Source organism: Lithobates pipiens, unplaced genomic scaffold, assembly GCF_037356315.1.
Source record: "Lithobates pipiens isolate NorthernLeopardFrog02 unplaced genomic scaffold, aLitPip1_a1.2 Scaffold_13, whole genome shotgun sequence".
Classification (NCBI taxonomy): Eukaryota; Metazoa; Chordata; class Amphibia; order Anura; family Ranidae; genus Lithobates; species Lithobates pipiens.
In genome coordinates this window covers 169,122,788-169,699,503 of record NW_027507718.1, presented here as the reverse complement: position 1 = coordinate 169,699,503, position 576,716 = coordinate 169,122,788, and the positions used below count along the sequence as shown (strand labels likewise).

At 43.2% G+C, this 576,716-nt stretch overlaps 2 protein-coding genes across 16 annotated transcripts; one reads left to right on the top strand and one right to left on the bottom strand.

The window, feature by feature from the left end:
• Positions 1–55,664: 55,664 nt before the first annotated feature.
• On the top strand, positions 55,665–76,131 carry LOC143974443 (RNA-binding protein MEX3B-like). The gene is made up of 2 exons (XM_077475849.1): positions 55,665–56,507; positions 71,425–76,131. Exons 1-2 carry the CDS (start codon positions 55,718–55,720, stop codon positions 72,684–72,686), a joined length of 2,052 nt encoding a protein of 683 aa, XP_077331975.1. The 5' UTR covers positions 55,665–55,717; the 3' UTR covers positions 72,687–76,131.
• Positions 76,132–242,668: 166,537 nt separating this feature from the next.
• On the bottom strand, positions 242,669–551,644 carry UNC13A (unc-13 homolog A). Of its 15 annotated transcripts, XM_077475833.1 has the most exons (44): positions 551,426–551,644; positions 489,519–489,548; positions 472,264–472,363; positions 472,063–472,180; positions 463,834–463,957; positions 450,298–450,371; positions 440,865–440,919; positions 439,231–439,266; positions 436,087–436,297; positions 435,776–435,901; positions 426,645–427,112; positions 424,523–424,601; positions 412,902–412,954; positions 412,245–412,323; positions 401,764–401,835; positions 401,450–401,669; positions 397,770–397,997; positions 392,074–392,215; positions 391,559–391,728; positions 390,621–390,736; positions 390,338–390,501; positions 374,974–375,124; positions 366,643–366,711; positions 364,573–364,662; positions 360,606–360,740; positions 353,240–353,373; positions 352,664–352,749; positions 348,523–348,649; positions 347,871–347,967; positions 343,301–343,444; positions 342,995–343,084; positions 341,937–342,014; positions 339,105–339,193; positions 329,861–330,013; positions 328,176–328,299; positions 279,343–279,381; positions 278,870–278,899; positions 277,565–277,621; positions 268,692–268,772; positions 260,323–260,470; positions 256,757–256,813; positions 255,376–255,468; positions 251,280–251,439; positions 242,669–243,940 (listed from the first exon to the last, which is right to left on the bottom strand). In XM_077475833.1, the coding sequence occupies exons 1-44, from the start codon at positions 551,445–551,447 to the stop codon at positions 243,655–243,657; spliced, it is 5,205 nt and encodes a 1,734-aa protein (XP_077331959.1). In that variant the 5' UTR covers positions 551,448–551,644; the 3' UTR covers positions 242,669–243,654. The 15 variants fall into 15 exon arrangements, with proteins under 15 accessions (XP_077331959.1, XP_077331962.1, XP_077331961.1 ...); XM_077475836.1 differs by lacking the exon at positions 256,757–256,813; XM_077475835.1 differs by lacking the exon at positions 279,343–279,381.
• Positions 551,645–576,716: the final 25,072 nt, after the last annotated feature.

The window sequence follows — 576,716 nt, the reverse complement described above, 5'->3', positions numbered from 1 at the left end:
CTAACTGCCCTAACAGTTATTACAGTCACAAATGACACCAATGCAAAAAAAAAAAAAAAAAAGCAATTGGTGTCACTGTGACTGGGGGGGCAGGGGTAATTGGGGGGTGATCGGGGGGTAAAGGGGGGGTGTGAGTGTGCCTGGCATGTTCTACTGTGTAGTGTAGTGCTTGTGCAACTCACCGATGCTCTCTCCTCGGTGCCGGAACGAAAAATACCGACACGGAGGAGAGAATACATCACTTCCTCTCCTGTGTTTACATTACAGGAGAGGAAGTGATGTCACGGGACATTTTCATTCGTCGGGAGCGATCGCGAGGGGGTGGCCATGAATGAATGGCCGTCCCCTCGTCCGGGATCGCTCCCGAACTAATACCGACCGCCGCAGGCACCGGGCAGGGGCCCGATCGGGCCCCCGACCCGCGGGCAGGCAAGGACGTACATGTAAGCCCTTATGCCTGCCCGTGCCATTCTGTCGACGTACATCGTCGTGCGGCGGTCGGCAAGTGGTTAAAGATGTGTCTTTTTATCCAAATGACAGTGACTTATGGGCATATATGTACAATGAATGTTTACAAGCCAATTTGCAGATAGAGAAAAATAAATTTACTGTTATGAAAGAGCGTAAAAAGATATCAAACATTTTGAACCTAGTGAGAATATTTAATAAGATGATTATTAATATTTTACCTGCCAAAAATATGTGTATACTAAAGCAGACAGAAACTAACAATGTACAGAACACAGGAATACATGAAAATGTGTCCCAAGTTTCTCTTAGTTGTCCAAACTGTGAGATTTTTGTTAATTACATAGAGAATCTTGAAGAACAATTAGAATCTAAAAAAATGATTTTTCCAGAGTTACAAAATGACAGTAGACAGGTTGCTGTAATAACTATAGATGACAAAAAGACTGTATCCAAGTCTAAGCTACCTTCTTATATTCCGGAAAATTCGGATATGGAGAATGTTGATGCTACTAATGAAGTAGAAATGAAACATAAAAACTTATTATGTAGAACTGCAAAACTAAAGTTGCAAATACATGACCAACTTATGAAAGTTTTAAAAGATTTTCCTATTTATGACATTGAGGCAACTGTATTTTCCAATTGGGATTTATTTGAAATGTTTGCGGATCGTTTTAATCTGTCAAATGATCAGCGCAATTACATATTTCAGTTGTGGGTTCCTGTTAATTTTGCTAAACGAATTACTTCAACTGTTATTGATGACGAAGGTCAGGAAAAACAAAATGACGCGACAGATAGACTACGACAATTATTGCTATGTGCAACTGGTGAGCAAATACCAACCATAGAAATGTTAGATCTATTACAGACTACTGTAGAAGAAGATCCATTTGGGTTTAAAATAAAATTTTGCAAGGTTTATGAAATGATTTTTGGAGTAGATAATGACAATGACCCAGGTTTAAAAATAGCTTTCATAAAAAAATTTAAATACCTTGACCCAACTTCAATAGCCATAGCACAGGAACGTCAAAATTTAAATGATGTAGTAAGTTTCATTGATAAAATTAGGAGGCAATTGAATCAAAGCAATCTCACACACGAGGTGGCTATAATTCAATGTGACAAAAATAGTCAGGCTGCAGACATGTCAGAAACTACAGGTCTTAGCAGGAATGACAAGGACAGGTGCAGTCAAGTGAGGCAAGGAGAGCCTATCACGTGTCTTTACTGTCATAGATCTGACCATATGAGAAAACATTGCTGTAAATTTAAGAGAGATTCACAAATAGAAACTAAAGATATGGAGAATGAAAAATCAGCTTTTGTACAACCTGTTTTTCCATGTCAAGATAACATTTTGACTGAATTGTCTTATGCCACAGAAGTCAAACAGATCAGTAATTTGACTGTTAACAGCAGTTCAGACAATACTGCCACTGAAAGAGAAGGTTTATTGCCATTGCCAAAAATAGAATCACATCGGGATTCAATTTCTCTGCCATTACAATATGTAGCACCAATTATATTGGATGAGAATGGTAGACCATATATACAATGTTTGCTGAATGGTAAAAATATAAATTGTCTCATTGACAGTGGATCTGAAATTAGCCTTACCAGAGAAAACATACCTGTGAAACCTAATTCTCCTATGTGCAATATAGTGGGTTTTAATAATACAGGTAATTCCACTGCTAGACAGGTATCTAATGTAACATTTGAGGTACCTGGATTAGTGAAAACTAAAATTAACATTTGGGTTTGTCACAAAGCAGAGAATATACTTGGCATTGATGTAATCAATGAACAAAAGTGGGTGATTGATTTGACAAATAAAAGTATTTGGAAAGATCCATCTAGGCCCAAATCAGTGCTTATTGATCCCTCTGTATATAGTAATGTTGGTTCCCTTACCAATATGTCTACAGAACAAAAGTGACCTGATGTTGATGGTAATTGTGCTTTAAAGGAAATGGTACAAAGTTTTCCAAGTTTGTGGTCAAAGTTTAAAAATGATATTGGAACTTTGAAAAATACAGAATTGAATATTGAGGGAAAAGATCCAGAACCTCTTAGTCAGTATGAGTTACCACTAGAATCAATTGGTTTACTTTCTGCCATTATTCAAGAGTTTGTACGACTTGGAATTGTAAAGAAAGCTAAATCAGTGGTAAATAACTGTATTTGGCCTATCAAAAATACTGATAATTCATATTCTTTATCAGTTGACTTGCGGACATTGAATAAACACATCACAAATAACCCAGTTCTTCCTGATGAATCTAATATCAAGTTAAATTTGAATGCTGAGGACAAAGTGTTCTCTGTACTAGAAATCGCTAATAGCCATTTTTCCATTCCTTTAACGAATAGTTGTCAGTACAAGCTAGCATTCACATTCAGAAAAGAGACTTATACGTTCACTCGATTACTACCTGGTCTAGGTATTGGTGATGGTATAGTTCATGAAACTATAGCAAAAATACTTTCAAAATTTTCTAGGCCAGACTGCATTTGTCAGCATGTGGATACGATTTTGCTGAGTACTCAGAATATCGATGAACATATTGCTCTTTTGTCTGAGCTGTTTATGATGTTACAAGCTGAAGGTTTAAAATTAAACACAACGAAAGTTCAGCTGATGAAAAGTCAAGTGAAATTCCTTCACATGCAAATTAGTCAAGGAAAGAGACAATTGTTGCAAGAAACAGTTAGAGATATCACTGCCATTCCAACTCCAACAACTCATAAGGCATTGCATAAATTTTTGCATAAAATGAATCTTTACAAAGAGTTTGTACACTGTTTCGCAGAAAAAGTTAATCCACTATATAATCTTTTGCGAAATAAAGGTAATATAGTTGACCAATGGGGTCCAAAAGAGGAAAATGCCTTTGAAATGTTGAAAAAAGATTTGCGGAATGCTCCTGCATTAAATACAGTAGAGGTTTGTTCAGAAGCATCTTTTGTTTTGAAAACTCATATATCTGAGAATGCCAACCTCAGTAACATTGTCTGAATTACTAAAAGGTAAGGAGAAAATAATTGCCTATTTCTCCAGAGTTTTATCATTTTTGGAAAATACTTTTGAGCCAGGTGTAAAGCAACTGCTAAGTGTTTACTATGCAATTAAAGCTACAGAGAGCATAGTAAAATCAAACAAAATCATTGTACAGACACCTGACTGCTCACTAAAAGATATTTTTGAGGAAGATAGTTTTAAAGAATGTCGTAAAAGATATCCTCTATGGTTCAGAGCTTTATCAGGCAAACACATTCATATAGATGTAGAAGGAAGACATCTTCAGAAATGTACACCAGCACATGTTTATACAGCTGTATCTGAGAAGTCTTCATCTCAGGTTTCCAGCATAAGAACAGAGAAGGACATAGAATCAGTACTTGTTACTGAAGAACATTCTAACACTAGAATAAAAGCTTCAACACAGAATACACTTACGCATATTTTTAATCTTTTCGAAATGAGAACAAAGGCATAATCCATTGTTGTCTCTTGGTGATATAAAACCTTTGCGAAAATATGGATTTATATCATGATTAAAAAGAGAAATGTTGCATTCTGTCATACCTAAACTTCACAGACATATGTTTTTATAGTTGAGGTCATTTTAGACAGGATAAGGACAGTACATGGTCATACAGAAGTTCTCTTTGAAGGAAATACAAGATAGTATTATTTTACATATAGTTTAAGGAATTCACAAAGTTATTTCCTACAATGTTTTAACATTTGTTGAAAAAAAATAAAAGAAAAAGTTACAAGAATTGAATGTAAATATTTTATGCCTAATTAATGATACTGCATCTCTTTTACAGATATGGCATCTAAAATCAAATAAATATGGAGGATAACAAGCTCCTATGAAGAGCAAAGAGAATATCAGGAAATTCAAAGTTAAAGAAGAGATCCTCTCGGAAAGAATATTTGGACAAAAGATTTATACTTCATATTTATGATGTTTTATCTTATTCAACAAGGTTTTTCTAACCTAACAGAACTTGAAGAAGAAATTTTAAAGACATTTCATGAAGAAAAAAATTAATCAGAAGAAACTTTATCTATCTACTATAGATAAACAATTTAGGACTGAAACATTTATCCACATATATATTTTTTTGATAATCCAATTATTCTGATATTAATGTTCATATTAAGTTAGGATTATCATTATTATTTTTATTTATTTTTCCTTATTCATATATTGAATATTTTTAGGTAACAAAGGTACAAACATTCTAGTTAGTAGAACATCTTTTGTTCATAATTTAGGAAACATATCACTATTAATCGAACTATGGAAAGTTATGACAAGTTTTAGAGTGTAAAGTATATTTCCAAAAGAGCTAAAATATTATTTGAGCACAAATATGGAAATATATTATTCCATCATTTATTTTATTATTAATAACAATAATAATAATTATTATTATTAATAATAATAATTATTGATATGAGTCATGATTATGTTATACTTAAAAAAAAAAAAAAAGAAACTATACAATTATTTTAAGATTAAGATTAGATAGATCTAAGAGGAGTTAAAAGAAAAGAGAATATCATTTAGAATGAGAGTTATTTCTAGCTGCTTCAGTTCTGAGGAATATTGTGTCCGATCATTTGATACAAGGATGAGTGAATGGGACATAAATGAGGTTATGAATGTATTTAATCAATTTGATATGATTAATCATAATTCAGGGGGGATTGTTAGAATATTATTCCAAATTCATAATTCGGCACTTATAGGTGTTATAATATATTTATGGCAAGCTTGCAAAACATATTTGGTTTTATGATTAATCATAATAAATAGTATGTGTGAATGATCTTGATCAAGTGTTCAGTGAAACATATCCTCATCGAAAGCTGAGTTAGTAATAAGTTTCTGATGTAATCAATTTGAGTATGACATATATGGTATCTTGGTACAGAATGTCATGAGAAGACAAAAAATAGACATGTGTCTACGTAGCTAAAGAAATGATACATTGTGGATTATATCTTGTTAAAATAAGTTTAGAGTAGTCTCAGTCATGTTAATACATATTAGTATATAGTTACTTAATGTAAAGTTGTTAACATGTGTTCATATTATGTAAATGTATGGTTATGACATTATATGAACAGCACATTATGACACGTATGGAGTGTTGCATGTGAGCTTGTCAATCAAGCTCCATATGACTCTCTGAGTATCTACTTACATTGCAGAAGTTAGCAGATATGAATGTGTGCCATACAAGGTTCTAAATTTGTGAGGTTATGACGTTCACATGTAGCATAAAAGCCGAGATGTTTCGAGATTGAAAGAGGGCACTCATTGACGGACACATACACGTACCCTCATACTCTCACAGACACACACACACCCTGACATATTCACACAGAGACTGATGGCTTGGGACAGCTGAGTTCTGCCAGAAGTCTAAGAACGTCATTTCCTGCTTCTTCTTGAAGGACACTCAAGACAGCAAGACAGCAGCCATTGAAGCACACGCTTTCATAAGCTCATTACAGCTATTTCATTATTCTATTTTCATATATTTTACCTACACTGAACTGAACTATTATACTTTTTACATTGTATTTATGATACCAACTGTGTGACAAATAAACTCACACTTTCTTTCAAGTAAGTTTGACTATCAATGCTATTGATTCGGAAACGCCTCTGAGATACAGAATATTAGACAATAATAATATTCTTCAGTACCAGTGGCCAAAATCGCTGAAAACCTTATTACGGATAGAGTTCTGGTCGGCTTACCATTTGATGGATGGGGACCAGGATGACTACCGCGAGTTTAGCTGAGTATAGGAAAATATAGGACCTTGTTAAGATCCAGGGTGGGATGTTCCTGGAAGCGCACCCGGAAAAGGGTTGGGCCTACGTGGCTGACAGCCAGCACAGAGGTGTCCCAACCATGATGGGTGCTGGTGTTCCTCCCTCCGGATTGAAAATAAGGGGGGGGGGGGAAGATATGTGGCAGAGCGAGGCTCTGTCCCTATGAAATTGGAGGTAAGAGACACAGAGTTTACACTCTGCATATCTGTTGACTGCAAGACTACTACAGAGTTTTAACCCTTTAATGACTAAGCCTATTTTTGGAATTTGGTGTTTACAAGTTAAAATCCATATTTTTTGCTAGAAAATTACTTGGAACCCCCAAACATTATATATATTTTTTTAGCAGAGACTCTAGAGAATAAAACGGCGATTGTTGCAATATTTTATGTCACACGGTATTTGCGCAGTGGTGTTTTAAACGCAACTTTTTGGGAAAAGGGACACTTTCATGAATAAAAAAAAAAACAGTAAAATTAGCCCAATTTTTTTGCGTAATGTGAAAGATAATGTTACGCCGAGTAAATAGATACCAAACATGTCACACTTTATAATTGCGCGCACTTGTAGATTGACGACAAAGTATGATACCTAAAAATCTCAATAGGCGACGCTTTAAAAATTTTGTACGGTTACCAGGTTAGCGTTACAGAGGAGGTCTAGTGCTAGAATTATTGCTCTCGCTCTGACGATCGCGGCGATACCTCACATGTGTGATTTGAACACCGTTTACATACGCGGGCGCGACTTCCGTATGCGTTTTCTTTGCTTCGCGAGCTCGCGGGGACGGCGGGCGCTTTAAAAAAATTTTTTTTATTTTTTTATTTATTTTATTTATTTTAAAATAACTAGTTTTAAAAAAAAAAAAAAATGATCACTTTTATTGCTGTCACAAGGAATGTAAACATCCCTTGTGACAGTAATAGGTGGTGACAGGTCCTCTTTATGGAGGGATCCTTTACACTTCAATGTATTCAGATCGCCGAAAACGGCGATTCTGAATACCGGATATTTTTTTTAAACCGGCGCCATTGGCAGCCGAGTAAACGGGAAGTGACGTCATGACGTCGCTTCCGTGTTTACGATGAGGAGACTGGAACGAAGCCGATTACGGCTTCGTTCCAGTCCCTCCGCAGCAGCCGGAGGCATCGGACACGGAATCAGTGCTCCCGATCGAACGGGAGCACCGGTAGCAGCGGGGAGAGGCGGCGGGAGGGGGGGACGTCACCTCCCGCTCCTCCGGCATAACAGCCGAGCGGCTTTTAGCCGCATCGGTTGTTATACCTGGATATACCTGAATAGCCAATCGCCTGCTGAAAAGAACGGTACCGGGATGATGCCTGCAGGTGCGGGCATCATCCCGGTATAACCCCCGGAAGCCGAGTACGCATATCTGCGTACGCTCGGCGGGAAAGGGTTAATGGAGATAACTGCTCTGTAAGTTTTCTCCAGGTTTTGCTATTTCTGGATGGGATTCTGTAGTTTGAAGATCCCTGAGAGCCATGGGTGGGTTCTCCAACCCTGTGTCCGGGTCTTAAAGATAACAAGCAGGGTGTGTGCCCAGCTGAACACAGCCCATATAATGAGGGGCTGGTGAGAGCAGAAGGGGGGAAGGAAGGTGGAGTTAGAGCAGTGGGTCCTAGTGAGTATCTCTGTGTGAAGACAGAAGCTGTGTGCATTGAGGGGCTTAAAGCCTGTGTGTGTGCCATGTTGAACTTGCAGTGACCAGTATGAGAGAATGAGAGCAAAAACACCAAATTTAACACACTTGTTCCCCATTCACACCTAAAACCCTGTAACACTAACGAGTCGCATGACACTGGCAAGGGAAAATGGCTAATTGGGCCCAATTTTGTACTCACTTGCCAGCGGTTTAGACATTAAAGCGGTAGTAAACCCGCATTTTTTTTTTTTTTTTTTTTAAAACCTGCAAAGCAAAAGGCATAATGAGCTAGTATGCACCGCATACTAGCTCATTATGAAATACTTACCTTAGAACGAGGCCCCGACATCTCGCCCGATCCACGCCGAGGAAGCCGACATGCTCCCTCGGCGTCTCTTCCGGGTATCGCGGCTCCGGCGCTGTGAGTGGCCGGAGCCGCGATATCGTCACTCCCGGGCATGCGCGCGGGAGATTTAAATCCGGCCGGACGAGCGCTGCCGGATTTTCGCGGAGAGAACCCCCTTGTGCGCATGCGCCGCTGCAGTCAGCGGCGCATACCGAGGGGAATATCTCCTAAACCGTACAGGTTTAGGAGATATTTTTTTTACCTACAGGTAAGCCTTATTATAGGCTTTCCTGTAGGTAAAAGTTAAAAAAGTGGGTTTACTTCCACTTTAATGGCTGTGTGAGTTATTTTGAGGGGAAATTTACACTGTTAAACAAACTGTACATGCACTACTTTACATTGTAGCAAAGTGTAATTTCTTCAGTGTTGTCACATGAAGATATGATACAATATTTACAAAAATGTGAGGGGTGTAATCACTTTTGTGAGATACTGTGTATATACACACACAATAGACATGGGGGGACGTGGTTACTGTCTTGGGTCTGATCAAGGAGGAAGCCAAATCTTCCTCCTTCTCCTGGGATTCTCTCTTTACTCCCCGATTTGCCAGCTCTGAGCTGGTGAATCGGGGCGTGTGAATTCTGTCACAGATCGCCAGTGAAGTGCTGAGATCGCAGCTTCATAAACTGGTAGTTTCTGTGTCGTTCAATCACAGCTTGTGTGTGTGTGTGTGTGTGTGTGTGTGTGTGTGTGTGTGTGTGTGTGTGTGTGTGTGTGTGTGTGCGGAGATCATCGACGGAGAACATGTTCTCTCCTGATCATTTTTATTTCATAAACCGTTAATGGACTGAAATCAGCGGCGATCCATGATGTTCACCGTTTCATAAACGGAAACCTATATGAGTATTACTTGGGCTCCCGCTGGTGAACTTCTTTTACACGTCTGATCCTATTGGAGCCCACCACAGTCAACACACCGGAGTATGACACCAGTATACTGCATAACAGTTCAAAGCTTGTTACTACTTACAATCTGATAAGTGTTTAGATTGATGGAGGTGTATCACTGTGGAAGGTCAGCCTTTAGCACCCTGGTCGCCAACCCATCGATCGCGATCTACCTGTCTGTCAGGAAAATTTCCATCGGCTGGTAATAACTGTCATTTGGCGTGTGGTACTGAGGTTCACCAGCAGGTGTCTCCTGGCAGTTAGGAATTGTCAGAGCTTTTCCCTGCTGATGTTGTCATCTTTGGGCCGCAGTACTGGCATCCACCAGCAGATGGAACTTGGCAGTGTGGAGCAGACAGCAACTTCTGTAATCGGGTGTCACTTGAAGCCAATTACAGGCCTATAAATATCCAGCAAGCACTCACATGTTTGCCTTGGTTTCGTCCTTGCGCCCTGACCTGCTAGCTTGTGATCTGATTCTGAACCTGTTCTTGTGCCCTGAACCTTTGACCCGTGTATCTGATCCTGATCCCTATTGTCACAGATCAGCTGCGGAGCTGATCTGTGTCTCACCTTTACTGCAGTGGGTCGGCTGGCATCTGTTGTCCACTGTCTGGTGTTCAGCTCTGTGCACTCTCCAGCTATGGGTGTCGACGCCCTTCACCTGTTGCCTAATATGATTCCTTCCTGCTACTTCCTGTCCTGACCCTCATGTGTTTCTCTATTTAAATCCCTTTTAAACCTGCTACTGGTTGCTTGAGCAACGTTTTGTTCCTAGCTCCCCTGAGTAACCTGTTTACCTGTCTTCTAGTGATCTGATCTTCTGTGTACCGACCTGGCTTGTTGCGTTGTCTGCAGCCCGCCCTGACCTTTGCTCACTACCTGGCTTTCCTTGCTTCATCCATCCATCCATCCATCCTTGTCTACAGTGTCTTCGGGTACTTCCCTAGCGAGCAGGGTGAACCCAGGGGTCGTGACCTGGGGTCAGCACGCAGCTAAGTCCAAACCTTCGCGAGAGGGTCACTGGTGGAACACCGGCTGACTCTTAGATTCCATGCCCTGGGGGATCCCGCGTCACCTGCTCGCCTGAGGGTTCGCTGTAAGTAGTACCGTGACAGTTTGCTCAAGCCATGAGTGTCTCTGAGAATCGGCCATTGACCGAGGATCCCATGCAACATCTAGTTCAGAGACTTAACTCCCAGCAAGCTAATCAAGAGCAAATAATGCTGGTTCTCCAGGATCTGGCCTCTCGTCTGGATCGTCTGCAACTCGCTGCAACTTCAGCTCCTCCCGTTCCTGCTCCCACTTCAGTTGCTCCGGTCTTACCTGCTGCACCTGGCAATCCCTGCCTGCATCTGCCGTCACCACCTCGGTTCCCCTGGTGATCCCAAGGCTTGTCCACTTCGAACTTTCCAGCCACCATTTTCCTACTGATCGCACCAAAGTCGCATACATCATCTCTCTCCTCTCCGATGATGCTTTAGCTTGGGCCTCTCCATTCTGGGAATCACACGCTCCTATCACCTCTGACCTCCAGCTCTTTTTGGATGCATTTCGGAAAACTTTTGATGAGCCTGGCAGAGTGTCTTCGTCTGCTGGGGCCCTCGTTCGTCTTCGTCAGCAAGAAATGACAGTCGGCCAATACGCAGTTCGATTCCGTACGCTGGCTGCTGAACTCAAATGGAATAATGAGGCTCTTACTGCTACCTTCTGGCAAAGCCTATCTGACCGTGTCAAGGATGAACTCGCTGGACGCGCCATTCCCACCACATTGGATGACCTAATCGCATTGAGCATTCAAATTGACATTCGCTTCCAGGAGCGGGCTCTGGAGAAATCCAGATCCAGTCATCCCCCTGCTGGCCGTCCAGCACAGGTAGTCCAAAGATCGGTGCAATCCTCTCCATTTTCGACATCTCACATGTTGGAAGAACCTATGCAGCTTGGGCGAACCCGCCTCACTCCCGAGGAGCGTGGCCGACGCATGGGACTGGGTTTGTGCTTTTATTGTGGCGATAAAAGACATCTTTTGAACTCCTGTCCACTCCGTCCGGGAAACTCCAGGGTCTAGCTCACTCAGAGGAAGGTGAACTAGACCCATCCGTTAATTTTACTCGCTTCCCTCGTTTCACCCTTCCGGTAGCTATCCGCTGGGCTCAGAATGCTTATCAACTCTCTGCATACGTGGATTCTGGTGCTGCTGGGAATTTCATTGAACGATCTGTAGCTTCCGAGTTGGGCATCGCCTTTGTTGCCTTGGCTATGCCTCTCTCCGTGACCACAGTAGACGGCTCCTTCTTGCCTATGAGTCCAATCTGTTTTAAAACCTCTCCTTTAGAGTTACACATTGGGGCTTTGCATGGAGAGGAGATCTCTTTCCTTATATTGCCTAAATCTTCCAGTCCCATCATCCTGGGCCTCCCATGGTTACAGAAACACTCCCCACATCTGGACTGGAATTCTGGACAAGTATTGGCTTGGAGCCCTCCATGCCAACATCGGTGTATTTCCAGGGTGCTACCTCCTTCTTCCATTCCTCTTGCTGAGACCTCCACAACTCCCATGTTGCCTGTCCAATATCAATCCTTCCAAGATGTTTTCTGCAAAAAGGCAGCCAATCGCCTTCCTCCTCATAGAGACTGTGACTGCTCCATTGAGCTTTTACCTGGGACCGCTCCTCCCCGTGGCCGAGTCTATCCTCTATCTATCCCCAAGACACAAGCCATGTCTGAATGCATTCGGGAAAACCTGCAAAAGGGTTTCATCAGGAAATCTAACTCACCTGGCGGAGCTGGGTTCTTCTTTTGTAGCGAAAAAAGATGGTTCACTCCGTCCATGCATCGACTACAGGGGTCTTAACGCCATCACCGTGAAGAACCGATACCCTCTTCCTTTAATTTCCGAACTCTTAGACAGACTGCGAGGTTCTCATATCTTTACTAAATTGGATCTTAGAGGGGCCTACAATTTAATAAGAATCCGGGAAGGAGACTAATGGATGACCGCCTTTAACACCAGGGATGGGCATTATGAGTATCTTGTGATACCCTTCGGCTTATGCAATGCCCCGGCGGTCTTCCAAAATTTTGTTAACGAGATCTTTCGCGACCTTCTGTATGTCTGTGTTATTGTATATCTGGATGATATTCTAATTTTCTCGCCAGACTTGCCTACCCATCGTCTTCACGTAAAAACTGTGCTACAGCGTCTACGGGACAATTGTCTATATGCAAAATTGGAGAAGTGTCTATTTGAACAAACACAAGTTCCATTCCTGGGCTATATAATCTCGTCACAAGGTCTCTTCATGGACCCAGCCAAACTTCGGGCCATCTCCGAGTGGCCTCAGCACTCTGGTCTTAAAGCCACCCAACGCTTTTTGGGCTTCACCAATTACTACCGCCAATTCATTCGCAACTACTCCACCTTGGGGGCTCCTATTACATCTCTCACCCGCAAAGGTGCAAATGCTGGGCTCTGGTCCCCTGAAGCCATTGAAGCTTTCCGCAAACTCAAGGCAGCCTTCCTCTCTGCCCCTATTCTTCTACGCCCAGGCATTACTAAACACTTTTCTTTGGAGGTAGATGCCTCTTCTGTAGGAGTCGGGGCCGTCCTACTCCAAACTCAGCAGGGCAAGTCTCAACCTTGCGGATTCTTTTCCAAGAAGTTTTCTGATGCTTAGAAAAACTATACCATTGGGGACCGTGAGCTACTCGCCATTAAACTAGCTCTTCAAGAATGGCGACATCTTCTAGAGGGTTCTCCCCATTGTATTACCATCTATACTGATCATAAAAATCTGCAGTATTTACAATCCGCGAAACACTTGAACCCACGTCAAGCTCGCTGGGCCCTCTTTTTCGCACGCTTCAATTTTAACATTACTTTCCGTCCAGGTGCCAAGAACCTTCGAGCCGATGCCTTGTCCAGGTCGTTTGATGTCAATGATTCTGAGAATCACCTAGATCAGTGATGGCGAACCTTGGCACCCCAGATGTTTTGGAACTACATTTCCCATGATGCTCATGCACTCAGCAGTGTAGTTGAGCATCATGGTAAATGTAGTGCCAAAACATCTGGGGTGCCAAGGTTCGCCATCACTGACCTAGATCCTGGTCCCATCATTCCTCCGCATCGTATTCTAGCCACCACTCAGCTCCAGTCTACGCAGCCTCCTCCTGGTAAAACTTTTGTAGCCCCTGCACTTTATCCCAAACTCCTTGCTTGGGCACATGACTCCAAGTTCTCTGGACATCCTGGCATTCCTCGTACTTGTGACCTTCTTCAGCATCATTATTGGTGGCCCTCTCTTCGTAAGGATGTCAAGGAATACATTCAAGCTTGTTCGGTTTGTGTACTTTCCAAATCTTCCACGTCTGCCCCTGCTGGGTTGCTTTTGCCCTTACCAGTGCCCGATGTACCTTGGTATTGCCATGGACTTTATCTCAGATCTGCCTCCCTCAACAGGTTCTGCAGTCATCTGGGTAGTGGTGGATCGGTTCTCCAAAATGTGTCACTTGATTCCTCTCCCAGGCCTACCTTCTGCTCCCAGTCTTGCCACAACTTTCATAAAGGAGATTTTTCGTCTTCATGGGATGCCTTCTCATATTGTCTCTGACAGAGGAGTTCAATTTACTGCTCGTTTTTGGAGAGCCTTGGCCAGCTCTTTTGGGATTAAATTGGATTTTTCATCTGCCTTTCATCCCCAGTCCAATGGGCAAACGGAACGTGTCAATCAAAATGTAGAACGTTTTCTCCGTGCCTTCATTTCTGCTCACCAAGATGACTGGGTGGACCTTTTGCCCTGGGCAGAGTTTGCCTTAAACCATCACGCCAATGCCAGTTCTGGGAAATCTCCTTTCTTCACAGTTTATGGGCAGCATCCATCTGTTCCCTTTCCTGTTCCCATTTCTCCTGTGGTACCAGCGGCAGCCGAGACCCAAAGGTCCTTCAACTCTATCTGGAAAGAAGTCTCTGGGAATCTTCATATAGCTGCTTCCAGGCATAAAATGGCGGCAGATCGTCATCGCCGTCCAGCTCCTAAGTTCCTGCCTGGCGATAGTTTGGCTCTCTACCAAGCACATCTGACTCCGGGTACCCTCGATGAAATTTGCCCCTCGCTTTATTGGTCCATTTCCTATTCTCCACCAGATCAATCCAGTGGCTTTCAAGCTCCGTCTACCCTCTCATCTCAGGACACCCAACACCTTCCATGTCTCCCTGCTCAGGCCACTGGTCCTCAATCGTTTCTCTCGCCCTTCTTCTCACCCTGCTCCTGTGGCTGATACCTCAGATCTGTATGAGATTAAAGTAATATTGGACTCCAAGTACTCCCGGGGGAAGTTATTCTATCTCATTGATTGGAAGGGCTATGGTCCAGAGGGAGGTCTTGGGTCCCTGCCACTGATGTCTGTGCCCCACGTCTGGTGACCAGTTTCCATCAGAAATTTCCCTCCCAGACAGCCCCCAGACGTGTAGGGAGGCCTCGCAAGGGGGGGGGGGGGTACTGTCACAGATCAGCTGCGGAGCTGATCTGTGTCTCACCTTTACTGCAGTGGGTCGGCTGGCATCTGTTGTCCACTGTCTGGTGTCCAGCTCTGTGCACTCTCCAGCTATGGGTGTCAATGCCCTTCATCTGTTGCCTAATATATGATTCCTTCCTGCTACTTCCTGTCCTGCCCCTCATGTGTTTCTCTATTTAAATCCCTTTTAAACCTGCTACTGGTTGCTTGAACAACGTTTTGTTCCTAGCTCCCCTGAGTAACCTGTTTACCTGTCTTCTCGTGATCTGATCTTCTGTGTACCGACCTGGCTTGTTGCGTTGTCTGCAGCCCGCCCTGACCTTGGCTCACTACCTGGCTTTCCTTGCTTCATCCATCCATCCTTGTCTACAGTGTCTTCGGGTACTTCCCTAGCGAGCAGGGTGAACCCGGGGGTCGTGACCTGGGGTCAGCACGCAGCTAAGTCCAAACCTTCGTGAGAGGGTCACTGGCGGAACACCGGCTGACTCTTAGATTCCACGCCCTGGGGGATCCTGTGTCACCTGCTCGCCTGAGGGTTCGCTGTAAGTAGTACCGTGACACCTATCCTGTCACACCTGTTACCTTGCATCCCTGCCCTGCTGTCTGATCCATCCATCCTCTCCCTGTCCTGTGTTCCTTACCCCATCTGCTGATCTCCCTGTGTATGACCTTGGCCTGGCTTACGTTTATGTTTCTGGAACATCCGCTGTCCACCTGCTGTGTATGAGCCTGGCCTGGCTATTGTTTGATCCTGGTTTTTCCATTTATTGTACTTATCTGTCTGTTATTTGTGGGTCTCTGTCAGTTGGTTACATAGTTAGTTGAATAAAGACACCAGTTCAACCTGAGTGAGTGTCTGCACTGCACTGTGTAATTTTGGAGGTGGTTGTACTTATAATATTCACTTACTTTAATCATTTATATTTTCACTTACATGTGTTTAGTGTTCCTCTGTAGATAACCACAGTTCTGGTCACACCTGGTACATGTCACCATCAATCGTGGCCAGGTGATGGGTAGATTGCATCACATTGCTGACCCGGGGCTAAACTGCTCCTCCACAGTGGCGTACTGGGCAGACCAGGGTGAGAAGTCCAGGGTTTAGATGGAGAGAGGCGGGCGGAGCAGTAGAAGAGACTTGCTCAGGCACTGAGCTACTGAAGCAGCAGGTGTGGAGTCACCTGGGCTACTGTCGGATCAGGAAGGAGAGAACCCGGCAGATGAGGAGAGGTGGACAGTCGCAGCAGTGGAGGTGACTTGCTCTGACTCTGACACTGAGCTATGGCCCTCACTGAAACAGCACAGCAGGTGTGGGCTCACTGGGGCTGCTGAAGTTTCTTTAGCACTGTGTAACACAAAGAAAAAACTGGTGACCACAGCAGCCCCACTGTGCCCACACCAGCTGTGCTGCTTAAGTGAGAGAGGTAGCTCATTGCCAGAGCAATTCTCCAACAAGCCATCCAGTGATGATGTTATACTTGGAACCTCGAGTACCAACCCCTGAGAGGTTCTCCGGTGATTGGAGTAAGTTCAGATTGTTTCGCAACGCATGTCAGCTCTACTTTACTCTTCAGCCACAAACTTTTTCACTGGAGATCATCAAAGACAGCATTACATGCATTTTGGCAAGGCCACATAGCACTGCCGAGGACTGTCACTGATTTCAGATGCTGGAGTGCAGACAACAGCTGAAATGATACAGCCCCGCGTCACCAGTTTCGTTTGGGTCTTTCCGAGGGCTTGATAGATGAACTTGCTCGGGTTGGCGTACCAAGCTCTCTGGAAGCTTTAAACATGCTGTCTATCCAGATTGACCGCCACTATGTGAACGCAGATCTGAACGACTCCCCCCAACCCCCCCCCCCCACAACAGTTCCGCCTGGTATGGAAGATTTCTGTTCCTTCTAATCCAGCTTCCGTGAATACTGCTCCTTCTGCTTCAGAGGCACCCATGCAATTGGGCCTGATCCGTCCCTCACTGACTCTAGAGGAATGTTAATGCCGACACCTGAACAACCTCTATCTGTGTACTGTGGAGAAGCTGGTCAGTTTGCACGCACTTGCCCAGCTAAGCTTCGTAAGTGTCTTTCCCTTTCTTCATTTAACCAGTCGCCCTTGTCTGCCAGCTCGGCTAACAATGCTCTGCCTGTTTTCTTTCAGCTGCTGGGAAGAACTGTGTCAGTGACTGCAATTATTGATTCAGGAGCTTGTAGCTGTTTCATTGACCTGTTCTTCGCATCTCGGCAACATATCCCACTACAAACCAAAAGACAAGGGCTGTATTCCTGGATGATGGGTCTCGCATTTAAGTCAGCACTTGTAACCAAAGAGACCACACCAATCCTGACCATCACCTCCACTAATCATCGGGAGCTGTCACGCTTAGATGCAATTTCTTTACCATTATTTCCCATCGTCTTGGGCCTACCATGGCTCCAGGCTCATAACCCACAGATTGACTGGAATTCTGTAAATATAAATTTCCTGTCACCCTATGCCAGAAGCACTGTATTCTGGCTCCACCCCCATCTTCCGTTGCCCTGCTGTGTACGGACTCGGACACCAAAATATGCCAAGTGGTTCCTAAACAGTACCATGAGTACCTGGACGTGTTCAGCAAACGGGGAGCGGATACCCTTCCTCCACACAGATCTTATAATTGTCCCATCAAGCTTCTCCCTGGAGCTGAGATTCCCTTTTGGACGTATCTTTCCGAACAGGATTTAGGGACCTTTTAAAGGACTAAATTGACGAAAATCTACAGAAAGGATTAATTCATCCTTCTACCTTTCCGGCCGGTGCAGGCATATTTTTTGTGGAGAAGAGGGATCATTGTTTGAGACCATGCGTGGGCTATCGTGATTTACACATGATAACAGTAAAGAACCACCCGCTTTCCCCTTCCTTTGATTTCTGAACTGTTTCAAAGACTAAACTCAGCAAATGCCTTTTACCAAGCTAGACTTAAGAGGAACCTACAATTTGGTCTGTATTGAGGAAGGGGATGAATGGAAGACAGCGTTCCGTACCCGATTTGTGCACTTTGAGTACCTAGTCATGCCCTTCGGCCTATGCAACGCACCAGCCACCTTCCAACAACTCATCAATGACCTTTTCAGTGACTTCCAAGATATCTTCGTTGTCTACCTGAACGACATACTAATCTATTCTGTATCACTGGAGGTGCACCGAGGGTATGTTAAAAACGTACTATGTCGGCATGGACTTTATGCCAAAGCCGAAAAATGCGACTTTGAGCAATGGAGCATCCAGTTTTTGGGATAAATTATTTCCACTGATGGAATCAGGGTGGGCCCACAGAAGGTCTCAGCAATCCTGGATTGACCAGCTCCCTCAGACAAGAATGGGATCCAACGATTTGTTGGCTTCGTCAATTTCTACCGCAAATTCATCAGAAACTTCTCCGCTATCAACCCTGTCATGCAACTCTCCAAGCAAGGTACCCGTTTCTGCTGGTCTGCTGAAGCCCAAACCGCTATTGAAACATTAAAGAAACGGTTTACTGTTGCCCCTGTTCTGAGTCACCAGACTCTGACCTTATATTGTTGAAGTTAGTGTATCGGAAAGCGCAGTCAGGGCTGTCCTGTCACAACATTAGGGCCTCAAAGATGTGATCCATCTGGTGGCATTCTTTTCACGGAAACTTACACCAGCAGAGAGGAACTATGATGTGGGCGATCGAAAACTTCTGGCAATTAAAGCCGTTTTGGAAGAATGGAGGTATTTGCTGGAAGGAGCTACCCACCTGATACTAATATACACCGACCCATAAGAACCTCTGCAAAACGCCTCAAACCACGCCAAGCTCGCTGGGTCCTCCTTTTTCTCATGATTTACCATATCTTCTACAGACCAGGGTCAAAGAACACCAAGCCTGACACCTTGTCACGCATGTTTGAGGACCCTAAGAACATATCAGTACCGGATACCATCTTGTCAGCCAGGAACTTTCTACTATGACAGACTGATCTTCTGTCTGTCACACAAGCTTTGGCAGGAACTTAGTCCAGGCAAAGATAGAACTGTTATGGAGAGGTGAGCAGATTTTCGTACCAGAAAATGTCCAGGCAATTGCCCTAGTGATTTGTCAATATCGCCCTCTGGCAGGTCACTTTGGAATCCACAAGTCTATTGAGCTGGTACAATGCACATTCTGGTGGCCTGAGCTGGAGAAAGATTGCAAAGCTTATGTAAATTTAAGTACCACTTGCATCCAAAGTAAAAGCACCCCTAAGGCCTGGGGGCTGCTCAGACCATTGCCTATACCTGACATACCTTGGAAGATGATTTCTATGGACTTTATAGTCACGCTTCCACAATCTGAAGGTTTCTCTGCTATTTTTGTGGTAGTGGATCACCTATCAAAAATGGCTCATTTCCCACCCTTGAAAAATACGCCATCTGCTGTGGAGACCGCTCGGGTCTTTATTAAAAGAAATTGTTTGTTAGGCTCCATGGAGTCCCTGCAAACATAGTATCAAAACGAGGTGTCCAGTTTTACGTCAAGATTTTGGAAAGTATTGTGCAGAACTTTGAAGTTCGAGCTCTCCTTGGCCTACCATCCGCAAACCAATGGGCAGACAGAGCAGACCAACCAAACCTTGGAGCAATACATCCAATGTTTCACTTCCTTTATCCAGGATGACTGGATGTCGCTATTGCCACTAGCAGAGTTCGCTTACAATAATGCCTGTCATTCCGCCACCAAGCAGGCTCCATTCTTTGCTAATGATGGATTTCACCCTACCATTCTACCTGATCTTGTATCGGATTCTTCTGTTCCAGTTATCAAGAGTACTCTGGATTTTTTTCTCTCACAATAACATGTTACAGGAAACCATCACAAAGGCTCAAGAGGACAACAAGAGGATGTTTGACAGGAAGAGGAGGGGGGAGTTGGTCTTGCAGCCAAGGGACCAAGTATGGCTTTCTACAATAAATTTGAAGATGGCGTGTGCCTTGAAGCTGGCACCAAAGCTCATAGGGCCATTTCCAGGTAAGAAAAAAAGATTATTGATGTCTCTTATGAGTTAACCTCATCAGAGTCCTTTTAGAATCTACCCAGTGTTTCACGTATCCTTACTAAAGCCTGTAGTGCCAGATCTGTTTCCCGACTGTAGATCGGGCCCTCCACCACCTGTACTTATCAATGGGGATGAGGAATTTGAGATTGAGGCTATCTTAGACTGCAAGAGAAGAAGGGGTCAGATACAGTATTTGATCAAGTGAAAAAGGTATGGTGCAGAAGGAAATTCCTGGGGACCTGCACATAAAGTACATGCCACAGACTTAATTTGTGCCTTTTTTCTCAGAAACCCACAAAGAGGGAACCAGTTGGGCATCGGGAAGTTGCTGGTAAGGAGAGGGCAGTGTCAGGGAAGGCAGGTCCTTGGTGCAAGCAGAGGTTCAAGGCATACGTGCATGCACATGAGCCTATCAATGCGTATGCTCACCACTAATGCTGGCGACAGGCGGGCTATTTAAACAGGGCTTCTCCATAGACTCATTGCGGTTTGGTCTGCAGCTTCTGTGACTTCCTGATTCCATGTGACCTCTGATTCAGGTTACCGCTAACCTGTGCTTGTCTGCTTCATACCCTGATCCCGGATTGTCTATTGGATTCCACTTCTGCCTCCTGATTGATCTTCTGGTACCGATCCGGCATATGACCTGACTATCCTGTAGTTTACCGCCTGTATCTGACCTGCCCGACTGTTACCAACCTGGCTTGCCTGACCCTGCATCTTGCTCATCCAGCCTGCTACCAGCTCTCAGCCCGGCAATTCCTCATCTGGCTTCCTGCTTTCAGTTGTCTACTTCAGCCTACTAAGCTCCGTGCCAGCTCTGCTACTATCAGCCTACCTGCTGTGTCATCCACCTTCCCACTGTGGCCTCACTGATTACAGGCACTCATACATCACCATGCTCCTGTGACTGCTGTCTCACTGTCGGTAGTCCCCGAGCCGGATCTGTACGAGCAGTCTATCTCTGCATGTCAGGCTCACTAACCAAGTACGTGACAGTAGTATTACAATAGGCTTGGGAAGCAACTGGTTAATCCTTATGGTACAATCCTTAGTAAATAGGAAGAAGTATACCATATTTGCTTGTTAAACTTTTTTCTTGATGCCAACATGGCAGCATACATGTGATATAGCTCAGCCCCCCAGGACCTGTTTATCTACTTACCACAAACCGCTGTAGCTGTACGTCTGTGCTTTCACGTAGAATACCAGCAGATAACTGCCATAACCCTGGTATTTTCTGCAATGATGGGTGGTCCTCTTTAGGATAAAAGTGGTCTCAGATTTGCCGTGAGAACTTTTATCGGTGGCCGGAAAGGTGCTCCTTCTGCCGCACTCTGGTCGTCTCCGCCGCTTACTGGAGCCGCCGGTAGTGGCGGAGAGGATCTGATACTGTCCCCTCAGTAGCATGGAGCCAAGTGAGGGAAAGATGGCCCCCACTCGGCTCCATAACATTGGATGACAGAAGTTATGTCACTTCCGTCCAATGGTCTTAAAAGGGATAATTTTTGTTTTTTCTATTGCATGTAAATGTGAAATCTGAGGTCTTTTTGATCCCAGATCTCACATTAAAGAGGTCCTGTCACGCTTTTACAAGGGATGTTTACATTCCTAGTAATATGAATAAAAGTGACCCAAAGTGGTGTGGTGTTTATTTTTACAAAAAAAAAGTCATCTTATATAAGAAAAAATTAAATAAAAAATAAAAAAAATGTAAAGCGCCACATCCCATCAAACTCGTTCGTAGAAGCGAACGCATACGTAAGTCGCGCCCGCATATGAAAAGTGTTCAAACCACACATGTGAGGTATTGTTGGAGCAAGAGCAAAAGTTTTAGCACTAGACCACCTCTGTAACTCAAAACTGGTAACCTGTAGAAATTTTTAAACGTCAATGGACATTTATTAAGTGCCAAAGTTTGTTGCCATTCTACGAGTGGGCGTAATTTTGAAGCATGACATAGAATATTCACAATATAGAAAAAAATTGGGCTAACTTTACTGTTATCTTATTTTTTTCATTCAAAAAAGTATCTTTTCCTAAAAAAAATTGCGCTTGTAAGACCGCTGCGCAAATATGGTGTGACAAAGTATTGCAACAACCGCCATGTTGTTCTCTGGGGTGGCTGAAAAAAATATATATAATGGTTGGGGGTTCTAAGTAATTTTCTAGCAAAAAAAATATTTTAACTTAAACAAGTCTCAAAAAGAGGCTTGGTGATTAAGTGGTTAAAGGAGTTTTAAACATAGTTACATAGTTAGTCAGGTTGAAAAAAGACACAAGTCCATCCAGTTCAACCACAAAAAGTGATCCAGAGGAAGGCAAAAAACCCCACCAGCGCATGATCCAATTTGCTAAAGCAGGGGAAAAAAAATCCTTCCCAATTTCCCCCCACCCAAGAGGCAATCAGATTTTCTCCAGATCAACTTTACCTATAAATGTAAGTGTTATATTCTGTACATTTTAGGAAATAATACAGGCCTTTCTTAAAGCAATCTACTGAGCTGGCCAGAACCACCTCTGCAGGGAGTATATGCCACATTTTCACAGCTCTAAGGCCGCGTACACACGCGGGGACTGTTCGCCCAACTTTGTCCGTCAAACAGTTTCGGCAAACAGTCCGCTCAAAATTAGCATGGACGGACATGGCCACACACGACGGACGAACAGTTTGCTGAAACCGTGCGCGATGACGCGTACGACGGGACGAAAAATACGACGTCCTATACACTGCATTATAACTTTCGGCGTGTAAATCCTTTCTGAGCATGCGCGGAACTTAGTTTGACGAACAAGCCTACACACGAGCGGACTGTTCGCTGAAACAAGGTTTCAGCGGACAGTTTTTCGGAAATTCCGAAAAACCTTGTTCGTCAAACTGTCCGCTGAAACTGTCCGCTGAAAGCCCACACACGAGCGGACTGTCCGCCCAAACACTGTTCAGCGGACAAAGTTGGGCGAACAGTCCGCCCGTGTGTACGCGGCCTTACTGTGAAGAAACCTTTACGTATTTGGAGATGAATCTATTTTTCTCTAGACGTAAAGCATCCTCTTTGTTGACTATTTGTACATGATCATATCCCCCTAAATCTCCTCTTATCAAGAGTGAATACATTCAGTTCCTCTAATCTTTCCTCCATGCCTCTTATCAGTTTGGTTGCCCTTCTCTGCACTTTCTCCAGTTCCCTGATATCCTTTTTGAGAACTGGTGCCCAAAACTGAACTGCATATTCCGGTTGAGGTCTTGCTAATGATTTGAACAGGGGCAAAATTCTCTCTCTTAATACAAGAAAGGACTTTGCTCGCTGTGGAAACCGCAGCTTGGCATTGCATGCTATTATTGAGCTTATGATCTACCAAAACCCCCGGATCCTTCTCCACTATGGATCCCCCCAGTTGTACTCCCCCTAGTATGTATGATGCATGCATATTCTTATCTCCCAAGTGCATAACTTTGCATTTATCAACATTAAACCTCATCTGCCACATAGATGCCTAATTAGACAGAGCATTGACGTCGGCTTGTAAATTGGAGACATCCTGTAAGGACGTTATGCATAGCTTGGTGTCATCTGCAAAGACAGAAATGTTACTTTTGATTCCAGACCCAATATAATTTATAAAGATATTAAAAAGTAAGGGTCCAGCACTGAACCTTGGGGTACACCACTGATAACCTTAGATCATTCAGAGTAAGAATCATTAACCACTACTCTCTGAATTCTGTCTTTTAGCCAGTTTTCTATCCATTTACAAACTGATATTTCCAAACCTGTAGACTTTACCTTGCATATGAGCCATGTGTGTGGAACTGTATCGAATGCTTTTGCGGAATCCAAGTATACCACGTCCACCGCCACTCCTCTGTCCAAGATTTTACTTACCACCTCATAAAAAGAAATCGGGTTTGTCCGACAACTTCTGTCTTTCATGAATTCATGCTGTCTGTTGCTAAAAATATTTTTTTTCCTGCAATAACTCATCTATGTGGTATTTTATTAATCACTCCAGTATCTTCCCAACTATAGAAGTTAAACTATCAGTTGCTTGGTAAAGAATTCCCTTTTTAAATATAGGCACCACATTGGCCCTGCGCCAATCCAGTGGTACTATTCCTGTCATTGAGTCCCTAAAAATTAGATACAATGGCTTTGAAATTACAGAGCTCAATTCTTTTAGGATCTGTGGGTGGATGCCATCAGGTTCAGGCGCTCTATCCACCTTTATTCTGTCTAAATATTTCTGGTCCATATCACTTTTGAGCCCTTGTGGATTTGGGGCTGTGTCACTACCACCCCCATTAGGGACATGAGCTCTCCCATGCTCCTTTGTATACACAGAGCTGAAGAAAGTATTTAATAAATTAGCCTTCTCTTTGTCCCCCGTCACCCACTCTCTAGATTATTTTGTAAAGGGCCTACGTGCTCAGACTTGACCTTTTTTACTATTAATATATTTGAAGATTTTTTTGGGGGTTTGTCCTACTATCTTTTGCAATCTGTCTTTTGTTTTGAATTTTTGCATCCTTGCTTTCCTTAGGAAGAAGGTTTTTTAAATCAATGCATTCTATGCATTAAGTTAAAAAAACCTTCTATATGCAGCAGTCTCCCCAGCACCCCCAAATTACGTAGCGATGTCAACGAATGACTAAGCCGTCTGGAACACTCCTGATTGGCAGAGACGCAACAGCGGTGCCATTGGCTCCCACACCTGTCAATCAAAGTTAGTCAGCCAATCAGAGGGGTGGGGTCGGGTCTCAATCTCTGGATGCACAGAGCTGCCACTTGGCTCCAGTGCCCCCATAGGAAGCTGCTAACTGGGGGCACACGATAGGGGCCAGGAGCAGTAAAGTGGGACCTGGGAAGAGGAGGATCCAGGTTGCTTTGTGCAAAACCAACTGCATAGAGGAGGTACAGTGCCTTGAAAAATTATTTATACCCCTTGAGATGTATTTTATTGGAAATTTATGCGATGGACCAAAACAAAGTGACACATAATTGTGAAGTGGAAGGAAAATGATAAATGTTTTTCAAAATTATTTACAAATGAATATGTGAAAAGTGTGGTGTGCCTTTGTATTCAGCCCCCTGAGTCAATACTTTGTAGAACCATCTTTCCTCTGATAGGTATGTCAGGGGACCCTCACCCAGATAGCAAGGATAACTTGCCACAAATTTGTGGCGGTGTTCAATTGCAAGTCTGTTGCTGCACATTTTCATTGGCAAGTTGTACACTTGCAGAGCACCTGAAGCACAAGTTCTAGTTGACATCTTGCTAGAGACTTGCCATGCAAATTTGTTACAATATTGCAGTGGTGAGTCTATACTACAGCAAGAAAATTCAGCCACAGTGACACCTGTGTTGGGAAGACATAACTGAACCAGAACATGCAGCAGACTTGTAGAATGTTTGTAAAGACGGTTGATCTGGAGTCATGCACTGCTGACTTGCTGCCATTGTTCAACAAATTTTGTGAAGCATGGCAAGTCTAGCAATAGCTCAGCAAGTTATTTTCAAACTTGCAGCACACTTTCTTGCTATCTGGGCACTCGATCCTCTCCAATAAGTTAATTAACAGGTGCAGTTTCTTGTCAGACATTATACTCTTCAATGTGCAGAAAATCCGAGCAGTTGGGATAATACTGTGCATTGCCACCTCACATTCGAGCTTGACTGGTTATTCTGCATGAGGTCAATACTGCAGCAGTGTCATTCGTTCAGAAAACAAGGGAAAACTGATAGCAGGTTCCAATAGAAATGGAACTATCATGTCCTTGACCAAATGTACTCTTCAGGGTCTACAGGCAATGTCCCTTCTGGGTGCCCAGGAAGCTGAAAGGGCCTGTTGCACCAGGTGTTTTTGGTTCCCAATGAATGGGTCTTTAATTGGAAGATCTTGCCCATATCACTCAAGTATGGGGGCTCCCTCAGCTGAACCCGTTTACATCACCATCAAATTACAAAGTTCCTCTCTTGCTACCCTCACCTGTTGGGGGTGGAAGTGGACACACTCCATCACCCACGAAATAATCGCCTAGCAGATGCCTCTCCTCTACTGCCTTTGGTCATGAAGGTCCAGGGGAGACTGTTGTTTGAGGGTCTCACAGGCCTTGGGTTTACCCTAGCTATGGAACTTTGTTTGGACCCAGCACTTCAGCTACCAGTGTTTCTACACCTGTCCCAGGATGGACTGGAAATTGAGAGGGAAAGATTGGAGGACTTGAGCCATCCTCTGTAAGTGCTTAAATCCTGGCAAGGTTCCAGAAAGGACATCAACAACCACTATTTATTCTGAAGTCTGGAACAGGTTCAGTCATCTCAGCTGACCAAAATTTTGACCCTCACAACCTGGAGATTGCCCTGCCCGGTTGCTATCATTACTTTACATGGATCTGGGGCACTCAGGCTAGTTCTGTAAGGGTTAAAATTTCAGCTTTCAAATGGCAAAGTCACCAGGAGAACTCTTCAGGAGGTCGGTTCTGAGACTTTGCCCAGAGGAGGAACAATGTTCCCCAGCGGGTTTTTATTCTGGTCCTAGATTTCCTTGCCAGGACTCTGTTTTTATCATCAAAAAACAGTAATCAGTGGGACATCACTCGAGAGGCAGTGTCACTCAATAACTTTAAGGGGCAGAGTACAGATTCCTACATCTTATTCCTTAAGGACCAGTTGGTGTCTATGTCCCTCGAGCACCTTTGTTCCCAAAGTGGCTTCTGTTTTCATCTTGCAAAGTACATGCTTTCCAGCAGAGACAGTACCTAACCTACAAAGGCTGGCTGTACCAAGTGTCTAAAATGCCTACCTTCAAGCTGCTTCCTAGTTATAATCCACCAGGAGGTTGTTTTGTTTCCATCAGGCAAGTTCGGAGGAGGAAACTACAGCAAAGCATTTTCATTTTGGAATGTCAAGGTCATTCAGAAAACTTAGTGTGGTCAGACAAGAACCTCCACAAATGGTAGAGGCATATTCAGCTAGGTCCATTTATATGTCTTTTAGGTCAGGGCAGCACAAGCAAAATGTCTATGAATACATTTGCAAAGCAGCAGGCTCGTTGGCGCAGTGTACTTGCCTCAGGCGCTACAGGGAAGATCTAGGGGCTCGTACATCAATGGACTTTAACGGAATGATGGCCCAGGCTTTCATGTCCATTTTAATATAGTTTGATTATACATTTTAGCCCTCCCTGTTTAGCTTCTTATCACATGTACAGTATGCTACTAGTGATGGCCGAACGGTTCGCCCGGCGGTCGTTTCGCGGCGAACTTCGGCTGTTCGCGGTCCGCCCGTTCGGCGGACTATTGGCGCCGTTCGCCCGGCGGACTTCCGTGTTTACTGTGTAAAAGAACTTTGACCTATGATAACACATCCATCATGGGGTACAGGACAGCCAATTGAGACATTACAGCACATGGACACTTGGACATTCCCCCTAACTTATAAATACACCCGATCCGGCGGCCATTTTACATTCTTTCTTCTGTCACTATAGGGAGAGGTTGCTGTGTGGAGCAGGGAGAGATTGCAGTGACCCAAATCGCTAGCTATTTGGTACACAAAAGTTCTTTTCAGGACTGGTATAGGTGTTAGGTGTATATAGGTTTGCTGTGCTACTGAGGCCGCGTACACACGCGCGGACTGTTTGCCCAACCTTGTTCGTCAAACAGTTTCGGCAAACAGTCCGCTCAAAATTTGCATGAGCGGACTTGCCCACACACGAGCGGACTGTTTGACGAACAAGGTTGGGCAAACAGTTCGCTCAACTTTTGAAATGAACGGACTCGCCCACGTAAGGAGGAGGCAAATCCGCCCATTTCGAGCGCGTGTACAGGTAGGCGGGGCCCGCAAAGGAGACGTCGCGGGCTCCGCCGCCTGGAATGGGCTTAAAGGGGAACCCCAACGCCGAAAAAAATCGGCGTGGGGGTTCCCCCAAAGTCCACACCAGACCCTTGTCCGAGCACGCTACCCGGCCGGCCAGGAAAGGGGGGCGAGCGAGCGCGCCCCCCCTCCTGAGCCGTACCAGGCCGCGTGCCCTCAACATGGGGGGTGCCTTGGGGAAGGGGGGGCCGCGCGGCCCCCCCACCCCAAAGCACCTTGTCCCCATGTTGATGAGGACAAGGGCCTCTTCCCGACAACCCTGGCCGTTGGTTGTCGGGGTCTGCGGGCGGGGGGCTTATCGGAATCCGGGAGCCCCCTTTAAGAAGGGGGCCCCCGGATACCGGCCCCCCACCCTATGTGAATGAGTATGGGGTACAATGTACCCCTACCCATTCACCTGTGAAATAAAGTACAAAAAAAAACACAACACAGGGAAAAAATATTTTATTGCACAGCTCCGGGGGGTCTTCCGTCTTCGGGGGTCTTCTCGCCGGACTCCTCCGCTATCTGTGTGTAGCTCTTTTACTAGCGGAGGAGTCCGGCTTTCTTCCTCCCCGCCGCCGGCCTCTTCTCCCGACTTCGGGGGTCTTGTCCCCCTCTTCGGTTCTTCTGCCAGGCCACCGCGCCTTCTTGTAGCTCTTTTACAGGCGGTGGCCCGGTCTTCTGTCGCCGCCGCCGCCGCCGCCTTCCGTTCTTGTTCTTCTTCTTCTTCTTCTTCTTCTTCTCCTCCTGGAGATGTTGACTCGACGATCTCTCCGGCCGGAATGCCAGAGCCGCGCTGTGCGGTCACTTATATAGTGACAATGGGGCGGTGTCACATGGTATATGTCACATGGGTTGGTCACATGGGTTGATGTCACATGGGGACTATGACATCGTAAGGGGGCGGGGTCACCATGTGACCAACCCATGTGACATATACCATGTGACACCGCCCCATTGTCACTATATAAGTGGCAGCGGAGCGTGTCCCTGGCATTCCGGCCGGAGAGCTCGTCGAGTCAACATCTCCAGGAGAAGAAGAAGAAGAACAAGAAGAAGAACAAGAACGGAAGGCGGCGGCGGCGACGACAGCGGCGACAGAAGACCGGGCCACCGCCTGTAAAAGAGCTACAAGAAGGCGCGGTGGCCCGGCAGAAGAACCGAAGAGGGGGGACAAGACCCCCGAAGTCGGGAGAAGAGGCCGGCGGCGGGGAGGAAGAAAGCCGGACTCCTCCGCTAGTAAAAGAGCTACACACAGATAGCGGAGGAGTCCGGCGAGAAGACCCCCGAAGACGGAAGACCCCCCGGAGCTGTGCAATAAAATATTTTTTCCCTGTGTTGTGTTTTTTTTTGTACTTTATTTCACAGGTGAATGGGTAGGGGTACATTGTACCCCATACTCATTCACATAGGGTGGGGGGCCGGTATCCGGGGGCCCCCTTCTTAAAGGGGGCTCCCGGATTCCGATAAGCCCCCCGCCCGCAGACCCCGACAACCAACGGCCAGGGTTGTCGGGAAGAGGCCCTTGTCCTCATCAACATGGGGACAAGGTGCTTTGGGGTGGGGGGGCCGCGCGGCCCCCCCTTCCCCAAGGCACCCCCCCATGTTGAGGGCACGCGGCCTGGTACGGCTCAGGAGGGGGGGCGCGCTCGCTCGCCCCCCTTTTCTGGCCGGCCGGGTAGCGTGCTCGGACAAGGGTCTGGTGTGGACTTTGGGGGAACCCCCACGCCGATTTTTTTCGGCGTTGGGGTTCCCCTTTAAGCCCATTCCAGGCGGCGGAGCCCGCGACGTCTCCTTCGCGGGCCCCGCCTACCTGTACACGCGCTCGAAATGGGCGGACTTTCCGAGCGGGAACAGTCCGCTCATTTCGAAAGTACAGCGGACAAGCCCACACACGGGCGGACTGTTCGCTCAAACACAGTTTCAGCGGACAGTTTTTCGGAATTTCCGAAAGACTTTGTCCGTCCAACTGTCCGCTGAAACTGTCCGCTGAAAGCCCACACACGAGCGGACTGTCCGCCCAAACACTGTTCAGCGGACAAGGTTGGGCGAACAGTCCGCCCGTGTGTACGCGGCCTGATTGTTGCCGCAGCCTGAGTGTCTTTTGTCAGTTTAGAGAAAAGGACAGGACGGTGTGTGCTGCAGGGAGAGTCAGTTTAATCATTAGCTGTTACCATCAGGTCCAGAAAAGTGCTATTCCAGTAACCAGTTATTGTTCCAGCAGCCTCTGTTTTGTCAGTTTATATAGGGATAGGCAGGAAGCAGTGTGTGAGGCAGTGAGGGTCAGTTTAATCAGTAGCTGTTACTATCCGGTCCACAAAAGTGCTATTCCAGTAACCAGTTATTGTTCCAGCAGCCTCTGTTTTGTCAGTTTATATAGGGAAAGGCAGGAAGCAGTGTGTGAGGCAGTGAGGGTCAGTTTAATCAGTAGCTGTTACTATATTAGGTCCACAAAGGTTCTTTTCAGGACTGGTATCAGTGGTATGGTAATAGGCTTGTACACGTATAATATTCTTTCTTCCAAATATAGAAAGAATATTATACTTGACTGCTGCCCTTCTGCTGCAGTCTGCTAATCATTCACAACCTACTTGTTCCACAAAGGTCCTTTATAAGGACTGGTAATAACCTGGTGTATGGTGCTATAGTACATAGGGTTGAGTGAGGTACAGTCTGCTATTCTATAAGGACTGGTATAGGTCCACAATACATAGGGTTGAGGTGCACTACTGCTGACTGACCGCTGCCCTATACTGCAGCAGTCCTTCATCAGTATAGGGACTGACATACAGTCTGCTAATCAGTCACACACAACCTACTTGTTCCACAAAGGTCCTTATAAGGACTGGTAAGGTATAGGGTACTACAGTACATAGGGTTGAGTGAGGTACTGTCTGTCATTCTATAAGGACTGGTATAGGTCCACAATACATAGGGTTGAGATGCACTACTGCTGACTGACCGCTGCCCTATACTGCAGCAGTCCTTCATCTGTATAGGGACTGAGAGTTTTGTCACAGGGTCATTTAAAAAATGACAGGCAGAGGAAGAGACAGGCCCTTCCGCAGGGGTGGTAGGGGTAGGGCAGGAGCAACAGGCTTGAGCCAAAGTGGGAAGTTGCAGAAGGTGCGTTCAATTACTTTAAAGGACGCAACAGACCTGATTGAGTGGCTCGCTCAGCCTTACTCTTCTGCACCCTCCTCATCCTCTCGATCTGTACCCTCTTCTTCACTCTCTGCTATGTGCACCCCCAAAGACACTACCACCAACAACACCACCACCACCACATACCTTCCGCTTGAGTCACAGGAATTATTTTCCGATCCATATCAAGAGGACATTTCTGATGCGCAGCCACTCTTGGCATTGGATCAGGAAGAGGAGGTAGCAACAACCGCTACTCAGCAGTCTGACGACAGTACCCAGATCAGCCCAAGGAGGAGGTTGGTCCCCGGTGTTGCTGCCTACTCCGAGATCTCTACTTATAGCGGTGGGGAAGGTGACGTTGATGATGACGTGTCTAGTGATGTCACGTGGGTGCCCACAAGAGAGGAAGAGGAGGGGAGTTCAGAGGGAGATATGGACCAGAAGATAGGGAGGAGAAGCAGGAATAACTTACATTGCACAGGAGGGACAAAGCAGACTGCAAATGTATCAGGAGTGAGTCATCGACCATGTACAGTCACATCTGCACATGACACCGGCACATGGCTCCGCAGTGTGGGCTTTTTTTTAACGTGTCCGCTGCTGACAATAGCGTTGCCATCTGAAATCTTTGCAGTCAACGCATTAGTCGCGGTAAGCCCAACACTCACCTAGGGACGACCGCCTTAAGAAGGCACATGAGCAGCCATCACCGAGCCGAGTGGGAGCAATGGAACACACAAAGCCACACTGCAGGCTCTCACTGTCCAGCCTCGTCTTCTACTTCTCCTTCTCCTTCTCCTCTCTCCTCACAATTGTCCTCCACTCCACCTTCCATCACGCCAAGCTCACGTTTTTCTGCAAAAAGGCAGGCTTCCGTGGGCCTAATGTTCGAGCGTAAAAAAATGATGACGCCGGATAACCCTCTTGCCCAACGGTTGACGGCTGGCTTGTCAGAACTGATAGCCCGCCAACTACTGCCATATAAACTGGTGGACTCGGAGGCCTTTCGCAAATTTGTGGCCATTGGAACACCACAATGGAAGGTCCCAGGAAGGAAGTATTTCTCAGAGAAGGGCATCCCAGAGCTATATGGCCATGTTCAGCGGCAAGTGAATGTATCTCTGGCACACAATGTCAGTGCCAAGATACATCTGACCACAGACACGTGGTCTAGCAAACACAAGCAGGGAAGGTATATCACTTTTACTGCCCACTGGGTGAACCTTCTGACGGCCGTCAAGCATGTAACCCGTGGCACCCGTGTAGATTTGGTTTTACCGCCACTGATTTCATGCAGGCCTGACTCTTCTTCTCCTACTCCATCCTCCTCCCTCTCCTCCTTGGCTGACTCCTCCTTTTCCGCTGCTAGGGTCTCTTCCGCTGCGCCGCCCAAGCTCCCCAGAACCTATTCGACATGCCAGGTGAGACGTTGCCATGCCGTGCTGTGTCTGTTGTGCCTGGAAGCCAAGAGCCACAATGGCCCGGCACTCCTTTCAGCTTTGCGTTCACAGGCAGATCAGTGGCTAACACCGCTCAATTTGACAGTTGGTAAAGTGGCGTGTAACAACAGTGCCAATCTGCTTAGCGCATTGAAACAGGGCAAAATCACGCACGTGCCATGCATGGCACACGTCTTAAACTTGGTCGTGCAGCGATTCCTTGTCAAATACCCTGGGGTCCAGGACATCTTGCGGCAGGCAAGAAAAATCTCGGCCCATTTCAGAAGATCTTACACGGCCATGGCTCGCCTTGCTGACATTCAGCGGCGACACAATCTGCTGGTCAGACGTCTTATTTGCGATTGCCCGACGCGATGGAACTCAACCTTCTATATGCTTGATAGGCTGCTCCAGCAGAAACGTGCAGTTAACGTCTACCTGTATGAACTCTGCAGCAGAACCGGTTCTGGGGAGCTGGGGTTTTTTTCACCACGCCAGTGGCCGCTCATGCACGACGCATGCAGACTTCTACGCCCATTTGAGGAGATCACCAAACTGGTCAGTCGCAGCCATGGCGCCATCAGTGACATGGTACCTTATGCCTTCTTTATGGAGCGTGCATTGCGTCGTGTCATTGATCAAGCTGTGGAGGAGCAGGAGCGGGAAGATGAGGAAGTCGCAATGCTGGATGAATTCCCAGGGGGGGCTACTCTGTCTGAGACAATTTAACAACAGGAGTCTGAAGAGGAGTCGGAGGAGGATGGTGCTGGGGCGGATGAGGAGGAGTAAGAAGAGCATGCTTTAAACCTTTCTGGGATCCCTGTTGTGCATGGATGGGGAGAGGAGAATGAAGAGGACAACATTATCCTGGATGATGAGCAGGAGCCAGGCCACCACACCGCTTCCACTTTAGTGCAAATGGGGGCCTACATGCTCCAGTGTTTTAATAGGGACCCCCGTATAAAAAGCATAAGGGTCAAGGACTAGTACTGGGTAGCAACGTACTTAGACCCCTGGTACAAACACAAAATGGCGGAAATGTTACCGCCGTCACAGAGGGCTGGCAGAATGGAGCACTTCCAGGCCTTGCTTCGAGATATGCTGCATTCTGCTTTTGCGTGCGCTGGCAGAGGAGCAATTCCCACTCCCAGAGAAGGAGTTGCGGGTACCAATCCAACAGCGCCTGCAAGAAGAGGTTTGAAGATGTGTTGGTGACTTTGGATATGAGGTCATTCTTTCAGCTGACCCATCGACAGGTGTCATCCGGATCCAGCATCAGGGAATGCCTAGACCGTCAGGTGTCCGACTACATCGGGTTAAAGCGGAGGTCCACCCTAAAGTGGACCTTCCGCTCATTGGAACCCTCCCCCCCTCCGGCGTCACAATTGGCGCCTCTGGGCGGGTAAGTGTCATTATTTTAAAAGTCAGCAGCTGCAGTATTTGTAGCTGCTGGCTTAAAAAAAAAAAAAAAAAAACGGCGGACTCCCGCTTTAACGGCCAATGTGGAAGCTCTGAGGAGTGATGAACCCCTGGACTACTGGGTGGGCAGGCTTGACCTCTGGCCAGAGCTTGCCCAATTTGCAATCGAACTGTTGGCTTGCCCCTCATCCAGTGTCCTGTCCGAAAGGACGTTCAGCGCAGCAGGGGGGATCGTGACCGATAAGCGTACTCGCCTAGCTCACGACAGTGTTAACTACCTCACATTTCTAAAAATGAATGAGGCATGGATCTCGGAGGAATTCAACACATGTGACCAGTAGACCATGTATACAGTGGTGTGAAAAAGTGTTTGCCCCCTTCCTCATTTCCTGTTCCTTTGCATGTTTGTCACACTTAAGTGTTTCGGAACATCAAACCAATTTAAACAATAGTCAAGGACAACACAAGTAAACACAAAATGCAATTTGTAAATGAAGGTGTTTATTATTAAAGGTGAAAAAAAATCCAAACCATCATGGCCCTGTGTGAAAAAGTGATTGCCCCCTAAACCTAATAACTGGTTGGGCCACCCTTAGCAGCAACAACTGCAACCAAGCGTTTGCGATAACGTGCAATGAGGCTTTTACAGCGTCCTGGAGGAATTTTGGCCCACTCATCTTTGCAGAATTGTCCTAATTCAGTTACATTAGAGGGTTTTCGAGCATGAACGGCCTTTTTAAGGTCATACCACAACATCTCAATAGGATTCAGGTCAGGACTTTGGCTAGGCCACTCCAAAGTCTTGATTTTGTTTTTCTTCAGCCATTCGGTGGTGGACTTGCTGGTGTGTTTAGGATCATTGTCCTGCTGCAGAACCCAAGTTCGTTTCAGCTTGAGTACACGAACAGATGGTCGGACATTCTCCTTCAGGATCTCTTGGTAGACAGCAGAATTCATAGTTCCTTTTATCACGGCAAGTCTTCCAGGTCCTGAGGCAGCAAAACAGCCCCAGACCATCACACTACCACCACCATATTTTACTGTTGGTATAATGTTCTTTTTATGAAATGCAGTGTTCCTTCTACGCCAGATATACTTGGACACACACCTTCCAAAGAGTTCCACTTTTGTCTCATCGGTCCACAGAATGTTGTCCCAAAAGTCTTGGGAATCATCAAGATGTGTTGTGGAGAAATTGAGACGAGCTTTGATGTTCTTTTTGCTCAGCAGTGGTTTTCTCCTTGGAACTCTGCCATGCAGGCCATTTTTGCCCAGTCTTTTCCTGATGGTGGAGGCATGAACGCTGACCTTAACTGAGGCAAGTGAGGCCTGCAGTTCCTTGGACGTTGTTGTGGGGTCTTTTGTGACCTCTTGGATGAGTCGTCGCTGCGCTCTTGGGGTAATTTTGGGCGGCCGGCCACTCCTGGGAAGGTTCACCACTGTTCCATGTCTTCGCCATTTGTGGATAATGGCTCTCACTGTGGTTCGCTGGATTCCCAAAGCTTTGGAAATGGCTTTATAACCCTTTCCAGACTGATAGATCTCAATTACTTTCTTTCTCAATTGTTCCTGAATTTCTTTGGGTCTCGGCATGATGTGTAGCTTTAAAGGATCTTCTGGTGGACCTTACTGTGTCAAGCAGCTCCTATTTAAGTGATGCCTTGATTGTGATCAGGTGTGGCAATAATCAGGCCTGGGTGTGGCTATAGAAATTGAACTCAGGTGTGGACAACCACAGTTATAGTATGTTTTAACAAGGGGGGCAATCACTTTTTCACACAGGGCCATGATGGTTTGGATTTTTTTTCACCTTTAATAATAAACACCTTCATTTACAAATTGCATTTTGTGTTTACTTGTGTTGTCCTTGACTATTGTTTAAATTGGTTTGATGTTCCGAAACACTTAAGTGTGACAAACATGCAAAGGAACAGGAAATGAGGAAGGGGGCAAACACTTTTTCACACCACTGTATGTCTATAAACAATTTTTTTAATCGAGCACAGAGACCTTCTTTCTTCATTTGGCTCACTTCCTTGTCCAAAAAAACACACCGTACTATATGCCCGTACCCTCCTCTTTGAAGAGGTTGAGCGGTGTCATATTTCTACTGGGGCTGCTTATTATGAGGGGCTCCCACCATCCCTGTGCTATGCTGACATCCTCCTGGGGCTGCTTATTATGAGGGGCTCCCACCATCCCTGTGCTATGCTCATTATGAAGGGCTCCCACCATCCCTGTGCTATGCTCATTATGAGGGGCTCCCACCATCCCTGTGCTATGCTCATTATGAGGGGCTCCCACCATCCCTGTGCTATGCTGACTTCCTCCTGGGGCTGCTTACGGTGCAGGTGTCAGTGCTGTATATCACGGTGCTGATGTCAGTGCTCTCTATCACGGTGCTGCTGTCAGTGCTGTATATCACGGTGCTGGTGTTAGTGCTTTATGTCACGCTGCTGATGTCAGTGCTCTCTATCACGGTGCTGCTGTCAGTGCTGTATATCACGGTGCTGGTGTTAGTGCTTTATGTCATGCTGCTGATGTCAGTGCTCTCTATCACGGTGCTGTTGTCAGTGCTGTATATCACGGTGCTGGTGTTAGTGCTTTATGTCATGCTGCTGATGTCAGTGCTCTCTATCACGGTGCTGTTGTCAGATGACTCTATCACGGTGCAGGTGTCATTGCTGTATGACACGCTGCTGGTGATCATCTCCTGCACCCTCTTCTTTTCCTACCCTGGTCCCTGACCTTCCCTCTCCTCCATTGCCTTCGTGCGCTCCACAGTCCTGAATTGTCACAACAATTTCCCATATAAAAAAAGAATGCTTGTAGTTGTCGATCCCAGATTCACCTCATACATGTGTTATGTCATTGGCCATGTGGTGGGACTATGTTTGCACAGCTATTAATTATTTTGTGGCTGCAAATTTGACCTGTAGGTTTGCGAAGTTCGCCTCCCATTGAAGTCAATGGGGCCCGCCACAAACGTTCCGGTTTGCGAACTATCGGCCGCGTTCGCGAAACGTCCCGTCGGAAGTTCGTCCATCACTATATGCTACCATGTTGGTTCCAGGAAAATTAAAAATTTGTATCAAATACTGTAGTTTTCCTTTGCTGCCAATCCATGGCAGCATACAAACCACCTCCCCTTTTTTTATTTGATCTTGTTGTTTGTGGAGAATGGGGGAGGTTGCCCTAGCTTTCCTTTATAGATTTAAACCGGTCCTGTGGGTGGATATAGGGGCAAATCTATATCAGATGTATGCTGCCATGAATTGGTGCCAGGAAAGGAAAATACAGCATTTGGTAACATTTTTCTAGTGGCGGAATTATCAGGGTCGCACCAGTCGCATTTGCGACTGGGCCCTTGAGCTCCGCCACTGTAAGGGGGCCCGCCGCCGCCCGGGAGATAGTCATTTACGCGGAGTCCCGGTAAGCTCCGCCCATCCTTTCCGACTGCTCCGCCCATCCTCCCCGCCCATCCTCTGCTCCCGCACTCATCTGGGACAGTCCCCGCCCGCTTCGCCCATCCTCTCCGCCCATTCCCTCTGCCCGCACAGTCTCCGCCCAAATTCTCTGTCCCCGCTTGCTCCGCCCATCGTCTCCGTCCACACCTTCAATCACAGGCCCCGCCCAGCCTCCCTGCTCACCCAAGCAAGACCGAGCAAGCAGGGGGAACCAAGTGATCTACAAGTGAGTGGCACCCATCTCTTGATCCCCCCCCTCCACACCACTGCTGCCACTGATACCCCCCACACCACCACAACTGCCACTGTTACCCCCACACCACCACAACTGCCACTGTTACCCCCACACCACCACAACTGCCACTGATACCCCCCACACCACCACAACTGCCACTGATACCCCCCCACACCACCACAACTGCCACTGATACCCCCCACACCAGCAATACTGTCACTAATACCCCCACACCACCACAACTGCCACTGATACCCCTGCACACCACCACAACTGCCACTGATACCCCCACACACCACCACAACTGCCGCTGATACCCCGCATACTGCCACTGATACCCCCCACACCAGCACTACTGTCACTAATACCCCCACACCACCATAACTGCCACTGATACCCCGCACACTGCCACTGATACCCCCCACACCAGCACTACTGTCACTAATACCCCCACACCACCACAACTGCCACTGATACCCCCGCACACCACCACAACTGCCACTGATGCCCCCGCACACCACCACAACTGCCACTGATACCCCCGCACACCACCACAACTGCCACTGATACCACCCACACACCATCACAACTGCCACTGATACCACCCACACACCACCATTACTGCCACTGATACCACCCACACACCACCATTACTGCCACTGATACCCCCACACACCACCATTACTGCCACTGATACCCCCACACCACTACTACTGCCACTGATACCCACCACACAACCACTACTGCCTCTGATACCCCCACACCACCACTACTGCCACTGATTCCCCCTCCCCCACACCACCACCATTTATACCCCCCACACCACCACAACCACTGCTACCACTGATCCACTCCACCATGACCATCCAGCAACGACCCTCCTTGCCACTGATACCATTCCCCTCCCCACCACTCATCCCATCCCACCCCCCAACCATCACCCTCACCACGGATCCCATCTTCCCACCACCACTGCCACTCATCCCATCCCATCCCCCTCCAACCATCACCCTTGCCACTGATCACATTCCCACCACCACATCTGCCACTCATCCCATTCAACCCCCCCATCACTGATCCCACCCCCCAACCACAACCCTTGCCACTGATCCCATCACCCTCACCGCTGCCACTCATCCCATTCCCCACCACCGCTACTACTGATCCCATCCCCACCCAACCAACACTGCTGCCACTGATCCCATCCTCCCCACCGCTGCCACTCTTCCCATCCTCCCCACCGCTGCCATTCTTCCCATCCTCCCCACCGCTGCCACTCATCCCATCTCTCCCTCACCACTGCCACTCATCCCATCCCCCACCACCGATGCCACTGATCCTATCCCTCCTCAAACACCACTGCTGCCACTAATCCCATCCCCCACCACCACCACTGGCACTCATCCCAGGGGCGTAACTACAGGGTTCACAATTGTGATAGCGCACATGTTGCCCCTGAACACCTAGATGGGGGAGGGGGGCATTTAGAGGAACACATTCCCTCAATTTTTCTCCTGTAGCCACTAAAAGTCTGCTTCTCCTCCTCTCCCTCTGATAGGAATTAAGTAACTGCAGGAGGAAAATGGAGAGGATTTGTTCCCCCTCCTATCCAGGTCCTGCTGCCCCCGGGATCAGTCAGAAGAGCCCTGGCTGGAGGTCAGGGGGGCCCTCCATGGTTTCTTGCATCGGGGACCTGAAGGTTCTAGTTACGCCACTGCATTTTTCCTTATTTATTTTCTTCAATTACTAGTTTGTGGCCTAGGTCAAAATGATGATGGGAGGGAGGGGTCAGACGGAAGGAAGTAAATGCATGAATCATCTGCCCTTTACTCAAGATGGTCATGCTGAGTGGTTGCTGAGTGCTGAGGGATGTTGAGAGTGAGAAACAGACAGTGGCTATATGCCTACATGCAGTGGGACCATGGAGAATGAAAGTAACCATTCTCTAACAGGAAGTCAGAACACAGCAGAAAAATAGGAGGATATGGAGGAGGCAGTGAGCAATAGAAGGTACTTTTGGGTTAAGAAACAAATACTTGAATACAGTGGCGGTTGGTGAATTTATTTATTTGGGGGGGTCACGAACAGTACCCATCACCCCCCAGGTCAGTCGGGTCACGAGTGGCACCCCCCAGGGTCAGTCAATCAGTAGTCGGGGCCCTGCACTTACCCCACCTCGCGAGCAGCACTCCAGTCGTTGGGCGGCATCTCTCTGGGCTGTTCTCTCAGGCTTCTTCCCCTGCATCTCCCCCCCTCCTCCTGGGGGCCAATCTGATCTCCTTTCAGCCAATCGGCTGATTGGCCGGAAGGAGAATTAGTGTTACAATAGCGAATATTAATTCACTATTGTCACAACTGGGTTGGCTTTGGGTGCAGTGCTCTGCACCCTGAGCCCACACCTTTTTGAAGCCTATTAGAGCCCCTGACTCTAATCACATGCTTTAACCACTTGCCGACCAGCGCACGACGATGTACGTCGACAGAATGGCACGGGCAGGCAAATGGGCGTACATGTACGTCCCTTTAAATTTGCCGCCCTGCCATCGGGAGCGCGCGCCGCCGGAGGCGCGCTCCCACGCTGGTCGGGACCCCCGTGAGTCCGGTCGCGGGACCCGCGGACTCGATCGCCGCGGGCATCCCCGCGATCGTCTCACGGAGCGGCCAAATGAAGAAATGCCGTTGTAAATAGCATTTCTTCATTCTGCCTAGCAACTAGTGACGCTGATCTCTGCTCCATGTGATTGGAGCAGAGATCAGTGTTCACTAAATGAAAGCCCAACCCCCCCACAGTTAGTAACACACCCCTAGGAACACTTAACCCCTACACTGCCACCCACTGGTTAACCCCTTCACTGCCAGTGTCATTTACACAGGAATCACTGCATTTGTATAGCAGTGATTACTGTATAAATGACAATGGTCCCAAAAATGTGTCAAAAATGTCTGATGGGTCCCCCACAATGTCGCAGTCACAATAAAAATCGCTGATCGCCGCCATTGCTAGTAAAAAAATAATAATAAAAAATTATTAATAAAAATGCTATAAAACTATCCCTATTTTGTAAACGCTATAACTTTTGCGCAAACCAATCAATAATCGCTTATTGCGATTTTTTTTAACAAAAATATGTAGAAGAATAAGTATCGACCTAAACTGAGGGAAAAAAATGTTTTTATATATATTTTTGGGGGATATTTATTATAACAAAAAGTAAAAAATAATGCGTTTTTTTCAAAATTGTCTCTCTATTTTTGTTTATAACGCAAAAAATAAAAACCGCAGGGGTGATCAAATACCACCAAAAGAAAGCTCTATTTGTGGGAAAAAAAGGACGTCAATTTTGTTTGGGAGCCACGTCGCACGACCGCGCAATTGTCAGTTAAAGCAACGCAGTGCCGAATCGCAAAAAGTGGTCTGGTCTTTGACCAGCAAATTGGTCCGGTCTGAAAGTGGTTAACCACTTACCCACTGGGCACTTAAACCCCCTTCCTAACCAGACCAATTTTCAACTTTTGGGGCTCTCACATTTTGAATGACAATTACTCAGTCATGCAACATTGTACCTATATGAAATTTATGTCCTTTTTTCACACAAATAGAGCTTTCTTTTGGTGGCATTTAATCACTGCTGTTTTTTTTGTTTGTTTGCGCTATAAAAGAAAAAAGACCGAAAATTCTGTAAAAATGAATTTTTCTTTGTTTCTGTTATAAAATTTAGCAAATTAGTAATTTTTCTTTATATATTTAGTCCTTATGAAAGTTAGAGTCCACAAGCTGATTACCAACAATACAGACCTGATCACGGATGAGGAAATGCGGGGCAATTTAGGGAACAGAAATCGCAGGTCAAGTGGCTTCCGTATAAATCACAAAAAATGGGAAACATAAGGGGAATACAAAGTCACTGAATTTAAAAAGAGCCAACTTCCCTAAACTACGAACCTTGCTAGAAGGCATAAATTGGGATAAAATCTTAGGAACAAAGAACACGGAGGAGAGATGGGTTTGCTTTAAGAGCATATTAAATAAGGGAATTAGCATTCCCTTGGGTAATAAATTTAAAAGAGCAAACAAAAGTCATGGATGGCTTAACAATGTAAAAATGCATATAAAAGCAAAGGAGAAGGCCTTCAAAAAAAAAAAAAAAATACAAGGTTGAGGGATCATCATCAGCATTCAGACTTTATAAAGAATGCAACAAGAAATGTAAGGGTGCAATGAGGATGGCTAAGATAGAACATGAAAGACACATAGCAGAGGAGAGCAAAAAAACTCCTAAGAAATTCTTTAAGTATGTAAACAGTAAAAAAGGGAGGACAGTCCATACTGCATATGGAGATTGCGAAGGTATTGTTTTTTTTCCTCTCCTCAGTCTTCAGGAGGGACTGGGGGGGTGCGCTTCAGTAACCAAAACTGCAGTGTTTATCCCCAAGACACATCACAGGAAGCACCTCCCATGGTTAACAGAGGACAGAATTAAAATTAGACTTGGGAAACTTAACATTAATTTCCGGGACCAGATGGCTTGTGCCCTAGGGTACTTAACTCAGTCAAGTAATTGCCAGACCATTGTTCCTATTTTTTTTATTGACAGTCTACTGCCTGGAATGGTATCAGCTTATTGGAGAAAAGCCAATGTAGCACCAATATTTAAATATAAGCCCAAAATACATCCTTGGGAATTACAGACCAGTTAGCCTAACATCAATAGTATGTAAAATGTTGGAGAGGATAAGGGAATATATACAAGATTTTAGTAATGAGAACAGTATCAATAGCAGTAATCAAATAAAAAAATAAAGTGCAGCGCTTGTTCGATAAATAATGATTAAATAATCGCACAAGTGAAACGTGCAAAAAATTGTGACAATCCAAAACCAAAATAAAGATGCATTCAAACGAAATCAATATTAACAAATAAATGTGCTATAAAAAAATTATTAAAATGTATTCATATGTGAGTGTCACGGTCCCTACCGTGTATTTTGGACAGCCAGGAGTAGTCACGCCTCAAGTGGCTCTGGGTGGTATTGAACTCATGACTGCCAGTAGTTGTTCCCTTACCTCTGAGCCACACCTCAGTTCTATTCTGCCTGCTTTCCAGCCATGTCTAGTTTTGCATAAGTACTGTGGGCAATTCTGTTTGTACCTGTCACTCTTGGATCAGCTGTGGCAGGTTACCTAATCAGCTAGGGTATAAAACACTGCCTCACTCTGAGGGCTTTGTCAGTTAATTGTCTCTTGTTCCTGTGTTCCTGTGTTCCTGTGTTCCTGTGTTTCTGTGTTTCTGTGTTTCTGTGTTCCAAGACTGACCCCGGCTACCGACCCTGGCTTGTATATCATTTATTCTGTCTTCTGGAATCCCTGACTACGGCTTTACCTGGACAATCCTTTGGCAAATTCCTGTCAAGCCCCCGTGCACAGATTCACAGCCCAGGTAGCTTATCTGTTTGTTACTGTGGGCTGTGTTTATTTGCAAGGGTGAGCCTACATCTCTGCAACATGGACTCCAATCTAGGTAAGCCCTTACAGTGAGTCTATAAATAAATGTCCATAGAAATATCCAAAAAATTCAACAGTGTGCCTTGATTGAATAAAAATAATATACTTGACCACGTGGGACCCGTCACCTTTAAATCACCACTAATAAGATGGGGGTTTACCAGATCATCAGCGACCCCCTGTTTAAGGGAGGTCAGTCAGCGTGTATAATGTCACAAATTCCGGCTCCAAGCGACCAGATGTGAAAAAACGGGTGTCTCCTATCTGCAGACTCCGCAGCTTAGCTGATCAGTCAAACTTCCCAAATATTTGCCAGCGTGAAGTGCTCTGAATCGTGTAATATGTTTTAACACCTGAAGTAACTGATCAATTCCCTCTATTCTTATTATTATCAGTTATGTATTCCTTTGTTTAGTCCCTATAGTTTAGCTATCAATCAATATGCCAAGCACATGTTATTGTTACTATCACAATGCTATCACCCTTGGCTATGAAATCAATACACGTTTAAGGTCAATTAAATCTCATTTATTTCCCAAGGAAATAAGGAAAATGTGCATCAAGTATCAATAAAAGTTACAATAATATACATAGCATACAATCACAGTGCAATCCAAGCCATACTTATCCGACCTTCGCAGCCACACCTCATGACTGGGTCTCCTGATGGAATACAGAGGGGCAGAGCTCAGGTCACAACCCTTTTTGTCAAACATACTTCAGCCATACCACACCCCATAGCCCATCCTACTCTTCCTCATAGACCAATCAGCGTCTCTGGGGCGTCTCCTCCCCCAGGCTACCAGTCCTGCCATACTTGGCCTCTGGGGGCAGTGTTTGCCCATAATTGCAACTGCTCCGACTGGATTGCTATCTCGTGGCCTGATCTCGGACGCCCCACCAACTGTCCCTCTGTTCTTGCAGACAAGCCGGCGCCATATCCTCTTTGAAGTTCCGTACATTCCAGGTGGGCTGAATAGAAACTCATTCTGCTATTCAAGTTGTGTCACATTCCTTGTTTTTAAACGTGTGAAACTGCCTGGCAACCATATGGCTGGGTTCGGCTGTACAAACAGCTGTGTAAATGTATAATAATAAATTCCTGTCTGATTCCAACATATGCCGCTTTGCGCCTAAACACGGCGCATACCACCCTTCTTCAGACACGGCTCCTTTTGAACAGTCCATAACTGTCTTAACGTGTGTGGTTCCCCAACATGTGCTTCCGAACCAGTACCTGTGGCACAGTCCTTAGCTTGTGTAACGCGTGGTTGTTTCCAACGAGCGCTCCAGAGACATCTCTTATGGAACAGTACACAAGTGTCTTACCACGTTGTGTTTTCAACGTGTGCAGAAACAGGTCCTATGGAGCAGTCCATAATTGTTTTACCACGTGATGTTTCCCAACACGTGCCGCTTTGCCACTGAGTGACACATCTCCACCATTCTTCAGCGACAGCTTCCATGTCACCATTCTGCATCTTGGGTATCTTCAGGATGGCAGTACAGGCAAGGGGTGCCCATTCATTCACCATTCACCAGCACCCATTCAGAGCGACATATCACCCAGCTTTCAGACCCAGAGTCTTGAGGAGGGCCTTTCTTGCCCATATTACTAGCCTACAATACCCATAGGTCATACTCTACCACAAACATAAATCAACTTATTACCATAATATATCCTTATATATGTATTACGCACCCCGCTCCCAACCTCCTATAAATACGGGTCGGGATTAGGCAGGCTTGCTCGCAGCGGCGTTGCAGGGCTCTGACTTGGCAGCAACGTCTCCAATTTGTACACAGAGCGCTCACCGTCAAATCATCCCTCAACTTGCATAGACAACTGGGAGACCCTTCTAGATAAATATCGCTTTACTACACATATAAGTTTACAACAATTACCAAACCCACACAATTCCACCCCTGTACCTGGATTTCAGAGATCACGCCCATTGTGTACCATGCACCTCTACCTACGGTTAGGTTCAAGGAACCCTCGAGTCCCATGACTAACACTACACCGGTATTCTTTAGGACAAAGAAACAAAAACTCGCCTATGTCCTAAATAATACCTGGGTGCCTTCTTCCCAGCAATGACCTCTCCATCCAGAATACAGAGAGAAATAACTTCCCAACATTATTCGTTCATCCCCATGTATTGACCTGGCCTACCAAGGACATCATGGTCATGCTTCCGACAAAGGGAAATATCAACCTGCCTCCAGCGTTCATCTTCTCTGATCACATGTGTGATATAGCCTCAAATGCAACAAGATAGAGTCCCCAGTCAGTAAGCCCATTGATGCCACCAAATATACAGACCAAGTCTGCACTTCTGTATATGAGAACATACAGCATAACTCCTTTCACAATCCAACTTAGTACCACCCATACAGGCATTCGACCACTATTTTGGATTAGTGTAAGCAACGTGTTTTGGCAAAATCTTACTGAGCGGTGACGCTAACTCATCAGGCCACTGCCCCTCATACAGAGACGGTATAATCAGCTTGATGTTGGCTGATATTTCCACCTGCCACAGAGTGCGCGCCAGAGCCAATGACAGGTTTCTGTCTTCCCTACCAACCTCTCAACATGGTTGACAAAATCCGGAGCCACTCTAACCTGAGTGCTTCTGTGATTTCATTGAATGTTATCAAGGATACCACCAATCTCCCGGGGTAACAAAGTCACGCTCCTTCTCTGAAGCTATGGCTGTGAGTTTGTTCCTCAGGAGGCTGATGTCCCCTCCATTAACAACACCCATCCCAGCTATTGTTCCCCCCCAATATAGTGCTGAATACATCCCTCCTCTTTCGGGTTACTCCTCAGAAATAAGCATCCTGCATGGACCTCATTCTCATCTCTGGGAGTAAGTCACTGGTACAATAACCGCACCTGATTCAGTGTATACTCAGCACATATAGGGTGATAGGTTTTGTCAACCACCATGAGATGTTGCAGCACCATGTGGTGACGTCCTACGGTACCCTGGTAGCCAGCGTTTGTTCCCTTTATTTTAACGGAGCATGCTCCTGTGTGTATTCACTGGCATTATCTGTGCAGGGTTTCAACCTCTCAGGTGAGACACCAACCGGGCGTATCTTCCTCGTCTCTAGTTCTGGTGTCCCGCATGTCCTGTAACCGAAAGCTTCTCTCTAGGACCGCTAGGATTGAGACACCACCCCTACGAGGAAGTTTTCCCCCATTGATGTGTCACCTGGCACCCTTTAGTCTGATCCACAGCTACCTTATTATGCATAAGCGCCAGTATGCCTCCTGGGTACCTGCACCATATTAACTCCCTTACACCAATACATGTAATACATTAAAACCTTTCTTCTTTCAATTCCTCCTTCCAACAAAAAACCACATATTTTACATTTTCATGTTTTGACGGATTGGATGTGTCATAACTCTTCCCCAACCTCCAACCCATTGCACATGTATAAATAACATGTTTGCATTCATCAGGAGAGACTTCAGCAAAATATTTCACAAGTTCTCTTGCTAGGCACAGTCTTTCAGATTCAGCATTAGCACCAAATTGTCCATACCAAAAAAACAAGTATATTCTGAATCTTTCAAGTTTTTCCTTTTTTCCTCTCCTGATGTTTATCAGAACAAATTTGTGGTATGGTGTGGCACAGACAAACTGCCAACCAGATGATCATCTGTCATCCATCTTCCAGAAGCCTCTCCAATTCTCGCTCCACTTGGATTCTGGAAGTGAAAACAAGAGCAGTATCAAATTCTTATCCACAATATCTGATCGCTTACCATGTTTACTTATAGTTCCCTCCTTGGAGCCCAGGACCTCAGTATTCCTGGCTTCTGCAACTCTGACCAAACTATCCAAACAACCATGACCTCTTTAGGCTACACCCACTGTAAAATGGATCCCCATGGTATGATCAAAAAACGTTTAAAACTGAACGTCAGTGTTGCTTCTCAAAAACTTCAAATTTTACAACTAAAAAAAAACAATGCATCTATCTGTATCTTTACGATGTATGCACTACCCCTTTTCAGGTGACTGGTTCTAACTGAAGGCATTGTCAATTCCCCCCCTTTCAGGTGGATTAGACCTACTACTTTTCCACCTGAATAAAAATATAACTAACATAGAGGACTAAACCAATATCAACAAAAAAAATTTTTAGAAGAAAAAAAAAAAAAAAAAAAATGAAAATAAAAATAAATTTAAAAAAAAAAAAAAAAATCTGGCCATGATCACACAAACAACATGACAAGACAACCATCATAAAACAATGACAAACACTCAACTTTTAGTTAACACCATCCATGGACTTTTCTCCTGCAAAGAGTGCTTATTCCAATCTGAAATACAATTAGTTAATGGGGAAAACAAAAACAAAACAAAGCATATGTATCATCACAACATTTTAGCTTCATTTGTAACTCTTTTTAGTACTATTTATTTTTCATTGTTTGCAAACAATTACTAACTAATGAGCTCATGGTACCATGTGATAATCGATTATGCATTTACAATAACCTAACCCATGTTCTGCTATATTTTCCCATTGTTCTCACTTTGAGAGACCTGCAAACAAATGCAAATGTCTGTATACGAACCAGTTTAACTCCTTCCTGGTCTCTGGAAAAAGGAACACACAAGTGATTACACCCACTTCTTATGTTAATCAGCAGTATTGGATACTCAGGAAAAGTTTACAAAGACTGACAATAATAGAAGAGTAAAGAAACATAAGATTAAAAAAAAACCTCATAACAGAAACATCTTTTAACCACACAAAAGAAAAACCACAATACCAATTCAGGGGTTTATCCCTAAAAGTACAAAACAAAAAAAAAAATGTATATCTATATCCAGGTCCTCTATCATATTCTGAACTTGAAACTTACATCAAACCTTTTTCATAGCCGGGAAACATTGACCAGAATATTCTTACCATGCTTGCAGCTCACTAAGTTCTGCTAACATTGTTTCCCCCAGTGCTATATTTGAGTAACCATGCGTCTATCTCCATTTTTACTCTACACAACTGTCCTACATATTGCTTTTTAGTTTCTAGACCCCGCATTTGCGTTTTACACAGGAAATGGGTTTGATTACTATTGGTTCCGTGCTGTGGATGGCTACCCCACCTGGCTGAATAACACACATGATGCCTTGGGGTCGTTTTCGGGTATAATTTCCTTTTGATATCATTATTCGCCGCCCGACAATATTTTGAAGTGTGACCCCCCCTTTTACACAAAAAACATTTTAGTTCTGGTTTCCCTGCATAGGCCATTTTTTTAGCATATGGCGCTGGAAATCCACATTGCTGGATAATATTACTGCGATTGGAATGCACAGACTTTACACTTTCGTTGTCTGAGGAGTCATCCGAAGTGTCAACTCCTGAGTCAATTTCAAGTGCAGTTATCCCACCTTTATTTGCTTCTTCCACATCGATTCCCATCACATTACTATCATTTGCAGTGATAATAGCATACGGGTTTTCTTCATATTTCACTTCTGGCTTTTCTATACACTGAGCATGTGTGGAGGGTACCTCCACTATTGCACACTTGGAGGATAATTCCATTATGGCTGCTTGTGCCTTAAGCCTTGTGATAACCTGCAAATTCTCAGCCTCCCTTTGATTCAAAGAGGCAATGCAATTTTCTCTCAATTTACACGTTTGTTCTAATTCATCAAATCTCTGTTGCAATACACATTTCTCAGCCACTAATTGTTTAATCCGACTACAAGCATCCGCATCAGCCTTTTCAATCCTGATTGATATATCCCTTACCTGTTCCATCACTTTTTCTCTATCAGCAAACCATTCTAATTCTTTTTGTTCCGCAATTTCTTTCATTCTCATTAGCATGCATAAGGCATTGGCCATTCTGTTTCCTGCCTTTTTTTGATGTATTAAATATGCGACTGTTATGTGTATCACATTGTTTTAAAAGTTCATTAAACTGATATGTTAATTTACCTTTGTGAGTAATTTGAAATCTAATCCCACCATGCTTGCTAACGAAACCTTCAATGGCTTCCATTGATATGCTAATTAGCCTATCCACACCAACTGGTTGAGCAATCTTGCTTAGACAAAAGAAAACCGATAACAAATGGACAACAAAAAAAAAAAAAATACGAACCGTTTAAATTTCCAGTGACTTGTGGTTCTACAGCATACAAGACACAAGGCACACTCTTAATCAATGCCTTGGTCTTCTATTGGACCAGAGCTATTTCACTCTCACGTGTGTAGAAATAAAAAACCTATACTTCTCCCACTTTTTCCTCAAAGATGTATGGTAATTCCTGCCACTCTCTAACCAACACTGTGCATTAGCAATACACTAAACAATCAGATACCAAGCACACAACGACATAGAGGAAGCTGTTTAGAAGCTAGCTTTGACCTGTAGTCCCACTCCAAAAAAAAAAAAAAACAACAACAACAAATACAAATCCGTTTACCCACGAATTTCTGTAGGAGAACACACTCTTATTCAATGCTCTTCTACCCGATAGCAGGTCATAGGGAATTTCTATTGGGACAGACCGCTTTTTCACAATCACGTGGATATTTCCACTTTTCCCTCAAAATTGTATGATTTATCCTGTCAATCTGCGGTTATATCACATAACCAGGGATGATCAGTCCCTTATCTCGCCAGTGCGCCAATTTGCCCTCTGGTTACAGTTTCTGCAGCAAACACAACAATAATGTACATATATATATATATATATCAGTCACAATTCTCACCAGGTTTTACGCGTCCGTTCTACCAGTGGAATATCTCCCAGAATCCTCCTGCTCATCCAAGCGTGGTTTCAGAATTCGCGAGCCAGCGCTAATCTTGTCCACACTAAAGATGACTTCCAGTTCTGGGTGGCTTTGAGCATCTGTGCTTACAGGGACTCAAACAAAAATACCTTAGATTTTTGTGGATTCTGTGTAAAAATACGTTTTACACGCCTTCTGGGGTGCCAAATGAAGTAATTGATCAATTTAGTCTAGTGCTATTATTATCAGTTATGTATTCCTTTGTTTAGTCCCTATAGTTTAGCTATCAATCAATATGCCAAGCACATGTTATTGTTACTATCACAATGCTATCACCCTTGGCTATGAAATCAATACACGTTTAAGGTCAATTAAATCTCATTTATTTCCCAAGGAAATAAGGAAAATGTGCATCAAGTATCAATAAAAGTTACAATAATATACATAGCATACAATCACAGTGCAATCCAAGCCATACTTATCCGACCTTCGCAGCCACACCTCATGACTGGGTCTCCTGATGGAATACAGAGGGGCAGAGCTCAGGTCACAACCCTTTTTGTCAAACATACTTCAGCCATACCACACCCCATAGCCCATCCTACTCTTCCTCATAGACCAATCAGCGTCTCTGGGGCGTCTCCTCCCCCAGGCTACCAGTCCTGCCATACTTGGCCTCTGGGGGCAGTGTTTGCCCATAATTGCAACTGCTCCGACTGGATTGCTATCTCGTGGCCTGATCTCGGACGCCCCACCAACTGTCCCTCTGTTCTTGCAGACAAGCCGGCGCCATATCCTCTTTGAAGTTCCGTACATTCCAGGTGGGCTGAATAGAAACTCATTCTGCTATTCAAGTTGTGTCACATTCCTTGTTTTTAAACGTGTGAAACTGCCTGGCAACCATATGGCTGGGTTCGGCTGTACAAACAGCTGTGTAAATGTATAATAATAAATTCCTGTCTGATTCCAACAACACCAAAATTTTTTTTTTTTCTTTATTGCATAAAGTCAGATGCTGTAAAAAAGTACTCCACTGAGTCTCCAATGTACAGATAGCGTTTAAAATACAAACAGCATTGAAAACGAAAAATAAAATTGTTAGCAGATAAAAAAAACTGTATGTGGTTTTAAATTGCGATCGCACATGTGCAGGACGTATGGACGTGGTTACCCGAGGGTCATTTCGTCACAGGTCTGACATCATCAGGGGTCAAATAGCAATAATCAGCATGGTTTTATGTAGAATCGTTCTTGCCAAACCAATCTACTAACCTTCTATGAGGAGGTGAGTTGCCAGCTAGATAAGGAAGGCCTGTAGAAGTGTTGTATCTGGATTTTGCAAAAGCATTTGACAGTATTCCCCATAACGTTTACTGTACAAAATTTAGGTCCGTTGGCATGGACCATAGGGTGAGTACATGGATTGAAAACTGGCTACAAGGGTGAGTTCAGAGGGTGGTGATAAATGGGGAGTACTTGGAATCGTCAGGGGTGGGTAGTAGAAGTCCCCCAGGGTTCTGTGCTGGGACCAATCCTATTTAATTTGTTCATAAACGACCTGTAGGATGGAGTAAACGGTTCAATCTCTGTATTTGCGAATGATACTAAGCTAAGCAAGGCAATAACTTCTACACAGGATGTGGAAACCTTGCAAAAATATTTGAACAAATTAATGGGGTGGGCAACTACCTGGCAAATGAGGTTCAATGTAGAAAAATTTAAAATATGCATAAATGCATTTTGGTGGCAAAAATAGGAATACAAGCTATACGCTGGGGGGGGGGGGGGGACCTCTGGGGGGATCTAAGATAGAAAAGAACCTGGGGGCCCTAGTAGATGATAGGCTCAGCAATGGCATGCAATACCAAGCTGCTGCTAACAAAGCAAACAGAATATTGGCATGCATTAAAAAGGGGATCAACTCCAGAGATAAAACAATAATTCTACCGCTCTACAAGACTCTGGTCCAGCCACACCTGGTGTATGCTGTCCAGTTCTGGGCACCAGTCCTCAGGACGAATGTACTGGAAATGGAGCGAGTACAAAAAAAGGCTGATAAAGGGTTTGGAGGATATCAGTTATGAGGAAAGGTTGCAAGCACTGAACTTATTCTCTCTGGAAAAGAGACGCTTGAGAGGGGATATTTTTTCAATATACAAATACCATACTGGTGACCGCACAATAGCGATAAAACTTTTTTGCAAAAGTGAGTTTAACAAGAGTCGTGGCCACTCATTAAGAATAAAAGAAAAAAGGTTTGACCTTAAACTACGTAGAGGGTTCTTTACTGTAAGAGTGGCAAGGATGTGGAATTCCCTTCCACAGGCGGTGGTCTCAGCGAGGGACATTGATAGTTTCAAGAAGCTATTAGATAAGCACCTGAACGACCGCAACATACAGGGATATACAATGTAATACTGACATATAATCACACAAATAGGTTGAACTTGTGTCTTTTTTCAACCTCACCTACTATGTAACTATGTAAGCTATGGTGCCAATCTCCGAAAACTGATCACACCTGATGCACTGACGTCATCTCTTTTCTTGAGACCCTAACAAGCCACAAAAGTTGTAATTATTTGCAAAATCAAGATTTTTTTTTCCCACAAAATTGTTATATTAGCAGGTTCTTTCTCACACACAGCATATGCATAGCACAAATTACACCCCAAAACACATTCTACTACTGCTCCTGAGTATGGCGATTCCACATGTGTGAGACTTTTACACAGTATGGCCACATACAGAGGCCCAACATGATGGGAGCGCCATCAGGTGTTCTTGGAGCATAAATTACATTTATAATTTCTTGACTACCTCTTGCCTTTTTGAAGGCCCTGGAGAACCAGAACAATGGAAATGCCCCAAAAATGACCCAATTTTGGAAAGAAAACACCCCAATGTATAATCTATCAGGCATAATGAGTCTTTTGAACATGTTTTTTTTTTCTTTCTACAAGTTTTTGGAAAATTTGTAGAGAAAATAAACATATTTTTATTTACATTTTTTACACAATGTTTCTAACGCATTACATGTACATACCAAAAATGGCACCTCAAAATAGATTCTCCTACTCCTCCTGAGTACGGCGATACCACATGTGTGAGACTTTTCCACAGCGTGGCCACACAGAGGCCCAACATGCAGGGAGTACCGCCAGGTGTTCTAGCGACACAAGTTTCAAATCTAATTTGACTACCTATTACACTTTTGTGAGGCACTGCAGTGGCATGGATGAGCATGAATGGGGATAGATAATGCATGGATGAGATAACTGGGTATGGCTGTGTACCACTAAGTACGACTGGGTATGCCTAATTATGGATGGGGGTGGATGGGATGGCTGAGGATGGATGGATGAGTATTGCTATGGATGGATGAGTATGCTGTGTATGGATGGGTGAGCATGGATGGCTGAGTATGGATGGCTGGAATGGGCACATATCAGCACTGTGCGCACTACACATCCAGCCCACAGTGCTGCTGCCACTGATCTCTCACCTCGCACTGTACCGATCGGTACAGAGAGAGGAGAGAGAAACCAGACGTGACGCTGGTTTGTTTACATGTGATCGCTCTGTCATTTGAGGGATTGATCACATGGTAAACGGCCGCTATCAGCAGTCAATTAGCATGAGGCGGGTGCATGCCCCAGGGCGGGATTCCGGGAGGACATCAATGCACACCCTCCCAGAGTTATTGAGCTGTGCTGTAGCCTTCATTCAGCTATAGCGCGGTCATCAAGCGGTTAAAAAAAAAAACTGATTGGAATCCCTCTGTCTAGCATCCTGCATGTAGATTAGGGGGCCTGGACGCATGTATAGGGAGGGCGGCTCTAAGGGGCGGGCCACAACTGCTTGAATAGAATTTTTATTTTATTTTTTTTAAACCAGAGTTTACTGTCACTTTAGAGTATAACTAAAGGCAAAACTTTATTTTTTTATTTTTTTAGTTTTAGACAGAGTGGAGATGGATTACAATACCTGTCAGTTTTTTTTTTTTTTTCAATTAACAGTTTTTATTAGCAAACCCGCAAGGTTAACAGTACATAGACATGCAAAAAGAAAGAATGTACCTGTCAGTTTTTATTGCGGTCTGTGCCCGTTACGGAGATTCACCCTCTCTATTTGTCCTTCTTTTCCCATTATCACTGAAAGTAAAAGAAAATGTTGGGTTGTTAGCAGAATAGGAACAGAGGGGAAATCTTCCAATGGAGACACTACTTCTGGTGACACCCCAGGGGCGATGTCCTCTCACTTCCTGTTTTGACTATGGGACAAGATGTGAAGGAAAATCTTCCTAATGGGACATTGATTAAAAAAAAGAAAAAAATGACAGGTGTTGTAATCCTACATTATACCTTTAGTAATCCTTTAACTCACCACAGATGAGTGAACCCAGAATAGTATGGTACAAAATTTGCTAAGTGACAGCAATAACGTAAGATTACTTTATTTATTTTTTTATGTTTAAAGCGGTTATATACTCTTTTTTTTTCACTTTTACTAACAGGTAAGCCTATAATGAGGCTTACCTGTAGGTAAAAAAATTTCCCCTAAACCTGTATGGTTTAGGGGATATTCCCCTGGCAAGGAGCCAGCGGGGCATGCGCACAGGGGACTCTCGGCTGGAAGCCCAGCAGACGCCGGACCCTGCCGGAAAGAAATCTCCCGTGCGCATGTGCAGGAGTGACAACATCACGGCTCCGGCCACTCACAGCGATGGAGCTGTGATACCCGGAAGACACGCCAAGGGAACATGTCAGCTCCCTCGGCGTGTATCAGGTGAGATGTCGGGGCCTCGTTCTAAGGTAAGTATTTCATAATGAGCTAGTATGCTGTGCATACTAGCTCATTATGCCTTTTCCCTTGCAGGTATGAAAAAAATTAAATAAAATTTCAGCGGGTTTACTACGGCTTTAAGTGGCAGTTCACACTGGTGCGCTGTGTGATATTGCAGTACAAATTAAATGCGATGTCTGTTCAATGAGATTTCAGCCATAAACATTGTAGAGCTGAATATGCATCGCAATTGGACCAAAGTCGAGCAGGACCCTTTTCTTTTGATCCGCAGCAGAATCGGATTGCATGGGTGTTCACACACCCTGCGATATGCAAACCAATCTGGGGATGTCATTGTTGTATTGACACTCCCAGCAGTTCGCATATGGCAGTGTGACCCACTTGTGCGATGTGGGAACCCGCACTTGATTTGCAGGGTTCTCGTATAGCACTAGCGTCCACCGAGCCTAAGGGCCAGTTCACACCACATGCAGTCCAGTGCGTTTTATTTGAAAGAAAAATATTACAGCTGCATTTTTTTCCTGCACTGGAACACTGTAAAACGCATCAAAAACACACCGGACTCCAGTACAGTGAAAAAAATAAAAAAACGGGGAAAACTATATCTGGAACGCACAAAAAAAGCATCCGGAATGGATCTGGAGTGCGTTTTTGTGGTGTGAACCAGCCCTAAAAGCATTGATTTAGCATGGGGGACAACAGCTATAGTATAGTTATGTACTTTTACTGAACGGTCCGTTTAAGAAGCTCCTCACTTGCCCTGTTGGCAGAACCCATCTAGCCCTTGTTCTCTCCACTAATGTTGGCTGAGGTGACGTCACTTGCCGGCCGGCTTTGCTGGGCGCGGCTTTCCTCTCATCCTCGCCTGGCTCCCTCGTCTCACATGATCGAAGAAAGGCGCGGCCTGGCGCAGAGTGGGCGGGGTCGATCTCCCACCCCCAACTAATTCCCTGTTAGAAAGTCAATTTGACTGACAGGGCCTTGCCAGCCCCCTTCATCCAATAGCCTCGCGGAGAAAAAAGCTTTCCCGCCCACCCAGCTAGCGGTCGTTTGGGAGTGGGAGGAGTTTGCGCGCGCGTTTGTTGTGGGCGTCACCTTACGGCATGAGCGCACACGGCATGCAGCAAACAAAAGGGGTGCCGGGCGGGAGCGCGCACGACTCGGGAACGAGCAGAGGTGGCAGTGGAAGCATGCAGGAGCTCCGGGGGGAGGAGGAGCCGGGAGGAGAGGGCCCCCGGGGGCCACATGAGGGAGACATCAAAGGAGAGTCGGGCCCCCGGGGGCCACACAGAGAGCACTTGAATCACGAGACGCTGACGTCAGCTGGACTTGATGTGTCCCAATTTCAACCTGACTCCGGCGATGTCCAGGAGTCTCCGCGGAGCCTGGGCCCTGTGGCTCTCCAGCATCCAGAGCAGTGTCCGATGGGCCCCCGGGATCCCCTGACGTGTGTCAGGCCGGTAGAGGTGGGTCCAGTAGACGCCGAGCACAGGGATGCTGTAGAGGAGGAGGACAACGAGCATCAACAAGCAGAGCCTGGGCATCTGACCACCACATACACCTTCAAACCGAGGTTCCCAACGGATCCTCTTCTCAGACCTCTGCTCAGCGTCCAGGCCAGCCTATACCCAGCACAGGCTCAGCCCTATGACCACAGTGCGCGGGAAGCCGCCTTTCTACCTCCAGGGATGACCCCCTCCTGTGTCCACCTCTTCCCCCCAGAGCCTGCAGATGATGAGTTCCCTCTCATGCTGGACCCCATCTCTTCCCTGGGACTCCATGACGACCAGGATGGAGAGGAGGCTGCCATGGAGCTGCCTGGCTCAGGCTCTCCTAGCCCAGAACCTGGTGGGGACCTCTTCGGAGGGATGGCAGCCGATCACTTGCTGGTCCATGAAGTCCGCAGAAGAGGCGTCAACATGACCGAGGGGGTCCCGGTACCCAGCTCCGAACATGTGGCTGAGATTGTGGGCAGGCAGGGTCAGTATGTGTACTTTACGCTTTGTTATCTTTGTCCTCTTGTCTATGTCAACTAGTATGGTGGACTTCTAACCATGCCCATTGATTGGTAGATATGGCAAATGGGGTCCTCTCTGATAGCATGTTCACAACTGTACTCCATGTATGGATTTAAAGCATCGTTGCAGCGGTCCACCTTGGACCGATGCAAGTATGTCATACTTGTGGGAGTTGGAAGTCTCTGTAGTAGTTGCCATTACTACAGTGACCACTGCTCTCCTCCAGGTCCCATGCTTAGTGGCTGCATAGTGGAACATGGGATCCCTTAAAGTGGTCATAGAGGATGAAGGGTTTTCACTTTAAAGCGGAGTGCCACTCAGAAATGGAACTTAAACGAATCCATCCACCCCCTGCCATTTGGCACCTCTTTGGGGGGGGGGGGGGTGGCTCCGTCTCCCAGAAGTTCACCCCCTCCTTCCTTCCACTGGACCAATTAGTGCTTTGTGCATGCAAGGTCCCCTTACCAGGAATGTCTGTGGCTGCGCCCAACAGCCGATCCAAAGATCGGCTGGGTTGCCAACATCGTGGGCTTCCTGGACAGATAAGTGTCCCTATATTAAAAGTCAGCAGCTGCAGTATTTATAGCTGCTGACTTAATTTGTGGGGGGGCGGCTGAATCTCCCCTTTTAAAGGATAAATTCACCTTTGGGAACATGTTACAAGTTTCGCCCTAAAAATGGGTGGCTAGTGTAACATGTTAGTGCTCCGCCGCCTATAGTGACAGCAAGCTGGGGGGGGGTTTCCTCCCACTCGTGGTCGCTATATAAAATAAAAACATGGACTTCACCCACCCGGTCATGCCATTCATTCAGAGTACTGTGGATGTGGAAACTACAAGTACCGACAGCCTTTTCGGCTGTCTGCTTGGAGTTGTATTTCTCATGGCTCTGTTGAGTGCTCTGGTAGTTAATCATCTCTCCCTGTCAGTGTGTACCTGCCTGTACAAGCAGACAGATACTGTCAAGTCTGCAGGAGTCCTGCATGGCACCAGCAACAAATGCACATATTTTTTTTTTTTTTTTTTACATGCATTAAAGATGTGGGTTCCTCCTCTTCCTTACACTTTATTTTTTTTGTTCAATTTTTTTGGTGAACTTATATAACGCATTCTCTGCATCAAGGTAAAAAAAAAAAAGTAGTGTCCTACTTACATGAAGCTGATCTTGAACCAGTGATGTGCATAAACACTCTCCTGGGTCTCTCTCTCCTCATTGGCTCAGACACAGTAGCAGGATTCATTGGCTCATGCTGATGTCCATTACAGCCAGTGAGGAAGGAGCATGCTCGAGCCCCCTTCTGTGTGTCAATGGTCCAAGAGCAGGTCTTGCAGCGGACATGCACAGTTGTCCCCATAGTAAGCCGCTTGCTATGGAGGCACTTGGGGATCTAAGGAGGATGGGGCAAAACCGTTGCACATAGCAGGTAAGTATGACATGGTTATTTTTATTTAAAAATGCAGCATTTACAATCACTTTAAAGAAAACTAAAGTTCTGCTGTTATTCACTGGGAGTAGGCAGTTTTTTTTTTTAATTGCAGAAGACATGGCTTGTCTCTTCTGCAAGAAAATGTACCTACTTGCCTGCTCTCCACCCCCCCACCCCAATCCATGTGTGCTGAAATGATGTCTTCCTGCGCATGCGTTGCAGTGACGTCATCCTACGCGGGCCTATAAGGATGGGCATAAATGGGCACGCAGAACAATATGGATGCATCGGCAGGGTATGAGGTAGCTGGAGGAACCTATTTGCTGTCTTCCATTCTGCTTTAGGTTGGCCATGGATTGAAATGAAGCCAGGTGAGCAGGGACCAACCACATTTCAAACCAACTCTGGCCATTCCAGTTCAAGAGGCATTGACCTGGTGCTCTCTACTCTCAGACATGACTGTTGGAAAATTTGTGTGAGATCAGCAAATGCAGCCAATCGGCTTCAGAACTGATCAGTGTATTCTAGCAGCCCCACTGTCAGAATTATTTTTTTTATCAGCTGGCTGATTGTCATTTTTCTTTTGAACAATCTGTGGATCGTCTGTCATGGCACAGGTGACATTTACTGAATGCACTGAGTGGTTTTTTTTTTTTTTTTTTTTTTAGAATGAATAGATGGATCTCGTGACCCTTGTCTCTCCATGTCATTCAGTTCAAGAGCACCCTGTATTAACTGAGAGGAATATAAGGTGTTCTGTGTTTGGCACCTGTGTCAAGCAAGAACTCCCCCCCCCCCCCCCCCCCCGGTTAATATAGGGCATAATAGCCGCATGGCATGAGACCTGAAAGAGCAGTGATTTTTATTTGGCTTTCATAGGTATGGTATATGCGTACACACATTGGTCCACGCTGAACCCTTGTACCTATGCTGTAAAAGCTTACCTGGAAGTACATTTTCCTGCCTGTTTGCAGTCGTCTGCGTAATTCATACTGAGCTGCGTATGCATAGCTCAGTTTACATTATGACACACTGCCAGCATGCTGGGATGATTGCACTCCCATGAATGCACAGTAGTGACAACCTGCAGCAACCAATCCAAATACTGGTTGAGGACCTCGCAGGCATCAGACTGTTGGAACTGAGATGTGTTTGTCTTAAGTTCTGCTTTAAAACTCAATTCTGGGCAATATCTATTTTGTTCCCTTCCACCCGTGTGTTAAAGCAGAACTAAACTCATCGATTTAAGTTTCCCAAAACATTGGCATGCAATGAATGATAAATGTCAGTTTCCAGCGTTCCTGTGTTATCCCTCAACTGTCAAGCCATCCAATGGCAGGAGTCATAGCTGATCACATGTGCAGCACCATGACAATTGCAGCTCAAACAGTGGCCAGTAGAGCTGCACAACTAATCATTAGAAAAATTGGCAATGTTGATTCAGCCCACCTAACGATCTTAACCACTTCAGCACTTTTTACAATTTGGCACTGGGTCGCTTTAACTGACAATTGTGCAGTTGTGCGACGCTGCACCCAAACAAAATATGGGTCTTTTTTTTTTTTTTTTTTTTTCTGCACAAAAGTTATAGTGCCTACTACATAGGGGATAGGTTTATGGCATTTTTATTATACATTTTTTTTATTAGTAATGGCAGTAATCTGCAATTTTTATCGGGATTGCGGCTGACAGATCAGTCCCTTTTTTGACACTATTTTGGAACCATTGATATTTATACAGCAACCAGAGCTAAAAATATCCACTGATTACTTATAAATGTCATTGGCAGGGAAGGGGTTAAACACTAGGGGTCATTCAAGGGGGTTAAGTGTGTTCCCTTAGCATGTTCTAACTGTAGGGGGATGGTCTGCCACTGACATGACAGATCAATGTTCCCAATGACAAGGCACAGTATATGTGTCATGTTACTAGGCAGAACTTGCGGCACACGCGCCCGATATCCTACTTTTGCGGACTAACGTACAGGTGCGTCAGTTTGCGAAGACGTGCCATCCAAACCACTGAAACAAGACGGGTGAGGAGGTGCTGAAATCCCGGCACTGGAACAGCTTTGATGCACATTTATGATCTTACCGGGGGGGGGGGGGGGGGGATGTCCAACGGTATACAACAGCTTTATTTCAGAATTTCTATAATTGATGTAGAGCAGTTCTGCTTACATCTGTCAAAAGCCAGAAAAGTTTATCAACAACATTGCTTAGATTAAGCCTTTTTTTCTGACGCTTGTTGCTTATAAGTTAAAATCAGTATTTTTTGCTAGAAACGCAGGTAGTACATACAGGATGGAAACAAACGGGAACAAAATCAGCAAACGGAAAGAAGGGGTGATGGGGATGGATGAAAATGGGTATACTTTTTAATTTCATTTAACAAGGGGTAAACTGTGCATGAACAGAAGTCTTGTGTATTTTTAATTTTTTTTTTATGAAACTGAACAGCTATAACCACAATTAAAATAACCTGTACAACCCTCTGCAAATCGGTGGAAGAGAAGATTTAAAGAAAGTAATAGGAGTAATATGCTAAAGTGAAAAAAGCTGAATGCCAGCCTAATTCATGCATTTTTTTTGGTTACCCCCCCCCCCCCCCCCTTTTATCCAATATGTGACTGAGACTGCATGGAATCATTGGCTATCACTTGACAATGAACTGGCATTGTCAGATTCAGCCAGTTTTTGCATGCCATATTCATTTTGATAAGCTGCAATTATTTGTGGTACAGAATTGACTTGAGGTTGACAGGAGGAACCGCTGAGTGCTGCAGGAGATGCTCAAGACACCTTGGAATTTTGTTTACCAGCATACTTTGGTGGGCCCTTGAATATACAATGTTCAGTGCAGTGGGAAAGATTAAGAATTTACGGTCTTCATATGCAGGATGTTTGTTTTGCTAGGTAAAATTATTGTAACAATAAATTGTGGGAGCTATCGGTGCTCTCACATTTTCAATGACAATTACTCAGTCATGCAACAATGTACCTATAAAATTGTTGTACTTTTTTCACACAAATAGAGCTTTCCTTTGGTGGTATTTAATCACCGCTGGGTTTTTTATTTTTTGCGCTATAAAAGAAAAAAGACTGAAAAGTCTGTAATAAAAAAATAAATGCATTTTTCTTTCTTTTTTCTTCATAAATTTTGGCCAAAATTTATACTGCTACATATCTTTGGTAAAAATAAGTACAAATTGTTGTATATTATTTGGTCTTTGTGAAAGTTAGAGTCCACAAGCTATGGTGCCAATATTTGAAAATTGATCACACCTGAAGTACTGACGGTCATGACCCTAACATGCCAGAAAAGTACAAATACCCCCCAATGAGCCCTTTTTGGAAAGAAGACTTTCCAAGGTATTTAGAAAGATGCATGGTGAGGTTTTTGAAGTTGTCATTTTTTTTCCCATAATTCTTTGCAAAATCAAGATTATTATTTATTTTTATTTTTTCACAAAACTATCATAGTAGCAGGTTATTTCCCACACGCAGCATATGCATACCACAAATTATACCCCAAAACGCATTCTATTACTCCCGAGTATGGCGATACCACATGTGTGAGACTTTTATACAGAGGCTCAACATGTAGGGAGCACCTTCAGGTGTTCTGGAGCACCCAGGCCAATTCTGACATTTCTCTCCTACATGTAAAAAATCATTTATTTGCTAGAAATTACATAGAACCCCAAAACTATATATATATATATATATATATATATATATATATATATATATATATATATATATTTTTTTTTTTTTAGCAAAGACCCTAGAGAATACAGTGCGGTCACTTGCTACTTTTTATCTCGCACGGTATTTGCGCAGCAATTTTTTGAACGCTTTTTTTTGTGCTTAAAAAAAAAACCAGTAAATTTACCCCAATGTTTTTGCATAATGTGAAAGATGAAGTTACGCCGAGTAAATAGATGCCTAACATGTCACCCTTCAAAATTGTGCACACTCGTGGAATGGCGCCAAACTTCGCTACTTAAAAATATCCATAGGTGATGCTTTAATTTTTTTACTGGTTACATGTTTTGACTTAGAGGAGGTCTAGGGCCAAAATTATTGCGCTCGCTCTAATGTTGGCAGCGATACTTCACATGTGTGTTTTAAGCACAGTTTTCATATGGGGACAGGGGCGATTCAAATTTTTTATTTTTATTGTTCATTTTACTTTATTTTAGTTTGACACTTTTTTTTTTATTTATTTTTTTGTAATTTTTTGATCACTTTTATTCCTGTTACAAACATCTCTTGTAATAGGAATATGGCATGACAGGTCCTCTTTACAGTGAGATATGAGGTCAATAATACCCCACATCTCACCTTTAGGCTGGGAAGCCTGAAATAAAAAAAAAAGCACAGGAGGGCAGCGGGAGGGAGGGCGTCCCCTCTCGCCTCCCGTAAGAACGATCAAACAGCGGAACAGCCGCTATGATCATTCTTTATGGTGTAGGGCAGGGATATGCAATTAGCAGACCTCCAGCTGTTATAAAAAAAACTAGTCCCATCATGCCTCTATCTCTGGGTGTCATGACTGTGGCTGTAAGAGTCTTGCTATGCTTTATGGGACTTGTAGTTCTGCAACAGCTGGAGGTCCGTTAATTGCATATGCCTGGTGTAGGGAATCGCTGGCTGAAAAAGCGGATATCTTAATGATGCCTGTAGCTGCAGGCATCATTCAGATATCCCCGCACAAAGTCAAGGACGTCATATGGAAGTGGTTAAAATGCATTTTTTTTTTTTTATATATATATAAAAAAAAAGTTGTCCATTTATACAATATTTCTAACACATAGCATGTACATGCCAAAAATTACACCCCAAAATAGATTCTTTTACTCCTCCTGAGTATGGTGATACCACATGTGTGAGACTTCCACAGCCTGGCCACATACAGAGGCCGAGCATGGCCGTGTATTGCAGAGTATGGCTGGGTTTGGCAGGGATGGATGGATCGATAGATGTGACTGTATTTGTCACAGAGCAACGCTGTGCGCGCTACAGATCCAGCCCAAAGTGCTGCTGCCACCGATCTCTCCCCTCCACTGTAACGATCGGTACAGAGACGGGAGGGAGGAACTGGCGTCATGACATGACGGCGGTTTGTTTACAAGTGATGGAGAGATCACATGGTAAACAGCCACGATCATGGTCACGGACATTCTCGGGGGTGCGCAAGAGTGGAATTCTGGGAGAACGTCACTGTACGCCCTCGAGTTATCCAAAAGCCCTGAAGCCGTCATTTGGCTATGGGCGGGTTGGTAACTGGTTAAAGCTGCATGGTTCTGGATAAAATGATGATCACAATTTTTTTGCTTAGAATAAAGATCACAATTCTTGCGTAACATCTTTCACATTATACAAAAAAAAATCTGGCTAAGTTTATGGTTTCGTTTTTTTTAAAATTCATTGAAGTGTATTTTTTTCCCCAAAAAATTTGTGTTTAAAAGACCGCTGCGCAAATAGTGTGACAAAATATTGCAACAATTCTCTAGGGTCTCTGCTAAAAAAATATATATACAGTATCTCACAAAAGTGAGTACACCCCTCACATGTTTGTAAATATTTTATTATATCTTTTCATGTGACAACTGAAGAAATTACACATTGCTACAATGTAATGTCTAAACCGCTGGCAACAAAAGTGAGTACGCCCCTAAGTGAAAATGTCCAAATTAGCCATTTTCCCTCCGGTGTCATGTGACTCGTAAGTGTTATAAGGTCTCAGGTGTGACTGGGGAGCAGGTGTGTTAGATTTGGTGTTATCGCTCTCAATCTCTCATACTGGTCACTGGAAGTTCAAAATTATTGCTCTGAATAAAGATGGCCTAGGTTATAAGAAGAACCTGAAACAGCTGCAGAATGGTGGCCAAGACCATGCAGTGGATTAACAGGACAGGTTCCACTCAGAACAGGCCTTGCCATGGTTGACCAAAGAAGTCGAGTGAACGTGCTCAGCGTCATAGCCAGAGGTTGTCTTTGGGAATAGACATATGAGTGCTGCCAGCTTTGCTGCAGAGGTTGAAAGTGGGGGGTGTCAGCCTGTCAGTGATCAGACCATAGGCCGTGCACTGCATGGAATTAGTCGGCATGACTCTTGTCCCAGAAGGAAGCCTCTACTAAAGGTGATGCACAAGAAAGCCCACAAACAGTTTGCTGAAGTCAAGCAGACTAAGGACATAGTTTACTGAAACCATGTCCTGTGGTCTGTTGAGACCAAGATAACCTTATTTGGTTCAAATGCTGTCAATTGTATTTGGCGGCAACCAGGTGAGGAGTACAAAGACAAGTGTGTCTTGCTTACAGTCAAGCATGGTGGTGAGTGTCATGGTCTGGGGCTGCACGAGTGCTGCCAGGACTGGGGAGATACAGGTCATTAAGGGAACCATGAATGCCAACATATACTGTGAGATACTGAAGCAGAGAATGATCCTCCTCCCGTCGGAGACTGGGCCACAGGGCAGTATTCCAACATAATGACCCCAAACACACCTCCAGGACAACTACTGCCTTGCTAAAGAAGTTGAGGGTAAAGGCGATGGACTGGCCAAGGATGTCTACAGACGTAAACCTTCTGGAGCATTTGTGGGGCATCCACAAACGGAAGGCGGAGGAGCGCAAACTCTTTAACATCCACCAGCTCCGTTATGTCATCAAGGAGAAGTGGAAAAGGACTCCAGTGGCAACCTGTGAAGCTCTGGTGAACTCTATGCCCAAGAGGGTTAAGGCAATGCTGGAAAAGGATAGTAGCCACACAGAATATTGACACTTTGGGACCAATTAAGACATTTTCACTTTAGGGGTGCCAGCAGTTTAAACCTTAATGGGGCTGTGTGTTGAGTTATTTTGAGGAGACAGCAAGTTTACACTGTTATAGAAGCTGTACACTCACTATTTTACATTGTAGCAAAGTGTAATTTCTTCAGTGTTGTCACATGAAAAGCTAGAATAAAATATTTACAAAAAATGTGAGGGTGTACTCACTTTTGTGAGATAGTTACATAGTTGGTAAGGTTGAATAAAGACACCAGTCCATCCTGAGTGTCTACAACTGTCCCTATCCCTGTACATTACACGCTCACATTGGTTCCTACCCTCAAGGAGCCCACAATCCAAGCTCCCCATTCATATACTAGGGCCAATTTTGGACAGAAGCCGATTAACCTACCAGCATGTCTTTGGAATGTGGAAGGAAACCCACGCGGGCACAGGGAGAATATGCAAACTCAAGGTAGGTAGTGTTGTGGTTGGGATTCGAACCAGTAACCCTTTACTGCTAGGCGAGAGTGGTAACCACTACACCATTGTGCCACCCAATGATGCTGTATAATGTTTGGGGTTTCTAAGTCATAATGTTTGTAGCAAAAAAATACTGATTTTTAACATGTAAGCAACAAGTGTCAGAAAAAGGCTTAGACTTTAAGTGGTTAAACTGCCCTCAATTACAGACACAATTTTATCCCTTTTGTTCTAAAAGTTAAGGAACCAAATGATACATTATATCTCTATTGCTCAGCTGACCAATGTTGATAAACATTTGGCAGCTTTTTTTAAATTTTTTATTTATTTTTACAGCTTTGAGCGGAGAACGCTCTGCACTGTTTACATAGCATTGTTGAAATGCTTGATTAAAATTGTGAGAGAGGGGGAGGGGTTGAATCGAGATCGTGATTTTCTTATTTTGTGATTAATCGGGCAGCTCTAAACTAAAATTTAGGTTAAAGTGACAGCATCCCTAGAAAGGGCATTCTCCAACCCTTATCAAATTACTTTTGTCTGCATACCTGTTCTGCAGCTAGCAACACTGCCAGATGCTTTAGGGCAGTGATGGCGAACCTTGGCACCCCAGATGTTTTGGAACTACATTTCCCATGATGCTCCACTACACTGCAGAGTGTTAGGGCATCATGGGAAATGTAGTTCCAAAACATCTGGGGTGCCAAGGTTCGCCATCACCGCTTTAGGGTATGGAGAAGCATGTGACCTGCTTAGTTGTGAGGGTGTTCAGGCTGAGCAACCAGTCGCTAGGCCAAACGAATTTCATCACATCACCCAGAGTATTGATATTGCCACTCCCCCAAGTTGGTCTCAGAGGCAGCTGCAGAGGAGCTGTAAAACTATGCAGGCAAGGTGAGTATATGGGGTAGGGGGTGACCTTTCTAGAGGCAGTCACCTTTCCCTGCATTGGCATGGTGACTGGTTTATTTAGGGTCCATTTTAAAATTGCATGTCCAGCCAAGACTGCCATCTTGTGCCCAACTCCAGGCACAAGAAAAAAAAAATACTCTTGCAGTTTGTCTAGGGTTAGGGGAATAGGGTTACCATATTCCTTGCTCTGGCAAGCAGTCCCTAACAGGAGCCTCTCTAAGGTGCTTTCAGCCTTAGTCACGCTTATCTGCTCGCATACAGTGCTGGACTAATAGTTGTGCATTATCGTGATGATAGCGAGGGATCACCTACAGTACATCCAAGAGCAAAGGAGAGAGAGGGGGTTGATTGCCAGAGCAAGGGGTTCTCCTGCTTGTAAGAAGCTGGCTGCTCAGTCCCCCAAGCACTGCATCCTTTGTACTCAGTAATAGGTTGTGTGTGTGTGTGTGTTTTTTTTTTTTGTGATGAGCTGATTACAAGCCTAGAACCTGGAGAGCAAAATAAAGTGCCTTTGCAACTTATCTAACAAGATGGTTGCGCTACTGTTTATCATATCAATATTTTCACTAAAATAAAATCTTAAACTAATTTTAGTGCACACAAACATATTAAATTACCTAATTTTTGGTAACCTATAAGCCCTTGTACACACGGTCGGACATTCCGACTGAAAAAGGACCGTGTTGTCGGATAGTCCGACCATGTGTGGGCTCCATCGGACTGTTTCCGTCGGAATATCCAGGCTATAAAACTTTCCGACAACATGATCCGATCAGACTTTGTCCGATTGTGTGTACAGAATTCTGATTGGACAAAGTGCCACGCATGCTCAGATCAAATTCCTAGACCAAAGCTATTGGCTACTAGCCTGAACGTAATCCCGTCGTAATGAAATAATGTCATCACGTTACGTATGATCGGAGTTTCCGACAACTTTGTCCGACCGTGTGTATGCAACACCAGTTTCGGACAAAATCTGATGGATTTTGTTGTCGGAATGTCCGACTGTGTGTACAAGGGCTAAGAGGAGTTTGCATCAAGTGTATATGTATAGATGCTAAATATGTCAAGCCTGGTTATTGTTAATGCCTGAAAAAACATGGTACTGAAAATTGTCCTTTAGCAAGGCTTTTAAAGCCTTTGCAGCTTGTAAATTTAGATTGGCCACGGATGAGGTAAAATCAATGCTGTCAAAGCTCATTTACACTAGCAGGTGGGGGTGGCATAACTATGTAGGTGAGCCAGTTTTTTTTTTTTTTTTTGTTTCTGCCCCAATCACTCCTCCTTTAGCTGCAACGACAGCAGCAGGGGGTGTGCACATGCTGTGATGCTTTGCTTCATGGCTGTAGCAAGAATTCTACCCCCTGTTGCATTTGGCGGGCACTACCACCCACTGAATGTGACTCATTCAGCTGAATGGGTACACCCCACAACTGCAATGTACCACAGGCGTACTGATATGCATGCTTGTAATCCATTCACACTGCCTACAGCTGACAAGTCCGTACAGGGGTACGGGCAACAGGCATGCAGGCAGTATGTGCCGGAGCACATAGATCCGTGGTTCTCAACCGGGGGGTCGGGACCTCCTCAGGGGTTGTATGATGATTTGTCAGGGGGTCACCAAATCCTGGGCTGTTCCTAGAGCCTGCACCGCTCTCTGCCTTTTTGCAGCTGCCCAGCAGGGTTCTTCCTGGAGCCCGCGGCCGCCCACTCAGCTTCTTCGCAGCCGACCAGTCAGTTCACAACATGAGTGGGGGGGGGGGGGGGGCAGAGACTAGAGGTCACCTGATTGGTGAGGAATGTGAAGTGGGAGGGGCTGGAGGAGATCCCATCTCCTGCCTTCGGCATAGGTGTCATTGCTACAAGACACCAAGAAGTTGGAGACAGTGAATAACACTACTCATATTATAGTTTCCATTAAAAATCCCCACTACAGTTCTCAGATCAGCAGATGACCTTGATCAAGAGCACCTAAGTTGGCTGATCAGAACTCCCCATTCCCCCCGCCAGCAATGCCCCTCATCCCATTCCCCCAGCCAGCACTGCCCCTCATCCCATTCCCCCCGCCAGCACTGCCCCTCATCCCATTCCCCCCGCCAGCACTGCCACTCATCCCATTCCCCCCGCCAGCACTGCCACTCATCCCATTCCCCCCCGCCAGCACTGCCACTCATCCCATTCCCCCCGCCAGCACTGCCACTCATCCCATTCCCCCCGCCAGCACTGCCACTCATCCCATTCCCCCCGCCAGCACTGCCACTCATCCCATTCCCCCCGCCAGCACTGCCACTCATCCCATTCCCCCCGCCAGCACTGCCACTCATCCCATTCCCCCCGCCAGCACTGCCACTCATCCCATTCCCCCCGCCAGCACTGCCACTCATCCCATTCCCCCCGCCAGCACTGCCACTCATCCCATTCCCCCACCAGCACTGCCACTCATCCCATTCCCACCACCAGCACTGCCACTCATCCCAACTCCCCGCCAGCACTGCCATTCATCCCATCCCACCCCACCCCCCCCCCCAACCAAGGAGAAAGAGAAGGAGTAAAAATGTAGAATACATGGAAGGGAGAGGAAAAGAGGGGGAGGGGGAACAAAGAAAAAGGGAGAGAAAGAATAAGAGAACAAGCAAGACGGCAAGAGAGGGATGGGGGAAAAAAAGAAATTAGTATACAGCTAAAAGGAAAAGAAAGGAGAACAAAGAGAGTGGTACATCCTAAAATGTACCATAAGGGGTTTTAATACTGTATGAGTGGAAGAGACTGGGCAAGCGCTAAATGTCTGTGGCTTAGGGGCGCAAATTACTTGTCTTGCCTGGGGTGCTGACAACCTATGCTATGAAAATAAATTTACTGATCTCCTATCAACAACTTAGGAAATTTTATCAAGTGGTCACGGCACTAGAAATGCTGAGAGCCACTGACATAGGTGTGTGTGAGTGTTTTTTTTTTTTGTGTTCCTTGGCTTTCCTGATACTGTTTGTTCACTAAGGTTCTGTAACAAACAGCTGTATTTATACTGAGATTAAATTGCACATTGGTGGACTCCATTTAATAATTAGGTTACTAACTTCTGAAAGCAACTGGTTCCACTAGATTTTAGTTAGGGGTGTCAGAGTAAAAGGGGCTGAATACAAATGCCACACTTTTCAGATTTATTTGTAAAAAAGTTGAAAACCATTTATCATTTTCCTTCCTCTTCACAATTATTTGCCACTTCGTGGTGGTCAATCCCAATAAAATACATTTACGTTTTTGGCTGTAACGTGACAAAATGGGTGTAAATAAGTTTTCAAGGCATTGTATGAAAAGTTGACCACTAGACCTCTGAAAGATTTATCCCCTTAATGACCAGGCCATTTTTTTATGATATGGCATTTCATTACTTACTGACAATTGTGGTCACGCAACGCTGTTCCCAAACAAAAATCTGTTCTTTTTTTGTTTATTTTTTGCACTTTAACCACTTGCCGACCTTGTCACACATATATACTGTGGCACAGTGGCCCTCCTGGGTGAAATCCAGTACGGGTACGTCCTACCAGTTTTCGATGGCCAGAGTGTGCGCCCCCTCGCTGCACAGCAGGGGACCCAATGTGCATGGCCGGCGGCCACAAACGCTGCCAGCTACGCGCGATCTCCAGCATGGGGATTTGTGCATGTAAACAAATCCCTGTGCTGTTGGAGAGGAGCCATATTGTTTCTTCCTACGAAGTAGGAAAAACGATACGACTAAACTCCTAGTCACTCACATCCCCACACAGTTAGAAAATGCTGAGGGAACACACATTTCCTACCAAAAATATGTTGAAGACATTTTATTTTTAAAGAGAACTTTTGGGGATATTTTATTATAGCAAAAAATATTGTTTTTTTTTTTTCAAAATTGTTGCTTGTTTTTTGTTTATAGTGCAAAAAAATAAAAACCACAGAGGTGATCAAATAGCACCAAAAGAAAGCTCTATTTCTGGGGGGGGGGGGAGGAAGAAAATTTTGTTCGGGTACAGCGTCGAATGACCGCAATTGTCAGTTAAAGTGACGCAGTGCCAAATTGTAATGTGCTCTGGTCAGGAAGGTGGTAAAATCTTCTGAAGCGATTAAACAAAGACTGAACATTTAAACAATATATTTTTTACTTTCTGCTATTAAACCTATCTAATTAAAAAAAAAATCTAATTTCATTGTAAATTTAGGCCAATATTTATTCTGCTACATATTTTTTATGAAAAAAAACCCAATAAGCCCATATTGATTAGTTTGCACAAAAGTTATAGCATAATTTTTGCAAGTAATGGCAGCGATCAGTGACTTAGAAGGACTGCGATATTGCGGCAGACATTCTAACACTTGACACTTTTTGGGGACTAGTGACATGAATACAGTGATTAGGGCTAAAAATGATGCCCTGTTGCTGTACTGACACTGGCTGGGAAGGGGATATCGGGATAAGCCTATAGGTACAAGTCAGAGATAGGAGTTTACTCCCACTTTATGGTGATTGTGGGGGATAAGGGTTTGAGATGAAGTGCAGTAGCTACTTATTGACCACGAGGGAAGAAGAAAAAAGTTGGAAGTCAGAATGACAGCTGAATAAAGCTGATGGGTAAAGCACTAAAGGAAATAAATCGTCAGCAAGTTGCTGATCAGGGACACAAAGGTGGTAGAGTGAAAGCTGCTCATGGCGGGTTGGAGAGGAGTGCCAGCTGACCATGGAACATTGGGAGAAGTAAACCGAGAAGACAGTGGGTTGGCTCATTGCATATTAGGAGTGAGAATACAAAAAGTAAGTTGGAGAAGGAGAGAGAAGTCGGAAGAACTGATTGTTGGAAGAGAGCAAGGAGAGGCAGCTGATCATGTTAAACTGAGGATGCGGAGAAGGAACATGTGGTGGACTGGAATACAAAGAAGGGAAAGCAGAAGGTACACTGAACCATGAGTAAATCTAAATGAGAGGAGAAAAAAAATAGTTTGACAGCAAGTTCTGTCTGTTATCTCTAATATGGGTATGGTTATCAAATATATAACCCTGCTTCGAACCAGTACAAGAATTGATCATGTTTTGTTCTCATTGTGTCAAATATTTAGCAGAACTAATCGGTCATTATGTTATATTTATCATAGTGTTACTATAGTTGTAGTTAACTTCACCTAGAGAATTGCATCTATATGAACAGCTCCTCACTTTGATATTTCTTTTCACATTTGATAAAGCTGTGACCATATTGTCTTCTTTTGTGTCTCTAACTGGGTATCTGACATAATCTCAATTTTTACAGGATGCAAAATTAAAGCCCTGAGAGCCAAAACAAATACTTATATCAAGACCCCTGTACGAGGAGAGGAACCCATCTTTATTGTAACTGGGCGTAAAGAAGATGTTGAAATGGCAAAAAGAGAGATCCTGGCAGCAGCAGAACATTTTTCAATCATAAGGGCCACCAGAAATAAGATGAATGGAATTGCAGGAGCTGCACAAGGGCCTCCAAATTTGCCAGGTCAAACTACTATTCAGGTCCGTGTACCGTATCGTGTTGTTGGCCTTGTTGTAGGACCCAAAGGTGCTACAATCAAGAGGATTCAGCAGAACACTCATACTTACATTGTGACACCCAGTCGAGACAAGGAACCCATTTTTGAGGTTACAGGAATGCCAGAGAATGTAGACCGTGCACGAGAAGAAATTGAAGCCCACATTACTATGCGGACAGGCTCCATAGTAGATAATCACCCAGACAGTGATTTTCACTCTAATGGAACTGACGTTTGCATGGATATGCTTGTTGGAGGTAACATATGGTCCAAGCAGCAAATTACTTGCCATAGCTCTGGTGGATCACGCACTGAAAGTCTTGGCTCGTCTGTTGAGAGCCCCTACTATGGGTCATCTTGCAGAGAACAAAGTCCAGCAAGCCCATGCAGGTCTGTTGTAGGTAGAAGCTTTGCACTAGGTGGAAAAACCCTTGGTAGTCAACATACTGTGGGCATAGAGGATTGTGAATTTGGTTTGGAATATCTTGCACTAGATTCAAATACATCTACAGCTGTTTGGTCATCCTTTGAAACATCCAACGGACATCTTCAAACTTTAAGTGGTTGCCATACTCAAAGGAGAAATAGTGTGTTTAGTGGAAGTTCTACACCGCTGCTCTCCCCTTCTTTACCTGACCATGGCATTGGACTGGAACATCCTCTTGCTCGCCGGATACATAGTGATCCAGTTGGTAGTATTTCCTGGCTGCCAAGCAAAGAATCCTTGTCATCCTTCTCAAACAGTGCTGGCTATTCATCATCATCTTCTCTTCCTGGCAGTTCTTCAGTGGCATCTGGCTCTCCCACTGAATCAAACAGCTCAGATGGCCAGCGCAAGAGTGTACGAGACTGCGTTGTTTGCTTTGAGAGTGAAGTAATAGCAGCCTTGGTTCCCTGTGGGCACAATCTCTTCTGCATGGAATGTGCCATCCGAATCTGTGAGCGGCAGTTACCAGAGTGTCCCGCCTGCCATGCCCCTGCCACCCAAGCTATCCGCATATTTTCCTAATTGCATGCTTATTCAGTGACAACAGCCCATTTGGCATGCATTAAAATCTGCAACACTTTATGGGTTCCATATTTTTATCATTTGATTTTAACTCAATAGGTGGATGCTAGACATTACCTTAAAAATGATTTAAGAGTATTGTCATGGTGGTAACTGGTTTCCCACCCCAGAAAAATAAAGCTAATTTTACAGAACATTCAGTCACTACTTAAACATCATTCTTATTAGCCAATATGTGGGAATCCTTGTTGATGGCCTTCATTTTTTTTAATCCCAGTGTTCAGTATATACAGAATAAACGGATGTGGTAGAGCTGCACTTTTTTTTATATCTAGTAAATTATAACTTGGAGAAAAAATAGACAAATGAGAAAAAAAAAAAAAACTTCTCACTGTTCAAATGTTGAACTATTCCTATTGCAGTTCCTAAATGTTCATTAGATGCAGGTTCAGTGTAATTCAGATTCTTAAAACAGCTGATCAGCAGAGGAGACCCAAACACATAACCACCTAAGACATTGTGTTGCATCTTTTTAATCAGTATTACAAATATCATCTTGTAGATAATATAGCACTATTGTGTTTTTAAGTTTTGGATAGGATAGTTTTTAGTTTTTTTTTTTCTGCCTGTGAAGGGAATCCCCTATTGGACAGTCCCTGGAACATGTGCCCACTTTAGACTGAGGGGAAAGCCAAAATTCTTGGGTTGGACCCCACAACACAGGGTGAATCTTCTGTTGAGGTGAAAATGGATACCAGTGAGAATGGGGACACGGCAATAAAACTTGACAGGTCTAACTCTTCCCTACTCTGTCCAAATAAACAAAAAACTTTGGGGTCTTTTGAGATAGAGAATGTGACTTTCACAAACCTTTGCTAGTGAAGAATCAATCATTCCCATTTGAAATGCATGCATCTAGATGGTTCTACACCAGAGAATGTTAAAGTCCCATACCCGGTATTAAAAATAGACCCCTTTTTAAAGTGGTTCTAAAAGCATACAGTGTGTTTGCCTTAATGCATTCCCTGCATTAAGGTAAAAAAAAACTGTGATTTGGGGCCCCCCAAAATGCCTACCTGAGCCTGATCTTGAACTAGCGCTGTGCACAAAAGCAGCAACAGCTCTCTCCACTCTCACAAGTCCGAGAGGCAGCTGCAGGAGCCATTGGCCTGCACTAGTGCCCGCTTTGAAAGCAGCTTCCTATGGGGGCACTTTCCAAAGAGTAGGAGCCAGAAGCAGCTGTGGGGTTGGGGGCCAGAAGAGGAGGTTTGTGGCTGCTCTGTGCAAAACCTTTGCACAGAGCAGATAAGTATGAAATTTTTATGGTAAAAAAATAGAATTACTTTAAGGTATTAGGGACATTAAAAGGAGTTTGCCATATTAGAAACTTGAACTTTCAATGGCGACCCTTTTTTAATGTGTTTGTGTGTGCTCAAGGGCTGTCATCCTCACTTATTTATTTTTTTTCCTGCAAGTATGATCCATATTAGTTGTCAATCCTAATATGCACACGCTTGTTCCACCTTAACTTTCGATGTAGAAAATTTAAGGATGTTATCCCTGTAGTAAGCACCTTTTTAAAAGATGGGTCAGCAATGGAAGATTTCTTTATGTCTAGCTTGATGATATTGTGAATAATTTATATTTACACAGTATTTTTCCCTAATCCAGAGATGTTTTAATACTTTGGCAAAAACTGGCAAGAATATTCACAACCTGTGATGCTCCAAATGACCAGACTACCAGAGTTGGCCTTTTAAGTAGATGTTATAGTTTTCTGTGATATTTTACATGATTATAACCTATTATTGAGTTGCACCGTGTTGCTCTAATGTTTTGAAACAAGCAACCATATGTATGACAGTTCTTGTTGGCAAAAACTGCCAGTGAGATTATCCCTTCCATGTTTACAGTGCAGCCTTTAATACTGAAAGGAAGAATCTGGTTTCTAAGGGGAACAGTATTTTTTTTTTTTTTGTTAAAACGGTTACACAAATTCTCAGGTTCCTGGAGCCAAATGTTTGTCCTCTTGATTACATGACAAAACATATAGCATTTTTTTGTTAGGACGCTAGTTCCAATAAAGACAAAAAATATACAGTACTGTTGCCATTTAAAAACCTATTACGTAACCTGTGCTTTAATTATTACACATTACTTGGTGTACTTATTTTTATGATGTAAAGTTCACTGTTTTGTTATGGAGGATTCTTGCTTTTGTAGGCAAGCTGGAATCTGCACAACACAGATATTTTCTATCCTGTGGTATATCAAGTGTGTGGGCATTGGCTGTTAAGTGTCATATGGGAATTCAGGTATAAACTGCCTAAACAGCTACCAGATTCTCACTCTTGCATTACAGTATATAGTGATTACAAATAAAAGACCTTCCAACTTGTAGTTCTGCAGCTAAAAATATAAATGCTCTTAACATTTACACACTCCTAAATCTTTATATTGACAGGATTGTCCAACTACAAAAGCAACTACCTTAGAATAACACTGGGGTACTGTATGATAGATTAGGAAACTTAGATGCCATTAATAGAAAATACTTGCTGGTACTAACTGTGTTGATGTCAACAAATTATATGGAATGTTAATATCATTTTCTTTCTTTGTTTGTTTTTTTTTTTTTTTAGTACAGTGCACGTTTTTAAAACTGCCATTCTGCTACCAAAGTGTGTTCAACCTTTAAAGTGGCTGGGGATGCCATTGAAATATTCATGGGCAGTGGATATATGTTCCTTGAGTGAGGAGTTGTTCCAAGAGTCCAACACAAAGTTAATCCACCACCAGTCTGTCTCTAGCCATTTTTGAATGACTGCATTGGTTCCTTGCAGGCCACTGGATTAAAAAATAAAATAAAATCATTAATGCCAAATGCAAAAAATAAATAAATATGAAAAGCATGTACCATATGGAGAATTAAAATTCCAGACTCCACTGGCTGATTAAATGGTGCCCATGACACTTCATGTGTCTTCAATCAAAACACTTATAGAAAAACCTCACTGCTTAAAAATGATAAAGTAGTAAAGCAAAAACTCAAATGACAGCAGTAGATTTTGCACCATTAAAACAAATTTCTATTGGCAGCTATCCTCTTGACCTGAAATAACCCCGATAATACATATTGTTCACTTTTACTTTCTCTGTAACACAATTTATTGTATGCTAGTGACTAAACTATTTTTTTCTTGTTCCCTTTCATTTTATTGGATGTCTGTTGAACTTGTCACCAGTTTTGTATGGTAATAAGGAATCAAATCCTATTGCTTGAAGCATATTTGTCACTTATTCAGCGTAAAGTAACGAGTTCTGTTTACAGTCTACCTGCTCTGATTCTAACATGTACCCTCCTCTTGCAGTCCGATTTACCCCCTGCAGCCCCCCCCCCCAAAAAAAATACCCTTTAAGATTACACAGGGTGAAGGACCCCCCCTTCTCCATGTGCAGATGCTTTGGTCTAACGAGGAAAAGGTCCATGGAGAGTATGAAAGAATGTTGCATTCTGCCACATAATTAAAAGTACACACAATTTCTAAGAGCCCTATATACTAAAATGTGGCTGCTAAACATGGTTACTGTAAGAGGCAGAGAAGGTAGGCTATAATGAAAACCGGGTTTTTTTGTTTTCTTTTTGCACTGAAAAATGGCAAGTTTTTAATTTTAAGGACCATGAAGCTTAATGTAGAATTCGGGACTAATCTTAAAACCGTATCCTCCCCCTTCCTAACACCTATACTGACTAATCTGTGTCTGTGGAAGACTGCATATACTTACCTATTTTTTAGGCTGCTCCAGTCCTCTGTCACCCAGCGCCAACTGCAGGGGAGAGGGAGCACTGACAACAGATGGGCCATAGTAAGCTCATGGGTGATGTCACCGCACAGGCATTACCAGCTGTTCAGCACACTCAGTTCCCCTGCAGCCAGCAGGGAGGGGCGTTCATGTGACCAGACTGAAAAGTAAATATATGCATCTTCTGTGTGGTAGTTGGTATAATTGTTAGTACAGGGGAGGGGACAGTTTTAAGATTAGCACAGAATTAGATTTTAAAATTGCTTTATAAAACGGTTTACTATGACAATGTATGGAAAATACCTATTTCTGAGCAGAAGTAGATGCATTTTATCTAGCAGTACCATTTCCTGTTAAATAACTACAATTTTAGTTTGCATATTTATCCATAAAATTATTTTTAAATTGGGATTATCATTTTAAAAAAAAGTTAATGTTATTTTTGCTGCACTAGTAATGCATGGAAAGGGTTTTTGCTATTTATTTTTTGTTCAGTGCCCCCTTGGCAGTTTTTACTGCTAGTGGGGTCTGCAGGTTCCTCAGGTGGCCCAAAAGATAACGCCTGCCATTGGTGAACTTATAATTATGATGACTGTGTTCATTCCTTTTTTTTTTTTTTGTATTTGGAGCTATTTTTTTATTCCACCTTTTCTGTTATAGAAATCTGTATGTTTTTGTTTTCTTTGAGGGTGGGGGGGAGAGGGGTTATATTGATCCTAAAAAAATATTTTATTTTGAGGTATTAAGCAATGTTTTAACATTGAATTTATTTACATCTACAGAGCCCAAATGGGTAAAACTGTTTAAAGAGTTTTTATTTTTTGTAACGTATAACTTTCTTTAATAAAACATTTTTTAAAATAAAGCTTCACCTCATCTCTATGAATAACGTGCTTTCAGATGTTAGACCTAAAAAAAAAAAAAAAAAAAAATCAAATGCCTTTTTTACCATCATGATCAATTGAATTTTCAGTTTTGCAGATATGCTTTGGCCTTTTTTTCTTTTGAAATGATTTTGACAATTTTTTTTTTTAAATCAGATTTTATTGAAGTAACAGTAAACAATCCAACAATTCGGGCTTCACGCCAATTGGCATAATGTTCAATACATCATCACAATCCATTAGTACAAGGGAAAATTGCAATATATCTCTACAGATCTCTGCTTCCGCCCCTGCACTCCCATCCCCTTTAAATTCCAACTCTGTTAGATATAAGTAGTAGTGTACGCAGAGAACAAAAGCAACATTCATACATTAGAAGTAGGGGTTACCCTCCGTATCATGTAAACAGTCTGTCTAACACCAACTCCACTGGGCTAAGGCCATGAGTATCCAGCCATGGGGACCATAGGGTGTTGCATTTTTCAGGGCGACCCCGGTGCTGGAAGATCTATTTCTCCAACCGCAGAATGTCCCTCATTTGAGTTATCCATTCTTTCAGAGTGGGAGGCTCCGTTCCCTTCCAGTGTCTGAGGATATGTTTACGTGCTTGAAACAGTGCTCTGGCTGTCTTAGGAATGTGCTCAATTGAGAGATTGTCTAATATTCCCAAGATGCATGGCTTGGTGTCCATCGGCACCGTGACCTGAAATGCTTTATTGATGGTAGCAACAACCGCCGCCCAATAAAGATGCAGCTTGGGGCAGCGTCACAGTAGGTGGATAAGGTCGCCATGGTCTCCGGAGCACCTAGTGCATGCTGGGTTTTCTCTGTGACCCATCCTGTGTAGTCTTGAGTAAAAATGTACCCACAATACAAGATACAGTTGGGATAGGCATTGCACCACATTTAGAGAGCACATCTGAACCCCCTGCAGGGTTTCCTTCCTCTGATCTTCCTCAAATGCGTCCACATCACTTTCCCATAGGGGCATAACCTTGGCAGAGAAGCCCGGCAGGTGTATGGATGAAAGCATGGCATAGCGCTGAGATATGAATCCCTTAAGATGAGAGACCTCTGTCATGTAATGGAAAATGGGGGCAGGAGATTATATCCACAAAGTTCCCTCTGACAGGGCCCAAACCGCATGGTGTAATTGCATATATGGGAAATGCATAGACTGGGCAAGGTTGAATTTGGCCCGCAGAGTTCAATTTGCCACTTGAAAAGATGTGAACCATAAATGTAATGCCACACTGCTTCCATCTTGGTCCACACGGCAATGATCAAAGTTCCTCATAATGGCCCATATAGGTCTAAAACCCATAAATCCATTGATGTTTTGCAGCTGTCTGGCCTCATTCCATATCTTCTGTATTAACACATAGGGGGAAGTTTATTACACTTAGCGTAGGACAGTGCCTCTAGCCCCATAGCCACAGAGTTTACTCGTGTGATGTGGGGTTAGCAGAGTTGTGGTCGGGCCCGCCCTCCCTGCCAGATTTACCAACTTCATGAGCAAAGCCCGAGCAATGTGCTGCAGTTGAGCTTCTAGGTACTATAACCCGGGGTTGGGCATAGCCAATCCCCCACTCTCTTTTTAGGTTTTTGCAGTTGCTCAAGCTTGACCCGTGGAGGCTTATTTAGCCAGATGAAAGATCTGAACAGTGAGTTTATGCTTCGGAAAGTTTTAAGTGGGACTACCATGGGTGTATTATGCAGGATGTAGAGTAGCTGTGACATAAAAAACATTTTTGAGGTTCACTCTTCCCACTAATGACATCTTTAGTTTAGACCAAATTTTGGTTTTAGCCCTTATTTTGCCTAGTAATGGTGATAAATTAAGTGAGAAATAGTCCTGAGGTTGTGGGGTAACCATCACGCCTTGATATTTAAAGGAGATGGCCACTGGGATGTTTTGGAGTGTGCTGCTTTGATTAATCACCAGCCCTCAATATGCTCCAAATTTTGTGATGACCGCCATGGCCTCCCTTAGAGATTCGCCCATGTCCCCCAGAAGTAACATGGTGTCATTGGCATAGAGCGTGAGTTTCTCATGAATCTTGCTGTATTTGAAGCTGTCGATGGAGGGGTTGGTCCGAATCATGGCAGCTAGTGGCTCGATGGCGAACAGGAAAGGGGACAATGGGCAGACCTGTCTTGTTCCTCTATATAAGGGGAAGGGCATGGAAACATGCCCAGCCTGCCTGATGGCTGCCTGCGGGGAGTTCTATAATTGCACCCAGAATAGGAAGACTAACTTCTGCAAGGTGGCCCATAAGTATTGCCATTCCACGCTGTCAAAAGCTTTATGGGCATACAATGACAGCAAGCCCTATCTCCCATATTATCTGCCCGGGACTGTATGTTAATGAATAATCTACAAGTTAATCACAGTGGACCTCTCGGCTATGAAGCCTGATTGGTCTGGATGGATAATTGACAAAATGATCTTGTTTAGTCTCATGGCCAGGTGAGGATTTTAATATCGGCCTGTAAAAGGGACATGGGTCTATACGAGCTTGGATCCAACGGATCCTTGCTTGATTTGAGTAGTAAGACAATGTTAGCTTTAGTCATGGAATCAGGAAGAGTCTTACTTTCCCTGGCCGCATTTAACACCCTAAGAAGCTGGGGCAATATAACCTCTCCATATTGTTTAACCACTTTCAGACCGGACCATTTTGCTAGTAAATGACCAGAGGTCTTTTTACAATTTGGCACTGCGCTGCTTTAACTGGTAATTGCGCGGTCATGCAATGTTGTACCCAAACAAAATTTGCGTCCTTTTCTTCCCACAAATTAGAGCTTTCTTTTGATGGTATTTGATTGCCTCTGCGATTTTTATTTTTTGCGATATAAACGTAAAAAGACCGCACATTTTGAAAAAAAATGATATTTTCTACTTTTTGTTATTAGAAAAATCCAATAAACTCAATTTTAGTCATACATTTAGGCCAAAAGGTATTCAGCCACATGTCTTTGGTAAAAAAAAAGTCAATAATTGTATATTTATTGGTTTGCGCAAAAGTTGTCACATCTACAAACTAAGGTAAGTTTTCTGGAATTTACGCAGCTTTTAGTTTACGACTGCCTATCTCATTTCTTGAGGTGCTAAAATGGCAGGGCAGTACAAAACCCCCCCCCAAATGACCCCATTTTGGAAAGTAGACCCCCTAAGGAAATTGATAAGTGGCATGTTGAGCCCATTGAATATTTTATTTTTTTGCCTCAAGCGATTGAATAATGACAAAAAAAAATTTTTTTTTTTTTTTTTACACAAAGTTGTCACTAAATGATATATTGCTCACACATGCTATGGGCATATGTGAAATGACACCCCAAAATAAATTCTGCTGCTTCTCCTGAGTACGGGGATACCACATATGTGGGACTTTTTGGGAGCCTAGCCGCGTACGGGGCCCCGAAAACCAAGCACCGCCTTCAGGCTTTCTAAGGGCGTAAATTTTTGATTTCACTTCTCACTACCTATTACAGTTTTGAAGGCCATAAAATGCCAAGATGGCACAAAACCCCCACAAATGACCCCATTTTAGAAAGTAGACACCCCAAGCTATTTGCTGAGAGGCATGTTGAGTCCATGGAATATTTTATATTTTGCCACAAGTTGCGGGAAAATTACAAATTTTAATATTTTTTTTTTTTTTTTTTTCACAAAGTTGTCACTAAATGATATATTGCTCACACATGCTATGGGCATATGTGAAATGACACCCCAAAATAAATTCTACTGCTTCTCCTGAGTACGGGGATACCACATGTGTGGGATTTTTTGGGAGCCTAGCCGCGTACGGGGCCCCGAAAACCAAGAACCGCCTTCAGGTTTTCTAAGGGCGTAAATATTTGACTTCACTCATCACTACCTATTACAGTTTTGAAGGCCATAAAATGCCAAGATGGCACAAAACCCCCACAAATGACCCCATTTTAGAAAGTAGACACCCCAAGCTATTTGCTGAGAGGCATGTTGAGTCCATGGAATATTTTATATTTTGCCACAAGTTGCGGGAAAATTACTTTTTTTTTTTTTTTTTCACAAAGTTGTCACTAAATGATATATTGCTCACGCATGCCATGGGCATATGTGAAATGACACCCCAAAATAAATTCTGCTGCTTCTTCTGAGTATGGGGATACCACATATGTGGGACTTTTTGGGAGCCTAGCCGCGTACGGGGCCCCCGAAAACCAAGCACCGCCTTCAGGCTTTCTAAGGGCGTTACAGTTTTGAAGGCCATAAAATGCCAAGATGGCACAAACCCCCCCCAAATGACCCCATTTTGGAAAGTAGACACCCCTAAATTTAGGGGTACACTAGTGAGACTAGGTAATAAATGGCGGGTGCCCTGAAACTATAAAAAAATAACTAACCAACCAGCGTCACCTGTAACAGTTATATGGTGATCACTGGTGAAAGGGTTAACTAGGGGGCAATCAGGGGGCTTTATGCGGTAGTATATGGGGGTCCCTGGCGCTATAAAAAGCTGCGGCGAACCTAAATACCTACCTGCCTAACTAGCGTCACCTGTGACACTAATACAGCGATCAGAAAAATGATCGCTTATTAGACTGGGTTCACACTGGAGCGATGCGGGAACGCCACGAATCCGCGGCGGGTTCCCGCATCGCATGCCTCCCGGCGGCAGTTCACACTGCCCTATGCGAACTGCTGGGAGTGTCAGTGAAATGTTAATGACACCCCCAGATCAGTTCGCATATCGCAGTGTGATCTGCAAACTCGGATCGCATGGTGTGAACACCCATGCGATCCGATTCTGCTGCGGGCCAAAAAAAGGGTCCTGTGGGAATTTGAGGCGGGTGCGGCGGGTGCGATGCGAATTCAGCCATACTATCTGTATGGCTGAACTCGAATCGCACAGAGATCGGATGTGATTTGCACTGCAGTGCGGTGCGAATCACATTCGTTCTCATAAACCGCTGCAATGTTAACCCAGCCTTAGTGACACTGGCGACGGGGGGTGATCACGGGGTTAAACCTTTATTGGGGGGGTTAGGGGGGTACATTAGAACTAAAGAGGGCTAACCCTAACTGCCCTAACAGTTATTACAGTCACAAATGACACCAATGCAAAAAAAAAAAAAATGACATTGGTGTCACTGTGACTGGGGGGCAGGGGTAATTGGGGGGGTGATCGGGGGGGTGTGAGTGTGCCTGGCATGTTCTACTGTGAAGTGTCGTGTTGGTGCAACTCACCGATCCTCTCTCCTCGGTGTCGGAACGAAAAATACCGACGCGGAGGAGAGATTACATCACTTCCTCTCCTGTGTTTACATTACAGGAGAGGAAGTGATGTCACGAAGGATTTCTATTCGTCGGGAGCGATCGCGAGGGGGTGGCCATGAATGAATGGCCGCCCCCTCATCCCGGATCGCTCGCGAACGAATACCGACCGCCGCAGGCACCGGGCGGGGGCCCGATCGGGCCCCCGACCCGCGGGAAGGCAGGGACGTACAGGTACGCCCATATGCCTGCCCGTGCCATTCTGTCGACGTACATCGTCGTGCGGCGGTCAGGAAGTGGTTAACCACTTTACGGCCAGCGCACGCCGATGTATGTCCTATTTTTGAAGAGGGATATCTCGGTAACGGCAGCAGCTGCTGCCACAACCAAGATATCCATCTCTTCAGGCGCCGGTCGTGTGTGTGATAACGGTGGTCTCTGCGGCGGGTTCGGAGCCGTCGGTAGCGGCGGAGGCGATCGGGTCCTATCGATGGCTGGGTATAGAGACGAGTGAGGCCCCCACTCGTCTCTATACCATAGGAGGGCGGAAGCGACATCAAAACGTAACTTTCGCCCATACCTCCTAAAGGTTTATTTTTTTTTAATGTCATTTTTCAAATGACTTTTTTATTTGCATTGAAGTCCAAATATGAGATCTGAGGACTTTTTGACCCCAGATTTCTTATTTAAGAGGACCTGTCATGCTTTTTTCTATTACAAGGGATGTTTACATTCCTTGTAATAGGAATAAAAGTGATCCTTTTTTTTTTTTTTTTTTTTAAACTGTAAAAATGAATAAAATCAATGAAAAAAAAAAGGTTTTTAAAAGCACACCCTTACAACAAGCTCGTGCGTCCACATGTGAGGTATCGCCGTGATCGGTAGAGCGAGAGCAATAATTCTAGCCCTAGACCTCCTCTGTAACGCAAAAAATGCAACCTGTAGAATTTTTTTAAATGTCGCTTATGGAGTTTTGGAGGGTAAAAGTTCCATTCCACGAGCGGGCGCAATTTTGAAGCGTGACATGTTGGGTATCAATTTACTCGGCGTAACATTATCTTTCACAATATAAAAAAAATTGGGCTAATTTTACTGTTGTCTTATTTTTTAATTAAAAAAGTGATTTTTTTCCAAAAAAAGTGCACTTGTAAGACCGCTGCGCAAATACGGTGGGAAAAAAAGTATTGCAATGACCGCCATTTTGTAACAATATAAAATGTTTGGTGGTTCTAAGTAATTTTCTAGCAAAAAAAACTGTTTTAAACATGTAAACATCGAGTCTGAAAAAGAGGCCTGGTCCTTAAGTGGTTAAATACCTCCGCTGGGAGCCCTTCTGCCCTGGGGGCCTTCGAGTTTGAGAGAGTTGAACGCATTCAGTAATTCTTCCTCTGTTATGAGGGAGTCTAATAACTGCCTCTGAGAGACTGACAGACATGGCAGCTCAATCCCTTGGAGGAAATCCTGCAATTCTAACAATGTGCATCCCTGCCTAGACTGATACAAATCCGAGTAGAACCCCACCAGCTCCTGCATAATAGTATTAGGGTCATTCACCACCTTCCCCTTACCATTGCGTAGGGCCCCAATAGAAGGGGAAGTCTGGTTCGACTGTACAACCTTGGCCAGCAGCCTGCCCATCTGCTCCCCCTCCTCATAGAAGGCCTGTCTATTGAAAAAGTGTTTCTTATCCACTGATGATGTTGCCAGGCGGTCCACCGCAGCCATCCAGGCTTCTCTAGTATCATCAAAAGAGTTGGCAATGAACTCCTCCTCCAGTCGACGGACCAGCTATGCAACCTTCTGTATCCTAGAATTTTGTTTGATTGCATTTACCTCCGTGACGAATAAGCCTCTCAGGTATGCCTTGAAGGTATCCCATGCAACTACGGGGGTCAGGGTATTCCCTATTGTCTTGCCAGTATGTAGAGATCTTGTCAGTGATCCTGTCATGTGAGGTAAAGAGGTTTAGCCAAATAGCATTAAGCTTTCAGGAAGCCCTTGGAAGGGTTGATACAGGTCCTACATTGAGGCTTACCACCAGAGGGGAGTGATCAGAAATTCCTCTCACCAAATATTGTGTCTTTGAGCAAGAATGTGGCAGCCTAGGTATAGAGGAGAGGCATAGGTGGGACTTAGAGACACAGGAAGTGGGTAACAGAACCACCATGGATCCATCCATCCTACTTCCTCTATACATTTTTGAAGTTTAGTGCAGGGGCGTTTAGACCCCGCTATATGTAGGGGGGAGTTTTGTCCAATTCGGGATCTAAATTTCCATTGAGATCTCCGACTAGTATTAGGGGAATGTCAGGGTTACCCAACTGGTACGTCAAAAGTAGTCTAAAGCCCGATACACACTATCAGATTTCCTGCTGATTTTTTCCTTCAGATTTACCAAAACCATATAATATAAGGTCAAACCTTAGGAGTTTCAATTTGTATGCAATCAGCCACGCCCTTGCACTACATGGTTTTGGTAAATCTGAAGGAAAAAATCATCAGAAAATCTTATAGTGTGTATGGGGCTTTAGCACTACAGAGCTAAAGGGAGGCGGTATATACACCACTGCCAGAATACATTTAACCTGAAATAGTCTACATAACAGAAACACAAACCTCCCCTCGGGGTCTATAATTTTGTCAAACAACTGAAAAGCTTAGGACCGGTGTATCAGTATACTCGCCCCCCTGGAGTAGGAGGTATGGGTAGAGTGATACGCCAAGCCCCCCCAGGAGAATTGCAGACATGACAGAGTCTCCTGTAGGGCACATAGTGCAGGCAGGTGTTTTCGAAGAGCAGTGGAAACCATTGTGCATTTAAGGGGGTCTCGGAGACCCCTAATATTGCAAGATACTGCTGGAGAGGTACCAGAACAGTGCTTATAGAGCAGGTGTCTCAGAATGTCCCCCTGCCCAGCCGAGTCAGAGAGCAAAGAGGACCTACGAAGGCCTCGGAGGAGGGGCCACATCTGTGGGACAAAATGTCTCCATATGGCAAGGGGGCTGTAGTGCGATGACTAAAAGATTGCTGGAACCATAATTGTAAAGAACCTGAGCACAAAGAGAGAAAAACGTAGAAATAACTGTGGCTCTGGCATCACCTCGATGGAATAGAGCAATCCCCTTGAATAAGATGTCCTTTAGGGGGATGCTAGCAAGTGATGCATCATTTCTGTATGAAGCAACAGGCTTCACTAAAAATGTGGTCAGTAGAAATTCCCAGTCTGACCAATGGTAAGAACAACTGTCTAGGAGCTATCAAACATGCTCCCAATTTGTAATCCACAGATAAACCTATCTTGTGTTGTGTGCTCGCTCACGGGAAAACAGGGTATCAAGGCCTGCCAGCCGCATCCACAAAATTCTTAATGGACAGGTATTGTGGTCTACCATGTTATGTCCTTTGTGCAGCCGTGTACATTTAAGTGTGTCAGTACTCTTCTGCTGTGTTTCTTCTGGCTTGGCGAACCACTTTCTCATTGGTGTCTAACCAGTCAGAGACCTCTGTAGCTGAATCAAAGAAGTGGACTTGTCCCCTGGCCAGGATTCGGAGCCTGGCGGGGAAACAACATGGCATAGGTGGCCGTCTTTTCTTGACTCCATAAATTTTAGCCCTGTGGCACTGTATTTCTGCCGACAAGTCAGGGTAGAAGGAGATTTGGGTACCATTAAATTGGATGTTACGGCATTTCCTGGCCAACCGGAGTATGATCTCCTTGTCCTTGAAGTTGAGAAATCTGGTGAGTAGAATGCAGGGCGGGTAGCCTGGCGGAAGAGGCTGTGGAGGGACCCTGTGCGCACGCTCCACAGAATACATCGGCGTAAATGCTTTCTTCCCAAATGTGTCCAGCAGCCATTGTTCCAAGAATTCTGTGGGGTCCCTCCCCTCCACCTTCTCCGGGAGCCCCACTATCTGGATATTGTTCCGCCTAAGGCGGTTTTCGATATCATCAGTTTTAAGTTCAGCGGCTTTAGTGATGCTGATTGTATGTCTCGTGTCAATAGCAGTAGCTTGTCCTCTGTCACTTATGTGGCCCTCTGCTGCTGTGGTGCACTCCCTCACTTTTTGCATGTAGTTGAGGATCAATCCCACCTCCTCCAAGCCACCAAAATGTTCCTTTAACATGTCCACTGAGGCTGTACATTTTTGCACTGCTTTAAGTATTGCAGCCAGTGTGGGCTGATCATCATCATTCCCCCCCCCTCTCCATGTCAGTAGCCTGCTACTCACTTAATCCAGAGGGGCCCTGTATCCACTGCTCTCCCTCCTGAGTGTCATGGAACATAGCAGGGGTGGTGTCTAAGCTCTCCTCCAGGGGCTGCTCAGTCAGTGTAATAGATGTCACTTGGGGAATATTTCCCCGCAGCTTTAGGGGTTTTGGGTGGCTTACTGGCTCCTTTGTGTGTCTCCACACATAGGCGCGGGGAGGAGGCCGCCGCCGCACCGCAGCACCATGCTGGTCTGATTGCATGCCGTCCTTCTCCTGCTTGCAGGTTACCATACTGCTGGATTGATTGCCCGAGGTTGCCAGTGATGTCCGTTGTGGCTGCGGCAGATGAGCGGGGAGGATTCGGGAGTTTTTACCAGTTGGGAGCAGGGTAAATGATGGATCTCACACGGGAGCTCTGTGAAACACTCCAGTTCACATGCTGCTCTTGTCTACACCACCCTTGATGACTGTATTTTTAAGGAAAATTTTATAGGGGCTTGAGATCCACAGAATAAGTCTCTGAAGATGGGAAACTTGAGCATTTGTAATAGAAAATATATTAAAAAAAACCCATTATGTCTCTTGGGAGGTCTACTGTGGTGACCTTGTCACCCACTAATCATAAATTACATTTCTAACCACTGATCTCAGTATTGGAGATCAGGGGTTGGCAACCACCTAGTATATGTATACCAGGGGCTACTTATTAGGTCAGAGGGGAACCTTCAAGGGTTGCTTCTGGTATAATGGATCATCTATCTAAATCCCAGGCTGCAATATCCGTACCAGTGCAAGGATCATAATATGAAGGGTGAACAATGTCAACTATAGTACAAACATGGGCAAATTTTGTCAGTACTTTTACAGCTCATTAAAACAATACTTTTGTTCTTCCTCATGATGATGACATTAAAAGCAATCTACGTATACCTTCAATGTGTCATAGAGTGAATCAATGACAAAAATTCTAAAATTAGCCTGAACACATTTTTTGGTACACCTAGAGAAGATAACTGGATCATATAGATATTTCAGAGTAACTTATTATGTAATTTCCATCACAGATGTCTTTAAAGCAAACAGCCAGTCAACCTATTTAAATGGAGAAAAGTAGCCATTCTGCCTTGAGTATCATGTCAATCACGCTCAACATGTCCTGGAAAAAGGAACGTTTTTTTTTTTGAGGAGATCAGAAAGAAAATTCTAGCCCTGCATATCAAAGTAAAGGGTGTAAGACACTCCAGGCAGTGTGATGTTTCTGTAACTACAGTTGCAAATATTTCTACAATTTTGAATGCAAGGTGAGCAGGAAGCCCCCCCATCTCCTGTGTCTGAACTCAAGAAGGTGCTGATTACTGCACCGATTACCTCTTTGTGAGAGATGCTTATAATTCAGGACTCTCCTGGGGCAGCTGCCGACATGCCTGTCCCTTTTGGTATGCCAGCCAGGTCCATTTAAGGTTTTTCCTTACCCTGCATACTTTGGATCCCAATCTTTATAAATAAACTTATCAGTGTCCTTGCGTGGCCCCCAAGTTCCTTGTGCTACGTTAGACTTTTGAGGGAGTCCTTCTGCGGGCCTCGCCTCCTGTGGTGGAGCCCTCTATTTCAAGGTTAAATAAAGTAGCTGTGATACTGGTGGAGTCTCCCTTGTTTAAGGATCCTGCAGACCACTGGGAAGAATCGGTTGCCAGCTTTATTTATTATTGCGCCCATAAACCTCCCTCACTCCAGACAAGGGGATCCACAAGCTGGTTGTGTCCGGCTACCAGAATTTATTTCCTATCCATGAACTTGTGCATTTGTATTCAGCCCTCTTTACTCTGTTACCCCTAACTAAAATCTAGTGGAACCAATTGCCTTCAGAAATCACCTAATTAGTCCACCTGGTGTGCAATTCTAATCTCTTTATAAATACAGCTGTTCTGTGAAGCTCTCAGATTTGTTAGAGAACTTTGTAAACAAACCGCATCATGAAGGCCAAGGAACACACCAGACAGATCAGGGATAAAGTTGTGGAGAAGTTTAAAGCAAGTTTAGGTTATAAAACAAAAAAAATATCCCAAGCTTTGAACATCTGTCAAAAAACATGAATGAGTCCAATTCATGGTTTCATGGTTTGGTATTATTAAACACTTGTTTAATAATAGTAAAAGGTAAACAGAGCAAACGTAGTTAAACATAGTCAGAGTTAGGTAACCGGAATGGATAGACAAGCCAGGACGTCATGGAGCCAGGGATCAGCGTACTTCAGGACAAGCCAGGAAATCAGGAAACCAGAGAATCAGCATGGAACAGCAAGCAGGATCAGGAACCAGAAGTGATGTCAGCCAAGCAAGGCTTTCACAGGTACACAGGAGAAAGTCTGATATGTTGGCCAGGCGAAGGCAGAGGGGATCTGGAATGAACAGCTTAAGTAACCAGCAGGACTGACGAGCAGGATATCATCACCAGGTGGATCACTGTGGAAAGATTAGAGCTGGCAATTAACTGACAGCTGAGCGGCCTTCTCTGAGAAGGAAGGACTGAGCCCAGCCCTGACAGTACCCCCTCCTCAATGACCCCTCCCCCTCAGGGGACCACCAGGTTTAAGGGGAAAACGTCTATGGAGAGCACAGAGGATGACAGGGGCATGTACGTCTGAGGATGAAAACCAAGAGCGTTCCTCCGGACCATACCCTTTCCAATGAACCAGATACTGTATGTGCCCTTGAAACCTACAGGAGTCAACAATGGACTGTACTTCGTACTCCTTGTGGTTCTCAACCTGCACTGGGTGAGGACGTGGCACCGACGTGGTGAAGCAGTTGCAGACTAAAGGTTTTAATAAGGAGGTATGAAATACATTTGAGATACGCATATTCAAACGAAGGTCTAAAGTGCAAGCCACTGGGTTAATCCTGCGAAGAATACAGAAAGGCCCAATAAACTGAAGTTCCAACTTCAGTGGGGGAACACGGAGTTGGAGGTTGTGAGACGACAGCTAGACCCTGTGTCCAACCTGGTAGGAAGGTGCAGGCAGGCGTCTGTGGTCAGCGTGAAGTCTGTACCTATCATTGGCATGTCGCAAGGACTCCTGGACTTATACCCAAGTGGAACGAAGACCATGGAGATGCTCCTCTAATGCAGGAATGCTCTGAGGAGCAAATGAGTCAGGCAACATGGATGGTTGGAAACCATAGTTCACAAAAAATGGGGACAATCGGGAAGCAGAATTCATGGCAATATTGTGTGCCCAAGGTAAGAGCTCTGACCAGTTGTTATGATGGTCAGAAATATAACAACGTAGAAACTGCTCCAAGGACTGGTTGGCTGGTTCTACGACTCCATTAGACTGCGGGTGTTACGCAGAGGAGAAAGCAAGCTGAATTCCCAATTGTGCACAAAAGACTCGCTAGAATTGCAACACAAACTGGCTATCCCTGTCTGAGATAATAACCTTGGGTAGCCCATGCAAGCGAATGATCTCCCACGCAAAAATGGAAGCCAGTTAGATGTGGGCAACTTCTTAGTTTTTTTCCAAGTATACATTTTTTTATTATTATTATTAAGGAGCACATTACAGGCAAGGCACAGATACAGTAATGACATAGAACATCCATGGTTAATCAGATTATTCCGTACTCCAATGTGTTCCTGTTTCCTCTTATTGCAGTCCACGGAATACTGCTCAGTGGTAAGGTGGTTGCTGCAGTGCAGCCAACAGCATCGTGGGGTGGTCTGTCAGATAAGGAACAGCTATCATATTGCAGTCTGGACCGTCTATTCCCTGTCTCATGTGCTCCTAGTGCAGGAATAATAGATAAAGAGGAAAAGAGAAAGGGTATTGAAGCTTCAAGACGTGAAGATAGGTGTGGGAAGTATGAGAAATCAGGTGTACTGATAGGTGGGAAAAGGAAGGGGTGGAGGGGGGGGGGGTGTAGTAATGGAGTGGGGGGTCCGGCAACAAAATGACTACATTCACTAGTGACGCGCCTGCTTCAGGTGGTGGTTTTGTTTCTCACTGTCCAAGAAATGTCACTCCTTCATTAGATAATAGGAACATGCTCCATAGCCTCCATGTCTCAGAGTGTCTCTCTTGTTTTGTTTATTTTGGCTCGTGAGGATTAAGTCCTCTAATTTCTTAATGTCTCCCACCTTGTCAATCCAAGTCCTAATAAAGGGTGGCCTCTCGCCCTTCCAGAACAGGGGAATACAAGATTTAGCCACATTCAGTAAGCGTCTTGTAATTGATTTTCGCTATTGTTTTACCGGAATCTCATTAATATGGAGAAGAAAGAAAGCCGGGTCTTCTGGTATTTTGAGATCTGTGAATTTCTGAGTGATGTGTCTTATAGTTGTCCAAAAATGTTTCAATCAGGCGCACGACCATAAAATATGAAGGAGTGTCCCACATTCTACCCGGCATCTCCAGCATCTATCTGTGTGTAGAATTTGTGTAAGGTGAGGTGTTAGTTAGTGAGGTGTTAGTGCCGCTTTGGCTTTGTAATGTAGTAGGTCTATCGTCCGTCTTCTAAGCGGTAGTAGTTTGTTTTCTAGAGAGGGGGTGGGGTTTTTTTTGTGTTGGAATTCTACCTCCTGTATTTTGTGAAGAAGTACGAGAAGTGTTTTTTCTCTTTTCTCTTTTGATACGTGCATTGTGCTTTATCAAGGTTCCCCTTATAACTGTCTTGTGGGCTTTCCAAAGGATACCCAGGTTGCAGTCTGACTAGTCATTAGTCAGAAGTAACGTGTCAACTCATTGGACACATCTGCCAAAATTTCTGCATTTTGTAACAGGCTTTCATTAAGTTTCTAGAATAGTGTTCTGGTGGCCACTACCATCCAGAGCGTGTAGTGTATCGTGATGGGGGCATGGTTGGATCACATAATGTTCCCTATAGCAGATTCACTTACCACTTCATAGTTTCGTAGTTTCATAGTTAGTAAGGTTGAATAAAGACACCAGTCCATCCAGTTCAACCTGAGTGAGTATCTACCCCTATCCCTGTACATTGCACACTCACATTGGTCCCTACCCTCAAGGAGCCCACAATCCAAGGTCCTCATTCATATACTAGGGCCAGTTTTGAACAGAAGCCAATTAACCTACCTGCATGTCTTTGGAGTGTGGGAGGAAACCGGAGTAACCGGAGGAAACCCACGCAGGCACAGGGAGAACATGCAAACTCCAGGCAGGTAGTTTCGTGGTTGGGATTCGAACCACTACACCACTGTGCCGCCCCACTTCTAATTGATTGTGGGGGATGAGGAAAAAATCTGTTCTGGAGTATATTTTGTGTGGCGTGGAGTAAATGGTATAATCCCTTTCTCCGGAGTGGTGTAGTCTCCAGACATCTACTAATTGGGCCCCATGTAGTTCTCGAGTTACTCATTTGTGGATGCCAGGGCAGATGGAGGACACTCCTGATGTATCGGTCGAGGGTAACAGGGGCATATTAAAATCTCCCCCCCAGTATCATTTGGTCTTTCGCGAAGTCCCTAAGCTGGTTAAGTATGTGGTGGATGAACACATCCTGATTATCATTGGGGCTATAGACATTGGCAAATGTCACTTTTGTCTCGCCTATGGATCCCTTCAGCAACACATAGCGTCCATCTTCATTAGTTAAGGTAGCACAACATTTCCACGGTAGCCTGCTAGAGAGAAGGATGGACAACCCTCTAGACTTGGCAATGGCATTAGTACCATAAGACGTGGGGTAGAAGCAGTTTCTGAGACATGGAGGCCTGTCAGCTCTGAAATGAGTTTCTTGTATAAATGCCACATCCATGTGTGTTCGTTTGAGATCATTTAGAAGCATTTGTCTTGTTTTGGGTATGTTCAAACCCTTTGCATTTAGTGAGAAGAGTTTGATAAAGTCCATTGTTGCCGGAGTTAAGGGTAGCGTGGTGTATAATCAGGTAGATTAGATGACTGGGGCTGCGAGAGGGAGGGGAAGGGGAGGAGGGAAGGGAGATGGAGGGGGTGAGTAGAGGTGGGAGGTTGCGGGGGGAGGGTATGAAGGGGGGATGGGTGAGGGAAAGGAGGGAGTGGGAGGCGGAAGAAGGGGGGAGGAGGGGGTGGAGGGACTGGGGAGGAGAGGGAAGGGGATGGAGGGAGCGGGGAGGATGGGACAGGGGAGGAGACAAAGGGAATTGAGGGGGGAGAAGAGAGGCGGTGGGAAGGGGAGGGAAGGAGATCTAAGTGGAGAGAAGAAGAGGAGTAGACGAGCAGAGAGGAGAGGAGAGGAGATTAGTGCAAAGAGGGGAGATAGAGTACTGCCTCTGTACTTAACTAAATTAATGACAATATGTCCTAAAGCACTCCTCGGCTATTTGTCGGGTGTAGTGCTTCAACCTATGTGGGGGAGGGGATGGACTGAGCCAAGGGGAGCATCCTCAGTTCTGTTTAGCTCCCCTGGCAGAAAAAACATCATACAACATGTATAAAATAGAAAAAAGGTTTAGCAAGCTAACATAATACTTCTTTAAGTATGTAAACAGTAAAAAAGGGAGGTCATACCATATTGGCCCCATACAGAATGAGGAAGGACATATGGTTACAAAGGATGGAGAGATGGTGAAGGTATTGAATTTATTATTTTCCTCAGTCTTCATGAGGGACTTGGGGGGTTTCAGTAACCAAAACTCATGACACCTCACAGAAAGCACTTCCATGGTTAACAGAAGACAGAATTAAAATTAGACTTGGGAAACAGCATTAAATCACTGTGGCCAGATGGCTTGCAACCAAGGGTACTTAGGGAAATTGGTCAAGTAATTGCCAGACCATTGTTCCTAATTTTTACTGACAGTCTACTGACTGGAATGGTACCAGCTGATTGTAGAAAAACCAGTGTAGCACAATATTTAAAAAGGGCCTAAAATACATCCCTGGGAATTACAGACCAGTTAGCCTAACATCAATAGTATGTAACCTCTAGGAGGGGATAATTAGGGACTATATACAAGATTTAAGTAATGAGAATGGTATCATTAGCAGTAATCAGCATGGAATCATGAAGAATCATTCTTGCCAAACCAATCTATTAACCTATGAGGAGGTGAGTTGCCATCTAGATAAAGGAAGGCCCGTAGACGTAGTGTATCTGGATTTTGCAAAAGCATTTGACACAGTTCCCCATAAACATTTACTGCACAAAATAAGGTCCGTTGGCATGGACCATAGGGGTGAGTACATGGATTGAAAACTGGGTACAAGGGCGAATTCAGAGGGTGGTCATAAATGGGGAGTACCCAGAATGGTCAGGGGTGGGTATTTGAGTCCCCCAGGGTTCTGTGTTGGGACCAATCCTGTTTAATTTGTTCATAAACGACCTGGAGGATGGGGTAAACAGTTCAATCTCTGTATTTGCGGACGATACTAAGCTAGGCAGGGCAATAACTTCTCCGCAGGATGTGGAAACCTTGCAAAAAGATCTGAACAAATTAACGGGGTGAGCAACAACATGGAAAATAGGGTTCAATGTAGAAAAATAAAAAATAATGCATTTGGGTGGCAAGAATATGAATGCAATCTATACACTGGGGGGAGAACCTCTGGGGGAATCTAGGATGGAAAAGGACCTGGGGGTCCTAGTGGATGATAGGCTCAGAAATGGCATGCAACAAAGCAAACAGAATATTAGCCTGCATTAAAAAGGGGATTCATTCCAGAGATAAAACAATAATTCTCCCGCTCTACAAGACTCTGGTCCGGCTGCACTTATGCTGTCCAGTTCTGGGCACCAGTCCTCAGGAAGGATGTACTGGAAATGGAATGAGTACAAAGAAGGGCAACAAAGCTAATAAAGGGTCTGGAGGATATTAGTTATGAGGAAAGATTGCGAGCACTGAACTTATTCTCTCTGGAGAAGAGACGCTTGAGAGGGGATATGATTTCAATATACAGATACCATACCAGGGACCCCACAATAGGGATAAAACTTTTTTGTTTCAAGACTCATGGCCACTCATTAAAATTAGAAGAAAAGAGGTTTAACCTTAAACGGCTTAGAGGGTTCTTTACTGTAAGAGCGGCAAGGATGTGGAATTCCCTTCCACAGGCGGTGGTCTCTGATAGTTTCAATAAACGATTAGATAATCACCTGAACAACCGCAACATACAGGTATATACAATGCAATACTGACATATCATCACACACATAGGTTGGACTTGTGTCTTTTTTCAACCTCACCTACTTTGTAACTATGTTACCTGACTCGTTTGTTCCGCAGAGTATTCCTGCGTTAGAGGAGCATCTCCTTGGTCTTCATTTCACTTGGGCACAAGTCCAGGAGGCTTTGTGATGTGCTAATGATAGGTACAGACTCCATGCTGATCGCAGATGCCTGCCTGCGCCTTCCTGTCCCCAGGTTGTGGACAGGGTCTGCCTGTCATCTTGCAACCTCTGACTTCATGTTCCCTCTCTGAAGTTCGCACCTCAGTTTATTGGGCCTTTCCGTATTCTTCGCAGGATTAACCCAGTGGCTTACACATTAGACCTTCCATCTAATATGCGTATCTCTAATGTATTTCATGTCTCTTTATTGAAACCTTTGGTCTTCAGCCGCTTTACCACCTCGGTGCCTCCTCCTCACCCTGTACAGGTTGAGAACCATGAGGAGTACGAAGTACAGTCCATTGTTGACTCCCGTAGGTTCTGTGGGCACATACAGTACCTGGTGCATTGGAAAGGGTACGGTCCGGAGGAACGCTCTTGGGTCTCTTCCTTGGGCGTACATGCCTCTGTCCTCCGTGATTTCCATAGAAGTTTTCCACTCAAGCCTGGTGGTCCTCTGAGTGGGAAGGGTCATGGGGGGGTACTGTCAGGGCTGGGCTCAGCCTTTCCTTCTCAAAGGTGGCCACTTAGCTGTCGGCTAATTACCAGCTTCTTTTCTCTCCACAGTAACTCACCTGTTGATGATATCCTGCTCATCAGTCTTGCCTACTTAAGCCATCCAGCCCAGATGATCTCTGCCTTCACCTTCGTCACATCTCTAGAGACGCTCTCCGGTGTTCCTGTTAAAGACTTGCTTGGCTGACATTCCTTCTGGCTCCAGATCCTGCTTGCTGTTCTACTATGCTCATCTCTGGCTCCCTGACGTTTTGGCTTGTCTGACTATCCGTTCCATGTCCTGAACTCTGACTATTTTGACTATATTTACTCTGTTTACCTTTTTATTATTATTATTATTATTATTATTATTATTATTATTATTATTAATAAACAAATGTGATTTAACTGTACTTCTGTCTCAGTCTGATTTATGGTTTCTGACATGTATAAGGATTATCAAAAGGGAAGCTTTTACGCTTTTAACAGGGTAATGGCGTTCTACTTTTTAAATAGACAACACATTGCCCTGCCTTCTCCCACCTTAAGAGGGCGAAAGAAAAAAAAGGAGGGGAGGCAAAATAGAAATAGTTCATAGAAATAAATATAAAAATGTTCATAGACGGAAATGGCCCTTTCCTTAGCCCTTCTAATGCATTTGTGTGAGTAACCCATTTCTCTAAATATACCATATATCTCTGTTGCCTCGGTACGAAAATCTTTATCCGCTGAGTAGTTCCTTTTAATTCCTAGGAACTGACCCACTTGAATTCCCTGAATAAGGGAATGGAGGTAGTCGCCTCCAGGAGTGTATTAGCCATAGTTTTCTTATGGAAGGTCTTGGTCACTATCTGTTCTTCCTGCACACCAGTAGTTAAGTCAAGAAAAGGTAATGTGTCATGGTGATGGCTATAGGTAAATATAAGGTTCCTATTATTGATATTGAGTTCTTCCATGAACTGGGATAATTGTTGGACTGTACCTGCCCGTACCATGAACACATCATCAATGTACCTCAACCACAGTTTCCTGTGGCTGAGGTACAGTGAGAACTTATAAACAATTTCCTCCTCCCAAAGGTCCAGGTGGAGGCAAGCATACAATGGCACCCAAGGAGCGCACATCGAGGTGCCTCTCGGCTGTTGGTAAAATGTACCCAGAACCTGAAACCAGTTGTGTCTCAACATGAATTCCAGAATTTCCAGTATAAACTCATTCTGTGCGCCCAGGAGAGAGAATATTTTTTCCAGAAAGTACTTCACTCCTAGAAGTCCCCACTCATGGGGTATTGATGTGTACAGCAATTCCACGTCAATCCCCATGAGGATAGCTCCACTGGGAAAGGAGATGCCCTCAAGTCGGCAGGGGACATCTCTAGTGTCCTTGATGAAGGAGGGCAAGTCCCTTACTAATTCCTTTATCAGAGCATCTGTATATTTTCCCAGCCTTTCTAGAGGGCCCTTGATAGCTGATACTATGGCCCGGCCTGCCAGGAGGGTTGATCATCAATTTGTGGAGCTTTGGAATAATGTACAAAGTAGGTGTATTGAATTCATGGACCTCAAGGTAATTTAATTCCTTCTTCGTAATCAAACTAGCTTCATGTGCAAAGGACAGTTTTTGGTTTAATGTTTCTACAATCATTGGAAGAATGGAGAAACCCCCTAGCACTGGGACTTTATAGGTACTACCATGTCAATAATATAAAAAAAATATAAAAACATTTTTTATCATATAAAGAAAAAAAAGATTTTATATACATAATTACAATGACAAAGAAAACAAAATCGCATAAATAGTCAAGGATGCATAGTAAATATACGGACAATAACAGATTGGTATATTGGAATAACCCAAACCCAACGACGTTTCAGAGATGAATTGTATTCTCCTTCATCAGGGGTTTTTTCAGGTAATACCATGTCTGAAAATTTGTGAATATAGAGCAATCAGCCAATACATCACAGCTTGGACTGTTGCAATACCATGAGATAATATAAAACATATACTGGCATCCTAATCACTGAGTGAGTACATTTTGAGCATCCAAAACAATTTTTAAAATAAATGCAAAAGAGACATCATAACGCAGGGCCCAACACAGATCCCGTCCGACCATGTATTCATAGAAAATATGTAAATACTGGACAAAAGGAAAAGAATTGGGGGGGGGATGATTAAAAGGTCCCCCACTATATCACCTATCCTACCGGCCACACTAGAGTCCAGATTTCCAGACCAATAGGGGGCAGGTCATGTATACTGGGGCCCAAAAGAAAATGGAGAGTCTGAAAGGGAAAGCAGACATAGCAAAAAACATATGTAATTATAAGATCAAAAGATAGCCAAAAAATATTATATATATGTGTAAAGAAAGATATGATGTATGATATATTCTCTTTTCAAATGTTTTTATTGAGATTTTTAGCAGAGTTAGTTACAACAAGGGTTACAAAACAAAAAAAATAATATATAGTAATAAAAGTAACATAACAGTATAATGTAGTGACAGGGTTTTCTCAGCACAATATAGCATAGAAACAAATAGTCCACAATAAAGAATAAAGTAGTATTCCCAAGTATCTAATATTCATAGTCATAAAGGCACTCGAACAAGAGTAAGTCTCTTAGAACTTGTATAATAAAGTCCGTAATATAATTATTATAAGATCTATAAATAGCGATATGGATAATGGCCACTTCTGGACCCCAAGACACCCCTCACAGGGATCTATCTGTGTCTTGGATTACCTAGGCCAACATCCTAAAGGAAATTCAAACACAGTAGTTATCTTTTATGAAGGAAAATAAAGATCCATTCTTACTCCGCAGCTCAATTCAGATAAACAGACATGTGATATATTTGTCACTTTGTTATGAAATTATTTTTAAAGCCATCCAAAAAATATTAAAACGCACAGGAGTTCTTTCTTCTATATGTTTAAAGAATCAGCATTATCTAAATTGTGGAAGTATAATTTTTGTACCATGTACTCCAAGGTTCCCATAGTTGTTGTTCCTTAATATATAGGGATTTGTTATTAGGAAATAACAATTCGTAGGAGTGGTGGAGTTGGGTTAATTCTATAACTTCTGTCATAGTAGGAAGAGAGTCAGTTTTCCATTTTCTAGTTATGGATAGTCTCGCAGCTAAAAGTATATGTGTTACTACTTTACGATATTGTTTGGGAATCGTATGTAAATTCATATTCAGAATGGCTAGTTCTGGTGAAAGTTGAAGGACAATACCTGTTACTGAAGTGAGTAAATGGGAGATTGCCTGCCAGTAGTTATGTAAGCTTGGGCAGTCCCACATAATATGAAATAGGGTCCCCAATTGGGTACAATTTCTCCAGCAATTAGGTGACGAGTTCCCCTTGAATTTTGCTAGGATATGTGGAGTCAGGTATTGTCTTTGAACAATTTTTTGTGCCAATTCCCATAGTGTAACACATGCAGTGGCCCTATATATGCTTTGTAGGGAAGCCATCCATTGTTTAATTGAAAAGTCTTGCCCCAAATCTTGTTCCCATTTAAGGAAGGAAGGTAGTTTGCTGGGTATGTTTTTTTCCCCTAGAATTGGGTATATTGTAGCTACTCCTTTCTGTGAGGTGGCATGGTTATTGAGGAAAGACCATATTTTAACCGGGATTGAAGCTCTGAGTTGTGGATTGTGTAGTAGACACTTTTCTATTTAAATATATGTAGATCGCTCAGAATTCGGAAGCTGTAATTCATTACTTAACTGAGAAAAAGACTTTAATGAGCCCTGTTGGAAGAAGGAACCAAGTTTAATATCCCGACCCAAATTCCAGTTGTGTATTTGTACGCCAGGAATTAATGTTGGTATGATTGTTAGAGGAGGGTTTAACACCGTGATTGGAGTTTTATCCCATTTGTGTGTGATGATTCTCTGCCAAGAGTGTAGCGTCGCTTTCACCGTTGGTGGGTATTGAGCTGTAATTGTGGACTTAATTTTCCTACTAAGTAACCAGAATTGCATATTAGGCTGTCGTGTGATGTCTTTCTCAATTTCTCCCCATAAAGTTTTAGGAGTAGGCAAGAACCATTCTTGCAATTGGGTCAAAAGAGTTGCGTCATAATAATCCTGTAGATCAGGTACGGTCGCACCACCTATATTTCTATGTTTAATTAGTATATGGTATGCGCAACGGGATTTTTTGCCATTCCATAGATATTTTCCCAAACTGCTTTGTAAGGATTTAAAGTAGTATTTAGGGATACATATTGGAAGGGATCTGAGTTGATATAATAATTTTGGTAAGGTCATCATTTTGAAAGCTGCCAGGCGACCAGCCCATGTAAATTCGAATTTACTAAGTGTTGTCAGATCTGTTTCAAAATGTTTCTTAAATGGTAAAAAGTTTGTTTTAAATAACTGTTTTGTTTTGTTAGTGAGAGTGATTCCTAAGTAAGAAATCCCCTCGTCTTTCCAGTGGTAGGGGTATTTATTAGACAATAACTGCCTGGTTGTGTTATCTAATCCTAGGTCTAAAATATGGGACTTGGTTTCATTGATTTTATAATATGATGCTGCTCCAAATGTCGTTAGTATATTTTGGAGATTCGGGAGAGATGAAATAGGATCAGACACTATAAGCACTATGTCATCTGCGAACAGACTTATTTTATTATCTATTTGCCCAATTTTTATACCAGATATTTTTGTGTCAGATCGTATACGTTCTGCTAGAGGTTCGATGGCTAAATTAAATATTAAAGGAGATAAGGGGCAACCTTGTCGTGTTACATTCGAAATGCCAAAGGGCCTAGACATCATATCATTTGTGTATACTCTCGCTGAGGGGCCCTTATACAGTGCAAAAATTGCCGATAAAATATTTCCATGAAAGCCGAATTTTAAAAGCACTGACTGTAAATAGCCCCAATGGACCCTATCAAACACCTTCTCTGCATCCAAAGAAAGGAGCAGAGAAGGCGTTTGATGTCTCTCAGTGAAGTGTATAATATCAATCAGACGTCTTGTTGCATCTGAAGATTGTCGACCTTTAGTAAAGCCAGATTGATCTTTGTGAATGAGGTCTGGTATGTAGTTCATCAGTCGATTCGCTATTGCTTTGGCGTATATTTTGATGTCAATGTTCAATAATGAAATCGGTCTGAAATTTTGGGGAGCGTTGGGATCTTTGCCTGGTTTCGGCAGTGTTATGATTAAGGCCTGAAGCATCTCAGCCGGAAATTCTGATTTGGATGCCGCTTCGTTAAAAAGTGAGCATAAGTGGGAAGCCAGTATATCTCGAAGTAATTTATAGTATTCTCCTATCATTCCGTCTGGGCCCGGAGATTTATTGTTGGGCAGGGAGTCTATAGTTCTAGCAATTTCTTCCACTGAAAATGGGACGTTAAGATCAGAGATTTGATCAGTAGTTAATGATGGGAGACTAATAGTATCTAAGAAATCACTTATTATCTTTGGGGTAGGTGTGGGCGTTTGAGAATCATCTTTAAGATTGTAAAGGGAGCTATAATAACAGCTAAATGCATTCACTATGTCTTGGGAGTCTTGCAATTTTTCTCTAGTAATAGGGTGGTATAGATATGGAATCTTTGATTTGGAATATCTGCCTTTGATCCGAAGTGCCATGTTTTTTCCTGCTTTGTTGCTAGTATGGTAATATTTAGCTTTAAGTTTTCTAGTATGCTTTTCAAATGTATCCAATAAAGTCATTCTGAGTTCCTGTCGTAATATTTGTAGTTTAGTTTTCAGTTGTTGTGATGGGTGACATTGGTCTTGGGAATCTAATGTTTTAATGTCAGCAGTAAGTTTCTCAATGAGTTTCGTTTTATTTTTCCTGAATTGAGCATTCAGTTGCATTAGGATTCCCCTACTAAATGCTTTATGAGCACCCCATAGGGTGGCGGAGTCTGACACCGATCCCACATTATATTTAAAGAATTCAGTTATCTGGTTTTGTATAGCTGTAGCATAGGTAGGCATTTTGATAAGATATGCATTTGTTCTCCATAGAAAATGGGTCGTTTGAGAGTGTTTAGGTAGAATAGTCATACTAATTGGGGCATGATCAGTCCAAGTGATGGGTGCAATGTCAGACTCCCTCACCCGCTGCAATAACCACTTATCCGTAAAAATATAATCAATACGAGTATAGGTATTATGTACCAGGGAATGATATGTGTATTCACGATCTCCAGGATGATGGCATCTCCATACATCATAGAGATCGCTTTTATTCAAAAAAAATTTAAGTGCACAGTTGGTTCTGGTTTTGGGATTAGAAGTGTCTAGTTCTTGTTCATGTATTGTGTTGAAGTCTCCACAAATTATTAAGGCCCCTTTTCGGCATTTACCTATTTTTCTCATCAGGCCATTCAGAAAATGGGATTGCCTTTTATTAGGCGCATACACATTTACCAATGTAGTAAGTGTATTATCAATGGTACATATTAATATGAGGTATCGTCCATTGGTATCTACAATAGATTCATGTAATTGAAAATTAACTGAATGATGTATGGCAATAAGTACTCCTCTTTTTTTCTGTTGGCCTGATGCTGTAAATATGTGAGGAACGTTCTTATGGGTGCAAGTGGGAATAGCGCCTGTTTTGAAATGGGTTTCTTGTATACACAATATTTGACATCGCTGGGTGTTAGCCATTTGCCACATCGATGCTCTTTTTGCTGGATGGTTAAGACCATTAGTATTTAAAGATATTAACTTTATACTCATAAAAGGATATTAATAAGATGGAAAAAGTAAGTACATACTAGCCTGATAATAGCTTTAAATTCTACTTCCATGTGAACAATCTGTAGTCTGAAATGACTATGAATGTCCAAAAATTTAGTGACTGAAAAGTTTTGATTCAAATTTTGTAGGTTCACAACATACCTGTCCCTTTGAATGCTATGAGTTGTGTATAGGATACTGTGAAGAAAAAAATAAAAGTAAAAGCACAAACAAAAATATAACCAAACATTAAACTTAACTTGCAGTGGTAAACATTTCAATGTATACTGCAACATTAGAATGGGGAATTAGTTCAAAGGTCAGCTGTTCCAAAGATTTAGTATCGCACGTCACGGCGGGCAAGCTGATAGATCGGTTTCCTATAGATAAGATTGTATCTTGACCGGATCTAGTCAATGAAAGCTGACTCCAAAGACATGCAGGTAGGTTAATTGGCTTCTGTCCAAAAAAAAAAAAAAAAATTGGCCCTAGTATATGAATGGGGACCTTGGATTGTGGGCTCCTTGAGGGTAGGGAGCAATGTGAGTGTGCAATGTACAGGGATGGGGACAATTGTAGACACTCACTCAGGTTGAACTGGATGGACTGGTGTCTTTATTCAACCTTACTAACTATGTAACTATGTAAAGCTAATGCCATTGTGGCGTAAGTTTCTCCGGATTCTTCTTAGCTCCGATAGGTGGAGTTGGTTCGGGGATAATACCCCATGCGTGAAGTAACTTAATGCCTTGTTCCACAGAAATGATTGTATGGTAGGTGTCGTTCTTCTGTATCAGTAGTTTAGATGGTTGTTTCCAACGGTATTCAATTTTATGATTACGCAGAGCTTTTGTAATCGTGGAAAGTTGTCTTCTCATATCTAGAGTATGTTTAGACAAGTCAGCATAAATCTGGATTGTATTATATGGTTGTGGAAGTTGTCCTAGATGTCGCACTTTATATAGGATTTGTTCTTTAACATGGTAGAAGTGTACTCTAAGTAGTACATCACGTAGTATCTGTGGAGGGAGAAATGACGGTTTCGGAATCCGATGGATACGATCAATTGTGAGCTCTAAGCCTGGTATAGCTGGCAGCAAGTTGGAGAATAAGTCAGTGGCATATTTTTTAAGATCAGACTGCTGTATATTTTCAGGGATACCCCTGATTTTGAGATTGTTCTTCCTTGAGCGGTCTTCTAAATATGCGATTTTAAATTTAAGCCACTCTTTTTCAGCTTTATTTTCTTCATGAGCATCTATTAAGTCATTAATAGTATTGGTCATGTCTCCCATAGAGTTCTCAATAGTGTGTACTCTTTCACCTAAGGAGTTCACTGCTTTGGAGAGTTGATTTGTGAGTTGTAAAATATCCATATGAAGCGAAGTATGTAAAGTTAATAGCATTTCTTTTAATTGGGTGTCCAGAATAGGCTGGTTATTAGTGGGGAATGCGGCTATAGGCGAAGCTATAGGAGTTATGACTGTATTATCTTGACTAATATGAGGTATTTTATGGCTTACCTCCTGGCCTGTGAAATCCAGTTTGATACGAGTTTTAGCCGGGCTACGACATGTAGGGCTGAGGCAATCTTCCTCATGAGGAGATTCCAGATGTGTTTTGTGAGGTGATTCTTCTAGAGCAGCATTAGGCATGTCAGTGTAGTGCGCTCTCCCTGAGGAGGCCGTTGCTGGTACAGCAGCTGTGAGAGGATCTGCGCTATCTTTTTTTCTCCCTCCCGCTGACTGAGAGGAGAATGTCGTTAGTTTTTTCATTTTCCGTTTGTCTTTCCGCTTTTTCGACATCACCTTTGGATTCAGGAACTCTTCCGTCGTCTGTTCGTATCTTTTTTACCGATATTCGCTGTGAATTGTCGCTAATATGCCCGTTCGTGTCACGGAGCTCTCTCACAGAGCTTCCATTCAGCTCGTGCGCTGGCCACGCCCCTCGAAAGTCCATGATATATTCTGAAATTTCCACCTCACCTTAATCAAATAATGATATTGCTTACAGGCTACAAACAGAACGGAGGCCCTGGGATCCCCAAAGTCTAGACCCACTAGCAGGTAAATAAAAAACAAACCCCAAACAGGAATTACAATAAGTCAAAGAGTAAAGTCAGATGAATCTATATATAGCATAACATGTCCAGGTTGGATGTCAAATCCATCCAACCCAAGAGACATAAATGTTAGCTAAACACACATTGTATGTTACCTGCACAGTCTAGATCTCAAACATGGGTCCCAGGAACACCTAGAGTGAGCATCTGTCTCCTAGCCCTGCCTAGCCTGCAATGAATCAGTGCTTAAATAGTGAGCCTAACACAGCTGATCGGTCAACAACACCGATCAGCTGTGTGCCAGTCTGCCCCTAGCCAAACCTCCAAAGGCGGGCCCCCTGAGATGTCGCCGCTCCCCACCTCCACGCTGCGCAGGCACTGCGGACGAATCACGCATGCGCGCGCAACGACCGACGGATTGCCAGTACATTGGAGCGTCGCAAGCGCGCTGATGTCATAGCAGAAGCACAGCAGAGGGGCACGACGCTGAGACATACCACCGACGCCGAGAGTCATGGCATATGTAGCCATGGAAACCAGTACGGAGGGATTGCCATTTCTGATGTGCTTCCTGTTTTTCTTTCCATATTGCCGCTGTTATCTGCAGGTGAAATAGTACACTGCGATTAACTGCAGCTATGTGCAGATAGCTGCAATAAATCAGTCCTGGAAAAGTAAAAAGTAAAATTTATTTTTTCTAACCGCACCAAACCCCATGTAATGAAACCATTGCTAAATGCAGTGTGTGAATGGGGCCATAGGAAAGCATTGTCTGAGTTTAGCTGCGGTAGATAACTTGATCTATCCACAGCTAAAAGCTGAATTCTATCGGCCCATGTGAAAGGGGCCTGATTGTTCTTCTTCTACAATTAGTCACATAACCTCAATTCCCTGGTCCAGGCAGTTTTTTTTTCCAGATATCCAGAAATCTGGATGTATGGAGATGTCCTGCTGGTACCACTCTCTCTTAAACCTCTCGGTATAACCTTATGTTCAGTATGAAATTTTAGAGAAGAAATATGTGACTTTTAAAGAGGTTTTTAAGTAAATCATGTCACAAGTCCTGTGAGGTTTGCTCATTGGAAAACACAGATTGAATCTCCAGGTCAAACTTTTCATCAAGTAAATAGGCCATAAGTATGGAAACAAATTAAAGAAGAACCTAAAACCTCTAAACAAGAGAATAAAATTCAAAAAAGTTTGAATGGAATCCATTTACTCAGTAAGGACCTTATTAGCACCAGGGGCTTTTATGGCCATGGACTTGCAGGATGCCTACCTGCACATTCCAATAAACAGAGACCACCACAAGTTCCTAAGATTAGCAATACAGGTTCCAAAGGCTACTCTACACTTCCAGTACACCTACTTGACCTTTGGAATTTTGTCAGCACCCAGAATATTAACCAAAATACTGGCAGAGGCACTAAGGGGTTAAGACTAGAAGGCATAGGAGGCATAGCATATGTGGACAACCTCCTCTTTTTCACCAGCACAAAAGAGAACTTGGCAGCCAACCTCCAGTCAAGTCTCAAGTATTTAAAGGAATTAGGGTGGATAATAAACAAACAAAAGTCCAACCTAATTCCCAGTCAAAGAGTAAACTACCTAGGGTATGTGCTAGATGCAAGAGAAACAAAGATCCATCTACCACAGGACAAGTTAGCAAGACTAACGGAAGAGATTGAGGCCTTATGTCTCCCCAATGCAGTTACCATCAGGAAGAGCATGAGGGTGCTGGGCCTCATGACCTCCTCCGTACCGGCCATCGCGTGGGAGCAACTGCACCCAAGACTGCTAGAGAACTTCATTTTGGCTTAGTGGGATGGGAACCCACGCTCCATGGAGTCCTGGGGTACAATCCCACAGGAGATCAAATTGTCGCTGCAATGGTGGCTCAATCCACATATATACAGCCAGGGACGCTTATGTATACAAACTAACTTGATCTGCATTACTACAGATGCCAGCATCACAGGCTGGGGAGCACACTTAGCAGAACACCTGGCCCAAGGCTCTTGGAACCAGGACTGGTCTCTTGCCTCATCGAACAGGAGAGAGATGGAGGCAGTACGTCTAGCGCTGAAATCTTTCAAAATACAGATCAAGGACAGGCGTATCCGAATACAAACGGACAATGCCACAACCGTAGCATACATAGACAGGGGGAACCAGGTCCCCTCAACTCATGTCTACAGCAGAGACACTCCTGAAGTGGGCGAAAGCAAACTTAAAGTCAATATCCGCCGTACACCTGAGAAGGTCAGAGAACATCTTAGTGGATTACCTAAGCAGAAACCAGGTACAGCACACAGAATGGACCCTAGAACAAGCAACCTTCGATTGGATAGCTTCAATCTGGGGGACATCCTCGATAGACCTATTTGCGTCGAAACACAACAAAGTCCCAAGATTCCTCTACCTCTCTCCAGGGGATGGGTGCTTGGCAGTAAACACCCTGGCACAAGACTGGCAATTCCCTCTAGGATATGCATTTCCCCCAACGATTCTAATCCCCAGGTTCATCCAAAAAATCAAGAAGAAGGTGTTCACAGTTATCCTGGTGGCCCCCTACTAGCCATTTAATGAATATGAGCAGTCAACCGCACCTCCTATTACCATGAAAACCAAAGCTACTAACATAGGGTCCGGAACCCGAAAATCAAAATCATAAAGCTGGCTCCTGAAATGTTATAAGACAAAGGCCTGTCAGACAAAGTGGTGAATACCATCTTAGCCAGTAGAAAGGAAGTCACACAGGCAATATACAAAAAGGTTTGAAAAAAGTTCATAGCTGGGTGCTCGGAAAAAGGAGGGGGGAAGAATCATTCCAACCATCTTGGACTTTCTACAAGTGGGCACAGATAAGAATATATAACATAGCACCTTAAAGGTACAGGTGGCAGCCCTATCCTTCTCCTATGATGTAAGGCTAGCAGAAGACCCACTCATAAAGAGATTTCAAAACCCACAAGGACTAAGAAATTCCCCTCATGGGAATGGGACCAATCAACAGTACTGAAGGGGTTCCTCTCCACTTCTTTTGAACCTACAGACAAATGAAAATGGTGGTATTGCTATCCCTGGTGTCAGCAAGAAGAGTCAGAGAGGTTCAGGCACTGTCAATTCTGGAACCATACTGTATGATTCTGTTAGACAAGATAGTCCTCTTGCCTGATCTGGCCTTTCTACTGAAAGGGTAGAGGCACTATCTGTCCGACCAAGCTTAGACTTTCGGTAGGAAAGTGCTCCAGGCGGTGGCCCCTCCCCTAGCAAGTATTCCTTGCTACGTCCTCTCAGATGCTGCCCTGGAAGGTGACTTGAGAAGACAGAGTTGGGTACCTGGTAACTCCTTTTTTGGAAGTCTTCCAGGGCAGCAATCGAAAAAGAAAAAGAGAAAATTATCGGAATTCAGTGGAAAAACATGATAATCACCTGTTCCGTTGGTAAATTTATATTACTGAGGCATGCAGGTATGTGCAATCTTTTTTTATAATGGTGGACATTGTGTTTCCAGTAGGAGGAGCCTATCTCTCAGATGCTGCCCTGGAAGATAGACCTTTCTTTTGGTGGTCTTTGATCACCACTGGGTTTTTTATTTTTTATTACATAAATGAAAAGGGACCAAAACTTTTTTAACATTTTAATTTTTTTTTTACTTTGTTATAAAACATAGCCAATAAAATCAGCTTTCTTCATAAATTTAGGCCAACATGTATTGTGCTACATGTCTGGTAAAAATTCCAATAAGTGTATATTAATATTTGAAAGTTATAGCGTCTACAAACTATAGTATATCTATGTGAAAACTGATCAATTATCATGTACTGATGACCTATTATTTCTTGATCCCCCAAAATGCCAGGACAGTACAAATACTCCTCAAAGTTGTAATTTTTTGTCAAACTTTTTTAGAAAATTAAGAAACTAAATCATTTTTTTTTTTTTTTTTTACGTACTGTCACCAGTGCAGTACAGCAACATCATATGACTGGTGTGGCAGTGATCAGGAATACGCATTGGTGACCGTATGTAAAATATCTAAATACATTTTTGATTTTTCAACAATTTTTCAACATAAATTTTATATATATATATATATATATATATATATATATATATATATATATATATATATATATATATATATATATATATATATATATATATATATATATATATATATATATATATATATATATAAAACACAGGGGTGCCCAACCTTTTGAAGAGCGAGTGCGACTTCGTAACCAGTTGCAGGCCACAATGAGCAGAGTGGGTAGATGACAGCTCTGTGTCCACTCCGCCTATGCAAAGCGGACACAGACACAGCCCACTCTTCTGTATGGACCCTCTGATGTGATCAAATGGAAGGGAACGGATCCACTTCTGTTTTTTTAGCAGATCCGATTGGAGGTAGGCGGGTATGAACGGACACAAGTCTGTTTACATCTGGCGCTCCAGAGAGGTGAATGGATGGTCCGATTGGGTCAGACACTGATGGTCTGTGGTCTACCCACACCTGTGGCTTTCCTGTGGGTTAGCTGTACTTTGCTATAGAATTCTATTATATCCTGCAGGTGTGGTGCACTTTCTGAAAGTGCACCAAACCCACAGGTAAAACCAGAAGTCTATGGCTCAGTGCAGGTAAGCCACAGGTGCTCTGCACTACACCTGCAGATTAGTTTGAAAGCAGCACAGTAACCACTACAGAACAGATATGCCCCTATATACACTGTGATTTTAGTAATAAACTTGCTGTCTCAGGCAGAGTGAATTTGGTATCACTCCGCCTATGACAGGAGTCGGTGCTATACAGGAAGCATTGGCTTATGCAGCTTTGTTCCACAGCTGCTTGCTTTCTCTACCTCTGGCTTCATTCACAACACTGATGCTCTGGCATGGTGAATAGGCAACCTGCAATCTGGGCTTGCCAACCCACCATCCCAGAGCAGGAGGTCGCGGCCACATGTGGTCCTCGGGCCATTGCTTGGGCACCCCTTCTTTACCAGATCACAACATTAAGCAAAAGTATATAGAACAAGAGAGAGCGCACGCCTACCCTAGTGTATTATTGTTTATTAAAAAGTTCAATGTGTAAGATACGAAGATTGCACTCACTGACATTCGGTATTTAACAGCATGTACAGCTCCACAACAACCTCCTCTCCTGCTCCGTGCTGAATGGTTGGCTCAATGGGACTTGCAGCATAAGATGGACTTCAGCATGCACAAGCCACCTATTAGCTCTCCGTGATGTGACTGACACCTCTCGTATGTTTCATTCACAATGCCGCGGACAACATGTTTCGGAGGCGTGTTGTAGTGTGACTGACACGAGAGGTGTCAGTCACATCACTGCGCTCTCCCTCCCTTAATCTCAAGTGACGTCATACAAGCGCCGGTGGGTCAGTGCGAGTGTGTAGAGTGGAGAGTGGTGTGAGCTAATAGGCGGCTTATGCATGCTGAAGTTCATCTTATGCTGCAAGTCCCAGTGAGCCAACCATTTGGCACGGAGCGGGAGAGGAGGTTGTTGGAGCTGTACATGCTGTTAAATACCGGATGTCAGTGAGTGCAATCTTCGTATGTTACACATTGAACTTTTTAATAAACAATAATACACTAGGGTAGGCGTGCGCTCTCTCTTGTTCTATATTCTTTCAGATTCTTATCTGCCACCCAGTGGATGTGTGGGAGAGCTGAAACACCCTGAGTTGATTGTATACATCTGATACTGATTACTGATGGAATGTGAACAGTGGCGATAGCGGTAAACTTGGTTTGTTGTATATACAACAGTAAGCAAGCTGTTCATGACAGGTTGTTAACATTATTATCATGTAATCGCTATGACCAATTGTAGTGATCACATTGGTTATCGGACACTGGTCACAGGAGGAGCACGCTGCCTGCCCCTAACCCAGAAAAGGCTCAATCATATGTATATATATATATATATATATATATATATATATGTGACTGAGCCTGCCCGTGCCGCCCCAGCGCAGTAAATGTACTGTAACTGGGCAGCAAGTGGTTAAAACACTCTTCCCATTTTTTCTCAGTCTTCAATTCTATAATTTGATCCCATTTTCTAACTTGTAGTATGGAGTGCAGCTTAGAGAAGTTGGCTTTTTCAAAACTTTGTGTTCTTGCACTACCATCATGCCTCGGTTTACTATGAATTATGTTAAATGTAATTACACTGTGATCACTGATTCCTAAGTTGTCCCGTAATTCCACATCTGCGTTAAGATCTGTGTTATTTATAATTAATTGGTAGATCTAGCAGAGCATTGGTTCTAGTCAAAGCATCCACCAATTGACTTATGAACATTTAAGAAAAGGCGAGCCCTAAAAGGGTGAGCAGTTCATTTTGCCCAGGCCTTATCTGGATAATTGCCTTGCTGCCATTTCTAACTGTGATAGGCGTCAGACTCCTCCTTAGGGGGGCTGTAGCATAAGCCCACTAAACAATTCCCATCTGTTTCTTCCCTTTGAAGGTTCAGCCCCAAGGATTCTACCTCCTCCCTTGCCCTATTAGCTATGATGTCCCTCACGTTCACTTTAAAATAATTCTTCATATTCAGGTATACCCCTTCCAGGGCCGTCTATAAGGCAGGGCAAAAGGGGCAGCTGCCCAGGGCCCTGTCATTGTTGTGGGGCCCAAAGCAGCTGCCTCATACTTGCCAACTATCCCAGTTTACATTCCCTTGAAGTTTTAGTCCTGTGCTGCTACTAATGATGCCCAGCTCTGCCCTATTGTTGTGTACAGATGACTCACCTGCAGACCTGTGTTTACATGTAAATACTGGCATTAATATGTAGATAGCAGTCACATGCATATGTAAATAGCTGAGGCCAACGGCATTGATATGTAAATAAAGGCAGCATTCATAGGTATATCATGCCCCCCTGCAGTGAGGAGAAGATGTGCTGTAATCTATCGCAACCAGTGAGCAGTATTACTGTACAGTAATCTCTAGCAGCCAATCAACAAGAAGAAATGTGCAGTAACCTCTAGCAACTAATCAGTGAGCCTTAAGGAGTGCTGTAACCTCTAGCAACCAGTCAGTAAGCAGTAATGATATGCTGTAACCTCTGGCAACCAATTGCAATCGCTGCCTGATCTGATACAGTAAACTGATTTTAAGTCTAGCTGCTATTTATTGTATGTCTCAGAGAAGGTGGAGAGCGAAATTGCATGGGGGGGGGGGCCCTAAGAAGATTTTTGCCCAGGGTCCAATCAATATTAAAGACGGCCCTGACCCCTTCCGCCTCTTCTACCTTCCCTGTTTCTCAGATTACAAGGAGTACTCCTAGACAATGGCAAGCCAGTCATGTGAGCTGGACTACCAAGTTTAATGCAAGTTCAATGAGTTCAAGATGAAATCCAGCTGTTCGTGGTGGCATCTCTTTTTCAGGGGGATTTTATGGCATCCATAGGCTTTAAGAATGCATACCTGCATTCCTGTCTACGAGGGACCTCAGCAGTTACTTCTCTTTGCAGTGGGGGATGCAATTTATAATTTTGTGGTGCTTATCTTAGTTGTCCTTGGCCCCCCAGGTCTTCTCCAAGGTGCTGGCCCTAGTCCTGGCATTGCTGAGACAACATGGGATTGCCATAAGGGGTTATCTGGCTGACCTGCTCCTGCGAGAGAACTCCCAGGTAGCAATGACTGACGACACGGAGATCATGATGTGCTCCCTGCAGGACTTCAGATGGCTCCTGAACCTCAAGAAGTCTGCCCCGATTCCTACCTGATGGTTGTCATGATGGATGCCAGCAGAGGTGGCTCTCTAATTAGGCAAATTAGGCGGCCTCACCCTCAAAACCTCTGGCTATCCTTACATCAGTCTCAGTACATTCAGCGGAGCTTCGTGCAAGCCTCGTTTAGTGTATAGTCAGTCCTCCTCCTCTCTTCTCTGTAACACCATGCCCCACCAGGGCACTGCCAAGTCTCCACTTCTGTCATTAAAACTCCACCGGAGCAGCCGGCAGAGACACTCACAGAGACTGACAACTGCCCCGCCCCACCCACCAGCAAATCTCATCCGTCCCTTGAGCCAATATCTTGTGCAAGGGTGCAGCTAGCACCTCAGCAGGATTGCCGAGATAATACCAGTTCACTGTCTGTGTGCAGCCCACTGACTGCTGATCTGAGGATGCGCTGACTGAGCTGTGAGGGGACAGAGCCTTGCTATGTGTGAGGTACATGGGCATGGGGGCGGTACATGGGCCTGGGGGGGTGTGCATGCGACTGGGAGGGGTACACATGACTGGGGTGGGGGGTGTGCATGTGACTGGGGGATGTGCATGTGACTGGGGGGGTGCACATGTGACTGGGGGGTGTGCATGTGACTGGGGGGTGCGCATGTGACTGGGGGGGTGTGCATGTGACTGGGGTGGTGTGCATGTGACTGGCGGGGTAAATGTGAAGGGGTGTGCATGTGCGTGCGGGGGGTGTGCATGTGCCTGGGGTTTACAGTCAGGTCTGCTCAGTCCTGTGCCATTGTCCCAGTGTGCCTGCCTGTGATTGACAGCAAGGGTCCCCCTGACCTGACTCCATCCCCCCTCATCCCCAGCCACCCAGGGCTCCACTGTGGTGGTCAGGAAGTTCCAGCTCAGTCCATTGCTGACCCTCAGCCATGGTGGGCAAGGCACTCTTCATTCTGCGCTGCCAATGCTCATGTTTGGCTTCTTTGCGGCTATCTCCTACCAGGAGCTCTTCCACTATGGGGAGTCCGAGGGGACCTACTGTTGTCCAACAGGGATAATGAGACCTCCGAGGTGGTGAAATTTCGCACAGCCCCTTCTCTTCTATGAGGCATGCCAAGTTCAAAGAGCTCTATGTGAGTATAGTACTGAGAGTGACAGAGCACTGACACCAGCACTGAGATAGAGCACACTGACACCAGCACTGAGAAAGACAGAGCACTGAGAGAGTGTACAATGACACAAGCACTGAGAGCGACAGAGCACTGACACCAGCACTGAGAGAGTGTACAATGACACCAGCACTGAGAGAGTGTACAATGACACCAGCACTTACGGTAGTAATCTTAATATATGCAATTCATTTTTATTGCTTGAATTATTTTTTCCCTTATGGACGTGAGTGGGGCCTCACAAAGTCTAGAACCATCTCTGTATGCCAGCTTCTCCAGCTGGGGAGGCTTCTTGGGTTCGAGGTGGGCACTAGATCACTGGACTCTGGAGAAAATTTGGCTACCCATCAACGTCCTGGGACTGCGAGAGATCAGACTGTCTCTTAAGCTCAGGACATGTTTTCTCTGAGCGCTCTTGGTCAAGAGCCAAGCAGATGGCTCCCTATGTCCTTCTTTACAAAAATAAATCAAGAACCCCAGATATAAATGAACCACTTTAATGTGCCCTTGTGACCAGGGAGGATTAGCTTTTCCGTACCTATATAAATATTTTCTAACTACTCAGCTGGTTACAGGCCACATGGTGGCTGAATCCTGATATATATAATTCCTCAACCCAGCTGGAATCGGCAATAGTAGGTTCTATAGATGCTCTTAGGGCCCTTTTATTTAAGGGCCGTAAGGCACCATATCAGTTGACTCCTTCAATGCTCACTACTATTCGTGCTTGGGACGCCAGTCTTAGATGTGTGCACTATCCTAAGGATGCGTTCTCTCCAAGTGCTCCGCTATGGTGTAATCCTACTCTTCCTCAATTTTTTAAAGCACCAGAGCCCATCGCATGGACAAAATATAATATTAAACTACTCTCCCAAGTGATTACAGATCAGAAATCATCCACTTTCTCTGCACTTACCTCGACTTTTAATATTCCAGGCTCCCATCTATTTAGATATTTTCAGCTTCTCCATACCTTTCATGCCCAATTCCCACAGAATAGTTTAGTGATTAGACAATCTATATTAGAATCAGTGCTTAGATCTGAGTGCCTGGATAAGTCTACATCGAGACTATACTCACATCTTACATTAATTTCTATCCTGCCACTAGAGGATCTTAGAGCCAAATGGGTGCAAGATATACCAGATTTAGATGTGGAGGATTGGAGGGCTGTGTGGGGTAATCCTTTCAATTCTTTGATATCTTCGAGAGATCGTATGACCCAATATAAACTGGTACATAGAGCATATATTATGCCATACAGACATAAAAAGATAACCCCTCCTTACTCCTCAGAGTGTTGGCGTTGCAGAGCAATACAGGGGGATTTTACACATATCTTTTGGACTTGCCCATATATAGCTATTTTTTGGGTGTAAGTGGTGGATTTATTGAACTCTCTCACTTCCGCTCCTCTACCGGTTTCAATGTCTGTCTGTCTATTGGGTCTGGTAGACTATTTTTCCAACAATGTCTGAGCAAACCTTAGCTAATATACCACTATTCTATGCAAGAAAAGCTATTGCATTGGAAGAAACCTCGCCCCCCCCCCCCCCCCACACTTTCATATTGGAAGCAATTGGTAAATAATAACCTTCCACTGTATAGAGATACCTGCATGAATAGGGGTTGCCCTAGCAAGTACGTAAGTGTAAGTAAGTGTGGGCAAAGTGGCTGGACAAGTCGTACACATAGACCTTCAATGGGGGCTAGGATGTATATATATATATGCTCCTATGTGAGAAATGTCTGAGGCTATTGGTGGGAGAATTATTGTCTATTCTAATTTGTTTTGCTTCTTATTTATTTCTCTATTTTTATTTTGGATTATTAGTTCAAATATCAGATTTCGGAAAAGGTATTATTATATTTTCTTGTGTATGATGGTTTGTCGTGTCCCTGTATATTTTGTCTGTAATTGAGACATTTAATAAAAAGATTTAAAAAAAAGAGCCAAGCAGATAATGCCACAGTGCTGGCCTATGTCAGTGTGGTAGCATCACTGGAGGCATCACGCATTTTGCGGTCACCAGAACAACAGGTTCTGGCTCTCCATCATGCACATCCCAGGCATTGAGAATTGGCAGGCAGATTATCTCAGTTGCCAGACACTGGATCAGAGTGAGTAGTCCCTACACTCAGATATGTTCCATCTGATGTGCCTATGCTAGGAGACCTCTGACATGGATCTTCTGGCATCCTGCCTCAACAGGAAGGTACAGAGGTTTGTGGCCAGAGTGCGAGACTTTCTGATGCATGCAGCAGATGCGCTTTTGGCACTGTAGGACCAGTATCGTCTTATTTACTCCTCTCCTCCTCTCCAGCTGCTCCCTTGTCTGCTGTGCAGGATAAAGGCCGAAGGGATTGCAGTCCTTCTTGTAACTCCAGACTGGCTTTGTCATCTGCACTATGTTGACGTGTAGTGGCTGGTCATGGACGCTCCCTGGCAATAGCCTGTTTGGGAGGACCACCTGTCCCATTCTTCTGGTCTTAACACCCTGCTTTACTGTCTCTGGCTTGGACTGCATGGCTATTCAAGCCATGTTTTGAGGAACAGCTGGTTGTCAGGTTCAGTGATCATTTCAGTGTTGAAGACCCACAAGTCTACCTCTCAGGAGATATATTGTGGTACCCGAAAGTCTTATTTTGCTTGGTGCGAGGCTCTGGATGTCTGTCCATGTTCCTTCTCAGTGGCTCACATTTCTCCAGTGGGGTGTTGCACAAAAGCTTGCAGGTGGGCTGTTGCACACAAACCAACAGCTTGTATTAAAGGCTAGTTTGTGTCCTGGTCTGTCTCTTGGCTATGCATTCCTTGAGCCTTACTTTCATCCAAGGGGTTTGTCATGTAGCGCCTCCTATTTGTTCCCCATTGCTGTCCTGGAACCTGAATTTGGTTGTTTCAATCCTCCAGAAGCCACCCTTTGGAAATGTTTGGGATATTCCCCTGCTTACTTCTTTTTCTCAAAGGTTGCCTTCTTGGTCGCCATCACTTCCACGGGTGTCAAGCTGGTGGCCTAAATAGTGCCCCTTTTTAGAGTTATTTTTCTTATTTGTTTTGTTTTTATTTTTGCCTCTGAAGACAGCCCTATTGCAGCCAATGTGTCCATGCACATTATGGAATTTAGATTTAGAGCAGCATTCAGGGGCATAAAAGAAGAAAATTTCCCAAATCTACATTAAAGCTGGGTTCACACCTAATACCAATGCGACTCCCAGGAGGGGTCCTGTGTGGCCCTGTTTACCGCTTCAGGTCCAATTTCAGCCTGAGCCGCAGCGGAGATACGTGAACTGGCTCAATAGAGAGCCGGTCAAAATCTCCTGCTTTGATGTGAACCCAGCCTAATGCCCCGTACACACGGGCGGATTTTCCGTCTGAAAAAACGGAATTCCGCTCAAGCTTGGCTTGCACACACACGGTCACACAAAAGTTCTCTGAACTTTCGACTGTCAAGAACGCGGTGACGTACAACACTACGATGAGCCGAGAAGATGAAGTTCAATGCTTCCAAGCATGCGTAGGAATTTTACGCATTGGAATTTGTACAGACGATCTGAACTTTTTCCGACCAAAAAATAGAGAACATGCTCTCAATCTTTTGCTGGCTGGAATTCTGCCAGTAAAAGTCCGATGGAGCATACACACGGTCGGAATTTCTGACCAAAAGCTCACATCCGACTTTTGCTGGCAGAATTTCTGATCGTGTGTATGCGGCATTAGAGAGGAGTTTACTGGCATCATTTACACAAGTACACATGTAAACGTACCTGTAAGCAAATAATTAAATTCTAGTGGCTGGAATAAACAAATATTCTAGCCAACAGAGTGAGTTTATACGCATACGCTTCTATAATAAGCCCATAGTGGCACATAATTATCAGCCAAAACATGCATTTTTGATGCTGGACTTTTCTGCCAGTATCTGACCTAAACATCTAGCGTAGCACCTGATATTTCTGCCATTAACATACTTCCTCTTAACATACTGAGCAGCGTTGTCACCCTAGGATAAGGAGAGAGTTAGGACTAGAAAACACCTCCCTCCCTTCCCTTCTCCAAAAAATAAATAAATAAATAGCAACATAGCATCTACATGGGATATATACCGATTTTTTTTATTTATTTATACTAGTAATGGTGGTGATCAGCGACTTATAGTGGGACGCTGCAATGTGATACTAATTGACACTTTATGGGAACTAACTACCACTGACTTCACCAGTGACATTATTATAGTGATCAGTGCTAATAATATGCACTGTCACTGTACTGATAATTAAGGGGTTAAATATGTGTCTAACACGTGTTTATGTGTGTAATGTGTGCTGCTTTTACTGGGGATCGAGTTTTTTTACTTAGCAGGAAATGATAAAAACCAACTAGATCTCCTGTCACTGAACACAGCTCTCTGCTGTTTACAATCTCAGAGCTGATTGCCTGGTGCCAGCGGTCAATCACTGGCCAGGACCCGGTGATTGGCATGTGTTGTGACACAGTGCGGGTGGGCGCCCCTATCTAGAAATGCAGAATTGCGTACATATGTGATTATGCACAGCCAGCCCCGATCCTCTTCTTTTTGGGTTCCTCGCCGACAGCTCTGGCGCCTCCTCCCCTCCTCCCCCTCCGTTGAGTGCCCCCATTAAGCCTCTTGCTATGGAGGCAATCAAGGCTGTGTGTGAATTGTCTATTCACACACAGAGCGTGGCTCCGCCCCGTCTCTCCTCATTTGCTCACTGGCTGTGATTAATAGCAGCAGGAGCCAATGGCTCTCCCTGCTGTGTGAGCCAATGAGGAGAGAGAGACCCAGGAGAGCTGCTGTTTTCATGCATATCACTGGATTGAGATGGGGCTCCGGTACGTAGGGGGGGGGGGGGAGCTGCACCCAGAAGTGTTTTGTTTTACTCTATGCTTAGAACCACATTAACACCACTTCCTTTCTGGTTAGCAACATTTTCACCAGACAGTAAGCAATGGAAATCCAGTAGTTGCAGACTTTCCCTCATATTCTGTCTGGTGAAACTGTTGTCACCAGGACAGGATACAAATGTGCATCTTCCTAACAGAACCCTAGTTATCAGTAGAAATCCATCATGGGTTCTAATCCTTTCCTGCTCTATCAAAAACTAGACAAATGTTTTTGGCTTGACATATACTTTAACCACTTGCAGACTAGCCACCATCATTATACTGCGGCAGATCGTCTCGTTCCCGGAAATTGTCTTTGGTGTACGTTGCGATCACCCACGTTTGTTCCACAGAGAGCCAGAACGGCGATCTGTCAATGTAAACAAACAGATCCCCATTCTGACAGGGGAGTGGAGAGTGATCAGGAACAGTCATCTCTCTCCTCCAGTCAATACACTCTCCCCACCTCCCATGGAACACATTTAACCCCTTGATCACCACTAGTGTTAACTGCCAGGCAGTGTCATTTATACAGTAATCAGTGCATTTTTATAGCACTGATCGCTGTATAAATGTCAGTGGTCCCAAAAATGTGTCAAAAGTGTCCAATCTGTCCGCCGCAATGTCACAGTCCTGCTAAAAATCGCTGATCATCGCCATTCAAATAAGAATTAATTATAAAAATGCCATAAATCGTCTATTAGGCCATCTTTCTCAACCACTAGACATCTGTAGAGGTACTAGACAGGGTTGTCCCTTGTCACCGTTAATCTTTACTATAGCTATAGAAACACTAGCCATTGCCATTAGAGCAGATATAAACATTAAAGGTGTTCGCTGTGGTGTAGAAGAGCATAAATGTGCTCTCTTTGCTGATGATATGCTCATATTTCTGACCTCGCCACTAATCTCCACCCCCAATTTACTTCGTCTTCTCCGGGACTTCGGTACTATTTCAGGTCTCCAAGTTAATACTTCAAAGTCAGTTGCTCTCAATGTTTCAGTTCCCCCATTAACCATCTCCCGACTTGCGCCCTTCTTTCCCTTCTCCTGGGCCACGGATAGGATTCCATATCTGGGTGTTTCTCTTACCAAGTGTGTCAGTAATTTATACAATGCCAATTACCCACCCGCCTTCAGATCTTTAGAAGCAGATCTCACTAAATGGTCTAAAGAAGGATTGTCTTGGCTGGGCAGGCTCAATGCAGTCAAGATGAATTTATTACCTCGAATCTTGTACTTATTTAGAGCCCTCCCCATACCTATTAAAAAGTCGATCCTCAACAAATTCCAATCAAAAGTGGTTGGATTTGTCTGGGGAAAGCGGGGACACAGACTGGCGCGTGACATCCTGTTCCGCCGGACAACCCAGGGTGGCTTAGGACTTCCTAACCTCTATTTATATTATCAAGCAGCACAACTAGCACAATTCTCAGCAATATATACTAATACCAATAGTCCAGACTGGGTTTCTATTGAGAACCAGGCAGTACCTAACTACACATTAGATCATCTACTATGGAGACCAACAAAGCTAAGACCTACCATATTGTCCCCCACACTTTCTCAATCCCTAGCACTATGTGATAGACTATATAAAAACGAGCACCTGATTTCCCCGCTGAAACCTCTCGTACATTTATTCCATAATCCTGATTTCCCTCCTGGCTTGAACATCCAAGATTTTCAATGGTGGTTGAACAAGGGCCTTTTCAGAATTGGACATTTCATTACACCAAATGGACCCATTTCAATGGGACACTGCTACTCCAAACTAGAGATGCCCGATTCAGAACAATTGAGACTCTCACAGATTAAACGTTTTATACATTCTCTTGAACTTGACAAATCAAATAGTTACAAGGCTACGATTTACGAGCAATGGTGCTTAAAACAAGGTCTCCGCAAAGGAGGTATTTCCCTCATCTACTCTTCCCTGGCAGATAGGAATGATAAACCGGCATATGCTCGTTCTTGGGAGGAGGACTTGGACATCCAAGTAGATACGGAAATGTGGTTTCAAGTTTTTAGACGTTCATCTAAAGGTATTTTGAATATTTCCTTAGTCGAAGCTAATGTCAAAATTCTAACGAAATGGTATTATGTCCCTGTGAGACTTTCTAAGATGTATCCAGAGATTTCACCTCTCTGTTTCAGAGGATGTGGTCATTTAGGTACGATGTTCCATATATGGTGGACGTGTCCCCAAATACGAAACTTTTGGAATAAATTTCTACATCTAGTGAGGAAGGTCACGAAAGCCTCAATCCCACAGGACCCTTCATATATCCTTCTGAACCGCAGGTTACACAATACCCCTAAACATACTCAACAACTAATCTTTTTTATGTGCTTGGGAGCCAAGATCACTTTAGCAAAAGCTTGGAAAACTTCTAGGGTTTCCCTCGTGGCTGCCAGACACAAAATCTCCTGGATTATGGTTCAGGAACAAATAGTAGCTAAACTGCGGAATACCACTCAACAATTTGAATTGACATGGGTTCCATGGGCCCAACACGTCAAAGTACAATTATATCCAGGACACCTACAGTCTTAAGATTTACATGGATGGAGCCATGACCCTGAACCCTGTACAACCCTCCCTTCCTTACCCTCCCTCTTCTTTCCTGACTTCACTTTCTACTTTCTATTTTGCTTTTCTTTACGCAGGATTTCTCATATAAAGTTTCTGATCTGATGTTATCTTGTCCTAGTGTCTTTGCCCTCAGTTAACCTTTGTGGTTCTGACCGGAGTTTACTAGTTCTAAAAGAGGATATTTGGAATAGACTTGGAATTTCTAGAGTTTGACCGTCCGCTTCCCTCCGAGGAGCACGAGTTCTGGGTGCTGTCGGGGGATTTGGAGGGACGGAGGTGGGGGGTTCTTCGGCGGGAGCTCCCCGAGCTATCCCACTCCACAGTGTGAGCCCATTGGGGTGGAGTGGTGATCTCGGGGGTTTCCGTAGGAGTTGCTGCCATGTTTACGAATAAAACTTTCTATCCCCCCACTTAGGCCTTAATATTATTTTTTTTTTTTTTAATATCATTAATATATATTTCAGATTTGTATATTACGAAGCCTCGTAATGATAGATACCAAAAATAAGGAGAGCAGACTTGAATATAGCTATTTATTGAAGGTCTTATCTACTTATTCTTATGCTATTTGCCATATAGAAGTTTTTTTAGAAATTTCCTTCCCATATACAGCTTTTTGTTCATAATAGATTATCATTGCTCTGGATCGAACTTAGCTTCTCTTCTTATACAATGTTTGTAGCCTTTCTTTTCAAGCCTCAAGAAACCACGGATAACCTTATTACAATTTAGGTAGCTTATTGCTTTTTCTCGTTGGTTCTAGACCATTGATAAAAATTTTTACTTAGAGGTTGTAAACCTTAAAGAAGTACATCCTTACATTCCAAGTCTTTCATGCCCTACAATAATCTCAGATATAGGTGTATAAGATACCTTGTATAACTTGTTTTTATTTGATTAACCACTTCAGTTCCGGACCAATAAACACCTTAAGGACCAGAGGTCTTTTTGCAATTTCGCACTGCGCTGCTTTAACTGGTAATTGCGCGGTCATGCAATATTGCACCCAAACGAAATTTGCGTCCTTTTCTTCCCACAAATAGAGCTTTCTTTTGATGGTATTTGATTGCCTCTGCGATTTTTTTTTTTTGCGATATAAATGAAAAAAGAGCGAAAATTTTGAAAAAAAAAGATATTTTCTTCTTTTTGTTATAAGAAAAATCGAATAAACTAAATTTTAGTCATACATTGAGGGCAAAATTTATTCAGCCACATGTCTTTAGTAAAAAAAATGTCAATAAGCGTATATTTTTTGGTTTGCGCAAAAGTTATAGCGTCTACAAACTAGAGTACATTTTCTGGAATTTACACAGCTTTTAATTTATGACTGCCGATCTCATTTCTTGAGGTGCTAAAATGGCAGGGCAGTACAAATCCCCCCCAAATGACCCCATTTTGGAAAGTAGACACCCCAAGGAAATTGCTGATGGGTATGTTGAGCCCATTGAATATTTATTTTTTTTGTCCTAAGGGATTGAATAATGACAAAAAAAAAAAAAAAAATTTTTTTTACAAAAAGTTGTCACTAAATGATATATTGCTCACACATGCCATGGTTATATGTGAAATGACACCCCAAAATACATTCTGCTGCTTCTCCCGAGTACGGGGATACCACATGTGTGGGACTTTTTGGGAGTCTAGTCGCGCACGGCACCCCGAAAACCAATCACCACCTTCAGGATTTCTAAGGGTGCAAATTTTTGATTTAACTCCTCACTACCTATCACAGTTTCGAAGGCCATAAAATGCCAAAATAGCACAAAACCCCCCCAAATGACCCCATTTTGGAAAGTAGACACCCCAAGCTATTTACTGAGAGGCATGTTGAGTCCATGGAATATTTTATATTTTGCCAAAAGTTGCGGGAATATTACAAACTTTTTTTTTTTTGCACAAAGTTGTCACTAAATGATATATTGCTCACACATGCTATGGGCAGAAGTCAAATTACACCCCAAAATAAATTCTGCTGCTTCTCCCGAGTACGGGGATACCACATGTGGGGGACTTTTTGGGAGCCTAGTTAACTAGCTACCTAGCGACACTAGCGACACTGATGCAGCGTTCAGAAAAATTATCGCTTAGTGACACTGGCAAAAGGGGGTGAAAGGGTTAACTAGCGGAAATCAGGGGGTTAAAACCATTATTGGGTAGTATATCGGGGTACCTAGCGCTATAAAAACCTGGCGGTGAACCTAAAAAAATAACTAGCTACCTAGCGACTGTAGCGACACTAATGCAGCGATCAGAAAAACGATCGCTTAGTGACACTGGCAAAAGGAGGTGAAAGGGTTAACTAGCGGCAATCAGGGGGTTAAAAACATTATTGGGTAGTATATCGGGGTACCTAGCGATATAAAAACCTGGCGGTGAACCTAAAAAAATAACTAGCTACCTAGCGACACATGCAGCGATCAGAAAAATTATCGCTTAGTGACACTGGCAAAAGGGGGTGAAAGGGTTAACTAGCGGCAATCAGGGGGTTAAAAACATTATTGGGTAGTATATCGGGGTACCTAGCGCTATAAAAACCTGGCGGTGAACCTAAAAAAATAACTAGCTACCTAGCGACTGTAGCGACACTAATGCAGCGATCAGAAAAACGATCGCTTAGTGACACTGGCAAAAGGGGGTGAAAGGGTTAACTAGCGGCAATCAGGGGGTTAAAAACATTATTGGGTAGTATATCGGGGTACCTAGCGATATAAAAACCTGGCGGTGAACCTAAAAAAATAACTAGCTACCTAGCGACACTAGCGACACATGCAGCGATCAGAAAAATGATCGCTTAGTGACACTGGCAAAAGGGGGTGAAAGGGTTAACTCTAGGGGCAATCAGGGGGTTAAATCTTTATTGGGGGGTGATAGGGGGCTACCCTGGACCTAACACTAACTGTCCTGACAGTTTTTACTGTCACAACTGACACTGAATGCATTGATCAGTAAAGAAATGATCAATGCAATCAGTGACACTGTGACTGGGGGGGGAGGGGGGCGGGGGGGGGATCGGGGGGCGATCGGGGGGGGGATCGGGGGGGGTTTGTGTGCCTGTGTGTACCTACATGTCAGTGTAGTGTTCGTGCACACTTACTTTTACTCTTCTCCTCGTAGTCCGGTCAAAAAGACCGCCCCGAGGAGAATGACATCACTTCCTCCTTCCTGTGTAAACAATACACAGGGGAGGAAGCTTCTCATTGGCCAGGAGCGATCCAGAGGGGGTGGCCGAAAACGAACGGCCATCCCCTCATCACGGATCGCTGCTGGACCGAATCGGACCGCCGTAACCAGCGGGAGGGGGTCCGATGGGACCCCCCACCCGCTGGAAGGCAATCACGTAGATGTACGTGATTCTGCCTGCCTGTGCCATTGTGCTGACGTACATTGGCAATACGGCGGTCCTGAAGTGGTTAATGAATCCTGCTTTAATTCTATTTTTTTTTTCTTTTATGTTATGTATTTGCTTTATACCTAATTTTGATGATACATGATGTATTTGTCAAAGATTAAAATTCAATAAAAACGATTGAAAGAGAAAAATGCCATAAATCTATCCCCTATTTTGTAGACAATATAACATTTTGCACAAGCAATCAATATATGCTTACTGCAATTTTTCTTTTTACCAAAAATATGTAGAAGACTACATATTGGCCTAAACTCCTGAAGAAATTTTGTTTTGTTTTTTTAGAAGATTTTTAGCAAAATTTAGCTGGGCTTGGATGTTTATCTTCATAAGAAGAGGCTTCTGTCTTGCCACTCTACCCCATAGCCCAGACATATCAAGAACATTGGCGAGCTCCCTGCAGCTCCTTTAAAGGGGGTGTAAAGGTAAAAGTTTTTTTCACCTTAATGCATTCTGCTGCCCCCCCAAATGAAAAATCCACCAGCTGCCACTGAGGCTGACCTTTAGTCTTCGGTCCCATACAGGGGTTAGGCTCCTCCAAATTATGGCAAGGCAGGCCACACAGGGGGGTTCTTGAGAGCTCACACTGGCTGCCCAGCTTGTGAGCCTCTCTCTCCGTTCAAGGATTGCGCTCTGTGACTATTACTGCTTGCATACCCACTTCTCATGCTCTGGCTGTCCTAAGACTTGGGGAAAACTGATGGGGCCTAATATATTAGGGGCCACTATCTGTGGGACTCTCCTTTCCACTGATTCAAGGAGTTTTACATACCCATGAGGCCTGCCTTTTCCCAGCTGCATTTGTGAAGATTCCCACTTGTACGTTTTGTGTACAGTTTTCCTTGTACTGCACTGCCTGCTACTTCCTAGCTCACCCCATGAATTGCCCTGGTTTCCCCTCACTATTTTATTTCTAGTTATATTTAATGTTCTCAGCCTGTCATGGGGGTTGGGGACAGGTGCCCTTATGCATACAGTTTACTTAATTACCGTATATACTCGAGTATAGGCCGACCCGAATATAAGCCGAGGCCCCCAATTTACCCCCAAAAAAACTGGCAAACTTATTGACTCGTGTATAAGCCGAGGGTGAGACATGCCTGTCCATCCCTGTGTGTGTGTCCGTCCATCCCTGTGTGTCCGTCCATCCCTGTGTGTCCGTCCATCCATCCCTGTGTGTGTGTGTGTCCATCCATCCATCCATCCCTGTGTGTGTGTGTCTCCATCCATCCATCCATCCCTGTGTGTGTGTGTATCCATCCATCCCTGTGTGTGTGTGTGTCTCCATCCATCCATCCATCCCTGTGTGTGTGTGTATCCATCCATCCCTGTGTGTGTGTGTGTCTCCATCCATCCGTGTGTGTGTGTGTGTGTGTGTGTGTGTGTGTGTGTGTGTGTGTGTGTGTGTGTGTGTGTGTGTGTGTGTCCAGCCTACCTGTGTCCCGAGCCTTTGTCCCGAGCCTCCGTCCCGTGCCGTGCCTTGCCTTGCCTCCGTCCCGTCCCGTCCCGTGCCGTGCCTTGCCTTGCCTTGCCTCCGTCCCGTGCCCTCTTCGTCGGCGCCTCGGCGGCCATTGTAAAATTCAAAAGCCGCGCCTCCGCCTTCGCCTGCGATAGGCGGAACACTGAATTTCCCAGCAGCCTGTGTTCCGCCTATCACGGACATCGTATCATCCTCGTCCGTAGTACGAGGATGATACGATGTCCGTGATAGGCGGAACACAGGCTGCTGGGAAATTCAGTGTTCCGCCTATCACAGGCGAAGGCGGAGCCGGAGGCGCGGCTTTTGAATTATAGAATGGCCGCTGTCTGTCTGCTCGACACGCTGATCGAGCGGGCAGACAGCGATGACTCGAGTATAAGCCGAGGGGGGCACTTTCAGCCTCAAAAAAGAGGCTGAAAATCTCGGCTTATACTCGAGTATATACGGTACATCATGGCGCATATAAATATCAATATATACCCCAGCTCTCCCCTCAAAACTATATAAAACTTCTATTTCAGCTAATGAGGCCATAGAGCCAGAGGGCAAGTATATACTGTACTTCTTAAATGCAAGTTCTATGACTGCTTTCATTTTTATTGAACTATGTGGATTAGAACAAGAATAAAAATTTACCCAGGACTCTACTATCTTCCAAATAAAAAAATAAAAAAATTGAACTACAATCTATAGTTGACAAGTCCATAGCTCCCAACTGTCCCTGATTTGAAGGGACAGTCCCTGATTTGGAGCAATGTCCCTCTGTCCCTTATTCTTCCTGATTTGTCCCTTATTTTGGTCTGATCTATATAGATGTATATAAAATGCACTTTTTATCTATCAATAAGTGTTTTCCAGCACTAAACCTTTGATCTGATTTCTAAATTGCTGCATTTGTAAATGCCAAAAGCCAATATAAAAAGAAGAGTAGTTGTAAAAAAAGCACTTGTGAGTTTAACCAATCTTGATTTTTTTGTACGATTCTCCTTTAAGGGGTCGTGGCCAGGGGTGTGTGCTATGCCTGTATACTTTTACTGATAGGTGTCCCTCATTCCCATCTCAAAAAGTTGGGAGGTATGCAAGTCCCATGCTCCACATAGAGACTGTTTCCTTAGATCAATTCCTAAATATGGTAACAATGCAGAAGGTTCCTTGCATACTGAGCTAAACTACCTTAAACCTATATTGATGTAATGTCCTCCTAGGTAGGTTAATGTCGTGTACACATGACCGGACTTCTCAACGGACTTGGTCCGGCGGACTGGAATCCGTCGTACAATTCGATCATGTGTGGGCTCTAGCGGACTTTTTCTTCCCAAAAGTCCAGGGAACCTAGAAATAAAACTTGCTTCAAATCTTTCCGAAGGACTCGAGTCCGGTCGAAAAATCTGGTCGTCTGTGTGCTATTCCGACGGACTAAAACTGATGCTAGAGTAGCTATTGGCTACTGGCTATGCACTTCCTTATTCTACGTTATCATGTTCGAAGTGATTGTGTGTGGCCAAGTCCGTTCATTTGAAAGTTCGGCGGACCTCAGCTGCAAATTCCATCGGATTGTCCGCCAAACCAAGTACGTCAAAATCCGCCCATGTGTACGCGGCGTTAGAGTGAGTGTATATATTTTTGGTTTCTCTGCTTAAAGAGGAGACAGCTAGGCAAATGTATGTGCTGTCTGCTTAACAGAGAGCTGTGATTGATAGTCTGCTCAGTGTTCTGGTGCTGCTCATGCTGTCTTGAAAGATTCACACTGATCCAGTGGCTATAGTGTATACTGGATAGTGGGAAGAAACCTGGCAGATGAGAGCATGGATGTCTATACAGCCCTGGCCAAATAGAAGGGGGAAGTGTCCCAATGCATGCTAAATGACTGTATTTAAAGAGTGCATGGGCTCAGGGCCTTCATCTACAGATAGAGGTCCAGGTAGGGAGGGGGCCTGTCGCCCCTCCTCAGAGCAAGCTGCTATATTACCTCAGGTGGTTGACCTGAGGGATTGAAACATTGAAATTGCAACCCAAGGTTCTTGTGAGAGCTGACTGAGGGAGAATGTCTGCAGTTCCTGTCTGGTACTGCTGAAGAAGGCTGCCATGTGAATCCCTGAGACGTTTGCTGTTAGATCCCCCACTGGGTGCTAGAAGTCAGCTACTGTGTGCAAGCTAAAGGGGACACTGGCTAGTATCTAAGAAGAGGCAAAGTTTACTGAGTTCCTTCTGCTGCAAAGGAACATTTTCATTCCATACAGGCCCTGTATGCTTCTACAGGTAATCTGCTACACAGTTCTATTGAGAGAGTTGTCCTCACGTGTGATTAGTTAATTTGGAGTATCCTACTAAAATCACTTCTCCTGGCAGAAAAGGTATTACAGCATGGCTTATTAATACCAAAGTAACCGATGGCCAAGAAAGAGTGAACGCGATGTGCGAGAGTCTGGCTGCCAGGGGTTGTACCAGTGTATATGCTACAGAGGAAAATGTCTGCTACACAGTCATTAGTAATGGGACATTCTTAAGCAGTAGCAGTGAAGGAGTTCAGTACCAGAAGTTAAGGAGTTAGCTACCGTATTTATCGGGGTATAACACGCACCGGCGTATAACACGCACCCCAGGTTTAGGAGGGCATTTTAAGGAAAAAAGTTTTAGGAGGGAAGTTTAAGGAGAAAAAAACTTACATTTAAATGCCAGTCAATGCAGCCTTATCAGTGTGCATCTGCAGCCTTGTCCATCATTGCAGAATGATCAGTGTCATTTGCAGCTTGCCCAGCACTGTTTGCAGCTTTGCAGTGTCATTTGCAGCTTTGCAGTGTCATTTTCAGCTTGGCCAGCACCGTTTGCAGCCTTGCCCATGTTTAAATTTCCCGCCGCCGAGACAGACCGAGCGAGTGCCACCGAAAAAAAAAGACCGAGCCGACTTGCTCGGCTCCGCTCGTAGTCCCGCCTCCCTGCTGTTTCTCTAGCGAGCGCTGCCGAAAAAGACCGAGCCGTGTGTACTGTGTATTCGGCTAGGCTCCGCTCGCAGTCCCGCCCAGTATGGGCGGGACTGCGAGCCAAGCCGAGTACACAGTACAGTCGGCTTGGCCTTTTTTGGCAGCGCTCGCTAGAGAAACAGCAGGGAGGCGGGACTACGAGCGGAGCCGAGCAATCGGCTCGGTATTTTTCGTCGGCGCTCGGTATTTTTCGGCCGCGCTCAGTATTTTTGACTCGCAGACAGTGGGGATCGGCGTATAACACACACCCACGACTTTCCCCCAATTTTAAGGGGGAAAAAGTGCGTGTTATACGCCGATAAATACGGTAGTTGTTATGCAGGCCAGACCACAAGCACTACTGGGAGTCAAATAACTTAGTCAGGTACAGTACATCGAAATCAGGGACAGTTGGGAGCTATGGATTGCCTTATCTATTAGATAATATATATATATATATATATATATAAAATCTATCATAACTGTGCATATATCAGAAAGGGAGACAGGCATGGGAAGGTCTAGGATTAGCCCTGGTATTTTCTAGCACCTCATTTGCCCATTGTGGTTCTAAGGTGGGAAGCAGTATATATCAGGGTCCACTTTGGCCTGTAACGGCATTAGCCATGCAGGGGTATAACCAGGGTTTGAGGGGGCTTTCCTTGGGGTGGGATTGTCCCAGGTCCCACAGGAGATCTATTACTGCATAGCAATGGTTCTGCTGGGATTGGTTTAGGGTGGGACCAAGCAGGTTAGGGCTGGTTGGTAGGGCAGTGAGGACTAGAGAGTGGAGGGTAAATTATGTCGTATACTTTTTATCTTGCATTACAAAATAAAACTTTTAAAGAGGTAACTCTAATGGGTTTGTACATTTTTCTTTTTTGTTTCGGTTGGATCGTTATTCAAAGTGCCTATTTGCAACTAGTAAAAGTTATCAATGGCATTTACTCTTATTGAGCTAGCACTATACTGCCACTAGATGGGAGTAAAGTAATAAGTTCTAGCAAGCTCTAGCAGAATTAAAGTGATATTTAAAGTTAATGTGCTTTTTTTTTTTTATTAGAAGCCTATAGCAGGACATGCTCTTGCTATCTTTTTTACTTTTCTGTTCTTGGTCCACTAACTTTGCTCTGGCCACGCTGGCAAACTTCATGTATGAGGGTACTCCCTGCCGGGGCCTAAGGACTTTTGTGCGAGACTCCACTCCATGTACATTAAGGTTGCACACAGATGCTCACAGTACCCAGAAAAGTGAGAGTCATAGAACCAAAACCACACCTTTTCCTCCACAACAGTGACTGAAAGGGACTCACAAGCTTTGACTTTGATTCTGTGTTTCTGGCTCTGCCTGTTTGTGTATGTTGCTGGTAAGGGCTGCATATAGGCTTGTAGTTCTATTTGGGAGTGTGCACAAAGTGGAGATTTCAACAAGACTCCATAGGTTCCTGACAGGCAGAGGTATACCAAGGGTCTCCAGCGCCCTTGGCGAGAACCTGTATTGATGCACACTGACCACTACACTGCACTACAGACTGACCACTACACACTAACCACTACACTACACACTGACCACTACACACTAACCACTACACTATACACTGACACTACACTGACTACTACACTGCACACTGACCACTACACTGCACTGCAAACTGACCACTACACTACACACTGACCACTACACTACACTGCACACTGACCGCTACACTGCACTACACACTGACCACTACACTGCAGTGCACACTGACCACTACACTGCACTACACACTGACCACTACACTGCACACTGACCACTACACTGCACTGCACACTGACCACTACACTGCACTACACACTGACCACTACACTGCACTGCACACTGACCACTACACTGCACTGCACACTGACCACTACACTGCACTGCACACTGACCACTACACTGCACTACACACTGATCTCTACACGCTAACCACTACACACTAACCACTACACTACACACTGACCACTACTCACTAACCACTACACTACACACTGACTATTACACTGCACACTGACCACTACACTGCACTACACACTGACCACTACACTACACACTGACCACTACGCTGAACACTGACCACTACACTATACACTGACCACTACACTACACACTGACCATATATATGAAGTCATGTCTCTGCAGTCACACAAAGACACACACATGTTGTAGGGCATCTCCTCCTCCTCCTCCCTCCATACCGCACACACAGCCCTGCTCTCCTTCTCACCTTCAACCTCCAGCGGGTGTGTACAGCAGGCCGGTGTCATATCATATAAGGTCCCCCATCACATAGCGTCCGCTGTGTACTGCGCATGCGCAGTACACAGCAACACAGATTCCGAAAATAGCCGAGGATGAACGGCGCCTGCGCCGTGAGTCCAGGTTCTAGCCCCACCATCCAAGTGGACATAGAGTAGGAATAAAAGAGAGCCGAGCGCAGAGAGGCCGAGCCCGAAGCGTGGCGAGTGAAGCTCGCCCGCGAGGGGCCGTCTAATTTTCACAACCCTATGTCCGCTTGGATGGTGGGGCTACCACCTCCACTCACGGCGCAGGCGCCGCTCAAGTTCGGAAATTATACGAAGCTTCTTCTGCCCCGTACCGAGCATGCGCAGTATGGGGCGGACGCTATATGATGGCCGGACTGAATATGCCAGAACACCGGCCCACAGGAGGCCAGGCTCCCGAAGTACTAATACCACGAGACACCTTCCGCCCCGACATTTCCTTCCGGCTCTTCTTCTCTCCCCGGATCCGGGCACGCTGCACAATCCAAGGGCCAGGGGCAGAGCTGGCCCGTGCCTGGGAGAATGAGAAGAGCCAGGGCCAACCGGGTTGCAGTGTGAGGCAAGGCCCAGCCAGCACTGCCAAAGCACGAAACATGGCCACCTTAAAGCGGCGACGGGAAGGTGTGCTGGGTCTGGGGGGAGGAGTAGGGAGTACACGTGCAGATCTGTGCGGGGCTGGAAGTGAGTGAAAGGGCAGCGGAGGGTGTAGAACACTGCCAATTTGTGCCCCCCCCCTCGGCCTGCACCCCTGGCAGGCGCCAGTCTCGCCATACCCTTGGTACGCCCCTGCTGACACGCCAAGGTGCACCAGCATACCTGAAGTCAGCCAGTGCCACCAGGGCACAGTTAGCACAGCAAAAATAGAGGAGAAAAATTGTAAAAGAATAGCAAGAGCATGTAAGATGTCTTAACCTCAGCCGCCCTGGAAAATTACACCAATGGAGGGCGGGGAAATGCATAGATAGGGGAGTGTATTAACTAAAAGAAGAGGAATCAGAACAAGGGACAGTCCTTCTGACTGTTATGTCCTTTGTGCTGATTTTTTCTGTTTTTTATTTTGACTGCACCCAGGCTTTAAGACGTGTCTAAAGATGGCAATATGGTATTAAATTAACTGTTCTATAATTACTTGTTAAAGACTTTGATCCCTTTGGACATTGGCCTTGAGCCAGTCCAGATTTGGCTGCTCAATGACCAGACCATTTTTTGCAAAACAGCACTGCGCTGCTTTAACAGACAATTGCGCGGTCGTGCGGCGTTGTACCCAAACAAAATTGATGTCCTTTTTTTCCCACAAATAGAACTTTCTTTTGATGGTATTTGATCATCTCTGCGGTTTTTATTTTTTTGTGCTATAAACAAAAAAAGAGCGACAATTTTGTACTTTTTGCTATAATACATATCCCCCTTTTTTTTTAAAAAAGCAAATTTTTTCCTCAGTTTAGACCAATATGTATTCTTCTACATATTTTTGGTAATAAAAATCACAATAAGCGTATATTGATTGGTTTGCACAAAAGTTATAGCATCTACAAAGTAGGGAAAAGGTTTATTTAGTATTAACAACAGATCGCTCTACTCACCCCTGACAACACGGAGATCTGTCTGTTTACATTGACAGATCTACGTTCTATCTCTTTTTGGCGTGATCACGCGCACATCTGCTCCGGCGGTGCGCATGCGCCCACCCAGTGGTCAAAAGGCGAATTGATGTAAGGTAATGTTGTTTCGCCCAGGGGAGCCAACCTGCCACAGTGCAATTGCGGCAGCTGGTCGGGAAGAGATTAAAAATGAGGCTTGAGAAAGGGTATATCCTGAAACCGATCGCCTGGCTTTAGTTCCAGAAATGGTCAATACTGCTTGTCTCACTTCTACACTTTATTGCAGCTCATGGCAGATCTTCTTTGCTTTGGTCGTCCCCTGTGTTGAATAAAAGACTGGTACCTGGATCTCTACCTGTCCATTGGCCGCAGCAAGTAGTTTGGACCATTATTCTGAGGCCAACTTCAGTACTTTCCACCTAATGCACATGTGCAGATGTATCCATTTTTTTTGTCTTCTTACATGTTTTTCCATTTAATGTACAATTGTGTTTTTTTGATGTTCCCCTAATAGAGTGGTAGTGAAAACTTTCCATCCAATTAATACCAGATTGCAGTTACCCTGGACAAACCTGCATTTTTTTTTTTTTTTTTTACCCCTATCTTTTTTTCCTACACCAATCACACTTAGCCCCTGTACACACGGTCGGACATTCTGCCAACCAAATCCGTCGGATTTTGTCCGTCGGATTTTGTCCGGCGGATTGTGTCCGAAACTGTTGCATACACACGGTTGGACCAAGTTGTCTGATTTAGCGGTTGCCAAAAACGCGGTGATGTAAGCCGTGTACGGCGGGACTAGAAAAGGGAAGTTCATCACCACGTCCGGCACCCTTTGGGCTCCTTCTGCTGATCTTGTGTCTATCGTGTGTTAGTAGAAGTTTGGTGAGAGAGGATTCGCGCTTTTCAGATTTGTGATTCAGATCGCTACCGCTCTTCAGTTTGTGCTTGTCTTTGTGTATCTGATAATCAGTGCGTGCAGTCAGTAAGTATTTGTTTCTCATTGTGGACTATATCTTGGTATAGTACGCTTTGAAAGGCATTTTTTATTGTCTGCTTGCTTCTGCTATTCACGTCGTTCTTTCAGGCCTTGCTGTTTATCAGTGCTTTCTGGTGTCCGTTTTGACGAGCCAACCGTTTGGAAACCATGTTTCCTCTACGTACTCGTCGTAGAGTTTATGCTGTGCAGGGGCTTCGTGTTGGGGTTGTTACTTTGACACAAGCCCGGTCCATGAACAGGGAGGGGAGGCGTTTGTGGGCCAAGAATTGGTTGCGCCAGCGTGACCAGTTCTCGCACATGCCTTTGCTCCGTGAGATCCAGGAGAATAATCCTGATGATTTCAGGAATTATCTCCGGATGACGGACCCCGTTTTTCACCATCTGCTGGCTTTGCTGACCCCTTATATCAGCAGGCAGGATACCTGCATGCGGCAAGCCATCACTCCGGAGCAGAGGCTCATCGCCACGTTGCACTACATGGCGACTGAGAGAAGCCTTCAGGACCTCAAGTTCTCTACAGGCATCTCCCCCCAGGCTCTGGGGCTCATTATTCCAGAGACCTGTTCTGTCATCATTTAAGTCCTGCAGAAGGACTATATGAAGGTAAGTTTTATCCTTTAACATCACATTCTATGTATTTCATGATTGCTAATGTCTTGCATTTCTTTCCTCATTCCCTAATTACCATCATTGCAATATGCTCTTATTCATATACTCTGCCCTTTTGTCCTCAGGCATATTTGCCTCACTAACTTCCCCACCATGCTCTTCTTGGCCCATAAAACTATAATGTAGTCACTTATCAATGTCTTTTGTCAGCTCCATAGTATTGCTTTTCCCTAAACACCCCCTAAAATGTCTACAAATGTGATGTGTGTGCTTCAATTCATGCAGGGTGACATTTTTATTTTTTGGGGGGTTGTACCAAACTCATTAGTAACCCCCCTCCCCCCAACTGCTAGCTCAGCTGATAGCAATCCTCTATCTGATGACTTTACCAAACCCAATACACACTATACCTACCTTTTTGATGCTCACATTTATGGATGAATTCACCTAAGCATGTAGTGCAAGGGCCTGCCTCAATACTTTAAAAAGCTTTTTTTTGTTTTTTAACCTATTAATTATCTGGATATGTAATAGCAGAATGTCAAAAAGTGCTTCCATTTTGGTTTCTTTTTGTTATTATGACACTTCTTACCTGTCCGGTGGGCTGCCAATAGTATAACTAAGGAGGGGCTTCCCAAAGTAGCACACATTATTTAGCCATTCAGCTCTCAATCAAGTGGAGAGGGTTACCTGTCCTAAACACCCCCCCCCTCAATTTTTAGCAAGGGCCCATCATATGGGGGGGGTGGGGGGGGGTGATGACTCTCATAAGGGGACATTACACTTTAGGCTTTAAATACTCAATTCCCAGTTCTCAGTTATACTAATTTTGGCACAAAATGTTTGTGTCTAATCTGCTTGTAATGTTGATTTGTCAAACTACAAATTTTTGTTCTTGTTTCACTCCACAGTGTCCTTCAACGCCACAGGAATGGCAGACTGTGGCCTCCCACTTTGCCAGTCGTTGGGACTTTCCCAATTGTGGAGGAGCAATAGATGGGAAGCACGTCCGCATCGTCCCACCACCCAACTCGGGGTCGTACTATTATAACTACAAGGGGTTGCATAGTATCGTGATGTTGACGGTGATGTCTACGACATATGAGTTTTTGTATGTGGACGTGGGGCAAAATGGACGGATGTCGGATGGTGGAGTCTTCGCACGGACGGAGTTCTACTGGCGTCTCCAGAGTGGCAGTCCAGGCTTGCCACCCCAGAGGAGAATCAGGAAGGACTCCCGTTCGTCTTTGTCGCGGATGAGGCATTTGCCCTGGCGAACCATCTGATGCGGCCTTTCCCCATGAGAACCCTCACCCCAGACCAGAGTATTTTTAGTTTCCGCCTGTCCAGAGCCCGAAGAGTGGTGGAGAACACTTTTGGTATACTGGCCAGTCGGTTCCGCCTTTTTCTTACGCCTATTCACATGGCGGAATACAAACTGAATCACATAGTGCTGGCGTGCTGTGTTCTGCACAATTATTTGAAAAAAGTTTCTGTGAACTATGCGGTCTCAGTTGGCCAACAAGAAGCAGACTTGATGGAAAATGCAGATAACCTCACGGGCCTTCAACATGCTCATCCTGGCTTGCCCCCCCAAAGCGCCCGTGAGGTTAGAACACAATACATGGACTACTTTGTGGGTAGGGGGGCCATTGATATGCCAGACAATGTCTGAGCGGCATTTTAAAAATAAATTTTGATCTGAAACTCCTTCATTTACTGCTTGGCTTGGTTTTAGGTGTCTCCTAGGTATAATTAGGTTTTTTCAAGTTGTGCCTTTTTCACCAACAGTGCAAACCCAAGTTCAAAGCGAGATGAGGTGACAGTCTCTTCTTCAGATAATGTTATTATGTTGTGGGTCTGCTACACACACACCTTCTTTTCTGTTAACTAATGTATGTAGTGCATTACTGACCAAAATCCTGCTCATTTTCAGCACCATGGCAGGAAAATGGCATGATTGTCAAAATTTACACATCACTGTGGGTGTTTTTTTATTAAAGGCACATCCACTATGTCCTACAAGTGCACTGCAAAAGTACACCTGAAACTGCACTTGGAGTGCAAAGTGTAGTTTCCTTTAGTAAATCACACTCCTTCTCAGCACAAACTCAAATTGTACTCCAAATACATTTTTGTTGCCATGAAAAAGGAAGCCACACATTGTTGCTAATTTAACTTTTTAATCCAAGCACATTCACATGTGCGTTTTAAAAAGGTTTTTACAACCAACCAAGAAATTGTGTGTTTCAAAAACAGAGTTTAATAAACATTTGGATTACTTGGTGTTTTTGGGTAAACAGGAATGTATCTAACTGTAAAATACAGAACACAGGAACTTACAAAGTTCAACTTTGAAAAGTGAAGACAATATCAGACATGAGTATGTACAAACTGGGCTGATATTGCCTTCATCACATGGGGTGTCACCCCTGAAAAATCCAAATTTGGAAGATGCACACAGTGTGTCAACATGTGCTATCTCCCATCATGGGGGATCAATGTACATGCTTTGGGGCTGCAACCCCTTCATTTCAGCCACTTTACACAAAACACGTACATTGATCCCCCATGATGGGAGATAATGCATGTTTACACACTCTGTGCATCTTCCAAATTTAGAATTTTGAGAAATACAACATTTTGTTTGGAAAATTTCAAAAATAAGACCCTATCTAATTTTGTGTGTTTCACACTCTCCCCAAAACATCAATGATGTTCTTCAATTTTTGATTTACATTATTGATGTTTTGCAGGATATGTTCCCAATCCCGATTGCACCCCATTATCTCCCCGATCTGGGCACTTTCACTGGTAAAACGGGAATCTTCTTCCACATCACCTACAAAACAAAGCAAAAAAAAAACACCATGTAATATAAATATGGTGACATACATTGATGAGCTTACCGGAAGCTGTGTTCTCCCACACTCACCTGTTGTGGTGACAATTTGCCCAACCTCCACGATCTCTCCTTCCTCCTCCTCCTCCTGCTCCTCTGTTTGTGCTTTTGGAAGTTGTCCTTCTTTGTGAGGGATGGGGTCCCTGGTGTCCTCATACTTACCGAGTCTTCTCTCCCCTATGAGATTGGAAAAAAATAAAGAATTAGCACACAGAGGGCAGAATTAACAATATGAAACATTGTTTGGAGGTGTTGTTCAATTGTTTATTTTGGCCGAGCTTCAAGGTCATAACATTATTGGGGACACTGTGTTCAGCTGGAATACTTACCGGAAGAACGATGTTTCCTACGAACGAATGAAACCATGAACTTGAAAGTGGCCATTTTAAAATGCACAACATGAACTCAAAGCACATGGAGCAGTATGCAAGCAATAATAATAATAATAATAATAATGAATACACGACAACTACTTACTTTTGTCAAGAACACGCTTGATCCTTATGTACTGCTTGTGCTCCCTCAGTTTCAGGTCTGACCAGCGTTTTCTCAGTTGATCCATGGATCGGTGTACCCCAAAATTATGCAGAAGACTCTTCACAACTTTAGTCATGATCTTGGCCTTTCTGATATTTGAGTTTGGGTAAGGTCCATACTTCCCATCACAGTCGGTCCTGTTCAATATGTCCACCATCTCCAACATCTCTCCAAAAGACATATTTGAGGCCTTAAATCTTCTCTTCCTGGATTGGGACGTTTCAGGCTCCGGGCTTTCCTCACCCTCCTCCTCGTTAGTGGAATTATTAGTGCGCACCTGTGTTCTCTCCGCCATGTGCTCTCCCCACTGCGCCAGAAGCGAAGGGGCGGGGAATAGTCTGGAAAGAACGTCAGGGGCGGCCGGAGTTTGACGCATGCGCACTGTATATAAAACACAACACGCGTGTGTCGTCCGTACGATCTGTGAACAGAGGGAGAAGCTGAGGTGACGAACGCGCAAACCAAGGTAAAATTTTGAACTTGGTACATCACTAGGCTACACTGCTTCTAGATTGAGGCCTGCATTAGTGGTGTTTAGCCTGACATTAGGGTTTGTCTTGTGTTGTGTCTTGCAGACATTATGGATGGGTTTAATGACCATAGCTTCCTCCCTCTGTTCATCGATAAATACAGAGACATGCCCATCCTGTGGCAATCAACACACCCTCTACATAGTAACAGACAAAAGAGGCAGGCAGCACTGTTGGAACTGGTTGAGTTTGTGAAGCCGGTGGTCCCCAGGGCAGATGACAAATATATAAAAAAGAAAATTGGGAACCTCAGGAGTACATATCTGAAGGAGAGGAAGAAGGTGCTGAAGTCCGTGAAATATGGAGCTTCAGCAGATGACGTTTATGTCCCCAGCCTGTGAACTTATGACAGGATGCATTTTCTGTCAGACCAGGCTGAGGTCAGAGAATCCCTCTCTACTCTTCCTTCCACGCGTCCTATGCTCCATTCCACACCCGCTGAGTCTTTCGACGCCCAACCTGGGCCTTCCACTCAGGAAGAACTGGAGGAGCCCAGCTTGAGCCAGGTATAGTATTGTTGTACATATTTGTGTAGTCAAAATGAATGATGTTAACTTGATTTTTGCTCCCTAATTGCTGAGTTTATGAAGTGTTTCACATATCAATAGAGAGTAGTGGCCAAAACCTTTGGGACAAGAAAGAAAAATGCTGGGCTCAGAATGATAGTCTTTTCTATTGGTTAACAATTTGCAACAGTCTTGATGTGAAAATTGTGTGTGTTTGAGGAACCAAAAACTCAAACTATGTCCCTTTTTCATACACAGGAAGAACTCAGCCAGGACCAGGAGGGTGTGGAATGCAGCAGCCAGGAGGTGGCTGTGGAAAGTGGCAGCCAGGAGGAGGCGGGGGTAAGCGGCAGCCAGGCGGTGGGCAGCCAAAAGAGCCTCACTGAATGCCAGGTCCCTCCCCTCTGCCTTCCACGCAGAAGGGCGAGAAAGGGGGGGAATGTTGAGGAGTCGGCCCTGAGGCTGATTGGTGAGGCTTCTACGGCACTCCAAGCAAAACCCACCTACCAAGAGGCCTTTGCCACCATGGTTGTGTGCAAGCTTGATAAAATGGAGCAGGGGCAACAGATCTTGTGTGAGGAGGTTATTCTCCACACCCTCAACACGGGTCTGTTGGGCCAAATGACACCAGAAACACACTTGTGTCGTTTGGCCCATGCCCCTGCTCCTCCTCCTCCTCCTTCTGCCACACCTCCAGCACCACAGCCACAGCCTGGAAGGAAGCGTAGAAGGAAGACCAGAGAGTGATGACCTGGGTTCAGTCTGGTCTGACAGAAGATGCAGCCTGTTGTAGTACCACAGCCTGGGAACATAGATGTCATCTGCTGCTGTTCCGGGTTTCATGGACTTCAGGACCAGACTTCTCTCCCTCAGATATGTATTCTTCAGGCCACCAATTTTTGCTTTTAAATAGCTGATGTGTGCCCTGGGGGCCCAAGGCTTCACGAATCTCCCCAGTTTCAACATTGCTGCCTCCCTCTTTATCTGTTACTGACACCGAAATAAAGGTATTTTTTGGTTTGAAGAAATACTTGCGTATGTGTTTTCCTTCCAAAAGGCCAGTTTATTTGTGAGCAGGCAGGTACATTTCAAAAATACAAAGTGAAATAAATAACAAGGGGTAACAACACTAAACAACCTCCTGTAGATTCAAAAAGAAAAACTAAATATAAAAAATAGAATAATGTTGTTGTAAGTTTACACACACAAAAAAAAAAAAAAGGAGAAATGAGCAAACTGTCTTTAAAGGAGATTTTTAGGTAATCCCCCAAAAAAAAACATCCAAAAAAGAAAAAAACCTAATCTAAAATTGTGTAGATGTGACGCAAACTAAAATTATATTGCTGAAATGGTTAAAAAAGAGTAATGAAATCCGTTCGGGAGAAGTGTGTGTGACTATGATCATCAAAAGAAGTTCGTTCTTGCAGCATTGTAAAGAACAAGAGAATGCGCTTGATGAAAGAATTTTTAACATTGCAGCGTGACGAATGTGCCATATCGCTTACGAGCAGTAGTTTTACCTGAACGAGCACTTCCGTGTCGGAATTTGAATGTGAGCATGCGTGGCACCTTATCCGTCGGAGTAGGCTACACATGATCGGAGTATGTCCGACCGGCCCAGTTGATCGGGAAATATTTCCAACATGTTGGAAAATTGGGTCCGACGGATATTCCGACGGAATCAGTCCGATGCATACCACACACGGTCGGATTATCCGACGACACGGTCCGATAGGACACATTCCGACGGATTCTCCGACCGTGTGTACAAGGGCTTAAAGTGGTTGTAAACATTCAATCTAAAAATAAAAGTTCCAGAAGAAGGATGGTTCATCGGGTGCACCCACGGAAAGCCGATTTCCCTGGAGACACACGTTTGGGCTCCCTACTTAGTCCCGCTGTTCCATGGACACAGGCTCAGCCCCGCTGACTCAGCTCCAATGTCACAGATTCTGATTGATAGCTCCTGCTGCTATTCTGTCCAATGACGAGAGCGACAGCCGCTGCAGCCACTGCGCTCATGCACATCGCTGGATCGGATCGGACTCAGGTAAGAAAAAGGTGGGGGGGGGGGGAAGAATTAATCCAGCTCTAAGCAAGCCTCTTATTTTTTTTCAGTGAGATAAAAAGGACAGACAAAGAAATAAAAGCCTGTTTCTCCCCCTTGCTGTGAGTGACAGGTTTTACATATCTCATCTTACTACACACTGACCACTACACTACACTGCACACTGACCACTACACTGCACTGCACACTGACCACTACACTGCACTGCACACTGACCACTACACTGCACTACACACTGACCACTACACTGCACTACACACTGACCACTACACGCTAACCACTACACACTAACCACTACACTACACACTGACCACTACTCACTAACCACTACACTACACACTGACTATTACACTGCACACTGACCACTACACTGCACTACACACTGACCACTACACTACACACTGACCACTACTCTGCACACTGACCACTACACTATACACTGACCACTACACTACACACTGACCATATATATGAAGTCATGTCTCTGCAGTCACACAAAGACACACACATGTTGTAGGGCATCTCCTCCTCCTCCTCCCTCCATACCGCACACACAGCCCTGCTCTCCTTCTCACCTTCAGCCTACAGCGGGTGTGTGCAGCAGGCCGGTATCTTATCATATAAGGTCCCCCATCAGATAGCGTCCGCTGTGTACTGCGCATCCACAGTACACAGCAACACAGATTCCGAAAATAGCCAAGGATGAACGGAGCCTGCGCCGTGAGTCCAGGTTCTAGCCCCACCTTCCGAGTGGACATAGTAGAGAGTAGGAATAAAAGAGAGCCAAGCGCAGCGAGGCCGAGCCCGAAGCGTGGTGAGCGCAGTACGGGGTGGACGCTATATGATGGCCGGACTGAATATGCCAGAACACCGGCCCACAGGAGGCCAGGCTCCCGAAGTACTAATACCACCGAGACACCTTCCGCTCCGCCATTTCCTTCCGGGTCTTCTTCTCTCCCCGGATCCGGGCACGCTGCACAATCCAAGGGCCAGAGGCAGAGCTGGCCCGTGCCTGGGAGAACGAGAAGAGCCGGGGCCAACCGGGTTGCAGTGTGAGGCAATGCCCAGCCAGCACTGCGAAAGCACGAAACATGGCCACCTTAAAGCGGCGATGGGGAGGTGTGCTGGGTCTGGGGGGAGGAGGAGGGAGTACACGTGCAGATCTGTGCGGGGCTGGAAGTGAGTGAAAGGGCAGCGGAGGGTGTAGAACACTGCCAATTTGTGCCCCCCCCTCGGCCTGTGCCCCTGGCAGGTGCCAGTCTCGCCATACCCTTGGTACGCCCCTGCTGACACGCACAAGGTGCACCAGCATACCTGAAGTCAGCCAGTGCCACCAGGGCACAGTTAGCACAGCAAAAATAGAGGAGAAAAATTGTAAAAGAATAGCAAGAGCATGTAAGATGTCTTAACCTCAGCCGCCCTGGAAAATTACAGCAATGGAGGGCGGGGGGAATGCATAGATAGGGGAGTGTATTAACTAAAAGAAGAGGAATCAGAACAAGGGACAGTCCTTCTGACTGTTATGTCCCTTGTGCTGATTTTTCTGTTTTTTATTTTGACTGCACCCAGGCTTTAAGACATGTCTAAAGATGGCAATATGGTATTAAATTAACTGTTCTATAATTACTTGTTAAAGACTTTGATCCCTTTGGACATTGGCCTTGAGCCAGTCCAGATTTGGTTGCTCAATGACCAGGCCATTTTTTGCAAAACGGCACTGCGCTGCTCTAACAGACAATTGCGCGGTCGTGCGGCATTGTACCCAAACAAAATTGATGTCCTTTTTTCCCACAAATAGAACTTTCTTTTGATGGTATTTGATCATCTCTGCGGTTTTTATTTTTTGTGCTATAAACAAAAAAAGAGCGACAATTTTGTACTTTTTGCTATAATACATATCCCCCCTTTTTTTTAAAAAAAAGCAAATTTTTTCCTCAGTTTAGACCAATATGTATTCTTCTACATATTTTTGGTAATAAAAATCACAATAAGCGTATATTGATTGGTTTGTACAAAAGTTATAGCATCTACAAAGTAGGGAAAAGGTTTATGACATTTTTTTTTTTACTAGTAATAGCAGTGATCAGCGATTTTTATCAGGACTGCGACATTATGGTGGACAGATCGGACACTTTTGGCACATTTTTGGGACCATTGCCATTTATACATCGATCGGTGCTATAAAAATGCACTGATTACTGTGTAAATGTCATGGGCAGGGAAGGGGTTCATAGGAGGGGTTGTTCTAGGGAGTGATTCTAACTGTGGGGGGATGGGAGTGCCTGAGTGAGGAGAGCGATCGTTGTTCATACTTAGTATGAACAACAGATTGTTCTACTCACCCCTGACAACACGGAGATCTGTCTGTTTACATTGAGAGATCTCCGTTCTATCTCTGTTTGGCGTGATCACACGCACATCTGCTCCGGCGGTGCGCATGCGCCCACCCAGTGGTCAAAAGGCGAATTGATGTAAGGTAATGTTGTTTCGCCCAGGGGAGCCCACCTGCCACAGTGCAACTGCGGCAGCTGGTCGGGAAGGGGTTAAAAATGAGGCTTGAGAAAGGGTATATCCTGAAACCGATCGCCTGGCTTTAGTTCCAGAAATGGTCAATACTGCTTGTCTCACTTCTACATTTTATTGCAGCTCATGTCAGGTCTTCTTTGCTTTGGTCATCCCCTGTGTTGAATAAAAGACTGGTACCTGGATCTCTACCTGTCCATTGGCCGCAGCAAGTAGTTTGGACCATTATTCTGAGGCCAACTTCAGTACTTTCCACCTAATGCACATGTGTAGATGTATCCATTTTTTTTGTCTTCTTACATGTTTTTCCATTTAATGTACAATTGTGTTTTTTTGATGTTCCCCTAATAGAGTGGTAGTGAAAACTTTCCATCCAATTAATACCAGATTGCAGTTACCCTGGACAAACCTGCATTTTTTTTTTTACCCATATCTTTTTTTCCTACACCAATCACACTTAAAGTGGTTGTAAACATTCAATCTAAAAATAACAGGTCCAGAAGAAGGATGGTTCATCGGTGCACCCACGGAAAGCCGATTTCCCTGGAGACACACGTTTGGGCTCCCTACTTAGTCCCGCTGTTCCATGGACACAGGCTCAGTCCCGCTGACTCATCTCCAATGTCACAGATTCTGATTGATAGATTCTGATTGATAGCTCCTGCTGCTATTCTGTCCAATGACGAGAGCGACAGCCGCTGCAGCCACTGCGCTCATGCACATCGCTGGATCGGATCGGACTCAGGTAAGAAAAAGGTGGGGGGGGGGGGTCTGCAGCACAGAAGGTTTTTCACCTTAATGCAAAGAATGCATTAAGGTGAAAAACCTTAAAGTGGATGTGAACCCGAAAAACAAAAAATTTAATCAAGGCTTGAACATTATACAGTATAGGATTTCATGTCATCTGTGCCCAGTCTTGCCACAAAGAATTAATCCAGCTCTAAGCAAGCCTCTTATTTTTTTTCAGTGAGATAAAAAAGGACAGACAAAGAAATAAAAGTCTGTTTCTCCCCCTTGCTGTGAGTGACAGGTTTTACATATCTCATGCACCAGCCCGAGACAGGCATTCTGTGTACTAAGTTCACAATTCACATCCCCCTCCCCTCTTTCTTCTCCATCTCTCCCAGGATTGGCTGCCTTTCCTTGGATGTTTCTCATCATGGGGTGTGATCCAAAGATCAGTGTTACTGGAGGAAATGTATGGTGCAGTGAACTCACAGGACGGCCAGAAGAAGATATACAGACAAGTGATTTGATTTAGGGGGTTGTACCTAGTCAGAGCTGAGCAAAGGAGAAGCTGCGGTGATCTGATTATTGTTATGGTGCATTGTGTGTGTCTGAGGTCACCTGATCACAGTTGCAACATCCCTTTTGATCACCGGGATGTGTTATGTGGGGGTGGATGTCTCACTTTTCATAATTACACTCAGTAAGGCTAAATGAGCTCAAAGCTTACAACCTACACAGGTCACCTGACTGCTCCCACCAAGTCCCTACTCGTGTAACCTGACTGCTCCCACCAAGTTCCCACTAGTGTCACCTGACTGCTCCCACCAAGTCCCCACTAGTGTCACCTGACTGCTCCCACCAAGTCCCTACCCGTGTCACCAGACTGCTAACACCAATTCCCTACCTGTACCACTTGACTGCTTCCATCAAGTCACTACTGGTGTCACCTGACTGCTCCCACCAAGTCACTATTCGTGTCACTTGACTGCTCCCACCAAGTCCCTACTCATGTCACCTGACTGCTCCCACCAAGTCCCTACTTGTGTCACCTGACTGCTCCCCCATAAGTCCTTGCTCGTGTCACCTGACTGCTCCCACCAAGTCCCTACTCATTTCAACTGACTGCTCCGGCAAGTCCCTACTCATGTCACCTGACTGCTCCCACCAACTCCCTACTCGTGTCACCTGACTGCTCCCACCAAATGTGGGCATGGCTTAAATTGTGTAGCGGTACCCCCCTAGAGACTGCTAAGTACAATGGTCTGTCTGTCACCCTGTCAAGCCAGGCACACACTTTTTCATTCCTCAAAGACAATAAAGCAGTCCTTGCATTTTGTTTTTGTTTGTTTTATTGAGGGGAACTTGGATAGTGATGGGGATTCATGAGATGCCCAGGTGATCAAACATTGGAACTTGGGACTCTATATACATCACTCCATTTCTCCTCCTGCAAATCACTTCCTTTCTTCTGAGTATCGCTCCATATTCCTGTACATCGCTTCCTCTCTTCTGAGTATCGCTCCATACTCTTCCTGTACATCGCTTCCTTTCTTCTGAGTATCGCTCCATACTCTTCCTGTACATCGCTTCCTCTCTTCTGAGTATCGCTCCATACTCTTCCTGTTCATTGCTTCCTCTCTTCTGAGTATCGCTCCATACTCTTAATGTACATCGCTTCCTCTCTTCTGAGTATCGCTCCATATTCCTGTACATCGCTACCTCTCTTCTGAGTATCGCTCCATACTCTTCCTGTACATCGCTTCCTCTCTTCTGAGTATCGCTCCATACTCTTAATGTACATCGCTTCCTCTCTTCTGAGTATCGCTCCATATTCCTGTACATCGCTTCCTCTCTTCTGAGTATTGCTCCATACTCTTCCTGTACATTGCTTCCTCTCTTCTGAGTATCGCTCCATACTCTTCCTGTACATTGCTTCCTCTCTTCTGAGTATCGCTCCATACTCTTCCTGTACATCCAGTGATCTGCGACATAGTATTCTAACCATCTTCTGAGAGGTTTAAAGCTCTATTAGCCTAGCACGTGATTATGAGGCTTAATAGCTGGTGAGTGCTCCTACGAACGGGGGGTCACAATCACGGATGGTGTGGTGAAGGAATTAAGAAATAGTTTTGGACACTGAAGACTAGTCTCCCACTTATAGGACTACTGTTGGAGTGTTTTTAATATAATCACTTTCTGGTGATGGACTATTTCACTTTTTGTTAGGGGTTGATGAATTTTTGTAATAATTTTTTTCACAATGTTTTAATAATTTTTTCACAATGTTTCACACATAAGTGGATACATATACCATTTTCATATTCACTTAAAGGTGGCGATATATGTAATTGATGCAATTTGTGTCCACTGGATCAAGAACATTGATTTATGTAAAAGTTATGAACATCTTTTTATTATTGTAGGTAGATTGCGTATAGCAATATTCACACAGCATTAGCGCTACGGGGTATTATTTATTTGTTTATTATCAGCAACAAATTTTGATGCACCTATTTTTTTGTTCTTCCTGTACATCGATTCCTCTGTTCTCAGTATCGCTCCATACTCTTCCTGTACATCGCTTCCTCTCTTCTGAGTATCGATCCATACTCTTCCTGTACATCTCTTCCTCTCTTCTGAGTATCGATCCATACTCCTCCTGTACATTGCTTCCTCTCTTCTGAGTATCGCTCCATACTCTTCCTGTACATCGCTTCCTCTCTTCTGAGTATCGCTCCATACTCTTCCTGTACATCCAGTGATCTGCGACATAGTATTCTAACCATCTTCTGAGAGGTTTAAAGCTCTATTAGCCTAGCACGTGATTATGAGGCTTAATAGCTGGTGAGTGCTCCTACGAACGGGGGGTCACAATCACGGATGGTGTGGTGAAGGAATTAAGAAATAGTTTTGGACACTGAAGACTAGTCTCCCACTTATAGGACTACTGTTGGAGTGTTTTTAATATAATCACTTTCTGGTGATGGACTATTTCACTTTTTGTTAGGGGTTGATGAATTTTTGTAATAATTTTTTTCACAATGTTTTAATAATTTTTTCACAATGTTTCACGCATAAGTGGATACATATACCATTTTCATATTCACTTAAAGGTGGCGATATATGTAATTGATGCAATTTGTGTCCACTGGATCAAAAACATTGATTTATGTAAAAGTTATGAACATCTTTTTATTATTGTAGGTAGATTGCGTATAGCAATATTCACACAGCATTAGCGCTACGGGGTATTATTAATTTGTTTATTATCAGCAACAAATTTTGATGCACCTATTTTTTTGTTCTTCCTGTACATCGATTCCTCTGTTCTCAGTATCGCTCCATACTCTTCCTGTACTTCGCTTCCTCTCTTCTGAGTATCGATCCATACTCTTCCTGTACATCTCTTCCTCTCTTCTGAGTATCGATCCATACTCCTCCTGTACATCGCTTCCTCTCTTCTGAGTATCACTCCATACTCTTCCTGTACATCGCTTCCTCTCTTCTGAGTATCGCTCCATACTCTTCCTGTACATCGCTTCCTCTCTTATGAGTATCGCTCCATACTCTTCCTGTATATCGCTTCCTCTCTTCTGAGTATCGCTCCATACTCTTCCTGTACATCGCTTCCTCTCTTCTGAGTATCGCTCCATACTCCTCCTGTACATCGCTTTCTCTCTTCTGAGTATCGATCCATACTCTTCCTGTACATCGCTTCCTCTCTTCTGAGTATCGATCCATACTCTTCCTGTATATCGCTTCCTCTCTTCTGAGTATCGCTCCATACTCTTCCTGTACATCGCTTCCTCTCTTCTGAGTATCGCTCCATACTCTTCCTGTACATCGCTTCCTCTCTTCTGAGTATCGCTCCATACTCTTCCTGTACATCGCTTTCTCTCTTCTGAGTATCGCTCCATACTCTTCCTGTACATCGCTTCCTCTCTTCTGAGTATCGCTCCATACTCTTCCTGTACATCGCTTCCTCTCTTCTGAGTATCGCTCCATACTTTTCCTGTACATCGCTTCCTCTCTTGTGAGTATCGCTCCATACTCTTCCTGTACATCGCTTCCTCTCTTCTGAGTATCGCTCCATACTCTTCCTGTACATCGCTTCCTCTCTTCTGAGTATCGCTCCATACTTTTCCTGTACATCGCTTCCTCTCTTCTGAGTATTGCTCCATACTCTTCCTGTACATCGCTTCCTCTCTTCTGAGTATCGCTCCATACTCTTCCTGTACATCGCTTCCTCTCTTCTGAGTATCGCTCCATACTTTTCCTGTACATCGCTTCCTCTCTTCTGAGTATCGCTCCATACTCTTCCTGTACATCGCTTCCTCTCTTCTGAGTATCGCTCCATACTTTTCCTGTACATCGCTTCTTCTCTTCTGAGTATCGCTCCATACTCCCCCTGTACATCGCTACCTCTCTTCTGAGTATCGCTTCATATTCCTGTACATTGCTTCCTTTCTTCTGAGTATCGCTCCATACTCTTCCTGTAAATCGTTTACTCTCTTCTGAGTATCGCTCCATACTCTTCCTGTACATCGCTTCCTCTTTTCTGAGTATCACTCCATACTCTTCCTGTACATCGCTTCCTTTCTTCTGAGTATCGCTCCATACTCTTCCTGTACATCGCTTCCTCTCTTCTGAGTATTGCTCCATACTCCCCCTGCAAATCGCTTCTTCTCTTCTGAGTATTGCTCCATACTCCTCCTGTACATCGCTTCCTCTCTTCTGAGTATCGCTCCATACTCCTCCTGTACATCGCTTCCTCTCTTCTGAGTATCGCTCCATATTCCTGTACATCGCTTCCTTTCTTCTGAGTATTGCTCCATACTCTTCCTGTACATCGCTTCCTCTCTTCTGAGTATTGCTCCATACTCCTCCTGCACATCGCTTCTTCTCTTCTGAGTATTGCTCCATACTCCTCCTGTACATCGCTTCCTCTCTTCTGAGTATCGCTCCATACTCTTCCTGTACATTGCTTCCTCTCCTCTGAGTATCGCTCCATACTCTTCCTGTACATTGCTTCCTCTCTTCTGAGTTTCGCTCCATACTTTTCCTGTGCATCACTTCCTCTCTTCAGAGTATCACATACTCTTCCTGTACATCGCTTCCTCTCTTCTGAGTATCGCTCCATACTCTTCCTGTACATTGCTTCCTCTCTTCTGAGTATCGCTCCATACTCTTCCTGTACATCGCTTCCTCTCTTCTGAGTATCGCTCCATATTCCTGTACATCGCTTTCTCTCTTCTGAGTATCGCTCCATACTCTTCCTGTACATCGCTTCCTCTCTTCTGAGTATCGCTCCATACTCTTCCTGTACATCGCTTCCTCTCTTCTGAGTATCGCTCCATACTCTTCCTGTACATCGCTTCCTCTCTTCTGAGTATCGCTCCATACTCTTCCTGTACATCGCTTCCTCTCTTCTGAGCATCTAACTAATTGATTGATCAAAAGTAACCGGGACCCTGGGCCAGACACCGTAAATTCCCCCGGCCTCAAAAATCCATAAAAGGCCAGATAGATTGCTGCCTTAAGCACCAAGCTGGGCAATAGCCCAAAAGGGGACCCTAAAAGCATGTCAGACAAGTCACGGAAAACATTGCCCGTGATGGGTAGTCTGCTGACCATGGTAGGAGGGCTACCCTGCTGGATCCCCTTGAGAATAGCTTTAATGGGGTGTGACGAAAAAAATCGAAGGTCTATTGGGATCTTCCAGAGACATGAAATGCTGAATCCTTGCCAGATACGTCCTGATGGTGCTGTGGGCCAATCTGAGATGTGAGTGGCAAAAAGCAGTAAACGCTATTAGGTACTGGATGTTATAACAGTCAGGATTAGGAAACCTCGACCGGAACCCCAGGAAAATACCCCATGCCGCAACATAAGCTTTCTTAGTATTAGAAGATAAGGATTTGTTGATTAATCGCGTTGCTTCAACCCAAAGGGAATTTAATCCATCACTAATTGCTGGAACTGTGGAGAAGGCGTGGCGCAGGCATCCGCGTCTGGAACCTGCTGAAAAAATAGTGGGAAATGAAAGCGGGACAAAGCATCAGATGCAACATTATCTGTACCCCTAACGAACCTACAATGTAATTGAAAATTGAAATGGAGGGACAGCCATACAAGCCTACGCACAAAACCCATAATCAGCAAGGATCTTGATCTGCCACAGTTAATGATTTCAGAGGCAGCTTGGTTATCCGTGGAAAAAAACACTGTCTGCCCCACCCACAAATGCCCCCACACCTAAGCCGCTGCCACTATAGGATAGATCTCAAACATCGCTGAAGTTTCCGTGAACTGAGGAATAGCCAAGACCTCATCAGACCAAGACCCCTCCAGCCAGTGTGAACCAAAAATGGCCGCATATCCTTTGGAGGCTGCAGCATCTGTGAACACCTGAAGGGAAGAACTGGATACTGCAGGGATGAACATGGCAACCCCATTCCAATTCTGAAGGAACTCGTCCCACATAAGTAGATCTGATAGAGCGGATGGATCCAGGAAGACCTGCGAATCTGAGCTAGGGGCTGAAGGTAACAATGACAATAACCTGGAAATGAAAGCCCTCCCCTGCGGAATGATCCTCATTGCAAAATTTAACATACCCAGCAGTGACTGCAACTCCACCCTAGTACAAACCCGGGAAACCGTGAAGGCATGGATGCGATCTCTGATCCTGACTAACTTGTCAGCCAGAAGACTAGCCTGCATAGATCGAGAATCCAGGGTGATACCCAGGAATGTAAGACTAGTAACGGGACCTTCCATTTTCAATTTTGATGCACCTATTTTTTTGTTCTTCCTGTACATCGATTCCTCTGTTCTCAGTATCGCTCCATACTCTTCCTGTACATCGCTTCCTCTCTTCTGAGTATCGATCCATACTCTTCCTGTACATCTCTTCCTCTCTTCTGAGTATCGATCCATACTCCTCCTGTACATTGCTTCCTCTCTTCTGAGTATCGCTCCATACTCTTCCTGTACATCGCTTCCTCTCTTCTGAGTATCGCTCCATACTCTTCCTGTACATCCAGTGATCTGCGACATAGTATTCTAACCATCTTCTGAGAGGTTTAAAGCTCTATTAGCCTAGCACGTGATTATGAGGCTTAATAGCTGGTGAGTGCTCCTACGAACGGGGGGTCACAATCACGGATGGTGTGGTGAAGGAATTAAGAAATAGTTTTGGACACTGAAGACTAGTCTCCCACTTATAGGACTACTGTTGGAGTGTTTTTAATATAATCACTTTCTGGTGATGGACTATTTCACTTTTTGTTAGGGGTTGATGAATTTTTGTAATAATTTTTTTCACAATGTTTTAATCATTTTTTCACAATGTTTCACACATAAGTGGATACATATACCATTTTCATATTCACTTAAAGGTGGCGATATATGTAATTGATGCAATTTGTGTCCACTGGATCAAGAACATTGATTTATGTAAAAGTTATGAACATCTTTTTATTATTGTAGGTAGATTGCGTATAGCAATATTCACACAGCATTAGCGCTACGGGGTATTATTTATTTGTTTATTATCAGCAACAAATTTTGATGCACCTATTTTTTTGTTCTTCCTGTACATCGATTCCTCTGTTCTCAGTATCGCTCCATACTCTTCCTGTACATCGCTTCCTCTCTTCTGAGTATCGATCCATACTCTTCCTGTACATCTCTTCCTCTCTTCTGAGTATCGATCCATACTCCTCCTGTACATTGCTTCCTCTCTTCTGAGTATCGCTCCATACTCTTCCTGTACATCGCTTCCTCTCTTCTGAGTATCGCTCCATACTCTTCCTGTACATCCAGTGATCTGCGACATAGTATTCTAACCATCTTCTGAGAGGTTTAAAGCTCTATTAGCCTAGCACGTGATTATGAGGCTTAATAGCTGGTGAGTGCTCCTACGAACGGGGGGTCACAATCACGGATGGTGTGGTGAAGGAATTAAGAAATAGTTTTGGACACTGAAGACTAGTCTCCCACTTATAGGACTACTGTTGGAGTGTTTTTAATATAATCACTTTCTGGTGATGGACTATTTCACTTTTTGTTAGGGGTTGATGAATTTTTGTAATAATTTTTTTCACAATGTTTTAATAATTTTTTCACAATGTTTCACGCATAAGTGGATACATATACCATTTTCATATTCACTTAAAGGTGGCGATATATGTAATTGATGCAATTTGTGTCCACTGGATCAAGAACATTGATTTATGTAAAAGTTATGAACATCTTTTTATTATTGTAGGTAGATTGCGTATAGCAATATTCACACAGCATTAGCGCTACGGGGTATTATTAATTTGTTTATTATCAGCAACATACTCCATATCGCTCCATACTCTTCCTGTACATCGCTTCCTCTCTTCTGAGTATCGCTCCATACTTTTCCTGTACATCGCTTCTTCTCTTCTGAGTATCGCTCCATACTCCCCCTGTACATCGCTACCTCTCTTCTGAGTATCGCTTCATATTCCTGTACATTGCTTCCTTTCTTCTGAGTATCGCTCCATACTCTTCCTGTAAATCGTTTACTCTCTTCTGAGTATCGCTCCATACTCTTCCTGTACATCGCTTCCTCTTTTCTGAGTATCACTCCATACTTTTCCTGTACATCGCTTCCTTTCTTCTGAGTATCGCTCCATACTCTTCCTGTACATCGCTTCCTCTCTTCTGAGTATTGCTCCATACTCCCCCTGCAAATCGCTTCTTCTCTTCTGAGTATTGCTCCATACTCCTCCTGTACATCGCTTCCTCTCTTCTGAGTATCGCTCCATACTCCTCCTGTACATCGCTTCCTCTCTTCTGAGTATCGCTCCATATTCCTGTACATCGCTTCCTTTCTTCTGAGTATTGCTCCATACTCTTCCTGTACATCGCTTCCTCTCTTCTGAGTATTGCTCCATACTCCTCCTGCACATCGCTTCTTCTCTTCTGAGTATTGCTCCATACTCCTCCTGTACATCGCTTCCTCTCTTCTGAGTATCGCTCCATACTCTTCCTGTACATTGCTTCCTCTCCTCTGAGTATCGCTCCATACTCTTCCTGTACATTGCTTCCTCTCTTCTGAGTTTCGCTCCATACTTTTCCTGTGCATCACTTCCTCTCTTCAGAGTATCACATACTCTTCCTGTACATCGCTTCCTCTCTTCTGAGTATCGCTCCATACTCTTCCTGTACATTGCTTCCTCTCTTCTGAGTATCGCTCCATACTCTTCCTGTACATCGCTTCCTCTCTTCTGAGTATCGCTCCATATTCCTGTACATCGCTTTCTCTCTTCTGAGTATCGCTCCATACTCTTCCTGTACATCGCTTCCTCTCTTCTGAGTATCGCTCCATACTCTTCCTGTACATCGCTTCCTCTCTTCTGAGTATCGCTCCATACTCTTCCTGTACATCGCTTCCTCTCTTCTGAGTATCGCTCCATACTCTTCCTGTACATCGCTTCCTCTCTTCTGAGCGTCTAACTAATTGATTGATCAAAAGTAACCGGGACCCTGGGCCAGACACCGTAAATTCCCCCGGCCTCAAAAATCCATAAAAGGCCAGATAGATTGCTGCCTTAAGCACCAAGCTGGGCAATAGCCCAAAAGGGGACCCTAAAAGCATGTCAGACAAGTCACGGAAAACTTTGCCCGTGATGGGTAGTCTGCTGACCATGGTAGGAGGGCTACCCTGCTGGATCCCCTTGAGAATAGCTTTAATGGGGTGTGACGAAAAAAATCAAAGGTCTATTGGGATCTTCCAGAGACATGAAATGCTGAATCCTTGCCAGATACGTCCTGATGGTGCTGTGGGCCAATCTGAGATGTGAGTGGCAAAAAGCAGTAAACGCTATTAGGTACTGGATGTTATAACAGTCAGGATTAGGAAACCTCGACCGGAACCCCAGGAAAATACCCCATGCCGCAACATAAGCTTTCTTAGTATTAGAAGATAAGGATTTGTTGATTAATCGCGTTGCTTCAACCCAAAGGGAATTTAATCCATCACTAATTGCTGGAACTGTGGAGAAGGCGTGGCGCAGGCATCCGCGTCTGGAACCTGCTGAAAAAATAGTGGGAAATGAAAGCGGGACAAAGCATCAGATGCAACATTATCTGTACCCCTAACGAACCTACAATGTAATTGAAAATTGAAATGGAGGGACAGCCATACAAGCCTACGCACAAAACCCATAATCAGCAAGGATCTTGATCTGCCACAGTTAATGATTTCAGAGGCAGCTTGGTTATCCGTGGAAAAAAACACTGTCTGCCCCACCCACAAATGCCCCCACACCTAAGCCGCTGCCACTATAGGATAGATCTCAAACATCGCTGAAGTTTCCGTGAACTGAGGAATAGCCAAGACCTCATCAGACCAAGACCCCTCCAGCCAGTGTGAACCAAAAATGGCCGCATATCCTTTGGAGGCTGCAGCATCTGTGAACACCTGAAGGGAAGAACTGGATACTGCAGGGATGAACATGGCAACCCCATTCCAATTCTGAAGGAACTCGTCCCACATAAGTAGATCTGATAGAGCGGATGGATCCAGGAAGACCTGCGAATCTGAGCTAGGGGCTGAAGGTAACAATGACAATAACCTGGAAATGAAAGCCCTCCCCTGCGGAATGATCCTCATTGCAAAATTTAACATACCCAGCAGTGACTGCAACTCCACCCTAGTACAAACCCGGGAAACCGTGAAGGCATGGATGCGATCTCTGATCCTGACTAACTTGTCAGCCAGAAGACTAGCCTGCATAGATCGAGAATCCAGGGTGATACCCAGGAATGTAAGACTAGTAACGGGACCTTCCATTTTCAATTTTGATGCACCTATTTTTTTGTTCTTCCTGTACATCGATTCCTCTGTTCTCAGTATCGCTCCATACTCTTCCTGTACATCGCTTCCTCTCTTCTGAGTATCGATCCATACTCTTCCTGTACATCTCTTCCTCTCTTCTGAGTATCGATCCATACTCCTCCTGTACATTGCTTCCTCTCTTCTGAGTATCGCTCCATACTCTTCCTGTACATCGCTTCCTCTCTTCTGAGTATCGCTCCATACTCTTCCTGTACATCCAGTGATCTGCGACATAGTATTCTAACCATCTTCTGAGAGGTTTAAAGCTCTATTAGCCTAGCACGTGATTATGAGGCTTAATAGCTGGTGAGTGCTCCTACGAACGGGGGGTCACAATCACGGATGGTGTGGTGAAGGAATTAAGAAATAGTTTTGGACACTGAAGACTAGTCTCCCACTTATAGGACTACTGTTGGAGTGTTTTTAATATAATCACTTTCTGGTGATGGACTATTTCACTTTTTGTTAGGGGTTGATGAATTTTTGTAATAATTTTTTTCACAATGTTTTAATAATTTTTTCACAATGTTTCACGCATAAGTGGATACATATACCATTTTCATATTCACTTAAAGGTGGCGATATATGTAATTGATGCAATTTGTGTCCACTGGATCAAGAACATTGATTTATGTAAAAGTTATGAACATCTTTTTATTATTGTAGGTAGATTGCGTATAGCAATATTCACACAGCATTAGCGCTACGGGGTATTATTAATTTGTTTATTATCAGCAACATACTCCATATCGCTCCATACTCTTCCTGTACATCGCTTCCTCTCTTCTGAGTATCGCTCCATACTTTTCCTGTACATCGCTTCTTCTCTTCTGAGTATCGCTCCATACTCCCCCTGTACATCGCTACCTCTCTTCTGAGTATCGCTTCATATTCCTGTACATTGCTTCCTTTCTTCTGAGTATCGCTCCATACTCTTCCTGTAAATCGTTTACTCTCTTCTGAGTATCGCTCCATACTCTTCCTGTACATCGCTTCCTCTTTTCTGAGTATCACTCCATACTTTTCCTGTACATCGCTTCCTTTCTTCTGAGTATCGCTCCATACTCTTCCTGTACATCGCTTCCTCTCTTCTGAGTATTGCTCCATACTCCCCCTGCAAATCGCTTCTTCTCTTCTGAGTATTGCTCCATACTCCTCCTGTACATCGCTTCCTCTCTTCTGAGTATCGCTCCATACTCCTCCTGTACATCGCTTCCTCTCTTCTGAGTATCGCTCCATATTCCTGTACATCGCTTCCTTTCTTCTGAGTATTGCTCCATACTCTTCCTGTACATCGCTTCCTCTCTTCTGAGTATTGCTCCATACTCCTCCTGCACATCGCTTCTTCTCTTCTGAGTATTGCTCCATACTCCTCCTGTACATCGCTTCCTCTCTTCTGAGTATCGCTCCATACTCTTCCTGTACATTGCTTCCTCTCCTCTGAGTATCGCTCCATACTCTTCCTGTACATTGCTTCCTCTCTTCTGAGTTTCGCTCCATACTTTTCCTGTGCATCACTTCCTCTCTTCAGAGTATCACATACTCTTCCTGTACATCGCTTCCTCTCTTCTGAGTATCGCTCCATACTCTTCCTGTACATTGCTTCCTCTCTTCTGAGTATCGCTCCATACTCTTCCTGTACATCGCTTCCTCTCTTCTGAGTATCGCTCCATATTCCTGTACATCGCTTTCTCTCTTCTGAGTATCGCTCCATACTCTTCCTGTACATCGCTTCCTCTCTTCTGAGTATCGCTCCATACTCTTCCTGTACATCGCTTCCTCTCTTCTGAGTATCGCTCCATACTCTTCCTGTACATCGCTTCCTCTCTTCTGAGTATCGCTCCATACTCTTCCTGTACATCGCTTCCTCTCTTCTGAGCGTCTAACTAATTGATTGATCAAAAGTAACCGGGACCCTGGGCCAGACACCGTAAATTCCCCCGGCCTCAAAAATCCATAAAAGGCCAGATAGATTGCTGCCTTAAGCACCAAGCTGGGCAATAGCCCAAAAGGGGACCCTAAAAGCATGTCAGACAAGTCACGGAAAACTTTGCCCGTGATGGGTAGTCTGCTGACCATGGTAGGAGGGCTACCCTGCTGGATCCCCTTGAGAATAGCTTTAATGGGGTGTGACGAAAAAAATCAAAGGTCTATTGGGATCTTCCAGAGACATGAAATGCTGAATCCTTGCCAGATACGTCCTGATGGTGCTGTGGGCCAATCTGAGATGTGAGTGGCAAAAAGCAGTAAACGCTATTAGGTACTGGATGTTATAACAGTCAGGATTAGGAAACCTCGACCGGAACCCCAGGAAAATACCCCATGCCGCAACATAAGCTTTCTTAGTATTAGAAGATAAGGATTTGTTGATTAATCGCGTTGCTTCAACCCAAAGGGAATTTAATCCATCACTAATTGCTGGAACTGTGGAGAAGGCGTGGCGCAGGCATCCGCGTCTGGAACCTGCTGAAAAAATAGTGGGAAATGAAAGCGGGACAAAGCATCAGATGCAACATTATCTGTACCCCTAACGAACCTACAATGTAATTGAAAATTGAAATGGAGGGACAGCCATACAAGCCTACGCACAAAACCCATAATCAGCAAGGATCTTGATCTGCCACAGTTAATGATTTCAGAGGCAGCTTGGTTATCCGTGGAAAAAAACACTGTCTGCCCCACCCACAAATGCCCCCACACCTAAGCCGCTGCCACTATAGGATAGATCTCAAACATCGCTGAAGTTTCCGTGAACTGAGGAATAGCCAAGACCTCATCAGACCAAGACCCCTCCAGCCAGTGTGAACCAAAAATGGCCGCATATCCTTTGGAGGCTGCAGCATCTGTGAACACCTGAAGGGAAGAACTGGATACTGCAGGGATGAACATGGCAACCCCATTCCAATTCTGAAGGAACTCGTCCCACATAAGTAGATCTGATAGAGCGGATGGATCCAGGAAGACCTGCGAATCTGAGCTAGGGGCTGAAGGTAACAATGACAATAACCTGGAAATGAAAGCCCTCCCCTGCGGAATGATCCTCATTGCAAAATTTAACATACCCAGCAGTGACTGCAACTCCACCCTAGTACAAACCCGGGAAACCGTGAAGGCATGGATGCGATCTCTGATCCTGACTAACTTGTCAGCCAGAAGACTAGCCTGCATAGATCGAGAATCCAGGGTGATACCCAGGAATGTAAGACTAGTAACGGGACCTTCCATTTTCCTGACCGCAAGCGGGACATTGAGGGCTGAAAAAACTGCCCTGAGCTTCAAAACAACAGTGGGGACCTGATTACAACCTTCAATAAGGAGAAAATCATCCAAATAATGAATCACCTTGTGACAATTTTCCCTGTGAGTGAGAATCCAGCTGAAAGCCAGGGCAAACTAATCAAATAACCAAGGGCTACTTTTGGACGCAGAAGTAAGTTTGGTGGCGAAATACTATCCCGCCTTCCACCTGATACCATGCCACTGCCAAAGTGAAGGTAAAATGGGCAGAAGTTTGAAAGCATCCGCAATGTCGGCTTTGGACAACCAGGCGCCTGAGCCCACACTGATGATGGACTGAATTGCCTGATCCACTGAAGCGTATTTGAGTCAAAACTCTTCTGAGGGAATCAGAGAGTTAAGGCTAGCTATGTGTGAACAATGAGGGGCAGACAAGTCATAAATTATACGTAGTTTATTAGAAAACTTCCCTCTAACCAACCCCAGAGGGTTGACCCTCTAAACCCGGAAAGATGGTGTAATGAATGGCTCGATGATGAAACCTTTATCCAGTTCGGATTGAAGCAACAGATCCACTGCTTCAGTATCGGAGGAAGAAGACCTGAGGTTAGCGCATTCAAAACTAACTTCCGGCAAAGAGACAAAACCTGTGTGGAACCCCTCTGAGAAACCCCTTATCAAAAAATTGCTGAAAGATTGAGATGGATGGGTGGCCAAACACTCCTGCAAAAAAGGTACGTTAATACGGCTTAGTCAAGAGGCTTTGTTCTGCCTCAGTGAACAAGTCGACTTGGGGTGAGCTCTGAAACACCCGGTACAAATATGTAACAGACGGCATAGACTATAATTGCAAGTCCTGAGATTGTAATTGTTACAAATCTGGGACTTCCCCAAAAAATGGATTGGCCGACCTAACTTATCCATGGATGCCAGACGACCTGAGGATGGAAAAGAGGCACCCGACCCCCTGGACGTACTAGGCAGAGCCAGAACCTCCGCATTGGGGCACCAGTATGTCGTGTGTGTGGATGACTGGCAAGTCGCACACACCGGGGATCTAAGCCCAGCAAAATGCCTGCAGAACAATTCTGTATCAATATTGCTCCAAACCGTAACCACCTGGAACTGCGCAAAACAAGCCGCTGCCTTAGCCGAAAAAGACCGGTGATAGTCATAAAAATTGGATCCCCCGTACTTGTGGCCTAACTCGACCACCATGTACAGACACAGGTCCAACTCCTCCCTCCTGAGCGGACTTACTGAACAAATGATATCTCTGTAAAGACTAAACGCCAGGACAAACTCAGGGATGGACAACTTACGATTAAGCCTATGATCCCTGGTCTTGACCACCACTGAAACATCCCCACAAGCGTAAGACCTATTTTCTGCCACATCATGCGCAGCAATTAACAAGCACGCCAGGTTGACATCCTTGCCCTCCAAAATCTCTTTCCTTATGTTCCCGGGATAAAATGAGCTGGAGTAATGGGGGGAGCCCACCCACTGTTACCTGGGCCTAGAGGCACTGGCCTAAGAGCCGTGGGGGTTCCGGAACCTGCTACCACCACCGGGCCAGTAGAAACTCCCGAAGCAGTATTAGGCTGGCTCTCCAACACTTCCATTCTACTGTGCAACTCCTGACAGGACGTAGCTAAGGAATTAAGAGTGGTGTGGATCTGGGAGAGAGAAGAAACCACAGTCCGCAGAGTAACTTGCTCCGCACTTGCGTCTGCCGCACGAGGGAACAGTAACCTAAACAACTGGGTTTTCCGCGCCGAAGCCGGGAAAGCAATCCGTTTGCACTGAAGTTCTGCCATCAGCCCCGGGACAGTCCAAGTCCTGAGAAAAGGTGAGCTACCTCCTCGCTGAAGAAGGCGGGATAAACACGAAGTCCTCAATATCCGCAGCTTCAGACAGGAAAGGACAAAAAGAAAAAACAAACTTGACATAACCCAACAATTAGAATAATTGACACACTGCCCTTGTGACTTACCTTCAACCCCCCCTCCCCCCAAACCTACGGTGAGATAAATAAACAGAAACCCACTAAGAAATGGGACTGATAAAACCCATTTTGTGTAATTTACCAGACCGAGCTACCTGCGGCGTAACAGGCAAATTAAAAACGTAAACTCAGGCCCAGAAAACCTGAAAACGTGTCAGGCTACTGAAAAGAACAACCACGTAATTACGAAAAGGAACCCAAGATTGTAACGTACAGTGGTGTGAAAAAGTGTTTGCCCCCTTCCTCATTTCCTGTTCCTTTGCATGTTTGTCACACTTAAGTGTTTCGGAACATCAAACCAATTTAAACAATAGTCAAGGACAACACAAGTAAACACAAAATGCAATTTGTAAATGAAGGTGTTTATTATTAAAGGTGAAAAAAAATCCAAACCATCATGGCCCTGTGTGAAAAAGTGATTGCCCCCTAAACCTAATAACTGGTTGGGCCACCCTTAGCAGCAACAACTGCAACCAAGCGTTTGCGATAACGTGCAATGAGGCTTTTACAGCGTCCTGGAGGAATTTTGGCCCACTCATCTTTGCAGAATTGTCCTAATTCAGTTACATTAGAGGGTTTTCGAGCATGAACAGCCTTTTTAAGGTCATACCACAACATCTCAATAGGATTCAGGTCAGGACTTTGGCTAGGCCACTCCAAAGTCTTCATTTTGTTTTTCTTCAGCCATTCGGTGGTGGACTTGCTGGTGTGTTTAGGATCATTGTCCTGCTGCAGAACCCAAGTTCGTTTCAGCTTGAGTACACGAACAGATGGTCGGACATTCTCCTTCAGGATCTCTTGGTAGACAGCAGAATTCATAGTTCCTTTTATCACGGCAAGTCTTCCAGGTCCTGAAGCAGCAAAACAGCTCCAGACCATCACACTACCACCACCATATTTTACTGTTGGTATAATGTTCTTTTTATGAAATGCAGTGTTCCTTCTACGCCAGATATACTTGGACACACACCTTCCAAAGAGTTCCACTTTTGTCTCATCGGTCCACAGAATGTTGTCCCAAAAGTCTTGGGGATCATCAAGATGTGTTGTGGAGAAATTGAGACGAGCTTTGATGTTCTTTTTGCTCAGCAGTGGTTTTCTCCTTGGAACTCTGCCATGCAGGCCATTTTTGCCCAGTCTTTTCCTGATGGTGGAGGCATGAACGCTGACCTTAACTGAGGCAAGTGAGGCCTGCAGTTCCCTGGACGTTGTTGTGGGGTCTTTTGTGACCTCTTGGATGAGTCGTCGCTGCGCTCTTGGGGTAATTTTGGGCGGCCGGCCACTCCTGGGAAGGTTCACCACTGTTCCATGTCTTCGCCATTTGTGGATAATGGCTCTCACTGTGGTTCGCTGGATTCCCAAAGCTTTGGAAATGGCTTTATAACCCTTTCCAGACTGATAGATCTCAATTACTTTCTTTCTCAATTGTTCCTGAATTTCTTTGGGTCTCGGCATGATGTGTAGCTTTTAAGGATCTTCTGGTGGACCTTACTGTGTCAAGCAGCTCCTATTTAAGTGATGCCTTGATTGTGAACAGGTGTGGCAATAATCAGGCCTGGGTGTGGCTAGAGAAATTGAACTCAGGTGTGGACAACCACAGTTATAGTATGTTTTAACAAGGGGGGCAATCACTTTTTCACACAGGGCCATGATGGTTTGGATTTTTTTTCACCTTTAATAATAAACACCTTCATTTACAAATTGCATTTTGTGTTTACTTGTGTTGTCCTTGACTATTGTTTAAATTGGTTTGTTGTTCCGAAACACTTAAGTGTGACAAACATGCAAAGGAACAGGAAATGAGGAAGGGGGCAAACACTTTTTCACACCACTGTATGTAATACGGATGAGGAGACTTGCCACTGTACAAGCCAATTAAAAACGACCAACTTAATCCGTGTAACCTGAAATGAGACAGGTAACCGCAGTGGAGACGCCATGTACTAAACGTGAAAATGTACCTAAAATAACCAAATGAAAAGGCACCCAACACCACAGAACACCATGAACCGCTGAAAACACCACACCAGGAGAACTAAAAATATGACACGTGAACAGACTGGAAAGAAACCCAAGACAGAAAAGAAAGCTGCATGAAGGAACTGAGCAAGAACCGTGACAAAAGTGAGCTTACAAAAGTGAATAGTGGCCACCGAGGCTGCATGAGAAAACCAAAACCTGCCTAGGGAATGCAGGTCACACAACGTGAGTGAAAAGCGACAAAAGGAACACAAGTTAAACGGAAAAAAGTGAGTGATAAGGGACACGTGAGTGACAAGGGAAACGCGAGCGACAAGGGAAAAGTAGGCCACAAAGGAACGAAACCTACAAGGAAAAGTGAGCCATAAGGGAGATGTGAGCGACAAAGGAGATGTGAGCAAGACAACGTGCATTACGCGGCAACGTAACGAGGAACAATGAGAGACCAAGAGGGACGAAAGACACATGCGACATGTAAACGCAAAGAAAGCGTAAAATTGGAAATCACCCAAAGCATGGACCTGAATAGAAACGTAAAACTACCTGGAAACGTAAAACTGCCTGGAAACGTAAAACTGCATGGAAACGTAAAACTGCAAGGAAACGTAAATTGCATGGAAACGTAAACTGCATGGAAACGTAAATTGCATGGAAACGTAAACACGTGAGTAACACAACCTGCTTGAGTAAAATAAATCGCACGAGAAACGTAACGAGAGCGTGACACGAAAGCTGCATATGAACAGATGAGGAGACCTGCCACTGAACAAGCCAATTAAAAACGATCATCTCAATCTGTTGAAAACCCATAGGCATGATGGGTAACCTGCAGTGGAAACGTGGATAGCCCTACTCAGCGTAACATGACAAACTGAAGAAAAAAATAAAACAAAAAAAACCATACCTGAAACTGCCTGGGAACCACCGAACAGACTCCTGACACCTGCAGCAAGAAAAACAAATGCATACAGCAACTACTCAGGATAAAGTGAATACCTTAACAACAGGTTTGAGACCCCACCACCCTGCTAACCGAAGTGAGGGAAACAATAAAAATGAAACAACCTACCTGGGATAACCAGGAAACACAAAAGAGGAAAACCTGAAAAAACTAACGAAATCGCCACACCGAGTTCCTGACAGCAACGTCGCTACACAGAGATGTTAACTTGCTACCAACTGGGAACAGTCACGTGACAAAGTCAAGGCTCTAATTGTTTGATAAACAAAACACATGGAAAATAATGAAACACATTAAAGAAATAAATGAAAACAAAACCCCCCAAACCGCTGCAAACCCTGCACCTATATGTCCAGAGCAACAACCTGCTGCTGTAATAGAACAGCCCCAGCTTACACAGCATGCCAAAAGATATGCCCAGACTGTAAAAATAAAGGAAGAGAAGGCGAACTATCCCCCTTACCTGCACCCTTTAGCGCACGAGACCCCTGGACGAACCGCCAAGGAAACGCAGGCACAAACACAAGCAGCTGCCGAGTGTCCTCCTCAAACACGGCAATCCGATACCCGGAAGTGACATCAGCGTCGCCCGCAAATGACGCTGAGCACCTAACGACCACGAGAGAGGAGGCCAAGGAGGGGCAGGCTTTTATGTTGCCTGACTCCTCCCACAAATACAGGCTGTCTTTCAGACAGCCTTACACTCATCTTAGGTGACCTCTGAGTATGTGACTCCAATTGGGACTAGTGCTCAGAGTGACTAATCCTTACTCTGGGCACCTTGCCACTTCCAGCACACTCTAGTGAACACAGAAATGAGAATGATAAATATGGTACAACACAACTACAAGGGAGCATCCCCTACTTTAATAAAGGTGCAAGGCCTTGCAATACAAGATACAGTCTTTGATCTTCTTTCTTCTGCTAGCTATTTGTATTTATAACACTTTGTAATCCAACAGTGGAATAACAAGGGTTAACTTGAGATGAATATTGGACTTGATCCTGTGGTGTGATACACCTGTAATTGCTTTGGGATAACACAGTGCTAATAGTATTGCGATGAATAGGCTTGAGGCCTGCTTAACTCAATCTCTTTATTAAGTTCTCTTCCGTGGGATTACAGGTCCCAGCAACACTGCATTAAAGTCTAGGTGTATGAAAGTGCGTAAGAAACTTTGGGCAACAGCCCTCTCACCAAACAGGGTCTGAAGAGTGGTCTTGCTTCTAGCCGGCTCTGTCACACCGCTCCGCTCTGCAAGATGAACCGGGACCCTCTGATGGCTCCAACAGGTGTCTCTTGATCCTTCCTGATCCAACCACACTGCTGTCCCAGCACGCTGTGGTGTGAAGTCCTCCTCTGGCTTCAGATTGCTGCTCCGCACTGATCAGGTTGCAGTTCTCTGGAGACCTCCTCACAGGTCCTCACAGGCAGGCCATGCGTCCAGAAGAGAAAGAAAATGGCCGTGTGTGTCATTTTATAGCCTACCCAGCATGCAGTTCAGTACAGAGTATTCATGGGTAGGTCACTTGGCATTCTGGGTAGGTAGGTCACAATAAGATGTAAACAGAACAGTCACTTCCTGTTATATTTCTAGTGCTTGGAAAAGGAAAATAAGTGAAGTCTATTTCCTGTATTTAGCCACTAGATGGCGCCAAATACTAAGCTATAACACTGTCCATAGAATTACATTGCATTATATTAATAGGCAAAAATGCCAATGCTACACTTGTTTATCAATTAAAATGGATCTATAAAAATATAAAAAAAGGGGCATCTCATATTAACCAATCAGTTTACAACACAGACCATGCCATAGGGATTCACCCTTTACCAGACATGAGCTCTGATATATATATATATATATATATATATATATATATATATAGTAAGAAAGTTAGCCAATGGGAGGCCCATAGAGCCAAAAACATACCTTCGTGTGTACTGTTTGTGTAATCAAGCATAAAGTAAGCCAAAAATCCTTCCGTGTGGTTTATCCGGCATCAGATGTGTGCACCCGCCATCCAATGCAGTGACAAGGCACAGACAACCAGCCCCGGCTTTTTAAAGGATACAAGAGCTGCGCGTGGCACGATGATGTCACCACTCCTAGCGTCGCCATGACATCATGCCCAACACTGCCACAATAACAACCCAGCGCTTACGCTTTTCACAGCGCAGGCACTGGAGTCAAAAAGGAGGAGATCATGGCATCTACTGATTTAAAGATGGACTTGGGGATCCAAACCGGGGAATTCCTAAGGTTGTACAATAGAAGGGGTAAAATCTTCATTTTTATCAAGTTTATCTTCCCAATGAGAGACAGAGGGAGGATTTTCCAGGCCTGAAACTACTTGGTCATTATAACAAGCAGCGGGGAAATATTGAGATTGATGAAGTCAGACACTGAGTTAGTAATCTGTTGTCCTAAGTATTTGATTCGGGACACCCATTGGAGGGGGGTGGTGGGGTCAGCTTGTTCGGGGATCGGATGGGAGTGCAAGGGTTGGATTCAGACCAGTTGACCCTGAGCCCAGAGACCAATGTGAATCTGTATAAGAGTGCCAACACAGCCTGTAGAGAAGGTCTGGTGTCACTGTCCAACAGAACCAAGTCGTCCGCATAAAGTGCTGTGGTTTCAGTTAGGGTGCCTACTTTAATGCCCTGGATTTGGGGGAGGAAGCAATGCAATCGCCAAGGGCTCCATTACCAATGCAAAAAGACCAGGGCAAACGGGGCACCCCTGCCTGGTTCCCCTGGACACTGGAAAAGTCTCAGACACCCCCCGTTGACACGGAGGGCCACTACCGGGTGCTCATACAGCAGCGAGATTCATTTGAGGTAGTTAGGGCCAAACCCCATGTGTTGCAGTATATGAGTCATATAGCCCCAGTCAATAGAATCAAATGCCTTTTCCAGGTCAAAAAACACCAGTGCCCCACCCAGAGGACGACTCCGCCCCCAGTTGCTTATGGGTATATACTCTCTGTATGTTGATATCTGGCTTTTTGGGCATAAATCCTGTCTGGTCTGGTGACGCTAAGTGGTGTATAATCTTCATCAGTCTGTTGACAAGCATTTTGGTGAGTATTTTTAAGTCCATGTTCAGCAGGGCTATGGGTCTGTATGAAGAACAGCAGAGCAGGTCTTTGTCAGGTTTGGGTAATAACACTACATGTGCTTGTAAAAGGAAGTTGGTAAACCCCCTTGTTCAAAACAGTCCATGTAAAGTCATAGAAGTCTGGGCAACAAGACATCTAAGTATTGCTTGTACCACTCCGCTGGGAGCCCATCCGGTCCAGGCGATTTCCCGTTAGGAAAGGATGCAATAGCTGTCGCCAATTATTTGTCCATGAAGGGAGCCTCAAGACTAGCCACCACCTCATCGGGCAACACCAGGATCTGTAGGGGACCCAGCAGGTCAGTCAGTACCTGTTGGTCATATGGTGGGATAGCAGAATAAAGGTCCGCGTTATGCTACAAAAGCCTGCATGATGCCCTTCCTATCACTCACCATGTTACCCTCTGAGGAATAAACACAAGGTACAGCCGCATGTGTCTGTGTTTCTGCAGTCAGGTACGTCAACAGATTCCCATTTTTGTCCCCTTTCTCAAATAGTTCCTCAGCCCTGTTTCTTCAATTACATTGCGTGAGGTTTTGGAAGTGTACTAATAGGGCCCTTCTAGCCATCTGCCATTCAGTTAGGGAGGATGTGGAGGGTGTCTTAGCATGTGCCTTAGCACCTTTTGTTTCACGAGCCTGGAGTTCATCTGACTTGGAGTTTTTCTCGACCCATGCAGCTTTAATGGCCGATACATATGCCCCTCTAGTGGATGCTTTGAACGCGTCCCACACTACACACTACAGGTCCCCTCGTCGAGCCCTCATTGTGTTCCCAATATTCCTGTAAATGAGGTAAAACCAGGGCCTCAACCGAGGGCTCGCTTACCCATCCAGGGTGCAATCTCCAGGACCCGCTGCGGCCACCCGCTGCAAGAGTCAATGTCACCTTCAAGGGGGTGTGGTCAGACAGACCCCCAGCCAGGTAACCGACCTCTGAGATATGGGGCAGCAACATAGGATTCGTAAATGCCAAATCTATGCGGGAGGAGGAGGTACTGACATAGGAAAGGTAGGAGTAACCTCTCACCATGTTTCATGCCTTTTAATTTAACTGCTTTATGTTTGCAGTTTCTAGTAAAGTTCCCCAGTGCTGGGGATATGCAACATCCTTCCTCCTTTCTGATAGCCCTTAAGCCCATCTATCACCAACAGCTCAAGTCTCCACTAACAATGGCAAATTCCAATCATCTAATCCCATGAAAGAGACTTAATGGACAAAATAAGCCTTATGCCACATACACACGATCAGATTTTCCGAAGACAAAGCCGTGGATTTTTGTACGAGGGATGTTGGCTCAAACTTGTCCTGCATACACACGGTCACACAAATGTTGGCCAACAATTCCGAACGTGAGAACGCGGTGACGTACAACACATACGACTGGACTATAAAAAGGAAGTTCAATAGCCAGTGCGCCACCTTTTGGGCTCCTTCTGCTAATCTCCTGTTTATCTCATGTTAGTAGAAGTCTAGTGAGAGACGATTCGTGCTTTTCAGCCTCCTGCTTTTCAGTTTGTTTTTGCTTGTCATTTTGTGCTTGTGGGTTTGTATCTGTTCTTCAGTGTGCGCTGTAAGTTCGTTCCTGTTCCTGATTATTTCAGGAATTATCTCCGGATGGCAGACCCCGTTTTTCACCATCAGTTGGCTTTGCTTACCTATATTACCAAGCAGGACACCTGCATGCGGCAAGCCATCACTCCTAAACAAAGGCTAGTCGCCACCTTGCGGTACTTGGTGACAGGGAGAAGGCTCCAGGATATTACATTTAGGACTGGGATTTCCCCCCCAGGCTCTGGGGATCATTGTTCCAGAGACCTGTTCTACAATAATTCAGGTCCTGCAGAAGGACTATATTAAGGTAAGTTTTATCCTTTAAAAAACACATTCTATGTATTTAATGTTTGCTAATGTATTGTATTAATTTCATCATTCCCAGATTACCATGACTGTAATATGCTGTGAATGTCCTCTTTGTCCTCATGCATGCTGTAAGCTTTTAATGCTCCTTTTTTGTCCTTCATGCATATTTGCCTTCCCTAACCTCCCCAGCATGCTATCCTTGGCCCATACACACCTAGCCTAGTCACTTAACAATGTATTTTGTCAGCTCCATTGTCGTGCCTACCTTAAACACCCCTTATAATGTGTCCAAATGTTATTGTTCTTAAATTCAGGCAGAGTGCAAGAGACTTTTTTTGGTGGGCCAAAACTCATTTGGAACTCTCTCTCCCTCCCAACTGCTAAGTCAACCGAAACCAATACTCTGCTGACTTTGCCCAACCCATACACACTATACCTACCTCTTTTGTGTTCATATCTATGGATGAATTCACCAAAGTATGTAGTGCAAGGGCCTGCCTGAATACTTTCAAATGGTACTGCCTAAAGTTTTGTACTCCTATTATCTTGATAGTTGATTGCAGAATGTAAAAATGTGCTTTCATTTGGATAGTGTGTATTCATATTTTTGGATTATGACACTTCTTACCTGTCCAGTGGGCTGCCAATAGTGTAAGTAATTAGGAGCTGGCCAAAGTAACACACGTTATTTATGCATTCAACTCTCAATGAAGTGGAGAGGGTTACCTGTCCAAAACACCCCCCCTCAAATTTTTCAAATGGGCCATCAGAGGGGGTGAGGAATCTGATAAGTGGACCTTAGAGACTTTAAATACTCATTTAAATAAATGTTATACTTATGTTGGCCAAGAATGTTTGTGTCTAATCTGCTTGCAATGTTATGTGCAAAAGTACTAATTTTTGTTTTCTTATTTGACTCCACAGTTTCCTTCTAACCCACAGGAATGGCTGTGGCCTCCCAATTTGCACAGCAGTGGGACTTTCCCAACTACGGTGGGGCAATAGATGGAAAACACGTCCTCATTGTCCCATCCCCCAACTCAGGGTTGTACTACTTTAACTACAAGGGGTATAGTAGTATTGTTTTGCTAGCAGTGGTGTCGGCGACTTACAAATTTCTCTATGTAGATGTGGGGAAGAATGGCCGGATGTCAGATGGTGGAGTCATTGGCCAGATGCAATTCTACAGACAGCTCCAGAATGGCAGCTTGGGCTTCCCCCAGCAGACAACGTGGCGGGCCTCACATTGGTGTTTGTAGCAGATGAAACATTTGTGCCATCTGACCATCTGATGTGGCCATTCCCAATGAGGACCCTCACCCTGGTTTTTAACTACCGGCTGGCCAGAGCCAGGAGAGTGGTGGAAAATGCCTTTGGCATAATGGCCAGCCGGTTCCTGCTATTCTTAACTTCAACAAATATGGCAGAATATAAACAAAACCATATTGTTCTGTGTTGCTGCATTTTGCACATTTTTTTAAGAAAAAATGCAGCCAACTGTCCGTCCTGGCTTGCCCTCCCCAAAGCGCCTGTGAAGTATGGCAAAGCTATCTGGAGTACTTTGTGGGTAGGGGGGCAATTGATATGCCAGATAATATTTAAAACCATTTGAAAATAAATTTCTTTGTAAAAACTGAACTCAGATTTCATTTGATTTACTGCTTGTGTTTCTTTTATCTGTCTCCTAGGTTCTCCAATGGCCTTTTATTTTTGGACATTTTCTTCAATAGTGCAAACGTAACTTATTTGATAGATGAGGTGACAATCTCTACTTCAGCTAACTATTATGTTCTGTTGTGGGTCTGCTACACACACAATGTTTTAGTTGTCAATGTATGTAATGCATTAATGCCAAAAATAATCATCCTTTTCAACTCCATGAATTAATTGCTTGGAGTCCCTAAAATAGCCTTATTGGGGCAAATTTTAGAGCACTGTGGGGGTTATTTAATAAAGGCAAATCCACTTTGCACTACAAGTGCCCTGAAAGTGCACTTAAACTGCACTGAAAGTGCACTTGTAGTGCAAAGTGAATTTGCCTTTAGTAAATAACCACCATTGTCACTGTAACTACACCAACTTACTCCTAAAACTGGTATTGAGCATTGAAAGAAGAAGCCACACATTGTTGAGTATAAAACATTTTACTCCAAGCACATTCACATGTGTGTTGTAAAAGGGTTTTTTAACAAACCAACATCTTTGGTGTATAAGATGTATGAGTGACAGTAGATATAGCCTTTTTGTGGCTAAACAAGCATGTTTAAAACCATAACATACACATCCCTGACTCAGGAACTTACAAAGTTCAACTTTGATAAAGTGAAGGCATTTTCCAACCAGTTTATATAACAACAACCGCCGTTTTCTATAAACACAAGCGCTCACACAAATATGTGCATAAGATGGGGGCTGTGAAATTTCAACAAACTATTAATCTACTAAAGCAGCCGCTTATTTAAAAGTCATTCAAAATTGAATAACGAAACATTTGTCACATAAAACGATCTCTAAAAAACATATGGTAACAACAATGTCTGGGGAATGCCCAGGAAAAAAAACAAAGCCTACTTACCACCAGCTCGCAGACAACCAAATTAACCTGTCTAACAGTATGCGTTAAAAACAGGGGTTTAGTCCGCACGCATTTGCAAACGCATGTGTGAGCCACAGAGCCACGTCAAGGCACCCTGGTATCTGTGGTCCTAACACTAACATATAAGTGTCACTGTAGTGGAGGCACATGCATTCTAATGGTTAGATGAGAGCAGGTGGACTGAAGGGAAGCCACCCCTCTTAAAGGTACAGGAGCACACCAAACACCCAGCAAGAGCACAATGGCAGCAAATGTGTTGGTGCACTGCTGGACCAATACAAACACTACCGTGTTAACAAAAACTTGCCACCGCCCTCATCTATAGCTGGCTATCGCAGTAAGCGGCTTTGGAAGGCTAAACAACAGGTAACAACAATGTCTGGGGAATGCCCAGGAAAAAAACCCAAAGCCTACTTACCACCAGCTCGCAGACAACCAAATTAACCTGTCTAACAGTATGCGTTAAAAACAGGGGTTTAGTCCGCACGCATTTGCAAACGCATGTGTGAGCCACAGAGCCACGTCAAGGCACCCTGGTATCTGTGGTCCTAACCTTTTGTGCAAAAACTTTCACATCAAGTATAAAATAATACTGACAATAATAATGGCAATGGTAATCAATTCAGTCCATATAGTCCATATAGCTTACTAAAAATACTAAAAATATATATATCCACAAACTGTATGCTAAATGAATGAGTCTCTTTATATTGCAAGATGTAATACACCACAGACCCCCATCCAATTCACCTCCACACGTGCAAAAAGAACACACACAAGGGGATGTGTGACAAACTAAACTCCCCTTTGGTATTGCTCTTACCAGAACCTCCAGGTTAATTAGGCATATCAGAAAGTCCTGTGGTATGTTAATTCACTGCTCCATCCACCTCTTATGCAAATAATTTCTCAATATCTCTGTGAAAATATATAGAGAAGACAGACATAGTGTAATCCCATAAAAATGGATTCTTTAATTATACTTATAAAACCTTCAATTAATCCACTCACAAAAGAAACAGAACATGAAGCATTGGTTCTCTATTCACAGCTTAGTGCCAGGTATGTGAGGACAATCCTACCACTCTCTGCAGTATACGCCAAAAGACTCGCTGCAGCCGATAGCAGGTTAGTCCGTCCTCTCCCACACACTGCCATCTCTCTACTTGTCGTATGGCTCCACCCTGACACGTTTTGCCATTCCGACATCATCTGCAGGGATTTGAAATGTTGAATCCCCGATAAATATGTATTGATGGTACTTGCAGCTAACACCAGTACACTGTGGCAATACGCAGTGAAAGACATGACATAGTTAATGTCCTCAGGGCGATTGGGAGGGTATAACTCCGTAAACCCGAGGAAAGTCTTCCAACCCATCGTGTATGCTTTTAGCGTATTCCTGGACAGCGACCTATTGGCCAGGTCCACCGCCTGCACCCAAAAAGTGTTTAGTCCATGACTAACAGCGAATAAGGGGGGACAAGTTGACCCGTCCGTTCCGCCTCCGGATGCTGTAAGAAAAAACGAGGCATGTTGAGACGGGATAAAGCATCAGCCGCACCGTTGAGATCCCCACTGATGAATTCCCCCTGAAAATGAAACTTATATGTCAAACCCAGCCAGGTCAACCTACGTATAAAAGACATGATCAGGGGGACCCTGATCTGCCTTTATTGATAATTTTAGCCATGGCCAAATTATCCGTGAAGAAGATGACTGAACTACCTGACCAAGCTGGACCCCAAGTGACTGCTGCTGCCAAAATCGGATACATTTCAAACAAAGCTTAGGTGAGGGCAAACTTAGGCAGATGAAAAACTTCAGGGGGCCAACGGCTGGCCAACCATTCTCGGCCAAAGATGGCCGAAAAACTGACTGACACGGCAGCGTCTGAAAAAACTCTGGGGGAATTATCCATTGGCTGGGGAATGAACATAGAGATGCCATTTCAGTCACACAGGAACTGATCCGACATGATCGAATCCGCTTGGGCGTCTGCTGATAGCTTGACCGCTGTATCAGACTCATGATATTGAGGAAGAAGAGCCAGCAACCTTGACATAAACGCCCTACCCTGAGAGATGATTCTCATAGCGTGATTAAGCATCCCCAACAGCGACTGCAATTCCTGCTTGGAACATACTGGTGAACGGACAAACAGATGAATGGTCTGGCGTATCCTGACCAACTTCTCCAAGGGAAGGCTAGCCACCATGAGATTGGCATCAAGCGTGATCCCCAAAAAAGTGATACGTTTTGTTGTACCCTCAATTTTATGTGCAGCTAGAGGGACATTTAAGTCTGCAAACAGTCCTGTAAGCACCTGCAAATCCCTGGGTGGTTCCTCTGGGTTTTACAAAAGTAAAAAATCATTCAACCTTTGCATTTGTCCAAAATCCAGTGAAGGGCCTGGGCAAAGGTATCAAACAAGTAAGGGCTGCTTTTTGACCCAAACGTTAACCTGGAAGCGAAATAATATTGCCCGCGCCACTTGACATCATGCCATTGCCAGAGAGCCGGACTAATGGGAAGTAGTTTAAACGCATCAGAAATATCAGCCTTGGACAGCCAAACACCCCTACCTAACTGCACCATATGCTGGATTGCCAAATCCACTGATGAATATTTTAGAGAGAATTTTTCAGAGGGGATGAGTGAATTGAGACTAGGGATATGAGATGAATGAGGTGTGGACAAGTCATAAATTAAATGATATTTATTTGAAAATTTCCCACAGACCACCCCGATGGGACTGACCCTCCACATACAAAAAGGTGACGATGAAAAAGGTCCAAGCAGGAACCCTTTGGACACTTCTGTCTGCAGCAACTTGTCGACAATAGCAGGGAAATTCTCCACTGACCTCAAATTGTTGCACTCAAACGTTTCAGTAGGAAGAGTGATAAGTCCAGTATGAAAACCTGAAAAAAAACCTTCCAGCAAAAATCGTCTGAACTCTGAGGACAGGTGATTTTCCAGATATTTCCCAAGCAAAGGGATATTGATTTGGCATAGTCATGACATATTGAACGGCTTGACATGACAGGCGGATTTGGGGTGAGCTCTGAAACAATTCGCACAAACATGCAAAAACCTGCATTGGTTGTAATTGCACCCAGTGTGATTGTAATTGTTGCACAGCTGGGCTTTACCCAGATAAGGAATAGGTCTACCCATTTTGTCCAGCTGGCCTGAACTACCCGAGGAACCACCAGCCACCTGTTTGGAGGTCCCCGATTGGCTGGAGGACTCACAGTTTGGACACCAAGCTGTAGTGTGTGCTGATAACTGGCAGTTGGCACAAACCGGAGACTTTTGGTTAGCGAAATGCCTGCAAAATAGTTCCATGTCGATATTGCCCCAACATGTCACCACCAGAAACTGAGCCCAAGTAGCCGCAACCTTTGCTGCAAATGAACGATGATAATTGTAAAACGTAAAACGTAAAACCACCGTACTTGTGCGCCACATCTACCACCTTATGCAGGTATAAGTCAAACTCTTGCCTCCTACCCGGACTGACCGAACATATAACGTCTCTGAAGATGCCAAACGCTAGTACAAATTCTGGCATACTGAGTTTGCGACTGAGCCTGGGATCCTTAGTCTTGAGCACCACCGACACCTCTCCACCAGTAAAAGATTTGTTCTCCGTAACATCTTGTGTCACTATTAGTAGCGAGGCTAAGTTGACAACCTTTCCTTCTAAAATATCTTTTTTGATATTGGCAGGAATGAAATGGACAGGGGACACAGAAGGCAATATTGCCAACGGCAAAGGAGCTGCCGAAGGTAACGATAGGACATTACCTGTAGCCGGGCTTGGAAAAACCGGAGCTGCGGGTGCAGCAGGCAAGCACCCCCGTTATTGAAGCCCTGACAGAGCGGGCTTCAATAACCTCCATTCTATCCTGCAACTGCAGCATGGAGGTCGAGAGTGTATTTAAAACTGCATGTATCTGCGTCAAGGAATTATGCACCGAAGCATGTTCTGCGCTGGTAGATGACAGCGGTTGAGAAGGAGCTGGAAACAATAACCTGAAAAGTTCCGCTTTCCTAGCCGTGGCCAGGAAAGAAATACCCCTCTGACGAAGCTCCGCTCTCAGCCTAGAAACTGTCCAATTCCTCAAAGAAGGTAAGCTGCCATGCTCTGAACCCCTATGAAGGGGAAGGTGGGATGAATGCAAATTCGTCGCTCTCTGATACGTTAGACATAACGATATCTAAGAAGAAATGAACTGAGAGAAATAAGAACGAAAACAACAGTATCCCCAAGAACCCCCCCCCACCCCCCCGTTCCTTACTAAACACAATGTGTGATAAATGGTGATGGACCAACAGCGCATGAAATGAGATAAGTGACCAACCATCCCAAGGTGTATGGAACGAGTAAGCCCGAGAAACCTGCAGCGCAACGCAGGAAATTCACCAAATGAACACTCAGGGCTACGATACCCACAGAAAACAAAATTAACCCATGAAAAAGTGAAAATGACAGCAACAGCCCTCTGTGCAGTAATACTGCAATTATAATGACCACATGCAGTGCATTGCACAGTGAACCGCAAGAATATTATACAGTTCTCAGTGCCCAAATAAACGCATATCATAATACGGTACCATGTCTTCCATAGTAACCCTGCACTACTATTCTTCTGCCCTATGTGTACCATGTGTTAGCACTGACTGACGTGTAAGCCAGTATAGGTCTCACCTTGTATCTCGGCTGAGGGCGCCCCCCCCCCAGCCATACATATGGCGATAGGACCAGCAACATCTCCCCCCCAGCCATGCATATGGCGACAGGGCCAGCAACATCTCCCCCCCCAGCCATACATATGGCGATAGCTCTAACAACATCTCCCCCCGTTCGATAAGCCCCCCCCCGCCGCGCTACCTGAAGCACGCGGTGAACGGGTCTGGGCTTCAGCTGCCTGAATCAAACGGAGGCCTCACACAGCGATCCAGCCACCAGATGATTGACCGAGGGGGCATTGTCTCTTCTGGCAGGCATGGAACTGGTTGGGTGCTTTAAGATTACTCTCTCTCGGAGCCTACCCAGTGGGAGTGGCGCTCTTGCTGTGCTTTCTGGGAGAGGGTACTTAAGATGCAGATGTCACGTGGTTTGGGGTTCCGGTCCAGAAGGATGTGCTGACTTCATGGTCCTGGTCCTCCTGACCAGCCCCCAGGAAGGCTATGGCCTGGGGTGCAGATCCACCCAACTTGTTGTCTCGGGGCTGGCTAGCCCAAGGCAAGGAAACTAAAGGAGGATTCTGAGGTGTTTGGGTGCCGTCTCCAGTTTGGGAGAGACCCATTAGCTTCATAGCATTCCAGGGGAGGACTCTTCAGAAGAAGACCACATTTTTTTTTTCACATATAGTTGGTCTCTTAGCAAGAGCCTGGAAGGGCTGAAGTACCAAAGTGAATCCCATCTCCTGGATATCGCCGAGCTGGCTGAAAGATCCAGGTATCACAAGAGTGTTCTACAAGTTTAGTTTTCTTACGTGTTCTACAACAACGTCTGTAGCAGAGACTTGTTCCTGAAGATAAGCAGCTTGTTGGCTGCTAGACCTTGTGAGAGAGGGACTATCCAACTTGAGTGAACATCCAGTGAATGGCTATTCTATGGATTCAGTCAAAGTAAGCAAGTTCTTCATTATTGACTTTGACACTAATGCTGCGTACACACGATCAAACAATCCGGTGGAAAAGTCCGGCAAAATCAAGTCCGCCGGACAATCCGCCCGTGTGTAGCCTCCGGTGGACTTTTTTTACCCAAAAGGACGGCGGACTTAGAAAGTAGTTTTGCACTCCAATCTTTCCGCCGGACTCGCATTTCGGCGGACAATCCGGCCGTGTGTGCGCCAGTCCGCCGTACTTTTGAAATGAACGGACTTTTCCCGCCCGGAGAAAAGTCTGCTCATTTTGAGCGTGTCTCCAGGTAGCCGGGGCCAGCGAAGGAGGCGTCGCTGGCCCCGCCACCTGGTATGGACTGAAATGGGAATTTCTACGCCGAAAAATCCACATCAGACCCTTATCCGAGCATGCTACCGGCCGGCCAGGAAAGGGGGTGGGGACGAGCGAGCGCCCCCCCCTCCTGAGCCGTGCCAGGCCACGTGCCCTCAACATGGGGGGTGCCTTGGGGAAGAATGGCCGCGTGGCCCCCCCCACCCCAAAGCACCTTGTCCCCATGTTGATGAGGACAAGGGCTGTGAGCGGGGGGCTTATCGGATTCCGGGAGCCCCCTTTAATAAGGGGGCCCCCGGATACCGGCCCCCCACCCTATGTACCCCTGCCCATTCACCTGTGGAAAAAGGTAAAAATAAAACACAACACACAAGGGTTAAAATAGTTTATTGCACAGCTCCGGGGGTCTTCCGTCTTCGGGGGTCTTCTTGCCGGACTCCTCCACTATCTTCTGCTAGCTCTTTTGCTAGCGGAGGAGCCCGGCTTTCTTCTTTGCCGCCGCCGCCCTCTTCTTCCGACTTCGGGGGTCTTGTCTCCCTCTTCGGTTCTTCTTGCCGGGCCACTGCACCTTCCTCTAGCTCTTTTACAGGCGGTGGAAACAGTTGGCTACGTGTGTATGCGGCATAAGAGTACCTGAACTTTCTTCCTAACCCTCTGATCCTAATTTAAGAGACTGTTCATTGTTTACGTTTTTGCAAATAAAATCCTTTTATGCGGATCTACCGTCAGTCTCTCAAGTTACTGGGCCATCTACCATGGGACACTCCTAAATGTGAATTGAGGAAAAGAAGGTAATGGTAAGCCCAGTTAAACCAGCAGCTCCTTTGGGGGTTAGTGCTACACTTGAAAAATGTATATAAGCCTAGGGTGGGAAATGCAGAAGCTACTGGGTAAACAATGCCCATCTGAAACCTCACTGTGTCCATTTGCAGCCTCATTGTGCCCATTTGCAGCTTCACTGTGCCCATCTGCAGCCTCACTGTGCCCACCTGTATCATCAGTGCCCATCTGCAGCCTTATTGTGCCCATCTGCAGCCTCACTGTGCCCATTTGCAGCCTCACTGTGCCCATCTGCAGCTGTACCTTTGATAACCAAAACAGCGGGTGTCTCTCACTGTGTCCTGCAGTCTGTTCGGTGGCTATCCACTGTAACGTAATAGAAGGTACACTGATTCCATTTCCGAGGATTGTATCAATGTTCTGTCTATCATGGACAAGGAGGCTTGTTTCAGTGGACGGCTGCCGAACAGACTGCATGACACAGCTGGAGACAAGCTGTTTTACTTATAAAAGGTACAGCTGCAGATGGGCACAGTGAGGCTGCACCCTCACTCGAGACCCTCATGCGAGTATAAGCCGAGGGGAACTTTTTCAGCATAAAAAAATGTGCTGAAAAAGTCGGCTTATACTTGAGTATATACGGTAATTGTTTCCAGTGATGAGAATCATAGGGGATGAAAATGGAAAGCACCAACATCTTTTGAAAGGTAGCACATACCCCATATACACCCTTAAACACATAGAAAAAAGAGAGCTATTTCTTGAAAAGGATCATGCCTGGGCATGGTTTCCCTCATGGACAGGGTGGGGAATAGAACTGATGAAAAGATTGAATAACTACTCCAAAATCACAGATGAAATTATGGAAAAGAACTCTGTAGACAACAAAGGGCTTTTCGTAAACAACTAGATATGCACAAAGTAGCTATCAAATCCATAAGTGCTGCTCTGACTGAACTCTATGGAGTAATGGAGCGGCACATGGATTCATAATACCAGTATCGAAGTTCTGTATTAATATGATATAATTGATAAACATCGAAAGGAGGTATAGTGGATGCGACCTAACACAACCTAATTGTAACAATGACAAGCCTCCATCCCTGATATGTATATAACAAAAGGAGGAAAGAAATGGGACTTTATATGAGGCAAGTCAACAAATGCATACCTTATTCAATTCATTTATAAAATGATTTATTAATAACAAATCACATTATAGAGGGTGTCAATCTGAAATACAGGACACAGTATAATGTAATCCATTTGCATAAATATGTGACAGCTATATAAAGTAAGATAAAACATAATAAGCATTATAGTTACAAAAGGACACTCATCCATTCATAAAAGTTCAATGAACATAAATGATTTTTCATGGTGAGCCAAAATTGTCTAAGCATCAGTTCAATGTAACTCGACACACATTTCATGGCTCATGCCAATCATCAGGAGTAAAATGCTCTAAAAAAGAAATCAGTAATATCTAGAAGTATAGGATATCCTGATCTTACTGCACTGGAAAGAGAGTGACCCCCCAAGGAGCCAATCCCTATATGGTATTATTAACCACTTGCCGACCAGCGTATGACGATGTACGTCGACAGAATGGCACGGGCAGGCAAATGGGCGTACATGTACGTCCCTTTAAATTTGCTGCCCTGCTCCCGCGCTGGTCGGGACCTCCGTGAGTCCGGTCGCGGGACCCGCGGACTCGATCGCCGCGGGCATCCCCGCGATCGTCTCACGGAGTGGCCGAATGAAGAAATGCCGTTGTAAACAACATTTCTCCATTCTGCCTAGCAACTAGTGACGCTGATCTCTGCTCCATGTGATTGGAGCAGAGATCAGTGTTCACTAAATGAAAGCCCAACCCCCCCACAGTTAGTAACACACCCCTAGGAACACTTAACCCCTACACTGCCACCCACTGGTTAACCCCTTCACTGCCAGTGTCATTTACACAGGAATCACTGCATTTATATAGCAGTGATTATTGTATAAATGACAATGGTCCCAAAAATGTGTCAAAAATGTCCGATGGGTCCCCCACAATGTCGCAGCCACAATAAAAATCGCTGATCGCCGCCATTACTAGTAAAAAAAAATAATAAAAAATTATTAATAAAAATGCTATAAAACTATCCCTATTTTGTAAATGCTATAACTTTTGCGCAAACCAATCAATAATCGCTTATTGCGATTTTTTTTACCAAAAATATGTAGAAGAATACGTATCGGCCTAAACTGAGGGTAAAAAATGTTTTTTTATATATTTTTGGGGGATATTTATTATAACAAAAAGTAAAAAATAATGCGTTTTTTTCAAAATTGTCGCTCTATTTTTGTTTATAGCGCAAAAAATAAAAACTGCAGGGGTAATCAAATACCACCAAAAGAAAGCTCTATTTGTGGGAAAAAAAGGATGTCAATTTTGTTTGGGAGCCATGTCGCATGACCGCGCAATTGTCAGTTAAAGTGACGCAGTGCCGAATCGCAAAAAGTGGTCTGGTCTTTGACCAGCAAATTGGTCCAGTCTGAAAGTGGTTAATGAAGAACTCAAATTTAAAATTGTGTATAAAAATAGAGCTTGTTTAAAAAAAGTTCCATAAAGTGTGGCAGCCATGGTTGGATGTCTCTGGTTCTTTCTGGGGGATGGTCCTATCCTCGCAAATCCCCTAGGTGGGATTGTGGGGGTTGGGTTGGGACCTTAGGATTCTTGGTGTATGCTACTGGTTACTGGGGGGAGGGGTGGATTATGGGAAAGACTGCAGTTATATGACTCTATGATGATGCTGCGTATGTTGAAAATGGTGATGCTCAGTGGGACGGTGACTTGTGTGGATGTGACGTGTGTGTGATTGGTATGCCTGCTTGTCTTTTTGTGTCTATGTTTTGTTGGGGGTTTTTGTTTCTGTGTTTAATTTGTTTTGATTACTCCTGTGGTGTGCCCTTTTTGTTTATTTTATTTTTGGTGTTCTGAGTACCACCAAAGCTTTTACTAACATGATGGTGGAGGCAGCGAGCTGTATGTCAGCTCGCAGGCTGGGAGGTTACCTACACAGGTGGTTCTCGGGACACTGCATACAACATTTTAATACTTAATTCTTACGGGTTTATACTTCTGTCTGTACAACTGGAGTGCTGATATTTGATATGTATCCTGATTGACGTATAAGCTGTACTGTTGAAAACTTAAATAATCACCTTTAAAAAAAAAAAAAGTATAGGATATCCTTTAAACGGAGAACAATCTCTCAAAATAAAGGTTTTAACTTACAGTACAGCCAAATGGTGATGCCCAATCTTAAATCCAAGGGAAGAAGAGGGACAAGGATGATCATATATATTTCTTAATTTTCCCAAGAGTTGTAGGAAAAAATTACAACTTCATAAAACTCGCCATGCCTCTTACTAAATACATTGGATTGTCTATTTTCCAAAAAGGGGTCATTTGGGGAGTATTTGTATTGTCCTGGCTTGTTAGTGTCTCAAGAAATGAGATAAACCATCAGTACATCAGGTGTGATCTATTTTCAATAATTGGCATCGTAGCTTGTAGACTCTAGAACTTTCACGCAGACTAACTAATATTCACTAATTTGGGTTATTTTTACCAAAGATGTGTAGCAGTATACACTTTGGCCCAAATTTATGAAAAAAAATTACTTATTTGCAAAATTTTCTAATGCAAATCGCAAAAAAAAACCCAAGTGGTGATTAACTGCCACCAAAAAAAAGCTCTATTTGTGTGAAAACAATTACAAAAATGTTGTTTGGGGTACTGTAGTGTAGTGATGAAAATCACCATGACAGAAAACGCTGAAACGTAATGCTGATGCAGAAACGTAGTGACAGAACCAGGGGCAAAACGCAATGACAGCAACAACCAAGACTGAAACGCTGAGGCATAAATTAAATGCCAGAAATCCTGGGGCAGAAATGCTATAACAGAAAAACTGAGACAGCGATGCAACAGCAGAGTCCTGGCCAGAAATGCAGTGCCCAAAAACACGCTGAGACTGAACGCTGAGACAGAAATGCCAAGACAGAAATCCTGAGGCAGAAAGGCTATGACCGAAAAGCTAAGGCTGAATGCCGAGCCAGAACACTGAGACTGAACGCTGAGCCAGAGAAGCTGGCGCAGAACACTATGACAGAAACACTGGGGTAGAGACGCAAAGACAGAAAAGCTTGGGCATAACGCTATAACAGAAAAGCTGGGAAGCATGCTGGGTGGACCCCTGTGACAGAAAAAGCTGGGGCGGACTACTGTGACAGAAATCCTGGGGTGAAACGCTGACAGAAATCCAGGGGCAGAACCCTGTGATAAGTCCTGGGGCAGAACCGCTATGACAGAAATCCAGGGGCAGAACCGCTATGACAGAAATCCAGGGGCAGAACCGCTATGACAGAAATCCAGGGGAAGAACCGCTATGACAGAAATCCAGGGGCAGAACCGCTATGACAGAAATCCAGGGGCAGAACCGATATGACAGAAAATCAGGGGCAGAACACTATGACAGAAATCCAGGGGCAGAAAACGCTATGACAGAAATCCAGGGGCAGAAAAGCTATGACAGAAATCCAGGGCCAGAAACAATATGATGAAAATGCTGGACGGAACGCTATGATGGAAATGCTGAACAGCAACTCTATGACAGAAATGCTGGGCAGAACACTATGACAGAAATGCTGGGAAGAACTCTATGACAGAAATGCTGGACAGAACTCTATGACAGAAATGCTGGGCAGAACTCTATGACAGAAATGCTGGGCAGAACTCTATGACAGAAATGCTGGGCAGAACGCTATGACAGAAATGCTGGGCAGAACGCTATGACAGAAATGCTGGGCAGAACGCTATGACAGAAATGCTGGGCCAAACGCTGAGACAGAAATGCTGGGCCAAACGCTGAGACAGAAATGCTGGGCCAAACATTGAGACAGAAATGCTGGGCCAAACATTGAGACAGAAATGCTGGGCCTAACGCTGAGACAGAAATGCTGGGCCAAACGCTGAGACAGATATGCTGGACCAAACGCTGAGACAGAAATGCTGGGCCGAACACTGAGACAGAAATGCTGGACCGAACGCGGAGACAAAAATGCTGGACCGAACGCGGAGACAGAAATGCTGGACAGAACACTGAGACAGAAATGCTGGACCAAACACTGAGACAGAAAAGCTGGACCGAACGCTGAGACAGAAATGCTGGACCAAACGCTGTGACAAAAATGCTGGACCGAACGATGACGGCGAAAGCTGGACAGAAACACTATGGCGGAAAACTGGACAGAAACGCTATGACAGAAATGCTGGGCAGAACGCTATGACAGAAATACTGGGCAGAACGCTATGACAGAAATACTGGGCAGAACGCTATGACAGAAATGCTGAACAGAACGCTATGACAGAAAAGCTGGACAGAACGCTATGACAGAAATGCTGGACAGAAACACTATGACAGAGATGCTAGACAGAGATGCTGGACAGAACGCTAGACAGAAATGCTGCACAGAACGCTAAGACAGAAATGCTGGACAGAAACGCTAAGATGGAAAAACTGGACCGAACGATATGACAGAAATGTTGGACCGAACGATACAACGGAAAAATCCTGGACAGAACGTGATGACAGAAGAATGCAGAGACAGAAACCTGGGGCCGAACGCCATGAGACTGAAATGGTGGGTGCTCGGAAGACGTTCAGGGATCCACCCCCCTGAGAGTACCGGGAGGTGAGCAGGCAGGTGAGTGCCCCCCCATGAAAACCGGGAAGCGTGCGGGCATCCCCTCCATGGAGCATAGAAGCCCCCCATGCTCTGGCATGAAAGCACAGGGGTGAAAGGGAGAAGTGGGTGACAGCCCCCCTAAATATGTGGCATGAGCCCAGCACAAATGGTGGGTGTACAAACAACACCCCCCCACCCCCGTGTGAACACAGGTGGCACCCTGGCCAGACTGAGCCCAGGAAGCTGGAAAGAGGAGGTGGACTGATGGCGCCACCCCCCGCATGAGCGCCGGAGAAGCTGCACACTGGCCAGCTGGAGCAGAGGAGAGAGCCAGGCGGATCTATTTTCAATAATTGGCATCATAGCTTGTAAACTCTAGAACTTTCACGCAGACTAAATAATATTCACTAATTTGGGTTATTTTTACCAAAGATGTGTAGCAGTATACACTTTGGCCCAAATTTATGAACAAAAATTACTTATTTGCAAAATTTTATAATGCAAATTTTTCGCTCTTTTTTTGCTTACATCGCAAAAAAAAAAAAAACCCAAGTGGTGATTAACTGCCACCAAAAAAAACCTCTATTTGTGTGAAAACAATTATAAAAATGTTGTTTGGGTACAGTGTAACATGAGTAATTGTCATTTAAAGTGTGGGAGCACTGAAAGCTGAAAATTTGGGCAGGAAGGGGGTATCTGGCAGCATCATTAGTAAAGCACATTTCTTCTTGTGATTTTATTTTATCCTCTTCCAAACCCACAAAATATGCAGTGATTCTGCATGTTCAACCTGCTAGATGTAATTTCCTTTGATATTACAACAACAATCACCTACTTCCTGTGAAATGATAGCAAAGCTGTCAATTATCACTCTTAATACTTGACCTTTAAAAAGATTTTGTGATAATGTATGTTTGCAACTAGGGATGGCCGAACGGTTTGCCCGGCGGTCGGTTCGCAGCGAATTTCAGCTGTTCGCGGTGCACCCGATCGGCGGACTATTGCCGCTGTTCGCCCGGCGGACTTACGTGTTTACTGTGTAAAAGAACTTTGACCTATGATGACACATCCATCATGTGGTACAGGACAGCCAATTGAGACATTACAGCACATGGACACTTGGACATTCCCCCTAACTTATAAATAGGTCCGATCCGGTGGCCATTTTACATTCTTTCGTATGTCACTATAGGGAAATGTTGCTGTGTGGAGCAGGGAGAGACTGCAGTGACCCAAATCGCTAGCTATTAGGTCCACAAAAAATCTTTTAAGGACTGGTATGGTATAGGTGTAGTTCAGGATATAAGTTTGAGGCACTGCTATTCAAGTCATTGTTGCAGCAGCCTGTCTTTTGTCAGTGCAGAGAGGGACAGGACACTGTGTGCAGCAGGGAACATCAGTTTAATCATTAGCTGTTACTATTAGGTCCACAAAAGTCCTTTTCAGGACTGGTATGGTAAAGTAGTACAGGATATAGTTTTGAGTGCTATTCAAGTTATTGTTGCAGCAGCCTGTGTTTTGTCAGTTTAAATAGGGACAGACAGGAAGCTGTGTGTGGCAGTGAGGGACAGTCAGTTTAATCAGTAGCTGTTACTATTAGGCCCACAAAGGTTCTTTTCAGGACTGGTATGGTAATAGGGTTGTACACGTATAATAGTCTTTCTTCCAAATATAGAAAGAATATTATACTTGACTGCTGCCCTTCTGCTGCAGTAGTCCTTTATGAGTATAGGGACTGAGGTACAGTCTGCTAATCACAACCTACTAGTTGCACAAAGGTCCTTCTAAGGACTGGTAAGGTATAGTGTACTAGAGTATATAGGGTTGAGTGAGGTACAGTCTGCTAATCCTTAAGGACTGGTATAGGTCCACAATATATAGGGTTGAGGTGCACTACTGCTGACTGCTGCCCTATTCTGCAGCAGTCCTTTATGAGTATAGGGACTGAGGTACAGTCTGCTAATCACAACCTACTAGTTGCACAAAGGTCCTTCTAAGGACTGGTAAGGTATAGCATACTAGAGTATATAGGGTTGAGTGAGGTACAGTCTGCTAATCCTTAAGGACTGGTATAGGTCCACAATATATAGGGTTGAGGTGCACTACTGCTGACTGCTGCCCTATTCTGCAGCACTCCTTTATCAGTATAGGGACTGAGGTACAGTCTGCTAATCACAACCTACTAGTTCCACAAAGGTCCTTCTAAGGACTGGTAAGGTATAGCATACTAGAGTATATAGGGTTGAGTGAGGTACAGTCTGCTAATCCTTAAGGACTGGTATAGGTCCACAATATATAGGGTTGAGGTGCACTACTGCTGACTGCTGCCCTATTCTGCAGCACTCCTTTATCAGTATAGGGACTGAGGTACAGTCTGCTAATCACAACCTACTAGTTGCACAAAGGTCCTTCTAAGGACTGGTAAGGTATAGCATACTAGAGTATATAGGGTTGAGTGAGGTACAGTCTGCTAATCCTTAAGGACTGGTATAGGTCCACAATATATAGGGTTGAGGTGCACTACTGCTGACTGCTGCCCTATTCTGCAGCATTCCTTTATCAGTATAGGGACTGAGGTACAGTCTGCTAATCACAACCTACTAGTTCCACAAAGGTCCTTCTAAGGACTGGTAAGGTATAGCGTACTAGAGTATATAGGGTTGAGTGAGGTACAGTCTGCTAATCCTTAAGGACTGGTATAGGTCCACAATATATAGGGTTGAGGTGCACTACTGCTGACTGCTGCCCTATTCTGCAGCATTCCTGTATCAGTATAGGGACTGAGGTACAGTCTGCTAATCACAACCTACTAGTTCCACAAAGGTCCTTCTAAGGACTGGTAAGGTATAGTGTACTAGAGTATATAGGGTTGAGTGAGGTACAGTCTGCTAATCCTTAAGGACTGGTATAGGTCCACAATATATAGGGTTGAGGTGCACTACTGCTGACTGCTGCCCTATTCTGCAGCAGTCCTTTATGAGTATAGGGACTGAGGTACAGTCTGCTAATCACAACCTACTAGTTGCACAAAGGTCCTTCTAAGGACTGGTAAGGTATAGCATACTAGAGTATATAGGGTTGAGTGAGGTACAGTCTGCTAATCCTTAAGGACTGGCATAGGTCCACAATATATAGGGTTGAGGTGCACTACTGCTGACTGCTGCCCTATTCTGCAGCATTCCTTTATCATTATAGGGACTGAGGTACAGTCTGCTAATCACAACCTACTAGTTCCACAAAGGTCCTTCTAAGGACTGGTAAGGTATAGCGTACTAGAGTATATAGGGTTGAGTGAGGTACAGTCTGCTAATCCTTAAGGACTGGTATAGGTCCACAATATATAGGGTTGAGGTGCACTACTGCTGACTGCTGCCCTATTCTGCAGCATTCCTTTATCAGTATAGGGACTGAGGTACAGTCTGCTAATCACAACCTACTAGTTCCACAAAGGTCCTTCTAAGGACTGGTAAGGTATAGTGTACTAGAGTATATAGGGTTGAGTGAGGTACAGTCTGCTAATCCTTAAGGACTGGTATAGGTCCACAATATATAGGGTTGAGGTGCACTACTGCTGACTGCTGCCCTATTCTGCAGCACTCCTTTATCAGTATAGGGACTGAGGTACAGTCTGCTAATCACAACCTACTAGTTGCACAAAGGTCCTTCTAAGGACTGGTAAGGTATAGCATACTAGAGTATATAGGGTTGAGTGAGGTACAGTCTGCTAATCCTTAAGGACTGGCATAGGTCCACAATATATAGGGTTGAGGTGCACTACTGCTGACTGCTGCCCTATTCTTCAGCATTCCTTTATCATTATAGGGACTGAGGTACAGTCTGCTAATCACAACCTACTAGTTCCACAAAGGTCCTTCTAAGGACTGGTAAGGTATAGCGTACTAGAGTATATAGGGTTGAGTGAGGTACAGTCTGCTAATCCTTAAGGACTGGTATAGGTCCACAATATATAGGGTTGAGGTGCACTACTGCTGACTGCTGCCCTATTCTGCAGCATTCCTTTATCAGTATAGGGACTGAGGTACAGTCTGCTAATCACAACCTACTAGTTCCACAAAGGTCCTTCTAAGGACTGGTAAGGTATAGTGTACTAGAGTATATAGGGTTGAGTGAGGTACAGTCTGCTAATCCTTAAGGACTGGTATAGGTCCACAATATATAGGGTTGAGGTGCACTACTGCTGACTGCTGCCCTATTCTGCAGCAGTCCTTTATGAGTATAGGGACTGAGGTACAGTCTGCTAATCACAACCTACTAGTTGCACAAAGGTCCTTCTAAGGACTGGTAAGGTATAGCATACTAGAGTATATAGGGTTGAGTGAGGTACAGTCTGCTAATCCTTAAGGACTGGTATAGGTCCACAATATATAGGGTTGAGGTGCACTACTGCTGACTGCTGCCCTATTCTGCAGCATTCCTTTATCAGTATAGGGACTGAGGTACAGTCTGCTAATCACAACCTACTAGTTCCACAAAGGTCCTTCTAAGGACTGGTAAGGTATAGCGTACTAGAGTATATAGGGTTGAGTGAGGTACAGTCTGCTAATCCTTAAGGACTGGTATAGGTCCACAATATATAGGGTTGAGGTGCACTACTGCTGACTGCTGCCCTATTCTGCAGCATTCCTTTATCAGTATAGGGACTGAGGTACAGTCTGCTAATCACAACCTACTAGTTCCACAAAGGTCCTTCTAAGGACTGGTAAGGTATAGTGTACTAGAGTATATAGGTTTGAGTGAGGTACAGTCTGCTAATCCTTAAGGACTGGTATAGGTCCACAATATATAGGGTTGAGGTGCACTACTGCTGACTGCTGCCCTATTCTGCAGCATTCCTTTATCAGTATAGGGACTGAGGTACAGTCTGCTAATCACAACCTACTAGTTCCACAAAGGTCCTTCTAAGGACTGGTAAGGTATAGCGTACTAGAGTATATAGGGTTGAGTGAGGTACAGTCTGCTAATCCTTAAGGACTGGTATAGGTCCACAATATATAGGGTTGAGGTGCACTACTTCTGACTGCTGCCCTATTCTGCAGCATTCCTTTATCAGTATAGGGACTGAGGTACAGTCTGCTAATCACAACCTACTAGTTCCACAAAGGTCCTTCTAAGGACTGGTAAGGTATAGTGTACTAGAGTATATAGGGTTGAGTGAGGTACAGTCTGCTAATCCTTAAGGACTGGTATAGGTCCACAATATATAGGGTTGAGGTGCACTACTGCTGACTGCTGCCCTATTCTGCAGCAGTCCTTTATGAGTATAGGGACTGAGGTACAGTCTGCTAATCACAACCTACTAGTTGCACAAAGGTCCTTCTAAGGACTGGTAAGGTATAGCATACTAGAGTATATAGGGTTGAGTGAGGTACAGTCTGCTAATCCTTAAGGACTGGTATAGGTCCACAATATATAGGGTTGAGGTGCACTACTGCTGACTGCTGCCCTATTCTGCAGCATTCCTTTATCAGTATAGGGACTGAGGTACAGTCTGCTAATCACAACCTACTAGTTCCACAAAGGTCCTTCTAAGGACTGGTAAGGTATAGCGTACTAGAGTATATAGGGTTGAGTGAGGTACAGTCTGCTAATCCTTAAGGACTGGTATAGGTCCACAATATATAGGGTTGAGGTGCACTACTGCTGACTGCTGCCCTATTCTGCAGCAGTCCTTTATGAGTATAGGGACTGAGGTACAGTCTGCTAATCACAACCTACTAGTTGCACAAAGGTCCTTCTAAGGACTGGTAAGGTATAGCATACTAGAGTATATAGGGTTGAGTGAGGTACAGTCTGCTAATCCTTAAGGACTGGTATAGGTCCACAATATATAGGGTTGAGGTGCACTACTGCTGACTGCTGCCCTATTCTGCAGCATTCCTTTATCAGTATAGGGACTGAGGTACAGTCTGCTAATCACAACCTACTAGTTCCACAAAGGTCCTTCTAAGGACTGGTAAGGTTTAGCGTACTAGAGTATATAATGTTGAGTGAGGTACAGTCTGCTAATCCTTAAGGGCTGGTATAGGTCCACAATATATAGGGTTGAGGTGCACTACTGCTGACTGCTGCCCTATTCTGCAGCAGTCCTTTATGAGTATAGGGACTGAGGTACAGTCTGCTAATCACAACCTACTAGTTCCACAAAGGTCCTTCTAAGGACTGGTAAAGTATAGCGTACTAGAGTATATAGGGTTGAGTGAGGTACAGTCTGCTAATCCTTAACCACTTCCCACCCGGCCAATGCATATATACGGCCGGGCGGGAGCCGTCTACTTCTGATAGGATGTTCAGGAACGTCCTTCAGAAGTAGCGGGATCGCGCGCACGCGTGCCCGCGCAGCGGCGCGATCCCGATGTGCTCGTGTCACCCGCACACGGCACATCTCAGATCGGCAGGAGGGCTCTGTGATTGGCCCTCCTGATCACATGACAGCCGTGTCCAATCACGGGCGTCATGTGATGTAAACAAACAGCCGGTTGCTAGGCAATCGGCTCTCCTCTCCTCACACGGAAGTCATCGCTGAGGAGAGGAGAGCAGAACGATGCAGCCGGCTGATGATCAGTGAGTATGAGCTCTTTTTTACAGCTTTTTACTCACTGATCATCAGTCTAGTGTAAACACACAACACAGTGTAAACACAGTCCCCACATATGTCCCCAAAACACACATGTCCCCAAAACATACATGTCCCCAAATAATAAAAACACATGTCCCTAATAATAAAAACATGTCCCCCACATATGTCCCACTAAAATCACATGTCCCAATGATTATCTGCACACATATGTACGTGATCACCTGCACACATATGTACATGATCATTTGCGTACATATGTCCGTGATCACACAAACCAATTATTATACACTTAACGGAATTTTTTTTACCAAAAACATGTAGCAGAATACATTTTGGCTTAAATTTATGACAAAATTAGATTTTATTGGATTTCTTTTAAAATAGAAAAAAGAAAATATTGCTTTTTTTCAAAATTTCCGCTTTTTTTGTGCTTATATCGCAAAAAATAAAAAACGGAGTCGTGAATAAATAACACCAAAATAAAGCTCTATTTGTGCGAACAAAATGATAACAATTTCATTTGAGTACAGTGTAGCATGACCGCGCAATTGTCACTGAAAGCGCTAGAGCGTTGAAAGCTGAAAATTGGGCTGGGAAGGAAGGGAGCGAAAGTGCCCTGTATTGTAGTGGTTAAGGACTGGTATAGGTCCACAATATATAGGGTTGAGGTGCACTACTGCTGACTGCTGCCCTATTCTGCAGCAGTCCTTTATCAGTATAGGGACTGAGGTACAGTCTGCTAATCACAACCTACTAGTTCCACAAAGGTCCTTCTAAGGACTGGTAAGGTATAGTGTACTACAGTATATAGGGTTGAGTGAGGTACAGTCTGCTAATCACAACCTACTATTTCCACAAAGGTCCTTCTAAGGACTGGTAAGGTATAGTGTACTACAGTATATATGGTTGAGTGAGGTACAGTCTGCTAATCACAACCTACTAGTTCCACAAAGGTCCTTCTAAGTACTGGTATGGTATAGTGTACTACAGTATATAGGGTTGAGTGAGGTACAGTCTGCTAATCACAACCTACTAGTTCCACAAAGGTCCTTCTAAGGACTGGTATGGTATAGTGTACTACAGTATATAGGGTTGAGTGAGGTACAGTCTGCTAATCACAACCTACTAGTTCCACAAAGGTCCTTCTAAGGACTGGTAAGGTATAGTGTACTACAGTATATAGGGTTGAGTGAGGTACAGTCTGCTAATCACAACCTACTAGTTCCAGAAAGGTCCTTCTAAGGACCGGTAAGGTATAGTGTACTACAGTATATAGGGTTGAGTGAGGTACAGTCTGCTAATCACAACCTACTAGTTCCACAAAGGTCCTTCTAAGGACTGGTAAGGTATAGCATACTAGAGTATATAGGGTTGAGTGAGGTACAGTCTGCTAATCCTTAAGGACTGGTATAGGTCCACAATATATAGGGTTGAGGTGCACTACTGCTGACTGCTGCCCTATTCTGCAGCAGTCCTTTATCAGTATAGGGACTGAGGTACAGTCTGCTAATCACAACCTACTAGTTCCACAAAGGTCCTTATAAGGACTGGTAAGGTATAGTGTACTACAGTATATAGGGTTGAGTGAGGTACAGTCTGCTAATCACAACCTACTAGTTCCACAAAGGTCCTTCTAAGGACTGGTAAGGTATAGTTTACTACAGTATATAGGGTTGAGTGAGGTACAGTCTGCTAATCCTTAAGGACTGGTATAGGTCCACAATATATAGGGTTGAGGTGCACTACTGCTGACTGCTGCCCTATTCTGCAGCAGTCCTTTATGAGTATAGGGACTGAGGTTCAGTCTGCTAATCACAACCTACTAGTTCCATAAAGGTCGTTATAAGGACTGGTAAGGTTTATCGTACTAGAGTATATAATGTTGAGTGAGGTACAGTCTTCTAATCCTTAAGGGCTGGTATAGGTCCACAATATATAGGGTTGAGGTGCACTACTGCTGACTGCTGCCCTATTCTGCAGCAGTCCTTTATGAGTATAGGGACTGAGGTACAGTCTGCTAATCACAACCTACTAGTTCCACAAAGGTCGTTCTAAGGACTGGTAAAGTATAGCGTACTAGAGTATATAGGGTTGAGTGAGGTACAGTCTGCTAATCCTTAACCACTTCCCACCCGGCCAATGCATATATACGGCCGGGTGGGAGCTGTCTACTTCTGATAGGACGTTCAGGAACGTCCTTCAGAAGTAGCGGGGACGCGCGCGCACGTGCCCGCGCACGTGCCCGCGCAGCGGCGCGATCCCGATGTGCTCGTGTCACCCGCACACGGCACATCTCAGATCGGCAGGAGGCCTCTGTGATTGGCCCTCCTGATCACACGACGGCCGTGTCCAATCACGGCCGTCATGTGATGTAAACAAACAGCCGGTTGCTAGGCAATCGGCTCTCCTCTCCTCACACGGAAGTCATCGCTGAGGAGAGGAGAGCAGAACGATGCAGCCGGCTGATGATCAGTGAGTATGAGCTCTTTTTTACAGCTTTTAACTCATTGATCATCAGTCTAGTGTAAACACACAACACACAACACAGTGTAAACACAGTCTCCACATATGTCCCCAAAACACACATGTCCCCAAAACATACATGTCCCCAAATAATAAAAACACATGTCCCTAATAATAAAAACATGTCCCCCACATATGTCCCACTAAAATCACATGTCCCAATGATTATCTGCACACATATGTACGTGATCACCTGCATACATATGTACATGATCATTTGCGTACATATGTCCGTGATCACACAAACCAATTATTATACACTTAACGGAATTTTTTTTACCAAAAACATGTAGCAGAATACATTTTGGCTTAAATTTATGACAAAATTAGATTTTATTGGACTTCTTTTAAAATAGAAAAAAGAAAATATTGCTTTTTTTCAAAATTTCCGCTTTTTTTGTGCTTATATCGCAAAAAAATAAAAAACGGAGTCGTGTATAAATAACACCAAAATAAAGCTCTATTTGTGCGAACAAAATGATAACAATTTCATTTGGGTACAGTGTAGCATGACCGCGCAATTGTCACTGAAAGCGCTAGAGCGATGAAAGCTGAAAATTGGGCTGGGAAGGAAGGGGGCGAAAGTGCCCTGTATTGTAGTGGTTAAGGACTGGTATAGGTCCACAATATATAGGGTTGAGGTGCACTACTGCTGACTGCTGCCCTATTCTGCAGCAGTCCTTTATCAGTATAGGGACTGAGGTACAGTCTGCTAATCACAACCTACTAGTTCCACAAAGGTCCTTCTAAGGACTGGTAAGGTATAGTGTACTACAGTATATAGGGTTGAGTGAGGTACAGTCTGCTAATCACAACCTACTATTTCCACAAAGGTCCTTCTAAGGACTGGTAAGTTATAGTGTACTACAGTATATAGGGTTGAGTGAGGTACAGTCTGTTAATCACAACCTACTAGTTCCACAAAGGTCCTTCTAAGGACTGGTATGGTATAGTGTACTACAGTATATAGGGTTGAGTGAGGTACAGTCTGCTAATCACAACCTACTAGTTCCACAAAGGTCCTTCTAAGGACTGGTAAGGTATAGTGTACTACAGTATATAGGGTTGAGTGAGGTACAGTCTGCTAATCACAACCTACTAGTTCCACAAAGGTCCTTCTAAGGACCGGTAAGGTATAGTGTACTACAGTATATAGGGTTGAGTGAGGTACAGTCTGCTAATCACAATCTACTAGTTCCACAAAGGTCCTTCTAAGGACTGGTAAGGTATAGCGTACTAGAGTATATAGGGTTGAGTGAGGTACAGTCTGCTAATCCTTAAGGACTGGTATAGGTCCACAATATATAGGGTTGAGGTGCACTACTGCTGACTGCTGCCCTATTCTGCAGCAGTCCTTTATCAGTATAGGGACTGAGGTACAGTCTGCTAATCACAACCTACTTGTTCCACAAAGGTCCTTATAAGGACTGGTAAGGTATAGTGTACTACAGTATATAGGGTTGAGTGAGGTACAGTCTGCTAATCACAACCTACTAGTTCCACAAAGGTCCTTCTAAGGACTGGTAAGGTATAGTTTACTACAGTATATAGGGTTGAGTGAGGTACAGTCTGCTAATCCTTAAGGACTGGTATAGGTCCACAATATATAGGGTTGAGGTGCACTACTGCTGACTGCTGCCCTATTCTGCAGCAGTCCTTTATCAGTATAGGGACTGAGGTACAGTCTGCTAATCACAACCTACTAGTTCTACAAAGGTCCTTCTAAGGACTGGTAAGGTATAGCGTACTAGAGTATATAGGGTTGAGTGAGGTACAGTCTGCTAATCCTTAAGGACTGGTATAGGTCCACAATATATAGGGTTGAGGTGCACTACTGCTGACTGCTGCCCTATTCTGCAGCAGTCCTTTATCAGTATAGGGACTGAGGTACAGTCTGCTAATCACAACCTACTAGTTCCACAAAGGTCCTTATAAGGACTGGTAAGGTATAGTGTACTACAGTATATAGGGTTGAGTGAGGTACAGTCTGCTAATCACAATGTGCGTGCGATTACGTCAAAGGAAGCACCAGAATTGGTTGAGTGGCTCACTCAGCCTTACTCTTCTGCACCCTCTGCTGTGCATATTATGAGGGGCTCCCACCATCCCTGTGCTATGCTCATTATGAGGGGCTCCCACCATCCCTGTGCTATGCTGACTTCCTCCTGGGGCTGCTTACGGTGCAGGTGTCAGTGCTGTATATCACGGTGCTGGTGCTGGTGAACATCTCCTGCACCCTCTTCTTTGCCTACCCTGACCTTCCCTCGCCTCCATTGTCTCAAGAGTCCTGAATTGTCAGAATTTCACATATAAAAAAAGAATGCTTGTAGTTGTCGATCCCAGATTCACCTCATACATGTGTTATGTCACGGTGCTGGTGTCAGATCACTCTATCACGGTGCAGGTGTCAGTGCGGTATATCACGGTGCTGGTGCTGGTGATCATCTCCTGCACCCTCTTCTTTGCCTACCCTGACCTTCCCTCGCCTCCATTGTCTCAAGAGTCCTGAATTGTCAGAATTTCACATATAAAAAAAGAATGCTTGTAGTTGTCGATCCCAGATTCACCTCATACATGTGTTATGTCACGGTGCTGGTGTCAGATCACTCTATCACGGTGCAGGTGTCAGTGCTCTATATCACGGTGCTGGTGATCATCTCCTTCACCCTCTTCTTTGCCTACCCTGACCTTCCCTCGCCTCCATTGTCTCAAGAGTCCTGAATTGTCAGAATTTCACATATAAAAAAAGAATGCTTGTAGTTGTCAATCCCAGATTCACCTCATACATGTGTTATGTCATTGGCCATGTGGTGGGACTATGTGTGCACAGCTAGTAATTATTTTGTGGCTGCAAATATGACCTGTAGGTTTGTAAAGTTCACCATCCCTGTGCTGTGCTGACTTCCTCCTGGGGCTGTACCTCTGCTGTGCATATTATGAGGTGCTCCCACCATCCCTGTGCTATGCTTATTATGAGGGGCTCCCACCATCCCTGTGCTGTGCTGACTTCCTCCTCGGGCTGCTTATTATGAGGGGCTCCCACCATCCCTGTGCTGTGCTGACTTCCTCCTGGGGCTGTACCTCTGCTGTGCATAATATGAGGGGCTCCCAACATTCCTGTGCTGTGCTGACTTCCTCCTGGGGCTGCTTATTATGAGGGGCTCCCGCCATCCCTGTGCTATGCTCATTATGAGGGGCTCCCACCATCCCTGTGCTCTGCTCATTATGAGGGGCTCCCACCATCCCTGTGCTGTGCTGACTGCCTCCTGAGGCTGCTTATTATGAGGGGCTCCCACCATCCCTGTGCTGTGCTGACTTCCTCCTGGGGCTGTACCTCTGCTGTGCATTTATGAGGGGCTCCCACCATCCCTGTGCTGTGCTGACTTCCTCCTGGGGCTGCTTATTATGAGGGGCTCCCACCATCCCTGTGCTGTGCTGACTTCCTCCTGGGGCTGTACCTCTGCTGTGCATATTATGAGGGGCTCCCACCATCCCTGTGCTATGCTCATTATGAGGGGCTCCCACCATCCCTGTGCTATGCTCATTATGAGGGGCTCCCACCATCCCTGTGCTGTGCTGACTTCCTCCGGGCTGCTTATTATGAGGGGCTCCCACCATCCCTGTGCTGTGCTGAGCTGACTTCCTCCTGGGGCTGCTTATTATGAGGGGCTCCCACCATCCCTGTGCTGTGCTGACTTCCTCCTGGGGCTGTACCTCTGCTGTGCTTATTATGAGGGGCTTCCACCATCCCTGTGCTATGCTCATTATGAGGGGCTCCCACCATCCCTGTGCTGTGCTGACTTCCTCCTGGGGCTGCTTATTATGAGGAGCTCCCACCATCCCTGTGCTGACTTCCTCCTGGGGCTGCTTACTATGAGGGGCTCCCACCATCCCTGTGCTGTGCTGACTTCCTCCTGGGGCTGTACCTCTGCTGTGCATATTATGAGGGGCTCCCACCATCCCTGTGCTATGCTCATTATGAGGGGCTCCCACCATCCCTGTGCTATGCTGACGTCCTCCTGGGGCTGCTTATTATGAGGGGCTCCCACCATCCCTGTGCTATGCTGACTTACTCCTGGGGCTGTACCTCTGCTGTGCACATTATGAGGGGCTCCCACCATCCCTGTGCTATGCTTATTATGAGGGGCTCCCACTATCCCTGTGCTATGCTCATTATGAGGGGCTCCCACCATCCCTGTGCTATGCTGACTTACTCCTGGGGCTGCTTACGGTGCAGGTGTCAGTGCTGTATATCACGGTGCTGGTGTCAGATCACTCTATCACGGTGCTAGTGTCAGTGCTTTATGTCACGCTGCTGATGTCAGTGCTCTCTATCACGGTGCTGGTGTCAGATCACTCTATCACGGTGCAGGTGTCATTGCTGTATGTCACGCTGCTGATGTCAGTGCTCTCTATCATGGTGCTGGTGTCAGATCACTCTATCACGCTGCTGGTGTCAGATCACTCTATCACGCTGCTGGTGATCATCGCCTGCACCCTCTTCTTTGCCTACCCTGACCTTCCCTCTCCTCCATTGCCTTCATGCGCTCCACAGTCCTGAATTGTCAGAATTTCACATATAAAAAAAGAATGCTTGTAGTTGTCGATCCCAGATTCACCTGGTGATGGTGGTAGTTAAAGCTTGACAGTCCTAGACCTTGTCCGGCAATGCATTCACATTAAAAAAAATCAACATATAGAATTACTTCTCTATCAGAATTACACTTCTCTTGAATTCACTTCTTGCTTTCACTACCATAAATATTGTACTACTTCAGGTACATCCCTTTTGCGCTTTAACTTGCAACCTCTACTTTTTTTAGGCAGTCAGGTACCTTGCATACCTCATAAAATTATGCATTACCATAAGAGGGTTGGAGGATTCTCAATTCTTAATCTTCATAAGTACCGTGGAGCTAGTCGATTTGTACAAATGGAATGGTCAATGCCAGAAAACAGCCTCTCTTTGGGTATTTATGGAATTCTATCTGATTCATCTTTTTACCTTAGAGTGATTCTGATGGAAAGATTTATTTTTTGTTTTTATTACGAACATATTATACTTACCTGCTCTGTGCAATGGTTTTGCACAGAGCAACACAATCCTTATTTTTTTGGTACCCTCACCGTTGCCCCTAGCCCCCCCCCGCCAAGTGCATCCGATAGCAAGCCTCTTGCCATGGGTGCACTCGCTCCCAAGCTGCACCCTGTGTGTCAATTCATTCTCAGCAACGCCCCCACTCTCCCCTTATTGGCTCACTGGGCTGTGAGTCAATGAGGAGAGAGAGTCCCGGAAGAGCCGCTGCCCTTGCTGGATCGAGATGGGGCTCAGGCAAGTATAAGGGGGGGGGGGTCTGATGGGGAAGCTGCACCCAAAATCTATTTCTCAGTAAGATCTGAATTAATGCCAATATTGTATTAAAGTTTTGTAGCTATGAATAGAATACTATTACCCTGCCTGGTCTGTGTCACACCCTGGTGATATAATTTCCAAAATCATCTTGGCTATATGCCTCTTTCCATATCTACAGTGCCTTGAAAAAGTATTCGTACCCCTTGAAATTTTCCACATTTTGTCATGTTACAACCAAAAACGTAAATTAATTTTATTGGGATTTTATATGATAGACCAACACAAAGTGGTGCATAATTGTGAAGTGGAAGGAAAATGATAACTCGTTTTCAATTTTTTTTACAAATAAATATCTGAAAAGTGTGGCATGCATTTGTATTAAGCACCCTCTACTCTAAAACCCCTAACTAAAATCTGGGATGCCGGGGAGGCCACACGAGGCTAGTCTTCGGGCAGCCATGCCCCCCCGACATAATTGGACACAACGGTCGGGACTGCTTGCACCCGCTGCAGCGCTCATGAATGACATGATTGGCACACACCAGATATATAAGGTGTTCACTAATAGGAGTGTATCATTCCTATTGCAACCTTAGGAGGATCAAGACGTATACCCAGCTCGTGATTGATTGGGTGCGCTGTTTTTGTTTCTCCGGTTGGACACTGTTCCTTGGAGTAACTTCTTGACATTATTCTCCTAAGGGCCATATCAAAGGGCCTTGCCATTCCATTTTCCTTAGGCTATGTGGTTCGACAGTATACATACCAACTAAGTCTGGGCGCAATCCGGCCGTACTCCATTTACCGGTGTTTCACGCAGAGTCGGGGGGGTCTCATTGTTAGTGTGACCTCTTGTGAGACATGCCTCTGGACTAATACCTTTTCCGATTTGGGACAGCTAGCTGGTGAGCTTTCTTGGGATCCCCTCACAGGAAAGAAGGAAAACTTTTCGTTTAAAGAGATCGCCATGCAGGACTGAAATTCTTCTTTGATTTTGCGCTTTGGATATACATCCTGGGCAGACTGTCCCTCTGAAGAAGACCCCATTGGTGTGGGTTGAAACGTGTTAGGGCTATTTTCCTACATGGTGGACAACTGTTATTATCTGTCTGTATGAACATTTCAGTCTGTTTTGTATATCTATGGACACATGTGTCATAGTACTATTGTCCTGCTGGAGCTCATTTTTTTAACTACTATGTTTACATGTTTTTAATAATACATTTTGCATTATTTACAAATTTACGACTTGACCCATAATTCTGCTGCCTAAAAATCCCACTTCTGGGGGAGCATTTTCAAATTCTTACTAAAATCTAGTGGAACCAATTGCCTTCAGAAGTCACCCAATTAGTAAATAGAGTTCACCTGTGTGTAATTTAATCTCAGTATAAATACAGCTGTTCTGTGAAGCCCTTAGAGGTTTGTTAGAGAACCTTAGTGAACAAATGGCATCATGAAGGTCAAGGAACACACCAGTCAGGTCAGGGATAAAGTTGTGGAGAAGTTTAAAGCAGGGTTAGGTTTTAAAAAAGTATCCCAAGCGTTGAACATCTCATGGAACATTGTTCAATCCATTATCCGAAAATGGAAAGAGTATGGCACAACTGCAAACCTACCAAGACATGGCCATCCACCTAAACTGACAGGCTGGGCAAGGAGAGCATTAGAGAAGCAGCCAAGAGGCTCATAGTAACTCTGAAAGAGCTGCAGAGATCCACAGCACAGGTGGTAGAATCTGTCCACAGGACAACTATTAGTTGTGCACTCCACAAATCTGGCCTTTATGGAATCGTGGCAAGAAGAAAGCCATAAGAAGTTCGGTTGGCAGTTTGCAAGAAGCCATGTGGGGGACACAGCAAACATGTAGTAGAAGGTGCTCTGGTCAGTTGAGACCATAATTTAACTTTTTGGCCTAAAAGCAAAATGCTATATGTGGCGCAAAACTAACACCGCACATCACCCTGAACACCATCCCCACTGTGAAACATGGCGGTGGGAGCATAATGTTGTGGGGGTGCTTTTCTTCAGCATGAACGGCGAAGCTGGTTAGAGTTGATGGGAAGATGGCTGAAGCAAAATACAGGGCAATCTTAGATGAAAGAAAAATTGAGTAAGCTGCGCTAAATCATAAACCCACATAAAATTCAATGAAGGTAAAAAACATTAGACAAAATTTCAATAATAATGTGCAAAATTAGGCCTATTACCCCCAGTCCTAAAGAATAAGGGTTATAGGGTAATTGGTCACAGTGAACAACGGAAAAAGAAAAAAAAAATATAAAACAAAATAGTGAACCCCCAATGTGTAATTATATAGACATTTAAATTCCAACAGAGTCCAATATAGATGAGATATTTTATGTGGGTTTATGATTTAGCGCAGCTTACTCAAATTTTCATGTGTTTTTTTCTGTAATTATGTAATACAGTCAAGCCGCAGCTGATCAAAGTTCCATTGTGGACGATTAGTATAATATTTTTATCATAGCGCAGTTTTTTCCTTTTTTCCAATCTTAGACGAAAACCTGTCTGCAAAAGACTTGAGACTCAAGTGGAGGTTCACTTTTCAGCATGACAACGACCCTAAACATACAGCCAGAGCTACAATGGAATGGTTTAGAACAAAGCACATTCATGTGTTAGAATGGCCCAGGCAAAGTCCAGACCTAAATCCAATCGAGAATCTGTGGCAAGACTTGAAAATTGCTGTTCACAGACACTCTCCATCCAATCTGACAGACCTGACAGCACTATTTTGCAAAGAACAATGGGCAAAAAAAAGTCACTCTTTAGATGTGCAAACTGGTAAAGATGTCCCCAAAAAGGCTTGCAGCTGTAATTGCAGCGAAAGATAGGCTTGGAAAATACAAGACTAGACATACAAACAGGGAAGAGTAGTTGGGACAGGTGGGGTATTAGAAATGGGAAGACATAGGGTTCTGACAGCCAATAGTGTTAACTGTGTTAATGTATAAAGGGAGAAAGGCAAAATCATCTAGTTGGTGAGGCGAAGCAAGAGTTTGAGTGGTCACTGTATCTTGAGTGTGCAAGGCTTATATAGAATCTGTGAAGAGATGGCATCCATTGAAAGATTTTTTAACCCATGTGCTTGATAGATACAAAATGTAGTCCAGCCAGCCAAAGTCATAGTACTTTGTATGCATAGTATAGTGTTTGAGTTTTTCTATCCATAGTCATTTCTTACACTTACCTTACTTATTCCACTTTTTGGAGCCATTCTTTTATTGAGGGCATTGTAGAAGAGCTCAGTATCTCAGGATTTAGGTTTTCACTGTGTTTAGAAGATAGTGTAGGATGGTTTGCTTATATATAGCAAGTGCTTAGGGGTAGATGGGCAGACCGGGCGAACAAACAAGACCAGGGATCCGAAGGTATGATGGTTCCTCTTATTCTTTCAGAGAGGTTAAAAATGGCTTCTCTTTATGACATTACAATTAAGGGTATATGAAGATCATATAGGTTTCAGCAGAGTGCAAGAAGTAGATTGTTTGTATAACCAAGTGTCAAGCATTAAGTCCTACAGTTAGTGGGCTTTACTACTATCACTTACATCTAGGATGTGAAGTTTAGGTTTTTTGAACGAATAAAAAAAAAGAGACCAGCATCAGTATTTTACAGTTTAAAAAAGGCATTTGCAGTTATGGGAATTGTAATTCAATACATTTTTTGTGGAAAGAGTCCTATACCTGTAAAGTTTAATACGTCAAATGAGATGAGGTTTCCTGTAGGTTTTCATATAGTTCAGGAATCAACATCATGTCTGCGAGTTAGCTGTTGCTAAGTTCTTTATCCAACATGACCTAACTCTTTTGACACATGTTTAAAGTGCAATCAATACCTGTATTCAGATTGGAGGCTACATAGCAGCTGCAAATGTCTGGTAATGCAAACCCACCTAGGCTCTCTCCAGCAAGTAAGATATTTTTGACCGATCCAGTTGTCACACAAATTCATAGCATTCTGAAGAAGGTTCTGGAAGCACTTAGCAGTGTGTTGACGATTTCTCTGTTGACCGCAGAAACGCTCCCACATGGAGTGATTTCACCTTTAATCAGGCACCTGTGGATACTTAGCTAGGTGTGCAATCCTTCATCTCAGGAACTGCCACAGACTGGGGGGGTGAAATATTTTAAGTATTTTACTCCTGTTTGGAAACACTGCTCTTCTTTTGATTTTGATATAAAGCTATTCCTTACCCAAAATTTGCAACTCTTGGAACACTGAGGGCAATTAATAAAGTCTAGGGCACACAGAATCGGGTGCAAGTGATCAGCTTCTAGCTTTCATTCTCAAAGCTTAACGTTGATTATTTACTATGCACAGCTGCTCTAGATTCTGTTTTCTTCAGTTTTAGTAAATTCCCTCCACAATGTTTGCTGGGAGATGGTGAGGTCTTGAATTTAAAACATCAACATTTTTTGTGAATATTTTGTGAAAAAAAAATAATTTTTTTTTACAGCTGAATTAGCTAAGGAAATTTTAGCTCCTAGGTCTAAAAGAACAATTTTGGGGAAAAAAACAGTAAAAACACAATATTTTCTTATATAAGGGTAATTCTCAGAAACTGCTATGGCTAAAGAAACTTCTAGTGTCTGATCTGATGAAATTTCTATGTAGCTACAAGGCTGAAGCTTTCCACATATTACAGTCTGATTGTATATGTACATTATTCATTAGATTTACTTACAACCATTCTAAACAATGTATTCAATGAAAAGAAATGATCAACTTTTGTGCCTAAAAAGAGTAATATACTTGGTGAAAAAAATATGTTTTTTTTCTTCCTGGAAGTGAAACTCCATCCCTGCCGTGACTGTAATATATTCTATGGTATATGGCAAGTCACTAAAATAAGTGTCTAGTGATTATTTATAAATTGTAATGGTTATAAGACTTTTGACTTATAACACTATAAGTTTATAATTGCATTTACCAATTTATCTTTGAAGTGTAAAAGAGGTATATAAGTACCTAAGCAATGAGTATATTTTACATTTTACAAAACAATAGGGAGACCCGAGATGCTGGGAAAATAAATGCCCATTGAATTAAAACCTCTGCAAGATTTTTTTACAGCTTTCTGGGTCCCCCCTGTTGAGGATTAAATGAAGGAAAACCCTAAATTTTAAACTGGAACAGGAATAGAAAAGGAAACTTGCACTGCGGATAGAAGAGGACAGCAGTATACTGGTGCTATGCTGTATAAACATGTAGCTTTATAAGCCAATAATGAACTGTGTCGCGTCACTTCCAAAACGATTTTCAGGCGCTTTGGAAGCACTACCCATTAATTTGACTAGGCAGGGTGTTTCGCGAGTGATAAATACAGCGCTCCCAAACCACCGCAAAGATGCTGCTTGCAGGACTTTTCCTATCATCCTGCACCGCCCCAGTGTGAAAAGTCAAACTGAAATGAATGGGAGGTGGTTTTCAGGCACTTTACAAGTGCTATTTCTAGCACTAAAACACCTGAAAACTGCCCTGGTATGAAAGGGGTCTGAAGCTTTTTATCTACTTTTAGACTTTGTGAATGCTTAGAATTGTGATTTCAAATTGTTTTTTAACTGTAGCTGTAATGGTTGTGTGTACTGGGCACACGGATAGCTGTGTGTGTAGCAGCCATTTTGTTGTATCACAATGCCTTTTTGTCATAAAATGGCAGTGACCTTTCTAACCTCATTCTTTCAGTTTATACAATACACAAGGTGTTAACTGATGCCAGAACCTTCTTATCAGACCAGGACAAATACAAGTCCTCTCATGCCTATTAGCCGAATCCACACTCCAGTCTGCAAAGCTCTAATAGTAGCTTGATGGCAGAGTGAGAGGCTGCTTAGATCTATCTACTGATCCTGCAGGCATCCTGTGTCCTATCTCCTGCCCAACAGCACTGTGTCCTTCCCCAAAGCGGTGGGCACCTTCCAGCACCAGAATGAGGGTAAAATACAGGCCACCCTCGCCCCAATCCACAGCGGAGCAGCTGGCTCAATTCCGCCGGCAAGGTGGGGCCAGTCCTTCGGATATGCCTGAAGCCATGCTGCAGCCTTTCCTCGTCTCCACTCCAGGGGTGAGTGAATCTATCCCCACTGTCTTCTTCACCCAGATTGATCCTCCTTTATCCCTGGACTCCCCTTCATGTATGAAGGATAGCCATGTTTCTGACTCCTCTCATGCAGAACCCACACGGTCGCAAATTATGTTGGCTATACAGGATTGTAAAGCATCTCTTACTACTCAGATGGAAGCTATTCATATTTATTTTTCTTCACTGAAACTGAGGAACGTATTAGTTCTATGGAGGACACTGTGCACCCATTATCTGTCACATTGCGAACAGCCACGGATGAGCTGGTGAGTCTTAGAGCCAGGTTGGATGACCTAGAGAACCTTTCCTGCAGGAACAATCTCAGCTTTGTGGGGTTCCCTGACTGTTCTGAGGGTTTCTGCCCTGAGCGGTTTCTCTATTCCTGGCTTCTGGATGTCTTTGAAGCTGATACAATCTCATCTAATTTTGTCATTGAGCGTGCACACCACACCCCTCTGTGTCCACCGTTCTCAGGAGCACCTCCATGTTTTATGCCTTGTTAGAGAACCATGTTTTATGTCTTGCTAGAGAAGGGCCGCCCAAGTATAATGGCAACATTATCCCCATTTACCCTGACTTGTCAGCTGATGTTCAGCGCAAACGCACCTCCTTCGTAGCTGTGAAAGACCACCTACGCACCAAAGGCCTACAGTATGTTATGCTCTTTTCTGCCAAGCTGAGAATTATTCATGATGGCCCTTCTCCTGTTTTCATTGATGAGTATGGCTGGATTTTTTTTTGTATGTTATTTTTCTTGTTTACTTGCTGATTCTCTTACTTTTAATTTCACGCACTCTCACCTATTCCCACTGTACTGATAATGGGCGAAATCCTTATTATCCCCATTATGTCTACGACGCTGAAAATAATCTCTTGGAATGTTGGAGGTTTAGGCTCACCCCAGAAGTGGACCTTTATGCTACCAGAGCTCAATACTCTGCAGGTCAGCTAGCTGAATACCTGGCACAGGTTTCTTTTCCCTCTCTGTTGGACAGGGCACATAAGGAACTGGATGCACATCTCTATGTTGAGGAACTTAACCTTGCCATTTCGCAACTGCCAGCACATAAGATGCCAAGCCTAAATGGATTTCCGGCTGAATGGTATGTCCAATCTCGCCGTATTCTTTGTCCATCTCTTCTCCATACCCATAACAAAGCTATGGAAGCCGGAATCCCCCTTATGATTCCTACTGCCTAATTTCTCTTATCAATACAGGCCTAAATATCCTAGCTAAAGTGTTGGCCAACCATCTTAACACAGTCGTTGCAAAACTGGTTAGGAGCGATCAAAGCAGCTTTATTCCTGGTCGCTCTACCAGGATTAATATTCATAGATTACATCACAATTTACAATGTGCCCACCAATGGCTGTCCCCCCACTCATGCTATTGCACATTAGATACCTGTAAAGCTTTTGAGGGGTGGAGTGGTCCTACCTATTTGAAGTGCTCCAGCTCTACGGTTTTGGTCCTCGTATTATTGCATGGATACGAATCCTTTATACCTCCCAAATGGCACGTATAAGGGTTAATGCTCATGTTACTGATGCCTTCCCAAAAACTAGGGACACTAGACAGGGGTGTCGTTTGCGCCCCTCCTATTTACCTTAGCTATGGAACCCCTTGCAATAGGTGTCCGTAGTTCCCCTTTTATTAGAGGTCTCAATATTTGTACTATAGAGGAAGGCATTTTTTTTATACAAATGACGCTTTAGTATATCTAGCGGACCCTCATGATTCCCTAAAACATCTTCTGTCTGAAATGAATACCTTTTGGGGTTTCCGGGTGAACTGGGGCAAGTCCACTTTATTTCCTTTAGACCAAGCCGCTATATCCATGGTTCACTCAGACTCCAAACTACAAATTGTCTCCTCATTTAGATATTTGGGTATCATAATACAACTACCTCTATTTTCATATATATATTCATTATTATAATTTGTGTCAACTATTGTCTCAGATGCAACTTCACACCAACGATGGATGGATTTGCCTCTATGGCAAGGGCCAATGTCAATAAAATGATCTATCTCCCTAAACTGCCCTATGTCCTGGCCAATTCCCCTTGCAAGATTCCATAATGAATCTTTAAGCATATTGATACCATATGTACAGTGTTCTTAAGGAATGGCCGTCCTCCTAGAGTAGTACTGGAGATATTGCATCTCCCAACCCATTTGGCAGGCCTGGCGTTCCCTAACTTCTATTTATACTATTTGGCATCTCAACTGTTTCATATTCACGACTGGTTGCATCGAGCTTCTGCCAATGCCTACACCACAACAGAAGGGGATATTGCCTCATCCTTAGAAACCCTTGACAATATTATTTATAGGGGTTGTGTTCCAGGGATGCTGATTCTGCGTACCTCTCTCTCTCTCTGTTTTAATCTGTAGTTGCAAAAATTCAGAGGGACTCATGGTCGACGTCCCCGAATAACCAACTGTGGTTTAATTCTAACCTTCCAGAATTGTATTCCCTACCCGATCCACAGCGGTGGTCTTCTAAAGGAGTAAATTATTTATGCCACCTCTATTACCACACAAGGTTTTCTTTCTACCAGTTGCGCAAGGACTTTGACTTGCCACGCACCTACCTATTTTAGTATTATCGTCTTTCTTTTACGTGCACATTTTGGCTCTTTGGATAACCCTATTCAGGTGCCCCTCTGGAGAAATTAAGACACCCAGACCCCACAAAACTTATCTCCACCTGCTATGCTGCCCTAATAACATACTCCAACCTAGATTCCAGGCGGCTCCAATGAAGTGCGCTTCCCTGGATCTACCCTTCATGGAGGCGGAATGGTCTGAGTTTAGTGGCACGCATAAGACCATTTTCTCTGGAGACCGTGTTATCCAGCTCAAAATCTTCCATCACTCCCACTTTACTCCTGCTATATTATATAAAATTGGGTTGTCTGAGTGTTTTTGAGTTTGTGGCCACACTGCCGACTTTTTTCATTGTTTCTGGACCTGCGCCATATTTCAGGACTTTTGGGTGAATATTGGCTCCTTTATTTCCTACGCACTGGGTCTGCTATACATTGTAAATCCCAAAAATTGTCTTCTGGGCATCTTTGGTGACCTGATTATCCCCTCCCATGCCAAAACACTGCTTTGCATCCTCTATTTTTATGCAAAGAAGTCACTTCTCTTGTCATGGAAGGGTTTATCACCCCCAACCAGAACCTTATAGATGAAACGAATAAACGACTCCCTGCCTCTGTATATACTCACCTTTGAGAATCAGAAGAGCGTTAAAACATTTCATAAAATCTGGGGTAGGTGGCTGGCCAGTCCCCTTACTCTGATCTCAGGATAGTTGTGATTAGCTGTATCTTCATTTGCATTGGCCAGGCACTCCGCTATGATACATGCCATGCTCACTCGAGTTATGTTTTCTATGTACGTTGTGTGTGCAATGACCACAAGAGATGTGTGTGACAACAATTATATAAGCACTGTTCATGTCTTATGTACACAGTTTTTCTCTGTACATTATGTTGGGCCTATTGTGTTTCTTTTTTTTTTCTCTGTATGCTTGTCTCTTGAAACTCAATAAACATATCTTAAAAAAAAAAACTCTAATAAAAATGTCTGACTTGCCTCTTGAGTGACAGGATTTTTAGCAGACACTTGCAGCTCTACCCCCATCTTAAATTCTGTAGCAATACACATCCCTGATAGAGTAGTTAGCAGCTAACAGAAAAAAAATATACCTGTGCTCAAATCACAATAGACCAATGTTGGCACTGTGTCCACCGTAGCATTTGCAGTGGCAGAGCAGTGTAGGACTGGCCATAAGAAAGATTACTTTGACACAGTTGGCCAGTTCAAACATGTATTGCAATATGTATAAACTAAAAATCCCTGTTTTTCATAGCATAATTTGCTGGAAAGGGTGTATAGCAGTGTGCAGAGGGTTTATTCAGAATTTGTATGGTTAGCAGCTAAAACTCTAAAACTTCAGAATCTTTCATAACTCATGGAATAATAACAGTACAGCCAGAATATAGACATATTTAACTTTCCTCAATTAATTTGTAATGTTTAAAGGCCAAACACCTCTACGTCAGACCGTATGTGGGACCACTGGCACCCCGTATTGCTCCTAGGTAAAGTAGACATCTGAAATATGCTATATTTATATTCATTCCAAAGCAAATTCCATGCTAAACAATAATATGCATGTTAGTAGTTTGTGAACAGTAGGTATTCAGAGATATAAATGCTTAAAGAGAACTGTATCTGGGACTTAGTCATAAACATAGTGACGTGCCATGGCCACTTCTCAGCCGCTTAATTGGTCAGATGCTCTCTGACAACACATCCATGATATCAGAGAAATAGTAGACTGCTCTAAAGTTGACAGCTCTCATGTACCATCAAGAAAAAAGAAGACCTGACAAGTTATGAGAGCCAATTGATCACTTTGCTCATGGTTTGAAATCTGCTGAAACAGGATTTGTATTCTTAATTTTTGTAATGGAAATTTGTAAGTTCTGTATATTCTGTGTTCTATTTTGTATGTATTGCACACTGCCCTCACTGTGCACATGGCACTAATGTTTTCAATACATGTTTTGCATTCTTTTGAGTCATGATTAGAATTAGCCTGCCTATGTAACGCCCCTTGTTACCATAAACGTACAATTATAATATTAATATGATACCTATGTAATCATGTGTACAAAAACCTTCAAATGCGTCATAATAAAGGAGAACAGTTATTTGGAAAGATGCTGAGCATATCTGTTGTGTCTGTTCCCTACTGCGGTAGTTATTATTAATTTGGAACCACTAATCAATATGAGGATAGGAGTTGCCTATCTACAAAATATCTATTTGAGGTGGCGAGCCAGCCAGGAGGGGTTTCCAGGTGACCCTGAGTATCTGAAATGAGGAGCTTGAGACGATCCAGGAATTTCTGATAATCAGCCGGCTGAGGTAAGCCTTTTGCTTACATTTGAGTTATCAGACTTCCTTGATTGGTAATTTTTTTTTTTTCGGGACAAAGGGTACCTCTTTTACTCCCCTTAATTGAACTGTATTGATTGGTGGTTATATGTTATGTTGTCACTGTCTACTGTCCATCGGAGTGTTATAGACAGGGAAGAATAGTGCTGTTCACAGGTATATGTAGTACATCTGCTAGATAAAGTAGTTCAGAGGCAACAGGGTATAGGCACACATAGAGAAGACTGGCCAGTCATTATGGGCATTAAATTAAGTAAGGGAATGAAGGGTAAGAGACCCTCAAAAATGCCCAGCGCAAGAGGAGCGCTATATATGAACTGAAGGCACGGTTCCGCCTATACTGAGCCCCTAGATTAATGGTTAAAGTGGACAGGGATCCACAATGGGTAACTGGGTTACCACCATAGTCCACAGGGACTAAGGCTCATGCAGAGTAAACAGCTAGAGAAACAGCTATCTATGTGAGCAGAATGGATCAAGGGTGACAATTAAAACTAGACAGAAATTGACATTTTGATGTTAAGTTGTGGGATGAATTTGGGGTCAGGCACTACAACTAGTAAAGTCAAGAAACAGTAATGAGAGTTAAAACAGAATGCTTTATATGTTGTCAGAGAGGGAAGATGGGATGAGCACTATGGCTGCCCATCTGATCATAGAAGGTACAGTATGTGAAGTATAGTATTAAAATACATTGGACGCAAAGTATATCAGAACAAAATAAGGAAAGCATTAGTTAAGCAAGGAAATATTAAAAGCGTTAAAAGAAGGTGAGAGCATGTTATGCATGTGTGGTGCACAAATGGGAAAAATGTAAGCGATTTTAGAGAGATATTTGTGTAGGTGTGTGAATGCTGGAACCTTTAGTTTTAGCTCTTGTGCGTGTCATGTATGCAGATGTGACCCCCTCCTTTGTGCTCTCCTGAAAGAATGTGGCTGAGATGAGAGGATGGTGATAAGCTGGAAGGACACTATGCCAATTTCTGTTTTTTGGACAAAATATTTATAACAAAATGTGCCGGGTTAAGGAGTCTGATAATAAACAATGTGATCACAATTATTTTTGAATCTGTTTTGCAAACATGGTAAAATGAAGGTTACATTTAACCGTGTCTTACAAAAATTGAATATCCTTTGATAGCGCATTTAAAAAAGGGAAATTGAGTAAAATTAAGTAATATGTCCTATGACATTTATCTGTACATATATATTAGTGTGTGATATTGAAATAATCATATGAGTATTAATTTCTAATATGAGTTTAACAATTTTATTAATAATATAGATATTTTGAAACTGGTTTAGACGACCTTTGGTTGGAAATTAAATCCAGGTTAATGGGGAAATTGGTAAAAAGTTTAGATTGATATAACAATTTTGTAATTTTACATTTACTGAGTGGAAAGGGTGGAAAGTGGAAAGGGCACTTACACCCCCTTCCTGTCAAGATCAATTTTCAGCTTTCAGCGCTCCCGCAGTTTGAATAACAATTACTCAGTCATGCAACACTGTACCTATATGAAACTTGCATCCTTTTTTCCACACAAATAGAGCTTTCTTTAGTGGTATTTAATCACTAGTGTTTTTTTTTATTTTTTGTGCTATAAATAAAAAAAAAAAAAATTTTTGTGAAAAAATGCCTTTTTCTTTGTTTCTGTCATAAAATGTTGCTAATTAGTAAATTTTCTTCATAACTTTTGGCCTTTTTATACTGCTACATATCTTTGGTAAAAATAACCCAAATTACTGAATATTATTTGGTCTTTGTGAAAGTTATAGAGTCTACAACTGTGGTGCCAATCACTGAAAATTGATCACATCTGATCAGGCCTTCAGTACATCAGGTGTATCTCATTTTTTGAAACACTAACAAGTCAGGAAAGTACAAATACCCCCCAAATGACCCCTTTTTAGAAAGTAGACATTCCAAGGTATTAACCACTTGAGCTCCGGACCAATTGTCAGCCTAAGGACCAGAGCTTTCTTTTGATGGTATTTTATTGCCTCTGCGATTTTTATTTTTTGCGATATAAACGGAAAAAGAACGAAAAATTTTGAAAAAAAATATATTTTCTACTTTTTCTTATAAGAAAAATCTAATAAACTCAATTTTAGTCATACATTTAGGCTAAAAGTATTCAGCCATATGTCTTTAGTAAAAAAAAATGTCAATAAGCGTATATTTATTGGTTTGCGCAAAACTTAGTGTCTACAAACTAGAGTACATTTTCTGGAATTTACACAGCTTTTAATTTATGACTGCCTCCTCTAATTTCTTGAGGTGCTAAAATGGCAGGGCAGTACAAACCCCCCCCAAATGACCCCATTTTGGAAAGTAGACACCCCAAGGAAATTGCTGAGAGGCATGTTGAGCCCATTGACTTGTATTTTTTGTCCCAAGTGATTGAATAATGACAAAAAAAAAATCTTTACAAAAAGTTGTCACTAAATAATATATTGCTTACACATGCCATGGTTTTATGTGGTATTGCACCCCAGTGCAATACCCCAGTATTGCTTTTTGGGAGCCCACAAAACCAATCACCGCCTTCAGGATTTCTAAGGGTGCAAACTTTTGATTTCACTCCTCACTACCTATCACAGTTTCGAAGGCCATAAAATGCCAAAATAGCACAACCCCCCCCAAAATGACCCAATTTTGGAAAGTAGACACCCCAAGCTATTTGCTGAGAGGCATGTTGAGTCCATGGAATATTTTAATTTTTGCCACAAGTTGCGGGAATATTTCAAACTCTTTTTTTTTTGCACAAAGTTGTCACTAAATGATATATTGCTCACACATGCCATGGGCTTATGTGAAATTACACCCCAAAATACATTCTGCTGCTTCTCCTGAGTACGGGGTTACCACATGTGTGGGTCTTTTTGGGAGCCTAGCTGCATATGGGACCCTGAAATCTAAGCACCGCCTTCAAGATTTCTAAGGGCATACATTTTGGATTTCACTCCTCACTATCTTTCACTACTTATCACAGTTTTGAAGGCCATAAAATGCCAAGATGGCACAACCCCCCCCCCTCCCCCCCCAAATTACCCAATTTTGGAAAGTAGACACTCCAAGTTATTTGCTGAGAGGCATATTGAGCCCATTGAATATTTTTTTTTGTCCCAAGTGATTGAATAATGACAACATTTTTTTTTTTTTTTACAAAAAGTTGTCACTAAATGATATATTGCTCACATATGCCATGGTTATATGTGGAATTGCACCCCAAAATACATCTTGTTGCTTCTCCTGAGTACGGGGATATTACATGTGTTGGACTTTTTGGGAGCCTATCTGCGTACGGGCCCCGAAAATCAATCACCGCCTTCAGGATTTCTAGAAAGCCTGAAGGCGGTGCTTGGTTTTTGGGGTCCCGTACGCGGCTAGGCTCCCAAAAAGTCTCACACATGCGGTATCCCCATACTCAGGAGAAGCAACAGAATGTATTTTGGAGTGTAAATCCACATATGCCCATGGCATGTTTGAGCAATATATCATTTAGTGCAAAAAAAATACATTTTCTTTTCCCCACAACGTGTCAAAATATAAAATATTCCATGGACTTGATATGCCTCTCAGCAAATAGCTTGGGGTGTCTACTTTCCAAAATGGGGTCATTTGGGGGGGGGGGTTTGAACTGCCCTGGCATTTTATGCACAACATTTAGAAGATTATGTCACACATCACCCACTCTTCTAACCACTTGAAGACAAATGCCCTTTCTGACACTTTTTGTTTACATGAAAACATATTTGTTTTTAAAGAAAATTATATTGAACCCCCAAACATATATATTTTTTAAACCAAAGGCCCTAAAGATTAAAATGGTGGGTGTTGCATTTTTTTTCCACACAGTATTTGCGCAGCGATTTTTCAAACGCATTTTTTTGGGAAAAATACACTTTTTTTTATTTTAATGCACTAACACACACTATATTGCCCAAATTTTTGATGAAATAAAAAAGATGATCTAAGGCCGAGTACATGGATACCAAACACGACATGCTTTAAAATTGCGCACAAACGCGCAGTGGCGACAAACGACATACATTTTTAAAAGCCTTTATAGGTTACCACATTAGATTTCCAGAGGAGGTCTACTGCTAAAATTACTGCCCTCGATCTGACCTTTGCGGTGATACCTCACATGCATGGTGCAATTGCTGTTTACATATGACGCCAGACCGACGCTTTCGTTCGCCTTTGCACAAGAGCAGGGGGGGACAGGGGTGCTTTTTTTTATTATTTATTTTTCTTTTTTCTTTTATTTTTAAACTGTTCCTTCCTTTTTTTTAATCATTTTTATTGTTATCTCAGGGAATGTAAATATCCTTATGATAGCAATAGGTAGTGACAGATACTCTTTTTTTGAAAAAAAATGGGGTCTATTAGACCCTAGATCTTTCCTCTGCTCTCAAAGCATCTGACCACACCAACTTCGATGTGATAAAATGCTTTCCCAATGGTGCTGTTTATATCCAGGAGGGGGGACATTCCCTCCCACTGCTTGTAAAAGCAGTCTAGAGACTAATTAGCCGCTAGGATTGCTTTTACATGAAAGCCAATCACTGGCTGAAAAGAATGATACCAAGATGATACCTAAACCCACAGGCATCATTCTGGTATAACCATTCAAAGTCCAGCAACATACCAGTACGTTGCTGGTCCTTGTTGGACATATATTTTAATCTTTTTGTTCATCCACCCACTTCTAATGATGGGCATATATGCACTATTTATATAAATGCCGAAGCATGGGGGCATCCTCCCACAAAAAAGTTATGCCGCGTACACATGGTCAGACTTTTCCACGGGCAAGCCTCCGTCGGAATTTCGACCATATGTACGCGGCATTAGGAGCAAAATTGTTCCTCTGCCCCTGCTGCCCCCATGTTTTGGCATATATGCTCTTTTTTTTTAAACTGTGGTGGTGAAATCACCTCCTACAGCACTGGAGTCTTTATGTAACATGGGAGCAAACGCTGTTGCTGTCAAGATAAATAAATCCGTGTTGCAGCTGAATGGGGCACCTGAAAACAAAAAAATGGTAACAATAAAACACAGTAAACAATAAAAGTATAAAAAATTACATACCTGAAAAGCAAGCATGATAAAACATAATAAAACATTGCAGAATATAATACAGTAAAAATGAGCAACAATAGAGAGAGAATAGAGAGAGAGCAATAAAACAACAACTGATTTTGGTTTTTTATCATCTTTTTTTTGTGTTTTTTTTTTTTACACTTTTTTTGTAATGGTAATTGTAACAACTGTAATGGTTCGGGTCTCTCAAAATGCGATGGCATCTTCGGAGACCCTGTGTAAGTGTGTCCTAGTCTGTGAAATGCTGTACTCTATGCTAAAAAATTCACTAGTGCGTGGTAGCGTTCAAAGCATTCACCAATGCAAAGACCAGGATTGTCAAGACAGCATGGACAATAATAACGGGTGTCACGCCTATATCCGCACTTGGTACAGACACAACATCTTCTTTGGGGGGCTCGTTGGGTAGGGGTACTCTCGAGGACATATGGAAAATGCCTCTCATACAGCCAGCTTACTGCATTTGGTTGGGAATGGTGAGGTGCAGAACTGCCTGGATACAGGAGGTCTGTGATAATCTCTTCCTGGAATGTAAGGAAGGATAAAGTCCCACCTGAAGCTCTGTATCGCACATGAGCGTTCAGCAAAGCCAATTAAAATAAGTAAACAGACACTTTTTTGTACCAGCGTCTAGCCTTACGGGCAACTAGATACGGCGCCAACAACTGGCCATTGAGGTCCACCCCTCCCATATTTTGGTTATATTCGTGGACACAGAGGGATCTCTCCACAACACCAGTCGCCGTAGTAATTTGGACTGTCGTGTCTGCATGAAGGGAGGTAAGAACAAAAACATTCTTATTATCCCTCCACTTGATAGCGAGCAAGTTATTACACTGCAAGCAGGCTCTCTCCCCCAGCCTAAGACGAGAATCTACAAGCCGCTGGGGAAAGCCCCGGTGATTAGGTCGCACGGCGCACCATGCTCCAATCTGCTGATCAAACAAATGACTAAACAGTGGCACGCTCATGTAATAATTGTCCACGTACAAGTGGTACCCCTTTCCAACTAAGTGTGACATTAAGTTCCACACTATCTTGCCAGTATAAAAGAGAATATTCCTGCGCCTAATCAAAGAGTAATCTAATTGTTGCACCGCTGCACACACTGAAATGGGGTACTTGAACCCCAATTGGAGAAGACAAAAAGTAAAAAGGTAGTGGTGCGCGGTACTATGGTGAAGAATCTAGTTAAAACAGGTTTAATATATTCAATAGGTACTCAAAAGATTAGAAGATAAATGTAATATCGTCTCCACTACAGGTAATAAATGGAACGTAGAAAAAGAAAAGACAATATATGTATATAAAAAAAATATATATATATATATATATATATATATATATATATATATATATATATGTATATATAGTGAGGGACCCTCACTCCTATGCGTAGTAGTATTTTGAGTGGTAGACAAATGGATAAGAAAAACAATTAATGATAAATAAGACTGGTGGTCCCAATGCGATTTTTTAGGTAGCAGAGTTGCATAAAGTGGCAGTGCTGAATATAAAGAAGGTCCGTGAAAATAACTACTACTGTATTTGTTTCAGTGACTAAAGTACTATACATAAAATAGTGGACGAAAAAAAAATATATAGAGTGAATCACCATGCGATTTGTTAAAAATGACGAAAAACGCATACAAAGTGCTAGTGCTGAACAATAAATAGATCTGAAAAGAAAATCTGCTAAGTCAAAGTATATGTGTAACAGTGTACAAAAGTAATCATTAGCTAGATAAGGCAAAAGATGTAAGTAATGCTTGCCTTGTGACTAAAGAAATCGCATATGGTGTTAAAGCCAAGGGAGGGTTAAGCAAAGTGACTCTGTGCGGGTGTCTTTATACCATAGACTTAAATATCGGTGCAGTGCACTAAATTGAATCATACAATCAAAGAAAATAAATCAAATTGTTGAATCAAAACAAAAACGCATAAACGATCCAAGTGTTGGTGAGAGGGAAACAACCCTCTGGGAATAATCCAAAACAGAAGGAAAAAGGTGCACAGTGTTTGAAGCTATAAAAAATATAAAAAAACAACAATGGAACAGTAATCCTAGTTAAAATTGTCCATTCAGCTGGTGCAACAACAAGTGGCGATTAGCCCAAAATCGCATGTAACAAGACAGTCGCCTGCAATGCTGGTGCTTAAAATATATGTGCACTATAAGGTAGAGATTTAAACAGTGATAATGGTGATGGTGGATATCTCCCACGTGGTCCTGTGTAATCAGAATATGGGTGTCCCCTTACCTTACAGCTGTAAGGTAACAGCATATGGTATATGTATCCTCAGGGTTCCTGGTGGTCCTTATCCCTCGAGGTCCTATTCACATGTCCCCGGGTCCTGGCGTCTCCTGCCTACTGTGCCGTATTGGGCTCTGTAAGTGGTCCCTCAGCGGTACTTCAGCGTGGGGGGGGGGATTGGTGGTATACCTCGGCGGTTTTATGCAAGGGGTTAAACAGATAAGGAGGAAGGGAGCCCCATAGTATAGTATTTTTCAACAGTATTGAAATTTATTTATAAAAACAGCTTTGGTACTCACAAACAGACAGAGTTTTTGTATGGTGTAAACGAGCCTCGAGCTCGATTGCGTCACTTCCGGTAGCGTCCCGACTAGTGTTCGTCACGGTCACGTGACGATCCCCTGATGAAGTCACGTGACCGTGACGAACACTAGTCGGGACGCTACCGGAAGTGACGCAATCGAGCTCGAGGCTCGTTTATACACCATACAAAAACTCTGTCTGTTTGTGTGTACCAAAGCTGTTTTTATAAATAAATTTCAATACTGTTGAAAAATACTATACTATGGGGCTGCCTTCCTCCTTATCTGTTTAACCCCTTGCATAAAACCGCCGAGGTATACCACCAATCCCCCCCCCCACGCTGAAGTACCGCTGAGGGACCACTTACAGAGCCCAATACGGCACAGTAGGCAGGAGACGCCAGGACCCGGGGACATGTGAATAGGACCTCGAGGGATAAGGACCACCAGGAACCCTGAGGATACATATACCATATGCTGTTACCTTACAGCTGTAAGGTAAGGGGACACCCATATTCTGATTACACAGGACCACGTGGGAGATATCCACCATCACCATTATCACTGTTTAAATCTCTACCTTATAGTGCACATATATTTTAAGCACCAGCATTGCAGGCGACTGTCTTGTTACATGCGATTTTGGGCTAATCGCCACTTGTTGTTGCACCAGCTGAATGGACAATTTTAACTAGGATTACTGTTCCATTGTTGTTTTTTTATATTTTTTATAGCTTCAAACACTGTGCACCTTTTTCCTTCTGTTTTGGATTATTCCCAGAGGGTTGTTTCCCTCTCACCAACACTTGGATCGTTTATGCGTTTTTGTTTTGATTCAACAATTTGATTTATTTTCTTTGATTGTATGATTCAATTTAGTGCACTGCACCGATATTTAAGTCTATGGTATAAAGACACCCGCACAGAGTCACTTTGCTTAACCCTCCCTTGGCTTTAACACCATATGCGATTTCTTTAGTCACAAGGCAAGCATTACTTACATCTTTTGCCTTATCTAGCTAATGATTACTTTTGTACACTGTTACACATATACTTTGACTTAGAAGATTTTCTTTTCAGATCTATTTATTGTTCAGCACTAGCACTTTGTATGCGTTTTTCGTCATTTTTAACAAATCGCATGGTGATTCACTCTATATATTTTTTATTTCGTCCACTATTTTATGTATAGTACTTTAGTCACTGAAACAAATACAGTAGTAGTTATTTTCACGGACCTTCTTTATATTCAGCACTGCCACTTTATGCAACTCTGCTACCTAAAAAATCGCATTGGGACCACCAGTCTTATTTATCACTAATTGTTTTTCTTATCCATTTGTCTACCACTCAAAATACTACTACGCATAGGAGTGAGGGTCCCTCACTATATATACATTTTTTATATTTTTTATATACATATATTGTCTTTTCTTTTTCTACGTCCAATTTATTACCTGTAGTGGAGACGATATTACATTTATCTTCTAATCTTTTGAGTACCTATTGAATATATTAAACCTGTTTTAACTAGATTCTTCACCATAGTACCGCGCACCACTACCTTTTTACTTTTTTTTACTATCTTGCCAGTGCTCCCTAGGTAATCTGGGCAGTTCTCCGGCTCTATGTAACTATCTTTTCCCTCATAAACCGTAAAGCTCCATACATAGCCTGTTGCCCTGTCACAGAACTTATAGAGCTTGACCCCATATCTGGCACACTTGCTGGGAAGATACTGTTTGAAAGACAAGCGGCCAGAAAATGTAATCAGGGACTCATCAACGCAGACAACTTTATCGGGAGTAAACAAGGCTGCAAAACGTTGGTTGAAGTGGTTTATGAGGGGCCGAATTTTGTACACGAGGATGACAAAGTTCATTGTCGCTGAAGTGCATGAACCGCAAGATCTGCTCGTATCGTTTCCTGGACATGGAGGCAGAGAACACGGTCAATTGGGCGAGTGGACCAATACGTCTGCATCGTCGTGAATTTATGTATGCCCATGTTGAGGGAAAGGCCCAGAAACATCTTAAATTCGGAAACCGTAATTGGTTTCCAATCTCTGGCAAGGGAAGGCCACTGGGGATGAGTGGCAATGTGGTGACCAGCATATAAATTAGTTTGGTCCACAATAGATCTATAGAGATCTTCAGTGAAAAACAGCGAATAAAAATCAAGTGGTGTAAAATCAGCTGTTTCCACCTGAATACCGGGTTGGCCAGTGAATGGGGGAAGTACGGGTTCTGCAGAAGTGGTGGACACCCAATCAGGATTGGCAAATTCTGCAGGAAGGAGACTATGGGCACTACGGGCCTGCCTTTGTCTTCTTCTTGGTGGCAGCGGGACACTACTTGTGCTTGCCACCTTGCCATCTTGAACTGCACTTATGGGACTCGCCATGTCACCAAGTGTTACTGCAGTGCTGGATGTATGTCTAGGGTGTACTAGGCCACTGGTGCTTGCCAGTTCAACAGAAGGAATAGCGGCGCTAGTACTGGCTCTCTGCAATACCACATGTGGGAGACTTTTACACAGCCTGGCCACATACAGAAGCCGAAGACTGAAGTAGAACCTTCAGCCGTTCTGGGAGCATAAATTACACATCTCGTTTCATTCCTACCTATCGCATTTTTGAAGGTCCTGGAGCACCTAATTTTGGAAAGCAAACACCCCAACATATATTCTATGAGGCATGGGCTGCAAATAGGTACTCGGGTACTCTGATGGGCTGCAGATAGATACTCGGTACTCTAATGGGCTGGTGACAGGTACTCTGATGGACTGTGACAGGTACTATGATGGGTGGTGACAGGTCCTCTTTATTGGGGGGGGCAATCAGTGTGATTGGTGTGTACTGCAAGCGGTAACGAAATGTTACCACAATCACCTCCTCACACATGATCGTTGTGTGAGGAGGAGAACCCGGTAACATCTCGTTACCACGGTTTGTTTACATTTAGTGATCGGTTGTGAAAGAATCACAGCCGATCACATGGGTAAACAGCCAGCCAATGGCTGTTTACCAGCATCGGTGATGAGCAGTGTTTCCGGGAACACCCCGCCACCGATGTGCACGCGCAACGCGCTCGCATGCGCCGTGCACAGTGGGGGTGTAACCATCATTACGGCCGATCACGTGGTAAATAGCCATACCCAATGGCTGTTCACCCCCCTCGGTGGCGAGCGGTGTCTCCGTGACACGCCACCACCGAAAGAACAGGGTTTAAATGTTTAAATGGGAGAACGTCATATGACGCCCTCCCGCCACAAGAGCCACGCTGCCTGGCCGTCATTTGACAGCCGGCAGTCGGCAACCAGTTAGGATGAGGCTGTTAATTGAAATACAGCTGCCATAATGTTTAACAAAGCCAAGATGGATGGAATACATAAGAAGTTTTATTACAAAAATTTAATCTTAAAGTCCGATAATAACTTGATGTGCGGTCCATGATGTGAGAGTAATAATAAATAATATTTAAATATGACAGACCCATCACATCAAGTCCACACACCCTGTTAGGATAGATGCCACCTGCAGCCAGTTGTTTTATAGTTTTTGATGTGGCTGAGCGCTTTGTTTTTATTTATTTTTATTTTTGAAATCCAAAGCAGAATGTGTGGATTGTGAAATGTGCCCCTTTTCCTTGTAAGTGCTATGGTATAAGCAAAAGAATATTTTGGATTTATGGACATCTCTGCATGACCGCAGGGTATTGTTATCAGTTATTATAATATTGCCAGGAAAAAGTTGTCTTTTTGAAACATGAAATTGGAGTTCTTACACAAACAGCATGATAGAAAACAAGCCATTGTTATATTTATGCAAGCTGGACCCAGTATGGAAGGGTTCACCCCAATATATCAGAGCTTATACAAAGTTACAGATATTATTTTGGTAAAATATTACATTTTTAATGGTCCGACATTCTGCACAGCAAATATACAGCTAATTAAATGTTTGTCTAATGAAAGGTTTAAAATATGAGTTTGTTTATGTACAAATCTAACAATGAAAAATGCGTACATTTGAATCCAGCCACCTTATTGCCTCTATTGGAGGAGGCTGGAGACGAAGGAAACCACATGTGTTAAATTGATGACATAGGAGTCAGCTGCTGTAAGCCCAGTGCAGGACACACTCCTATTTACTTTTTTTGTAGTGTTATTCCCGGTTTTATATTGAGTATGCAGTTTATCACCCAGAAGGATACTCTGTATTTAGAGTCATTGGATCCTTTTTCCCCAGATCAAGAAGCAGAGCTCCATGTTTTAGCAAAGCCTGTGAGCTATAAAAAGAGTATATATTTATATAGATAGTCTAGATATAGAGAGCTTTTGGTTCCATTTGAAGGGCCAGAAGTTTGTTTTTACTTCGGCAGGTAAACTAAAAAAGCATGCTAAGTTAATTTGATTGGCTGTTTCCAGCCTTCCAGGTTCTTGCTGAGGTAGCCATACTAACAAGTTTTAACTTGCATATGGAAGCAGACCAGGTGACTAAGGATGCTACATTTACAGCCCCGGACACTTGCTGGGTCTGTACAACTCACAGATTCCACCCTAGTTCTGGCCCAGTATAGCTGGGTTTAATAATTCAACTTTAAGGACCCCAGAACGAGAAGAACAAGTGGTCCACAGGGGGCAACTTCTTATGAAACAAGACTTTGGAAAAGGTGATCATTTATGTCTGCCAGCCACTCTTTTCCCTCCAGCTTGACACATGGACCATGTCATCAGTCACAAGCAGTTATGGCTGCCTTAGTAAATGAGCGTGGGATAGAGCCAGGTTTCTCCAGTTGTTTTTATAACGTACCACTTCTTGTTTTACCTGTTACCAAATGTGTTACCAAAAGCTGAACATCCCTTCCAGAGATAACAAAAAGATATATCCAGATGCCCAAGTCAGGATCTTACGAGTATGCATTTTGTCTGTATACTGCAAAGGCCACAGTAAAAAGTGTTATCAGAAGTAGTTTGTAAGTACTGAGTGCAGAATCTAGAGAGTAACAGAGGAAATCATTTTTATAGGAGAGTCCTTATTAGAATTTTGAGGTTTTATTTTTTACAACCTCTACTGTCTACAATGTAGAAGACAAAGTAGCGCAAGAAACTAGAAAACTTTTTCCTGAATGTTTTCTTATATTTAATCAAGCCCCTAAGGAGATGTTGGACTCTCTCCCTATGGGATTTGGTTTGGGAGTGTGTTACTCACTTGCTTATATTTTGTCTCAGCTGTCGAAGTCCTCCATTCGGATCTCACAGAGAATGTTGCTGATTTTTTAAGGTTTTTGACAAACTTATTTATGTATTTTCTCCCCAATTCCAGATCCTAAAAGTTTGGAAGGATCTAAAACTAAAGCCAGGTGATGTGGTGTGGATTGTTAAGAGACACTTTTATATAAGGAAATGTATGGAGACTCAATACAGCATCTATTTCATGTACAGTTTTGCAAAACTTGAAGGAAAAGTCACCTGGATCCACACCAGACACTGCAAAAAAATGACTAAATTAATAAATCTCTGTGTTTGATTTGTTTCCCTCTTGCGATCACAGTCTAGGGTACTTTTTGATTCAATGACTTTAATTGTAAGGGATATATATATTTGAAAAGTAGTTTAGCCATGTTGAAGTCATATTTGTCTTTTGTACCTCTTCCATTTTATGTAGAATTGTCTGTGTTTACATATGCTGATAAGTCAGCATACCAACAATTAAAGTGGTTGTAAACCCTTACAAACCACTTTGACCTACAGGTAAACCTAGATTAAGGCTTACCTGTAGGTCCAAGAAATATCTCCTAAACCTACACGGTTTAGGAGATATTTACAAAACCACAGGCACCTGTGCCGGTGCCGGTGCCAGTGCCAGTGCTATGCATACTAGCTCATTATGCCTTTGCCTTGCAGGTTACATTTTTTTTTTAAAGTGCCACAGGCGTGTACAGCCAGTATTCTGTAAATATGTCTTATCAATCATTTGTTTTTCACAATGAAAAGTCATTTTGTAATGAAAAAAGCTGCTCAGCTATTATTTTATCCACAATGGAGTTTTTGCCTCTTTGGCCAGGTTAAAGGTGATAGCAGGTATGGTTAGTGATCAAAATATTGATCAAAAGAGGAGATTGTAATGGAAATTTGTAAGTTCTGTATATAATTGTGTTCTATTTTGTATGTATTGCACACTGCCCTCACCGCGCACATGGCACTAATGTTTTCAATACATGTTTTGCATTCTTTCGAGTCCTGATTAGAATTAGCCTGCCTATGTAACGCCCCTTGTTAACATAAATGTACAATTGTAATATTAATGTGATACCTACGTAATCATGTATATAAAAACCTTCAAATGCGTCATAATAAAGGAGAACAGTTATTTGGAAAGATGCTGATGTCTGTTCCCTACTGCAGTAGTTATTATTAATTTGGAACCACTAATGAATATCAGGATAGGAGTTGCCTATCTACAAAATATCTATTTCAATTTTCAACTCCTTTTTATTTCTCTGTTGCTTTATTGTCTCTTTGTTTCCTTGAAACACCCTTTTTCTGTAAATATTTTATTTGCACCATTTTGACCATTTTCATTATTAACCACTTGCCCACTGGACACTTAAACCCTCTTCCTAACCAGACCAATTTTCATCTATCAGTTCTCTCACATTTTGAATGACAATTACTCAGTTATGCAACACTGAAATTTTCGTCCTTTTTTTCACATAAATAGAGCTTTCTTTTGGGGGTATTTAATGACTGCTGGGTTTTTTATTTTTTGCTCTATAAATACAAAAAAAGACTGAACACTTTGTAAAAAAAAAAAAATCGGATTTTTGTACTCGCAGTAAATCCTTTTCTCTGAAATTCATTTAGACGGACACAGCTTCCTTAATTCTTGACCTTAGGGTTATCACGCCACTTCAGGAGAGGACTAGGCAGAACATGTAACACATGTAAAAACAGAAAGACTGCACAGCACCGCCTGAGTGACAGTCCCTCTGGCTATAACCCCTCACCCTGCTTCCTGCAGCTCAGTTCGTCAAAAAGCAGTACAAATATAAATAGGAGGGGTGCTGGGTCCGTCAATGAACTTCAGAGAAAAGGATTTTATGGTGAGTACAAAAATCCCATTTTCTCTTTCATTCATTGACGGACACAGCTCCTTTAATTCTTGACCTTAGGGATGTCCTCAAGCAGTGTCAAAAAACGAGGGGTGGAAACAGCAAAACATAACTTTATTCACAACAAAGGGAACATCTCAACAGAGGAGTCGCCATCTTAATTGGCCGCCATCAAAACCAGCGGCCAATTTGGGCATCAAAAGATGCGTTTACAACAAACTAGTAACTTAACCACTTCAGCCTGGACCAATTTTCAGCCTAAGGACCAGAGGTCTTTTTACAATTTCGCACTGCACTGCTTTAACTGGTAATTGCGCGGTCATGCAATGTTGTACTCAAACGAAATTTGCGTCCTTTTCTTCCCACAAATAGAGCTTTCTTTTGATGGTATTTGAGTGCCTCTGTGATTTTTATTTTTTGCGATATATAAATGGAAAAAGACCGAAAATTTTGAGAAAAAAAGATATTTTCTACTTTTTGTTATAAGAAAAATTGAATAAACTCAATTTTAGTCATACATTTAGGGCAAAATTTATTCAGCCACATGTCTTTAGTAAAAAAAAATGTCAAGAAGCGTATATTTATTGGTTTGCGCAAATGTTATAGCGTCTATAAACTGGAGTACATTTTCTGGAATTTACACAGCTTTTAATTTACGACTGCCTATCTCATTTCTTGAGGTGCTAAAATGGCAGGGCAGTACAAACCCCCCCAAATGACCCCATTTTGGAAAGTAGACACCCCAAGGAAATTGCTGAGGGGCATGTTGAGCCCATTGAATATTTTTTTTTTGTCCCAAGTGATTGAATAATGACACAAAAAAAAAAAAAATTTACAAAAAGTTGTCACTAAATGATATATTGCTCACACATGGCATAGTTATATGTAGAATTGCACCCCAAAATATATTCTGCTGCTTCTCCTGAGTACAGGGATACCACATATGTGGGACTTTTTGGGATTCTAGCCACGTACGGCACCCCGAAAACCAATCACTGCCTTCAGGATTTCTAAGGGTGCAAATTTTTGATTTCACTCCTCACTACCTATCACAGTTCGAAGGCCATAAAATGCCAAAATAACACAAACCCCCCCCCCCCAAATGACCCCATTTTGGAAAGTAGACACCCCAAGGAAATTACTGAGGGGCATGTTGAGCCCATTGAATATTTTTTTTTGTCCCAAGTGATTGAATAATGACACTAAAAAAAAAAAAAAAGTTTACAAAAAGCTGTCACTAAATGATATATTGCTCACACATGCCATAGTTATATGTGGAATTGCACCCCAAAATATATTCGGCTGCTTCTCCTGAGTACGAGGATACCACATATGTGGGACTTTTTGGGAGTCTACCTGCGTACGGCACCCCGAAAACCAATCACTGCCTTCAGGGTTTCTAAAGCCGCGCACACACGGGCGGACTGTCTGGCCTACTTAGTCCGCCGAAACACATTTCAGCGGACAGTCCGCTCATGTGTGGGCTTCAGCGGACTTTTTCAGCGTGCAGTCTGGCGGACTAAGTATTTCGGAATTTCCGCAATACAGTCCGTCGGACTCGCATTTCGGCGGACAATCCGCCCGTGTGTGTGCCAGTCCGCCGTACTTTTGAAATGAGCGGACTTTTCCCGCCCGGAGAAAAAGTCCGCTCATTTCGAGCAGGTATCCAGGTAGGCGGGGCCCGTGAAGGAGACGTCGCTGGCCCCGCCGCCTGGTATGCACTTAAAAGGGAACCCCAACGGCGGAAAAAAAATCAGCGTGGGGGTCCCCCCAAGTCCACAACAGACCCTTGTCCTAGCACGCTACCCGGCCGGCCAGGAAAGGGGGGTGAGCGAGCGCCCCCCCTCCTGAGCCGTACCAGGCCACGTGCCCTCAACATGGGGGGGTGCCCAAAGCACCTTGTCCTCATGTTGATGAGGACAAGGGCCTCTTCCCGACAACCCTGGTCGTTGGTTGTCGGAGTCTGCGGGCGGGGGGCTTATCAGAATCCGGGAGCCCCCTTTAATAAGGGGGCCCCCGGATACCGGCCCCCCACCCTATGTGAATGAGTATGGGGTACAATGTACCCCTACCCATTCACCTGTAAAATAAAAGTACCAAAAAAAACACAACACACGAGATAAAATACTTTATTGCACAGCTCCGGGGGTCTTCCGTCTTCGGGGGTCTTTAATTATTTAGTATTTGGGGGTCCCTGGCGCTATATAAAAACCTGACGGGGAACCTAAATAACTAACTGGCTAACCAGCGTCACCAGTGACACTTATACTGTGATCGCTGGGGAAAGGGTTAACTAGGGGCAATCAGGGGGTTAAAACCATTATTGGGTAGTATATGGGGGTACCTAGCGCTATAAAAACCTGGCGGTGAACCTAAAAAAATAACTAGCTATCTAGCGACACTAATGCAGCGATCAGAAAAACGATCGCTTAGTGACACTGGCAAAAGGGTGTGAAAGGGTTAACTAGGGGCAATCAGGGGGTTAAAACCATTATTGGGTAGTATAGCGGGGTACCTAGCGCTATAAAAACCTGGCGGTGAACCTAAAAAAAAATAACTGGCTACCTAGCGAAACTAGCGACACTGATGCAGCGATCAGAAAAATGATCGCTTAGTGACACTGGCAAAAGGGGGTGAAAGGGTTAACTAGGGGCAATCAGGGGGTTAAACCGTTATTGGGGGTGGTAGGGGGCTACCCTGGACCTAACACTAACTGCCCTGCTACTGTCACAACTGACACTGAGTGCAGTGATCAGAAAATAAATGATCACTGCAATCAGTGACGCTGTGACTGGGGGGGGGGGATCAGGGGGCGATCGGGGGGGGGGGGGGGGTTGTGTGCCTGTGTGTCCCTTTGTGTTAGTGTAGTGTTGGTGCACACTTACTGTGTCCTCTCCTCGTAGTCCGGTCAATAAGACCGCCCCGAGGAGAATGACATCGCTTCCTCCCTGCCTGTGTTTACTATACACAGTGGGAGGAAGCTTCTCATTCGCCAGGAGCGATCGAGAGGGGATGGCCAGAAACCAACGGCCATCCCCTCATCCCGGATCGCTCCTGCAGCGAAACGGACCGCCGCATCCAGCGGGAGGGGTCCGATCGGACCCCCCACCCGCTGGAAGGCAAGCACGTACATGTACGTGCTTGTGCATGTACATGCCATTGTGATGACGTACATTGGCATGCGGCGGTCCTTAAGTGGTTAAAGAAAGTGTAAATGCAACCTTACAAGTGTAAATGCAAAGCCTTGCGGCCAAAGCAAGCATCCGAAGATGCGCTTACGTCAACTTTGTAGAATTTAGTGAAAGTGTGAATGGACGACCAAGTCACTGCCTTACACACCTGAGACAGGATTGGTTGATGTCGGAAAGCCCAGGAGGTCCCAATTGCTCTGGTGGAATGAGCCGTGACAGGAAAAGGGGGCATCCACCCCTTTAAGGCATAGGCCTGAACGACAATCTGTCTGATCCACCAAGAAATAGTGGATGACAAGACCGCCAGACCCTTTTTTCGGACCAGCCATCAAGACAGAGAGTCTGACTTCCGGAAAGATAGAGTCTGACTAGCAGACAGATACACCTGTAAAGCCTGGACCACGTCCAGGGAATGAAAGGCAACCTCTTTTGGGTGTGTCGGCTTAGGACATAAGGAAGGTAACACAATGTCCTCATTTAGGAATCCATCCGACACCACCTTTGGAAGGAAAGAGGGCTGCGGACGTAGCACTGCCTTATCCTTGTGGATGACCAGGTAGGGAGACTTGCATGACAAGTCTGCCAACTCAGAAACCCTCCTGACAGATGTAATAGCCACTAGAAAAACTACTTTCTGAGAGAGTATTAACAAGGTAATCTCCCTAATGTTCTCAAATGGCGGTTTCTGAAGTGCCGATAGCACCAGATTCAGATCCCACGGAGATAGTGGTGTTCGCACCGGAGGGACTACGTGTCGAACCCCTTGCACAAAGGTACTCACCAATGAGTGAGTCGCCAAGGGGCATTGGAAAAAGACAGCCAAGGCTGATATCTGTCCCTTGATGGTGCGTAAGGCAAGTTTCTAATTCACTCACTACAAAAACAGCAGGATCCTGGAAACTGAATAAGTGCGCGGATGCCACCCCATCTCCTCACACGTGGAGATGTAAGACTTCCATGTACGACGGTAAATCTTCCGAGAAGAATACTTCTGTGCCCTCGGCATAGTGGAAATTACCAAGTCTGACAGACCCCCATCCTTTAGCACCTGGTTCTGCCTAGTCCTCTCTTGAAGTGGTGGGATAACCCTAAGGTCAAGAATTAAAGGAGCTGTGTCCATCAATGAACAAAAGAGAAAATGCATCTTTCTTAATTTCTGTTATAAAATTTTGCAAATGAGTAATTTTTGTTCATACATTTTGGCCAAAATTTATACCGCTATATATCTTTGGTAAAAATAACCCAAATAAGTGCATATTATTTTGTCTTTGTGAAAGATCGAGAGTCTACAAGCTATGGTGCCAATCACTGAAAATGTATCACACCTGATGTACTGATGGCCTATCACAATTTTTTGCAAAATTAAGATTTTTTTCCTTTCACAAAAATTGGCACAATAACAAGTTATTTCTCACACACAGCATATGCATACCATAAAATACATTATACTACTCCTCCTGAGTATGGCAATACCACATGTGTGAGATTTTTACACAGCCTGGCCACATACAGAGGCCCAACATGCAAGGAGCACCATCAGGCGTTTTAGGGACATAAATTACACATATCATTTCTTGACTACCTCTTACACTTTTGAAGGCCTGGAGCACTAGGACAATGGAAACGCCCACAAAAAAACACCATTTTGGAAAGTAAACACCCCAACATATATTCTATGAGGCATGATGAGTGTTTTGAGCATGCCACTTGTTTCCATAAGTTTTGGGAAATGTGTAAAGAAAATTAAAATGCATTTTTTTTTTTTTTTTTTTTTTTTTTTTTACACAAAGTTGTAAATTTTTAAGATATTTCTAACACATGTCATGTACATTGCAAAAATGACTCCCCAAAATATATTCTGCTACTCCTCCTGAGTATGGAGATACCAATTGTGTGAGACTTTTACACAGCCCAACCACAGAGGCCCAACATGCAGGGAGCACCATCAGGTGTTTTAGGGACATACATTTCAAATCTAATTTGACTATCTATTACACTGATGTGGCACTGATGAGCACTGATGTGGCATGGATGAGAACTAATGTGGCATGGATGAGAACTAATGTGGCATGGATGAGAACTAATGTAGCTTGGATGAGAACTAATGTAGCTTGGATGTGGCACAGATGAGCACTGATGTGGCACGAATGAGCACTAATGTGGCATGGATGAGCACTGAGGTGGCATGGATGTGGCACGGATGATCACTGATGTGGCACAAATGATCACTGATGTGGCATGGTTGAGCACTGATGTGGCATGGATGAGCACTGATGTGGCACGGATGACCACTGATGTGGCACGGATGATAACTGATGTGGCATGGATGTGGCACAGATGATCACTGATGTGGCATGGATGATCACTGATGTGACCTGGATGATCACTGATGTGGCATGAATGTGGCACGGATGAGCACTGATGTGGCATGGATGATCACTGATGTGGCATGGATGAGCCATGGATGAGCAATAGATGGGAATGGATGAGCCAGGGATGGAGCATGGATGAGCATTATTGAGCAAGGGATTCAGCATGGATGCGCATGAATGTGGATGGATGAGCCAGGGATGGAGCATGAATGTGGATGGATGAGCCAGAGAAATAGCATGAATGTAGATGGATGAGCCAGGGACTAAGCATGCATGTGGATGGATGAGCCAGGGATGGAGCATGAATGAGCCAGGGATGGAGCATGAATGAGGATGGATGAGCCAGGGATGGAGCATGGATGAGCATGAATGTGGATGAGCCATAGATAGATGGATGGATGAGCCAGTGATGAATTATGAATGAGCAAGGGATGGAGCTTGAATGAGGATGGATGAGCCAGGGATGGCGCATGGATGAGCATGAATATGGATGAATGAGTCAGAGATGGATGGATGTATGAGCCAGGGATGGCACATGAATGAGGATAGGTGAGCCAGGGATAGAGCATGGATGACCACGAATGAGGATGAGTCAGGGATGGAGCATAGCTGAGCATGAATGTAGATGGATGAGCCAGGGATAGATGGAGAGATGAGCCAGGGAGGGGGCATAAATTAGGATGGATAAGACAGGGATGGAGCATGGATGAGCATGAATGTGGATGGATGAGCCAGGGATGAATAGATGAGCCAGGGATGGAGCATGGATGTGGATGGATGAGCCAGAGATGGAGCATAGCTGAGCATGAATGTAGATGGATGAGCCAGGGATGGAGCATGAATGAGGATGAGTGAGCCAGGGATGGAGCACGGCTGAGCATGAATGTGGATGAGTCAGGGATGGATGGATGAGCCAGGAATGGGCACAGATCAGCGCTGCACGTACTTCAGATCCAGCCCACAGCGCTGCTATCCTCACAGACTCCCTCCTCTTCTCACGCACTATACGAATCGGCGTGAGGACAGCGGAGGAGCCGAACTATACATGCTTCGGTTTGTTTACAAGTGATCACACCATCATTGGACGTAGTGATCACTTGATAAAGGGCCGCTGTCATTGGCCCTTTACCCTCAACCGTGACTCGCCGAGTCAGGGAGACCCAACAGTTATGGGCATTCCCGGGTGCGCGATTCTGAGGGGACGTTATAGAACGCCCTCCCAGAGTTATCTGACTGCTCTGTAGCCGTTTTATGGCCATAGCCCAGACAGCAAGCGGATAAACTCTATTTTGAAAAATGTTGAATTTGTTTCTAAGGCTATTATTGCAAACTAAAAGAATCCTTGTCTTTTGAAGAACGCTACTGTAGTATAAATCTCTGAATATACCAGTGGTAGTGCATGTTACAGACGTATATTCTATGATCATAGTTGTTATTGCTAAGATTGTGATTCTCGGTTCTATTGATTCATTTAATTTTAAGCCTATTGTCAAACCATGCTTTTGGCAGTAATGTCCACCAAACCAGAAAGTATTACATTTCAGTGCATATCCAATATATTCCAGTACCTTTACATACCTTTCTTTCTCTAAAATACACTCACAGTCACTTTATTAGGTACACCTGTTCAATTCCTTGGTAACACAAATTGCTAATCAGCCAAAAACATGGCAGCAACTCAATGCATTTAGGCATCTAGACATGGTGAAGATGACTTACTGAAGTTCAAACCAAGCAGAATGGGGAAGAAAGGGGATTTAAGTGACTTTGAATGTGGCATGGTTGTTAGTGAGTATTTCAAAAACTGCTCATCTATTGGGTTTTCACACACAACCTGTCACGATCAGGGGTCAGGCTCGAAGACCAATTGCTATAGCAGTTGCAGGATTACCACTAACCAGCAGGATAGGAACACAGGCCGTCACCCTGGCAGATGACACAGGCTCACCTGAGGTGCGGAGTCTAAGTACTAACCGGTCTTCACCAGAGCTCCAGATGGTAGAGATGGATTTAGCTGCGTGTTAGTACCAGGTCGCGGTCCTCAGGGTCGCCCCACCAGGAGGTGAGCAAGCCGGGGTTCAGTAGTGGATGAGCAGGTAAGGATTAAACAGAAGCGTGGTCAGTAAGCAAGCCAAAAGGTCGGTAACGAGTTGTTGCAGATTGGGATCAGGCAGAAGCGTAGTCGTGGAACAGGCCAAGGGTCGATAACAAGCAGTAGTAAATATAAGCGGCAGCAGAGAAGACGGGAACGAGATGCAGGCTGGAGATGGCACAATATTCTGGCAAGGAGGAAGTGCAGAGACATGGCTTATATCAGGAAGTTCATGGGAGGAGCAAAGGGTTCAAGGTTCAAGGCAAACAAGATTCAAGACAAGATCAATAAAGGAATTGTCCAAGGAGCTGTCCAGCATTCCAGGTGGCTCAGCAAGCAGAGTCACTGCCAGACACACCAGAGGTCCCAGGTTCAAGTCCAGGTCCTGACAGTACTCCCCTTCTCCCAAGATGTCCACTGGACGTCTTAGGGCCCGGTTTGTGAGGGAACCTCTGGTGGAATTCTCTTGTTAATCTAGGTGCATTAACATTCTATTTCCTTTGGGCTTTATTAGTTTTAGAAGTTCCAGTTGTTGAGACTTTCATTGCTCGCAAGGCTCTTTCGAAAGTCTTCAGGTCCTGCTTACGGACTATGGTGCCATTTGAGGCATACGTACAGTCAGGAGGTAGCGGGGTCACCGGCACAGGAACTTCAAGCGGGGTCACCGGCACAGGAACTTCAAGCGGGGTCACCGGCACTGGAACTGCGACTGGGGACACCGACACTGGAACTGCGACTGGGGACACCGACACTGGAACTTCGACTGGGGACACCGACACTGGAACTTCGAGCTGGATAGCAGGCAGAGATTCAGGGACAGCAGGAAGGATCCTAGAAGTACCCACTTGGAGAACCTTTGGCCGAATTGGACAGAGAGAGATAAGATGCCCTCTCCCCCCACAGTAAAAACAAAGACCACAGTCTCTCCTCCGCTCTCTTTCACCTTGAGATAGCTTGGGCCGGATGGCCCCAATCTCCATGGGTTCCACGTCTCCCAGTGAAGGTGTGCGTGTGACATTAGGAGCGTCTAGGCTTTGTGGGGTAAGGACTTAAGCTTCATGGCTTGGAACATACTGTGATGGCATGGAGTCATATCTGTACCAGGTACTCCTGTCCCTGGATGCCCGCAGGCCACGTGAGCAAAGAGCAGACTTGGGAACTCTGGTTTTCTTAGAAACAGGAATGTAAGAGTCCAGAGCAAACATGAATGCCTCCCAGCTATCCAAGACTGGACTCCTTTCCTGTAAAAGCTGATGAGCCCATGTTTTGCATTGTCCAGTGAGCAGGTTGATGGAAGCACGAATCTTAATATAGTCAGTGGCATAGGTTCTAGGCTTAAGGGAAAACAAAAGCTCACAATCCATCTTAAAACAAAAGAAGGATGCACAATTACCATCAAACTTCTCAGGCATCAAGACAAACGGTTCTGGAAATACCGGTTCCGGGGTTGGGTGTACTGTGCCTCTAAACAAGCGGATTTCTTGCTGCAGCTCAGCAATTTGCTGCCTGAACGGAGCCACGGCATTTGCTATAGCGGCCTCCATGTTTTTGGCCAGAATATTATGTCACGAACAGGGGTCAGGCTCGAAGACCAATTGCTATAGCAGTTGCAGGATTACCACTAACCAGCAGGATAGGAACACAGGCCGTCACCCTGGCAGATGACACAGGCTCACCTGAGGTGCGGAGTCTAAGTACTAACCGGTCTTCACCAGAGCTCCAGATGGTAGAGATGGATTTAGCTGCGTGTTAGTACCAGGTCGCGGTCCTCAGGATCGCCCCACCAGGAGGTGAGCAAGCCGGGGTTCAGTAGTGGATGAGCAGGTAAGGATTAAACAGAGGCGTGGTCAGTAAGCAAGCCAAAAGGTCGGTAACGAGTTGTTGCAGATTGGGATCAGGCAGAAGCGTAGTCGTGGAACAGGCCAAGGGTCAATAACAAGCAGTAGTAAATATAAGCGGCAGCAGAGAAGACGGGAACGAGATACAGGCTGGAGATGGCACAATATTCTGGCAAGGAGGAAGTGCAGAGACATGGCTTATATCAGGAAGTTCATGGGAGGAGCAAAGGGTTCAAGGTTCAAGGCAAACAAGATTCAAGACAAGATCACTAAAGGAATTGTCCAAGGAGCTGTCCAAGGAGCTGTCCAACGAGCTGTCCAGCAATCCAGGTGGCTCAGCAAGCAGAGTCACTGCCAGACATACCAGAGGTCCCAGGTTCAAGTCCAGGTCCTGATACAACCATCTCAGAGGAGAATGGGCAGACTGGTTTGAGATGGTAGAAAGGCAACAGTAACTCAACCACTCATTGCAACCAAGGTATGCAGAATACCATCTCTGAATGCACAACACATTGAACCTTGACAGGAGGGAGTTACCAGGAGCAGCGAAGAGGGACCCGAGAAGAGGAGGATCCAGGCTGCTCTGTACAAAACCAACTGCACAGAGCAGGTAAGTAGAACATGTTTGTTATTTTTTTTTTTTTTAAACAAGACTTCACATTCACTTTAATATTACATTCAGTTGTGGTATAACTTTGTTAGACGGCCCCTTTTTTAATGTGTAGTTTTAATGCGTATATGGCCTGCTCTCAGAAACTGTATTGCAGTCATAAGAAAGCCATGTGGTGTGATTAGCCATCTCGAGTTTAACCTGCATAATTCTCAGTACTTTTTGGACCAGATTTCAAGCAACCATCTCGATCAAAGAAAATATTTACCATCAATCATATTGCATGTTGCAATGGAACTAAGTCTAATTTACCAAATGTATTAAGATGCTAGTGCTGATTATCTAAAAGATTTGATAATGTTTGCATTCTCTTGTGTGAATGTTTACTTCAACATGAATTTTCTTTTCATGTTATTTAATAACTGAAGCAAATCTTCACACTTTTTTGTGTGAACATCCTTTATTCTCAAACCAACCTCATGGTGCTAATAGTAACAACCTCATGGTGCTACCTGGATTGGCACCCAGGTTTCATTGTGATGCTAAACTTTCAGCTCTTTCAGCTCTATTGTTATCATATGGTTCTGCTAGCACTGTCTGATTTTCCCAGCATCTGTGTAGCAATTACTTGCTTTGACAATCAGAACACCTGTTTCCTATTTATTGAATCAATCTTCATAGGCCTCTTTCCAAGTGATGAAAGCTGTCAGACCATTTTTCTTGATACCTGATCCCTCGCTATAGTCTTTGGTTCCAGTTTCTTACTCGCATTCCATTGCCCATCTAGTACTATTTTAACTGCCACCAACATTGAATTACTCACGTATGACACCCGCGTCACTGCTACAGCTATCCTGTTATTTAGAGAAATTCTACATCTGGGCTTACCATCTATAACAGGCAAGGGCTCATTAACATCAATTGATCTTGCCAGATACTAAGCCTATTGATTTTCTCCCTGATATTGGAATAAACCAAAGATGTCCTGCTATAATGGGAACTGTGGATCTTTTTCCTAATTTCTAAAGCCCAGCAGAGAGTTTGGCCAAGGTCCTTTTCTTTGTAATTTGCTACTGCATGTGGCCAGTCCAGATATATAGTTTTGTTCATACTGAATGGTAAAATCGGGTCCTTCTAAGCTGATGATATCATTGAATTCATCTGAATTATTGGACTTATTTCTGCAATCTAAAAAAAAAGCAATCTCATTCAGTCATGGTTCCTGCAACTGTTGCCTTGTCATCTCTCTGTGTCTTCAGCTATACCAAAAATGACTTTGGCCTGCCAGCCTAGATGGAAATAACATTTGTTTTCTTACATAAACCATCTTCATAAAACAGATCTTCTTGATTTTTAAAAGGCTTGTTTGACCTCATTAGTGAATACCCCAAACTGTTCTGCTCTGGCCATAGGGAACGCCACCTTGCTAGCTGTCCGCTATGCCTCAGCAAAAACGTTGCCAGTTGCCCAGTTCCAGACAGAATTTCAGACTGCCTTTGAGGACATGCTGTGTACTGACTGGCCAACTTCTGTTGATCTCCTGTCCATTGCCCTGTCTGACTACGTAGACCTTCTGTTCACTGCCTTGACTGAATCTGCCAACCTCTTGTCCTTTGCCCTGTCTCATTCTGATGGGTCTTCATCTACTGCCTAGCCAGCCTTTGTAAAGATCTTGTCCACTGCCTAGCCTGATCCAGGGTTGAACTGGCCCGCCAGTTCGGAGGGTCCTGTAGCTGGCCTACATTCTAAACCTAGGGGTGTTGCAAGGCCAGGGATCTGTCCTACATCTAAAACACTTACTTACTAATTGGAGTCCATCATTGGCAAAATAATCTTCTGCCCTTCATACCTCACATGTCAGCCAGAGACAGCAGTGCTGGACTTGGAGCTTCATGCCAGGTAATGGCAATCTTTTACTGACCACCAAAATATTGGAGCAAGATTCAATGAAGCAGAGCTTCTTAAATTGGCTATCAGTAGTAGGAATATCTCTGTATATTAGCAGCCACTATTTGCTAGTAAAAAAAACATAGCGTAAAGATTCAAAATACCAGGGATTGTTTCTCGCACTTTATAAAGGTACCAGGTAATAGTGCAATTAATTTATTGTATTGAAAAATGTGTGTCTACAGAACAGCTTTTGTGTCAGTGGGAGAATAAATGGTTTGCATGAGAACGGTCCATAACAGTCCTTTGACAGTAATCAACAGAGACTGCACACAGGTAGAGTTAGCTATTTTGGTGCTAAAAAAAACTAATGAAAACTCTTCAAACTAAAACAAATTTCTTCAAACTCTCACTTCACTGCTTCTGACTATGGACTTAGAATTAGCCACCGCTGTCAAACTATGCCTATTTACTCATGTAAGCCACACCCCACTTTTGTTGCAGTCACTTGATGGTGGGCCTCCACTCCAGTTTCCTGTGGTTAGCCTAAGTACCTCAGTCGACCTCTGGTCACATCAGAACTCCAGGCAAATTGAGTCTGCTGCTCAACCAGACTCCATAAAATCTCTAATACCTTGTTTGTTCACAATTAATCTTTTTCAGATGGACTGCCTGCATCTAATGAGTCTCAACTATTGCTCATTTTGCATCTGATAAATCTAAGTCTGCTACCCTGCCTGGTTCCAGCTGCCCAGTCTTTTGCCAATGAGTCTTTAGCCATACTATATCTGGGCTGCTAATAAAGGTATCTGCATGCAATTGCATGCCTGCTATTAAAATGACTTTAGCCAACAACAATAGATGATATGGTTACACTTGAAGTTAAGCATGCAGAACAGTTATTATTGTGATTAATACTGTTCTCCCATTTTTTATATTTAAATATATGATGTAACTTCCTGTTCCCCACTGGAGCCCACTCCCAGAAAGCGAAAGGAATGGGAATAAGTCGTATTTCTTTTTTTTTTTTCCCTCTTTCTTCCTGCCAAAATAGGGGTGGAGTTAATTGTTCACAGGTGTATAAAGGTAGTTATACAAACTCCCCCTTGAGCTTGCTCCCTGATTGTGGCTTGCATGTGGATTTTCTGAACACAAGTGGATTTTTTGAACTAAGTGGAGAGTTAATAACCAGGAGTTGTGCTTTGACTGCTTCTGCTTGACTGCTTCTGCTTGCAAGTGTTGTTTTTGGGGGTGTTTTATTTTCTCCCCTCCTTTATTTGATACATTTGCTAGCAGTTTTTAAAAGACCTTTTTTTCTGACACTTTTTAAACAGCATTTTTTTTTTCCCCCCTCTTTCTTCCTGCCAAAATAGGGGAGGAGTTAATTGTTCACAGGTGTATAAAGGTAGTTATACAAACTCCCCCTTGAGCTTGCTCCCTGATTGTGGCTTGCATGTGGATTTTCTGAACACAAGTGGATTTTTTGAACTAAGTGGAGAGTTAATAACCAGGAGTTGTGCTTTGACTGCTTCTGCTTGACTGCTTCTGCTTGCAAGTGTTGTTTTTGGGGGTGTTTTATTTTCTCCCCTCCTTTATTTGATACATTTGCTAGCAGTTTTTAAAAGACCTTTTTTTCTGACACTTTTTAAACAGCATTTTTTTTTTTCCCCCTCTTTCTTCCTGCCAAAATAGGGGAGGAGTTAATTGTTCACAGGTGTATAAAGGTAGTTATACAAACTCCCCCTTGAGCTTGCTCCCTGATTGTGGCTTGCATGTGGATTTTCTGAACACAAGTGGATTTTTTGAACTAAGTGGAGAGTTAATAACCAGGAGTTGTGCTTTGACTGCTTCTGCTTGACTGCTTCTGCTTGCAAGTGTTGTTTTTGGGGGTGTTTTATTTTCTCCCCTCCTTTATTTGATACATTTGCTAGCAGTTTTTAAAAGACCTTTTTTTCTGACACTTTTTAAACAGCATTTTTTTTTTCCCCCCTCTTTCTTCCTGCCAAAATAGGGGAGGAGTTAATTGTTCACAGGTGTATAAAGGTAGTTATACAAACTCCCCCTTGAGCTTGCTCCCTGATTGTGGCTTGCATGTGGATTTTCTGAACACAAGTGGATTTTTTGAACTAAGTGGAGAGTTAATAACCAGGAGTTGAAAACAGGAGTTAAGACAGGAGTCTCTAACCTCCATCCTCCCCTCCATTTTAAAGATCCCACTGCAAGGGGCAACCAGACAGCTTTCCAGAAACATCAGGCTGACAGCAAGCCAGATTCACCGGAACCAGAGTGTTTAAAGGGGACAACCGCAGCCAGGTAAGCTCGCACCTCCACTCCCCCCCCCCCCAGTAATTGTTCCAGGGACTCCGTCCGACCGCCTACGGGGGTCAGGAAGGAATTTTTGCCCCACTGGTGCATTTGGCTGCTACTGTCAGGGGTTTTTCGCCTTCCTCTGGAACAACCATAGGTTAGCATACCCCTACCTCCGGCCTCCTTTCCATTTTTACGCTATCCTAGGACGACTATTCCAGATCACAGCCAGACTTCTTTTCTAAGCGGAGACCTCAACCTTAAGTAAAGGCAGCTGGAACAGCCAGCAACCGAATACAGCCAGCAACCGAATACAACAACTCCTTCCGCATCCATATAGGCACCCCCTGATCAACTTGCGCGCTAATAGCCTCAAGCACGGCGGCAAGTCTGATACCTAGCCCCACCTCAGGATCAATACCCTGATCAGGATCATCTTAGGCCCATAGTACCATCAACAGCATCCACAAACCATGTGCTACTTCAAATACTCAGCTGAAGTTCTGCACAGACTAAGGAACATCAACACCACATTGCCATCTTCCATACAAAAAATACTTCAAAGAGAACAACTATTAAATACCGGACGACAACCAGCTCCCAACCACAGGAAGACATCTACTCGACCACTACAATTAGATTGCGCCTTGAATAACGCCAGGTCTGCAGTCAAACATAGACTGGAAGTACACGACTTCATCATCGAGAACAATGTAGACTGCCTCTTCATCACCAAAAGCTGGTTAACCTCTGACTGCAACACCATCCTCACCGAATTGGTGCCGGAAAACTACAGGATCATAACCGAACACCGGATAGGGAAAAAAGGAGGAGGCCTAGCAGTGATCTTTAAAGGTCACCTGGATCTCACTAAACCATCATCTCAGAACCCAGTGTCTTTTATGGAAACCCTGACGCTACATTTTCAACCAACACCCCATGACACCACTCATATTCTACTGTGCTACAGACCACCGGGACCAAAGTCCAATCTTCTTTCACCCCTCACGGAATCCTTTGCAATGCACACCCTAAAATTCAAAAATTTCCTGGCACTCGGAGATTTCAACCTTTGGGCAAACGAGCCTAAAGACCCCATCGCGACTGCCTGCATCAATCAACTAGAAGAACTGGGTCTACAGCAACTGATAAAGACTCCCACGCATGGGTCAGGACACACCCTGGACCTCATTTTCAAACAGAACATCGACGTCAACATACTCGACAACATAACTCTGCCATGGACGGATCACCACGCCATCAAATTCAAAATCGCTACCAACATCACCAACGCAAAACGGAAACCTGTAACAACGCACTGGACCAGATCGCATAAAAAACTGTACTCCGAAGCCTTCAAAACCACTCTGTCCAAAAAAATATCTACAATAACCTTAAACCACTCTACGGAGGAAACACTCAACTCCCTGAACAAGGCATTACTGCAATCAGCAGACTCGGTAGCACCAAAATGCAGGGCTCTCATCAGGAAGAAAAACTCTGGATGGTTTAATAGCTCCCTCGCCGTACTAAAGCAAGAACGCAGAAGAGCGGAAAGAACATGGAGAAGAAATCCCACCGAGGAAAACCTATTTAACTACAAAGGTCTGACAGAGAATTATCGGAAAGCAATCTTCAAAGCCAAAAAGGACCACTTCTCATATACAATCTCAACGGCCGCAAACCAACCACGGGAACTGTTTAAACTGGTTAATCAATCAATGAATCCGGTGTGCCTAGAACCCCCAGAAAGCGAATCCCAGGATTACTGTGACAAACTGTCTGATTTTTTCATTGATAAAGTCAAAACCATCAGGGAAACAATTTGTCAGAAGAAAACATCCAACCTCAGCCAGCAAAAACATAAAGAGGATGTCCGCACCAACATACCGCAACCGCCGAAATTTTCACTATCCCCAATTACCGTAGACACCGCAAAAAACATCATTAATAAACTGCGTGACAGTACCTCACCTATTGACATCATCCCCACAAAACTACTGAAAGAATGCTCCGACATCGTGGCTCCAACCATAACCCACCTCATAAACCGATCATTCCACGAAGGGATTGTTCCCAGCATCCTCAAACAAGGCATTGTCAAACCTCTACTCAAGAAACCAAACCTGGACCCTCAGGATCCAAACAACCGTAGGCCGATTACAAGCCTCAACACCATTTCTAAGATCATGGAGAAAGCTGTAGTACATCAGCTACAACTTCACCTGGATACTCACAAACTCCTGGACCCGCTGCAATCAGGCTTCCGCCCGGGTCATGGAACAGAAACAGCTCTCCTCAAGATTTGGGATGACGCCCTCGAAGCAGCAGATGACGGAGAGCCGTGTCTCCTCGTACTGCTAGACCTAAGTGCAGCGTTTGATACAGTAGATCACAATACTCTACTCGTCCGCCTCACAGAAGTAGCCGGAGTCCAAGACATAGATCTCCATTGGTTTGCGTCCTTCCTAGGAAATCGGTCACAGACAGTGAAACTAGGAAACTTCCTCTCCGAAACTCGGGCAGTCACCTGCGGAGTCCCTCAAGGCTCTCCATTGTCACCCGTTCTCTTCAACATTTACATTCGCCCACTCCTTCAAATCATCAGATGCTCAGATCTCTGCTTCCACACTTACGCTGACGACACACAACTTTATTTCCGGATCAATGGAAAAAAAGATCACCAACAACAACTTGAAAACTGCCTCAAATCAATAGAGGACTGGATGACCACCAACTCCCTCCAGCTGAACCAATCAAAGACAGAGCTTCTTATCTTACACCCAAATCATAAGCCCGCAACCAAAACCTCCTGGTCTCCACCAACCGTCTTTGGGCAGACTATCTCCCCAAAGACCAAAGCGAAGAGTCTCGGGGTTATTTTAGACGCACAAATGTCAATGGATGCGCAAATAGGATCTGTAGTCAGTCGATCTCACCATCTGCTGCGCATGCTTCGCAGACTCATCCCTTTTATCCCAAAGAATGACAAAGCAGTGGTAGTTGGAACAATCATTAATTCAGGACTGGACTACGCAAACTCGCTTTACATAGGATTACCACAATATCAACTTGCGCGATTACAACTGATCCAAAACACGGCGGCAAGGCTGATAACAGGGAAAAAACCCTGGGAATCCATTTCTCCTTCACTGAGGAGCTTACATTGGCTAACCGTAAAAAATCGGATCACGTTCAAGACCCTTTGCCTCACCCACAAATGCGTGCATAGAGAAGCTCCGCAATACCTAATGGAGAAAATAAATCATTACACACCAAACCGCAGTCTTCGATCAGCCAACAAAAACCTCCTCCTCGTGCCCAAAGCCCGGTATAAATCCAAGGGTGATCGGAGATTCGCTGTCCAAGGGCCTCTGCTATGGAATGCTCTACCAATCAACATCCGCCTGGAAGAAAATCACCTGGCTTTTAGGAAAAAACTCAAGACCTTCCTCTTTTAGCAGATGATCAAAGCTCGCCACAGCGCCTAGAGGCGATTCAGTTCGCATTGTGCGCTATATAAGTATTTCATTCATTCATTCATTTCAGCACACAGTGCAGACAACACACAGGACACCCTGCACAGAACTCAGATGGCACGTATAATGTGCACAAAGCATTCATGGTGCACTCAGGAGATACTGTGTACAGAGAATGCATTTAGGATACACAGCACAAAATGTACCTAAGGACATGAGCACAAATACACATCAGAATTTTCAAACAGACTATATAACACACAACTCATATACACAGTACATATAAGACATATGAAATGTATGCATCATACAAAGTGTTTGAAGGGCCCGCATACACAGCATAAAGTGTACACAGTATATAGACTGTAGAAAGTGTTAGTTTGGCAGAAAAACTATAGGAAGCTATCAATGTTTGCAAATAAGGGTGCATTCTACCATGAGATGTTTGCTAACTTATGTAAAATGAGAACATTAAAAAAGTATTTTGCCTTTCAAACATTGGGCATAATAAAAGTATATAACATGGCAGCATTTAGCCCTTGTAAATATGGTAAAAGTAAGTGCAGGTTACACGGTTTAGTAATAATGCAGAAGGCTACAGAAAGATGGTGCCATATTGCAAATGGCATTATACCTGTGAGGCTTTGGAGTTTCACTGTAACAATGAAGCTGTAACATACAGCCATCTTCGAGTGTCATATTACCAGAGCCTATATGTTGCTGTCTAGTTAGCCACATTTAACATTTTAGCACATCCTTTATGTTTGCAAAGCCCATCAAGGACAACAACACAAGGTTCATGAAAGATGGATGTGTGGCTGGCACAGAAGGAGTGTTAAATTGTCAGTACCCTTGTTTCTGAAACCCTGCTCAAAAATTTTTTTGCACCAAAGGGCCAATTCACACTATTGCACTGTGGTTAGCATTTGAATCAGCTGCCCCACACACCAAAATAAACCAAAAGAGGTGCATGTAGCATTTTTACCAGCAAACCGCAATGCACAACAGTGTTACTGCACGTTGCTGCAACTCACTCTTGTCTGTTGGCAAGTTGTGTAGGGATGCCATAAAAAATGAATGGCACTACATCAAACCAACATGTGTAATATTCTACATGCTCGTTTTTTGGTGTGTTAGGCAGCTCAGTGAAATGAATGGGCTGTGTTACCACAATTTTCATGAATGCATGACATACCACAATAGTGTGAATGGGTCCTTAAACTTAAGTAAACCACACCTTTTCATATTAGCTTAAAGGAATTGGCACGCTTCTAGTTATTATTCATTTTATTATTATATGAAAAAAATAAATGTTACTGGAAAATAAAACTAGAAATCAGACTGCTTATCATGGGCAACCGCTCCACTCTTCTTTGCTGTTGGAGTACACTTTGGATGAAAACTTAAAACATCAAATGCACATTCCTTTCTTTATTTCTATTTAATGGCTGTTATAATAAAATATTTTTACAGAGACCAAAAATGTCCAAGTTAGTGCAAAACATTTTCACATGCACCCAGGAGGAAGGAAAAGGAGGAGGGATATTCTGTACACAATGGACAGGTCAGAGGCAATAGGATATCATCAGCATTTTCCTTCCAAACAGCATGCCACATTTCTCTAATCATATGGGAGTGTCAACCCCTTGTGCAGTATGTGGTGGGAGCTTAGGATGTTTTGCCCTTCTTGTCCTGATCAGAATCTGGGACTTGTAAGCCTGTTTTAGTGCTGGATTATTAGGGCATTTTAAGGATAGGGTAGAGGTGCTGAGCAGTTGGCAGTGTCTTTTTTGCAGTCCAAGGCTTTAAAACAGGCATGAGGTGGAAAGGGTTTACCAAGAGCTTTGGGGATAAAGGTTTAGGGTGGTTGTTTCATAGAAAACTAATACCCATGCAGCACCAATGCACAGATTAAGACACTGGTACAGGAAGATCCTATATACACAGCAGGTGAGGTGCAGGCAACTTAAACGGACAAGTCAAGGAAGGGATAGTGACTACTGTATCCCCTTTTTTTAGGGACACATGGTTTCTCAAACTGCTAATCCTCCCACTGCCAGGGTGCAGTTAACTGCCCAGCAGTTTGATACAGGACATGGGTTAAGGCCCCCTAACCACTGTGCTTATGTAGTCCAGCAGGGCAAACATTAACACAATGGCACATATAAACGCAGCCCTTGGTGGTGTGTATTTGTGTACACCTTATCCATGTCACTGTCAGAAAGGCAGATGAGCATTATGCAGAGCTTGGCAAGCACTGCTGGCAGTGACTTGGTTAAATGTGTTTCAAAATTTATTTTTTAAAATATTTAAACTATCTACAATCTGGGCCTGGGGTGAAAGGCAGTAGAAAGGGTAATCTTGTAATTTAAGGTATGGAAGATGGACCCTACCTCCCTAGCTGCCCTCTTCAGGAGAGCGAGTGTCAGATTTGAGTTTGACAAATTCTTTGGCCACCTCATCATTGTTGCGCTGTGACAAAATTCTTAAAATAGTCAGTCCTGTCTCATCCATATGAATACGTCGTCCAAGTGGCAGCCAGCAGGCACAGCTACCTCTTTGTGCTAGATCTCTCAGCTGCATAACAGCTGTGCCTACTGTTCGGTCTTCACGTGCAAAGCAGTAATCTTTCACACACACCTGAAGTTCATAGCATTCTGGTCCATTTTCATTCCCCAGTGTACTACAAAAAGTAAAATAAAGGGTTAGACATAATTATAAAACAAAAACCTAAAATACGCTAAGCATTTAATTGTGCATCACATTGTTTCTATAATAATGAGTTACATAGTTACAAGATACATAGTTTGTGAGGCTGAAAGACCATCAAGTCCAACCTGTGTGCTAACAACATATTTAAAATGTTACTGTAGGTGGATATGAAAATAAAATAGATGATGGTCACATGTATTTTAGGTACAGGTGTTGCAAAGGTAGCACAGGGACAGCTGGTAGTGGTCACACTTAATCATATGCTGTACCACTCATCCAAGGGGCTTCCTCTGCTCTAAAAAGTGTCAGGAACATACCCCAGCACTTACAGTCACATGTTCTCTTAAATAAATCAGAATGGTTTTATGAAATGTATCTAGACAAATGTTGACTGTCCACAATAAAATGGCACAGAGTTGTGAAAAATTATGAAACCCTGTTCTAATTCACATAGTTGCAATGGTGTCACTGTGTTGAGGACGTGTTACCTGTACAAGTTACACAATTCATGGTATGAATTGTCCATTCCCAGATTGTCCATTCCAAAGATGTTAAAAGGGCATTATGCAGAGTTCACCCTCATGTGCTGGGCCGTGTGTTTGTTGGTCGTTTTTTTTCCCCCATTGTACAGGTCTTTGCAGTCCTCACTAAACTGGACTGTATATTGCAGGTTACTTAGTTTGCGTTTGGCAAATATTTGGATGGTAGACCCTGTAATGCCATGTACACACGAGTGGAATGTACAGAAAAAGTATGATGGGAGCTTTTCAACGTATATTCCGATCGTGTGTTTGCCCCATCGGATGTTTTACGTCAAAAATTCTGACAGACCTAGAAATAGAACATGTTCTAAATATTTCCGACGTAACCAATTTGGGAAAACCGCTCATCTGTATGCCGTTCCGACGGACCAAAAACGACGCATGCTCTGAAGCAAGTACGAGATGGAAGCTATTGGCTACTGACTATTGACCTTCCTTTTTCTAGTCTTGTCGTACGAGTTGTACGTCACCACGTTCTTTTTTCCTTTGGAACTCTGCTGGAAAAGAGTTTATTCCGAAAGAAAAACTGGTTATGTGTACAGGCATAACTGGTTAGGAAATACAAGAAAAACTGCAAGAAAATGTTTGGATTACATAGTTACATAGTTAGTCAGGTTGAAAAAAGACACAAGTCCATCCAGTTCCATTAAAAAAAAAAAAAAATTACATAGTACCGTATATACTCGAGTATAAGCCGAGATTTTCAGCCTCTTTTTTGAGGCTGAAAGTGCCCCCCTCGGCTTATACTCGAGTCATCGCTGTCTGCCCGCTCGATCAGCGTGTCGAGCAGACAGACAGCGGCCATTCTATGATTCAAAAGCCGCGCCTCCGGCTCCGCCTTCGCCTGTGATAGGCGGAACACTGAATTTCCCAGCAGCCTGTGTTCCGCCTATCACGGGCATCTTCTCATCCTCGTACTACGGACGAGGATGATACGACGTCCGTGATAGGCGGAACACAGGCTGCTGGGAAATTCAGTGTTCCGCCTATCACAGGCGAAGGAGGAGGCGCGGCTTTTGAATTTTACAATGGCCGCCGACGAAGAGGGCACGGGACGGAGGCAAGGCAAGGCACGGGACAGGACAGGACGGGACGGGACGGGACGGGACGGGACGAAGGCAAGGCACGACACGGGACGGAGGCTCGGGACAAAGGCTCGGGACACAGGTAGGCTGGACACACACACACACACACACACACACACACACACACACACACACACACACACACGGATGGAGACACACAGGGATGGATGGATGGATGGATGGATGGAGACACACACACACAGGGATGGATGGATGGATGGATGGAGACACACACACACAGGGATGGATGGATGGATGGATGGATGGAGACACACACACACAGGGATGGATGGATGGATGGATGGAGACACACACACACAGGGATGGATGGATGGATGGACACACACACACACAGGGATGGATGGACGGACACACAGGGATGGACGGACACACAGGGATGGACGGACACACAGGGATGGACGGACACACACACAGGGATGGACAGGCATGTCTCACCCTCGGCTTATACACGAGTCAATAAGTTTGCCAGTTTTTTTGGGGGTAAATTGGGGGCCTCGGCTTATATTCGGGTCGGCCTATACTCGAGTATATACGGTACTTCATTTATGCAACTCATATAAAGACACAGTGACACCATTGCAACTAAGGTTTATTAATTAAAATAGGGTTTCATATTTTTTTACACCCCTATGAAGCTTTATTGTGGACAGTAGACTATACAGTAAATAGCAATGCTTTATTCTCAGTTGCAGACATCATGGACCCACCTACAGCAGATTTCAATTGGGTTTAACAGTAAAAAGTCATATGGCTAATGAGATTTTGCAGTGGGCTTGAAAACTAAAAAGCTAAATGACTGTCTGAATTAGACACACTCTACCATTGATACCATAGGACAAAAATCTATTAGTGTTGAACAGAGTTTTCCACCAAGACTACCTTCTGAAATTGTAGAGTAGTTGAATTTACAGAGCAAACTCAGCAAACTCAGCTAATCCAATACACCAACAATAAGGAAGGGCAGATCAACAATTTACCACATTGCTCCTACAGAACAACATTAATAAAATTATAGGAGTTCACCTAAAGGTAAAACTACTATATAACCACATATTGGGGGATGAGGACGAAAAACTCTACCAGAGAGTCTGGACTGTCTTATCCAGCACCAAAATGATGCACTGTTGCAATGAATGCATCCAATTACCAAGTCACCCCACCAGCTGTCACAAGAAAAAGGTGAAAGTCTTTCCCTAATTTATCAGAGTAGACAATGTTTACTTTCAAAATAAAGGTTCACTTTGCAAAGTTAATGTGGTAAAACAAAGTAAAAATTCAATTTGTACAGAATATCCAATCGTGATAGGAAAATGAAAACAAAAAAACAAAACAGGGTTTTTGCTTGCACATGACTGGATAATTAAAGCCAGCATAACATTATCTCTTTCACTAGCTATGCGCCAGGAAGAGTTTGCAATAAATTCAGGTATAAGGTATGGTACAGAAGGTGGAAGAGTTTCCAGTCTAGTAGGACATAAGGCATAATACACGAGGTTGACAATCTTGCAATCTTTTAGGGTATAAGAGAGATAGCAGAAGATGGAAGGGCTTACGATCTATCAGAATATAATTGATATATGCAGAAGGTGAACAAGCTTACAATCTATCATGGTACAAGAGAAGATACAGAAGGTGAAAAAGCATACAATTTTTTAGGGTACCGTATATACTCGAGTATAAGCCGAGATTTTCAGCCTCTTTTTTGAGGCTGAAAGTGCCCCCCTCGGCTTATACTCGAGTCATCGCTGTCTGCCCGCTCGATCAGCGTGTCGAGCAGACAGACAGCGGCCATTCTATGATTCAAAAGCCGCGCCTCCGGCTCCGCCTTCGCCTGTGATAGGCGGAACACTGAATTTCCCAGCAGCCTGTGTTCCGCCTATCACGGGCATCTTCTCATCCTCGTACTACGGACGAGGATGATACGACGTCCGTGATAGGCGGAACACAGGCTGCTGGGAAATTCAGTGTTCCGCCTATCACAGGCGAAGGAGGAGGCGCGGCTTTTGAATTTTACAATGGCCGCCGACGAAGAGGGCACGGGACGGAGGCAAGGCAAGGCACGGCACGGGACAGGACGGGACGGGACGGGACGGGACGGAGGCTCGGGACAAAGGCTCGGGACACAGGTAGGCTGGACACACACACACACACACACACACACACACACACACACACACACACACACACACACACGGATGGAGACACACACACACGGATGGATGGATGGATGGATGGAGACACACACACACACACAGGGATGGATGGATGGATGGAGACACACACAGGGATGGATGGATGGATGGAGACACACACACACAGGGATGGATGGATGGATGGATGGATGGAGACACACACACACAGGGATGGATGGATGGATGGATGGAGACACACACACACAGGGATGGATGGATGGATGGACACACACACACACAGGGATGGATGGACGGACACACAGGGATGGACGGACACACAGGGATGGACGGACACACAGGGATGGACGGACACACACACAGGGATGGACAGGCATGTCTCACCCTCGGCTTATACACGAGTCAATAAGTTTGCCAGTTTTTTTGGGGGTAAATTGGGGGCCTCGGCTTATATTCGGGTCGGCCTATACTCGAGTATATACGGTATATTAAAGAAGGTGGAGAAGCTTGCAATCATTTTGGATATAAGGGAGGATACAGAAGACAAAAGAGAATTTAATGTATTAGTATATAAGAGAAGCTACAGAACTGAGAGCTTACAATTACTTGAGATATAAGTGAGAATACAAAGAGTGGAACAACTTGAAATCGATTAGGGTACTGCATATAGGAATATATAGAAGGTCAAATAATTTGCAATCTATAGGTAAACAGGGTACAGAAATATGGCTGGGGGGGGGGGGGTGCAAAGCTAACAGTCTGCTTAGGGCCCCGTTTAGCTTTAAATAGGCTTAGAGTGACTTGGACATGGATGTCCACAGGAAACCTAATCACACAGACTACCGTATATCTGCTTTTTGATTCCCACCACTTCCTTGAGCACAGACTTTGTGACATCAAATAGGTGCAAAAACAAAGAAAACTGGCATCTCAGATAGTTCAGTCTGCAGCAATCTATATTTTATAGTTTACCCCACCCCAACACATGTTCTGCAGTTTCTTCCCCTATTTTAACATCAGGAGGATTTCTGCATTAAAAATAAAAGGAAAAAAAGAAATAACATCTTTGGTCTTTGCATCTTGCTCTACATGGGTCTGTGGGAGAAGTAGGATGGTGTCAGAACATCACTGTAGCAATAACCACCCAATAGCAATTGGCATTTAGCAGACACAATGCTTATCTAACCTATATTACATAATTTACAAAAATATGGACAGTAGAAAACAGTAAACTAGATATTATACGTTACATGTATTTACAGTCATAACCACACTACACAACATAACATAGTATTCTGAGATCCCCTTCCATACTAATTACTGCTCTTGTATTAAGTACGGGATAGAATAATCCTCAAATACAACAAAGAACAGACCAAGTCCATTCTAGTTACTAAGAAACAGTAATGCATTAACACAAAGAGAGTTACACAACAACATACAGTACAGCAAACTGTATTGTGGGGTGGGAACCTCCAACACCACATCGCACTCTCATATAATGCAGTTCTACCATCTTTTCTCTAGTTATTAAACAACAAATCACACCCTGAGTAAAGTAACCTGAAAAGTTAATACCTGCCCCAGATTTTCTGCCAGCATAATGATTTAATTCTGCAAAGGAAAACAGTGGGTTTCACAAACGTTCACACCCTATATTGTTCTTGGACACTCAGCATCATTCTTGACACATTTTTTGACCCCAAGGTATTGAATTAGGGTGACTGAGTTACCCATGTGGCTATAAAAGCTCTGGTAGGTGCCTCACACATTGAGCCTAGGTTCACACTGACAGCGGGAATGAAATTGTGAGAGTTCAGCTGAAAGAGTTCCTGCATGTTAGCCCCAACTTCGGGGGTGATTTCAGAGACATCTGTGTGCCATTGCTGGCAATAGCCGCCGCTTTGGCATGCGATTTGGCAAATGTCAAATTTCATGCCAAATCGCTGCAATGTGAACCAGGGATCAAACTGAGGAAACCACTTGGATGAGGGGTGAAATGTCTTCAGCATTACAGAACATGTCCAGTTATATGTGGATAACTTCAACACACCATTTCATGACCTGGATGAATGAAAACCTTCACAGACTTAGCACAGCGATAGTACTTGGAAAGGTGGCATATGTATAAGTATTTGTAGACTTTGCATTCAAACCCTGATGCAAGATGCACATGAAACCCTTCCTACTGTAAGGTAACAGATGACCCCTGGGTCTATTGGCCCAGCTATACGGTAAGTATTTTTATATGTATGACTCATAGTGCTTCAGCAGAAGAAGATATTCACAGCTGTGTAGAAAAGCTGAAGGCATTCCAGTCCAAAATAAGGTAAGGAATATAGGAGCATGGACATGGGCGTCCACAGAACTTTTTTCAAGGGGGGCATAATTTTAGGGTCACCCATGCACCTCCCCTTTTTGACAATGTCATTATCACAATATCATGGTCAGAGACTGCAGGCGTAGTACAGTTCCTAAGATTAGTATGGATAATGACCAACAGGCCCTTTTACCAGACCCAGCGAAACTACAGCAGTGATCCCTCCGGCTCTGGGTCCCCACTGGGTCCCCTCTGGTCAGTAGTGTAGCATGTCTGTACCCTGGTCTCTCTGGCTTCCGCACGGCACACTCCTCATTCTTTGTCCTGTAGTGCTCTCTCCCTCAGCTTTTTTCCAGGCTGCAGTCTGTCAATCTCTCTCTTGATCGAGCTGTAGCCTCCTCCCTGTGGAAAATGGGGCTGCCAATCTTTGGGACTACATGTCCCATGATGCTCTCCTCTCCTGGTCTCCTTTGATTCGCCCTCAGTTATGGCCAATAGAGAAGGAATAGAGTGGGCAGGAAGCCCCGATAGCGATGCGACTGTGCTAAATTTAAGATTGATCCCCAATTCCGGGGGGGGGGCACTTGACCCCCCCTTGCCCCTACCTGCGGATGCCCATGAGCATGGATATTTGTGGTGAATATCTAATTCCTAGTCCTTACACACAGTACATACAGATCAGTTCTGAGCAATATACTGACTCTGGGTGCTATAAATTAACATCACCTAGTATTATATATATATTATATGAATATTTTTAAACAAAATCACAGTCCAAACTAAGCGTAAACAATGGAAAAAAGGGAAAAAAATACAAAGACGGTGAAAGAACTTTCCAGAACCATATGCAAACCCCAAAATATGTGTAGATTTTTTTTCCCCTAAGTTAAGCTTGATTCCAATTTTGCCTGCTCACAACCTCCTAAAGGCTTGGTAGTACATGGGGCCAAGCTTGCCTTATGAAGAAAAAGTTGAGAAATGCATATAACTTTATCTGTAAATCCCAGGGTCTACTAATAATTTTGCCATGTGTTTTTTTACTTAACCATGTATGCAATTTTTATCATTTATTTGTATTGCTCAGTTTAAATGGCTCAGTCAGGTTTGCCAGCTTTAATTTAAGTAATATTAACATTTTTATTGTTGGGATTTGTGCTTGGTATGTGATATTGATGTTTGTAGGCATACTCACAATTGGAAGCTCTCGTTGTATTTGGGGGCCCAACTATTATTCTTAGATTTTGTAGTGAATTTTCTCTTTTTGTCACTCAGGTTTGGACCAATCATGTTTACCTCAATGAAAGGGCGGAAAATCCCAGAAGTTTGCCATTTCAGATCATTTGCAGCAACGACTTAAAAAAAACGAAAAACAATTGTAAAATATTGCAAAATTAATTCTATCTGTTTTGGTCAAATACAATTCAAGCAAAATTGAAGCAGCTGCCTATAGCAGCAAACCAGATTTCAAACATCTGGTTTGCTGCTATAGGCAAATAATCTGACTGACTGCTAATAGTAAATTGCCTCAGCTCTGCTCTTGTTTTTTTTCAATATCAATCCTAGTTTATCTGAAGGGCCCCAAATTAGTTTTAGTTTGGAGCTCTTGTTCTGAACTCAGGACTTGGGTGCATCTGACCAAAATCTCTTCAATATAATAAAGCTCAGGTAGAAAAAAGGAATTTGGCGAGGAAATCTAGTACACAGGGCACCTCATGCCAGAATTTGTAAAGAAGAAAATATGGTGCTGGGAAAAAGGGATTATTGCGGTGCCTAATAATAATGAGGTATATAGAAAATGAAATAATTAAATCAGTGATGGAGGCAAAGAAAACTACAAAATATTAAATACAATACATCATTTTAAAAAGAAATGAATACTTATTCTTTATTTAATGGAATAACCATAAAAATATATATCATCAAATACGTTTACAAAAGTACACGATACATTAGATAAAATAATCGTCTACTCAATTTGATATGGTCGAAATTTAATTGCTGGTCAAAGGAGTCCCAACATGTTTCGCCATTACGATGGCTTCTTCAGGGGAAACAATTTTTTGACCCAAGGAGAGACGAACGAGAACTATAAATGATAACAAATAAACATACGAATATTATACAAAGTAGATTAAATGAATGCTGCTTGGTCCTTAGTCAAGGTAAACTCAAAAGTATAGACAATTGAATCTAAGGAATGGGCACATATGAAAAAGGATATGGATTTAATAAAGAGACATTTAGCAATTGAGTACATACCCCCGGCTCACCTCCAAGCACACGACTGGTGGAACACTCTCCACGGGGGGTAAAAAATCCAGCCCTATATATCACCAATGGTGACTGCAGGGGGTAGAGGAAAAACCGATCAACACAAGACTTATAAAGAAATAAAAAAAATAAAAGCTACATATGATGGTATTGACGGGGACAATATCGTACATACCAGATAAGGGGTTAATGTAGGAATTCTACATGAGACAGGGACACCGAACTTTTGGAAAGGTTTGAGATGGAATAAATGCGCTCTCAACCAGCCTAAATGCATAAAAGAGTAAACAGCAACGTTAGATAAGGGGCCTATGATAAATAAATGTGCATAAGTTTTATTTAGCTAATCAGTAAAAAATAAAATAATTTAAAAATAAGCTCACCTGAGCCCAAAATAGGGTTCAATATTGGTTGAATAACCAGGATCAATAATTAATATCTGACAGGAAAACACAGCCTAAGCAAAGGCAAACCAGTGGGCGCAATGTTTAAAGGTAAAGCCCCTATCAGTACAAAAAAGAAAAAAAGAAAAAGAAAAAATAGTCCAAAAACTTTAAGTATCCAACAGCAGGAGAGGCTGAAGAAGTGTGGATCAAACCCAGCTTCGACCTGATAACTAACCTTCGTTCAGCACGCATAACGAATCGGCGTCTCCGCAGAGCCAGCAACCAGCCTGTGGTTCAAGGGTCTTATATACCCCCCACTCTGTCGGCGTTCAAACGTGGACGCCAACAGCGAGCGGACTAAACACAACACTGTGCATGTGCCCGCTACGTGACCCAAGCCTACAGACCCCAGAATACTCTGCAGCTGACAGCGCGTCATCACAACAACAGCGTGACTGATGCGAGTGTCAGCCATAACAATGCAGAGTAGAATAAGATGGAATACGCCGGAATATAAATATTATATTTATATATATTACAACAGCGTGACTGACGCGAGTGTCAGCCATAACAATGCAGAGTAGAATAAGATGGAATACACCGGAATATAAATATTATATTTATATATATTATAACAGCGTGACTGACGCGAGTGTCAGCCATAACAATGCAGAGTAGAATAAGATGGAATACGCCGGAATATAAATATTATATTCCTGGCGTATTCCATCCTATTCTACTCTGCATTGTTATGGCTGACACTCGCGTCAGTCACACTGTTGTTGTGACGACGCGCTGTCAGCCGCAGAGTATTCTGGGGTCTGTAGGCTTGGGTCACGTAGCGGGCGCATGCGCAGTGTTGTGTTTAGTCCGCTCGCTGTCGGTGTCCACGTTTGAATGCCGACAGAGTGGGGGGTATATAAGACCCTTGAACCACAGGCTGGTTGCTGGATCTGCGGGGATGCCGATTCGTTATGCGTGCTGAATGAAGGTTAGTTATCAGGTCGAAGCTGGGTTTGATCCACACTTCCTCAGCCTCTCCTGCTATTAGATACTTAAAGTTTTTTGACAATTTTTTTCTTTTTTTCTTTTTTGTACTGATAGGGGCTTTACCTTTAAACATTGCGCCCACTGGTTTGCCTTTGCTTAGGCTGTGTTTTCCTGTCAGATATAAATTATTGATCCTGGTTAATTAACCAATATTGAACCTTATTTTGGGCTCAGGTGAGCTTATTTATAAATTATTTTATTTTTTACTGATTAGCTAAATTAAACTTATGCACATTTATTTATCATAGGCCCCTTATCTAACGGTGCTGTTTACTCTTTTATGCATTTAGGCTGGTTGAGAGAGCATTTATTCCATCTCAAACCAAATCTAAAAGTTCGGTGTCCCTGTCTCATGTAGAATCCCTACATTAACTCCTTATCTGGTATGTACGAGGCGATATTGTCCCCGTCAATACCATCATATGTAGCTTTTATTTTTTTTATTTCTTTATAATTCTTGTGTTGATCGGTTTTTCCTCTGCCCCCTGCAGTCACCATTGGTGATATATAGGGCTGGATTTTTTACCCCCCGTTGAGAGTGTTCCACCAGTCGTGTGCTTGGAGGTGAGCCGGCGGTATGTATTAATTTGCTAAATGTCCCTTTATTAAATCCATATCCTTTTTCATATGTGCCCATTCCTTAGATTCAATTGTCTATACTTTTGAGCTTACCTTGACTAAGGACCAAGCAGCATTCATTTAATCTACTTTGTATAATATTCGTATGTTTATTTGTTATCATTTATAGTTCTCATTTGTCTCTCCTTGGGTCAAAAAATTGGTTCCCCTGAAGCAGCCATCAAAATGGCGAAACATGTTGGGACTCCTTTGACCAGCAATTAAATTTCGACCATATCAAATTGAGTAGACGATTATTTTATCTAATGTATCGTGTACTTTTGTAAATGTATTTGATGATATATATTTTTATGGTTATTCCATTAAATAAAGAATAAGTATTCATTTCTTTTTAAAATGATGTATTGTATTTAATATTTTGTAGTTTTCTTTGCCTCCATCACTGATTTAATTATTTCATTTTCTATATACCTCATTATTATTAGGCACTGCATAATCCCTTTTTCCCAGCACCATATTTTCTTCATAATAAAGCTCAGGTTCTGTTGTAACCTATATTTTTGGGATATGCCTGCGACTAAACCATGGAATTCCATTTAAATTTATTGTATAAAGTAACTGCCACTTAAACTCTCTCACCTTCACATTTTTCTCAAATTGGCAGCATTGACAGTACTTTCAGGTCCAGTTACAGGGTGGGTCACCACTGCGAACAGTAGGGAAACACATCATCTACCGGTACCATCTGAAGCGGTAGTGCTATATACATAAATAGTAAGTTTAATTTCTTGTTCTGAAAGACTGCAACTACAACTGAGCCTTCAAAATCCATTATGTGAACCTTTTTCCAAGTTGTTCTGTACCCCTCTCATCATCACTGTTGATAAGTCTTTCATAATAAAGTATGTTTAGTTCTCTCATTAGTCTGCTTTGTAAAATCTGTTGGTTTTCAGTGCCATGTGGGTTTTTGAACAAGTAGCAATCAGTATCTTATTTTTTTACCTTTGACACTAATTTTGTGCTCCCCTGTTCCGGGATGGGTGAAGAGTTCTACATGAATGGAAACCTCTCCAACTGAATCATCCACTCCAGATCCTGGCAAATGCAAACATAAGAATACTTAGCATATCATCACAGAACCATAGGCACCAGGCTTATCTGAGTATAACTGCTGACAGGGTCTAAGATGTTTAAAAGGATTAAACAGCACTCGGCAGCCTCCTTTAGAATATACAAATTATATTAGTTTAGTATACTTACACCTGCCAGCAGTCAATTCAGTTTTGGTTTTGATTACTGATGAGCTGGGTTACAATTTGACTTGTAACTCAAGTCTACCAGTTTATACTTGTGACATTCTATGGGTCCACTGCAGTCTATCCATGCTTGCTTGGTGCAACATGCAACATAGTGTTTTCTTTCTGCTTTAAACTGAAAGCATGTGTTAAAACACCCACCCCAAACTCTATCATAATGTGTTACTTTTACACACCTGCATATTCCACCATAGATTTCTTATTTTTCTGTTATTTTATTAACATTTACTTTCTCCAACTTGATCTAAACCAGGGATATGCAATAAACGGACCTCCAGCTGTTGCAAAACTACAAGTGCCCTCATGCCTCTGCCTTTGGGTGTCATGCTTGTGGCTGTCAGAGTCTTGCTATGCCTCATGGGACTTGTAGTTCTGCAACAGCTGGAGGTCCGCTAATTGCATATCCCTGGTCTAAACACTCTCATTATATATTTTATAGTTTAAGAAACAATACTGCTACAAAGTAAATTTGGGCTAAACCAAACTAATTTACTGCATGCTTTCTACAGGCAAAGAATCATCTTGCAGTATCTTGCAAGACAAGCTTCACATTCAGTTTTTAGGATAAGAGTCCCAATAGCGTGCTATATTATATCACCAGTAGCAAAGGAGTTAATACTTCAGTCCCACTTATACAGGTAAACAAATTGCAGCAATTTTGCAGATCTGACATCAGTGTGGTTAGAATAAATATTTCCTTGACATTACTAGGAGGTCACTAAAGAAAGTTCACGAGTCTATAATTGCATTAAATTAGTTAATAATTTAGTATCTTTATACAATTCAGGGATGCATGGGAATAATTAAAGGTTACTTAGCACAGCTACAGGTCAGACACACACAACAAATAAAACATAAAAAGTTTTTTTTTCTATGTAACAAACAACACTGCAAAATGAAGATATGGTATTAACTGCTGACAAGTGGGACTGGAGTTTCTACATGCTTAACCAAACCCCTCCACTACTCCTCATAAGGCAGAAAATTATCTATAGCTGAAAGTGGAAATTATTAATTTGCCTAGCAATATAGGACATGCTTCCAAAACCTTTGCGTCAATGACATACCCTTTTCTGGATAAGTCTCTTCACTAAGAGTAAACCTAATACCTTTTCCACCATGGACTGAGGGATAAAGGAAAGGAAGAAAGAAGAGATGGAAGAGATGTGAAGTAGAAGGTGCAGGTCGACATGAAAAGAGGAATATTTTACTAATTTTAGCATAAATATGTTACCAAAGGGCATGAATCAAGTGCATATTGCAAAATGTGTGACATGTTTTTTAGATGGTTTTAAACTGTACTGGGAAATATGTCTGGTCTGTAACAATAAGTGATATTTTAAAGCTGGCTTAGGTATAGAATGACTATTCTTTGGGCACGGTAGTCATATCATAATTAAGGTAATTTCTTCTTTTAATTTTTTATTTGAAGGGGTTATTTTGACTAAAATTGCTAATTGTAACTTATTTTTTATCTTTTCCTGCTGCTGTCTTTAGGAAACACATTACAACAAAACTTCAAGAATCAGTTTAAGAAGGTAACTTTAGATATATATAACAGATTTTTGGCCTGGTTCATTTTCCCTTTGTGGAACTGATTCATTTAATTTGGAATGACCACTTCTTATGGCCAGTAAAAATTCAAGAAAATTATTACTTTCTTTCTGAACAATTTGAAATATTGATACATTTCTTTGGGAAAGGCCTAAATCATTCCACTATTTAATTACCTCCAATTGTTTAATAGATATTGCATATGTTAAATTCTTACATTTGTGAGGTATTTGTTTTTGTAAAGCTATTGGAGGGTGTTAGCATTCAGCTTTCCTAATCTCAATGGTAACAAATAACCCACTGTACTTTTTAATGGGATGTAGTGAGATAGGTGGGAACACATGGCGTGCTGATTCCCTGTTCTCTTTGGTATTAATAGATTCAACGCTTTTAATTAAAAAGGGACTTGTGATTTAGAAACCACCAGATAATAATAGTAAGTTGGGATTTCTATAAAAGAAACAATGTCAGGAACTTTCTTTTGCAATTATCTGTTATTATAGTGCTGTCTGTGTCCCAGTAAGGTAGAATCACTATCTTTGGTGGATCTCACTTGACAAAGGGGTTTTTACTCTAAAACATTGATTTCCACCTCCACTTGATCCTGTGTGTTCGGATGTCAACTGAAGTTTTTTTTTTCTGGTATCTATCCATGTGTATTGATGTTTATTACTTGTACTTTTATCATGGATCTACTCTCTGTTCTAATGAAAATGTATATGATACTTGTAGCTGAAAGTTTGCATTTGTCTAGATAGAGGCACTAAGGAGAGATCATGTGCATGTACTATAATTTAATGTTATGTTTTTATATGAGGTTTCCTTTCATAAATATATTAAACTTGAGAAGTTACTTGTCTGGATTGCTGTCTATTATTTTACAGTGACCTCTGTCCCTGAAAGCGATGGCAAATCCATCATTTAAAAACTATCACCAAAGAAAGGAGTGAGAGTAAATCTTACAAAAGGGGGTACTAGTGACACTTTTTTAATGAGGATAATTCATTCATTTTGTAGAGATTTGTTTTTACTTCCTGTTGCAACTCCAGGACAGGAAGTGGATGAAAATTTCCACACTGAGATAAACTAAGTAGGGCTTTATACCTTTTCTACTGTACCCAAAACTAAGCAAAAGTTTGGGCTATTAATACATGTTTTTATGGAGCAAAGAGTTGGCAATTGTGGTAAGTTATCACAAACAAATAAAATTTGAGATAGCTAGCTAGCAAAGTAGGTATTTCAGTAAATGAGAACCTACCTGATTTGTAAGTGGCCAAGTGTAAAGCTAGGATTCACATATTTCGGTAAAAAAATTCCTTATGGTAAAAAAATGAAGGGGCCTAATTTATCAATGTTTTCACGTAAGATTCATACAACTTTCATGCATCTTTTAAAGTCGTGTGAGTCTTGGGTGAACACATTTATAATTAAACGCTCAAAACTTCATAAAGTAGTTGATCTGCATAGTAGCCTAATTTTTGCCTGTGAGGAATGATCAAACATTGTCAGATGACATATGTTCTCCAGGAAATCTACATGCAGCTTTTCTGGAGAAAATCTCTGTCTGATGGGGCTTAGCCCTGACTCAGGTGTTCAACTGATACAGTAATTTTTAGCATAGCACAGTATTTTTGTACTATAGTGTTCACTTTGTCTTGCCTAACATGATCATACACGCAACATCAACCACAAAGCAGCTTGCTATTTATCTAAATCAAGCTTTGTAGCTCAGTTCTTATTTTTAAATGTCAATGTCTTACATTTACTAGTTATTTTTTAGATGTTAAACTGATAGCCTTCATGTATTTATTTCATTTTATGAATATGAAAAAATGTAAAACCTAGTGTATAACGTTTTTGTGTATTTATTTCAAAAAGTTTAGTTAGTGCAGTGATGTTGCCATTGAAAGGTTCATTGTGGACTGTGCAGCTGAAGTATAGCTTACATATTGATTGCATAAAATAGGGATTTATAAAAATGAAAAATTGTTTTCTGTGTTTCAGGGACTCCAAAGGGACTATTACATAAAGCAAAGAACACAAGGATAAAAGACATACAAAAATATACATAGATATAAGGCAAAAAACACAGAAAAACAACATATAAAAACATGGTGTGCATGTATCCTTCTTCCAGTATTTATATATTTTTGACCATACACCACTGTCATTATGTGATCTTACCACAATGACTGTAATCTGAGTCACACAGAACACTGTAGTACCTTTTATGCTTGGCTTAACACATTTTTCATGTCTTTATAGTACATCTAAACAAAAACTAGAATGGTTTTGTTTTACTACGTGTCCTTGGCATTAAACATTATGCAAAGTGGCTTAGGAGAATGACTGCTTTTTTTCACTGTAAAGGAACCAAGTATTATTAAATTCAGTAGGGTTTCCCTTCAAAATGTTCATATATTTCAGTGAATATTCTGTGAATCTTGCCTATATTGCCTGGGGGAATATGGGCATATCATATGGTATGTATGCATAGCACAGAATTCTACAAAATAAAAGCAGAAGGCATGTTTTTCAATACAAAAACATCAAAAACGATTATCAAAGTGTCCTAAAAAAAAAAAAGATAGTGTTACCTCCATATTCCATGGCAAACCTATAAATACATTTTCCAGCATAATGCTATACCACAAACCAGAAAAATCTGATGCAACATTACAATAGCAAGAAGTCAGAAGTTCTCTGATGCGTAAAATAAATCAGTTTAAAATATAAATTGTAAGTTGAAAACAATGCAATCAGCATAACACATCTGAAAAACATATAAATGTACGTAATGTGTATTCCTGTTATGGATGATGTGTTTTGGTTTGATGGTGCCATGGATTTTTAAACAGACCGCTTTGCTAATTTGGTATTAGTGCTATGCACAAGTTATTTACTTTTGAGATAGTAACATTTCTCTGCTGTCTTCAATTAGGAAATAAAAAGTGAGGAGTAAAAAAAGGATACACAATAATTATAAAGTTGACATATATTTTCTGTTAAAAGTATTACATCGCTGAACATGTAAAAAACATTTAAAAGGATTATATAAAACATATGAAATAAGTCTCACCCTGAGCAGTCTGTGTTTGGACAAAGGTTTTAATGAGTGTGTCCGTTGCTTGTGTATATAGAGAGAGTGCATAGCGCAGAGACTGCAGGTCAGGACTTTTCTCCAAGAAAGTCTTTTTAAGACCAACACCTCCAGCGTGGAAATATTGCTGTATTGAAAGAAAAGAAGGTACAATGAGTGGCACAACAGTCACAGTGACAAAAACACTGAATGAATGTCACTGCCATTAATGTATTTTGGATTATCAATATCACTAGAACCAAAACTAAAGGCATCATACTCATAGCTGTGACTGCCCCTCAATCCTAGTTACTCAGAAAATTGGCAATTATTGACAGCAGGCGAAGAAGCCTGCATGACACCAGGGAAATACACATAGTAGAGAAACTAGTACAAATAAAGGGGACAAAAAGGACTAGGGGCGCACAGGGCAAGTACATAACAGCCAACTAAAGATTGCTGGCTACAACCCTGTAAGTGTGCAGTGGCTCACAGTGTTATGAGGTACAAATTCAGGGTATTGTAGGGTTTTCCTTGAAGTTTAGCAAACAGGTGATACTAAAATCTTTTTTTGTGCCTAAAATAACAAACATGTTATACTTACCTGCTCTGTGTAATGGTTTTCCAGCCCTGATCCTCCTCTTCTCAGGTCCCTCTTTGGCTCTCCTGGCCCCTTCCCCCTAACAAGTGCCCTCACAGCAATCAGCTTGCTATGGGGGCACCCTGAGCCGCAGCTCCGTGTGCCCATTCAGACACAGAGCCATGCTAGGCTCCGCCTCCTCTCCCCTTTCATTGGCTCACTGACTTTGATTGACAGCAGCAAGGGCCAATGGTGTTCTGCTACTGTCTCAGCCAATGAGGATGCAATCCTGGGCAGCCGAGTCTCTCCTGCAACATCGCTGGATAAAGATGGGCTCAAGTAAGTATTAGAGGGGCTGAGGGGAGCTGCTGCACACAGAAGGTTCTTTATCTAAATGTATAGAATGCATTAAGATAAAAAAAAATTCTGCCTTTACAATCACTTTAAGGGTCGCTCGCCCGCTTATTGCAGCAAACCTTCAATTGTACAAGAAGTCATTCATTACTACTGCCACTTATTAATGACAGCTTACAGCTCAGGGCTGTAGTTGCTAGGATGATGGTGGCTGCCAATGTTCTAGCAACCAGTGACACATTTCTGGTCCAATTCGGCTAAATTTAGGTTGTGAGGCTAAGAATTCTGACTGATGTCATTGACCTAATATGACCATAACTTTTTTGTAGAGAGGTAACAAGGATTACTATGTATTCCTTACTCAACCCCATGATGGGGCAGCATCTACGAGCTCCCTTATTTTTCTGGTACAGTAATTTTTATTGAAAAAACAAAATGCACAGGTGCAGATCAACAACCCCCTTATGGATAAAGGTTTGGTGTGGATGCAGGAAATCCCCTTTTTTTTCACAGAGAAAAGTAGATCAAGTAGTAATTGTAATTGTATTGTTTCACTTTAAGAATTATGAAAAGAACTGCTCTGTTGAACAGTATCTTTCATAAAAAGAAAAATGTTGCACTGGTACAGTTTGACAATCGCTTGCCTTAAAAATGGAGGGAGCTGAAGATTTGGCTCCTATTGAACCTGGAGGTTTGCTATAACATTTGCAATTCCTGAATCTTTTGAGTAGTTTATTTGGAACATCCCTAATGGGGAGCTGGACCCTGCCATAGAGAAGACGTAGCAAAGCATAAAAAAAAACAAAAAAAAGCCTTCAGCAAATCAATACAACTTTCAGGGGAATATTGAATAAACAATATTTTCAATTACATGCTTAAGGGATGCCATTAAAGTATATGTGGTGTTATGGAATAGTACAATTCTCATGAACAGCGTAAACATGGTATTCTGGCATCACATATTTTGTATTAGCAAATAATTTTTTTTTTTACTGTTACATTATTGATTGGCTAAAGCAGCTACACCCCATTCTGACTCATTACAAATTTAAAAAAAAAAGCTTTTTTTTTTTTTTTTTTTAGATATTGTTTTCTCTTACAAAAAAATAAAGCACATCTTTCACCTTTGTGCAGATTAGCCAGTACTAGCAATAGCAGTTTATTGGTTTAGTTTTGACCTTTTCAAAGCAGTATGCACTAAAACCAAAACCAGAACCACATATTCCTGAACCCATCCTTGTATCTCCAATTATTTCCAAAATATGCAAATTATATACTTCAGGTATGTGTTTGTTAGAAATTGTCTAGTGTCAGGACAGTACATGAGCACTTGAATGAGAAATGGAAAGAGCAGAGCATTGTGAGCCTCTTTTAACACATCTGCTTACAACAGCACTACTGTGGTCTGCAGCCTCTACCTGCAACATCTTTATCGACAACATATCAGCCGTGGTAAATTTACCACATGCATAATATAACATATGACTCTGCACCACAATGCTCAGTGGGAGCAGCACCTCACCTGTCCCATATAATCCAGCAGGAAGTTTCTGGCCCTTTCTCTCCCCCTCAAGGGCACATAGCAGCCATTTCTTTTAAGGAGGAGTGTTTGCATGTCAAGGCATACTTGTGCACTACAAATGTAAGCACCAAAGCACCACATATTTATCCCCCATATTGTCATAACGTCTAAGAAATTCTGGAAATCGCCTTTATTAAAAAACATGGTCAGACAGGTCTGAAGTGATATGCAGAGGTTCTACATTTTTAACAATGTTTTATATTTGCAACTTCCTTTTTTTTATTTTGATTGATCAAACATGCGCAAGGATGTAATGTAACATAGGTGCTATCTAAAAAAAAAGTCTTAGGGCTAAACACCATCTTGTCCCTATGCAAAAATTAAACAACTGTTTATTTGGGATGCTGGGCATGGAGGTGATGATGATGGCTAGGATTTTTCTTGGTCTTATCTGTACATGGTTCTCTGTTGAAACGCAGCCTTTCACTTTAACCCCAACTGCATCCCTGGGCTCTTCTGACAATGTGGAGGGTAGTGATAGCATAATAAAAAAGGTAGACCCAGACATTTCAAAGGAGTTGGAAGTGTCATTCAAGAAGCCCAGGAAATACTAATTAACATACGCAACAGAGTTGTAAAGCAGATCAAAGAAGAAATTTGTCTCACTGAAGCCATCAAATGCAAGTTTTTATCCGGAAAGAAAATAGTACAGTGGATCAATAAAAAAAATGAAACTGCACATTGTCCACTGCCTTGCAGTAACAGCAAATATGACACCCAACTGGAAGATGTGATTGTACTGACTACAAGGAATACCACCTTATAGGTGAGAGTAGAGAGAGAGGCATGTCTCTAACGGTGTAAAAAGACTGCATCTGAAGTGAAAAAAAAAACAGATTGTCACAGAAAACAGACATCAGACCCTCTGTGGTATGTGCACAAAAGGATGTGAACCCTTAAAAAAGCAGAGGCGCAGAGGCTAAGCATACACACATATCTTTACCACAGTGTAGCATCCCCTTTTCCTTTAAAAACACTTTGTAAACATCTGGGAACTGAGGAGACCAGTTACTGTAGTCTTGGGAGAGGAATATTGTCCCATTCTTGCCTGATATAGGATTCCAAGTGCTGAACAGTCCTGGGTCTTCTTTGTTGTATTTTTCCTTTCAAGATGTGTCAGATATTTTTAATTGGTAAAAGGTCTGGACTGCAGGCAGGCCAATTAGGCACCCAGAATCTTCTACTATGAAGCCATGCTGTAGTCATAGATGCAATTTGTAGTTTAGCATTGTCCTGCTGAAATATGCAAGGCCTTCCCTGAAAAATACATTGTCTGGGAGCATATGCTGCTCTAAAACCTGGATATATCTTTCAGCATTGATGGTGCCTTTCAAGATGTGCAAACTGCCAATTCCATATGCACTAATGCATCCCCACACCATCAGAGAGGAAAGCTCTTTAACCCCTTCCCAACTGGTGCATGCCGATGTACGTCGGCAGAATGGCACGGGCAGGCATATTGGCGTACAGGTACGTCCAATCTTTAATGCCGTCCTGCCATCGCTGGCGGTGTACTCGCATGCCGGTCGGGACCCCCGTGAGTCCGATCGCGGGTCCCGCGGACTCGATCGCCGCAGGCATACCCGTGATCATCTCACGGGGCGGCTGAACGGAGAGATGCCGTTATAAACAGCATCTCCCCTTTCTGCCTAGCAACAAGTGACGCTGATCTCTGCTCCATGTCATTGGAGCAGAGATCAGTGTTCAAAAAAGAAAGCCCAGCCCCCAACAGTTAGTAACACACCCCTAGGAACACTTAACCCCTACACTGCCACCCAGTGGTTAACCCCTTCACTGCCAGTGCCATTTACACAGGAATTACTGCATTTATATAGCAGTGATTGCTGTATAAATGACAATAGTCCCAAAAATGTGTAAAAAATAGCTGATGTGTCTGCCATAAAAATCGCTGATCGCTGCCATTACTAGTAAAAAAAAAATATTAATAAAAATGCCATAAAACTATCCCCTATTTTGTAAACACTATAACTTTCGCCCAAACCAATCAATAATCGCTTATTGTGATTTTTTTAACCAAAAATATGTAGAAGAATACGTATCGGCCTAAACTGAGGGAAAAAAAATGTTTTTTATATATTTTGGGGGGATATTTATTATAACAAAAAGTAAAAAATAATGAGTTTTTTTCAAAATTGTCGCTCTATTTTTGTTTATAGCGCAAAAAATAAAACCGCAGGGGTGATCAAATACCACCAAAAGAAAGCTCTATTTATGGGAAAAAAAGGACGTAAATTTTATGTGGGAGCCACGTCGCATGACCGCGCAATTGTCAGTTAAAGCGACACAGTGCCGAATCGCAAAAAGTGGTCTGGTCTTTAGCCAGCAAAATGGTCCGGTCTGTAAGTGGTTAACTAAGAGCTGATAAAAAGCCAGAATGTCCCTCTCTTTAGTCTGGAGGATGCAGTGTCCATGGCTGCTAAATAGAATGTAAAATTTCAATTTGTCTGATCACAGGCCCAGACAGCTTTGGCCCAGAGTAGACAGCATTGTTTCTGGATCATGTTCAGATATAGCTTCTTCTGTGTATGATAAAGCATTACCTTTCCTTTTTGGATAATACAGCGAACTGTGTTCACACACAATGCTTTTTGGAAGTATTCCTGAGCCCATACAATGATGTCCATCACAGAATCATGCTTGTTTTTATTGTAGTGCCGTCAGCGGGCCTGGAGATCATGGACAACTAATGCAGTGTTTTGGCCTTCTCCCTTGCGTACAGAGATTCCTCCAGATTCTCAGAATCTTTTGATGATATTATGTACTGTAGATGATGACATATTTAACAACTTAACACCCGGCCTGTACATATACGGCCAGATGGGAGCTCTCTCATTCTGAGTGGATTTCAGGAATGTCCTTCAGAAGGAGGGGGATCGCAAGCGCGTGCGGTGCAATCTTGATGCGCTCGTGTCATCCGGACACGGCGCATCTCCGATCAGCAGGAGGGCTCTGTGATTGCCCCTCCTGATCACATGACAGGTGTGTCCAATCACAGCCATCATGTGATGTAAACACAGAGCCGGTTGCTAGGCAATCGGCTCTCCTCTCCTCACACGGAAGTTGTCGGTGAGGAGAAGAGAGCAGCTTTTTACTCACTGACCACCAACCTAATGTAAACACACAGTGTAAAACACAATGTCCCAAAACACATGTCCCCAAAACACATCCCCAAATAATAAAAACACATGTCCCCCACATATGTTCCACTAAAATCACATGTTCCAATGATTATCTGCACAATATGGGCATGATCACCTGCACACATCTGTGCATGATCATTTGCATACATATGTCTGTGATCACACAAACCAATTATTATACACTTAACGGAAAAAATTTTAACAAAAAAATGTAGCAGAATACATTTTGGCTTAAATTTATGCCAAAATTAGATTTTATTGGATTTCTTTTAAAATAGAAAGAAGAAAATATTGTTATTTTTTCAAAATTTCCGCTCTTTTTTTGCTTATATCACAAAAAATTCAAAACGGAGTCACAAATGGATAAAAATTTCATTTGGGTAGAGTGTAGCATGACCGCACAATTCTTATTGAAAATGCGAGAGCGCTGAAAGCTGAAAAATGGTCTGGGGTTAAAGTCTTTGCAATTTTATTTTAAGGAACATTTTTCTGAAATTTTTCAACAATTTTTCGATGCAGTTTTGCACAGATTGCTGAACTTCTGGTCATCTTTTTTTTTTAGACACTTTGACTCTCTAAGATGCTCCTTTCATACTCCGTCATGTTACTGACCTATAGCCAATTAGCCTAATTAGTTGCAAATTGTTCTTCCAGCGCTTCCTTGTTAGTACCAGTTACTTTTCCAGCTTTTTCTTGTCCTGTCTCCATTTTTTTGAGACGTGTTGCTGCCAACTATTTCAAAATTACTTTTTTTTGTTTAAATAGTACATTTTCTCAGTTTAAACATGAAATGTTTTCCATTTTTTATTGTGAATGAAATATGAGTTTATGAGATGTGCAAATCATTGCATTCTGCTTTTATGTAGCTTTCACTCCAAACCTCTTTGGAATTGGGTTTGCAAATATCCTGGTAACCAGTATAGATACAACCCTGTCATGCCTTATCCACATCGCTAGTCCTGTCCAGGGTCCTGGCTTTGCCTGTCATGGTGGGCATACCCCAAAGGGGGTCTTCAGAATCTGGGTAGTATTGGAATGGACCACATTACAGGCTGGCCCCGCTGTTGCAGGGACTGGTTCCCAAGACCAGTCAGATCTTAATAGACATGTTGATGTCAGAAGGAAATCTGGGGAAAAATATAAATGAGTCTTCTCCAACAGGAAAAGGGGTCCATCGCTTAAGGACACTTGCAAAAAACTGGAGTCTTACAGAGTGGAAAAGGTTATATGGGTACATGGGGAAGAGTGTTCGCAGCAAAGCTTTTTCTGCTTGTGCTGTTTCTGTTCTGTTAATTCATACTGTTTTTTTTCATTAAACCTATTAGTAATGACATATAAAATTGGCTAGCAACAGGACAGTTTTAATTAGGGATATCAAGCCTAACTGGGGCATACCAAACTCTTATTTTATTTGTGCGGTGAATGTTAGTGATGTCATGTGAGATGCTTTAAATGCACAGCGTTCTTGCACTTTAATTTTGCTCCTTGACAGACTTTCAGCAACAACTGTCTAATGTGCTATAATCACCTCAAGCCTGAAGTTATAATCTAAAAAAATCCTTACAATGCAATTTAAAGAACTCAAGCACAGTTTGTTAAAATAGAAGTAAACCCAACAATTAAAACGTCATATGTTTAACATATAATATATATATAAAGGTCCTTGTTTTGCCACTTTGTACTATGGAGCAACAAAGCTCTACCCGTGTCTCCCACAATCTCCTGCCTGCTAATCACCCTTTTAAATGCCTTCCCATAGGAAAATATACGTTTATTTTGCTCCGCAAACCAATAATGGGTTGGGTTTACTGTGAACCCAAGCTTGACCCAAATAAACTCATATACATGGTCAACCCACTGTTATGCCCCTCCTCCTTTTTTTTATTCCCTCCTCCTCATCTCTATCTTTCTTCTTCTTTTCCCTTATCCGTTCTTATTCACCTCCCTGTATCTCTTTCCCCCTTACCTAAAAATCCCCCTCCCTTCCCACCCCCCTTTTCTCTTTTCCTTCCCACCCTCCTTTTCTCTTTTCCTTCCCACCCCCCTTTTCTCTTTTCCTTCCATCCATAACCAAACCCTCTCTTAATCTATCAGGAAATAGCCTGATCCCCACCCCCACTTTACTCCTCAAAGGAAACTGAGCTTATTAGCTCAATTGTGCTTTACTCCCAAGGGTATGTACAACACAGAAGCTCTCTGAGTTCCTAAACCATGTCAAATTGTAACTTTGTAGACTTTGTGCTTCCCGTGTATGCGTACTGCTTTTTGAAATGTATTTACCCTGTATGCTTCTTTATTAGAAAGTATTTATAAAAAAAAGTGGCCCTACCGCTCAAGACTTCACAAAGGTGGAGAAGAAAATCAGGCGATGTTATGTGCAAAAGGTAATTTTCCTTTAAATTGTGTTTCCTGATGCATTGACAAATGAAATAATAGAATGACTGTATGGTAAACTGAAGCAAGAATTTCCCTGAATCTTGTGCTACAGATAGCAAATTTTTTATTTTTTACAAAATCAGTCATAAAGGGGCTGTCATTTTTCTCAGCCGAGGCTGCCCTTTTGATATTAACAGTGAATGTCAGCTCAGTTGGGAATTTTCATTCCGTGGTTTTAAATAAAAAAATAAAAAAATAAAAAACACTGTGAGAAAATGTTATTATCTTGATGTGCCTGTAGTGTTGTAGTCATTACCTTAATAGTGTCGAGTGCAAGCTCCACCACGGCACACTGCTTAGGAGTCAGACTTTTTGCTTCCTCCCTCACCATGTGATCCTACATGAGGAAAAAAATTAAAATAATGTCAATAGATAGAAAGGACTGATAAGGCAAGAATGATTAATTGTTATAGACTGCAATTATATAAAAGCAAAGGAGAAGGCCTTCAAAAAATACAAGGTTGAGGGATCATCATCAGCATTCAGACTATAAAGAATGCAACAAGAAATCTAAGGGTGCAATAAGGATGGCTAAGGCCCCATACACACTATCAGTTTTTCTGCTGAGTTTTTCCTTCAGATTTACCAAAACCACATAATATGAGGTCAAACCTTAGGAGTTTCAATGTGTATGCAATCAGGCAGGCCCTTCTACTACATGGTTTTGGTAAACCTGAAGGATAAAATCAGCAGATAATCTGATAGTGTGTATGGGGCTTAAGATAGAACATGAAAGACACATAGCGGGGGAGAGCAAAAACAATCCCAAGAAATTATTTAAATATGTAAACAGTAAAAAAGGTAGGACAGACCATATTGGCCCCATTAAGAATGAGGAAGGACATCTGGTTACAAAGGATGGGGAGATGGCGAAGGTATTGAATTTATTCTTCTCCTCAGTCTTCACAAGGGAATCGGGGGGGCTTCAGTAACCAAAACTGTTGCGTGTTTATCCTCATGACACATCACAGGAAGCACCTCCATGGTTAACAGAGGACAGAATTAAAATTAGACTTGGGAAACTTAACATTAAAAAATCACCGGGACCAGATGGCTTGCAACTAAGGGTAATTAGGGAACTAAAGTCAAGTAATTGCCAGACCATTGTTCCTAATTTTTACTGACAGTCTACTGACTGGAATGGTACCAGCTGATTGGAGAAAAGCCAATGTGGCACCAATATTTAAAAAGGGCCCAAAATACATCCCTGGGAATTACAGACCAGTTAGCCTAACATCAATAGTATGTAAACTCTTGGAGGGGATGATAAGAGACTATATACAAGATTTTAGTAATGAGAACGGTAGCATTAGCAGTAATCAGCATGGATTCATGAAGAATCATTCTTGCCAAACCAATCTATTAACCTTCTATGAGGAGGAGTTGACGTTTAGATAAAGGAAGGCCCGTAGACGTGGTGTATCTGGATTTTGCTAAAGCATTTGACACAGTTCCCCATAAATGTTTACTGTACAAAATAAGGTCTGTTGGCATGGACCACAGGGTGAGTACATAGATTGAAAATTGGCTACAAGGGCGAGTTCAGAGGGTGGTGATAAATGGGGAGTACTTGGAATGGTCAGGGGTGGGTAGTGGGGTCCCCCAGGGTTCTGTGCTGGGACCAATCCTATTTAATTTGTTCATAAACGACCTGGAGGATGGGGTAAATAATTCAATCTCTGTATTTGCGGACGATACTAAGCTAAGCAGGGCAATAACTTCCCCGCAGGATGTGGAAACCTTGCAAAAGGATCTGAACAAATGAATGGGGTGGACAACTACATGGCCAATAAGGTTTGATGTAGAAACATTTAAAATAATGCATTTGTGCGCCCTCCCACCCTCAGCCCCATGCTTCTACATAGCCTGCAGGTGTGGGACTCAGTTCGCTTTTCTAGCAATCTGATGTCCCCCTTTCTACCCCTACTTCCCATCACTCATAACCCTCTTTTCCCCCCGGATCTGGAGGAGCCCCAGGCATTTTCCTGGTGGTCCTCACATGGCTACCCACGAGTCCAAAATTTCCTTTCCTCGCGCCTATTCCCCTCCTGGGAGAGTATCCGGGAAACGAAAGGGGCGCCGGCTAGCGAACATTATCACTTTATCCAATTAAAGCACTGGATTGCAGCGTTGCGCCGCAGGTCCACCTACCCCTTCCAAAAAACTTTTTTTGAACACTCATGCCAACACGCCCCAGGGTCCCCAAGCCTTATTTCGGCCATTTATGCCTCCCTGAATAGCCGTTCGCCATCAGCACCCCTCTCTTATATGACTCAATGGGAAAAGGACCTTCAGACCCCAGTGGACCCAGAGGACTGGAGCAGGGCCTGGAAAACAATCACCAAATGCTCATTCAACACAAATACCCTGGAGGCTGCATATAAAGTAATGCTCTGATGGTATTGGGTACCTGCCCGCACAGCTCGGGCTTTCCCTGGGAGTACGGACAGGTGCTTCCGCAACTGTGGACAGCGAGGGGATGTTTTGCATACATGGTGGGCTTGCCCAAGGCTGGTGGGGTTCTGGTCGAGGATTTTTGGTTTGCTGCAGACACTTTTCCACCTAACCATCCGAAGGGACCCTAAGCTAGCCCTCCTACATTGCCCGGTACCTGGTTTGCGGGGCCCTCAACAGAAGTTGGCTACTTATCTATTTATAGCGGCCAAGCGGACCATTGCCCAAGCCTGGAAGTCCCGACGGGTAGATTTTCAAGGTGTTAAAACCCGCATGACTGCAATGTTACTGCAGGAACGTATGTCCAGTATTGTTCATGATTCTCATGCTAAATTTCTAAAAATCTGGGAGCCGTGGATCTCCTATGAGTTCCCCGCGCTCCAAGCTGCATGCCTGGGCTTGGTCTGACTCCTCTTGGCGAGGCATCCACACCCGAACGTTTCCCCCCCCCCTTTTCTTCCCCTTCTTGTCTCTCTATCTTTTCTTCTTTTGTTCCCTATTTTTCTTCGCTTTTCTTTGTAATCTCTCCCATTGCTAACAAACTCTGCTGCCCCCTGTTGGAGGGGGTGGTGGAAGAAGGGCCTGCCCTCTGGACACGACGAGGGAACGAGTAGCCTGGTCTTGGAACCAGTCTCGATACCATCCCCTACGCATATTCCCTCCCTTTTTTTTTTTTCTGTTTATTATGCATATAATGTGCTGGCTGGCCCTTTGGTTATACATTCATGCTTTGTAGCCCCTGCGAGGGCGCACAAGGAGCAGATTGTAGTCTCTTGTTTATTTCTGTTTGTTAAACTTTTCAATAAAAAAATATTGAAACAGAAAATAATGCATTTGGGTGGCAAAAATATGAATGCAATCTATACACTGGGGGGAGAACTTCTGGGGGAATCTAGGATGGAAAAGGACCTAGGGGTCCTAGTAGATGATAGGTTCAGCAATGGCATGCAATGCCAAGCTGCTGCTAACAAAGCAAGCAGAATATTCACATGCATTAAAAAGGGGATCAACTCCAGAGATAAAACGATAATTCTCCTCCTCTACAAGACTCTGGTCCGGCCACACCTAGAGTATGCCGTCCAGTTCTGGGCATCAGTCCTCAGGAAAGATGTACTTGAAATGGAGCGAGTACAAAGAAGGGCAACAAAGCTAATAAAGGGTCTGGAGTATATCAGTTATGAGGAAAGGTTACGAGCATTGAATTTATTCTCTCTGCAGAAGAGACGCTTGAGAGGGGATATGATTTCAATATACAAATACTATACTGGTGACCTGACAATAGGGATAAAACTTTTTCGCAGAAGGGAGTTTACAAGACTTGTGGCCACTCCTTAAAATTAAAAGAAAAAAGGTTTAACCTTAAACTATGTAGAGGGTTCTTTACTGCAAGAATGGCAAGAATGGGGTATTCTCTTCCACAGGCGGTGGTCTTGGGGGGGGGGGGGCATTAATAGTTTCAAGAAACTATTAGATAAGCACCTGAAAGACCACAACATACAGGGATATACAATGTAATACTGACATATAATCACACACATAGGTTGGACTTGTGTGTTTTTTCAACCTAACCAACTATGTAATTGGATCATATAAATGAAACAAGAACTTTTTCATTCATCACTGCAAAATCTTAATTAATCGGGTGTTAACAATGCTACAGAAAACAGTTTAGGAATATATAGAAGCTGCCATTGCTAACCTCCCATCCTGAAACTTTCAGAGCTGCTAAAACAGTTTTTATATAGGTAAGGAGAAGCAGAAAATATCACTACTCTAAGCAAAAACCAACTGCCTTCCTTTATGGCACTAATGACAAATGCCTTAAACTTTGGAAACATATATGCAGCCCTCAAGCTATTATATAATTCTATTATACGATAGAATCCTGGACCTTCTCTCTTTCTTCCCATTCTCTGACCCATGTACAGTGCCTTGCAAAAGTATTCACACCCCTAGGACAAAATAAAAGAAAAAGTCAATGTGCATAACTATTCACCTCCCTAAAGTCAATACTTTGTAGAGCCACCTTTTGCAGCTATCACAGCTCCAAGTCGCATTGGATAAGCCTCTATGAGCTTGCCACATCTTAACACTGGGATTTTTGCACATTCCTCGCAAAACTGCTCCAGCTCCTTCAAGTTGGATGGTTTGCGCTTGTGAACAGCAATCTTTAAGTCCGACCACAGATTTTCTACTGGATTGAGGTCTGAGCTTTGACTAGGCCATTCCAACACATTTACATGTTTCCCCTTAAACCACTTAAGTGTTGCTTTAGATGTTGCGTAGATACTGGATACAACAAGAGCCCAGCAACGGATCACTCGATAAGCTTTACAGAAGAACTCTAACGTTATATTGTTTTACACTTATTGCTCAAAGGCTATACACAAATTATTTGTACTAATGTTAATATAATTTTACAATTGCTCTATTTTTGATCTTACAATAAAATCTTTATTGAGAAAAAAAAGTGTTGCTTTAGCAGTGTGTTTGGGGTCATTATCCTGGGAGGTGAACCTCCATCCTAGCTTCAAACCACACACAGAGTGGTACAGGTTTTGCTCAAGAATATCTCTGTATTTAGCACCATCCATCTTTTCCTCAACTCTAACCAGTTTCCCAATCCTGACTGCTGAAAAACATCCCCACAGCATGATGGTGTTCTTTGGGTGATGTGATGTGTTGGGTTTGCGCCAGACATACCGTATATACTCGAGTATAGGCCGACCCGAATATAAGCCGAGGCCCCCAATTTACCCCCAAAAAACTGGAAAACTTATTGACTCGTGTATAAGCCGAGGGTGAGACATGGCTGTCCATCCCTGTGTGTCCGTCCATCCCTGTGTGTGTGTCCGTCCATCCATCCCTGTGTGTGTGTCCATCCATCCATCCATCCATCCATCCATCCCTGTGTGTCCATCCATCCATCCCTGTGTGTGTATCCATCCATCCCTGTGTGTGTGTGTGTGTGTGTGTGTATTCATCCATCCATCCATCCCTGTGTGTGTGTGTGTGTGTGTATCCATCCATCCATCCATCCATCCCTGTGTGTGTGTGTGTGTGTGTGTGTGTGTGTGTGTGTGTGTGTGTCCGTGCAGCCTTGTGTGTGTGTCCAGCCTACCTGTGTCCCAAGCCTCCGTCCCGAGCCGCCGTCGTCCCGAGCCTCCTCTGTCCCGTGCCTCCTCTGTCCCGTGCCTTCCGGTGTCCCGTGCCTTCTGGTGTCCCGTGCCTCCTCCGTCCCGTGCCTCCTCCGTCCCGTGTCGTGCCGATGGATCGCCGCTCTTCTCGGCGGCCATTCTACGATTCAAAAGCTGCGCCTCCGTCCTCCGCCTGTGATAGGCGGAACACTCAATTTCCCAGCAGCCTGTGTTCCGCCTATCACGGACATCCTCTCATACTCGTCCGTAGTATGAGAATGAACGGATGTCCGTGATAGGCGGAACACTGACTGCTGGGAAATTCAGTGTTCCGCCTATCACAGGCGGAGGCGGAGAAGGAGGCGCGGCTTTTGAATTTTAATGTCCGCCGTCTGTCTGCTCGATACGCTGATCGAGCAGTCAGACAGCGGTGACTCGAGTATAAGCCGAGGGGGCACTTTCAGCCTCAAAAAAGAGGCTGAAAATCTCGGCTTATACTCGAGTATATACGGTAGCATTTTATTTGATGACTAAAAAGTTCAATTTTAGTCTCATCAGATCAGTGCACCTTCCTTCATACATTTTGGGAGTCTCCCACATGCCTTTTTGAAAACTCAAAACGTGCCATTTAGTTTTTTTGCTGAAAGTAATTGGTTTCTTCTGGCTACTCTGCCATAAAGCCCAACTCTATGGAGCATATGGCTTATTGTTGTCCTATGTACAGATACTCCATTCTCTGCTGTGGAACTCTGCAACTCCTCCAGGGTTACCTTAGGTCTCTGTGCTGCCTGATTAATGACCTCTTTGCCCGGTCCATGAGTTTTGCTGTGCGGCCATCTTTTGGCAGGTTTTGCTGTTGTGCCATGTTCTTTCCATTTGGTAATGATAGATTTGATGGTGCTTCTAGGGATCATCAAAGATTTAGATTTTTTTTTAAAACTTAACCCTGATTTTTTTTACTCCTCAACAACATAGTCCTTTACTTGTTTTTGAGAGTTCCTTGGTCTTCATAGCAGTGTTTGGTTAGCGGTGGTGCCTCTTGCTTAGGTTTTGCAGCCTCTGGGGCCTTTAAAAAAGGTGTGCATATGTAATAACAGATCATGTGACACTTAGATTGCACACAGGTGGACATCATTTCACTAATTATGTGACTTCTGAAGTTAATTGGTTGCACCAGAGCTTTTTATAGGCTTCATAACAAAGGAGGTTAATATATACGCACATGCCAATTATCAGTTTTTTATTTCTGAAAAATTGTTTTATGTATATATTTTTCTAATTTTATTTCCCTAACTTAGACTATTGTGTTCTGATCCATCACATATAATTCAGATAGAAAAAACATTGAACTAAAGGCTGTAATGTAGCAAAATAGGTTAAAAGCCGGGGGGGGGGGGGGGGGTAATACTTTTTGCAAGGCACTGTACCTTCTCTCCAACCTCACCTTTTTTCTATTTCGTCTAAGTAATATTCTTCACAAAGTACAGTAGTGTGGTAAGGTGGCAGGTTTCTGATACCACTTCAGAAAAAAATGTAGAGAGAGAAGGGCAGGAGAATCTGAATTCTGCCTATACGCAACCGAGATGGGTAAAACAAAACCATCTAGCCTTAAAGGATATGTTCACCCTTTTTGAGCAGAATTTTAATTTTCATAATAAATAGAGGCATTTTCCAGTTACATTTCTGGGCCAGCTATCCCAATGTTCTTTTCTCTCACTTACCTTATCCACAGGAGGTTTAAAATCTTGTGAGTTTATTTGAATTTTTAAAATGATTTTCAGATTCTATCACTTCCTGTAGATCGTCTCTCAGCATTCACTTCCTGTAGGCCATCTCCCAAAAGCCTTCACTTCCTTGTTGCATCACAGAAGAGGGTGTGACAGGGTGTGTTCACCACTCTGGACCAAACCTCGCACAATACCGTTTTCCACCCACTTTGTATACAATATGATTATACAATCTCCTTTAGATCTCCCATCAGCTAGGTAGTAAAAGGGCTTGTCTGATTTAATAGACATTGAATGTAATGGTCGGGTGGTTCCATAGCTCAGAAAAAATCTGAAGGAAATTGTTCAGATATTGTACAATCAGATTGCATAGTGTATGACCATCTATATACAAGTACATAGAAGGAAGTGGACAGAGACACTCAGGTCTCAGGCCTCCTTCACATCTCCACGTAGTCAAAACTCACATTCTCGCATTCATTTGTTGGGATGTTTTGGAGCGTTTTCACTCATCATGCATAGGGCAACTCATTCACATGAATGGGCTGCCCTACGCATGGAAATCAAAGCAGAGATGCTCCAAAACTTTTTTTGGAGCAGAGCATGGTGCATTTCCACAATTTTTGGTGCCTTTGCTGCACTTGGGGAGCCTTTGACATGCAATGGCAACATAAACGCGGTGCATATTTATGTGGTTTGCCATGCATTTGGAAACACGCAAACATGAATGGAGTCTCTATGTTCTTGTGTAAACACACCAATTTCACTTTCAGGCCACATTCACACCTAGAGTAGTAAGAGCACATGTTTTTTGGCTAGCTTTTCCATTGACACACATAGGGCAGCCCATTGATTTCAATGGGCTGTGCTACACGTTGCAAAGTAGCTCATGAGACATTTTGGCGTGGTGCGAGTTTCATGTTTATTACTGCGCATTTTCCTGCATTTGTCACCCGTTTTTTCATGTGGCAAAATGTGTGTTTGCTTTTGTGTTTGGTGTGCCATTAACACTTAATGACACTGACAAAGCAACTAGGTAATTTTAGGTATATACATGTAGAGGACACACCATCTTTCCAATCAAGCAGGACTTGCACTACATCAGGGGTATCCCGTGGGATGCATGTGGCCCCAGGGAGTTTAGCATGTGGCCTAAACCCATCTGGAGAGATGCTGGGGCAGCTAGGCAAATGCATAGGTGGAGAGATGCCAGGGATGCTGTACAAACATAGTTGAAATGTGAAGGGTGTGTGCTAATTAGGCCAGGGAAGGCCTTATTTTCACATTAAAATGATAAACTATTAACTATTATATATAACTATTTTTAGCGGCGTTTTACCGTCAGATTTGTAGCGCATTTCGGCCGCTAGCGGGACACTTTTACCCCCCGCTAGCGGCCGAGAAAGGGTTAAAACTGCCCGCAATATGCCGCAATAGCGGCGTTTTGCCAGCGGTATTGCAGTGCTGCCCCATTTATTTCAATGTGGAGCAGCGGTGGAGGAGCAGTAAACACACCGCTCCTTCCCAGCTCCAAAGAAGCTGCTGGCAGGACTTTTCCTGACGTCCTGCCAGCGCACCACTCCAGTGTGAAAGCCCGAAACAATGGAGCAGCAGTTTAAGGGCAGATTGCAGGCGCTATTTCTAACGCTATAGCACCTGCAAAACGCCCTCGGTGTGAAAGGAGTCTTAACGAAAGGTTGTATTTTTCTGCAGCCAAGGTACATTAATGGTATATCATTACATTGGGAGCTGGAATTTAGAAAAAAAAGTGAACTTAGCCTTTACCATCCATATATTTTATCAAAGCTTACCTTGAGTTTAGATAGTTGTCCAAGCTCTTTAGCAGCATTGATGATGAGATGGGTCCCCTAATAGAAACAAAAATAAACTGAACAATTAATTACACATAATACTGTATATACATAGCATTTTTTTTTAAGTGGCAGAGCCAGGATATTATCCTTAACACACAAAACATGAAGATCTCCCTTAAAACTTACTGCTTTAGATTATTTTAACAGAAAAGAGCATCATATTATTGCTTTTAACTGTATTATTTTCCATTTGGTGCCTCTTTTCCCCCAATCCCACTCATATTCCTAATTAGCTCTCATATTTTTTCGCTTTTCATTCCCTTATCAAGCCATTACTTGCTCGTAATATAAACTGTCCTTAAAGTATGTTTTATTTTGGGGTTTTTCCAGTAGAGTAGAAAAGGGTTAGAGGCTTTTTTGAATTTTCACTGCTGTCTGATTCACCCTCTTTGTTAGTTCTGGTGAACACTGTGACAGGTTCAAATAGTGATGAGAAGTCCAAAATGTTAAGGTTGTAAGGTAACAGCTGTTTAAGAAGAGATTTCACATCACTTTTGAAACTTTTTCTCTTGTTTCCTCCTTTGACTTTGGGAAATTTCCACACACAAAAAAATACCTGGAAGAGGGTCTAAGCCTTCCCTACCCTATTCCATAACTGAAATTACATTTTGTCTATAGAGTCTCCAAAGTCATACCTGCAACATTTTTATCTATTTGTGTGTTTTCTATATATGCTGCTGTTAGTTTTTAGTACCTTTACGGCATAGTTTCTCTATTTATATTTAGGGCAATGGAGGCTGATCCCAATAGCATCCCCCAAAAAAGAAAATGAGCACAACTACATTTTTGCCTCTTTTCATAAAATGAAAGGTTACCCTGCTGGTTTCTATTGCCAACAATATTGTGCTAATTTTTAACCAGTTCTTATGAATCAGCCCCACTATCATTCTGGAAGAAAAGAAAAGGAGCTGGATTACCAACAAATAGGTATACCATGAGGTTGATGTCACAGTTTGATACTGAACAGAGTTATGAGGAACAGGACAGGATCCTTGTTCTGTTTTGGGTAACGCCTATTTTAAAAATTTTCTTTAGATTGTACACATTTTCCTCATAGTGTCTATTACGTCATGCTAAAGGGGTTACAAATAAAATCTTGCTTTCTTACACACCAAAACTTTACTTAAAAAAATAACACATAAAGGAAAAAAATTTAGAACACATCTCACAAAGGGAGATTGTACAGACATAAATCGAAATGGGAAAAGTGCAGACAGACAGACACACACACAGTGTCCTTACATCTGCATGGTACGGCAGCTTCACCCTGCTCTGGAGAGAGAAGTGTGGAATTAACACGTGAGTGTGAATGTGAAATACAGGTGTACAATAACAGTCATTACATGTCTTAACAAATTGGACATGTATATACAAAACAGCTACACACATAGTGCACACAACCAATACTAGTTATGCTTATGCAGTGCTTAACTGCTCTATATGGCCAATTAGCCATTACCTCAGAACATACAATACAATTGACAAAAGGTATAATTACTGTACATAACACAAGTGGCGACATAAAACTTAACAGCTTCCTCCACATTCCCACTCCCTCTCACAGCAAAATATTTAACAAACTGCAACATTGCTTCTCCACAGTGATGTGCAGCACCAGGACAATAGGGATATTCAGCATTCACCACTGATACAACGCTTCATCAGCTATGCAATGCTGCAATAAACAATAGTGATGGGTCTGCATACAGGTTTACCTTCTCTAGCCCTTTGCCATGTTTTCTCAGTAGCGTCCCCTGCAGAAACATTTCACAGTCGGTCACTTTTCATTTTTTTTTTTTGTAGTCACAGGCAAGTGTTTGGTAAAAAAAAAAAAAAAAAGTGCTGATAAAAAAAAAAAAAGTCTGGGGATCACAATATAAGCAAGTGTGAGTAGGTAGATAACTTTTATTTAATGTCAGCATGTGCGTATGGTGAATAGTGTGATGGTGACACGCTAGTCCTTAAGGGCCTGTGTCGAAGGGTTTTGGGCTTGTGTCATTGCCATCAGCTTCAGAAGCTTCTGGAATCATTCAGAATTTATTTGCATATGACCTCCTTCAAACATGCATTTGACCCACTTCAAGCAATTTTTTCATTCTCATAGACTTATAGGAGAATGCCAAACCTGCCTAAAGTGGGAAAAAGCTCATGGACACAGGACTTTAAAAGCACAGTTCATCTTTACCAAAACAAGGATGTCTGTAGTGCGGCTTTGACCAAAGTTAAATAATGCCCTTTCTATAGGTGTAGGCCATTTACATATTGCAACCCTCCATCCTGCCTTATTGCTAGGATGTTGCTAAGAATTTCTCTGATTCAAACCCCTCAAATGTTTTTTCTCTCTCCTGATGCTGTAGCTCTGAGCTCTGTGTCCTAGAGCTCACTTCTGTGATGGTGGATGTGAACAGTAACAGCTGGGAGTGTCTTAGCAACATCCTAGCAACAAGGCAATGTGAGGAGATTATTATATTATTATTATACGTGATTTATATAGCGCCAACAGTTTACGCAGCGCTTTACAATGTAGAAGGGGACAGCACAATTACAGTACTGTTCAATACAGAAGGGAAAGGTGGGGTCTGCTCGTACAGCTTACATTTTAAAAGGAGGGGGTGGTGGTACAAAAGGTAATAGATGCAGGGAATGATTTTATGAGGGTGGCTCGGGGACAGTTGTTAGGTGGGTGTGAGATAGGCTTCCCTGAATAAGTGAGTTTTCAGGGATCTCCTAAAGGTGGACAGGTTAGGGGCTGATCGGACATACTGGGGCAGGGAGTTCCAGAAGATGAGAGAGGCTCTGAAGCAAGCATGGGAGAAGGTAACAAGGGAGGTAGAGAGCAGGAGGTCCTGGGAGGAGCGGAGGGGACGATTTGGGCAATTTCTGCAGATGAGGTTGGTGATTTAGCTGGGGGCGATGTGGTGGATGTCCTTTTATGTTCTGGTTAGCATTCAGAATTTTATACGGTGGGGTAGGGGAAGCCAGTGAAGGGATTGGCAGAGAGGGGCAGCAGTCACGGATTGGTTAATGAGGTGTATTAGTCTAGCAGCAGCATTCATAATAGACTGAAGGGGGGATAGCCTGTGTAAGGGTAGGCCATTAAGGAGAGAGTTGCAGTAGTCAAGGCGGGAAATAATCAAGGAGTGAATAAGTTGCTTTGTGGTGTCATTAGTCAGGAAGGGTCAAATTCTGGAGATGCTGTGGAGGTTAAGGTGGCAAGATTTAGCCAATAATTAGATGTGGGAGCTGAAGGAGAGGTCAGTGTCAAGGATTACACCCAGCACCCTGGCATGTGTGGAGGGACCAATGGTTGTGCTGTTGATCATAATGGTAAAGTCATGGGGGGTGGGGGGGACTGTGAAGGAGGAAATATAACAAGTTCAGTTTTAGAAAGATTGAGTTTGAGAAAGTGGTGTGCCATCCATACCGATATGTCATTCAGTAAGTTTGAGATCCATGAGGAGATCAAGGGGGTAAGTTTAGGCATGGAGAGATAGATCTGGGTGTCATCAGCGTAGAGGTGGTATTGAAAGACATGGGAGGCTATCAACTGGCCCAGGGAAGAGGTATAGTGCGAGGATAGGAGGAGCCCAAGGACAGAGCCTTGGGGTACCCCAACAGAAAGAGGAAGAGGAGCGGAGAAGATGGAATTGTAAGTGACACTGAAAGTGCGCTGAGATAGGTAGGAGGAGAACCAGGATAAAGCAGAATCATGGAGTCAACTGTGTCAAAGGCAGCAGAGAGGTCTAAGAGTATGAGTATGGAGTAATGGCCATTGGTTTTAGCAGTTAGTAGGTCATTGGTGAGTTTTAGTAGGGCAGATTCAGTGGAATGTTGTGGAAGGAAGCCGGACTGTAGGGGTTCGAGAAGGTTGTTGTCCGTGAGGTATCGACTCATTCGGTCATGGACAAGGTGTTCGATGAGCTTGGAGGCAAATGGGTGCAGGGAGATGGGTCTTAAGTTATTCAAACAGGTGGGGTCTAGTGAGGGTTTTTTAAGTATGGGGGTAACCAGTGCATGTTTGAGTGGGGAAGGAAAGGTGGCTCCTGCCAGAGGAGAGGGAGAGGTTGAAGATGTGGGTTAGGGAGTTTAGGATAGAGTGGGAAGGTGGTTGCAGTAATTGCAGTAATTGTGAAGGGACAGGGTCCAGGGGACAGGTGGTGAGGTGGGCCATGGAGAAGAGTTTACCAACTTCATCTGTGGTAACTGGGCAGAAAGAGGAGAGTATTGTGTTGGACCTGATGTGTTGGGTGGGGAATGAAGTTGAATGCTGGCTATTTGCTTGCAAATTGTGTCGATTTTGCTTTTGAAATGGTTGGAAATATGTTGAGCGGTGAGAAAGTTGGTGGGTGGGGGCAGCGGGGGGGGGGGGGGGGTGAAGTAAGGAATTAAGGGTAGAAAAGAGTTGATGAAGTTTGGATGAGAGGGTTTTGATGAGAGTGTTGTAGTAGGTTTGTTTAGTAGTGTGGAGGCAGGAGTTGTATTTGAGAAGGGCAAATTTGTAGAGGGTAAAGTCTTGCAGGGATTTCGATTTACGCCATGCTCGCTCAAGAGCACAGCTGCATCTCTTGAGACTTCTGGTATCTTCTGTTTGCCAGGGTTGTAGCAGATGGGCCTGGTTCTGTGTGTAGAAAGAGGACCAAGTATGTCTAGGGAGGATGACAGCGTGTTGTTGTAGGTGGAAGTGGTTAGGTCTGGGCAGGACAGGGGTGTGATTTTGTTGCAAAGGCCATCAGTAGCAAAATGAAGAAGGGAAGGGTTGAGGTTGCGATGGTTTCCATGGGTAGTGGTTTGTGGGTTGGCAGCATGGGAGGTAGGAGACAAGGAGAATGTGAAATGGATAAGGGGAGTGCAGCGATAGGAGAAGAGTATTGCCGTTGGAGTGGTGGTTTGTGTCCATCGTGTTAGATTAAAAGTGGAGGTTAGGTTGAGTAGTTGAGAAGTGGTTGCAGTATTAACATTGATTGGAATGTTAAAGTCACCTAGGATTATGGCAGGTACTTCAGAGGAGAGAAAGTAGGGTAGCCATACAGAGAAGTCACCAAGAAAGGGTCACACTGATCCAAGTGGCAGATAAATGACTGTGACCGTCAGACAAGCTGGAGAGAAAAGACGAATGCAGTGCACTTTGAAAGAGCAGGGGGAAAGAGAGGGAGGTGTGGGAAGAACCTGGAAGGTGCATTGTGGGGAGAGTAGAAGTCCGATGCCACCTCCTTTTCGTCTATTGGGTCTGGTGGAGTGAGTCCAGAGGAGGCCACTGTGGGACAGAGAAGCTGGAGAGGTATCGTCGAATTCCCGGAGCCAGGTTTTGGTAATAGCAAGCAGATTAAGGGATTTGGAGAGGAAAAGGTCATTGACAGAAGCTAGTTTTTTGAAGACTGAGCGGGCATTCCAGAGGGCACATGAAAGAGGGGGGCTGACTTATGGAATCAGGGGAATTGGGATGAGAAGGTGGGAATTACGACTAACATTGGAGGAGGTAGCCAATTTTGGGGGTTCGAATTGGGTGTGAGAGGGCCAGGGTTTCGGTGCGATGTCCCCAAACATTATGAGTAGTAGGAGGGCGAGGGTGGTAAAGCGGGAGTGGGATTTATAGGATGGCAGAGGAGTGAAAGTGGTGATAGTGTGTGGGCTTAGAATGAGTAGGAGGTGATAAGTGCAGTAATATCGAGTGGGCAGGCTGGGGGGGGGTAAAGAAATTAGAGTTTGAGTAGAGAAGGCTTTATAGCAAAGATTTGTGTGAGCATGTTGGAGGGTGGGGAGATGGGAATAGAAGGAAGGCTGAGGAAAGTTAGAGGATGAAGGGGAACGTTGTGTAAAATAGATGTGAAACACTAATGTCTGTACTTGCTTTTTTGTAACAGTGCCATAATCAAAGTGCCCATGTACAAATGCAAACACTTGTCGCCGGAGTGACCAGCCAAAACTCTCGCCAGCCGTCCCAAGAAATGAACTACATTTATACAGGGATGTGTGGGGGGGATTCACAATTTTTTCAATTAGGAGCTGATAAAGGAGATGCAATCTTTGGATGTTTTTCAGTTAGATTTTGTGAGTGGACACAAATGACCTACACATATAGCAAGGGCTTTATTGAACTTTGTTCAAAGCTGCACAGTTTTTTTTATCTACAGACACCCCTTACCTGCACAGGCAGTTTTTTGGTAAAGGTGAACTATGCCTTTAAACATAAGTAGGAACAGTTTTTGAAGAGTTTTTGCTCATTATAAACGTATAAATGATTGTGATTTTCTATATTTTGTACATACAAAAAATAAAGCTGCAAATATTAAAGTTACATTTAACACTAATAAGACGTCACTGATACATGTGACAAGACAATGCAGCATGTAACATAAGGCAAACTTTGCATGTAAAGAGGGAACAGGAAGACAGTCAAGCAACAGTAATAAATAACACATGATGATGCCAAGCAGGTAAAAGCCACTATGTAAAGGAGTGTACAAAGGATGTTGCTTGTTGTGAACTGGGTCTGGGCAAGGAGGAGCTGGATCTTAATAGGTTGTTTTATATGTGGCCAGCACAAATGTCTAAGGTAAGTGAAGGATTTGACTCTACTCACTCAAATCCTGCTTTTCCAGGTTCTGCCATGATCATCTCTCTGAATACCACAAGGTATGTTCCCTTTTCTACATAGAAAGGGGAATGATCAGCTGTTTGCTATAAACTATTTCCAACACATTTGAATTTACTTGTTTTCTAATTAATCCCTTCACAGCTTAAATTATAAATGAAGGCAGGACGTTTTCTTAGTTTTGGATAGAGTGGAGAGAGCATTGTTGTCTGGTCCTCTGTTAGGGAGACTCATCCGCTTTGTCCTGGTGACCATTATCACAAATCACAAATTCTGCATGTTCAAAAGAAAAGGAAAAGGTGGGAAATCTTTCAGAGGACACTAGTCCTGTTTACCCTGGTGACAGCCAGGCATTCCCTCACTTTGGAAGGATTTCCTCTTCTTCCTGTTTTTGGCTATGGGACAGGAAGTAAAGGGAAATCTCCCTAATACTACACATATGGAAAACAAACTTGACAAGGGATATAACCTTCCCTTATTCTATGCAAAAGGAAATACAAAGTTTTTCCTTCAGTTCTACTTTAATCACTGCAAGTGAAGCTTGTTGCTTTTTTGAATTGACCAATGCTTGGGCACTGTTAATGCTAAATACAGAAAAAAATGAAGTTATGGTAAGTACCACTTGCTGGCTAAGTCTGTAGACTTTTCTGTAGGTACTAAAAAATCTATTTGTAAATAATTATTTTGATTACATTTAAATACAGTACATGCACAGATTAGTCATCAGCCAGTGTTTCCTTTATTGTAAACTTTAGTAACCAAACAAAAGTCCTTCTTCTTAAGGGTCCATGCACACTGGCTGAGTTTTGTGTTTTGCCTATAGAAGAAGCTTAATGTTACCCTATGTATCCATGCACATTTGGATGATTACAAGCATATTTTGAGCACGGTGTTAAGCCCATGTTCACATTGGGCCAATTTGGCATATCAGTTGACATGTCAAATTGCATGCCAAATCAACAGCTATTGCTGGCAATGGCACTGACTTTACAGCGCTGCACCGATTGCCAAAAGTAGTTCCTTTTGGCTCAGGGGTGATTTGAATAGATATCAGTGCATCAACCCGCACAGATGTCTGTTAAATCACTCCAGAAGTCGGACTGCATTGTCATTTTGAATCGTTGATTTCTAAACGACATTCAGTGTGAACCTAGGCTTAGAGGCAGGAAGAAAAACCTTCTGGTTTGAGTTTTTGATTGGAGTTTTCTGGCAAAAATAATGCTAAACTCTCCTAAACTCACCTAAATTCTGTACAAAAAGTTTTTTTTTCTGCCAAGGGAACTGGCGTTTATTTTAAGCCCAATGTGCATGGAGCCCCATACATGTTGAAGTAGCAAACATATGTGATTTAAAAAAAACTCAATATAAAAACTTGTAAATCTACAATTTAACTTCCTGTGTACTACTTATTAAGGTTTCAGGGTTTAAATGTCTTGAAAAAATTCAAAATGGGGTCAATCACATATTGTACCAAAACAAAATCTTAGCAAAAAAATATTTTTTGAAGGTTAATTATCTTTTTAAAAACGTGGATTATCATTGATTTCTTTGTATACACTGCAAAGCTATGAATCTGTATGCAAAAGCAGATGTTATCTTCTGTGAAAATGGATATTAAAAATTATCCGTAGATCCAGAAATATAGGAATACAAATTCATATGTAATTATTGACTTTCTGTGAAAATCTTGTTTGACCTCTCAGCCCATTCCCACCAGAGCCCATTGCTCATGTAATATGGGAGAAGGCAGGACCGGTATGTATTTAAAGACAAAACTTTTTTGAGGGGATAGAAGCACTGTCAGGTATTTTTTACTGTTATCTGGGTTTCCGGGAGATTCACTGTCTCTAACTGTCTTAATTACCAGTGTTAAGGAGAATAAAAGTGAGGGTATTGTAAATCCAAAATTTTGATTTGACCTCAGAACAGGAATGGAGGGGGGATCTCCCAATTGTTCCTATGAAAACTGCCTAAAAGGGAATTTCCCCTACATTGGAAAGATATCTTACTTCCTGTTGTGTCTACAGAAAGAGAATGAAATACACCCCTACACTAATGTAAATGAAAAGAAAATGCAGGAAAGGTTTTGCATTTTCCAGTTGCTTATATCTTTGGATATACTGCTGAATTAGAGATGCTGTTCTTAATGAAATAAATCTTTTATTAAATATTTTTTTCTTTATAAACTCAGGGGGGTCTGAAAATCAAGACTGACCTTCAAAATAACCGTCTTTGTTAAGTGTGGTGTTTGATGTTCATAAAATTATTATAGGTTAGTACAAAGGGTAGAATCACAGTGCAAAATAAAGTAATCCAAAATTAGTTTACTGAGATTAGGCTTCAAGTACACTTGGCCTTCATTTACCACAGCCGCGGGAAAACAAGATTTTGCTGTTTTTTGCTCTTTCCCGTGGCCGGTGGTCAAAACGCTTGTGCTATTCTCCCACATTCAGGAGAGGAAGGTTGAACTTCACCTAACTGCAGCAGCTTTCTAAGCTTTGTAGCTTCACCTAACCGCAGCAGCTTCCTATGCTTTGTAGCCCAAAACTGTTATTTGGAACGACATGAAAAGTATGTAATTTATTACACGTGGAATTAATAAATTTTAAGTGCAGCAATCCCTGGACTTTTTCTTTATACAGTATCTCACAAAAGTGAGTACACCCCTCAAATTTTTGTAAATATTTTATTATATCTTTTCATGTGACAACACTGAAGAAATTACACTTTGCTACAATGTAAAGTAGTGAGTGTACAGCTTGTATAACAGTGTAAATTTTCTGTCCCCTCAAAATAACTCAACACACAGCCATTAATGTCTAAACCGCTGGCAACAAAAGTGAGTACACCACTAAGTGAAAATGTCCAAATTGGGCCCAAAGTGTCAATATGTTGTATGGCCATCATTATTTTCCAGCATTGCCTTAACTCTCTTGGGCATGGAGTTCACCAGAGCTTCACAGGTTGCCACTGGCATCCTCTTCCACTCTTCCATGACGACGTCACAGAGCTGGTGGATGTTAGAGATCTTGCGCTCCCCCACCTTCCGTTTGAGGATGCCCCACAGATGCTCAATAAAGTTTTAGGTCTGGAGACATGCTTGGCCATTCAATCACCTTTACCCTCAGCTTCTTTAGCAAGGCAGTGGTTGTCTTGGAGGTGTGTTTGGGGTCATTTTCATGTTGGAATGTTGCCCTGCAGCCCAGTCTCTGAAGAGAGGGGATCATGCTCTGCTTCAGTATGTCACAGTATATGTTGGCATTCATGGTTCCCTCCCTGAACTGTAGCTCCCCAGTGCACGCAGCATGTACCCCAAACCAAGACACTCCCACCACCATACTTGACTGTAGGCAAGACACACTTGTCTTTGTACTCCTCACCTGATTGCTGCCACACACGCTTGACACCATTTAAACCAAATACATTTATCTTGGCAGACCACAGGACATGGCTTCAGTAATCCATGTCCTTAGTCTGCTTGTCTTCAGCAAACTGTTTGCAGGCTTTCTTGTGCATCATCTTTAGAAGAGCTTCCTTCTGGGATGACAGACATGCAGACCAATTTGATGCAGTGTGCAGTGTATGGTCTGAGCACTGACAAGCCTCTACCACTTCAATCTCTGTGGCAATGCTGGCAGCACCCATACGTCTATTTCCTAAAGACAACCTCTGGATATGACGCTGAGCATGTGCACTCAACTTCTTTGGTTGACCATGGTGAGGCCTGTTTTGAGTGGAACCTGTCCTGTTAAACCGCTGTATGGTCTTGGCCACTGTGCTGCAGCTCAGGTCTTGGCAATCTTCTTATAACCTAGGCCATGTTTATGTAGAGCAACAATTCTTTTTTCAGATCCTCATAGAGTTCTTTGCCATGAGGTACAATGTTGAACTTCCAGTGACTAGTATGAGAGAGTGAGAGCGATAACAGCAAGTTTAACACACCTGCTCCCCATTCACACCTGAGACCTTGTAACACTAACAAGTCACATGACACCGGGAAGCGAAAATGGCTAATTGGGCCCAATGTGGACATTTGAACTTAGGGGTGTACTTTTGTTGACATTTGTTTAGACATTAATGGCTGTGTGTTGAGTTATTTTGAGGGGACAGCAAATTTACACTGTTATACAAGCTGTACACGCCCTACTTTACATTGTACATTGAAGTCTCATTTCTTCAGTGTTGTCACATGAAAAGATATAATAAAATATTTACATAAATTTGAGGGGTGTACTCACTTTTGTGAGATACTGTATATGGCCTTTGGGAAGGCTTGATTGCTGGCACTAAGATGTATACTGTGTGCTGTCTACCATACCTGTCAAGATATATATATATATATATATATATATATATATACACACACACACACAGGAAGTTACGAGGGCACAGGAACTTTCGCAGGATAAATAGGTACTTTTCTGTACGTGCAGAAAATATTCTTAGCATAAAAGAAAAAACAAATGCAGCCATCACATCTAAGGACTGGAAGGCTGCATTATATATTAACGGAAGTGACGTTTCATCACAGCCATCTTGGTACACCCCGCACTCGGCACACTAAGCCTACAGTCCAAAGTTGCCAAGTGGACATCTTTTTATACGAAATATTGCATTTCAAACTTATTTTTACCACAAATCTGAGCTTAAAATACAGTATTTAGAAGTATGTGACACTGTTTTGATGTTGAATATTACAAACAGCAGCACGCCTGCTGATCTCACACGTTTTCTAATCTGACAGAAGACTGCTGCTTTTAAATTTCAACATCAAAACAGTGTCACTGACTTCTAAATACTGTATTTCATGAAATTAGCTCAGTTTACTGGTAAAAATAAGTGTGAAATGCAAGACTTTGTGGGTGTAAAAATATGTCCGCTTGGCGACTTCAGACTGTAGGCTTACTGCAGCTGAGTGCGGAGTGTACCAAGATGGGTATGACAGAACGTCACTTCCATTACAGGTTTTGACGGGTCGCCTTATCTGACAGAACACAGGCACTTAACTTTCCAGCTATGTTTACCCAGTGGCATTAAAAGTTCACCACACCATTCCACAACAATTACATCACATCCCCTGTATACGTTTACTACATTAAACATATATAGTAAATGCATACAGGTTACATTTACACCTCAGTGTTTTTATTTGGTTAAGCTTCACTGGGGTGTGTAATAGACCTGGTATAAATGTGTTTTACATGCCTTACTGTTTATTATATGATAGGCATAGTTTTTAGAAATTGCATTAAAAATCAGACCAGCAGGATTTCTTTCTAGTGTGCCACACCCTCAACGTGACAAAACACAGAGGTGTTAATGCATCTTAATTGGAAACTATAATGTATTTTGCTAAGAATAAAGCTTTCTAAAAAAAAGATTTTAATACAAAGTAACAGAAACCGCACAGCCACTTTTAATGATATATGGTGTATAGACAAGGTATTATAATGACACAGCATATAAAGTGATAAGATGGTGATAAGGAGACAATAAATGAAAGATCAGCACTGTCAACAGGAGTGGCATCTGGGAACCAAGGAAAAAACAGATATTGGAGAATATTATGATAATGTCCCCCACTTAGGTCAATAGGCTGTAGAGAAAAGAGTTCTGAAAAAGGGAACAATAGGGGAACTGAGAGAAAAGAGGGGAGAAAATAAGGTGGATAGTCTAAGGACTTGATGGGAAAGCATCTTCTTTGAAAGATATTCTTAAACTGTGCTGATCCCAGGTAAAATATCCAGATACTCCACATGCTCCTTTATGTAGAGTAGTAGTCATAAAGTTGAGAAGATAATTCCTGCATCAGTTGGAGGATGGTGGTCTCGGTGAGCCATTCTGTCTTTGTTAAAGTGCATGCTTTTTTCAAGTGACTTGGAGTACTTGCCTGATAGCTATTAGAAAGAAGTGGAGCAGGCTTTTTTGGCTTCAGGAATGGAGCCAAGGAGTATGGAAATAAGAGCAACTTCTGAAGACATGGGAGTATCCATACCTGTGACTGCCTTATATGCTCAAAAACACAGGGTTGATTCAGTGGACAAGACCACTATCTATGAGGCACTGTGCCTGTTTTTGTGTCCAGAAGGCCAGCAGAGATTTGATGTTTATGGATACATATTTTGGATACCATAAGGGCATCTTTACCATTGTGAAAGAATTTTATACCTTCATTCTGGAGAAGAGGAAGCAATGCATGGGTAAGAGTAAATGCTTTAAGAAGATCTGTGTCCTGGAATTGTCAACCCAACTACTTTTTCTAGTAGCTTATGTTTCATTGGGGAGTAATAGGACCAATATAGTGAAGCAAGGTTGTATAGAGGAGCAAAATGAGATGCGTAGACCCCTCAGTTTGAAGACATGAAGCCTCGAATGATGTGAAATCCCTACCAATGTCACCATGTCTTCTTAACTGAATCAGAAAGCCTTGCAATTGAAAGTATTGTAGGGAAATGGGGCTAACTCCTTAGTGAGTGAAGTGACTGAAGGTGACTGACAAACAGCATTTTTGAATTAGAAGGAAAGAGGAAGGGGCAACCAACCAAATAATTCAATGCCATGACATCCCAATAGGATGGCCAGTTTGTCCAATATCAGGGTCAAACTGGACCCTGCATATGAGGAGAAGGAACAGTGTCAGATTGAATAGTCTCAAACCTGTAAGAATAGAGGAATGCAGTGAAGGCGTAGGATGTATCTGCAGCAGAGAGAAAGAAGTTTTCAATATAAAGCCAACATTTCTCCTTGCCTTGAAAGATCAAGTCCATGGTATGGGTTACTAATGCAGATTTATAATATAAGGCAACATGGGAAAGACCCATTCCTCCAGATTATTTTTTGTTAGAAGATCACAATGCCACGTACACACGACTTTCCACCAGAAAAGGTCAGACGGAATCATTCTGATGGATTTTACGATCGTGTGTGGGCTTCATCTGACTTTTTTCTTAAAAAATTCAGATGGACCTAGAAATAGAACATGTTTCAAATCTGTCCGATGGAATTTCTATCGGAAAAAACGTTTGTCTGTTTGCTGGTCCGACGGACCAAATACGACGTTAGGGCAACTATTGGCTACTGAACTTCTTTTTCTAGTCGCGTCGTACGTCCACACGTTCAAAAAGAACTGACTTTAGTCCGTTCCTGTGTGTTCAAGGCAGATTATGCAATTTGAAGAGTGTTATAAGCCCAAGTCAAGAGTGCTTTTTGTGAACAATTCCTAAGTCTGCTAAGGGTCCACTGCAACATCGATCGGTAGTTAAGTTCATATTAATGTGTGAGGTTCGTTGGAATTTGCATTCCTAAGTACTTGATTGCCTTACGGTCCACTGGAAAGGCAAATGATCCATAAGGCATAGAGAAATATCGAGAGTGACAGATTTAGGTGTGTTAACTTTGAAATGGCTAAACCTCCCAAAGATGTAAAATTCCTGCAAGATAGCGGGAAAAGCAAAGGTTGGATTGGAAACATTGGTGAGGAGACCTTCTGCATACAAACCCAATTTGTGATGGTGATTCCCTAGCGTTATAAACCTTAATAGTCTATTACTAAATTATTTGTCCAGGTGCTTCCTTCCCAAAGTAGTATAACATAAAACTGGGCAATCCTAACATGTACCACTATGTATCAAACCTGGTTCAGACCCTTTGATTTGGATTCTTGCAGACAGAGAGTTGTAGAAGGCCATTATCTTATCAAGTAGGGAAACGGAATACACCAATGTGGTCTCCTGCAGCAAGCCCTATTTAAAGTGATTAAATATCTACTCGGCATCCATGGAGGCACAGGGGGCATTCTTGTTTAGTGGCACAGTCAATGAAAATTATGGTCCCAACAGTAATGTGCCACACTTGCCTCTTAGGGATGAACCCCATGACGCTATCAAGGATGGAATATAAGGTGTAAGTCAACCCGCAATCATTCTGGCTTAAAACTTAAAGACACCTTTAATCAATGACATTGGGCAAGAAAAAAGACACAACCTATGTGTGTGATTATATGTCAGTATTACATTGTATACCCTTATATGTTGCATTCGTTCAGGTGCTTATCTAATAGTTTTTTGAAACTATCGATGCCCCCCGCTGAAACCATCGTCTGTAGATGGGACGTGTCTTATTAAGCTCCCTTCTGTGAAAAAGTCTTATCCCTATTGAAGGGTCACCAGTATGGTATTTGTAAATTGAAATCATATCCCCTCTCAAGCGTCTCTTCTCCAGAGAGAATAAGTTCAGTGCTCGCAACTTTTGTTCATAACCAGTATCCCCCAGACCCCTTATTAGTATTGTTGCCCTTCCTTCTTTCCTGCCTCCATTTTCAGTATATCCTTCCTGAGGACTGGTGCCCAGAACTGGACAGCATACTCCAGGTGAGGCCAGACCAAAGTTTTGTAGAGTGGGAGAATTATCGCTTTATCCCTGGAGTTAATCCCCTTTTTAATGCATGCCAATATTCTATTTGCTTTGTTAGCAGCAGCTGGGCATTGCATGGCCATTGCTGAGCCTATCATCTAATAGAACCCCCAGGTTCTGTTCCATCCTATATTCCCTCAGAGGTTCACCCCCGAGTGAGTAGATTGCATTCATATTCTTGCCACCCAAATGCATTATTTTTAATTTTTCTACATTAAACCTCATTTGCCATGTAGTTGCCCACCCCATTAATTTGTTCAGATTTTCTTGCAAGGTTTCCACATCCTGCGGATAAGTTATTGCCCTGCTTAGCTTAGTGTCGTCCGCAAATACAGAGATTTAACTGTTTACCCTATCCTCCAGGTCAATTATTAACAAATTAAATAGGATTGGTCCCAGCACAGAACCCTGGAGGACCCCACTACCCACCCCCTGACCATTCAGGGTACTCCTCATTTATCACCACCCTCTAAACTCGCCCTTGTAGCCAGGTTTCAATCCATGTACTCACCCTATGGTCCATGCCAATGGACCTTATTTTGTACAGTAAACGTTTATGGGAACTGTGTCAAAGGCTTTTGCAAAATCCATATACTCCATGTCTATGGGCCTTCCTTTATTTAGATGGCAACTCACCTCCCCATAGAATAGGTAATAGATTGGTTTGGCAAGAATGATTCTTCATGAATCCATGCTTATTAATGCTAATGATACCATTCTCATAAAATCTTGTGTATAGTCCCTTATCATCCCGTCCGAGAGTTTACATACTATTGATGTTAGGCTAACTGGTCTGCAATTCCCAGGGATGTATTTTGGACCCTTTTTAAATATTGGTGCTACTTTGGCTTTTCTCCAATCAGCTGGTACCATTCCAGTCAGTAGACTGTCAGTAAAAAATTAGGGACAATGGTCTGGCAATTACTTGACTGAGTTCCCCAAGTACCCTCGGGTGCAAACCATCTGGTCCCGGTGATGTATTAATCTTAAGTTTCCTAAGTCTATTTCTAATCCTCTGTCCTCTGTTAGCCATGAGGGTGCTTCCTGTGATGTGTCATGAGGACAAACACTGCAGTTTGGTTCCTGAAGCCCCCCGATTCCCTCGTGAAGACTGAGGAGAAGAATAAATTCAATACCTTCGCCATCTCCCCATCCTTTGTAACCAGATGTCCTTCCTTTATATACTTAAAGAATTCCTTGGATTTTTTTTGCTCTCCTCTGCTGTGTGTCTTTCGTGTTCCATCTTAGCTGCCCTAATTGTACCCTTACATTGTGTGAGGTCTTTTTAATCCTAAGGAAATAAGGTAATATTGCCCTCTTGTGCTTGTTTAGGTAAAATGTGTCTGGGGTAAGACATAATTAAAGGCACTCTCCAAAATAAGTCAAAGTTCTTTAATCAAACATTTCACTTTGCTGATATAAGGCACAGGCAGGAATCAAACAACACCTATATGTGTGCATAGGGAAAGAAAGGCAGAAGGTATATTCACACGCTAGGGAAAAATATTCAAGAAGAGGATCCAGAGTCTGTGTAAGCGACTGGTTTTCAAAGAGAAAGGCCGCCAAATTGAAATCATATCAAATCTGTTGTATATAAAAGGTCAACACGAGCGCCAAAGAGTACCAATAAAATCTGCAGGGGATGTCTGGGTCTCCCTAGAGCTCATTACTCCAGCGGAGCAATGGGGGGTTGGCTATGTGTGTGAAACTGTGTGAACCATTTATGAAAGACTGGATGTGCTTGTTTATAATCACTATCAAGAAGGTGTTTCATGAGAAGCTGACCTTCATATTAACAATAATCTACAAAACTGCCCATAATAAAAGATGTGTATTGATTTTGGATGGTGGAAACCCTTAGTTTGCAAATATCAATATCCAGCATCAGTTTAAAATAAGTGTTGACACTGAAGGTTCCACATCTGAAAATACCTATTCTAAATGGATTGGTAAAATTAACATTAATCTTAAAATTACTGTTGTTACAATAATTCAAACTTATTATTTCAGAACGATGATTCTATCGTTATATCTTTATATCAGCTATAGAGGGGAAGGTTTGTCCTAAAAAGGGTTATTGGACTAAATAAACATGAAAAAGTTGGCATGACTTAGAGCAAGTTCTGTCCACAGTTGTTCCAAACACCTGAATATAATGATTAAATAAATAGTGGGAAAAATAGCCATAATACATACTTTATGCATTCCAAAACAAATAAGTTCTATAGGGCATTTATGAACCCTTTGAACAAGACATTTCAAAAGGCTTGTAGGTTCATTAGAAATTCAAATGTTGGCATCCAGAGATAACATTAGTTGATATTACTTTGTAAATCGAAATAATATCCATGGGCATGTAAAGAATTTAGATTGGTGGACAGAACTGGCCCTTTGTTGACAATTCAGGAATTTATTGTTTGATCTGTATTTGTAGACTGCGCTTTTGTGGATTTATTCTGGCTAATAGCCAGGGAGTTATAAATATGCTTTAGTGAACACAAAATAATATTTTTAAAATCAGTTTTACATTTAAAGTGTAAAAATTCATGCTTTTTTCTTATTATGGGTGTCCTTTAAATTGAAAATTTGGGCATTAACCTATTTTTAAGCTTTCTTACCCTTTTTCTGACAGAGCAATATGAAGCTGTAAACAAGTTCACAGCTGCAATAACAGCAGCACAATTATTGTCAAGTTGTACAGGAGTAGTCATTTCTACATGCCAGCATCCAAAAGATACCACACACCAGACAGTTGGGATGCTATTACTAAAGTCATGCCAATGATAGCTTTAAATAATTTAAGTACTGGGGGGTTGCTTTAAAGGGGTCTGTAAAAAATGTGCAGTTCATTATGGACATTTAGACATTACAAATGTTTATTTAACACTGATACGTATATGTATGCAATTCTGGTTTAAAGGATGCTCTAAGCTAAAGAAGTCTATCTAAAAAAGCTACTGATCTTTAACCACTGATGTCCAATTATGATGGGAACTGAGAACTCTGACACCCTCAATGACCACATGCAAATGCCAGAATTAAATTTGACAAACCACTCGACCCTCCCCCTCATCCCAAATAGGGTAAGTGGGTTGTAGCTTAGTATCCTTCAAGCCACTTATTTCTTAATTGTGCAAAAAACCTCCATCCTCGATACAGTATATTATAATTCAATAAAAATCCTCCAACCTTCTATTCAATTAATTAAGTCATACTTCCACTATCTTCCAATATACCACTACATCTATTACTGAAGGATAACACACCCCCTTGTTTTAATTCAGCTTTTGAACAAGAATGCCTCAGTGCCCCAAATCTATGGGCTTTATATCCCTAATTTATGCATCCATTACATTTTCCAGCACACTCAGTCTAGCAATGCACCAAACCAAATGGTAGGCAGAATGGGCACTAACTTTGCTGCCAGAAGACTACAAGAAATCTGGGCCACAAACCCATGTGTAGACATTCAGTCCATGTCAGTTCCTACTAGAGTCTCAATACATTTTTATTCAAAAAACGGTATGGAGTGAATGTTGTTTTGATGCTTCTTTTATATGTATATTTATCAATAACTGTTAAACTTTATTTGGAAGCTGTTTTGGGTGTCAAAATACTACCCTTTCAAACTAGGAGATACTCCAGATCAGGGATATGCAATTAGCAGACCTCCAGCTGTTGCAGAACTACAAGTTCTATGAGGCATAGCAAAACTCTGACAGCCACAAGAGTGACACCCAGAGGCAGAGGCATGAAGGGACTTGTAGTTTTGCAGCAGCTGGAGGTCCGCTAATTGTATATCTCTGCTCTAGATCAAAGACCTAGTCTATCAAATTGACAAGGAATTATACTTCTATCACTGTAAATAGATTCAGAGTACTTTATAATTTTTAAAAAGTATGTACCACTCCCTGTAAATCCATTTATATGGCCTTTGAATAACCTAACTAGGACTTCCAGTATTATTTTGCTCTATTGCTGTAAAGCTATAGACCTTGTTCTGCTTGAAAGAGGATCATACTGACTAGAGATAGAAATATTTCTTAATACTATCTCAACTAGCTATCAAATGTCCCATAACTTAATCTTTATTCTCCTCTTTTATTCTTCTCTTTAGCCTCCAATTGTATTCTTCACCAGGGATATGAAGCTGTTAACAGGTTCCCATATTCATCAGGAGTGTCCAACAAATATAAAAGTGTCCAAAAAAACACTGGAGGCTAGAATGGGGATTCAATTAAGGGGCATTTAACAGCTAGCTGAAATATTGTAATGGAATATTTTCTATCTCTACTAGGTAAGTTTGATGCTCATTCGAGTGGGACAAGGTTTATAGCTTTACAGAAATAGAGCAAAATAATACTGAAAGTCCTAGTTAGGTTATTTATGGGACCAATAAATGGATTCATAGAGAGTAGTACTGGGGAATATCCTTTTTTTCTACCTTTACAAGTTAGCACATACTTTTTAAAAATGATAAAGTCTCACAAAAGGTTTTTCAGTGATAGAAGCATCATTCCTTGTCAATTTTATAGATTTTGACTAGGTGTAGGTTCCCCTTGGGGATATGTTTGTAATATATGGTAATTTCTCCTTGTTTAAAAGGGTAGTACAATTATTGAAAAATATATACAGGTATATATGTAGTAAAAACAACATACACTTAATAACATTTTTTTATTAAAAATGTATTGAGACTCTAGTGAACTGACATGCATGGGGGATTTGTATGTCTATAACATACATGCAAAGTTTTTGTGAAAAACCCCTAGGTATAGAGTAAAAATGTCTAACCGAAAAATCTCCTTTATATTTAAATCCACAACCACAAAAAATTTTAGAAACATATTTGTCCTAGGAATTTCCTCCAAAGTTCTTTCTAGGTGGCATTATACTTCAGCGTGCCTATCTAAATACTTACTCAGCTACATGCTTGCACTGAGTCTGGCACAAGGGAAAACATTTGGTGGACCTGTGCTTCTTAGGTAGACTATGGATAAGAGTGTAGAACACTATTTGCTCACTACTTAATACAAAGCTGCGCAAAAATCAATAAGCCCATCCTAGCAATCTTCCAGATAGAAAAAACCCACACATATCCTCATGGCCACCAAAATGACATTAGCCAACACCTGGAAGACCCCCTCGCTGAAATATGTCGGAATTAAAACCCAGATCAATGACACAAAGGTTACATATTTGCAACCTAAGCTGACCATATAAGATTATTTTTTTCATTTAACCAGCGGGTTGAATGGAAAAAAAATAACCGATTCCTTCCCACTGGGCTATGGTAATCTTACAGCGGGGATACTTTCCCACCAGCGAAAATACAATGATTAGTGTTGCCAGCTATAGCACTAATTGTTTGACTACAATCCGACGTGTACAACCAACCTGCCCATGCATGGATTGAATAATGGCTGGTCCCTGCTAACTTACTGATCGCCAAACATCATTATTATCTATATAAATGCCGGGCGACTCCTGGGCTTTCATACCCCCTTTTTTTCTCTCTTGCATCTCTTCTTTCCTCCACGCTGACCCTCAATCCTAATTATACACACTCTATAGTTCTGAGTCACCCCCTCCCAAACCGTCCATCTCAGTACCCAGAACCTATCTCTGGCTTACCACTTACAACAGAGTCCCTAACCCCACTTCTCAACTTCCTTCCCCCAAGTTTTTATGAATTATTTATGAGTGCAGATTTAGGGGGACATTGGTCCATTAATAAACCACCTAAAGCAATATTTAACCCAAAGGCAAACATTTATTATATTGCAGCTTACAAATTCTTAGATGTGATGGCTACATTCGTTTCTTCTATTTTCATCTGGTCATCCGGCCAGTAAATCTGTTGTTTTTCAACAGAAAAAGCTCTCTTGCAGTTACAAGGATGAAACAGACCATTTAAGACTGTCAAGAGTGCTTAAAATGATCAGCTTGTATTTATTCATGTAATACTTTTATGCCCCATACACACAGGCAAAACGTTGGGAGACATTTGCCGGTTAAAAAAAATTGACAACATTCTGCTCGTGTGTATAATATAGTTTCATAGTTAGTAAGACACCAGCCCATCCTGAGTGAGTGTCTACAATAGTCCCTATCCCTGTACATTGCACACTCACATCAGTCCCCTAACCTCAAGGAGCCCACAGTCCAAGGTCCCCATTCATATACTAGGGCCAATTGTGGACAGAAGCCAATTAACCTACCTGCATGTCTTTGGAGAAACCAGAGTACCTGAAGGAAACCCACGCAGGCACAGTGAGAACATGCAAACTCCAGGCAGGTAGTGTCATGGTTGGGATTTGAACCAGCAACCCTTGTTACTGCTTAGGGGAGAGTGCTAACCACTACACCACTGTGCCACTCAAAATATATGTTGGTCTGACAGACAGAAGCCAGCCGAACTTCTGCTGAGTGAGCATGCTGCAGGTAAACGCTGATAGGAGTGATCTGGGGGGGGCTTCCCCCAGTCAGAACACAGCAGCTCAGCGGCGGAGATCGCTGAACTAACCTTGCATGGTTAGTAGTGTCTCCAACCATAGCTGTCAGTTTTTTTTGTGCAACCTACTGGGTTGCACAAAAAAATTTGTTAGCCCTTGTACACATGGTCAGAGATTCCGACAACCAACTGTTGTGTGTTGCATACACACGGTCGGACAAAGTTGTCGGAAAATCCGATCGTTCAGAACGTGATGACGTAATTTCGTTACGATGGGACTACGTTCAGGCTAGTAGCCAATAGCTTTGATGTAGGAATTTGATCTGAGCATGCGTGGCACTTTGTCCGATCGGAATTCTCTACACATGTTCGGAGTATGTCCGATCGGATCAGTTTGTCGGAAAATATTTCCAGCAAGTTGGAAAATTTGGTCCGACGGATATTCCGACGGAAACAGTCCGATGCATACCACACACAGTCAGATTATCCGACAAAACGGTCCGATAGGACACATTCCGACGGATTCTCCGACCGTGTGTACAAGGGCTCAGTGTGTACCTGGCTTTATCCTAGAAGGGAAAAAAATGCTCTAACTGATTATAAAGTATTAGCTTGAGTTCTGCTTCAATTTCTTCTAGTCCAGCTGACACTTTCCTCAGACTGACAATACTCTGTCCAAATCTGCTTAATCCAGAGTGGTGCCTGTATAATACAAGTGGTGTGTTACTGGTCAGATCACCAGGTGAAAACAGAGGGGAAAAAAAAGAAAATGAATACAGTCACTAATCTAATGCTTGGTAAGTTTTAATATATTACATTTTTGTTTTTGGGTTTATCACTGCTTTAAAACTTATATATGCTTAACATGTTGTTTTAATCACTTCAGTCCCAGAAGATTTGGCTGCAGAATGACCAGGCCATTTTTTGCGATTTGGCACTGTGTCGCTTTAACTGCGGTCCATCCAACGCCAAGATGGTCACCTTAGCAAACAAGCAGAAAAAAACAGGTCGTTGACGCCAACAACATTAAAAAAAGCCTATGGCACCTGGTATTCCCAGGCGGTCTCCCATCCATGTACTAACCAGGGCTGACTCTGCTTAGGATCTGAGATCAGGCGCATTCAGGGTGATCTGGCCGTAGGCGATTTCTCTGGGCACTCTCAACCCTCTTGACAAATGCGGTTGTGTGGTCATGCAAGGTTGCACCCAAACAAAATTGACATCTTTTTTTCCCACAAATAGAGCTTTCTTTTGGTGATATTTGATCGCCTCTGTGGTTTTAATTTTTTTTTTTATTTTGCGCTATAAACAAAAAAAATCGACAATTTTGAAAAAAAAAAACTATATTTTGTACTTTTTTCTGTAATAAATATCCCCATTTTTTTCTCAGTTTAGGCCGATATGTATTCTTCTACATATTTTTGGTAAAAAACATCGCAATAAGCGTATATTGATTGGTTTGTGGAAAAAGTTATAGCGTCGACAAAATTGGGGATTTTTTTTTTTACTAGTAATGGCGGCGATCTGCGATTTTTATCATGACTGCAACATTATGGCAGACACATCGGACAATTTTGACACGTTTTTGGGATGATTGGCATTTATACAGCATTCAGTGCTATAAAAATGCATTGATTACTGTAAAATGGCACTGGCAGTGAAGGGGTTAACACTAGGGGCCGATCAAGAGGTTAACTGTATACTAAAATGGGGTCAATGGCGCTACATAATATATAGGCCTATATCTTGCTATTATACCCAAGGTGTTTCCGGTTAAACTACATGGGGCTATATACTTATAACAAAAAGTGAAAAGTACATACAGTGAAAAAAACAAAAACAGAAACCTTTTTCACAAAATATGTATACTTTTTCCTAAAAAAAAATGTTGTATTTTTGAGAATATCAACTTTTCAATAATGTGAACTGATTCACAGAAAATACATGTGAATTTCTCTGTGAATTTTTTGGATATCAAATTTTCAATAGTGTGAACTAATTCACAGAAGATACATGTGCTATGCTATGTGACTTTAAACTCTGTGTCTCCAGTGATATATGGTGTAATACCAATTATAAATAATTGCTTATTTATGATGATAAAGTGCAAAAAGTGCTCAATCTAAAAAAAAAAAAAGTGTGCTTAAGTGTACCATATAAGTGCTATACAGTGCAATATATTCAGATACTATAGTAACTGTCATTCATGTGCCCATATATAGCCTATCTTTAACACATCAAATATACTCAGAAAGACCAAAAACAAGCTAGAAACAAAATACAAAAAACAAAACAAGACTGAAAAATCAAAACAAAACAAAACAGAAAACAGGTAAAAAAAAGGTAAAAAAAAAACCCAGGCAAAAAACAGATATATATATATGTGACCAGTCTATATGCAAGATAAAAAAGTTTAGTGTCCACAAACGTAGTTCTTAATGTGCAAAAATCCAGCAAACATTCATAAAGTTCATGTAAGATCCTGCTTCTCTCAATTATCTCCAGTTTTAGTCTGCAACAAAGTAACAATTATCTCCAGTTTTAGTCTGCAACAAAGTAACAATTATCTACAGTTTTAGTCTGCAACAAAGTAAACGTAAAGTAAAGAGAAACAGGATCTTCCATTCTATGGATAGCGTAGGACTCACTAATTCGGGGTACTTTCTTGCAGACTAAAACTGGAGATAATTGGTCTTTATTATTTGAAAGAGGAATATTCTATGAATATGACCCCTGGAATCGTACGGAGCAGTGCCTGAAGCTGAGGGAGCTGGGCCGGTACACCTATAAGGGAGCTGATCTATACGCATACTACCCCTGCAGGGGTGTGAGTATCCGGTAATCAGGGACCCTTGTGGGGAAGCGCTCGAGTCACCTGGAGATATTATGACCACGAAAGTCACTTTATGAACTCTTGCTGAATTTTTTGCACATTAAGAACTACGTTTGTGGACACTAAACTTTTTTATCTTTCATATAGACTGGTCACATTTTTGTAGTTTGTTTCCTTGCTTGTTTTTGGTCTTTCTGAGCATATTTGATGTGTTAAAGATATATATGTGCACATGAATGCCAGTTACTATAGTATTTGAATATATTGCACTGTATAGCACTTCTATGGTGCACATAAGCACATTTTGTTTTTTTAGATTGAGCACTTTTTGCACTTTATAATCATAAATAAGCAATTATTTATAATTGGTATTAAACCATATATCACTGGAGACACAGAGTTTAAAGTCACATAGCATAGCACATGCATTTTCTGTGAATTAGTTCACACTATTGAAAATGTGATATCCTAAAAATTCACAGAGAAATTCACATGTATTTTCTGTGAATCAGATCACATTGTTGAAAATTTGATATTCTCAAAAATACAACATTTTTTTTAGGAAAAAGTATACATATTTTGTGAAAAAGGTTTCTGTTTTTGTTTTTTTCACTGTATGTTGAATACTTTTCACTTTTTGTTATAAGTATATAGCCCCATGTGGTTTAACCGGAAACACCTAGGGTATAATAGCAAGATATAGGCCCATATAATAGGTAGCGCCATTGAACCCATTTTAGTATACCTTTTTTATGTAAGGCTCTGGTTAAGGGAGTTTTATTTTTAGGGGAAGCTGCAACTGAGATTGTCAACCTAAGCGTGGCCTTCGGCAAATAATTAAAAATCCAAGGGGTGAACTGTGTTCCCTGGGAGGTGATTCTAACTGAAGGGCTAGTGGACTGACTAGAGGAAGTGACAGATCGTGGTTCCTAGCTTATAGGAACTTACGATCTGTCATTCCTCTCAGAACAGAACAGGGATTTGTGTGTTTACACACACACTTCCATGCTCTGTCCCTCGTGCTTGCGATCGCTCGTGGCTGGGGGTCATTGCATTGTCACTCCCGCTGTGCAGCGGGTGCGCGGGTGCCTGCTATCCCGATCCCACAAGCCGACGTACAGCTACGACGGTTTGCGGGATCGTGCTGACCTGCCGCAGTATAATGACGGCGGCTGGTCGGCAACGGTTAAATATGCTAATTTGTTCACCTACATTGTCACACATTTCCAACAGAGAAATACTGATGCACATAGCACAGGCATGGTCCACCATTTACACCATCAGGAAGCCAGTTCAGAGCAATGATGTACGGCTGGCACAGGAGCAAGTACAGAGGCTGGAGAAAATGAGCAGCACTGATATGCCATAATAATGACAAAAAGGCAGGAAAACATCCACGTGATGTTGAGAACTACTTCACACAAAACAGTGTTATAATTTCACAAATTATTGTGTCAAATTTAGAATAATAAGTTGGTAGAGACATTTAAGACCTTTGTACCCAGAGGTTATAGGGTTGTGAAGAACCCCATTAATAGTTTACAGGGAATGGGGTAACACCCTATCTGACCTCACTTGTCTTGCATCCGACACACCTAGCTTGCTATTTAGGGCTGCCAATTCCTTCTGGGTACCCGTGTAAAACATTATATGGATCTGCTTTACCTGGTAAATACTCTGCCTCTAAAACGTAGCTGTAGTATCATTCAAATGTTGTAATAGTCTGCATCGCTGAACATTTTTATTAATGTATTTGCTAACAATAGGCTTGTGTAGATCAGGCAATGGAAACTGAAAGCAAGAAGTGACCCAAGTGTAACAGGTAATAGGGACAGCAACAAACACAGCTGATAGACATGGGACCAGAGCAGAAAGAGAAAAGGAGGAGGTAGCAGCTGTGACATAAACCAGCCAACTGAGGTCAGACAGATACACAGAACATCTACTTACTATCATCTGCGTGTTTGGTGAGCAGAGAGGGATAAACAGCAGTCACATATTTAGTTAAAAAAACCACACTGCTCAGAATGAATGTCCTTTCTCTAACTGTATTTCTTAAAGACTGCTTATCTTTGTAAAATACCCTTAGGTCAAATACTACATCTTTTATATTATGACATCTATTCGTCTGAATCTTAGCAGTTTCTGATATGCCGTGTACACACGATCGGACTTTCCGACGGACCAGAGTCCGTCTGACAATTCGATCGTGTGTGGGCTCCAGCGGACTTTTTCTTCCTAATAGTCTGGCGGACCTAGAAATAAGACTGGCTTCAAATTTGTCCGCCGGAATCGGCTTTTAGCAGACAATCCGTTCATCGGTGTGCTATTCCGACGGATTAAAACCAACGCTAGGGCAGCTATTGGCTATGAACTTCCTTATTCTACATCATCACGTTGGAATCCGTCTGACTTTTGGAGTGATCATGTGTGGCCAAGTCCGTTTGTTTGAAGGTCCAGTGGACCTCAGCTGCAAAGTCCGTCGGATTGTCCGCTGGACCAAGTCCATCAAAAAGTCTGGTCGTGTGTACACGGCATTATAGTTAAGGGCAAACAAAGCACTGTCCCTGCTTTCACACACAGGAATAGACAACAGAAGTTACATATAAACTTTGACTTTTCCTGTAAAAGCTTGGCTCTAGCCTCGCTGCCTCCTGAGCCTTCCTATTTGTCAGTAGGGTCACCTGTTACATTAACAAATTAACAGGGAGGATCAGGAGCTGAAAGACCAGGAGTCAGGCTTAACAAAAAAAAGTCATTAACATGCAGTTTTTGACTGAAGACAACCTCTCTTTGTGCATGTTTTTTTATTCATTGCATAGTTTACATTACCCAGCCCAAGAACAAATTTAGTTTATGGTAGGCACTACAAATCCCACCCCTCATTCCCACATATTTTCATATGTGCTCCAGGGTCCCAGGAGTGTGGTAGAGTATAAAGCTTTTTTTTATACTTACCATAAAATCCATTTCTTCTGTTACATTTGACAACCATAACAGAAGAATTGATCATTTTGATAAGGCAAAGCAATGTAATAGGCCTGCTATGCAGGTGGGAAATGAAAGCTTTCAGTATAAAAATAAGGTACAAATGTTAGGTAGTCCATCGTGAACCAAAACGCGAGTGCATAACAAACAAAGTAGTAAAAGGGTAGAGAGGCACATCAAGCCCAGCACTGAGATTCATAAGCAATAAACTGGAATGAAAATCCATTTCCTAAAGTTTATTAAGGGACACCGGAATTCAAATACACTCCCACCGCCTACAAGAGGAATGTACACTGGCAAACTGAAAAAACGAGCTACTCCCTATATTCCTCAATTTTTTGGCAAAGCAGTACCAAGAGCATGATCATAAACACAGAGGAGTGGGACCTGCGTCCATCACTGAACTCCAAAAAATGGACAGTATGATAAGTATAAATATCCCATTTACTTTCTTGGTCTTTCAGAGACACAAGATTCTGGTAGAGTCAGGACCTCCAAAATCAGTCTGACTGATGAGTGGGTAACATCAGCATAACCATACAGGTCCACACAAAAAAACAAACAAACAGAAGTTGTGATTGCCTGCAGCTCACAGAGCTGACTGAAGCACCATACACATAAAGCTGGCATCAAAAGAGGACATCCAACTGGTAGACAATGGAAATGTATGACCAGGGGGCAGCCTTGCAAATATAAGAAACAGTAGCCTGATGCCAAAAAGTCTGAGTAGCACTTGTGGACCTAGCAGAGGGTGCATTCATAGGTAAGAGTATAAACCAATCCTTAAGATCATAGGATTGAATGGTGGTTTGTCTGAGCTACTGAGAAATGGAGTAATGAGAAACTTGCTCACCTTTGTGAAGCACACCTAGAATGACAAATAGAGAGTCAGCCTTTTTAATTGGAGCAGTGGCTGTGATGTAAAACCAGCACATAAGGAAAAGGATAAGATAACCTGTTCAGACATAGCTCGCTGATGACAACAGGAAATTAGAGTGGAAAGGGCAATATCCCTGATAGGCTCAAAGGGTGGTTAGCACTTCTGCCTTGCAGCATTGGGGTCCCTGTTTCAAATTCCAGTCAAGGCACAATCTGCATGGAGTCTGCATGTTCTCCCTGTGATTGCATGGGTTTCCTCCCACACTCCAAAGACATGCTGGTAGGGTAATTATCTCCTTCCCAAATTAGCCTTAGAATGTAATTTGTATAAGATAGGGACCTCAGATTGTAAGCTCCTTGAGGGCAGGGTCTGATGTTAATGTACATTATGCAAAGCAGTTCCAACATTTCCAGTGCTATAGAAATACCTATAATAAATAAGAGTATTTTTAAGTGCTTAGAGAGTAGGGATGAGCTTCGTGTTCGAGTCGAACATACGTTCGACTCGAACATCGGCTGTTCGTCCGTTCGGCGAAGTCCGAACATTTTGGTCCGTTCGCGCCAAATTCGTGTGGCGCTCACGGCCCACAATGCACTGCGATGGCGCAGTGCATTGCTGGCTCATGATTGGCCAAGCATGCACTGTGACCCCGCATGCTTGGCCAATCGCAGTGCCGGCAGCGAGGAGAGCCATGATTGGCCACAGGCAGGATGCCTGTGGCCAATCATAGCTCAGGCTGTGTAGTGCACGCCCCACACTATATAAGGCCGCCAGCGCGGCGGCCTTGTGTAGTGTGTTGGCGTCTGAAGCAGTGGGTGTTCTGTGTACCTTCAACACAGTACACACCGATCGTTTTTGGCCGATTTTCAATCTTGCTGTTGTGTAGTGGTTATTGTCTGCGTGCCCTGACCACAGTATACACCGCTATATTCACCTCACCTATATAGCTAGTGATCTATCTTTTATAATAGAGCTTGCAGTCAGTAGTGTTAGGAGATAGTGCGTGCTGTCTGCGTGCTCTGTACCCAGTACGTACCGCTATATCCACCTACATAGCTCTTCTCTATTTGAGCCCACTTGCCATCTGCAGGAGTTATTGGAAGTTGTGTGTGCCTCCAGCACAGCACAGTATACATCTGTATATACCCCTTTATCTCTGGTGTTCTATAATAAAGGCATCTGCAGGAGTTAGTGGGTGTTCTGTGTACCTTCAACACAGTACACACTGATCGTTTTCAGACAATTTTCGATCTTGCTGTTGTGTAGTGGTTGTTGTCTGCGTGCCCTGACCGCAGTATACACCGCTATATTCACCTCACCTATATAGCTAGTGATCTATCTTTTATAATAGAGCTTGCAGTCAGTAGTGTTAGGAGCTAGTGCGTGCTGTCTGCGTGCTCTGTACCCAGTACATACCGCTATATCCACCTACATAGCTCTTCTCTATTTGAGACCACTTGCCATCTGCAGGAGTTATTGGAAGTTGTGTGTGCCTCCAGCACAGCACAGTATACATCTGTATATACCCCTTTATCTCTGGTGTTCTATAATAAAGGCATCTGCAGGAGTTAGTGGGTGTTGTGTGCCTCTAGCACAATATACACTACCCAACTGCTTTTTTACCCAACTCCCTTCAGGCCATTACCATGTCTGGAAGGCCAGCAAGGAGAGGCAGACAGGCGCGAGCCGATAAAAGAGGGCAAGCAGGCTCTGTGTCTAGAGACAACAGTGCTGGTCGTGGACGCGGTGCATTGTCATCAGCACGTGGCCATGGGACACGCTTGTCCTTCTTTTCGGCAGCTGGACATGTTGAGCCGCAACATGCCAACGACTTGGTAGAGTGGATGACCAAGCCCTCTTCATCCTCCTCATCCTCTCTCACCCAGGCTCAGGGTACTAGCAAAGCAGCTGCCAATGCATCGTCTTCCCTCCTCTCAATGTCATCATCAGTGACTCCTTCCCTAGACCCACCACGTCCTCCTGAGGAGTCTCCTGAACTCTTTGAGCACAGTGTTGGGTACATGCTCCAGGAGGATGCCCAGTGTTTTGTGGGCTCTGATGATGACACTCAGCTAGAGGAAGGCAGTAGCGTGAGCGCAGAGAGAGGGGATGCTCAAGAAGGACAGCAATTTGGCAGTCATGTTCCACAAGCTGCAGCATACTGCCAGGTTTGCTACAGCGATGAAGAGGGAGGGGATGATGAGGGCACTGACTCCACGTGGGTGCCTGGAAGGAGAGAGGAGGAGGAGGAGGAGGAGCAGGAGGCACATGTCCAACGAGGCAGGATGCCCTCCGGGAGCCAGCTTAGGGGCAGCACACAGACTGAATCACACCGCAGAGCTCCGCCTATGCAGAGCGCTGCCTCTGCACGTTATTCTAAAAGTTCTTTGGTGTGGGCCTTTTTTGAGACGAGTGCATCAGATCGCACCGCTGCTATTTGCAACATATGTCTCAAGCGTATCTCACGTGGCCAAAACATCAGCCGCTTGGGCACCACATGCTTGACCAGACATATGTTGACCTGCCATGCAGCTCGTTGGCAAGCGTACCTCAAAGACCCACACCAAAGAACAAAGCGGACCTCTCCTTGCTCCTCATCAGCTGGCATCTCCAACCCCACTAGACCTTCAGTCCTCTCTGAAACCTGCTCTGAGAGGAATGAAGGTGTAGAATTAGGTGTGTCACAGCCAAGTGCTTCCGGGAACTCTGCTAGCGGTACACCCACGTCCGATTATAGCAGGCAAATGCCCCTGCCCCAGCTGCTGGACCGGCGAAAGAAGTTCACTCCCAGCCATCCACATGCCCAGCGGTTGAATGCTAGCTTGGCTAAATTGCTAGCACTTCAACTGCTGCCTTTTCAGTTGGTAGACTCGGCCCCCTTCCGTGAGTTTGTACAATGTGCGGTTCCTCAGTGGCAGGTCCCCAAACGCCACTTTTTCTCACGGAAGGAGATTCCGGCTCTCTACCGGCATGTGGAAGGCAATGTCCTTGCCTCGCTGGACAGGGCGGTCAGCGGTAAGGTGCATATTACCGCTGACTCATGGTCCAGCAGGCATGGACAGGGACGTTACCTGTCTTTCACGGCCCATTGGGTCACTCTTCTGGCAGCTGGGAAGGACAAGGTGCAGTAGTGTTGGAGGTTGTTCCGCCACCACGCCTCCAAAATGCTACTATTGGTTGTGACACACCTCTCTCCTCCACCCCCTCCTCTTCTTCTTCCTCCATGGCCTCTTCCAGTGCTCTGTCCTCAGAACCAGCGGTGCTCCGTAGGCGTTCCAGGGGCTACGCAAGTACGCAGGCAAAACGATGCCATGCCGTGCTTGTGCTGGTTTGTTTGGGGGACAGGAGCCACACTGGGGCGGATGTTTTGTCAGCTCTGCAGGGGCAGGCCGAGAGGTGGTTGACGCCACGCCAGCTTAAGCCAGGAATGGTGGTTTGCGACAATGGCACCAACCTCCTCTCCGCCCTCCGACAGGGACAACTGACCCATGTGCCCTGTGTAGCTCACGTCCTTAAACTGGTGGTGCAGCGGTTCTTGGGCAGGTACCCCGGCTTACAGGATGTCCTGAAGCAGGCCAGGAAAGTCTGTGTGCATTTCCGCCGATCATTTAATGCCTGTGCTCGGCTGGCTGAGCTCCAAAAGGAGTTGAACCTGCCCAAGAACCGCTTTATATGTGACATGCCCACCAGATGGAACTCAACATTGGCCATGCTGCAGCGGCTGCACACGCAGCAGAGGGCCATCAATGAGTACCTGTGCGACTACGGCACCAGGACAGGGTCAGGGGAGCTTGGTTTTTTCTCACCACGCCAGTGGGGCATGATCAGGGATGCATGCACTGTCCTGTCACCGTTTGAGGAGGCCACAAGGATGGTGAGCAGTGACAGTGCATGCATCAGTGACACTGTACCTCTTGTCCACCTCTTGGAGCATACGCTGCATGGAATAATGGACAGGGCACTTGAGGCAGAACAGAGGCAGGAAGAGGAGGACTTCCTTGCCTCTCAAGGCCCCCTTTATCCAGACAGTGTTCCTGCTGTGCCACCCATCACACAGGAAGAGGATGAGGAGGAGGAAGAGGAGGATGATTGTGTCAGCATGGAGGTGGAGGCTGGCACTCAGCATCAGCATCAGCAGCAGCAGCCTTGTAGGGATGATTTACAGTCCCAAGAAACACGTGGACTTGTACGTGGCTGGGAGGAGGTAGCTGCGGATCATGTTGTCCTTAGTGACCCAGAGGACTCCGGACCGAATGCCTCAGCTAACCTACGCTGCATGGCCTCCCTGATCCTGCAAAGCCTGCGGAAGGATCCTCGTATTCTTCGGATCAAGGAGAGGGACCATTACTGGCTGGCCACTCTCCTTGATCCACGGTACAAGGGTAAGATTGCCGACCTTATCTTGCCATCGCAGAGGGAGCAGAGGATGAGACATCTCCGGGAGGCCTTGCAGAAAGGTCTGTGCAACGCGTTCCCAGAGACTGGGAGGTTACAAACTCCTGGTCCTGGACAACGTGTTGCTAAGGCATCGGTCAGAAGGAGCGGTGGAGAAGGTGGCCGTCTGACTGATGCTTTCAGACAATTTTTTAGTCCGCAGCCCCAAGGTATGATCGGTTCCAGCACCCATCGCCAGCGTCTGATTTACATGGTGCAGGAATACCTAGGGGCAAGGTGAGACTTGGACACCTTTCCCACCGAAAATCCTCTGGCTTACTGGGTCTTGAGGATGGATCACTGGCCAGAGCTTGCACAGTATGCAATTGAGCTACTGGCCTGTCCTGCATCCAGCGTTCTTTCGGAACGCACCTTCAGTGCTGCTGGTGGCTTTGTTACCGATCACAGGGTGCGCCTGTCCACCGAATCAGTTGATCGACTGACCTTCATCAAGATGAATCAGTCTTGGATCACCCACAGCTACCAAGCACCTGAAGCTGATGTAACAGAATAATTTTTTTTGAAATATCACATCCCTTCAAGACTGCCTATGCTGATGCTGAGTGACTGTCCTGTTATGTTGATTGTCTATCCTCTTCCTCCTCCGCTGATATGTTGGAAGAACATTTCTGGTTCTGGTTGATGCCATCAGCCCAATTTTTCTGCCCCTGTTTAACAGGGGCGTTTAAGTACAATTTTTGATGCAATGCTTTGCAGCAGGGCTAATTCCTGCAATCAAACAAGAGTATATGGGAGAGGTTGCAGTGTGGTGGCACCAGCACCAGTGCCTAAGGCCCAATTTTTCTGCCCCTGTTTAACAGGGGCGTTTAATTACAATTTTTGATGCAATGCTTTGCAGCAGAGCTAATTCCTGGAATAAAACTAGAGTATATGGCAGAGGTTGCAGTGTGGTGGCACCAGCACCAGTGCCTAAGGCCCAATTTTTCTGCCCCTGTTTAACAGGGGCGTTTAAGTACAATTTTTGATGCAATGCTTTGCAGCAGGGCTAATTCCTGCAATAAAACTAGAGTATATGGCAGAGGTTGCAGTGTGGTGGCACCAGCACCAGTGCCTAAGGCCCAATTTTTCTGCCCCTGTTTAACAGGGGCGTTTAATTACAATTTTTGATGCAATGCTTTGCAGCAGGGCTAATTCCTGCAATAAAACTAGAGTATATGGCAGAGGTTGCAGTGTGGTGGCACCAGCACCAGTGCCTAAGGCCCAATTTTTCTGCCCCTGTTTAACAGGGGCGTTTAAGTAAAATTTTTGATGCAATGCTTTGCAGCAGGGCTAATTCCTGCAATAAAACTAGAGTATATGGGAGAGGTTGCAGTGTGGTGGCACCAGCAGCAGTGCCTAAGGCCAAATTTTTCTGCCCCTGTTTAACAGGGACATGTAATTACAATTCTTGATATAATATTTCACAGGAGGGCCCCTTCCTGTGCCCACCCAGAGTAACGGTGAGGACTTATAGTGTTGTGGCACCAGCACCACAACCACCAAAGGTCAATTTTTCTACCACTGTTCAACAATGGCATGTAATTACAATTCTTGATATAATCGTTCACAGCAGGGCGCTCCAGCGCCCACCAAGAGTCACTTTGAGGACTTACAATGTTGTGGCAAAACCAACACCTTGTTCCGCCATTTCTGCAGAGCATATAGGGCAGGCCCCTACTTTCAAACATCCAATTTACAAACATCTCCTACTTGCAAACGGAAGGAGACAACAGCAAGTGAGATGAAAAAAGATGGACGACAAAACAAATTATACAGGGGTGATAACCCTTCCCTATGTTTTCCAAAAAGCTTAAAAATAGTTTTTTTGACTGGAGCTACACTTTAAAAATGTACCAGTTGAAAATTACAAACAGATTCAACTTAACACAACAAACTGCTGTTCTGAGTATATAGGGCCTGGGGGCCACACGCATTTCCTTTTTTAAATATGGGTACGGGGTTCCCCTTAATATGCGTACAAGACCTAAAGGGGCTGGTAATGGGCAGCGAGGGCTACCCATGCCATTTTTCTCAATGATTTTCAACCATATTGCAGGAACCAGATATAACATTAAAACCGCAAGCAGTTTTAAATGGTGTTATTTCCGTTTAATGTCATTTTGTGCAGGGACTGTTATAAACACGGGAAACACATGGCACTTCACAGGCATACTACAGACACCCCCCAGGCACCACATTTAAAGGAATATTTCCCCTTTTTTTTTCACTTTAATCGTCATTAAAATCAGTGCTCCCACCAAAACGGCCATTTTTAAAAACATTTTAGGCATTGACCCATGTCCCCTGGGGCAGGAGCCAGGTCCCCAAACCCTTTTTAGGACAGTATCTTGCATATTAGCCGTTAAAATTAGCACTTTTCCTTTTCGAACGTTCGAGTCCCATAGACTTCAATGGGGTTTTAAAGTTCGTTCGAATTTGGGGTCCGTTCGAAAGTTCTGGTGCAAACCGAACCGGGGGGTGTTCGGCTCATCCCTATTAGAGAGCCAAATTCAGATCCTATTGAGGCAGGCACAGAAGTGGCCATATGGGAGACTCCCTATACAAAGGTCTTGATCAAACATTGGGAAGCTAGTGGTCCTAGAAACAAGATTACCAGAGACTTGACCCTTGATGGTTTTATGGAACAATTACTGGCCCATGCACATTTTCAAAAAAGCCAGGAAATGCCCGTCTCTCAGAACCTGAACTTTAACAGCATTGCTATTAAAGCCAGTGATAGTTAAGCAGAGTGGTAAACTGGTCCCTGAGACAAAATATGCAAATGATCTGGAAGAGCCCACTAAGAATCTGCCAGGAATCTGATCAGGTCCAAGTAGCACATCTGCCTGGACCAGTAGGGGAAGATCAATGGAATGCCCTCCTTTCCAATATTGGGTAGCAGTTAAGAAGATTTTGTGTGTGGAAAAGGCATAGATCAGGCTGTACTACATAATCCACAGAGCTTCCAATAGAGGATCCCTGTAAGTAAAGACAAACCAGTCCAGTTTGTTGTTGAACCTAGATGCCAGGATGTCCGCATCCAGAATCCTCCACCTGTGACACAAGTCTTAGAACATCTCTGGGTGTAGGGGTCATTCTCCTGAGTCCAGGTGCTGCAGGCTGAGGAAATCTAAATGATAGGCAAGGCAGGAAGATTAAGTTCCATCCAATACAGGATCTATCCCACACCTTGTACCACAGCATGTCTTTTGGTACCACCTTGATGGTTGATGTATGGCACTGCCATGGCACTGTCCAACTGAATCCTGATCTGATGACCCCCAGTCAGGGTGTCCAGTGTTGCAGGGACAACCATATCATAGACAAGACTCCTTTGTAGAAACATAAAGAGAGATATGAGCACACAGGCTCATGGTGCAAATAACGTTTGTTTATTTGATAAAGGATTTAAAATCAATACACTTAAAAGTGTAGATAGAACATAAGCATCTAGAATCCTCCTTGGATGGATATGGAGCCCTGAACAGGGTCACATCCGAGTGCCAAGATAGATGGGTCATCCACAGGATGGATGGATGAGTACCGCCACAAACAATGGCTCACCACGCAGCTGCCGTAAGGCTGCAAGCAAGCCACTCACTGACTCCAGGAGCCGGCCACTCAGGACAAGGCTGTGAAAGCCTCCACCATGTAATCCAGGGGGAGCTTTCAATGGAACAGACTGACAGGGGACGCTATGCGATTGCCAGGACAACACATTTGAGAGGGCGTCAGTTCCCAGCTGCAAGGAGAGTGGTGTGAGATAGTCTTTGATATTAACAAGGATATTAACAAGGATTTCCTTGGACATTTCTCCTTGGACTGGGTTTTTATTTTTGGTTCTTGGTTTTGGTTCTTTGGACTCCTTACATTCTTTAGCGCAATCCTGTATTTTTTGTTTATTTTATTGTTTCCAAGTCCTTTGTACCAACTCCTTCTCCAACCTGACAGGCTGGCACCTGTCCTGAAGATCTTCCAAGTGTTCAGAAAAAAGGGCTTCCCTTCTCCAGACCAGATTGCTGAGCTACCAAAATATAAAAAGCAGACGGTGCAATCAGCGCAAAAATAACAACAAACCCCCCTTTTTTGTATGCAAGCATAAGGATCATGGACACTGAAGGAGTTTTCACAAAAATCCAAAAAAGTAAATGTTAAAATATATAAGTGTAGTGCAAACATAAATTATAAAAACTTGGTGAACAAGTCCTGTTGAATGATGAGAGAAAGTCCAGATAGTCGGTGGACAACAAGCCTAGAAAGCCTTCACCAGTGATGATAAATCCACATAAGGTGACAGTCCCTCCACCTCCGGTCTAATTGGTGCCAGAAGAATCACTCTAAGGACTGGTCTGTTTTGTACCATGATGACAGGATGTTGTGTTGTAGGGGTCTGGTGGGGAAATGGAAAAATGGGGCTGCCTTACCAAGAATTCTTCTGATGGAAAAAATGAGTACTCTTATCCCCAGTGATGTCCTTGTCCTTGTATCCAGGGCAGTCCTGGAAAGGTGTTACAGGCTAAAGGATTTGTAAAGCAGGCACTTTTTGCATGTACGTTCTGCAGGAAAAAACCTCAACACAAGAGTTCTCCTCATGTTCATTGACAGGTGTCCCATCTGGAAGATGATACAGGAAACTTCAAACAACTCTTTCAAACTGTAGTTTGAGGCTACAATCATGAGGTCTAGACATTCTATAATTAGGGGATTTACTGCCATATTGATAAGGTCCTTTCCAATAACTTCAGCCCAGTCAACTAGGATCTATCACTGCTACAACAGGTTGCACTGCATTAGCTGTCAGAGAGAACAGAGTACCAAAAGTGCACCCAGTCATTTATTAGTGGGGTCCTCAAAAACAGGTGAATCTTCCACTAACATGGTCAAAGCTTTATGAAGATAGGATAATGCCAGATCCACAGAGGGGGCAGTCCGCTTTTGATAACGTCTTCCTCAAATGGGTATAAGGCTAATATATGCTTGGGAGGGTAAAAAACTTCTCCGGGTTCTACTAGTCTCTATAAAGGAAAACCAAAAAAAGAGGGTGTGCTGCAAAGGTCTTGGCTGTCTTCAAAGCTATAAAGGAGCCTAGATTTGGGACAGCACTGGTAAAAGCTGCAGGCTGGCCCCAAATTTTAAAGTTGTGCATACAGTCTCAATAATGGCTTAAAGCGGAGCTCTACCCTAAAGTGGAGCTTCCGCTCATTGGAACCCTCCCCCCCTCCGGCGCCACAATTGGCACCTTTCAGGGGGGAGGGGGGTGCAGGTACCTGTACAGTACAGGTATCTGCACCCACTTCCAGCATAGATATCCGCAGAATCTACGGATTTTTACGCCCCTTTCCGCAGATCCCAGAGACAGCGGGGACCATCCCTATTGCGCAGCGCGACTCGCGCATGCGCAGTAGGGAACCGGGAAATGAAGCTGCAAGGCTCCACTTCCTGATTCCCATACCCAAGATGGCGGCGGCAGCACCCGAGAGACGATCGAGAGATCGGCTCCAGGTGCCGACATCACGGGCGCGCTGGGCGGGTAAGTGTCCTTATTTTAAAAGTCAGCAGCTGCAGTATTTGTAGCTGCTGGCTTTTAAAAAAAAAAAAACAGCGGAACTCCCGCTTTAAATAGTTTCCTTTCATGTTATAGTTATGGCAGAAAACTATGGGGGTTATTTATGAAAGGCAAATCCACTTTGCAGTACAAGCGCAAACTACAAGTGCAACGTGCTCTTGAAATTGGACTGAAAGTGCACTTCGAAGTGCAGTCGCTGTAAATCTGAGGGCTAGATCTGAAATGAGGGGAAGCTCTGCTGATTTGATTATCTAATCATATGCAAGCTAAAATGCTGTTTTTTATTTTCCTTGCATGTCCCCCTCGGATCTACAGCGACTGCACTTCCAAAAAATTTGCACTTGTAGTGCAAAGTGGAGTTGCCTTTAGTAAATAACCCCCTATGACTCCTCCAGTGTAGGTTTGTCTATTAAATGCTTAAAAAATGCTTAATAGTCTCTTCAGCTGAGGGCCCAGGTAGATCATTCTGCAGGGTTGTGAAAGCACACTAACTGCTTTCACAGTCAGAGTCAGCAATTAAATGTGCTATTTAGCTAGGGACAAAATTGAAACATATACAAAATCAAGAACTGGCTTTGGTCACCTGGTTTCATTTCCAACTAAGCTTGTGCTTCTGTGAAAATTGGCCTTTAACCTTCCATTCATAAAGCTTGGTCCTTATCATTCAGAGGTAGCTGCAAGCTTTCAATCTATGCAGGCAAGGATGTTTCTGGGAACATAATTGGCAGTGTATACTTTTTAAAAACTCTGTGTATTAAAGTCAATTGTTATTAATGTTGACAGACCATTAGTTTAACGTTGCCTATTTCTCCACATTTCGTAAAAACTTTGCACATCACAGGCTTATGCCGCGTACACACGATCGGATTTTACGATGGAAAATGTTGGATGTGAGCTTGATGGAGGTAAGTCTAACCATGTCTATGCTCCATCGGACATTTTTATCAGACTTTCCGCCAAAAAATGTTGGCTAGCAGGTTTTCAAATTTTCCACCAACAAATGTTTGTTGTTGGAATTTCCGATTGTGTGTACACAAGAGTGAAGCATACTATGTATGTCTATAGATGCACACCACCTGACTCAGGATCGAGCCTGCATGTCTGCTCCCATTAGCAAGCGGCTTGATATGGGGGCAGACTGAGAAGAAAAGGAGCGAGACATCACTGGTGGAGGACCCCAGATTAGGTGGTTTGGGGCCACTCTGTACATTACATTGCACAGAGCAGGTACGTATAATATATTCCTTATTTAAAAAAAAAAAAACCCTTCACAACCACTTTAACAAATGTCACTTTACATCACCTTGCTACTAGAAATAATTTTCTTTTTCTATTCTTTTTAAGTTAAACAAACTTATAGCATATAACTGCAAATGGAATTCTTTGTTAAAGAAATAGGTTCGTCCTTAGCTGAGATTCATGGCTTAATTTCTTTCACACTAGCATAAAACGTATCTTTTATAATACATTAGTCTGTGAAAGGCATACAGTTTCTCCAAAAAAAATTGTTTGAGTTCTGCTTGGTTTTCCTGTTTTATTGGCATAGAAGACTGAATAGCATTGGATTTAATTTTAAGTTTTAATATTGATCAACAGAAATAGACTTTTTCATCTCAGGTTCCAGGTTTCTTTGTCAAAAAGGAAAGCTGCAGGGTCGTTCCCTATATAATCCCTCCTATTTTCAGCAAGCCTCACTTATGTAGTAAGCAGTAAGGGCATTATAAAAAACCAAGAGAGGGACCTATGTTCTTTACACCAAACTGGTAAGTCAAACATTTTATTTTCTTAGTTGTATAGTACAGGACACAGGATCTTCAGTTTTCAGATGGTAAGTCAAAAAGAAGTCCAACTGAGGGATGAGTAACACACCAAACAAATGCTAACAGGCTCATGTAACAAGAGAGTAACAGAACTCGTACAGAAGTGATAGCAACATGATTAAGGCTAGACAGGTGTGGTCCAAAGAAATCAACAGAAACCAGATTGAGACTCCACTAAATCACTGGTAAAATTAGAGGAAGAACAGATGCAAGCAACAAAGTAAAAGTACACCAAGTACACCAAGTACAAAGGCCCCAACTGATGAGGGGTAAGTAGCCTTTGAAAAGTCAAAACTTGATTCTTGATGGTCCACAAAGCCCTATGCTGATCCAGAGCAGCCTAGGGAAGCCAGGTTCGTCGCATGGAGTAAACCCTGGAAATCAATCCTGGTTCATCATGTTAAAAACTCTCCCAGAGAAAGTTGCATTATATGCAGATGCTTTATTATTTTTGAAGGACACCTCTTCTTCTCTGGTTGCTGCCATGTCCCTTATCTATATACAGATCTTTTTCTGGTTTCACTATAAATTTGGATAAAGCAGTCCTCTTACCACTTGATCCATTACCGTGAGACCTGTCCCCTATGGCAGCATTAATATATGTACTTTCCTCATTAAAAAAATTAGGAGTCATAGTTACTCCCCGGGTATCTGGGTATTAGGCCCAGAATATACTGCCTATGTTCCCCAAACTACGTCAGACTGGAAAAACCTAGTGCAAACTTCCACTTTCAGTCATAGGGAGAGCCAATTTGATCAAGATGGTCTGGATGCCACAACTACTTTATTTATTACTAAATGGTCTCATTTAGATCCCACAGTGTATATTTCATACCATTGACTCCTTTTTTTAGGGAACTTAAATGGAAGCATGGCCATTCCAAAATGAAAGATCCTAAGCTCCAACCACTCAAAGATGGGGCAATTTGGCAGTCCCTAACCCCAAGTTGAATTACTTTGCATCACAACAACATTTTTATGGATGGAACTCCAATGATCTCAGGGACCCCATTGAATGAATAGTTATTTTGCAATTCTCCAAGGTTTCCCCAGTGGAACTGTTGGTAGCGGACAGTTGCTATTTTCATTGTTTGTGGGAATCTGTCTGGGAACTCAAATTTACCAGAACTTGCCAAGTTTCAGGGCTTTGAAAACTGGAAGAAAGCAGGGATATTATATTTACACCAATTATATGACAAGAATGTATTACTACCCTTCCCTACATTGGTGGATAGGTTCTACCAAATGTTTTTTTAATACCTTCAACTCTGCCATGCATTACAGTGCCAAGCGGCTTCTTATTCATTGAACTATAACCCATCTTCTCTTCTTACAATGGCCTTATCCTCTTCCTGTTCTAAAAAGGGTTTGATAGGTGATGTGTATTCAACATTTCAAACTGCTCAAGTTCACCTGTCATGTGGTGGCCAATGGATGATTTATGGAAAAAGGGAAAAAAAACCTGCTAGACCTCTATATATAAATAAGAGATAAATGAATCTCTAGGCTGCTGCTCAACTGTGGGATACACACACAATAAACATAAAGGGCAAATATAGAGCTCCGCCAATAAACATTACATGAATCAGTAAAACTATCCCAATTGTCGTTCATTAAATAGTATTATAACTGGCAAAAAGTCCTTCACTTATTTTGCATAATGAAAGTCCACACTCTTTAACTTAATATAAATGCACCACGGTGACTCCACACATGTTTATAAAAGAAAGTGCCCAACCACCGAAACAAGATTGCGCTTATCAGATGGTAAAGCGTAAGGAGCGTTTAAGATAAATCCAACTGCAACCTCTCGCTTATACCAGGTGTCTTTACTCTCTCAGGGGCGAGACTTCATACATGGCAAGCCGCTACGGTGCTCTGCAATATCGTACTTTAATGGCAATGGGTATGCTCAAAAGAAAGAGAAACTGCCCATAGTGTAAAATCATTCACCAATTTTAATAAATAAACAAAATGTACTTACATCAAAAATTTATCAAAATAGCATAACAACAAGCCGGTCAGCAATTTTGGGAGCCCATCCTCCTCTCGTATGGCGTGGAGATGTTACTGCATGCCCTTCCAGACGCGTTTCAGCATAAATGACGTTTTCAATGGTTCAAAGGTTCCCCATTGAACCTTTGAACCATTGAAAACGGATTTTGTTGTCGGAAAATTTTAGATCAAGATCTCAAACTTTGTGTGTCGCAAATTCCGACGGAAAAAGTCAGATGGAGCCCACACAGGATCAGAATTTCCGAGAACACAGTCCAATCGCACATTTTCCATCTGAAAGTCTGACCATGTGTACAGGGAATTTAGACTGATGTCTGAAAGCCCTGGGATAATTATTAGGAAGAGACCTTCTAAAGAATCAGAGTAGACAAGAATAGGCAATGCTAATAACTCCAGGATAGGAGATATGGCCAAAGATTGAACCTTCCTACATACCAATACATCTAAATTAATACGTTATCTCTAGATATAGATTCTGGAAGAAAGGAGAGATGGACTGATCACCATTTACACAAGTGGAGCTGACCCACATGGCATGATGACCATGAATAGGGGAGAATCAAGTCCCAGCTGCCGGGCAGGAGTAATAGATGACTGAGTGAGACCAGATTATCCAAAGCTCGCTAACAAAGAAGGGGCAAGGTTACTTTTGACCAGGTCACCAGAGCCATCCTACATATGTCCATAAGTGAGTCAGCAACAGAAAAGGTGACTCAAAGATCAACTGCTGAGCAGAAGGGGTAATAGCCTAGTGTGACTAATTCAACTCCGAGTTAGTTAAACATGCAAGTTAAAAGTCATTCCGCCCTAATCCTAAATGATAGGTTCTTAGGTCTACCGCAATGTTACAACAGATGATTAAAAATACTGGTATGTGATTGGTCTGTAAAATTACTAGCTTATTGGGCCAGGGGGCCTGACAAGTTGCTGACTGTATAAATTTACACAGTAGAATCATCTGTAGCTCATCTGTAGTTCATAAACATCCACTTAAGCATAAAACTGTAACAGATGAGCATAAAACAGAGCAAGGAATGCCAGCAAGCAAATATCGTGAACCCAGCGGCTTAAGCAAAAGTAAGACAGCAGAGCGCAGCAGCAAAACATAGGCTCTATTAGCATAAATCCACAGCCAAAGAAGGTAAGTAATCTTGCCTCTTTCTCAGACAACAGGTTGTTAAATGCTGCTCTTTATTACAACACTCACATGAACAATCCTGAGAGGCTGACCGTGACTAGGTCAACATAGACCGCCACACCATATAGTGTTGAAGCGCAGTGTAAGGACTAACCAGTGTGCAGAAGGAGACAAAGACCGTTTGTGGCTAAAGCACCCTAAGCATAACATATAAAATAAGAGTATGTAGGTGAAACTATACCCACAAGGGATGAGCCCACTGCTAGGCAGGGGGGACAATAGACGCTGAAACTAGGTCACCGGAGGCCACCAACATTGTGTAAGTAAGACATTACCAACTACTGATACTCACAGATTAACAGTAAAACAGGCAGAGTTAAAGGTCCTCTGTGATGAGTGCAGCATATTCTGCTGTCCAAACAGTACACTAGTGTGACAGAACATCCTTATCACTCATAGACCAACTGCAAAACAGCAGTGGTCAATGCCTTGTTTGACTAGGTCCAAGTAATATACTGTAAAAATGATTGATATACAAGTGAGACAGAACCACATAGGATACTCACGACCACTGTAGAAGGATTAATGTCTGTGAACAGGTTACATAGTCAGGTTTAAAAAGATACAAGTCCATCAAGTTCAACCGAACAAAAAAATCACACAGTTGATCTAGAGGAAAGTGAAAAACCCCAGCAAAATATGCTCCAATTTGCTACAGCAGGGGAAAAAACTTCTTCCTGATCCCCCGAGAGGCAATTGGATTTTCCCTGGATCAAAATGACCTATAAATGTTAGTACCCAATTATATTATGTACATTTAGAAAAGAATCCAGGCTTTTTTTTAAAGTAATCTATTGAGCTTGCCAGAACCACCTCTGGAGGGAGTCTATTCTACATTTTCACAGCTCTTAGGCCGCGTACACACGGGCGGACTGTTCGCCCAACCTTGTCCGCTGAACAGTGTTTGGGCGGACAGTCCGCTCGTGTGTGGGCTTTCAGCGGACAGTTTCAGCGGACAGTTGGACGGACAAAGTCTTTCGGAAATTCCGAAAAACTGTCCGCTGAAACTGTGTTTGAGCGAACAGTCCGCCCGTGTGTGGGCCTGTCCGCTGTACTTTCGAAATGAGCGGACTGTTCCCGCTCGGAAAGTCCGCCCATTTCGAGCGCGTGTACAGGTAGGCGGGGCCCGCGAAGGAAACGTCGCGGGCTCCGCCGCCTGGAATGGGCTTAAAGGGGAACCCCAACGCCGAAAAAAATCGGCGTGGGGGTTCCCCCCAAGTCCACACCAGACCCTTCTCCGAGCACGCTACCCGGCCGGCCAGGAAAGGGGGGCGAGCGAGCGCGCCCCCCCTCCTGAGCCGTACCAGGCCGCGTGCCCTCAACATGGGGGGTGCCTTGGGGAAGGGGGGGCCGCGCGGGCCCCCCCACCCCAAAGCACCTTGTCCCCATGTTGATGAGGACAAGGGCCTCTTCCCGACAACCCTGGCCGTTGGTTGTCGGGGTCTGCGGGCGGGGGGCTTATCGGAATCCGGGAGCCCCCTTTAAGAAGGGGGCCCCCGGATACCGGCCCCCCACCCTATGTGAATGAGTATGGGGTACAATGTACCCCTACCCATTCACCTGTGAAATAAAGTACAAAAAAAAACACAACACATGGAAAAAGTATTTTATTGCACAGCTCCGGGGGTCTTCCGTCTTCGGGGGTCTTCTCGCCGGACTCCTCCGCTATCTGTGTGTAGCTCTTTTGCTAGCGGAGGAGTCCGGCTTTCTTCCTCCCCGCCGCCGGCCTCTTCTCCCGACTTCGGGGGTCTTGTCCCCCTCTTCGGTTCTTCTGCCGGGCCACCGCGCCTGGTCCGGTGGCCCGGTCTTCTGTCGCCGTCTTCCGTTCTTCTGTCGCCGCCTTCGGTTCTTCTGCCGGGCCACCGCGCCTTCTTGTAGCTCTTTTACAGGCGGTGGCCCGGTCTTCTGTCGCCGCTGTCGTCGTCGCCGCCGCCGCCGCCGCCTTCCGTTCTTGTTCTTCTTCTTGTTCTTCTTCTTCTTCTCCTGGAGATGTTGACTCGACGAGCTCTCCGGCCGGAATGCCAGAGCCGCGCTGTGCGGTCACTTATATAGTGACAATGGGGCGGTGTCACATGGTATATGTCACATGGGTTGGTCACATGGTGACCCCGCCCCCTTACGATGTCATAGTCCCCATGTGACATCAACCCATGTGACCAACCCATGTGACATATACCATGTGACACCGCCCCATTGTCACTATATAAGTGGCAGCGGAGCGTGTCCCTGGCATTCCGGCCGGAGAGCTCGTCGAGTCAACATCTCCAGGAGAAGAAGAAGAACAACAAGAAGAAGAACAAGAACGGAAGGCGGCGGCGGCGGCGACGACGACAGCGGCGACAGAAGACCGGGCCACCGCCTGTAAAAGAGCTACAAGAAGGCGCGGTGGCCCGGCAGAAGAACCGAAGGCGGCGACAGAAGAACGGAAGACGGCGACAGAAGACCGGGCCACCGGACCAGGCGCGGTGGCCCGGCAGAAGAACCGAAGAGGGGGACAAGACCCCCGAAGTCGGGAGAAGAGGGCGGCGGCGGGGAGGAAGAAAGCCGGACTCCTCCGCTAGTAAAAGAGCTACACACACATAGCGGAGGAGTCCGGCGAGAAGACCCCCGAAGACGGAAGACCCCCGGAGCTGTGCAATAAAATATTTTTTCCCTGTGTTGTGTTTTTTTTTTGTACTTTATTTCACAGGTGAATGGGTAGGGGTACATTGTACCCCATACTCATTCACATAGGGTGGGGGGCCGGTATCCGGGGGCCCCCTTCTTAAAGGGGGCTCCCGGATTCCGATAAGCCCCCCGCCCGCAGACCCCGACAACCAACGGCCAGGGTTGTCGGGAAGAGGCCCTTGTCCTCATCAACATGGGGACAAGGTGCTTTGGGGTGGGGGGCCGCGCGGCCCCCCCTTCCCCAAGGCACCCCCCCATGTTGAGGGCACGCGGCCTGGTACGGCTCAGGAGGGGGGGCGCGCTCGCTCGCCCCCTTTCCTGGCCGGCCGGGTAGCGTGCTCGGACAAGGGTCTGGTGTGGACTTTGGGGGAACCCCCACGCCGATTTTTTTCGGCGTTGGGGTTCCCCTTTAAGCCCATTCCAGGCGGCGGAGCCCGCGAAGTCTCCTTCGCGGGCCCCGCCTACCTGTACACGCGCTCGAAATGGGCGGATTTGCCTCCTCCTTACGTGGGCGAGTCCGTTCATTTCAAAAGTTGAGCGAACTGTTTGCCCAACCTTGTTCGTCAAACAGTCCGCTCGTGTGTGGGCAAGTCCGCTCATGCAAATTTTGAGCGGACTGTTTGCCGAAACTGTTTGACGAACAAGGTTGGGCAAACAGTCCGCGCGTGTGTACGCGGCCTTACTGTGAAGAAACCTTTTTGTATTTGGAGAGGAAATCTTTTTTCCTTTAAATGTAAAGAGTGCCCGCTTGTCCTCTGTGATGACCTTAAAGTTAATAACTCAATACCAAGTCCCCTATATGGACCACTTATGTATTTGTACATGTTAATCATAACCCCACTTAATCTCCCTTTCTCAAGAGAGAATAAATTCAGTTCCTCTAATCTTTCCTCATAGCTGAGCTCCTCCATGCCTCTTATCAGTTTGGTTGCCCTTCTCTGCACTTTCTCCAGTTCCCCAAAATCCTTTTTGAGAACTGCTCAAAACAGAACTGCATATTCCAGATGAGGTCTTACTAATGATTTGTACAGGGGCAAAATTATATCTCTCTCTCTGGAGTCCATACCTTTCTTAATACAAGAAAGGACGTTGCCAGCTTTGCAAACCGCAGCTTGGCTATGCATGCTATTATTGAGCTTATGATCTACCAAAACCCCCAGATCCTTCTCCACTGTGGATTCCCCCAGTTTTATTCCCCCTAGTATGTATGATGCATGCATATTCTTAGCCCCCAAGTGCATAATGTTACATTTATCAACATTAAACCTCATTTGCCAATTAGTTGCCCAATTAGACAGTGAATTGAGGTTGGCTTGTAGATTGGAGACATCCTGTAAGGACGTTAATCCACTGCATAGCTTGGTGTCATCTGCAAAGAGAGAAATTGTACTTTTAATCCCAGACCCTATATCATTTATAAATGTATTAAAAAGTAAGGGTCCCAACACTGAACCTTGGGGTACACCACTGATAACCGTAGACCATTCAGAGTAAGAATCATTAACCACTACTCTCTGAATTAGTTTTTTTTAGGCAGTGTTCTATCCATTTACAAGCCTGTAGACTTTACCTTACACATTAGCCATGTGTGGGGAACTGTGTCAAACACTTTTGCTAAATCCAAGTATGCTATGTCTACAGCCACCCCTCTCTCCAAGGTTTTACTTACCTCCTCATAAAAAGAAATCGGGTTTGTTTGATAACTTCTGTCTTTCATGAATCCATGCTGTCTGTTGCCTAAAATATTTTTTTTCAGCAAGAACTCTTCTATGTGGTCTTTTATTAAACTCTCCAGTATCTTCCTGTCTATAGAAGTTAAACGAACAGGTCTATAGTTACTTGGTAAAGACGTCGATCCCTTTTTAAATATGGGCACCACATTGGCCCCTCACCAATCCAGTGGTACCATTTCAGTCATTGACGAGTCCCTAAAAATTCGAAACAATGGCTTTAAAATGACAGAGCCCAATTATTTTAGGATCTGTGGGTGGATGCCATCTGGTCCAGGTGCTTTATCCACCTTTATTCTGTCTAAATAGTTCTGGACCATATCACTTTTGAGCCATTTTGGAATAATAGGTTACCACAGGCCACTGTGCAAATAGTACACTGTACACATTATCGACAAGGGTCACTTCACAAACCACTGCAAAGCAGCAGTGTAATGGTTGTGCATAACAAGATCAGCACAGACGACTGCAAAAACAGTATACAGTGAGACATTGTCCATAAGAGTAAAACAAAAACTACTGGAGAGCAGGGAACTAAATTGGCTGTGCCTGACTAGGTCATCATAGAACAAACAGTGAGACATTACCAATAAGTTTCACTCACAGACGCACTACCAAGAATTAGGGGAATAACCATGTGTGACTAGATCACCATGAGACTCTCTACAGAAAAAACAATGATACATTACAAACAAGGGATATGCAAAAACCCTTGCAGTGCAGGAAGGTTAATAGATGTGCATGACAAAGTTGACAGGCTGTGTACCAAAAGTCTCCTCAAAGCTCACTCACAAACCACTGCAAAGCAGAAAAGGTCAATGTCCATGGCCCCCAAACTATTAGCTGAGTGAAAGGCGGTGAGGCCCCCTGACATGGCACCTTTCAGCTTAAAATCTTACATGTGTGGTGTGACAATGTCCTCAAAGGGGTATTCCAACAGTTTTAGTGAGCTGAGAAGGGTTAATACCATCTGTGCCAGGCATTCTTAGCAGCTGTAGCAGGTAGCATCCTTGGACCACTGTGCTGATTAACTGAAGGAGAAATGCTAAGCCAGTCCTCCGCATGTTCCAGAAGTAAATTATAAATGCAGAATCCTTTATGCTCTAGAAGCAGAGTTTGGGTATGGTTCTTTAAGGCCTTGCCGAGTAGTCAACCGATCAAGAAGCTGCAGAAAGGGGCTGCAGTGGCTACAATGCTGCCAGAAATATTGATAGAGGTAAAACAACAAAACATCCACATAAAAGAGGCAAGCTTCTCTAAGTAGAAAAATGTTCATTATCTAGCTGAAAACTAAGGTTGCTGGAAGTAGGAGGGGTTACATATGGGATTTCCCTGCACTTTTCCTTTTTTGCCAGTGTCCAGTCACCTGAGGGTACCTGCATATATCTCATGATTAATGACTAAAGATCATGTGCCCTGTACTGAATGAGTAAGAAACATATTTCCATAAAAAGAAAGTCTTGTATGACCACTCCAAAAGCTTAGGTATCATTACTAAGGATATAGCTATTACCAAATAAATAGGCCATTAGCTGAATAGTTTAAATGGTAATAGCTCTAGTCAGGGAATTAGAAAAGTTACCCCATCTTTACCCATCAGCTCTCTATGAAAGTGGTTAGTCCATCTGGGATATCACAATAGAGCGTTTAAAGGAAACCTGTACTAAGGGGATATAGATATTGCTATTGCAGACCTCAATTTGAATATGCAAGCTGCCTGAATTCACAAATTTATAAGACAAAAGCCTGAACAATATTGCATACCAGAAAAGTAAAAGTGGAATCAGAGGTCGTTATCTGCATAGATGTTTTATGTCAGTGAATGTAGCAGTGGCAGCCTCTATATATTCTCAGTACAGATTTTCTTTATGACTATTGTTTTCTAAGTAACTATCATCTAGTCAGAAGTGGTATAATTTATGTAAAAAAACAGAACATGAGGCATCACCTTAAAACAAAGTTAAACAAGAATTAGAAAATCTTCCCAGGATGGCTAGGTGTAGACTTGTAGTGGGTAAAAAATTTGCTGCCAAAAGATCTTATCATATACATGCATGCTGCTTTTTTTGCACTCACACAAGTGTACCAAATACACATCATTCATGTAATGCATTTGTACACTTGAAAGTATTTATATGGTGTATATGCAGTGTATATGTAATAATAAATAATAAAACATGGTACATATTTATAATATTATGTTATATTAATTATAATTGCGATTACAGTGATACTAATCTTTATGACTTGCTTCCAGAATTTTGTTGTGCAATCTTTTTTTCTTTAAATGTTTGGCTAGCCCTAGTCTCATCTTGAAAAACAATACTTATTTAAAATCCATTTCAGATAAATCTTTTTCCCGAGACTGGTTAGCTGGGTAGCTTCTGCTGAAGTGGTAGTGCACACATAGACCGCATTTCTACATGGTCACAATTGGCAGGATTACTACAGGTAGTCTCATTCACTTAGCTGGGTAAATCAGTAAACACTGTAAACGTTCCCAGTTGTTTCTTTTTAGGGAGCAGGGTAATGCGATTATTGTTGGGTAATGCTACAACTCTACCAATGTAAAACATTTCTAGCTTAGTACAGCAGATTTGACAGGTCAGTGTCAGTAATACTATTGTGTACAATTACAACCAATAAAATGTAAGCTCTACATCAAATACAGTACAGTCAAAGATTTATCAGGTATAGTATTGTTAAGTTTTATTTTATTTTACTGCCTTTCAGTTTAAGAACTATCAAGATTTGAATGCAGTCATTAACCTTTAACTTCCTTCCAATTTTGTGAATAAATAGGCACACCATGGTGTGATAAAAAATAAAGCAATTAGTATACTTTTCATGGAACAAAATGACTACCATATTTAAAAAAAAAGCCGATTTGAAACATATTTGAACACTGTAAGTATTATTAATGTTCACTTTTCTAATCTGGAACATGCTGGAACTCACCGTCTGGTCTGTTAGTGGTGGTAGTACAATTGTTTTTTCCATTGTGTTCATCACTAGTTTCCATAGCTCCTTCAAAACGCGTTTCAAAACAGTCTTTTCACAAATTTTAGCAAACAGGGTAAGACTAAGAAGAAAAGAGGAAAATTAAAGGAGAAATGGGTAATTATGTAGATTTCCATTTCAACAATTAGGTTGAACTTAATAGACTTGTATCTTTTTCAACTCCCCTAACTATATAACAATATGTAGTAGCATCTTCTTTTTTTGGATTTGGTGCTTTAAAAATCAAAAAAAGATCTATTTATTGGCAACTAAGGCTTTTGATAGGCTGCAGCGTAAGTGGAAACAGTTCCAGGTGAGATGTTAATAATAATACTTGTGACAAATAATTAATAAGGTTAATGGTAAAACTACTTCTAATAATAATTAATATTAAATAAAAATGCATGATCTACATTAACATTTTCTTGGCAGTTCTATAACACCAGCATGTCAGAATTCACGATTTTATTAATAGTTTTTAATTATTTATCTAATTTAAATTCAATTCTGTACTAACATATAAAACAATTTAATATTATTTCTCTACACTTAAGTTTATAATCATTACCGGTGGCCCCCCGACTTACAAATGACTCCTACTTACAAACGCAGGGAGACAACCGAAAGTGAGAGGAAATCTACAAATCTAATTCAATGACAAAGTAAATGGTTACCAAGGAAAAAAAGATAGATCTTGACTGGTTGGAGTTATATTACTAACTGACATCTCCTGCATTACTGAATAGAGTGTGATAAGTTAGGCAAACCCAAAGCTCAGTAATCTTATGATATATAAAAAACACATATACATAGACCTCTGAGGCATATTTATAAGGCTAATTCATAATGGATGCTGTGTTACAATGCAGTGGGATCGCTGCAGTTCCAATGTGCTGATCTCGTCGCATAGCACTGTTCATTTCTTTTCTTTAAATGGGTGCTTTTTTTAAATTAACTTTAGTGTGCGGTCTTACAGACACTTCATAAAGTTCAACTGTCCACCATGTGAGACAGTGGTGTGAACTGGGCACACAGGAAACAAGCCAATTTGTCTTGTCATGCAGTGGGACTGCGCTGGAATAGCCTCCCAATGCAGTGCCACCACATCTGGTGTGAATGAACCCTAAAACAGTGAATGCAACATTTACCAAATGTTTACTCTTGTGTGTAATTGGAATTAAACAGATTGATTAACCACCTGTGAATGTTTGGTGAACGTCACATTTACTGCTGTATACATTTGCTGTATAACATTTACCAAATTTTTACTCTTGTGTGTAATTTGAATTAAACGGATTGATTACCCACCTGTGAGTGTTTGGTGAATGCCACATTTACTGCTGTATACATTTGCTGTATAACATTTGCCTCAAAATATTTATTATTATTATTATTATTATTATTACCAAATGTTTACTCTTGTGTGTAATTAGAATTAAACGGATTGATTAACCATCTGTGAATGTTTGGTGAATGTCACATTTACTGCTGTATACATTTGCCCCCAAATATTTATTATTATTATTATTATTATAGCTTAACATTTATTGACATCTAACAATATAAATGCAATTGTTTTCTGGTACATCTTACTTTATTTGCTTATAAGCATCTGTAATATTTATTTTGAATTATTTTCTTACTTGCTGTCTAGTGGGTCCAGTATAGGTTGTAATACATTATCAGCATCCTGGGCTACACTGCTGCAATTACTGGCAGGCACATTTCCAGTCCCTTTAACCTGACTAAGAATTTCTCCCATTTGTTTTACACATTCCTCAATATGTGCATGGAAACTGCAAAAAAGAAATCATAATAAAGACATAATGGTTACATATGAAGTTACACATTAAAATTACACAACATAATGAGGATATTATGTGAAGTGGAATACATTTGACTGCTCAGTATATTTTCCAGATTGCATGCATACAGAATATATTTAGCATATGAACATTTTTGTAAATGGAAGACACAGAATCACTACTTGCAAAGTTTTGCATTGGTTGCTGCCTTTTCACTGTAGTCCTATTATCTGATTCTACCATGATGGCAGACATCAATTTACTATCAAGGCTAACACAAACATTTTCATATAGATATTTAGGTTACTATGACATAGATTTCCATTGTTAGAAAAAGCAACAGAGCAGAACTATTGATTAGCACTTATGTAACAAGCATGTCTGCCTCTATTTACATATATACATTATTTTAAAACATTAAAACAAATATTATTATTTATAAGTTTATCTAAAAAATCATTAAAATACATTCTTCTTAAAGTGGTATTAAACCTAAAAACAAAAATGTAATAAAATATATTGCTGCTTAGCAATCCTTAAAGTGGTGGTCTAAAAGTTTTTTTTTTACCTAAAGGCATTTTTTGCATAAAAAACACCCCACTATCTTTCCTACCTCCCTCTGTCCCTAAACACCTGTCTCCTGCTATCCCTACTCCCTGCTTTCACAGCAGACACTGAGGGTCAAACTCCTGTGAGGAGAGAGTATGGGTGCACACAACCTGGCTCATGAACACATTATGCGCGGGTACCTCCCGCTGTCAGGGGATTGCCAGAAGAGCAGAAGACATTGTTTTGCATATTTTTGTTATTCACTTTTTCTGGACAGCTTGGTCTGCTAAAGCAGAACTAAAGTCCTACTTTAAAAAACTGCAAGCAGGAAGGTTTTTTTTTATTGCAGAAGAGACATGCAAAGTCTCTTCTTCAATAAAAGAAACCTACCTGCCTGCTTGCAGTCTTCTTTAGAATGTACACAGCACTTGTATGATGGGATGATCACACTCCTGCACATGTGCAAAAATGACGTCACCCTGTTCTGGCCAATGAAGACAGTCACAGTCCGGCACCTGGAAGAAGCCATAAAAAAAAATGCTGGAGAGGGATGTTGGACTGTTGAAGTACAGGTAAGTATCTTAGAGTTTAGCTCTGCTTCAAAAGAACTTAATCGCAGGTTCACCAGGTGAAAAATAAAGGAAAACAAGTCTAACAAAACAAAAATCAATGCAGCCACCACATCTGGTAAGATGTATTACAAACATTTGTTTGGCTGTGGGTTTAATACCACTTTAAGTTATTGGGGGCGGGGAGCAGTTTGCTTGGTATCCACAGTCCAAGGATCCCCACAGTCCAAGGATCCCCATACTGAGGTACAGTGAATTTTCATTCCTCACAGTGTTATCTGTCATGCCATACTTCACTGAAAGCTAAAGCTAAAGATCCATTAATAATTGGAAACCATGATGATTTCTGCTTATGTGATCAAAAAAAAAACTTCTTCACCCTGCAGGTGCTACTGCAGGCTGAAGGAGAAAATGTGCTTCTGTTTAACACTATAACTGTAAGGAACTATTACAGTAAAAATATTACCTAAAAAAATAAAAATAAATAATGAATCCATTTAGAAATGTTAAAAAATTAACATTTGGTTCATTTGTAGCCCTATAATAAAACTCTAAATAGGGTATTTGTTAAAACAGTATACACTATGCACATATACACTACATAGTTTTAAATGTAAACATTAGCCAGAGCGAAATATAGGTTAAACAGGGAATATTTGCCAATACCATCATCTGCAACAGAGGATGTTTTTACGTGATCCATACAGAGAGGTGGTAGAAGTGGAAGGGTTTTCTATTGGCTAATTTGTCTCTCCCACAGAATAGTGTGATAGTGTGTCATTTACTGAAATATAACCATGCTTTTAATGTGTGCTTGGAAGGTGACAGCCCTACCTCTGAGTCATAAAGCAACGTGAATAATTTCCAGAACTTAGCTCATCTTCCAATGCTACCGCTATTCCTTGCCTGTGTCGGATACTTGTCCCAGGTCTGACACACTCTGCGTAAAAGCCTAAAGCAGCATTACTGTAAAATAATACATTTGGGTGGCATGAATGCAATTTATACACTGGGAGGGAGAACCTCTGGGGGAATCTAGGATGGAAAAGGACCTGGGGGTCCTAGTAGATGATAGGCTCAGTAACGGCATGCAGTGCCAAGCTGCTGCTAACAAAGCAAACAGAATATTGGCATGCATTAAAAAGGGGATTCATTCCAGGGATAAAACGATAATTCTCCCGCTCTACAAGACTCTGGTCCGGCCACACCTTATGCATACTTTCCAGTTCTGGGCACCAGTCCTCAGGAAGGATGTACTGGAAATAGAGGGAGTACAAAGAAGGGCAACAAAGCTAATAAAGGGTCTGGAGGATATTAATTATGAGGAAAGATTACGAGCACTGAACTTATTCTCTCTGGAGAAGAGACGCTTGAAAGGGGATATTATTTCAATTTTCAAATACCGTACTGGGGACCCCACAATAGGGATATAACTATTTTGTAAATGGGAGTTTAACCACTCATTAAAATTAGAAGAGAAGAGGTTTAACCTTAATCTACGTAGAGGGTTCTTTACTGAAAGAGCGTCAAGGATGTGGAATTCCCTTCCACAGGCAGTGGTTTCAGCGGGGAGCATCGATAGTTTCAAGAAACTATTAGATAAGCACCTGAATGACCACAACATACAGAGATATACAAGGTAATACTAACATATAATCACACACATAGGTTGGACTTGATGGACTTGTGTCTTTTTTAGACCTCACCTACTATGTAACTATGTAACTAAGAGCTCTTTTAGGTAATAATACTCCTTGCTGCCAAGCACAACACCTATAGCAATTGAAACTTCAAAGATAGCTAAGGTGAGACCTTTCACTCTATTGCAAGGCATACCAGAATGCTTGTGACCCCCTAATAAGAGTGGTCAATAAACACATCCCATTCCATGATGTTGGCTCCAGTGTGTTAATGAGTGTTTATTGATCACTGATTCTAATTCTAATTCTGATTCACTAATTCTAGTAAGCATTATATAAGAGTGAAAGGTGTCACTTTGGCTATCTTTGCAATTTCAGCTCCCATCAGGGAGCGTGTAGGACTGATATCTTCACTACATATAATAATTACTCTTTGGACACTTGATGGACATGTCTTTCTTTTATGTATAAAGTCACAAGCTAATTTACTTCTCTAGTCTAAGTGCATTCTAGTAAGCATTATATAAGAGTGAAAGGTGTCACTTTGGCTATCTTTGCAATTTCAGCTCCCATCAGGGAGCGTGTAGGACTGATATCTTCACTACATATAATAATTACTCTTTGGACACTTGATGGACATGTCTTTCTTTTATGTATAAAGTCACAAGCTAATTTACTTCTCTAGTCTAAGTTTGGTGGTCATAATTAGCCTTATTGGGTATTGAAAACAGCTAAGCTAGCATCATCTTTACAAAAATAAAATTTTCACGTGTATTTTTGATTGCTGCACTGTTTGTTTATTTGTTTTCTGTTAAATGCCTAGTACCAGGGTGTGGTATCCAGCTGGTGATGTACCCCGAGTGCAGATTTTTTACAAAGTTGAAAACCCAAAGCAATTGCTTGAATTTAAATTCTTTCTTGCTCCTCATCACACCATGGAAAACAGGCTTACATTGCTACCACTGTCACTGCAAATTTACTAGAGAGCCGTAATGTAACTACAGGCTATTCTCTAGCTGGACAAGGCTTCTTGGAAGGGATGAACACTGGTGTCCTGTCCTCAGATTAATCAATCTATTATCCCCAAGTTGTATGAACAGATGGTACAACAATGTAGTTTCTCAATGCCATGTACACTCAATTACAAAAAATGTACTCTGCATACAATGGCTTAGAGTTTGAACTTTATTGAACTACAATTTGCTTGGTTATATTCAGTGGGTTAGAGAATATGTCTCAAATTATGATCATATTCTCTTGTCACTATTTTTTTGGCAAAGTCCTGTAAGCTTTTGTCTGTATACAGCCAAATAGAGAGGCCATAATGCTGCCTATGCTTTTTTTTGATTGGGGGAGACTTCCTTTGGGGATCTGATGTGCATTAGTTCCAAAGTAATCTTCTAGGTAAAAAAACAAAACAGAGACATGTGCACATGTTTGTAATGTGCAACTTACAGATGTGGTTACTGTATGCTGCTGGAGAGGAATTGCATGAGCAGCACTTCCTCTTAACCCATATCATAGATGTGCGCAGCTATGACATTAGGGTGTGCACCTCAAATCTGCATTGAATAGTGGGTGTGGCCAAATTGTTTTTACAGTGGGAGGGGCTTAAAGGGGCACGGTTAAAAAAAAAGCCTTCCTGTTCCCATAAAATATGCTTTTGGTCTTCCCTCCCCTCAGTAGGGTGCATTCACACTGATGCTATATGGTTTGCATGGTTACAGCACAGTGTACCTGCAGTTTTCATGTGGGTTAGTTGACCTTTGCCATAGACTTCTATTATATCCCGCAGTTTTGGTGCTCTTTCTGAAAACAAAAACTTTCCGAAAGCGCATCAAGACCATAGGATAAAGAAGTCCATGACATAGTGCATCTAACCCACGTGAAAACCACAGCTACACTGCACTGTACCCATGGTGTGAGAAAACAGCACTGCATTAGTCTGAAAGCCAAGCTGGCAAGTTTGTTATTACTGACTTTTGATCTCCTTCTCACTTAGTACTGACCCCTGAACTCCGCCTCACTTACTAATGACCCCTGAACTCCGCGTCACTTACTACTGACTCCTGAACTTGACATCACTTACTAGTGACCCTTGAACGCTGCCTCACTTACTACTGACCCCTTAACTCCACCTCACTTACTACTGACCAATGAACTCTGCCTAACTTACTACTGACCCCTGAACTCTACTTCACTTACTACTGACCTCTGAGTCAGCTCTGAGCTCTGAGTCACTTACTACAGAGTTCAGAGGTCAATAGTGACACAGAGTGCAGAGTGCAATAGTAAGAGACCCTCTCTCTCACCTCTGCACTGCTTACCTTTGTTATCATTCTCCCTAGACTTTTCACATTACTCAGGATACTGCAGCTCCAGCTATTCACCCCTTTCTCCTATTCCCTTGTCCTTTAAGCGGGGCTAAATTACAGCTACTTGTAGCCCCGCCTACTGGACCTGGGAATAGGAAAAGAAGGGGAAGAGCTGGAGTTGCAGTATCCTGAGTAGTGCGAAAAGTCCAGGCAGAATAGAAGTACATTTTTTCCTTTTTCTGTGTCTCCCCTGCAGCTGCACTTGTCACAGGCAGCTACAGAGGTTTGCTTATCGGGTATCAAAGGATGGCAGAGAGAGTAAAGGGTGGGGCTATGATTGACTGTGATTGGCTTATAGACCTGCCCACACTTCCGCGTCGGCCTTAAGTACCCATTTCCTTCCTGGTATAAAGCCACAGTCAATCATAGCCCCACCTCCCTCATTCCTGTGTTACCCTTTAGTACTCGCCCCCTTCTCCAACATAAGCAAACAACATTTCCTCTGTTGCTGTAGCTAAAACAATGTCCCGCCACTGGGCCTCGGGATACAGCTTGGATTGCCAAGACACTGTGATTTAATTAAAATCTTGGGACCCGGCAGTTGGGGGGGGTATGCGCACAGGGTGATTAGGGTGTGGCCAGGCACATCTGGCACACCCATGTACACACCTATGACCCATATGCATAATATGTACCATTATCACACTCCACTGTATTGTTAAAAGTTGTCTAGTCTACTAAATATTTTTCCTGTGTCAAGGCATCCTGCAGGGGCACTACTAAGACTACTATTTCTAGTGGGTGCCCACATGCATGGGAACTATGTTTTTCTTTGAAACGTGGGAGTTGTGTCCAGAATACAAACAGTTGGTTACCCATGGATAACAGCTGTGGCTCTGAGGCAGGCTGACCCCCACTTGGGAATTAATAAACCTGGCCTGTTGAGGTGCTCCTTGCAGCATGGCTCAGGCCCATATGCATCAGGTACTTCAGGTCAGAGTTAGGGCCTCCTTTCTGAAGGCAACTGCACTCAAGATGTCCTTGCCACACAATTAATGCTGTCGGGGATAAGGCAGCAGCCTCCTTATCAGGTTTCCTTCCATGCAACCTTGGCCCTTCACCTTTTGTCTTGTTGTGGTTAACAGCTAAACAGAAGTTAAAGGGCCAAGGTTGCTTGGAAGGAAACCTGATAAGGGGGCTGCTGCCTTATCCTCAACAACATTGATAGTGTGGCAAGGACACTTTGGAGAGGGGCAATCTTGAAGATCTTTTACCAGCTCTTTCAATGCAGTTGGCGGTGGCCTTCTCCTCAGCTTTTTCCAGCCTTAGGTTTATAAACTGCATTGCCAACTCATAGGTCCCTTCTTCCTCTTCTGTCACTCCTGGATATCCCTAAGTACATCCCAGAGGACCTGGGTAAGTAAAGTTCACACTCAACCCTCAATACTTATAGGAAATAACTTTATTACAATCTGTCCCAAGTGTCAGAGGTTTGTTCTGCTGACAACAATCTGTACCACAGTCTAAACTCACTCAGCCCAGTCTGTCAAAGTTGTGTTGATCCAATTTGATTTGGGTGTGTAAGAAAAAGACATTCATATTGGTACAGCTAGAGAAAATGGGGGTAATGCCCCAAGGTCCTTGGGTTCTCAATGCTAGTGGGTTCTTATACTGGGGAAAGTGTGCCAAATTTGTATCTATGACTAACTGCTTATTTTAGGAAGAGTATACTGTTTGGACTCCTTTTCTTAAAAAAAACTATATCTCAAAAACTGACACAAGGAAATATATTTAAAATATGTTATGTATTATAGTTTTAAACCTTACATCATCCTGCTACAACACAGTTTTCTTCTAAGGAGGACAGCAAGAGCAAATTTAAAGTTCTCAAACACTCCATAAGATAATCTCTTGTATCAGGTATCTAGTGTCTCTTCTTGCACTGCGTGCACATGCTCCTTCTACTGTCTCTGCAGAATTACACTGATCTTACAGTAACAGATACCCCTTTTTCTGAATGAGGTACAACACCCTCAGATCAGGCAACAGGACCTCTGTCACCATACTACAGTGGGAAGAATAGGGTCAAACCGTGAAGGACCCATTTTAGGCTGAATAATTTCTAAATAATTAGCAACAGTTTAATAGTGAAAGGTGCTGTATGAACTTCAGGGTTTATGGGTGGAAAGGAAAAGGAATAGCTTATATTCAAGTTATTTACAATGTTTCATTTGAGCACTACGTATCATACACACATATATATATATATATATATATATTTTTTTTTAATAAACCTGTTTCTTTATTCAAGCTATTTCTAATTGAATAGCCCTGGGAATTGCGCGTTTCTTGTTTGAAGCCTTGATTTAGCATTGATATAACATTGGATGAGGAATTGACTCATTATTACACTAAAATAAATTGTCTGGCTAAGCAGTGGGGCAGATGTGAATCACAAGAATGGCTGAAAAAAAGTACAAATTCTTTGGCTGGTAAGACAGTAGGGATATATATATATATATATATATATATATATATATACACACACATAAATATATATATATATATATATATATATATATATATGTATATATATATATATATATATATATATATATATATATATATATATATATATATATATATATATATATATATACATATATATGTAACTATGTAGTATGTTTGCCTGGAGTTCTATTATAATGTATGGCAACAGTTGTTGGAGTCTACTTAGATTTTACAGATTTAGACTTCTACCTGGAAAATCTCTTTAGCAGTCAGAAAAATAACTATTCCATGTTCAGCCAATCAGGGTTTTGCATGCTCCATTGTTCTGTTTCACATGAAAATGTGTGTTAGTTTAGCCTTACATAATGTATATGTTTATGTATCCTCTGGGACTGTGACATCATAATGGGCGGGGACATCATCCGACGATGTCCCTATATAGGTCGCTGCATGCCACGTCCCTGTCATTGTGACCAGAGACAGCAACGAGGCAACAGCTCAAAAAGAGAAGAACAGAAGAACAGAAGGCCAGAAGATAGCGGCGACAGAAGACTGGCCACCGCTTGTAAAAGAGCTAGAAGAAGGTGCGGTGGCCCGGCAAGAAGAACCGAAGAGGGGGACAAGACCCCCAAAGTTGGAAGAAGAGGGCGGCGGGGAAGAAGAAAGAAAGCCAGGCTCCTCCGCTAGTAAAAGAGCTAGCAGAAGATAGCGAAGGAGTCTGACGAGAAGACCCCCGAAGACGGAAGAACCACCCTGCTGTGCAATAAACTATTTTAACCCTTGTGTGTTGTGTTTTTTTTAATTTTTTTCACAGGTGAATGGGGTAGGGGTACATTGTACCCCATACTCATTCACATAGGCCCACAGACCCCGACAATCAACGGCCAAGGTTGTCGGGAAGAGGCCCTTGTCCTCATCAACATGGCCGCGCGGCCCCCTCTTCCCCAAGGCACCCCCCATGTTGAGGGCATGCGGCCTGGTACGGCTCAGGAGGGGGGGTGCTCACTCGTCCCCACCCCCTTTCCTGGCCGGCCGGGTAGCGTGCTCGGATAAGGTTCTTATATGGACCTGGGGGGGACCCCCACGCCGTTTTTTTGGTGTAGGGATTCCCCTTTAAGTCCATACCAGGTGACGGGACCAGCGACGCCTCCTTCGCTGGTCCCGGCTACCTGGAGCCACGCTCAAAATGAATGGAATTTCCTCCGTGTGTGTGGGCAAGTCAGTTCATTTCAAAAGTATGGCGGATAGTACGGCGGATAGTCCGGTGGACCTAGTCTGCTGCAAAAGTACCGTGTGTGGGCAGGTAGCTCGTTCGGGAAGTCCGGCGGACAATCCGGCGGTTTGTCCGCCAGACTATGTCCGCCGGATAGTCTGATACGTGTGTACGCGGCATAAGCTTAAGAAGAAAACCTGGAAGCTGATTGGTTTCTATGCAGAGCTGCACCAGATTTTGCACTTTCCAGTTTTAGTACATCAAACCATATATGTCCACACTTACCTTGTAGCAAATATTCTGCTAAGCTCATCCAACACATTGTTAAGTTTCACTTGCAACTCTTTGAGGATGTCACTAGTTTCTGGATCCAGCTAAAATACAGGTAATAAAAATATTGGGTGAAAATAGCTTTACTGACTATGACACCATACAGCACTGGGTACATTTGATACAAGCAGGACAATATTCTGTTCAAACCCCGAGCATTCCAAAGAAAAAAGTGGTGTATGTTGTGACTACTGGATATGTATTGGTAAATAAATGTTTTTTTTCCCTTTCCTGTTCTGTGTCCTACTGACTATGGGATTATTCAGCAATGAATATATTTGGTACTTTCATAATACCGATTGAATTATCTTTGTATTCAGTTTTTATATATTATTACCTGAGATTTCTTTTAGGTAGAAAGAATAATTTACTTATGCTTGTATACTAATAAATATTTTGTGTTTGCTGACATTGTAAACTGATGTCAGTGCCCTTGTGCATTTTTGTTTTCATTTTGGTGTTATGAATTGTTCCATCCCGTCAATGGCCCTGGTGGTGCATGGGACTCAGAGAGGGGAGGAACTTGCATGACAATTGGAATGGAGCCAAAAGAGCCCTAAAGTGTGCAAACCATATTGATATAAAATACTTTACTAGTTTGTTAAATTGTAACATTCCATCTGCTTAAATGATTAACCAAACAAGAAAAAAACAGACTTTACTGGTACCAGAAAGAGACGGTCAGATATTGTTATACAAAAAATTATTTATTACAAAATGTAATTAAAAAGCATTATAAAACATGAAAGAGTGCTCTAATTGGATGATACAAGCCCTACAGTCAAAATACATTAGTAGATATTTGGCATGTGCCCCAAGAGGTCTGTTTTGCATCTAACTGCTTCCTCAGGACCTCATTGTCTTGCTAGCAAAGAATATTGATTTATCCAAAATAAAAATAGCACAATAATCAATGTTTAACACAGGGATTCGTCATTTATGCACACATGCTGCGCCTGTCAAATGAACTCACATGTCACCCAGAGAGTAAGCACAAGGATGGCGGTACTCGGATCTGTGCAAAACAAATGGCTAAAAGAAAACGTGGATAGAATAGCACCCAACAATAGCCCTATTAAAAAAAAAAAAAACAAAGAGACCTCCTGGAGCATATAGCAAAGATCTATTAATGTAGTTTGATGGTATGGCTTGTATCATCCAATCAGAGAAGACTTTCATGTTTTTATAATGTTTTTTATAAAAAATAAGTACTTATTACCAAATTTAAATAACAATGTCTGACCATCTCTTTCTGGTACCAGTAAAGTCCATTTGTTTTTTCTCTTGTTTAGGTAATCATTTAGGCATATGGAACGTAAAACTTCAACAATCTAGTAAAGTATTCTCTATCAATATGATTTTCACACTTTTTTTCTTTTTTGGTTATGATATATATGGATGAGGTACCCCAAATATAGCCCGTCTCTTCCTTTTCAATGCTTAAATGATTAATTGTAGAAAATGTAGAAATGTAGAAAAATTTAAAATTATGCATTTGGGTGGCAAAAATATGAATGCAATCTATACACTGAGGGGAGAACCTCTGGGGCAATCTAGAATGGAAAAGGACCTGGGGGTCCTAGTGGATGATAGGCTCAGCAATGACATGAAATGCCAAGCTGCAAGCAATCAGAATATTGGCATGCATTAAAAAGGGGATTAACCCCAGAGATAAAATTATAATTCTCCCGCTCTACAAGACTCTGGTCCGGCCATACCTAGAGTATGCTGTGCAGTTCTCGGTACCAGTCCTCAGGAAGGATGTACTGGAAATGGAGCGAGTACAAAGAAGGGCAACAAAGCTAATAAAGGATCTGGAGGATATTAATTATGAGGAAAGGTTGCGAGCACTGAACTTATTATTCTCTCTGGAGAAGAGATGCTTGAGAGGGGATATGATTTAAATTTATAAATACCATACTGGTGACCCCACAATAGGGATAAAACTTTTTTGCAGAAGGGAGTTTAACAAGACATGTGGCCACTCATTAAAATGAGAAGAACAGAGGTTTAACCTTAAACTACATAGAGGGTTCTTTACTGTAAGAGCGGCAAGGATGTGGAATTCCCTTTCACAGGCAGTGGTCTCAGCAAGGAGCATCAATAGTTTTAAAAAACTATTAGATAAGCACCTGAACGACCGCAACAATACATGGATATACAATGTAATACTGACATATAATCACACACATGGGTTGGACTTGATGGACTTATGTCTTTTTTCAACCTTACCTACTATGTAATATGTAATGCTTATTGTTCATTGTCATGGTCCACATTCCTATGTTCGATAAAGCTCTGAGACCCTTAAAGATCTATTCCCAAAATATTCATGGTTTTAACTAAGCCCTTGGGTTTAACTAAGTGTTTCATCATCATCTTAAATGCCAAGCTGTGGATGTAGCCTGCCTGCAGGAGACAAGGTTCTCACAGTCCTCCGCCCCCCATACTTCTCCTCTCACTACCCGACATTTTTCAAACTCAGCTACTATGAAACTGTAATTTAAAATGAATAAGAATTTTATGTATCAATTAATTGAGACAAATACTAAACAGATTTGGTTAATTGTTTGTCCAGCACCAAGGAGACCTAAGCACTTTTTTATAAACAAACACATTTTCCTTCTGGACTACAACACTAGGCCAATGTTGCTCTTTCCAGTCTTAATGTCATTGTTAGTACTCATAGATGCTACTTTAGTACTAATATCCTTGACTGGATACGGAGTTTATATTAACTGCAGATAAGATGCGTAAATTACACCACAGAGTGTCTAGCATACTCACTTCTTTGCCACCCATCGCTTCAAACATTTTCTCCAGCTGGACCCGGAGTTGCTGGATGTTATTCATTAAGATACATGGCTGTAGAGACATAAAGTATAAAAGGAATAGCTTTGACAATTTAAAGTAAATGTAAACCCAAAAGCAATTTTTCAGTATGTTTGGGCATCATGTCTCACTTTATACAGCTTTCTTAAGCAAATGCTTTTTGTGTATTTGTTCAAAATCTGGAAATCCTGCCAGTAACAGCACTTCCTGTTTCAGTCTGACAGTGCTAAGCCACTCTCTCACAATTAGCACCAGCCTTGTCAGCCTGCTGTGTGATTTCCTTTGTTTGTCTGTTGGGATGCCTATCAGATCTATTCGATTGGCAGCTCATTAGCTTGCTAAAGGAGTATACACAGCAGGGTGACAATGGTGCCCTGAATTGCAAAGCAGTGGTTAGTGTTGTCAGCCTAACATGAAGTTGCTGCTGGCAGGACTCCATGTAAGAAACTTTTCAACAGTTTCACAAAAACTATTTGCTTTAAAGCATTGTATGTATTGAGGCATTATGCCAAAATACTGAAAAAAAAGGTTTAGGGTTTATACTGTATAAACTTTTAAAACTTTGCAGAATGCAGATGCAGAATGTGGAAAATGGATTGATTTGTTATATTTATACATAATGTAATTAATGTTTTCAGGGAGTTAGTCTGAAGGGCAGTTTACAAATACAATAAAAATATAAATTCAGGACATAACTATATTTGAGATAACGTTGTGGCTGTGGGAAATGTTATTTTCATTCTTGTATCCAGTAATTCCACTGATGGACATTTTCTCCTCATTCTATGCCCAACTTGTAAAGCAATGGCCTGTGATATACAGTAAATATTAATATAATATCAGTTAGTCAAAATATTGCTATGTAAAGCATTTAGAATAACACTGCAAGTCATAAAAACCAACACAATTTCAAGTGTCAGTGTCAAAATTATTGTTAGATAGTTTTAGTTGCAGTGGCTTCCACTTAACTATTAGAAGGGAAGGCAAACAATCCTAGATTTGTATCGCATTACCACTTTTTCCTCTTTCTTCTCTTTAGAGCAGTGTGAAGCAAAGTCTTTGGAGATGATCTCTGCATACTGGAGTAGGACATTACTGATTGTCTAGAGCAAGAGAGAGGAAGGAAGAAGAAGCACAGACAATTATGAGATTAAAGATAGCAAGATAAAGAATAAAGGACACATGACAGTTGCTGCTTCAAGAGCAACTACAAACAAAAATGTCAAACATTCCATAAAACGAATGAAAAGATCTTTAAAAATACGTTTTTCATTTTGTTTCTGGACCATAATCCAAAAATTTGCTTTTTTTTCTTATACCTTGGCAAATCTGCGCATATAATGTCCCACTATTTGAGGGTCGGGGCATTCCAGCTTCTTAATTATCTCAAAGCTCTGATTAAGCTGTGAGAAAACATCCACTACAGAACAGGAAAACAGTGCATGCTCTGAGGTTTGCTGGAACTGCAAGAGAAAAAATAAAAAGACCATGTTAATCATCAACAAACAATATAATCTAAGTTATTGGCAGGAGAAGAGAAGCAAACTGATACCCACATTCTCCCCTTACATTCTTCCCCCAATCACCTCTTCTTCCCTGCTGAAAATTAATCTCCATACCAGGCATTTACTGACACTGTAATAAAGTCCACATCAATAGTAAAAATTATATATGAATAGATAAATAAATGTCTGTTTGTATTCAATGCCAAACATGGATATCCGTGATGTTCAGCACTGTATTTTCTTACATTAGAGAAAGATTATAATAGCCTCTTACCAGACAGAATGGATCCCAAGTTATAGGGATCTAACACGCTTGTTATCAAAGTAACCACTGCGATATCCTCCTCTGTTGGCTCAGCTGCAAAAAAGCTTCCTTCCCCAGTGAAGATCACTCCACCAAGGATTTCAGAAACAATGTCCAAACGATTTCAGCACCACCAATATATTTATTCAATGCTCTCCAGCATATAAAGCATGTATGGAATTCAAGAAGGGGAGAAACTTCATGGTGCAGTAGAAAACAAAAGTTTTATTTTCCAAATAACATTGCAGGTGATCCTCCGTTCCCAGTCGATGCTATGTACAGTGAAACGTGACGGTTAGAGCAGTAATCTGTGACGTCACCATGTTCCAGCCTGTTTTCTACTGCACCATGAAGTTTCCCCCCTTCTTGAATTCCATCCATGCTTTATATTCCTGAGTGTGTTGAATACGAATATCGGTAGAGCTGTAATCGTATGGACATTGTTCCTGAAATCCTTGGTGGAGCAATCATCACTGGGGAAGGACGTTTAGGTAGAGCTGTAATCGTTTGGACATTGTTCCTGAAATCCTTGGTGGAGCAATCATCACTGGGGAAGGACGTTTTTTTGCAGCTGGGCTGACAGAGGAGGATATCGCAGATGGATACTTTGATAACAAGCATGTTAGAGCCCTAAAGCTTGGGATCCATTCTGTCTGGTAAGAGGCTATTATAATCTTTTCCTCTCTGATTTAAGAAAATACAACGCTGAACATCGCGGATATCCATGCTTGGCATTGAACACACACAGACATTTATTTATCTATTCACATATATGTTTTATTATTGATGTGGATTTTATTATTGGTTTCTTTATCATCTCACTTTTTATCACTGTTTTATATATTTATAGTTGCACACTTTTTTTGGTATACAGATAGCTGAATTGAGTATTTTGATTTTTGAAGTTGCAGCACCAATAATTAATTCAAGTTTACTTAAATTATACACAGAATCTAAATCAATTATTTTTTCCAAATTTAAAAGAGCAAGGTCAAAATAGTAAAACTTATATATTTACTGACACTTCCCTGATGCTCCTGTTGCTGCTCTTATTTTTATTATATTGTATTATATTTTATTTATTACATGGTATTTTTGCAAAGTGAAACTGCACCACATTCACTAAGCTCTGGGAAAATTGTCCTTGTGCAGTACAACTTTCCTTGCAAAGTGAACAGTCTATTTGCCTTTAGTAAATCAACCCCAGTGTTTCCAACCTCATATGTTGGATTAGCTGCTTTTCTGCCAGGAGTTTTACAGCTCTGAACCAGCACTTTCAGGTTCATTGATTGCACAACAGACCTTCCCCAATCTGTTTCTGCTCTTCATCCTGACCTGAGTAGAGGGACGGTCTGGGAATGACGGTGGGTGGACGTCACCTATACAGTACTAAAAGTGATCACTTTTTCTGAATAGCCAAGAGCCAGCTGAGAAAAAAAAATGACACAAAGATCACATCTGCTACTGCAGCTGTGAGCTTGTTTTAACCACTTGAAGTCCAGACCAAATTTAATAGTCTGCTGACAGCAAGTGGTTAAAGTGCATTTAAAGCATCAGCGTTGAGTGCAGGATTAATGTTCAAGAGGATATGAGGCATGTGTTTAAACAAATGGCAGATCAGAGAATTAAAATAGATAATCCAGATGGAAAACAGAGCTAGAATCAGCAATTTTTATGTTGTAGGTTTTTCAAAGGGGCACAGTGTTTGGATCCTTTCTTTAAAAATTGCTGAAAAAGACTTTGGGTAAAGAAACCTCATGGCATTCTCGTGATCAAGAGACAAAGGTTTCCCACTAAAAAAATAAAACCCCCATAGCCAAATTAGTTTTTATTAGCCTGAAATAACCTAGATATGAAAACAAATATACTATCTGCATTTTTCTGCAGATCTGCAAAATCAAGATACTTATTTTACTATGATTATATCGTATCATATTTTTTCAAGACATTTATACTCTGAGGAGTAACATATGATACTTTCAGCCAGACTAAAAATGGTGGATGCAGGTAAGAAAGCAAAGCACAGCTAACATTCTCCATGAGTACTTTTACAGTTTAAGAAATTGTGAAAGCCATAGGCAGCATTGTTATGCACAAACACCTGGTGTGGATGGGTTCCCAGTGGGGTGGTATCATTAATTTAGGGATCACTTGGTTCCAAAGGGAATTCTTTTGCAATTTATGAAAAGAGAAGGGGGGACATAATGGCTCTATACAATTGCACTTTAAAGGCTAATTCTATCTATTGCACCATGTTACACTCATATACACTCCAAAGACATGCTGGTAGGTTAATTGGATCCTGCCTAAATTGTCCCTAGTATGTATGAATGGGAGTTAGGGACCTTAGAGTGTAAGCTCCTTGAGGGTAGGGACTGATGTGAATGTATAATGTATATGTAAAGCGCTGCGTAAATTGACGGCGCTATATAAGTACCTGAAATAAATAAATAAATAAATAATATACAGGGTGTAACATGTAATGAATGGGTGAATTCTCTGTGACGGATAACAAAATATCTTTGATACCTTTTGAATGATTAGTGAGGTATTTTTAACCAAGGCAGAATTGGAGGTCCTTATGGACACTTAATTATTGCGATACCTGCCTTTCTATGTATGTACATTGGTGTATTTGTGTGTTAAATAAAAAATAAAAAAAAATGCCTTTAACCACTTGCTTACTGGGCACTTAAACCCCCCTCAGTCCCAGACCAATTTTCAGCTTTCAGCGCTGATGCACTTTGAATGACAATTGCGCGGGCATACAACACTGTACCCAAATGAAATTTGTATCATTTTTTTCCCACAAATAGAGCTTTCTTTTGGTGGTATTTAGTTACAGCTCGGAGTTTTATTTTTTGCTAAACAAACAAAAAAAGATGCAAAAAAAAAAAAAAATAAATCATGTTTTAATAGTTTGTTATAAAATTTTGCAAACGGGTCATTTTTCTCCTTCATTGAAGTGCGCTGATAAGGCGGCACTGATAGGCTGCATTGGTGGGCACTGATGGGCTGCATTGGTGGGCACTGATAGGCTGCATTGGTGGGCACTGATAGGCTGCACTGGTGGGCACTGATAGGCATAGTTAAGGCGGCACTAATAGGCACAGATAAGGCGGCACCGATGGGCACAGATAAGGCGGCACTGATGGGCAAAGATGGGCACAGATAAGATGGCACGGATGGGTGGCACGGATGGGTGGCACGGATGGGCACTGATAGGTACCACAGATAGATGGGACTGATGGGCACTGATAGGTGGCACTGATAGGTGGCTCTGATAGGTGGCACTGCTGGGCACTGATGGGCGGCACTGCTGGGCACTGATGGGCGGCACTGCTGGGCACTGATGGGCGGCACTGGGGTGCAGCACCTTTGAGGCAGATTGGGTGGCACTGTGGGTGGCACTGTGGGTGGCACTGTGGGGTGGCACTGTGGGTGGCACTGTGGGTGGCACTGTGGGTGGCACTGTGGGCACTATGGGCACAGACGGGGGGCACTTACTTTTACTTTTAGTTATTCTTCAGGATGGCACTGCGGGAGGCAGGTGGGCACTGGCAGGTGGCATGTGGTGCCTTGCATTGCTGGCCGTGATCGGCTTTTTTTTTTTCTCCTCGCGCTGTCAGCGCGAGGAGGAATAATAGCCGATTACCGGCTCCGTTCTATCACATGATCAGCTGTCATTGGCTGACAGCTGATCACGTGATAAGGGGTCGGGATCGACCCCTTACACGGATCGGTGATCAGGCGAGTCTCACGGACTCGCCGATCACAGAGCGCGCCGCGCGCGCCCCTCAGGGGGCGCGCAGGCCGCTCGTAACCGGGATGACGTCAATAGACGTAGTCCCGGAAATCTAGGTCCGCGCTAATGCCGTCATTCGGCAATAGCGCGGTACCCAAGTGGTTAAAGGAATCAAAACTGACACAATTAGTGCTGCAAAGTCATGTGTGCATGCGTTAAGAAACAAGATTATAAGAATTGTATCCAGAGTTTTAAAACAAAAGATAATATCATGTATAAGTGATCTTTTTTATTTCTAACTGTTAAACAAAATGGGTTAAAGTTTGTTAACTGACCCCATCTTTTTTGTCTCTTTCCAGGGCTCCATGAAGAAAATCTCGGGAAACCTCTTCATTTTCATCTAACCACTGGATAACAAAAGGTTCAAACCAACTGTAAAAACAGAAAAAATGTGTGTCCATTTTTTTTTACAAAATAAATTATATTGATGCAATCGTGTAACATTTCAACAATGTACGATATAAAAATAAATATCTTAGGTACTAGTATTACATGTGCAGTGTTGTATATTAACCATGAAAATCATTTCAAACATAAAAGCCCAACTCCAGTGAAATATTTTTTGCTGCAAATAAAGTTCTGCCAGGTTTCTATTTCTGACTATGACCCCATTGAGCTTATTTTCCCTCTGTTACTGTTTTTGTAATTGCCATGTATCACAGGAACATGAGGGGTGTTGTAGTCACTTGGACTACTACACTATAAACATTAGAGCAATAAAAACATTGTCAGAAGTTCTATCCCTTTCTCACACTACTAAAAATGTATTCTTGTTTTTGCCTCTGTTGAAGAAATTTCCCATCATCATTCCTATTTTGACAGGATGGATAGTATGGATTGGCTAACATACTAATAACAAGCCATAAAAATTAGTGAACTACAAGTGTGTTTCTGTTCAAAAATTTCTGATGGCATCATGCCACTTACGCTGGATATTCAGGCACTTTGTTCTTAAATGCTGGAAGCTCTGTCACATATTCATTGTATAGCCACTTGACTTTGAAGTGTAAATTCATGTAGTCCGCGCTCTTACATAGACGGTGCTTATCATGTTCTATAAAATAAAAAAAAGCATATTGTGTAAAGGATGAGTGAATGTTGAAAATTAACCAGCAGTTTTTCGGTCCACATATGTCTTATGGTTTTACTTCAATTAAAGTAAAGGTTTCATAAAAATCCCATGAAAATTAATTACTTTTTTAACATATTTGTACTGGCAAACATTAGATCTTCAATCAAACCGCACATACAGATAAGGTAAAATACTTTAACAAACAAATACAATTGTCAAGGTGTATTCTTTCTTATATTATCTAAATGAATTAAAGATTTGTCAGATGGATAAAGTAAACCCCTATATTTACCTCCTCTTGAAATCCACAAAATGAGAATCAGGTGTTTCAAAGGGAATGCTTAGAATCTCCTTAGGAACCACACAGGTGCAACCAATCATAATTAAACCTCAGACATTTACATCTAGACCAGCAATGTACCATTACATCGCGGGACCGCTTTTAACCCCCGCTAGCGGCCAAAAAAGGGTTAAAAGTGCCCGCAAAGCATCAAGGCGCTTTGCAGGCGCTTTCGGCTGCGCTGACCATTGATACACCGCTCCTAAAGCACTGCAAAGATGTTGCTTGCAGGACTTTTTTTTATGTCCCGCAAGTGCACTGCTAAAGTGTGAAAGCCCTCGAGCTTTCACACTGGAGTAACAGGAGAGGTGCTTTTCAGGCGCTATTTTTAGCGCTATAGCACTGGTAAAGCTCCTCAGTGCGAAAGTAGCCTAAAAGTGATAAAAACATAAAATAAAAAGCAACCGTGTAAATAAATACATTCATTAATAATTAAAAAAATAAATAAAATGCCCCCTTCCCCCCATGCACAAAGGCGAACGCCCGCTTTGGTCCTGCATGCACGCAAACAGCGATCGTCCCACACATGTGAGGTATCACCATGAACATCAGATTATGCATAGTATTTCTCCTCTGTAGATCTAAATTAGTAACCTGTAAAGGCTTTTAAAGTGTCACCTATTCATAGTAAAAGTTATGTCATTTGTCGCCGTTGCACGGGCGTGAGTAATTTTAAACCATGACATGTTTGGTATGTATTTACTCAGCATAACATCATCTTTTATATTTTACCCACAAATTAGGCATTGTATTGTGTGTCTTTTTGCATTAGAAAAAAAAGCGTATTTTTTCCCTCAAAAAATTCCTATTGATGTGTCGAAAAAGATTAAAAAAACACGGGTTTTGTGCGAGTCGCCATAGACTTTTATTAGATGGGGCGTTTTTGGTGCGTGCAGGATGCAGGACTTTTGAAAAAAATTCTGTTTCGATTACGGACATTTCTCCAAAGAGAATAAGTTACAATTAGAGTATGTACTGTTACCAACGGGGCTTGTTATCTCCTGGTGACAGTAACATAAAAAAAGTAAAATAATAAATAAAGCACAACATTAAAAAAAATACACAAAGCCCCACATGCACACACATATTACATGCAGTTTTACAATTTTCATTGCTTCACAAAACTTCACAATTTAAAATTTACAATACTTTTAACTCAAGCCTTTTATGCTTTAGATTTAGTAGGAATTTTGTAAGTTATGTTGTGTTTGTTCCCTAATAATGATTATAATGTATTTTTACTGAAAATATTGTTTTGCTAAATATTTGCAGAACTATCACGGAACCTACAAAACCAGTAGTACCATGTTTTATCAGTCCTATCCATTAAGGGTGCACATGCGCCGCCCCCTCACTCTAACCCACCCCATCTGGTAGTATGGATAGATTCATGCATGAATCTATCCATACTACACAGAGGGGGTGGGTGGAGAGAGGGGGCGGCACCCGTGCGCCCTTAATGGACGGGCCGCAATGCTCCAAATGGTTCCAATTTGAGCACAGCCGCATCCATGCAATAGTAAATTATTATTAATTCTTATTAATTACGAAATAATTTTTGTTATATTTCAAACAACTTTATTTAGGAACTTGTCAAGAAAGATACATGAGAAATACTATTTCTGATATAGACATAAGAAAATGTTCACCTGAATTGGTCATTTATGGCCAGATAAAGGGAACACTTATGTACCTGTCAGCTTTCCCTTAAGTCTCCTGTCTAAGCAATGGGTGAGAATTTAGTAGACAGTTACCTTTTCTTCCTATGGCTGAACCATCTGCAGTAGCCATGTAGGCCTACTGTTCTAGCAAGAGATCCTCTTGCACTCTGGAAGAGCCTGAGGTCCCATATTAGAATATTGGACTCATACCTGGGCCTTTTCAGAGGTCTAGCACCAACTGCAAAGTAAACAACGAACTCCCCCTATTCAGGCATCCGGCCCCTTTTCGGATGCCAGGCGCCTGAATTACAGAGGTGGGGGGGGGGGATGTTTTTGAAGCACCTGATTAAAGCCATAGTCTTAAAAAAAGGTGAACTGCGAGCGCAAACTATTGTGCTTGCAGTCCACCCAGGTGTGTTAGCAAAGCAAATAAATATATGCTTTGCTAATAAAGAGCTGCGTCTCAGAGAGCTGCGCCAATCAGGAGGTGCGGATGTAATACCGGTCACCTGATTGGCTGAAAGCAGAGGGGATCCCATTGGGCGCCTAGCAGAACAGGAAGAAGACACGCACGGAGGACACAGGAGCCATCGCCGCACAACCCAATCCACAGCTCACTGCCTGACCCGCTGCCTGGCCCGCCACCATGATGGGGTAAGTGCAGACAGCAGGTGGGGGGGGGGGCACAGTGGCTGAATATTATTGGCACAAAGGCTGCAATTGATGGGGCACAATTGGCTGCATTTGCTGGGCATAATGACTGCATATTATGGGCACCGAGACTGAAATTGATGGGCACAGTGTCTGCATATTATGGGCACAGAGGCTGCAATTGATGGGGCACAGTTGGCTGCATTTGCTGGGCTTAGTGGCTGCATATTATGGGCACAGAGGCTGCAAATGAGGGGGCACAGTTGGCTGCATTTGATGGGCACAGAGGCTTCATATGATGGGCACAGAGGCTACATGTTATGAACACAGTTGGCTGCATATTATGGACACAGTTGGCTGCATATGATTGGCACAGAGGCTGCATATTATGGACACAGTTGGCTGCATATGATGGGCACAGAGGCTGCATATGATGGAAACAGTGACTGCATATGATGTGCAGAGTGGCTGCATTTTCTGGGCACAGTTGGCTGCATAGGATGGGCACAGTGGCTGCCTACGATGGGCAGAGTGGCTGCACATGATGGGCAGAGTGGTTGCATTTGCTGGGCACAGTTGGCTGCATATGATGGCCACAGTGGCTGCATATGCTGGGCATAGTAGCTGCATTTGATGGGCACAGTGGCTGCATTTGATGTTTTTGTTTCAGTATTTTTCAAATTTTTTCAATTAGTTTGCACCCCCACAAAAACGTTGAGCGCCAGCCGCCACTGGTAGGTAGTTACAGTAACTGAATTTCCTGTCATTCGGTAACTGACTGTCTGTATCGGAGGAACGCGCAGACAACTACATTGACAGTCTGCAGGAGCCTGACATTACAACCCACAATCTGCTGATCACGGGTGCAATGCTTTACAGGCTCCTAAAAAATAATAATAAATGTACATTTTTGTATCTGCAAAATGTGCATTTATTTTATTTTATTTTTTAAAGTAGAGCTTATCCTTCAACTAAAGTGCAATAACGAACACTTGTTAGAACATTCTAAATCTTGTAATTGTATTTAATCACAAATGGCACTCCGTCAGCGTGAGAACAGGCGAGGGAGGTGTATTTTTCCTTGTGAGTTATCTGCCTGCCTATTTCTGGATCATCAAATTAAGACTGAAAGTGGAGCAAAAAATTGGGAATTTTCCCTATAGTTTCACTTCTCTAGTTTAGATTAGAAAATTAAAAACAAACCCTTTTTTTGGTGGCACAGGTAAAGGTAACACAAATATTTCTTCAGTTTTCATGGATCAGCCCTGGAACCTTCAGTGATGCTACCAATGTTTCTTCAGCTTTATCGGTTTTAGCTTCAGTGAATTGAGCTCACATACTCACCTTCCATGGCATATTTCATGTCCTGAGCAAACAGACTCCACATGACTTCAGCACTAATCTTTCCAACATTTAATTCCTGAGGGAATCTGAAAATATTTAAGGAAAGGTCAGCATAGAGTATGATTTGAAAATAATACATATAAAATTAGCAGTAGAAATGAAAGGAAACTCTCTGGAAGAGCTAGAACTGCCAAATGTCAGAAAAATCTATGTACACCATCAATATAGATGTCTTTATTATGCTAAGATTGGGCAAACACCAAAAAGTCATGGATGCACCCAAATACACCTAATATATTTCAGCCAAATGAGCAAATAGCCAACACTTTCATTCATGAAGTGGTAATATGGGCCTTACATTTCTCTGTGTGGTTTAGGTTTATATAGCAACATACAGTATGTATGGTTTTACTGGGTTCTCATTGACAATGTGCACCATAGTCCATGCTATAGAACAATCACATAACATATCTTACCATCCCACATATCTTTTCTATAGCCTAATCACCGCACTACTTCACACATATAAAATAATGGGTAGCAAATAACAAAAATAAGGTAATCTTTCAAACTTACTGGTTTAGACATGGTGTGTATGAATTCTTATCCTCTTCTATGATAGACACTATCAATGTAATTAGTTTGGACCAAAAATCCAAATTCTTGATACTTGGCCCCTGCTCTTCTGGGGGCACCTCACCCTTTTTAGTCTATAAAAGAGAAAGAAGGTAACAGCTAACAATGTACCTTGTTATTATGGTTTCATCAGATATGCATATCACAGTTAATAGTTATTGGACCTTGAGTGTACCTGTTCGGGAGCACAGACATTGGCCAAAATTAATCAAATAGGGTTTGCACACTTTATTGATAAACATTGTTACAAGTTATTTAGACTAAGGCTCGGTTCACACAGCGGGCGGCACGACTTGCAGCGCCACGACCTGCCGCGACCTGCACACGATCAGCGGCGACTTGCAAAACGACTTCTGTATAGAAGTCAATGCAAGTCGCCCGAAGTCGCCGCAAAAGTAGTACAGGAACCTTGAGTCGCTCCTATTAGAACGGTTCCGTAGTACAGAATGGAGCGCGACTTGTCAGGCGGCGAAGTCGCCTGGACAAGTCGCCCCTGTGTGAACCGAGCCTAAGGGCGTATCTATAAAGTCGTGGATGTAACATGATCATTCCCTGAAATTTAAAACACATGCACCTGCAAATTCCCCTGCTCAATGTCACCTTTGTTGCTTTAAAAATGACAAACTTTTGTGATGTGTAGATTAAAGAAACATAATTTGATCAGCACAAGATATCAGCTAAAGCAACAAAAATTAAAACATAGTAAATTTCCCCATCAAAATACAAAATAGATTTGTATTTTAAGGGTAAAATAAATCATATGTGTTTTAATTTTTGTATGCACAATAAAACTGTGAAAGAGATAAACCTCTCTGTATACCGTATATTTTGAATATATTGAGAAATACCCAGACAGAGTATTTCTGTATTTTTTTTTTAATATTGGATAAGCCTGCATCTGTAGTCACTAGACCAGTGGTTCTCAACTCCTGTCCTCAGGACCCACTAACAGACCAGATTTTAAAGAGGAAGAAAACCCTGGTGGGTTTTACTTCCTCTTTATTTCCCTGCAAAGGTAAAGCATAATGGGCTACTATGCATCGCATAGTAGCCCATTATGTGTCACTTACCTGAAACCAAAGCCAGCGATGTCACCATTGTCCCCACTAACATCTTCCGGAGCCGCGAACTCCAGCTCTATGACTGGCCGCAAACTCTGGCTCGTGTGCCGCCAGTCACGGCATGACCCCTATTAGAAACGGCGTAGTCACCGAGATGTTATCCTGAAACTTACCTGGGAGTGGGGCAATATCCCAGTCGGTAACGCAACAGTGGCAGTGTTCCTGAACTTTTCTGCGGAAGTCCAGAAGAAGAGAGCGAGGTTCACCGAGGCGAAGCGCCAACTTCGTGTACAACATCTACCCTACGCGATGCTCTTCCCGTCACGCCTCCGCGTGATCTGCGATGGTAAGGCGTAATTCTTCAAAGGACCCGCAGGCCATTCTCGTGACTGGAGCACCGTGGAGCTGCTGGCCCAGCATAGGCCCGGCCGCAGGTTGCCAGAGATCTTCGCCGGAGGATCGGCCCCCTGCTTGGCTCACATCCCTTACATGTTGCCCGGACACGTGAGTTTTCCGTCTACACGTCCCCTGCCATTGCCTCGCTCCTCTCCTGACTTTTATCGAGGCTCTAGACTGACTCTGTACCCCTGCATGTGTGAGGCAAGCTTTAGCCCGCTCCCCCCAACAACACGCTATGCCTGCATGCCTCGGACGGCTCACGTGCACTCACCCCCCTTGTGACTGGACACCCCCCCCCTAAACTTGCTGAGTGCTCTTCAGTTTGTTCGCCCCTTTGATCTCATGGATCACCCCAAGACGCTGGTGTATCTGCCACAACTAACAACTTCCCATACGCTACCGTTTCCCTGGCCGGCCTCTGCCCCTCTGTTCATAGAGGCGGTCGGAGTGTTGAATCTGCCTAGCCGGTCCAGAGTTGTTGCAGTATGTTTGTTTATTGTTGATTTATGCATATTTTTACTTATTTTTGACTACATGTGGATGCACGTTTTGACTTATGCTGCATTTTCATCCCCTCTGTCATATCTGTAATCGCTGCTGTGTGTGTTCGCATCTGCTAGGCTCCCCTCTAATATATGCTGTCCCTGCGCCAGCTATAGCTCCTCAGTGTTGGCTCAGCATTATCCGAGCGGCTTTCCCGTTCTCGGGGGGGGGCTCAGCAGACAAATTTGCTAGAACAAGGTGTGTTCTGGGTGGGTCCTAAATATTTCTGCTGTTTTTATTACCCTCAAACCCGCGGGGGACCGGCTGCATACACTTCCCTCCCATCTGCACCATGGCATCCCTTAAAATTATGACATGGAATGTTAGGGGTATGGGGGATAGAGCCAAACGCACAGCAGTCCTATCTCACATTAAGCCCCAGAGGGCAGACGTCTCAATTTTGGTGGAGACCCACCTGGTAGGTCAGAAACAACTGTGTCTCAAGAGATCCTGGGTGGGCTGGCTCTACCAGGCCCCACACACCACAAACTCCTGAGGGGTTGCAATCTTGGTCGCCAAAACTGTACAATTTCAACTCCACACTCTGCAGTCGGACCCCCAGGGTTGTTCATTGTTCTTGCATGCTACCATCGGGGGCCTGGAGAATCTTCCTCCTGGCTTTCTATGTCCCTCCACCCTTCACCTTTGCTATGTTGCAGCTGGGGGTTGCATTTATGGCCCAATACCCGACGGTGCCGGCCATATGGGCAGGGTACTTCAATACGGTCATAAACCCCCCCGCTTGACAGGTTGAGCCCAAATGCCCCTTCGGCCCCCCTGCCCGGCATTACTAGATTCAGGAAATTTTTTATGGAATTTGCCCTCACAGACACATGGAGACACAGACACCCCACACAAATACATTTCTCATGTTTCACACCCTCTCGCTCTGCCATGTCCCATATAGATTATATCCTCCTCTCCTCTCCCCCACCTCCTTGACGTGGGATTCGATGCCAGGGTACTCTCTGATCACTCCCCTTACTGGATTAAGCTACGGCTACCAACTCCCCCTGGGCTCCGCATCTGGAGGCTAAACCTTTTTTGGCTCACCGTCCTATCTGATTTGGACTTCATCCAACTCGAATGGGAACACTATTTCCGCACAAACATGGGCTATGCCTCATACGGCTCTGTATTGGAGGCCTTCAAAATACATGCCCGCATGATTCTATCCATGCGCATCTCCAGGTATAAGGCAATCTCTAAACACTTGCTTAGGCAGGTAGAGGAGCGTCTATGCGTCCTTGAACAGACCTTCTAAAATGACCCAACAGAAGCCAATGCATCTCTTCTGCGGTTGCAGACCAGGCTCACAGATCAACTTCATCACGAGAAGGCCAAACAGGGTATCTTCTTTACCAAACAACGTATATTCGAACATGGCGAGCGTGCGGGTAAACTACTGGCCTATATGGGCCACCTGGACCATAAGCCCCCGGTGGTGGCGTCTCTAAAATCTACATCAGGAGCTAGGATCACTGACCCCGACCTAGTGGCGGAGGAGTTCAGGTCCTTCTACTCAGACCTGTATTATTCTACCGCGCATTACACCCAGGACGAACTCATAGCATTCCTTCGGAACATTCCCTTCCCCACCCTTATCCCCCTGCAAATAGCTCAACTCAAAGAGCCCATCACCATCGACTGTGTAACGGAGGCTCTGACACAACTCCCCACCTCCAAGGCACCTGGATCCGATGGACTCCCTTTAGAGTTCTACACCCAGTTTGGTGAGAATCTAATCCCTAAACTGAATCGACTATACACACATATATTCGACACTAACACACTCCCTGCGTCCATGGGCAAAGCCCTCATCGTCCTCATACCCAAGCCCGGCAAAGACCCGCAACTCCCCGAATCATACATATCTCTACTTCAATTTGATGTTAAGATCTTGGCTAAGATTCTCGCCCTGCGCTTAAACAAAGTAATTCATAGTCTAATACATCCTGATCAGACCGGGTTCATGCCCCATAGGAACACGGCCTTCAATTTCAGGAGACTCCACATGAACCTCCAAGCCCAACACACAGACATCGGATCTAGAGTGGTGGTTAGCCTTGATGCCGCCAAGGCATTCGACTCTGTGGAATGGTGTTACTTGTGGAAATGCCTCCACAGATTTGGGTTAGGACCTAAATTTATTAAGTGGCTCAAGCTACTATACCAAGCCCCCACAGCACGTATCCAGGTAAACGGTAGGATTTCCCCTTCCTTCCCGCTCTCCCGTGGCACACGTCAAGGCTGCCCCATCTTGCCCCTTTTATACGAACCTGGCTGTGGAGCCTCTGGCTATAGCCCCCAGGAACCACCCGGGCATTAGAGGCCTGCGCTGCGGTCAGCTGCACAAAGTGATCAGCTTGTACGTGGACAACATGCTTCTCTATCTTGCTGACGCCGGCCCCTCACTACAGACATCCCCACAAACCATCATGGCCTTTGGAGCCTTCTCCGGGCTCCAGATCAATTGGTCTAAGTCCCAGATTCTCCCCTTAGACTTAGGGGCCCCCACTGCTGACCAAGCGGCACTCCCATTAATTAGAGCGAACTCCATCAAATATCTTGGGGTGCATATCTCAAGATCCCTCCCTGACTACCACACTCTCAATGTCGAACCGCTTTTTGATATCCTGGGTAGTCCAAAACGCAAGTATGGTCCCGTCTCCCCCTTGGGGTGATGAGCCGGGTAAATCTGGTCAAGATGATACTTCTCCCCAAGCTTCTCTACATCTTTTGGCAAGCACCACTATACCCCCCCCCCCCCCCCCCCCCGTATATTCAAATCAATAGAATCTATCCTCAACACGTTCATTTGGGGCTCATCCCAGCATAAATTGCCATTGCGTGTCCTAAAATGCCCAACAGATCTAGGTGACACTGCACTCCCTGACCTCTTCCTCTACTATATAGCGTCCCAACTCTCCCACTTCTTTCACTTCAACCAAACAGATAGGGTCCACTACTCCACTCTAGTTTGTTCACAAACCCCCGGCCCACTGGCTCACCCCTTCCAGATACTATTTTGTGGCCCTCAAATCCCGTTTCGCACCAAGGATAGGCACCCCATGCTCTTCCACCACTGTAAAGTCTGGCAACTTGCCAATGTGCCTGGGAGGGGCCCCCTCTCCTCACTCCCACACACCCAGAACTTGCCCTCATCCCAGATCACGGGCTGTGGGTTGATAGGGGTGTCATATACTTGTCACAGGTGGTGGCCAACGGGGTGGTCAAATCTTTCCAGACCTTCAAAGATGACTTTATGCTACCCAACCACATGCTGTTCCGCTACCTCCAGCTTCGACACGCGCTCAATACCCAATTCGGGGATCATATCCCAGCACTCGAGACTTCGCTGTTGGTGGACCTGGTTTTAGGTAAAGACCCCAATAAATTAATCTCACTGATATACACATACCTCTTGACACCCACCGTCACGGCCGTGGCTAATCAGGTGCGCACCCGGTGGGAGAATGACTTGGGTGCGGTGTCGGGTGGGGACTGGGAGGAGGCCATGGCAAATTATAAGACTGTGTCGCCCAAGCTCTCGGATCGCCTCACTCACCTTTACATCCTCCACAGATCATACCTCACACCCTATCAAGTCTCCAAATATAGGACTGAACACAATCCCAACAGTCCCAGCTGCAACTCCCCAAGCGCATCCTTCTATCATCTACTCTGGGCCTGCCCGTCCATAGAGGGCTACTGGACCCAGGTGGTACGGTTCCTTCCCGATTGCATGGGCTCTCCAATATCCCTATGCCCTCGACAATGTATCCTGGGGCTCCTCTCACTCTCTGAAGGGGAAAAATACCTGAACATTTTTCTGCAGGAAACACTGTTCCTGGCCAGATTGCAGATTGCCAGGACGTGGATGAGGGGACCCCCCCTACACTGCAACAATGGATTAGAGCAACCAATAATGCCCTCCCCCACAAGAAACTACTTTATATTCATACGGGTTGCCCCAGCAAATATAATAAAATTTGGGATAGATGGCTGGAAGACGCCTCCACTTGCAATGTCGAGAGCTAGACAAACCCCATATTGGTAAACCCTGTGGACCTCTTGTGCGCCTCTCCCCCCCTCCTCACGAACCTTGTATCAATATTCTACTCTGTGGATCATGCAGCACTGACTTTTCCCAGTAATATGTTATATGCCCATGTATGTCGAATTAACAAATTTGTTGCTGTAGTGCCTGCTGCACTGAACCTCTGTATGTGTATCCTACCTACTATGCTCAATAAAAGTTTTTTTTTTTTTTTGAGAAACGGCGTAGTCATCGGCGCTCGTCTTTTTCATAAATGTCTCCTAAACCGTGGAGGTTAGGAGATATTTCCAGCACCTACAGGTAAGCCTTAATATAGGCTTACCTGTAGATAAAAGTGGTTGTACAGGGTGTACAACCACTTTAGGTATTGCCTTGGGGAGAAACAGACTAGAATACCGCAATTACTGAGCAGCAAATTATAACACCTGTGATGTATTTTGGTTATATTGCAGACCTGGCCCCTTAGTAGGTCCTGAGGACAGGAGTTGAGAACCACTGCACTAGACTCTATTATCAGCTTTTACAAGTAAAGCTGGACATAGATGGTTTTGTATTTTTTTTTCCAGTGGCCTAGCAAAAAACAAAACAAAAAAAAACCCCATATGTCTCCATCCACCTAACTTGTCCCCACTGCAGAAATATTGTATTCTGCCAGCAGGAACCAGACTACACTGACCAGCGGCTGCAGCTGCTAATTGAGAACATTTTTCCAACATGCTCCTTTGAGAAAAGTCAATTAAACAACTGACTTTTGTTAAACCCTGTTCCTACTGAACCAGCCAATTTTAATCAGTGTATAACCAGCCTAAATGATGTGCTAGTATATGTAACCAGCAATCACAGAGCACTTTTCAGTTTAATGCTTACTAGGGCTGGTATCATTAAAAGAAGTCGTAGTGCTCCATCACTATGAATTTGCTGAAATCTTGGTCAAAATGTGGGTGATTTAAGAGGGGACCGTATACTCCCTCATTACTATGGAGTGCCAAAGATTGGTCAGTTTAGGATGGCGGGCATCCACTCATAGTAGAGGAGAACAATGTGTTGTAGATACATGCTAGCAGCATTTTTTCTTGAGTTGACAGGGTCACTTTGCAGCAGTTAACTGCACATATCTTCAGTTAGAGAGTACATGACTCATAGCACTTCGAGCTGTTTTCATAAAAGCAGATTTGGAGGTTATTTTATTTTTTAAACACACAGGCATTCAACAATGAAGTAGTAACTGTACGTAAACAATTACCGGGTCACTTTGATATTCTCGGCTGTAGAGTTCATGACAGTTGTTAAAGATGTATTCATAAGTAGAGTTGAGACAAGCCTTCACACAGTCTTTCACTACCTGGCTTGCCCTGGGAGGACTTTGTAACTCTTGCACCTGAAAAATTTAAATAAACATTTCAGAGACTTTATAAATCATAAATCTATATATATATAGGCAATTGGCTCCTCCTCTCCTCACACAGAAGTCATCGCTGAGGAGAGGAGAGCAGATCACTGCAGCCGGCTGATGATCAGTGAGTATGAGCTGTTTTTTACAGCTTTTTACTCACTGATCACCAGTCTAGTGTAATACACAACACACCACACAGTGTAAACACAGTCCCCACATATGTCCCCATAACACACATGTCCCCAAAACATACGTCCCCAAATAATAAAAACACATGTCCCTAATAATAAAAACATGTCCCCCACATATGTCCCACTAAAATCACATGTTCCAATGATTATCTGCACACATATATACGTGATCACCTGCACACATCTGTACATGATCATTTGCGTACATATGTCCGTGATCACACAAACCAATTATTATACACTTAACGGAATTTTTTTTACCAAAAACATGTAGCAGAATACATTTTGGCCTAAATTTATGACAAAATTTGATTTTATTGGATTTCTTTTAAAATAGAAAAAAGAAAATATTGTTTTTTTTTCCAAATTTCCGCTTATATCGCAAAAAATAAAAAACGGAGTAGTGAATAAATACCACCAAAATAAAGCTCTATTTGTGCGAACAAAATGATAAAAATTTCATTTGGGTACAGTGTAGCATGACTGCGCAATCGTCACTGAAAGCGTTAGAGCGATGAAAGCTGAAAATTGGGCTGGGAAGGAAGGGGGCGAAAGTGCCCTGTATTGAAGTGGATATATATATATATATATATATAAATATATATATATATATATATATATATATATATATATATATATATATATACATATATATATATATATATATATATACATATATATATATACACACACATACAGTGCCTTGCAAAAGTATTCGGCCCCCTTTAACTTTTCAACCTTTTGCCACATTTCAGGCTTCAAACATAAAGATATAAAATTTTTATTTTTTGTGAAGAATCACCAAGAAGTGGGACACAATTGTGAAGTGGAACGAAATCTATTGGATTTTTGAAACTTTTTTAACTAATAAAAAAATGAAAAGTGGGGCGTGCAAAATTATTCGGCCCCCTTGCGTTAATACTTTGTAGAGCCACCTTTTGCTGCGATTACAGCTGCAAGTCGCTTGGGGTATGTCTCTATCAGTTTTGCACATCGAGAGACTGAAATTCTTGCCCATTCTTCCTTGCAAAACAGCTCGAGCTCAGTGAGGTTGGATGGAGAGCGTTTGTGAACAGCAGTTTTCAGCTCTTTCCACAGATTCTCGATTGGATTCAGGTCTGGACTTTGACTTGGCCATTCTAACACCTGGATACGTTTATTTGTGAACCATTCCTTTGTAGATTTTGCTGTATGTTTGGGATCATTGTCTTGTTGGAAGATAAATCTCCGTCCCAGTTTCAGGTCTTTTGCAGACTCCAACAGGTTTTCATCCAGAATGGTCCTGTATTTGGCTGCATCCACCTTCCCCTCAATTTTAACCATCTTCCCTGTCCCTGCTGAAGAAAAGCAGGCCCAAACCATGATGCTGCCACCACCATGTTTGACAGTGGGGATGGTGTGTTGAGGATGATGAGCTGTGTTACTTTTATGCCAAACATATAGTTTTGCATTGTGGGCAAAAAGTTCGATTTTGGTTTCATCTGACCAGAGCACCTTCTTCCACATGTTTGGTGCGTCTCCCAGGTGGCTTGTGGCAAACTTTAGACGAGACTTTTTATGGATATTTTTGAGAAATGGCTTTCTTCTTGCCACTCTTCCATAAAGGCCAGATTTGTACAGTGTACAACTGATTGTTGTCCTATGGACAGACTCTCCCACCTCAGCTGTAGTTCTCTGCAGTTCATCCAGAGTGATCATGGGCCTCTTGGCTGCATCTCTGATCAGTCTTCTCCTTGTCTGAGCTGAAAGTTTAGAGGGACGGCCAGGTCTTGGTAGATTTGCAGTGGTCTGATACTCCTTCCATTTCAAAATGATCGCTTGCACAGTGCTCCTTGGGATGTTTAAAGCTTGGGAAATCTTTTTGTATCCAAATCCGGCTTTAAACTTCTCCACAACAGTATTACGGACCTGCCTGGTGTGTTCCTTGGTCTTCATGATGCTCTCTGAGCTTTCAACAGAACCCTGAGACTATCACAGAGCAGGTGCATTTATACAGAGACTTGATTACACACAGGTGGATTCTATTTATCACCATCAGTCATTTAGGACAACATTGGATCATTCAGAGATCCTCGCTGAACTTCTGGAGTGAGTTTGCTGCACTGAAAGTAAAGGGGCCGAATAATTTTGCACGCACCACTTTTCAGTTTTTTATTTGCTAAAAAAGTTTAAATTATCCAATAGATTTCGTTCCACTTCACAATTGTGTCCCACTTGTTGGTGATTCTTCATAAAAAATTAAATTTTTATATCTTTATGTTTGAAGCCTGAAATGTGGCAAAAGGTTGAAAAGTTCAAGGGGGCCGAATACTTTCGCAAGGCACTGTACATACATACATACATATATATTAATACACACACATATATATATATATTTACATACATACATACATATACACACACACACACATACACATATACACACACATATATATATATATATATATATATACATACACACACATACACATATATACATATATATATATATATATATATATATATATATATATACACATATACATATAATAAATATCATACCAGCCCATATACCCACAGTTGATCCAGAGGAAGGCAAAAAACCCCAGCAGAGCATGATCCAATTTGCTAAAGCAGGGGAAAAAATTCCTTCCTGATCCCCCGAGAGGCAATCGGATTTTCCCCGGATCAACTTTACCTATAAATGTTAGTACCCAGTTATATTATGTACACTTAGGAAATAATCCAGTCCTTTCTTAAAGCAATCCACTGAGCTGGCCAGAACCACCTCTGCAGGGAGTCTATTCCACATTTTCACAGCTCTTACTCTGAAGAAACCTTTCCGTATTTGGAGATGAAATCTCATTTCCTCTAGACGTAAAGAGTGCCCCCTTGTCCTCTTTGTTGACTGTAAAGTGAATAACTCGACACCGAGTTCCCTATATGGACCCCTTATATATTTGTACATGTTGATCATATCCCCCCTTAATCTCCTCTTATCAAGAGTGAATAAATTCAATTCCTCTAATCTTTCCTCATAGCTGAGTTCCTCCATGCCTCTTATCAGTTTGGTTGCCCTTCTCTGCACTTTCTCCAGTTCACCGATATCCTTTTTGAGAACTGGTGCCCAAAACTGTACTGCATATTCCAGATGAGGTCTTACTAATGATTTGAACAGGGGCAAAATGATATCTCTCTCTCTGGAGTGCATACCTCTCTTAATACAAGAAAGGACCTTGCTCGCTTTGGAAACCGCAGCTTGGCATTGCATGCTATTATTGAGCTTATGATCTCCCAAAACCCCCAGATCCTTCTCCACTATGGATTCCCCCAGTTGTACTTCCCCTAGCGTGTATGATGCATGCATATTCTTAGCCCCCAAGTGCATAACTTTACATATACAAGCATTTCATTCAGGAAGGGTTGGGAGAGAGCCTGTCTGGCAACACATTTTTTTTTTTTTTATATTTTCTTGCTGTATTGGGTCCATTACAGTACATGTTATAGGCAAACATCAAGAACACAGTACTTTGAAAACACTTCTGACATCTGAGAGAAAATGACTATGTTAATGAGCCACTTAAGAAGCTTATATCATAATAAATAATTTGATTAAATGTATTATTATTCCAAATGATTGTGTTCACCTTCATTCTAAAGAATGTAATACTGGTTAGTAGATCCACAGTGGATTTTAAATCTTGAAGTCGTTCTGGGCTGCTAGCAGGAAAGTTATTCTGCCAAACCAAACAAAAAACAGAGAAAGAACAAGGTTAAAGCATGTTCTAATGATTTGTATAATCTGCAAATGTCATCTGTTTTATTTAAGAAGTAGTACACCAGTTACAAAGCTCCTTAGCACCTTCTAAGCAAAAAGACATGATAGTTACATTCTGCTTGTATGTCTGACATATAATTGCTTGGGTATAAGAGTTTTACATAAAAGTAGATTGTGTCCCTACTTATTTCTTATAATATGATTCCACTAAGAAAACTATGTACACCATATAAAGCAAGTAGGAGGAAGCAAGGCTTAGCACCAAGTTAGAAACACAACCATAACTTAACCAACATGAGGCATTATTTGAAAGTGAATTCACTTATTCACAAGTGACGCATTTTGTGTCCCAACAACTCCATTTCCCCTTTGGATATCCATCAACTGTTTTGAAAACTTAAAGACAGATATGGGAAACAGCCTTCAACATTCCAGAACACTTTAAAAAAAAGTGGGGTTGGATGGCTAGGCACAGAAAGGGCTAGATGGTAGGCACAGGAAGGGCTGGATGGCCAGCCACAGAAAGGACCACACTTCTACTATACAGCAGCAATCTTGAAAATAGGGCAACACAATGGCTTAGTGGTTAGCACTTCTGCCTAGCAGCACTAGGGTCATCAGTTTGAATCCCAGCCATGACAGTGCCTGCCTGGAGTTTGCATGTTCTCACTGTGCCTGCATGGGTTTCCTCCCACACTCCAATTACAGGCTGGTAGGTTAAATGGCTCCTGTCCAAACTGGCCCTACTATGTGTGTGTGTATACATATGCATGTGAGTTTGGGACCTTAAATTGTGAGCTCCTTGAGGGTAAGGGTCTGATGTTGGCACTATATAAGTACTTTTTTTCTTCTTCCAATGTGATCACTACAAGGAGATGTTTTTATTGATGCCCATTATTCCGATAGCTATGTAAGTTTTCTACCCTTTAATAAAATCTGTGGCCAGATGGTTTTACACTATGCAGAGGTCTCTTGTTTTTTATAGATGTCGGAGTTTATAATTTGACAAGTGGCCTGGCTGGTGTCGAGAACCTTGCGGTCTACCCTTGGATATCATACCTGTGACTACCATCCCGACAACCATTACTAAATGCTTGGTTAAAAATGTCTTATGGTAAGCGTATTCAATCTCCTCATCTGGGTGGTAGATACACGCATTGTGGTGACTCCTTAAGTCAACTTTTGGATTTCTATTCCATAATCACCATTGAACATGAACTTTTGTCTTTTTTCACAATTTTGGACTATTTAATAGATGGCGTTATGCCACTTATATTTTTTCATTTTGCACTGTGCACTTTGTTATGTCATTATTGTCAATGATGTCATTATTATTGGCTGTTTAGATATATTTAGCGCTGAATATTTTGTACCTTATGAAATGAATGTGAAGAATGCCACCGCTGCAATGCTGACCCCCTGGTTTTTATATATTCAGAGTTTTTCCACCTGGCACAAGATTTTACAGCAACTTAATTTATTGAAAGCTTTTAAAATCTGTGACTTAGAGAGTATTGAAGACGTAAGCAGACATCTGCTTAAAGTGGTTCTAATGGCTGAAGTTTTTTTTTACCTTAATGCATTCTCTGCATTAAGGTAAAAAAAAAAACTTCTGTATGCAGCTCCCCCCCTCAGCCCCACCAAATACTTACCTGAGTCCAATCTCAATCTAGCGATGTGCAAAAGAACTGCAGGTCTCATTACTCATAGGCTCAGAGACAGCAGGCAGAGCTATTGGTTCCCACTGCTGTCAATTGCAACCAGTGAGGAAGGAGCAGGGCCACGCCGCACTCTATGTGTCAATGGACAAACAGAGCACGGCTCGAGAGCGAGCACACACTAATGCCACCATAGCAGGAGCCTATATTAAATCTGCAGAATAGAAAAACAGATCACAGTTTTACGAAAATAAATCTGAAGGAAGGTACTGTTTTATTACCCGGTACATGGAAAGATCAATACGCAGGGAGTTGTGCAGTTGATCTAGCAGCTTTACAAATCTCTCCTTCTAAAAAAGCAAAAAAAAGAGACCACTTAATCTTACTGTAATTATGGCATAAATTAAAATAACATAAAAATGTACATTAACTCTGTTGTATGCTGTATGTCTCATTATATTGTTTTGATTTTTGGGTCTATAAATAAATAATTTGAAAAAAGAATGCACATTAACATAAATCATCACATAAATGCCAATTCACAAAATCATAATACACAAGTTATTTGCAAATTTTTACTGTCATCTTTCTGTTTTCCTTTCACTAAAGGTTTTATTACAAGGATCTGTTGAATGTATAGTGAATCTCATAGATACATAGTTCAGCTGAAAAAACATCCATCAAGTTCTAAAACAAGAAAAAAGTGTTTCTACTATACTACATTGCCCACGTTTGGACTAATACCAAATATTGGCTGTGATGTGATAGTTAGTGGCCTAAAAGTAATGCCCCGTACACACGAGCGGACTTTTCAACATCCAAAGTCCGTCAGACCGAGTCCGTCAGACTATCCGATCGTGTGTGGGCTGCAACGGACTTTAGCTTCGCAAAAGTCTGACGGACTTTAGAAATGAAGCATGCTTCAAATTTTCCCGACGGAACTCCGCCGGACCCGGTCCCCTTCGAAAAATCCGCTCGTGTGTATGCTACTCCGACGGACTAAAACCGACGCTAGGGCAGCTATTGGCTACTGGCTATGAACTTCCTTATTCGAGTCGGGTCGTACGTCATCCCGTTCGAATCCGTCGGAGTTTAGTGCGATCGTGTGTGGCCAAGTCCGTTCGGCCGAAAAGTCTGTCAGAACTCCGGCGGAATTCCGGCGGAACTCCTTTGGAAGTCTGTCGGACATAAGTCCTCTCGTGTGTACGGGGCATAACAGTCAATAACAGAATTCAGAGCATAAATCATGTATTGAGCCTATATACCTTAACTTATACTCTAGCAATCTGTAGGGAATCAAGTCAAGCACTTTAGCAAAGTCCAGGTATTCTATATCCACATCCACCCCTTTGTCTAAGTCATAGCTTCCTCATTTTAAGGCCTCGTGCACACTGGGCATACAAAATGCTGTGTATACAAGCATTTGGAATATTTTCTTTCAGCCCGTGACCTCGGCTGGAGATCGTTTCATTTAACTAAAATTTTTATATAGGGCTTATTATACCACTCAATATGTAGCAGTAATTTATCCCTCTGCATCCTCCTTTTGCCCCTGATGTGGTATACCTGAGGCATCATTTTTGCATATGGTGTGGTCTTCTCCTTCTCTCTCGTTCTGGGTGTCAGTTTTGGCTAATCTCTTTAGCCCTTGAGTTGGACCTGAAGAGGCTTTTATTGAATATTTTTTATGACTTGATTTTGGGACGTTATACTAAGTTGTTTGACTGTTATACCACTTGTTATGTGCGCAGGAAGAAACTGCACCGTTGACAGTCTGCTGCCCCACTAACTTTTAGTGTTGCTGCCTGGCTGTCAGAGAACTCACCATGCGAAGATCCGTCCCCGTGTAGCAGCAGCTCACTTTCGACCCAAGGATCATGCGCGGTGTCCCCGTCGGAGGCGTGCGAGTTCCGGTACGAACGGACGCACGCCAATACGAACACATGGACGCACTCGCGCCAACCGAACGTGTGTACGTAATTACGCACGCACGGCCACGTCCACCAATCCGGGCACATCTCACCCTATATAAACAGGATCCTGACGTGATACCAGTGCTGGATCGTCTTCAGCTACTCCTGAGACACCCTGACCATTGTTCCTGTGCTCTTGTTCCTGTGACCTTGTTCCTGATACCCATTCCTTTGGATACTCCTTGTTTTGATCTCCTGGACTACCTCTGACCTCGGCTTGGACTTTTGACTTTGGCTTGCTTCCTGATTTTGTACCTCATTGCTAGCACGTTACCAGACCCTTGCTCGTCCTTGACTACGCACCTGCCTCTTGTTCCTTTACCGCATTGCCTGCCAGTTGCCGACCTTGCTTGTTCCAGACGCGCAGTGTTTCCTGTATACCTGCTGAACCTCTGATGTCTACCTCCGTGATCAACCAACACCTCTTCCTCCGTGAGGTCCCAGCGTCTCCAGGTCTTCAACTTCCACCTGCAGGCACCTGCACCCTTTCGCTGTCTTCACGCTCCCTGTTACCACCTCCAGGGGTGTGGAGACTGGAACCGTGCAAGAGGCCACCCTCAACAGTCTGACTCCGCTGTAAGGTACGTGACAGTACGATCCAGCACAGAATGGAGTCCGACAGGGGGGCCTCACCCTTGGAAGCCTTGTGCCAACAAATTTCCACCCTCACCCAAGCAGTCCAGGGCCTGCAAGATGGTTATCACCAACTCGAGCAGAGGGTGGAGTCATTTACACCAAGCACCGCTGCTCTCCAAGGGGCCACAGCATCCCGATCCTCCGTTCCGACAACATCCGCATCTGCACATACAGTAGTGATGCCACCCCCAGAACCTCGAGTTCCTACCCCAGAGAGGTTTTCCGGAGATCGCAGCAAATTTCGCGCCTTCAAGAACGCCTGCCAGTTATATTTTTTGCTGCAGCCTCGTACTTTTTCCCTGGAAAGCACAAAGGTGGGATTCATTGTTTCCTTACTTCAGGGCGAACCCCAAACCTGGGCCCACCGCTTATTGGAACAGGCCAGCCCTCTGCTTGATACCATGGACTCTTTTTTAAATGAGATGGCTAAGTTATATGATGACCCTCAGCGTGCCACAACTGCAGAGGCCAGTCTCCATGCCCTTCAGCAGGGTCGCAGACCTGTAGAGGACTACGTAACGGACTTCAGGAGGTGGAGTTCTGATACTCAATGGAACGACGCCGCCCTCCGTTATCAGTTCCGCATTGGACTATCCGAGGCTCTAAAAGACGAGTTGGCCCGTATCGGAGTTCCCAGTTCTTTGGAGGACCTAATACAAGTGTCAATTCAAATTGATCGTCGTCTCAGGGAAAGGAGATCTGAGAGAATCAGCCAAATTCGTCCCACATGGATGTTGCCTAAAATCCCGAATCATCCTCCCATTCCTTCATCTCATACACCTGTTACCACTTCTGAAACTCCAGAACCAATGCAAATAGGCTTGCTTCGTTCGCCGTTATCTGGGGAAGAAAAACAGCGCCGTCGTCAGAACAACCTCTGTCTCTATTGTGGAGAAGCTGGTCATTATGCAAATACGTGTCCAAACAAGACTCGTAAGTTCCACCCTTCATTTCTTGAACCCAATGCTTTGCCTTTAACAAAATCCATTCACATCGCTGTTCCCATTTCCTTACAGCTTCCAGAAGGAACACTCCAGGTTCAAGCTATAGTTGACTCTGGCACCTGCAGCTGCTTCATTGATCACGCTCTGGTCCTTCAACATAATATACCTCTGATATCCAAGCAACGTCAACTCTCCATACGGTTGGCGGATGGGTCAAACATTAAATCTGGCCCCATCACCCATGAGACTCAACCACTATCCGCCAACATACTACCCAACCATCAGGAACTACTCCGCCTGGACGTTATTTCTTCACCTCTATTTCCGATCATTCTGGGGATGCCCTGGCTACAAGCCCATAATCCTCAAATAAACTGGGTGACTGGTGAAGTGGTTTTTCAATCCGCCTACTGCCTTCAGAACTGCCTCAAGATCTCCCATCACTTGGTCCCAGTTCTTGCCTGCTCAGAGCCCGCATCCGAGGCTCAAAGACTGGTCCCGGCTACTTATCACAGTTTTCTAGATGTTTTTGACAAACAAAAAGCTGACACTCTTCCTCCACATCGGGTTTACGATTGCCCAATTGAATTATTACCAGGAGCTGAAATTCCCTTCGGAAGGATATTTCCCTTATCGGAACCTGAACTTCTGGTCCTCAAAGAATATATTGATGAGAACCTCAAGAAGGGGTTCATCCGGCATTCCTCCTCTCCAGCTGGTGCTGGAATATTCTTTGTGGAGAAAAAAGATCATTCCCTCCGCCCATGCGTGGACTACAGGGACTTGAACAAAGTAACGATTAAAAATCGATATCCCCTTCCATTGATCCCGGAATTATTCCAGAGACTTCGATCGGCAAGAATATTTACAAAACTAGATTTGCGAGGGGCCTATAATTTGATCAGAATCCGTGAAGGGGATGAGTGGAAAACGGCTTTCCGGACACGCTTTGGCCACTTCGAGTATTTGGTCATGCCATTCGGACTCTGCAACGCACCAGCTACGTTCCAGCATTTTGTTAACGATATTTTCAGAGACTTTTTGGATTTGTTTGTGATCGTTTATTTGGACGATATTTTGATATTTTCAGACTCCTTAGAAACACATCGTAACCACGTAAAACAGGTTCTTCTCAGACTGAGGCAAAACGGACTCTATGCCAAAGCCGAAAAATGTGAGTTTGAGCGCCAGACCATTCACTTTCTCGGCTTGGTGATATCGATTGAGGGTGTGGAAATGGATCCTCAGAAGGTTTCAGCCATCTTATCCTGGCCACCTCCAACCGATAAGAAAGGGGTACAACGTTTTATTGGGTTTTCTAATTTCTATAGAAAATTTATCAAGAACTTCTCCAGCATTATTGCACCTATCACACAACTCACAAGAAAACAAAGTCGGTTTCAATGGACTGCTGCAGCTCAAGCTGCGTTTGATAAATTAAAAGGACTGTTCACATCTGCCCCAATATTAAAACATCCTCACCCTGCTCTGCCTTATACCCTGGAAGTGGATGCATCAGAAAATGCTGTAGGAGCCATTTTGTCCCAACGCCAAGGGCCTCAGTCCTTAATGCATCCTGTAGCTTTCTTTTCCAAAAAACTAGGTGCATCGGAAAAGAACTATGATGTGGGGGATCGGGAACTTTTGGCAATAAAATCAACTTTAGAGGAATGGCGGTACCTCCTGGAAGGGGCAACACACCCAATATTGATCTTCACAGATCATAAAAATTTGGAGTACCTCAGAACGGTCAAACGTCTCAGGCCTCGGCAGGCAAGATGGGCTCTTTTCTTTTCTCATTTTAATTTTCACATAACTTACAGACCAGGATCCAAGAACAGTAAACCTGATGCGTTATCCCGTATGTTCACAGAAACTGAAGTCTCATCTCCTCCAGACACTATCCTGCAAGCTGGAAATTTCTTATTAACACAACCTAGTTTCTTATCACAGGTTCGTCAGTCCTCCCAAGGAACATTAGTCCCTCCAGATACAAACCTCCAAGAGAAGGATGGTCTCTTCTGGCTGAAAGACAAACTTTTCATCCCTCAGGATCTTCGCACTTCTGTTCTACAGGTTTGCCATGACTATCCTCTGGCTGGTCACTTTGGGGGTCACAAGACTACGAATCTAGTTCAAAGACACTTCTGGTGGCCAAATCTTGCAAAAGACTGTAGGGACTATGTCACCTCTTGCCCAACTTGCCTCAGGAATAAAAATAGCAAGAATAAAGCATGGGGACTGTTGAGACCACTACCCATTCCCGAAAGACCATGGGATAAGATCGCAATGGATTTCATTGTTGAACTTCCTCCATCTGAAGGGTTTTCTTCCATTTTTGTGGTAGTGGATCGTTTTTCTAAAATGTCACACTTCATTCCCATGAGAGGAACTCCATCTGCGACTGAAACAGCCAAAATATTAATTAAAGAAATTGTTAGGCTCCACGGAATTCCCAGTGATATTGTCTCTGACCGTGGAGTTCAGTTCACGTCAAAATTCTGGAAATCCTTGTGTGAGGCACTAGGCATCAAATTGAATTTTTCTTCAGCCTATCATCCCCAAACCAACGGACAAACGGAACGTACTAATCAGACGTTGGAGCAGTATTTACGTTGTTTCACTTCCTTTTCCCAAGAGGATTGGGCTTCATTATTACCCTTGGCAGAATTTGCATTCAATAATTCTACTCACTCTGCCACAAACCAGTCACCATTCTTTTCTAACTATGGTTTTCATCCTTCTTTTCTGCCAACATTTGTAGTGGATTCTCCTGTACCAGCTGTCCAGGACAGGCTAAATTTCTTTGTTGCCAACAATCAGGTACTTAAGGAAACCATTGCCAAAGCACAAGAAGACAATAAAAGATTCTTTGATAGAAAGAAAAGGGGAGAATTGGATTTAAAGGTTGGTGATTGTGCATGGCTTTCAACCGCGAACCTAAAACTGGCATGTCCCTCTAGAAAATTGGGACCCAGATATTTGGGACCTTTTTCCAATTAAAAAGAAAATCAATCCAGTGGCATATGAACTTGAACTTCCTGACTCATTTAGGATCCATCCTGTGTTCCATGCTTCTTTACTTAAACCTGATGTACCCAATTCCTTTCCAGGTCGTGAAATAGGCCCTCCAGAAGCTGTGTTGGTAGATGGGCAGGAGGAGTTCGAAATCGAAGCCATTTTGGATTACAGGAAACGCCAAGGACAAAACCAATATTTAATTAAATGGAAAGGCTTTGGTCCTGAGGAGAATTCCTGGGAACCCGAAACAAACCTCCATGCCCAGAGGCTCATACGGGCCTTTCATCATTCTCAAAGTGTGGTTCGAAGAGGCATCCGGAGGCTGCCCTTAAGGGGGGGCACTGTCAGAGAACTCACCATGCGAAGATCCGTCCCCGTGTAGCAGCAGCTCACTTTCGACCCAAGGATCATGCGCGGTGTCCCCGTCGGAGGCGTGCGAGTTCCGGTACGAACGGACGCACGCCAATACGAACACGTGGACGCACTCGCGCCAACCGAACGTGTGTACGTAATTACGCACGCACGGCCACGTCCACCAATCCAGGCACATCTCACCCTATATAAACAGGATCCTGACGTGATACCAGTGCTGGATCGTCTTCAGCTACTCCTGAGACACCCTGACCATTGTTCCTGTGCTCTTGTTCCTGTGACCTTGTTCTTGATACCCATTCCTTTGGATACTCCTTGTTTTGATCTCCTGGACTACCTCTGACCTCGGCTTGGACTTTTGACTTTGGCTTGCTTCCTGATTTTGTACCTCATTGCTAGCACGTTACCAGACCCTTGCTCGTCCTTGACTACGCACCTGCCTCTTGTTCCTTTACCGCATTGCCTGCCAGTTGCCGACCTTGCTTGTTCCAGACGCGCAGTGTTTCCTGTATACCTGCTGAACCTCCGATGTCTACCTCCGTGATCAACCAACACCTCTTCCTCCGTGAGGTCCCAGCGTCTCCAGGTCTTCAACTTCCACCTGCAGGCACCTGCACCCTTTCGCTGTCTTCACGCTCCCTGTTACCACCTCCAGGGGTGTGGAGACTGGAACCGTGCAAGAGGCCACCCTCAACAGTCTGACTCCGCTGTAAGGTACGTGACACTGGCACTCAACACTTAATTCTGTCTTACCACTATATAAGCTTACTTATATTAACAGAAACTGTGCAAGAAAGTTTGATAAAATATGGTTCTGCTTGGATAATTCTTTGGGCTCTAGTGAAGGGACAGATGATGAACTCATGTAACACAGATCTTCTTCTCTCTAATGTTGCCCCCCCCCCCCCCTTCATCCTGTCCCTATGATCCCTTTTCTCTATCCTTACTTTTCTGTCCCCTCCCCTTCTTTCCTTACTTCTTTATTCTGCCTCTTCTTCTTCCTCGCCTTCCGTCCCTTCCCTTTCTACCCTTCCTGTCCCTTCTCCCTCCTTCTCACCCTTGCTATTCCTTCCTCCTTCTCCTCCTCCCCCACCCTATTCCCCTTCTGCCTCCCTTTTCCCCCTCACTGTCTACCTCCTTTTCTTCACAATGAACAGTATATTGATTCTCCTTGACTCTACTAATTGGTGTGACAGTTTGGCAGTTGTTTGGAGCTGCCTCATTATTCTGGGTATGGGATGTTTAATTATCATCTGCTCTGTATTTAGTCTTGAGATTATCATCTGTCATATGGATCCTGTGATCATATTCTTCCAGTTGCATATTGGATATTCTGTACCTGGAATGTTTCTGTAATTTGGATCTGAAATTCTACTGGCACCAGATACAAATTGTATACCCCTTGCATTGTATATTTTATTCAGTAAACAGTTCTATTTGGAAAATTGTTGCAGCTAGCAACAGCATCATCAGAGGGTTGTGTGCGGCCTACACCTCAAAGCTCTTGCTCAGTGTTCTCTTTTGCTCATGTAAATACAGAGGGCACAAGTCTAGACACCAAGAACCAATAGTATTGCTCACGTTTGTAACTAATTTGCAGGTTAAAGTAATAAAGCAAATTAATGCCTGTTTTATCATACTATGGAATAGCAGATAAATATCTTACCCCAAAGTTTGAGGCAGAGAAACGATCAGAGGCAGACACATTGGTTGATGCAGTTGTGTGGGCGTAGTAGGCATTGATATTGGCAAGAAGTGTGCTCATAACAGCTGGTACTCCAGGACACATATATTTGGAAGATAGGCAGGCAAAATGTCTGGAAAACAAGAACTCAGAAGTAAATGATAATTACCTTTAACAACCTCAATTCCAAAAAAAAGTCGGGACAATGTGTAAAATCTACATAAAAACAGAATGCAATCATTTGAAAATTTCAAAAGCCCATATTTTATTACATTTAATAGAAAATAGAAAACATAACACATGTTAAAATTGATTTTTACCATTTTAAGAAAAAAATAAGGTAATTTTAAAATTAATAGCAGCAACATCTCAAAAAAGTTAAAACAGGGCACGAAAAGCTGACAAAGTACAACACCAAATCTAAAAAAGTTGGGGGCGGGGCCATGCTTACCACTATGTAGCATCCCCTCTTCTTTTTAAAACACTCTGTAAACTCTGGTCTGGGAACAGAGTAGACCAGAGTTTTGGGAGAGGAATGTTGTCCCATTCTTGCCCGAGCATATGCTGCTCCAAAACCTGGATAAATTCTTTAGCATTGCTGGTGTTTTTCCAAATGTGCAAACTGTGACATATGCACTAATACACCCCCATACCATCAGAGATGCAGGCTTTTGAACTGAGCGCTGATAACAAGCCAGAAGGTCTCTTTCCTCTTTAGTTCAGAAGACGTGGCACCCATGGGTGCCAAAAAGCAAGTGGAATTTAAATTCATCTGACAACAGAACAGTTTTCCTTGCAATAGACAATTTTGAATGAGCTTTGGCCTAGAGAAGATGGCGGCATTTCTGAATCATGTTCAGATATGGCTTTTTCTTTGCATGAGAGCTTTATTTTGCATTTTTCGGTGGCATGGCACAGACAGTGATTATTGGAAGTATTCCTGAGCCCATGCAGTGATGTTCATCACAGAATCATGCCTGTTTTTAATGCTAGAGTTATATGATAATGTTACATTGGGAGGCAGTAAGACACGACCCCTTTCACATATGCTGAGCAGGTACGCCTGTCAGTCTTTCAGGCGAACCTAATCAGGAGGTCCATTCATCCCTATGGAGAGGCGAGTGTAAACAGACCTCTGTTTCCGATTTGGACCACTAAAAAAGGGGGAGGGGCTCTATCCTCTTCCATTTAGGTGGAGCAGATCAGAGAAAGTCGGGTGTAAATGAACAGTGGAGTCCATTTACTCCCAGCTGCCCATACAGCAGAGCGGGCTCTGTCTGTGTCCGCTCTGCTTTGATCAGCGGGGATCTCTGAGCTGATCCATTGCTGATCAGAATAGAATATGCCCCATGTGAAAGGGGCCTAAGGGTCTTATTTATTGTTAGATGATGAATTTTAAGTTAGATGCAATAAACAGCAACATGTGTCTTGTCTCCATAATGAAGTACATAAAAACACTAGGGCTCAATCCAAATAATTTAAATGGGCTGCCCTATGAGTGAGAACAATTCAAAGGAAGTGGCTGACATATTGGTATACAACCACTAGGCATGAACTTGAACAATGTAAATCCTTCAGAAGAATAAAATAGGTTTAACCACTTGCTGACCAGCTGCCGGCAGGTCGGCACGATGCCGTGAACCGCTGTAGCTGTTAGCAGGCACACGCGCGCCGGCAGAGGGAGCCGATGCGCCTCGACGGCAGTCACAATGACTGCCGCCCACACGCGATCGCGGGCACTAGAGCCGGGACGTGTTGTTGTCATGATCCCATTCATGAGGAGTGCTACACATATTTTTTCACATGTTATTTTGAACTTTCTTTGTTTTTGAGGGTTAGCTGCTTTTTTCACTAAAGTTATTGAGGTTTAGTGCAGTATTTTTTCCCCATTTGCACAACGTGTGTGTGTAAACACACAAATCCCTGTTCTGTGAGGAGAGGCGAGACAGATCGTTTGCTCCTACTAGCTAGAAACAATGATATGTCTCCTCCTCCAGTCAATTCCAACCACCCACAGTTAGAAACACAAACGAGGGAAAACATTTAACCCCTTGATTGCCCCCTAGTGTTATCCCCTTCCCTGCCAGTGACATTTATACAGTAATCAGTGCATTTTTATAGTACTGATCACTGTATAAATGTCAGTGGTCCCAAAAATCGGGATATGCCCCGGTCGATGACCTATTGTGTTAAAATGCGTCGGTCTATGCTTATCTTATGCTTCCCACATTGCTTTTAATCTTTTTATGTGATCATATTTTATGTCACATCTGTTTTACTTTAACCAGTTGCCGACCGCCGCACGCCGATGTACGTCGGTGCAATGGCACGGGCAGGCATAAGGACATACATGTACGTCCCTTGCCTCCCGCGGGTCGGGGGCCCGATCGGGCCCCCGCCCGGTGCCTGCGGCGGTCGGTTTTCGTACGGGAGCGATCCCAGACGAGGGGACGGCCATTCATTCATGGCCACCCCCTCGCGATCGCTCCCGACGAATAGAAATCCCCGGTGACATCACTTCCTCTCCTGTAATGTAAACACAGGAGAGGAAGTGATGTATTCTCTCCTCCGTGTCGGTATTTTTCGTTCCGACACGGAGGAGAGCGGATCAGTAAGTTGCACCAACACTCTACACACACAGTAGAACATGCCAGGCACACTCACACCCCCCCTTTACCCCCCGATCACCCCCCCAATTACCCCTGCCCCCCAGTCACAGTGACACCAATGTCATTTTTTTTTTTTTTTTTTGCATTGGTGTCATTTGTGACTGTAATAACTGTTAGGGCAGTTAGAGTTAGCCCCCTTTAGTTCTAATGTACCCCCCTAACCCCCCCAATAAAGGTTTAACCCCGTGATCACCCCCCGTCGCCAGTGTCACTAAGGCTGGGTTCACATTGCAGCGGTTTATGAGAACGAATGTGATTCGCACCGCACTGCAGTGCAAATCACATCCGATCTCTGTGCGATTCGAGTTCAGCCATTCGCCGCACCCGCCGCACCCGCCACACCCGCCGCAAATTCGCACGGGACCCTTTTTTTGGCCCGCAGCAGAATCGGATCGCATGGGTGTTCACACCATGCGATCCGAGTTTGCAGATCGCACTGCGATATGCGAACTGATCTGGGGGTGTCAGTAACATTTCACTGACACTCCCAGCAGTTCGCATAGGGCAGTGTGAACTGCCGCCGGGAGGCATGCGATGCGGGAACCCGCCGCGGATTTGCGGCGTTTCCGCATCGCTCCAGTGTGAACCCAGCCTAATAAGCGATAATTTTTCTGATCGCTGTATTAGTGTCACAGGTGACGCTAGTTAGGCAGGTAGGTATTTAGGTTCGCCGCAGCTTTTTATAGCGCCAGGGACCCCCATATACTACCGCATAAAGCCCCCTGATTGCCCCCTAGTTAACCCTTTCACCAGTGATCACCATATAACTGTTACAGGTGACGCTGGTTGGTTAGTTATTTTTTTATAGTTTCAGGGCACCCGCCATTTATTACCTAATAAAGGTTTAACCCCCTGATCACCCGGCGGGTGTCATTTGTGACTAATAACTGTTAGGGCAGTTAGGGTTAGCCCCCTTTAGTTCTAAGGTACCCCCCTAACCCCCCCAATAAAGGTTTAACCCCGTGATCACCCCCCGTCGCCAGTGTCACTAAGGCTGGGTTCACATTGCAGCGGTTTATGAGAACGGATGTGATTCGCACCGCACTGCAGTGCAAATCACATCCGATCTCTGTGCGATTCGAGTTCAGCCATTCGCCGCACCCGCCGCACCCGCCGCAAATTCGCACGGGACCCTTTTTTTGGCCCGCAGCAGAATCGGATCGCATGGGTGTTCACACCATGCGATCCGAGTTTGCAGATCGCACTGCGATATGCGAACTGATCTGGGGGTGTCAGTAACATTTCACTGACACTCCCAGCAGTTCGCATAGGGCAGTGTGAACTGCCGCCGGGAGGCATGCGATGCGGGAACCCGCCGCGCATTCGTGGCGTTCCCGCATCGCTCCAGTGTGAACCCAGCCTAATAAGCGATCGTTTTTCTGATCGCTGTATTAGTGTCACAGGTGACGCTAGTTAGGCAGGTAGGTATTTAGGTTCGCTGCAGCTTTTTATAGCGCCAGGGACCCCCATATACTACCGCATAAAGGCCCCCGATTGCCCCCTAGTTAACCCTTTCACCAGTGATCACCATATAACTGTTACAGGTGACGCTGGTTGGTTAGTTATTTTTTTATAGTTTCAGGGCACCCGCCATTTATTACCTAGTCTCACTAGTGTACCCCTAAATTTAGGGGTGTCTACTTTCCAAAATGGGGTCATTTGGGGGGGGTTTGTGCCATCTTGGCATTTTATGGCCTTCAAAACTGTAACGCCCTTAGAAAGCCTGAAGGCGGTGCTTGGTTTTCGGGGCCCCGTACGCGGCTAGGCTCCCAAAAAGTCCCACATATGTGGTATCCCCATACTCAGGAGAAGCAGCAGAATTTATTTTGGGGTGTCATTTCACATATGCCCATGGCATGCGTGAGCAATATATCATTTAGTGACAACTTTGTGAAAAAAAAAAAAAAAAAAAAAAAGTTTGTAATTTTCCCGCAACTTGTGGCAAAATATAAAATATTCCATGGACTCAACATGCCTCTCAGCAAATAGCTTGGGGTGTCTACTTTCTAAAATGGGGTCATTTGTGGGGGTTTTGTGCCATCTTGGCATTTTATGGCCTTCAAAACTGTAATAGGTAGTGAGAAGTGAACTCAAAAATTTACGCCCTTAGAAAGCCTGAAGGCGGTGCTTGGTTTTCGGGGCCCCGTACGCGGCTAGGCTCCCAAAAAGTCCCACATATGTGGTATCCTCGTACTCAGGAGAAGCAGCAGAATTTATTTTGGGGTGTCATTTCACATATGCCCATGGCATGCATGAGCAATATATCATTTAGTGACAACTTTGTTAAAAAAAAAAAAAAAAAAAAAAAGTTTGTAATTTTCCCGCAACTTGTGGCAAAATATAAAATATTCCATGAACTCAACATGCCTCTCAGCAAATAGCTTGGGGTGTCTACTTTCTAAAATGGGGTCATTTGTGGGGGTTTTGTGCCATCTTGGCATTTTATGGCCTTCAAAACTGTAATAGGTAGTGAGAAGTGAACTCAAAAATTTACGCCCTTAGAAAGCCTGAAGGCGGTGCTTGGTTTTCGGGGCCCCGTACGCGGCTAGGCTCCCAAAAAGTCCCACATATGTGGTATCCCCGTACTCAGGAGAAGCAGCAGAATTTATTTTGGGGTGTCATTTCACATACGCCCATAGCATGTGTGAGCAATATATCATTTAGTGACAACTTTGTGTAAAAAAAAAAATAAATTTTTTTTTTTGTCATTATTCAATCGCTTGAGGCAAAAAAATAAAATATTCAATGGGCTCAACATGCCTCTTATCAATTTCCTTAGGGGGTCTACTTTCCAAAATGGGGTCATTTGGGGGGGTTTTGTACTGCCCTGCCATTTTAGCACCTCAAGAAATGAGATAGGCAGTCGTAAACTAAAAGCTGCGTAAATTCCAGAAAACGTACCTTAGTTTGTAGATGTGACAACTTTTGCGCAAACCAATAAATATACAATTATTGACTTTTTTTTTACCAAAGACATGTGGCTGAATACATTTTGGCCTAAATGTATGACTAAAATTGAGTTTATTGGATTTTTCTAATAACAAAAAGTAGAAAATATCATTTTTTTTCAAAATTTGCGGTCTTTTTACGTTTATATCGCAAAAAATAAAAATCGCAGAGGCAATCAAATACCATCAAAAGAAAGCTCTATTTGTGGGAAGAAAAGGACGCAAATTTTGTTTGGGTACAACATTGCATGACCGCGTAATTACCAGTTAAAGCAGCGCAGTGCCAAAGTGTAAAAAGACCTCTGGTCATTTACCAGCAAAATGGTCCGGTCTGAAAGTGGTTAAGATGTGAATAACGTTTTAGATCATTTTGACCTGCACTATTGGCGTTCGTTGCCTTTTTGTTTTTTACACCATGGGATTGTTCTGAGCCATTCTGGAACCTTTGCTGAGACATTTTCATCACAAGACGTTTGGTGTGGATAGGCGCTACTCTCCATGATGGCCGCCTTGTAACCTGGATTGTCTGTCTCCGTCCTCCCTGTGTGCTAGTGGTTCTAGCACTTCAAGCCTGTATGATACATTGCAGTATGGTACTTGTATCCAACTTATCTGGTAAGAGCGTTTTATCTCTCTATCTGATTTCCACCTGTGAAGCTACGAGATTGATTCAAGACTCACTCTGGCTACAATTCTGGGCGATTAAGTTACTGATCACTTGATTGGACTATTCATTGTGTGGGATTTTCTGTTATATGACCACAACTTTGGGCAATTGAATCACAGATCACTTGATTGGACTATTCACTGTGTGGGACTTTTTATTTTAATATCATCATGGGCTATCCCCTATACAGTTTATGCATGTATATTTGTTTATATACACTGATTTCTGATCTGGGATAAGCATTGCATATACTGCTGTTATTTACACATTGTCACTGTCTAAGCACATTGACACTTCATTATTATTTTCTTTGCAGTATTCACCATTTTATCATATCATCACTGTTTGAGTACTTTGATATATTGTTTGCCAAAAATGTATCCCAAAAATGTACCAAAAGCAGCCGATCTGTCAGCCGCAATATTGCAGTACCACAAAAAATCACTGATCACCGGCATTAAAAAAATAAATAATAAAAATGCCATAAATCTATCCCATATTTTTGTAGGCGCTTTAACTTTTGCACAAACCAATCAATATACGCTTATTGCGATTTTTTTTTACCAAAAATATGTAGAAGAATATATATTGGCCAAAACTGATGAAGAAATTAGATTTTTAAAAACATTTTTGGGGATATTTATTACATCAAAAAGTAAAAAAAATATATTTTTTCAAAATTGTCGCTCTTTTTTTGTTAATGACATTTTTTTTGTTTAAAAATAAAAACTGCAGAGGTGATTAAATACCACCAAAAGAAAGCTCTATTTGTGGGAAAAAAAGGAAGTCAATTTTGTTTGGGCGCAACGTTGCACGACTGCGCAATTGTCAGTTAAGGCGAAGCAGTGCCGTATAGCAAAAAGTGGCCTGGTCTTTAAGCAGGCCACTTCCGGTCTGTAAGTGGTTAAACAACATGTTGCTCCTATCCTCACAGGTCTTCTTAAAGCAAACAGTGAAAGAAAAATGATGTTCCTAATATGAACCCAGAGAATAAGACAGGAACAGGGAGTGTAATGTCTGCTACACACGTAGCAGACTATCCGGCGGACTGTCCGCCGGACTTTCCGAACAAGCTACTTGCCCACACACGGCACTTTTTCAGCGGACTAATACGGCGTACTAAGTCCGCCGGACTAAGATGGTGGCAGCGGCGACAGAAGACCAGGCCACCGCTTGTAAAAGAGCTAGAAGAAGGCGCGGTGGCCCGGCAAGAAGAACCGAAGAGGGTGACAAGACTCCCGAAGAGGGGGACAAGACCCCAGAAGTCGGAAGAAGAGGGCGGCTGCGAAGAAGAAAGCCGGGCTCCTCCACTAGCAAAAGAGCTAGCAGAAGATAGTGGAGGAGTCTGGCGAGAAGACCCCCGAAGACGGACAGAAGACCCCCGGAGCTGTGCAATAAACTATTTTAACCCTTGTGTGTTGTGTTTTTTTTTTACAGGTGAATGGGTAGGGGTACATTGTACCCCATACTCATTCACATAGGGTGGGGGGGGGCGGATTCCGATAAGCCCCCCGCCCGCAGATCCCGACAACCAACGGCCAGGGTTGTCGGGAAGAGGCCCTTGTCCTCATCAACATGGGGACAAGGTGCTTTGGGGTGGCACCCCCCATGTTGAAGGCACGCAGCCTGGTACGGCTCAGGAGGGGGGGCGCTCGCTCGTCCCCACCCCCTTTCCTGGCTGGCCGGGTAGTGTGCTTGGATAAGGGTCTGATATAGACCTGAGGGGGACCCCCACGCCGATTTTTCGGCATAGGGGTTCCCCTTTAAGTCCATAACAGGTGACGGGGCCAGCGACGCCTCCTTCGCTGGCCCGGCTACCTGGAGACGCGCTCAAAATGAGCGGACTTTTCTCCGTGCGGGAAAAGTCCGCTCATTTCAAAAGTACGGCGGACTAGCACACACACAGCCGTACTGTCCGCCGAAAAGCGAGTCCGGCGGACAGATTGGAGTGCAAAAATACTTTCTTAGTCCGCCGGACTTTTGGGTAAAGAAAGTCCGCCGGAGGCTACACACGGGCGGATTGTCCGGCGGACTTGAGTTTGCCGGACTTTTCCACCGGATTGTTTGATCGTGTGTACGAGGCATTATGAACACTGTCAGTTTTATTTTTGCCATCTGCATCCCATTGGATAAATTTCACCAGGGTCTCCAGAACTAGTATTCTCATTGGAAGATTTCATTCCTGTTCTAGTGGCAATTATTTGTGATTTTCTTTCACTTTCACTTTCAGTGTTAATGGTCACTCTCCCTAACAGGGACATGGACAGCAATTAAAGTGAATGTAAAGCCTCTTTTTTTTAATTATAATGATGTTATACTTACCTGCTCTGTGCAATGGTATTGTACAGGGAAGTCCCTTAGCTCCTCTTCTGGAGTTCTCCTCTGACGCTCTTTGCCCTTTCTTATTACAAGTGCCCCATCAGCAAGCCAGCTGTTGAGGGGGTACCTGTGCAGGTATGCTCCCTGCTCCCTCCTCACAGGATTTGACTGACAGAAGCAGGAGACAATGGCTCCTGCTTTTGCCTGTGTGTTCTGTAAGAGGAGGAAAGAGGAGAGTGGTGTTGCAAATAGGACAGAACTTGATCGAAAGAGTCTGGTAAAAGTTCAGTGAAAGGGAGGAAACTACTATTGGAGCGTGTTTTACCTTAATGCAGGGAATAAGTTAAAAAAATGTAAGACATTACAACCCCTTTAAAACCTGTCAGGTGTTCTAATCCCTCCCCATTCAGTCCAAAACTAAGTAAAAACATGTTTTGCCTTTAGATACATTTTATTGTTTACTGTAAAAGATTCAATGATCAGGTGAGCAAATCCACTCACCTGTAATGCATCTAAATCCGAGCTCTACTGACAAAATACTCTGCGTTTGAGAGTACAGAGTGTGCCAGATGCCTGGTCCCCTGCTGCACTCTGTGGTTCATTCTGCCATCGCTATGTCACTGCTGGGTTCTACAGGGGCAATGGAGGCACCAGTATCTTACACTTAAAGGGATTGTAAAGTGAATTTTTTTTTTTTGTTAAATAAACATGTTATACTTACCTCCACTGTGCAGCTCGTTTTGCACAGAATGGCCCTGAACCTGCTCTTCTGGGGTCCCTCGGCGGCTGTCTCAGCTTCCTCCCGCAGGTGCTTCTCACGTTCATGCGAGCTCCCTCGCATGGTGAGAAGCATCTGCGGGCACGCTCCCGTGATACAGCCAGCGGCTATAGCCGCTGGCTGTATCACACGGCCCCGCCCCCCAGCACTCCGCGTCAGTGGATGTGATTGACAGCAGCGCAAGCCAATGGCTGTGCTGCTTTCCATCCATCCACTCCAGCCAATCAGCAGCCAGGCTGAATGGTGGAAAGGACGTCGGTGGACGAACGCGGGACTTTCGAGGGGTGAGGTAAGTAAAACGGGGGGGGGGGGGGCTGGGGGCACAGGCACTGTCAGATGTTTTTTCACCTTAATGCATAGAATGCATTAAGGTGAAAAAACATTTACCTTTACAACCCCTTTAAGCCCCATACACACTATCAGATTTTCTGCTGATTTTTTCCTTCAGATTTACCAAAACCATATAATATGAGGTCAAACCTTAGGAGTTTCAATTTGTATGCAATCAGGCTGGCCCTTCTACCACATGGTTTTGGTAAATCTGAAGACAAAAATCTGCAGAAAATCTGACAGTGTATATGGGGCTTTACACTCCTGGAAACGTCAAATGCTAAACATTTTTCACTAAAGACTGGGTCTTCAAAGAACCAGAGTTTTACAATGTAGGAGGCAGGTATTAATTGCGTTTATTTACAATATCCTAATTTATTTAGTTATATTTATGTTTATTTAAATAGAGGGGCGGATTCCGATAAGCCCCCCGCCCGCAGATCCCGACAACCAACGGCCAGGGTTGTCGGGAAGAGGCCCTTGTCCTCATCAACATGGGGACAAGGTGCTTTGGGGTGGCACCCCCCATGTTGAAGGCACGCAGCCTGGTACGGCTCAGGAGGGGGGGCGCTCGCTCGTCCCCACCCCCTTTCCTGGCTGGCCGGGTAGTGTGCTTGGATAAGGGTCTGATATAGACCTGAGGGGGACCCCCACGCCGATTTTTCGGCATAGGGGTTCCCCTTTAAGTCCATAACAGGTGACGGGGCCAGCGACGCCTCCTTCGCTGGCCCGGCTACCTGGAGACGCGCTCAAAATGAGCGGACTTTTCTCCGTGCGGGAAAAGTCCGCTCATTTCAAAAGTACGGCGGACTAGCACACACACAGCCGTACTGTCCGCCGAAAAGCGAGTCCGGCGGACAGATTGGAGTGCAAAAATACTTTCTTAGTCCGCCGGACTTTTGGGTAAAAAAAGTCCGCCGGAGGCTACACACGGGCGGATTGTCCGGCGGACTTGAGTTTGCCGGACTTTTTCACCGGATTGTTTGATCGTGTGTACGAGGCATTATGAACACTGTCAGTTTTATTTTTGCCATCTGCATCCCATTGGATAAATTTCACCAGGGTCTCCAGAACTAGTATTCTCATTGGAAGATTTCATTCCTGTTCTAGTGGCAATTATTTGTGATTTTCTTTCACTTTCACTTTCAGTGTTAATGGTCACTCTCCCTAACAGGGACATGGACAGCAATTAAAGTGAATGTAAAGCCTCTTTTTTTTAATTATAATGATGTTATACTTACCTGCTCTGTGCAATGGTATTGTACAGGGAAGTCCCTTAGCTCCTCTTCTGGAGTTCTCCTCTGACGCTCTTTGCCCTTTCTTATTACAAGTGCCCCATCAGCAAGCCAGCTGTTGAGGGGGTACCTGTGCAGGTATGCTCCCTGCTCCCTCCTCACAGGATTTGACTGACAGAAGCAGGAGACAATGGCTCCTGCTTTTGCCTGTGTGTTCTGTAAGAGGAGGAAAGAGGAGAGTGGTGTTGCAAATAGGACAGAACTTGATCGAAAGAGTCTGGTAAAAGTTCAGTGAAAGGGAGGAAACTACTATTGGAGCGTGTTTTACCTTAATGCAGGGAATAAGTTAAAAAAATGTAAGACATTACAACCCCTTTAAAACCTGTCAGGTGTTCTAATCCCTCCCCATTCAGTCCAAAACTAAGTAAAAACATGTTTTGCCTTTAGATACATTTTATTGTTTACTGTAAAAGATTCAATGATCAGGTGAGCAAATCCACTCACCTGTAATGCATCTAAATCCGAGCTCTACTGACAAAATACTCTGCGTTTGAGAGTACAGAGTGTGCCAGATGCCTGGTCCCCTGCTGCACTCTGTGGTTCATTCTGCCATCGCTATGTCACTGCTGGGTTCTACAGGGGCAATGGAGGCACCAGTATCTTACACTTAAAGGGATTGTAAAGTGAATTTTTTTTTTTTGTTAAATAAACATGTTATACTTACCTCCACTGTGCAGCTCGTTTTGCACAGAATGGCCCTGAACCTGCTCTTCTGGGGTCCCTCGGCGGCTGTCTCAGCTTCCTCCCGCAGGTGCTTCTCACGTTCATGCGAGCTCCCTCGCATGGTGAGAAGCATCTGCGGGCACGCTCCCGTGATACAGCCAGCGGCTATAGCCGCTGGCTGTATCACACGGCCCCGCCCCCCAGCACTCCGCGTCAGTGGATGTGATTGACAGCAGCGCAAGCCAATGGCTGTGCTGCTTTCCATCCATCCACTCCAGCCAATCAGCAGCCAGGCTGAATGGTGGAAAGGACGTCGGTGGACGAACGCGGGACTTTCGAGGGGTGAGGTAAGTAAAACGGGGGGGGGGGGGGCTGGGGGCACAGGCACTGTCAGATGTTTTTTCACCTTAATGCATAGAATGCATTAAGGTGAAAAAACATTTACCTTTACAACCCCTTTAAGCCCCATACACACTATCAGATTTTCTGCTGATTTTTTCCTTCAGATTTACCAAAACCATATAATATGAGGTCAAACCTTAGGAGTTTCAATTTGTATGCAATCAGGCTGGCCCTTCTACCACATGGTTTTGGTAAATCTGAAGACAAAAATCTGCAGAAAATCTGACAGTGTATATGGGGCTTTACACTCCTGGAAACGTCAAATGCTAAACATTTTTCACTAAAGACTGGGTCTTCAAAGAACCAGAGTTTTACAATGTAGGAGGCAGGTATTAATTGCGTTTATTTACAATATCCTAATTTATTTAGTTATATTTATGTTTATTTAAATAGAGGGGCGGATTCCGATAAGCCCCCCGCCCGCAGATCCCGACAACCAACGGCCAGGGTTGTCGGGAAGAGGCCCTTGTCCTCATCAACATGGGGACAAGGTGCTTTGGGGTGGCACCCCCCATGTTGAAGGCACGCAGCCTGGTACGGCTCAGGAGGGGGGGCGCTCGCTCGTCCCCACCCCCTTTCCTGGCTGGCCGGGTAGTGTGCTTGGATAAGGGTCTGATATAGACCTGAGGGGGACCCCCACGCCGATTTTTCGGCATAGGGGTTCCCCTTTAAGTCCATAACAGGTGACGGGGCCAGCGACGCCTCCTTCGCTGGCCCGGCTACCTGGAGACGCGCTCAAAATGAGCGGACTTTTCTCCGTGCGGGAAAAGTCCGCTCATTTCAAAAGTACGGCGGACTAGCACACACACAGCCGTACTGTCCGCCGAAAAGCGAGTCCGGCGGACAGATTGGAGTGCAAAAATACTTTCTTAGTCCGCCGGACTTTTGGGTAAAAAAAGTCCGCCGGAGGCTACACACGGGCGGATTGTCCGGCGGACTTGAGTTTGCCGGACTTTTTCACCGGATTGTTTGATCGTGTGTACGAGGCATTATGAACACTGTCAGTTTTATTTTTGCCATCTGCATCCCATTGGATAAATTTCACCAGGGTCTCCAGAACTAGTATTCTCATTGGAAGATTTCATTCCTGTTCTAGTGGCAATTATTTGTGATTTTCTTTCACTTTCACTTTCAGTGTTAATGGTCACTCTCCCTAACAGGGACATGGACAGCAATTAAAGTGAATGTAAAGCCTCTTTTTTTTAATTATAATGATGTTATACTTACCTGCTCTGTGCAATGGTATTGTACAGGGAAGTCCCTTAGCTCCTCTTCTGGAGTTCTCCTCTGACGCTCTTTGCCCTTTCTTATTACAAGTGCCCCATCAGCAAGCCAGCTGTTGAGGGGGTACCTGTGCAGGTATGCTCCCTGCTCCCTCCTCACAGGATTTGACTGACAGAAGCAGGAGACAATGGCTCCTGCTTTTGCCTGTGTGTTCTGTAAGAGGAGGAAAGAGGAGAGTGGTGTTGCAAATAGGACAGAACTTGATCGAAAGAGTCTGGTAAAAGTTCAGTGAAAGGGAGGAAACTACTATTGGAGCGTGTTTTACCTTAATGCAGGGAATAAGTTAAAAAAATGTAAGACATTACAACCCCTTTAAAACCTGTCAGGTGTTCTAATCCCTCCCCATTCAGTCCAAAACTAAGTAAAAACATGTTTTGCCTTTAGATACATTTTATTGTTTACTGTAAAAGATTCAATGATCAGGTGAGCAAATCCACTCACCTGTAATGCATCTAAATCCGAGCTCTACTGACAAAATACTCTGCGTTTGAGAGTACAGAGTGTGCCAGATGCCTGGTCCCCTGCTGCACTCTGTGGTTCATTCTGCCATCGCTATGTCACTGCTGGGTTCTACAGGGGCAATGGAGGCACCAGTATCTTACACTTAAAGGGATTGTAAAGTGAATTTTTTTTTTTTGTTAAATAAACATGTTATACTTACCTCCACTGTGCAGCTCGTTTTGCACAGAATGGCCCTGAACCTGCTCTTCTGGGGTCCGTCGGCGGCTGTCTCAGCTTCCTCCCGCAGGTGCTTCTCACGTTCATGCGAGCTCCCTCGCATGGTGAGAAGCATCTGCGGGCACGCTCCCGTGATACAGCCAGCGGCTATAGCCGCTGGCTGTATCACACGGCCCCGCCCCCCAGCACTCCGCGTCAGTGGATGTGATTGACAGCAGCGCAAGCCAATGGCTGTGCTGCTTTCCATCCATCCACTCCAGCCAATCAGCAGCCAGGCTGAATGGTGGAAAGGACGTCGGTGGACGAACGCGGGACTTTCGAGGGGTGAGGTAAGTAAAACGGGGGGGGGGGCTGGGGGCACAGGCACTGTCAGATGTTTTTTCACCTTAATGCATAGAATGCATTAAGGTGAAAAAACATTTACCTTTACAACCCCTTTAAGCCCCATACACACTATCAGATTTTCTGCTGATTTTTTCCTTCAGATTTACCAAAACCATATAATATGAGGTCAAACCTTAGGAGTTTCAATTTGTATGCAATCAGGCTGGCCCTTCTACCACATGGTTTTGGTAAATCTGAAGACAAAAATCTGCAGAAAATCTGACAGTGTATATGGGGCTTTACACTCCTGGAAACGTCAAATGCTAAACATTTTTCACTAAAGACTGGGTCTTCAAAGAACCAGAGTTTTACAATGTAGGAGGCAGGTATTAATTGCGTTTATTTACAATATCCTAATTTATTTAGTTATATTTATGTTTATTTAAATAGAGGGGGAGTAACTTTAAGAATTCTGCAGGAGTTGGTTAAAGTGGAAGTAAACTCCCCTATCGTTTTCAGCCAAGGAAGCTGCCGGCATGCCTTTTTTTTTTAACTGTTTAAATCGATGGGTTTACTTCCACTTTAAGTTGCTGTTCCATTTTGAGTGTACAGTCTGATGCAGCAAAAACCCCTGGTTTTAACTTTTAGACAGGACAATTCAGTTTGTAGCAGGCTGTTTGTTAAGCGAGCTGGGAAATTTTCTTTGTTGTTTTTTGATGTGCATTGTCCTTCCAGGCGCCTCTTGCTGCAAAGGCCAGTTTTAGGTTCGGGTGGTTGCCATTTGTTTGTACTGATACTGCAAATAGGTCTCCCAAATCTAGTCGCTAAATGTGAAACACAGAGAACCTTATAGAATCTATTGTGGAACTTTCCTTTGTAAAGTACTGTAGGGACTGTGTTATTCTTTTTCATCTTGATAACTAACAAATATATATAATCTATTTAATGTCTGTTTGCCCATGTTTAACTTAACAATCACAGTTTCTCACGTCATAGCCTGGTATATGGACTCCACTCCGTATCGCATTGCAAACTCATCCACAATTTCCTGGGCAGTCTCATCAAAGTAAACCTTCCAAGCATCATCCCCTTTGGCATCTGGAATTTTTACAACCCCATTATTCTGTACATCTGTTAGGTAGTGGAACAGGTTCTAGAGTTGGAAACAGAAAAAATACATTATAAATTGCAATCTATAACATGTTATATCATCAATATTAATGAGATTAGTTCAAAAGTTAAGAAATGGAACAGCGTCCCTTTCTTACGAACCTCGTGCAAACAGGTATATTGTACATGATATGGTGCCACCTTCTCCTCTCCTTTGATCTCCACACTGATGTGTAGTCGAATTGCTCCAGATACAGCAGACTTATCTGTACGCTTATCTGTAAAGAAAGATTTACCCTTAGATAAATATAAAGCACATATTAAATTCTTTATGGTTGCTGCAAACACTCTGATTTACTTTGTTTATGTAAATGTATCAGATGTAACAAAATTCCCAGTGGTTGAATCATTTAAGAATACAGACATTCATTAGCAAAAGATGTCAATCCAAACAATATTGAACTCACACCCAAAAGCTATAAATAAACAGTTCCATATGCTTTTGATAAAGAATGTTTCAAATTACAATCTGCACCAGCTTTACAAACTGTTATGATTCTAGATAACAGATAAGAATTAGAGCCACTATGCACTCTAATTTTAAGACAAGACACTCTCCAGTTTTATTAACTCAACCCCTACATGTCAATACATGTGTGGGAACTCTTGAACTCAATACAGGTGTCCTGGCAGGTGAGGGAACTCAAGCGGAATGATTCTACCACTAAATTCCTGGGAGACAAAAAGATGCTACTAGGTTTTCCCTGTTATTTACCAATTAATGAACTATCAACTTTGGGATGACTGACCCTTGAAAAACAGCTACAGCAGTACCTGAGCAGAAGGTGGCAATTCCTTCTATGCAGGCATACAGCTTTTCTCTGTAAACTGGAGAAGAAATTATGTGTTTCAAACTGAAATGTGTAAAATTGGCAGTTTGTAGTCTGAAGCACACAGAAGCATAATGTTGTCTAGGCTTCACTTTTTTTTTTTAGGACAAAACCTTTGTGGAGCATTTACTTTGCATTTCAAAATTGTTCATTTGTGTAAAAATGCAGCTATTTGTATTTTTCTTTTGTAATTTAACAGTATGTAATTACCTAGATTGTACCATACATCCATCTCTCCACTCAGGGTTCGGACTTCAATGATGGTTTGGCCCAAGAAATCATCAGACTCACGCTTAAACCTCTGTTTCACTCTTGATTTTATGTCATCATCTTCATCCCATACTCGGACTTTGATTCGATCTGAAGAGTTGTGACACTCGCTGAAAATTAAAAATATTGTTATGCTACCAACCAAACAAACCACAATGAAATAAAAAAAAATACTATGTAACAGCAGTAAAACATAGGGATTAGTCAATAAAAAGAATATTTTACTATTTTGAATTATCTAAATTGATAAAAAATCTAATCTGATTGCTTGAATTGAATTATTGTACTTTGCACACTAGCATTGTGTTTCACAGACACAAATTCTTCCTTCCAAGTGACAATGCTAGATCTTCAGATTACCACATGACATATTTTACCTGAGTAAAGAAAAAAAACGATCTTCTACGTATTCTGTCACATATGTCACATATGCTTTAATTAAATTGCAAACTTACAAATGAAAATTCTCCTCCCAGACTGGATTAAGGTTTCCATAGATAGTTTTAGTTCTTTTCTTTGTTTTCCCAACCTGTACTGTAACATAGGGGTCACTGGAACCTGTCTTGTCCTTGGCTTGTAGACCTTGTGCACATACCACTGTAATACACCAAGCAAAATGCAATCCATTTAAATTTGGTTAAATATGCTTAGCAGTTTAAGTTACACCTTAGATATGTTTGGAGAACAAAAATATCTTTCATATGGCTAGCTCTACTCTGACTAACCTTCCTAGCTTCAATCGTAAAGCATGCCTAAACTCAAGAACAAAAATTTAATACATTTCAGCTTACTAATCCTTAGAGGTGGTCGTTGCATTTGTTTTCTTTTTTTTTTCAGGTTTTTTTCCCATTTTTATCTTTGCCTGGAGATTATCACAGTAACATACTTCCTGTCTTTGGGTGACAACAATCACTCGTGTTATTGTATCTAGAGAGGAGCAGCAGAGTCAGCCTAGGACAAGACTTCAAAACACCTCAACCTCTCCTCTAATTCATAAGAAAGAGGGAAGTGTTCTTAGGCTGGATTCACACCTATGCAGTTTTAGTGCTTTTTGCATTTTGCAGATTTGCACTACAGAACGTGTTCCATAAGAAACCATGTTAAATGAATTGTAGTGCAAATCTGCAAAATGCAAAAAGCACTAAAAATGCATAGGTGTGAATCGGGCCTTAGGCCACAGAGAAATCTGAGGGCAACACAGAGTGATAAGAGTTAACCACAGGAAGAGAACACAAGAATTTATCAGCTGACAATATTTCTGGCCTGATCAGCAGAAATTAGTTTGCACTTGTCAAACAGATTTTACAAAATGCTTTCAATTTTAACTGAGAGCTCAGTGTTAGGGTTTACATACACTTAAGAAAAAAAGAATACACCACACATTATTTGACACAATGCATATATACCAAAAAAAATTGACTCTATGGGAAACCTCACTATTGATGTAATATTCACTACTGTTATTTTACTCAAGTACACCTACAGATCCTTCTCTACATAGATTATATAGATTTTTAGCCCACTGTGTGTATCTTGTCATTTGATTTGTCCTTACTCAAGTTATAATGTATTACCCAAATGAATCGTTCACTTGTACATCTCATACCACTGTCAAAATCTTGTACTATGACCTTACTCATAATAAAAACCATTTGTAAACAAAAAAGAAAAAGACTAACCAATGTTTCTTCAATGATTTTTCTTTTCAAATGAGCATCTAATTTAGTTAAAAAAATGATTTTGCTTGTGGACCTCCCTGGGACCAATGGCCTCTTAAAACCATGTATTAATATGACTTCTTTTTAGGGTTGGTAATGTTTACTCTTGTTATAATAAAATCTACAGCCAAGGAAAAACAAAACTAATATAATATTGTTACCATTAAAGCAATTTAATTTTAGCAACTTTGGAAATGGAATGGAAATTAAAATACCTCAAGCAATATGATTTAGTTAATTACCTTCTAACATTTGTCATTTTTTGTTATTCTTGTTGGTAGGGTCATGAGTTTATGATGATGATATAACAAAGAAAGAGTAAGTACCTTAAGTTTAGTTTGCAGTTAACGTTACTGTGGTGGAAAAGAAAAATCCTCCTTGCCCTTATTAAAGGTAGAATGGATCACTCCCTTCAAAGAATTTTAACTGGAGGTGCATTTCTCTTCAAAATAACATCCAATCAGCATGTACATTTTCATATACTGTAGGTCATAACCTTAACCTTAACACATTAAAGTCATGGAGTGGCCTAGCCAGTCTCCAGACCTTAATCCTAATTTGAAAAAATGTATGGAGGGAGCTGAAACTTCCAGTTGCCAAGCGACAGCCAGGAAACCTTAAGGATTTAGAGAAGATCTGTAAAGAAGAGTGGACCAAAATCCCTCCAAATCTGGTAACCAACTACAAGAAACATCTTACGTTATGTTTTGCTTGGAGATCAAATACTTATTTTACTCACTGAACTGCAACTCAATTTATAACATTAGTATTATGTGTATTTTCTGGATTTTCGGTTAATATTCTGTCTCTATCATTTAACTGCTTAAGGACCGCCTCACGCCGATATATGTCGGCAGAATGGCATGGCTGGACACAATCACGTACCGGTATGTGATTCTTTAAGTGCCCAGCCGTGTCCCACAATCGGTCACATAGCTGAAGAACGAGGCAAGATCTGTGTAAACAAACCTCTCCCCGTGCTTCCTAGTGTGGCTGTCACCGATCGTCTGTTCCCTTTTATACGGAAGGACGATCAGTGATGTCACATGCCAGGCCACACCCCCCTACAATAAAAAAACATAACATCATACATAACACCTACACTGCCCCCTAGTGGTTAACCCCTTCACTGCCAGTGTCATTTACACAGGAATGTTGCAGTCACAATAAAAATCGCTGATCACCATTACTAGTCAAAAAAAAAAAAATTATAAAAATGCTATAAAACTATCCCCTATTTTGTAAATGCTATAACTTTTGTGCAAAGCAATCAATAATCGCTAATTGCGATTTTTTTACCAAAAATATGTAGAAGAATACGTATCGGCCTAAACTGAGGAAAAAATGTTTTTTTTATATATTTTTTGGGGATATTTGTTATAGCAAAAAGTAAAAAATATTGCATTTTTTTCAAAATTGTCGCTCTATATTTGTTTATAATAAAATATTTATAAAATAAAAACCGCAGAGGTGATCAAATACCACCAAAAGAAGCTACATTTTTGGGAAAAAAAAGGACGCCAATTTTGTTTGGAAGCCACGTCGCACGAACCACGCAATTGTCAGTTAAAGCAATGCAGTGCCGAATCGCAAAAAGGGGCCTGGACCTTTGGCTGCAAATTGGTTCGGGGCTTAAGTGGGCTTAAGTGGTTAAAATACACCTATGATAACATTTCTAGACCCTTAACCACTTAACGACCAGCGCACGACGATGTACGTCCTATTTTTGAAGAGGGATATCTCGGTAACGGCAGCAGCTGCTGCCACAACCGATATATCCATCTCTTCAGGCGCCGGTTGTCTGATAACGGTGGGGATTCGCCGCGATATCACCGCTATCGGCGGCGGGAGAGGTGCCACCCCCCCTCCCGCCGCCCTCCCGCACCTTCCGACGCTTACTGGAGCCGTCGGTAGCGGCGGAGGCGATCGGGTCATTTTGCTAGCTGGGTATGGAGACGAGTGAGGCTAAGATGGCCCCCACTCGTCTCTATACCATAGGAGGGTGGAAGCGACGTCAAAACGTCACTTCCGCCCATACCTCTTAAAGGTATATTTTTTTATAATGTCATTTTTTCTTTATTTTTTTTATTTTTTTGTTGTATTTTAGTCCAAATATGAGATCTGAGGACTTTTTTGTCATGCTTTTTTCTATTACAAGGGATGTTTACATTCCTTGTAATAGGAATAAAAGTGATCCATATTTTTTTTTTAAACAGTGTAAAAATAAATAAAATCAATTAAACTAAATAAGAAAAAAAAAGTTTTTTAACCACTTGCTTACTGGGCACTTAAACCCTCCTCCTGCCCAGACCAATTTTCAACTTTCAGCGCTGATGCACTTTGAATGACAATTGCGCGGCCATACAACACTGTACCCAAATGAAATTTTTATCATTTTTTTCCCACAAATAGAGCTTTCTTTTGGTGGTATTTAATTACAGCTGGGAGTTTTATTTTTTGCTAAACAAACAAAAAAAATGCAAAAAAAAAAAAATCATGTTTAATAGTTTGTTATAAAATTTTGCAAACAGGTAATTTTTCTCCTTCATTGAAGTGCACGGATGAGGCGCACTGATAGGCTGCACTGGTGGGCACTGATAGGCTGCACTGGTGGGCACTGATAGGCATAGTTAAGGCGGCACTAATAGGCACAGATAAGGTGGCACCGATAGGCACAGATAAGGCAGTACTGATGGGCACAGATAAGGCGGCACTGATGGGCAAAGATGGGCACAGATAAGATGGCACGGATGGGTGGCACGGATGGCTGGCATGGATGGGTGGCACTAAGGGCCACTGATAGGTACCCCTGTTAGATGGGACTGATGGGCACTGATAGGTGGCACTGATAGGTGGCTCTGATAGGTGGCACTGCTGGGCACTGATGGGCGGCACTGATGGGCACTGGTAGATGATACTGATGGGCACGGATATGTGGCACTGGGGTGCAGCACCGTTGTTGAGGCAGATTGTGGGTGGCACTGTGGGCACTGATGGGTGGCACTGTGGGCACTGATGTGTGGCACTGTGGGCACTGCTGGGTGGCACTTACGGGGGGCACTTATTTATTCCTGAGGGGGGCAGGTGGGCACTAGTAAGCTGGCCGTGATCGGGACTGATGTCCCGATCACGGCCGCCGGTGATCGGCTCATTTTTTTTCTCCTGTCAGCGCGAGGAGGAATAATAGCCGATTACCGGCTCCGTTGTATCACATGATCAGCTGTCATTGGCTTAAGTGGTTCATTTCTTTGTAAGTGGGCAAACTTACAAAATCAGCAGGGGATCAAATAACTATTTTCCCCACTGTATATATATATATATATATATATATATATATATATATATATATATATATATATATATATGATTTTATGCGCAAGTTCAATTTACTGTTCTGAAGCAGCGGGTCAAATCGCAAAAAGTGTTAAGGAATCGAGTTTCTTTGGACATTCTAATAAGATAAATATAATTGCTGACATTGATGACATTGATGAACGAGGACTGTCAAAAACGAATATTTAATGTAAGCTGTTAACATTTGTAAATAGGAATGCCAATGGATATGTATGATATGATATGAGGAGGGAGTCACACACCCCTTTTGGGGTTCCAATTATGTTTTGTTATGTGTAAAATTATTTTACTGAATGTATCAATACATTTGTATAAATCTTAAGATTTTGTACAGTATCTAACATCCCTGGGCACCTAAAAAGTCAATTTTCAATTGCATGGTGTATAGTTTACTATAATTGAGATGTGGTGCCCTTGCATATAACCCACCAAAGAAATGTATAGGCTCAAAACTATAATCATTATTTTAGACAAGGCCTGGGAATGATTTTTTGCTCCTGTTCCCTTTTAGTGCAACAATGGCTTTTGCTAGCTTTTGTAGCACCTGCACTTCTACCCCTGTAGCCAATGTTTTTTATGTATCTAATTAAAAAAAAAAAATATCCTTTATTCTGTAGATGCTACAGCCTGGCTGTTCGCTTAACATAGTGAATGTTCACTGAGTGTATATTCATTTTGTAAAGTGAATGTCGGTAATGTTCATTCTGAATACCCAATCTTTTGCTAGCAAACATCCGAACTGTTTCAAATGTCCCTTGCATATGGTTGGGTAATCAAAGTAAATTAAAGTTCCCTTTATTTACTTTTCAAGGTGAACATTCACTTTGCTAAGTGAAGAGCCTTTATTCCTTTAGTAAATCAACCCAACCCAGTAATGTAGTATATATAACACAGCATAGCATACAAATGAGCAAATGATACAGAAAATCAGTGTGAAGTATGTAATATAATTAAAGTAATAAATAAATCAACCCCAGTTTGCTTGACATTATATACTCACCAGCTCCCCTCTGTATATGCCATATCTCCTTTATAAAGCCTAAGGAAAACAAAACGTGTATAAACCCTCTCCCACCTACCAGTGATGCTGATCTTTGCTGACCACTTGGATGTCCCATCTAGTACACTCTGTTTTACAGCTTTGATTTGATGAGCATGTGTGGCTTTGGCAACTCCAAAAACTTCCTGGATAAGTTCAAAAATCTCTGGCTTGTTTCTTTCACGGATTTTCATACGATCTTTCAGAACCATGATAATATTATGTGTGCGATCTTCAGCCCCATGCTTTGAGCTCTTCTCTGCTGCTCCTGTTAGGAATCAACACATGAAATATCACGGAAAACGTTCAGAATCAAATATTAGGGATTGCCCATCATTAAACATAAAGCATATCTTAGCAAATCTATACTTGCCTAAGCAAATCCATTTGCAAAGAGCTACCCCTTTAAAGTACATCTCTGCCAAAGCTGCCTCCACATTTCATTCCATTGAAGTCAATGAGGTTGACTTAAAAAAAGGAATATAGGCTGTTCACTTTTGACAAAAATGTGCTTTGCAAGTGAATTTTCTCCTGAACTTAGTGATTGAGGTGAAGCGCTGCTAAATTCCACCATCCAACCATAAGTAAACTAAAATTCTGTTTTTTAATTTCTTCAGTGGCAGAACTACCAGGGTAGCAACAGTCGCACTTGCAATGGGGCCCTGGCATTCCACCACTGTCGGGGGGGCCCCGGTGGGGTTGCTAGTCACTGATGAGCACTGATAGGGGGCACTAATGGGCACCGATAGGCTGCATTGATGAGCACAGACAGGCTGCACTGATAGGCGGCACTAATGTGCACTGATGAGCACTGATAGGGGGCATTTATGGGCACTGATGGGTGGCACTGATGGACATTGATGAGCACTGATAGGCAGAACTCATAGGCTGCACTGATAAACACTGATAGGCAGAATTCAGGCAGCATTGACGAGCACTGATAGGTGGCATTGAGTACTGCTAGGCAGAACTCATAGGCTGCATTGATGAGCACTGATAGGCAGCACTGATGGGCATTGAGCACTGATAGGTGGCACTGATAGATACTGATAGGTGGCATTGATGAGCACTGATAGGCAGCATTGATGAGCACTGACAGATGCTGATAGACAGCATTTGTGAACATTGATAGGCGGCACTGATGGACGCTGTTAAGTGGCACTGATAGGTGGTGGTCTTAGGCAGAATTGATGGGCACTAATAGATGGCATTGATGAGCACTGATAGGCAGCATTGATGGGCACTAATAGGTGGCATTGATGAGCACTGATAGGTGGCACTGATGATTGGGGCACTGATTATCAGTGTAAATTTACTGACATTCTTGATGGTTAACAGCAGTCCTTTCCTTACACAGACACATCGTGGGAGGAAAGGGCTGCAGATAACCGGCAAGTCTGTTTACATGTGATCAGCTGATTACATGGTAAAGGGCCGCTGTGATTGCGCTAGATGCACTTCCCAGGGGGCACAAGAAAGTCAGGATTCTGGGAGGATGTGCATGGACACCCTCCTAAAATTAAAAACCTGAGGCTCGGATGGAAGTTACGCCTCTGATTTCTTTGCATGTGATTGGCTACTGTAAAATTTTACATTTACTAAACTCTGGGGCAAATTCTCTTGCGAAGTGTAACTTCTCTTGCCAAGTAAACAGACTTTTTGCCTTTAGTAAATCAACCTTAAAGTGACCAGAATATATTTTTCAACTTTTGCAAAGCAGAAAGACATACATAGAGGGTGCAAACATGCTATATTTCCCCAATAAACCCTAGTCAAATTCAGAACTATGTGTTTTGAGTGAAGCTTCGTGTCAAGGGACATTCCTGAAATATTTACTGAAGGCAAATCTTCCTAGGTCATGTTTTAAAATGCTGGGATTTATTAATCACCTATGAATGTGAGATGAACATCACATCTATAAATATAGGAAGCATCCCATGGGAGGCTGACTAAATCATTAATGAATGAAAACTGAAAGATAAAATGCATTTACAAGGGAAAGCATAGAGTATTTGTGGGCTGCAGTCGTTTCCTAAAGTCCAGTTCACAAGGACCCTCAAGCCACCAACGGGAGTAGGAACAGATGTTAGCCTAGAATTGGCTCAGTGATCTTGTTGAATCTAGTTCTGAGGCAGAGAGGTGGTGATGTTCCTCAGAGGAAGAACGGGGAAATTCTGATGTAAACAAGCATTTCCCCATTCTGCCTAGTGACTCTGTCACTGATCACAGCTCCCTGTAATCGGGAGCGGTGATCAGTCCCCCACACACAGCCCCCCCCCCCCGCCCCACAGTTAGAATCATTCCTTCGGACACACTTAACCCCTGCAGTGCCCCCTCCTGGTTAACCCCTTCACTGCCAGTCACATTTACACAGTAATCAGTGCATTTTTAATCAAAGTGATCGCTGTATAAATGTGAATGGTCCCAAAATAGCCCCAAAAGTGTCCGATGTGTCCGCCATAATGTCGCAGTCACGATAAAAATCACTGATCGTCACCATTACAAATAAAAAAAAATTAATAAAAATGCCTTAAAACTATCCCCCATTTTGTAGACGCTATAACTTTTGCGCAAACCAATCAATAAACGCTTATTGCATTTTTTTTACCAAAAATATGTAGAATACGTATCGGCCTAAACTGAGAAAAAACATTTTTTTTATAGATTTTTTGGGGAAATTTATTATAGCACAAAGTAGAAAAATAATGCCTTTTTTTCAAAATTGACGCTCTTTTTTGTTTATAGCGCAAAAAAAAAACGCAGAGGTGATCAAATACCCCCAAAAGAAAGCTCTATTTGTGGGGAAAAAGAACATCAATTTTGTTTGGGAGCCACGTTGCATGACCACGCAATTGACAGTTAAAACGACGCATTGCCGAATTCGCAAAAAGTGCTCTGGTCTTTGGCCAGCCAAATGCTCCGGGGCTGAAGTGGTTAAAATATCAGTCTACAAAGTCCCCTTTATTTCTGATGGTATATGCAGTTCAGTTTTGGGCACCAGTTCTCAAAAAGTATATCGGGGAACTGGAGAAAGTGCAGAGAAGGGCAACCAAACTGAAAAGAGGCATGGAGGAACTCAGCTATGAGGAAAGATTAGAGGAACTGAATTTATTCACTCTTGATAAGAGGAGATTAAGGGGGGATATGATCAACATGTACAAATATATAAGGAGTCCATATAGGGAACTTGGTGTCGAGTTATTCACTTTACAGTCAACACAGAGGACAAGGGGGCACTCTTTACATCTAGAGGAAAAGAGATTTCATCTCCAAATACGGAAAGGTTTCTTCACAGTAAGAGCTGTGAAAATGTGGAATAGACTCCCTGCAGAGGTGGTTCTGGCCAGCTCGGTGGATTGCTTTAAGAAAGGCCTGGATTATTTCCTAAGTGTACATAATATAACTGGGTACTAACATTTATAGGTAAAGTTGATCCGGGGAAAATACGATTGCCTCTCGGGGGATCAGGAAGGAATTTTTTCCCCTGCTTTAGCAAATTGGATCATGCTCTGCTGGGGTTTTTTGCCTTCCTCTGGATCAACTGTGGGTATAGAATTGGGTATATGGGATTGTATGATATTATTATTATTTTGTTGTTTTTTGTTTTTTTTTGTGGTTTAACTGGATGAACTATGTAACTATATGTACCTATGTAACCAGAAACACGATTCAGTTTCATTTAAAAAAAAAAAAAACACAATGAAAACATGGAACACTTACTTTGTAGACAGTCTGCATTTAAGAGGTCCTGGCATTTTTCATGGCACTTAACTCCGCATTCTGTGCAGCGCATACCCTGTCGGGCAATCCCCCACAAAAGCCCTTCACACTCGTAACAATAAGTTGGGGTTGTGGCAGTCCACACCTCAAAATTATGAGGAGTTGTGCTGGAAATTGGATAGATTAAAGCTTGTAGGGCCTTCTTGTAAACATGATTTTTCTGGTTAATAAAAAGGGGAAAAAATCTGATGTTAGCACAAAAACAATGAAACCAACAACAAAGTATATATATGGTTCTAATTTATAGTACTCACTAGCTCTTCATTGTTTAAAGTGCTTGTTGCAAGTGCAGATGTTATTCCTGCTTTACGGGATTGCACCAAGGACTGGAAAAAAAGACACATAATGTAATTAAATAATGAATGGTTATTTTAATAGCAAAATACATTTGGCGAACAATGTTTATTTAAAATGAGTTATAAGCTCTTAAAGCAACTTAAAAATTACTTTTTAATTCAAACATGTTTTGACAAAGATTTTCTGTTGAACCCCAATCAAACATTAAGGCTGCATTCACACCTGAGTGTAGCGTTTTCAAGCTTTTCAAGCGTTTTTTGCGGCGTTTTTTACCGCGATTTGCAGCGTTTTTTACTGCGTTTTGCCGCGAATTTGTGCAGGGCAAAAGGTTAAAAGAAGAAAAACGCCCAAATCAGCCCGATTCGCACGACAAAAAAGGGTTCCGGAACTTGTTTGAGCTTCAGGCGACTTGGAGTGGAGATATGAACCATCTCCATTGAGAATAATGGATTTTTTCCCCTCCAACGTTTTGTAGCTTCAGGCGTCAAGCTACAAAACGCTCAGGTGTGAATGGGGTCTTAGTGCTGCTAAAGATCCACTAATTCAGTCACCCAGTGATACAATCCATGTCGGGTGCAGCTCCCACAGGACTTGTCTTGCCAGATTGTCAGCAATTTACAAAAGAGGGAAAGAAGTACACACTGAAAGCAGCTCAATTTCAAGTATGACAGAAATTCGAGGTGAGCTTCTTCCCCTTTCCGAGCCATGCCCTCTAACCTGTTTCATCAGTCATGGGCTTAATTGTAGAGGTGGGATTGGGGTCTTTCTCATGATTTTATGCATCATCAGCCCATTAGAAACAAGATCAATATCAATTTCAGCTGGTTGCTTTTATTTTATTTTTATTACTTATAATTTTTTTGTGCATTTTGGAAACTCCATGAGAAATACATCTTTGGGTCTTTGTGTACCTATGAGTCACACTAACAATGCTGGTAGGTGCATCTTAGGAACTAGCACAGTGCTACACATAGAGTGATAAAAAATCCTTTTTGGTTTGTTTTCTGCTTCAACTGAAATTGATTTTGATCTTATTTCTAATGGGCTGATGATACATAAAATTGTGCAACACATCTTCACTCCTACCACTACGATTAAGCCCATGATAGGTGAAATTCTTAAATTTTTTGGGTTCACACTGCAGACGGCTGCAGAACGCAGCAGGGGTCCTGTGCATTCCTGTTTTCTATTTCAAGGATGAATCTTTGCCAGTATTCGACCCTGAAACAGAGCCAAAGACGCACAGGACTCCTGCAGCTGCCCCCCAGAGATATGTGAACCGGCTCCATAGAGAGCTGGTCACAATCTCCTGTTATGCAAATTGGATTCGGAACCCCGCATCAGATTCGCAATGGTGTGAACCCAGCCTAAGAAAGTGTAGTACGGGTGCGGATGAAGCTGAAGCCTTCCTTTTAACAATTTTCTGTTGCTGAAGATTTTTTCAGGCATGGAATTATAAAAAAAACTTGCCTTACAAGTAAACATTTATTTTTGAAAATGTATTTTTGAAGACTGGGGCAGTGCTACATACACTAGCACTGGCCCAGAATTCAGTATTTGCAAAGAAATTTGTGCATATGCTATCTGGGTGTAGGCCAGCACTGTAATGTTAAATTCCAGACAAAATGTTCCCATCTGGTAACCACATAGGATAAGAGAGAATATCTCAGTGGGGACACAGACAGCAATAAACCTCTGACAGAGCCTCTAAATCTTTCCCACTATTGTAAAACAAAAAAATAAAGTTGTTAGACGCCAACAAAGCAATGTCGTTAGATACCAAGAAACAGTATAGAATGGGGATAATTGTGGGCCGTGCTACAGAGGTTTGGATTTGGTGCCATTTTTATTTCCTGGGTTCACCTTTTGTACTATCATCCACAGGCCAGTGTAGGAGAGGGGAGCAAACTCTTCACCGACTTTGCATTGGGAAGGGGTACCAGGCAGGGTTGCCCCCTCTCACGGCTATTATTTTCCTTGGCTATAGAGCCGCTGGTGGCACAGATTGGGGCCAATGACAATATAAGCGGGTTCCAGTATGGAACACTACAAGAGAAAGTCCTGCTTTATGTGGATGACATGTTTCTGCTATTGGGTGACACAGAAGCTTCTCTGAGTTTCATATGTCATATCTACTATTTTAGAATTTCGAAAGTTTTCAGGGCTTACAATAAATTGGACAAATTCTGCTTTATTACCGCCGGATCAAGGGTTTAACATTTGGCAGCATCCTTTTGTCCTGTATCTGTGGTGATTTCATTCAAATACTTGGGGATAGTAACCTATCCACAGACTATAGACTACTATCGCTTAAATATTTTACCATTACTAATGAAATTGAGAGACAAGGTTAAATTATGGACCAATGTGTGGCTCTCAGTGGCAAGGAGGGCCAATTTGGATAAAATGATTTTGGTGCCCCAACTGCTCTATAATCTGCATGACTCTGGTGGTTATCCCACTAAAAATTTTCTGTGTGGTCGATTCTATTTTTCGGACCCTACTGTGGAAAGGAGGCAGTGCTAGAATTAAATTGGAACAATTGCAGAATTTAAAGGACAAGGAAGGGTTGATTCTTCCGAATGACTGGCTTTATTACATTGCATCCCGACTCCAACACATAGTGGGAAGCCTAGTGAGGATATCAGCCTCTGGGGATGAAACTCAGGATTCCACATTGTTCGTCATGCTGTATTTTAGTAGGGCCAACACTCATGCCACGCGTCAAGAGGCACAACTATTTTCCAAAACAAATAAATAATACCCAACATACAGGTTCATACATAAAATATGGGAGAAAGCCAAACAACTAAAAAAAGGTCACAGGATACACTAGTTACAGCTCTATTTGGAATAATCCCACCTACCCTGAATTAGCCAAGTTACGACATGCTGCTACGTGGGGAGTCTTTGGTGTGACGCATCTCAATCTTATCTTCGACAATGCACATTTACTTTAATTTGCCCAATTGCAGTCTAGATTTTGGCATCTCCTCTAATATGCTCTTTTATTACAATTGAAACATGTGGTGAATGCTCAGCGGTCTCTGGAGGCTACGAAGTTGTCACCAACCTCGATATTTGGTCTTATGCAGCAGTCCCACTCTACAAAGGGCTTTATCTTCAACTGTTATGCTATGCTCCTTGGGGTGTATTCAGAGAGTTTTACCAGTTCAGCATGTGAGAGGTGGAAGAGAGACATAGGTAATATCCCAGAAGCCCAATGGGAGGAGGCCTTTGAGGCCTGTATGGCTATGCTCTTTTAATCTCAACTCTATATTTATTAAGAGTTCATCGTATCCCACATGCATTACATGGGTCTAAGCCCAGACCCCCTGTGTGGTAGATGTAACAGAAATACAGGGGACCTAATATATTTGATATGGAGGTGCCTGAAGCTTCACCGCTACTAGAACACTGCTGTTAATGCGGTGAACATCCCATTTCAGGTTTCCATTCTCCTGGAACCTAAGCAATGCATTTTAGCATGTTATGCTCGATAATGTAATTCCAGTTATGTATGTCAGAGAGGCAGCCTCTAGGGCTCTGTTTCAGGCTTGCAGGCTCATTTATTACATTGGATTTCTCATGCTTCCTCTAGGTCACAGATGTGGCTTGAACAGATGGGCACAATGGTACCGTTTGAAAAGCTGATATATCAGCAGAGATGCAGCTTTTTCAAATTTGAGACTGTATCCTGGTTTAGCCCTGGTGGATTTAGTACTGGGCAGATTATTGCTGTGAAATATGGTATTACAAATATGTATATGTCTACTCTAGATGGTAATATTACAGTCGAGGACTGTGTGTACTTGCTTTCCAAACTTTTCTTGCAGGTTTCCCCATTATGTTAAGGTGGACCTAGTGTCCTGGCTACAAAGGGTGCTAGATATGGCCTTAAACAGCTATTGACATTTTATGTGACTTTATTTTTAATACTGTTATACTGAAATGTTTTCTTGATTAAATAATATGTATCTTTTACCTTTTTGATAAAAAATAAAAAACTTTTATTGCTGTTTGTGTTGCTTTCCAAGAGGTCCCCCTTTGCTTCCTGCTCTGATGATCACATGGGAAGACAGGATAAATCTCACAATGGGGAGGAGCTAAAAAAACAACAAGTCTATCCAGATTCCTTGTTTTTAAAGCTTAGCTTAAAGAGTAACTGCACTTTTGTTGAGCGAAATAGTCTTGTTAGTCTGTGTCCATGTGCAAAATGAATGTGACTTGGATTGTGATTATATAGCATTGATTAGCTGCTGCACTTGCAGGGTTTTAAAGAGGAAAGTGGCAGAGTCAATAATAGCGATCTCAATGATAAAGTAATGGATGGGGGGTCAGAGAGGAGGAAATACACATGAAGGAGGAAGAGACTGAAGAGGGATGTAGTATGGGGCAATAACCCCCAAAAAAGGGTGCATGAATGTTCTTCAATGAGATATAAACAGGCAGTAAAACAGGGTCAGTCCACTCAAAAGAAAATTATTTCAATTTTTTGGTAGATGTAGAGGTAATCTTCCTGGCAATTTCTTATAATTTTTGGGGACTGCGTTGGCGAGCTAACTGTGCTTGAGTTTCTGAGTTTACATGCCTCTTGTGGGTTTTATAAAATGACCCTTTTTGTTTCATAAAGAGTGCAACCAGAGAAGCTATAACATGCAAAATTCCCAAATGAACAAGAAAAGAACATAGCCCACCAGGCTACAATATGGCTTTTTATTTGATTGATCATTTACCTGCAGATATAATTAATGGAGCTACTGTGTATTCTAGGTTCGCTCTTACAATAATCATTTTTATACAAAAAAGGTAAGTGTAACTTTGATTAAGATGCTGTTGGAAGGTGAAACTATTACCAGGTCAAATGAAGCTCAGGCAAAAACCTCTTTACACAAGGACATGAACCTAGAGTTTTATTATTTAACCACTTCAGCCCCGGAATCTTTACCCCCCCCTTCACGACCATGCAATTTTTTTGTGATCCGGCACTGCTTTACTCTAACTGACAATTGCGTGGCCATGCGATGCTGTACCTAAATAAAGTGTATGCCCTTTTTTCCCACAAATAGAGTTTTCTTTTGGTGGTATTTAATTACAGCTGCATTTTTTTTTTTTTTTTTCTTTGGCGCTTTACACAAAGACTGACAATTTAAATAAAACTATATTTTTTACTTTCTGCTATAAAATACATCCAATAAAAAATGTAAAGAATCAAATTTCTTCATAAATGTAGCCCAATATGTATTCTGCTGCATATTTATGGTAAAAAAAAATCCCAATAGGCGTATATTGATTGGTTTGCACAAAAGTTATAGCTTCTACAATCTTTGGAATACATTTATGGAATTTTTATTGATTTTTATTTTTTTTTACTAGTAATGGCAGCGAACAGCGACTTATAGCAGGACTGCGATATTGCGCTGGACAAATCGGACACTAAGTGACATTTTTGACACTTTTTTGGGAGGTGCTTATATTATGGGAAGACAGAGATCTATATTCTAGTCTTTCCTACTGACAGAACGACGGTCTGCCTTGTTTACATAGGCAGACTGCTATTCTGCTTCTTTCCCAAACGATCAGTGGGTCCCGGAGGACATAGAGTCCGCCAGACCCGCTGATTGGCTCCGCTAGTGGGTACTATGTACATGATCTGGCACAGAGCGGCTGCCCTGCCACAGTAAATGTACAAGGGAAGCGATTAAATAAGGCAATGTCCTAAGTGATGATAGCACCCACAGTGATAGGTGCACTCTCCAAGATGACCTACTGGAAAATACTATGCTCCTAAGCCTCTTTGCAACTTACTGATTAAAATCAAGTGAAAACAAACCTTTCATTGCTGTTAATTGATTGTGCTCAAATTATTTTATCTCAAAATCTAAATGAGATTTTTTTTTATAGCTTACCTGTAAGGAGTAAGGCCCCTTTCACATGGGCGATCTGATTAGGTTTGCCTGTCAGTCTTTCAGGCGAGCCTGATTGGATGGTCCATATATTTCTGTGGACCGGCGGGTATAAACAGACTTGTGTAAATTAACTTCCAATCTGTTCTGGTTCATGAAATAAAAAGGAAGGGGGATCCATCCCCCTCCATCTAGGCGGATCAGATAGGAGGGCAATGGCTCCTGCTGCTGTCACTCATAGTCTGGGAGGAGGGAGCAGGGGGTGAGACCAAGCCGTTACGGGACCAAGCCTGCATGTATGCCCTTGTAGCAAGCAGCTTGCTATGTGGGCACTCATAAGGCCAGATGAGCCAGGAACATAGTTACATAGTTAGTCAGGCTGAAAGAAGACACAAGTCTATGTAGTACAATCAAAAACTGAATAAAAATCCAATCCCATATACACAATCCTTCACCCACAGTTAACCCAAAGGAAGGCGAAGAACACTGGTGGGGGACCTCAGAAAAGGAGGATTTGGATTGCTCTGTGCAAAACCATTGCACAGAGCAGATAATTATAACATGTTTGTTATTTTAGAATTTTTTTTTTCCTTTACAATCACTTTAACATACCTATGACATGCCATACTGGTCTTCAATTAGGGCCAAGGGAAGATTCTGTATATGCCCTGCATGCACAAATAGTTTTATAGATATCATATTCAGAACACCAAGGATAGTATATCCAGGGAAAATACAATTGCTTCCGAGGGGTTCAGGAAAGATTTTTTCGGAGTAAATTGGATTGTGCTTTATGGGGGGGGGGCTGCCTTCCTCTGAACCAGCTGTTGATATAGGATTGGGTATATGGAGGATTTCTATTTGTTTATATTTTATTTTTGTTCAGCTTGATAGACTAGTTTTTTTAACATGATTCAAAGCAGTATTAAACCCAAAGCCAAAAATTTAATACATTGCAGCTTACCAATCATTAGATTTGGTGGCTGCATTTGCCTATATGTGCATTTGTTAGTCAGCTTTTCTTCTGCCTGGATAAAGAGCATTCAGGGGAGCTTAGCAAACTCCCAGTGTGCATGAGACATTAGAGTGCCTCCACTCTGGATGAAGGATCACAGGGGCACCTTTGGACAGCAGTGTTGTCAGTCTAAAGGGGAGGGGAGTGTTGACACTGCTGATCACAGATTGAGATAAAGAGCCAATCAGCGGCTCTTTATCATGTGATCAGCTGTGTCCACTCACAGGTGATCACGGATGTAAACAGAAGCCGGTTATTGGCATTCCTTTCCTTATGCTGACAGGAGAGGAAAAGAGAGCCGATAACCGACTTGTGTAAAAGGGATATGTACACTGATAATCAGGGCACAGTGCCCACCAGTCCACATCAGTGTCACCTATCAGTGGCACCCATCAGTGGAACCTCATCAGTACCCATCAGTGCAGCCTATCAGTTCCTATCAGCGCCCATCAGTTCAGCCTCATCAGCGCACATCAGTGAAGGAGAAAATTTACCTGTTGGCAAAATTTTATAACAAACGATGAAATTTTTTTTTTCCAAATTTTTGGTCTTTATTCGTTTATTTAGCAAAAAAGAAAAAAAACTGTGGTGATTAAATACCACCAAACAACCATCTATTTGTGTCAAAAAAATGATAACAATTTTGTTTGGGTACAGTGTTGCATGAGCGTTCAATTGTCACTGAAAGTGTGACAGCGCTGTGGGCTGAAAATTGGCGTAGGCAGGAGGGGGGTAAAAGTGCCCAGTAGGCAAGTGGTTAAGCTCCAGTTTATAAATGTTGAACAAAGATTATTATGGGAGTGCTGACTGCCACTTTAAACAAGCTGCAAATAGGCTTCAGAACTTCTTGAAGCTTGTTGGAAGTCTGCTGAAGCCTGCTAGTGCTAGTGTTCAACATTTACAAACTGGAGTTAAAAGGTACTTTAAAAGCAGGAAGTTCTGATCTGCAAATGCTTTGTCAAAGCTTGCATACTGCTCTTATGCCGTGTACACACGGTCGGAGAATCCGTCGGAATGCGTCTTATCGGACCGTGTCGTCAGATAATCCGACTGTGTGTGGTATGCATCGGACTGATTCCGTCCGAATCTCCGTCGGACCCAATTTTCCAACATGTTGGAAATATTTCCCAACCAACTGGTCCGATCGGACATACTCCGATCATGTGTAGAGAATTTTGATCGGACCAAGTGCCACGCATGCTCAGATCAAATTCCTACATCAAAGCTATTGGCTACTAGCCTGAATCTAGTCCCATAGTAACGAAATTACGTCATCACGCTCTGAAAGATCGGATTTTTCGACAACTTAGTCCGACCGTGTGTATGCAACAGTTTCGGACATAATCCGTCAGACTAAATCTGACGGACAAAATCCGACGGATTTGGTTGGCAGAATCTCCGACCGTGTGTACAGGGGCTTAGACAAGCTGAAACCTGTGTGAAGCAGGCCTAAGGCTACTTTCACACTGGGGCGTTGCAGGCGCTATATTTAGCACCACTTTACCATCGTTTTAGCAGAGCTATGAAAAAGGGTTAAAACTGATGGCGCTTTGCAGGCAGGTTTGCAGCGCTGCCTCATTGTTTTCTATGGGAAGGGGCGCTTTAGGATCGGTAAATATACCACTCCTACAGCGCTCCAAAGATGCAGCTTGCAAGACTTTTTTGACCGTCCTGCAAGTGCACCACTCCAGTGTGAAAGCCCTTGGCCTTTCACACTGGAGAGACAGCAGCGGCTGTTTCAGGGCGCTTTGCAGGCGCTATTTTTAGCACTGTTGCACCTGCAAAGCACCCCAGTGTGAAAGGGGCCTATCTGGTACATTTACAGGACAGCTTGCTCTTCTGAAAACCAATAGACTGGCTGGATCACCAGGTGAAACTAAAAGGAAAAAAGCCTAAAAAATAAAACAAATCTAAGTTATCTCATTACTAAATTAAATCTAATTACCACATCTAAAAATTGGTAAGCTGTAATATAATAAATTATTGCTTTTGGATTTAATACTGCTTTAAGCTGACCACAGATGGATAAAAATCGGACTGGTTCAGCCACACTCACTTAACAGAAGATGATCTACTAATTGACTTCTGTTAGTTTCATAGTTAGTTAGGTTGAATAAAGACACCAGTCCATCAAGTTCAACCTGAGTGTCTACAATTGTCCCTATCCCTGTACATTACACACTCACATTGGCCCCTACCCTTAAGGAGCCCACAATCCAGGGTCCCCATTGATATACTATGGACAATTTTGTTGACAGAAGCCAAGTAACCTACCTGCATGTCTTTGGATTGTGGGAGGAAACCCACGCAGGCACAGGGAGAACATGCAAACTCCAGGCAGGTAGTGTGGTGGTTGGGATTCGAACCAGCGACCCTTCTTACTGCTAGGTGAGAGTGCTAACCACTACACCACTGTGCTGCCCTGGCTGTTGAACTGGCTTGTTGGAAATTTTTTCTCAACCAGCAGATGCTGTCAGTGTATTCTGACAGTGGAGAATCCCCATTGTTAGAATACAATTTCTGAGCAAGGAGGGTTCTTCTATCCACCTTGATTCCATCAACCTTAATTGCATCCATCTATGGCCAACTTAACTATGTAACTATGTAACAAATTATGTTTTTTGGTTGGTTTATTTTTCAGATACTGCTCACAATGAAGTGAGGGTATAAAATGTAAACTCCAGTGTCTAAACATATACTAAGTGGTGGAAAAAAAGATGTGATTTTCTCTTTGTTTTGGGGTTTATCTAACCACTGTTATCATTTTCTTGAATGCGTAAACTAATTGGGAATAAAACTGCACACAACTATCATTAGAGGAAACTGCAAAAAATAAAACTTAATTTGTGGAAACCCTCATTGAACCATTAGCTCAGGTGTATTATACTGTGCATGGATGTATCTTTCCACACATGCAAAATTTCAGGCACCAGCTGGCCTACAAGATTCCATATACTGGTGCTTGAAAAATACATATGCTTCCTTTTTTAGCTTTAAAAGCATAGTGTAAATATTTTTTTTAACATGCTATTTAGCTTGGTGCATTGGAACATTTTCTCGCTTAGCATGGCAGTTTCATTAGTGTTTTTAATTTTTTAATTTTTTATTGTTAAGTAAAATGTTCCTCTGCATATTCCACACTTCTAGAAACATAAGGCACATAAACAGAATAATTTAGATGTTCAACATACATACACAGAAAACTAGGGCCAACCCATAGGTATCATTGTATGATCACCTAGGTTTAGGGAATCGCAATCTCTCTGTGTGTCTACATTTGCGCAAATTCCCACAATGCAAGCGTACTATAATTGTTTATCCTTGCTTTTGTTATTTGGCTTTCATCATTCAGCCCCAGCATGTCCCCTTAAATCTTAAATGCTAATGAAAATGTAATGAAATATAAATTACCATTGCCTTTACAAATGGGGAAAGCATGGAAACAAATAATGAGAAAAGAGTTAGTGAATTGAATTAAGAAAAGAATACAGTTTTTAAATTTTTAGCTAAAACTCACCAAGTCGCTGACAAGAGGTATGGGTTTTCTCTTTCGTATGTCCGGCATACTGTCAATAATTATCAGACCACCAGCAGGCCTGACAGTGAGCATGACAACAAGAACAAAGTGCATAAGATACAGAATACAGAAAGACTATTTTGTCATATTACATTTGAAAAGGAATTTCAATATAACAGAATGTACCTTGTTTGGTATAAAACTTTACAATACTATTTTTACTTTGTATTTGTAATAAACTTAAATACATGCATTAAAAAGAAACAGGGTCAACCAGAAAAGATGCATGACTATACATGAGCTACATGAAGGCACCAATGGCTTCCATGATTTCCTTCATATTTAACTGAATAATGCAGGTTAATGCCTCTTTGAGACCATTATATATGTTTCCAGTTGTCTTTTTCTAAAATGTAACAACATACTGTATGAAGGTATTTAATTACTTTAGAAAAAATCTGTAAAAATGTATTTACAAGAAAAAAATTTAAACACATACATACCATTCTTGTTTAAAAGAAGGGCGCTATAAAGCACTGACCATATAACACTGCCACATATATGTATGAATGTATAAGTATATCCATAATAAGTGCACAAAGATTTTAGGAAATTACTTTTGTTCAGTTGATAAAAGGACACTGTCCTTTCACATACCCATCTTTAAACCACAGAGACTTTGACATATTTCCACTGCTTTCACCTCTAGCCTGCAAGAGAAAAAGTGAGATTGTATATGCTGAAAAACATTTTTAAGCCTGCAGTCACACTGAGTATGATTTAAAGTAGTGCGATTTAAAGCCCGACTTCAAGCACTACTTCTGCACTACTTCTGTGAGATTTGTAATGATTTGATACGAGTTCAGTACTACTTTATGAGAGGGGCTGTCCATGTCACAGGGAGAAACAATGATGTTATATACAAAAGTTTAACTTTCAGGCTCAAGTAGAGCTTATATAGACACAGGTATGATTTGCAGTCCAATTTACATTAAAGTCTATGGCAGTATAATCGTGCTGGAGTCCTGTAAAGTAATACATGAACTACTTCTCAAATCGTACTACTCGAAATCATATCTGTTTTAAGTCATTGTAGATTGCAAATAGTATTTACTACTTATATTTGAATGCCTCTGAAGCTGTACAGAAGAAAAATTCTCAAATTTTGTTAAGTGCTACAGGGAACTATAGACTCCTGAGAGGCTGTCTATATGAAAATAGCTCTTAGCCCGCATACAACACAGGGCAGGCAATGTACCAGCAGTGAAAAAAAAAATTCTTGAAGTATCATTCTTGTTGTCTAAGCCACTGATGTAGGAAATATATGCTAAAAGCTACTTTTGTTGTTGCCCAACTAATCAACTAAATGAGGATTCTAGTTGCTATGGGCATATGTTAGCACATGTATTACTCATTGGTCCTTGCACCCCATGTGTTAGCTATCTCTCCGCCACAAACTCAGGCTGAAGTGTAACTCCAGTCAAAACTTTTTGTTAGTTGAGGACGGCCAAGGTTTATATTGATGTTTTAGTTTCTACTGTGGAGATGTCCGTCATATCATTATGACAGGAAGTGAGAGGAAAACCCTTCACTTTAAAAGCATTTTTTTAGTAAAATGGGGAAGAGTAAGATCCTTATTTGGGAAGAATTTCCTGATTTTCTGTCCCAACGATAAAAAAGGGAACTTGGGGGACTCTTTCTAACAGGAATTGAGACAACAATAATCATCCTAAGAAAGGATGTTCATTTTAAAGAGTGTTTCCTTCTTGGTTCCCACCATCACTGGGATGGAAAGGTGCAGAAACACTCCCCAGAAACAAAAATACATCTATTTTAATATTTCCAAGCTAGCAGCTAAGATAAAATTAGGGCTTGGGCTTTTGTTTGTGTTAGAACTGTCTCTTTCTTCGTATAGATCTATGGGATTGCAAAAGCACATGGAGTGGGTAAAATGCAGGCCTACTGCACCCGCAATGAATTCTGAATAATCTTGGAAGTATCTCAAACTGATGTGATGTCAAATGCAATCTGCGTTTACCTAAAAGTCTTCCAACATAGACCCCAAATGTTGCTTGTTATTGATATACAGTATGGATCATTTCTACGGCCTACCCTAAAACCAAACTTGTCAGAAAGGTGTAGCTTGGCTTTAACAATAATTACTAACAGGGCTATGGTAACAAATATTGATAAGGGTACATTTACATGTAAATTACTTTTCTTGAATCACTTTTCATAAAACAAAAGAGATACACACATACCAACATCAGAAATGGAGAAGCAAATGTGGTTTTATGTATTACACATACACAAACACTTACACACACACTGCACATTAAAAAGGCATACAACAATAAAGTAATAGTGAATGAGTTACAATCATAGAGGACATGAAATGTCATATAATGTTGAAACTACAACAGTTGGGCTAAATTATTGCTAAAAAAAACTATTGTCATGCAACAACGCAGTTGCCTGAGATTGGCAAATGGACACTTTTGTGGGCAATTCAGATGTTTGCTTTTACTTAGTAATTCAAATTACTTTTTCACTAGCAATTATATACTTTTCATCTCATGCAGTAGATCCCTGGGTTTGTCAAATAGAGTCTTACATGACAGCATATGGGCAATCTCCTGTTGTTATGACTACTTACTACTATAGGTGCAATTATGCAGGGTACCAAAAAAATATGGTTATGTGTATTATTGAGATGACACCAAAGACAAGGAACTCTGTGTATCTCATACATCTATAATCCATAGCATGTATTGCAAAAAGTTGAATTTTTTAGTCACTGTAGAATCCTTTCTTTCAGATTGGTAAACCTGATATATTTGGGAAAACATTGTAAAACTGTAAACATGTCAAATAGAAACTAAGGGCCAGCCCCCTAGAGGCTATAATCTGTATCTTTCAACGGACTCTGAGAAATGGGTTTTACAGTGAATACAAAAATCCTATTTTCTACATTGTCTATTGAGGGGCACAGCTTGATAATAATTAAGCAACATAGGGACATTAAAACAGAGGGGCAGGCACACCAAAACAACAAAGTGAATCAGCCCTAGAAGAAAAAAAAGGGGTAAAGGCGCAATAAACAACTGCTTCTAGAAATATGCATACAATTGAACAAAAATAGCATCCAGAGAGGCAGATACATTGACCTTAAAAAACCTGGAGAATGTGAAAAGAACAGCAAGTTGCAGCCTAACAAATCTGAGAAACAGAAGTCTGACGAAGAAAAGGAAAGAAAGGTCCCTTTCACATAGAGATTCAATCTAGATACTTCTATCAGTTTTTCAGATGGATCTAGAGTGAACCTTAACCTCTTGGTGCCAGCCACACACAACTATTTGGCCTTTCCTGTGAGCGCCGTGACAGTCAAATATGGCTGTCAAATGATCATAAACCCTCCCAGCATCCTAAATCCGTAAAAGGGCCGGAAGGCGCTGTTTCCAAGGGGTTAATGTATATCTATGGGCGGATGATCTGTGGAGGATCTGATAACATCCACTAAATCCGGATCAAACAGAACAAGGCTGCGACCTTTTCTGTTTAGATGGATCTAAACCGATGTAAACAGTTCTAAATGGATCCCAGACATTTACATCCATTTTGTTTATATTTAAGAAACATTTTTTGTTTTTACTTTTGTTACCTATGATTAGGTTTTGCAACAACTAACAAAACTGATGCAAAAACGAATGTAGGATGGTGTAAACACTGATCTGAACTGAAGTGCAAACATATATAAACTGAACTGAACTGAGCTGAAGACGGATGTAATAATTGATATAAACTGAGGCTCCATGCACACTAGTTTTTTTTTTTATGCTCCTAGAAGCCATTGAGCTTTTTTTTAATGATCCTAGAACAGTGATGGTGAACCTCGGCACCCCAGATGATTTGGATCTACATTTCCCATGATGCTCAAACTAATCTGCAGAGTGCCAGAGCATCATGGGAAATGTAGTTCCAAAACATCTGGGGTGCCAAGGTTCGCCATCACGGTCCTAGAAGCTAGTAATGTTATCTTATGAGTCCATGCACACTATTTTATGCTAGAAGCGTTTTCAAGTTTTTCAAGAGTTTTTGGGAGTTTTCCCTGAAGAAAAAAATGCTGAATACTCCTAAACTATCCTAAATACTATGAAACACTACTAAAATGCCCCTAACAGATTTTCTCAAGCGTTTTTTTTTATTCATGTACTATAAAAATGCTAACACTTCTGAAAGCTTCTAAAAGCTACTAAAATGCTAGTACAAGCTGGCACAAAAAAAAATTATTTTCATCAAGCATTTTTTTTTCTAGCACTTTTTGAGCTTTGTGTATGGAGCCTAAATCTGTTTGTTTTAACGTAACTGAACGGATGATGCCTGTGTAAAAGGACCCAAATACTCACTGCCCTAGTGGAGTGGGCTTGAATATAAAAAGGGGGAACTTTATCTCGTAACTCATAGGCCTACACAAAAATCTGTCAAATCAATTTCTTAGACTTAGAAATTATAAAACTAAAAGCTGGAGGCACTTTTTTTCTGCCTAAAGGATGCAGTGGCTGACAGGTAAAACAAATGGCCCTTACCACATTCAGGTAATGGCAGAAATTTTTTGATGTGAAACCAGATAGCACCGTAACTTGCCACAAATTCGTGGCATTGTTGAATTGTAAGTCTGTTAACTTGCTGCACATTTTCATTGGCAAGTTGTATGTACACTTGCAGGGCACTTAAAGCACAAGTTCTGAACCAGAACTTGCAGCAGACTTGCAGAATGTTTGTAAACAAAGTTGATCTGGAGTCATGCTATGCAGATTTGCTGCGATTGTGCAACAAATTTGAGAAGCCTGGCAAGTCTAGCAATAGCTTAGCAAGTAATTTTTAAACTTGCAGCACAATTTCTTGCTTTTTGGGAACTGGAAATGGATGCAATTAAAATAACATAAAAGCCAGTGCCACTTTGTGCAAAAACAAGAGTGTTGGTCCCAAAACAGGCCAAAGCAACAGGAAAGGGTGCCTTGCAGGATAACAATGTCAAGGAAATATATAAAAAAATGATTCAAATAGGGTTCTTTGTAACACTGATAATACTAGGATTAAATACCACAGTTGGAGTAAGGCCAAACAATATCTGATCCTTTATAGTGCTAGGAATAAAATATTGTTCAAACAAACATATGTAAGTGAAGGAAAGAACATGGCCCGCAAAAAAAGCACAAGGGAAAAGACCTCTTTTGGCAACAAATCTTGCTGGAGGAAGATCTACAAGCTTTAAGCATTGTCCGAATAAAAAAATCCACAATGTCTCTGTGTCAGAAGCTGGATTTTAAGACCTAAGCCGTCAAAGCCAGTGACTAAAAAGTGTGGTGGAAGATTGGTCCTTTAGAGAATAGATCTGGCCAATCTGTTAGAAACCATGGAACGTTAGCTAACTGATGATCGAGGCTGGTGTACCAAACTCTTCAACACCAATCTGAATTACTGGCATACCCCCACTTTGGATATTTTGAAGCAGACAAAGTAAGAGCTTCAGTGGAGGGATGGCAAAGCATGCTGTTCCTGTGAGGTTACCAGGGCATTCACCACATTCACTGTTGGGTCCTGGAGGCGCATCTCTCCAGCCTCTTGTTGAACAGCCTCTTGTTGAACAAATCAACATCTGGTGTCCCAAAATGCAGACACACACTATGTCCCCGAGCATCTGCTGATAGTTCTCCACTAATTATACAACTCCAGGATGTTGGGAGTTTGCATTTCTCCAGAGACTAATAATTCTGAACAGACAGATAGTCCCCCCTAACCCAGAAGGGAGGTAAATAGGTTGTGACAATCTTTCAATGTAAAAAAAAAAAGAAGCAAAACTTGCCTTAAGACAATGCCGAGGACAAAAGCGACCATGACATAGACATCTTAGTTTAAGGATGTAATTGGATTATCTGGTGATTGTACTAGTTACTAGTTATTGTAAAGTTTTGGAATTCAACATGTGGAATTGCTTCAAATGTGAATACCATCAATCCAAGCACTTATATATCAATTCCCTGGGGAAGACCTACATCAGGCTTAAAGTTGACGAACCTGACGCTGCAGTTTCATAAACCTCTCCTGGAGTAGGAAGTTGCTGGCTTTGAAGGTTTTCAGGTTAAGGCTCTAAGTGATGTGAATCAGTGTTGACTTCTTAAAATTCCTAGATCATCTGAAGTTCTCCAAGGTCCAGAGGTCAGAGATATCTACTTTTATAGCAACAGATCATTCAGAAATATGATGACCAAAAAGCATCCTAGACGAAAACATTAAGAACTGGAAAAAGGATCTTTCCAAATACCCTCTGAAACAAGGTAAGGTAGAAGGGCCCACCCACGAAAAAACTGTTGTCTCTCATGGCAAAGCGAAGAGATCTTTGAAGTCCTGCAAAGATGGAAATGTGCACAAATACTTTCTAAGGGTTTTTGAACCTTAAACAAGTTTGGGTGGAGTGGGAAGGTTAATTTCGTAGCTCAAAAATCTCTGAATAGCTTAAAAATATATTTCACAAACCCACGTGGCATTCCCAGATCTCCAGGAAAGCCACCAGGTGTTGCCCCCCCCCCCCCACCGCCACCACTGACGGAGCTGTTGGGGGTATATCTGCATGTGGAGGCAGATTTAACCACAGGTTTTGATCGTTTGGGTCCAGATCCTTTACTTTTCGCAACTGAGGTAAAGTGTTCATACCCCTATCCCCATTTCAATAATTTAATTTGGCAAGAACTGAAAGCAGGTAAGCCAGACTGCCCTGCAGATCTAGACATAACAAAAGTTGTGGCTGCTATCAGCCTGTCATTGCTTTATACAAGCTGAGCAGTTGCAACTATTTGCACTCGCCTGTGAATACAGCCAGAGGAATAAGCTGGATACTTACTACAGCTGTAAGTACAATCGTGTGTGAATGAAGCCTTAGTGTAATTGGCAAGGTGTGGGGTGGAGGGGATTGTAGTTTCTAGGGGGCTCACTATCAGTTTCTTTGTGTCTAATGACCATTTCTCTTGTAGGCAGCACTATAACCCTACATCGTTTGCCAATAAGCTGTGTCCCTCAATGGACGATACAGAAAATAATTTTGCAAGGGCTGCCTAAGGCACTGCAACAAACCTCGATGCATGAAAATATGTACATTGCGGCACAATGTGGTTTGGTTTAAAAGCACCCTTAATCCTCATTTATAAAAGCCGTGAAAATGGTTGGTTGAGTCTTGTTTTTAACCTCTTCTTGACGTCCTATACATGCCACTCACAATTGTTAAAAGAGAAATCGTACACATGGCAGTGTCAGCATTGCCTTACATCGTGATGAGGCAAAAAGAATGCTGCCTACAGAGCGTGGGTGCCTTCCAACCACCGCCATTGACTTCTACTGAAATGCAGAAATGGACATTTGAAACAAAATTCTATAAAATCTCACTGGGCATTTGAGGAGCGATGTGTGACGTGAACTGAAATTCTGTGCAACACATCTGAAATGCGCATTAATGCTATAGGCATATAAATGCATGTTAAAGGTATCTTTAAAATTCAAAGCCTGTGCAAACTTAGCCTAAGCAAACTTTTTACCCCTCCTTAAGTAATATGTGCAATTAAAATAATGGAAACTATATTATGCCCTGGCTGTGGATAAAAAAAAGGAACTAAGTTGTTTGTTTTTACAAGTAGACAATGTTAACTTTGAAAATTGAATGCTTGAATAGTGAGATTTGTTCACTTTAAATGCCCAAACATAAGCAAAGGAAAACTACAAAAAATAAGATTTCTACTTGCAAATGACTGGATGATTGAAAACAGCTTCATCTTACTCTATTAACATTACTTTTGTAAAGTGAACATTTTAGACCAGACCTATAAGGCTTTAGTAATTCAGCCCCAATTTCTAGGGGCTTGTAATCACATGCAAAACAATTAGGTCAACAGTACAAAAAAGGTAGTCATCAGTGTGGGTATAGTGTCTAGTAAATTACATATATTTTGTGCACATAAACTAGAACACCCACCATATTCGCCCTACTGCCCTCAAAACCCAAATGAACTCACAGAAATAGATATGCAGTCAGACAGACTTTGTATTGACAACCTCAATTTTTCTAGACCTACCTACACTGTCAAGTTACAGTAGCTGTACAATATTTCTAAAGATGACTGAACAGTTTGAGAGGTACAAGAGTAAAACTGGGCATAAACAGATTGCAATTCAGCTGGTTTAGCAGGGACCAGACAAATTTCGATCTGTGTGTGTGTTCCTCCCTTTTCAACAGAAGTCCATCATTAGATGGACTTCTGTCGAAAAAAAGACACACTGGAAAGTCTTGCGGATCAGTGACTGCAGTTATTGATCAGTGTATTCTGACAGCAGCAGGAGCCACTATCAGAATACAATGTCCTTGTTTGGGTAATTTGTCCATCCACCTCGCTTGTGTGGATGGAGGAAACTGTTAGTTTTGTTTTTTTTGTTCAGCCTACTGGCTGAACAACAAAAAACTGTCTGTGCCCAGCTTACAACCCAATGCACTCTAATGTAATAGACCTGGACAGACACATCCTCTTCCCTTCTCTGCAATACAAATATGTGTGTAGACACTTGTGATGAAGGGTGTGGTGGTTACTATGGTAGCATGGAGTTTGAGGAATGGAAAAATAATTTTCATTCAGAAAGAAAAAAAAAAGATTTTTAAGACTTACAAGAATTCTAAACTATTTAAGAATTTAAAATACCTAATGTAATTATTGAATCTATTCCATTAAACCTAACACTCTTAGGCCTCATGTATACTACAGCTGCTAAACTGAAGTTTAGTAGGAGGTGGGCATTTTTTTCAGCAGTCCCTGAACTCTCCTCTGTGTTATCTTATCTCCACATGTACACTCAGTTGTTCATAGTAGTTTAGAGGCAGTTAAGGTTACAGGCTTCTTTTTGACAGAAGAAAAATTGCATTTAGGACTGTAGTTTACTGGCATTTCAAACACCAAAAGCTTGTAACCATGGTAAACCACATTTATGGGTATTTGCGTTTATGAGCGTTTTTAAAGGGGAAAACTATTCTGATAATTTTTGAACACTTAAAAATGTTGAAAAAACACACATTTCACCATATGCTGTTGCCTGCATCAATAGATGAGTCCAGTAGCCGACAAACTCTGGTCCTCTCGTACAATTTTCTATGTCTTTGGGGCCTCAGCAACAGCAACATCAGGATTATTTAGTCACACATGCTCATGATGGCATTCATAGTGAAAACACAAAAAATAAGACAGCTATCTACAAGCACCCTGCTCTCTCTCTGCTGCTGCTCTCTCTTCTCTCACAGAATGACTAAAATAGGTAATAATTTACTTATTTTTCATGCATTGTGGGCATTTGGGATGGTCTCCTGAGGTTAACTTTTACCACTTAAGGACCGTTTCCCTTTCTTAGATGTATTGTTTACAAGTTAAAAACAGTTATTTTTGCTAGAAAATTACTTAGAACCCCCAAACATTAAACATTATTCTTTCTTTTGTTGCAATAATTTCTGTCACACCGTATTTGCGCAGAGGTCTTTAAAAAAGAAATACACTGTTTTGAATTATTGATAATGTTACGCCGAGTAAATTGATACCCAACATGTCACGCTTCAAAATTGCGCCCGCTCATGTAATGGCGACAAACTTTTACCCTTAAAAATCTCCACAGGCAACATTTAAAAAATTCTACAGGTTGCATGTTTTGTGTTACAGAGGAGGTCTATGCCTAGAATTATTGCGCTTGCTCTACCAATTGCGGCAATACCTCACATGTGTGGTTTGAACACCGTTTTCATATGCGGGCACTACTCACGTATGCGTTCGCTTCTGCATGCGAGCTCGGCGAGACGGGGTACATTTAAATTTTTTTTTTCTTATTTATGTTACCTTTTATTTTTACACTGTTTTAAAAAAAAAAATTCATCACTTTTATTCCTATTACAAGGAATGTAAAAATCCCTTGTAATAGAAAAAAAACTCATATTTATACTAACATGCAATAAAACAAAAAAAAAGGCCTTTTAAGAGCTATGGACGAAAGTGACGTTTTGATGTTGCTTCCACCCTGCAGTGTTATGGAGACGGGTGGGTGCCATCTTCCCCTCACTCATCTCCATGCACAGCCATAGGAAGGATCCGATTGTCTCCACCACTGCCGTCGGCGCCGGTAAGCGGCAGAGGGCACCGGATCTTTGGCGGGAGGGGGGTCCCTCTCCCGCCGATGTTAAAAGTGATCTCGTGGTGAATCCGCCACAGAGACCACTTTTATCTTGTATCAGACCGCTGGCCGAACACGGGGATACCGGGGTTATGGCAGCTAGCTGTTGCCATAACAACGATATTCGTCCTCAAAGTAGGGATGCACATCGGCATGCAGTGGTTGGGAAGTGGTTAAAAAATGCTTCTAACCTCAAATGCTCATACCTGCTGCTAAACTTGCATAAACTTGATATGGAAAAGCTGTAAAATGGACGTTTTTCACCATAAGTTTCCTGTCAATTTTCCAGCATTCAGAAAAGGTTTTCAACTGCCCTGTGTACATGAACCCTTAAACTATTTCACTGATACTTTTATTGAAAGTATTTCATTTATTTAAAAAATATTATAAATTACTGAACTTGTGTCCTACTGTCTACTGTCACCAGTAATTTTGGCTCCAAAGTGTTTTACTTTAGAAAGAAGCCTTACTACACTGCCTAAAAAGTATTCACCCCCTTGAAAGTTTTCCTGTCTTACTGTCATGGAAGACTGAATAACAATGAACTTATTTTTGTCTTTTTTTTTTTCACACTAAGTCGAAATATATTCTTTAATTTCAAAGTGAATACCGATCTCTACAAATCTCTAAAAATAGCTGAAATGAAAAAAGATAAAACAAATTTACTGTGTACATCCACTTTAAGTTAAGCTGGCCATACAGTAGATGGTTAAATTTTTTTTTCATTCAGCTCCAGGAATACAAACAAGGTGGATGAAGGAATTGCCACCAAATAGACTGTCATTGTACACTAAGGAGTAGCTACAGCCACAGATCGATAAAAGTTTTCCAAATTGTCCATTCAATGATGCTTAACAAGACAGCCACAAACTGATCAAATTTCGATCCATCTATGGCCAGCATTAGTTGCCCCACTTCACTTTGCAAAACTGGCCTTCTGCAGTTATGTTTAATGAACAACCTTTTTCAAATCCAGCCACATGAGATTCTCAATTGGACTGTGATCCATACTCTGACTTGGCCATTAACTTTGTTAACTTTGTTGTGTTGCTAAAAGACAAATCTTCTGCCAAGACTTGAGTTTCTTGCCGACTGTATTAGGTTTTCCTCCAGGATTTCTTTATATTTAGCTGTATTTATTCTATCCTCACAGCCTTTCAGGGCCTACAGCAGAAAAACATCCCCAGAGCATGCTGTTGTTACCACCATGCTTCATGGTGAAAATGATGAATTTATAATGAAGTGTAGTTTATGGCTTATGTCAAAGCAGTGGCTCTTATGGCCACAAATGTGCTTTCTTGGTTTTATCACACAATGGGACCTTATTCCAGCTACCTTCAGAGTCTCCCAGGTGCATATAATTAGATAAATAAAGAGAATTTGTTTCAAGTGATAGTAAAAATACCTTTGCAAAGTATGGTGTAATGCATGATGCAACGTGTAACAAATTCTCTTTATTTATCTAATTATATGTCTTTGGAAAAAACTATTATAATTATTCTAAATCATTTTGCAGAGATCATTTTTCAATTTGACAATAAATTTAAAAAAAACTTCTAAGTGGGTGAATACATTTTATAGACAATATATATATATATATATATATATATATATATATATATATATATATATATATGGTTTAGACACCATTTAGACACCATGGGCATACCTGAGCCCATACTCAGAGAATACCTTGAGATAATCATTGCTGACTGCTCACCTACCTGTACTGGATATCTCTGGCCTCTTTGCATGGGACAAAGTGCTGTTTGGGAAGAGGGTATGAGCAGGGAGGGGGCAGAGTGAGGGAGTCGTTCTGAATGGAAAAAAAATCACAAAATGACACAAAATAAAAAACAAAATACAAATACAAATAAAACAAAATATGAACATATAAAAATGCCAGTCAAACAAGGTAACAAAAAGGTGACTGAGCTATGAGTACTGTGCAGTTGAAAGAAGAATTAAACAGTACATGCACTATTGTTAGTCCCAATTTTACCTGGTGAATAGAGTTGTTTTACACTTACTTCTTGAAGCTGCATCCGCACCTTGTTAAATGCTCTCAGCCAATTAGACTTGGCCCTCGACATTCCTGTGCTCTCATCTCTGTGATTTGTGAAGACATAATGAATGTAATAATACTGGATAGGCTATTTGGCAAAACAAATAACAATTTAATTAGGGCAATAGTAATATTTTAAAAATAGGAGTTCAAATAAGCTCCATGAGCAGGGCCCTCCTATTTCTTCTGTATTGAACTGTATTGTAATTGTACTGTCCCCCTCTACATTGTAAAGCACTTTGTAAACTGTTGGCGCTATATAAATCCTGTATAATAATAATATAGTATTCCTATAATGACTGATCAGCCATAAATTTATGACCACCTACCCAATATTGAAAAGGTCCCCGTGTAGATGCCAACCAGCCCTGACCTGTCAAGGCATGGACGCCACTAGACCTCTGAAGGCAATGCTACGGTATCTGGCACCAAGCTGTCAGAAGCAGATCTTTTACGTCCTGTAAGTTGTGAGGTAGGGCCTTCATAGATCGGACATGTTTTTCAAGCACATCCCATAGATGCTCAATGGATTGAGATCTGGAGAGTTTGGAAGCCAAATCAACACCATGAACTCAATGTTGTGTTCCTCAAACCATTCTTAAACTATTTTTGCAATGTGATAGAGTGCATTATCCTTCTGAAAGAGGTCCCTGCCATCATGGAATACAGTTTCCATGAAGGGGTGTACTTGGTTATTGGTCAGCAACAATGTTTAGGTAGGTGGTACATGCCAAAGTAACATCCAACATGAATGGCAGGACCCAAGGTTTCCCAGGAACATTGCCTAAGCATCACACCTTTGCCATCTTGCCTCCCATACTGCATCTGGTGCAATCTCTTCCCCAGGTACGTGATGTGCATGCACCTGGCCATCTACATGATGTGAAATAAAAAAGTGATTAATCAGACCTGGTCACCTTCTTTGATTGCACCTTGGTCCAGTTCTGAGGCTCACATATCCACTGTAGGTCTTTTTGGCTGTGGACATAGGTCAGAATACAGGCACCCTGACTGTTTTGTGGCTATGCAGTCCTATACATAACATACTGTGATGCCTATTTTTTTCTGCTTTCAACACATCCACTTCAGGGAAAACAGGATAATCAATATTATTCCCTTAACCTGTCAGTGGTCATAAAGTTATGGTTGCTCAGTGTCCATACTATTTTGCTTTAAAGATCTTTCAGATTTTAGTGCTTGGTGGACATTGAGTTAAAGACATCATTATACAACTTCTATTTTTCTTTTGCAGATGACAGAGCAATAAAGCAATATCCCAGTTAAAGCAGTATTAAACTAAAAACCACAAATACAATATATTGCAGCTTAAATGTTCTGGCTGCATTCATTTTCTCTGCTTGGCTTTTTCACATTAGTTTTGCCTGGTTATAATGCCAGTAACACAATTCCTTTCTTAGGGTGTCTGAACTCTTGATGCACTCTAGCTAACACTTTTTAAGCAGTTACAACTTAGGATAAAGGTTTACATAAATTAATAAAAGCTGAACACTTTAACCCCTGTCAGTGTTAAATGGTTTGTGACAACCCTCTAACTGCCACTTTTTCTGGACAGCTTGGTCTGTTAAAGAAGAAAAATAACTGACTTCCTGGTTGGATCATCCGGCAAAAGAGAGCAATTTTGTGATGGATTTCCTTAAAACCTTCATGCTTCAGCCCAAAAGATTTGTTTAGTGGAGATATTTAGAATAACCTGTCAGCACAGGTACATAGTACATGTTCATTCTTATGCATCTGTTATCACTTGGTGAGTCACCAGCTCAGAATAAGCACATGCATATAATTTGATGGGACTTCTGATAAGCATAGGCTTCTTCCTGGTTGATGATTCACTAAGTGTTGCAGAAAGGATGATGTCAGGCCAAAACCTACAGGCTCCTTTTTAAGGAAGCAAATTAGATCAGTTTCCAACAGCCCCAGCAACCTTTTTTTGTATGTAGCCAAATAATCTAAATTCAATTAGTGCAAGCAATAAAACATAATTACATTGATTTTTCTATTCAAAAAGTATATTTACTCTTTCTATCACTAGTGTGAAGAATTCATCCCAAACTGTTTTTCCTTCTCACCTGTCCATCAAAGCCCCTTGGACTACTGGTACTGCCTCAATCTCTGGCGTAGCGTCTGGAGTCCGCTCTTTTTGAACTGGAATTTCTGGGGGTGTTTTCTCCTTACTCTCTCCAGATAAGTACAATGTGTCCTCTAGCTCACATTTAAGTTTTTCACCCTTATCTTCTTCTTCTGGAAGCTCATCATCATAAATATCTCTGTCAGAAAGCTGATCCCTGCTGTCAGGGTAGCCACCTTCATCATCATCATCTTCACTGTACACTTCAGGGCCTTCGTCTCCTTCCCAGTTTGGAGAATCCTTTTGGTAGCTGACAGAACTATGACAGGAGTGATACGAGTCTCTGTCCCGTTCTTCTTCTATTTCAGATCCCTGAAGGCTGTCATTTTCAGGGTCAAAATCATCACTTAGCTGTGTAGAATCTCGGCTAAGTTCCCCAGAGGAGGCATATCGACTGCTTCCAGTAGGGCTAGAGAGATCAAAACATGGGGCAGAAAAATGAAAGCAGAAGAATAAACATAATTAAAGTACATCTCCCATCTATCACTGTTACAAAAATAAACCATCAGAATGCATAGGTACATTTTTCCTGAGTTTTTTTAATGGTATTCAGTCAGTTTCTATAAAATTAACAAAAAGTTAAACTTCATCTGGGATATTTATCAGTGTTCTGTTTTGTGTAACTAAAAATAAATACCACCTGTGTTTGTAAAAAGTTTGACATTCCTTCATATCAAAATATGCATCTTCCAGAATACCCTTTAAATAATCAACAAACAACCCTGTCCCATATTAAAAGAACTTTTAACTACAATATATATATATATATAAACATTGAAAATTTACCAAATAGTCAACATTGGTGTTGGGGGGGGGGGGGGTTATTGTTTTAAAATTCACTTAAGCTTAGTATTGAAGTTACAGGTTCAGCTTAGGGCCAGACGAAAAAAACCTGAAGCGCTCACTTACAATCCGGTGCTATTGTGTTCAGACAGGTGACCTCCCCTCCCCCCCCCCCCCCACCATCAGAACACACTGTGGTCAGCGATCTAAGCCATTGGTTGAGAGAGCTGTTCGGAAGGCGATCGGCAGACCTTTTTCAGCCATACCCCTTCGACAAAAGCCAGATGTTCAGCCTCCTTCTGTCGAACCAGCTGCTGTACACAAAGGCAGAATATCAGCTGGTTTCTACTGAAAATGCCGATACCATCCAATGTTCATCCTGTGTGTGCCGGGCTTTACTGTTAAATTACTAATTAACTCTGCTGAAAGTCTTTGTCAAGCATGTAAATAAAGGTTTCCCTACTGTCCTAGGGGCTGTGCATTTTAAGTCCCTGCAGTCTTTCTTGTTTTATCCCTCAGACTTAACACCATTTTTATTGCCCATCATACAAGCTGGTCCTGTATCCCCTAATAAACTATTATAGGATTGCACACACATCCTTTTTTCTTTCAGCAGTGATTGGAGCATACAGTAAACTACCCAGATATCCAAAAACAGTACCAAGTGGTGAGAACAAAAAAAAATATTTACACCTAAGCCCTTGTACACACGATCGGAGATTCCGACGGAATGTGTCCTATCAGACCGTTTTGTCAGATAATCCGACTGTGTGTGGTATGCATCGGACTGTTTCCGTCGGAATATCCGTCGGACTCAATTTTCCAACTTGTTGGAAATATTTTCCAACAAACTGGTCCGATCAGACATACTCCAATCATGTGTAGAGAATTTTGATCGGACAAAGTGCCACGCATGCTCAGATCAAAATCCTACACCAAAGCTATTGGCTACTAGCGTGAACATAGTCCCATCGTAACGAAATAACGTCATCACGTTCTGAACGATCGGATTTTCCCACAACTTCGTCCGACCGTGTGTATGCAACAGTTTCGGACACAATCCGTCGGACAAAATCCAACTGATTTTGTTGGCAGAATGTTCGACTGTGTGTACAAGGGCTTACAGGCAACTGCCAGCAGTGAAAATCCCTACGGATTACACAATTTGCAAGACCTTCCAGCCAAAGGAGGTCTTGGCTGTGTATGCAAAGTTCACACAGTGGTTTAGCGTAAACCAAGGATCAGGTGGTATCCCTGAATCATGGGGCTATAATGCACATGCACAGTTTAAAGTGGAGACAGCCAGGACCTTACTAGAAGAAAGATAAGTGGATCAGGGAGGAAGGTATGTCTTATCCTCAGTGGGCTGCACATTTTTTATATTCTTCAGACTGTTACATACATCGTATTTGATGAGAGGGTTTATCTGCATGACTACACACATACCTCAAGATAACATATAGTGTAAACAAACAAGTTATGTATTATTATTACTAGTGTAGCTTTGACATTTGATGTGAACACACAGGCTTTTATGGTTCCATGGCACAGGTCTGCACAGGCTTGAGCCTAGTTTTGTGCTGTTTTTGTGCATGTGCGTGCTTCTAAAAAGGACACTGACGTGTTCACATAGGCCACTGTGCAGGTGCAGAATTCATAAGAAAGTGAGTAGGATTTCTGTTCATCCTACGAGCACGAGCTTGTCTTTAGTAAATCAGGCTCTAGTGGGTGGACTTACTAAAGGCAAAAAGGTTGTTCACTTTGAGAGTTTAATAGAATTTTATCTTAGCTTGGTGAATGAGATGATGCTCTACTGACTTCCAGAATCAAATCATCTGATTCCTTCTTTCCAAAGTTTATTTATACCACATCAAGTTAATGGAATATTCCCTTGCAAATGTGCCTAATAGCCCTTAGTATATTAACCCCATGTGTGCACATATTAAAGCAAAACTGGCTTGAACAAGGGCAATATCTTTGCAGCATAAATAAATTAACCATCATGAAAACAAATAGGAAACTCTTAGAAACTCTTATATTGTAACTCTGATTGAAAATTTACACTAGTAGAGTAACCACTGAATTACTTCAAACACCTCATTATTTTTAGTAAATGGGCTTCAGTTCTACTTAATAACCCAGCATGTTACAAATTTCACTGACTTGCTCTGTTTTAAAACTATGGCAACATTTTGACAACTGACAAATCACAGTTTATCAAATATACAAAATGATCTTGGAGTGGGTTATAGAGGATCCAGCTGTGTTCGTTATTTAATATGTATTATATAAAATATATGCAAAAACAATTAAAATCTATGTACGTTTTTATCACTATAGGTATAGGTATAACTCTGCATTACTTCCCTTATTGTTTTATAAATTTGCAAAGTATCACAAACAACTGAACAGTGGAGCCCATATACCATAACATGTAGAAGAATTATCAGTAAATTGAAAAAATAAATAGATCATACACTGACCCCAACTTGCAACAGGAAAACCTTAAGCGCGCATGCAGACAGATATACAAATACACACCCCATGACAGGCCAAGAATAACTTAAAAATATTCTGAAAATTTAATATAGAAACAGTAAATTCACTGAACCTCACGTAGAGAAATGCTAGGATCGTAAGCTAAATTATAAAGTTCTGTATTATCTTCTGTGGAATTGTGTTTTATTATAATTTTGCAAAGAATTTTGTAAAATGTATTAGCAGTACAAATAAAGTTTTGAGTCTGCATAAATTGTAGTAATTTATATTGTTAAAGTAAAACATTTACATTATCTTGATAGACTGAATTTGTTCCTTTTCACATAACAGCACTAACAGGCTACCCCGTATCAGAATGGATAAGCCAAATTCCAGGTTTCACTACATCCTCACTGAAAATATAATCTGATGTTGGATTCTACAATTTTGCAGGGGAAGGGGAGGGCAGCGGTGGACACATCATATTTTTTTCACCCATGTTTCAGTTCAACTGATTGAGAATTTAATTTTTTTGAAAATATCCCACTTACTTGGGACCATTTCTTGTAGTCATGTAAAATTATGCTTTAGGAAGAATGTCCCAAGTTGTCCCCCATTACACAAGTGCACATGTATGATGAACACAGACAACCCATTAGGTAACAAAAGTCTGGGATAAAAAATCCAGGTTTCTTTTTTTTTTTTTATCTTTATAATAGTAACCACGGGTGACAGTCCTTTACAGTATACAAGTATATCACAAGTACACATGACAAACAGTTTGTCCTTGGGGAAAATATAACTAGTTTAACATAATATTAAAGGCAGAGTCCAAATTTGTATACATTTGGTTTATCCCTGCAAAATCTGACTTTCTCTTTTCCTTTCATCAAGGGAAATAAGGTCATCTTTTATTTTTGCTTTTCAGTGTTTTAGTATATTATCGCACTAAACAGTGGGTTACACCAAAGGATTAAATTGGGCAACTTTTACTCTGTTCCTTAACTTTATGATATTTGGAAGAATAATCTGCTTTGGAAAATCTCAGAGATTTGTGTTTTTTTTTTTAAATGTTGTCCTTTTAAGTTTAAATGTTATCTTTATGATAACAAATGTATGATATTTTTAATAAGGTTAGTTTACTAATATAAAAAAGAGACATTTGTAAAATAGTGTATATACAGTGCATATATGTGTATGCAATTTAAAGCAGCTATTTGCAAAACTAATGTTGTGATTACTACAAATGCAAAGGTGTTCCCCTTCAAATACCCGCTAAGGCCGCGTACACACGGGCGGATTGTCTGCCCAACTTAGTCCGCTGAACCGTGTTTCAGCGGACAATCCGCTCGTGTGTGGGCTTCAGCTGACTTTTTCAGCGGACAGTCTGACGGACTAAGTCTTTCGGAATTTCCGTAATTTTGTCCGTCCAAACTTGGTTTTGTCCGTCCAAACTTGGTTTCAGCGGACAGTCCGCTCGTGTGTAGGCAAGTTGGACGGACTAAGTATGGCGCATGCTCAGAAAGGATTTACACGGCCGAAGGTTGCATTGCAGTGTATTGGACGTCGTATTTCTAGTCCCGTCGTACGTGCTGTATACGTCATCACGCAAGCTTTCAGCGGACTGTCTGTTCATCGTGTGTGGTCAAGTCCGTTCATTCAAAAGTTGAACGGACTGTCTGTCAGATTGTCTGACGAACTTAGTTGGGCAGACAATCCGCTCGTGTGTACGCGGCCTAAGCTTAAAGCTAAAGTTTATCTAAAAAATAAAAAAATAATTCTCTGTAGGATTTTTAAAAATCTTCTCTGCAGGGATGCTTCATCCTCTTCCTGCTGAACTTCTAGCACTGAGGGCGTTAATACAGTGGTCATCAACCCAATCCTCAGGGCCCACTAACAGGCCAGGTTTTATGTATTACCTTGGGGAGATGCAGACTCGAATACTGCAATCACTGAGCAGAAAATTATATCACCTGTGATGTATTTCAGTTATCTTGCAAACCTGGCCTGTTAGTGACCCCAAGGACAGGGTTGATGACCACGGCGTTAATAGATCTGAGTCTTCTGTGAAGCTGCAGTGAACAATTTCCCAATGGGAACTCATAGGGAGTCCCCTACTTACAGATTGTATTAGATGTGATGAAAAGTCTACAATGAAAATATTCTTACTGGAGGAGGACAAATAAGGGTGGTCTCCAATCCATTTGCAGAAGAGCTATTAAGTTAATCAATGCTGGAAGCAGCAGGAAGAGGACTGGGCATCCCTCCACAGAAGATTTCTACAGAATCCAGCTACCTACACAGTTCAGGAAATTTTTTTTTTTGTTTTTTTGTTTTTAGTTGAACTTCAACTTTAAGTAGGTTTGACAGCAGTGAATACAATTTCCACATGAAATGCTGCCAGCTGGTAAAGATTGGTACTAAGATGTGTTTGGCACATGTATTTTTGAGGCATTTTACAGCATTCCCCTGTTTGCCTAAACTTTGTGGCCTCCAGAAAGGCAAGTAAGCAGCGCAAGGGGAATCTTGGAGCTATATATATATATATATATATATATATATATATGTATATTTGTAAATATTTTATTCTATCTTTTCATGTGACAACAGGGTTTAGACAGCGGTTTAGACATTAATGGCTGTGTGGTGAGTTATTTTGAGTGGAAAGCAAATTTGCGCTGCCTTTGCACTGTTTTTGGTCTCAGCGGGCTGGTCTCTTTCTCTCCCTCTTTTTCACTTGTTCCCGCCATTCAAGGGGAGGTGCTCTGGGCCCTCATGTCGTCTATGTTAGTTTAAATTCAGTGGAAGGAACTTGTTTGGTTTGGCTCTGATGAAGAAGGTGTTACCTTAAAAATGCATTAGCCATAAAGGATCCCAGTGAGGTCCCCCTGCAATCTGGAGTGTGCCAAAACTAGGACTACTAGGCTATAGATGAGTAGTTCGATGAGCGATTTTAATTCACATGTTTTGTGAGTATTAGTCTTCTTGTTAATCTTAAATAAATGCTGTGGAAGGCTGGTGTGCTCTCTTCTGTTTGTTTTTTTGTAGTAACTTGTACTGCTGCCAGTGGGATTATTAATGCATCTCTGGAATTAGTGAGAGTAATAGTGCACCATCATTGGTGTCAATGGGAGAATTAGTGCCCCGTTGTAAATGTAAGGAACAGGAATTATGCCCCTTTGTTGGTGTCAGTGGGAGGAATAGTGTCTTGCAGCGGTGGGAACAAAAGTGACCCAAGGCAAGCAAGGGGCCGCAGTTTGGAGACCACTGTCTTAGAGCATGTGACAGGAGAATGCAACTTCACAGAGATGAATCTTGCTACACAGGGCTTGGGAAGTGTTCAGGATCTGGGGGGGGGGGGGGGGGGTAGGTGTCTACTGAAGGAGGAGGAGATTATGGTTTGGAAGATGGTGGATCAGTGCTGGGATATTACTCCTGATGGTTGCACACTGTAAACTTTGCTGAACATTACATAATCCTGATTTCTGCACACTGTAAGCTGTACTGTATGTTACATACTCCTACCTGCCACATTCTGTAAGCTGTGTAGTATATTACAATCTCCTCACAGATACACTCTGTAACAGTACATATTCCTGACCACAGCACACTATAAGTTATGCTGTATGCTATAAAAATGTGACTTCTGCACACTGTAATCTGTGCTGTAAGTTGAAGGTTGATGTAAGTTTTTATTTAGGTTTTGAGATTAATGTGGACTTGTTAGAACTTGCTTGGGGCACAGTATTTAAAGAAACATGTCACCTCGCACAAACAGGGCTAAATGACATTGTGTCTGCAAAGGGCATTCCCCGACCCCCCACATATTCACCTTACCTGGACTCCCTATCAGCTACCTGTGCTAAAAATCAGCTCTGTTGTTAATATGGTAATGTCACTCCCCCCAAAGCCCCCCCCCCCTGGTCATGTAATAATGTTTGGGCATAGCAATTGGATTTTAAGCAAGGGTACTGTGAAAGTGTCAGGTAATCTTGATAAATGTGGAAGAACCAGTGACTGTGCAAGAGCACAGGAAAGGTGAGTACATGGTGGTCATGTCCAATGGAGAGACACTGTCACTTTTCTCTTAATGAGAAAAGTGACAGTGTCTCTTTAAAGCACATTTTTGTGGATACATGGACGGGACATATAAGTGCTATTTAACTATTTAACCAGGCTCTTTTAAGCCATGCACACTGTTAAGCACTGAACACAGTATGCTATATGTGATGCGGTTTTTCACTCTTCTGTATTTCCACGGGTGTCCTTTGACTTTTAGAATCCTAGCAATGCTCCAGCCCACAAGCATTGTAAACCACTGTAAAGCAAGTGTCTCAAGGGTTACTGTAGGAGAATGGAACCCCTACATGTTTCTATATATATGGATACCACTTTACTAAAGGAGTTGTGTGAATATTCACTTCAATTATTGAATTGTAACATGTAAATTCCTGTTTACTTATTTCATTTGCACATCTTTGGATCTCGTATTTATCAGCGTATAACACACACCTTTTTCCCCTTAAAATCAGGGGGAAATATGCTGATCCCCTGCCGATTGTGAGCCTCTCTGCGGCTTTCGTCCATTCTCAGCTGCTTTTGCCCGCTCTCGGCTGCTCTCGGCGGCTTTAGGCCATTCTCTGCGGCTTTCAGGCGCTCTCGCAGTCCTACATGCGACTGAAAGCCGCCGAGAATGGCCAAGTGTGGCCGAAAGCTGCCGAGAGTCATAGAGAACAGCCGAAAACCGACGAGAATGGCCGAGAGCTACCGAGCGCTGCTGAGAACACAGGCAAGTCTGCAAATGACACTGACATGCCTGCAATGCAAGGCTGCAGATGACACAGACAAGGCTGCAATGCAAGTCTGCAAATGACACTGACAAGGCTGCAATGCAAGTCTGCAAATGACACTGACAAGGCTGCAATGCAAGGCTACAAATGACACTGACAAGGCTGCAATGCAAGGCTACAAATGACACTGACAAGGCTGCAATGCAAGGCTGCAAATGACACTGACAAGGCTAAAATGACAAGGCTGAAAATGACACTAACAAGGCTGCAGATGGACACTGATAAAGCTGCATTGATGGGCATTTAAATGTAAGTTTTTTTCCTTAAACTTCCCTCCTAAAAGTTTTTTTCCTTAAAATTCCCTCCTAAACTTGGGGTGTTATACACCGATAAATACGGTAATTGAAGTGAATATTCACACAATAAATTTTTTTAAGAATACCAACAACTCTAGTATAGTAAATAAGCCCAATAGTGGTCACTTGTTGAACACAGAATATAATTTTGAGCAGGACTTAATTTTAAACTTCTTTTGATTGATTTATAGATCAGGTTTGATTATTTATTTAGAAGATTGCCGTTAAAATTGTTATATTGCCATTTTATTATACGCATTGCTGATCAGCAAGAAACTGCACTAACATTATTTAATCTTTAATAAAGTAATAATGGTCAGTGACTTTATTTACTTATTTGAAGATGACCCTTTCTGCTACTGCCTTACTGTATTGTTCTTATTTACCGTGTAATTTTTCTTGCTTGAAAGCAGTGCTATCCTGCTTTTCACATAAATATTCCTGTATGAAGGAAGTACATTTTTTCTGTACTTTAAACCTAACTCTGTTACTCCAGTGCCAAAGCATCTGTAATAAGTAGAAAATTATCTTGCAACATTCCGAATCCTTCTCAAGAGCCTTGTCAATTATATCAGTTAAATATGTTATGGCCTGTCTTGGCATGCGCAAAGGACGAGCACAGCACTCTGCAGCATCAACACTGCAACATTTTGGGACTGACCCACCTATCAGACAGGTCTAGTGACTGCCGGCTCTCCAGAGAGTGCTGCCGACTGGTGAGGCGGCTTGAACCGGAGACAGACTCCCCATCACTGCGCCCGTTAGTGGCAGAGTCTGCGCTATCGTAATGCCTGCCATGCAGGGAAAGAGGAGACAGGTCAGAGGGGATCACACACACCCCTCCATCCTGCCATCCCACAGACATTAATGTAATAAGAAATGTTAACCGTAATCCCATAATCAGTTTAATAATAATTATTTTTAGACTACAACAAAACTACTTTAACATTGCTGTGCAATAACGGTCTATCTGTACCTGACTGGCCGGTGATCTGAAAAATCCATCTCATAGCTGTGTACAGAGTCAGTATAAGAACCATGGGAGCTGTACTGGTGTCTCACAGGATATTGGTGTACAGAGGCATTTGGCTGGCATGTTGAATAGTAAGCTGGAGGGATACTATTGCTGGTCTCGCTTCGGTAATCACTATCACGATCATCAACAGCACTGTCAGGATCCTCATTGTCTGCAAGATGAAAAAAATTGTAGCAAGAATGACAATATATTGGTTATACATATAGATATAGTTGCATCATTAGTGCACAGATGGCCACCATATTGTAATATTTCCACCAAATTATTGAGAAGATTATTAGTATGACTGCATTCAAGCGATGACAATGTGATGCAGCTGGTCGTGTGTGTAGTCATCATATACCATATAAATAGATGTCTACAAAAACAGGAAACTATCTTAAAGAACGTGGTAACACATACCAGTGGCTAATGCAAACAATAACTGAAACTGAGAATGGTCAATTTTATGTACAGTATACTAACAAAACATGTTTGTCAACAATATTTATCCTACATGTGCAAACGTATCATAGAGCAAAACATTTTAATCATTAAAGTAGATGTAAACCCTAAATACATTAGAAAAATTACACTTAATTTCCTACAGCACTGTGTATCATAAACAACTGCCATTTTTTAAATACTGATTTTACAGTTTGTTTCCCTCTTTGTTGCACCTTAGTGCTGCTAATGTCACATAGCCTTTGTAGCCACTTTGTGTTTACATGCATGCACTAAAATTATGACTGCATGGCACATCTCAAGAAGTGTTTTCCTGATGGTGACCAACAGTGGAACACGCTGGAACAATGTAAATTGGCATGACCGCTTGTAATCTCCATTTATAGATTGTGTAAGAGGTTTAAAATGCAGGAAAACAATTCCGAGATAGCGGGAAGTGCCAGAAATAAGGCCTTTATTGTAGGTTTACCTGGAATTATTTTAATAAAAGCTGAAGATTTAAAAAATCTTGAAAACTACTTTTGAAATTATGTTAACAGGTTATAGATTATATAATTCAGTGGCTGAGTTTACCTATACTTTAAGGATGAATTAGAAAATCTCAATCAGATGAGATAATTATACTTTGGTCTTTTTGTGATAGTTCACAGTAACCAATTAGAGACTTTGGGCCAAGCAGGTAAGCCCAATAAAACTTGATCTAAATACATTTAGTTTTACCTTGTGCAACCAGGAACTGTTCACCGCCGCAACTGACTAACCGTCAGTTCGACAACAGGGTCCTGCTCCGTTCTTCAGGAGTGCTGAAAGTGGCTGCTATGTGAATAATAAAATTGTAATCTATTGAGAATTGTTATCCAAAGCCCAAAAAGGGCTGGTCTGCTTTTCACAAGTCATAATCCATAGCTTTGTGGAGGGATAGCAGGCCTTTTGAGGCTGCTCAAACAGGTAAGGAGCAGTGAGGCCAGCATGTTTATCTCTGGGCTATCCCTCTCTTGACAAGCTAGTATTAATATGGCAAGGGATGCTTCATTCTTGGGTGTTAGCTTCTGAAGGAAGTGGCTTACAGTTACCTGGTTGCTAGAGCTAACAGCTGTTTGCTGCCACAATTAAAACAAGCTTTCTTTACAGCCTTGGCAAACAGTTTGGCTTTTGCTGCCCTACACTACTGCAAGGAGGATGCCTGAGGTGCATTTTTACACTGTGCTGTGAGTTGGACCACCAGCAAACAAGTATTCTCTTACTGGTTCTCATGTTTCTGGTGTTACACCACCAGCAAGTATATGCTTTCTTGCTGGTCCTCATATCTTTAGAATTGCAGCTGATTAGCTAGAACCAACTGTTGGATTTGTAACTCCTTAGTCAAAGAAGCCAACACACTATTAAAATGTCAGTTTAAAAAAGAAACGGCTTTTCATGTTGTAGTATTTCTGCAGTATGTTTGCCTACATCTGAGCACCAGTTATAGTATTTGGAAGAATAAGGACCAATGCAACACATAAAACACTGCAAGCCCTGTTTATTGCACAACTTAACAATGCCTTTGTCTGCAAAAAAACAAATATTGATCACAAAAAGGCTTTGGTATCAATAAAACTCCAATCATATGGGTCAATACTAAGTTAAATCACTTTACAGGTGCAGAACAACCCCAGCTACAGAGAGTTTCAAAACCCCAATAATTCTCATATAAAATGGTTCAACATCCTTAGGAGATTCATGGCCCATTCATACCATTGCAGTGCATTAACATGCACACTAGTGTTGACATGTTGTCAAAAAATGCTGTATGTGCGATTTGTGGGCTGCTTTATTTAGAAATGTTCCTTATTTGTTCAAACTAGTGGATTTAGCTCCATGTAGCCCCTGGAGACCCATACTTCTGTAGCCTTGTAAGTACACAATAGGCTGTTAACTTTGCTAGGGAATTTTTACCTTAGCTTAGTGAATAAGGTGAAAATTCTCTTTGCGAAGAATACCCTATTATTGGTATTTTTGCCAGAAAAGTAGAAATAAATAGTATTTTCTTGCACATGAATGGATAATGGAAGCCATCAAAGCATCACTTCGTTCACTAAGCTTAGGGAAGAATCTGTTTCAATTTTAAAACGCTCTTGCAAAAGTGAACACTGAACAGACCATTTGCCATTGGTAATTTAACCCCATTGCAACAATATTATTGTAATGTAATAATAACAATGTAGTCCATTGTATATTCATTATTGTAATGTAGTTTGTTCATTTCTTGTCAATTGATCTGCACAAAACTTTGCAAGTGAAATATTGTAATAAAATAAATATATATTTTTAATCTATAATCACCTTTAGTTAATCCCAATCAGTCATAGTTCTTAATTTACTACCTTCTCCCTTTACCTATTATTTTTGCATATATAAACTTTTTTGTTTGTTTTTGTTAACTGTTATGGTTTTCACTGTAAAAGAACTAGGAGTATAACCACACTTTGTTACCAGAGCACTTGGGAGCAAATGTGGCTACTGATATTAACCAAACATGCAATATATATTAAACAAGTCCTGGTGAAATAAAACATAAAGCATGACACTTTTACTTGGAAAGGCATGTATATGTATTTGTTGTATACACATAAGACATCAAAAGGAATTTTTTAAACTTACTTTGCTGTTCACCCCAGCCAAAATAATTCCAGTTACCTAAGAGAAATGTTTATGAAGACTGTTAAATAAATCTGGCATACTTGAGTTCACTAATATAATATTATTTTCCATCAGAATGGGTTGAGTGTTGCACAAAGTGGTGACCAGACATCTTTTGTGAAGCAATGCCCTATAGTTTACATTCCACAGAATATCAATATATTAGGGCAATAAATCTCATGGCAAAGATGAACATACCTGAAAAAGAACTACATCCATTTCACTAGCCAATACCGCTTTCAGGGAAAGCTCACAATATCCAGCCAAAATTAGGAAAGTGAAAGGGTGAAATTTAAAAAGCAAAAGGTGACCTTTTTATTTAGAATAAAAGATTACAATTTCTAACATAATTGAGCTGATTAAATGAGTTGAAAATATTCACTCAAAAAATCATGAATATTACATTCAATTATCCAATCATGTGAAAAGCATCTGCACATCACTGGGTATTCAAACTGAACAGGAAATTTGTCCTTCACATGATTGGATAAATTAAGTGAAAATTCACATGATTTTTTTCCGAAGATTCTCAATTCCTTTAGTAAATTGGCCTCTGCAATTTAACTACCAGTATAAAATAACTAGTGAACTGTCATATCTCAACAAAATATGCAGAATATCTTTATGGTGGACTGAATAAAATATAGCACTGCATTCAGATGCAGTGTTATGTGTTATTCAGTTCACAATAAAGATATTTAGCATATTTTGTTGAGATATGACAGTTCACTCGTTATTTTATACTGGTTTACTGATGATATTTACTGATATTTACTGATTTGCTGATCTACAATTTACTGACGATAAACACGTATTCATAAGCATTCAGTTTTTTTCAAGTTTTTTTCATATCATGGAGTTAAAGATTAATTCATTTTGAATTGTTTTTATTTATTTAACTTTCCAGTATACTATGTTCATAGAGCATTTGGACCAGTTCTGATTGGTGGCCCCAATGGCCCATAAAAATAAACCCTATATGCTGTAGCTCCATTCCATTTCCATCCCAAGTCCAAATTATGGGTTCTCCTGTGGGGAGGGGTGCAATCAGAATGTACCCCCACCCCACTCTAAGCTCACTGACTTGTCGCTGTCATGAATGAACAACCAGTGCTGCTTGTTCATTCATAATAGTTAAAGATCCCTCAAAGATTTTGTTCTGTGTAATGTATCTGCCCTGTGTGTGTAAAATCGGCTGCAGATTCAATACACGGAGCCGCAGCTCTAAATGATCTTTATTACTCTGATAGACACACAGCATTGTTGCCTGTGTAATCTGTTTTTGTGAATGGCAGCACTGGTCTTTGGAGTAGCCCCTGCTGCTAGAGGCTAGAGCTGTCAATTTCAAATCTGTCTCTTTTCTATTAGCATTGTCGGATAAAGGGGAAAACCTGTCCAGCAACACTGCTTAGAGAATAAGGGAGGGATTTGAACCAGACACTATATACACAGTGCCCTAGGGAATTAAAAAAAATAAGAATGTATAAGAATAGATGTTTTTTAAGGACATTGGAGCAGGATAAGACTAGTATCCTTTGTGTTTTTGTACATAATGGTTTTGACTGGGAAATACCCATGGTGAGACTTATACTTACAGCACTGAGAACCATGAACAGGTAGTGGATTCTCCTCCTCTTCTTGAAACACATACTGAAAATAAGAAATTGGGGGAAAAATGGTACAAAGGTGGCTTTAATTAACACAACTTTCATGTTTTCTTCTCTCCTATCCACTGAATTCCAAAATAGATATTGTAGTCCTAAATTAGCAAACAGGTGGTCTTGCATCTATGCCAAGTCCCTTGTATAGATCAGATGATAGTTATGAAACATAAATAATAATATGATTAGATTTATAATTTAAAATGGTTACAGTAATATAGATCATATGGATAATTTATTTAAGAATAATTATACCTCGACTAGGGTATCTAAATTTATCTTGACCCACCCATTTTCTCCCTAAGTGGAGACCGCAGAAATAGAATCATATGTCTGGAAATTCAGATTCTTACCAGTTACTCTTCTACTATGCATAACATAGGCTGGCACCTTCCAAATGCCACAAAACAGTGGCAAACAGCAATGGCAAACAGCATTGAAGTTTAAGCACTGCTGTGGGTGACGTGTGCCAATGCAAAAAAAAATTAAAAATTTTAAAATAAAGCTATAGCACGGAGAAGGCCTTTTCACGTGGCTTCAAGAACAACACAAAAAGTAATACATTAATGTAAAAAAAAATTTTGCCACTTGCTGTCCCCCCTCCCTCCCTAAAACACTAACCCAGGTCCTGTGTCGATCCAGCACTGTGACCATCCACAGGTCTTCCCGCTGTCTTCTGCTTCTCACAGGAGGATCAGGCAGCAGTGGAAGCCATTGGCTTCTGCTGCTGTCAATCATCCTGTGAGCATAAAGCAAGGGGCAGGGTCAAGCCAGGCTGTGTGTGTGTGATCGGGTATGCTCAGATAAACTGTTATATTTATGGGACACTTTTTAGAAGCCCAAACTAGAAATTTGATTTTTCTCTTTGCTAGAGCAAATTGGATCATGCCGTCTATGTTTTTTTTTCCTTATTCTGGATCAACTCTGGGTTTAGGGTTCTTAGGGTGCAAAGGTAATAATGTATTTATTTTTGTTTAACTTGATGTAAGTGTGTCTTTTTTCAACTCGACTAACTATACAACTATGTTTGGGACATTCTATGAGTTCAAATTCAGTAGTTCCAGCAGAGATAAATATTAAAGTAGAACTACAGGCAAAACCTTTTTTTCTTTTTGAATAGAGTAAGGGAGGGTTATAACCAGTGCTGTCCCTGTGTTGAATCCTTGGAGTCCTGGACTCTGCACCGATTTGTATAAGATAATTATTCCTTACCATCACTGAGGACTCAGTTGAGCCTTGTCTCCCTTGTATTCTATCTGGTTTCCTATCTGAGGTTTCTCACTTGGACATGCATTCCTCTATTGTATTTATTAATGCATCTTGAAGTATGAAAGTTGAAGTTGAAACGCGTTGAGGTTATCTTGTTGCCATCTGAATGACACCTTAATGGATGATACTTCATATGATACAGAATTTACTGCATTAATTGTTATAGACTCTTGATGTATGGTCATTTTTAGTCTTTCTCAAAAATATTTATATTTTACAACATTTTCTTTTATTAGTCACTTTGGTACTGCCAAAGTCCCATCCGCTTTCCCCTTTTTTTGAGTAATTACAGTCCAATAGGGATGAGGTACCATTCATGACACAGATTTGGATTTAGCAACAAGCATAGGGTTATAACCTCTGTAAGGTTTATTTTTCTCATCTGTGTCCCATTGGGGAGATTTCCCTTTGCTTCTTGTCTCATGTCTCATAGCAAAAAACAATAAGTGAGAGAAAATCCCTTTAAAGTGAGGGAATCCCAGGTTGTCATCAGGGTCATCAGTCCCCATTGGCAGATGTCTTCACTATCCTGCCTGGGGACAACCTTTCACTCTTTGTGATAATGATAAACATGACATTTATGACATATATAGGGGTAAATCTCCCTAGGAGGGGCACAGACAACAATAAAAAACTGATAGGAGTTCTAAAACCTCTCCACTATACCCAAAACTTAAAAAAAGTTTTGCCTTTAGTTATGCTTTGATGGACATCTGCAAGTAATACTCATTTTAAAGTAAGTTTGTACAAAAGTTAAAGTAAATTTAGTATTAAGTGCAGATACCGCATACTTTTTCGTTACCATTCAGAGCATCCATGGGGACCAAAATCCAGAACCCTCTGAACGTGAGCTCAGACCTGCCTATATTTGTTTCTTGCTTCTCACTATTGGTCCATTACTATGTTGGCAGCCCCGTGTTTCACTCTGATGTCCTTCATCGGCTGTGTTCTGGACTGTGTCCCCCAATTATAGCATGTGACATACCTGGCTACAGTGAGCAATGACAGAAGACTCATCAGTGCAGGACCACCATGACAGCTCACCTGATCACTGCTGTTACTTGTAAACATAGATTCCGGCAGGGAAAGTCTTCCATTGCTAATATTCCCTCTGACTCTGACTGGTAAGATCATAAAGTAGAGCAGAGCAGAGAATATGGATAGCATGGGCATTAGTTGTGACATTGGGAAAGTAACCCGTTCTTCCACTGAGCGTTAGTGCTTTTTCTCCCAGTGAGCACCAATCAGTTTTTTTTTTCCACTGATAACAAGATAGGTCACACTGATCACCAATGCTGGTGATCCCACTGACCACAGATAGCAGACATTTTTATCCTGACACTAAGAACAGATGAAGGTCATTTTTTCATCCTACTGTCCACAGATGGTGGAAATTTTTTTTCTTTTACTGAACACAGATGTTGGACATATTTTGTTCCTCCCACCGACCGATGAGGCCAAAGTTTTTTCCTGCTATTGACCACAGAGCCAAGGCATCTTTTTTCTCTACTGACCAGCAAAATAAATGTCACTATGACACAAGGCCAGTGCATTCTATATGTTGTGTTTTACAGTAAATTGTGTTGACTGCTCTACTGTATACGTGTTGTTAATTACTGTACCATACACCTGACCAAAAGTGTGCATTGCCACAGTTACTTATTGCTAGTAGTTTCTGACTATTCCTTCTTTAAGGTAGGATCCAAAAGTTTTTCTCTGCCCATAATTTGTTATATTTTTCCAAAATTTTCTTTAGATTTATATGTGTCTGTAAAAACTCTCAATTGCACAACTGTAGATGATAGTTAAATGTACAGTATACTGTATGTAGATTCCTCTAGGTGCATGTATTTAACACAATTACCGGTACTGTTAGTTTGTTAGTTGTACCACTATTTCTATTATTTCTATTTGTTTACTTTTTGAATTTCTATACTGCTACACCTTAAAGATGACATCAATGTATTGATATTTTATACAGCTTGGACCAATATAACTATACATATACCATACCTGGCTGATGCCACTGGAAATTGAAAATCACTAAAGTAGACACCGCTACTCCAGTGACCTCTATTTGCTTTCTGCTCCCACACCAAGCGGCTTCCCTGTTGTGTTCTGTACACAAGAAGCTGGTTGTTTGGCTTTGGTGCCATTCAGACAATGCTTTGTGGAAGAACATGAGTTCACTGCTCCGACTCTCCGTCTCATCCAATCAGAGTGCAATTTGCTTTCATTCAGAAAATGCAAAGAAAAGCATTTTCTGAACGGCGAACTGGTATGTGTATAAGTATCAGTGCTGTGTCTGGCCTAGGCCGACAAGGCCCAGGGATAGGGCAGCACTTTGTGGGGGTGGCAAAAAAGCCACCCCCTGCATAAAAAAAGCCCCCCCCCCCCTGCTCCCGAGTCAGCCCATTCACTGAGAATGACAGAAAACTGGAGCTGCTGGCTGCAGCATTGAGAGAGCGTCTCTCTCATAGAGCGTGTGGTGACAGTTCCCCCTCCTCTCCACACAGATGGGAGAGCAGAGAGAGAGCTGGACAGTTTCTCTTCCTGTGTTGTGACCCCAGGTGCATGGAGCCGTCAGCAGTCCTAGCTACTGTATACATTCTGTATATCTGACCTGGCTGGAGGGGTGAAAGTAAATACCGATCCTCATTGTGTCTCCTTGCAAACCTCATGACACTGCTTATCTGTGCTACAGCTTTCCCACTTTGTTTCTCCTATCTCCCTGTTATCTGAAATAGAGGCTCGCTATCAATTAAAAAGGAATCAGGTAGAATTGGCGCTATACCTTTAAATTAATATATCTATTACCACTAATCCTCAACTTGTTAGCGCTAAAAAATTGCTATCGTTGTTATACAAATTGTTAAGATATTAGTGTCCATACCCTTTTGCAGGGACCTCCTGCTGAAAAAATATATATGTGTATATATTATAGTGATGATTAAACAGCCCCGAATCAGTGTTTGGAAAAAAGTGAGATTACATATAAAATTGTGATACTACTGAAAAATTCTTAAATGTCTTAAGATGTTTTGAGGTACAAGCTGCCTCTACTTGGTGTACCCCCCCCCCCAAAACTGGTGGGGCTTATTAGCATGTGAAAAAAAAAGTCAGGTAGAATTGGCGCTATACCCTTAAATAAAATGTGTGTCAATGTGTGAAACTCTATTAATTAATGAAATTATTCCTAATCCGTGCAATTGGTTAAACAGTTATACATCCATACCAATAAAGGTTGTGAAACAAAAAAAACAAGAATTGGTAATATAAACCTAGTGAAAAATACTGAAATAAATAAATAAATGCAATATTATTATTCTATAGACATAAAATGCCGACAAGTCCTTTGTAATATATTAAACAGTTCATAATCCAAATGGTGCCTCGTGCAAATATCCAAAGAAAATCTCTAGTGCGCTTTGGTGAAAATGAATTATATCGCGCTCACCAGATCTTTACCCCTACTGGGGGAAAACCGCCTTCACAGTCTATAGCCCCTGTGTCGCTCTGTGGCATCTCCCTGGGAATTTGGTTATTCATCCATCCACAGTTTAGATTCTCATTTAAACGTTACATGTAAAAAGGAGGAGAATCCATAGTGTAGTATGTCTTTAACCACTACAATACAGGGCACTTTCACCCCCTTCCTTCCCAGGCCAATTTTCAGCTTTCATCGCTCTAGCGCTTTCAGTGACAATTGCGCGGTCATGCTACACTGTACCCAAATGAAATTGTTATCATTTTGTTCGCACAAATAGAGCTTTATTTTGGTGTTATTTATTCATGACTCCGTTTTTTATTTTTTGCGATATAAGCGCAAAAAAAGCGGAAATTTGGAAAAAAAAATATATTTTCTTTTTTCTATTTGAAAAGAAATCCAATAAAATCAAATTTTGTCATAAATTTAAGCCAAAATGTATTCTGCTACATGTTTTTGGTAAAAAAAAATTCGTTAAGTGTATAATAATTGGTTTGTGTGATCAGGGACATATGTACGCAAATGATCATGTACATATGTGTGCAGGTGATCATGTACATATGTGTGCAGATAATCATTGGGACATGTGATTTTAGTGGGACATAGGTGGGGGACATGTTTTTATTATTAGGGACATGTGTTTTTATTATTTGGGGACATGTATGTTTTGGGGACATGTGTGTTTTGGGGACATATGTGGGGACTGTGTTTGTACTGTGTGGTGTGTTGTGTGTTGACACTAGACTGATGATCAGTGAGTAAAAAGCTGTAAAAAGCAGCCCATACTCACTGATCATCAGCCGGCTGCAGCGTTCTGCTCTCCTCTCCTCAGCTCCATGTGATCAGGAGGGCCAATCAAAGAGCCCTCCTGCCGATCTGAGATGTGCCGTGTCCGGGTGACACGAGCACATCGGGATCGCGGCGCTGCGCGGGCACGCATGCGCAATCCTGCTACTTCTGAAGGACGTTCCTGAACGTCCTATCAGGAGTAGACGGCTCCCACCCGGCCGTATATATGCATTGGCCGGGTGGGAAGTGGTTAAGAAAGGTTTATTGAAAACAGAAAACTACTCGCATCTTATCAGAACAAGATTCACTATAAGAAATCCTCACACTGCCAGCTGCTGCGGTGTATTCAAAAGAGGTCACTTCTCTATAGCCACGCCTACCGGTTTTGTTGTGCTGACGTCATCAAGAGCGGCCATATAAGTGCACCTCATCATTTATATAGGATGCAGTGTTCCGCACATGCACAGAGTTATCTAGCGCCATCTTTGTAAAGGGAACTGGCCAGGTCTGCAGATATATACCGATTCCCCGAATTGTATTTTCTTCCCCTGGGCGCCTGTTATTCAATTTTATATTTTTTATATAATGTTTTCCCCATAATGTTTTTTATTTTGGTATTTGATTGTAATGAATAAAACATTGTGAACATTTGCCTCTGCGGGGGCACAGGTGTTAATCATTTTAGCTGTGAGTAAATGTATAAGGATGCAGTGTTCCAACTGTTTAATATATTACAAAGGACTTGTCGGCATTTTATGTCTATAGGATAATAATATTGCATTTATTTATTTATTTCAGTATTTTTCACTAGGTTTATATTACCAATTTATTTTTTTTGTTTCACAACCTTTATTGGTATGGATGTATAACTGTTTAACCAATTGCACGGATTAGGAATAATTTTATTAATTAATAGAGTTCCACACATTGACACACATTTTATTTAAGGGTATAGCGCCAATTCTACCTGACTCGCTATCAATTAACCCTCTTGTCCTTGCTAGGGGAGAACTATGCTTGTTTTTCCCTGCGCTACAATCAGATAGCATGGGTGTTCTCACCTATGCGATCTGATTCCTGTGCGAGTTAACAGTTCACACTGCGATCCGTGAACTAAACTGGGGGTGTCATTAACATTGTAATGACACCCACAGCGGTTCGCAGAGGGCAGTGTGAACTGCCTGTGGGAGAGATGTGATGCGGGAACCGGCGCTGGAATCGCACTGGTTCCCGCATCGCATCAGTGTGAACCTAGGCTTAATGAACATGTGTACACTGCTGCTTACCTAAATTGTTAAGGCTGTCTTCACACCTGAGTGCATTTTTTTCAGACAGAAAGCCGTGTTTTTAACCGCGATTTTTGCCCCTTTTTTTGCCACGATTTTGTACAGGTCAAAAAGCCACCAATGTAAAAAGCAGAAAAACGCCTGTAATCTGCCTATAAAGAAGTTCATGTACTTTTTTGAGCTCAGGCTCTGTCCACACCTGAGCATTCTGTCACCTAAAGAAAAATGCCCGTCGCTCAAAAAAGTACATGAGCTTCTTTTTTGTCAGATTACAGGCATTTTTAATTCTTTTACATTAGTGAACTTTTGATCAGTACAAAATTGTGGAAAAAATAGCGTGACTTTCTGTCTTAAAACTATACACTCAGGTGTGAATGCAGCCTCAGGCATTTTACTACAGGCGACAAAACACTCAGATGTGAACAGGGGCCATTTAAATGAATGTGATTTTGCTTTCTGGGCATTTTTGGGGTGTTTTACGAGCTGAAAACGCTCAGGTGTGAATTCAGCCTGACTATTTACAGCTCAACATCTGCAGGCTGGTGCTTCTGGTAAAAAATTGCATTTAACACCTTAGTGTCTGCTTCTATTTATTGGTTAACCTTTCATAGCTATCTGTATGGTTCATGCTGCTTTCTGACATATGAAGAAAAGTGTCATTTCCCATTATAGATCAGTCTGGATTTTATTGTCCATCCTGCTGACTACATTTAAGACTGACAGATATTTACTTTTCTTTCTTTTTTTTGTCTCCCTGTCTCTATTCGGAGTGAATTCAGTTTGCTGAAAAGGCCAATGATTTCGCGCCGCCTCCTTATGATCTACCCAATCTCTGTTGTACCTGTCCCATAAGCTTTGTCCATACTCCACCCCCTGATGCATACACAGACACACTTTCTGTGTGTATGTTAGACCCCTTTCACACTGGGGTGCTTTGCAGGCGCTACAGCTCTAAAAATAGCGCCTGCAAAGCGCCCTGAAAGAGCAGCTCCATTCACTCCAGTGCGAAAGCCCGAGGGCTTTCACACTGGTGCGGTACGCTGGCAGGACAGTAAAAAAAGTCCTACTTGCAGCATCTTTGGAGCGGTGAAGGAGCACTGTGTATACCACTCCTCCACCGCTCCCATTGAAATCAGCAGCAGCACTTTGCAGGTGGTTTTGACACTCTTTTGGCCGCTAGCGGGGCTTAAAAGCACCCCGCTAGTGGCCGAATACCTCCGCAAATAAAACGGCAAATCGCCGCTAGAAATAGTGGCAATTTACCACCGACGCTGCCCCCGCCCCAGTGTGAAAGGGGCCTTAAACTGTAAGTAAACCCCTACTATCATTTACAGCCAAGGACGTTGCCATCTTTGCCTCCATTTAAACTACAACTGCCATGATGCTGCACAGTATGACAGTTTGGTTGAAAGAACAAACAATGGGAGTGTTACATTTCTGGCACATTCCGGAAATAAAACTGTTTTATGGATGGGTTTAATTCCACCTTAAGGTGTGCAGGACAGGTGGCAAATTAGAGTAAACACACACTAGAGGCTTGAAAATTGGTTCGTAAGTTTAAACATCACCTCCTCCCTTGACAATTACACTAATGCCCCCTTCTGCTGCTTTGATTGAAAAAGACTGCCACGCCTCTGAAAAGCAATCCACACATTTATTTTCAGAGGCAATTGACAGGCAGTAGAGGCAGCAATATGCTGCATCCTCACCACCTGTGTGGGCACAGGTGAGGCTGCATTGATGGGCACGGGTGAAGCTGCACTGATGGGCACTGGTGAAGCTGCACTGATGGGCACTGGTGAGGCTGCACTGATGGGCTCTGGTGAGGCTGCATTGATGGGCACTGATGAGGCTGCACTTGGTACCCACTTTAAGCCCACACTCACATTGGGCCAAATTGACATGTCAAATCGCATGCCAAATTGGCAGCTATTGCTGGCAATGGCACAGTTCGAACCGTTGTGATGCCATCTTTGCGGCGCCACATCGGTTCCCAAAAATAGTTTCTGTACTACTTTTGGTGACTTTGGGGGCAATTTGAATAGACATCTGTGCATGAACCCACACAGATATCTGTGAAATCGCCCCCAAAGTCGGACTGCATTGCCAGTTTTAAATCATGCGAGTTCATCTGAACTCGCATGATTTCAAACCCTCCCTAATGTGAAGCTAGGCCTCATGTACAGAGAGGAAGAGGTGGAGCTCTAAGAGGTAGGAGCCTAAAGAGGAAGGGGTGTGGTTTACAGATGACAGGGCGGGTCCTAAACATGAAGGGGTGTGGCATCGACAGGAAGGGGTGAGTCATTATAAATTTGGGGGGTGCATGAGTTTAGTCAGGCCTAGGGCAGCACAAAATGTAAATATACCACTGACAAGTATAATTACTTTGTCCCAAGTTAGACCAATGTAACTATGTATAAAATACACATACCTGGAATTCTTCTTTAAATAGAAGTAAAGGGCTCATGTAAACCACAACGCTGAGCACTTTCAACAATTTTCCAATACCGTTTCAGTTTTTTATTTGACTACTTACATCATCCTGATCCCTCATGGCATTCAGCTGCTCTAACTTCTTTGCCCAGTATCGAGCTTCCTCTTCTGGTATGTCTAAAGAGAAAAAAATTAAGTTACCACTTATCTACATAGGACCTGTTTGTTCCATTTCAGGTTTGACAGTGTTGTTAGCAAAGCAACTGTTTTTTTCATTAGCTTTAAAAGCTTATATAATCAACAAATACCTAATTGAAATACAAACTTCAAGAAAAAATATATTTTTCTGTAAATAACATAATTCTCATTTAAAAAGGGACTCTTATGGAAAGCGGTGGCCCGTAAGTGGATGCAGGCCCTGCCCCCCCCCCCCCTTACAATTGACAGTGCTGGAAAAAAGAGGTTAATGACACTCTTCCATATAAGAAGCTGATCTATGTACATAGAGGGTGTTTGCCTAAGTATGAAAAGGTCTGGAGCGGATGGTTTGCAGATAGTGAACGTGTACTTAACTGCTTAAGGACCGCCTCCTGCACATATACGTCGGCAGAATGGCACGGCTGGGCACAATCACGTACCTGTACGTGGCTCTTTAAGTGCCCACCAGCCGTGGGTCGGGAGCGCTCCCGACCTGGTCCTGAGCTCCGTGACTGTGGCCACGGGACCAGCGGATCCGAACGCCGCTGGTGTCCCGCGATCGGGTCACAGAGCTGAAGAATGAGGAGAGGTCTGTGTAAACAAGTCTCTCCCCGTGCTTCCTACTGAGGCTGTCACCGATCGTCTCTTCCCTTTTATAGGGAAAGACGATCAGGGAGGTCACATGCCAGGCCACGCCCCCCTACAATAAAAAAAAACACATAACGTCATACATAACACCTACACTGCCCCCTAGTGGTTAACTCCTTCCCTGCCAGTGTCATTTACACAGGAATCAGTGCATTTAAATAGCACTGATTGCTGTATAAATGACAAAGGTCCCAAAAATGTGTCAAAAATGTCCGATTTGTCCGCCATAATGTTGCAGTCACAATAAAAATCGCTGATCGCTGCCATTACTAGTAAAAAAAAATGGCTCTCTATTTTTGTTTATAGCGCAAAAAATAAAAACCGCAGAGGTGATTAAATACCAGCAAAAGAAAGCTCTATTTGTGGGAAAAAAATGACTCCAATTTTGTTTGGGAGCCACGTCGCATGACCGCGTCGCATGACGCACGGGAGCCGACACGTGCAGCATCTTCGTCGTTGACGATGCCGCGCTCAGTGTGCCTGCGCGCCTCTGTCTACGGCGCATGCGCCGTAGACAGCGGTGGCTGTCTTCGGGCAAATATCTCCTAAACCGTATAGGTTTAGGAGATATTTCTTGGACCTACAGGTAAGCCTTAATCTAGGCTTGCCTGTAGGTCAAAGTGTGTTGTAAGGGTTTACAACCACTTTAAGTGGTTTATATGCTCACCCCTCATTTCCCCTTTCCTTTTTTGTTTTCTCCTTTTCTTTTTCTTTTTTATATATTGTGTACTGGCTCCACCTCCATTGGGTTTTTTGCTTTATGCTACACAGATACTTCAATGTGTTCATGTATGTACTATTGTTTTGGCCATGTTGGTCTATATCGATTTATGTACCATGCATACGTTTTTCAATAAAGTTGGTTTTTCCAATGAAAAAAAAAGGCACTCTTATGAACTAATATACACTGTACTATGCTAATGGGCCACGACTTACAATATTTCTGCATCACCCCTAGAGAAACCAATCTGATATTGTGTTTCATGCTGTCAATACAAGTAAGAAGATAAAAAAGGACAATTTGATTGTTTGCTAGAGGTAACACAGTGTTTCCTTATTTCAGATTCCGTTGCCAAAATGTTGACATTTTATTGCAAGCTTTTGTGAGAAATCCTACAAAAGTGCAGTTTTGGTATAATAATAAATGCTGGAATAAGACAGTGTACTTTGGGTGGAGAAAAAGACAACACTGCTGACTATCCCTCGTACACATGATCGGACTTTCCGATGGGTAATGCTGAATGTCAGGCTGTTGGCGGAAAATCTGACCGTGTGTATGCTCCATCGGACAATTGTTGTCAGACTTTCCGCCAACGAATGTTGGCTAGCATGTTTTCAAATTTTCCGCCAACAAATGTGTGTTGTCGGATTTTCTGATCATGTGTACACAGGTCCGTCGGACAAAAGTTCAAAGTACAAACACGCATGCTCGGAAGCAGAAGCAGTCAGTCTTGTAAACTAGCATTTGTAATGGAGAATTAACATTTGTGATGTGGCAAATTATGAAATCTCCAAATGCAGCGCAAAATTCTCTTCTTCTTTAATGGGATAATAATGAGGATGCTTTGCTGGAGATAATGATGGAGTTATTGCAAACTAGTTTTCAAAGGCTTTTTTTTCTAGTGATATCAAGAATAATATTATCATTTTTCTTTGTTTTTTTTTTTTATTTATGCAAGTTACCACAACACCATTATTCCGTAGTTTATAAGATCAAAGATACAACTATGTTGGTGTCCCTTGTCAATTTTACATTGTATTTTCTAAAATGTAACCGCCTACTCCTAAACTGTCATTTGAAGTAAAACACATAGCCAAGTATTATTCTCCACAATTTTTTTATTGTGCATTAAAAAAAAATAGACATTATATCTGCCAATAGAACTTAACCAAAAAGTGCATTCTATGCATCCAAATATATAGAAAATATACCAAATCAATTAATTATTCATCCAAAAAATGTCAAAGCAATAACTCCAAGGCCAATAATAAATAACACGTTATCTACTCCGATTCCGCAACATGTCTGGTTGACACGGCCGTTCAGAAACAAACTGAAAAGCACGAAATGAAAAGCGTGAACTGAAAAGCGCTAAATGAAAAATGCAAAAAGAAAAGTGCAGATCAACACTCACCAAACTTCTACTAACACAAAATTATCAGAAGGGGCCCAAAGGGTGGTGCTAAAGAGCTGAAAAAACATGTAGTATGTCTAGTACGTCACTATGTTTGTAATTGTTGCCCAACATTTGTGTGACCATGTGTATGCAAGACAAGTTTGAGCCGAAACCCTTTGGACAAAATTACACGGTTTTGTTGGCCAAAAATCCGATTGTGTGTACGAGGCATAACAGCTTCTACCTGCAGAATATCTGAGCAAAGCAAAGCAAAGTAGCTAAGAGGGAAGTCCTAACTTACATCCTCATGCTCCTCCTCTAATCCATTTACTATTGGGATCAAGGAGAAAAGGCCCAGCCTCTATGTAAGCTCTAAGTATCAATTCCACTGACTTTGCCTGATTATGCTCAACATGCAGAATCCCATGCTTTCTAATTGTTCCTGCTGATGCTTCCCCTATGCTTTATGCCTGATGCTCAAAAAAATACATGTGTTTTTTGAGGGCATATTCAAACACTTTTGCCTCTATAGACTTCACTAATCTTCTCCTCTAAAACAGCTCTGGGCTCCTGGCCCTTTCCCAGGCCAGAGAACAAATGCCTGAATCTTTTTTTTTTGTAGATTTTTTATTTTTATTTAAGACAATAGGAAAGTATTATTATTATTATTATTATTATTATTATTCAGGATTAGATAGGCCCAACTCAAGTCGCTACGACTTAGAAAAAGGTTCCTGTACGACTTTTGGCGCGACTTGAGGTGACTTGCATTGACTTCTATACAGAAGTCGTTTTGCAAGTCGCCGCAGTGGTCGCGTCCAGGTCGCCTGAAGCAGTTGCGCTGTAAGTCGTCCTGCCTCAGTGTGAACAGGACCTAAAGGGAGACAGTACAGTTACAATTAAAAAAAAAATTAATAAATAAAAATAAAAATAAAATCGGCCGATAGTGGGGCGCTTTTAACCCCCGCTAGCGGGCGAAGAAGGGGCTAATACTGCCATGTAGCGCTTTGCAGGTGTTTTGTCAGCGCTGCCCTTTCATTTCAATGGGCAGGGGCGCTTTTGGAGCGATGTATACACTGCTCCTAAAGCGCCCCAAAGATGCTGGCTTTCATACTGGAGTGACATTAAAGGCGCTCTACAGGCGCTGTTTTTAGCGCTAAAATGCCTGTAAAGAACCTCAGTGTGAAAGTAGCCTAAGAGTAACTAACATGTCTCAACACACTCATTTCATTGGGCTGATCCCGTCTACCTTCTCGCTGTCCTGTTTGCTCCTTGCCCCCATCTGCTGATCTCCCATTGATGACCCTTGCCTGGCTACATTTACGATTCTGGTATTCTTCATCTATTGTATATACCTGTTAGATTGTTGTTATTTGTGGGTCTCTGGTAGTTGGATTGTTGTGCACTGTATTGTATTGAAGGTGTTTGTAACAATATTCATTTACTTTAATAAATTACATTACTTCACTTTAAATGCGTTTGGTTCCCTCGGTTTGTGTCCATATAGTTCTGCTCACACCTGTTCATGACAGGTGGCATATTTTCTGCTAGCTGCATTTGGGTTGTTCTCTGCATGTTCAGGGCAGAGGCAGTGCTAGACTTTGTGAGGCCCTAGGCATAACTTAGACATGAGGCCCCACTCACGTCCATAATGGGAAAAAAATTTCAAGCAATAAAAATGAATTGCATATATTAAGATTACTGGTACTCTATCTCAGTGCTGGTGTCAGTGCCCTGTCTCTCAGTGCTGGTGTCATTGTACACTCTCTGTGCTGGTGTCAGTGCTGGTGTCAATGTGCTTTATCTCAGTGCTGGTGTCAATGCTCTGTCTCTCTCAGTACTGTACTCACATAGAGCTCTTTGAACTCGGCCTCACAGAAGAGAAGGGGCTGTGTGAAATTTCACCACCTCGGAGGTCTCATCATCACTGTTGGGCAGCAGTAGGTCCCCTTGGACTCCCCATAGTGGAAGAGCTCCTTGTGGGAGATAGCCGCAGAGAAGCCAAACATGAGCATTGCCAGCCCAGAATGAAGAGCCCCTTGCCCACCATGGCTGAGGATCAGCACTGGACTGAGCTGGGACCTCCCGACCACCACAGTGGAGCCCTGGGTGGCCGGGGATGGGGGGGGATGGAATTAAATCAGGGTGACCCAGGCTGTCAATCACAGGCAGGCACACTGGGACACTGGCAGAGGACTAAGCAGACCTGACTATAATCCTCAGGCACATGCACACCCCTTGCAGGCACATGCACACCCCCCCAGTCACATATACCCCCCCAGTCACATGCACACCACCCCAGTCACATGTACACCCCTCAGTCACATGCACCCCCCTCCTAGTCACATGGGCACCCTCCCAGTCACATGTACCCCCCCAGTCACATGCACATCCCCCAGTTACATGCACCCCCCCACCCCAGTCATATGTACCCCTCACAGTCACATACACCCCCCCCAAGCCAATGTACCACCCCCATGCCCATGTACCTCACACATAGCAAGGCTCTGTCCCCTCACAGCTTAGTCAGTGCATCCTCAGTTCGGCAGTCAGTGGGCTGCACACAGACAGTGAACTGGAATTGTCTCTGTGATTCTACTGAGGTGCTAGCTGCTCCCTTGCACAAGATATCGGCTCAAGGGACGGTGGGGATTTGCTGGCTGGGTGGGGCAGGGCAGTTTCAGTCTCTTTGAGTGTCTCTTCCGGCTGTTCCAGTGGAGTGTTAATGACAGAAGTGGAGACTGGGCAGTGTCCTGGTGGGGCATGGTGTTACAGAGCAGAGAGAAGGAGGACTGAGTATACACTTAAAGAGGCGGGCACGAAGCTCCACTGACTGTACTGGGACTGATGTATGATGATAGCCAAAGGCAGCTCTTTATCCACTTATGGACCGCCCGCCGGCGGCTGTTTGAAGGAGGATATCGTTGTTATGGCAGCCGCTAGCTGCCATAACCCTGATATCCCCTTCTTCAACGGTCCGCTAAGAGATAAAAGTGGCCCCTGCGGCAGATTCACCACAAGATCACTTTTATTGTGGCGGGAGAGGGGCCCCCCCTCCCGCCGCGATCTGATGCCTTTCGCCATTTACTGGAGCTGTCGGCAGACACGGAGGCGATAGCATCCTTCCAGTAGCTGTGTATGGAGACGAGTGAGAGGAAGATGGCCCCCAACCGTCTCCATACAATTGCTGGGCGGAAGCGACGTCAAAACATAATTTCCGCCCACAGCTCTTAAAGGGACAATATTTTTAAATTATTTTTTTTAATTACTTTTTTCTTATTGCATTTTAGTCTAAATATGAGATCTGAGGACTTTTTGACCCCAGATCTCATATTTAAGAGGACCTGTCATGTTTTTCTCTATTACAAGGGATGTTTACATGCCTTGTAATAGGAATAAAAGTGACATTTTTTTTTAAACAGTGTAAAAATAAAAAATAAAAGGTAAAATAAATAATAATAATATATATTTTTTTTTAAACGCACCCCGTTCCACTGAGCTCGCACGCAGAAGCGAACGCATATATGAGTAGTGCCCGCATATGAAAATGGTGTTCAAACTACACATGTGAGGTATCACCATGATCAATAGAGCAAGAGCAATAATTCTAGCCCTAGACCTCCTCTGTAACGCAAAACATGTAACCTGTAGAATTTTTTAAACGTCGCCTATCGGGGCGCAATTTTGAAGCATGACATGTTGGGTATCAATTTACTCGGCGTAACATTATCTTTCACGTTATAAAAAAAATGGGATAATTTTACTGCTGTCCTATTTTTTTATTTAAAAAAGTGATTTTTTTCTCCCAAAAAAAAGTGCGCTTGTAAGACCGTTGCGCAAATACGGTGTGAAAAAGTATATTATTTTATTCTCTAGGGTGTTAGAAAAAAACAATATATAATGTTTGGGGGTTATAAGTAATTTTCTAGCGAGAAAAACTGTTTTAAACATGTAAACACCAAAATGTCAAAATGAGGCTGGTCCTTAAGTGATTATGCAAACTAGGCGGCCGCGAGGCCCCTGTGAAGGTGAGGCCTTAGGCGACCACCTAATTTGCCTAATTTGAGAGCTGCGTCTGGAGGGACTTTGGTTTTTTTTTGTGTGTGAACAGCACTTAGATTTTTCTGGGCATGCTCAGAGAGTGTGTTTTTTGGGTTAGTAATTTAAGGACATCCTTAACAGGTGTACCCACTTTGAAGTTCTGTATCTACATTGGATGAACTTGCATTTTGTGTATTTTATGGACTGTGCATGTGTTTGCAATTGCCTCATTAGCACACAAACCTGTGTGTGTATGTTTGTATGTGTGTGTGTGTGTGTGTGTGTGTGTAAGTCAGCGTCAGTCAGTGTCAATGTCAAGAGAGTACATTTGGGTGTCCTTATAGCGCTTGTAACATGTATTTTCTTTGTATTTTGTTTATGTCTTTCCAAAAGAGATGTGTTTTAGAGCAAGTATTTTTTACTATTTGTCTATTAATTTTGGGAAGAGGGGATATTTTTCACTGAAATATTTTTGATGTTGTCAATCTGTGTTGTTTGTAGGTTGTTAGTTTCACTTTGACTTAATTGCCTGTGCTGCATTATTTTGCAAAATCTTCCTCAAGGTGTTGTGACTAATGTTTAAATCCTTAAGAGACTGTCCTTTTGTGGGTGCAGTCCTTTTAACTCCTGTTAATTTCCTCTGTAAAATGGTCAGACCTCAAATCCATATTCTGTTAGTGTCTCAAATTAACATACATGTGTTTTTTGCTTTCCTTAGGCCGCGTACACACGGGCGGACTGTCTGACGGACTAAGTCTTTTGGAATTTCCGTAATATTGTCCGTCCAACTTTGGTTTCAGCGGACAGTCCGCTCGTGTGTAGGCAAGTTGGACGGACTAAGTATGGCGCATGCTCAGAAAGGATTTACACGGCCGAAGGTTGCATTGCAGTGTATTGGACGTCGTATTTCTAGTCACGTCGTACGTGCTGTACACGTCATCGCGCAAGCTTTCAGCGGACTGTCTGTTCATCGTGTGTGGTCAAGTCCGTTCATTCAAAAGTAGGACGGACTGTCTGTCGGATTGCCTGACGGACTTAGTTGGCCAGACAGTCTGCCCGTGTGTACGCGGCCTTACTCTTTTCCAAGTCCTGATTTGTTGACCAATACAATTTGTAGCAAATTTTTATGTTGTATGTCTTTTGTTAATAATTTGTTTTGCACATGCATTCTCAATCCAAGTAATGCATTTTACACCCCCCTCCCCCCCAAAACATTTTTCATGCAACAGATTTACTAGCTGCAGCTTAACTAGGCTGATTGGCATGGCAAAACAAAAAAAGGTGTTATTTGTCTAAAAACTACTTTCCTGGATAGGTACCAGGAAAGGAAAATTACAGAGAGGTTTTCCATTTTACAGGAGTGGTTCTCAGCCTCAGTCCTCAAGTACCCCCGACAGGACATTTTTGGGGAATTTATCTTAGCTAACATAGCTGTCCAGAATACCAAGCTATTGACTTTGATTTAAAGCACCTGTGCACGGTGAAGGTAAACCTGCAAACATGGCTTGTTGGGGGTACTTGAGGAGAGGGTTGAGAACCACTGATTTAGAGCACTGAACTAAAATCTAGCTCAAGACAATCCTAACTGTGGGCATCTGAGGGAAACCAAGTGAGTGTTAGAACCCCTGCTTGTCTTTTTTAGGTTGGGCTTTGTGTCCCTTTTCTGAAAATTGGTTTTACTTCCAGTCACATAGAAAACAGGAAATTGGGGTAAAACCTTATCAATGTCTTTTCTTGGGGACACATAAGTCAATCTAACTAATGTCCCCATTAGGCAAATTGCACGCTAGCACTTTGTTGTGTACACCCAAAATTATTACACAACAAAGTGATAGAGTGCAAATTGATATTGACCTGTGTATCCCCAAGGAAAGACATTGGTAGGGTTCTACCCTCACTTCCTGTTTGGCTATGTGACAGGATGTGAATAAATTTGAAGGAGTAACTGGCAAAATCCCCCAAAACTGACAAGACTTCTAATCCCTCTGCACTCTATCCCTAAGAAAAAATAAGAAAGGATTTCATTTAGTTTAACTTTGCAAAGACACGTTCTTAAGTTCAACTGTGATGCATGTTAATGGTCCATTTTGACCTTGTTTAATAGCAAACACCAGTTACCTTTCACTAGAAACATTTGTTAGTCCAGTCCTGGAAATCTGTATCTGCTTTACTATTAATTTCCATAAAAAATGGGTTCCTGCAGCTAGATGCACCAAATGCACCTAGATGCGTGACCGCTGTGTATGTGAGATGCGCAATTGCTGTATGCACGGAGGTATGTACCCGTGGCGCATATCTGGTCTTGGCCACTATGCTGCAGCTCAGTTTCAGGGTCTTGGCAATCTTCTTATAACCGAGGCCATCTTTATGTAGAGAAATAATTCTTGTTTTTTCAGATCCTCAGAGAGTTTTTTGCCATGAGGTACCATGTTGAACTTCCAGTGACCAGTGAGAGAATGAGAGCGATAACACCAAATTTAACACACCTGCTCCTCATTCACACCTGAGACCTTGTAACACTAAGGCCGCGTACACACGGGCGGACTGTTCGCCCAACTTTGTCCGCTGAACAGTGTTTCAGCGGACAGTCCGCTCGTGTGTGGGCTTCAGCGGACAGTTTCAGCGGACAGTCTGACAAACAAAGTCTTTCGGAATTTCCGTAAGACTGTCCGCTGAAACTTGGTTTGAGCGGACAGTCCGCTCGTGTGTAGGCTTGTTCGTCAAACTAAGTTCCGCGCATGCTCAGAAAGGATTTACACGGCGAAGGTTGCATTGCAGTGTATTGGACTTCGAATTTCTCGTCCCGTCGTACGTGCCGTTCACGTCATCGCGCAAGTTTTCAGCGGACTGTTCGTTCGTCGTGTGTGGTCAAGTCCGTTCATGCTAATTTTGAACGGACTGTTTGTCAAACTGTTTGACGAACCTAGTTGGGCGAACAGTCCGCCCGTGTGTACGCGGCCTAACACGTACCAATTACATGACACCAGGGAGGGAAAATGGCAAATTGTTTCCAAATTGGACATTTACACTTAGGGGGTGTACTCACTTTTGTTGCCAGCGGTTTAAACATTAATGGCTGTGTGTTGAGATATTTTTAGGGGACAGCAAATTTACACTGTTATACAAGCTTTACACTCACTACTTTACATTGTAGCAAAGTGTAATTTCTTCAGTGTTGTCACATGAAAAGATAGAAGAAAATATTATATATATATATATATATATATATATATATATATATATATAGAGAGAGAGAGAGAGAGATCTATAGATGTAACGTTCTTGTGTCCACCAGCAGAGAGAAGTTGGAAAGATACCACACTCCAAATTCTGGAGGCATAATAATGGTCTAGCACAGGGGTCTTCAAACTACGACCCTCCAGTTGATCAGGAACTACATTTCCCATGATGCTTGGTCGTGTCTGTGAATGTCAGAGTTTTACAATACCTCATAGGATGTGTAATTCCACAACAGCTGGAGAGCCGTAGTTTGAAGATTCCTGATCACTCTAGCATGTCTTGAAAAAAGGTGTTTTTTCATGTGCCTTGCATAATGCCCAAGAAATATCGTTAGGAAAATACAAGTGGGTCATGGCACATCTACTTTCCAAATTTGGCGCTTAAGATGGTCATGCACTATGCAATCTGATTGGCCATTCTCGGTACAACTAGATATTTAGGCAAAATAGGTAATAGGAAGACTCACTTGAACAATTAATTAAAACTATAGGAAATCAAACAGGCTCTTGCACTAAATCTAATGCAGTGTAAGGTCACTGTTAAAGATCAAGATCTGAAAATATAGTTTTTTTGGGGTTTAGAAACAATTCCCTGTTCTTTGTAATGTGTTGAAAGATTTGGGTAGAAAAAGATATATTGGAAGTGATAGGAATGAGATTAAAATCAAAAGGGTAATTAACTAAGTACACCTACAAAACACATCCAATGAGATTAAATTAACCAATATATTGGGCGTGCACTATAATCAATAAGAAAACCGCTGTTACCCTAGCGCCAGTTGCAGTGTACATATGCGGGTGTTTATTATCATTATTTGCGCTTTAATGTAGGCTGTTTCGCATTAATTAATGTATGAACTGGTGTAGTGCCTTCTTTTAGTAAATCACCCCCAGTGTCTACATGTGGAATGTAGCACTCTCAATTCTCGTGTACAATACTACCTCATGCTCAAAAATCTGTGCTCCTTAGAAAATAACATTGTTGTGAGTAAGGAAGGAGAGGTGTATCCGGTTCGAATACTGAATCAACTCCTGCACTGAAAACTCTGCTCTAGATGAGTATAGTTAATACAATTTTTAGCAGATCTGTTGAAGCCCCACCCCATGCAAAACATTTTTTAATAGTAGGAACGAGTTAGAACCTTTATCATGTTTTTATTTTATTTTTTTGTTATTGCTCACTGTGACTCCACTAGGAAATTTCCCCTCACTGTGTAAATTTGTAACATTGCTGTGACACCAAGACAAAAAAACAAAAAAACAAAGCAAACAGGAGTCAGCAGGTCAGAAAGTTACACAAAGCAATAAAAACCTAACCAAGTTTCTAACCCTTTCTCCACTGTTCCCATTAGAAAGTTTTTCCATCCCTTCTTCTTCCTTTGACTTATTTTCAAAGAAAAGTGAAATTAGAGAAAATCTCCTCAATGGGGATGCCGACAGCAAAAAAAACTCAGAGATTCTAAGAAGAATTGGCTGGAGTCAAGCTTTAACTGGCAACTGAAAAACACTACTATGACAGGAATGTTCAACTTTGCCTCTTGTTCACTAACTAATTATACTTATATTTTGCCAATTTTGTCTTTCTGATCAAAGATTCTTTGGTTTCAGAATGGTTGGTACTTCCTAATCAAAATGTATTACTTAATACCAGTTTTAACATGGTAGAAGGCTAGATAGGGGTGTTTAAAATAATCGTTGAATCAATGCATCGCGATTCAGCCTTAAACAATTCTGCATTGATGCTGAGAAAGGCTGAATCACGATTGCACCAATGATATTATCCCTGCACCTCTGTCAGAGTCCTTCCCTCCCTCCCTCCCTCCTCCTCTCCGCCTGTATGTAACTGATCTTACCCAGGCGACCACTCACCAGTGCCTGGGCCATTTCCCACTGTATCACGGAGCTTTGACCTGTATATCCCGCCACACCAGTCTTCCTCCTTCAGTGGCCGCTGTAGCAGTGTCCCGTCTCATAGACCGGGTCCTGTGAGAGATGGAACACTGATCCAATCAGTGTTCGGGCTATCACAGGACCCAGTCTAGGAGGCGGGACTCTTGCTACAGCGGCCACTGAAGGAGGAAGACTGGTGTGCCGGGATATACAGGTCAAAGCTCTGTGACACAGCTGGAGATGCCCGCTGTGTATGATCCATCCAGGCACTGGTGAGTCTGCATTGATGGGCACAGTGAGGCTGATTGATGGGCACAGTGACTCTGCACTGATGGGCACAGTAAGGCTGCGTTGATGGGCACAGTGAGGCTCATTGGGCACAGTGAGGCTGATTTATGGGCACAGTGAGGCTGAATTTATGGGCACAGTGAGACTGATTGATGGGCAAAGTGACTCTGCATTGATGGGCACAGTGAGGCTGATTAATGGGTACAGTGAGGTTGACTGATGAAGCACAGTGAGGCTGATTGATAAGCACGGTGAGGCTGACTGATGGGCACAGTGAGGCTGATTGTTGATGGATGCAGTGACTCTGAATTGATGGGAAAAGTGACTCTGCATTGATGGGCACAGTGAGCCTGCACTGATGGGCACAGTGAGGCTGCATTGATGGGAACAGGGAGGCTGCATTGATGGGCACAGTGACTCTGCATTGATCTGCACAGTAAGGCTGCATTTGATGGTCACAGTGAGGCTGCATTTGATGGGCACAGTGAGGCTGCTCTTGATGGGCATGGTAAGGCTGCATTTATTGATGGGCATAGTGAGGCTGCATTTGATGGGCACTTGTGAGGGTGCATTTGATGGGCACAGTGAGGCTGCTTTTGATGGGCACAGCCTCATTTGATGTGCACAGTGAGGCTGCATTTGATGGGCACTGGTGAGGCTGAATTTGATGGGCACAGTGAAGCTGCATTTGATGGGCGCAGCCTCATTTGATGTGCACAGTGAGGCTGCATTTGATGGGCACTGGTGAGGCTGCATTTGACGGGCACAGTGAGGCTGCATTTGATGGGCACAGCCTCAGTTGATGTGCATAGTGAGGCTGCATTTGATGGGCACTGGTGTGGCTGGAATCGATTGGAATTGTTGACATGATAATTAGAGCTGCGCAACTTCACTGGTCTCATGATTCAATTTGATTATAATACTAGATTTGCTTTAATTAATGGCATTGCAGAAATGCCTTTGTGGTGTTCCATATCTGAGAACAATATTTTGTGAGCTGTTGATTTGCATTGATGTTGATAACTGCTGGAAATTGAACATATGGATAAATCTCTTGGGCACTTGTAGAGATTGTCCAAAACGTGTTTTTTAAACCAAGCCCCTATTTGAGGATATGATTCCCGATATAATTTGGAATTCAAGAATTCTGTATTCCTATTTAAGAAACAAACAATAAAATATGCTGTTAAAAGTAAAAACACACTTGCAGTTTTTTACCTAATGGAAGTTCAAACCGAGTGTCAAGTAAGATGCGATGGAAGGTGGGGTCTTTGGTTCCACAGATCTCATTATCTGTCATTATAACTTGAGAGTCAAGGGTCAACCATTCACCTGGGCCTTCCTGTCATGGAAAAAAAAATGACCAAAAATCTGGTTTATGACAATGAAAAAGAAAGTTGAGAGAATGAAGGCATACAGTATTTGTCCATTTGCATTTATGCTTTTTGGTTATGTTTATCAGTGAAAAATACAAAAGTAATATATCTGTATACATATACAAAGATGCACGTACAGAATCAGTAATATATCTGTACACTATACATATACCTACAGTGGATATAAAAAGTCTACACACTCCTGTTTAAAATGTCAGGTTTCTGTGATGTAAAAAAAATGAGACAAAGATAAATAATTTCAGAACTTTTTCCACCTTTAATACCTTTAATGTGACCTATAAACTGTACAACTTGAAAAAACAAACTGAAATATTTTAGGGGAGGGAGGTAAAAATAAAAAAATAAAATAATGTGGTTGCATAAGTGTGCACACCCTCCTATAACTGGGGATGTAACTGTATTCAGAATTTAGTAATTACATTCAAACTCATGTTAAATAGCAGCCAGTACATACCTGACATCATTTAAAATGCCTCTGATCAACCCCAAATAAAGTTCCGCTGTTCTAGTAGGTCTTTCCTGACATTTTCTTAGTCACATCTCAGCAAAAGCCATGGTCCACAGAGAGCTTCCAATGCATCAGAGGGATCTCATTGTTAAAAAGTATCAGTCAGAAAAAAAAAGTACAAAAGAATTTCCAAGGCATTAGATATACCATGGAGCACAGTGAAGACAGCCATCATCAAGTGGAAAAAATATGGCACAACAGTGACACTATCAAGGACTGGACATCCCTCAAAAATGTATGAAAAGATGAGAAGAAAACTGATCAGGGAGGCTGCCAAGAGGCCTATACCAACATTAACCACTTGCCGACCGCCGCACGACGATATACGTCGACAGAATGGCACGGGCAGGCATATGGGCGTATATATAAGTCCCTGCCTTCCCGCGGGTGGGGGGCCCGATCGGGCCCCCCCCCCGGTGCCTGCGGCGGTCGGTATTCGTTCGGGAGCGATCCGGGATGAGGGGGCGGCCATTCATTCATGGCCACCCCCTCGCGATCGCTCCCGACGAATGGAAATCCTTCGTGACATCACTTCCTCTCCTGTAATGTAAACACAGGCAGAGGAAGTGATGTAATCTCTCCTCGTGTCGGTATTTTTCGTTCCGGCACCGAGGAGAGAGGATCGGTGAGTTGCACCAACACGACACTTCACAGTAGAACATGCCAGGCACACTCACACCCCCCCTTTACCCCCCGATCACCCCCCCAATTACCCCTGCCCCCCCAGTCACAGTGACACCAATGCATTTTTTATTTTTTTTTGCATTGGTGTCATATGTGACTGTAATAACTGTTAGGGCAGTTAGGGTTAGCCCCCTTTAGTTCTAATGTACCCCCCTAACCCCCCCAATAAAGGTTTAACCCCGTGATCACCCCCCGTCGCCAGTGTCACTAAGGCTGGGTTCACATTGCAGCGGTTTATGAGAACGGATGTGATTCGCACCGCACTGCAGTGCAAATCACATCCGATCTCTGTGCGATTCGAGTTCAGCCATTCGCCGCACCTGCCGCACCCGCCGCAAATTCGCACGGGACCCTTTTTTTGGTCCGCAGCAGAATCGGATCGCATGGGTGTTCACACCATGCGATCCGAGTTTGCAGATCGCACTGCGATATGCGAACTGATCTGGGGGTGTCATTAACATTTCACTGACACTCCCAGCAGTTCGCATAGGGCAGTGTGAACTGCCGCCGGGAGGCATGCGATGCGGGAACCCGCCGCGGATTCGTGGCATTCCCGCATCGCTCCAGTGTGAACCCAGCCTAATAAGCGATCGTTTTTCTGATCACTGTATTAGTGTCACAGGTGACGCTAGTTAGGCAGGTAGGTATTTAGGTTCGCCGCAGCTTTTTATAGCGCCAGGGACCCCCATATACTACCGCATAAAGCCCCCTGATTGCCCCCTAGTTAACCCTTTCACCAGTGATCACCATATAACTGTTACAGGTGACGCTGGTTGGTTAGTTATTTTTTTATAGTTTCAGGGCACCCGCCATTTATTACCTAGTCTCACTAGTGTACCCGTAAATTTAGGGGTGTCTACTTTCCAAAATGGGGTCATTTGGGGGGGTTTGTGCTATCTTGGCATTTTATGGCCTTCAAAACTGTAACGCCCTTAGAAAGCCTGAAGGCGGTGCTTGGTTTTTGGGGCCCCGTACGCGGCTAGGCTCCCAAAAAGTCCCACATATGTGGTATCCCCATACTCAGGAGAAGCAGCAGAATTTATTTTGGGGTGTCATTTCACATATGCCCATGGCATGCGTGAGCAATATATCATTTAGTGACAACTTTGTGAAAAAATAAAATAAAATAAAAAAGTTTGTAATTTTCCCGCAACTTGTGGCAAAATATAAAATATTCCATGGACTCAACATGCCTCTCAGCAAATAACTTGGGGTGTCTACTTTCTAAAATGGGGTCATTTGTGGGGGTTTTGTGCCATCTTTGCATTTTATGGCCTTCAAAACTGTAATAGGTAGTGAGAAGTGAAATCAAAAATTTACGCCCTTAGAAAGCCTGATAGCGGTGCTTGGTTTTCGGGGCCCCGTACGCGGCTAGGCTCCCAAAAAGTCCCACATATGTGGTATCCCCGTACTCAGGAGAAGCAGCAGAATTTATTTTGGGGTGTCATTTCACATATGCCCATAGCATGTGTGAGCAATATATCATTTAGTGACAACTTTGTGTAAAAAAAAAAAAAAAAGTTTGTAATTTTCCCGCAACTTGTGGCAAAATATAAAATATTCCATGGACTCAACATGCCTCTCAGCAAATAGCTTGGGGTGTCTACTTTCTAAAATGGGGTCATTTGTGGGGGTTTTGTGCCATCTTGGCATTTTATGGCCTTCAAAACTGTAATAGGTAGTGAGAAGTGAAATCAAAAATTTACGCCCTTAGAAAGCCTGAAGGCGGTGCTTGGTTTTCGGGGCCCCGTACGCGGCTAGGCTCTCAAAAAGTACCACATATGTGGTATCCCCGTACTCAGGAGAAGCAGCAGAATTTATTTTGGGGTGTCATTTCACATATGCCCATAGCATGTGTGAGCAATATATCATTTAATGACAACTTTGTGTAAAAAAAAAAAAAAAAAAAAAAAAATTTCTCATTATTCAATCGCTTGAGGCAAAAAAATAAAATATTCAATGGGCTCAACATGCCACTTATCAATTTCCTTAGGGGGTCTACTTTCCAAAATGGGGTCATTTGGGGGGGTTTTGTACTGCCCTGCCATTTTAGCACCTCAAGAAATGAGATAGGCAGTCGTAAACTAAAAGCTGCGTAAATTCCAGAAAACGTACTTTAGTTTGTAGATGTGACAACTTTTGCGCAAACCAATAAATATACAGTTATTGACTTTTTTTTTACCAAAGACATGTGGCTGAATACATTTTGGCCTAAATGTATGACTAAAATTGAGTTTATTGGATTTTTCTAATAACAAAAAGTAGAAAATATCATTTTTTTTCAAAATTTGCGGTCTTTTTACGTTTATATCGCAAAAAATAAAAATCGCAGAGTCAGTCAAATACCTTTAAAAGAAAGCTCTATTTGTGGGAAGAAAAGGACGCAAATTTCGTTTGGGTACAACATTGCATGACGGCGCAATTACCAGTTAAAGCAGCGCAGTGCCAAAGTGTAAAAAGACCTCTGGTCATTTACCAGCAAAATGGTCCGGTCTGAAAGTGGTTAAAGGAGCTGCAGGAATATCCGGTATTCTTCATATGTCTGGGCTATTGGGTAGAGTGGCAAGACGGAAGCCTTTTCTTAAGAAGAAAAACATCCAAGCCCGGCTAAATTTTGCAAAAACACATCTGAAGTCTCCCAGAAGCATGTGGGAAAATGTGGTATGGTCTTATTAAACCAAGGTTGAAATTTTTGGCCATAATTCCAAAAGATGTTTGGCACAAAAAACAACACTGCACATCACCAAAAGAACACCATACCCACATTGAAGCATGGTGGTGGCAGCATCATGCCTTGGGGCTGTTTTTCTTCTGCTGGAACAGGGGCCTTAGTCAAGGTAGAGGTAATTATGAACAGTTCCAAATACCAGTCAATATTGGCACAAAACCTTCAGGCTTCTGCTAGAAAGCTGAGCATGAAGAGGAACTTCATCTTTCAGCATGACAGCGACCCAAAGCATACATCCAAATCAACAAAGGAATGTCTTCAACAGAAGAAGATTAACGTTTTGGAATGACCCAGCCAGAGCTCAGACCTGAATCCCATCAAAAATCTGTGGGGTGATCTAAAGAGGGCTGTGCACAGAAGGTGTCCTTGCAATCTGACAGATTTGGAGCGTTTTTGAAAAGAAAAGTGGGCAAATATTGCCAAGTCAAGATATGCCATGCTGATAGACTCATACCCAAAAAGACTGAGTGCTGTAAAAAAATCAAAAGGTGCGTTAACAAAGTATTAGTTTAAGGGTGTGCACACTTACAGTGGTGTGAAAAAGTGTTTGCCCCCTTCCTCATTTCCTGTTCCTTTGCATGTTTGTCACACTTAAGTGTTTCGGAACATCAAACCAATTTAAACAATAGTCAAGGACAACACAAGTAAACACAAAATGCAATTTGTAAATGAAGGTGTTTATTATTAAAGGTGAAAAAAAATCCAAACCATCATGGCCCTGTGTGAAAAAGTGATTGCCCCCTAAACCTAATAACTGGTTGGGCCACCCTTAGCAGCAACAACTGCAACCAAGCGTTTGCGATAACGTGCAATGAGGCTTTTACAGCGTCCTGGAGGAATTTTGGCCCACTCATCTTTGCAGAATTGTCCTAATTCAGTTACATTAGAGGGTTTTCGAGCATGAACGGCCTTTTTAAGGTCATACCACAACATCTCAATAGGATTCAGGTCAGGACTTTGGCTAGGCCACTCCAAAGTCTTCATTTTGTTTTTCTTCAGCCATTCGGTGGTGGACTTGCTGGTGTGTTTAGGATCATTGTCCTGCTGCAGAACCCAAGTTCGTTTCAGCTTGAGTACACGAACAGATGGTCGGACATTCTCCTTCAGGATCTCTTGGTAGACAGCAGAATTCATAGTTCCTTTTATCACGGCAAGTCTTCCAGGTCCTGAAGCAGCAAAACAGCCCCAGACCATCACACTACCACCACCATATTTTACTGTTGGTATAATGTTCTTTTTATGAAATGCAGTGTTCCTTCTACGCCAGATATACTTGGACACACACCTTCCAAAGAGTTCCACTTTTGTCTCATCGGTCCACAGAATGTTGTCCCAAAAGTCTTGGGGATCATCAAGATGTGTTGTGGAGAAATTGAGACGAGCTTTGATGTTCTTTTTGCTCAGCAGTGGTTTTCTCCTTGGAACTCTGCCATGCAGGCCATTTTTGCCCAGTCTTTTCCTGATGGTGGTGGCATGAACACTGACCTTAACTGAGGCAAGTGAGGCCTGCAGTTCCTTGGACGTTGTTGTGGGGTCTTTTGTGACCTCTTGGATGAGTCATCGCTGCGCTCTTGGGATAATTTTGGGCGGCCGGCCGCTCCTGGGAAGGTTCACCACTGTTCCATGTCTTCGCCATTTGTGGATAATGGCTCTCACTGTGGTTCGCTGGATTCCCAAAGCTTTGGAAATGGCTTTATAACCCTTTCCAGACTGATAGATCTCAATTACTTTCTTTCTCAATTGTTCCTGAATTTCTTTGGGTCTCGGCATGATGTGTAGCTTTTAAGGATCTTCTGGTGGACCTTACTGTGTCAAGCAGCTCCTATTTAAGTGATGCCTTGATTGTGAACAGGTGTGGCAATAATCAGGCCTGGGTGTGGCTAGAGAAATTGAACTCAGGTGTGGACAACCACAGTTATAGTATGTTTTAACAAGGGGGGCAATCACTTTTTCACACAGGGCCATGATGGTTTGGATTTTTTTTCACCTTTAATAATAAACACCTTCATTTACAAATTGCATTTTGTGTTTACTTGTGTTGTCCTTGACTATTGTTTAAATTGGTTTGATGTTCCGAAACACTTAAGTGTGACAAACATGCAAAGGAACAGGAAATGAGGAAGGGGGCAAACACTTTTTCACACCACTGTATGCAACCATATTATTTTATTTTTTTATTTTTACTACTGTCCACTTAAAATATTTCAGTTTGATGTTCAACTGAGTTGTACAGTTTATAGGTCACATTAAAGGTAGAAAATGTTCTGAAATTATTTATCTTTGTCTAATTTTTTCAAATCAGAAACCAACCATTTTAACAGGGGTGTGTAGACTTTTTATATCCACTGTATATACAGTATGTCACAAAAGTGAGTACACCCCTCACATTTTTGTAAATATTTTATTATATATTTTCATGTGACAACACTGAAGAAATGACACTTTGGAAAATTTGTTTTAATGTAATAGCTGCATTATCAATTGCATTGTACTGAGTTTTGTCTTCAAATGCTTTAGCTATAGCCCCTTTATGAAAGTTCTTCAATGAAGCTGCCAGAGTGTGGCTCATTAGAGATCATCTAGTCGGGCTCCTGTGTGCTGACTCATACCGCACAGAAAGAGCTCACCCCGGTGATGAATGTCCATTGACACCAATAAAATTGAAATGCAATCTTTGTGGCGTGGAGGGTTAAACTTGCTAAATCCAATTATCCACAAAAGCTCTAAACTTTGTAACTCCTGACATTTCTGGAAATAGCTGAATCACGCGTTGTGAAAAGAAAGCCAACAAAAGCGCATTAGACTACTGCATGAAATCTGCTTGTGCATAAAGAAAGTTCAGCTCACGGGGATAAAAAGAAAACCAACAGACATGCACTAGAACAGTGCATGAAATCCACTTTAATAAAACATATGGCACTTACGGTACTTCATGGTTTTGTGTATATGGGATTTGTATTTTTTATTTTTTATTTGAACTGGATGGACTTGTGTCTTTTTTCAACCTAACCTAATGTAACTATGTTTTGAAAATCAACTGCGACAAGATTAGAAGTGTCTGTGATGACTGTGAAAAGGAATCCAAGCTATATCAATCTATAGCTGGCCACATGGGAAACAGCCATATATGTATCTGTGTAGAGTGGAGCCACCTTCAAACACCTGGTTTGAAGTGAGCATCCCACTTTTCCTATGCATGCATACAAAAAAAACTTAATTTGTTTTGGTTACAGTGGGGAAGGGCAGCAGGTGAGTGGATGCCCGCCAACAGGCGCTGCCATGATGGATCCGAAATGACAGGTGCTCTTTAAATGTAAGGACTTGCTGGTAGTTAGAATCTTGAATTTCATTTTTACTACTTGCCCTTCTTCCTCATACTTAGAGCCTGGTACAGATGCATTTCTCTTCATACAGTTTGTAGTGTACATAGATTTGCAAAACAATAGGATAAATGAATATTCCTGAACTTTGTTTTATCTCATGGTTACTGTGACATTGTGTGAATGCATCAATGCAGTGCATGTTATCTCAGCTTGAAGAGCTTGGATTCAATAAATGAGTTTACCAAATATGTAAACATTGCAGAATATACAGCCCTATGCTACATAACTAAGCTCCATTTCATCCTAAATAAAATAAATTATTAATGTATCTTAAATAGAAGTCTATCTTTACTCCAAAGCATTTTATCAAACTAAATTTGATAAAAATCAAAAAATTACGATTTAAATAAAATAAAAAAAATCATCGATTTTTATCCACCCTGATTTACAGTACTGAAAATTGAACTTGAATCAATTTTAGTGCAAGTGGTCCATGTAGGTCTTCAAGCTAAACCTCATGGGTTTACCTGGTATAACCTAACAAAAAAAATTTTTTTTTTGTTTTACAAATGTATTTCCCAGTTAACTTACCAATTTAAAGATGACCATACACTGTGCAAATTTCCTCTGGTTCCTGTTGAATCAGTCGAAATTTGATTAGTGTGTGGCCCTGTCACCACCCTCCAACATCCTTCAAAGCCAGGTGGAAAAATTGTCAACCAAACAAAAGCTACATCAGTCAAATGAAGCTAATCTTTGCGCATTTTGACCAACTTTTTTCTAATATTTAAGGTCTATCATGCTTACCTCATTGGACTGACGAATGGTTCCTAATGGAATCCATACAGTCCCTATCATTGTGTCCCAAATGAGTCCTTTATTCCAGACTTCCACCGTCAATCCTAAATCCAGTCTGTTAATCTCACTGCAGAAAAACAGAAAGTAACTTTACTTTATGATGTCTGACAGAACTGATGATCAGGTTAGAAATTGCTGCTCTTTACTCACAACATAAAGTCTTGCTCCCAACAGGGCAAGTTGCCCCTGACTGCAATAGTTGTGCTCTTCACATTTTGTACTTTTAAGGTTACATAAGCATTAAACTTTTCTGTCAAAAAAAGAAACACATAATTATTTAAGCAATTCCATTATAAAAGTGGCAAAGTCAAATTATGTACACCAGGGGTATAGAAGTTGCATGGGTACTGCATGCTGAGGGGTATAATGATTTTCATATATGTAATGTATTTTTTTTTCTTCTAAAAATGTTTGCTGTACGAGAAACATTTTGAGGTGCTGCAGCAGTTTAGAACTACTAACTAGCATTTGAACAAAAAAATAACAGCATTCCAAAATCTTGTATACCTTAATTAATATGTCCCCACTTTTCTTTTAACTTTTATTTTTTGAAAAATGTTTATTGAGATTTTCAACATTATACATATACCTATAAAGTAGATTTGACAACTTTTTCATAACAATGTATTGGGGTTATCGAGTATTACAACATTTAGTGCCTTCAGGAGTGGAATCAATGTTCAAAAGGTTAAGTCAACATATCTATACAATAGCCTAAATAGGGTAACAATGCCGGACAAAGTTTTCTAGTGTCGGGGTGGGCTAGTTATGGACGTCAGAGAGTCTCATAGTTTCTTTTTTTTTGTAATTCAGGGTGAGAGGGACTGTTATGAATCCAGTGGATTGGATAGCCTAAGGATACCCAAAGAGTTTGTAAGGTCTCGTTTAAGGTACCAGTCCGTGTATCGGAACAGTTGCATATTTTTTTGTATCTCTTCTTGAGAAAACATGAATCTGCGCCATCTCGTGAAGAATCGGGAGGTAGAACAGAAGTTCAATGAAATAGTATCCAATCTTTCAAGGTAGAAGAATGACACAAGGGCTTTTTTCACTGCCTGTAGATTTGGCGGTGTTTCCTTAATCCATTGTGCCATGATTGTCCAACGTGCCACCAGAAGGCAGATATGTGCCCAATGAGGAATCTGTAGTGTACTTTTATCCAACGGTGTAGGTATAGGTGGTATGTGTCCGAACAGACATATTAAGTGATCTCTTGGGATCCGTACTTTAACGATCTCATATATAAAGTTTAGTATGGAGTCCCAGTAAGTGATAATGGCTGGACATTCCCAGAGATGATGCATAAGTGTGGGACGCTGTGCAGAGCACCAATGGCAGTGCTTCTGATCAGGATCTGGTTTATTAATGCGGAAAGGATAGTATGCTCTATGCACAATCTTAAATTGTGTTTCTCTCCATGTTTCGGAAACAATAAGCTGGCAAACTTGTTTGTACCCTTCCAGTATATTTCCGGGAAGGTCTACGTCATCAAATATGTCAGAACACTTTTGAAATGGTTTGAGATGATATTTGGCAGACTGGTGGGTAATAAGATAGGTGTATAGGCTGGAAATGGAATAGTTCTCGCTGTTCAGTACCATGTCAATAAAGGACTTTTGGAGAGGGTCTGTACCGGGTCCATAGCAGGTCTTTATAAAACTGAGCAGCTGGTGATAGTAAAAGATATGGGTCGCTGGTAAGGAAAATTCCCTAGATAATGTCTGAAAGGGTTTCATTTTACCTGGGCTGTTAAGATAGATTTCCTTAATTCTAGTAAGACCTTTAGCCTTCCACTGGTCAAAAGCTTTGTGCATAATGGACGAAGGAAATGTAGGGTTGGCTTGGATTGGCAGGTGGCACGAGATACTGGAGGGTAGCCCCAGTAGTCTCCGCATCTTTCTCCAGGTTATGACTGTACCCCTTATAAGCACATTCGATTTAAGGTGTGTTGGTAGCTTGTTTGGTTTTGAGTGGAGAATAGCTTGTAGAGTATATGGTAAGGTACCTTCTAGTATATTATTAGAGTATCTGGATTTGCCCGATATACAACCTAGGCCTTGTCTGAGTAGGCAGGCTAGGTTATAAAAACGTATATTGGGCAGGCCCGCCCTCCCCCTTCCACCTTCGGGAGACATAGTTTTTGTAAGGCAATACGTGTTTTTTTGCGGGACCACAAAAAGGTGGTCAGCACTTTATGGATTCATTTGACATCTGAGTGTTTTTCTTTTAACTTAATAGGAGGCATAGGTAGCATACACAAAGACAAAGTACCTTAGGCATACTTGCTGCACCTTGTTCTCCCCCCTGTCATGGCTCCACAGTTGTTTGAAATTGCTGGGGATTGGCTGTCATTTTGAAAGCTAGGACCCAGTCTATGTTGCAAGAGCATTTACAGCTGCTCCTGCATAAACAAAGTCAGCATATACTGCTTGCAGTTCTTTATGTGCAGATCAAAGACATATCCTTTAATACAAACAAAATGTTAGTTAAAGTAACCTTGCAAGTGAATAAATGTATTTATTTCAGGGGCGCATCTACAAGGGTCATAATTGCGACCCGGGCCCATACCGTAGGGGGCCATGAGGCCCCCCTGTATGCCTGGATAGGAAGAGTGGTCGGGGTGGCTCACAACTGCATATAGTGGAGTCGATCTCTCCATATTCCTCCTACAGCCACTGAATGCCTGTGGGAGGGAAAGGAGGAGGAACGGGCATTCAGCGGCTGCAGGAGGAAAATGGAGAGATTGACCCCTCCATATGCAGCTTCCTTCCACTGCAGAAGAGTTCCGCTACTCCCGGCGCCAGCCCTGTGCTTGCCAGTCTCTAGTGTCACTTGTAAACACAAAGGCCCAGCTCTAAGTGACTTTGCTCCACCTCTTCTGAACATCCTACCTGCTGTCATAAACTCCACACTCCTCTCCCTGTACATCCTACCTGCCGTCATATACTTCGCACTCCTTTCCCTGTACATCCTAACTGCCGTCATATACTCCAGACTCCTCCCCCTGTACATCCTATCTGCCTTCATATACTCCGCACTACTTCCCCTGTACATCCTACCTGCCGTCATATACTCCGCACTCCTCCCCCTGTACATCCTATCTTCCGTCATATACTCCGCACTACTCCCCCTGTACATCCTACCTGCCGTCATATACTCCGTACTCCTCCCCCTGTACATCCTATCTGCCGTCATATACTCTGCACTCCTCCCCCCGTACATCCTATCTGCCGTCATATACTCTGCACTCCTACCCCTGTACATCCTACCTGCCGTCATATACTCCGCACTCCTCCCCCTGTACATCCTACCTGCCGTCATATACTCCCGCACTCCTCCCCCTGTACATCCTACCTGCCGTCATATACTCCGCACTCCTCCCCCTGTACATCCTACCTGCCGTCATATACTCCGCACTCCTCCCCCTGTACATCCTACCTGCCGTCATATACTCCGCACTCAACCCCCTGTACATCCTACCTGCCGTCTATACTCCGTACTCCTCCCCCTGTACATCCTATCTGCCGTCACATATTCTGCACTTGTCTCCCTGTACATCCTATCTGCCGTCATACTCTCCGCACTTGTCTCCCTGTACATCCTACCTGCCTTCATATACTCCACACTCCTCTCCCTGTACATCCTACTTGCCGTCATACACTCCGCACTCCTCTGCCTGTACATCCTACCTGCCATCATATACTCCACATTCCTCTGCCTGTACATCCTACCTGCCGTCATATACTCCACACTCGTCTCCCTGTATATCCTACCTGCCGTCATATACTCCACACTCCTCTCCCTGTACATCCTACCTGCCATCATATACTCCACATTCCTCTGCTTGTATATCCTACCTGCCACATATACTCCGCACTCCTCTCCCTGTACATCCAACTTGCCGTCATACACTCCGCACTCCTCTGCCTGTACATCCTACCTGCCATCATATACTCCACATTCCTCTGCCTGTACATCCTACCTGCCGTCATTTACTCCGCACTTGTCACCCTGTACATCCTACCTGCCATCATATACTTCACATTCCTCTGCTTGTATATCCTACCTGCCACATATACTCCACACTCGTCTCCCTGTACATCCCTGTACATACACTCCGCACTCCTCTGCCTGTACATCCTACCTGCCATCATATACTCCACACTCCTCTGCTTGTACATCCTATCTGCTGTCATATACTCTGCACTTGTCTCCCTGTACATCCTACCTGCCGTCATATACTCCGCACACCTCCCCTGTACATCCTACCTGCCGTCATATACTCCGCACTTGTCTCCCTGTACATACACTCCGCACTCCTCTGCCTGTACATCCTACCTGCCATCATATACTTCACACGCCTCTGCCTGTACATTCTACTTGCCATCATGTACTCTGCACTCGTCTCCCTGTACATCCTACCTGCCATCATATACTCCACACTCCTCTCCCTGTACATCTTACCTGCCATCATATACTCCACACTCCTCTGCCTGTACATCCTACCTGCCACATATACTCCGCACTCGTCTCCCTGTACATCCCTGTACATATACTCCGCACTCCTCTGCCTGTACATCCTACCTGCCACCATATACTCCACACTTGTCTCCCTGTGCATCCTACCTGCCGTCATATACTCCACACTCCTCTGCCTGTACATCCTACCTGCCACATATACTCCGCACTCGTCTCCCTGTATATCCTACCTGCCACATATATTCCACACTCGTCTTCCTGTACATCCCTGTACATCCACTCCGCACTCCTCTGCCTGTACATCCTACCTGCTATCATATACTCCACACTCTTCTGCCTGTACATCCTATTGGCCGTCATATACTCCGCACTCGTCTCCATGTACATCCCTGTACATATACTCTGCACTCCTCTGCCTGTACATCCTACCTGCCATCATATACTCCACACTCCTCTGCCTGTACATCCTATCTGCCATCATATACTCCGCACTTGTCTCCCTGTACATCCTACCTGCCGTCATATACTCTTCACTCATCTTCCTGTACAGCCTACCTGCCGTCATATACTCCACACTCCTCTGCCTGTACATCCTACCTGCCATCATATACTCCGCACTCATCTCCCTGTACATCCTACCTGCCGTCATATGCTCCGCACTCGTCTCCCCGTACATCCGACCTGCCGTCATACACTCCACACTCCTCTGCCTGTACATCCCACCTGCCATCATATACTCCGCACTCATCTCCTTGTACATCCTACCTGCTGTCACACACTCCACACTCCTCTGCCTGAACATCCTACCTGCCATCATATACTCTACACACCTCTGCCTGTACATCCTACCTGCCGTCATATACTCTGCACCCATCTCCCTGTACATCCTACCTACCGTCATATACTCCGCACTCCTCTCCCTGTACATCCTACCTGCCGTCATATACTCCACACTCCTCTGCCTGTACACCCTACCTGCCACATATACTCCGCACTCATATCCCTGTACATCCCTGTACATACACTCCGCACACCTCTGCCTGTACATCCTACCTGCCATCATATACTCCACACTCCTCTACTTGTACATCCTACCTGCCGTCATATACTCCGCACTCGTCTCCCTGTACATACACTCCGCACTCCTCTGCCGGTACATCCTACCTGCTATCATATACTCCACACTCCTCTGCCTGTACATCCTATCTGCCATCATACACTCTGCACTCATCTTGTTGTACATCCTACCTGCCGTCATATACTCTGCATTTCTCTCCATGTGCATCCTACCTGCCGTCATATACTCCACACTCCTCTGCCTGTACATCCTACCTGCCACATATACTCCACACTTGTCTCCCTGTACATACACTCTGCACTCCTCTGCCGGTACATCCTACCTGCTATCATATACTCCACACTCCTCTGCTTGTATATCCTATCTGCCGTCATATACTCTGCACACATCTTCCTGTACATCCTACCCACCGTCATATACTCTGCACTCCTCTCTCTGTACATCCTACCTGCCGTCATATACTCTGCACTCCTCTGCCTGTACATCCTTCCTGTCGTCATATACTCCACACTCCTCTCCCTGTACATCCTACCTGTCGTCATATACTCCACACTTCTCTGCCTGTACATCCTACCTGCCGTCATATACTCTGCACTCATCTCCTTGTACATCCTACCTGCTGTCATATACTTCAGCACTCATCTCCCTGTACATTATACCTGCCGTCATATACTCTGCACTGCTCTCCCTGTACATCCTACCTGCCGTTATATACTCCACAATCCTCTGCCTGTACATCGTACCTGCTGTCGTATATTCCGTTCTCCTCTCCCTGTACATCCTTGTACATACACTCCACACTCCTCTGCATGTACATCCTACCTGCCATCATATACTCTATACTCCTCTGCCTGTACATCCTATCTGCCATCATATACTCCGCACTTGTCTCCCTGTACACCCTATGCCGTCATATACTCCACACTCTAGGTTGGGGACAGGGTCTGGCTGTCATCTCGCAACCTCCGACTTCATGTTTCCTCTCTGAAGTTCGACCTTGATTTTTTGGGCCTTTCCGTATTCTTTGCAGGATTAACCCAGTGGCTTACGCATTAGACCTTCCATCTAATATGCGTATATCAAATGTATTTCTTGCTTCCTTATTAAAACCTTTGGTCTGCCACAGCTTTACCACCTCGGTGCCTCGTCCTCACCCTGTACAGGTTGAGAACCATGAGGAGTATGAAGTACAGTTCATTGTTGACTCCCGTAGGTTTTGGGGGCACATACAGTACCTGGTGCATTGGAAAGGGTACGGTCCAGAGAAATGCTCTTGGGTCTCATCCCCTGACGTACAAGCCCCTGTCCTCCTTCGTGAATTCCATAGACGTTTTGAACTCAAGCGTGGTGGCCCTCCGAGGGGGATGAGAAGGGGGTACTGTCAGGGCTGGGCTCAGCCCTTCCTTCTCCTGGCCGCTCAGCTGTCGGCTAATTACCAGCTCCTATCTCTCCACAGTGACTCACCTGTTGATGATATCCTACTCGTCAGTCCTGCCTACTTAAGCCGTCCAGCCCAGATGATCTCTGCCTTCACCTTGGTCACATCTCTAGAGATGCTCTCCTGTGTTCCTGTTGAAGACTTGCTTGGCTGACATTCCTTGTGGTCCAGATCCTGTTTGCTGTTCTACTACGATCAACTCTGGCTTGTCTGACTATCCATTCCGGTTCCTGAACTCTGGCTATGTTTTGACTACGTTTATTCTGTTTACCTTTTTTTATTATTATTAAACACGTGAGATTTAACTGTACTTCTGTCTCAGTCTGATTCATGGTTTCTGACACTACCCCAGTATCGCCCTCTGATTTGGTGGGGGAGCAAAAGATCAGATTCTAGTAGAGAGATTCTGCCCACACAATACCCCACTCATTATTGAAAATACTCAGCTTCTGAGATAGCAGGAGATGTATTTGAAGAATGAATTTAATGTGGGATGTGCAAAGAATACCCAGCACAGAATTCACCTTCAGGAAGACAAACCAGTGAAAGAGCACATCATATTCTACTGAGTGATCTAGAAGATCACTGTGAGTAACTGGCAGAGCTGAAGAGAGCAAGCATCATTCAAAAACGCCATTGTGGTGGCGCAAATAAAAAAATAAAAAAATTCCCTGAGGTTGTGCATCCAAAACCTTAAAAGTGGGTACAATCAGATCTCCATGCACCCTGAAGATAGAGAGAAGACAGCTTTTATCACTCTTCCAAGGTTCTTCAAATTCGACAGAGTACCCCAAGGTCTATTGGGGTCCCTAGCAACCTTCCAGCAATTGATGCAGAATACAGTAGAGGACTTGAACCTGAATGGAGTCTTGGTCTACCTAGACGATATCATTGTCTTCAGCCGAACCCTGGCACTCGGAAAATTTGGAGAAGGTCCTGAAAAGACTTCATGATTAGGGGATGAAGCAGTCACCTTGAACATGTTGTCTCTGCTGAGGGAGTGGCCACTGACCCCAAGAAGCTGCTACCTCCTGGCCAAAACCTGCCAATGTAACTGAGTTGAGCTAATTCCTGGGGTTCTGCTCATACTACAGAAGACTTGTTGTGGGATTAGTAAAATAGCCTGGCCACTCAAAGAGTTGTTGAAGAGTGAAGGTGAGGAAGACGTCACAGGCTTACCTAGGCCATCTAAACAAACCAAAGGTCGCTGGAAGCCTTGAGAGTTGATTCAGGATCAATAGATTGATCAGTGTGAGCAAGCCTTCCATCAGCTAAAGAGGAGCCTTATGTGTGCCTCTGTTCTGGCCTATGCTGATCCAATCAAGCCCTGTGAACTACATGTCAATGCTAGCCAAGATGGGCTAGTTGGGGTATTATACCAAAAGCATGACAGACACCTATGACCTGTTGCCTATGTGAGCTGAAGCTTCAGCACTGCTGAGAAGAACTATTCCACCCACAACCTAAAGTTAAATTCCTTGAAAGGGTCCATAATGGATAAGTTCAATGACAACTTACATGGTGCAGAATTTGTGGTGAAAATTGATAATAACCCACTCACATACATTCTCACCACAAACAAGTTAGATGCTACAGGGCACAGATGGTTGGCCACTCTATCTGGTTTCTGCTTCAGCTTTAAGTATCACCCAAGGACTGGAAATAGAGATGCTGATGCCCTGTCAAGAAGGCCTTATGGCTCTGAAACTATTTTGGAAGATTGGACTCAACTGACATCAGAAGGGGTGCATGCTCGGTTGCTGAGCACTGGGGCAAGGGAACAATTGGGGCTGAAACCATTGGAGTTATTGCTGCAGGTGTTCCCAAGTACTTTAATTGCACTCAAATAAGGGATGAGGGGCCTACCCAAACTCTCTAAGAAGAACTTGAGAAAGAACCAGCTGGAAGACCCTCTTTGCAGTATAACCCTGAAAGCCCTAGAAAGTGGGTGATAGTTCAAGGGGGCCCTTGGACAATCCTGAAGACAAGTGTTAACTGTTCCTGCTGAAGAAGCATAGGAAAACAGTATTGACTACCCTCCATGTCCAATTAGGGCCCTAAAGGACTTTCAAACTAGTGAGAGACCATTTCTACTGGTATGAGGGTCAAAGTTGATCACTACTGCCACTCCTGCCTAAGCTGCATGCAAAAAAGACACTGCTGTCCAGAGCTGCCTCAATGGGCCACCTCAAAAGCCAAGGGCCTAAGGAGTTGACGTGCATTTATTTGTTATGCCTAGAACCCGACTTCCGACTTTAGTGGACAGGGGGATGTCCTGGTGTTGACAGACAATTTCACCAATTTCATCCACAGTAGCCTAGGTCTTGGTGAAAACGCTCTTTGGGCATTACGGACTGTCTCACAGAATTCATTCCAATCAAGAAAGAGACTTTGAAAGCAGTCTCTTTAAACAACTGCTTGACAATGTTAGGTATCCAGAAATCAAGAACAATGCCATATCACCCTCAAGTGGATCCACAGCCAGAAAGCTTTAATCAAACTCATGACATGCTGAGAACTCTCTCCACAGAAAGAAAGCAACACTGGAGCAGGCACATCTCTGTTGTTTTGCATGAATACAATAGCACAGAAAATGATATTTCCCTTACAGACTCATGTTCCGGATGGAAGCCTGCCTGTCAGTGGATCTTGCTTTCGGCACCTCCATAAATGGCAGGTCAGCTACAACTCAGAGGCTATGTGGAAAGGCTCTGTAAAAGCTAAAGATGGTCTATGTGAAAGCTTAAGAAGCTTTGGATGCCAGAGGGCAGCGGAACAAAAAGAATTATGATCTGAAAGTTGGGGTTCATGATCTTCTACTGGAAGACAAATTGTTGCTATGAAACCTGTAACCCAATGGGAAGCATAAGATAGATGACCGGTGCAGTTCCCCGCAATATGTTGCTTGCAAAAAAGTTGTCCAACTTTCCTGTGTACCAAATGCCTCCTGATGGGAGGATATGGCCTCTGAAGACTTGGCATCAAAACCATCTGCTTTCTCTAGGTAAAGCCACCAGGGTGCCTGAGATGCCATTGCACAGTTCATCCTCTTCTAGGTGAGTTCCAGTGACCCAGCCACAGCCTCCATCACCAGACATGGATGAAGGAGAAAGCATTGAGAATAAGGAGATTTACTTTGGGTGGCTGGATTCCACTCCACCTCATTCTCCTGCAGAGACTGAATCAGAGAGCATCAGGCCTAAAGCCCCAGAATTCATACCACAGCCCAGAAAGACCTTCCAACACCCCTGGATTCAAATGAAATAGAGACTTTCCAATCACCCCCAGAGCTGGAAGAAGAATCTGCTGGAGAGTGGTCATTAGAAAGGAGCGGAGGAAAAAAAGGGCAATCACTCTGGCTGAGAGTTCTGAAGATGCCATCTATACCAAAGAGTTCCAGAACCCCCTGACACATCTTGGTGGATGCTACCGGTACCAATGGTCTATGTGCAAGGCAACCCCTCTCCCTCTGACAAATCGTGGCAGATTCTCTTGTTAGATTCCAATGTAAATGCCAATTGCTTGTGTACCAGGTTATGGGCTTTTCATGGTATTGAACTCAGTCTCTCCTTTGTGGGATCAAAGGGTTGTTTGGTGGGGAGGAGTGTGTAGCCATGTGCCAGCAGTTATGTGTCCACCCACTCACTCCCTATGCCCCCCTGCCCCTGTGCCTCTGTTAGGCCCCTTTCAGAGGGAGCAGATTCGCTCAGCGGATTCCACTAGCTCAGTGGGAGATTGCTTTGTCTGCTATCTGGACTTTGGATCCTAGTGGAGGTTTAGATGTCCCAGTCTGCAGGAAGGATCCCACTGCTGTCACCAAATGCCACGGAACCCCGTCGCACCCTGCTTGAATGCTTCCATCAGTATACAGCCTCCTTCAGTCTGAACATCAGAGATCAGATATTTTAGTCGCACGTACAACACTAGCTGACATTAACTTGTAGGAACATGGAATGTTTATTTGAACAAACTCACCAAATATTTACCACAGGATGACATTCCCCCTCCTGATCATATTATCCTAACAATACAAACTATAACCAAGAACATAATTAACAAAAGCTAATTAACTTGTAATTTAACCCAGCCTAGGTGACTCAAGGTGGCTCAATAAAAACAGTGATCTCCCCCCTCCTCAGCCTAGTAGGCAATAGACTATAGCAGGAGACCTCAGTAGCAGACTGTTTGGCTCCTACATTGAAGAACATGAAACAGAGGCCAATGTGCCCAGCTATTTCAATTAACATGTATAGTTCAGAATCAAACAAGCCAGGAATAGTCTTTATATCTAGGTCTGTCACACCATTCGTCTAAAGGTGGTAGGTATGGACACTTTCAAAATCTTTTAAGACCATCGCAGTTTGACTAGTTGAATTACATCCACTTACCACCCGCTGTGGTAAAAGGCCCATCGTTTACATAACTTAACAGATCAAGCTGGAATTTACACACATAAATATATGTTAATAAAGCCAAATTTTCAAGTAGGCAGATTCTGCTGTGCTTTCTTGTTAGCTCTCCTAAATGTTATACAAAACCTTTGTCATATATTATTATTATTATTATTATTATTATACAGGATTTATATAGCGCCAACAGTTTACGAAGCGCTTTACAAATGTTTATTAATAAAGCAAAGTTTGTATATATATATATATATATATATAATTGTTTTGCACAGAGCAGGCCTGGTCCTCCTCTTCTGGGGTCCCCTGCTGGAGCTCCTGATTCATCCTGCTTTCCTAGTACCACCCTAGTAAGCAACTTTCTAGGGGTTACTTGGGCAGGCTAGCTCTGTACTCCACTGCCTGTGTCCATAGACAGGGAGGCCTTGACCTGCCGCACCTGCTCCCTCATGATAGGATTTGGTTGACAGCAGCAGGCGAGTATGGTTTCTAGTGCTATCAATCTGCCCTGTGAGAAAGAAGAGAGCCGCTGCTCTTGTGCACAGCACTGGATCAAAATCCTGGGCACAGAAAGCATTTTACCTTAATGCAGATAATGCATTTATATAAAAAAAAACCTTAAGGCTTTAGAACCACCTTAATGGTGAACAACAATGTGGAAATCCTGAGGTGCTCTAATTTGAATAGGGAATGGCCAAGGTTTATTTAAGCATAATATGAATTCCTTCTTTCTTTAACCAACTCAGGGTTTTTTTGTTTTTTTTTAAGTGCCTAATATTGAAGGTAACAAATATTACTCCTTGTGGATGAGTTAAGACAAAATGTAAACAGAAAACATTTTTTTTGATTTTGCATACAGTGGCGACAAGTTAGACATTCTGTCAGGTTTTCTTTTTTACAGTCTGTGTCCCTCTAAGCATAGTCACGGAGATAGAAAGTGAGAGCAAATCCAAAATTTCAGAGATGTAATGAGAGCAAGAGTTGTGGTGAAATCATCCAATTGGGCAGGGTCAGATTAACGTAGGGCTATTGGAGCTGCAGCTCCAGGCCCCTACCTTCATATAGGCCCAGCTGCCCATAAAGAACAGGGCTCATAGGAGAGAATGTTATGTACACTGTATGACAAGCCCAGCTTTATGGGGTTTTTACATGTCACGTCACATGACACGCTTCCTGTCCCTCCCCCCCACCATCCCCTCTCTCTCATTCCCTCTTTCTTTCACCCCTCACGCCCTCTCTCTTTCACCCCCACCCCTCCTCTATTTAATTTGATTGTTTTAACAAAAACATTTTGCGTTTTCATTTTATTCAGGGCCCACCAAAATCCTCAGCACCAGGTCTATGATGTTCTTAATCCAGTCCTGTGGTGGGGGGCATAATTTTTGCAGACAACTGTCTAAGAGGAGAATTTCCCTCACTTTGATTAAATATCCTCTCTTTTTTGTGTATCCAAGACAAATAGTGAAGGTGAATCTACCCAGTGGAACACAGACACCAAAAAATAAAAAAGGGTTTTAGACCTTTCCCAGACTTTAACCACTTCCCGACCGCCGCACGACGATGTACGTCGACAGAATGGCACGGGCAGGCATAAGGGCTTACATGTACGTCCTTGCCTGCCCGCCGGTCGGGGGCCCGATCGGGCCCCCGCCCGGTGCCTGCGGCGGTCGGTATTCGTTCGGGAGCGATCCCGGACGAGGGGACGGCCATTCATTCATGGCCACCCCCTCGCGATCGCTCCCGACGAATGAAAATGTCCCGTGACATCATTTCCTCTCCTGTAATGTAAACACAGGAGAGGAAGTGATGTATTCTCTCCTCCGTGTCGGTATTTTTCGTTCCGGCACCGAGGAGAGAGGTTCGGTGAGTTGCACCAACACACCACACATACAGTAGAACATGCCAGGCACACTCACACCCCCCCTTTACCCCCCGATCACCCCCCAATTACCCCTGCCCCCCCAGTCACAGTGACACCAATTGCTTTTTTTTTTTTTTTTTTGGCATTGGTGTCATTTGTGACTGTAATAACTGTTAGGGCAGTTAGGGTTAGCCCCCTTTAGATCTAATGTGCCCCCCTAACCCCCCCAATAAAGGTTTAACCCCGTGATCACCCCCCGTCGCCAGTGTCACTAAGGCTGGGTTCACATTGCAGCGGTTTATGACAACGAATGTGATTCGCACCGCACTGCAGTGCAAATCACATCCGATCTCTGTGCGATTCGAGTTCAGCCATACAGATAGTATGGCTGAATTCGTGTCGCACCCGCCGCACCCGGCGCAAATTCGCACGGGACCCTTTTTTTGGCCCGCAACAGAATCGGATCGCATGGGTGTTCACACCATGCGATCCGAGTTTGCAGATCGCACTGCGATATGCGAACTGATCTGGGGGTGTCATTAACATTTCACTGACACTCCCAGCAGTTCGCATAGGGCAGTGTGAACTGCCGCCGGGAGGCATGCGATGCGGGAACCCGCCGCGGATTCATGGCGTTCCCGCATCGCTCCAGTGTGAACCCAGCCTAATAAGCGATAGTTTTTCTGATCGCTGTATTAGTGTCACAGGTGACGCTAGTTAGGCAGGTAGGTATTTAGGTTCGCCGCAGCTTTTTATAGCGCCAGGGACCCCCATATACTACCGGATAAAGCCCCCTGATTGCCCCCTAGTTAACCCTTTCACCAGTGATCACCATATAACTGTTACAGGTGACGCTGGTTGGTTAGTTATTTTTTTATAGTTTCAGGGCACCCGCCATTTATTACCTAATAAAGGTTTAACCCCCTGATCACCCGGCGGGTGTCATTTGTGACTGTAATAACTGTTAGGGCAGTTAGGGTTAGCCCCCTTTAGTTCTAAGGTACCCCCCTAACCCCCCCAATAAAGGTTTAACCCCGTGATCACCCCCCGTCGCCAGTGTCACTAAAGCTGGGTTCACATTGCAGCGGTTTATGAGAACGGATGTGATTCGCACCGCACTGCAGTGCAAATCACATCCGATCTCTGTGCGATTCGAGTTCAGCCATACAGATAGTATGGCTGAATTCGTGTCGCACCCGCCGCAAACTCGTACGGGACCCTTTTTTTGGTCCGCAGCAGAATCGGATCGCATGGGTGTTCACACCATGCGATCCGAGTTTGCAGATCGCACTGCGATATGCGAACTGATCTGGGGGTGTCATTAACATTTCACTGACACTCCCAGCAGTTCGCATAGGGCAGTGTGAACTGCCACCGGGAGGCATGCGATGCGGGAACCCGCCGCGGATTCATGGCGTTCCCGCATCGCTCCAGTGTGAACCCAGCCTAATAAGCGATAGTTTTTCTGATCGCTGTATTAGTGTCACAGGTGACGCTAGTTAGGCAGGTAGGTATTTAGGTTCGCCGCAGCTTTTTATAGCGCCAGGGACCCCCATATACTACCGGATAAAGCCCCCTGATTGCCCCCTAGTTAACCCTTTCACCAGTGATCACCATATAACTGTTACAGGTGACGCTGGTTGGTTAGTTATTTTTTTATAGTTTCAGGGCACCCGCCATTTATTACCTAATAAAGGTTTAACCCCCTGATCACCCGGCGGGTGTCATTTGTGACTGTAATAACTGTTAGGGCAGTTAGGGTTAGCCCCCTTTAGTTCTAAGGTACCCCCCTAACCCCCCCAATAAAGGTTTAACCCCGTGATCACCCCCCGTCGCCAGTGTCACTAAAGCTGGGTTCACATTGCAGCGGTTTATGAGAACGGATGTGATTCGCACCGCACTGCAGTGCAAATCACATCCGATCTCTGTGCGATTCGAGTTCAGCCATACAGATAGTATGGCTGAATTCGTGTCGCACCCGCCGCAAACTCGTACGGGACCCTTTTTTTGGTCCGCAGCAGAATCGGATCGCATGGGTGTTCACACCATGCGATCCGAATTTGCAGATCGCACTGCGATATGCGAACTGATCTGGGGGTGTCATTAACATTTCACTGACACTCCCAGCAGTTCGCATAGGGCAGTGTGAACTGCCGCCGGGAGGCATATGATGCGGGAACCCGCCGCGGATTCGTGGCGTTCCCGCATCGCTCCAGTGTGAACCCAGCCTAATAAGCAATCGTTTTTCTGATCACTGTATTAGTGTCACAGGTGACGCTAGTTAGGCAGGTAGGTATTTAGGTTCGCCGCAGCTTTTTATAGCGCCAGGGACCCCCATATACTACCGCATAAAGCCCCCTGATTGCCCCCTAGTTAACCCTTTCACCAGTGATCACCATATAACTGTTACAGGTGACGCTGGTTGGTTAGTTATTTTTTTTATAGTTTCAGGGCACCCGCCATTTATTACCTAGTCTCACTAGTGTACCCCTAAATTTAGGGGTGTCTACTTTCCAAAATGGGGTCATTTGGGGGGGGGTTTGTGCCATCTTGGCATTTTATGGCCTTCAAAACTGTAACGCCCTTAGAAAGCCTGAAGGCGGTGCTTGGTTTTCGGGGCCCCGTATGCGGCTAGGCTCCCAAAAAGTCACACATATGTGGTATCCCCGTACTCAGGAGAAGCAGCAGAATTTATTTTGGGGTGTCATTTCACATATGCCCATAGCATGTGTGAGCAATATATCATTTAGTGACAACTTTGTGAAAAAAAAATTAAAAAAAATTAAAGTTTGTAATTTTCCCACAACTTGTGGCAAAATATAAAATATTCCATGGACTCAAAATGCCTCTCAGCAAATAGCTTGGGGTGTCTACTTTCTAAAATGGGGTCATTTGTGGGGGTTTTGTGCCATCTTGGCATTTTATGGCCTTCAAAACTGTAATAGGTAGTGAGAAGTGAAATCAAAAATTTACGCCCTTAGAAAGCCTGAAGGCGGTGCTTGGTTTTCGGGGCCCCGTACGTGGCTAGGCTCCCAAAAAGTCCCACATATGTGGTATCCCCGTACTCAGGAGAAGCAGCAGAATTTATTTTGGGGTATCATTTCACATATGCCCATAGCATGTGTGAGCAATATATCATTTAGTGACAACTTTGTGTAAAAAAAAAAAAAAATTTTTTTTTTGTCATTATTCAATCGCTTGAGGCAAAAAAATAAAATATTCAATGGGCTCAACATGCCACTTATCAATTTCCTTAGGGTGTCTACTTTCCAAAATGGGGTCATTTGGGGGGGTTTTGTACTGCCCTGCCATTTTAGCACCTCAAGAAATGAGATAGGCAGTCGTAAACTAAAAGCTGCGTAAATTCCAGAAAACGTACCTTAGTTTGTAGATGTGACAACTTTTGCGCAAACCAATAAATATACAATTATTGACTTTTTTTTTACCAAAGACATGTGGCTGAATGAATTTTGGCCTAAATGTATGACTAAAATTGAGTTTATTGGATTTTTCTAATAACAAAAAGTAGAAAATATCATTTTTTTTCAAAATTTGCGGTCTTTTTACGTTTATATCGCAAAAAATAAAAATCGCAGAGGCAATCAAATACCATAAAAAGAAAGCTCTATTTGTGGGAAGAAAAGGACGCAAATTTTGTTTGGGTACAACATTGCATGACCGCGCAATTACCAGTTAAAGCAGCGCAGTGCCAAATTGTAAAAAGACCTCTGGTCATTTACCAGCAAAATGGTCCGGTCTGAAGGTGGTTAAAAGACCAAATAATAGAGTGCTGGCTACATACACATAAAATATATTTCTGCTTTTTTTTATAACACGTTTTAAAAATAAGCAATTTCTTTTTAATACTTTACAAATTTCTAAGGAAAGCTTGCACACGGTCTAGGTAGGTTTTGCTCAGTGGCTGCAACCCTGGCTAGACTCCAAGGGTATCAATAAACTCTGTACCTTTCATCATTAAGAAATTGCCTTTCTAGCTACAACTGATAAAATATCACACAATCAGTGATTCAATATGTAAAATATGGTACAGTGTACTTTCACTTTTCATAACAAACACATGCATATTCTACAAAAAAAAACAAAAAACATATTTGCAATATATATAAAATGTGTACTTCTTACCTTGGGGACCATCAAACTTAGCCTTTTTCACTGTAAAAAAAAAAAAAAGAAGAAAAAAATAACTTAGTTCAAATGCACAACAGCAAACATTGCAGCATTTTAAGAATATTTGGTACACACATTAATGGTATTATGTGTTTTTCAAGAAAATATTGATTGAATTTTGGTTTAAAAATGTGTGTTTACATTTTCCAATTTCAATGGTTATTGATATCTCATGATAATAAAAAAATAAGCAATAATCTCACATGCACTGAACATCCACCAAACATTCCTATTTGTTTTACTGGTAAATCCGTTGCTGCATTTATAGTACACGTCTACCAGGAAGATTCACCTGCATGTTCACTGGATCAAGCAACCATAACCAACATCCACCAACATCTGTTGTTCAATGTGAAAAGATGCTTTCTGTACTATTTATTCTGTTTATACGCTAATTATAGCTCACTGATTTGGATACAGATTCTTAGAAAACCTTTACTCTGTACATTCACCATTGTGAAGTGGTGAATCTGCATTCTGAAACATGTTCTAGGCCCCCTTTAGTTGTACTCCGCACCTTCATTTTCATTTTAAACGGACTGACAATGCACCACAACGCATAAAAAAACTGGACATGTAGCTTTTTTTTACAAGGCACCACACTGCACAGATGGTTCCTAATTGTGCATCATAATATGCTGCAATATTTGTGCACTGGGGTGCATTTGATCACTGATCATACGTTACTGTGTTCTGTGGTAACGTGTGGTAAAACAGGTGTGGGCATTGTAGAAGTGGGATTTTTTATTTGTTTTGCATGAATGGCATATTACAAATTAAAATCCTCTATTTCTCATGATGAATAGGTATTGTATCTCAATCTCACAGAACCTCCACATGTACCTGTGTTATTCAAGTAGCATCAACAAATAATGCTTGTGAACTGACATCAATTTCATATTAACAAGTGTTCAAATGTGGCATACAGATAATGCAAGTTAATCTCTAATGCCGCATACACACGATCGGAATTCCGGCCAGAAAAAGATCGATGAGAGCTTGTCATCGGAAAATGCAACCGTGTGTATGCTCCATCGGAATTTAGCTGTTCACATTTCCGCCAGCCAAAAATTGATAGCATGTTCTCAATTTTTCAGATAGAAAAACTTTCTATCGGAAATTCCGATCGTGTGTATGCAATTCCGACACGCCAAAAATCACGCATGCTCAGATTCAACTATGAGGCAGAAGCTATTGGCTACTGGCTATTGAACTTCCTTTTTCTAGTCTCGTCGTACGTATTGTACGTCACCGTGTTATAAACAATCGGAATTTGGTGTAAGCGTGTGTAGGCAAGAGAGCTTGAGCCGAATTCCATCGGAATTCCGTTGGGAAAACCATCAGAGCTTTTTCCAGCGAGAATTCCTATCGTGTGTACTGTATACGGCATAATAGTGAATGCAGTATTTCTATACAGAGCGTGAAAATACCTTATATAACACATATAACATAAGCTTTGTGAATGGTTTCATTTTTTTTCTGCGCTAAATCAGAGTTTTTAAAACATTCACCAGACAGTGACTGAACATTCAAACAAAAATACTCCTACTTTATAAAGATTCACTGCACATTCTGTTCTTTAACATCCACTGACATCACATTCACCTTTTTATAAAAAATTGTAAGGAAATGTGTTTGAATGTAACGTGACTGTCATTCAATGCATTAAGATGAATGTAAGTGTGGTTTCACTGAGTATAAATTATATGACCCCTAGTATTTGACAAACCAGAGGTATTCAGTAACAATGCCATACACAGAAAGGTACTTTGAAAAACATGTTCCAGGATAACAGTAATAATTGCACTCTAATCAACAGATCCACAAAACAGGAGTAGAACAGATTTTCTACAGTTCTATTTTTCTGGTTAAAAAATCCAATTAGTTATATTTGTAGTAGCTATAAAAGAGGAAGCAAACCCTGATGAGTTTACTTCCTCTTTCATTCCCTGCAAAGGCAAAGCATAATGGACTACTATGCATTGCATAGTAGCCCATTATGTGTCACTTACCTGACACAGGAGCCAGCGATGTCACCGCTGTCCCCTGTAGTCCGCCGCATCCATCTTTTCGGTGGGGTCTCGCAGCTCCACCGCTGTCATTCAGCGGAGCCGTGATGACGTCACTCCCGCGCATGCACACAGGAGCCGACACACGTGGCAGCTCCGTTGTTGGAAATTCCGCGCTCAGTGCGCCTGCGCGCCGCTGTCTACAGCGCATGCGCCGTATCGGTTTAGGAGATTTTTCTTGGACCTACAGGTAAGCCTTAATCTAGGCTTACCTGTAGGTCAAAGTGGTTTGTAAGGGTTTACAACCACTTAAAATTCTAATATAAAAAAAATTATGATATATATATATATATATATATATATATATATATATATATATATATATATATATATAAATATATATAAAAAATAGAATAGTTACATGCATATCACAATCTAGAGCTTACACTTGAAACTCCAAAACGAAACATTTCTATTTCTATTTAAATAAATTTTTACATTATTAAGTTTAAAAATAAAAAGTTAGTGCGTTAGGAATGTGAAGCTCTATATAAGGTAAGCAGTTACTGTAAATGTATACATGATACAGAAGAGATTACTGACCATGCCAACCACTGGTCTACAAAAATGGTGTATAGCTCTGGCCAGGGGGCCTTTAAGGTGCATAAGCCAGACAGCCCGGGCATTCTCACAGCTGCGCCACAGGATAATCTCTCTCTACCCACTGGTGACTGACAAGCCTGTAAAGGAAGCTGAAAGGCAGAAAACCTGTGATTGGCTGCATTGAAGGCAAATCCTAAGCCCTTTGGTCACCTACTTTTCTGCTGAACTTTGCATACGTTTGTTGCATCACTACTACTCTTAGGGACACTTTATTTAAGGGGAAAAAAACATTATTTTTTCTGTCTCTTGTTTAGGAAATTTTGTGAAGATAGCTTTGCTTTTGTGGATTAAAAATACCTTCATCTGAAGTTTGGAGGGCCCTGTGGCTGATGAATTTTGCACGGATTTAGCAACTGCCCAGTGCTTGCTTAGGGATAGTGAACTGATGCTCAGTACCAGTAATTATCTGTATCTGTCTACATAACAAGGATATCTGTTGCATTGATTAATGTATATTGATGCTTGCATTGTAATTTTCCATCTGATTTTCAGTGTGTTCTGTTAGTTCGTTCTGACCAGCCGACCGTTTTGAAGCCATGTTGCGGTTACGTACACGTCATAGAGTTCATGTTATGCGGGGGCTTGGTGTTAGGGTTCTTACTTTGACCCAAGTCCAGTCCATGAACAGGGCAAGGAGGAGTTCATGGACAAAGAATTGGTTGCTCCAGGGTGACCAATTCTCACACATGCCTTTGTTGTGGGAGATTTGTGAGAATAATCCTGATGATTTCAGGAATTATCTCCAGATGGCGGACCCCGTTTTTCACCATCTGTTGGCTTTGTGGCAAGCCATCACTCCTGAACAAAGGCTAGTCACCACCTTGCGGTACTTGGTGACGGGGAGAAGTCTGCAGGACATCAAGTTCTTGACAGGCATCTCCCCCCAGGCTCCGGGGATCATTATTCCAGACACCTGTTCTGCCATCATTCAGGTCCTGCAGAGGGACTATATTAGGGTAAGTTTTCTCCTTTAACATCACATTCTATGTATTTAATGTTTGCTAATGTATTGTATTTATTTCATTATTCTCTAATTACCATGAATGTAATATGCTGTTAATGTCCCCATTATCCTCATGCATGCTTGAATTTTTTATGGTCCTTTTTTTGTTCTTCATGCATATTTGCCTTCACTAACCTCCCCAGCATGCTATCCTGGGCCCATACACACCTAGCCTAGTCACTTAACAATGTATTTTGTCAGCTCCATAGTAGTGTTTTACCCTAAACAAACCCTAAAATGTGTACAAATATTATTGTTGTCCTTAAATTCAGGCAGAGTGCAAGAGGCTTTTTTTGGGGGGGGCCCAAATTTATTTGGAACCCTCCCTCCCCCCCAACCGCTAAGTCAGCCGATACCAATACTCTATCTGCTGACTTTGCCAAACCCATACACACTATATCTACCTCTTTTGTGGTCATATTTATGGATGAATTCATCAAAGCATGTAGTGAAAGGTCCTGCCTGAATACTTTCAAATGGTACTGTTTAAAGTTTGTTCTGCTATTATCTTGATAGGTAATTGCAGAATGTAAAAATGTGCTTCAATCTGGACAGTGTGTATTCATATTTTTGGATTATGACACTTCTTACCTGTCCAGTGCGCTGCCAATAGTGTAAGAAAGGAGGGGCTGGCCAAAGTAACACACATGATTTGTGCATTCAGCTCTCAATGAAGTGGAGCGGACTACTTGGGTCATCACAGGGGGTGAGGAATCTGATAAGTGGACCTCACATTTTTGTCTTTAAATACTCCTTAAAATAAATGTTTTATACTTATGTTGGCCAAGAATGTTTGTGTCCAATCTGCTTGCAATGTCATGTGCACAAGTACAATTTTTTTTTTCTTGTTTCACTCCATAGTTTCCTTCAACGCCACAGGAATGGCAGACTGTGGCTTCCTATTTGCCCAGCAGTGGGACTTTTCCAACTGCAGAGGGGCAATTGATGGGAAACATGTCCACTTTGTGCCACCCCCCAACTCGGTGCCATACTATTATAATTACAGTATTAATAGTATTGTGCTGTTGGCGGTGGTGTCGGCGAAATATGAGTTTCTCTATGTGGATGTGGGGAAGAATGGACGGCTCCAGAGTGGTGGCTTGGGCATCTTTCGTTCGTCTGTGTCACTGATAAAGCATTTGGGCTGGGTGATCACCTGATGTGGCCGTTCCCAATGAGGACACTCATCCTGGACCAGAGGGTTTTTAACTACTGGCTGGTCAGAGCCAGAAGAGTGGTGGAGAATGCTTTCGGGATAATGGACAGCTGGTTCCGCCTGTTCCTGGTGCCAATCAACATGCAGAATATAAACTAAACCATATAATACTTGCATGCTGCATTCTACACAACTTTCTCAGGAGAAATGCTACAAACTATGTGGCCTCAGTTGGGCCTGAAGCTGGATTTCTAGAACAAACAACAACCCTGAGGGCGCTTGAAGCTGGCCATCCTGGCTTGCCCCCCCAAAGTGCCCGTAAGGTCCGTCAAAAATATATGGAATACTTTGCAGGTAGGGGGGCCATTGATATGCCAGCAAATGTTTGATAAACCTTTTTAAAATAAAATGTTTAGTTAAAATGAAAGAATATTTCATTTGATTTACTGCTTGTGTTTCTTTTAGCTGTCTCCTAGGTTCTCCAATGGGCTTTTCTTTTTGGCCATTTTGTTCAATAGTGCAAACGTAATTTAGTTGATACATGAGGTGACAATCTCTTCTTCAGCTATTATGTTGTGGGTCTGCTACAATATTTTTGTTGTTAATGTATGTAATGCATTAATGATAAAAACACACATCCTTTTCAGCACCATGAAGTCATTGGGGGTTATCTACAAAAGCCAAATCCACTTTGCAATGCAAGTGCACTGAAAGTGCACTTGGAAGTGCAGTCGCTCTAAATCTAAGGGGTAGATCTGAAATGGGTGGAAGCTCTGCTGATTTTTTCATCCAATCATGTGCAAGCTAAAATGCTGTTTTTTATTTTCCTTGCTAATCCTCCTCGGATCTACAGTGACGTTACTTCCAAGTGCACTTTCAGTGCACTTTCAAGTGCACTTGCAGTGCAAAGTGGATTTGCCTTTAGTAAATAACCCCCATTGTTTTTAGTCCCCAAACTAGCCTGATTGGGGCACATTTTAGAGTACTGTGGGGGTTATTTACTAAAGGCAAATCCACTTTGCACTACAAGTGCACTGCAAGTACACTTGAAAGTGCACAGAAACAGCACTGAAAGTGCACTTGTAGTGTAAAGTGGATTTGCCTTTAGTAAATATCCCCCATTGTCACTGTAAACACCAAATTCTCCAAAAACTGGTATTGAGTATTGAAAGAAGAAGCCACACTTTGTTGAATATAAAACATTTTACTTAAAGCACATTCACATGAGTTCACAGGGTTTTTGAACAAACCAACATATTTGTTGTTAGGTTTGACAGTACAAATAGCCTTTTTTGGGTTAAACAGACATGTTTAAAATCATAAACATACACAACTCAGGAACTTACAAAGTTCAACTTTGACAAAGTGAAGGCAATATCAGACATTAGTATGTCCAAACTGTGTTGATATTGCCTTCATCAGATGGGGTGATGTCACCCCTGTGAAAGCCAAATTTTGAAGATGCACATAAATTGGGAGTCAAAATGTAGATTTCCCTCCTGATCCCATGCCTAATGTCAACATTTGCTAGCTCCCATCCTGGGGAATCAATGGATGTGTTTCGGGGTGCAACCCCTTCCTCTCATCTACTTTAGCTGTGAGGAAGGGGTTGCACCCACAAAACGCATACCTTGATATCCCATGATAACAGATAGCACATTTTGACACACTGTGTCCATCTTCAAAATTTGTCTTTCTAAAAAATATTTAAAATGTGTGAAAATAATAAAAATACAAACAAAGTAGAAGAATTTTGGGTTGTTTTAGATTCTGCCTAAAACATCAGTGATGTTTTTGAGTCTTTTTTCCAAATCATTGATGTCTTCCTTGATCTTCTGTAAATCACGATTGCACACCATGATCACCCTGATAAGGACGTGTGCACTTGCACTTGTGAAATAAGATTCTTCTGCCACAATATCCACATCACCTAAAATAAAAAACACATCATGTATTACAAATATGCAGGCATACATGTATTACCTGAAGCTATTGTCTCACACACTCACTATTTCGCCCACTTCATAAACCTCTCCTTCCTCCACATTCTGATTGTGGTGTTGTGAGTTCCCCTTCTTTCAGAGGTTGGGGGTCCCTGGTAACCTTTTCTCCCCTATGTGAATTAAAAAATAGGTATACTTATCACACAGATATTTGAGGCCAGAAATAGAAATATGAAACATTGTCCCAATGTATCCAGTCCAAACTGAAAACATTATTTTTTTTTGCCTTTCGAAAGCTGGAATAATTACCTTTTTTGTGCAAGTTTCACAGATGGAGACACCCCTAGTATCCACTGGAGAACCTGTGTGGGACACACTAAAAAGTTTGTTCTGGTGTCCCACACTAGTGCTCCTGCGTCCAGATGTGTAAACAGCTGATGAGTGCCCTCTCCTTACACTGAATCAAGTTTGCATTTCATTCTAGTTACAAACCCATCTATACAGCAATGTAATAAACGTCTTTTAATACAAATAGGCATGAACAAATGTAGTTAACCTGCATCTGCCAAAAACATTGTATTAGTGGGCGAATGAACAATGTTTACTACGAATGATTACTGTGCCCACGAACCTGAAACTTGCCATTTTAAACTGTGCAACAGTAAAGAAAAGCACATGGAGCAGAACAAACGTAATAATAATAATAGGAACACACAACAAAATGCTTTTTTGCAGCACTCTCTTGATTCTTCTGTACTGATCCTGCTCCCTCAATTTGAGGTCTGTTTATCATTTCCTCAGTTGATCCTTGGATTGCCATACCCCAAAATTCTTCTGCAGACTTTTCACAACTTTAGCCATGATCTTGGCCTTTCTCACATTTGGGTTTGGGTAAGGTCCACACTACCCATTATAGTCGGCCCTCTTCAAGATGTCCACCATCTCCACCATCTCACCAAAGGTCATATCAGAGGCCTTAAACCTCCTGGATCCGGACGTTTGTGGCTCCGGGCTTTTGTTGTCCTCCTCATTGCTGCTCTCCTCTGCATGCACTTGCACTTCCTCGCCATGTGCACACCCACTGCTCCGAAAGAGAAGGGGTGGGGAATATACTAGAAAAAAGGTCAGGGGCCGGCGGAGTTTCACGCATATTCAATGTATATAAAGCGTAACACGCGTGCGTCGTACGTACAACCTGTGAGCGGAGGACGAAGTAGCATAAGCATTGATCGTGATAACTAAGGTACAATTTGAACTTGGGGCATCAGTGGTCTATACTTCTTCTAGATTGAGGCCTATATTGGAACAATATTAGGAGAGTTTAGCCTGACATTAGGGTTTGTCTTGTGTTGTGTCTTGCAGAGAAAATGGATCAACTCAATGATCACAACTTCCTTCCCCAATTCATTGATATGTACAGAGAGCTGCCCTGTCTGTGGCAGGTGAAACACCCCTTTTATACTAAAAAAAGAGGTAGGCAGCGCTGGACCAATTGCTGAAATTGGTGAAGCCGCAGATCCCCAGGGCAAACATCAACTATTTGAAGGCCAAAATTGGTGGCCTGAGGAGCATATATAATAGGGAGCGTAAGAAGGTCCAAGATTCCATGAGATCAGGAGCAGCAGCAGATGACATTTATGTCCCCAGGCTGTGGCACTACGATAGACTGCAGTTTTTGTCAGACCAGACTGAAATCAAGCCATCACTCTCAACCCTTCCTTCCACACTTCCTTCCACTTCAAATGAGGCTTTAGAAGTCCAAACTGGGCCTTCAACCTAGGAAGACGATGTGAAGGAGCCCAGCTTGAGTCAGGTATAACATTGTTTAACATATTTCTCAAAATTGTGTTTGATGAACAATAAACTAAAAATATGTCCCATTTTCATACACAGGAAAGCCTCAGCCAGGAGGAGGCTGTAGAAAGTGGCAGCCAGGAGGTGGCGGGGCAAAGTGGCAGCCAGGAGGTGGCCGGGCCCAGTAGCCTGACCGAATCCCAGGTTCCTCCCCTCCGCCTTCCAACAAAAAGTACCAGGAAGGGGAGCAACATGGAGGAGTCAGCACTTTCTTTGATTCCACCCCAATCTTCAAGAGGCCTATGCCTGCATGGCAGCCAGCAAAATGAAGGAAATGGAGGTGGGCCAATGCCTCTGTTGTGAGGAAGTGATCTATCTGGCCCTAAATAAGGGATTGAGGGGCAAACTCACAAGCAAAACTCACCTGTGTGAGTTGTAACATCCTCCTTCTCCTCCACCTCCTGCCACAACTCCAACACCAGAGCTACAGCCCAGAAGCAAGGGTGGAAGGAAGCGTGTAAGGAAGACAAGAGGTTGATGGTCTGGGTTCAGTCTGGTCTGACAAAAGACGAAGGCTGTTGTAAGACCACAGCCTCAGGACATACATGTCATGTGCTGTTGCTCCCGATATCTCAGAATCAAAGAACGTATTGTGCTCCCTTTTAAATGGACTCCTCAGGCTACCAATTTTGCCTGTCAAATCATTGATGTGTGCCCTGGGGTACAAAGGCTTCGCCAATTTCACCAGTTTCTCCAGTGTTGCCTTATGCTCCATACACATGGTCGGACATTCCGACCACAAAATCCGTCAGATTTTTTGGCTACTGGGCTACGTAGAGGCCAGTAGCCAATAGCTTTTGTCTCCAAATTTTTTCTGAGCATGCGTGCCACTTTGTGCATCGGAATTCTCTACACACGATCAGAAAAAGTCAGATCAGATTTTGTTGTCGGAAAATTATAGATCCAGCTCTCAAACTTTTTCAGTCGGAAATTCCGACAGAAAAAGTCCGCTAGAGCCCACACACGATCGGATTTTCCGACAACATAATCCGATCTTACTTTTTCCGTCAAAATTTCCGACCGTGTGTATGGAGCTCCTAATAAATGCCTAGTTATGGGGCTCCTAATATCTAGTGTTATGACTCCAAATAAATGCCTAATTTATTTTCATAAATACTTGGCTATGTGTTTTAGTTAAAAAAGGGCAGTTTGTTTGTGAGTAGGCGGGTACATTTAAAAAAGACAATGTGAAATTAACAAGGGAAACCAAAACCAACTAAAATCTTTGTGTTTAAAAAGTACAAGATAATAATGGTGTTGTGGTAACTTGACACACAATATGAGAAAAAATATTATGGAGATCACTATAAAAAAAGGAGATCTTGATAAAAAAAAAGTGGATCACTATAAAAATAAATAAAACATTATTCTGGAGATCTGGCAAAAAAAAGAAGAAAAAAAAAGATTATTCATGAGATTACGAAAAAGAATAAGAATAAGAAATCAGTTTGTCAGAACTCTGTATGAATATCAACAGCAAAACAACTTCATTATTCTAGCATTCTAAAGAAGAAGAGAAAGCGCTGCATTAAAAAATTAAAAACTTTGCAGTGTGACTAATGTGCTATCTCCATTACGAACGCTAGTACCAGACCGAGCACCATGTACATGATTCAGAGCATGCATGGAATTTTGTGTGACGGAATTGTGTACACACGCTCGGAATTTCCGATAACAAATTTTGTTGTCAGAAAATTTGAGAACCAGCTCTCAAATTTTGTTGGTCGAAAATTGTCGGCCGACAAAAAATGTCCGATGGAGCCTACACACGGTCAGAATTTCCAACGAGCTTGAACATTTGTTGTTGAAAATTACAATCGTATGTACGAGGCATAAGATTGTGCATAAGATATGTTTCACTAGAGCAGAATTTTCAATAAGCGACGTTCAAGAACTCATTTATGATCTTAACCACTTCGCGCCCGCGCTATAGCCAAAAGATGGCTACGGCGTGCATCGGGGAAGTTCTGTGCTGGCCATGTCCCCCGGACACAGCCAGTCACAGATCGCTGTAAACGGCCAATCACAGCGGCCGTTTACAGCATGATCGGCGTGCCCAATGAAAGATGATCTCATATGTAATCATATGAGATCATCTCTCATCGCTGGTTTTCCCTCTTTACACAGACAGCGTGTGAGGAGGGAGAGATGAACCGCTGCAGAGATGCAGCGGTTAGTGTAAAAAAAATAAAAAAATAAATAAAGTGCTCATCTGTCCCCACTGCCACCTGTCCCCACTGCCCTCACTGCCATCTGCCCCCACTGCCACCTGTCAGTGCCATCTGCCCCCACTGCCACCTGTCATCAGTGCCATCTGTCCCCAGTGCCACCTGTCATCAGTGCCATCTGTCATCAGTGCCACCTGTCCCCAGTGCCACCTGTCCTCAGTGCCATCTGTCCCCAGTGCCACGTATAAGTGCCATCTGTCATCAGTGCCATCTGTCATCAGTGCCATATCAGTGCCACGTGTCCTCAGTGCCATCTGTCCCCAGTGCCACATATAAGTGCCATCTGTCATCAGTGCCATCTGTCATCAGTGCCACCTGTCAGTGTCACGTGCCATCTGTTATCATTGTCACGTGTCATCAATGCCAGGTATCAGTGCCATCTGTCATCAGTGTCACGTGTCATCAATGCCAGGTATCAGTGCCATCTGTCATCAGTGTAACGTATAATCAGTTCCACGTATTAGTGCCATCTGTCATCAGTGCCACGTATTAATGCCATGTGTCATCAGTGCCACGTGTTATCAGTGCCCCGTATAAGTGCCATCTGTGATCAGTGCCACATATTGGTGCCATCTGGCAGTGTCACGCGTCATCAGTGCCACATATTAGTGGCATCTGTCATCAGTGCCACATATTAGTGGCATCTGTCATCAGTGCCACGTATCAGTGCCATCTGTCATCAGTGCCACGTCGGTGTCACATGTCATTGTTCTGGTGCTCCAGGGCCTTGAAAAGTGTAATAGGTAGTCAACAAGTTAGATGTGTAATTTATGTTCCTAGAACACATGATGGTGTTCCCTGCATGTTGGGCCTCTCTATGTGGCCAGGCTGTGGAAAAGTCCCACACATGAGGTATCGTAATACTCAGGAGGAGTAGCAGCATTTATTTTGGGGCATTATTTGTGGTATACACATGCCACGTGAGAGAAATAATCTATTACAATGACAATTTTGTGGAAAAAATTTAAATAAAATAAAACATTTTCATTTTGCAAAGAATTGTGGGAAAAAATGACAACATCAAAAAGCTTACAATTCCTCTTACTAAATACCTTGGAATGTCTACTTTCAAAAAAGGGGTCATTTGGGGGGTATTTGTACTTTCCTAGCTTGTTCGGGTCGCAAGAATTGAGATCGGCCACCAGTACATCAGATGTGATAAATTTTGTGTGATTCGCACCACAGCTTGTAGACTCTCTAACTTTCACAAAGACCAAATAATAGCCAATAATTTGGGTTATTTTACCAAAGATATGTAGCAGTATAAATTGTGGCCAAAATTTCTGAAGAAAAATTTATAATTTGCTAAATTTTATCACAGAAACAAAGAAAATTCGTTTTTAAAAAAAATTTCGTTATTTTTTCATTTATAGCACAAAAAATAAAAAACCAGAGGTGACAAGATACCACCAAAAGAAAGCTCTATTTGTGGGAAAAAAAGGACAAAAAATGAATTTGGGTACAGTGTTACATGACTGAGTAATTGTCATTCAAAGTGTGAGAGCGCCAAAAGCTGAAAATTGGTCTGGGCAGGAGGGGTGTTTAAGTGCCCAGTAGGCAAGTGGTTAAAACAGCAGCAGGAAAGTTCAAAACCAACTTGAAAACATATTATGCTTAAAACAGACTTCTAGAATGAATTTAAACATGTTTGGAATAAACATGATTTTGAAATAAATATAACTTACACAAATATATTAAAAACAAAACAATTTAAAAAAAATCATACTGAACAGACCACTTGATCTTTTTTGCCATCACTAAGGAAGAGATGAAAAATCTCTGCAGTGGTAACACAGAATTCAGTGGAAAAGGATTAGAAATTCATGTTAAAAATATTGTGTGTCTTTCTGTGCTGATCATAACCATTTCCCTTATTTCTTGTAATGCTGTTCAAGGCCGCCACAAAAGATAGAAAGTGAACAGTTCAGAACATGAAAAAAAAAACTTGACAGAAGTAATTTTTTCCAAGTCTGTCCAAAACTAAAAAATAAAGTATTGGCTGGAAGTGGACAAATTGAGGTAGGGGAATAGGTCTGGTTACGAAATGGAAGGGCTAGTAAAATGTAGAATATTATCATCTGTAAACAGTCAGAGTTTATGGTGGTAATTAACTGTGAAATCAGAGCTGTTTTTGAATATTAGGATTAGGGGGTTGATTACAAATATTACTTATAGTGGATAAAGCTGATAGTCCTAATGGGTTAATTTTTGGAATAGGTAAAAAAAACATCTGCATTGTTACTTGAGCATTTAATGTACATCCAGGGGCATATACATGAGACATGGACTTATAAAGAAAATTTGGTAAAGTGGTTGGTAAGGCACAAGCTTTTTTTTACCTTCACGCATTCTATGCATGAAGATAAAAAACCTTCTGTGTGCAGCCCCCCCAAAACATACCTGAGCCTCCTCTCGATCCAAAGATGTCCAGGAGAGCCTTGCCTCTCCGGGGACTCGCACTCTTGATTGGCTTTTGGTAACAGCTGGAACTATTGGCTCCCGTTGCTGTTCACAGCCAGTGAGCCAATCAGGAGACGAAGCAGATGGGGCTGAGCGTGAGCATGCCTGCTTTAGTGCCCCCAGAAAAATCTGCTTGCTCCGGGGTCACCCAGCAGAAGGGAGGAGCCAGGAGCGCCGGTGTAGGACCCGAGAACAGGGGGATCCAGGCTGTTCTGTGCAAAACCACTGCACAGGGCAGGTATATAAAACATGTTTGTTATTTTAAAAAGAAAAAAAAAACAAGGCTTTAATATTGCTTTAAAGCATCGCTCAACCCAAAAGGGGAAGACGTTCCACTTTAAATTCCTCCCCCCCCCCCATTCTATGCCACATTTCCCATGTAATTTTTTTTGGGGGGTATCTATTTTTGACAAGTACTGCTCCCACTTCCGGCCAGACATTCTCCTCTGCCCCTCCCTCCCTGAAATCTTCTGGGACACGTCACTGGTCCTAGAAGATTGCCCGACCATTAAGAAGGCACAGCTCGGCTCGCGCATGCACAGTGCGCAACAAGCTGTGAAGCCACAAGCTGTCACAGCCAGGTGCCCACAGTTGTAATGCCAGCGCCAGGGAGAGGGGAGGGAGTGAACCGACGGTTCGGGCAGCCACATTGGTGGATTATGGGACGGGTGAGTGTGTGTTTATTAAAAGTCATGAGATACACTTTTTGTAGCTTCTGACTTTTAATAAGCACAAAAAAGACCGGAACTCCACTTTAAGGAAGATATACATTGTATAATTATAAAATATTTGTATAAATATCATAAAATATAAAACTGATAATTACCAGGATCGTCATCTATGGAGAGTAGAATTGAGGGTGGTTTTAAGTATTCTGAGATTTGTATGAGGTGCAGAAGTTTCAAATATTGAAGAAATTTTCAGAAGAAAAAAAACTGAAGTTTTCCAATATCCACCTTCTTAACAGGCAATGAAACCAAATTGTTTCTTTGTCATGAGGTTATTTATGCAATTATTTAGTTGTAATGTTATAATGTAATATATGTTGTATTATAAATCTTATGTACTGTATGTTGTAATGTTAATCTTGACACTTAATAGGAACACTGACTTGTAATTTGACTAGCTGGTATAAATCCAGTTATTTGAGGTATTTAAATATATATGGATTGCTTCTAATGCCGCGTGCACAAGAAACAGACTTTCCGTCAAAATAAACTCTGACGGTCTTTCCGACGGAGTTCCGTCCGAACGGAGTTGCCTACACACGACACACCATTAGTTTTGAATGCGGTGATGTACGATGAGACTAGAAAAGGAAGTTCAATAGCCAGTAGCCAATAGCTGCCCTTGCGTCGTATTTGGTCCGTCGGACTAGCATACAGACGAACGGTTTTCCCGATAGGAATTGATTCCGTTGGAAAGATTTAAAACATGTTCTATTTCTAGGTCCATCAGACTTTTTGAAAAAAAAAAGTCTGCTGAAGCCCAGGCACGATCAGAATATCCGATGAAATTATTCCGTCTGACCTTTTCTGCCGGAAAGTCCAGTCGTGTATACGTGACATCACACTTCTTTTAAGATAAGTGAGTAGGCATTGGAAGTAGGAAAATATTAAAGAAGAGATAGTAAATCATGATAGATTAATAGGGTTTAAGGAAGAATACCGGGTAGATATTATCTTAAAAAGGTTTGCAGTTATCATTAGTGAGTTACCAGTTAGTTCCCCATTGTCTGATTTTAGCTGAAAAGGCTTAAGTAGTTGTAGTATGTTGGGCGTCCTAATCATAGAGCTTGCATATTGATTCCTTTAAAAGAGAAGTTATGTTTCATCCTGTGGGCATTTTTTTTGTAGTTTGGGCCACACAGAAACCTAAGATTCGTCAGATATTAAACTAAAAGAGGAGTCGCAAAATCTGAAAATATCTGAGAAATGTTTGTGTCTCTGGCTTTATGGTATTTTATGTACACATCCTTTAATGAAGGCTTTATGTGTCTCCTATAGGGTCATTTGGGAAGTCCACAGAAATTGGCATTGGTAGCTATTTGTTATGAAAAGAAGAGAGGGGAACTAGGTCATGCTCGAGTAAAGATATGGAGAGAATAAAAGTGTCTGATGCTTAGGGAAAAGATTTAAGAAATAAAGATTGTGTGAATTAAGTATTGTGAAGGTAATATTAATAGTGTGTAATGCAGGGGTCTCAAACTGGCGGCTCTACAGCTGTTGCAAAACTACAAGTCCCATGAGACTTTGCTAGGCTGACAGTTACAAGCAGGACTCCCACAGGAAGAGGCATGATGGGACTTGTAGATTCGCAACAGCTGGAGGGTCGCCAATTTGAGACCCCTGCTGTAATGCATAGTCCCTTTTCCATGAGTTCCATAGGTTTGGCTCCTTTAGTAATTTCAAACTCAACATATCCAAGACTGAAGCCCTTAATATTTCCCTCCCAACATCCATAATGTCCACGCTAAGGTCAAACTTATCCTTTAAATAGCAGTCAAAGGGAATATCCTATCTAGGGGTCATTATCCCCTCTAACCTTTCCAGACTATTTCCTTTGAATTATGTCCCCCTACTTTCCTGCATACGGAAGGACCTAGAGGAATGGGGTGGTTTCTCCTTGCCATGGTTTGGGCGGATCAACACCCTTAAGATGGACACCCTGTCTAAGCTTCTATATCTTTTCCAGACGATCCCCATTATGGTTCCTAAATCCTTCTTTATATCCCTACGCTCACTTGCTATCAGATTTATGTGGAACCGGGGGCTGCCTAGGGTGAAATACAAATTACTTACCCTTCCGAAGCTACAGGGTGAGGCGGGCCTAGCTGATTACAAAAGCTATTACAAAGCTACTCATGTGGCACGCATCCTGGAATGGTTCCCCCGTCCCTTCCTGAAGGATTCTGTCGCCATAGAACAGGACTTAGCACCCATAGACCTCCGGGCACTTCTTTGGGGGTATAAAACCGACTTTGCCCATCTGCCCTCTCCATCACCGCTAACACTCGCCTCTATCAGACTCTAGTATAACAGGGGTCTGTGCTCCATTCTGTCCTCTGACCCCTCCCCACTGTCCTCCCTGTTTAATAACCCCGCTTTCCCCCAGGGCATAAGAGCGACAAGAATGGGGCCATATAAACGCGCCGACTGGCCTCAAGCGCACTCCTTTCTACAACTGTTGCAAGGGTCACTGGTTACGCCGGCAGGTTCCCATGACTCACTCACCACCCTCCATTTGTCCCCTTTACAAAGCACTTACATTCTTCTTCCCAAATCCACTGCTCCCATACTATTTGAATGGCTGTGCTCCCTTTCAGAAACACCCAGACACATTCTCTCAAATATATACTGTCTTCTACAAGCTCTCACACACAAAGACTTATCACCTTACACCAGGATGTGATCTGCAGACTTGGGAGAGGACATTTCACGATCGGACTGACAAACTTCGTTCCATTTTACCCACAAATCAATTATATCCTGCTACTCTCAGGAAAAGAACTACAAAATAGATGGTACAGGGACCCCTCTACATAACATTTTTTCCATTTACTCCAGCCTCTTGTTGGCGATGTACTTCTTCTACAGGGACCTATCTACATGTCTGGTGGGAGTGCAAGAGGATCCGTGCCTTTTGGAACCAGGTATTCGAATGTTATAATACAATTTATGATGAAACACTGACACCTTCTCCTAAGATTACCCTTGTTTCAATGTTTCCTGGGTTGATAACATCACAGAAACGTCTCCTTCGTTTTTGCATGTCCTCAGCGAGACAGCTCATTTTATAATTTTGGAAGACAACCACAACTCCTCCCTTCTCACGCTGGGTCTCGATTATGAACGATACCATGAAGATGGAGGAGATGCTGGCCCTTGACAATGACACCTTTGATAACTACCAGGTACTGTGGTCCATCTGGCTTCGCTTCTCCGCCTCTGATACTTTTACCAACATGCTACCGACCCCGATACAATCACCCTAAAATACAATGGTGGGATGGGCAGGGAGTGTACCTACGGGTCCCCCCCTCACTGTCCTCTGGTAACTCTTTCCTACAAACGTCCCCACAGCAGCCCTTGCGCTCTACTCTGACTATCCTTTCTCTACACTTCCCCTGCTTCCCCTTCCTTCCTCTCCCCCATTTTCTTTTCCAACTCTCACTCACCTCTCTTCCCCCCTTTTTTTAATTTAATATTAACTTTTGTTTTTTATCCTTATTTCTAAAAATGTTTGTACACAATCTTATTATGAACAACGGAACTCTTTTGGCCTGAATAACTCTTTGTCCCAAGTGACATTCATCGATGCTAATAATACATTGTATGATGATAGGAGTTAAAGTGGTTGTAAACTCTTCTCTTACAGACTCTTAGGCGGCGTACACACGCGGGGACTGTCTGCCGAAACTAAGTTCGTCAAACAGTCCGCTCAAACTTTTGAATGAACGAACACGCCCACACACGGCACTTTTTGAGCGGACAAATACGGCAAACTTTGTTCGTCGTACTAAGTCCGCGCAACTTTTGAAATGAACGGACTCGCCCACACACGAGGCAACAGTCCGCTCATTTCAAGCGCGTGTGCAGGTAGGCGGGGCCCGCGACGGAGACGTCGCGGGCTCCGCCGCCTGGAATGGACTTAAAGGGGAACCCCAACGCCGAAAAAAATCGGCGTGGGGGTCCCCCCCAAGTCCACAACAGACCCTTGTCCGAGCACGCTACCCGGCCGGCCAGGAAAGGGGGGCGAGCGAGCGCGCCCCCCTCCTGAGCCGTACCAGGCCGCGTGCCCTCAACATGGGGGGTGCCTTGGGGAAGGGGGGGCCGCGCGCCCCCCCCACCCCAAAGCACCTTGTCCCCATGTTGATGAGGACAAGGGCCTCTTCCCGACAACCCTGGCCGTTGGTTGTCGGGGTCTGCGGGCGGGGGGCTTATCGGAATCCGGGAGCCCCCTTTAATAAGGGGGCCCCCGGATACCGGCCCCCCACCCTATGTGAATGAGTATGGGGTACAATGTACCCCTACCCATTCACCTGTAAAATAAAAGTACCCAAAAAAAAACAACACACGAGATAAAATATTTTATTGCACAGCTCCGGGGGTCTTCCGTCTTCGGGGGTCTTCTCGCCGGACTCCTCCGCTATCTTCTTGTAGCTCTTTTGCTAGCGGAGGAGTCTGGCTTTCTTCCTCCCCGCCGCCGGCCTCTTCTCCCGACTTCGGGGGTCTTGTCCCCCTCTTCGGTTCTTCTGCCGGGCCACCGCGCCTTCTTATAGCTCTTTTGCAGGCGGTGGCCCGGTCTTCTGTCGCCGCTGTCGCCGCCGCCTTCCGTTCTTGTTCTTCTTCTTGTTCTTCTTCTTGTTCTTCTCCAGGAGATGTTGACACGTCGCTCTCTCCGGCCGGAATGCCAGAGCCGCGCTGAGCGGCCACTTATATAGTGACAATGGGGCGGTGTCACATGGTATATGTCACATGGGTTGGTCACATGGGTTGATGTCACATGGGGACTATGACATCGTAAGGGGGCGGGGTCACCATGTGACCAACCCATGTGACATATACCATGTGACACCGCCCCATTGTCACTATATAAGTGGCCGCTCAGCGCGGCTCTGGCATTCCGGCCGGAGAGAGCGACGTGTCAACATCTCCTGGAGAAGAACAAGAAGAAGAACAAGAAGAAGAACAAGAACGGAAGGCGGTGGCGACAGCGGCGACAGAAGACCGGGCCACCGCCTGCAAAAGAGCTATAAGAAGGCGTGGTGGCCCGGCAGAAGAACCGAAGAGGGGGACAAGACCCCCGAAGTCGGGAGAAGAGGCCGGCGGCGGGGAGGAAGAAAGCCGGACTCCTCCGCTAGCAAAAGAGCTACAAGAAGATAGCGGAGGAGTCCGGCGAGAAGACCCCCAAAGACGGAAGACCCCCGGAGCTGTGCAATAAAATATTTTATCTCGTGTGTTGTTTTTTTTTGGGTACTTTTATTTTACAGGTGAATGGGTAGGGGTACATTGTACCCCATACTCATTCACATAGGGTGGGGGGCCGGTATCCGGGGGCCCCCTTATTAAAGGGGGCTCCCGGATTCCGATAAGCCCCCCGCCCGCAGACCCCGACAACCAACGGCCAGGGTTGTCGGGAAGAGGCCCTTGTCCTCATCAACATGGGGACAAGGTGCTTTGGGGTGGGGGGGCCGCGCGGCCCCCCCTTCCCCAAGGCACCCCCCATGTTGAGGGCACGCGGCCTGGTACGGCCCAGGAGGGGGGGCGCGCTCGCTCGCCCCCCTTTCCTGGCCGGCCGGGTAGCGTGCTCGGACAAGGGTCTGTTGTGGACTTGGGGGGGACCCCCACGCCGATTTTTTTCGGCGTTGGGGTTCCCCTTTAAGTCCATTCCAGGCGGCGGAGCCCGCGACGTCTCCGTCGCGGGCCCCGCCTACCTGCACACGCGCTCGAAATGAGCAGACTTCCCTCCGAGCGGGAACAGTTTGCTCATTTCGAAAGTAGCCTACACACGGGCGGACTGTTCGCTCAAACCAAGTTTCAGCGGACAGTTTTTCGGAATTTCCGAAAAACTTTGTTCGTCAAACTGTCCGCTGAAACTGTCCGCTGAAGCCCCACACACGAGCGGACTGTCCGCTGAAACACTGTTCAGCGGACAAAGTTGAGCCAACAGTCCGCCCGTGTGTACGCGGCCTTACTAGATTAAGGCTTACCTGTAGGTGCAAGAAATATCTCCTTAACCTACACGGTTAAGGAGATATTTCCCTAAAAACAGGCACCGATGTCTACGGCGCACTAAACGTGCCATTAGTGAAGGCGATTATGCCGTCACTGACGGCTCCCGCGTGCATATGCCAGAGTGACGTCATCGCTGCTCTGGCCAGTCACAGCGCCAGAGCAGCAATACCCAGAAGTCACTCCGGGTATCATGACGGCAATGAAGGACGTGAACGAGGGTTGCTCCGGGGGCTTCCATCTCAGCCTTTGTCCTGCAGGGTTTTTTGTTTTTTTTTAATTAGAGAGGATTTACTTCCTCTTAAAGCTATGGGAGATAGCCATTGGGCTGACTCACCACACATGTTAGCCTGTGATTGTCACCAGATTGTAACTTTAGACGTTGTTCCTTGTATTGTTTGTTAAATTGCTAATAAATATATTTTCAACCCTAAAAGAGCATAGGGTGTTCCTATATGAATGTTGAGTTCTAAGCTAGGACAGATAATTCAACAAATAGTCAGGTAGAGTGATGATGCACATCAGCATGTTAACGCAAAAGCATTCTATGTCATGTGAGCAGATTTTATGTTGTAATATATCATAATATTAAATAATGCAATTTTATAACTGAACTGTTGTTATTTTTGCTACTATATTAATGGTGTGATAATAACTGCAAAAGGGGCTCGCTGTAGGCTGGACGAATGAGGCAGGTAATGGTAACCAGGTGAGTCACTGTAGAAATAATGAGCGTCTGGTAATTAACTGACAGCTGAGCAGCCTCTGTGCACTGAAGACAGAACTGCTAGTAAATAACGGGAGCCTGATAGTACCCCCTCCTCAACGACCTTTCCCTCTCAGGGGGGCGCCAGGCTTGAAGGAAAAATGTCTATGGAAAGCACAGAGGAGGGCGGGAGCATGTATGTTTGAGGATGAGACCTCAGAGCATTCCTCTGTGCTTTCCATAGATGCTTTCCACTCAAGCCAGGTACCCCCCCAAGGGGGAGGGGTCATTGAGGGGTACTGTCAGGGCTGGGCTCCCACTATTTACTAGCAGCTCTATTTACTCCTCCATAGCCTTATCCTCCAAAACAGATAAAGGGTAAACCCATCCACGAGGAGGAATGGCACCAGGTTAAAGGTCAATTGTGCAATCATAAGGCCGATGTGGCGGCAAAATACCGGCCTGACCTTTGTCAAAGACATCACTGAACTCACGTTATTCCTCTGGCAATGAAGAGAGTGAAGACGTGCACACAACATTAATCTCTTTCTGAAAACATGTATTAGTGCATTGTGGCGACCATGACAGAACCTCAGCACTAAGCCACTCAAAAGAGGGATTGTGCCTCTGTAACCAAGGATAACCGATGACAGCTGAGTAATGAGGAGAGGCAATGACTTGGAATTGGATTATTTAATGGTCAAGAGCCCCTACAGACATGGTCAGTGAAGTGTTTTCATGAGGCTTATGGGGAGGTCTCCCATCAATACCCTCAATGGCAATTGAGGTGACACGAGGCTGCAGTGGTATCGAGTGCTCCGACATAAAGGCACTTTCTATGAACAAGCCTGCAGCCCCAGAATCAATTAGTGCCTGGGTATCAATGGAAAACTCAGACCAGGAAAGGGTAACCAGAACTAGAGGCTTATCCTTCAGAATAGCAGCATCTCAAAACATATTCCAACCTGGTTGAGAAACCCTCTGCAGTGAGCTGGAATGCCCCCAAAATGCTGGGGAAGCAGAGCAGTCATACCTCTTACAGAGGTAGTATTTGAGGCAGCTGTCTGCACAGAGACCGGAGCAGCAGCAGGGATGGCTTCAGATTATCAGTTCAAATCAGGATCGTTGTTAACACTATAGCAAACTGATCCATGCAGTGGTCCTGCTCATCCAATCTGGAAAAAAATATTACAACTAGGTGGATTGCCTACATCTTCTGAAACCATGGGCCTCCCATAATGTCAGGAACCATAAACTAGGCACAGACAGAAAATGCAGTTAAAATCAAACCTTTAATGTAATAGAAAAAATAACAATAGATGTCCGCTGGCACCTGCTAATGCTTCGGTACACAGGCAGAACGGCAGTTTGCCTATGTAAACAAGGCAGACTGCCGTTCTGTGAGAACAGAAGGTATGGATCCTGTGTTCCTGTAAAGCAGGAACATCGATCCATGCCTTCATGTAGTAAAAGCACCTCCCCACTACACTGAATAAATGTGCAAATGATTGTCCATGTTGCCCGAGAATTATTGAGGGGGATACATTTAGATCTAGCAAAAGTGGAAGAGAGTAGGGTTTAAAATCTTTGATTAATTGCAATACAAAAAATTTAATATACCTCATCACTTGGTGCTATATGTAATGTCCAGTATGAAGGAAGAACGACCAGGCGGTTACGCAACTGCCTGAGAGACCATGTATATGACCATTTTAATCATAAGGATAAAAATGTGGCACGTCACTTCAATGAACATCATATGGGGAACACAATGGCCAAAACAAAACAAAAAGGAAGGCGCACTGGCCTAGTGCATTACCATAAAAGGAGCTTTATTAAATGCAGAAAAAATAGCAAAATGGCTACTCACAAACAAGTATTGATCAAAGGCAAAATCAATACAATTGAATCCATCGCACCGAACATCGACAAATTCAGATCAGATGTCAGATGAATAGGCAAATACCTCAACGAAAATGGCTGACGCGTTTCGGGGGTGACCCCCTTTCTTCAGAGCCAAAAATAAGCAATCATTGGGATATATACTACTATTGTACCCTAAATATTTTAATTTAAACTGCATAGAGCTAGTGTGCCTATTGCACAGAGAATTAGGGGGTATTTAACGTGCAATAATGTAAGAAGGAGCCTGTTCTAAAAGAGGTTTATAAAAGTGACTTTCGTGCTTGTGATATCTCCAGGTGACTTGAGTGCTCCCCTTCAAGGGTCCCTATTCACTGAATCCTCACACTCCTACAGGGGCAATGCGCATGTAGATCCACTCCCTTAAGGATGTACCGGCCCAGCTCCCTCGGCTTCAGGCTCCACTCTGTACAACTCCAGGGGTCAGGTTCAGGGAATATTCCTCTCTTAATTTATAATGCCAGATGTCTCCAGTTCTAATTCTCATAAAAAACAAAGAATGGCTTCCACAGTGCCGTAGCAGCTGGAACCAAGGCCCATTCCCTAGTCTATGTTGGGGCGACGTGAAGAAGCCACTGCTGCCTGTTGAGGCACCTCAGTCACTACAACGCCGACTATCACCACAAAGCAAACACTCCAAAGGTGTGACGTCAAAAAGCCGGTTCCGCCTATGTGGAGAAGTCTGAGGAGCGTTTGCTTTATGGTGATAGTCGGCATTGTAGTGACTGAGGCTGCTACTGCACTATGGAAGCCATTCTTTGTTTACTTTCACTCAAGTCACCTCCCCAGGTCACGGGCACGAAAGTCACTTTTATAAACCTCTTTTGGACTTTTTGCACATTAATGATTACGTTTATGGACAAAAAACTTTTCTGCATATAGACTGTTCACATTTTTTGCTTGTTTGTTTTTGAGTACAATTTAGGTGCCACGGATCATACTATTATTAATTTTCATAATTTTTTTGTTTTTAAAAAATACTTTGGATAATTCTTTACAAAAAGTTTTTTACGTGCGTCTGCATGTTAGTCACTGTATTGTTTGATCACTCAAATTGGTACTTACTACCATATGATATTTGAGATACTTAGTCAGTATATGTATTAACATAAGCACCAACATATAGTACAGCACACGCACTTCTGCATACCATATGTGGTTTCTCATTTTTCTACACCACTGTATGTGTGATACCCTCAAAAAACACTTCTTTTGCAACAGTGTGTATATAGCATGCTCCTTCTTACATTATTGCACGTTTAATACCCCTAATTCTCTCTGCAATAGGCACACTAGCTCTATGCAGTTTAAATGAAAATATTTAGGGTACAATAGTAGTATATATGCCCATATAAAAGGTAGCGCCATTTATCCCATTCTCAGTATAATCTTTTTAGGTAAAGCTCCGGTAGGGGAGCCTTATTTTCAGGGGAGGCTGCAACCGAGATTGCTGACCTAAACGCGGCTTTTTGTAATAATTAAAAATCTATTATGGGGGCGTGGCCAAGCGCATGGAGGAGAAGGACGTGTGAGAGCTCAGCTCCGGCTCCACCGATCCGAACGGCACACAGCGCCGCCGATCCGCGCCACACCGGACATCTCCATGAGCAGGAGAGGAGGCACCAGCACCCCCCGCACCTCGGGGACCCAAAAACCGGGGGATATCGGCAGTTTTTTCCCCGCGAGAGGGCCAAACAGCAAGGCCGCACCAGAATCCAAGATGGCGGCGACCCGCTCGGCGGCGGCACAGGCAGCTCACACTGCATTTAAGGAACAGGCCTCTTTGCCCTCCTCGCCCCCATCCTCTCCCGGGTCCCCTGAACTGCATGGTAGGAGCCCAGAGAGCCCAGCACATTCAAGGAGCCCCTCCCCGGCCTCTGGCAAGCAGAGCAGAGGCTGGGACATGGAGAGCTACATTAAAGCTCTCCCTACTAAGGGGGACATAGAGGCATACATCAGCAGATTGGAGAGGTCATATAAGAGAGAGATCAAGGACTTGCACCAGGACATAGGCCAACGCATAGAGGACATTGAGATCCATGCTGAGGAATCAGCAAATAGACTCAAGGAACATGACCATGTCTTGCAGCAGCATACTAATCAGATTCAGCACTTATTCTATGGTCTCGACGACCAGGAGAATAGAAGTCGCCGCAACAATATCCGCATCCGCGGTATCCCAGAAGCGATTGAAAACAAAGATCTATTGTCTGCAGCCACCGCCATGTTTAACCAGTTGCTGAATAAACCCAAAGAAACACCGATCGAGATCGGTAGAATTCACAGATCCCTTGGCCCTCGCAATCCTAACCCTGCGCACCCAAGAGACGTCATTTGTCGCATCCATTTCTTTAATGTCAAAGCTGAAATAATGCATGCTGCACGTGCACAGGAATCCATCCTGTTCAATGGCACACCTGTTATGCTCCTGACGGATCTTTCAAAGCAGACGCTGCTAATGAGGAAAGCCTTGAAGCCGGTCACGGACGCTTTGCACGCTAAACAGATCAAGTATCGCTGGGGGTTCCCGTTTCATCTTTTTGCTTCCCATGATGGTAAATCTGCCACCTTCTGCACATTAGGGGACCTGCCCAACTTCCTTGGCACCTTTGAATTGCCTCAAATCAGGATCCCAGACTGGCCACTGACTGCCGTCACCCCTGGCCTACCTAGTACCTTGGCCTGGGTAACGCAAACCAAGAAGAAGAGGTCCGGCTCCCGCACCACCAAATCCCCTCCAGGATGAACGCACTGTGTCCCACTGAAAAGTGGGTGTCTGACTTCCATTTTTTCTCTGTTTTTGTGGAGACCTGTGCCTCAGGTTGTTCCCCTATACCCCGTGACTTGAATGTCATTCATCTGACCATTCTCTTGCTTCTTCCTTTTAACGTTTTGCATTTTGTCATTTTTACACTTTCCTTTTTTTTTCTTTTTTTTACTTTTATTGTCTCATGTGTGGATCATCCCCCGCCGCTCCCCCCCCTTGCTACAAGAACTACGGGCACCCCTTCTAATATGTTGGGCCCTTGCCGATGTGGGTCTATGTTATGTTATGCTGTAGGGGAGTGGGGGAGGGGGTGGGGGGATGGTTGAGTGGGTCTGAGAAACAACTGACTTAGTTTAACTGTAATTTGAAGTTCTTCATGTTTATTGGGTTACAGTAATGGTTAAATGTGTATATGACAGATCCTCTTGGTCTCACCTACTAGTTAGATGGCGTGGGCTTTTCATGCTCTTACAGGCAGATATCTGCCCTTTTGGTTAGCCGACTACTTAAATTAGCACACGCCGTCGGATAACCTTAGAATTCATAGGCGCTATGTGCTATACATCAGCTAATCTTGTTTTACAGTTAATTACAGTTGGGGCGGAGCCCCTGAGTTCAGTTTGACCACGTTCCCCTACGATAGGGTGTACAGAGTCTTTAGTGCCTCTGTTACTGATATATCCCTTAGCTTTCCATTGTAGTGTCCATCGCTTCTACCCCCACATGGACCTTAGAGGGAGCACTCTCCCTATAAGTTTACATCTTCAGCTTCCTAGCAAGCAATATACCACGCTGTTACAGGAATCCTGTTTCCATTCCTACCTGCATTACACATCCCAGGCCCCTCTAGGGGCACACCTGCGCACTTTCCTACCTCAGCGCTTCGACCCTCTTTTTTCCCCTTTCTTCTTGACCTTCCCCTCTTCCCTCCTCTACCTCACCTCTGATGCACAGCTTACTCATACACTCGCCCGCTCAGTTGTATTCAGTAGCTCCATGGAACATACCCCCCACCTCCCCTCACCATGGCCACCGCTCTAGACATTAAGTTTACCTCTCTTAACTGTAGAGGATTTAACACTCCAGAAAAACGTAGACAGATTCTACACCACTTTCACAAGGCCGGTTCGCAAGTTCTATTACTACAAGAGACCCACTTTCGGACCGATAAGGTGCCTTCCATACCAGATAGACATTACACAACCTGGTTTCACAGCACGAATCCCCTAGCGAGTTCAAAAGGGGTCTCAGTAGCTTTTCATCGATCCTTTACACCACAAGTGCTTGAAAGTGATATAGACCCCAAAGGAAGGTTTTTATTCTTGAAATTACAATATCTACAAACTGTGTTAACTGTTGCCAATGTTTATCTCCCAAATCAGAACCAACTTCAATTCCTTTGCTCCGTGACCGCTCGCCTCAAATCTTTCGGGACTCCTAACCTGATCCTGGGAGGCGACTTGAATGTCCCCCTCGTGCCGAGACTGGACTCCTCCACCGGTAAGTCCCACCTGTCACCCACCTCGCTGACCAAACTAAGGGCCACCCTAGCTGACATGTCACTAGAAGACACCTGGAGACTGCTACACCCTTCTGATAGGGACTATACCTATTACTCCCCTGCACATAATTCTTACAGTAGGATAGATTACATCCTCCTCAGCCAAAACCTACTAGACTTCGACCCTCAGTGCGAGATCGGGGTGCGGTTGTGGTCGGACCATGCTCCAGTACACTTAACGCTCGGGAAGCTTCCTCGCTACCCTCTCCGGGGTACGTGGAGGCTGAACGACAACTTACTGACTGACACAGTATGTGTTGCAGAAGTATCTCAAGCAATCACAGATTTCACCAATGACCATGCCCACGATGAGACTAGTAATCTGACCAAGTGGGAAGCCCTGAAATGCGTTATTCGCTGTATTTTTATACAACAAGGCTCTAGATTGAAAAGAGCACGTACAGAGGATATACGCCGACTTTTCTCCCAGATAGCTTCCCTGGAAGCCTCCCATAAACGCACTCTAGACTCTCGGACCCTGACGGAACTCTCTAATGCGCGGCAGGACTTGCTTCAGATCTTTTCGGCAAAATCGCTGAACGCATACCACAAAGGCCGCCATACCCACTACTCACAGGCTAACAAATGCGGAAAACACCTTGCACGAGTTATCCATCCTAGACAACGGAGGCAAAACATCCCTTACATCTTATCATCTTCCCAACAGAAGAGGTTCAGGAACTCCGAGATTGTCTCGGAGTTCAGGGACTTCTATTCCTCCCTCTACAACCTCCCCTCCCCGGGTATCTCGAGCTCCGCTTCATCGTCCGATCTGCACCGCTATATTCAAGATACGGCCTTGCCTACCATTTCTTTAACTGATAGAGCTGACTTGGAGCTCCCTCTGACCACATCTGATTTCCTAACAGCGATTAAAGGTCTGAAGAATGGTAAAAGCCCAGGCCCTGACGGATATTCCCTGCAATTTTATAAAAAATTCACACACCAACTCGCCCCGATTATGGCCAGGACATTCGAGGAAATAGACGACACGCATCCCCTTTCACTCCATACTCTCGAAGCCCAGATAGTTGTAATACCCAAACCGGGGAAAGACCATGCACACTGTGGAAATTATAGGCCCATATCCCTACTGAACGTTGACCTCAAGCTTTACTCCAAAATTTTGGCAACATGCCTTGCTCCCCTGCTCCCCTCCATCATTCATAGTGACCAAGTGGGCTTTATCCCAGGCCGAGAGGCTAGGGATAACACCACCAAGACTCAACACATTATCTCATATGCCAAACTCCACAACATCCCTACTTGTCTCCTAGCTTGTGATGCCGAAAAGGCGTTCGATAGGGTGAACTGGACGTTTCTCCAGGCCTCCCTGCAGCAACTAGGCTTAGGCCCACGAATGCTTAATAAAATCATGGCTTTGTATACGAGCCCGTCTGCCAGGGTCTTAGCCAACGGGGAATCGTTGGCGGCTTTCGGGATCCAGAACGGCACCAGGCAAGGATGCCCGCTATCGCCACTCCTGTTTGCAATCACTGTTGAACATTTGGCTCAAGCCATCCGAAACAATAACTCTATTCATGGGATCCACACCCCCTCGGCTCCCCGTAAGCTGTCACTCTACGCAGATGATCTACTCTTATATGTCACTCAACCCCGAATTAGCCTCCCTGCCATACTGGAGGAGCTTGCCCGGTTTGGAGCTCATAGCAATTTCAAATTGAACCTGAACAAAACGGAAGCTTTAAATATATCACTACCACCGAAAGACCTAAACTTCATTCAAAAGCGATTCTCCTTTAAATGGCAACCGCGCTCGATCAAATACCTTGGGACGGAGATTCCTACTGACGTTCATGACGTGTATGCCCTAAATTTTAGTCCACTACTGACTTCTATTAGACGTTCCCTCGAGGGTTGGCACAACCTTAAGCTCTCCTGATGGGGGAGAATGAGTGTTATTAAAATGGACATCCTTCCAAGGGCATTGTACTTGTTTCAAACTCTTCCCAGTCTCCTTCCGACGACTTTCTTCCGCGCATTACGTGCTTTGGTGGGCAAGTTCCTGTGGCAGCACCACCCTCCTAGACTTAAACACAAAGTTTTAAATGCCCCTAAACTTAGGGGAGGTACAGGTCTCCCGGACTTCCAACTATACCACACATCTGCGGTATTTTCCCGACTCTTGGACTGGTTTCCGAGGCCACGTATTAAACCCTCCACCTTAATTGAACAGGACATGGCTACAGTAGATCTGCGAGCCCTGTTATGGGAATATAACACCGAGTTTCGCACGATGCAGGGGATCTCCCCTCTAACGAGGGCAGCCCTTACGTTGTTGTATACTAAAGCTACTCCTTACGCCTTATCCTCAGATCCCAGCCCGTTATCTCCCTTATTTGACAATCTGGCCCTTTCGACTCTCGCTGCCAAGATGCACTGCGGGAATTACACACGTGAAAACTGGCCTACAGCTAATCAGTTTGTCCATCCTACTACTGGACATTTCCATCCCCCTACAGACCCACAGACTGCCATCCCGACAGACTGGCTGACTACAATTTCGCTAAACCAGCTTTGCAGAGACCTTCACCTATCAGGTAGAACACACAGACCACTCACGTTATTTGAGGACCTCTGCAATCTAGGTCAAACCCCAAGACACACTTTATCGTTAATTTACAAAGACATCCAAACTCGATTATATGACGCTCTCCCCGCATACACAAGTAAATGGTCTAGAGACCTGAATGTAGAGATCTCCCCAACACAGTGGTCTACCTCCTTTACCTTCACGCATCACTCATCCAGGTCAGGGTTTACCCAAGAGAAGAACTACAAATTGCTGTCGAGGTGGTACAGGGTTCCGGTCTCGGTACACAGGTTCCCATCAACCACAAACGTATGTTGGCGATGTCACGGAGCGCAGGGATCCTACATCCATATTTGGTGGGACTGTGACAAGGTTCGTACATTTTGGGATAAGATCTTTGAGATTTATAATGACGTATATCAGACTTCGTTACCTCCTTCACCTTTGTCTGCTCTCCTATCCATCCTTCCTGGGACAATTCGGTCCCAGGAAAAATATATTCAACTCTAAAAATCTATTACGGCTGTATGCTTATGTGGATTGACTTACATGTTAATGAAACCCATGTCACCTATTAGATGCTAGAGGGGAAGGGATTTCTCCAGCAGTCCCTTCTAAAGACAGTCTACTGTTGGAAAGTTTAATACACCTGTGTGTCTCTTGATACTGAATATAGTTTACCCGCCCTGAGTCAGTATGCAAAGAAGGGGGGTTGTCCTCTGAGTGTATATCTCTTTGCCTGTGTTTGAATAAACAGTCTTATGCTTCTCTTCACCCTACACTGATGTCTCGACAAGTGACTGGGTGGGCAAAGGAACCTTGGATCATGCTGGTAGCGGACAAGGGAAGCTTATATAGGGGACATACTCCTCTTGAGTATGGTGGTCCATCACAGTATCCTGTTTATTTAGATGTTGTGGTAGTGTTTTTTGCCATATTCAATGACTATCTTACACACTTAGATGCTGTGTTGGCCTGACTGCACCACTATGAACTGAAGTTCAAACCCATGAAGTGGCATCTATTCAAGCGTGAGATTGAGTTTCTTTGACATGCCATGTCCATGGGCGTCCGCAGAACTTTTTCCAAGGGGGGGCATCATTTTAAGGCCACTCATGCTCCGCCCTTTTTCGACAATCTCATGAAAATCTTTCCACTGGTAATACATATGTGTTATATAACAGATAATTCATCTTCACTTTGTATTGGAAGTTACTCTGGCGGCTGTGTTCCATGCCCATATGGCCTAGAGAATGTACATCTTTTTACATTGCAATACATCTGTTGTGGCCATATTTTGATCTCATACTGTCACTGTATAGGCTGTTTTCATCAAGATAAAAATATGGCAACAACAGATGTATTGCAATGTAAAAAGATGTACATTCTCTAGGCTATATGGGCATTGTACACAGCCACCTGAGTAACCTTGCGGATGCCCATGCTTTCAAAAACCAGCCCTGGAAAAAATTTCATACCAGCCTCACAGCATTATTATACCAGCCCAACAGCATAACGTCATTATTTTCTTGTTCATAAAAGGGAAAACCATACATTTTACCAGTTAACAGTGGTAAGTGATTAATCATCAAGGGGGACCCCAGAAACTCAGAACGTGGGGGGGGGGGGGGACCACCTTCTGCAGAAAGAATACTCAAAGGTAAGGGGGGTAGGTTACTAATATAAGGAGGAAACCCTTTATATCAGTGCCCCTTATATTATCGTATTCACTCTCCCCTTACATCAGTGCCCCATGTCCCAGTCTGCAGTCCCTGTCTGTGGGAAGGTGTGTTGTTGATGCTTGGTACGGTACCTTGCATGCCAGCAGGATATCCATGATGGCCAGCAGCAGGCAGGGTCTGTTCTCATTTTGTCTGCTGTGAGATGGAGTGGTCCCTGGCCACCTGCACCTTCAGCCATCCTCATTTTCCGGCCCCAGTCAGCCTGTTCTCTGGTCCTGGGGAAGTGGAGAGCACTGGGTGGGAGTTGGAGAGAAGGGGGAGCGTACTAGAGAGTAGAGAGTACTGGCGGGTTTGGAGAACACATGGGTGGGGGCAAAGAGCGAGGGGGATTGGAGATCACAGGGGTGGAGAGCAGAGAGCGCTGGGGGGGAACTTGAGAGCACTGGGGCTGCCAATAAGAACAGGGGTAGAGAGCACAGTAGGCTGAGAGCACTGGGGGGGCTAAGAGTGTGGGGCGGTGAAGAGCACTGGGGGGGCAGAAAAACTGGGGTGGAGAGCACGGGGGCTGGAGAGTACTGGGGGGTACAAAGAGCAGGGGGGGGTGGAGAGCACCAGTGGGGGCCAGAAAGAACAGGGGTGGAAAGCACGGGGGACTGGAGAGCACTATGGGGGGTGGAGAGCTCTGGTAGGGTTGGAGAGCACATGGGTGGGGGCAAAATGCAGGGGTGGAGAGCACGGAGGGTAGAGAGCACTGGGAGGGGCTGGAGAGCACCAGGGGGGCAGAAGGGACAGGGGTGGGGAGAATGGGGGGGCTGGAGAGCACTGGGGTGGGGGCTGGAGAGTGATGGGGAGAGCTGAAGAGTACTGGGGGGGAAAGAACAGGGGGGAGAGCACGGGGGAGCACTGGTGGGAGTGGAGAGCACTGGGGGGAGAACAGGGGGGAGAGCACTGGGGGGAGTGAAGAGCAAAGGGGGGGGGAAGAACAGGGGGGAGAGCACTGGGGGAGTGGAGGGCACTGGGGGGGGGGGGAAGCACTAAAGGGGAGAGAATTGGAGGGAGTGGAGAGCACTGGGGGGGAAAGAACAGGGGGGAGAGCACTGGGGGGAGAGCACTGGTGGAGAGCACTGGGGGAGAGCACTGGGGGGACAACAGGGGGGAGAGCACTGGGGAGGAGAACAGTGGGAGAGCACGGAGGGGAGAGGACTGGGGGGAGTGGAGAGCACTGTGGTGGGATAGCACTGTGGGGAGTGGAGAGCACTGGGGGGGAACAGGGGGGGAGAGCACTGGGGGGGGAACATGGGGGAGAGCACTGGGGGGGGGAACGGGGGAGAGCACTGGGATGGTGGCTAGAGAAGGATGGGGAGAGCTGGAGAGCAGGGGGGCAGGAGAGTGTGGTGGTGGAGGAGAGCACGGGGGGGGCAGGAAAGTGTGGTGCGGTGAAGAGCACTGGGGGAGCAGAAAAACAGGAGTGGAGAGCACGGGGGCTGGAGAGTACTGGGGGGTACAAAGAGCAGGGGGGAGTGGAGAGCACCAGTGGGGGCCAGAAAGTACAGGGGTAGAAAGCACTGGGGACTGGAGAGCACTATGGGGGGTGGAGAGCACTGGTAGGGTTGAAGAGCACATGGGTGGGGGCAGAATTCAGGGGGAGTGGAGAGTACAGGGGAGTGCTGGGGAGCAAAAAAAAACAGGGGTGGAGAGCACTGGGGGGGGGGGCTGGAGACCACCAGGGGGGCAGAAAGAACAGGGGTGGGGAGAATGGGGGGCTGGAGAGCACTGGGGTGAAGGCTGGAGAGTGATGGGAAGAGCTGAAGAGCACTGGGGGGAGCACTGGGGGGAGTGGAAAGAACAGGCGGGGAGAAAGAAAAGGGGGAAGAGCACTGGAGGTAGTGGAGAGCACTGGGGGGAATGAACAGGGGGGAGAGCACGGGAGGAGAACAGGGGGGAGAGCACTGGGGAGGAGAACGAGGGGAGAGCACGGAGGGGAGAGGACTGGGGGGAGCGGAGAGCACTGTGGGGGGGGGGGGAACGGGGAAGCACTGGGGGGAGTGGAGAGCACTGGGGGGGGCTGGAGACCACCAGGGGGGCAGAAAGAACAGGGGTGGGGAGAATGGGGGGCTGGAGAGCACTGGAGTGGGGGCTGGAGAGTGATGGGAAGAGCTGAAGAGCACTGGGGGGGAGCACTGGGGGGAGTGGAAAGAACAGGCGGGGAGAAAGAACAGGGGGAAGAGCACTGGAGGGAGTGGAGAGCACTGGGGGAAAGAACAGGGGGGAGAGCACGGGTGGAGAACAGGGGGGAGAGCACTGGGGAGGAGAACGAGGGGAGAGCACGGAGGGGAGAGGACTGGGGGGAGCGGAGAGCACTGTGGAGGGGAGAACGGGGAAGCACTGGGGGGAGTGGAGAGCACTGGGCGGGGGGGGAACAGGGGGGAGATCACTGAGGGGGGAGAGCACTGGGGGGGACAGGGGGAGCACTGGGATGGTGGCTAGAGAAGGATGGGGAGAGCTGGAGAGTTGGGGGGGGCAGCAAGAACAGGGGAGGAGAAAACTGTGAGGGGGGCAGGAGAGTGCGGTGAAGGAGAGAGGGGGGGCAGGAGAGTGTGGTGGAGGAGAGGGGGGCAGGAGAGTGTGGTGGTGGAGGAGAGAGGGGGGGCAGGAGAGTGTGGTGGAGGAGAGGGGGGGCAGGAGAGTGTGGTGGAGGAGAGGGGGGGCAGGAGAGTGTGGTGGTGGAGTGCACTGGGGGGGGGGGGCAGGGAGCACAAGGTGAACTGGGGACAGTAAAATAAGTTGGATAGGAGAATTGGCAGGGCGCCCCCCCCCGCCCTCCTATCCAGGCACTGTGGCACATAGGGCGGGCTGTACCTGCAGCATCTCCTTCTCTTGATCATAGTGCTGGATGGCTCTGTGTACTGCGGCCAGTCTGTAACATGGCCCACCCCCCCCCCCCCCCAGACCGGCTCGTGTGATAGGGGGAACGTTGATTCTCTTTACTATCACATGAGCTGGTCTGAGGGGGTGGGGCCATGTTACAGAGCGGCCGCAGTACACAGAGCCATCCAGCGCTCTGATCCATGGGAGTCAGAGAGGGCAGAGGATGCAGTCGCCAGCGGACAAAAAAAGAAGAAAGAAAAAGTGAAAATAAATGCAGCATGGCGGCGGCTACGGCAGACACCTTGGGGATTCCAGGGGGGGGCACTTGACCCCCCTTGCCCCCTGCTGCGGACGCCCATGGTCATGTCCACAAAAGGTGTACTCCGCGATATCAAGAAATTAAAGGTTATACAAAAATGGAATGTCCAAAACAACTGTGGTCAAAGTCAGATCTATTCTGTTGATGATAAGATATTATCTATATTTCATTAAGCACCATAACCCTCACTCTGTCCTGATTCACAAGATTCTTCAAAGGTTATGCCAGAAGGAGGGGCCGCCTAAAGGTGCAATGGGGGTCAGAGAAGGGGGAGGTGTCTGAAGCAGCAGTTGATGTTAACTCGCATGCTGATCTTTGCTGACATTTAAATTCTGTGAGGAAACTGAAGAGATAGAAATCCCTGACTTGTCTGGAGAATGGTTTAAGAGTAGGCTCAGGTGACCCTAATATATATACTATAGTATAATTGAGCAGAGACACTGTGGAAGGACCCAGTGGTCGTTCCCCCTCCCCCAAAATGGTACAATATGGTTACAGTGGTGGCCCAGTCCCAGGGAAAGATTTCAGCTATCCTTTTTTGGCTGTCCACAGAAGATTCTGGAGTATGCTGTCCAGTTCTGGGCACCAGTCCACAGGAAGAATGTGCTGGAACTAGATAAAATCCAGAGAAGGGCAACAAAACTAATAAAGGGACTGGAGGACCTTAGTTATAAGGAAAGGTTACAAGCAATGAACTTATTCTTTCTGGAAAGGAGATACTTGAGGGGGTATGATTTCAATGTACAAATGTACGTACTGATTACCCCACAATAGGGATAAAACTTTTCTCCAAAAGGGAATTTAATAAGACACATGGCCATTCATTAAAATTAGAAGAAAAACAATCTAACCTTAAACTGCGTAGAGAGATCTTTACTGTAAGAGGGGTTAGGATGTGGAATTCTCTTCCACAGGCAGTGGTTTCAGCAGGGAGCATCGATAATTTATAAAAACTATTAGATAATCACCCGAACGACCACACCATACAGGGATATACAATGTAATACTGACATAAAATCACACACATAGGACTTGATGGACTTGTGTCTTTTTTCCACCTCGCCTTGCCGTTCTTCCAAAAATGTTGCCACTCACTAGGCATTAAGAATTCACACACTACCCTACACCACCCACAAGGCAAAGGGACTTATGATAGGTTCAGTTGCTCTGTGCTACAACTGCCGAGAGGCTTTGCTTGTGAGAAACAAAGAAAACAACCTTATTACTTAGCTGAAGTGATTTGGAAGGACAACCATAAAACTAATTTCTTGACATGCAACTTACCCTACCATGTTACAATGTCCCTGCTCTTTCACTATAAACTTTAAGACATCCAGGAGAAACCATGCAACCGACAATATTACACAGCCCAATGGTCACTCAGCTCAGATTTATGCTCCCAATGTGGGTCCCTCTGAGCCACTAGCTGATGATGCACCTGAAGACAAAGATGAATCACCTTTTGTTCCAGAGACTTCCCGTACCTTTATGGAAGATGAATCGAAATGGTCTGCAAACTTGCAAGGAACAAGTAGTGTAGCAGAGTGACCATTTACACACAATGCAGACATAGGCCCCCTTAACTCCTTTTCCCACAATTCCCTGGGTTCCTGGACATATCTAGGGAAGATACGTTTCTCTGTCCCCTCCATCAGAGACCACACCTGATGAGGCAGAGGTAGCTGGGCAAGTGATCTGCAGCCAGTTGAGAGTCTCTACCAAAACCCTTTCTGTGGCATTCAGATCAAGGGGAGAGTGATCCAAACTTCTGCCTAAATGTAGAGCCATGGGTATAGACCTGGACATCTCCTCCTCTTTTTGTTACAGGCCTCAATAAGTACCAAGACAGGAAGAACACTGGCTACTAGTTGGTATGGTCACCTGGCTTGGTACCTCCAAAGTGGCAATGAGGCATAAAAGCACCACACTTAAAGGGGTTGTAAAGGTAAATTTTTTATTTTCTACATAGCTTCCTTTAAGCTAGTGCATTGTTGGTTCACTTATCTTTTCCTTCGATTTCCCTTCTAAATGTTTTTTTTTCTTTGTTTTCTTTGTCTGAATTTCTCACTTCCTGTTCCTCCTCAGTAAGCTGTTCAGTAAGCTGTTCTGGCTGACTAACCACCAGCTCGAATAATGGTGAGAAGTTTACTGAGGAGAAACAGGAAGTGAGATATTCAGACAAAGAAAAAAAACATTTAGAAGGGAAATCAAAGGAAAAGGTAAGTGAACCAACAATGCACTAGCTCAAAGGAACCTATGTAGAAAATAAAAAAATTACCTTTACAACCCCTTTAAGCCCCGTACACACAGGCCAAATGTCAGGCAGCATCGGCCAGTTCAATAGAAACCAGCCATCATTTGGCCCGTGTGTACTGCAGCCAGTTCGACAGAAGCTGACCATTCAGCCAGCTTCTGTTGAAGGGGTATGACCAAAAAAGGTCTGCCTACCAGCTCCCAGTCAGCTCTCTCAGCCACTAACCAGAGTGTTCTGGCAGGGGGTCCATCCCCCTATCAGAACACAATAGAAAAGCAGGGGAGATTGCTCTACTAACATCAAATTGTTAGTACAGCTGCTCCGACCTGAGCTGTCAGTTTTTTTCTGTTCAGCCCACTGGGTTGAATGAAAAAAAAAAAACTAGCAGTGTTTACTAGGCTTTAAGGTATGTTTTGCTATTGATAACTCCTTCTCAGTGCTCCTGAAATCAAGCTTATTCAATTATAAATAGACAGTTGCATCCTGGACTCCTAGGGATGATGGTGGAGATTTCTTGTGATGACTGGTGGCTTCTGCCATTGTCACATATCCCAGCCGCTGTAACTCATGTATGCATCCCAGCTGTTGTCATGTATGCATTATCAGTCGGGAATACAGACATGTTTTCCCAGCCAATGTCACTCAAACAGTGCACGGCTGGGTGGGGAGGCATGTCATCAGAAGTTCCAAGGGAGTACAGGCATGATCTCCCAGCCAATGTCACTGGCTGGGTTGTGGGGGTGTCAGCAACAACCTGACTAAAGGATTACAGGCATGACATGCTTTTCAAGTAGAAAGCAGAGATGCAAACTGACTGGGCTAGGATTACACGCATGGTGTGGTCCACATTAAACAGGAAGGAAGGGGGATTGGCAATATCGCTAGATATTTTACAGCAAAACAAAGCAATAGAAAGAAAACAGACTACATTTACAAACAAGTATTGATAACATATTTCAAAAAATATTAAATTATTTTTTATATACAGCTTTCTTTAACCACTTGGGTACCGCGCTATTGCCGAATGACGGCATTAGCGCGGACCTAGATTTCCAGGACTACGTCTATTGACGTCGTCCTGGTTACGAGCGGCCTGCGCGCCCCCTGAGAGGCGCGCGCGGCGCGCTCTGTGATCGGCGAGTCCGTGAGACTCGCCTGATCACCGATCCGTGTAAGGGGTCGATCCCGACCCCTTATCACGTGATCAGCTGTCAGCCAATGACAGCTGATCATGTGATAGAACGGAGCCGGTAATCGGCTATTATTCCTCCTCGCGCTGACAGCGCAAGGAGAAAAAAAAAAAGCCGATCAGATCAGTCCCGATCACGGCCAGCAATGAAAGGCACCACATGCCACCTGCCAGTGCCCACCTGCCTCCCGCAGTGCCATCCTGAAATATAACAAAGTAAAAGTAAGTGCCCCCCGTCTGTGCCCATAATGCCCACAGTGCCACCCCACAGTGCCACCCACAGTGCCACCCCACAGTGCCACCCCACAGTGCCACCCACAGTGCCACCCACAGTGCCACCCAATCTGCCTCAAAGGTGCTGCACCCCAGTGCCGCCCATCAGTGCCCAGCAGTGCCGCCCATCAGTGCCCAGCAGTGCCGCCCATCAGTGCCCAGCAGTGCCACCTATCAGAGCCACCTATCAGTGCCACCTATCAGTGCCCATCAGTCCCATCTATCTGTGGTACCTATCAGTGCCCATCCGTGCCACCCATCCGTGCCACTTATCCGTGCCACCCATCCGTGCCATCTTATCTGTGCCCATCTTTGCCCATCAGTGCCGCCTTATCTGTGCCCATCGGTGCCGCCTTATCTGTGCCTATTAGTGCCGCCTTAACTATGCCTATCAGTGCCCACAAGTGCAGCCTATCAGTGCCCACCAATGCAGCCTATCAGTGCCCACCAATGCAGCCCATCAGTGCCCACCAATGCAGCCTATCAGTGCCGCCTTATCAGCGCACTTCAATGAAGGAGAAAAATGACCCGTTTGCAAAATTTTATAACAAACTATTAAAACATGATTTTTTTTTTTTTTTTTTTGCATCTTTTTTTGTTTGTTTAGCAAAAAATAAAACTCCGAGCTGTAATTAAATACCACCAAAAGAAAGCTCTATTTGTGGGAAAAAAATGATAGAAATTTCATTTGGGTACAGTGTTGTATGCCCGCGCAATTGTCATTCAAAGTGCATCAGCGCTGAAAGCTGAAAATTGGTCTGGGACTGAGGGGGGTTTAAGTGCCCAGTAAGCAAGTGGTTAAAAGAACTCCTAGTGATTCTGGTATTTAATGTGTAATCTACGACAAAAAAATGTCTTAGTTTTGGATAGATTATCCAAAGATTAGAAATCCGGTTTGGTTTTTACTGTTATCCAAAGAGGTTTACCTTCACGTAGGTATCCATTTATGAAACTGAGATGAGCTGTGATCCCGATGATCGCAGCTCATCTTAAATCATTAGCAATTTATGTAACTGAGAAGCTCAGCAGAGAACATGTACTGTGTACTCCCACTGAGCTATTGTATTCTGTCAGAGGGGAGCCTTTCTTGCAAGCAGAATATAATGATATGTGTTACCAGCTATAGCTGGTGGCACTGATTGTTTGGGGAAAAACCCAACAGGCTGTCAACTTGTGTACAACCAGCTAGCCTATACATGTATCGAAATTTGTCCGGTCCCTGGATAAACTCCAGTATGTGACAAGACCTCACTATTTCCATAACAGTAGCATTTTATAAATAATTTCCTGGCTCTGCTGCCCTGGATATTGGTGTACTCCTCCCAATGTTACTCAGACCTCCTGTGAAGACATATATATATATATATATATATATATATATATATACAGTGCCTTGCGAAAGTATTCGGCCCCCTTGAACTTTTCAACCTTTTGCCACATTTCAGGCTTCAAACATAAAGATATAACATTTAAATTTTTTTTGAAGAATCTCCAACAAGTGGGACACAATTGTGAAGTGGAACGAAATCTATTGGATAATTTAAACTTTTTTAGCAAATAAAAAACTGAAAAGTGGTGTGTGCAAAATTATTCGGCCCCTTTACTTTCAGTGCAGCAAACTCACTCCAGAAGTTCAGCGAGGATCTCTGAATGATCCAATGTTGTCCTAAATGACTGATGGTGATAAATAGAATCCACCTGTGTGTAATCAAGTCTCTGTATAAATGCACCTGCTCTGTGATAGTCTCAGGGTTCTGTTGAAAACGCAGAGAGCATCATGAAGACCAAGGAACACACCAGGCAGGTCCATAATACTGTTGTGGAGAAGTTTAAAGCTGGCTTTGGATACAAAAAGATTTCCCAAGCTTTAAACATCCCAAGGAGCACTGTGCAAGCGATCATTTTGAAATGGAAGGAGTATCAGACCACTGCAAATCTAGCAAAGACCTGGCCGTCCCTCTAAACTTTTAGCTCAGACAAGGAGAAGACTGATCAGAGATTCAGCCAAGAGGCCCATGATCACTCTGGATGAACTGCAGAGAACTACAGCTGAGGTGGAAGAGTCTGTCCATAGGACAACAATCAGTCGTACACTGCACAAATCTGGCCTTTATGGAAGAGTGGCAAGAAGAAAGCCATTTCCCAAAGATATCCATAAAAAGTCTCGTCTAAAGTTTGCCACAAGCCACCTGGGAGACACACCAAACATGTGGAAGAAGGTGCTCTGGTCAGATGAAACCAAAATCAAACTTTTTGCCCACAATGCAAAACAATATGTTTGGCGTAAAAGCAACACAGCTCATCACCCTCAACACATCATCCCCACTGTCAAACATGGTGGTGGCAGCATCATGGTTTGGGCCTGCTTTTCTTCCACTGGGACAGGGAAGATGGTTAAAATTGAGGGGAAGATGGATGCAGCCAAATACAGGACCATTCTGGATGAAAACCTGTTGGAGTCTGCAAAAGACCTGAAACTGGGACGGAGATTTGTCTTCCAACAAGACAATGATCCCAAACATACAGCACAATCTACAAAGGAATGGTTCACAAATAAACGTATCCAGGTGTTAGAATGGCCAAGTCAAAGTCCAGACCTGAATCCAATCGAGAATCTGTAGAAAGAGCTGAAAACTGCTGTTCACAAACGCTCTCCATCCAACCTCACTGAGCTCGAGCTGTTTTGCAAGAAAGAATGGGCAAGAATTTCAGTCTCTCGATGTGCAAAACTGATAGAGACATACCCCAAGCGGCTTGCAGCTGTAATCGCAGCAAAAGGTGGCTCTACAAAGTATTAACGCAAGGGGGCCGAATAATTTTGCACGCCCCACTTTTCATTTGTTTATTAGTTTAAAAAATCCAATAGATTTCGTTCCACTTCACAATTGTGTCCCACTTGTTGGTGATTCTTCACAAAAAATAAAAATGTTATATCTTTATGTTTGAAGCCTGAAATGTGGCAAAAGGTTGAAAAGTTCAAGGGAGCCGAATACTTTCGCAAGGCACTGTATATATATATATATATATATATATATATATATATATATATATATTTTTTTTTTATATTTATATATAATATATATATAATAAATATATATATATATATATATATATATATATATATATATATATATATATATATATATATATATATATATAATAAAAAAAAATATATATATATATACATATATACATATATATTTATTTATTTATTTTTGGACAATTGGGGAAGGAACGGAACGGAACTCCTGTCAGTTTTTTTACTACAATCTGTGCCCCTACTGGGTGGATTTCTCCTTACTGCTTGGATGTAATAGGAAATCCCTGCTACGGGGACACAAACTGCTACATAAACACTATCTAGTAAAATAGGGAGAGGTTTGGTTATAACCCTGTCCAGTTTATATTAATGTGTGTGTCTTCTTGTCCCAAAGACAACTCCTTGCTTAATTTCCTGTTCTGTTGTTAACCACTTGCCGCCCGCCCTATAGCAAATAGACGGCGGCAAAGTGGTTTCATAATCCTGACCGGACGTCATGTGACGTGATCAGGATTATGAGCCGCTGCGCGCCCCCGGGGGCGCGCATCGCGGCGATCGTTGTTGCGGGGTGTCAGTCTGACACCCGGCAACTACGATCTCGGTAAAGAGTCTCCGACGGACACTCTTTACCACGTGATCAGCCGTGTCCAATCACGGCTGATCACAGTGTAAATAGGAAAAGCCGGTGTTCGGCTTTTCCTCACTCGCGTCTGTCAGACGCGAGTAGAGGAGAGCCGATCGGCTGCTCCTCTGACAGGGGGGGTCTGTGCTGATCGATTATCAGCACAGCCCCCCCGAGGATGCCCACACTGGACCACCAGGGACTCCACCAGACCACCAGGGATGCCAAGGACAAGGTATGCCACCCTAGACCACCAGGGATTCCAGTCAGTGCCACAATGGATGCCAATCAGTGCCCATAATGGATGCCAATCAGTGCCCACAATGGGCATCACTGATTGGCATGCATCATTGATTGGCACTGATTGGCATCCATTAGTACAATATATTATAATACAATGCCACCTATTAGTTCCCATCTGTGCCGCCTATCAGTGCCTACCCATGCCCACCTGTGCTGCCTACCCATGCCCACCTGTGCCACCTACCCATGCCCACCTGTGCCGCCTACCCATGCCCACCTGTGCTGCCTACCCATGCCCACCTGTGCCGCCTAACCCATGCCCACCTGTGCCACCTATCCATGCCCATCCATGCCAATCCGTGCCAATTTGTGCCACCTATCAGTGCCCATCCGTGTCGCTTATCAGTGCCACCCATCAGTGCCACCTATCATTCCCTCATATCGGTGTCCATCAATGCCACCTCATCAGTGCCACTTCATTGGTGCCACCTCATCGGTGCCCATCAGTGCCGCCTTATCATTGCCCATCAGTGTAACCCCATCAGTGCCCATCAGTGAAGGAGAAAACGTACTTATTTGCAAAGTTTTGAAACTGAAACAAAAAAAAAATGTTTTTTTTTCAAAATTTTCGGTATTTTTTTATTTGTTTAGCAAAAAATAAAAACCGCAGAGGTGATCAAATACCACCAAAAGAAAGCTCTATTTGTGGGAAAAAAATTATAAAAATTTCATTTGGGTACAGTGTAGCATGACCGCGCAATTGTCATTCAAAGTGCGACAGCGCTGAAAGCTCAAAATTGGTCTGGGCAGGAAGGTGTTTAAGTGCCCGGTATTGAAGTGGTTAAATGTGTCACAGAGACAGGAAACCTTGGTAAATCTCTCCAGACTATCAAAGGCAGCAATAAAAACTTGATAGACGTAATTACTTTTCTGATACCAAACTATAAAAGTTTTGAATGGCATTCAAAGTGTATATATGGCAAACGTTAGTTTGTTTTGGATAAAGTACAGAATAGTTATAACATTGTCAGCTTATGTATATATCGAGGTAAAGGTGCAACAGCTGTGATAAAATTATATTACATGAGGATGCTTTAAAAACAATAAAATGAATAGTTTTTTTTTTTTTTTAGCAATCATAACAACCTACATGGTGCATAAGCAGTAAAAATCCATATTTGACACTAGTCCATCCAGTTCAACCTGAGTGAGTGTCTACAATTGTCCCTATCCCTGTACATTGCACACTCACATCGGTCCCAACCTCAAGAAGCCCACAATCCAAGGTCCCCATTCATATAATAGGGCCAATTTTGGACAGAAGCCAATTAGCCTACCTGCATGTCTTTGAAGTGTGGCAGGAAACCAGAGTACCCAGAGGAAAGCCATGCAGGCACAGGGAGAACATGCAAACTCCAGGCAGGTAGTCGTGGTTAGAACCAGCGACCCTTTTTACTGCTAGGCGAGAGTGCTAATCACTACACCACTGTGCTGCCCTGTAGAGGTTTAGTAAGCCAGTCTACCAACTCCTCTGCATGCTGTGGCTGTATAGCATGGGCGAACTTACTAAACAGAGTAAATTATGCCCTGCCTGAGGACTAACCACCATGCTCCCTATTTGCCTGTGGACACATTTGTTGCTGGCTCCCTTACAGTGCCAAGGGAACATCTGCCTCTCCTTGTTGTCCTCCCAGACATTATTGGGAGGGAGGGGGCGGTGATTATAAGCAAATGTAAAGAAGAAGTTGAAATCTTTAAGTAGATGCACTTTAATCATTGTAAAGAAGTGTTTGGTGAACTTTAATTTGAGTACTCACACTACACAGATACACTAGAATATACTGCAATATAATGCGCCAAACTTACAGTGACGCCCACAACTATATGGCGTTAAACTGTCAGTAACAAGCACAAAACTATATGGCGTTAAACTGGCAGTAACAAACATAAAACGATATGGCGTTAAATTGGCAGTAACAAACACAAAACTATATGGTGTTAAACTGGCAGTAATGCACACACAGAACTATATCTATATGGCGTTAAATTTATCAGCAACGCACACAGAAGTAAATGGTGTTAATCTGGCAGTAACGTAAACTGGCAGTACCGCAATCAAATAGACAGTGTTCAACAAACACTATACTGATGCTATCTGAACTATCCCTACTCTAGTTATACACTATTGTAAAGATTACTGAGTAGTCAAGCAGCAAGAAAAATTAGAAAACACAGGAACAAGGACCATGGGTAGCTGAGGATCATCCAGTAATTATCAGTTACTATTCCTTCTTTTAGATAGAGTGCTTCACACCCGTTTTGGGATTGGGCATGCACAAACATGTGCCAGTATGTGAGCGTACGCTGGTGCGCACAGGCCTGTACATATTGATGCGCCAACGTGTGAACCTTCAAAGGTTAATGTCAGGAATTCCCTGTCTGTGTGCTGGCGCCTGTGCATTTCTATTAGTGTCCTGACAGCTAGGCACATACTTATTCTTCATGCAGTACCATCAATTGGTGTTGTTGATCACATGGTTTGATTTAGTTTTTGTTCTGTTTATGAAGTTTATACGTTTGTGAATTAAAAAGTAAAACTATTAAGTTCATTACTTGTAAAAGTATCCTCTCTTTACAGCAGTTTTTAACAAGTCCTTTAAATGTTCACAGTGCTGTATATTTACAACATCTACCATTTTTTTGGTCTTGGCGCAACGCTGTAGAAATAACAAGTGGGTGAAGATCTTTCTAACGTAAACATAAAGTGATAGTAAAGGATACAATTTTTTGGGCTTAAAATAAAAAATGATATTATACTTACCTGCTCTGTGCAACAATATGGCACAGTGGGTATATGAGGGGTTTTGGGACTTTAAATGAGGCCCAACAATATTGCATAAAGCAGTCCCTTACCTCCTCTTTGGCAGTCCCCCACCAGTGTTGTCTGCTTCTCCTTCCTTTGGGTGCCTCCTTAACAAGCTAGGTGCTATGGGAACAACCTTGCAAGTATGCTTCTGAGCCAGGCTATGTGCGTCTAGGGTTGCCACCTGTCCAGGATTCACCCGGACAGTTCGGGTTTGGAACCATGCGTCCAGGTTTCAGACTGCCTGAAACCTGGACACATTATTCAGACTGGACTATGGCCTCCCAGCAAGGTTGCTGGCTGCAGTTGTCTAAGCTGAGAGTGTCTGTTACACTCTCCTTCACACTGCCCAAAGCCAGCACTAACAGTTCCCCCCATGTACAGACGGGAGAGGAAAAAGGGCTTGATCTGCTCCTTTTCCTTCCTCCCCTACCCCTCTGTGGCTGCCCACACTCCAATCCCCAGTGCTATGCCTCAGGCCGCGTACACACGCGGGGACTGTTCGCTCAACTTTGTCCGTCAAACAGTTTCAGCGGACAGTCCGCTCAAAATTAGCATGGACGGACTTGCCCACACACGACGAACGAACAGTCCGCTGAAACCGTGCGCGATGACGTGAACGGCACGTACGACGGGACGAAAAATACGACGTCCTATACACTGCAATGCAAACTTCGGCGTGTAAATCCTTTCTGAGCATGCGCGGAACTTAGTTTGACGAACAAGCCTACACACGAGGGGACTGTTCGCTGAAACAGAGTTTCAGCGGACAGTTTTTCGGAATTTCCGAAAAACTTTGTTCAGCAGACTGTCCGCTGAAACTGTCCGCTGAAAACCCACACACGAGCGGACTGTCCGCCGAAACACTGTTCAGCGGACAAAGTTGAGCGAACGGTCCCCGCGTGTGTACGCGGCCTCAGAAAAGGGAAGTGGGAGGCTGGAAATTTGAAGTCCAGCAGCCTCAGATACATCTGGATGAGAGGTGCTGACTGCCAAGGGGTGAGTGAGCTCACCATCCATCCCTGTCTGTGACTGAAGTCTCCCCCTTCTATCTTCTGCCTCTGAGTGAGTACACTAAGGTAAATCAGGGTTCTCAGAGCACCCCTTATAACACAGTTCCCCTTTACACCAGAGGCCACAGTGTTCCCCTTTACGTCAGAGTTCTCACTGTGCATCATAGTACTCAGTGTTCCCCTTAAATCAGGGTTCCCAGACCTTATGTTAGAGTCCCCAGAGTTCTCCCTTACATCAGAGTCTACAGAGTCCCACTTTACAGTGTAAGGGAACTCTGCGAGTTCAGATGTAAAAGTGGAACTCTGCAGATTCAGATGCAAAAGCGGAACTCTGATGTAAAGGAGGACTCGTGATTAACTTCATATGATTAGAAATGTTATTTAATTGCAAAATAAATGTATAGTTTATACTAAAAAAGAAATTGCTCCGCTAAAAAAAGTGCGCCGCTAAAGTGTTCGGGTTTGACTTGAAGAAAAGGTGGCAACCCTATGTGCGTCCACAGACACACATAGTGTCGGTAAGCCACACCCCTGCTCTATTCTTACAGGACTTTGACCTCAGCCAGGCTATGTGCGTCTAGCCATGCCCCTGCTTCAATCTGACAGGAGTTTGACTGACAGCCCTCTATGGGCTATGTGCATCCATAGACACACATAGTGCTAGTAAGCATCAACCCTGCTCTGTTCTCACAGGACTTTGACTGACAGCAGAATTTGCCTATAACTCCCACTGCTCTTAGTGTCTTCTGGGGAACCAGGAAGTGAGGGGAGCAGTAATGAAGTGGGGAAAAGAGTCAGCTAAGTGTTTAGGGATGGGGGTGGGTTTTACAGGTAGTGGGGCATTTTTTAATGCAGGGAATGCTTTAAGGTAAAAAAAAAACATTTTGACTTTAGAACCAGTTTGAAATCTATTACATATAAAAAGGTGCCTTATTCAAAAAAGGTTTATGATTGGTTGATATGGGTTATTGTATGTAATTAAAGAGATAGTATAGCCTAACACTAACTATTCTTAAAAAGTTCCCTGTCTGGACTCCTCCTACCTATTCTGCATACCCTGTATAAAAAAGATCTGTATACTAACCTTTTCTAATCCATTTCTGTCACATGATTCTGAAACTTCTGCTCCCCTGTGTAAGGGAGCACTCAACAATGGCTGTAAATTCTGGGACCAGCAATGTCCCCCATAGGCTTCAGTGGCCAGCTGTTGTTGGTGCTCCCTCCTCTCCCCTGCAAGCAACCAATTCTACTGATGTGTAGAGGCAGGGTTTTACTTCCTCATCTCAGAGCCTCCAGCAAGGAGAACAGTGAGCAGCACAGTAGTGACATCAACAAATCTCATTTCAGGTCTCATGAGAATAGCAGTCAGGGGCAAGAGTGCATCAGACCTTAGACTGCAGATAAATAGTGATGAAGCTGTAAGTACCAGGACGTGTACTACTATTTTTAGGAGGTGTTAAGACAAAAAGTCAATTTCCAGGGTATGGCTTAGGCACAATTAGCAATTCTAGATGCTTCACTCTAATAATAACATGTCTTAATTGAATAAAACTGAAGCTGAAAAAGCTGAAATATAATCAATGATCGTAATTTAAAGTTTAATCGTAATAAGTAATGACAAAATTGTAGCAGAACACAAGCTTATGTAGTATGCCCTCAATGATGTGAATTAATACTTGACTGCTGTTAATAAATATTGGTTTTGCGTGCACTTATTACATGTTATTCACTAGCAATTTCATGAGTAACTCCACTTTTGTGGGGAAAAAAATTAGCAATTATTAAAAAAATTATATAGTAAAAGTAAAGTGATTGAATGTAAAAAATGCAATGCAACATGGCTACCTGGAGGCATTCTGTACACAAATGGTGTACAGAACACCCCCCAGAAATGTAATTTCCTGCCTGTGTGATTGGCTTAGGCCCTTTTAACCCCCGCTAGCGGCCGAAAAAGGGTTAAAACCGCCCGCAAAGCGCAGAAAGCGGTGAGTACACCGCTCCTTCACCGCTCCAAAGATGCGGCTAGCAGGATTTTTTTCACCGTCCTGTCATCGCACCGCACATCACACTGGAGTGAAAGGGACCCTTTTTTTCAGGCGCTATTTTTAGTGCTGTAGCACCTGAAAACCGCATGAAAGGGGCCTTACTGATTTTTCCAGTAAAGTCTGCAATTAAGCAGGCCATAGATTGAACTTTATTTCCTGCACAGTCAGTGTTGATGGGGGAATCCCTCCCGTGGAGCTCTTGTTTTCTCCCTGTCGGTGAGGGGTTCACAGGGAGCCTTCCCTGCCGGTAGAACAGGGTGATCACTGCTAGCGGCTATTGGCATTGGTAATAATTGCATGCTAATACTCCGACATGCTGATTGTACCCAAATCAGCCTGCCCATAGATGGACCAAATCTCAGCCGTTCCCTGCTGAACCAGCCGAGATTCGATTAATCTATGGCTGGCTTAAGATACAAATCAGATTTTGAGCATCCCCTGCAACAAAAATGTTATTTTGGTTAGATACTCTCAAAGGGAAATCAATTCTAAAGGGATGCAGACCCTGCAACAGTCCTCATTAGAACAATACAGATGTAGCAGTAGATTGATAATTATCAAACCACTCCTATACAGATTCACTCAGCACATACACAAACAGTTCTTTTTCAGAATAACAAAAGGTGGGAATCTGAAACAAAGTTTGTTCATTCCTGCAATATACATACAGTAGATCACCCAGAGGGGAATGTTTTTTTCATAACAAAAGTGGAGTTACTCTTTAAATTACCTATATTTTCTCAACATTATGGGCTTGTTCACACCACATCATTTGAGCTATGTTGATATGCATAAATCAGCAAAAGTTCCACACCAGGGCACAGTGGTGTAGTGGGTAGCACTCTCATCTAGCAGTAAAAAGGGTCGCTGGTTCAAATCCCAACCACAACACTACCTGCCTGGAGTTTGCATGTTCTCCCTGTGCCTGCGTGGGTTTCCTCCGGGTACTCCGGTTTCCTCTCACACTCCAAAGACATGCAGGTAGGTTAATTGGCTTCTGTCCAAAATTGGCCCTAGAATTTGAATGGGGACTTTAGATTGTGGGCTCTTTGAGGGTAGAGACCAATGTGAGTGTGAAATGTACAGGGATAGGGGAAGACACTCACTCAGGTTGGACTGGTGTCTTTATTCAACCTTACTAACTATGAAAAACAGTTGTTTTCTACAGTGACATCACAATGGGGGGGGGGGGCAGCCTGCCTCGGGTGACACCCGCCAGAGGGCCGCCACTACACCTTGCACTTGGAGAGCTGCAGCGGAGCGGTGCCAGCAGGACAAGCAAACCTCTCCAGTCATTAAATCAGGTGACACTGTCCCTCAGGGATCTCCAATATCTCCTGAGGCAGCTGGAGATGCCTTCCCTCTGGCTAATCCCATGGCTGAAGGAGGAGAAAGGGGGCGAGGACACAGCAGTAGGGATGAGTGAACCAAAATTAAAAAAAAAAAAAAATTGCGTGGGGGGTCCCTCCAAAAATCCATACCAGACCCTTATCCAAGCACGCAACCAGGCCGCAGGAAAAGGGGGGTGGCAAGAGATACAATGGTAATGGACTGGGGGGATCTCATGTCATTTTTTTCAATGACTTGTATCTGTATTGCCGGGACCGACAATTCATTCTAGCCACGAGTAGTTTTAAATTACTTTTTTTCTTTAGAAATGTCATTTTGTGCAGGGACTGTTCTAAAATATAGATACCCCCAGGTATGAAATTTAAAGGAATATTTCACTTTTATTGTTTCACATTAAGCATTATTAAAATCACTGCTCCCGAAAAACGTCCATTTTTAAAAAGTTTTTTGCATTGATACATGTCCCCTGGGGCAAGACCCTGGTCCCCAAACACTTTTTATGACAATAACTTGCCATAACAAACCCCCTGAAGTCGGAAGAAGAGGGCGGCGGCGAAGAAGAAAGCCGGGCTCCTCCGCTAGTAAAAGAACTAGCAGAAGATAGTGGAGGAGTCCGGCGAGAAGACCCCCGAAGACGGACAGAAGACCCCCCGGAGCTGTGCAATAAACTATTTTAACCCTTGTGTGTTGTTTTTTTTTACTTTTTTTCACAGGTGAATGGGTAGGGGTACATTGTACCCCATACTCATTCACATAGGGTGGGGGGCCGCTATCCGGGGGTCCCTTATTAAAGGGGGCTCCCGGATTACGATAAGCCCCCGCCCACAGACTTCGACAACCAACGGCCAGGGTTGTCGGGAAGAGGAACATAGAAATGCAATTATTTTAGTAAATATAAACTGCTAAATACCTTTTCTCATCAGCAGTATATAGCAATCTTGTGATTTCTGATCACAAGATCAGATCAGTTCCTGTGTAGCTTGTGGAGGGAGTTTTCATACTGCACTGAGCTGTCCTATGAGGCTGCAGGGCTTCAGACCCTCTGTCTGGACATGTCTGGACAGCGCAGATCGGCCCTGTGCTGATCACATTCACTCTCCCAAAAAAAAAAAAAAAACCTCTCTAGCAATACACACCAAACTGAGCATGTGCAGCCTGACACATCTGTCTTATCCAGACATGTTCTGGAAGAAGAGGAACAGCCTTTTTACACAATGCAGAGGATTACCCCTTAGGTTTCATAGTCAGTATAACAAGCATTCTTTACTTTATATACAGACTGATTTTACTGTATTGAGTTTGTGCAGCAATAGAAACATACAGCCCCATAGCTTAGGAAGGTAAGGCACTTCCCTGCTCTTCTTCCCTTTGCCCAGTGTTAACCCTTTTCTGTGAAAACCTTAAGTTTAGGGAGGCAGCACTGAGAGATCAGGAGCCAGCTGCATTGAAAGTTGTAAACTGCAAATGCTGGGATAAGAATATTACCAAATAGTTAGCCAGGGAATGTTTTTTTTATTGTGCTTAATGTGTTAAGCTAAAAAACATTCAGGTTTTAAAGCAGAACTTCACTATCTCAAGCAACATTAACTATTTTTAACCACCTCAATACAGGGCACTTACACCCCCTTTTTGCCCAGACCAATTTTCAGCATTCAGCGCTCTCACACTTTGAATGACAATTACTCAGTCATGCAACACTGTACCCATATGAAATTTGTGTCATTTTTTTTCACACAAATATAGCTTTCTTTTGGTGGTATTTAATAACTAGTGAGTTTTTTATTTTTTGCCCTATAAATAATGCCTTTTTTCTGTCATAAACTTTTGTTATTTAGTCATTTTTCTTCCTAAATTTTGGCCAAAATTTATACCGCTACATATCTTTGGTAAAAATAACCCACATTAGTGTATATTATTTGGTCTTTGTGAAAGTTATAGACTCTACAGACTATGGTGCCAACCTCTGAAAATTGATCACTTCTGATCAGGCCTTCAGTACATCAGATGAATCTCATTTCTTGAGACACTAACAAGTCAGGAAAGTACAAATTAGGGTTGTCTCGATACCGAGCATTTGTGCGAGCATTTGTGTGAGTACTTGTACTCGCACGAATGCTCCCCGATGCCAGATCCGATACCCGGCGCAACCAGCAGTCAGTGGGCGGAACAGTGGAAGTGACGCTCCGTGTCGACGGTTGGACATCCCGATGCCCATCTTGGTACACCCTGCACTCGGCCGCAGTAAGCCAGCAGCGGACATCTTTTTACACCCAGCCCATATAATTCAGACTGGGTGTAACAAGATGGCTGCGGCTGCTGCTGCTGCTTTTATGCGGCCGAGTGCAAGGTGTATCAACCTAACAGTGCCCAATGTCCATAAGTCCGCTCACCAGTGCCAGCCACCTGCCTGTGCCACCTGTCAGTCCCAGACACCTGCCTGTGCCACCTGTCAGTGCCAGACACCTGCCTGTGCCACCTGTCAGTGCCAGACACCTGCCTGTGCCACCTATCAGTGCCAGACACCTGTCAGTGCCCACCATCAGTGCCGTATGTCAGTGCCTGCCACCTGTCAGTGCCCGCCATCAGTGCCCGCCATCTGTCAGTACCGGCCACCTGTCAGTGCCCATAAGTGCCATCTGTCAGTGCTTGCCACCTTTTAGTGCCCACCATTAGTGTCATCTGTCAGTGCCCGCCACCAGTGTCATCTGTCAATGCCCGCCACCTGTCAGTGCCCGCCCTCTGTCAGTACTAATCAGTGGCAATTAATCTTATCAGTGCCCCCCAATCTTATCAGTGCTCATCAGTGCTGCATGCCAGTGCCACCTAATCTGTATTGTGCTTTGAAAACTGTCACATGACATTTAAAAAAAAGTATCGGTAATCGGTATCGTCGAGTACTTGAAAAAAAGTATCGGTACTTGTACTTGTACTTGGTCTTAAAAAACACAACCTTAATACAAATACCCCCCAAATTACCCCTTTTTAGAAAGTAGACATTACAAGGTATTAAAGAGGAAGTAAACTATCCCACTCTGATGCTTCTTTTCATTTAGTCCATTATAATCAGTAATTATCAAACTATAGCCACTGTAATCCAGCCCAAATCGCATATTACTTAATGTTTAAAGTGGGTATAAACCCTTACAAACCACTTTGACCTACAGGTAAGCCTAGATTAAGGCTTACCTGTAGGTCCAAGAAATATCTCCTACACGGTTTAGGAGATATTTACAAAAAGACAGGCCCCACTGTCTACAGGGGCACTGAGCACGCCGCAGATCACGGCGACATGTCGTGTCGGCTCCCGTGCGCATGCGCGGGAGTGATGTCATCGCAGCTCAGGTGAATAACAGCGCCGGAGCAGCGAGACCCGGAAGTCACTTTGGGATACATGACAGCAGTGAAGATAAAGGAGGAGGACCACTTCGGGGGCTTCGTTCTCAGGTAAGTTATTGCTATGCATACTAACTCATTATGCCTTTGCCTTGCAGGTTGCATTTTTTATGCAGTCTGGTGGGATTTCAGTGTTGTGCCGTAGGAAGTCCTGATAATAGATAGACAAGCACACAGAGTGTGCTGTAAATCATGGGAGATATGCTCAGTGACGTCATTCTAAAGAACAAAACAAAAAGGATTACAACAATACCATGCAAGTAAGCAGACATCTACAAGCAGTGTTCATTTGGGTTTTTTATGATGATTTGCATGGGACAAAGTTGTGGGGGAGAGTTTACAACCACTTTAAGTAAGTAGCATGGTGAATTTTTTTAAGTTGTAATTTTTTCCCACAATTGTTTGCAAAATGATTTTTTTTTTTTTTACAAAATTGTCATATTATCAGGTTATTTGTCAGACACAGCATATGCATACAGCAAATTACAACCCAAAACACATTCTGCTACTCTTCCCAAGTATGGCGATACCACCCGTGTGAGACTTTTACACAGCCTGACCACATACACAGGAACAATATTGAAGTAGCACCTACGAGCATAAATGACACATCTCATTTATCAACCACCTATTACACTTTTGAAGGCCCTGGAGCACCAAGACAATGGAATTGCCCAAAAAACATTTTTGGAAAATGTGGGAAAAAAATGAAAACGCATTTTTTTTACACAAAGTTGTCAATTTATAAGATATTTCTAACACATAGCATGTATATAACAAAAATTACACCCCAAAATACATTATGCTACTCTTCCCGAGTATTGTGATACCACATGTGTGAGACTTTTGCACAGCCTGGCCACGTACAGAGGCCCAACATTGAAGTAGTACCTTCAGGCATTCTAGGAGCATAAATTACACATCTCATTTCATTTTACGCGGGTACCCATATGGACTGTGACAGGTACTCAGGTATTCTGGTACTCATATGGACTGTGACAGGTACTCAGGTACTCATATGGACTGTGACAGGTAGTCGGGTACTCAGATGAACTGTGACAGGTACTTGGGTACTCAGATGGACCATGAAAGGTACTTGGGAACTCAGATGAACTGTGACAGGTACTCGGGTACTCAGATGGACTGTGACAGGTACTCGGGTACTCTGATGGACTGTGACAGGTACTCGGATACTCAGATGGACTGTGACAGGTAATTGGGTACTCAGATGAACTGTGACAGGTACTCATATGGACTGTGACAGGTACTGCGATGAACTGTGACAGGTACTTTGATGGGCGGTGACAGGTATTTTGATGGACATTGACAGGTACTTTGATGGCTGGTGACAGGTCCTCTTTATTGGGGGGGCAATCAGTGTGATTGGTGTACACTGTAAGCGGTACTTCATGGCTGATCATGTGGTAAACAGCCATGCCCAACGGCTGTTCCCCCTCCTCGGTGGCGAGCGGTGTCTCCGTGATACCCCGTCATCAAAGGAACAGGGATGTGCGTACACGATTGTGCGCATTCCCTGTTTAAATGAACAGACGTCATATGACGCCTGCCTAGAAGGAGAGCAGCGCCGCCTGGCCATCACATGACGGCTGGCAGGCGACATGTGGTTAATCCTTATGTTGTTTGCGTTAGTAAATAGATAGGAAAGTATATCATATTTATGTGTTTTAAACAGTTTTTTTACATTTCTTCAGTTACTATCTATTTTCCAGACCTAAGCAAATTATGTCATACAGCCCAGGTGTTTTCAGTAGGAGGAGCTTCTCAGCTAAGCACACCCTCCTGCCTGAAATCCTGAACTAAGGGCAGATGGATTCCAGGAAGTAAATGCTGCAGTAGTCATCTGCCCTTACTCAAGATGGCCATGGGCAAAGTGCTGTTTTCTCAGCAAAATAAATCATGGAGACATGGATGGATGGGTGAGTTTGTTTTCAATTAAAATTTTACTTAATAGCTTTTTTTGATTTGTGGTGCTCAGATGCAGTGTAGTTCCACTACTACTTTAAATTAATTCACACATAATGATATACAGGAAATGAAGAACCTCACAGTGTCCTTTAGAGACAGGACCTCTGAAGTTAAAGAGAAATGGTTCTACTTAAAGGACTTTCCTGCAAGGTCTAAGTAAGTTAATTTAAGTAAAAAATACTTAAAAATAAAATAAAAATAAAGTTACACCAAAGCACATAAAATCCTCCCGAATTTTTTTTTGGGGGCCCCCCTACCCAGACATATATGCACATACGAACGTAAATGCATGCTTCGGGGGCGCCTACACATGAAAACGTTGATTGCGATACACATGTTACATACAATGCCTTGAAAAAGTATTCATACCCCTTGACATTTTCCACATTTTGTCATGCTACAACCAAAAATTGAAACATATTTTATTGTGACTTTATGTAATTGTGTTAGACCAACATATAATTGTGATGTGAAGGGAAAATGATAAATGGTTTTCAAATCTTTTTACAAATAAGTATGTGAAAAGTATGGTGTGCATTTGTATTTAGCCCCCTTTACTCTGCTATCCCTAACTAAAATCTAGTGGAACCAATTGCCTTCAGAAGTGACCTAATTAGTAAATAGAGTTCATCAGTGTGTAATTCAATCTCAGTATAAATACAGCTGTTCTTATGAAGCCCCTCAGAGGTTTGTTAGAGAACCGTAGTGAACAAGCAGCATCATGAAAGTCAAGGAACACACCAGACAGGTCAGGGATAACGTTGTGGAGAAGTTTAAAGCAGGGTTGGGTTATACAAAAATATCCCAAACTTTGAACATCTCATGGAGCACTGTTCAATCCATCATCCGAAAATGGAAAGAGTATGGCACAACTGGAAACCTAACAAGACATGGCCATCCACCTAAACTGACAGGCCGAGCAAGGAAAGCATTAATCAGAGAAGCAGCGAAGAGGCCCATGGTAACTCTGGAGGAGTTGCAGAGAGCCACAGCTCAGGTGGGAGAATCTATTAGTCGTGCACTCCACAAATTTGGCCTTTGTGAAAGAGTGGCAAAAAGAAAGCCATTGTTGAAAGAAGGCTATTAGAAGTCCCATTTGCAGTTTGCGAGAAGCCATGTGGGGGACACAACAAACACGTGGAAGAAGGTGCTCTGGTCAGATGAGACCAAAATTGAACTTTTTATTATAAAAGAAAAATGCTATGTGTGATGGAAATCTAACACTGCAAATCACCCTGAACACACCATTCCCACCATGAAACATGGTCAGCATCATGTTGTGGGGATGCTTTTCTTCAGCAGGGACTGGGAAGCTGGTCAGAGTTGATGGGAAGATGAATGGAGCCAAACACAGAGCAATCTTAGCCCTTGTACACACAGTCGGAAATTCCGACGGAAGATGTCCGATCGGACCGTGTTGTCGGATAATCCGACCATGTGTGGGCTCCATCTGACTTTTTCCGTTGGAATGTCGACCAACAAAGTTTGAGAGCTGGATATAAAATTTTCCGATAACATGATCCAGTCGGACTTTGTCCGATCGTTTGTAGAGAATTCAGATCGAACAAAGTGCCACGCATGCTCAGATCAAATTACAAGACCAAAGCTATTGGCTACTAGCCTGAACGTAGTCCCGTCGTAAGGAATGAACGTCATCACGTTCCAAATGATCAGATTTTCCAAAACTTTGTCCTACTGTGAGTATGAAACACCAGTTTCGGACAAAAATCGTCTGAAAAAATCAGATGGATTTTGTGGTCGGAATGTCTGACCGTGTGTACAAGGGCTTAGAAGAAAACCTGTTAGAGTGCAAAAGACTTCAGACTGGGGCAGAGGTTCACCTTCCAGCAGGACCACGACCCTAAACAGAGCTACAATGGAATGATTTAGATCAAAGCATATTTTATGAGTTAGAATGACCCAGTCAAAGTGAAGACCTAAATCCAATTGAGAATCTGTAGCAAGACTTGAAAATTGCTGTTCACAAATGCTCTTCATTCAATCTGACAGAGCTTGAACTATTTTGCAAAGAAGAATGGGCAAACATGTTACTCTCTAGATGTGAAAAGCTGGTAGAGAAAAGACTTGCAGCTGTAATTGCAGTGAAAGGTGGTTCTACAAAGTTTTGGTCTATTGCATAAAATCCCAATAAATTACATTTCCGTTTTTGGTTGTAACATGACAAAATGTAGAAAATTTCAAGGGGTACGAATACTTTTTCAAGGCACTGTATCATCACACATGCCAGAGGGAGAGCAATAATTCAAACACAAAACCTCCTTCGTAACATTAAACTGATACCTAAAGGGGGCTTTTGAAGTGTCGCCTATAGAAAATATAGGGTACTGAACTTTGTTGCCATTTCACGGGTGCACACACATTTAAGTTTGGCATGTTGGGTATCTATTTGCATTTGTTTGCCCTAAAATTCACTTTTATGTGTGTTTTACTGAAATTTTGTGTTCCCTAGATCTTTGCGGTAATAACATATGACATAAAAAATTGGAACTACCACTATTTCATTCTCTAGGTTGTCTGCTTTCAGAAAATATATATTGTTTGGGGGTTTTGTGTAAAATTCAGGCTGAAAATGTTTTTTTAAAAGTGTGCAAAAAATGCAAAAACTGTTCTGGCAGCGAAAAGATTAAATACTCTTCTGAATACAATCATTGTATATGAGGAACTGCTGCCCTTGTGAGTAGACGACAGCTCATACGGCTTTTTGTGTTAGAGATGAGTCAGGGGCCCAGTGGTATGGTGGGACAGCATTGGAGCCATTCCACCATCTGCAGGTAGAAAGTAATAGACCAGAATCCTTATGTCCTTCCTTTTACCTTTTTTTTTTTCCCACCCTATTTTCCTCCTACCCCACTACCCCATCAATGTGCTGAATACCCCCGAACTGCAGACTGCGTTCTCTTTAACAACCTACCTTTCCCCTCTATCCTATAATTTACTTCCCTTGCCACTCTGGGGTATCCCCTTTGTTATATACCTTTCTGATTCTTTACAAAACAAAAATAAAAACTTGGTAGGCATTGAGTATATAGATTGTGATTTTACCTACTTGGTGGAAAGCTATAGATTCCATATAGAGGGTACTGTAAATATTCCCTGTGGAACTTAAGATTGTTACTATTTTTGTGTTAGTTGGTTTTCTTTTATGCACAGAGGATCTTTCTCAAAGAAAAAAATATAGAGAATGAGGCTTGTACCATATTTCAGAGTTGGATGAATATGATGTAGACCTTTCTTAAATAAAGGACGATACAAAAAAAAAGTTCCACCCATTTAAAAGTCAGCAGCTACAAAAATTGTAGCTGCTGACTTACTAATCAGACACTCACCTGTCCCACAGTCCATGGATGCGGGCATACAAAGCCCCGCTCCTCTCCCCCTCCTCTTACGGCGCCGGCATTCTAACTGTGGGCGCCCAGCTGTGGCTTCACAGCTGGGCACGAGCCATGCTGCACGCTGTGACTGGCCGGGCAGTCTTCTGGGACCTGAGACGTGTCCCAGAAGATTGCAAAGAGGGAGGGGTGATCTTCCTTCCGGCACCGTGGCACCAGGGAGAAAGTGGGAGCTGAGCGCCTGTAAAAACAGGGTACCCGCTCCTCCCCCCAAAAAAATGGCGTGCCTAATGTGGCATGTCAGGGGGTCACCAACATTTAAAGCGGAAGTTCCATTTTTGCATAGAACTCCGCTTTAACATTAGTTCTTTCAATTGTAAGTTAAATAGATAAAAATAGCCATATTTTAGTTATTAGCTTGGCCTGTTAAAAGAAAAAAAAAACTTTATATTGTTTAAAAAAGTATTTTATTCCGTGGCTACCTCTTTAGACTACAATAGGTGCCGATTTAGTCTACAGTTTCTGTGTGGTTGTTCTGGTATTTTATCCCTTTAAAGAAAATGTGTGAGCAGTTGTTTTATTTCACGGCTCAGCTGACGATTTGGAACCCCAGGGAGAAAGCGAGAGCGAGGGAGGGGGAGAAGAAGTAGTGGAGAAAGTGCATTGTATGCTTATGCTGAGGTGGGTAGCTAGTGTGCCTCCAATTATTTAAACCAAACCGAAATCTCTACAGGAAATCAATGCCTCTAGTGGAAGAAAAAAGCCGAAGGAATGAATGAATGAATGGAAATCACAAAGGAGAAAGGAGGTAGCTGGCAGATAAACAGCAGCCTATGATTTCCTGTAAGATTAAAGATATTAACTCTTATATTGTCAGACCAAAGGAATTTTAGAGAAAAAAGAAATATTGTATAAATACTGCAGTCATATACACTGTAAAGTTTAAATATAACAGGAATTTTAAAATCTCAGACTATACTATAGAACAGGGATATTCAATTAGCGAACCTCCAGCTGTTGCAGAACTACAAGTCCCATGAGGCATAGCAAGACTCTGACAGCCACAATCATGACACCCAGAGGCAGAGGCATGATGGGACTTGTAGTTTTGCAACAGCTGGAGGTCCGCTAATTGCATATCCCTGCTATAGAAGGTACCCACAGGAAGTCTTACTGACTAATACTGTCCATGTTATGTTCATTTTTATCAAATATTCAAATATTTATTTTATACGAAAGTGGTGAATTTGTGTATGTTACACTTCATTTTTATTTTTGATGATTCTACTTGCATTATTTCATGAACTGAACCCAAATAACCTTTTTTGTGAGTTTTATGCATTTGGGTTTAAAAGACTTTATCTAGATATGTTTGAGGATATCAGTTACAACAACTGCAGCAATACACGTCTTATTCATAAACAACCTCCTATGCATTTATGGTATATTAAAAAACAAAAAACGAATAAAGCTATTATAATGTGGGTATTTTATATTCATTATCCGTGCATCACTTATGACCGGCGGTGTCTAGATATAAAACATGCGAAAAGATATGAATTCTACAACCTTGTTTTTCAAATTTCATTTTTCGATATTGCATACTGTATGTCTAAGTGATTATTGCTGAATTTTACGTTTGAATAAATACAATAGGATCAAAAAATTATATTTAAATACACACCATACACTAAACATTTAAAATGGGTCTCGGCGGAGAAGAATATTCATTACCACTGCCCTTTCTTTTACAAAAAAATAAAATAGATAGGAATATTAGATTCACTTCAAATATGTGCAGAATGATGGCTTTACTAAACACCCAGCATGCTACATACAAGCAAATATTCATAACGTTAAGCTCTGCCTTACTAATAATACATACATCACTTCTACTAGAGAATGAACAGGTCATTTTTAAATCATCAGTAAGTATAAAAGAATTATGTATAGAGTGCAAATGAAGGCAAGCCGACAGCTAGCATGGCAGATCAAGCCTGTGCACAGCACAGAACCTTCTCCACCCACCCTCTACCCACTGCTCACATCACCTTACTGTTTTCTATTCATAAATATCTCAGTAAGTGAAAAAAAAAAAAGCAGAATCAGCTGCACAGAGGGAAAATGAATGTGTATGGAGGGGGTTTGGGGGTGGGGTGCAGGAAGCCAGGACAGGCAGGCACTAGCTGTGTACATGAAATCAACCACACTGAGGAAGCCAGAAGACATAGACTGTAGGGACAGACTGACAATATGAAGGAAAGATCGACTGTATGTATGTAAAAGACAGAATGGAGTGACTCACACACAGCAGGGACAGATATAGTGAGATAGATAGATAGATAGATAGATAGATAGATAGATAGATAGATAGATAGAAGGATAGATAGATAGATAGATAGATAGATAGATAGATAGATAGATAGATAGATAGATAGATAGATAGATAGATAGATAGATAGATAGATAGATAGTCGGATACATAGATAGACAGACAGATAGATAGATAGATAGATAGATAGATAGATAGATAGATAGATAGATAGATAGATAGATAGATAGTCGGATACATTGATAGATAGATAGAAGATAGTCGGATGCAAAGATAGATAGATAGATAGATAGATAGACGATAGTTGGAAACATTGATAGATAGATAGATAGATAGAAGATAGTCGGATACATAGATAGATAGATAGATAGATAGATAGACGATAGTTGGAAACATTGATAGATAGATAGATAGATAGATAGAAGATAGTCGGATACATAGATAGATAGATAGATAGATAGATAGATAGATAGATAGACGATAGTTGGAAACATTGATAGATAGATAGATAGATAGATAGATAGATAGAAGATCGTCGGATGCAAAGATAGATAGATAGATAGATAGATATATAGATAGATAGACGATAGTTGGAAACATTGATAGATAGATAGATAGATTGATAGATAGAAGATAGTCGGATACATAGATAGATAGATAGTCGGATACATTGATAGATAGATAGAAGATATTCGGATGCAAAGATAGATAGATAGATAGATAGATAGATAGACGATAGTTGGAAACATTGATAGATAGATAGATAGATAGATAGATAGATAGATAGATAGATAGATGATAGTCGGCTACATAGATAGATAGATAGATAGATAGATAGATAGATAGATAGATAGATAGTCGGATACATTGACAGATAGATAGAAGATAGTCGGATACATAGATAGATAGTCGGATACATTGACAGATACATAGATAGATAGATAGACAGAAGATAGTCGGATACATTGATAGATAGATAGATAGTCGGATACATAGATAGATAGATAGATAGATAGATAGATAGATAGATAGATAGATAGATAGATAAAAAAAAAAAAAATATATATATATATATATATATATATATATATATCAAAATAGACAACAGACACCTAATTCCCTTCTTCCCCTCCATAACATTTTCCATAACATAAGGCTTTTGCACTGAATAGATTGTTTATGTCCCCCATATGATCAGCCCATGCTCCTCTCCCAGGGATGGTGAGCTCCTATGACATAGGCTGTGTTGATTTTGCCGAGTATGTGAATAGAAGGGTGTGCTCGTGTGTAGCTCTTATGTGTCTCGTTCTATCAGCTGGCATGTATGCCCACATCCTAAATGCTTGATCCTATATAGAAGTGAGCGCTGCATGGGATGGATCGTTCCTTGTACTGTATATGGGTATGTGAGAGATGAACATGAAGAATCATCTTGCAGCCCACACCCTAAAAGGGATCGGAATGGTGCTCCTCACTTACCTCCCACGCACAGCAGGGACATGGTGCCTGCTCTGGGTCCTGGATTAGTGTAGGCAATGATGCCCAGCACTCCTTCTGGCAGTGTTAGCTGGTCAGTGCCCTTCCTCGGGTCCAGCTGGTCATAATGCTTCTCGATCGTACTGCACTGTGTCTGCCATCTTTGTGTTTCAGCACCAAAAGGCTATGGAGAGCTCCGTTTGACGTCAAGAGAAGAAGAGGGTGGGAGAGGAGGATGGAGAGGAGGGAGGAGGGGGCCGGGGTGAGTGAACACACCTGATTTGTAAATGTTTGTCTGGGCTGTGAGAAATGTACAGTGCATTCAATGGAAAATCAATTCAAAGTCAGAAATGTTAGTGGGGTATTTGAAAAGAAAATTAATTTGCATATTACAGAGGTTTAAAATGGTATTAAGCCCTAAAGCAAACATTTATCAGATTGCAGTTTACCAATTCTTAGGTGTGATGGCTGCATTAGTTTACTTTCTTAAACTGTCTTTCTTTTGGTTTAACAAGCTGTCCTGCAGGTGTAGCAGTTAGAGGATTTTTTTTAAATTATTTGTGTAAAATCTTTATTCCAATAGCAGTGGTGGCTGGTGCTCAAAAACATTTTTTTGGGGGGTGGTAAATGGGGAATACTCAGAATGGTCAGGGGTGGGTAGTGGGGTCCCCCAGGGTTCTGTGCTGGGAACAATCCTGTTAAATTTGTTCATAAACGACCTGGAGGATGGGGTAAACAGCTCAATCTCTGTATTTGCAGATAATACTAAGCTAAGCAGGGCAATAACTTTTCCGCAGTATGGGGAAACCTTGCAAGAAGATCTGAACAAATGAATGGGGTGGGCAACTACATGGCAAATGATGTTTAATGTAGAAAAATGTAAAATAATGCATTTGGGTGGCAAAAATATGAATGCAGTCTACTCACTTGGGGATGAACCTCTGGGGGAATCTAGGATGGAAAAGGACCTGGGGGGTCCTAGTAGATGATAGGCTCAGCAATGGCATGCAATGCCAAGCTGATGTTAACAAAGCAAACAGAATATTGCCATGCATTAAAAAAGGGGATTAACTCCAGAGATAAAACGATAATTCTCCCGCTCTACAAGACTGGTCCAGTCACACCTGGAGTATGCTGTCCAGTTCTGGGCACCAGTCCTCAGGAAGGATGTACTGGAAATGGAGCAAGTACAGAGAAGGGCAACAAAGCTAATAAAGGGACTGGAGGATATTCGTTATGAAGAAAGGTTTGCAAGCACTGAACTTATTCTCTCTGAAGAAGAGACGCTTGAGGGGGAGATATGATTTCAATTCAAATTCAATATCCCACGATATGGATACAACTTCTTTGCGGAAGGGAGTTTAATAAGACACATGGCCACTCACAAGAGGTTTAACTTTAAACTGCGTAGAGGGCTCTTTACTGTAAGAGTGGCAAGAATGTGGAATTCCCTTTCAAAAAACTATTAGATAAGCACCTGAACAACCACAACATACAGGGATATACAATGTAATACTGACCTATAATCACACACATAGGTTGGATTTGATGGACTTGTGTCTTTTTTCAACCTCACCTACTATGTAACTATGTAGCCATGTGTGGGGAACTGTGTCAAACGCTTTTGCAAAATCCAAGTATACCAGGTCCACAACCACCCCTCTGTCCAAGGTTTTACTTACCTCTTGATAAAAAGAAATCAGATTTGTCTGACAACTTCTGTCTTTCATGAATCCATGCTGTCTGTTGCTTAAAATATTTTTTTACAGCAAGAACTCGTCTATGTGGTCTTTTATTAAACTCTCCAAAACCTTCCCGAATATAGAAATTAAACTAACAGGTCTATAGTTACTTGGTAAAGACTTTGATACCTTTTTAAATATGGGCACCACATTGGCCCTGCGCCAATCCAGGGGCACCATTTGAGTCATTAACGAGTCCCTAAATATTAGAAACAATGGTCTTGAAATGACCGAGCTCAGTTCTTTTAGGATCCGTGGGTGTATGCCATCTGGTCCAGGTGCTTTAGCCACCTTTATTCTGTCTAAATATTTCTGGACCATATCACTTTTGAGCCATTGTGGATCATTTGGGGCAGTGTCACTACCATCTGTATTATGGACATGAGCTCCCCATGCTCCTTTGTATAAACTGATCAACTCTTCAGAAGCCTGCTTGGATTGAGTCTGAAATATAATATAATAGAAAGGATTTCTATAGGGTCTAACCCTGTCAATGAAAAAGGAAATTTATATCAATCTTGAAATAGGAGTTAGACTATAAAACCCCCCTCCTCTGAAATATTTTTACAATTGTGACTATATGATAGAGATATGGCACTAGAGATCGGAGACCATCTATCTATTACTACCAGGAGCTGAGGTCGTGTTGGCAGCCTGGAGCCCAACAAGGATAACATCCATGGAGGACAGATTGCCAATTGGTGAAAATGATCATTAGTGACCATGGGGTAGATTTACTAAAACTGGAGCACTCAGAATCTGGTGCAGCTGTGCGTGGTAAAAAATTATCTTCTAAAGCTTTGGCAATAAAACCTGGAAGCTGATTGGTTTCTATGCAGAGTTGCACCAGATTTTGCACTTTCCAGTTTTAGTAAATAAACCCCCCTGAGTACTAAAACGACAAAAGAGGACTTCTATGCCCTAGTACACACGGTCGGAGATTCCGATGGAATGTTTCAGATCGGATCGTTTTGCCGGATATTCCGACTGTGTGTGGTCTGCATCGGACTGTTTATACTCCGACGGACCAATTTTTCCAACTTGCCGGTAAAATTTTCCGACAAAATGCTCCGATCGGACATACTCCGATCATGTGTAGCCTACTCCGAGAGACAAGGTGCCACGCATGCTCACAATCAAATTTGGACATGGAAGCACGCGCTCAGGTAAAACTACTGCTCGTAATCGATATAGCACATTCGTCATGCTGCAATGTTAAAAATTCTTTCATGAAGTGCATTCTCTTGTTCTTTACAATGCTGCAAGAATGAACTTCTTTTGATGCTCATACTCACACACACTTCTCCCGAACTTATTTCCTGAGTCTTTTTTACTCATTTCAGCAATACAATTTTTTAAATCGTCACATCTACACAATTTTTTTTGTTTTTGTTTTTTGGGTGAATTTTGTGTTTGTTTTTTTTCATAAACATCTCCTTTTTTGACAGTTTGCTCATCTTTGCATTTTTTGGGGTGTGTTTTGTGCGTCAACTTACCACAACAACATTATTATCTTTTTTATATTTTTCTTTTTAATCTACAGGAGGTTGTTTAGTGTTGGTACCCCTTGTTATTCATTTCACTTTGTATTTTTGAAATGTACCTGCCTTCTCACAAATAAACTGGCCTTTTTGAAGTAAAACACATACGCAAGTATTTCTTCAAACCAAAAAAACCTTTATTTAGGTGTCAGTAACAGATAAAGAGGGAGGCAGCGATGGAGAAACTGGGGAGATTAGCGAAGCCTTTGCCCCCCAGGGCACACATCAACTATTTAAATGCAAAAATTGGTGGCCTGAGGAGTACAATGTCTGAGGGAGAGAAGTCTGGTCCTGAAGTCCAAGAAACCCGGAACAGCAGCAGATGACATCTATGTTCCCAGGCTGTGGTACTACAAGAGGCTGCATCTTCTGTCAGACCAGACTGAACCCAGGTCATCACACTCTGGTCTTCCTTCTACGCTTCCTTCCAGGCTGTGGCTGTCGTGCTGGAGGTGTGGCAGAAGGAGGAGGAGGAGGAGGGGCATGGGCCAAATCACACAAGTGTGTTGTTTGTGTCATTTGGCCCAACAGACCCTTGTTGAGGGTGTGTATAATTATCTCCTCAGCTGTTGCCCCTCCTCCATTTTCTCCAGTTTGCAGGCAGCCAAGGCGGCAAAGGCATCTTGATAGGTGGGGGTGGCTTTTAGGGCCACAGAAGCCTCCCCAATCAGCCTCTGTCAGGCTCCTCCACCCACCCACCGCCTGGCTGCCGCTTACCCCTGCCTCCTCCTGGCTGCCACTTTCCACAGCCACCTCCTGGCTGCTGCATTCCACACCCTCCTCCTGGCTGATGTCTTCCTGTGTATGAAAAAGGGACATAGTTTTAGTTTTTGGTTCATCAAACACGCACACAATTTTCACATCAAGACTGTTGCAAATTGTTAAGCAATACAAAAGACTATCATTCTGAGCCCAGCATTTTTCTTTCTTGTCCCAAAGGTTTTGGCCACTACTGTCTATTGATATGTGAAACACTTTCTAAAATCAGCAATTAGTGAGCAAAAATCTTAGTTAACATCATTCATTTTTACTCCCAAAATATGTACAACAATACTATACCTGGCTCAAGCTGGGCTCCCACAGTTCTTCCTGAGTGGAAGGCCCAGGTTGGGCGTCGGAAGACTCAGCGGGTGTGGAATGTAGCATAGGACGCGTGGAAGGAAGGGTAGAGAGTGATTCTCTGACCTCAGCCTGGTCTGACAGAAACTGCATCCTGTTATAATACCACAGCCTGGGGACATAAACGTCATCTGCTGAAGCTCCAGATTGCATGGACTTCAGCACCTTGGTCCTCTCCCTCAGATATGTACTCCTCAGGCCACCGATTTTCACTTTTAAATAGTGGATTTCTGCCTTGGGGACCACTGGCTTCACAAACTCAACCAGTTTCTCCATTGCTGCCTGCCTTTTTTGTCTGTTACTATAATGAGGGTGCTTCGCTTGCCACAGACAGGGCAGCTCCCTGTATTTATCGATGAACAGAGGGAGGAAACTGTGATCATTGAAACCGTCCATAATCTCTGCAAGACACAACACAAGACAAACCCTAATGTCAGGCTAAACTCCAGTAATGCAGGCCTCAATCTAGAAGCAGTATAGCCTAGTGATGTACCAAGTTTCAAAATGTTACCTTCGTTTGCACGATCGTCACGTCAGCTTCTCCCTCTGTTCACAGATTGTACGGACGACACACGCATGTTGCGTTTTATATACAGTGCGCATGCGTGAAACTCCGCCCGTCCCTGACATTCTTTCTAGACTATTCCCCACCCTTTCGCTTTTGGCGCAGTGGGGAGAGCACATGGCGGAGAGAACGCAGGTGCGCAAACATAGTTCCACTAACGAGGAGGAGGGTGAGGAAAGCCCGGAGCCTGAAACGTCCCGATCCAGGAAGAGAAGATTTAAGGCCTCAAATATGTCTTTTGTAGAGATGTTGGAGATGGTGGACATATTGAACAGGACCGACTATGATGGGAAGTATGAACCTTACCCAAACCCAAATATCAGAAAGCCAAGATCATGACTAAAGTTGTGAAGAGTCTTCAGAAGAATTTTGGGGTATGCCGATCCATGGATCAACTGAGAAAACGCTGGTCAGACCTGAAACTGAGGGAGCACGATCAGTACAGAAGGATCAAGCATGTTCTTCAAAAAAGTAAGTAGTTGTCATGTGTTCATATGATTATTCTTGCTTGCATACTGCTCCATGTGCTTTGATTTCATGTTGTGCAGTTTAAAATGGCCACTTTCAAGTTCATGGTTTTATTCGTTCGTAAGAAACATCGTTCTGCAGGTAAGTATTCCAGCTTAACAAAGTGTCCACAATAATGTTCTCACCTTTGAACTCGGCCAAAAAACACAATTGTACAACACTTCCAAGCAACGTTTCATATTCCTATTTCTGCCCTCTGTGTGCTAATTATTCCTTTTTTACAGTCTTATAGGGGAGAGAAGACTCGGGAAGTCAGAGGACACCAGGGACCCCACCCCTCCCAAAGAAGGCAAAATTCCAAAACCAGAAGCAGAGGAGCAGGAGGAGGAGGAAGGAGAGATCGTTAAAGTTGGACAAATTGTCACCACAACAGGTGAGTGTCGGAGAACACAGCTTCCGGTAAGCTCATCAATGTGTGTCATCATATTTATAATACATGGTGTGTTTTTTTGCTTTGTTTTGTAGGTGATGTGGAAGAAGAATCACATTTTACCAGTGAAAGTGCCCAGATCCTGATTGGGGAGATAATGGGGTGCAATCGGGATTTAGAAAATATACAGCAAAACATCAATGATGTTAAAAATAAAATGAAGAACATCATTGATGTTTTGGGGAGAGTGTGAAACACCCCAAACTAGCTAGGGTTTTATTTTTTTGCTTTTAAACAACAACTTTTGTCTTTTATAAAAATCCAAATTTGGAAGATGCACACAGTGTGTCAACATGCGCTATCTCCCATCATGAGGGATCAATGTATGTGTTTTGTGGAAAGTGGCTGAGATGAAGGGGTTGCAGCCCCAAAACATGTACATTGATCCCCTATGATGGGAGATAGCACATGTTGACACACTGTGTGCATCTTCCAAATTTGGCTTTTCCAGGGGTGACACCCCATGTGATGAAGGCAATATCAGCCCAGTTTGTACATACTCATGTCTGATATTGTCTTCACTTTTCAAAGTTGAACGTTGTAAGTTCCTGTGTTCTGTATGTTATGCTTTGATACATGCCTGTTTACACAAAAACACCAAGTTACATAAAAATTACCTGAAATAATGTTTTTGATACACCCAATTTGTTGGTTTGTTGTAAAACCCTTTTCTAAACGCACATGTGAATGTGCTTTGATTAAAAAGTTAAATTATCAACAATGTGTGGCTTCCTTTTTCAATGCGCAAAAGCAGTATTTGTAGTAAAATTTTTGTTTTCGGTGACAATGGGTGTTATTTACTAAAGGCAACTCCACTTTGCACTCCAAGTGCAGTTTCAGGTGCACTTTTGCAGTGCACTTGTAGTGCATAGTGGATGTGCCTTTAGTAAATAACACCCACAGTGATGTGTTAATTTTCACAATCATGCCATTTTCCTAAGCACACATATTTCTGTCATGGTGCTGAAAATGAGCAAGATTTTGGTCAGTTATGCACTACATACATTAGTTAACAAAAACAAGGTGTATGTGTAGCAGACCCAGAACATAATAAGCTTATCTGAAGAAGAGACTGTCCTCTCATCTCGCTCAGAACTTGGGTTTGCAGTGTTGTAGAAAAAGGCACAACAAGAAAAAACATAAATTTACCTAGGAGACACCTAAAACCTAGCCAAGCAGTAAATGAAAACAAATATTGGAGTATCAAAGAAAAATGTATTCCAAAAATGCCGCTCAGACATTGTCTGGCATATCAATGGCCCCCCTACCCACAAAGTACTCCATGTATTGGTTTCTGACCTCATGGGCGCTTTGGGGGGGCAAGCCAGGACGAGCAGCTTCAAGGCCCGTGAGGTTCTCATTTTCAAGCAAGTCTGCATCTTGGACAACTGAGACCGCATAGTTTGCAGAATGTCTTTTTGATGTGATTTATTTTGTATTACCATGTGGATAGGCGTTAAAAAAGGGCGGAACCGGCTGGCCAGTATTCCAAAAGTGTTCTCCACCACTCTTCTGGCTCTGGACAGCCGGAAATTAAAAATCCTCTGGTCCGGGGTGAGGGTCCTCATCGGGAAAGTCCGCATCATATGGTTTGCCAGGGCAAACGCCTCATCCGCGATGAAGACGAACGGGAGTCCTTCGTGATTCTCTTCTGGGGGTGGCAAGCCCAGACTGCCACTCTGGAGACGCCAGTAGAACTCCGTCCATGAGAACACTCCACCATCTGACATCCGGCCATTTTGCCGCATGTCCACATACAAGAAGTCATAGGTCGCAGACACCACCGCCAACATCACGATACTATTAAACCCCTTGTAGTTAAAATAGTACGACCCCGAGTTGGGTGGTGGGATGATGCGGACGTGTTTCCCATCAATTGCATCTCCACAATTGGGAAAGTCCCAACGACTGGCAAAGTGGGACGCCACAGTCTGCCATTCCTGTGGCGTTGAAGGAAACTGTGGAGTGAAACAAGACCAAAATTTGTAATTTTGCAAATCAACATTGCAAGCAGATTAGACACCAACATTTTTGGCCAAGATCAGTATAACATTTTGGGAAATGAGTATTTAAAGCCTAAAGTATAAGGTTCCCTTATCAGAGTCATCAAATGGGAAAGCAATACTATGGAGCTGACAAAAGACATTGGTAAGTGACTAGACTATAGTTTTATGGGCCAAGAAGAACATGGTGGGGAAGTTAGTGAGGCAAATATGCATGAGGACAAAGGGGCAGAGTATATGAATTAGAGCATATTGCAATGATGGTAATTAGGGAATGAGGAAAGAAATGCAAGACATTAGCAATCATAGAATGTGATGTTAAAGGATAAAACTTACCTTCATATAGTCCTTCTGCAAGACCTGAATGATGGCAGAACAGGTCTCTGGAATAATGATCCCCAGAGCCTGGGGGGAGATGCCTGTAGAGAACTTGAGGTCCTGAAGGGTTCACCCTGTCGCCAAGTAGCGCAATGTGGCGATGAGCCTCTGCTCCGGAGTGATGGCTTGCCGCATGCAGGTATCCTGCCTGGTGATACAAGGGGACAGCAAAGCCAGCAGACGGTGAAAAACGGGGCCCGTCATCCGGAAATAATTCCTGAAATTATCAGGATTATTCTCCCGGATCTTACGGAGCAAAGGCATGTGCGAGAACTGGTCACGCTGGCGCAACCAATTCTTGGTCCACAAACGCCTCCCCTCCCTGTTCATGGACCGGGCTTGTGTCAAAGTAAGAACCCCAACACGAAGCCCCTGCACAGCACAAACTCTACGACGAGTACGTAGACAAAACATGGTTTGAAAACGGTCGGCTGGTCAGAACGGACAACAGAAAGCACAGATAAACAGCAATGCCTGAAAGAACGACCTGAATAGCAGAAGCAAGCAGACAATAAGCAATGCAAATCAAAGCGTACTATACCAAGATATAGTCCACAATGAGAAACGAATGCTTACTGACTACACGCACTGATTATCAGATATGCAAAGAAAAGCAGAAACTGAAGAGCAGTAGCGAACTGAAGCACAAATCTGAAAAGCGCGAATCGTCTCTCACCAAACTTCTATTAACACGCGATACACACAAGATCAGCAGAAGGAGCCCAAAGGGTGCCGGACGTGGTGCTGAACTTCCCTTTTCTAGGCCCGTCTTACGCGGCTTACGCCACCGCGTCCTTGGCAACCGCAAATACCGACAACTTAGTCCGACCGTGTGTATGCAACATCACTTCCGGACCTCGTCCCGAATTAATCCGTCGGAATAACTCAGATGGATTTGGTTGTCGGAATCTCTGACCGTGTGTACAAGGGCTAAGACCATGGTATAAATATATATGTTGTGCAATATGCTCTGTACTTGGTAAAGAGCAGAAAAGTTAGATAAATAGAATGTGTCGGTGAAGACCAACCAATGAAAGTAAAGATTGATAAAGTCATAAAAGATAGGGACCGGAATACCAAGGAAAGTGAATAAAGACAATAACTAAATGTGCCAATTAAAAGAAATAGTGAATAGTGAATTACCAAGTTGTCTGGAACAGGAACATAGGTACCTAGAATCCATAGGGATACGTGAAATAACCCAAAGAGAGCAAATAGAACCACCAAGTTGAGTAAGCCACACAAGAATGGAGCCCATATGTTCTTGTCCGCCACATGCCCACCAACGTCATGTGGTGTGCATCATAGGAGGGAGGCATCATCACCCAGGGGGACAAGCCACTCAGTATTGCCACCAAATAGTAGTTGGGAATTGGATCTTTAGGTCACTCTCTTTAAAGCACAGGTAGGTAGAACTCTTTTATTTGCTCATAAATCCTCTATCGTGAACCTCTTTCAAGAGCAGGATTGCAAACTTCTTCCCAGTGGTATCATGTTCCAGTCCTGCTGCACAGAATATACCTATAGGTTCCTAACACTTGTTGGCGCTGCCAAACAGATCCCGGCACTTTTTTTGCACATATTTTGGCATTGCCCCTTGCTGCAGACCTTTCGGTCTAAGGTGAAATCATTCATCAGTTGACAATTGTGGAGCTAGGCACTGACCCCTTAGGCTACTTGTTACATGTTAAAGAAGTAGGCAAGAGCTGTTTTGATCCTACTTCTCCTATGAATCACAGCAGAAACACAGCAGAAACATTATGTAGTTGAACGTATTGATTCTGGCAGAAATTTCCCGATAAAGGACCGATAAAGGACTGTTAAAGCAATGGGTGAGCTTAATGAAAGGAACTTTGAGGCAGAGATTTTTCACAGAAAGTCAAACCTTGTCACTTGGATAAAGGGCAAAGGCTACCCTGTGGCAACAATTGTGAAATCTTTTTTGAGTGACCTGGGTCAGTGAATCAGGTACTGTTGACCAAATAGAGACCAAGGAGTGAAGAACCTGAATGATTTCACTTCTGAGATGGTCAGAAAAGGAGGATGCTTCCCCAAAAATCACACAGAAAGGACTCATTCCGGAACTGGAACTAGGATGAATGTTACGAATAAACTCTGCTCAAGTGAGTAGTCGAAACATGTCACCATGGTGATAAATGAAAAAGGCATGCAGGAATTTCTCAAGAGACAAGTTGGTCCTCTGGGGATGGCCATTTGACTGAGAATGATATGAAAACAAGAAAACAAATGATGCCAAAGGCTTTGTACAAGGCCTTCCAAAATCCGGAGGTGACTTGGAACCCCCTATCAGATGTAATGTGAGTGGACAGAATATGAAGGTGGAAAATCTCCTTCATAAACATAGGAACAAAAGGCACTAAGGAAAAAAGCAGTCTACAACCACCCAGATGGTGCAAACTTTATAACGTAGGAGGTGATTAACTGTACATAATTTTTGTTCAGGGTCCAGCAAGACCAAAGAGGAATGTTTTTTTGAGTTCATGAAAGGCGTTTATAGTGTTTTCAGGCCAATTACTAGAATTAGCTCTCTTCCTAGCAAGAGCTGTAATAGGTACAACCAAGGAGGAATAGTTATTAAAAAGTTTACAATTATAATTGGAGAAGCCCAAACATCTCTGGGTGGCACCGAGGCTGGTGGGTATCGGCCAACCCAACCTTGCAGACACTTTGGAGGAGTCCATGTGTAAACCATGTTCCTAGAAGATACAGTACATCTTTAGATTGACACTTCAGGGACAAAGATAATTCCTTTCCTTTAAGACAATACCAAAATATATGTAGCCTCCATTCAGTGAACAGGTTTCCATCCGGTTCCTTTGATTTTCTCAGATTGAATGATGTTGGAGAGGATGATGCCCACAGGGCTACACACAGGTGCAAATTTACACCAGATCACCAGTAACCACACAAAATTAGCTTTGTTTATAACCTGCTTATGTCATCACTGTATGTTGTGGTTGTTTCTCAAATTTGGCCACAAAGGTGAAAATGGAATTTAAATTATATTACATGATGATGTAATGGATGTGATCATGAGTGTTATAAGTAAAATGCCTATTTCTGGTGCTCTTATAGTTATAAGTGCTTATCTTTCACTATCAGCTATCAACCTTAATCATACTCATTTAATCATAATTAAGATGTCTGCCAGCTTCTCCCTTCATGTGGAACGAAACTGCAAGGGTTAAAAAGAGCAATGTCAAAAATAAGATTGCTCCTGTTTTTGGAACCATGAGACTACATCCAAGAGGAAGATGGGGCTGAAAACAAGACCCTATATTAGCTCCGATAGTTTGCTTTTCCCTTTTTTAGACATAACCCAGCTAAAAAGCTTATACTCCGTCACAATAATGAATATGTATAATTTGTGGTTTGTACACGCTGTCTTTCATATAATTTTTGATTTGATAGTAAGATATCCAGCTCATTTTATATCAGCCAGAGTTCAGGAAATAAAAATAGAGAAGTATCTGAATACTGAACTCTGTCTGTGTCAGTGTTTGACTTCCAGTGTGCACACTTTTATATTGAGGATTAATTTGGCCAGGGGGACAGAAACAAAGGTACCGAACGGTTCTAGTTCAGATCCAAAACAGCTGGCGCCCAACGTGGGGCTCGAGAATCGGTGCAAAGGACAGCCGAAACGGAAAGAGACCGAAATAATACCAAATACGGTGGGCCGGAGCCTGATCAACTCTGGATAAAACAGTAAGACATTTTCCTTAATAATTTGTCTACTGTTTAGTCCGCATCCGTATCTGGTTAATTTCTGTCTTGACATCAGCTTCCTGAGGCCTAAAAGACAGGTATATATCTTCTCTTGAGTCCATTTATATGAACCTGCAATTGTTTCTGGCCCGCCTGTATTTGGAGTGTTTTGTTTTGTTGGAGTTTGTCTGTTTGTCTTGTGGGAACCTTTGGGAAGGAGGGATTGATTATATCATCACGGACGGAGGTGACGTGGTTAAACTCCTATTGGGGGAATAAATAATTGTACTAAGAAGTACGGGAAGACCAAGAGGGGGGCGTCACATACGCCCGAGACGAGGGCGTGGGGATCCCGTGAGAATATTCAATCCCATATTTAATGTCATATTACGCAAAAATTACTTTTCTTTACTTAAGTTTAGTCACTTAGTCTTTTCCTTGGCCTCCAGCACTAGAGAAGTACTATTCATGGGCTTGCATTTCTCATTGTTTGCAGAGCTTTCAAATTTTCATGGAAATGTCTACTCAGGGCTGAAACTAGAGGGGGGAGCAGGGAGTAAACGTGCCCCAGGCGCCACATTGAGAGGGGCACCACAGTTGACAGGAGTAGTGAGGGCAGCACATCACTACTCTTGTCAATCCATACTTTGGAGCGAGAAGGAGAGAACCAGGCTGTGCTCATCCCTAATCCTTCCTGTCCATGCAGTGCTCCTGATCGCACAGAGCTGATCTTTACAGTTGTTCTCCCTCCTTGGCTGTTTCTTTCGTTTTCCCTTGGTTATTTTGCTCTCCTGGCGGGTGGCCATTGGACATCCCAATATGCCAGGGATCAAAGGGAGCTTGATGCTTTAAACCTTTTGGGCATGGAGTTCACTAGAGCTTCACAGGTTACCACTGGAGTCCTCTTCCACTCCTCCATGACGACATCAGGGAGCTTTGTGAATATTAGAGACCTTGTGCTCCTTCACCTTCTGTTTGAGGATGCCCCACAGATGCTCAATAGGTTTAGGTATGGATCCATGATTGGCCAGTCCATCACCTTTACCCTCAGCTTCTTTAGCAAGGCATTGGTCATCTTGGAGGTGTGTTTGGGGTCCTTATAATGTTGGAATACTGCCCTGTGGCCCAGTCACCAAAGGGAGGGGATCATGCTCTTCTTCAGTATGTTACCGTACATGCTGCCATTCATGGTTCCCTCAATCAACTGTAGCTCCCCAGTGCCAGCAGCCCCAGACCCTGACACTCCCACCACCATGCTTGACTGTAGGCAAGACACACTTGTCTTTGTACTCCTCACCCGGTTGCCACCACACACGTTTGACAACATCTGAACCAAATAAGTTTATCTTGGTCTGATCAGACCACAGGACATGGTTCCAGTCATCTATGTCCTTAGCCTGCTTGTCTTCAGAAAAATGTTTGTGGGCTTTCTTGTGCATCATCTTTAGAAGAGGCTTCCTTCTGGGACTACAGCCATGCAGTCCAATTTGATGCAGAATGCGGCGTATGGTCTGAGCACTGACAGGCTGACCCCCCCCCCCCCCCCACCCCTTCAACCTCTGCAGCAATGCTAGCAGCACTCATATGTCTATTTCCCAAAGACAACCTCTGGATATGATGCTGAGCATGCACTCAACTTCCTCAATCGACCATGACGAGGCCTGTTCTGAGTGGAACCTGTTGTGTTAAACCGCTGTATGGTCTTGGCCACTGTGCTGCAGCTCAGTTTCATGGTCTTGGCAATCTTCTTATAGCCTAGGCCATCTTTATGTAGAATAACAATTCTTTTTTTTCAGAGCCTCAGACAGTTATTTGCCATGAGGTGCCATGTTGAACTTCCAGTGAACAGTATGAGAGCGTGAGAGCTATGACACCAATTTTAACACACCTGCTCCCCATTCACACCTGAGACCTTGTAACACTAATGAGATGACATGACACCTGGGAGGGAAAATGGCTAATTGGGCCCAATTTGGACATTTTTACTTAGGGGTGTACTCACTTTTGTTGCCAGCGGTTTAGACATTAATGACTGTGTGTTGAGTTATTTTGAGGGGAAAGCAAATTTACACTGTTATACAAGCTGTACACTCACTACTTGACATTGCAGCAAAGTGTAATTTCTTCAGTGTTGTCACATGAAAATATATACATATATTATATATAATAAAATATTTACAAAAATGTGAGGGGTGTACTCTCTTTTGTGAGATACTGTATGTGTGTATATGCGTGTGTGTGTATATGTGTGTGTGTGTATATATATGTGTATGTATGTATGTGTGTGTGTGTGTGTGTGTGTATCGTATTTATCAGTGTATAACACGCACAGGCGTATAACACGCACCACAATTTAAGAAGGAAGTTTCAGGGAAAACAAAACTTTTTTAAAATAAACCACTTTGAAGCAAAATAATGGTCAGTGAGCATCAATGCATCCCGATTAGTGCCCATCTGCAGCCTCAATGAAGCCTGATCTGTGCCCGCCTGATCTGTGCAGTATTCCAACATGACCCCAAACATACCTTCAAGACAACCACTGCCTTGCTAAAGAAGCTGTGGGCCCAATTTGGATATTTTCACTTAGGGGTGTATTCACTTTTGTTGCAAGCGGTTTAGATACTAATGGCTGTGTGTTGAGGCCAGGCCCAGACTGGCCATAAGGCAGACCGGGCCGCTGGGCTGCATGTCTAGGACATGCAGTCGGCCGTGGGTTTTGACACCGGCCGCTGATGTTCCGCCAGCGGTGTAATAAGTGGGGGCGGGCCTCTAGTGACAGGCTCTTTGAGAGCTGTAGTTGCTGTTTGCAGTGGGGGGTGGGTGAGCCTCGGAGCCGCACTCGAGTGACACACGTAGGCACAAGGGGGGGGGGGGGGTAACCCGCAACTATTCCCCTTCTCTCTAGCATGGTGGAAGCAGCTCTGATCAGTCTCGGTTCGGCTGTCTCCTACAGCCGAGCACAGTGAAGCCGCCTCCCCCTACCCCTCCTCCTTTATGTCTACACAGGGGGAAGGGACTCAACATGCAGTCCTGTGCTGATCTCAGGACCTGAGACTCGGGTACATTATGGGTCTGAAGGGGAGGTCTGTAATGTAGGGGGGGTTCTGTAGTGTAGGGGGGTCGGTAGTGTAGAGTGGTTCTGTATTGTAGGGGGGTTATGTAGTGTAGGGGGGTCTGTAATGCAGGGGGGTTCTGTATTGTAGGGGGTCTGTAATGTAGGGGGGTTCTGTAGTGTTGGGGGTTCTGTAATGTAGAGGGGTTCTGTATTGTAGGGGGTCTGTAATGTAGGGGGTTCTGTAGTGTAGGGGGGTCTGTAATGTAGAGGGGTTCTGTATTGTAGGGGGGTTCTGTAGTGTAGGGGGGTCTGTAATGTAGGGGGAGTTCTGTATTGTAGGGGGGTCTGTATTGTAGGGGGATCTGTAGTGTAGAGGGGTTCTGTATTGTAGGGGGGTTCTGTAGTGTAGGGGGGTCTGTAGTGTAGAGGGGTTCTGTATTGTAGGGGGGTTCTGTAGTGTAGGGGTGTGTAATGTAGAGGGGTTTTGTATTGTAGGGGTTCTGTAGTGTAGGGGGTCTGCAATGTAGGGGGTTCTGTATTGTAGGGGGATCTGTAGAGTAGGGGGGATCTGTAGTGTAAGGGGGGTCTGTAGTGTAGGGGGGTCTTTAATGTAGGGGGGTTCTGTATTGTAGGGGGGTCTGTATTGTATGGGGTGTTCTGTAGTGTAGGAAGGTCAGTAATGTAGGGGGGTTCTGTATTGAAGGGGGGTTGTGTATTGTAGAGGGTTCTGTAATGTAGAGGGGGTTCTGTAATGTAGGGGGGGTTCTGTAATGTAGGGGGGTTCTGTTGAGGAAGAAGTGGAAGTTGAACTTAAAGTTGAGGTGAACATGGAAGTAGAAATGAAAGTGGAAGTTGAGGTGGAAGTTGAAATTGAGGTGGAAGTTGAGGAAGAAGTGGAAGTTGAATTTGAAGTTGAGGCGGAGCAGATGGGCCAAATTGTTATATATTGCAATGCAGCATATCCCAGAGTATGGGTCCCCTCCTGTGAGTCCCCATGAGTGGATCCGGTCTGTATTGTAGGGGGTTCTGTAGTGTAGGGGGGGGTCTGTAATGTAGGGGGGGTTCTGTATTGTAGGTGGTGTTCTGTAGTGTGGGGGGTCTGTAATGTAGGGGGGTTCTGTATTGTAGGGGGTTCTGTATTGTAGGGGTTCTGTAGTGTAGGGGGGTCTGTAATGTAGGGGGTTCTGTATTGTAGGGGAGTTCTGTAGTGTAGGGGGGTCTGTAATGTAGGGGGGTTCTGTATTGTAGGGGGGTCTGTATTGTATGGGGTGTTCTGTAGTGTAGGGGGGTCTGTACTGTAGGGGGGTCTGTAATGTAGGGGGGTTGTGTAATGTAGGGGGTTCTGTAATGTAGGGGGGTTCTGTAATGTGAGGGGGGTTCTGTTGTGTAGGAGGGTCTGTAATGTAGGGGGGTTCTGTATTGTAGGGGGGGTCTGTATTGTAGGGGGGACTGTATTGTAAGGGGCATTCTGTAGTGTAGGGGGGTCTGTAATGTAGGGGGGTTCTGTAGTGTAGGGGGGTCTGTAATGTAGGGGGGTTCTGTATTGTAGGGGGCTTCTTTAGTGTAGGGGGTTCTGTAGTGTAGGGGGGTCTGTATTGTAGGGGGGTCTGTAATGTAGGAGGGGGGGTCTGTAATGTAGGGGGTGTCTGTAATGTAGGGGGGTTCTGTATTGTAGGGGTGTCTGTAATGAAGGGGGTTCTGTATTTGTAGGGGGGTCTGTATTGTAGGAGGGTCTGTAATGTAGGGGGGTTCTGTAGTGAGAGGGGGTTCTGTATTGTAGGGAAGGGGTCTGCACTGTAGAGAGGGCATCTGCACTGTAGGAGGGTCTGTGTAACATGCAGGGGGTCCAGAACTGGAGGTTCAGGGTGCTGTGTAATGTAAACGGGCCCAGAGGTTCAGGGTGCTTGTAAAGGGGTCCATAGGTGCAGGGCACCGTGTAATGTAAAGGGGTCCAGAGGTGCAAGGTGCTGGAACCCCACATCCCATCATCAACCGCCCCCACGAAGCGCCGCCGCCGTGAACCCCCCCCCCCCCCCTGGGCTGCTCAGTCTACAATGCCGGGCCTATTTTTTGTCCCAGTCCGGGCCTGGTTGAGGCATTTTGAGGGGACAGCAAATTTACACTGTGATACAAGCTGTACAATCACTACTTAACCAATTAAGGACAGAGCCTCTTTCTGAGATTTGTTGATAGAAAATTACTTAGAACCCCCAAATAGTATCATTTTTTTTTTCTAACACCCTAGAGACTCTAAAAGACCCCCGATCCCTCCATAAAGAGTACCTGTCACCACCTATTACTGTCACAAGGGATGTTTACATTGCTTGTGACAGCAATAAAAGTCATTAAAAAAATAAAAAAAATAAAAACAATTTATTAATTTTAAAATAAATAAGAAAACAACATTTTTAAAGCGCCCCCGTTGCTGCAAGCTCGGGCAGCAAAGAAAACGCATACGGAACTCGCGCCTGCATATGTAAACGGTGTTCAAATCACACATGTGATGTATCGCCACGATTGTCAGAGCGAGAGTAATCATTCTTGCACTAGATCTCCTTTGTAACTCTAACCTGGTAACCGGAAATTTTTTTTAAAGCATCGCCTATTGAGATTTTTAGGTACCGTAGTTTGTTGTCATTCCACGAGTGCATGCAATTATAAAGCGTGACATGTTTGGTATCTATTTACTCAGCGTAACATTATCTTTCACATTATGCAAAAAAATTGGGCTCATTTTACTGTTTCGTTTTTTTAAAATTCATGAAAGTGTCCCTTTTCCCAAAAAGTTGCGTTTAAAACACCGCTGCACGAATACCGTGTGAGATAAAATATTGCAACAATCGCCATTTTATTCTCTAGAGTCTCTGCTAAAAATATATATATATAATGTTTGGGGGGTCATTTCTTCAGTGTTGTCACATGAAAAGATATAATAAAATATTTACAAAAATGTGAGGGGTGTACTCACTTTTGTGAGATAATGTATATACATACACACATATATACATACACACACACACGCATATATATATATATATATATATATATATATATATATATATATATATATATAGAAAAGCCAGTATGGTGGCCTGGAATTATGGGAGGAGCCCGGTGGGGTATATAATCAGCCCGTTCGCCTATCTTCCTCGTCGGTTCTGGTGCGCGATATCTGTTACGTCAGAGATCAAGGGCCGACTGTTCGAGACCAAACGTAGTGAGTTGTGTTCGTGAGTTCCCGTGTTTGTCCCGATGGTGTCCGTGTTGTCAGTCGTCTTGTCTTCGTAAGCGTTCGTGTGTTTTCCCCGTCCGAGTGTCGCAATACTCAAGGAAATTGCCATTGTCGTACAACGCATCTGGGCCGGCTGTCGCAGGTAGGGCTTCGGCACCCATTTCGTTTCATGTGTTACTATGTCACTTAACCACTTTCAGACCGGACCATTTTGCTGGTAAATGACCAGAGGTCTTTTTACACTTTGGCACTGCGCTGCTTTAACTGGTAATTGCGCGGTCATGCAATGTTGTACCCAAACAAAATTTGCGTCCTTTTCTTCCCACAAATAGAGCTTTCTTTTGATGGTATTTGATTGCCTCTGCGATTTTTATTTTTTGCGATATAAACGTAAAAAGACCGCAAATTTTGAAAAAAAATGATATTTTCTACTTTTTGTTATTAGAAAAATCCAATAAACTCAATTTTAGTCATACATTTAGGCCAAAATGTATTCAGCCACATGTCTTTGGTAAAAAAAAAGTCAATAATTGTATATTTATTGGTTTGCGCAAAAGTTGTCACATCTACAAACTAAGGTACGTTTTCTGGAATTTACGCAGCTTTTAGTTTACGACTGCCTATCTCATTTCTTGAGGTGCTAAAATGGCAGGGCAGTACAAAACCCCCCCAAATGACCCCATTTTGGAAAGTAGACCCCCTAAGGAAATTGATAAGAGGCATGTTGAGCCCATTGAATATTTTATTTTTTTGCGTCAAGCGATTGAATAATGACAAAAAAAAAAATTTTTTTTTTTTTTTACACAAAGTTGTCACTAAATGATATATTGCTCACACATGCTATGGGCGTATGTGAAATGACACCCCAAAATAAATTCTGCTGCTTCTCCTGAGTATGGGGATACCACATATGTGGGACTTTTTGGGAGCCTAGCCGCGTACGGGGCCCCGAAAACCAAGCACCGCCTTCAGGCTTTCTAAGGGCGTAAATTTTTGAGTTCACTTCTCACTACCTATTACAGTTTTGAAGGCCATAAAATGCCAAGATGGCACAAAACCCCCACAAATGACCCCATTTTAGAAAGTAGACACCCCAAGCTATTTGCTGAGAGGCATGTTGAGTTCATGGAATATTTTATATTTTGCCACAAGTTGCGGGAAAATTACAAACTTTTTTTTTTTTTTTTTTTTTTTAACAAAGTTGTCACTAAATGATATATTGCTCATGCATGCCATGGGCATATGTGAAATGACACCCCAAAATAAATTCTGCTGCTTCTCCTGAGTACGGGGATACCACATATGTGGGACTTTTTGGGAGCCTAGCCGCGTACGGGGCCCCGAAAACCAAGCACCGCCTTCAGGCTTTCTAAGGGCGTAATTTTTTGATTTCACTCCTCACTACCTATTACAGTTTTGAAGGCCATAAAATGCCAAGATGGCACAAAACCCCCACAAATGACCCCATTTTAGAAAGTAGACACCCCAAGCTATTTGCTGAGAGGCATGTTGAGTCCATGGAATATTTTATATTTTGCCACAAGTTGCGGGAAAATTACAAACTTTTTTTTTTTTTTTTTTTTTTTCACAAAGTTGTCACTAAATGATATATTGCTCACGCATGCCATGGGCATATGTGAAATGACACCCCAAAATAAATTCTGCTGCTTCTCCTGAGTATGGGGATACCACATATGTGGGACTTTTTGGGAGCCTAGCCGGGTACGGGGCCCCGAAAACCAAGCACCGCCTTCAGGCTTTCTAAGGGCGTTACAGTTTTGAAGGCCATAAAATGCCAAGATGGCACAAACCCCCCCCAAATGACCCCATTTTGGAAAGTAGACACCCCTAAATTTAGGGGTACACTAGTGAGACTAGGTAATAAATGGCGGGTGCCCTGAAACTATAAAAAAATAACTAACCAACCAGCGTCACCTGTAACAGTTATATGGTGATCACTGGTGAAAGGGTTAACTAGGGGGCAATTAGGGGGCTTTATGCGGTAGTATATGGGGGTCCCTGGCGCTATAAAAAGCTGCAGCGAACCTAAATACCTACCTGCCTAACTAGCGTCACCTGTGACACTAATACAGCGATCAGAAAAACGATCGCTTATTAGGCTGGGTTCACACTGGAGCGATGCGGGAACGCCACGAATGCGCGGCGGGTTCCCGCATCGCATGCCTCCCGGCGGCAGTTCACACTGCCCTATGCGAACTGCTGGGAGTGTCAGTGAAATGTTACTGACACCCCCAGATCAGTTCGCATATCGCAGTGCGATCTGCAAACTCGGATCGCATGGTGTGAACACCCATGCGATCCGATTCTGCTGCGGGCCAAAAAAAGGGTCCCGTGCGAATTTGCGGCGGGTGCGGCGGGTGCGGCGAATGGCTGAACTCGAATCGCACAGAGATCGGATGTGATTTGCACTGCAGTGCGGTGCGAATCACATCCGTTCTCATAAACCGCTGCAATGTGAACCCAGCCTTAGTGACACTGGCGACGGGGGGTGATCACGGGGTTAAACCTTTATTGGGGGGGTTAGGGGGGTACCTTAGAACTAAAGGGGGCTAACCCTAACTGCCCTAACAGTTATTAGTCACAAATGACACCCGCCGGGTGATCAGGGGGTTAAACCTTTATTAGGTAATAAATGGCGGGTGCCCTGAAACTATAAAAAAATAACTAACCAACCAGCGTCACCTGTAACAGTTATATGGTGATCACTGGTGAAAGGGTTAACTAGGGGGCAATCAGGGGGCTTTATGCGGTAGTATATGGGGGTCCCTGGCGCTATAAAAAGCTGCGGCGAACCTAAATACCTACCTGCCTAACTAGCGTCACCTGTGACACTAATACGGCGATCAGAAAAATGATCGCTTATTAGGCTGGGTTCACACTGGAGCGATGCGGAAACGCCGCGAATCCGCGGCGGGTTCCCGCATCGCATGCCTCCCGGCGGCAGTTCACACTGCCCTATGCGAACTGCTGGGAGTGTCAGTGAAATGTTACTGACACCCCCAGATCAGTTCGCATATCGCAGTGCGATCTGCAAACTCGGATCGCATGGTGTGAACACCCATGCGATCCGATTCTGCTGCGGGCCAAAAAAAGGGTCCCGTGCGAATTTGCGGCGGGTGTGGCGGGTGCGGCGGGTGTGGCGAATGGCTGAACTCGAATCGCACAGAGATCGGATGTGATTTGCACTGCAGTGCGGTGCGAATCACATTCGTTCTCATAAACCGCTGCAATGTGAACCCAGCCTTAGTGACACTGGCGACGGGGGGTGATCACGGGGTTAAACCTTTATTGGGGGGGTTAGGGGGGTACATTAGAACTAAAGGGGGCTAACTCTAACTGCCCTAACAGTTATTACAGTCACAAATGACACCAATGCAAAAAAAAAAAAAAAAAAAAAAAAAATTACATTGGTGTCACTGTGACTGGGGGGCAGGGGTAATTGGGGGGGTGATCGGGGGGTAAAGGGGGGGTGTGAGTGTGCCTGGCATGTTCTACTGTGTGTGTGAGTGTTGGTGCAACTTACTGATCCGCTCTCCTCCGTGTCGGAACGAAAAATACCGACACGGAGGAGAGAATACATCACTTCCTCTCCTGTGTTTACATTACAGGAGAGGAAGTGATGTCACCGGGGATTTCTATTCGTCGGGAGCGATCGCGAGGGGGTGGCCATGAATGAATGGCCGTCCCCTCGTCCGGGATCGCTCCCGTACGAATACCGACCGCCGCAGGCACCGGGCGGGGGCCCGATCGGGCCCCCGACCCGCGGGAGGCAAGGGACGTACATGTATGTCCTTATGCCTGCCCGTGCCATTGTACCGACGTACATCGGCGTGCGGCGGTCGGCAACTGGTTAAGCACGATATCCTGAACTCACGAACCTCTCACTTTTCATTTCACGAACGTTTTAAACCATGTCACCCGTACTCATTACCTCATGTCACTACTCCTTTTCTTTTCGAAGAGAAGTCGTTATTACCTATTCGGGACATGTCGGTCGTGCCACATCAGGCACTTCATTTCGTAGGCACTTCATTTCTAGCTGAACGACTCCCCAATCATTTCTTAATATTCGAATCGATCGAATCATTTCGAAATCACAGCCGGCTGCTCGTTACATCAAGTCAAGCAGTCCGGACCATTTCTAAAAATTCATTTCGAATCGTTTCAAACCATTACGAGTCATTTCAAACCGGTTGGACCATTCCAAAATCATTTCGAATCATTTCATATAAATGAGTCATGTCAGTCATTTTATATCGTTCGAACCATTTCAATCATTTCATGTCATTTCGAATCATTTCAATCTCTTTTATGTCAAATCGAATCATTTCAAGTCATTTCATATCATTTCGAATCATTCGCTCATTTCTGTCACTTACCGCGCTCCGGTTCGAATCCTGTCACATCCCCGATGCACCGATTCGCTTCGAAGTGCCCCAGGTTTCGGCCTCATTTCTGTACATGCTCCAGAGACTGAGTCACTCGCAGGTTCAGGCACAGGCCCTGATTCTAGTCTTTGTCATGGCATACCATTTCTGTCACTTATTACGCTCCGATTCGAATCCTGTCGCATTCATTGATGCACCGATTCGTTCCGGTGTGCCCAGCTGTTACGCCTCATTTCAGTACATGCTCCAGAGATGGATTCTTTGTTATAACCATCAGTCCAGTCGTTGATTCTTGTCTCTGTCATGGCATATCATTTCTGTCACTTATCACGCTCCGATTCGAATCCTGTTGCATTTATTGATGCACCGATTTGTTCCGGTGTGCCCAGCTGTCACGCCTCATTTCAGTACATGCTCCAAAGACAGGATTCATTTATTTCATTCATGGGCCCATCCTCTGATTCTTGTCTTTGTCATGGGTATCATTTCATCTCACCTATCACGCTCCGGTATGAATAGTCACACCCGTGTACCAAATTCGTCTCGGCATGCCCTAGGAGAGGCCTCATTTCAGTACATGCTCCAGAATCCGTTTCGTGCAAGGTCGCAAGATTGTGGCATGGCGATCCGGACCTCTGTCATGGCAGATTCACTCATTTCACTGTTACGTACCGCTTCCCGGTTTGAGTCCAGTTGGTTCTTCAATGTTTTGTTTCCTACCGGGGGCCTTGCTCATCGGCCTCATTTCACTAAAAGTTGCCTCAAAATTCAATTCATGCTCCAGAGTTCGGTTTGCTGTTGCATCGGCGACGCGACCAAATCACATCTCTGTCATGGTAGGCATTTCATTCAAAAAAGCAACATTTCATTTGTTTGTTTGTCTCATTTCGTTTGTTTCATTTCATTTCATTTCTAAATCTCACCTCCATGAACTCACTATTTAGCTAGCCATCTCTGTTCAGGTGTTGAACTCTCAAACAAACTTCACCTTCATCTCCTCAGGTCAGTCGAGTTTTCAGTAGGTGCACCCTGCACCTGGTCGGACGGTGCCTCCTTAGGTAAGGAAAAAAAAAAACGTCATCTGGGAAGGAAACGCTCATGAGCGGAAGCATCCTTCTTGATTAAGCATGTATTTCTTCAGCAGTCTCCAACGAGTCTTGTAATCCATGTCACCCTCATATAGGTTCCGCTTAGGAGAAAACCCGAACCCGAGGACTAGTAGGCTCGCCAGGCCTGGATTACGTCACCATGTCCCGGGCCGGCAGTGAGGACCTCACAGCCCCATTATCTCCGTCTCTAGTCTCAGAGAGTGGCAGCCAATGGTCCCCCAGAGCATGGACCATTCCTAGGCTGACAGCTGAGCTGAGGCACAGAGGTGTACCCTTTCCGGCAACAGCCAGAAAGGCCGAGCTTTTCAGGCTCCTCTTTCCTCCCCCAGCTGCGGCAGAAGCTAGTACCCAGCAGGCCTCCCTGGGCTCTATCGCCTCTTAAATTTCGCAGCTACATACCCTGGTATCTTCCCTGGCGACCTCAATGTCAGAGGTCCAGAATCGGGTGGCCCTTCTTGAGACCCGCCCGCCCGTTTCTCTTCCAGTACCAGCATCCCAGGCAGTGACTAGCCCTCTCGCAGGTATCACCGGGTGTACGTCAGTTGTGTACCCTTCTCATCTGGTATCAGCTAGCATCAGGAAGGACATCCTAGAGGGCAAGGACGTCAATCTGGCTTCTCTTCTCATCTCCATTCACGAGCTTGCGGAGAATAAGGCTTATACGTGGGGGGACGTGTCAGTGGTCCTCAAAACCAAGGACCCCAGGCTGGGCAGAAAGCTTTCGGTCACCGAGTTTACGCTGGCCTTCGGCATGATGAGGGATATCATCTGCTCAGCCTCCCCCGGCAGGAGGGAGGAGCTGGATCGCTACCTCCATGTAGTAGTAGACTTAGGTTATAAATACGGCGGTTTTTCATTTTACAACTACCACCGCTCCTTCTCTGCTAAGGCGGCCGCCAGGCTCCTCCAATTCCAGACGCCTACTGACTGGAGCGTCATGGATACCGAGCTATTTTGCCGCCACTTCGCGGGGCTACGGTCTCCCCTCTGTGCGATTTGCCAGTCGGCTACTCATACCGCGACCTGGTGCGCTAGCTCAGTGACAGCCCCGCCCTCAGACAGTCCTTCTGCCTCAGCTACTGCTCAGGGCCCACAGGCGCCGGGAACGCCTGCCGCAGACGGATAAGTTTGGGCGCCCGGTCAATACCATGGGAGGGGCAGCAATCTGCAACAATTACAATAGCGGGTCATGCAATTTTAGTCAGTGCAGGCTGCTCCACGTATGCACGCAGTGTCATAGGGCTCATCCCAGGCTTATGTGCGAGGTCAAACAGATTAAGAAATCTTGACTAAGCCGGGTCAACGTCTCGTGGCTCAGCATCTACCTTACCGCTCATCCTACTCCCTCACTATCCGTCTACCTTGTCCAGGGCTTCACTCAAGGCTTTCACACTGGACTTATCTCTCTCCCTCACCTCACGCACGAATGCCGGAACCTGTGGTCAGCAGCTATG

What these genes read in the sequence shown, in the direction of transcription:
- LOC143974443 (XM_077475849.1), top strand. Translation starts at nt 55,718, where the DNA reads ATGCAGGAGCTCCGGGGGGAGGAGGAGCCGGGAGGAGAGGGCCCCCGG. An exon ending in TGAGATTGTGGGCAGGCAGG is followed by an intron (nt 56,508 to 71,424) that starts GTCAGTATGTGT and finishes CAATTTTTACAG; the next exon opens with GATGCAAAATTAAAGCCCTG.
- UNC13A (XM_077475833.1), bottom strand. Translation starts at nt 551,447, where the DNA reads ATGTCCCTGCTGTGCGTGGGAG. An exon ending in AAATGCAGACTGTCTACAAA is followed by an intron (nt 397,998 to 401,449) that starts GTAAGTGTTCCA and finishes GATTCCTAACAG; the next exon opens with GAGCAGCAGAGAAGAGCTCA. An exon ending in AGCAAAGATCAGCATCACTG is followed by an intron (nt 392,216 to 397,769) that starts GTAGGTGGGAGA and finishes GGTGTATTACAG; the next exon opens with TGGTATGTGCACAAGGTCTA.